The sequence below is a fragment of the Eschrichtius robustus genome, chromosome 14 (genome assembly GCF_028021215.1).
Source record: "Eschrichtius robustus isolate mEscRob2 chromosome 14, mEscRob2.pri, whole genome shotgun sequence".
NCBI lineage: Eukaryota > Metazoa > Chordata > Mammalia > Artiodactyla > Eschrichtiidae > Eschrichtius > Eschrichtius robustus.
This window is the reverse complement of record NC_090837.1, coordinates 40,506,711-40,949,741: the sequence shown is the minus strand read 5'-3', so window position 1 is coordinate 40,949,741 and position 443,031 is coordinate 40,506,711. Positions and strand designations below refer to the sequence as shown.

The window sequence follows — 443,031 nt, the reverse complement described above, 5'->3', positions numbered from 1 at the left end:
GGGCATATATCCAGACAAAACTATAATACAAAAAGATACACGCACCCCAATGTTCACAGCAGCACTATTCACAATAGCCAAGGCATGGAAACAACCTAAATGTCCATCAACAGATGAATGGATAAAGATGTACATATGTACAATGGAATATTACTCTGCCATAAAAAACAAAATAATGCCATTTGCAGCAACATGGACACAACTAGAGATTATCATACTAAGTGAAGTAAGTCAGAAAGAGAAAGACAAATAACATGTGATTTCACTTATACGTGGAATCTAAAATATGACACAAATGAACTTATCTATGAAACTGAAACACAGACATAGAGAACAGACTTGTGGTTGCCAAGGGGGAGGGGGTTGGGAGAGGGATGGATGGAGAGTTTGGGATTAGCAGATGTGAACTGGTATATAGAGAATGGATAAACAACGAGGTCCTACTGTATAGCACAGGGAACTATATTCAATATCCTATGATAAACCATAAGGGAAAAGAATATGAAACAGAATGTATACATATATAACTGAGTCACTTTGCTGTACAGCAGAGACTGCCACAACATATTAATTCAACTATACTTCAAAGAAAAAATAATAATTGCTTAGTGGAAAAAACAAAAGCAAAAAACAAGAAAAGTAGGGCTTATTATTATGCAGGTGAGATCAGGAGACTACTGCCACTGAAAACAGCTTGTTATACTCACGGATCCCAATAGGAGGGGACACACCGTGACACGGGGGAGCCACATGAGGAAGATTCAGGGTCTGTCAGGAGGCAGAAGGAGAAGGGAACAATGTGGGCAAGGATCCTTCACTGTGGTTTCTGTGGAAGAATGGGTGAGGCAGATAAACAGGGTTAGGATTGGCTAGTTTGAATAATTTCAGTAGACTCTGGGGCACGGTAGCTGTCCCTAGTTGTCTGGTACCTGGCCCCAAGGTGATTATGGTGGGGGGGGGGGGGCGCGGGGAGGTGGGCGGGGAATGGCCCTGAGTGTGAGAGGCGCAGAGGAAGTGGTGAGGGTGTGGGCTCTGGCTTGGTCGGTTAGCATATGAAAGGCTCGCGCTCACAGCTGAGCCCTCCACTCTCTCTAGGAATCAGGTAACCACGGGAGGGGCAGCCCCTCCAGGGTCAGCAGGCTCCTACCTCCCCAAGTCAAAGCATCAGAAATACATGGTTAACATAACGTGGTCAGCATTCTGTGAGGACTGGATGTGTAACCTTGGGGCTTACTCGCTGAGTCTCAGTTTACTTCTCTGCTAAATGGAGTAATAATACCTGACTCTACTGTAATTGTTGAGATTGAATGAAACTGTGTGGGCGAGAGGTTGGCACAGTGGCCCCTGTCAAGTGCTTAATGAATGGCACACATGTTTGTTAGTGGGGAGATTGCGAGCTCTGGTTACAGAGTTTGAGTTGCTCTGGTTACAGAAGTTTGGGGGTTGTTTTGGCACTGAATGAGGAAGGGTGGATATGTTCCTTCAACACCTGATTCTCCTAGTTGGAAAGCAGCTTCCATCTGTACCCAGAAGTTTCCTTTTTCTTTTTATTTTAAATACTTGAAGAGATGCTTTGCATATAGGTGATGGTCTCACCTTCATGAATCCATAGGTTGAAATGAATCCGTTTACCCCAGAGAAACTTTGGATCCAGGAGGGTAAGAGGTTCCCTTAGTTTTCACCAAATAGATGAGGAGCCAAGTCATTTCTGAAAAGTCTTCCATGGATTGATTAATGGATCAATTTCCCATTAAGCTTTAGTAATAAAATCCATGATGCTAGAGAGAGTGAGGTTTGGGAATCTCTACATTTTAGTTCATCTCCCACTTGTGCAATTTCTTTCCTTCCTTCAATGAGTATTTATTATGTCTGAGGCACAGGGAGGAAGCAATTTACATAAAAGAATTTTGTGGAAGGAAGCAGGGCAAACGAAGCTCAGGATGCCTCACATTTTCTTGCTATGTAACTAGGGTTTGCTTCTATTTTAGATTTATCTCCATTTCCGTGAGTGTGTAGATGAAAATACCAAAAGAAGAAAATAAAGTCTGAGGCCAGAGAACGGCTGCCCTGAATAGTAATTAGTTTTAATTTTCCTTTCATTGCACCTGAGGGCTTTATCCGGCTTGTAATTATTCTGCAGTGTCTTCAGAACAAAGGGATGCTAGCTCTTGGATCTGTGGAACAATTGACAGCTCAACAACAGCAGATAATTAGGACTTGAAATAGTCCCCGCTCAGCTGACCCTGGCAGCCAGTCATCTTTCTCTGCCGCCCCATCTTCTCCTGATCCAAGGTCAGCAGCAGGTCAGGTTCAGATGCAGAGAGACTTCATACTACTACTGCTTCCCTTCATGTACCCTCCGACTTGCTCTTTGCAGTTTTTGTCCCAGTTCTATAACCCAGGACCTGGCTTTGAATTTCGGCCAATCGCTCAAGCATTCTGAGCCTGAGCTTCCTGGGGCAAGATGGGGCTAACGCACCCACAGTCAGAGGTACGCCTGAAAGAGATGAAGTCAGAGCGCCCCCGTCCCCCGGACTCTGGCCAAGCCTCCTCTTGGGCTGTGGTTGGGTCCCTCGGTGTACAGAGCACAGAAGGCGTCCTAGGCAAATGCACTGTCTTCCGTATCAGGCAGAGCTTTGACTTCTGCCCTGCTAAAGCGCACTGTGTGAGTCTCAAGAAGTCTTTTGCCTTTTTTATCTTAAAGCTACAGGTGGGCCAGCTGAGAAAACCTGCCCAAGATTATAGCTCCAATCAGAACCAGGGCCAGGCCTCCAGACCTTCTGCTGAGCTCACAACCCAGCCTCTTTCCTCTATATCTCCATTTTATCCCTGTGGGGGGCACGAAACCCAAAGGGACCCGCTTTAGTGGTTGAGATATTAGTGAGAACTCAACAACAGAACAAACACAGTTACAACAAACAAAACGAGAACGCTCCAACTGACGCTGGAGAAGATGCTCCAAGGACCTTCCACCTTCCGAACCCTTCGGTTTAGATCATCAAGGCAGACGGCCCACCCCGACCCATCTGCTCCTGGACTTGCTGGATCCTCAGCTACTGCAGTCCCCACTGCAGCTCTGCCCTGTGACCCCTCCCTCACCAAAGACTAACCTCTTGTGGCCAAAACGAGTGACAATTATGGTGGGACAGGGCAGCATCCAGCGTGCACCTTGCTTGCTCTGCGACTCCTGGTGAAATCGGGATGGCGTCCGGGAGGCGGGGCTTAATGATGCCGCACAGCGCCCCCTCTGGTCACCTGTGGGACTGCAGGCTCAGCGGTGGGAAACCAGGCAAGTTGGCCGCTCAGCCGCCTCCCCCCTCCCCAACTGTCTCCAACCCACAGCCAACATCATTGCTCCCGCTCTCAGGGGATCCCGTGGTGGCAGCTCCTATAAGCTCCCTGGTTACAGCCTTTCAATGTCCCTGAGGTAAAAGCAGAGCCTTTAATGTGCAACAGCAGTAGAAACTGGGCAACTACTTTGCAAAGAGCGCCCACAGCGGGCGGCAAGACGTAGTCAAGGTCAGAGGAAGGCAAGGGGTCATCTTCCCCTTCCCTGAACCAGAGTAAGGGTCAGCCTGTGGCAAGGGTCAAAGGTGAGAAGAGACGTGAAAAGGTGGTGTAAATGGTAACGCGTGAGACAGGCCCTAGGAATGGTTGTTATCCTAAAATCTTCAACTAAATCCTGTGCTAGGCAACCAGCCATGGAGGTGACTACCACAAGGTCAGAAGCAGCTGAGTTTACTCAGACGGCTGCGGAGTTCCCGGACCACATCCCTCAGCAGAGACAAAGAGACAATTCAGCGGTCCTTCGCTTCAATTAAAACATAACTGCAGGGCTTCCCTGGTGGCGCAGTGGTTGGGAGTCTGCCTGCCAATGCAGGGGACACGGGTTCGAGTCCTGGTCTGGGAGGATCCCACATGCCGCGGAGCAACTGGGCCCGTGAGCCACAACTACTGAGCCTGCGGGTCTGGAGCCTGTGCTCCACAACAAGAGAGGCCGCGATAGTGAGAGGCCCGCGCACCGCGATGAAGAGTGGCTCCCGCTTGCCCCAACTACAGAGAGCCCTCGCGCAGAGGCGAAGACCCAACACAGCCAAAAATAAATAAATAAATTGATAAATTAAAAAAAAACAAAAACAAAAACTCTACCATTTAGTGGCTTTAAAAAAAAACAAAAACATAACTGCAAAGGGCACGTTCAGCACATTCTATGCTCTCCCTGTCACACACCTCCTGTTTCCACTTCCCCATGTTGAAGGCCTAACCCCCAATGTAACTGTATTTGGAAATACTGTCTTTATGGAGGTAATTATTAGGGTTAAATGAGGTCATAACAGTGGACCCCTGATCCAAGAGGATTAATCTCCTTATAAGAAGAGACACCAAAGGGCTCCCTGCCTTCCCCACCGTGTACACACACCAAGGAAGGGCCATGTGAAGACACAGCGAGAAGGTGACCAGGTACAAGCCAGGAAGAGCTCTCACCAGAAACCAAACAGGCCAGAACCTTGCTCTTGGAATTCTAGCCTCCAGAATTGCAAGAAAATAAATTTCTGTTGTTTAAGCCACCCAGTCTGTGGTGTTTTGTTATGGAAACTCTAGCTGATTAAGATAAAGGTTAAAGGCAGGAGACACTTGTCCAAGTTAGGGGACAAGAAATGGGACTGGAGTGAAGACAGTAGCCTGTTGAGCAGATGGGAGATGGTAACCTGTTTTCAGGAAGACCTGGACACAATGAGGTACCATCACCCCACTCGGGGTCAGTGCTTTCTCAGAGGCACCCCGGCTTTCATGCTTTTAGACATTTGAATTCCTCTCCTAGAGTAACTCAAGCCATAAGGAAGTACCAACTTTGGATACCTCTGCTCCATGTTTTACAGTGTTCTTAACAGTGGTAAAATTAACAACGATATTCTCCCAGCATTTTTACATCTATCATCTCAGTTAACTCTCAGAGAAGACCTCTGAAGTAAAAGACTTAATTTTTTGTCCCTCAAACTTCTAGAATATTTGAAACCACATGACAAAAAGCTTGCATGCTTGAAATGCAACTGAAATTATAGGACCAAGGGAACGAGAAGTAGCTTAGAGCCAAGTGATTTCCAAGAGCAAAGGTTTTTCCTGAAGGTGGAGGTGGCTTTCCTGAGGGGCTTTGCTCTTATGGAGGGGAAGTGGGATGAGATGGATGACAAGGGAACAGTGGAGCAGGAGACAAATCCTTCTGGGGTCTGGTCTTGTCAGGAGCTATCACAGCAGCAGCTGGACTTTTTGGTCCAGGAAGCTGCCCTCAAGTCCCATGAGACACTTTCTTCCCTGTCAGGGGCTTCTCCCTCACCACGGACATTGCAAAAACATGACATTAAGGATCTCATTTTGTTGACAGCACTGCAGTTGCATGCTAGATAACGCAGTCACTTATTTTCCAGAATATAGACTTTATTTCTGAGGAAGCATATTTCCTGTAGGAATACTAAATTCCTACTGAGATTTGCCTTTGGAATGGACAACACACCAAGCTACATCACCAGACACCCAGCTCCATTATAACTGTCCAGGAATGCATGCTCCCTGAGTATGAAACGACTCGTTACTGATTAATTAGCAAAAGCCTTTTGAGCCAGGGGTGGTTTAATCAGTAAGTGTGTGCTGTGCTATCATGTGCATTCATGAAGACTGAAAGTTCCAGCCTTTCCCCCCTGAAACTCCCACGTCTCATTTTATCAAGGACTCAAATGTAGAGCAAAATGAACCACACATTCAAAATTTATGGGAAATAAAACCTTCTGGCAATGGAAAGGTACACTTTACATTCTGGGGTCATAGAAGTCTTCATGAGCAAAGGAGAAAAAAAGCATTTTCAGTAAATAGTATTCATCATCTCAGGACCCTGCCCTTTACTCTGGGAGAATAATTGTTTCTCACTCTGAGAATGATTAACAGGGATATTCCAATTCTGTCTCTGCCTTTCATACAAAGGCATGCGGACATTATGCTAGAATTTTTATGCTGAGAAGTTAAGTTATATTGTTTGGCAAATTAAGAAACTGGAAACATGACACACCTGTCACCTACCACCCCTGTTATTACCATAATCACTCATGTTAAGAGAAACGAGTTCCTGTTTTGGATTTCTACTGGGGGACAGGTTGATGGGAGGGATGGGTACTTGAGCTTTTGCCCTGGAAATTTTGCCTGAGCAAATCCTTAGGAGCGTTTCAATCACAAAGAAAGCAAACTTACAAGCTGGAGGAGGAAGAAGCTGCTAAGGCTGAGGTTTGGCGGCTGCTCAGGGAGCACATTCCACTCTTCCGAGCCTCCGAGGAGTGCCTTGCTCCTTTCCGGAAGGACTGAACTGCTCCCTCCCTCAAGGCGTCTTGCCGAATCACCCATCAAAGCCCATCAGCTGCCCCTGCATTTCCAGGTGGTGTGCATTTGGCTCAGATGAGCCTGGAGCATGGTGGATCCCTGTGAGCTGACTTGATCCAAACACTGCTCCCTGTTTTGAAGACCATGAGCTGCTGATCTTGGTGAGTTTATATTTAGTGATGTCAGGGGCTAAAGTCAGTTAAAAAAAGATTTGAATGTAAGGGGATAGAACCTTTTAGGAAGCAATTTGACAATAGCTAACAACAAAGATAAAAAGGTTCATGTATTTTGACTTAGTAGTTTTACTTCTAAGAATTTATCCTAAGAAAATAAGTAAGTTTACATTCCAGGACTTATTCACTCTGGTGTTGCTTATAATTGCAAAAATTTGAAACGACCCAGTTGCCTAATAATTGGAGGTTGGTTAAATATATTACAATAAATTCATCTGATGGAATGTTCCACAAAGACTTGGGAAACACCATATAGTTTTAAAAAACATAAAAAATAATATTTACAGTATAATTGTCATTTTGTAAGGAAATATACATGCATTTAGAATCGAATAACAGACATATAACCAAATTCAAATAGAATTCTGAGTGAGGAGATTATGGGTGATTTTATAATTTTTCTATAACCAATATTTATACCATTTGTATTCAATATCATAATGTTATTTGAAAATGGTTCCACTCATATGCTGGCTTTAAGTTCTCATTCCTGAGAGAGAATCTGGCCTTTCTGGGGCTAGCATGGACCCACCCAAAGTTGGAATTAGTAAAAAGAGAACTGGGGAGCTGGAAGAGAGGGCAGTGAGTGTGGTGGGAATGGCAGAAGTTGGGGTTTGGGGTTCTTTGCAGGGCAGCACTGGGCAGGGTTGGTGGGAGAGAGAAAGGCGCTGACTCAGAGTTCTCTGTGGGGAAGTGAGGTGACTTCCTTTCTGGGAGGATGGGAAGGTCAGCATGTCTTGCCCGGGGCCGCTGTCCTCTGACATGGGGTTATCATGAGTGTGGCAAAAACCCAACAGCCCTACATCCTGAGGAATGAGGTCAAGAGGTGAAGGAGGCAGCCCATGAAGGCACACGATTGCTCCATAGTCACTGGGTGCCCCTGAAGTGACTGTCACCTCGGGAGATGTGAGTTGATTTTCTCACAGTCCAGGCCCCACTCGCCTGAACCAGAATGACACCAACTGTGGAGACGTCATGAACAGGTCAAGGCCAACCACCGGTGATCCTGCTGACCCCTAAGGCTCTCACCCCAAGGTCAGTCCAATTTGTGACAGGCTGTGAGCCAGGAGGAAGATAATAGCGATGATATTTATATGCACTTCCCGGTTTACACGTAATTCCCGTGATGGTCCAGGTGAGGGGCTGTAGCATTCCTTTCAGAGAACAGACATTTACAGTCTGAGAAGAGCCAAGCTGAGGGCTCTGGGTCTCTAACTCCATCTGTGACACCCTCTGCTGCCTTCTGGTGGCTGGGATTATATTCAGCAAATGCAGATGGACAGCTGCTCTTTCAGCTACCACAAAATGGAGGGAAGAGCAGTGGTATTAATGAAGACTTAACTGCCCCTTTAAAATGAGTCCGGGAAGTACTAATGAATAACTTTGTAGATTCACTTAAGTCAACACCAGGAACCCAGAAGAGAGAATCAGCCATTTAGTGTAGACCTGCCAAAGGCAGGTGAAATGGATGTTCTTCACGCAGACTCAGGGTCTCGGTGGTCATCACCTGGTTGAATTTTCATTTGAAAATCAATGTTTTTGGAAAGCACATGACTTAAGGTCATGAAATTCAACCTCTGACCCAGCATAGCATCCCTAAAGCCCACCAGCCAGCCTCTGTTGAATACCTCCTGTGATGGGGACCTTGCTACCTCTCCAGGAGAACGGTTCATGTTTGCATAGGTATGGCAGGTAGAAAGCATGCCCACGGGACTGCAGCGTGAGGGTCATAAAAGAGCACTGGCTTGAAGGGAACGTGCCTCAGTTTCAGAGGTGGAGGGCAGGTAGCTGTAAGGATACCACATAGGATTACTATATCCAAATTTTAGAATTGTTTTAATCCTGATGAGCAAATACTATGTAGGAGATACAGAAGTGCTTGCATAGCCTTCTTTGTTAGTGAGAGTGGTGCTGGGTAATAATATTGGTCTAGTACACGGTTCATTATTTTGTAGATAAAACTAGATTCCTACTTCCCAATGACTTCTGTTAGCTTCTCATGCAAAGCTTTAATTATAGTATATACAGTACATCCATCTCAGCTCCTCTACGAGACAGTTTTTGCCCTCAAGGAATTGATAATCATAATCTAGACTTGGTTGGTAGCAGACTGTACGTGGGAAGCCAAGTGGAGTTACAGGTTCATTTATTCAGTTTGTTACTTACTATTTTATGAATAGTATGTGTCTCCCCGTTTGGATTGCATATTCCTTGACTGTAGATCCAACATTGAGCACACACAGTACCTCACCAGCATGTGCTTGGTAATTATTTGTAGAAAACTGCGTTGTACATAGCACATTGAACAGGTGCTGAAGAATTAATACAGTAAAAAATGACCAGCAAGCCAATCGTTTTATGTTAATAAAACATCATAATTTGAAGAGTACACTGCATTTATTTAAACCCATAAATAACATCTTAACACATGTAAAATTTTTGTATTTTTAAAGTGCTTCGAAAGATACTTATTTTTTTTAACAAGTGGAAAATAATGTTCTTTAAAAGACATCAAACTTTTAGTGGAAAATGATATTACCAGAAGCATGTAAGGATTTGTTCATCCTCTTCAAGAAATGGGATTTTTATGTAAAATATGTACGTAGCGCTGAATGCCAAAATGATGGGTATGTGTGGTTGGAATTAAAAATGAGATTTGCTAATAAACCCATCGGGATGGTGTCTTAAGTCAAGAACGACCCTGAGAGGGGAGAGGGAGGGGCGTTGGGTAATCAGTGCTTCCCGAGGTGAACTTCCTTGCCTTGTGATAGGTTTGTGTTAGTGGTCAGGACAGCCATTCAGACTGACAGTCCCCCGAACTTCTGCGGCTTCAGTGACAGGGACAGGAATGTGGTTGACTTGAATATTCTTCAGGCAGCCAAAAAAGGATTTCCACGAGGGAAGCTTCAGGGTTTTCAAATGAGCTGCAAGACAAAAGGAGAGGCATTTGACAGCTCATTCATACTGTCAAGTGAACGCACTCCCGTTAAGAAACGGTCTTATTAGAGCTAAAGGGACCTGGGCTCTCAGTCCTCTCCTGCTTTAAGCAGGCACCCAGCACACCCCCTGCTGTGAAAGGTCAGCCACAAGGCTACTCTGCACGTCCTTCAGAGGAGGAGATTCCACAGCCCTAACCAATAGATAATGACTCTGAACTCTAGTGCTTTTCATGGGTCATGGAAGACCCATAAAATTAACCACCAGACCATTTGGAGGCACATGAAACAACGAAGGCTGACAAGGCTCTTTCCAGGCAAAATTCCAGTCTTGAACTTGACTCCATCTCACCCTGCCTGATTCCCCCATTCTGGCTCCACAAAGCTTAATTAAGTCACCAAAACTAAGTGCCTGGAGGGGAGAGACCAGTTTCTCAGGCCCTTTTCTGATTCTTTGTGATATCAGGCTTCTAGGTGCATGCAGCCTCTTAGGAGAGGCTTATAAATGATAGGCTTGGGACATGAGAAAGCGGCAGCCACGTGGCCTGGGCTGCTGGGAAACGTTCTGTGGCTGGCAGTCGGGTTCCCCCACAAGCTGGAGAAAGAGTCTCACTGTCTACACGGTCCAGCCAACGGCTGCCCTGCTGATAACCCAACAAATGTGATGCCCCCACCCACGGGTTAAGATGGAGATGTTAAGAGTTGACGTGGGACAACAGGGGTGTAGAAGTCAGCACAGGGGTTACCTGGGACACCTCCAATGTGCAGGTGCTCCTGCGTGCGGGCAGTGGGGACGGGGTGCCGTCCAGCGGTGGAACTATAGTCTGCGTCCAGTTTCAGGTGCAGGATGTGCTGTTTTATGGTGACTGCAGGGAAAGAAAGCAGGTCAGGTCTATCACCTGAGAGCCCTGCCCACTGTATAGTGTCTACACCATGCATCATTACTGGCTTCTTTCTCACTCACTCCTGTCGGACCCGAGGGAGCGCGGCTCGCAGGAATTCCACCAACCTAAACACAAATTCAACGAATTTCTCCCCACCAGGTGCTGTTTAGGTGCTTCCACATATATTACAGAATCTAATCCTTAAAATGAATCTGTGAGGAAGATATCATCGCTCTCGTTTCTCAGATAAGAGACTGTGACCCTCAATCACTGAGGAGCTTGGCAACATGGCTTGGTTAGAAATTAAACAAGTTGGGATTCAAGCCCTGGTTTCCTGTCTCCAGAGGCCAGTGCTTATTTCACATGATCTCTGGTTCTTTCCAAGAAGACACTGACTGACTGCTGAAAACGGACTCCAAAGACAGTGGCTTTTGACTCTCCAAATAAAACTCCTCCGGCGTCAACAATCTTAACCAACTGCAATGCAGTTAGCTTTCAAATTAGCCAAGAGGCAGCTACTTTTAACAAAAGATATTTTAGCCAATACAGGTTAATGTATCTCCAAACTTGTATGCTCAAGTTATTCATAAAATAGCAGATTCGACTTGAGAGGTTATGCCTGTTCCCCGTCAAGTGGTTTGTCTAAATCGTTGGCATTAATATTAAATGTTGTTGAAAAAAATAACCCAACAATGAACTTTACCGATAGTAAGAGCAAACATTTACTGAGCACTTAGTACATATTGGACCCTGCTAAGCACTTCACATGCATTATCCCATTAATTTTCACAACCCTGGGAGGTGTACACTATTTTTACTTCCATTGTACAGATGAGAAAACTGAAGACAAAGAGAAATTAAGTAGCTTGCCCAAGGTCTCACAGGGCTGGAACTGAGACCTGACCTCTGTTCTTTGACTTCAGAGCCAAAATCTCAATCACAATGTTATGCTACCTTGAAAACAAACATAGCTTATCAGTTTGCTGGGTTCCAAAAAAAACTCAGTGTGTTATGGAGAACTGGAGCCATGAATTACATAAATACAACTGGAGTTGAGAATAGACATGTTCCCAGCACCTTAACCTGGTGGGCTGACCCTGGTCAGACACTAATGGATGGATGAACTGAGGGAGCGTTTGGGATGTTCGAGTCCAGATGGAAAGGGAGACTGTTTCAGTCTGTGAACAATAGGCTACTGGACGTCATACCTGTCACTGAGTGCCACTGTCCGTCACACAGAGATTGCTTTGGTGTGACCGATGTCAGGATCTCACCTGCCTCACTGCTCACAGAGGCCGTGACCTGGAACACACATGCATTTTCCTATTTCCTTCAGAAAGGCAGGTGGAGCCCACTTCCTGCCATCTTCCCTTCCCAGCCCTTGCACCCTGACCGCCCAGGAGCACTTGAAATATGGGTACACCCTCCCACACCAAGTGACCATAAAGGGACTAAGGCTTTGCAAGAATCTCTCTGTTGCACCCCTTTCCAGGCAAGCGAGCTGCAAACCCAGGGCCTGGCCTGAAGTTACTGCCAAAGGTAAGGAGCCTTTCCCACTGACTCCCTACCCCGGTCCCATCAGGCCCGACTCAAAGGTTACTGATTAGCATCGAAGATCTGCCTTAGTTATTAGCATGTGACAGTAGCTCTGTTTAGGAGGACGTGTACAATTTGGAAGGCAAAAACATTGGCTGAGGCCTACACCCGGCTGCAAGGGGCAGCCAATTATAATAATTCCACGAACGCAGGACTTAAAGAGGGTTCTCGTCCAAGGAATTCAGCAAGCTAACTGACTGAGTTTGCACTGGGCACGTGTCAGGGGTCAGGCACTCAACGTGCTGTTGTGCAGAATCCCGCATTCCCACTCTGGGCCAGGATTCTCCAGGGCCTGAATCAAGGTCAATGAAATGAGAGGACTAAAATAAGCATGTTGATAAATAATTTACATCTAATTTGCATGTAAGCAGACAGTGCAGCCTTTTCTCAGGCAATTTTCAAGCTAAACAGTGTCACGGCTGTTAGGAAGGTTATCAGGTCTTGATTTCGTTTTGGGGGGATTATTTCCTATCCAGAAGCTCTCACCAAAGATGCTCCCCAACCCCTCCCCTGAAAAGCCAGCTTTGTCTGAACCACCGTTAAGCGTAGTTCCTTGCTTCTCGGGCCCGCAAGAGGCCTGCTCAGACTTAAAGCTGTAACTTAAATAAAAAGTGTCCAAGAGTTTTGACTACTGTATTTTATTCTGAGAGTTCTCCCTCACATTCAATAAACTGGAAAGATGAAGGTAAAAGAAAATGCTATATTATCAATCTTTGCTTTAAGGCCTTAACTAAGAGAGGCTTCCTGGAAGGATTTGGTTTGAAAGAGATTGTTTTGAAAAGGAAAGAGATTAAAAGTGGGTGGCGAACATAAGGTATTGAGTAGGCCTGTGAGCAATGGGAAAGACGGAGCAGCAAAAGCACATGGCTGAAGAAGGGAGCCATGAAAAGCTAAAGGAAGGCTGGGTGGAGACCCTGTGGCCAGCTTGGCTGCAGGGACCAGAAGGGCTTGGTGAGCTGTGTAGAGAGGATAAGGGGAATCTGAAACTGAACCAGCAGATGCGGGGCATGGGCATGGGTGTGACATGGTGTAGATGGCTGGTGAGAAAATCCATCCCATGAATTCTGGTGCTGCCCTTATGAATAAAAGTAGAGGTGTGACAAGGGTGAAGGGGAGGTGAGAAAAATGAACATTTATTGAGTATATGGCAGCTTCTCTTCTCTTGACAAAAGCCCTTAAATATAAGCCTCATTCTCCACATTTTAAAGATAAAGAAATTGAGTCTGAGAGAGGTTAGGTAACTTCCCGAGGGCCCTATAAATAAGTGGTGGAGCTGGAATTCAGCCCAGCTTGTTTGAATTTGCCCAATTTTAAAGATGAAGAACAGAAAACATGATGACCAAATTACTTAAGGAAAAGGGTAAGTTAGCCCTGAAGTCAGGCCTCTTAAATACAAGATTGGATTCTACTCTCTACCATAACTCTACCTACCATGGTCTCCAGAAGTGGAATCTGGTTCTAATATAAATTCACACACCCTTCCCATGTCATCCGACAGCTACACACCTTTCCTGACTCCATATAAACACATAAGTGCTCCCCGGGTTGACTTCCGATGTGAATTAGAATTCCAGTGAGACTTCTCGGGCGAATGCTGAAAACAAGCTTAAATTCTGGCCCCAAAAGCACGGAGTTAGCTTTCAAAACAAAAATAAACACATAATAGTTTAAACATCATAATTCCAAAAAAACGATAAGAGTTCTTCAGAATCAAAGCTATAAAGATATAAAGTCTTCCAAACTGCTCCTTACCTAGAATGACATGACCTCCTTCTTGAGAAAAATAGATGCCTTTCTCCAAAGAGCCATCCAAGCAGGGAGACACCCCAAAGCTTGCAGAAGCGGTGTCCAGGGGTTTCAAATCCAACTGAAAGTTCCTCAGGCACCCCACAAAGCTGTTTTGGGGGAGGGTCTGCAACCAAGCAGAAGAGAAAGCAAACTGTATTTCCCACAACTCCCAGAAATCCATGTGCAGCCAAGGTTAAGGGCAGGGGCAGTTGTCCAAAAAAGGAGGAAGGAGGGGGATTCATCCATCCTGCTTCCAAGAGTCAGGTGGGCTTGACTGGCTCCATTTTGGCTCCCTCCACGGTGCCGAAAAACCCAGATACCAGGTGCTTGGTGGGTGGTCGAAGTTTGAAGGTGCCACCAAACCAAGGGCAGGGGCAGGGGCAGTGGAGATGGCTACCTAGTGTGGAAACAAGAATACAGAGGGTGACTTGACCCTGGGCCACAGTCCGAGCTGCAACAGGGAAAATTTCCACCTTGCTGTTCACAGATCTCACCGTCTCTTTGCAGGTACAAAATACTTCTTAGGGTTTCATGAGCCTGTGTGATAGCTTAATGCAGGGTGGCTGGCTGAAAAAAGAGGCCAAAACATTCCTAAAATAATGAAGTGTAAAAAAGCTCCCCACACTGTTGGGCCCAGTGCACCATCAACAAATCACGAATGCCTCAGGGTTAAGATCAGACACAGGGTGCGGGATCAGGGGGCTTGTGTGGAGCCCCCATGGCTGCCTAAAGCTGGCCTGAAACAAGGGCTCCTCACCTGGGGCTCAGGGATGAGCTTCTGGGGTTCTCTGACCCCTTAAATTATATACCAGATGTCTGTGTATTTTCCTGGAGAAAGGGGCTATAACTTTCATGAAATTCTCAAAAAAGTTAATAAATCACTGAATAAAATCCCTCTACTGTCTTATGGAGTAAATGCCTTTAGGACTGTGGAATCCTACACGACGGATGCAAGACATGATAATTTTAAGGGAATCTAGTGGTATTATAGATGCATGTGGTGTCAGCGTCAACAACAAAGTACTGATTGGGGCCCCTAAGAAATGTTAGTTTCTTCAGATTTGCCATCACGTATAACAAAGAGTCTGTATCTGACACCACGCTCAGGCTCTCCAGTTCAGGCCATAACCTAACACGGAATCACCAAAGACTGGCTGTACGTTTTGGTATTTGGAGGCAGCCACTGGTTGATTGGATGTTGCCCACCCTTTGAAAGGATATGGAGGAGGGTATTCCAGTGGTTTGCACCCTCAGGTTGAAGGAAGGCTGCGAATAGGACCTTGCTTGTAAAGGATGTTGTAAATGGGGTGCTACTGATTGTCTCAGATTTTAGGATGTTGAGTGTGATTTACCCGAGTCAAAAGAGCACCCAAATTGTGCCCCTGAATCACTACCCCATCCTGTGATTTCTCTGAGAGGGAAAAAGGTACAGAGGTTGCAGAAAAGCAAACATTGAGTATCCTCTTTAGCAATTATTAATATGTTATACGTTATATATGTATTAGATACCATAATACATATACTATATTATGTTATATATTATTTATGATACATATATAAAAGTTATTATATACAACAAAGTAAAACAGTACTTCGACTTGCTGGGGCTTTGGCCCAAACCACAGTGCAGAACTCAAGTGGGCCAGGCTGAGCCCTGTGGAGACACCAAGGTCAAGGCCAGGTTAGCCTGACCGCCTAGAATCCACGCTGGCAGAAGTGACCTGCTTTGATTACGTCCATTTCTGGCTCAGATTTGAGTCTCGGCCCTTCCCCCGAGCTGCTAGCACACATCACACCAGAATGGGCACCAGTGGAGTGGGAAGGGGCAGGAGGGGCTCAGCGCCTGGCAGCACATTTGGAGGAGGACAGTTCCTGGGCCGGAGCTGTTGACGGGCCATCTTCACTTTGTGGGCAAAAAAGGCAAATCTGGGAGAAGAGTGACGGGGGGGTTCAGCCACCCCAAGTAATCAGGTGCAGTGAGCACTCTGGCCATGTGGAGAAGACAGGGGGAGGGCACCCACAGAACGCCACCCTGGGGCCACGGCCCCATTGGAGCCTTTGAACCTGACAAATCCTGGTACGCACCCTTCCTTCTTGGGGACAGACAGACTTGTGACTTTCTCCTTAGCCCAAATTTTCCCCAAGTTTGGTTCTTGAGATAATTTTATTTTAGTCACCAAATAACATTAAAATACAGATTCAGTTATTAAAATAATTTAAAGTATTTTGATATCCTTGAATATATGGTATAACTATAAAGCTTATAGGGTGACGTGTTCTTATCTGTGGCTCTGAAGCATAACTATTTACCTTTGGTTTCCCTGATGGAGACGATCCCAGGTAAACGGGTGCTCTGAGGCTGACGGTGGAATTTCCGGGCAAACTTCCCGCCCGGGCCCTCAGACCATCCACAACCAAGCGCCCCCTTTCTCCATCTTGCCCAAATGCCACCTTAAGGATAAAGAAAATAAGTTAATCGTATTCTTACCTTTGACAACAGGCATTGTAGTTTATTAGTGGTCACAGGAAATTTTTTTTTTAAGTTTTTCTGTCCCTTCAAGTAGCTTTGAAAAATCAGAGAGTTTTCCCCATAGTATTGTCACCACCATCATCATCATTTTGTGAGATTATGTCAGATATTAAACAGAGTGAGCTTAAAACATGAACTAAAAAAAAGATTTCTCAAAAGTGAACAAAAATACGTAAGTGCCTGGAAACTTATACAAAAGCTAAATAACTGGAGAACCAAAGGATCATAAATGAACATACATCCATGCAACAGAGAGGAAGGAAGGGAGTGTGCAGAGCTGAGACGGGAGAAGGTCACATGCTCCTCTGAGCAGGGGTCCTGGAGCAAGGGGCCAATGGCTACTCCTCTTCCAACAAGAGGATCAAGCATTTTAAACTCTTTGCTAGAAGTCAGGATCCCTGGGCTCTGGTGTGAACTCTGCCACCTCATGGCTACGAGACTATTCACTAATGACTCCCCAGTGTAGATGCCCAGCTGTGACCTCTGGCCTCTACTGTCTACTGACACCTGGGCTTGAATGTCTGATAGGCAGCTCAACCGCAGGATGTTGACAACAGAGTTCCCATTCTTGCCCAGCAACACCCACCTCCTGCCCATCTTCTCCCTCTCAGCAAAGGTTCCACTATTGACCCAATCACTGGCCCAAAATCACAGGACTTGATGTTGACTCCTCTCTTTCCATCAGCCAACCCTCTTGGCTCTGCCTTTAGAACACATCCTGGGTGGTCTACTCTCTCCCCCTCTACCTCAGCCTCTTGAACCAAAGGCAATAGCATCCATCTGTCTACTTACTTCTATTTTTACTCCCTTTTAGACACTTTAGCTAAAGAGGGTTTTGAAAATATCAATCTGTTTGTGTAACGCTCCTTTTTTAGCTTCTCTAAAAGCTTCTCTAAGGCTCTCTAAAAGCTTCAGAGAGACTCAGAATAAAATCCCAAATCCTCACCTTGGCCTTCAATGCTTAATGACCTGGGCCTGCCTCACTCTTTTTTTATTTATTTTATTTATTTATTTATTTTTGGCTGCGTTGGGTCTTCGTTGCTGTGCATGGGCTTTCTCTAGTTGTGGCGAGTGGGGGCTACTCTTGATTGCAGTGCACTGGCTTCTCATTGCGGTGGCTTCTCTTGTTGCAGAGCATGGGCTCTAGGCGTATGAGCTTCAGTAGTGGTGGCTCGCGGGCTCTAGAACACAGTCTCAGTAGTTGTGGTGCACGGGCTTAGTTGCTCCACAGCATGTGGGATCTTCCTGGACCAGGGCTCGAACCCGTGTCCCCTGCATTGGCAGGTAGATTCTTAACCACTGTGCCACCAGGGAAGTCCCCCTGCCTCACTCTTGAATCCCACTTCTTATCCTTTCTGTTCTGTTCATTCAGCTAATTCCTAACTTAGGGTCTTTGTACTTGCTGTTCCTTCTGCCTGGAAATCCTTCCTATAACTTTATATGATTGTCATCTTTTGGAGGAGGCCTTCTTTTACTGCCCTATTTGAAACAGTCTCCCTACTCGGCCACTTCCTTACCTTGCTTTAGTGTTTTCTCAAAGCAGTAGCTGACATTATATTGGGGATTTTTTTGTTTATGTGCTCCAGGATGGCAGCTTATTACATATTTGTTGAATGACTGAGTGAGTGTAACTTGTCAAGTCACTTAAGTTTTCTGAGTTCAAATTCCCTCGTCAGAAAAAAAAATACATAGGTCCCTTCTCGCCTTAAACTGTATTTCTTTAACCCTGGGACGCCTTCAGGCAAGAGCTGAGATGCTAGGGATGTGGGTGCTTACACCTGGGCTACAGAGAAGGCATTCCAGACTCACAGGGGGCCTGGAGACTGGAAACTGTCCTGAAGGAGAGAAATGGTCCAGGGAGCAAAGGGTGGGAATAGGCAAGGGGAGTGGTGCAGCCCAGGGAGGTGCATGGGGGGTTGGGGGTGGCGGGTAAAGAAGCAGGGAGGAAAGCCCGTCTTGGCATTTAGGATGACATCCACACATGGCACGTGCAGGAGTCTCTGGGGCTGAGGTGCTGGGGCGCTCGGTGCCTCTGACCACATGAGCTCTCCCAGTGCTTGTGCCCTCTTGCCGGGAAGAACGCTGAGACTCCCGTCTTCAGCTACTCGGCAGTGAACTTGGCCCCAGCAGAGGTTCTAGGGCAGCCCCAGCTCTCACCGTGTGCCACTTCCCGTCACTGCACTTCTCTTTGCTTTTGAGCTTCAGTTGTTTCCCTCCTGCTCCCAGTGCAAAGACCAGACGTCCTTTCGAAAGGTAAAGAGCCATAAAGGAGTTCTTAGTGCCTGTGTAAAACACGAGCCCTCTGGACGCCGTTGTCTGCAAGTCCACGGCAAACTGTGACCTGTGGGGAAAAGAAAGCAAAAGGCGAAGAAGGAAAATAAGAGGTTTTTAGTGTTTCTTCAAATCTCCAAAGCTGGGAGAGACAGTGAGAAGCAAAACCCTACAACCTCATTATTTAAATGAATAAACTAAGGCACTGATTGATTAAACGACCCGTCTCTTTGGGAGTTTTTAAAAGCCATTGTATTTCAACTGGTAAAAGTTTTGTTGTATAATTTCCTTACCATATTGGGAAATAAGAGGAAGTTTTATGACAAACTCAGCTAGTGGCATTAAGTCCCAGCACATGGCAAGAAGGAAGATGCCTTACTTTAAAAAAAAAAAATCTACATTTTAGAAAATTATGGTAAAAATATACCAAACATAAAGTTTACCATCTTAACCATTTTTAAGAGTACAGTTCAGTAGTGTTAAGTACCTTCACATTGTTGTGCAGCCAATCTCTGGAACTCTTTTCACCTTGCAAAACTGAAACTCTCTACACATGAAACAACAACTCTGCATTCTCTCCTCCCCCCAGCGCCTGGTAACCACCATTCTGCTTTCTGTCTCTATCAATTTAACTATTCTAGGTGCTTCATAGAAGTGGAATCACACAGTGTTTGTCTTTTTGCAAATGGCTTATTTCACCGAGCAGCCTTGATTGTTAAACCCAGTGAATATGCTTTCTACTTTGTATACATGCAGGGAGAGGAAAGTTGTGAGGAGAAGTCGGGGGACAACTTGAATAACAAGGATTTGATTTAAGCATCAGGTAAGCATTTTCTTCCCGTAAGACATATTTAACACAGTGGCACAGAAGTCCAGATCCACCTACCCTTCTCCCACCTACCCTTAACGTTTCTCGGACCTTAATACCTCGTCTATGGTGGAACAGGAATTAAGCAAGCATCATGCAGTAAAAGCAGAGAGTGAAAGTTAATATTCCTTTGCATGATGGTTACATATCATAGGTACGTGTGGTTAAGCAAGCTTTACTTTCTATGCAAACTCACATCCATCCATCCATCCATCCATTTATTCGTTCATTCAACAAATATTTAATGAATGGGTCATATGTACAAGGCACCATGGTGGGTACTGGGAACGCAGTGATGGATGGTTCATTCTTTGAGTGGTTTGTGGTGTGTAGGTGCCCTGAGGGGGTGCCTAAAAGTGTACTGGGAAAAGGTAATGGGAGATATGGGTGTCAATAGGCTATCATCAGGGACTTCCCTGGTGGTCCAGTGGTTAAGACGCTGCGCTACCACTGCAGCGGGCATGGGTTCCATCCCTGGTTGGGGAACTAAGTTTCCACGTGCCATGTAGCGCAGCCAAAAAAAGAAAAAAAAAAAACGGCGGTCATCACCCATTCCTTGTGGTTTGTGTCCAAGTGCACACCAGACTGAGGGCAGGAACAGGGTCTATCCTGCTTAAAGCTGTATACCCAGTGCATGATACACAGGAGGCCCTCAAGAAATAGTTACTGAATTGAATTAAATGGCAAATGGAAAATGCTGGCAAATGGAAAATGCGGAGGCAGAATCAGGAAGTGGAAGAAATAATTACACTGTTACATCTCTTTGCTTTTTAATACTGTGAGGCTGAGCAAACACGGACATGCACTTTCATTCTTCAGATCTGCAAGTTTCCTTGAGGCTATAGTTCTTCAGAATGCAAAAGAAATCTATATTTGTGAAATTAAACCAACCCAATGGTGACACGGCTCAGTATTTCTCTTGGTGTAGCTGTGTATTAGTGCGGAGGTTTGGAGAACAAGGGTTAGCCAATTTAAGGAGGATAGTAGAACTTGCTACAGAATGAATGTACTTTACGTATGTGGGCTTGGTTATTAGACTTGACATTTGCTTTCCAGAATTATTTCTTCAAGCAATTTTCTTTCAGAAAAGACTAACTGACTAACACCCAAAAATGACATCAGTAGCTTCAAATCCTGGCATATGACACTGTAGCTATGAGTCTTTATTGCTGGAGGATAGGAGGGAAAGGCAGAGAGCAAAGTAGCATTTTTATACATTCACCAAGAGGTTAAAATAGTGGTACAGGGTTTTACAGGAGATGCCAAAAGTTTCCAGAATAGAAACCAGAATGAGAATAATAGAATAGTCCAAATCCTGCAACATCCTGAAAATATACTCTGATTGCTACAATACTGGGGACTAAAATAATTTTTAAATTATATTTACTAAGGATTATTTTTTTCCCGCTTTCCTTTAAGAATGTTACTTTTTCCATTTATTATATATAATTCAGTGTTGGACAGGAAGATGCTGGGGTCGAATCATCAGAAGAAGCCGGATAACTCACCACAGTGAATGTGCTGAGAGAGAAGATGTAAGAAAGGGGCCACGGAGGGAGGGGGAGGGCAGAGGCAGGGGGGCCGGTGGGTGGGGAGGCCGGGAAGAGGACAGCGTGGGCAGCATCTGCAGGGAGACTGTTGTCATTACGGTCAGCTTGACCAACAGAGCAGTGATGCGGAGTGGAACAGCCCCGGGAGGGGCTGAGAGGGTCACCGCTTCTGCCATCTGTCTGTCTCTGACTAGCACAGTTTTGGCAAATCAGGGATCCCCCGAATTTCCATGGGTCTACTGGAGTTGCCAGCAGCTGGCCGAGGGTCTCCTTTAGAACTCGGCCCCTCCCCTTTCCGGCCTTCACACCTGCCTGTGAATCACGCACTTGCTTACTGAGCGTGCCTCCAAGGGCCAGCTCCTTACAAGCAATGACCTCTCCTCCCTGCAAGGGAAACATTATCAACCCCACTTAACTGATGAGGAAATTGAGGTTCGAAGAGGTGTAGCAATTTGCAAAAACATGTGAGTCAGGCACAATTATGCCAAGTTTATGGAGAGGAAGCTGAGGCTTAGAAAAGTTGAACAGCAGCCTGCGGCGGCCGTGGAGCTGCCACTCAGAGTTCCCTTCAGGAGACCCTGCGGCGGGGGCATGGCGGCCTGGCAGCCCGCAGCTGCCACGCTCTCAGAACCAGAATGGCACACAGGTGACCCCCAGCCAAGCACCGAGCTCAGCGGCAGAACTAGAGCCGGGCCATCGTGCCCAACACTGGACTCTGCTATGGGGTGATCTTTGCTTGTGATGCCCACCGGCCTGCCTGAGTCCCTTGGAGCTTTCCTGCTGTCTGACGCTCGTCCCACCCACGCCTGCCTTCCCCTCTCCTTTCACAGGCCTCAGGCCTGTGTCTCAGCTGAAGGCTCTCCTTGCCAGCTTCTGCTCTCCCCCTTTTATTCTGCACAGGAATAATAACTCTCTTGCACATCTGATCCCATCTTGACCTCTGCATCCCCAGGACCTGAACTGGCCTGTGGCCTGAGGTCACGCAGCCAGCAAGTGGCTGAGTGGGTGGATTGAAAGCCAAGGTCTTAAAGCCAGGTCTTTTGGACCCCTGGGCCACTCTGCCTCTGTAGAGAAGTCGTAAAGGAATTTTGGGCACCTTTTTATTTATGTCTCCTTCGAATCACGTGAAAATGACAAGCCTTGTTTTCCTACTTTTTTTTTCTGACAGAATTAATATCTCTGCTCATTCCCTCCTCCCCAAAAGAGATGCAACTTGTTAGCACAAAAAATCCAAATGTATTCTCTAAAAATGATGGATCTGGCACTGAGTCTTCCTAAAAGAATGATATTCCTCTAACTGTAGAATGCAGGAGAAGAAAGGTGATTTATCATAGAAATAAACAGCACTTTTGGAAAGAAATATCAGCCTTATTTTTAGAACACCGTCAATTCTAAACCAGAGCCGAGCTGATCGTTTCAGCCTCTGAGCAGCACGTGTCACGGGTGCCTCCCAGTTGCGGGGAGGAAGCAGGCTCGGGCCACCAGGCTCTCTGTCTCAGGTAGGCCGGCACCCCTTCTCGCAAACGTGGTAGTGCCCCCTTCATTGGTGGCAGGTGCCTGCTGTCGTGCCGGCTAGCCTGCCCTAGGGTAGAATCAGATTCTGAGCTGGCTTGGGGCAGGAAAATGAAATAATACCTGGGTTTCAGCGACTCCTGGGGAAGCATGAATAGCAAGTGGCTGGTGGGACTGTCCCCAAACCTGAGGGCTCCGCGGCTGGCCTGGGCCTCTGGAAGTGGTGGGCAAGACTGGGCGTCTCCCCTCACCTTCAAGCTCCTTGGGGAGGCGGCTGGTATGTCACGCAGTGGCTGTGTGGGAGAGGAACAAAAAAATCAGGACAGCTGATTATCAGGGGGAAGAGTTGGAAAATGCCTGTCTTGCTAAGTGCCTTGCTCAGTTTTGACTTTTGATCCTAAGAGCTGAATTCAATAGAGATGAATTCATCTTTGGGGAGGATGCATGTTATTCCCATCCTACACAGGTCTGCTATACGTGGGACCAGTGGATACCCAGAACACCTCTCCTCCGCGGAGCTTTGGAAGAACCACAGTGTCCCTCAAGAGGACCAGCAGATGGCCAGCAGCACTGAGGCCCACACAGCCAGCCAGTGGACCTGGAGCCGCCAATCTGCCATCTCCCCTCCAGGCCATTCACTTGGGCTTTAGCAGCAGGGCCGTGAAAGAACCCAGAGAACAGGAGGGGACCACAGCCTGACCCCACTATCCTCAGAGTTGACCCCCACACAGAAGTCTGTCCTGACCTGGATGCTTTCAACTTTTTAACAGGAATGAGTTTTAATGCAGAAAAACAAGCATAATAAACATCAAATGAGACTAGAAAAGTTGTTGGAAGGAACTGAGACTCTCCAGCCCTTCCCCCTCTTTTCTCTGCTGCAAAGCCCAGATTTTGATGAGGGGTCCACAGTCCCTCCCATGGGGCTCAGGGCTCAGTGGGGCTCTCCATTCATGGAAGCCAGTGATGGGAATTCTCCCTGCTGGGGATTGGTTCAGGAACGAGCATGTGACACCCTCCTGGCCAATGAGCCTTAAGAGGTGGTCAGGGGGCGGGGCCTCTGAGAACCGTTTCCTTCCAGAGGAGAGAGAAAGCCACAGATCTGTGCTTCTGGTGAGGAAACGTCCTGTCCGTAGCCCCGAACTGTGTGGGATGGAGCCAGGATGGCTGTGGGGAAGCAGAGACCAGTCCCGCGGGGCCAGGCCTGCAGCACACCCATCCTCAAGCTGTCCCTTAATGTGACACTATAGATCCCCACAGAGGGTTAAGCCCTAGCAGCTTAAGTCTTCCTAACAGATTCAGATTCCTTCAGGATCAGGTTTTCCAACCTGACCAGATTCCTGGATAGGGTGCTCGGGATGCAGACTTAATACCAGTTATCTGCTGAGTGGAGATGTTCCATCACCAGAAAGTTAAGTGAGTTGTTTAAAACCAGAGCCAGACCTGTATCCTCCAGGAGCTTCCTGCCGGGGGCTCACACCAGTGGGGCCCACTCCCTCCCTGAAAGATTCTTGCGTGTCAGCAGCAGTAACATCAAGATGAACAGTTTTCATAGACACTCTTGGTACCAACTCTTCCTTAATTCTCTTAATGGCAGTGTCATCCTTCAAGGCACCCAGGCCTCACACCTTGGTCATCATGGACAGCCTCCTACCCGGCCTCTTGCACGTGCTCTGTTTCCATGTCCTACTGTTCATCTCCGGGACATATTTTGTTTCCACTCCTTCCCTTTCACTCCCAGTCCCTCTACCTGAAAGTCAGGCTGCTGACTGTCTTGCCTGGACCATTCCAGTACTTTGCCAGTTTGATGCCATGTCTGTAGAACATTCCTAAGCCAAACCATTCCATAGGCTGCTGCCAGTTTATTAGTCTTTAAACATGGCTTAAAGCACTCCTTTCAATGGCTTCACACTGACTACAGAAAAAATGTCAAAATTACATCAGGCCATCTGAGGCTTGTCTGATCCGGCTGCAGCATGCGACTCTGAGCTTACCTCCCCCTGAGCAAGTGCCTATGAAAAGCACATTCTTTGGGATTCTGTAGCCCTGAGTTCCAATGCTGACTCTACAGTTTACTTACTGGGTGCTCTTGGGCAAATTTTTCTTTTAACCTCTCTGAGACTCAATTTCCTGACGTGTAAAGTTGGTATTCTATTCTGCTCTCATAGGGGTGTGGTGGGAACTGAAAGAGAGAGAGTGAAGGCTTGTGAAGATCAGAGAGAATGCATGCAAAGCATCTATACCTGCGAGTTCCACCACACCCTGCCTCCCAGCTTTGGGCTTCTGCTCACGTAGCAACAACGTTCACTCATCTAAACTCAACCCATGCTCCAGACCCAGTCTATGTATCACCTCCTCCAGAGGAACCCCCCCGATCTCTGTAGCAGGAAAATACCTGGCGTACCACTCCTGTAGCACGTTTTGTCCCTTCCACTTAGGTTATTAGTGTGTATAATAATGATAACAGCTAATAGTTATTGCACGCCTACCATGTGCCACGCATTTTATATTTATTACCTCATTGAACCCTCACAACACTGTGAGATATTACTGTTCTATATCCTCATTTACGCTGCAGGAAATAGACCCACAGGGAGGTTAGATAATCACTCAAGATCACACACGTAGTAAGTGATAAAGCCAGGAAGTCTGACACCAAAATTCAGTACTTAACCACAAAGCTTGGTTGCCTTGTCTCTGTTATTGGGCTTTTGGAGGCAGAATTAATGTCTTATTCCACCTAATCTAGGGGCTTGCACGGAACAGGGGGAACATTAAATACAGTGTATTCACTGGGGCTCCCACATCAATAGCCCCAGTCCCACTCTCTCTGCTGAGGCACCCAGAGACACCTGACAGTCTCCCACCAGCTTTCCACCTGGTTGAGGCACCTGTCACTCAATATGCCACAAACTCCACTCATTCTCGTTTCCTCCAAAGGCTTGTCCTTTTCATCTCTTCATAACTGGCTTCTCCATCCATCCAGATGCCTCAGAATTATATTAACTCCCACCTCTCCCTTGCCGCCCACCTTCAATTATTATATGAGTCTGGTACATTCCAGCTTCTATATAGCTTTGAATCCATTCCTTCGCTCCATCTCCACCATCACTGTGCTAATTTAATCTCTCAGTAACTCTCAGCCTTACAGGGAAAAAAATGAATCTATGACTTCATTCCTGAGGGGGCAGGTCTAAAGGTGTTCTTTTCCTAAGAGTAAAATGACAACCCTTTGGGATTTATGAAATATATTTCTTCTTAATAGCATAAAACATTTCTTTTTATGTACTATCTCTTCATCTCCCCAAATCATTGTGCAGCAGGAGAAATATTGGCAGACGAGCAGCATGTGATTGATGTTAAGTGAAAAGTGGGTTGGATGGAAGTGCATTGCTCTCGAGAGGGCCTGGGCTTTGGGGTCAGGCTGCCTGGGTTTGAATTCCAACTCTGCCTTCCATCTGGGGGAGCCTGGGCAAACTGCACACCTTTCTAAGCCACAGTATCCTTTTCTGTGAGATGTGGCTGGTAATAGTACTTCTCCCATACGGTTACGTGTGGATTTAGTAAGAAAATCCACTTAAAGAGCTCAGCGTAGCACCTGGCACATTGGAGGTATTCAGTGTTATCCATTAATCATATTAATTGTAACCTCAGCTATGGGGAGGTCACATTGTAGACCTCGGGCAGAACAAGGAATTTTTTAAGTTCTAACCCTGTGTTCAATGTATGACAACGTTTCCACTCCTCCAAACAAGGAATTTCATTTCCTTTCAGCCTCTCTTAGTTCTACACACTAGAATCACCGGGGAGCTTTACAAACTCCTGTCACTTGGACCTACCCCAAGAGCATCTGACTTAATTGAGTGGAATGCAACCCAAGCATTGGGATTTTAAAAGCTCCCCAGGTGTCTCTAATGTGCAGTCAAGGTCAAGCCACACTGGTCTTGGCAAGGCCTGGGGGCATGTGTATATCTTGTCATAGGATGCAGGCAGAGGAGTGTCTGTGGGCAGGAGAAGGGTCCTGAGCCCTGTATCCTAGAGACAATCATTGTACTTGCTGGAGACACAGCAGAAGTGTCAAAAGAGCAAGACGTCAGCTGCAGACATTGAGAAACCGCAGTCAAGGTTCTATTTGTTCTATGACTGCAAAGATTGTCAAACGTTCAAGATACAAAATAAAAGCTAAAACAAAAACCACTTTGACCTTCTGGTGTAATCCAACTGTTGATGACCCATTATTCCTGGAGGCACTGGCCACCACCGGATCCGGTGACCTACATCCCTCCCTTCCCTCCCTCCTCCTCCCCAACATCTCCGGTGAGGCAGGACTCTCTTATGAGAATCATCTGGAAAGAAGCAAAACCCAGGGTAAGGTTTTGTTTGACACTCACCTGGTGGATATTGTAAGTATTGGCTTTGTTAAACCTTGTAGACCCTCTGAGCAACATTAGAAAAGGTGATCCGTTTAAACTGCAGCCTCCCAGGGACACATCTCTCTTGGTGGATTTACTGGCCAAATCTAGGACTTCGGGACTCTCTGATAATCTGGAATGAGGGCAGAAATGAACGCTGACATATCAAGGAAGACGCACTAGCAGGGAGGATTTGTTTCAAAACTACACATTCTTACTGTCCTGATTTCTGGGTAAACTTTCATCTCCTCCCTGTACAGGATATCTAGAGGAAATACTAGGCTCATAGCGGATGAGAATGTGCTGTACCCACCTCTGCCTTCCCTTAAATATCCAGCACCGTGCCTCGCCAGCAGAAGGCCCTGGGAAACTTTTATTGCCCTGAACAGCCAGTGTTGCAGCAAAGCCAGAATATTATAGTTCTTTGGAATGGGAGCCACATAGAAATATGAAAATGAAATATGCAGAGAGGACAAACACAGACACCGGATGACCTAGAATGACGGTGAACAACAGGAAACCTCAGAAGTGAGTTTGTGGAAGGATTCATCTCACTGCATTTCAGTAGGAAAATCTCACGGGTAAATCTACTTTATCTGATGATTATCGCTGAGCCCTGATGGCAGCTCACAAGCTCCTAACAGGCTGCCTAAGGCTCATGACCAGTCCTGGGCTCTCCCTCTGCCCAGGGGAGAGTTTTGCTCTTATCTAAAAAGGGCCATAATCTGAAAGTAAATTTTAATTAAACCTTTTCCAAGGTTGTGTTCCAAAGCTGCTCCTACGGAGGTAGGATGAGCCCAGAAGCTTTCAGTTAGTTTGCATTTAATGTGTGGATCGTGCCAAAGAGGGCATCTTGAAAGTCAGCGGGATGAGAGCGGCGTGCAGCCCGCCACGACAAGTCCCCTGGGTCGCAGGCCATTCTCATCAGCTGTACACGCACAGAAAACAGCACCCACCTCTGGATGAAAACGTTGCTGATGCAGCCCTCAAAATAACTCCCGCCCAGACGCAGGGATTGCTGGGAATTTGAAAAGCCTAGCAGCCTTTGGTTATTTTTCAGAGGCTGGTCATCAATGAGGAGCCGGAGCCTAAAAAAAGAGGAGGAAAACAAAACAGGAGTGAGAACAGCTGGGGAAAACGATTCTCGCCAGGTGGGGCAACTGAGTGTCTTTGATTCAGACTCAAAGTCTTTTACCTGAAATAACTCACTAAACTATTTTTAAAGAGCATTTCAAGTTTTTTCACGTGTTTCTTTTTGCACATAACATTTTTATTAAAGTACTCTACAGGCACACCTTGTTTTATGGCACTTCATTTTAAAAGTATGCTTCGCAGATATTGCGGTTTCTTACAAACTGAACGTCTGTGGCAACCCTGCCTCAAGCAAGTCTATTGACACCATTTTTCCAATAGCATTTGCTCACTCCGTGTCTTGGTGTCACATTTTGGTAATTTTCACAATATTTCAAACCCTTCACCAGCAAAAAGATCACAACTCCCTGAAGGCTCAAATGATGGTTAGCATTTTTTAGCAACAAAATATTTTTTAAGTAAGGTATGTACATCGGGGTTTTTTAAAGACATGATGCTATTGCACACTTAACAGACTACAGTATAGTGTAAATATAACTCTCATATGCACTGGGAAACCAAAAATTTTGTGTGGCTTGCTTTATTGTGACGCTTGCTTTATTGTGACATTTGCTTTATTGTGGTGCTCTGGAACCGAACCTGCAGATATCTCCGAGGTGTGCCTGTATACGTACAGAAAGCACACGTCTTAAGTGCACAGCTCAATGAATCTTTGAAATGTGAAAACACCAACATCGCCAGAAGCAGAACCAGCCAGCACCCCAGGCACCCCGCCTGGGCTCCCTTTCGTCTCTAGCCTTCCTCCCCCTCCAAGAGTAACCACTATCCTGAATTCTAATAGAATAGATTGATTTTGCTTGCTTCTGAATTTTGTATAAATGAAATCATGGGAGACAAACTCTTTCACGTGTGACCTGTTCCGCTCGGCCTTTAGTGCAAGGTTTATCCGTGTCGTCGTGCACAACTGTAGATCTTTCATTCTCATTCTCCCATTTCATTCTCCCATTTTGAATGTACCTCAATTTACTTATCCATCCAACTGTTGATTTTTTAAATGAGAAAATTGATACAAAACCAGGAAGAAGGCCAAGATTTACTAGTAAAATAGTGTCAATGCTAAGGACAAATATTTCTCAGAAGAGATACTAGAAGATTCCATTAAACGAAATAAAGTAAAATTCTTAGCGTTCTGGCAGAAGAGCCATTCCACTCACCCAGAGTTGTCGCTTATTATGGACACGTAATGCAGTAAACCATCCATGTACGTCTGTGGAGATGTGAAAATTGGGCTGCTGCTGTCCCTGGGGCTCAGTTCAATGTGGCCATCTTCCAGGGTGACCTGTAGGCTGCTTGCCTGAAATCATCACAGAACGTACCCATCAGTGCAATCCATCTGCATTTAATGATTATGAATGTATTAATACTGAATATATGATCAAAACTAGGTACACAGGATGTTTTGACCCCAATGTTTTGACTTTGCTATTTTGATCTAAAGATTATTTTTGAATATTTGGACTCCATGTTTATGAATATAAAAATCTTAAGCAAATTATTCCAACACTGATGAATCTGTCAAAAGCATTTTATGGACCTACATTCATAAACCACCTTAATTTCTCCATCAATTTTTTTTTTAATAAATTGATCCAGGCATTCCTTTTTTAAAATTTTATTTATTTAATTGATTGATTGATTGATTGACTGGCTGCGTCGGGTCTTAGTTGCGGCACGCAGGCTCTTTGTTGCGGCATGTGGGCTTCTCTCTAGTTGTGGCTTGCGGGTTTTTCTCTCTCTAGTTGTGACACGCAGCCTCCAGGGCATGTGGGCTCTGTAGTTGTGGTGCGTGAGCTCAGTAGCTGTGGCCTGGCGGGCTTAGTTGCTCCATGGCATGTGGGATCTTAGTTCCCTGACGAGGGATCAAACCCGCATCCCCTGCATTGGAAGGCAGATTCTTTACCATAGGACACCAGGGAAGTCCCTTAATTTCTCCATCAGTTATACAAAACAGTTAAAATATTTCTAAATTTTCCTATTTTCACTTTCATTTTGCTGAAGTTGTTTTCATCAGCATCGATGTTCTTCTGAATACATTTTTACAACAAAGACTTGATTCATCAATTTTTTTTTCATAGATGATTACAACGATAGCTTCTCTTCAGTCACGAATTTTTTACTTTCGGATCCTAATTTCTAGGAGGTTCAATTTTCCAATGTCAAACTCTGAGGATCCAAATTTTGGCAAGATGATTTGATTCTTTCTGTCAATTCTTAATTTTTAAAAATGTGTGTAGTTTTAGCAGTTGTCATTTTAATTTTGTTAATTTTTTTTCCTACCAGGTACAATTTTTGCAGTTTTCAACCAGATGTGATTCGTCAGTGAGCTTTTAGCCTAAAACAATTTTTATAGTGTGTGGTTGTAGCCATTGTCGATTACACTTTATGTTGATTTTTTTTTCAATTGGCAATATTCATTATAAACTGGATAAAAGAAGGCTAATTGAAACGTATTCCTTAGCTAATCCATTAAGAAGTTGAGGGCAGTGTTCCTAGGATATTGGAAGGGTCCCTGCATTGTCCAGGATTGATCTCATCTTTTTTTTTTTTTTTTGATCTCATCTTTTGCTAAGCCCATTCTTCCCCCTGTTTTGGACCATTTTGTATATTGGGTACTAAGTGTCCCCACTCTTGGTAGAGGAAACAAGGAGTGTGTGTCAAAAGAGCTGGGTCAAAACATCCTGCTCTGATGGAAAAGCCACTCTCACAATCTAAATGTTGGCATGTGCTTTTTCAGGGGTATTTTTGTTTGTTTTGTTTTTAAAAAAAGATCTCGAACTCCTGATGAACAAAGATAGCAAGAGAGGAGATGCGTTCTACTACGACATAACCACAGAGGCAGCTACGTCCTTCCTTTCAACATATACTAGTTGTCCGTTGTGCTGGCAATCCTGAAGAAACAAATCCAAGAAGAACCGTGTCCTACTTCTACTTCTATTTTAAAATCCCACTCGTTCCACCAGGCGATTTCTGAGTATTAGCTGACTTTTACGCCTACATGACCACACCGGCTAAATCCTCTTAAGTTATAGAATCTCTGTGGCTTGTTGTACAGGAACAAAGAGCAAAGGACCTTACTCTCTCCCATTCTCCGATGTAAATATTGTCCAACTAGCTGCTGCTGCTATAAAAGGAATCTGAAGAGCTACCTTTTGTGGAATAACAAAGGAATAATGGGGGTACATTCCGATTTTTTCCTTAGATCTAAAAATTAAAGCTACATTATTACTTACAACAGTTCTAATTCACCTTCACTCACAAAATATACCCAAAAGAATGAAAATGAGTTCATGAATACACACAAATTCAATTCTGTAACCTATAATGTATTTTCTAAGCCTGATTTCTTTTAGGACCTACCTCAGGATGGGCAACAGCTTCCATGGTTGAAATCCACAATAGCATTTACTGTGTGATGATAGATAAAATGCCTAACAAATTTACCTTCAAAATCCCTCTATTATTTTTGACATCAAACCTTGAGTCAGGTTTAAATCTTGTTCCTTATTCATGCAATATTTCATACCCTTGTCTGATGATTTAATAAGATGCCACTGGGTTGAAAGGTCTGAAACCCAAAGGAGGCCTGGAAGTGGCTGGGCAACGGGAAGTCCAAATTGGTGAAGCTCAACTGCCCTCCCCTGGAGAATGAGGCAGATCGCACGAGCTGAAACGAAAACACGGAATAAATTACTGGCACTGTAATCATGTCATGGCTGAAATACAGTATCTTAACCTATGTCACCTCACTGGAACCAATCCATGTGATCCATGGGAAGAAATAGTTTGCTTGTCTGCATGATAATTTACCAATCACCTGTACGTTTTTGTGTGTACAGCTGGTATTCCTACTTTCCTACAAATTTAATATGCAAGCCTGAAGAGGTTTCGCAAGTATGTGGGGAGTGTAATAAATGAACCAGTTCACAGTAACACTGTGTGCTACCAGAAAACGTCAAAAGTTGGTGTGTTAACGAATGCCAAGCACGGGTTAGCTGGGGAGCATTCCTTTGCACGGTTTTGAACTCTTCACTTACCTTCCAGTCTTCCGAGCACTTTTTTGTTACGCCCACAGTATCATTCAGTCTAACAACACCAGTGGTCTTCTTCAGGTTTTTCACGCAGCCTCGGAAAGCAGGTGTAGAAATGTTAAACCTGATGTGGGATTCGAGAAAAGGAAGAGATGGACCACAGCAGGCTTGACGGGGAACTGGAGCTGAAACACGGCGCTCATTCCCTACTACTTCTCACCCACGAACAAGTACGTGTTTTACGGTTATCTCTTCCGTTGGAATTTCTAGAATGCTACTTATTTTGTGATGTTAGGGAAATCTATTTCCTTTCTGTGTGATTTGCATTCTCAGCTTTAAAAGTGAACACAACAATGTTGACAGAAGAATGGCCAGTGTCCCCAAAAGGTATAGAGACACAGAAGATGTACAATATCTGGAATTGCTCCTCCATCCCCTCCCGGAGTCATGGTAATGCATCATGAATTAAAAGTATATTAATGGGGGCTTCCCTGGTGGCGCAGTGGTTGAGAATTTGCCTGCCAGTGCAATGGACACGGGTTCGAGCCCTGGTCTGGGAAGATCCCACATGCCGTGCAGCAACTAAGCCTGTGCGCCACAACTACTGAGCCTGTGCTCTAGAGCCCGTGAGCCACAACTTCTGAGCCCGCGTGCTGCAACTACTGAAGCCTGTGTACCTAGAGCCCGTGCTCCGCAACAGGAGAGGCCACCACAGTGAGAGGACCGCGCACTGCAACGAGGAGTGGCCCCCGCTCGCTGCAACTAGAGAAAGCCCACGCGCAGCAACAAAAACCCAACGCAGCCAAAAATAAAATAAATAAAATAAATAAATTTTTAAAAAGTATATTAATAACTTAATATACTATAAATATTATATAAATATATATTCAATATTAATAACCTAATAAGTAACTTATAAGAGCCAGAAATACTGTAGAAAACTTTTTGCTCTTTTTTTCCTGTCCACGTTTAAGTCAGCCACTGTAAACGCAGAAGAAACAAACTGTTACTTTTTGGTCCTAGTCAATTATGAAAAATGTGGCTTGGTATTTAATCAGTGCCAAGCTGGAACAATGGAAAGCATTGTCTGGCCTCGTATGCTGTATCCTCCACCTCCTAACTGTGCAAGCTGGGCAAGAGGTCATTGTGAGGATTAAACAAGTTAACATCCGGGAAGTGCTTGGAACCCTCCGTGGCATGTGGTCATGAACATGCACTCAGGAGGTGCTTCTAAGAGGTGCTGCTCTGGAGCCAGGCTGCGTGGGTTCGAGTCCTGTCCCTGCTGCCTTCTCTGTGCTTCTGTTTCCTCGTTTATACAATGTGAATGTGGTAATCTGCTTCCCAGGGTTGTCCTGAGTTTAAATGAGATATTACGCGTTAACACACTCAAGTGGTAGCTGGTACAGAGCAAGGACTCAGTGTGAGATGGCAGAGTCTGTAACTATCCCCATATCAGTGCATCATTATAACGAAGCAATTTCTAAAGCAGCTCTTCCTACGTGGCTGCTTTGACATTTCCCCTTTGATTTGACTTTTGGATCTGTCTGGAGCTGACGTCACATAAAACATTCACATACGTGAAATGACTGAAGTCCGGGCAAATATTTGTGTTTCTTAAGCAAATGATGTACTAAGATAAACACAAAGCTGACTTCATTATAAATCCCTAAAGCAGCTCACTTTTCTAAATGGAAAGGGGTTTGCCTTCATTTTTATTCAATTCATTATAAAGAGTTGAGCTACACGTAATATGCATAAAATTAAATTTCATTAAAAGGAAAAGGAAGAAATGAATCCTCACTGGCATTACAGCACGAGCTTGATTATTTTATAAAGTTGGCTTCCTGCCTCAGGAAAGGAGGAAAGTTGATATCCATTGCTGGAGCTTGTCTATTTATATATATATTTAGATCCATTCTCTCTTGGGTTTCAACATGTTTTAGACTCATCAACATCTCCTGATTCCTTTTTTCCATAAAGCATAAGTTGGAGGAAGAATAAGGTGGCAGAAGAGTAAAGGGGAAAGAAAGGCCACCGCCAGATATGGAGAGCATGTTTTGTGCAAGGTACTATTATCTGATCCTCACAATAACCTTTCGAGGGAGATATTTTCTTACCTGACGTTATTAAGCACTTATCATGTGCCAGGCACTGTGCTAACTCCTTTACTCTGAATCTCACAACCACTCTAAGAGTTAGACCATCACTATGCCCACGTTACAGAGGTACAAGGAGGCTTGGGAAGGTTAAGTGACTTGCACGAAGTCATACAGCAGGAAGCGGGCAGCACTGGGATCTGTGTGGTCAGCGTGTCGCACAAACTTGTGTGACTTGAAGCCCTTGCTCTTTACGCTTATACGGTTGCGTACCCATAGCACTGGAATGATCCTGACTCTTTCCTTAAGGAACAGTTATCTACAGCAGAGGTGTTAAGAGGAAAGATTTATTTCCACTATTTTCTGATGTGTTCTCGTTACTCTGGCTCATCTGAGGGCCTAGAGTTCCACGTTTACTCCAGAATTCTGGGTCTGAGCACACTTGCTAGAGGAACATGACTGCGGAGGAGTGTAGGCTGTGGTATGAATGGGTTAGTACGCTGGGGTATGTGTTCACACCATGGGCCAATCGGTTCACAAAGGCTTAGCCAGGTCCAACCTGCCGTGGGCAGATCTCAGAGAGCATAAGAGCAAAATTTAATCCCAAACTCCATGCTGGGTATCAGTAAATGCCCAACAGATCCTTGCCTGATGTTTACTTTTTGAATTATTTTCATGTTAATGTTATATTATTATACTCTGTGATGCAATGATGTAGGTCCGCAGGAAGTATTTCTTGTTGGTCTGAGGCCCTCTGGCATTATTAGGGAGGATTTGCTCTTCTCATGGGAAGCAGATGGGATTAACAGATTGTGACTTCTGACTGTAATCCTAAACAAGGCATTCCAAGATCTGGGTCCCCATTCCCAGAAGGTACACTACAGGGAGAGAGGAGAAAACACCACACCCACAAGCTCTCTTGTCAAAGCTACTGTATTTAGAGATTACACGAGGCTTGCTTCTCTCCACATTAGGTTCAAGCACTGACTGTCTTCCACTAATGCCAGCGGCTGGGGCATCTCCCTCCTTTGAAAGAATTGCTGGGTTCTCAGGAGAAATCCTCTGTGACCCACGTCAGAGGGGGTTCTCAGGACTCTGAACCATCAAGGACGGCACCAGAGGTATGAAGCAGGGCCAGAAACAGCTGAATGTTGTTTAGCATGTTACTTATGAGAGAGTAAAAGCTCAGTGAAATCTTTCAGTTGGCCTCTATCTCCTGTACGTTCCATGTCATCGTGGTTTGAATCAAAAATCGAAGTATAAACTTGGCCAGAAAAAGGAAACAGTCCCTGTTTGGAAGACCTTAAAACAAATGACTAGGAAAATTCTACATGTCTATCTGTACATATACGTATAACGATATCCATGTGTATTTCTTTAATGGACAGAGATAAAAAGTCAAAGAAAGGTTGAGTGTTGACTTAACCCAAGGTCACCCCGCTATTTGGTGGCTGAGCCGAAACTAGAACCATTTCTTTGGATCCTCACCCACTACTTTCCTCTAGTAAACCTTGCTTGGTTGTCACCCACATTGCTGTCTGTGGACCTTCTGCTGACACCACACAGAGGCAAACCACCAACCAGTGGCTCTCGTATCGCCACTGAGAATCCCTCACGGCTCTGGGAGCCCACCTGCCCGCCTAACCTCAATGGCCACCTGTTCCCAAGCTTCGTTCATCCTTTCTCCAGCCTGGTCTTCTCTGCAAAGGTCCAGGCCTTCTGTCCAACCCCTTCTGGGCATCTCCACCTGCTGTCTCCTGGGCTCCTGGGACTCAGCCTGTCTGAGACTGAACTCACTGCCCTGTTTCTCTGCTGGTGCTGGCCATCTGTCCAAGCGCTAGATCAAAGCCCAGGTATCCCTCTTGAGTGCTCCCCGAACCCAAGCAACCATTTAGCACTGCCCATCCACTGCCCTAAGTATATTGGGAATCCACTTCCTTTTCCCCATCTGCGCTGTCATTTCTGTGGTCGGGCCACCCGCCTCTCTCACCTCTGTTACACTCATCTTCCAACCTTTCTACCTGCCTCTGCCTTTTTCCTGTTAATCCAATCTCCTTCCCTGTACCAGAACAAGCTACTGAAAACCCAAATCTGATCATGTCCTTTCTCTGCTGAAGTCCCCAGTGGTTTCTTACTGTGACTTTCAAGATCCTCTGCGGTCTGGCCCCTGCTTCCCACACCAGCCATGTGTGGCATCCCTGGCCTGCTTCACGGTGTTCTCTTGAGAGTTCACACTTTCTCCGGTTCTTATCTCCTCACATACGTTGACTTTCATATGTCAGTGTCTTTCAGGTCTAGCCAGAGACCACTTTGCTGATACCCCAACTGGGTGGATTCCCTCCCCGGGCCTTCTATCACCCTGAGCTTCCCCTCTGATGGCACTGGCCTCAGTCTACTGTCTCCCTTCCACTATACTTGAGGCTCTGCCCTGTTCGTCGTTGTCATCCCAACACCGACCACACTGCCTGATGTCACTAGGCACCCAGTGAGTGCTTGTGTAATGAACAAATAAATGATAGCCTCAGATGTGTGCCATGGTGCTACCTGAGGTTACTCTATTTATTACACTTAATTGAATAAAACCAAGATTATTGGCCATTCATAACTAGCTATTCATGGTTGAATTGCTATTTAATACTGATGATATTAAATATTAATATCACCTCTTTGGCTCTCAATTTCTTCATTAAAGTTCAGAGGTTACATACCATGATCTGCACGGTCCCTTCCACTTCAAGGAATCTAGGGAGTAAAGATATTCACTCCCAAACTCTATCAAAGTGCTGAACTCTCTCACCCGCATTTCTGTCTTGGGGGGCAACCCCTAACAACTGTAACACAAAGATTAGCGCCTCCGTCCTGAGGCTGGACAGCTGCTCAAACATATAAGGAATTGAGAAGAAAGAGCGCCTTTGCACAAGACCTCATACATCACACCTAGTGCTCCTTCCAACTGACTAAATAACAGCAAGAGAGTTAACTCGCCTCAGATCTCGTATAAAAGTAATCATCACCAAACGTTTTGGGAGTGCTCTTAGCTTAGTCATGAGGCTGTACCACACACATCATTGTCAGCTATCTAAAAGCCTTTTTTATAGGATGCGAACAGATTAATAAAATGTAAAAGTTATTTTTAAGTGTATCCTCAAAGTGGTGTTCATTTTTCTCATTCAGATTAAGCTTTACTTCCATTCAAAGTAATTTAATTCATTCATGTATTCATTCATCCGAGAAACAGTTAGGCCCCTAGTCCATGCTCAATAAACGTAAGGGGGTGGGTGATACAGATGTGCCTTCCATCCTAGGAGGTACTTCCTGAAGGAGTGGCCCCAGCTTTCAGTGTCCAGGGCCACCTGTCAGGCCAGGGGGCTACCTGCGCTCTCCTCTGTGTCTTCAAGGGCCCCAGGCCACAGTCCCTGTTCTTACTGGCAGTGTTGTCAACACCAAGCCTACTCCTCGTGGATTCTCTTCTCCCAGGAATGACAATGGGGGGGTGGCACACAATTCCCCCCCTGCCCCCCCACCGCCTCTTTCAAATGGCCAGTCCCGCTATCCAATATTCACAGCCTGTTTTACTCTGTTGGCTAACACTGTTAATACTGAAAAGTTAATTCTTTGTGTTTGTTTTTTGCTAGAATTAAAAAAAGGTAGACCCCACCACTTCCCTGGTGGCGCTGTGGTTAAGAATCCACCTGCCAGTGCAGGGGACTTGGGTTCAAGCCAGGGAAGATCCCACATGCCACAGCGTAACTAAGCCCATGCGCCACAACTACTGAGCCTGCGAGCCACAACTACTGAGCCCATGCACTGCAGCTACTGAAGCCTGCGCACCTAGAGCCCGTACTCCGCAGCAAGAGAAGCCACCGCAATGAGAAGCCTGTGCACTGCAAGAAAGAGTAGCTCCCGCTCGCTGCAACTAGAGAAAGCCCGCACGCAGCAACGAAGACCCAATGCAGCCAAAAATAAATAAATAAAATCTATGTTAAGAAAAAGAAAGACTAATCAGTAGCAGTCATAACTCTTAAGAGAGGTGATCTGCTTCTTTAAAAGAAAAAAAATCATCTTACCTTTCCCTGATTGAAATTGGAATTCCTCCCAGATAATATGTGCTGAAATCAAATATATCACCTTCAATTTTAATGCTTTGAGAATCCACGTTTATCCGCATAAGTTTTTGGGTTTTTCCAATTTTGATCAGAATCTGAAATAAAGGAGAGATGAATCAGCAAGCAATGAGAGATAAAAGAATCTTATTCACAGTGGTTCAGAGCTATTATGTGTTTGCCTTCCTTCAGGTTCATTTATATACATGGTGTATATACATGGGCTCTGAGCAGTAGCTCACTTGCATAAAATTATACTATTAAAACACTTAAATAGAAATGTTTGCTTTTTTTCTTTTTAATTTTGTTATTTTGTTATTGTTGGCTGTGCCGTGCGGCTTGCGGGATCTTAGTTCTTCGACCAGGGATCAAAACTGTGCCCTCGGCAGTGAAAGCGCAGAGTCCTAACCACTGGACCACCAGGGAATTCCCAAAATGTTTGCATTTGAAATTAATCATTTTTTATCTGCGTCACACAGATGTTACATATTTCATGCCCAAAATGTTCAGATTTTAAAAGGACGTGTCTCTCAGTTAATAACTATAAGTTCATCTGGTAATAGAAAAGGGTTCTGAGCACTGACTTAAAGGACTAAGAACATTTAACAATTCAAATAAACAGACTCGAAGGATATACCAAATGATCTCTCCCGTCGTTTATGATGCCTCTAATTCCTTTTTCTTTTGGTTGCTCTGAATTCAGTTTGTATCGCACCACGAGACTGCCATCTTCTATATTTAGAGATATGAAGCGATCCTAGAGCATGGAAACAACGTAGATTACCACAAGACTCGGGAAGAGCTAGAACGCTGGAACCAGGGATGCTCTCAAATTCCAGACTGCTCTCAGCTTCAGCTGCCTCCTTAGTCCGAAGGAACAATAGTGCTGTAATATCTAACTCCGAGGACGGGTATGACGGTTAAATCTTGCAAATCATGTTAAACATCATATACAGTGGTTGGCACACAGGAAGGAAACAATAAATGCTAGCTATTGTCGTGATTTTGTTTTATAACAATCTATAACCAGCATGCAAAAATGGAAACTGAAAAGCTACAGATCATTAATATCATCTGAAAATATGACTGCTACCTGTTGGAGAGAGGTAGGGTCTTCCTCAAACCCCAAACATTTTCCACCATGTGTTTTCTGACATATTCCTATGTCTCCTCTAGCTTTCACTTAAGTGTTGCTTGGGGACCCCAAATAGGGCCTCTTCCCTCCCACTACTCTCTATGCCTTGGCAATCACAGTCACTTCTGTGGTTCCAATTCAGGTGTGCCCATGAGCCCAAATATTATTCTCCAGCCTAGACCTGTCTTTTCAGGGCCAGGTCTGTACATCTGATTGCCTAATTGCTATTGCTTGCATGCCTCACAGATATCTCAAATTCGGAATATCTCTAACAGAACTTATGATCTACATGACTCCCAAGCCTGTCTCTCTGCCCTTCACCCTGTTCTCTTCTTCTTTCTCTCTCTCTCTCATCACTGATCACCTTGCTGAGACAGCCACAAGCCTACTAGGGGTCATAATTGCATCCCCATCATGGTGTAAGGCACATACTTGAGCCAACCATTTCCTTAGCGGAAGGGTAAGCTGAGGAATGTCTGGTATAGGACTTGAAAGTTGGCTCTTATACAGTTTCCTAATGAGACTCTCTTTGAAGTCTACTGCCAGAGTCCTTACCTAAAAGGAAAATCAGTCCTTATCTGGATCCTAAACCTTGCTCTTAGAAGCCAGTGAGGGTTCATCACACTCATAGATAATAGAATAGCATCAACTCATCCTACTTAACAGCAGCACTGGAGACAATTTTCTCTTATCTGGTTACTAATGGCATTTCATAAGTTTTCTTCTACTATAAGTAGTATTTCTGGTTCTTAGTCTCCCAGAGCTTCAAAATGTAATACAAAGAAGACCTTGTTCTGGAAAACAACTGCCTTGCTCTGAAGATGCTGTGTGACTGCTCAGCTCTCTGCATTCTTCAGGCAGGTCAGGACCTCCCCAAACCATCAGAACTGGTTCAGCCTTGGAATCTCCTGAGGGGTCCAGACCAACCCCAGAGAGGAGAGTTGGACCAGGTCTATGTCCCTGCCCTGCAGACAGAAGGGTCTGGTAAAATCCCAAGCTCCATATCAATCCTACATTCTCAGACTGGAGATCCCACGGGCTGATCCACATTTCTCCACAAATACTACCTACGCAGCAGCTACAGAAGCACTCTACTCTCAGGAGAGGTTAAGTCCAGCACCATCTACCAGCAGATGGCGCTGACGATCACTCATAGAGTGTCACTTTTGGCCTTATCTAAACTAGGAGACTTAAGAATGGTCTCTAGGAACCTCAGCTGCTTGAAAACAGAGAAGCTTCCTAGACCTGGCAAGTCAAGGGTCAGACAGAGACAAAACCCCATACAGCCTGGAAACAGTCCGCCCAAGAATCAAACAGCAGGAGGTCAAACAGTCTAGCTTTCAGAGACCTCAGGAGGTCTTAACGTTTTTTAGGCAGAAAATAAGTAGATTACTAGGCAAATAGTAGTTTTCAAAGAATAAAACTGACAACACAAAAGAATGGGAAAGGGGCAATTTCTCCCACATTTTGGTGGCATCTTCTCAAATTCCGGATTACTTGCCTTACTAAAACACACACTCGCACAGGCAAAGAAAGTAGAATTGGGCCAAGGGAAAGAATGCAGCTAACATTTGCACATTGTTTTTCAGATCCATTGGTTGTTTGTAATAACCCAGTTACCCCCAAATTGCTCAAATGAATGGACATATTTGGTAGTATTTGGATGCTTGTTATAGATTACCTGGTTTTCCGCAAAGAACAGCAAACCTCTATCCACGGTGGTCTGGATTGTCTGTCCAAAGGTTGGGAAGGGAGCATTTGGTTGAGTTGGAACTCGAGCATAGCCTGTACCTTCAAAATAATTTTTGTCTGATTCTTCCTTTCTCCTGTCAACACCAATCATCGTAAGTTAGAACACAGCAGCAAAGGACTGCCAGGAAAGTGTTCTTATTAATACGAGAGGAAAAGGGGAGCAAAAGCCCATGCAATCGAGTTGTCATGATTTTGTTAAAGAAGAGGAAATATCTTTTTTAAAAAATTTTTGTTGGAGTATAGTTGCTTTACAATGTTGTGTTAGTTTCTACTGTACAGCAAAGTGAATCAGCTATACATATACATATATTCCCTCTTTTTTGGATTTCCTTCCCATTTAGGTCACCACAGCCCACTATTTCTCCTGGATGTGCTCTTACACTATGATGATCAAACCCTAGCTCAACAGAGATACTATTCAGGAGTCCCTTTTGAAAATGTCTACTTAGGAAGATGTGGCCCAGCAGCTGAAGATCTTGCACTATAAGAAATTATTAACTTGAAATATAATTTTATTCTGAGTAGTAAATACTCAGTCTGTCTCGTATTAGAATCTTCCAAATCTTTTAAACTATAGGGTAGGTCAGGAGCTCAAGGCAGCAACTTTCAAATAGGTTCATATGCCAAAGTCATGGTGTACTTTATGGACCACGATTTTTTTTTTGTTTTTTGAAATTTACAGTAAATAAATAGTCTGTGCCTAAATCAGGTACCAACTAATGCTGAATATCTTGTGGTAGGAGGCACCAAAAATTGAAGCAAGATTTATTTTTTCAAAATCGAGAAAATTCTATAATCTAATATTTTATACAAATAAGGAAAAGACTTTTTCTTATTTAATTTATATTCCTTAAATATCAATTACACATATTTTATGTACTATAACTGCAAGCTACCGAAATCACAAAGAGACACCAGCTTATAGGTTTTATTTACCTTCTACAAGGCTCCACTTTTGTTGTGTTGAGATTGAAAGTCTTTTTGAAGTTGTACAAGCTCAGAGCATTTTCATTGAGGTCATCTAATTCAATACAACCTTTGTATGGAGGGAATCTCAGTCTACTAGGAAGCTAAAAAAAACAAAACCAAAAGATCTTCCACTAATTGAACAAAGGACAATGAACAGGTTGACCAGGAAACAGTATAACTCCATCACTTTTAACCACCAACATAGCATAGGGGGTAAGCATGTGGACCCTAGAGCCAGATACTCTGGCCTTGCTATTTTCTAGCTGCCTGATCTTGGGCAAGTTATTCAACCTCTCTGTTTCAGTTTCCTCATCTGTGAAATAGGAATGATAGGGATGCTTGTTTAAGTTAATATACTTAAGCCTAGATCACTGCACATAAAAGAACTCATTAAGTGTTAGCCATTGTCACTGGATATCCTGTAAGAATACATAGTTAAATCCATTTTGTATATAATTGATTAAAACATCATTATGCCAAATTAAATTTTAAATATTTTCATTCCGTGAAAAAACATTCACACTTACTCTAAAATCAGATGGGTAACCTCCAACATAAAATACAACATTTTCAGGATCCAAATCGAGGAGCGTGTTTCTATCCCCACTATCCATGTCAAGGAACTGAGGTGCTTCCGGCTTACTGGATGTGGCTTCTCGGGTGTAATTAAGCCTTGCAAACTGATAAATTCTGTTTAAAGATAAATTAGATAATAAAGTATATAAAAATGTATGAGAAGATGAAAGAAATCAAAGCCAAAATACTAAAAATGGGGTTCAGCAATGCATACAATGAAAGTTTGGCAAGTGTAGGTCAGATAAACAAAGAGCAGTAATCAATCAGACTCGCACCTCTGGAATTTCACCCGGTCCATAACTGCCTCCTGAGTTTCGCTCTTGGTCAAGGTCTGGTCCACTTGGAGTTCAGCCTCGCGTTCTCCCAGGTTGTAGACGCTCGTGAGCTGGCCATCTATGACTGCCATGCCTATGTAGTCCCTGGAGGCCTGGAGACAAAAAGGCCACCTCAGAGCACTTCACATACTGAATTCTCTCAACTTCCCATCCCAAGAGAGCGCATTTCTAATAACTCACAGCTTTCATTCAGTTCACCCTGGGCAGACAGAATGAATGAGGCGCATCCTGGTATAAGATAATACAGACAGCACAGTTAATGAACAATGTCTGGGCTGTTGTTGCTCACGTTATCATGAGGGCACTCATTTATCCACTCCTCCATTCTCTCAATATGCAAATATTTGCCAGGCACCTGACATAAAGATGAACCATATGCGGGTTCAGGCCTCCATTCGATTTTGTTCTGGTAAGGAAGGTAAGCCATTTAGGTTATTCCTGCCCCATACAAGGTCCCCTCAACACTCTGGCACGCCTGTTCACCCTATGTTATCACGGTCAGCTACGTATGTACCTTACTTCCCTGTTAGAATGTGAGCACCTTAAGGTAAAAACAAATTTTTGAAAACTGTGGTAAAATATATAACATGAAATTTACCATTTTAACCTGTTTTAAGTGTACATTAAGTACATTCAGGAAACAAATTTTTGTTTATCATAAATACAGGGTACGGTACCTAGTAGGTATATGGTATAAATTTGTTGAAGGAACAGAGTCATGTGCATTTTGCCATAATACAAAGCAAAAAGTCATGTCATAAGAAAGTTACAAATAAAGTCCCAATACCTTGAAGCATGAACGGGTGACCAGTAATAGTGCTGATTTTAGGAATCCTTAAATACGAAGTCCACAGTGACAGCCAACCATTTCCTAATTGCCCAGAATTTTTGAGAACCATGTTTCAGGAATTTCTTTTCCAATCATGTATAATAATCTAGTCAGTGATTACCTTTTCCTCTGACACTTAGGTGGAATAGATGTATTTTAAGAGGAGGAATTAAAAGCTAAAATAAACTATTTGAAATGCCTGTAACAGTGGTGGTTTAAAGAATTTAGAATTATAGAGATGGGGCAACTGTATTTCTTACTAATGAGGCAGGAGAGGCTGCATTTCACTCCAGGCCTCATTCACAGATGGTCCTCACCCCAGACACTTGGAAGGGTCTGCAGCTGGGCGCCCTGAGAAGAGGACAGAGTCCAGTGCTATGAGGAAGAACTACTCTGATCTCCATGAAGCCTCGGTACTGCTGCCCTGGTTGTGAGGAGAGGGGTGCTGATCTTCAACCCCGGGTGTGGACGTGCTCACGTGTACACACGTGTGCCCACATGCTGGGCCCATCGGGCCAGGCCTCTAGATCCCCCAGCCAAGGATAATCGGTAATTGATGGGAGATTCCCCCGTGGAGCCATCAGAGGTGGCGGGATTTCCTCCTGCTGTGCCAATGGCAGTGACACAGTCGTGTCATGCATCTCAAAAACCGTATTCTGTTTTAAAAACAAGAGGAACGTCAAAGCAATACTTACATCTTTATTTCCGAGGTACATCACAAACATATTCTCGGTCCCCCCACTTTCTGTTGATTCAGGTCTTTGGAGAAACAAAGAAAGAGATGTGTATCCTTTCAAATCCTCCAGGTCATTTGGCAGCCGGACTTCCACTCCAGATTTACCGTTGAACCTCATGGGGATGGCGACCTGCGAGGGACAAGTCCAGGGTGTTAGCTGTTCCAGATGAGGAAGGTGAGGGTGCTCAAGGTGGTGCCTTGTGACTGTGTAGCCGCTCCCAAGTTGCTATGATAGGGAGCAAAGGAGTGTGGATGCCTCCTAGGCCTGGAGTCCACACTCAGCTGCACGCGGAATAAAGCATTTGTGCTCTTCCTGCCTCAGCCGAGGGGCTTTGGGAAGCACGTTTAGTCCTCTGTGCCAGCAACAATAATCATCACAATAAATTATTACTATTATTATCACTATGATGGTTATAATATTAATATTGTATTAACCCTATTGTTATAATATTTCTATCATAATAATATATAATATATTAATACAGAGAATAATATGGGCTTTAGATAATATATTATTATAATAGAAGGTATTATATTTATAGGGTTATAATACATATTAATAGGGTTAATATAATATTAATATTATAATCCTATTATTATACTTTGCATATAATGTAGTTTTATATTATACCATAATATATAATAATATATATAATTATATATGCAAAGTATTATTAATAATAGGGTTATGATATTAATATTATATTAGGCTTACTAATATGTATTATATCCCTATTAATATATAAGATTAATATTATATAAACATAATAATAATAATTATTATTCCAAGCCTAGAAGGTTTTTGTGCAAACGAGCTAACATATATGGAAGCACTTAGCATGATGCCTGGCATAGAATAGATGTACAATACATCAAAAATATTTTTAAAAAAAAAGAACTCTTTAAGGAACCATTTGCCATTAACATATTACATGTTATGTCTGCATTTATTACAGGCATTCAGTCCTTGAAAATATGTGCATCAGGGTTCTCTAGAATACGTTTCTTAAACTCAGGGTGAAGGACTATTTTTTTCCCTCTACTCTGCCCTGGATCAATACTTTTATAAAATATATGAGAAATTAAATTACTAGAAAAATGAAATAAAGGAGGTATGCAAAATACACATCCACTGATCCCATGCTTGGATGCTGAAGCAATTCAAATTATTGAAAGTTTCTAAACATTTACTCTCAATTTTGTACTTATATATAACGGAGCAGTAATAAAAGTTCTCTGACTAGCTCTGGTCTTTGGACCCCCTTGGGTAGCTCTGCATTAAAACACAGAAAATAAATATTCTCTAACAATCCAAAGAATAACTCTAGGAATGATACTTACACCAACTCTACATTTTATCTCCCAAGCATTTAAGTATTTATGGAGGACCCTGTATATGCAAGGCATCAGGCAGGGGGGGCTTAGTGATGCATGCGCTGTAGTCTCTCCAAGGTGCCCATGACTGATGGAGCTCCCCTCCTCTACACTCACAGGCTCATTTTATGCCCTTCTCTTCTACTAGCCCTCTACCCTCCATATACCCCACACATCCTGGGTCTATGCCATGCCCTTCTGCTTTTTGTCACCTGGAAAACTCCTACTCATTAAAAAATTTTTTTAATTAAGAAAACATTTCATGGACAAGCCTCTTAGATAGCCTCATCCACCAGAGGGCAGATAGCAGAAGCAAGAAGAACTACAATCCTGCAGCCTGTGGAGCAAAAACCACATTCACAGAAAGATAGACAAGATGAAAAGGCAGAGGGCTATGTACCAGATGAAGGAACAAGATAAAACCCCAGAAAAACAACTAAATGAAGTGGAGATAGGCAACCTTCCAGAAAAAGAATTCAGAATTATGATAGTGAAGATGATCAGGATGTCAGAAAAAGAATGGAGGCAAAGATCTAGAAGATGCAAGAAATGTTTAACAAAGACCTGGAAGAATTAAAGAAAAAATACCGAGAAGAATTAAAGAACAAACAAACAGAATTGAACAATACAATCACTGAAATGAAAAATACACTAGAAGGAATCAATAGCAGAATAACTGAGGCAGAAGAACGGATAAGTGACCTGGAAGACAGAATGGTGAAATTCACTGCAGCGGAACAGAAAAAAGAAAAAAGAATGAAAAGAAATGAAGACAGCCTAAGAGACTTCTGGGACAACATTAAATGCAACAACATTTGCATTATAGGGGTCCCAGAAGGAGAAGAGAGAGAGAAAGGACCCGAGAAAATATTTGAAGAGATTATAGTTGAAAACTTCCCTAACATGGGAAAGGAAATAGCCACCCAAGTCCAGGAATCACAGAGAGTCCCAGGCAGGATAAACCCAAGGAGAAACACGCCGAGACACATAGTAATCAAATTGACAAAAATTAAAGACAAAGAAACATTATTGAAAGCAACAAGGGAAAAATGACAAATAACATAAAAGGGAATTCCCATAAGGTTAACAGCTGATTTCTCAGCAGAAACTCTACAAGCCAGAAGGGAGAAGCATAATATATTTAAAGTGATGAAAGGGAAGAACCTACAACCAAGATTACTCTACCCGGCAAGGATCTCATTCAGATTCGACAGAGAAATCAAAAGCTTTACAGAAAATAAAAGCTAAGAGAATTCAGCATCACCAAACCAGCTCTACAACAAATGCTAAAGGAACTTCTCTAAGTGGGAAACACAAGAGAAGAAAAGGACCTACAAAAACAGACCCGTAACAATTAAGAAAATGGTCATAGGAACATACATATCAATAATTACCTTAAACGTGAATGGATTAAATGCTCCAACTAAAAGACACAGGCTCGCTGAATGGATACAAAGACAAGACCCATATATATGCTGTCTACAAGAGACCCACTTCAGACCTAGGGACACATACAGACTGAAAGTGAGGGGATGGAAAAAGATATTCCATGCAAATGGGAATCAAAAGAAAGCTGGAGTAACAATACTCATATCAGATAAAATAGACTTTAAAATAAAGAATGTTATAAGAGACAAGGAAGGACACTACATAATGATCAAGGGATCAATCCAAGAAGAAGATATAACAATTATGAATATATATGCACCCAACATAGGAGCACCTCAATACATAAGGCAACTGCTAACAGCTATAAAAGAGGAAATTGACAGCAACACAATAATAGTGGGGGACGTTAACACCTCACTTACACCAATGGACAAGATCATCCAAACAGAAAATTAATAAGGAAACACAAGCTTTAAATGACACAACAGACCAGATAGATTTAATTGATATTTATAGGACATTCCATCCAAAAACAGCAGATTACACTTTCTTCTCAAGTGTGCATGGAACATTCTCCAGGATAGATCACATCTTGGTTCACAAATCAAGCCTCAGTAAATTTAAGAATATTGAAATCATATCAAGCATCTTTTCTGACCACAACGCTATGAGATTAGAAATCAATTACAGGGAAAAAAACGTAAAAAAACACAAACACATGGAGGCTAAACAATATGTTACTAAATAACCAAGAGATCACTGAGGAAATCAAAGAGGGAATCAAAAAATACCTAGAGACAAATTACAATGAAAACACAATGATCCAAAGCCTATGGGATGCAGCAAAAGCAGTTCTAAGAGGGAAGTTTATAGTAATACAAGCCTACCTCAAGAAACAAGAAAAATCTCAAATAAACAATCTAACCTTACACCTAAAGGAACTAGAGAAAGAAGAACAAACAAAACCCAAAATTAGCAGAAGGAAAGAAATCATAAAGATCAGAGCAGAAATAAATGAAATAGAAACAAAGAAAACAAAAGCAAAGATCAATACAACTAAAAGCTGATTCTTTGAGACGATAAACAAAATTGACAAACCAGATTAGCCAGACTCATCAAGAAAAAGGGGGAGGACTCAAATCAATAAAATTAGAAATGCAAAAGGAGAAGTTACAACAGACACCGCAGAAATACAAAGCATCCTAAGAGACTACTACAAGCAACTCTATGCCAGTAAAATGGACAACCTGGAAGAAATGGACAAATTTTTAGAAAAGCACAACCTTCCGAGACTGAACCAGGAAGAAACAGAAAATATAAACAGACCAATCACAAGCACTGAAATTGAAACTGTGATTTAAAATCTTCCAACAAACCAAAGCCCAGGACTAGATGGCTTCACTGGTGAATTCTATAAAACATTTAGAGAAGAGCTAACACCCATCCTTCTTAAACTCTTCCAAAAAATTGCAGAGGAAGGAACATTCCCAAACTCATTCTACGAGGCCACCATCACCCTGATACCAAAATCAAAGATGCTACAAAAAAAGAAAATTACAGACCAATATCACTGATGAATATAGATGCAAATATCTTCAACAAAAGACAGGTTCGAGCCCTGGTCCGGGAAGATCCCACATGCCACAGAGCAGCTAAGCCCACGCACCCCAACTACTGAGCCCGCATGCCACCACTACTGAAGCCCATGCACCTAGAGCCCGTGCCCCACAACAAGAGAAGCCACCACAATGAGAAGCTCACACACCGCAACAAAAAGTGGCCCCCGCTCGCCTCAACTAGAGAAAGCTCGCACACAGCAACAAAGACGCAACGCAGCCAAAAAATAAATTAAAAAAAAAAAAAAGACAACCAGTTCTTGAGTACATAGATACCTTTCCTTTCTTAATGAATGGAGTAACTTATCAAAGAATGAGCCTTGGCGCCTGGCAATGTGGGGACACACCCACCTTATTCGCAGCATCTCTGGCCTGCTGAATTAGCTCCCGTATGCGGTCCATGTTGTCAGAGATGTTGCCCAGTGGCAACAGCTGTTGGTTGATACTTTCAATCTTGCTCAAAAGATCAGGCAGTTTGTTGGTTAATTTCTTTACTGTTGGTGAGATTACAAAACAGAAATTTATCATTGTGAGCTGAGAAAAGGTTAAATACATATGTTCTCATTGATAGTACTTGTCAAGTGGTATGTCTGGGTCCCAAACGTTGGACAGGATGACTGAGAATCAGGTAATACATTTTCTACATTATAGAAATATATATTATACATACTTCTATATAAGTACATCATGGATCTTATTCTGCAATCTAGATATCAAATCATCTTTCTTGACCACTATAAAAAAATAAATCTTTGCTTTTTGATCTTTAATATTAATCATAATTCAACTCCTCATGATTCAGGGACCTGTATCTCCACTCTATAAAAGGGAAAATCAATAGCAATGTTCATGGATTTTTTTCAAAAATCCTACTTGGTCCTTTTAACTAACAGAATAGCCATACTCTCTGAATAGATTATGTGAAGTTGTTTTTAATATTTTAATTTCTAAGATCAGACTTTACCAGGGAAAAATTAAAACTGACCAAAGCACATACTGATGGAGAAAATGGATAATATGTCCTGGGCAGAGAATGCCTGCTACCTGAATTATCTGCATCAGTGAGAGCCTTGTTGAAGTCTTCACTCCCGGTGCTCCCATAGGTATCCTTAATTCTTTCCACGTCTGTCTGAATGGGGTTGAGCCCATCTAGGACATCATTTGTGATGTCGTTGGCATTTCTGACCATGCTCTTTGCACTATTGATTATACCATCGATGTCATCTAATGCACACACAAACAGGGAGGGGTAAGTATCTAAAATGTTTGACAAAAGAAGCCAAGTCCAGTGGGTTAGGGAACTGCTGACCTCTCTGTATCCCACGAAGATCATCGCGGATGGTCGTGAGATTGGTGTCTACCAGCCCTCTCTGAATGGTCATAATTTTCAGAGTTTGCTGCAGGTTGTTGAGAGCCGGATTGATTTCTAAAATAAAATAAAGCAGCAAGAGGCAATTACCCTAAAGATCTTGATCCTCCGTGGGTATTGGTGACCCCTGAAGTAGCCAAGGTCTGCACAGCATTGAGCAGACCTGCATCTTAGGAGTCATCCCCGAGATGCCCACTGCATGCATCTAGACCCACAGGTCCTCCAGTTACAGAGGCCAGGAGCATATAGAGCCTGTGGTACCAGGCTCCTTGGAAATGCACATGAGGAAACGGAGAGGCGTAATAACTCAGAGGGAGGCTTAACTTCCACTCTGCTCAGGGCGAAAGTCTCTGCTTAGCAAAGAAAAGGGATGTGTCTGTCTTGTTTGCTGCTGTGTCCCAGCACATAGTGCCACGTCTGGCACTCAATGGGGCTTAATATTAGTATGTATTTATGGAACAAATGAATGAATGAACAAATGAATGAATAACGTATAAGGGATGCCCCTTCAGTCAAAAGTACAGTAAAGGAGTGTTGTTAAGAGAGCCTCACTGAAGCAAACTCACACATACAGTAGGCATTGTTTCTGCTCATTTCCAAACTAACAAATTTAAGGACATTCAGTGAAAGGAACAGAGTTCATAGACATTCCTAGCTGATAATATTGCCACTTTGGGGTCACGGAAAATGACCACTGAATGCTTTAAGATCAAGTTGACGATATATGGCTTAAATTGTGATTCCAGGACTGGTTTAAATAACAATGTAGTTAGTATCCTAATCCTTTTTTTTTTTAAGCTCATATGCATGCATGCATTCATTCATTCATTCATTCATTTATTTATTTATTGGCTGCGTTGGGTCTTCGTTGCTGCCCGTGGGCTTTCTCTAGTTGCAGCGAGGGGGGCTACTCTTCGTTGCGGTGCACGGTCTTCTCACTGCGGTGGCTTCTCTTGTTGTAGAGCACGGGCTCTAGGCACGCGGGCTTCAGTAGTTGTGGCATGCGGGCTTAGTAGCTGAGGCTCGTGGGCTCTAGAGCACAGGCTCAGTAGTTGTGGCACACGGGCTTAGTTGCTCCGCAGCATGTGGGATCTTCCCGGACCAGGGCTCGAACCCGTGTCCCCTGCATTGGCAGGCAGATTCTCAACCACTGGGCCACCAGGGAAGTCCAGTATCCTAATCCTTTTAAAAACACATATCTTCACCTCTTAGCTCAAATTTTATAAAGAGAGCAGACGTCATACCAGGAAATTTTAATTTTTGAAATTTGCTATACAAATGACTACATATTGTTTCGTATTTTCTTTTTCCTGTTTTCGTATTTAGTTTTCATTTTCATTTTTAAAAATGAAAAAAGATAAATAAATAAATGTATTTATTTACTGGTAGAAGGCATCTAACTGCTTTGAAAGGATTAAGAAGGTAAATGAGGGCTATGAGCTTGGATGGCTGTTCAGCTATGAATGACCACAGGAGACCAGAGAAAATCAAGACACAGCATTTTCTGAACACAGGAATTTGGTGAGATCAAGACAGTTTAATTATTTTTTTTAAAAATCAAATGAAATAAGTAGAAAAATTTCAAAGACAAAAATTTAAAAATCTTCATGCTCCATAGTGGTAGTGATTTTTGGTACTTTCAGTTGCTAAGATTTTAGGGCTTAAGAAATTTTGAAGCAGTTGCTCTAATGACCTGAAACTAATTACCTGGGCCTTAAGTAAGAAAGCAGCACTGGGGCTTCCCTGGTGGCGCAGTGGTTGAGAATCTGCCTGCTAATGCAGGGGACACGGGTTCGAGCCCTGGTCTGGGAGGATCCCACATGCCCGCGGAGCAACTGGGCCCGTGAGCCACAACTACTGAGCCTGCGCCTCTGGAGCCTGTGCTCCGCAACAAGAGAGGCCGCGATAGTGAGGGGCCCGCGCACCGCGATGAAGAGTGGCCCCCACTTGCCGCAACTAGAGAAAGCCCTCGCACAGAAACGAAGACCCAACAGAGCCATAAATAAATAAATAAATAAAATAAAATAAACCCAAGGTTTAAAAAAAAAAACAAAAAGAAAGCAGCACTGTACACATACCTCAATGTTATGTGGGTCCACATGGGATTAAACTAAGAATCCCCTCCCCCAAACCCAAGGCCAGGCCCAAACAGGTCTATCAGCCTCAAGATTTACTGAGATTTATGAGGTTCTAGTTAATTTGGTATATGTTAGAATATTGGGTAGAAACATCCCAGCTATGAGTTTGCAAAGTATCATTTGCATGGACACTGAGATTCAAGAAGTGCGTTTGCTTCTAGGGCTGCCTCTCCTGGTCTCATAGGTTGTTTCCAAGTCTTTGACTATCCCAGCCTCCACCCTAACCCTCAATACCTTGCTGTAGCTTCTTCTGGGTTATCTTGGCTTCATTTAACAGTTTATCGCTGTTGGAACTCAGGGTTTTAGCTTTTCTTGGAACATCTTCCTTTATCACTGTCTGAAAGCAAAGTGTTTATCAGCTTGAAATGTGATACACCTTAGGAAATACAGTGTAAGAGTTTTCATCCTACCCCAAAGCCCTTATCTTTAATCTTTAAAGAATGAGGTTAGAAGGTAAGGAGGAGGCTTAAAAAGACTGTTCCTTAAAAGATACTGTCAGGGCTCTAAGAAGACATCTGTGGCTTGGGGAGGCGGACCCATCTCTGCTGATATAATGACAAATTGTGTGACACCTTCTCATTTTCTCACTGTCACTTGTACAATACCCTCTGCAGTAATGGAGGACAGAGATGAAATGCTTTTAGGCTTTTAATCTTCAGGAGATAAAAATCTTCAACCTTCCGAGGTCTGTCCCCTAATTCTCTCATAGTTAATAATTTGTTCTTTATTTTTAGATATAGGAATATTATATGATGCATTTAAGATCCCATAGGACTCCACAGACATGCCCAGGTGTAAGACAAATGACAGGAAATAAATGGTTATAAAATTGTGTACAAAAATTTCTCTTCTTTGGTAAATGTTAATACTCAATACTCAGTCACAGCATAAAAACATACCTGGTAAGAAGCAGGGTATAATACTTTCACGGTTCAAAATCAATAATCAGTGTGATTTCTATCTGGTTTTACAAATGATTTTTAAAAGTGGGCTACATTTATCAAACAGCCAAGTATATACAGAAATGACTTATATCTAGAGCAAGTTCGAGTCTATTCTATATAACAAATTCTGGTCTAAAATAATGCTTTTTTCTATTCCTTGGTGCACACAGAAAGAAGATAGGAAAATGAGTCGTCTCCAGAGTGCCTGGAGAGAAGGTGCCAGCGCAGGTGCTCACCTGGAGGGCAGCCTCAGACGCGCTGGTGGCCTTGTCCGCTGCATCCTCGGCTGCTTTGATGGCACTGAGGATGTTCTCATAGGCGGTGGCAGCGTCCACGGCACAGCGTACCAGCTCATCCCCACTAGTGTTCCTCTTGATCCTAGAAAATGGCACAGAAGAGGGCTCCAGCGGCCCCCCTGCCTGCAGCTGAGCCCCCTAACCTCCCCATTCATTTGACAGATGGAGACTTGGGGCTGCAGGCTCTGCAGCTCTGCCCCAAAGATGCAGCTGGGAATCAGGCCCCTGCAGCTGGTCGGGCTCGGACCTGGGCCCTGGGTGCCGCCCTCCACCCTGGTCTGGAAACCCCACTCCCCCTGAGAGGCCTTCCCACCAGGCTCCAGCGGCCCCTGCAGTTAGACCCGCCAGGCCGGCCACTCACTCCTCCAGCTGCCTCGCCAGCTCCTGTAAAGACTGCGCATGCTTCTCTGCCTCCCCCACCAGGGATGCTTTACTGGACGATTTGGAAAGTTCTCTCACTTTGTCACTTAGTTCGTGTCTTGCTTCATTTAAAGTGACAGCTAGTTTTTCATATTCCTATATTTTCCAAGTAAACAAGAGGTAGTGTCAACTTAAGCAAAGCATGTATATGCCATCTTCTTGACCTCTGTCGTAAATGACGTTTCCAGGAAGCAACAATGAGAAACTGTTTTCTGAGCCCACTCACCACACCAATTACTCCTTGGTTACTTGAGATATTGACACTGATAATATTCTCCCAAGTTTTACCACCATTTTGAACATTTTCCATATGGTGGGTACCCACTTTGATAAATTTTATAAAAGCTCATTATTATCATTAGTGTATAGTTGTACTAAACCAAAATACCTTTTTTCTGATTTAGAAATAGCAATAATAAAAGATATTTTCAAAATGACCAATGGGCTGCTAAGAAATGTTGTCAATCTTTTACCAGTCCTAAATGTCTTCTGTTACTGATGTATGCCTGATATTTTATTTTATTTTTTAATTGTTTTTCAGCTTTACTGAGGTATAACTGACATACGATTGTAAGATATTTAAAGTGCACAAAGTGATGATTTGATATACGCATACACTGTGAAAGGATTCCCCCACTGAGTTAACACATCAATCAGCTCATATTTTATCCTCTTAACTTTTTTGGGAGTGGGGGTGAGAACATTTAAATTCTCTTTTAGCGAATTTCAAGTATACAATATAGTGTTATTAACTAGAGTCATATTGCTTTACATTAGATCCTCAGACCTTATTCATCATCTTAGAGATGAAAATGATATTTTAAAAATAGCACCATATTTTTTTTGTTATCACAAAAGTAACATTCACTCACTGCAGGCAAATTAGATAACAGAGACAGATATAAAGAAGATACATCATTCACCCCTCCCCCAAGGGACAACCACTCTTAACATTCTGGTATATTTTCTTCCATCTAAAAGACATATACTGGAGAAAAAATTGGTTAGCGGATCTCATAGTTTCCTCGAAACATAAATTAAATGCTTTCCAATTTTCTAGAGAACAAGTTTTGCCTCTACCTCATGGCTTTTACTCATCAGCTGCAAGGCAACATTAGTTTGTAGTAAGGAAGAGTCTGCGGCAGCTAGATGCTTGGTGAAGTCACTCTGGAGGGAATTCATTTCTTTAACTTGTCTCTGGAGAGAATAAAAAGAATGTCTGTGAGCTTCATTATATATTGTCAGAAGGCACAGGCATATTTATTGGACAACAGCATAGAAGTAATTTCAGGGTCAGAATGTCTTCTTGCACTTAAAGGTCATCTAGGAAACTCCAAAGCCATGAGACATCAGTTCAATTTGCTGTGTAGGTGTGTTGTCATAGTTTCCACAGACAACATGCCAATGAAATCGTTGTCACATTGGAGAAGGTTTCTACACTGGGGTCAACCAGGCCCATGAGGTGGATGTATAATTAAGCTCTGGCTAGTGGATCAGAACGAGGGGTTTTAACTAAGGAAATCAGCACCAACCATCAGCACACTCTACATGCCGGTCCCAATGAAGATGTTGGGACACTTCAATAAGGAAACACACAGGACTTTAGGATGCCAGGGTGAAGGCTGCCAGAGTTCAGGGACCCATAAAATTGGATCCTGCTCCCTTCCCCTTGGCAAAATCAGTGACTTCCAACAGAGGTGTTACTACCTGAAGAGGCTTTGGGAGTTAACCATATTACCATCTGCGAAGATATTAGTCATTGTCTTTTACGAAATTCCTGGGTTTTTTTGGGGAGGGGGTGTTCAGTCCTATGTTATTCCACTTTGATCTTACTGTCATTTCATAGCCCCTCACACTTTTGTTGTTGTTTTAGCCTACAGTGTTCACCACTGAAATACACACTATAGAATTCGAGCTTTAAATTCTCATTGCAACTCCTGCATGTGGCCTGTATTTTGACTTATTTCCTATAAAGCAAGTAATGGCTTAAAATGCCTTTGCTGGTGATTCTGATAATGATGTTTACATATATGACACAAAAAGTCAGTTATTTAAAGCATACATTGTATACTTCGAATTAATTATAACAATATTAATTTCTCACCTATTTGGCAGCATTATTGGTCCAGCACTCTATCAGCCAGGGGTGGGGGTGAAGTGATTTGCTCTACTTTCTCTGTGGTTTAAGTTCAGAAACTTTCTGGCCGCTGAGGAGTAGCAACTACTTTGATTTTGCATTTAATGCCTCGCTCCTATTTGATTAGGGCTTCCCGTAAAGACAGCTGCTTGGCTCTGCCACTTTATTAACGATAAAGATTCCTGTTCCCTCATCCTTGTCATTAACCAAACCGTGCAGATTCTGACCGTGACCTCACCTTGATGGATTCCAAAGCCCTCTCGTTTTCTCGGTTGAGGCCGGTGGCCTGCTTTGCTTGGGCACTGGCCTCCTGTAGAGCGGCACGGAGGTCACTGAGTTTGGCTTCGTATTCATTTAAAGAATCTCGTATATTCTTAACAAGCCCATTGTTCTCCACCTGGTGGTTTTCCAGCCAGCTCCTTATCCGAATCAGCACTGTAATACATCACCTTTTTGTTTTCCACTTGAGACATGAGTACACTGGAAGCTAACTTATAAAGACTACAGAAGGAGAATTGAGTTTCTACTCACTTCATGGTTTTCCTTGAACTTGCAAGGGAACAGGAAAGGAAACTAGCATTTATGTTATGTTATGCACACACTGTCTCATTTAACTTTCGTGACAACCACATGAAAACAGTAATTATCATCCTCGTGTTTCAGATAGGAAAATGGATGGCCTGAGAAATTGGGTGACAAGGTTTCAGTCTTGGGACTTGAACTTGACCTGCAGAGCACAAAGCACATGCTCCTTCTACTAACTGTCTCCTTGCAGCTCAAAGCCAAGGCTAATATTAAATTTAAACAATACAAATGCTAAAAGAGAACTGCTACTATCTGTAACCACTGATACATCATTTTACTAGAGAATAAAGGTCAGTATTTGGAAAAATATACACCAAATTATTATTTCTTACAGTTTTGAGCTAATGAGGCTTTTTCCCTAACCCAAACCTTTAGATATATTCAGTCAATTTCTAGTATATTCATTTTGGGAGGTAACAGTAGTGCTAATATCAATGTATGATTCAAAACCTCAATGGTGATAAGGTGACCATTAAAAATGATATGAGAGAGCTGAGTGGAGATGAATGAAAGAAGAATGAAAATGCAGTTAAAAAGGAACAAGAGGTATCAGTGTCTAATATCCAAGAAGAAACTTTTTTTTTTTTTTGCATGATGGTATGATATTCTATTCTATGGATAAAGAAGATGTGGTACATATATACAATGGAATATTACTCAGCCTTTAAAAAGAATGAAATAATGCCATTTGCAGCAATATCAGTGGACCTAGAAATTATCATAATAAGCGAAGTAAGCCAAACAAAGACAAATACCATATGATATCACTTATATGTGGAATCTAAAATATGACATAAATGAACATATCTATGAAAAAGAAGCAGACTCACAGACATAGAGGAGACTTGTGATTGCCAAGGAGTGGGGAGGGAGGGAAGGATTGAGAGTCTGGGATTGGTAGATGTAAACTATTATACATAGGATGGATAAACAACAAGGTCCTACTGTAGAGTACAGGGAACTATATTCAATATCTTGTGATAAACTATAATGGAAAATAACGTGAAAAAGAATGTATATATATGTATAACTGAAATCACTTCGCTGTACAGCAGAAATTAACACAACATTGTAAATCAACTATACTTCAATAAATTAAAAAAAAAAATGTTGTTCTGTCCTATGGCTTCTCAGTAATCTGAAGGGGCCACCTATTTTCACCACATGATCCTCTACCAGTAATATACACTGAAAAGACGAGCCCCTCCACCTGGCACCGGTGACTAGATATTGCACTCTGCACACTGTATTTCAAACCAATTAGAACGGATTGCATGCAAGAATTTGGGAGGGTCCTTACGAAGCTGAGCCTCTTTTTTTTCAGCTTCTGCTTCCCTCAGGTTCTTCCCAAAGTTGCGGTTCCTCAGTTCCCTCAACATGCGCTCCGCTTCCGCCAGCTTTCTGGAAAAATCATCCAAAGGCAAGTTGTTTCCTTCTCCTTCTGTCCCAGAGATCTGCTTCACAAGAACTGGAAAACATCAAGCAGTTTATTAAACTGGGAATTCTGGACTCCAGCAGACTACTAAAAAAAAAAAAAAATGGCCGAGATTTTTATGGAGGGTTCATATTGGTTTTATAGTATCACTACAGGCTCTTTTTCATAATGTTGAACTCTTTCTTTGTACCACAAAGGCTACAAGGTAATATGAAAGATGTTTAATTGGGCTGAGTAACTCTTCTTACTGTGCACATTCCGGATGACATTTTTAATCTTCGTGTCCAGCTCTTTGGCGCTTTGGGTTGTCCGATCAACATTGTTATATAATGTTTGAGCTTTTCTGGAATTTATTTGAACCTATATGAAAAACAAATTGATGAGCAACAAATTAAGTTGATGGGAGGAAAAAACTAACAATATTCTGAAAGCAAAAAAAAAAAAAAAAAGTTAATGTTATTGACCTAACACATTACCTTTTCTTGCAAAGTTTCAAATTCGTGATTCAAGTTACTCAGTTCTTTTTCCAGGCCATCCAGTTTTGATTTATGATTTGAAATGGTGGAACGGTAGCTGAGCAACTGGCTCTGAAAGTAAAATACAAAGTTAATCTCACTTTAGAGTAGAAATTTGGAGGGAAGTCTTACCAACTTGGTAAACCTGGTGATGATGTGAAAAGATTCATTTAGCAAGACCAATGCTGATCCTTAGGAAAAAAAATACGGTTCTTTGAAATAGGCCACATGAAGAATAAATTTCTGATGTAAGTTGTGATATGGCTCTAAAATAAAGTAGTAAAATTTAAAAACATGAAGAGACAAGAGATACTTTACTTGAATTAACGATCTAACCTTATAGAAATGAGGGTGATGCCACTTACATGATGTATTAAGGTTTAGATTCTATTATAAAGAATTGTTCAGTTATTTTTAACCTATATGTTACCTGATAATACTAAAAAGAAGTGCCTATGGCTACTCTATTCATGGACTCATTAGATTCAAAGAATTATAGAGCAGGAGAGAAATTTGTAGCTCATTTAATTGAATACCCTTATTCAATATGAAAAAAAAATGAGAAAACAGAAGCCCAAAGAAGTTGGGTGACCCATCCATGCCACAGCAGTACACGTGATTACTAATTGCTTCAGGACTCAAATCCTGGTCCCCTGTCCTTTTTGGGGAACTAAACAGCCTCATTACTTTTAGAGGGTGACATTGCCTCATATAATATCTAGAGTAGTAAATATTTTCAATTTTGGGGAAAAAATATGTTAATACCTTGAGAATTTTTACAAGAAAAAGCAAAATTATCATCTCTATTTGCACACGAGAACCAGCGTCGGGTAAAAGAGCACAGGCTTTCCAGCTCAGGTCCACACCCTAGGTTCACCACTTAATAGATAAGCTCACTGGGCCTTATCTCCTTCATCTGTATATTGCTGATTATAATATTAAGCTGCTGGGTTGTTTTCAGTGGTAAGTGGGCTAATGCATTATAAAATGTCACATACATACGACCGTTCAAAAAATTAGTTGCCTTCTCATACATATTCCTACTGAATTTTCATAGTGTTTGTGTGATGTTGCAAGAAGATAGTTCTATTTTAATTTTGCTGTAGGTAAATGAGGCACATCATTCTAAAGAGTTTTAGTAGAAGTATAAGAAGTAAGAAGTATAGTGGGTAAAGCATGGTCTTTAGAATTTCATCTTGTGTATGAATAATGGTTGACAATCAATCACCCTACTTTCAAAACCCTCACCAATCCCAGACATCAGAGGTTACAGAGAACAAAATTATCTGTTGGATTTTTTTTACACTTTCCTCAAGTTCATACAAATCTATAAAAACAGATTGACATTTTCCTGAGTAGATATTCTTTTATTTTGTCAAAAAAAGGTTACAATTTTCTGTGACTTTCTACATTCACAGAGCAGGTTAACACATGTAGATTTTATTAATTCTGTTTTATTACAATCTGCACTAGGGGACAAACTGGAATTTATGCAACAATGCCCTGATTGTTTCAGATGTTTTATTTTTAATTTTTGCAGACAGGAAGACAAAAGTCATTCTTACCTTTGCTCCCCTTTCTGTAATGCATCTTTCTATTCTCAGCCTGCTTTTAAGTATGTCAACTTATTTTTGTTTTTAAAGCAATTAATTAATGGTGGGCTTTAGTGAGACTTTTATTCTGTATCCTGCTTGGAATTCACAGGACTTCTTAGAGCTGTGAGTTAATAGTTTTGCCTCAAAATTGGAACATTTTCTACCGTTAAATGCACAAATATTTTTCTGCCCCTTACTCCTTTTTTCTTCAGTGACAACAATTACATACAGGTTTGGTGACTTGATGTTGTCCCACAGGTCAATGAGGCTCTTTCTGTTTTTGTTCGTTTGATTTTTTTAAAGCTTTACTGAGGTATAACTGACATACAACAAAAGGCACGTGTTTAAAGTACACAATTTGATATGTTTTGACACATGACCCATGAAATTATCTCCACAATTAAGATAAGAAACATTTCCTCATGCCCCTTGTAACCCCTCCCCCCGATTCTCCCTGACACTTCCTTCCCCATCACCAGGAACAAACACTATTAGATTACTTTTCATTTTCTAGAACTGTGCACAACTTATGATTGTCACACATAAACACACACGCTCATTAGGATATGAACTTTTCTTGGTCTGGCTTCTTTCAGTCAGAGTAATTATTCTGAGATTCACCCATGCATCAGTAGTTCATTACAATTTATTGCAAACTAGTATTCCACTTTGTAGATGTACAGCCATTTATTTATGCCTTCACCTGCTGACAGACTTTTGGGATGTTTCTGATTTTTGCTTATTGCAAATAAAGCTGCCAAAAAAAAAAAAAAAAAGGAATTTCACCTTGGCTTGAATTCTTCTGGAACCACCACATACTAGCTGTGTGATTGAAGGCAAGTTACTTAGCTTTTACAGGCCTGTTAAATAAAAATAACACTATTTTCCTCATAGGATGTTGTGAGACGTAAGGAAAGCACTTAGCACAGAGCCTGGCACATAGGATGGATACCAAAATGTTGGTTTCCTTCCCTTCATTGAAAAAATGCAGGGTTGGGGCTTCCCTGGTGGCGCAGTGGTTGAGAATCCGCCTGCCAATGCAGGGGACACAGGTTCGAGCCCTGGTCTGGGAAGATCCCACATGCCACGGAGCAACTGGGCCCGTGAGCCACAACTACTGAGCCTGCGCGTCTGGAGCCTGTGCTCCGCAACAAGAGAGGCCGCGATAGTGAGAGGCCCGCGCACCGCGATGAAGAGTGGCCCCCGCTTGCCACAACTAGGGAAAGCCCTTGCACAGAAACGAAGACCCAACACAGCCATAAATAAATAAATAAACAAATATTTAAAAAAAAAATGCAGGGTTGTACTGATGACATCAAAGTAACCCAAGTGGCTTTTGTTTTTCTCTGAAAACATACTTTCCCCCCTCCTCTCCATATTAAGCCTGCAAACCATGCACTAAAATTACCCTAATGGGATGGAAAAGAACCAGTTTTCTAGCATTAGTTTTTGCTGTATGTACTCAACCATAGCCACTAATGGTTTACAATCAGCCCTCGTTCCAAAAGCACTTATTAAACATTCTCCAAACCCTCTTTCACTATGTCAAGCTTAGGGTTTATCTCATCTACTGATTTATTTTACTTTGAGTATATTTTTTCATTTCCATGAGTTTTACTTAGATCCTTTCATATTTACCTCTTCTTGTTTGGTTTCTGGTGTTTTAAATTTTTTTCTAATTTCTTGCTCCTTCTACTGGATGTTATTCTTTAAAGTAATTTTCAGATTGTCCTATGACTTTCATTTTCTCTGAAGGGAACTCATCACTTGACTGTTGCTTCTGCTGCATGTTTATTACCTGTCTGTTACACAATGTTTGCAGGCTCCTTCCGAGAGGGAGATTTCTTCTTCTCCCTGCACTCTCTGTGCCCTGTCCAGTGATCTTGTGGGTATCATCACTCCCACCCCAGACCCCCCAGTCCAGGACCAGGTGTTACATTGACAGCTTAGGACTTGCACATTATGGTGATAGTGTGAGAATGTCACATTTCAGCACAGATCCTGGTTTGTGAGTCTTGTCCACATCCTGGCTGCAAGGTTGTCCTTTCTTAGGTTCTCATACAGCCATTGCCCAACAATGGGAATTGGAAAGTTTCAAGGTTGCTTTTTCAGCCTCCATTTATAGGCAGAAGAGCCCCCGTTTTCCCCCCAGGGAGCCTGACTCTGGCCCGTGGGGCACTTTCGGCCCTAGTACTTCTTAGGATACCCTCTTGACCACCTTCTTTCCAACTGTACATAGTACATGCATGTTCTGAGCTGTGAAACAGACATCAACACACTTAAGAGAACTGGAATCATAAAGTGTGTTCTCTGACCCCAAGAGTTAAACTAGAAATCAATAACAGAGAGTTATCTGGAAAATCCCCAATTCAGAAATTAAACAATACAGTTCTAGTCACAAGAGGAATGAGAAAATTTTTCTTTTTTCTTTGGCCACGCTGCGTGGCTTGTGGGATCTCAGTTCCCAACCAGGGATTGAACCCAGGCCACAGCAGTGAAAGCTCAGAATCCTAACCACTAGGCCACTAGGGAACTCCCTAGAAAATCTTTTGAATTGAATGAAAATGAAAACACAACATTTTAAAATGTGTGGAATACAGCTAAAGCAGTGCTTAGGGGAAAACTTATAGCACTAAATGCTTATATTAAGAAAGGTTTTGGATCAGTAAATAAGCTTTTATCTTAAGAAACTAGAAAATGAATGGCAAACTAAACCCAAAGCAAGCAGAAGGAAGAAAAGACATGGATAAGAACAGAAGTCAATGAAATTGAAAACTGAAAAACAGCAGAGAGAAATCAATGAAATAAAAAGATCAATAAAACTGATAAACCTCTAGCCAGAATAATCAAAAAAAGAGATAAGACACAAATGACCAACAACCAGAATGAATGAGAAAGCATCACTACAGATTTTGCAGATATTAAAAGGATAAGGAGAAATTATAAACAACTGTATTGCAATACATTTGGTAATTTAGATGAAATAGAAATATTGTTTGAAAGGCACAAACTACTAAATATCACTCAAGAAGAAATAGATAAATCCTAATTGTCCCATATCTATTTTTTAATTGATCTTATAGTTTAATTTAAAAAAAAACTTTCAACAAAGAAAATCTCAGGCCCACATGGCTTCACTGGAAAATTCCATCAAACATTTAAAGAAGAATTAATAACAACTGTACTCAAATTCGTACGAGTCTTCCGAATGCAAAACAGTGAGCTGAAGATTATGAGAAAAATGAGCCCAGAAGTATTCAGTACGTAAGGAATGTTCACTTAGAAGTGTTAGTTTTGTGTGTTCACTGGTATTTTTCACCAGTAAAAATCTAATCTTCCTATCAGAGGAAGGAGGACAGCCCCTCTGAGCCTTAAGTGGAGTCAAGTTCCCCCCTTTCTCACGTGAGGAGTATTCGTTCACGCAGCATCTCTCTTCACCAAGTATCTGCTCTGGGCCAGGCATCATGCTGGACCCACAGGGTACTTACCCTCAGGTCCTTGGTCTGGGTCTCCAAGTGCCTCATCTGCTCCAGGGTCCCCATGCTGGCACTCAGGCCCTGCAGCTGAGACTTGACCAGGTGGAGCTCGTCCTCCATGGTGGCCAGGTCGTTCAAGAGCGTCATCACACAGCTGTCACAATCTGTGGGGGCCGCAATCAAAGGCACATGTGCTGTGGGCTGGAGCCACAGGAATGCAAACAGAGCCCCAGGGCTGTGCCACCCAGTTAATACACACATAGCCCATCACAGGCAAAAATCACAATCCTGGACTTCTCCGGGAAAGATGCAGATTCTGAAAAAGGGAGATCTCTAGACAGGGGGCATTTGACAAAGAAATGGTGGAATGGGGAAAAAGGGTGAGGGCGGTCAAAAGGTACAAACTTCCAGTTATACGATAAGTAAGTTCTTGGTATGTAACGTACAGCACAGAGACTATAGTTAACGACACTGTATTACATATTTGAAAGTTGCTAGAAGAGTAGATCTTAAAAACTCTTAATGCAAGACAGAAAATTTGTAACTGTGTGAGGTGACGGAAGTTAACTAAGTTCATTGTGGTGATCATTTCACAACATATACATATATCAAATCATTATGTTATATACTTTAATACAACGTTGCATGTCAATTATATCTCAATAAAACTGGGCAAAAAAAGAAATGGTGAATCTATTCAACTTGCTGCTTATTTTGTATGTGGGAAAAGAGTAATAAATAGTTTTTATTTATTGAGTGCTTGCTATTTACCAAGAATCATGATAAGGGATTTATAAGCATTTTTCCAACAGCTATATGAGGTTGGTATAGTTATTACCAACCTCAGTTTTACCATTTGACAAATGATGAAACCGAGGCTTGAAGAAGTAAGGTCATTTGCACGAGGTCATACAGATTTTAGCTGACAGAGGCTGGATGTGACCCTAAGTAGCCCTCCTTCCGCCACCTCCCACCACTGCTTTCCCAGACTCGAAACTGCATGTCCCAGTGTAGGGCTCACGGATCTTAAGCTGAACCCCACAACTTGGAAAAGAGGGGGCCCTTTCTCTTCTCACCGTCACATTCTTCTCCAGGGCCACCGTCTTTGGGTTCTTGGTTTATGCAGTCTGAAATGAGGAGTAACCAGAGAAGACAGCGTTATTAAACTTACTCTTCATGTGCTTTTTAACTTGGCTCTCGGGAGAGCTAGTTTTGTGTTCAGTCACCCGACCACACAGCATTGCCGGCTCTTCCCTTTTCCCTCCCTCCTCAGTGCCATTGCTTGGGGAGCTGCCTCATCTCCCAGCAATCTTGCTACGGGAACTTCTCTTGTGGCCTCTCTGATTATATATTCAGTTTCTTCTCTACAAAGGGTCATGCCATTCTTATGAAATGAAAACTCTTAATCATTAGTGTTGTCCTCATTTGGTAGCCTCCTATACAACTGCTGATGTCTCTTCTAATATCATTCAAGAACAGTCAATAAACACTGAGCACCTTTGAGCGTTCCCAGTGTGCCATGGCCCTGTGCTAGGGGCAGGAATACAAAGATAGCAAGGCAAAAGTCTCTGCTGTCCTGTAGTTTAATGGTCCTATGGGGGAGACAGGCACATTTCACAACAGTGTGACAGATGCTGTAAGTGAGATATGCACACAAAGTTAGTGGACCGACTCCACCGCCTACCGCTCACATATGCTGAATAATGAGGTTCTCAGCTATAGACAGGAAAGCCTAATGGTCATCCCTGGACATTCTTTACTCCTCCCACTTCTACTCCTTTCCCCATACCATGCATTCTTATGCTGAAATGCCCTCTCATTTTCCTGTGAAAAATCACCTGACTTTATTAAAGGAAAACTCTAAGCTTGAAACTTTCCTAGACATGCTACAGGGAAGCTTTCAGGTGTGTTCTCAGCAGTCACACCTTGTGTGTATACACATACGTTTTGAACCGCATTTATTTTTAATTGTAAAAAAATATATAAGTTCACTATGGAAAATTTGGGAAAATCAGCAAAATGAGATAAAACATTATCCTTGATCCTACCACTCAAAGACAATAAGTGTCTCTTCACAGTATATTTGTAGACATTTTATTATATGTAATCATAGGTTTCTCTTACTCGTCCTTTTCAAAAAATCTTTTACTCACTCTTATATGGACATATAGCTGTGTCACTTTTATTTCCTCAATTAGACCATAAATGCCTTACAGGCAGGAAACATGGTTTTACTTCCTTCACAAACTCCTGCAAACACAATATACGGGGGACTTGGCTTATGAGGAGGATTGATTTATCAGTGCAATTTTATCAACAAGTTTGAGTTTTGACCACCAAGGAATCTGTACGTTATTAACTGAAAGAAAGAATGAAAAAGAGGGAAAAAAGCTCACAGGAACAAACGTGTCTCACATGTGAGCATTTCCTTCCATTTCTAGAACAAATAGTTCCCATCCTCATTTTAGGTTGGTTACTTTTGTTATTAGAAAAGGCATTCATCTCACGAGTACGATGTGTCTGATGTCGAAACTTCTCCTGAACACCTCCAGTGACAGTAGAACTCACCTCCTTTTAAACCAGTCCTTCTCATCTTTAGACATTTGACACTTCTTCTTCAGAATGATTTAAAATAGATCTCCCTCTAGCTTCCACTCCTGGATGTGAGTTCTCCATACCTTAAGCCACACAGAACAAGACCCACCCTTCTCCCACACATGTGCCTTTCAGATCCGTCCTTTCCAAGTCTCCTTTCCACCGTCCTGGCCTGTCAGTCCTTCCTCATGTCACAGGGCTCCAAGTCCCTTCACAGCCTCACCTTCTTTCTGAACAAACTTGTAGCTTGTCTATTGCCTTGTAAAGACATGGGCCCCTCGTGGGGACTTGCACGGGCAGCGGACCAGGGAACAATGGCAGGCCACCTGGTTTTGGACACGAGAACTCAGTGGAGATAGTACAAGGCGTCTAAGGGGCCACGTTACCCTCTTGATTCATATTGAACTCACCGCTGACTGAAACCTTAGCCACGTCTCATTTATCACAAACTTATTTTTTGTTTCCATTCAGCTATAGGACCGACTGCATGCTTACCCCAACATGATTCTGTCTGGTTAGAACTGGCTCCTCATTCCAGGCTGTTGAGGCCCTATTTTATTCTAAATGTGTCATAGGAGGCATTTGCTAGCTCCTCCAACGTTGTGTCACCTGATAACTGGGTGGGCAGGCCTTCTATATTTCCATTCAAGTCAACGATGTTGAACAAGACGGAGCCCAGATGAAGCCCCAAACGTGACAACAGACACCTCGTTCCAGACCGGTAAGGCTCCATTTAGTCTGCATTCCTTTGGGAACAGTCACTTGAATGGATCTAATCCACACATCCAGGGTTTAGTTCTTCATCTTGTCTATAAGATGAGAGATTTTATCTAAGGATTTGGCATTGCGCTATATCAATGGCATTTTCCTGATAAACCACGTTAATATTCTCCATCAAAGGAGGACGTGGAGAGTCTTCCTGTTTTTCCAACTTCCTTTGTTTCCTAATGAACCTATACTAACTCCCAGTTAATGTTTTTTCCTTGGCATGTAAAATCCATCTCAATTATACACCCGCATCCTAGAACAGTTATTGCTTTAAGAGAAAGAGCACTCTGACTTCTTCAGATACATACACGAAGGAAGCTGATGAAATGATTACCTTATAACGTCAAAGGGAGATCTCAGCAAAAATCACCAAAATAGGGTCTGAAATTATTTTGGCTATAATTAGTGAAGTTTTAAAAACAATTTACCTTAAAAAAAACCCCACTTGAAGTAAGTTATTCACCAAACCTGTGAATACTACCTAAGCATTCCCAACTTTGTCAAAACAAGGGGACAACTTGTTAGCTGGAAGTGTGTGTGTGTTTGCTGAAAATGCTTGCTTGGCTTCTTTGCCAGCTATTTTATACCAGTTTGATAGAGGTAGGTTAACAGAGGTGTGAGTCGATCTTACCTCCCGTCAGGGGGTCACAACTGCCCAAATGGCCGTTGCTGTTACAGCTGCATGGTTGGCAGCTGCCTCCAAATTTCTGGGGATTTCCAAAATATCCTGGTGCACACCTACAAAGAATACAGAAAAAGAGGGGAAACACCCAAAGGGCTCATCATTTATTCCACCCAATTTCTCAACTTCCAGCTCCCTGTTTGGGATATTGTAACCCTATGAGAGGAAGGGCTGACATAGATTTGCAAGAGTGAATGTGTCTCAGTACAGAGCCATTTATGACTTGAATGAGAATGGTGAGGAGGGGGAGGCAGGCAGAGGTTGCTCCCTTCCTCCTTGACACCCCAGATGACAAGGTCTTCAATCATCCCGACAGCCAAACGGCAGATGAACAAAATGCATATAGGAGCCAGTGGTTTGACCAATACGGAAATCAGGGGTGGGTGAATTTTACGCAAGAGTTGTGTTCCTGAAGATATCACACAAATACACACTGTTTAATTTATGGCTAATTTCCTCAAAGAAAAAAATTAAAGTAAAATTCATATATAATTTCAATATTTTGCATAAAGGGGGATTTTATTAATATTTCCTATTGTGTATTTCAAGTCTGCATAATTCACATTTATTTGCTCTAATTGCTGCAGTGATGTACATAAGGGGCTTAAACAACTGAGCAGTTACAACTGCCACCTTGGCCTGAGCCTTTATTATTCTAGATGATTTAGTGATGAGAATTCAGTTCCTTATTTATAAGGTAAAAGATCATATTTCCTTGATTGTGAGTTTCCGTTTTCTTCAAAAAATAACACAGGGCTTCCCTGGTGGCGCAGTGGTTAAGAATCTGCCTGCCAATGCAGGGGACACGGGTTCGAGCCCTGGTCCGGGAAGATCCCACATGCCACAGAACAGCTAAGTCCGTGTGCCACAACTGCCAAAGCCTGCATGCCTAGAGCCCGTGCTCCGCAACAAGACAAGCCACCGCAATGAGAAGCCCGCTCACCGCAACTAGAGAAAGCCCACACTCAGCAACGAAGACCCAATGCAGCCATAAATAAATAAATAAATAAATAATAAAATTTTTAAAAAAATTACACAAACACATGTTAATGTTTCTGGAACTGGGATGTAAACTAAAATATTTCTGTTCATTAGCAAAATTCCACTCCCACTCTATCCCCCCTAAATTGTCATTAAATTGATGTGTGTGTGGTGTTTTATCATCAATGGAATCGATAGAATCAAGGAAATATGGCATTTGACTTTCTCAAATTTAAGCTTTTCATCAGAGAACTTTGAGGCAATTTAAATATGCTTTACCAATGGATAAACTGGTGATATAGTGCAAAGGACACAGATTTTTTGGGTTTTTTGGTTGTTGTTTTTCTTTTAACATCTTTATTGGAGTATAATTGTTTTACAATGGTGTGTTAGTTTCTGCTGTATAACAAAGTGAATGGGATCTTTTTGGTTTTTTTTTTTAATATTTATTTATTTATTTTGGCTGCACCAGGTCTTAGTTGCAGCACACAGGATTGTGGATTTCTTAGTTGTGGCTGGCATGTGGGATCTAGTTCCCCGACCAGGGATCGAACCCGGGCCCCCTGCACTGAGAGCACAGAGTCTTACCAACTGGACCACCGGGGAAGTCAGGACACGGGTTTTGAATCAGGAAGATCTGGTTAGATCTCCATCTCCACCACAGTCCATGTAATCTTGGGCTGTTATCTTGACCCCTCAAGCTTCCATTTCTTCATCTATTCCTCTTATGAAAATGTTAAGCTCCATGAGGATGTGGATTTTTTTGGGGGGGCTGTTTTGCTCACTGATGCATCCCTAGCACCTGGGATAATGCCTGGACCCACATTAGGTGTCAGATATAAGTATATGCTGAATGAATGAATGAAAAATTGTACTAACAATACCTATTTTGGTGGATGGATATAAGATAAAAGATAATATAGTAAAGAATCTAGTACAATGCCTGCACATAGTAGACTTTCAGTAAAAGGTAGCTACTGCTACTTTAAGACATGATGAAATATTCATATATATGTACGTATGTATAATTGGTGTCATTTGGAATTCTACATTTCGGAAAATGGATAGGAAGCAGAAAACACATGTATTCCCTAATTATCAAGAAGGTAACTAAGCTGAGGTGGCTTATCCAAGTCTACTAAGCAGGTTGTCCTAATAATAGGGCTTTATTTGAAGTGACTGGCCCCATATTCTGCCTAACAAACCATGCTACGCAAAAGATCTCGGTTTAAAATACTTTTTCTTTAGATGTCTCACCTATATCTAAACTTTCTATGTAAAAGACACATATTTACAAAATACCTAATTTAAAGTTACATAAATATTCAGGAAGTTTGATTCTGCTTCTTCCTTAATCTTGCAAAGCATTAGTTACCGATTATGAGAAATAACTGGTTCTTTTATTCTCATTTTATGGTAGTGCTAAACACAATGGACTAAACTAAAACTTCCTGATTTCATAGATGACATTGGTACAGCAAATAGAGAGCAGACAGCACGTCTGTCATCTGTGGCTCTGAGTGGCCAAGGGAGAAATGTGTCCCAGAGCACGGGCTGAGGAGGGAAGCCTTTCCTATTCCCTCCCCACCTCTGCCCAGCTAGCTCCTGCATATATGCTTACTTTTCACCTTACTCTGTGCTTGTATTTATCATTGCATAGTTAACCACTAGTGCCAGATGACGCCTGGCAGCCTGGCACAGAGTGGATGCTCAATAAGTGTTAAGAAATGAAAAAATTTGACATTAAAATGGCATTAAGCTGTGGAAAAGTTAAAAAAAAAAAAACAAAAAAACAATAGCTTGCTTTCCTGAGACATCAAACTTAACAAACCTAAGCTGAGAAAACTGTTAATTAAGAATTTCCCTTTTCAGATCAGCTGCCTGTCAAATGGATGTCTCCTCCAGCCTGGTGCTGTTTTCCACTTCACTGTTTGTGCAGAACCATAAGGAGGATTAAATTAGGAAGCCTCTCCCAGGTGGGAGTCGCATAGCATTTAGATCACGGAGCCTGGAAGACCCTCCCAAGTCCATTCCCCACCCGAGCTGTCCTTTCTGTCTCAGTGTAGCTGCCCCTTCCGTCCCTCACCTGTCAGGGCTGGTTGATGCCCCTCCTGCTGCAGCCTGATTTAGCCCGGTTATGTTCTCTCTCTATTCTAACAGCTTATTTGTACCTCTGTCCACCACTAGACTGGAAAACCCTTGAGGGCAGAGTCTGTGCTCTGGTTGCTGATGTGTTTCTAATGCTTAGCACAGGGCCAGGCATATACTAGGATCTCCATCCATTTTTCATTGAAGGAAAGAATGAATAATAGATGTGAGGCAAGTGTGGGCAATGTTCCTCCTGCAGAAATGAAAAATAGAAGAACTTTGAATTGCTCCTTTTTACCATAGGATAGCGTCCAGACCCTCAGCTGATGCCCATAACAAGGCACTGCCTCCTTCCACCCGTGGCAGGTACACTCTAGGCCCTTGGACTTTCTTGCATTACTTCCCTGACCTGAGCTGCCTTCTCCCTCCACCTCCCAGCTCCACTGGGTTCTATTCATCCCTTTGACCTACCTAAGTCCCACCTTGTCCATAAAATGTTTCAGATAACCCCAGTCTAGAGTAGCCCTCCCTTACTATGAAATCCAGTTGAATTAATTTTCTGTTTCTGTTTTTTTTTTTTAAGTAAAATTCTTCTAACGTTATCCAGAAAAATAATATGCCAGAATGGTCCAGGAAAAAATTTAAATAAGGGTTACGAGGGGGGCCTTGCTTAACCAAATAGTCAAAGTCATTTTATAGTTTCAGAAATGATACAGAAGTGATAACGGCACAAGAACCAAATAAAATGTACAAAACAAATCCAAGTTCGTATAGAAATTTCGTACACATTTACAGGACTTCCCTGGTGGCGCAGTGGTTAAGAATCCGCCTGCCAATGCAGGGGACAGGGGTTCAAGCCCTGGTCCGGGAAGATCCCACATGCCGTGGAGCAACTAAGCCCGTGCGCCACAACTACTGAGCCTGTGCTCTAGAGCCCGTGAGCCACAACTACTGAGCCACCTAGAGCCCATGCTCTGCAACAGGAGAAGTCATCACAATGAGAAGCCCACGCTCCACGCTCACCATAACTAGAAAAAGCCTGCGCGCGGCAACAAAGATCCAACACAGCCAAAAAAATAAATAAAAACTAAAATATAAAATAAAATCTGAAATCAAACCCTAATTAAAAAAAAAGAAATTCTGTACACATTTAGCTTTAGTGAATTCAACTAAAGGTACTTAGCCAAAGAGGGATGAGAGGGTGAGAGCATGAGTGTAAGGGAAGAACAGCTGGAGTGACTGTCCCCATCACTCGGTGAGCACACGTCCTGCAGTGAGCGTGACATGAGAGATGTGAACCTGCTATTCCCCCAGCTGGTCTAGTTTCCCTGTGCCTCTCCTAGAGTGACTGTTTCACCCTACAGAGCGTGGTTCTGGGTGTAACCAAATGACATGTGCATTTCATGCAACATGGCCCCTGTATTACTGAGACATGGGACACTGGGATACTCAAGGTTATGCCAGCTCCGGTCAATTTTTGCCTGACGTGTAGACCCTAAATCTATCTGCCCTGTGAGATGCAATACCACAAAAAAGTTGAGGTTCCAAGTTTTCACCAACATCAAGATTTGAATGTAAGAAATAAAACCAGAAAAGTACTACAACAAAACATGCATAAACATTTAAATAACCTCTCTAAGCATGACACTAATGGCTGAAACCCTAAAGAATAAAAGAGTAGGTACAAATATAATAAAACTTAACTATTGCAGATCTAGAATTGACAAAACAAAACCAAAAAATATACAAATGAAAAAACAAAACTGAGAAGTATATTTGCAATATATAGTATGAAGCATTAGTTTCCTCTAAAAGATTTGTACAAATCAACAAAAAAATAAAAGAACAACATTCCACTAGAAAAAAATGGGTAAAAGACCTGGAAATCAATTCAAAAAAAAAGATTTATAAATGGTCAATAAGCACATGAAAAAATCCAATCTAATTATTACCAAAAAATGTAAAATAAAATGACATACAATGTTTCCCTATCAAACTGGCAATATTTTAAAAAAGTGAACAGTCTTAGTATCCACTGGAGGCAGGCAGTTGCTCTTTTGCTGCTAGTAGTATGGTAAACAGATAACAATCTTTCTGGAGGGCAATTTTGCAAAATGTATCAAATGCCTGAAAAATGTCCCTAGGCTTTGGCCCAAGGGATCGCTTCTATAATTACATCTTGAGGATTTATGTACACAAATATTTAGCTAAAAGGATTCACTTTTAGTGCTGCTTTGAATGGAAAACAGTAAAACTATTTCAAAGGCCAGTAGTGGGGGATTATGGAACTTCAGTGGAACTTCCTGGTCCTGACATGATGTTATCAATGAACACTTATTAATACGGAAATATACTACTAACATACTATTAGATGAGAAAACAAAACAGAAAGCAAAATAGGAATCTATCTTTTTCTTTTAAGAAACAGTCTATGCATGTAGAACTGATCTGTAAGAACATACAACAAGCACTGTAGGTGGGCAGGCATGAGCATAGGGCAGTTGCAGGGGTATGGTACATATTAGTTCTTTGCTCACCTGTATTACATCATTTCTATAATAATTATGTATTGATCTTATATTAAAGTTATTTTAAATTTTAAAATGTTATCCATATGATTCATTTGTTATACTGTTACTTTTCCAGATAAATGTGTGCTCTCTTCCCCTCTAGATGACAAGTACCTTCTACAGCCTTCACTATACTTGGCAATGCCCTGGGCATAGTAGCTAATCATGAAATACTGTTCAGGAAAAACTAAAGCTTGGCTCTGTGGCCCTTTATGATCAAGTATGTACTTTCCATTTTGTAACACGTATTCTTTTGTTTCACAAACACCTATTATATGAATAGTACCACACTAGGCACTAGGGGTTCAGAAATGAGTGAGACACAGGCTGTCCTGCAAGTGTTCATAATGTCGTGTGGGCATTAAGAGGGGTGTGTGTGCAGGAATATCTAGGGCTGCTGATATGTGTGCGTGTGTAGGAGTATGCAGAGTTGTACGTTTGTGTACAGGCAAGTAGGTATGTGTATACGTGGGGATAGGAGTATGTAGGGATGAGTTTATATGGCGGTACGAGTATATAGATACACGTTGGGGGGGTATGTAGGGGTGTGCCTGGGAGTAAGGGTATGTAGGGGTATATATAGGTATATAGACGGGTGTTTTCTGGAGCGTATAGGACTATGACATATTGGACCTCGTTCTCAAATGGCTGAAACAGGTACAAAACAAGAAAGAGAAGGAAGTTAATGATTTACTAAGTGAGCACGCTTGTATTTTTCCCAAGAGACTTTTTTCCAGCCTCAATGAAACCAGCAGCCCCAGCCCTACCTCTGAGCCTCAACCCAGCAGAGCCCCACTTACAGCCAGGGTGCCTGCAGCAGCCTGCCGGGAAGAGCCCACCCCTACCTGCAAGACGGGGGAGGAGAGAAGGGGGTGGGGGAGGGGCGGCACCCACCTTTCGCATTGTGTTCCTGTGTATCCAGGTTTGCAGGAGCACTTCACCTTTCCCCCAGTCACAACACAGCCGGTGGCAAAACTTGAAGAAAGACAGAGAAAAGCCCCAGTAAAAACATAAGCTGATAGACTTTATGCTCATTATTTTTTGCCACAAAGAACCTGACTTGCCTTAAGTGAAACTGGAAACCAAGTGTCTGGCTACCTTTTGTGTGAAGAAAATTTTGCCCATCAAGACTTGCAGAGATAATGATGAATGCCTTCAGCTGACATCAGGCAAATTTGGCTGAATAAGGACTGAAGGCATTTACTTTGTTTCAGTTTTTGGCTTGGAAAAATACATTCCTTCCCTTAAGACAGAGTAAAGTAACACACTTTGGAAGAGATGATTAGGACAGCATTTTTCCAGAATTAACAAGGAAGGAATAAAACAAGTCTAGGCAGAAAAAAAAGAACAGAGAGTTCTGATTCTTTAAAGAAAAATTTTTTTCTCCTTGTTTATTCTAGTTCTTTTATATTGGGCACAATCCCTTCTGGGAAGAAACAGTGGTAGGTGGGCCAGGCCCTCAGAGCCTCAGAGGCGACTAAAGCACAGAGCATGCTCAATGCCCAGGTATTTCTGTGGGCACAGCTGTTGGGGATTTCCACACTTTTCCAATCAGGCTGTTGGAATTTCAATTCCCGTTCAGTTCTTAACTGGTGTATTTTGAGAAGCTTCTTTAAAAAAAAAAATTAAACGAAGAGACCATGAAAAAGTCTTGTTCCTTATGGAATGTCTGTGACTACTGAACATTACACTGACATAAATCTGAGGGGAAATAACTCCATTTATCTTTGGCTGGTAAAAGAATTCTTATTTGGGGAGCTTCTCTTGGCCAGTTAGATACAGTTACACCTCTAAAGGGACAGTTAGAAATTTGTCAGCAGTATTAATATCGCCAGAAGGAGAATTAGAAAAAATAGAGTTTTACTGATAAATCTTAGGAACTGAATGTTACTTAAACTGCACAGAAGCTAGAAGCTGACCTTGATGATAATATGCTTTGCAACTAAAGATGAACAGCTTTCCCCCCAAAATTTCACCCCGTGAAAATCTTGCTGCTTTTTATTCTCTCTAGCTTCTGTTCAAACAAGCCTGGGCAACTGTCAAGTGATAGATCCCTTTACAAATAAAGCCACAGGACTGGGCAGGTTTAACGAGTATCAAATACACAGAGAGTAAACCAGGATGCACATTTCAAATATGCATCTCCAGAAAAGCCACATTGGGCAGGTGACCTCTGATAATTTTGACTTGCCCAATTTCTCTGCTAACTCGGCTAATATCAATCAGCCTTGTGGTCCATAACTGTTCCAGAGCCTGTGCACTACTGATACTTTATCAGCATCATTCTGATTTTCAAACCAAATCTTGCTTCACTTAGTTACCTGTTATATTTTGTTTGGACCCACAGTGAACACGTCATGATGAGCAAGACTGTGACGAAGTGCCAAGGCCAAGCAGAGCCTGGATTATCGTGAAAGGAAAATGGTGGCTTTCTACCCACAGAGTCTACGGGCCTTACTGGAGCCTGGATGATGATGCAGATCACATGTCTCTGCGGCTCAGAACTGTCCTGTGGCTTCCATCACACTGAGGATAAAATCCATAATATCCAAGGGCCTTACTCTAGCCTGCAAGGTACAGGATCTGAATCCTGGATGCCCCGCCAACCTCATCTCCTGGCCGTCTCTCTCTCACTGCCATCCAGCCACTCTTGCTTTCTTACTGTCCACAAACCCATCATCACAGGGGCTTTCTCGTCTTTTTTTTTTTTTCCTTGCCTTGGACCCTCATCATAATGCCATGGCTTACTCCATCTCATTGTTCATTGGTCCCCGTCCAACAACTCCAGAAAGCCCTCCTACCACCCTCTGTAAAGAATCTACTCACTACCCATAACATAACCCTTTTATCAATGGCATAACCTATCTCTATCTGAAATTATACTTCAGATTGATTTGTGCACGTATTTACTGAGTGTGATGATTTCCCCCACCCCTCTCCTCATATTCTCCAGGTAAAGCCTCATGAGATCGGAGTCTTTGCCAGCCTTCTTTACAGTAGTTTCTCCAGCATCCAGAGAAGGGCAGCCTCATGATGGGGCTGAATGAACAGCAAAAGAAAAGAGGAAAAGGCAAAACCCAGAGGCATACAACTTGGAAAGTCTGTTTTTGTTTTGGTTCTGGTTTGCATTTCTTGTTTATTCTTTTTTTAATAAAACTGTTTTATTAAGATAGCATTCACATACCATAAAATTCACTCATCTCAAATGTTCAATTCAATGGCTTTTAGTATGTTCACACAATTGTACAAGCATGACTGCAATTTTTGAGCGTTTTCATCACTCCTAAAAGAAACCTCATACCCTTCAACAGTCACTTCCCATTTCCCTCCCACCACCCCCTCCACAGTCCTAGGCACCCACCAAACTACCTCCTCTCTCTATAGATGATTTTCAAACTTCCACAGTACCTGTTTGAATGAGGACACGGGCAGACCCTACAGGATCCGTGGACAGCGTTCCCATAGTAACCCTCTTTGCAGCGCTCACAGTGTTCCCCGGCAGTGTTATGCTGGCAGCTCTTGGGACAGATAAAGAGTAAAATTAATAACAGCCTATTACCTTTACTGCTATTGAGATCATTGTCTTCTTAATTACTCACACAATTATAACTCAAATCTGCTGACACTACAGAGTGATGTTGGTTTTGCTAACCACATGCTTCTCCTATCTAGCCAATGATTGTTGGTGCTAAAAAAAGGAAGTGCCCTTCTGTTAGCTATTTGGTGTTACCATCGGGAGGCAGGATGAAATGAAGTGAGACCAGCTGGGTTAAAATCCCACTCTAACATTTAGTAGCTGTGGGATCTTGGGCAAGTCCCTTCACCTTGCTGGGCCTCAGTGTTTTTTTATAAATCAATTATTACTGGTGTGTGATTTACATACAATTCTAATTTTCTTAAAATGTACAGTTAAAATAATACCCACTTTCCAAGGTTGTTGGGGGGATTTGTGGGATCCACAGAGGAGTCTCTCAGGGGCGTCAGATGAGGGTGCTGGCAGCTTCCTTTACTTTGCTCGGCTGCCCTGACTCTCTCAGAAACATCTGTTCTTTTGAACTAAGTGTTTACCTTTCCACATTAGTTTCCTTTCTTTTATAACTCCAAATGACAATTTTAAAGAAGAACTGCCTGGAGAGAGCTATTTTAGTCCTGTCTCTACTTAGTTCTGAGCTGAAAACACTGGGGAAACAAGAACGTGGAGAAACAAGAATTGCAGTGAGGCCACCTGTATCCTACGAAAAATCCCTCTGAACTCTGGTCCTTTATGGGGGCACAAGGAGAGGAGTGTAGAAGGGGGTTAGAACATGAGTTGCTTGATAAAGTCCCATAAGAATGTCTGAAATGCCCCTCAACCTCAGTTGAAAGTATCTGCCCCGGAATCTGTCTTCATCAGTCCTGCAAATTTGAGGCGTCTGCCTATCAGGTTTCCTTGTTTTACTGTGAATAAGTAAATGAGTGAATGAATGAATGAATCCATATCCACTCCCACAGCATGTGCTCTTCGAACTCCACGGGACACCAAACATCTACTGGGCACGAACTAGATGCCCAACTATGCTAGGTACCAGGGATGCAAAGATGGATCAGTACCCTGACTCAGGGGTAGACAGAAGCCTGTGAACAGACATCTTCAATATAATGTGGGAAAGACGATGACAAAGGTGTGGCAGCATGTCACAAGAGCAGGAGGAGCCTCAGGGGAGGGGATGATGCCTGCGTGGGGACAGAAGGAGAGGAATGAGCTGGGTGGAGAAGCGTGGAAGGGCATCCTGGGCACATGGATCAGTGTGCACAGAACCTCAGTCTTGCAGGAGCACAGCGGCGCGTGTGGGCAATGCGAAGCAGCTGGTATTCCCCAGGGTGAAGTGCAAGGGGGCGGGATGCGGCGGGAGAGGCAGCAGCGCAGATCAAGGGGGCCCTGAGGCCGCCCAAGGAGTGTGGACATCGGGCTGTGAGCCTCAGGGGAGCCCCGGGTCAGCTGTGAGTTTCAGATAAATCATCCTGGGGGCAGGGGGAGACAGGCTCCAGCAACAGGGAATAAAAAGGAGGAAAACTGAAGAGAGAGGAAGAGAAGAGAAAGGGGAAGGGACTGGGAACGGAGGGGAAGATGAGGGGTGACTGGGCACAGAAGGCAGGGGAACTGGGGAGAAAGCAGGCCAGGAGAAGAGGGAGAGGCAGGGCCTTGGTGGAGAGAAGGGAGCCCGTCATCAGAGCTCCCTCCAGCCCACAGCACCCACGGGATGCATCACCACCTCCAGCTCCCTCCCCACTGGACACACACTGCTTTACTGGCCAGGGACTGGGCTGCTTTCTTTTCACACGTCAAAACTTATTCTTGAAACGACAGGGAGATTTGCACACGTGTGAAGGTCCCAGATTTTAAAATTGACTCTGGACCTTGAGAGGCGGAGGCCAATCTGCAGATCGTCCCATCTGCTAGTGGAAGGTGCTTGGTTTCCTCGTTTCTGTTCTTTGAGGATGAGGGCTGCATCCTCAGCTCCCACACGAGGGCCACGACGGAGAGCAGTGCCAGCACTCACTGCCTGCCATTGAGCGGCACCTGTGTGCCTGTACACGTGTGTGTACGTGTGTGCAGGTGCATACATGCATGTGTGCACACAGGTACATCCCCCCACAAGACAGCAAGCCTCCTGAGACCAGGGATTATGTCCGATGGTTTTAACCCCCAGCACTTTGCTCAGTCCCTTCCAAAAGAGCAAATACTCAGGAAGCGTTCCCTGAATGAATTGTTTCTAGAGGCTACATGGCCATTAGGGACAAGTGTAGACGGAGCTACAAAGAAAAGTGGGAAAGAAAATCTTGTTGTTTGATTAAAACATGAATTATGACTCTCACGAGTGATCTTTTCACCGGTGGCTGAACCACAGAGAAAACTCCTTTTTTTCTTTGGCAGTTTTGATAAAGTGGACTCGACATCTAGCAACGGTTTAATGACAAGTATTTTTCATAAAATTGTCTACCTGTGTTACACACAATGTCATACAGTATGAAACACAAACTATTATATGAGATACCTAAGAGCTGGAAGACAACATCACCCAACATCTTTTATTCCTTTTGAACTTATAAGGTTAAGATCCTACAGAATATTCCATCAGGCTCTTTACAACAATTTCCTGTCCTGGCCTGTCCCGTCTTGCAGAGGAAGCAGTTCCCCGGGACATGCCGAACGCGCATAAAATAGTCTAGGAACTCAAAGAGCTGAAACACACTCTAGTTGCCTTACACAATGCAGAGGAAACCTGCGTCAGGAGAATGTATTTCCAAACAGCACAACAGAAGCGGCGGCTCTGGTTTCCTGGGGGCACTGGTGAGCTCTCCTTTCCTTGGAACTGTCCGTCCTCCCTCTAATCCGGGAGGCCCTGGCCACCAGGGAGAGGACCTCTGAGGACAGGGAGGAAGCCAGCAGAACAAAAACTGTTCTGCGTCAGGATGCATGAGAAAAATCTCCCGAGAATCTAATCTTCTGTGTGAGAATTTTCTAACATATTCCAAAAGAAGATAGTTTTCCGGTGGCTAAGTCGTAAACCACTGGGACTGCCCTCGCCTGTCTTCCCCCATAAACCCACTGCCTCGGCAGCCGTGGCGGTGAGCGAGTGTGTGCCCTCAGCCCTTCTTACCATCTCCTCCTCCTCTCATTGCTTTCTGGAGCTACCTGACAGCCATGAGGTCTCCTCTCGTGACCTCCTGTCACCCCAACAAAACTGGGGTCCAAAGTAGTAGCTCTGGTTTATTATACCCTGGCAAGAGTTAAGGCCCAGGATCTACCCACCACTATCATCTAATGAGAGAGATTTAGAATCTAAGGTATAATTGAATTGCTCAGACAGGTGTTCTCTGACGGCACACGTTAAAATGGAGGGAAAAGTGAGTGGGAAATAATTCAGCTTGGTTACTTGGAGACCCCTGCGTTCACACGGCAACCTGTATTTAGGGTTTGGTAGGAGATGCGACATTTGATATCTCAGGGCCTAGTAGAGGGGGATGGGGAGACATAGATTGTCTGCTGGTAGCGTTAGAGCATCAATTTACTCACAATGCATATTCCCGAGCCATCCTGGCAGCGATTTGAATGTCTGTTGCAATTGCAGGGAACACACCGTCCGGTATATAAGCCTTTGTTATCCCGATAGTGTCCAGGGCTACAACCCTATTTTTCAAACAGAGCATTTAGTCAATACAGAGAAAGAAATTATCATCCAAAGCAGGTGACCATTCTGACTGTCAAGGATTCACCTTTCTATCTTCGCTCCTTTAGCTGGTATGTGGATCTCTACTTTCAAATGTGAGCCAGGTCCACTTGCTTTTTTGGTTAGCTTCTCTGTTGTTTTCACACCATGGTAGGTGTGTGTGTTGGTGTCCGCGTTGGAGACGTGTGGTGGGGAAATCAGAGCGGGGGGAGGGGTGGGGGGGGAGTATGGAAGTAGGATGCCTCTCCTCCTCCCACCAGTGGTTTTGAGGGCCAGTCGGGGGGTGGAGTGCTGAAAAAGCAGAGGATCAGGACCTCAGTCCTTCGGGGGGAGGACCTCTGAGCAAATCCCTTCAAGTTCAAGTTCTCTTTGGGTAGCCAGTCCCTCTCCAAGTGTGGGTTTGGGCTGGTGGGGAGCAGTATGGGAGGAGGAGGAAAGATGGGGTTTTCACTGGGATCTATACAGCAATGGCAGAACCGGTGGGACCCTGTCACTGCCACTCACTGGTCTGTGGGCTACAGGGAACCCCAGGGAAAGCAACCAGCTTGCATCCTAGTACAGAACTCGGCAGGGATGTTTGGTTCCGATTGAACACCAAGACCCAGCCTGAGGAAGTCTCCTGAGTGCGGTCTCCTCTTGTTCAATACTGCTTCGATTAATTCTATCTCCACTAATTGTCTCTTTCCAGTGTAACGCACGTGATTATTTTTCATGTGGATGAAAAGAATTACGGTTTTCTTTTGACGAACTGATATTTTTTTTAAAAGATTCTAGTGAAGAATGTCCCCAATAGAAAAAAAGCAAGTATTATTATACCAGCCATTAAAAATTATTTAGATTTCTGTCTTTAAAGAGAATGATAGGCATTTTCTTTATTTTGGCAGAGCCAAACATGCACTGATTAAAGTCAGATGTTATCTCTAGTTTCTTTCATTGATCTCCTATACAGCTTTTTTTTTAAAGCATCAGGAAAAAATAATACTTCAACATAAAAGATCATCTTTTATCTAATCTCTTTAAACAGCACGTACGTCTATGAGACTCTGAGGTTATAGTCAAGGGAAATCTGCTCTCATTCATCCATGGCCTTAAAGGTCTCTAGCTGGCCAGGTTGGGGAGAGGAAGAAGCCAATGCACTGGGGGAGAAAGAAGCTCACATCTTCCCTAGAGTGGAATATTCCAGTTGTGGCTAGAAGCTCCTTCCAAAAATGACACAATGATTCCAAATCGTACACAATAACAATACTATCATTTACAATATAATTTTCCCTTCAGCTATTAAGAACCATGTTTAGGCAAAAGAATGCATTGCAAAAACTTAGATTACTTTATGTGTTCTATGAATAGGCTTGTCTAAAGGAGAATCCAAATATGAAAGGAATGTTCTTGAGCTGAAAGCACGACTGAGAGATACATTTGAATGAAATTCAGCCAGTGGTGGTGTGATCGTATCTACAATCTCTACTAACAAGTGACAAGTGCCTTATAATTATCACCATATATCACATTACACGCTTATAAAATAATCCAATTTGGTAAAGAACAAATTATCCAAATAAATAAATATATCTGGTTTGATTATGACAACATGTCCAGTAAAAGCCTTAATTAAATATGCTTTGGGGGGTAGGATGGTCTATCCTGGCTAAAGTAAATCACCCATCTTAATTTGCTCTTAATTAGAAACAGAAAAGTACTCTGCAAGAGTTATGCATCATGTGACTCTCAGAACATTTGTCAGTTACTGAAATATAACCATTTTCTCACCTCTATAAGGCAAACAAACTCCAGATTTAACATAAAATGCCGTTCAACTAATTAGATTGTACTGAAGACTTATTCTAAGTGAAAATGAATGTATCCTAATATATTATTTCAGTAAAGAGGCTTTGCAACTAATCATTTTCTTAAGTGATAATTTTTCAGGATAACTTTTCCAATAAACTTTTGTAGTACAAATGATGAAATTATGTCTCTATCAAGTTTCCAGGGCTACTTCAGCAGCCATAGGATCTATTTCTCTGTGAATATACATGTACCAGCCAGGAAGTTTAAAGACAGTGAAAGCAGAATTTATGAGTGTCTGATGTCTGGCAAATTGAAGCACGTCTGTTAGGTATTATAGAAAATTGATCTCATCACTTTCTTAAAAAGGGATTTCACTGATTCTCATGGTTAACTTTGTGGATAATTTCTCTCCCAAACAGAATTCGGAAGCCTATAGGCAACAGACTCTTTTGTCCTGAGGCTTGTGTTACTCTCAAAAGGGCACAAAGTTTTATAGATATTAACATCCCACAGGCATTCAAACTCTAGCTAGCTGTCTCAGCACTTCCAGGTGGGCTGATGTTTATAGGATTTGTGGTTAACAGCTCAGGAGAGCAATCTGTCAGGCACTGTAAGAAACACTGCCTGTCAACGGGATGGGGAGCCATCAGTCCTTCCTCCAGCCCACCACTCCTCACTCATCACCCTAACTTAAAATGTCACGGAGCTGGGAACCCTTCCCCAACCCAAACCAAAATGTAAAAGGGACGTTACCTGGCTGGGTTTAAACTCCACATAACTTGCTTGCCGTTGGCTTTGACCGGGAAGCTGAGGAAGCACTACCCTTTGCTGCTGTGAATTGTATCCCAGACACTGCCCCAGGGCTGCCCCAAAGATCCACAGCCATCCCGCGCTCCGGATGGACCCCCTCACTGCCGGGGGCATCCTGGTCTCTGGGTGTCCTGCTGGCTGCACGCAGACCTCTGCCTCTTCCTCTTATACCTGCCCTTCCTGCTCAGTGCCCAGGCCCGGCTGACTCAGGTAAGGCAGGCTGTCTGCGGCAGGAGGCCCCACCTGTAAACTTCACCCATGAGTCAGCCTGTGAGAGAGCGCACATAACAGTCCCGTGGGGAAGCGCGCCGCTCCGTAATTCCTGCCAGGTGGGGCAGGTATCACCTTCTACCCACCTCACCCCCCAGACAGCACAGGCCGCTGTAAATCACAGGCTGAGTCATGCGCCAAGGACACGCCCTGGCAGGAGGGTGGTAATCCAGAGGTCCCTCTCTTTCCCTTGGGCTCTGAATTTCTTTTAATCGGGCTAGAAAAGAGGGAGAAGGCAGGGGGAAGAAGAATAGAAGCACCTGTGGTCTAAAAGTTACATGGCAGGAGTCCTGAGAAAACCACGGTGGGTATATTATATTTTAACCTGCAAATATATTGTATTGGCAGGTTAAAAAAAGAAACTGACGTGCAGATCACCTTGGGGTTTTCTGCAATCCAGGGGTCAGGATGGAAAGTGAAGGATGTCGCTAAATCAACATCCAAGGCATGTCTGGAATTCTCAGAATGACAATGCTTGCTATTTCCTGTTAATTGTGCTAGCCACTGTGGTTTTTTTCCCTCTCTTCAGGAAGAGAACATATTTGCAGTTTGAGACATGAAATGGTTTCATTTTGCGGCACCTTTTAATCACTTGAGGACAGTCAGGTTGACTAGGCCTCAAATGAAGATCTGCTGTGAGCTGGAAACTTGGACTGCAATTTCCTTTGAATAATCAGGATATTCAGTGGGCTATAACTGTTGGGGGCGGGTGGTGGAGGGAGGCTCTGGATTAGAGAAAGGCATGAGAACCCTGGGTCAGCTACTGGGAAAGCAGTGGCCCACATACTGGGATGCCCATGGGCGGGGTCCTTCCTGCTTCCCAGAAAGTCCAGATTTCTGCAACCCCCAGGATCCACCGAGCTTCTGTGGCTTTCTGATGGATTTTGAGACATTTGTGATTTCTTTTTCATATTTAATACCTGCAAGTGGTCCAGGTAAGATAGGAGCTAGAGCCCAGCAGAAATTTGTTCAATGGTCAGAGGGCCCCAAATCGTCCAGCAGTGCTGGACAGCAGACAGGAACACCAGCCACAGGAGACCCTGGGGGGATTTTATGGTTTAGGAGCATTTCCTACCTGACATGAGTCACCTGTGTAGTCAGGGGGGCAGGCACACATCTCTACGTTCTGTGCTCGACGTCCACTTCCTGTTTCCGAGGCCTCCTCCAGCCCCACCCCGCTCAGGCTGAGTCGCTGTGTCTCGGTGAAGTAGAGGCCCCGGAGGTGCACACCTTGCAGTCTAGACAGCACCATCATCAGCTCTTCCCGAGACACGGGGGCTCCACTGCTGGCGTGTCTGAAGTTTCCCTACATGTGAAAGCAGAGAGGCAAGGTCTCCCTGTGGTAAGCTCACTCCCAGGGCCTATCAGAGCCAGCCAGCCAGAAGGAATCCAATAAAGCCATTTAAAATGCATCAGGGGAAAAATAAATAAAATAAAATGCATCAGGAAAAATGCTAAAATAAGATAGGTAAGTAGACACAGTGGATTTATATTCAGAAGTCACATGTCCTGGGTTATTTCCAAGAAGGGAGAAGGCCACGAGGAAGGGGGAAGAAATGAAGGCAGGAAATAAGGAGCAATAAAATGAAATCAGATTTCCCAGTGTTAGGCTTATTGTAAAATGCACTTTTATTTGTGCAAGCAGTAAGAGTGAGAAAGATACAGGAGAGAGACATGGAAACTGAATAAGTCACACAGCTCAGATCATTCATTAAATGTTCATAATTGTGATAGTACAATCTTTTCTTGCACACACACATTCATATTATTTTATTTTTATGATGGTAAATAACATGTAACATAAAATTTACCATCTTAACCATTTTTAACAGTAGGGTGCAAGAGTGTTAATTATATTTACATCATTGTGCAACAGATCTTTAGAAGTTTATCATCTTGCAAAACTGAAACTCTGCACCTATTAAGCAATAACTCCCGTTTCCTCCTCCCGCAGCCCCTGGCAACCACCATTCTCCTTTGTGTTTCTATGAATCTGAGTACTTTTTTTTTAATATAAATTTATTTATTTTTATTTTTGGCTGTGTTGGGTCTTCGCTGCTGCGCGCGGGCTTTCTCTAGTTGCGGTGAGCGGGGGCTACTCTTCATTCCGTTGCACAGGTTTCTCATTGGGTGGCTTCTCTTGGTGCAGAGCACGGGCTCTAGGCGCGCGGGCTTCAGTAGTTGTGGCTCACACGCTCTAAAGCGAAGGCTCAGTAGTTGTGGCGCACAGGCTTAGTTGCTCCACGGCATGTGGGATCTTCCCAGACCAGGGCTTTAACCCGTGTCCCCTGCATTGGCAGGCAGATTCTTAACCACTGCGCCACCAGGGAAGCCCTGAATCTGAGTACTTTAAATACCTCATACAAGTGGAATCACACAGTATTTGTCTTTTTGTGACTTGCTTATTTCACTTAGTGTACTGTCCTCAAGTTTCATTCATGTTCTAGCATGTGACAGGATTTTCTTCATTTTGAAGGCTGGATTATATTCCAGTGTATGTACATGCCACATTTTCTTCATCCATTTACCTGTCAATAGACATTTCAGTTGCTTCTACCTTTTGGCTATCACGAATAGTGCTGCAATGAACATGGGTGTGCAAATATCTTCAAAATCCTGTTTTCAGTTCTTTTGAACATAGAGTTGACCCTTGAATAATGCGGGCGCCAACCTTATGAGCAGTCAAAATTCTGCGTATAACTTCACAGTTGGCTCTCCATACCTGTGGTTACAAATTCGCAAATTCAACCAACTGCAGATCATGTAGTAGTGTGCATTTACTTGAAAAAGATTCAGCCACTTTTCTTGAATAAATGCTTTTCAGATTCCACAAGCCTTTTTGGTTAATGGTCAGAGTTCTAAAATAGTTGATTTTGACCATTTCTGCCACATTGCTTTTATGGAGGAAAAACAGGTTCTTCACCATTTTTGCTGGCATCACCTCTCTCACATAAACAGAATCCCATAATAGATGGGCTTTTGTGTCTTGCTTCTTTCCCTCAGTATAATGTTTTTGAGGTTCATCCACATTGTGGAAAGTATCGATACTTTGTTCCATTTATTGCCAAATAGTATTCCATTGTACTGGGTGGACCAGTACAGAAATGTTACAATGTGTCTGGGAGTTCAAGGTACTTGAAAAAGTATCACCTTGAAGATATATTTACTAATCCTCACTGGACTTATTTAATAATATAATTGGAGCACTCTAAAGGAATAATTGTAACCATGTAGGTTTAATACGATGCTTTATAATTTGATGAGCTTTCCTTTATTTAGCTATACTATTCTTACTTCTTTTGGTGTTGGATGTTTTTGTGACTTTTCTTTTTATTCACCCCAAGCATTTGTTGGACAGTCACCAGGTCTCAGGCACTGAGGGAGGCCTGAGGAAGACAGGGAACTACATCATAGCATTTACAGACTCACAAGAGTTTACAAAACAAGGATACTTAGGTGTAAAACAGGAGAGACAGCAGTAAGTGCCATAAAGATGGTACAACAAAGCCCTGTGAGGATGGAGCCCTGTATATTTTATATAATTTATATTTTTAACTTAGATATCTAAATTATATTTATATAAATATAGTTAATATTTTAAATTCATAAAATAAGTCAAAAAAACAACTCTTCGAAAGGACTAAATCGTGGGACAAAAAGGCTCATCAAGAAGAATTTCATGTTTGCTTTTCCATTACCTCTACCACCTGCACTCGCCCATGATGCAGCCGGTCTGGCCGGGGGTGATTTGGCTCCTCATAGATGACGGACATGTGCTGACCCTGTTTAAAGAAACACATGAATGTGTTAGTGGCTTGGTTGGGATATTTTGAGGTTTATGATTGATCTAGGAACAAATGTCTATGGATCTGCATTACGTGAGATGCCTGATTCTAAAAAAGTAGCTGCAAAATGAACTGACTGGCAAAAGGAGTAGTAACGTGGAAATGGAATAATAAGCCCTAACACGGTTCATTTTCACAAATAGGAAACCAGGAAAATTCTCTTGACTGAAAGTGGCTTAAAAAGATGGAAACCGTTTTTTTTTTTTTAAATGATGCTTTGTAGTCAATGCATGAGGTGCTGGTTTCCTTACTGCCTACAGGACCGCACGGGTAGCGAGAAAGTGCTTTGGGGGGTGGGTTAGTGGGGAGGGCGGGGAGGGTAGAAGGTTGGCGGGGCTGGTGGGGCTGGCTGTGCAGGCTGCATAGATAGAGAGCGACAGGCAGAGCTGGCACGTGGGGGAGGAATTAGCCCTGCAGCCCATACCCTGCAGGATCCAGCCCTGCTCACTTAGCCTCCGCACGCCCGTCCCTATTACGGTGGCTCTCGAGGGTCCAACGGGAGGGTCAACACCCACCAGCAGCACTCTCACCCCACACCCACACACAGAAGTACAGCTTTTCTGTTGTAGCACCAAACCCCAAAGGGTTTCATTCATTAGAGCCAGTTTTCAGAAAGAAAAGCATTATCTGCGATCACTAATTGAAAACCTTAATCTAAGAAACATGCCCATAGGCTTTTAACTTCAGTGGTTTGGAACAAAGCAGAGGAGTAAATGTTTTCATGAGCCTAAATTACTTTCCATGTTTGAAGATAAATTAAGAAGAAATTTTGGTCATCACTTCTCCATGAATTCCAACAGTCTGCATAACAATATAGGCAGTAAAATATAGGCATACTAATGGCCTGAATTTGAGATGCTCTGCAAAAATAATGAAGCTGAAATACAACATGTCATAACAGTATTTTTATCGTGGAACTATTTTTCCTTAGACTATAACTCTAAAATCTTGAGTGCTTCCTTTTCAAGTTGTTTTGCAAAGGTTCCTTTGAGAACCTTTTAAAACAACAGTTCAATACACTTGGGTGCCAGTAGAAACAAAACACAACACGGCCATGCCTGAACACAAAAAGATACCAGAATGCGAGGCCCTCATCTGGCATGAGGCATGTGGGATTTTCCAGTCCCCTCTTATACCGTGAATGACACAAGAAAACCCTTCAGGAAGCTGGAATTGCATTGCATTAATTACGGCACAAGTTCAGGCTATGGCACCTCACCCCATGTGTGAGGTTCTGTACATTGTAGGGGATTCAATGCAGGATGTGATATCACCCCTTACCTCAAGGAAATTTTCCAGATTGCAGTTCTGGACTGTGTGCCTGGCACATAGCATGCGGGTGTCACTTCTCTTCTCAGAAAACCAAAGGGGCTCCCCACTGTCTACCTCAGGCCAAATTCCTCATCACGGCATTAAACACCCCCCTTCCTACCCTTCCGGGCTTGTTTTCAATGGCCCGGCACATGCTGATAACACAGCCAACTTGGACTGCTCACCCCTGGAGGGCTGCTCCTCTGCCTAGGTTCAACTTACTCTCTGCCGGGGAAGGGGAAGGGTGTTTCTCCTCTCACGCTCATTCTTAAAAGGGTGGCTCAAAACTAACCTTTTCCATGAAGTCTTCTGAGGGCACCGACTACATAAGCCCCCACTTGGACTCCCACTCCCACAGAGTCTTGTCTGGACTTTGTCTCAAAGGCTTACTGTTCAGTGGACTGTAGGTCTTTGGTCATTTCTCTCATCTCCCCTCCTGGTTACACTTTTTTTTGAGGACAGGGATCACCTGTCCTTTATGAGCCCAGCAATGTGACTTTGCAAACAGGGAGGTCTCAAAAACGTTTGTGAGACAAAATTGAAAGATAGAGACATAAAACAAGTTTATGATGAGGCAGTGATTGTGAGACTCCAAGTGGGAGATGGTTAAGTTCTTTGAAAGGGAAGAAAAGAGAAACCATTTGGGGCTGGGATGGTCAGGGACCAAGGATCCTGAGGAGGTGCTGCATGCTCTAAACTTCGCTTTGAGTTTCCACAAAATATTGGAAATGACTTAAGCCAAACTTTCTGTAGGCCACTTATCAAGATGCCCTAAAATTGGATTGGCACCAATTGCAACCGCCACTCTCTGCTACTTGGGTCGTGTTCTGACACCTACGGTGAGCTGCACATCTGGCTTCTTTTCCAGAAGAACCATGTCACCAGGCAGTCCAAAGGACTTGATTTGGTGGGTTAGGTAGCCACCATATGAGGAAACCTGAAATTGAAACAGTAGGATTAATAGCACAAGCATTAAAAGAGAACATGGCAACACTAACTCATCTACGGAGTACAATGGCACATCGATCTGGAAAGATACACAATCAGCCTGTTAACAATGGTCATTTCTACTGAGTGGAACTGAAGATGGTATTTTAACTTTCTACTTTATACCATTTTATATCAGTGAAGATGTTTAATACGAACATGATTGAGTTTTACAAGCAAGAAGACACTTCTGTTAAAAAGAAAAATAGTCACACAGAAACAAATAAGATCCTTTTATTCTAGATGATGACTAAACCAAAATGTCTATTTAATCCACAGCTATTCTAAGAAATCTAGGCCATTGCTTTCCTATTTAATGGAGAGATGTGGTTAATATCTATCAGTTACAAAATGAACCTCTAAAAATAAATTGTCAAAAAAAAACTTCCCCTGAGGGCAGATGGTGAATATCTCCTAAGTGATTCTGCATCCTCCTGGATGCATAAGCCATGTTCGCCTGTACCACCAGGTATATGGGCCTCCTCTCAGTGCTGCCTCCGCAGCAATGATGGTGGTGGAAACATGGAGGTGAATGATCATGGGGTTTTTTAGACAGCGACTTCACCTCTGGTCCTGATATCTCCCACCCTTAAAGTGAAAACTGATCAAGAAGGAAGGAGTGACCGAAGGATAGAGATCAGAGGCAACATCATCTCAGGGAAGGCAGACAAAATACCGTTACTGGAGATGCAAATAAGCTGGAGCAGGGAGGAGGGGCAGCCCTGCGGGGCTCCCAATCCACTGAAGTTCTTCCCTAGAATCTACAGCCTACACAGCTTCACAGAGTTATGACCTTAGAATCTGGAAGTATTCCAAGGTAACATCTTGAATCATCTTACTGAGATTAAGTATTGCCTTTTTGATGGGCTGAGAAGGTTAAAAATATGTCTACATATTCTTTGATATCCTTGCTTTCAAGAGGTGAGCTTAATTCTCCTCTCGGAGCGTGGGTTGGGCTTTGTGACTGGGTTCTAATGAACAGAATAGGTTAGAAGTGAGGGTGTGTCATTTCTGAAATTAGGTTACAAAAATGTTGTTCTCCCTCCCTGTCTCTCTCTCTCTTTCTCTCTCCTCTCCCCTCCCACCCACCTCTTTCCCTCTCTCTCATTTGCTTTGGAGGAAGCCAGCTGCCATGTCATGAGGACCCTTAGGCAGCCTATGGTGCGCCTCATGTGAATAGGAACTGAGGCCTCTGACCACCAGCCAGCCAGGAACACTGGCCTGCTGACAACCACGCCAGTGATCTTGGAAGTGGATCCTCCAGTCCCAAATGCCTGCAGCCCTGGCTGACAGCTTGACCACAACCCCATGAGAGACCCCGAGCCATCCACTCCTGGATTCCTGATCCACGGAAACTGGGCAAGAAAATAATGGTCTGTTGCTTTAAGCTTCCAAGTTTGTGGGTCATTTGTTAGCCAGGACTAGATGACCAGTAAGTACAGGGCTCGCCATGTGGACATGAAGAGGTATATCACGTGAGGGAGAAGTGGGGTCATATGAAAGGAGCAACATTCCCCACACTCAGAGGTCAAAATCCATAGTCCTTCAACCTGAAGACAGAATCAGAGAGCTCAGGCTGACAAGGGCCGAATATTCAGTCATTGTAGATGTGAGACTACGGCATCACCTGGGCTGGGCTCTGTGAAATCCACCCCTTCTCCAAAGCTCTATCCTGGGCCACCAGGTGCATATGTCACCTGAGGATGTTTCTATGGGATGTTCACACATCTGTCCGTATAAATGAGTGTAGGTGGTCAGATCCTGGAATAATAATTTACGCAGCAAAGGAAAAGCACCTCCTTTATAAGCTCCCCAAGGAGCGTCGAACCACACGTGACTCCCAGTCTCCCAGTTTATCCCTCTTCTCCCCCTTCCCCCCTTGGTAACCATAAGTTTGTTTTTTACATCTGTGACATATACACACTACTACATATAAAATAGATAACGAATAAGGACTTACTGTACAGCACAGGGAACTCTACTCAATACTCTGTAATGACCTATATGGGAAAAGAATCTAAAAAAAGAGTGGGTATATGTATATGTATAACTGATCCACTCTGCTGTACACCTGAAACTAACACAACATTGTAAATCAACTACACTCCAATAAAAATTTTTTAAAAAGAAATAAAATGTATTCATAACCACACGTGACTCTACTAATGAAAGCCGTGCTGTCACTGGATCCTGTGCTTCTTTTAATGAGCTCATGAGTCACTTCTCAGCTTTTGTTTTCCTGACAAGGGGCCCTTCTTCTGCTTTAAAACAAAGAATTCTCAGCATTGGCATTTAAAAGCATGCATGTGCCATTCGCGGCAGATATTATTTAAATGGTTATTTCCCCAGAGGAAAATTCTTTGGAATTAAGTGAAAATCAGGAAGAACCTGGTGCAGGATTTCCTTTGCTGGTGAGCAACCATGTGGGCCCCTGAGGCCCGTACACCCTCAGCCTCTCCATCTTCTGCATTTGTGATTAACCGAAGTTCTTCAGTTTTAGTAACCTGAACTTCCGGAACCTTCCTTCCAGACATCCAGTAAATGATGCCCGTGCAGTGATGGAGGAGATCCAGCAAGAGCGCGGGAGGACAGCAGGACATGGTTACCTTGTCCCCCAGGTAGGAAGCAGGGGCGACCCACGACGCGCTGTGAACCGTTGAGGGCAGCTCCTGGAGGTCGGCCACCACGCTGCTGCTGCCAGGGTTGAAGGAGACGGGGATGTCCACTCCGTCCGCCGTCTCCAGGCGCCAGCCCATCATATCCACAAACTGAAACACAGAGGCAACGGATGGAAATGTGTGCCCATGGCGTCTTTGGCGATGGTTGAATTATGCAGAGTAGAAAGAGCCGTGGGGCAGCCAACTTACCTCAAAGGCTTCCCTCCGGTATCTCCTCTCGTGTCTGACTCCAGTGAGGGAGCCCACTCCCACTCAGCCCCCACCTGACCCACCGCAACTAGGAATTCTCAAAGGGTAGTGACCAGATGCACGTGGGACTTATCCTTGTAGCCCAGCACGCATCTTGGTTCCTGACATTTAGTAGGTGTTCAATAAATATTCAAATAATACACAAATGAGGGTGTGAATAATAACTAGGACTGTGGGCACATTTTAATGGTGAGCTCCTTAGAAAATGTGATGTGGAATACAGTGGACTGCTGTCATTATTCTTCTCTAAGTGGAGCATCAAAATTATTATTATTTTTAAATATTTATTTACTTATTGGGCTGTGTTGGGTCTTAAGTTGCGGCAGGCAGGATCTTTAGTTGCAGCATGAGAACTCTTAGTTGTGGCATGTGGGATCTAGTTCCCTGACCAGGGATCGAACCCGGGCCCCCTGCATTGGGAGCACGGAGTCTTAGCCACTGGACCACCAGGGAAGTCCCAAGGAGCATCAAAATTAAATATTCCCCGGATCACAAAGGAAGCCAAGAGTTAAACCATGAGGGGAAGAAAAAGAAGGAACTGACAAGACATAGATTCAGAATAATGCTTCCGGGTTCCCCTGAGGGTAAGAAGGGGAGACTTCAGGGTGGATTTACAAACTAATTTTTTTTTTTTCCAATTACAAGCCTGCATTCCTTTCAGGAGGCAGGCAATAAAATAGAGAAAATAATCTCTCTTTGAGTACTTGTTGGACATTAAGACATGTCACACAAGAAAGCAAGCATGAGACTAGTGGTTCATGGAATCATGAAGACAACAAAAGTTTTAGCTTCCTGGAGTTAATTATAAAAGTGGCTAAAGACAAGATGTGGTTAAAACAGGTGAGAAGGAAAGTAAAAGAGGAAGATAAGCAGATAAGAAGAAACGAGGCGCAAGAACAACTAACTCCATTTATTTAATGAGTTTTTATTGAGCATCTACTATGTTCCAGATCCTGCTCAAGGCACTGGGATTGTATCAAGCAGCCTACATGTGAGTGGTGGAGAAAACAGATACGTAATAAACAACCTTTAGAACTGTGACACATGCTATGAAGTACACAGAGAAGGGTGAAGCTACAGAGTGAAGGATGGCATCTCGAAGCACTTGAGACACTTGAGCAGAGAGCTGATGAACTGAGGGACATGAGGACATCTGGGGACAGAACACTGCAAGCTGAGGACCAGCGAGCACAACGCTTAACATTCTAACCAAGCAAGATGCTACAAACCCCACAACCCTTCACGTTTCATGCCAATGCATTACTTCCTCATTTGGAAGTACTAAATGAAAACAAAAGGAGTCTAATGCCCTGCCTACCTTAGCTCTTCTCTTATGCGAGCTGTGACAACGATGACTGACTCCGAAACAAAAGCACCTGGTACAACCTTTGGGGTTCGCTGGGTCCAGGTAGAATGACCCTTCCTGACACACGTTACATTCTGTACCTTCCACATTTTCCTATTGAAGAAAAACATGAAATGAGAGATCATTCCTTCTAAAGGTTCTCTGATTGAAGAGAGCTACGTGCACAAATTAAGTATCAACATAAGATGATAGAACATGGATGCTAAAAAAGCATCCAAAGTTACATGGCTGTTAAGCTTTTTACCATATTAATGATTTAAACTTTTATACCATGTACAAATGGAAGAGAGGATTTCCTAAATTTCATAAGATGCCCTTTGGCAACCTGAAGGTAGAGAAAGAGCACCAGAAGGATTCACAATATGGGGGCGGACAGGTTCATCCCATTTACTACCACTTTAGAACATCCACTGGGACTCGGGAGCTCTCCTACACCCTGCAGAACGCCTTGGAGCAGAGATGATTAACCTGGGATGCATGGGACAGGAATAGGCTTCAGGGGAACCCACATACCTCTTGAAATTATAGACAAACGTTTGTGTCGACTTTTCTGAAGACAGTATATATCTGTCATCAGATTCTTAAGGAGGTCTGTGGCCTCTTCAAAGGACAAGAGCAGCGCGGGGGCGGGGGGGGAGGTCTTCACTTCTAACTATTTCTATCCAATGAGAACGACTAGAAAATGCCATAGTCATTATGGAAGTCTATCTTGGGTCAACCCCATTTCCCACTGATTTTTATACAATGACTCAGCATGAAGACCCTCCACAATGGTCAGTGGCCGACCTCTCCAGCGTTGCACATTCTGTCTTACCTTGCAGAGACAAGACCCTGTCCCCATGTCACAGGCTGCTGGCTCAGTCCCATCTCTGTTGCATTGGCAGGGGAGGCACTCAGGGAAGCGGTAGAAGCCGGAAGCACACCGGTCACACTGCCGCCCTGTGATTCTGGGCTTGCATCTGTACTTAAGCAAAGGAAACAAACGTCCTTGTCATCTTTCTACACACACTTCTAGAGCCGACCTGCACTGCCGCAGAGCAGTTGCTGTATGAAGCCAGTTAAATAGACACAGGGCCTGTCCACGGGGTGCTAGCGTCCAAGGCAGAATGGAGAGAAGCGGATACAAGGCACTCACACAAAATAGCTCAAGGTGACCGTCATCCTGATGATGAAAGGGGTCAAAAGATATACACTTCAGTTATAAAATGAACAGGTCCTGGGATGTCATGTACAGCATGGCGAGTATAGTTAATAACACCGCATTGCACATTTGAAAGTTGGTAAGAGAGTAAATCTTAAAAATACTTATCATGAGAAAAAAGAATTTGTAACTATGTACGGTGACGGGTGCTAACTAGACTTACCGTGGTGATCATTTCACAATGTACGCAAATATCGAATCATTATGTATACACCTGAAACTAATATAATGTTACATGTCAGTTATACCTTAATTAAAAAAAAACAATGACCATCACTGATGTGATTCCAAGGGCCAGGCTTGGTACTAGGCTCTGGGGTGCACAGAAGGACACAGTCCCTGGGCCTGAGAGCTCTTAAGATAAGTGTTGAGGTGGAAATGTGAATGATAAACACACAGGATCTAAACAGGGGTTAGAGGGCCAGCTCGGATCCAGCATCCCTGGGGGAGGTGATGCCTGAGCTGAGTGTAAAAGGCCAAGTGTCCCGGGGTAGGAGGTGGGGCAGGCGTCCCAGACAGCAGGAACAGGGGGACACGGCTTGGCATGTGCAGGGAACGCAGCGGGTGCTCCTGGAGCAGGGGTATGAGCAGGGATGCTGAACCACGAGCCTGGAGAGGCGGGAGGGGGCCGGCTCATGTGGACGGAGGTGCTGGCCATTGTGACACTGTCCCGGGGCCCTGGAGCGCGGGGCTGAGCCCTGCACACTGAAGGCGGACTGGCCAGAGTTCCACCCCAGCTCTCACATGTATTAGAGACAGCGTCTCAGCAAGTTATCCAACTTCTCAAGGCCTTGCTTTCTCGTCTGCGGGAGATGGGAAGCAGTAGCCGCTGCCTCCCAGGACCACCGTCATCTTGAAAAGCTTTCAGAGAGGAAGGAGGGCGGTTGGCTGTGTGTGAAGGACTGAGCTGAGATCGGTTCCACAGCAGGTAGATGAGGCGGCCGAACGAGGGCAGAGGTACTCAGTATGGATGGGGGGATGGGTTCCAAACTATCCTAGGGTGCCGATGCTGGGGCTCGCCGTGGTCTGGGTGAGAGGACAGAAGGCAAGGAGGCCCCCCAGTGGTCTGGCTGGACAGTGGAGCAGGGAGGGAGGAGGGAAATGGCCTGAGTGGGGCTGGGCTCCAAGGAGGCTCCAGGGAGCTCTGAGCACAAGAGTGGCTGAGAAAACACTAGAGGCTTCTCAGGGCTGAGAAGCCCAACACCCGAGAGGTGAGGAGAGGAAGAGGCAGCTTGGTCACTGAGCTCCACAGCTGAAGCCTGATGGATCTACATACTGATTTTTTCTTGTCGGTCCCAAGAAAGTATTATGAAATCTGCTTTCTATTAGACTGTTAGGAGTATAATCTGATTTGAAATATTTTATCGTTAACTTGCTACCAAATGTAAGCTATCACCTATCTCACTCGAGGATAATGAAGATATGGTATCTATATACAATGGCATACTACTCAGCCATAAAAAGGAATGAAATCTTGTCATCTGCAGCAACATGGATGGACTTGGAGAGTGTTCAGCTAAGTGAAATAAGTCAGACAGAGAAATGCAAATACCGTATCATCTCACTTATATATGGAATCTAAAAAATACAACAAACTAGTGAATATAACAAAAAAGAAGCAGACTCCCAGATGTAGAGAACAAACTGGTGGCTATCAGTGGGGAGAGGGAAGTGGGGGAGTAAGTGGTACAAACTATTATGTATAAAATAAGCTGTAAGGATATATTGTACAGCACAGGAAAGATAGCCAATATTTTATAGTAACTGTAAGTGGAGTATAACCTTTAAAAATTGTGAATCACTATATTGTACACCTGTAGTTTATATCATATCGTGCATCAACTATACTTCAATTTAAAAAATAATCTCACCCCAGGGACCATCCCCAAAAAAGACAAATATAACTTTATATCCCAGTAAGTTTGCCTTTGGCAAATATCTGCTTATAATTAAGTAAAGAATTCTGTACGTGATTAAGAACACAAACTTGGGACCAGGCGGCCTAGGTTTGAATCCCAACTCTGCTACTAACAGGAAGCTCGAGCAATTAATCTCTTTACAACTGACTTTCCTCATCTGTAAAAGTAGCTCATAATACCCACTTCATAGGATTACCGTGAGAATTAAATAAAATAAAACTCTAAAAACCTTAGAAGAGTGCCGTGCACACATAAGTACTTGCTATCATTACTCCTGTTATGGTATCAGCTAAGGGGAGCAGATGTGTTTCCCTTTATCCCACTCACCACACCTAAAAAGACAAGATCACTTTTACCTGCAAGGCCTGCTGATAGGTCAAATGTCATTCCGCACAGCCCCACCCCCTCATCTCCCTCCCTACCTGATACCTGCAGAGACTGTTTCCGTGAGGAAGAAAAGTATTCTCCAAATCACACCTCTAGTGCTTTAGGCGGAAGGTGGAAGCAGTCTGCTTGGACCAATTGCTGCAAACTCTGGACTGCAAACTCTGGAAGAGGTCAGGGACCCTCTGGGAAGCTGGAGAAACTATGGGCCATCTTCTCAGAAAAGTACTTCCACCCACTCACAGGTTACATCACCTCTCTCTCTCTCTCTCTCTTTCTAGCACACACAATTTTGTTCCTAGGCCCAGGTTAATAACACCTACTCTCTTCTTGTGAATCCCAAACTAAATGCAATCACGGGCCAGCAGAAAATTGACTGTTCCCAGATGACTCCCTATTTCTGGAGCACAAGAACTCTGGTGGGTGAGAGATGGGAAGGGAGAGTACAGATAACCCCTCCAAATAAAATTGTCTGGAAGAAGAAACCTAGATCAGAGGAGGAACTTAGGCAATGACCTGACTTAGCCTGGGCGTTCCCTGCTCCTCCCACCTGGCAGTGAGGAAAAGGATGCCGTGCACGGCGCTCTTGTCACAAAGTGCCATCCAGGCAGCCTGTCGTCCTGAAGTCCAGGATGCTTCTTTCAGCAAACACACAGGGCTGCTGGCCAACAGGTGCATTCACGGAAGGCTGGTGCCCACGAGCCCCTCACACCCTGAGTGCCTCCGGGGGACAAGTGACCCTGAGCGTTGACCTGGACCCGGGCCTTGAAGGTGAGGACAGGCAGACGGGAGCCTCTTTCTTATATTTTCACTTCATTGGAAAAGAAAGGAAGGGGAATATTATGCAGGGTGGACAGCTGCACAAGCCGCTTGTCAAGACCAGGAGAAACGTCTGCCTGTTTATTTCAGGGCGTCCGTGGGATGATGTGGTGGGAGGGAGAGCTGGGCAGAGAGGGTGTAACCGCGCCGGTAACGTGGGATGAAGCGCTGAGCCTCACCCAGCACGTAGGTAGCAACTGAGCACAGAAGAGCGGATAGAAAAAAGCAGAAAGCTGAACACAGTGATAGCAGCAGTGGCCTGGGAGCTGAACCCAAGGACCGCAGGTGGGACTGATGGGCAAGGGTTCACCACAACATGGAAAATACGATGTCTGGATTCTGTGTAATGCAACGCCGAGAGCATTGAACACGTGAATCCTGTGCAAAAACAGGCAACCAAAGGAGTTTTGGGTGGTGCCATGACAACAGGGAATAAAAAGGAAACTTCCTCCTCAAAGTCTGGCTGAATGTCTTTTAAAAATGACCTGAAGTCAGCCTGACCTTGCACACTCCTCCAGGGAGACGCTGTGCTACTGGAGGCGCTGCCCTTCCTGCAACGGCAAGAAGGTTCCAGTTGCTGCTGCCAGGAGGTGCAGAGTAGCAGCACCGAGGATGCGGGTCAAGTGAAGTCATCTCCATGGCAATGAGCTCAGGGCCAAACATTATGCAATGACACCTGCACGTGTGTGGGTGCTTGTGTGTCTCGCAGGTCACCAGAAAGTCAGGCATTAGGGTGAACTCTACCCTTTGCTCATTAAATACCACGGGTCCCTTAATACTGTATTCCATTCAAGTCCAGTTTTAATCTAGAATCCAAAGTCTACCTTATATTCATTCATTTATTCATCCTATAATTACTGAGTGCCTTCTATTGATATAAACACATCCTCGTTTTAGGGGACATGGGAGGGAGGGGAAAAAGTAGAATAAGCCAGTCTTGACCTTCGTGCATTTTCACTGAGGACATGGGACATAGAGATGCAGAAAGTTAGGTAATCACGTGAGAGATGGGATGGCTAAGCTTAGAACTAGCTTTCGGCAATGTGATGACAAGGGTACCTCTGTGGGCTTGCAGCGGCTTCATGCCTTCTTTGCATTTGTACCTTTCATACAGAATCCTTAAAGGATGTGGATAATTTGGGGGTAACAGAAGAGGGGAAAGGAGAACTGATAACTGAAGAACTGAACTTAGGCAAATAGTGTTTAGAGAAAGTGAGAAAAACCAGAGAAGCTGAAAAAAGGCTTACGTTAGCGTAAGTGGGGGCCAGATCACCACGGAAAGCTGGTCTTTATTTTCTCAGACAATGGAGACTTGAGGAAGGTTTTTATGCAAAGAGTAATGTGATGGACGTGGTGCCAGTCAGAGCCACTTCCACTCCCCAGCAGCCTGCACACAATATGGCACTCATTATACTGCACTGTCATTATTGATTAGTAGAGGTTCCCCTACCAGACCATGACCTCTCGTTAGCAGGTATGTGTGCCTTCCGCACGAAGCACAGCACCCAAACTGGAGTAGGCGCTGGATATGGTTTCAGTCATAAAACATACTAACTGATAAAGTAGAATTTAAAGCCAAAAAAATCACAGGGACTGAAGAAAATGTTTCATCCTAGTTTTTAAAAAACCCCACACACCAAGAAGATGAAATCATAAACATATGTGCATTTATCAACATTCTCTATGCACTAATAACAAAATTATGGAGAAAATCGATTTTTAAATCCCAGTATAATTGTGTACTAGCATATTCCCCTTCACTTAAGGAGAAAGGAAGGAAGGAAGGAAGGAAAGAAAGGTGAAGGGAGGAAGGAAGGAAGGAAGGAAGCCAGGAAAAGGAAGGTCAGTTCGGAGACTAAGATCATTCACACAGGAAGTGGTAAAAAAGGACTTCACCAGGTGGAAGTACCTGCAGGGGGCCATCGAAGGAAGGGGGATAATACACACTTTGTTAGAAGTTGACACCTGAGTGACTGTAGGAAAAAGGAATTGACTCTAAGGTGATGCTGAGATTTCAGGCTTTGGGGACCGGGGGGAGGCTGTCACCAATATGTAGAATTTTTTTAAAAAAATCAAAGAGAGGAATGGCCTGAAAGGCAAGACAATGGCAAGGGTTTCAGATATGGACTCAGTGTAGAATTTAGGAGTTGAGAGGGCCCTTAAAGATCATCTAATCTAACACTTCATTATACATGTGAGGGCACAGGAGCTCAAAGAGGTCAGGGGACTTGTCCGCCAAGGCCCCCCCCTAAGGAAAGCCAATAGGGGAACCCAGGTAGAACTGATTTTCAACGAATGTGGGATAAGACAGCTGTCAGGGATCAGGACTGGAGCTCTGGATCTGGGAATCATCAAGGGTCGGGTGGTTGAAGCCAGGAGAATGGGTGGGGCTTCAGGAGGACAAAGCATAAAGGGCAGAAGGCAGACAGCCAAGTGCTTGGCAAATAATAACAACAGCTAATACTGGGTGCAAGTGTGTGTCAGGTACTGTTCTAAGGGTTTTCACACAGGATATTTAATCCTCTAAAGAACTTTAAAAGGTAGGTGCCTCTGGGACAGAGGAAACGTTAAGTGAGAACTCTGAACTCTGTCCATCTCCGTCCGCCCTGCTCACCACCGTGTCCCAGCACCTGCCTGCACGCCGTCTGGAATTTACCATTCCTATTATTTGATGAGGCGCATCAAAGGGATTGCTTCTCCAGGTTGTTAGGGCTCGTGGATTTCCGCCGAGCTGGAAGTACTTCTGTTCCCAGAATGCCAAGTCTACGACCTTTTCTGATATTTTGTTTCTCCATCTAACACATTTAGTAAATCTGTGAGACTGGCTGAGATAGAGGTCCCCCCAAAATGGCTTTCCTTTTGCTGCTGCTCTTCTGAAAAGGCACGTTTGCACATGTGGTTTCACTAGACGTCCAGGTGAACTGCCATCTCCTGTAATTAATCTTAAAATGTCTTGAAAGTCATCGACGTGACAATAGTCTTTTAAAGCAGTCATTCCCAGCATCTGTGTATCTGTCACTGATTGATAAAAAACTTCTGAGGCTATTCTAGCTCTTTCGTTTGTTCAAAGAATCTGATGGTACAATCATCCACTATTAAAAGCAGATGCAAATGTACTTTTTCATTGCTATTATATCTGATTCAATTACTGTGATGCTATAAAAAAAATGAAATTTTGATCAATATAAGCATCTTTAAGACCACAATCCCGATAGAGTTGTCCCAAACAATGGACTTTTTATCATTTATACAATATACTTTAGTAATATTTTCCGTGATTCAATCAGAGATGGAAGAAGAAACAGAATCAGAGTTTTAAATTTAGGTGGGAAGTTGGAGATGATTTTACCAAGCTTCATTTTATAGATTAGGAAGCTGAGACCAAGGAAGGCAAAGCAACTTGCCCAGAGTCTCCTGGCTAGTTCATGACAAAGATAAGCAAGAACTCAATTTTATGGCTCCAATTGAATTTATTTCCAGTTGTGTCTAAAATCACAACACTAGTTTCAATTAAGAACAAACTGAGTATTGTGGATTGCTGCAATTATTTCTGTAATTCATTTTAAAGGAGATTAATATTTACAACAGTTCGATTTCCCTTTAGTATGATAAACTTTAATACCTCTAAATAGTCAAATAAAATTTGAAAATTCAAATTTTTCAGCTCTGTGATTTGTGATAACTTGTACAACTGTAAGAGAGTCTGTTGTATCACTGAGAAAGGATATGTTTTTCTTTTTATTGCAAGTTCCAGGTATCTTTGATTACTTCTTTTACTTGAATGTTAGGTTCCCCTAAACGCATTCTTCATTTTCATTAGGATATTTTCAGGGGCAGCGGGGAGCATTCTTTCCTCTAATATTTTCTAAAGAAATATTCCTTTAGGCAATCAAAAGCTTTTTTGGCATCAACACTGGAATTATCATGGGTAATTTGTGCAATTTACAGTCATGTAATAAATTGAAGTTTTTCTTACATTATCTGCCAAGGCCCTTTCATGACAAATCCACTTTGATCATGGAAAGATGTGTCATTCCATTAGGTGATTACAGTCCTTTTGGTAATGTCAAGATAAATAATTTCACATCTTGGTTTGCGTGCCATACAGGTCAATGAGATTCCATTCCCGTTGATGTTCCCTCGGGTGTGGGCAAAACTACTATACAACATGTCTCAGTCCTGAGTTAGGAATTTTCTAGTCTACTAAACCGTCATTGGCTAATGAAGGTTTGTTAAATTCTCCTTAGAATTTGTACCTAACATCCTATGGTAAATCTCTCTCTCATAGATGGTGCCTTAACTGATTTTTACAGTTTTTAATGCGTTCTCAGTTTCCTTTTTCTGTGGTGGCAGCATTGAGAAACTGTGTGTGAGGTCCTGTTTGCAGCAATTTCTTCTGCTGACCATCCACTTCCTTTTTTTTTTTTTTTAACTTTTTTTTTGGGGGGGGTTTCTTTATTTACGGCTGTGTTAGGTCTTCGCTTCCGCGCGAGGGCTTCCCCCGGCTGCGGCAAGTGGGGGCCACTCCTCATCGCGGTGCGCGGGCCTCTCACCGTCGCGGCCTCTCTCCTTGCGGAGCACAAGCTCCAGACGCGCAGGCTCAGCAAACTGTGGCTCACGGGCCCAGTCGCTCCGCGGCATGTGGGATCCTCCCAGACCAGGGCTCGAACCTGTGTCCCCTGCATTGGCAGGCAGACTCTCAACCACCGTGCCACCAGGGAAGCCCCCCATCCACTTCCTTTTAAAACTCTCCCACTGGTTCTCAGACAGTGAATTCTCCTGCTTCTCTTCCTGCCTGAAAACTGCTTCTCCACCTCCTTGGCTCCTTTGCCTCCTATGATTAAACATAGGGACCCCCTCCAGGACCCACACCAGTTTTCCCTCCTGTGTGTCCACACCTTCTCCTTGGGGTCCTCTCTCACTCTAACCCATGTACATGGTTCCCCAACCTCTACCCCCAGCCCCAAACTCTTCACGTGGGTGTTCTGTTTTCAGAAGAAAAACTGAAGTAGTCACTATGGAAAAACAGAACTTTGTTGGACTTGTTGGCACTTATTTTGTGGCTTAGTAAGTTTTTATTTTTAATTAAATATGGAGGCACTGTAATGTTTTCAGTATTTAGGGCTCTGAGTGTCTTCATGCAGCTGTGATTGGAGCCACTACAGAGTCTTGGGCTTCGTCCTCTGCCAGGATTCCATCTCCCAATAACTGTTCCACGTCCCCTTGTTTATCTCCTCTCCTGTTCTTCCGTCTAGTTTTTTTCTTTATTTTTCCCAAGGTTATGCATTGCTCATTCTGCTGTTCAAATGGAACCTTGTTCTTTCAGCCTTTCTTATATCCAGATTCCTAGTCCCTTGAGTCAGCAAAGGATTTTAATGCTAAGACCTCCCTCTCTGCTTATCCCGCTTATTTGTCAGACTATTCTTTCCTCTGAAGGATTCATGCAAACCCATTCCACATAAAGACGTTGGATTCTTTCCTTAGACTTGTTTTTCAAATATAGGAAAAGGAATATTATTCCTAGTTCAGTCTGTTTCCCTTTTTATAACACCCTGGATTTCCTTTTCTGAAGCCAGTTCTAGTTCTACAGTTTCTTTAGGTCTGGTCTCTCACTTCTTCTGCAAAGTTGATTGGGTCATGACTGGCACATCTAGGTCCTTTCAGCTTCCCACTTATCCATCTTCTCCAGCCACAAGACAGCAAGCAACTCCTGGGCACAGTGCATCTTTTTGTTCTGTAGCATCCCTGCAGGTCCTGGTAGAAGCCTGTGCTTCCACACGAAGTGCCTCATGAATCAGGAATTTATTGGAAATAGGTCAGACATGTTCACAGGCCTATTGGTGCATTCGGAACCCAATGCAAAGTCTTTAGTAATGAACTAAGTGCCTGACTTCCTTCCAGAGAATAGCGTAAGCACTGAAGGGACGAGAACCTAATGTATGTGATGAAAACTCTCTGATAACGCCTCAAAATTCTTTGTACCCGTCACATTCCATTTAGGCTCATAGTTGGAGAAGGATAGGCAACCGAGTTGACTCACAGAGGACTCACAACCTGTGGTTTTAAAGATTTGGAATCTTCCATGACGCAAATTCTCACTCAGCTTCCTTCCCAGAGGACAAAGGAACTGTTAGACGTTGGGCAACAACCAGAAGTGTGGTTAAAGGTCCTTCCTCAGGAAAAGTAAACGTTGCTGCTATAGAGAGTTGAATTTTGTCCCCAAAAGGTACGTTCAAGTTCTAATCCCCAGTACCTAGATTGTGACCTTATTTGGAAATAGGGTTTTTGCAGACATAATCAAGTTAAGATGAGGTCATACTGGGGTAAGGCGGGCCCTAGTCCAATAGGACTGGTGTCCTTATAAAAAAAGAAAGACACAGGTATATATACAATGGAATACTACTCAGCCATAAAAAAGAATGAAATTTTGCATTAGCAACAGCATGGATGGACTTGGAGGGTATTATGCTGAGTGAAATAAGTCAGACAGAGAAAGACAAATACTGTATATGACTTACACGTGGAGTCTAAAAACTAGAACAAATTAGTGAATATGACAAAACAGAAACAGACTCACAGATACAGAGAACAAACTAGAGGCTACCAGTGGGGAGAGGGAAGCAGGGGCAAGATAGGAGTAGGGGATTAAGAGGTACAAACTACTATATACAAAATAAATAAGGGAACCCTCCTACACTGTTGGTGGGAAAGTAAATTGGTGCAGCCACTATGGGAAACAGTATGGAGGTTTCTCGGAAAACTAAAAATAGAGTTACCATATGATCCAGCAATCCCACGCCTGGACATATAGCTGGAAAAGACGAAAACTCTAATTCGAAAAGATACATGCACCCCAATGTTCATAGCAGCTCTATTTACAATAGCCAGGACATGGAAGCAACGTAAGTGTCCATCAACAGATGAATGGATAGAGAAGGTGTGGTGTATATAATATATGCAACGGAATATTACTCAGCCATAAAAAAGAATGAAATAATGCCTTCTGCCACAACATGGATGGACCTAGAGCGTATCATACTAAGTAAAGTCAGACAGAGAAAGACAAATATTATATGACATCACTTATATGTGGAATCTAAAAAAAATAGTACTTATTTACAAAACAGAAACAGATTCACAGACATAAAAAACAAACTTATGGTTACTACTGGGGAAGGAGAGAGGGATAAGCTGAGAGTATGGGATTAACAAATGCACACTACCATATATAAAATAGATAAATAACAAGGTCCTACTGTATAGCGCAGGGAACTATATTCAATATCTTGTGATAAACTATAATGGAAAAAATAGAAAAAATATAGATATATACATATATGTGTATAACTGAATCACTTCCCTGTACACCTGAAACTAACACAACATTGTAAATCAACTATACTTCAAAAAAGAAAAATAGGAAAAAAAGATAAAATAAATAAGCTACAAGGATATATTGTACAGTGCAGTGAATATAGCCAATATTTTATAATAATTATAAACGGAGTATAACTTTTAAAAATTGTGAGTCACCATGTGGTACACCTGAAACTTAGACAATATGTATTGCACATCGACTATATGTCAATTTTTTTAAAAGTTTTAAAAAATTCAAAGGCTAAAAAAAAAAAAGAAAGAAAAAGAAAAGAAAGACACAGACACACACAAAGAGGAGAAAGCCATGTGAAGACAGAGACACACAAGGAGAATCCATGAGACGACAGAGGCAGAACCAAGGAATTCCAAGGACTGCCGGCAACACGGCAAGGTAAGAGGCAGGCAGGGAACAGTCTCTCCTAGAGCTTTTAGAAAGAGCAGCACCTTGATTTCAGACGTTTAGCCTTTCGAACCGTCAAAGAATAAATTTCTGTTGTTTGAAGACACCCAGTTTGTGGCCATTTGTCAGCAGCCACGGGAAACGAACACAGCTGCCCTGGAGCTGGAGGAGCAGACACCTGCCACTCGCAGCCATGGCCCCTCTTGGCTCTCACACTGGGATCACAGGCACCGACGCCTAAGTCCACGTGCCTGGGGGGGCGAGGGGGCAGTGCAGGGCGGGGGCAAGCCTCACGCTTTCTCCTGCACAGGTCACACCGGCCTGGATGGCAGAAGCTCTGCTTCAGTTTTCCTGCCACATAACCCCTATCAGATTCTTTCCAGCCTTTTCTTCTAGGAGATTGGATCCTGTTCTTCACCCCCTGTGGCCACTTTCTCGTCCTGTTGAGATCAGGCTGATCACCTGGAGTCACGTGACAACACCCTCTGGTTTCCAATGCGGAGCTGACCTGCTGAGCGAACCTCTTGGCCCCCTGGCATCTGTCTGAGCTGCCGTTTGCCTCTTGTCTCTCAGCAGCTGTGTGCTGGACCTCGGTGGCCCGGGAGGCAGCCCCGCCTCTCAGGCCAGGCTCTCCAGCGGGTACTGCCCACCCTGCCGCCCTACCCACATGGAGCCCCCCTGTGGAGGCCCCTGCACCGCCTCCGGCTCCCCCATCTGAGTCAGGGCAGCAGGCTCGGGATTTTAGACTTCATCAAGGACCGTCCTTAACAAAACTAACAGCTTATGAGAGTGAAGGTTTGGAGCCCAGACCTCAGTACAAACGAACAGATGCTCACCAGCCGGTGACCAAGGAGATGGAACTGATCACGTAATCATGCACATATCGCACGCACACGCGGAATGAGGCTGGAGTGGACGGCGAGGCTGCTTGGGCCTCGGGAGACAGCCATCTGCCCACCCAGGCTCTGCCAGGCCACCCGAGCCCGAGGGGCCCAGACACTCCACACACCACACCCATCCTGGGTGGGAGCGCCACCCTGAGGTCAACTCAAGCAGTCTCGGGGCCCATGCGAAGCGGGAAGTAACGGGGACCGGTGTGGGGACGGACAGCGTCTTCCCTTCCCACCATAGGATGCAACAGGTTAGTCCGCCAGGCCTCACCTGCACTGTCCATGGTCCCTGTTGCACTCCGGGGTGGCAGCCCCGTCGGTGCCCATCCTGGAACAGTTGCAGCCTTCGCAGCCGGCCAGCGGGTGGAAGCTGAAGGAATGTGTCTCACACGCATCACACTGGGGCCTGACCGTGCGGGGTGGGCAAAGGCACATGCCCATCGTCTCCTCACAAAGGCGCCGGCCGCAGGTGCACGCTGGCCGGGGATGAAGAGACACGGTGAAAGGGTTAGACGCCCCTGACCTCCAGCAGGACTGCACCAGGGTTTCCAGAACCTTCCAAAGGGTCTGGGAGAAAGGTCTTGCTTTTCTTCCCTTATGGTATTACTGAGTGTGGTTTATCTGAAAGGCCCCTTTCTTGGGGCCAAGACCGACCACACCCAACGCTCATGGTGGACACAACGTGCAGGAGCTGTGTGCGGCACAGCTGGAGCTACTGACACCAAGGTAGACACCCTAAGGCGCCCCCCGACCCCGAGCTGCAGTTACATGTCATTCTAACGTGAGGCCTGTCCTCCGTCAGAGGATCAGCTCTTCTCAGGCTCCCTGAAGGGCCTCCGCGTCACCCCAGTGCACTGAGCCCAAGGTCAGGACAGGATGCAGCAGCGGGGCCCTTGTTAGGCAAAGGCTGGCCTCCATGCGGGGACTCTGCCCCCTTCACATGACCTGGGCTGACCCTCGTCTAGGGCTGCAGCACATTTCCTAGATGAAGATCCATGGCCTCCTCATTCAGTGAGGAGTACGCCCTGTGACCCTGGCTCTCCTCCCACCTCAACTGAGCTTTGGTTAGGCTGCAAAAACTGAAGCCTAACCTATTCCACTAAGAAGAGAACTGAGCTGTCCAATATTTTGATGCTTAAGGCTATTTACCTTCACCTGCTTTGCCAAGCGCATGGGTCACATAGCATGGGAAACATAAATATTTATCTTCTAGAACCTTGCTACTCATAGTGTGGTCCCTAGATGAGCAGCATGGGTATACTCTGAGTGGTTACTGGAAATGCAGACTCTCAGGCCTGAGAGTCAGAATCTGCATTTTCACAAGATTCCCAGGTGAGTCTCCAGCACAGAGATATTCAAGAAACCTGGCCCCAGGTGAGCTTCATCCACCTGGGACCAGAGATGACCTTGGCTGACCTGAACATGCACTTACGCTTGCAGTGCGGGAATCCGTAGTAGCCCATTTGACAGCGGGTACACTGCCGCCCAATGACATGGGGCCGGCATGGGCACTGCCCGCCCTCTGGGCTGCAGCGATGGCCAATGGCCCCGGCGGGGTGGCACTCACAAGGCAGTGCGCCGTCATGGTAAAGGGCCACCAGGGACCTGGCAGAATCCTTACAGAATCCAGAGGCTTTCTGGGGGCTGTGGAAACAAAAACTCATGGTGAGATCCTGGGAGGCGTGCCCAGAAACGGTCCCAACCTTCCTCTTCCCACATGCCTCACCAAGCAGTGTTTTGGGGGAGGGGCTCTGGAGTTTGGGAGGAAGTTAGAGAAAACCCCACCCCTGGACTCACAGTGGGTGCCAGCCACCCCTCCTCCCATCCCCATCCACTCCAGGACACATCACAGGACGCTGGGTGGGAACTTTCGGTGGCTGGAATAAATGGGTGAAAATTCACCTATAGGATGAATTGTATGGTGTGTGGATTATATCTCAATAAAGTAGTCACCAAAAAAATTTACACCTACATGTGTAATGATACACCAGTTAGAATAATAATGAGGAGGAGGTGAATTGCCAACATTTATTGAACATGTGTGTTAGAATTTTTGCCTACACCTCACTTAACCTCACAACCACCCAACCAATTAGGCCCTAAGCCCCATTTCACAGATAAGGCAACTGAGAGTCCTAGAAATTAGGCAACATTCCCGAGGCCACAGAGCTACGAAGTGGTCGAGCAGGTACTCAAACCCATAGCTGTTTGACCTCAGAGCCTTTGCTCTTAATATTTTCTATGCAGGAGGCATCTGGCCCCCGGGAGCCTCAGTTCCTCGGGAAACCTACAGGGGGCAGGGTGGGCCTGCAGAAAAGAATGGCAGGAGCTGATACTCAGGGCGGTTCTAGGCTCTTAGCATTCGGGGACCCACAGAGGGAAGACGGGGAGGTCCACCCCTCTGTGATGCTCCCCACTCAATCAGAGGGCAAAGGAGAGTGGGAATCAGGGCTCACATGCCTCCCCGCGGAGGAAGCCCTGTGTGGTATCTTTTAGGAATCTGAGTCAGCCAAGAGGAAGCAGGAAGAGGAAGAGAAACTCCCAAGCAGCCTGTGAATCCCAGCTTGGAAGGTGATCTGTTAAGATCAAAGTTGAGGAGGGAAATCTCGCCCAGATGTGTGCACAACGGCTGTAGCGTGTGCCGAGGACCCAGAACTCAATGCCACTCCCTCAGGCTCCCAGAGGAAGAAGACAGACCCAAGGGCCACCCCTCCCCAGGCCTCTTGCTCTGGTCGGGAATGTGGGAGAGCTGCATGCTTCCCAGGGCCTTTCCACAAAGGATACTTACTCAATATAAAAACTGTCCCCTCCACAATTGGTGACAAACTCAAATGACTTGTCCACTGATTTTCTGTGAAGGATTTGGTAGTCGTAATTCTCCGCAGGCACCACTAGGACACGGACCTAAAGGGAAGCTGTCGGCATGTCTTTGGATTTCCAACAGCACGGCATACCTACGGCTCTCCATCACACTTTCTCTTCGCTAAGATCAACGTTCTTTATTGTTAAGCCCAAGACCAAATGAAACAGGATTTATGAAAAAAGAATCACAAAACAACCCTAAGCCAGTGTTGAAGGCTCAGGCCATGTTTCCATGCAGGAAATGATAAGTCTGGGGCACATCTCCTGGAGCACCTGCTCAGAGAAGCAGCAGCCTCGGGTGCTGGGCAGGGACAGGAGACGTCAGGGGTGAGCAGGGGCCTGTTAGGACAGCCAGGGCCCTGTGTGATCCGTGCCTGGGATGACCCTGGATCTCCAGAGGTTGCATTTTGTGTTGTTAAATGTGAGCAAACTGAAATGGCAGGACCAATGGGGAAACTCACATGGTGGCTTGCCCCTGAAATTCATATCCTATCAGATACTCTATTATGAATAACTGCAGCCCCAGTCTTTAGAAATACTGCTCAGTTCTCTGTACCTATATAAACCAGACTGCGCCAGTAACAAATGCTGCAGGAAATTTCAAACATCTTCGTCAACTACTCACCAACTTACAGCTTACAGAGTCTACTGCTCTCATGTTATTCACTTCAATAAACATTGCCAAGTACCTGTGCCAGACGGTGTTCCAGGCACAGGGGATACAAAATGGATAAAGTCAGGCCCCTGTCCCTAGGAAGATGACATCCTCAGAGAGAGAGGAGGCATGAGCAAGAACCGGAGGGCCACAGAGCAAGCCTGGGCAGTGCTTCCTGGCTCTCCAAGGCTTTACAGGCATTGGGTGACCACGATTCCATCGACCAAGGTAAAGAACAGGGTAGGGGATGCCCGGGGCTGGGCTGGTAACAGGCGAAGTTGGAGAGACTTGTGAGCTCTCTGGCTATGGGGATGTGCAGTAGATGGTCCTAGAGCTCAGGAAAGATGAGAAATGAGTTCACAGATGTGGGTGTCATTCGCACAGAGGAGAGAGAACAGAATCGACAGGCGCAGACGATGTTATTCAAAGAGAAATCTTAGAATAAGGGGGCTCACCGTCGAGGCAGAGGGAACGGCGACATATGGGCATGAAGGGAAAGAGAAATCATTGAAGGAGCAGTGGAGAAAGTGGGAATAGAACAAGAGAAAGTAGCTATGGAAGCCAAAAAGAAAGAAATTTTCAAGAACAAATGAGTGTTCAATGCTTCAGAGAGAGACCTGTCAGATGAGATTGAGGAGGGGCTGAAGGAGAGGGCTCCAGGCTCGTGCAGGGAGGTTTTTCTTCCTAGTCACTTCTCTATTATTCTGCTTTCCCTTGATTTTAATTGTCAAAGAAAGACTTTTTTTTTTGGTAAAGTTAGCTGTAAAATTTAAACACTTTTCTATAAATCTGGCTTCAATTCCCTGCAGGAATTATTGTCATGAGCCAAAACTGACACACAGAGCAGCCAACCAAGGCAACCACGTGAAGCGCAAGCTGAGAAATAAGCAGAACGCACCCAAACTAAGGACTTTCCTTCTGGAACCTTCACAGTCACGGCCACCTCCGGCTCCGAGATGTCAAACTCAACCTGATCTCCGGCGATCACTTGGTCCCGGCAGCCAAGCACATGGGGGCAAAAAGAGGCACGGAAGACTCCTGGGGGCAGAGAGAGGCGTTCCTATCACACCCCTGCCAAGGCAGGTGAGCCCTGCAGCCGGCCCTGCTCCCCGCAGCTCACCTGGCTGCAGCCGCCCTCTGTCCACAGACACCTGTGCCAGGAACGTCGGATGCACTGGTTGATAAAAATGGACCACAATGACATATCGACCCGGACGCGGTACGAGTCCTCGCAAGGTCACTTGGTTCTGGGTGGGAAAAAAAAAATTCCTCAAGCTGCAGGGTTACGAATAATTAGAATCATAGGATATTTTGAGGTTAAAAACCAAAACAACCTCGGTATTTAGCCAAGAGAAGTGAAAATCCACATTCACACAAAACCTTCCCTTGAACGTTTGGAGCAGCTTTATTTGTGATCACAAACACTGGAAACAAACCAAATAACCCTCAGCTGCAGAATGGCCAAACCAACTGTGGGACAACCATAAATGATGCTGGAGGGAGTGATATTTGGTAAAATCACTTTGGAAAACTATGTGGTGGTTTTTACCAAAGTTGAACATATAACTGAGCAATTGCATTCCTAGGTATTTAACAACAGAAAGGCACACTGTGTGTGCAAAAGGCCATACAAGAATGTTCCCAGCATTCAAGCACTACTTGTAATAACCGTGTAACAAAGGGTCAGACTCCATTTTTTATGTTTGACAGTTTTCAAGCTCCATCACTCACCTATTGCCTTTTGTCCTACACCTGGACAAGCTGATAAGAAAGCCCAGGTGTTCGTTCATCCCTTGGCACATGTGGGAAGTTCTAACCACACAAATTCCAGCCCATGGGAGAGGGAGCCCTCACCCAGACTCCCCCCCCACCCCCTCCTAACCACAATGAAAACAAGATTCAGACCCCAATGCTTGCTCAGGTTTGAGTGTGAGCCCTGCTTTCCCCAGAAAGCCTCACTATGTGAGTAATAAGTCTTTTCAAACCGCAAAAAAACCGTACAAGAATAACAACAATAAAAGATTATATTTCAGATGAGAGCTGTGCCTTGGAGGGTGACTGACTAAAGGTCATACACTAATTTTATAGCAAAACCAGGAGTAGAGCTCTACTGTCATGATTTCAATTCATTTCCCCTTACTATTCTAGGTTGCCTTGCCCATATGGGATCTTATGAAATTTTCTCTCCCAAATCTTGTTAATTTCCTATCCTTATGCAATGTGAACTGACACAAGCCATCTCTAGGATTAGAAGGACATAATGGCATCAGAACAAACATTAAGTCCTGCAATTGTGTAGTTTACAGCGAAAAAAAAGGTATATTCCCTTCATATACTTCACCTTTGTGCTCTAGATGATTAATCAATATGTGTTTATTGGGAATGTCCTGCCTACAAGTTGGGGCTGCAAAAAATTTGTTAGAGTTCTAAAAGCACTTATGTTCTGATTTGGGAAGATAATTAATGACTCAACAACGTTAAGTAGCAGTAGCCCAGGAAAATATGACCTATCCTAAGATGGGTCATGAAAAATTGCCAAATGACTATGTAGACAGCGATGCAGGAGGGAAAAGGAGCGTCAGGATGGGGCGGCCACAGACAGGATTAACCGGATGCCTCATGCCTGGGATTCTCCACAGATGAGAGCAGAGGTGCTCAAACTTTAGGGGCATCCAAATCCCCTGGAGGATTTGTTAAAGCACAGATTGCTGGGCCCCTCTCCAGAGTTTCTAATTCAATAGTTCTGGGGTGATGCCTGCAGATTTGCATTTCTAACAAGTTCCCAGGGGATGGGGCTCGTTGGGGCCACACTTTGAGAACCACTGGTTTACGAGCAACACACGGAGGGGGAGCCCTACCTGTGGGGCCTTCAAGGTGACTCCAGTAACAGCGTCAGCAGAAGGTAAAGGGTCCTGGGGCAGGAGAGGGGAAGACCCACCGCTCGGAACATCCAAAATCAATGCTGTTGGAAGAGTTTCAGGGACCAAGGAGATACAGGTGGCACTGAAAAAGAGAATATTGAAAAATAACCAAAACCCGATGAACTGTCCCCCGGTGAAGATACAGAGTCTAAGCATCAAAAGGATCCAGAGAACCACCAGCCTGTGGAGATCTTTATACAAACATACTCAGTGCTCTGGATTGGCCAAGTGTATTCTGGCTGCCCGCTTAATACAATAAGCTAAGACAGAAAAAAAAAAAAATCTTAATTTTGAAGGAAAGTAAGCTAGATGGAAACTTTTTAAAACTTCCCTCTCTAGGACTAAAATTCATTGTTAAATGAGATCAATGCAATGAAACATTATTATTCACCTCTAAACATCAATGTTGACATAAAACTATACAAAAACAAAGAGAACACATGCCTATCATTTCTTTTAGGCACAGCCAGATTTCATTGTCTTGGTGGTTTCAACCGTATGCATAAGATGTCATGACTGTATCCATAAATTATTTTTGAATCTACATCCAAACAACCTTCCCAAAATCCCAATAATCACTGGTTAGCTAATTCTCATAACATAGTTGTGAGATGGGTCATTATTTTCATGTTTTTTTAAATGAGGAGTCTCAGACATAGAGATGAAAGGATTGGAACAAAGTTGAGTCTTGACGAAGGCTCAGAACAGAACTTCAGAGTAACTGCCCTCAAGGGTGAGGCTTAACCATTTCCCCCAGTTGCTACTGTGTCAGCTTCCTGATATAATGGAATTCTGGAAAGATTGCTGGGATGAATGATTTAGCTTTTTTTTTTTTTAATGCATCACCAGCCTTTAGCACCTTGGCCTGTGATCACTTCTGAAGTTAAACATAAATCTACAGCCTTAAAAGCATTAAGTATCACTCAGCACAAACAAGGGATAAAGGAAGGAAACACATTACCTTTCATTAACAAATCTCCCATAACTGGCAATGCATTTGACGTGAGGTCTCAAATATTCCATTGAGAATTCTTCAGTGGGTATGATACAAATCTGATGCTGTCGAGCAAATACAAGAAGGTACGTCCCAGTTATCAGCAAAGTCAAGGTTATAGCCAAACACATTCTCTTAAAAAAGCTGTTAAGGGCTTCCCTGGTGGCGCAGTGGTTAAGAATCTGCCTGCCAATGCAGGGGACACGGGTTCAAGCCCTGGTCCGGGAGGATCCCCCATGCTGTGGAGCAACTAAACCCATGCGCCACAATTACTTAAGCCTGTGCGCCTAGAGCCCGTGCTCCGCAACAAGAGAAGCCACTGCAATGAGAAGCCCGCGCACCGCAATGAAGAGTAGCCCCTGCTCCCCGCAGCTAGAGAAAAGCCCGCACGCAGCAACGAAGACCCAACAGCAACAACAACAAAAAAAAGCCGTTAAGAATTCATCCAGAGGAATTATAACTATTATTGCAAAGCGGTAAAAATCATAGGATAGTACTCCCTCTGGCATCATTACGTCCAACAAATCCTTTTTACTATTATGCAGGATCACTGACTAAATTGCTCTTGGAATAATTATACAAATAAACAAAATCATGTGAAAGTTCAAAAACAACTCTCTGTCGGCGACTTTTGACAGTTTTTTCTCTCCTGCCTGGGGCCGATGCTGGCTCTTCAGACCCCTTGGCAGGCAGAGGCAGGGATGTGGTGGGCAACCAGGGAGCCTGTTGTTCAGAAAGAGGGTTGCTCCCGCTACAAACAATCCTTCTCAACAGAGGATGACTTGTATCTCAGGCACATTTGGGCTCTGTCTCCAGAGCTAGTTTCTGAGTCACACAAGAAATTCAGTCATTAACTTAATACCTTTTATTTTAAATCAAAACTATTACCAGCTTGATCACAAAGCTATTCGGTAACAACAAAATTTTAATTGAACACCTACTATATGCCAGGCACTGAGACGGTGGGATTCTGCAAGACCAAGATGGACACACTCCTGCCTTCATGGAGCTTATTTTCCAGTCAGCCTTGACTCTGAATGACATCTGACTATTTCAAAAAGGGCAAACTTACGCTTAAAAGAAGGACATTCAGCCCCATTATAATTTCCAAAAATGAAGAGGTTAAGATTCACTTGACTTATTATGTTTAAAAAGAGTCATCATTTTAAAAAGTCTTAAATTATTATATAGTTTATATAATAATGTTTAAAAACTAAACTCCAGGTAGTTCTTAAGAGAAAGCTCAACATTTTTAATACTGTCAAGCACAAATATTTAAAACATATTAGAACAGGCTGGCCTGGCATTTCCCAGAGTGATACATGCTTAATATTAGCAGTATCAGGAAGTTGCTTCATGCTTAGATAATCTTATGTTCCCTGAGATATTTATTGTAAACCTGACCACCCCTTCCTAGCCCAGATCCCACTGCCTCTGTTTATCACAATTCTCAATATTTTTTTTTTTTATAAATTTATTTATTTATTTATTTATTTATTTTTGGCTGTGTTGGGTCTTCGTTTATGTGCGAGGGCTTTCTTTAGTTGCGGCGAGCAGGGGCCACTCTTCATCCCCGTGCGCGGGCCTCTCACTATCGTGGCCTCTCTTGTTGCGGAGCACAGGCTCCAGACGCGCAGGCTCAGTAGTTGTGGCTCACGGGCCCAGTTGCTCCGCGGCATGTGGGATCTTCCCAGACCAGGGCTCGAACCCGTGTCCCCTGCATTGGCAGGCAGATTCTCAACCACTGCGCCACCAGGGAAGCCCACAATTCTCAATATTTAAGTTATGCTATTAAAAGGGTATTTAATCTGCCAAAGCTGGCATTTTAACTCTTAATAGTACATATCTAATTAATTGAAAATACTCTTCTTGAAATTGAGTAACAGTGGTCTGGAAAAAAATACCAGGTGATTACAACCTTGAAAATTCTGAAGGAATCTGCCAAGAAGCTAATAGACATAATAAAATAGTAAAGTGGAAAGAAACTAAACAGTAACTAATGGCATTTCTATACACCAGCAATAATAATAAACTAGGAAATATAATGACAAAAGATAGTTCATTCATAATAGTAAAAACAAATACAAATTAATGAAATGGCGTTTTGTGAAGTGTGTTCAAATTTGATGACTAAACTTTATTGGATGCTATAGAAAAGGCTCCAACAAATGAAGAGGCAAAACAGATTTCTAGATGGGAAAATAAACATCATAACACTGGCAATTCTCTGCAGGTTAACTTTATAGCTGTAACACAAACCCAGCCAAAACTTTAATAAGCTTTTAAAAATATATATGGTTACCAATAAAAATACTTCTAACATTCAGTGGTCAAAACAGAAGCGTACCAGAAGGAATCGGGCCATCCGTGCTTTGAGCCAAACGTCTGCATCTTCTAACAGCTCGTACACAGCAAGGCGACTCCTGCTGTCGGTCACAGCGCTCCGGCAGAGGACGCTATAAGAGAAAACAGTTTTCCTAACCTGACTCCCCTGGTCTCCCTCACTTTATGCCCTGCGGGGTTGCTGATTGCGCTTCAGTTTCTCCTGTTGTTAACCAGCTCACTGACAATGAATTTCCCCGGAGGTGGAGTTTAGGAGGGATGCAGCCCATGATCAGTAGGGGAAAAAGAACCTTCCCACTGTGCTCTGAGTTGCACCTCTCAGGGCTGACGGCCTTGCGCACCTTCTCCACCCAGCTTTATAATACTTGGTTTGGTCATCTGGAGAAAGAGCCCCAGGGCCAGTAATGTCTGATGTCTAAGACACAGCCTTCTTGGAAATTTACCAATATCGTTGGTACTGTTGGAGATTAAAGTTGCCTACTGACCTCACAATGACCATCTCATGCCGCGTCAGTAATGAGGCTGAGAAGCCCCGAGTTTGCCTTTAGAAGCTCAGTCTTTTCCTCCTAATCCTCCTTCCCTCCATGGCATCAGAGGACATACAGAGCTCAGGAACATTTAAAGTAAGATTCTGAACTAAAGAATACAGCCTCGTAGTAAAACCCATAAAGGAAGTATTATTTGAGGAATGCTTCTGACTTCATCCTCTAAAGTAGCAACTTTTCGGTCTATAAATATAATTTGGAACTAGAGACATACTAAGAGAAAATGACCATCTCTGCAAAACGTTTGAAATAATGCAATACTTCTGAGGTGAGAATTAAAATGAGATAGTGTATAAAGAGCCATGGTTTGTGGCATACATTAGAAAGTCAATAAATAGCTGTTTTCTTTTCCCTTTTGTGCATGTGTGTGGGTGTGAAAACATGTGTCAATTAAAATGTATTTCTATTGGATTCAACCATAACTCTGGGAGTTAAATATATTAACTATATTAAGCGACTCCCTTAGATTGAGTTTTATCCTCTATTCAATTCTTACTAAGAGTAGACTAACAGTAATAACTGGATAATTGAATCATTAGTGATCACCTCTCTTATGGAGGGCAGATCAGATTTATCAGAGTTATCACAGCACTATTTTGGAAAGCGGTGTTCCTACGAGCACCACTACTTTTCTGTTGGGATATTGTTTTTCAACAACATAGTTATACCTCACTTGAGAAATGCTGGGAAAGGTTCAAACCTCAGCAGGAGAAGCTGCCATGTTGAAAGGGTCTGTCATTTGAAATAGATTTTTATGGGTCAAATATTTTCCAATTGCATCATATTTTTGGACCCTATTACTTGCAGCCTGGTCATTTTCACTTATCCACATGACATGCAAAGTAGAGAAAAAGGAAATATTTTAGACAAGTCAAAAGATACCATGGGACTTCCCTAGGAGTGGTTAAATACAATAACAGTGATTCCTAGTCTAATGCAGTATTGTCTTGGAAATCTAATGATTGAGAACTTTGGTGTTGTCACCACGTCCAAAGCCTAAATGATCTGCAGAATATCATGTACTTCTCTCCTTAAAACACCATTCAGACAAAGGTCCTGAAACAATGCTTATGCCTTGTGGAACCCTGGAAGGGTGTTCTTTCTTTCTTTAGTTTTGAAATCACTCCTCTGCTTGGCATATATAGTCTCAGCCTCTTCTGAGATAGTCAAGAGTCACGAAGGTCATTAAGAATGTTTCCTCCTGTTTGCTGGGCCATCTCCACTTTCTACCCTGTGGAGCAGGGATCAAGCCCTGATCTGCAACATGGAAGGGGTCAGAGAGCTGAACTGGACGGTGGGCTTGGCTGGATGGGGTATGGAGAAGCCATGTCCCAGGCCCTGTGGCCAACAGTCTCCAGGACTCAGGGGGCAAGTGTACCTCCCAGTGGTGGCTGATGTCACCTACAGATGAAACTAGTATTTTCAGAAAATGACAGAACATTCTAGGGAACTTCTCTGGGCCATCTGGTGTTCCTATTAAAAATGCATATATAATTACATTCTTTGTTTCTTTTTTTAATCATCATCCCAGAGAAAAGGGAATATTAGATTTTTTAAGGTTTTGAAAAGAAACTTTCACAGTTTATTTTGTAGGGTTGCCAAGAGTGTGATATTAATTTAATAACCATTTCATCAAGTCTCATAAAATTTTCCATTCTAAGCTACCAAAAGTAACACTTTTCATAAGTTCTTTTATTTGCAAAACAGGGAAAATGTCCAACTACCTCAAGTCATCTTGGGTTAGACAAAAAGCACATAAACATAGAGGTCATAAAATGTTCAAGGTCTTGGCCAAGAATTGGGAGGGTTCACTCTAGTTATCACCCCCCTGCCCTCTCAGGAGCCTCTGCCTTCCAGTGCCATTTATTATACAATTAATTTCATGGGGAAACATCCCTTGCACTGATTCTTTAATTAAAGTATACTCTGAACATTTGCATACATCTTTAAACATTATGCAAAGAAAACAATTTTTAATAAACCTTTGTCAGCGCTCTTGGAAGAGATGAACTTTGTCAGGGTGAATCTGAGATTCCTTTGTCAAATTATTTTTCACCTGACGATCATCAAACATTAATGATCCCCAGTTCTGAAGGGCATGTTGTGAAGGCAGGAGTAGTGGAGAATGTGCCAGGCACCCATGTACTCTACACGGTGTTTGAGGGGAGAGCCCTGGGTTCACTGCCCCCCATAGGGTGACACAGAGTAAAGCAAAAAGGTTGTGCTGCTTCATGTGAATCTGAGCCAAAATGGTAAGTAGAACATACAGCTTTTCAAGAAAATGCAAGATTTTCAAGGTGCTGCCTACGGAGAAGCCTTCTGATACCACGCTGGGGAAGATGCTGGGTCGCACAACTACTCCCCTGCTGGTTTTCAAGCTCAGCCTCCAAAAGGAAACAACTTTCCAAGTTAGATAAAAACTGAAGTTCCCACAGTTGACCTCCTGCCTGTCCAGTTACAGAGGACTCGCCCAGGCAGGATGGTTACCTGTACTTGCAGCTGTAGATGTTCACCCGGCCTGCCAGGTCAGCCCCGGGGCCCTGCACGTGCACGTCGGCCTCAGACAGCTGGTCTGCTTCCGTGGCATACTCGACCACGACCATGTAGTGGCCGACCCTCGGGACCCGCAGCTGCAGGCGCAGCTCCACCTGTCGGAGAGCCCAAGTGGACAGACGTGAGATGTACTGGATGCGTTTCCACAGGCAACGGTGAAACTGGGGCTGAGCAGACCCCAGGAAGAGTTTTATATGTCATCATACTAAGAACTGTGGTCCTGTAGGTAGGGATGCCCAATAAAATACAGGACGCTCCGTTAAGTTTGAAATGCAGATAAGTAACACATAATTATAGTTGAAGAGCAATTCAAATTTAATGGGGCATTTGGTATTTTTATTGTCTAAATCTGGCGACCCTACTTATAGGGGCCTCTACTCCTTCTACCCATATATTTGCCTTGTTTCCCAAGGCCAAAGATACTCCAAAACTTGAAGTAAAAAGGAATTTCCAATGGGAGATAAAAGGAATGAAAGTATGCCTTGAAGCCCTTTAACTCTTCTTTGATTAAAAAAGAGACTTTTATGAATGCAAATAATGACTTGTATGAATGCAAATAATGTAAAGTGATACACACACCCTTCTCCTGAGATGATGACTAATAATAGCTTGGTTTTCATACTTCCAAACCATTTTCTGCATCTGAAAATGCACAATGCACACATATGTACTTTTTTTTTTTAAAGAAAATCTGTAGGCAAACATGGATGCTTTCGTACCATCACAGCAGAGCTGAGTAGTTGCGACAGGGTCCATATGGGCCGCAAAACTGGAAATACTTACTACCTGGCCCTCTACAGATAAAGCACACCCACCCCTGACATTGCCTAGTGGTTAGGAGGATGCAGTCTGGAATCACTGTGCCTCCAGCTGTGTGACCTTGAGCAAGTTACTTAACATCTGTATGCCTCACTATCCCCCTGGGTAAAAATGAGGATAACGTAGTACCCACCTCTGAAGATTATGAGGATTAAGTGAGTTAATATGTGAAGAGCTCTTAAAACTGTATCTGCATGTTGTAAACACTATATAAACGATGATTACAACTCTGGTTCTTGCTTTTTGCCACGACTTTTTTTTTACTCAGTAGTATTTAGTGTGTCTATACCTGTACATACAGATATACTTCATTCTTCTAATGGCTGCCTACCATTCCATAGTATGAATGTAAAATCATTTATTTAACTAATCCCCTATTGTTAGACACTTAGGTTGTCTCTAATTTTTCTTAAAACATATAAGGTTATATGATCATCTATCTATATCTATATATCTATGTATATATCTGAATCTATATCTATATTTATATCCTTATGCTAGTATTTCTGTAAGATTCCTAGAAGTGGAATTAGAATTGCTGGATCAAAGTGCAGGTGCATATTTAATGCCTGAGCCAATATTAGAACTACATTCCTTAGCAGTTTAACCCACTTCAGCCCGTAAGCGCAGGCCCAGCCAAGCTTCACCACACTTAATTAAAATCCTCTTGTCCCTTGCCTTCAGGAAATTCACATTTACTGTTCCTTCTGTACAGCTCTGAAGCCCACAACTGCTATTTTCCACAGTGATTTTTCTATCACTTAAATAGTAGAAAGACTTCCCTCAGGGAGAAAATGCGGATTATCCACACCACATTTCCACTCTGTGTTTTACAGTGAAATATGACGCTGCCATTGGTCCATGTGGGGAGGTTATTGCCAGCATCTCTCCCCTGGGCATCTCCAAACCAGGGCTTGTCTGTCTTCACCCCACCATGAAACACACACAGGCCAATGATAAGCTTTCTCCCAGGAGTTATTATTGGCTGCCAGTTCTATCATAGCACTCTATTATAAATTTCTACTACTCTTCCTACTCTGAGTCCTATGGGTTGATTTTTGGAAGACTTGTTGGAAGGGTTTTGAATGTATTTGATGGTAATAATGGGTTTTGACAAGTCAGACAAAAGATGTAAATGATGGAAAACAGAAACCCTACTGTCGCTATATGTTATCAGTTATTATCTTTGAAAAAGGGAACTTTAACGAAACCAGTGTCACTCTGGAGGGATCTTTCCCATTTTGTGGCACAAAACTGTCTTCACCTAGTTATCAGTGTTTCAGGGTAAAGACATTAAAGGTGGGTGTATCAAATCTGTTGCTTACACAAAGCTAAGAGGGATAACTAACATGCCTGATGTCAAAGTAAGGATTCAAAATGATTTGGTCAACATATACTTACTAAACACCTACTCTATGTCTGCCCACCAGCAAAGTGATGGACATGCAATGGTAAACAAAACAGATCTGGTCTCTACCCTCAGACAGACTTTAATCAAATAATTAGATAACTGGACAAATGCAATGTGAAATTACATGTATGACAAATGCTCTGAAGAAGGGCTAAGAGGGGTGCCTGAGCTAGTCAGGAAGATGAGGGGGGAGGAGAAGACTTCCCTGAAGAAGCAACAACCAAGCTGAGTGCTGGAGGACAAGGAACAGACAGCCAGACCAAGAGGGGAGGGAAAAGCATTCAGGCAGAGGGAACAGCTTACGACATAAAGGCTAGCCTATAATGTACGTCCAAGTGACTGAAGGTAGGTCACAGTGACAAGGAACAGAGAGCAAGAGGAGGTATGATAAAATTGGGAGGTAAAAGGGGCAACCTTAGAGGACATTACAAATTTTTGTCTCTATCCTAAGAGCAATAAGATGTTATTGTAACGTTCCAACTGTGTATGTGTGAGGGTGGGGTGAGAAAGTCAGTGATGATTAGATACTTCTATCAAAATGAGCATGCTGACTACAGTATGGAGAATGAGTTGGGAGATGCAATAAGCAGAAGCTGATGTGGGTGAGCTAATGGGGAGGTTACGACAGAGATCTTTATGAAAGATGGCGGGGTATTGGGCAAGAAAGATAGATGGAGAGAAGTGGAGATTATTTTAAAAAGTTTGGGGAGTACATTCAGGAATGGGTTGGCTTTGGTGGGGGAGAGAATGGAAGAAGTCATGCATGACCCTGAGAAATCTGGTTTGTGCACTTAGATGGATGGTGGTGCCATTTACTTAGGTAGGGAACACTAAAATGGAATTTGAGATCCCTCTGAGATATCTAAGAGGTAATGTCAAGAAGGAAGTTGGCTGTGCCACTCTGCATATAAAAGGGGAGGTGTGACTGGACATACCAATTTGGGAGTTATCTGTGTAGAGTTGGTACCTAACATGATAGACATGGAGGAGACTGCTTAGGGAGAGACTACAGCATAAAAAGACAAGGGCTAAGGGGACTTCCCTGGTGGTCCAGTGGTTGAGAATCCATCTTGCAATGCAGGGTATGCCGGTTCAATTCCCGGTTGTGGAACTAAGATCCCACATGCCGCAGGGCAACTAAGCCCGCGCGCCACAACTAGAGAGCCCGTGTGCCGCAACTACAGAGCCCCCGTGCATCAATTACAGAGCCCATGTGCCGCAACTAAGACCTGACGCAGCCAAATAAATAAACAAATATTAAAAAAAAAAAAAAAAGACAAGGGCTAAGACTGAGCCTCAACAAATTCTAACATTTAATGGCTAGACAGAGGAGGATAAGCCTGCAAATGATATTTTGAGGAGGCGGCCGGAGAGGCAGGAAGAGACCCAGACTACTCTTAAATTCTGGAAAACAAGGCAAGAGAGTGGGTTTTTTTGTTTGTTTGTTTGTTTTTGGCTGCATCGGGTCTTAGTTGTGGCACACAGGCTCTCTAGTTGCAGCACGCGGGCTCTCTAGTTGCTTGCCCCCCAGCACGTGGGATCTTAGTTCCCCGATCAGGGATTGAACCAGCGTCCCCTGCATTTCAAGATGGATTCTCAACCACTGGACCACCAGGGAAGTCCCGAGAGTGTTTTTAAATGGAAGGAGTATTCAGCAAGTATTGAAAGCTGCTGAGAAGTTAAATAGATGAATAGATGAAGACTGAAAAAAATCCATGGGATTTAGCAACAAGGGTATCATTGGAAACCTTGGCCAAAAAAAAAAAAAAAAAATTAATGGAGTGGGAGGTGAAAGCCAGAGTGGTGTGATTTGAGGTGTGAGTGGAAGGTAAACAATTAGAAATTGTGAGTCTAGACAATTCTTGGTTTTGAAGGGGTGAAGAGTTATGGAGCAGTGGCTGAAGGATTGTGGGAGGGGGAAGGAGGGTTTTAATCAGAATAGGACAGAATTTAGCGTTTTTTAAATGTAGGGTGACTTCCAGTTCAGATGGCACAGGAATTCACATTTGCTGTACCCCATCTGCTCCAAGACACAGCAACTATGGATAAAATGTTTTAATAGAAAAACAAAAATTATGTTTGGTTTTAAAAGTAGACAGATGATGGAACATAAGTAAAAGAAAAACTTCAAATAGCAAGGTCCTCTTGTCCTTCAGGTCTGGAAGCAGGCTGTTTGGGTCAGCAGTTCAGCATATGCAGAGTAAGGAGAATTAAAAATGCTTCATATGAGACAGTGGCCAGATCCAGGCTCATTTTTCGAAGCCAAAGGATGAGGGTTCCTTCAAATCATGAAAAGCTGGAAAAAATTGCTGAAAATCTGCCACCTGGGTTTCAGCTTTATAATAAGCTGTGGAATTTGGGAACCAAAGATCAAAGATGAGGCCTCATGACCAAGAAGTGAGTTAAGCACCCACTGGCTCAGTGTCTGAATCTGTACTACCCCCAGTATCACAATAATAGAGGTTGGCACATCATAATGCCTGGCTCTGGGCTAAGGGTACAGAGGACCAGACAGACACTGCAGAACTACTAGGCTGAGATGGATGTGGAGAAAGACAGAGAAGATAAAAAAAAAAATCTCTCATTCAAAGTAAGCCAATAAGCAAACAAAATAAGCCTCCACAACATAAAGAAATCTAATGTTAAGAAAGACAGGCAACGATATCATCAACTGAAGATGAGTTCACTTCAGATGAAATGAACTTTATGAAACAGTCTGACAAAGGCTTTAGAATAAGTATAATGGTCCCTTATCTGGAACCCCCAAAATATGAAAAGGAAATCCTGTTTTTGTAACTCATTTGATGGCAAAACCTAACCCAACCCTAACCAGGCAGCACTTGGTGGCAAAATCTGACCTGAACTGATATAAATCCATGTATATAGTCTTCATGTATCTCCCTTGGTGTGCCTACTCATGCTTTTCATTGGAGAAATATTAACCTGTTTGGTTACAAGGTGCTGTCCCAGACCCCACTATAGATGTTATGCATATGTGTATCATTTTATGTTTTTAATATCTTAAAAATTCTGAATTCTGAAACATACCTTGCTCCAAGGGTGTTCAGATATTCAAAAAGATCAATAGAGTAACTCCTCTTTGAAAAGCAAATGAAGCTATGAAATAAAAATTGGCAGCGGAGAAACAAGAAAAAGTAAATATGACAAAGAGCCAATGAGAAATTTTTTGAGACTAAAAGTACAAATTACATGGAATTGGTAGGCTGAATAAAATCTAGACTGGAGATAGTGAAACAGAGCATTCATGTATTCTAACAGAGTCTTGAGGATGTCATCCAGAAAGCATCACAAAGAGCCAAAGAGATATAAAAATACGAAAGAGCAGTCTGGAGACAGATTGAGAGGCTCCAACATTCTTCCAGTCTGACTTTCAGAAGAGAAGATGTAAGGACAAGCAGCAAAGTAATGTCTGTAGAGATACTAACTGATAATTTCCCAGGATGAAAGACATGACTCTTCATCTTGAAAGTGCACTTTGAGTATTAAACTAATAAACAAAAATAAATCTGCACCTAAACACATCATAATAAAACTTCAGAATATCACAAATAGAAGGTCATCTTAGAACTTATGGTTAAACATACTGGATTTAGCACACATATTTATTGATCCTCCCTCTCAGAAATTCACAAAAATAAGAGTAAATATTTTTTGAATCATAAACCCACAAAGAAAAGGGAATTGAGAAGAGGAAAAGAACAGACCAGAGATATACAGAAGTTTGGAAGCTAGAAAGCAAATGGATGTTAACTAATTGAACAGACCAAAGAAAGTTGAAACCTAAGTGTGTGAGAGTGTGTGTGTGTGTGTGTGTGTGTGTGTGTGTGTAGGGTTGAGTTGGGGTTGGGGTTGGAAAAAAAAATCTAGGAAATCTCCCAAAACATAAAACTAGATAAAGAGATTGGAAAGGTGGACAAAAGATAAAGAAATAAATTATCAAAGAAATAACTCAAGAAAGTTTCCCAGAGAAGCTTCTAGGCTAAAAGGGTCTGCCGAGAACCCAGCACACTGGCTGAAACTACCTATATCAAGGCACATCCTTATGAAATTTCAGAATACAAAAAAATAAAAAGATGATGCCAAAAGGTTTAGGAAAGGAAAAGCAGGTTGCATCCAAAGAATTGGGGATCAGAAGGTACCACAGGTGCTGGATTAGGCTACCTCTAGAAGAAGTGAGTCCCCCATCAATTTAAGTATTCAACAGAGGATAAATGAATAAATATCTGACAAGGATAATGTAGAAAGAATTCTTTCACAGGAAGGGAAACCAGATGATTCCTAAGACCTCTTCTAACTCCATTTGTCTCTGAGTTTTAGCACAGTGATCTATTAATGCTGTGCAATAGAGCTTTCTGTGATGGCAAAATATTCTGTAATCTGTGCTGTCCAATAGGGTGACGACTAGACATATATGATTACTGAGCACTTGAAATGTGGCTAGTGCAACCACGGAACTGAATTTTTAGCTTTACTTAAGATTAATTAACTTAAATGTATATAGCCACATGGGGCTAGTGGCTACTGTATCAGACAGCACAAGTCTGTAAGCACTCAGATAAAACAGTAAAAACGACCATTAAATAAAACTGGACAGCCCAGGGCTTAGTTTTGTGCATCATGCAAATAGAATAGCTCAGCGCTGTGGCTCTGGGCTAAGTCAGAGGTAGGGACAGCTCCTGATGAATCATTAGCATCACTTCTTGGAGATCAGCCCTTCCCAACTGTACCTCCCTGCTGTGTGGGGAACACACACACGCGTGCGTTCATGCACGCACACACACGCATATTTGTATATATGCGTAGGCATGTATATGCATCTGTATACACACACAGCATGGGTAGGGAGAGAGACAGTGGACTGAATATTAGAATGGAGAGGAAGTAAGATCACTTCGTTTTCCTTTATGCATATTGTTTTACTTTTTATAACAAGTATATATTTTTGTAAAATAAAAACTCAAATAAAATAAAATGAAATGAAGACTAAATTTAAGAAATATCCTTAAAATCCTATAACTTCTACCTTGAAAATGTTAGGAATGTAGTTTACAAAAAGGTGCACATCTAAATGGTCAGTGAGAGTACCATATATATTTTCATTCCATAGATTTAATCCCCCAAATAAACATTTTCCTCAAGGGTACGAAACAGAGAACATTGTAGAAAGTAAGGAATGGAAATATTGTGGAGGAAGTTTTTTTTCAGTGTCTTCGTTTTGAGGTAATGAGTTCTAATTGTTGATACACAATACTTCTAACTCAATCTTAAAACAGTGTAGTCTTAAATCGTTTTGAGGCTCAGAGAACTCCCGGAAGAAAAGTAATGCCAAGATCTGTACTAACGGTCCTCTGAGCCATGAAGGAGGTCCCTTTGGGAGTAGCAGTTCCAGATTACGAGCTCAAGGAATTCAGCTGCTACAAATCACCTAGCCTGAGGGGATGAGCAGTCAGGGAGCATTGTATCCTTTTAGGGTAAACTGTGTAATTTCTGGAAGCCTTGTAGAGAGATCTTGCCCTGAATCAGATAGAACAGGATGCCCCCTTATAAGCCCAGAGGATCAAAAGGAAAGGATTCTGTGGTCGTCCATGTTCCCCACCACATCTACTGCAGAATGTGCTCAGAGACTAGCCTTCTCATGGTTCAGTGCGCTGGACCACCCAGGCCCAGCCCGAATCAGAGAACTCAGCACACCTGTAATTAACACCTCTGAGGAAGTCTTCCAGGTTCCCCTGAATGTGAGAAGTAATTGCAGCCAAGGGTTTTCAGCAGACGGACTGGGAAGTAATAATAATTTTGACAGTAAAGAAAAGGTTGCCCCACCTCTCTCCCACTGAGGTCCGCCATGACTGGGTGTTCAGGGGTGGGCTGCCTCACTGCCAAGGGTCTTGGCTCCCCATCAAGCAGGAAGTGTCTGGCCTCAGAAGCCAGGGCACAGGGGAATCGGGTCACTGGCAAATGCTGGTAAAGCAAGCAACTTCAACAACAACAACAAAATACAACAGTTACGACCGAGAACAGAACACAGAACATCACGGTGCATCCCCGGGGCTCCTATCCTTTCCGTCTTTCATTCATTCACTCATCATTCTTCAACCAACTCTTCCTAAGTGCTTACTACAGGAATCGGATGGTCCATTTTCATCTGCATGAGGAATGGGAGAAGCAAAGGTCCACAAACCTAGATACCACTTTAAGCTCTTCCCCTCACCGGATGCATGACCCTGAGGGTATTACTTGGGCATGCGTCGCCACTTCCTCATGCGAGAGGGTGAGTCACTCTTACGCGCCAGATACCGTGTGCAAAGTACTTTGTGAATCTTAACACGAAAGACAGTCACTGCCACAGAGAAAAACCACAATTAAGGAATTAAGCAGAGCATTCTGTTCAGTCGTGACCCTGAAGCCTTATTAAGAATCCTTGCACCCAAGGTTCCTGAGTTAGAGGCCCCCGACAATGCACCTGCTGCCCATACTAACGTCTCTCGGGGAGGGCCTACGTCGGCGCACGGCTCTGTGACCGGCAGCTGCAGTGAGAGAGCCTCATAGTAGTCCCTGGGGAGCAGCGCCAGGTAGTCCTAGGAAATAAAGACCGAAAGGACGATTACTCATTAGGAGGACGGCCGTACGTTAGTAATAAAATAGCTACACATACTAGCTAAACTAATAATAACCAGGTGAAGCACTCTAGTTAAACTGTCTGCATCAACTGCTTTGTTCTGCCCCCTGACTCACTGGAACACACAAAGCAACCTCTCACAGGAGCTTCAAGCGTTGGAGATGAAACGCCTTAGGCAAACATTTTTATTTTCAAATCTCAGGGGAAGTTTTACCGGTTCTTCTGGGTTGTTAATAAATTCAGAAATAAAGATAATAATAACCCGTCAATTGATTAGACGTTCCTTGGACATGCTGGTTGCCTTCATCCCTATAGAACCCTGAGCTGTAGGTCATGTATTCTGGCTTTTTATTCCCACACCAGAGCAACGCTCTCCTGGCTTCGTGTAAAAAAGTGATGTTTTGCGATCCTGGTAAATCATAGCCTGAAACTGGCCCACTGCCTGTCCTGGGTCAGGAGAGGAAGAACATGTTCCACTGAGGGCGCCACGGGGAGCCCACAGCGGGAGTTCAGAAGCAGCTCTTCAGGAGAGGGCAGAGTTTGGGCTTCTGCCAATCCTGGCATCACTGACTATCTGCCGAGGGAAGAAGGGAGGGAATGTTGGCCACAATGGTGAGAGACTCGTACACGGGCCATGAGGCTTTTGTCTCTTCACAGCCCTCAATTTGTCTACAGCAGAGAGGAGGAGAATGTACAGGAGAGGAAAAGTAGCGGCTCAGCGGGTTTCTATCTGAGTGGGGTTTAATGTAATTAAAAAAATTTTTTAATTGAAGTATAGTTGATTTACAGTGTTGTGTTAGTCGCTGGTGTACAGCAAAGTGATTCAGATGTGTACTGATATATTCTTTTTCATATTCTTTTCCATTACGGTTTACTACAAGATACTGAATATGGTTCCCTGTGCTATACAGTAGGACCGTGTTGTTTATCTATTTTATATACTGTAGCTTGTATCTGCTAATCCCAAACTCCTAATTTATCCCTCCCCCACCCCCTTTCCCCTTTGTTGACCATAAATTTTTCTATGTCTGTGAGTCTGTTTCTCTTTTGTAAATAAGTTCCTTTGTATCATATTTTAGATTCCACATATAAGTGATACCATATGGTATTTGTCTTTCTCTTTCCAACTTACTTCACTTAGTATGATAATCTCTAGGTCCATCCGTGTTGCTGCAAATGGCATTATTTCATTCTTTTTTATGGCTGAGTAGTATTCCATTGAAAAAAAAATATATGTGTGTGTGTGTATATATATATATATATATATACCACATCTTCTTTATCCATACATCTGTCAATGGACATTTAGGTTCCTCCCATGTCCTGGCTATTGTAAATAATGCTGTTAGGAACATTGGGGTGCATGTATCTTTTCAAATTAGAGTTTTCTCTGGATATATGCCCAGGAGTGGAATTGCTGGATCATATGGCAACTCTATTTTTGGTTTTTTAAGGATCCTCCATACTGTTTTCCATAGTGGCTGCATCAATTTACATTCCCACCAACAGAGTACAAGGGTTCCCTTTTCTCCACATCCTTTTCAGCATTTGTTATTTGTAGACTTTTTAATGATGGCCATTCTGACTGGTGTGAGGTGATACCTCATTATAGTTTTGATTTACATTTCTCTAATATTAATTTTTAAATGGCTATTGCTCTATTAGTAAGCTTCCTTTGCTTGGGACCATACCTCCTCATGATTTTATGGTCCCAAAGATCCTAAAACAGTAAAGGTTGATAATAAGTGCTCAATAAAATATTTTTAGAGAAAGTAAGATCATAATATGGAAGCATACATATGAATTATGACACAACTGCTGTGGCTAAAGGTCATGAAGACTCTTCCATGCCTATGCAGTAACTTTTACCATGAACTTCTTCTTTCCATTAGTCCAACTTTGTGCCCTGTTACTGGTCTCAATGGAATTTTCCTCTTCCTCATGTCTAATATCTGTGAAACATTCAGAAACTTTAGTAAAGCAACAAACCTTTCTACCAAGAAGTGCAAGAAAAATAGGGACTGAATGAACAGCTTAAACCTTCACATTATCTTTATAAGATCTCAGATTTGGAAAGGACCTACATGAATAAGCATGGTCTCTACTGTATGGGGCAGGCTTGGAGTTAAGGGACTTGCCTGAGATCTGCTCATTTAGCCAATCAAAAGAGTTGTGCCAGAAGGAAAAGCTTTCTGTTTTCCACTCTGAGTGCATGAAACCAAGTACTGCCAAAGACTATTTTTGAAAAGACCTTGCTATAAGCGAAAGCAGACATCAAAGAGGGGTATCTGAAATAGCAGGTTTCATCCCTACAACTCCCCTGGCCTCTCTGGCTATTCTATTAATGTGCGAGGACACAGCCCTTCCCCTGATGAAGAGTTCTTTGTCCAAGGCAATCTGTTTGATGATGTTACTGCCACAGTCAAGGCAGAAGGAGGCAGGAAGCATGTCACAGAGAGGCACTGGCTCTTCGTCTCTCCCTTCGCTTCTCACCACCAAGAACTTCACTCATGTTAGGATCTTCTCTTCCTCTAGCTCCTTCTGATTCGTTGTGCACAGTTCCCAGAGAGGTTAATTTTTTTCTTATCGCCCTTCTGATTCACGATGAAAAATCCCAAAGAAACTTTTGAAAGGCTGGGACATACGCTCATAAAGGTTGTGCATTTATTTTAATATCTTTGAGTCATTCTGAGTAAAAAATTTCTTTTTTTTTAGCCAGTGAGAAGCTGGCTGGAAGAATATAAAAACTATTTTAAGTTGGCTCCTATGTCATTATGTCATGTGAGGGCAAATGTCACCATAGGTTCCTGTGTCTCAAAGGGAACCAGCTATGATTTTTCTATCTTCTGGTCACTGTGGGTCACTGTGGATGGACCATCTCTAAGCGGGAAAGAATCTCCCCTCAGAACCATCTCTTACCAGGAGGACTCCTTCCGCCTTAATACAAGCGATCCATGTTCCTGGTACAATTGAAAATGGATCTGCAAAACCATTTCCGGGTACGGTGACAAAGGCCGGCTCCTTACTTGGCTGGAAGATGGTCTCTTTGCTTTGAGCAGCATCTATCAGAAATAAAAAGAATTGCTTAGGGCATTTTTCTAGGAGCCAGTGTTCTGATTTTAGATACTCAGCTTTGAACATTCAGTTGACATCTGAAAAGGTTTCAGATAGTTTACTGATCATATGAACTGATCAGATTTACTGATCTTATTTTCAACAATTGCATGAATGCATACGCCTATGTATAAAATAGACTAGAAAGATATCACTGATAAGATGTTAGCAGTGGCTATCTATGCTGGGATTGTAATTTTTAAATTTATTAAGTATATTAAGACATGTAAACTGCTTAGAAAAGTTCTTTGCACATAGTAAGTATTCAGTATGTTACATTAGATATTAAACTATTTTTTTCCTTTTTTGTTTATATGTAATTAAAAATTTTTAAATTTCTGTTGAAGAACAGGCATTCATTTTGAAATAAGAAAAAGTTTTGGTTTTCTTTTGTTTTCAGGATGCAATGTTTTCTTCTGCATTAAACAAACAGAGGACCTTCTGTAGAAGGTTCAGAAACAAAACTGTTGCATCGGAGTCCAATGGAGGCTTTTTCTTTAGAAGAAATGTTTACTCCAAATACCTGCATTCACTCTCCTGTTCTACAAACATCTACGGGGCCCACTATGTGTCAGGGCTGGAACTAGGTTCTGGGGACCAGGCAGTGAACACAGCCAGCATGGCCTTTGCTCCCTGACAGTGGGGACAGGGGAGGTGGGGCGTTGCAGACCAGAAGAAAATACGGTACAGCGTGGACAGTGGCATCTGGGAGGAGGCATAGGTTATTACGGAATAAATACACAACTGGGCTCCTGACTCAGACATGGGGGCTTAGGAAAGGTGTCCCAGAGAACAAGAAAACAAACCACAATGTATTCCAACTGTTTGAGTTAACGGAGGGCAAATTGCTGATGGCATTGTCCCCTGGGAGGCAGTGGGTCCATTAGAAAGGGTTTGGGGTCTGAAGATTGGGTCTTGTCTACAAAGACCAGCTGTGTGCTTAGAAAATTTACTACGCCTCTCAGCTGTTTCCTCCTCAACCTTCTTCGGTTTCACAAAGTTCTTATCATGTGAGGAAATGGATGCCAAAGTACTCTGTAAATGATAAAGCAAGCTTGCCAGTTCTTCCTAGTAGCTACTGTCTAATCAGCCTCCAGCCTTACAAGCTTGGCTGACACAACTGGGTACATCATTTCTTCCCCAAGTCCGACTCTGCCATGGATACTAAACAAAGGCGCTTAAATTTCCCACTTGAATTAGATTTCCATTGGCACCATTTTGTGTCCTTGTGGAATTCCCAGTAGTCTGTTCCTGGACGAGCGGAAGCCCTCACTCCTTGCAGAACAGACTTCCAGCCCTCATCTCTGACTGTGGTGAGATCTGCCCTCCAACTGGGCTCCTCGTCTGCCCCCAGGAATCCCTCACCCCTGAATGAGGTTGGCATATTCCTCCCTGGAGCTCACTTGGGCTTCATGCTTTACCACATTCATCTTAAAAATTCCTGTCCTCACCTGTTTCTCCTTGAATTACTTGGTTTGTCTGAAACAATGGGAGAACTTAGGGCAGTAGGCCAGGGGCTCTCAAGTAACACCACAAAGGTGACACCCACTTTACCTGAATGAGCTATAAATTAGCTTTGCCCTGTGGTGATATCATAACCCACAGGGTTCAGCCAAGGTACATAGGTTGTTACATTGATTTCTTTTATGACAGTTAATAACAAATTTAACAGCAAAATTTAAATACTCAGAGCATTTAGAGATTGAAAAGGTACAAAGGACAGGGCATCTGTGTCCCAATCAGACTACATCCCAGGCTTCGTGTTTTCTAAAGAGATCAATTTTGTGAAAATTAGAGAACATGTTTCACTAATTAATCGCTTCTTTATCCAAAAGAGGCTTGAAAATTTACCCACCTGCCTTAGCCCAGGATGGATAAATAGTTACACGGCCAGATACTGCTTCAGCTCCAGGGTTGATATATCTCAGAACAACCCGAAACAAGGAGAGACTTGACTTCCCCACATTCAACACGATCCTTACGTCATTCTGAAAAATACCCAAAACCCATTAAGTATAGAAGAGACAACTGGTTAAAAGAAATGCTAGCCAAACAGTGATGGCATTCCAGTTTCACTACTGAGCTTGTAGTGAAACCACACACACACACACACACACACACTCATATACACACACATTCACACCCACTCAACAAACACCAAGTGACAAACTCTGCAGAAGATGAACATAGGCAAGTCAGCCAATAAATTAAAATCACTTACAATTAAAGGTTCAGTGAAAACGCACTCCCTCAGCAACCGAGATCCTCTTTTGACATTTTAGTGATCAGGCAGACAGAGCGGAATGTTAGATGGATTAGTTCAGGGAAAGAAACAGTGACGGGGCAACCACCACTGGCTGGGAGAAATAAAAAGGCAGAACAGAAGGAAAAGAAAGTATGTTATTTAACACCACCAGCCCCAGAGAGAGAGCACTCCAGAGTCCACTTCACATGCGTAACATCTGAAACAACCACAGAAACCAGTGGTGGCTAAGGAGAGGTTATAAGATCCCAAAAAACACATTAGCGATGAAATCTAGATGTAACTAAAATCTGCCTGCTAAATCATATGGAATTTATCTCAGTCCCTGTCTCAGAAGAATGTGGGCTCTCTGCTGGGGACAGGGGGTCTTGCTGGTCCCCAGGTCCCGTTGCCAACACAATGCTCTGTAAGTGTTGCTGGGCCCATGATCTTGAAGGAGACACTAGACTATTTCAATTCTGAACCACAGACCACATGTCCAGATCCAGCTGTGGCCCAAGGAAAGTTAATGAAAGATGGAAATTTCTAAACCAGTAGTTCTTTAGGTCTTTCCTCCAGTTCCTTTGGTAGAAATGAAGGGGACTTTTGTTGAACAAGACATCCATGACAATAAAGACTGGCGTTGGGTAGAATCCTTTGCTCTGGGAGCAGGAGCTGCAGCTGACCCGCACTGAGGAACTCCAACTGGCCCTCTCAGTCTGACAGAATTCCTCTTTAACGGTTAGTTCCACATTGGAAAATAAAAATACAAGAATGTATTAAGGGCAGAGTAAAGTAAGTGGTGATTCCAGGGAACACCACCCAAGTCCTCTGACTAAAAATACTTACAGAAAAATCCACCATTAGAAATTCATTCCTTTGTGTTAACCAGCTATTCTTTCAAACTGCAAACACCTGTGAGAAGGTATATACCTTGACTGGGCTCTTAGTCATTCACATCCTATTATGACTCAGTGGAATGCACTGCTTTTTTCTGAATAATGAAGTAAAAGCAGAGAACTAAAGAAACTGAATTGCTGTATTTGGGGAGAAGGAGGAAACAGTGGAGTGTCTTAAGATCCCAGATACTGTTAGCGAAAGGCATCTTAGATGGGGCACTTTGCCAGGCAAGAAGCAACGTTAGAATCAATCGGGGCTCCTAGGGAACTGTGACCCCACCCCTGTTTCTCTAAGGGCTGCCTGATTTAGAAATAGCAAGCACTAGTCCTGGACCTGCTAAGGACACATACTGAGCTACCATCGTTATCAACTTGCCTCTTTTATTCTGAATTTCTCCACTGAGAAACAGCTTGAAGAGAGCAACCTCAAAGAGAAATTCTGAGGCTAAAACTACTTAATGACTATAAAGAAACGTTCAGTTATAAATGTTGTATAAGTTCTAAAGGTAAATAGACAATGTGTAAATTCCTTAATTATTCCACTGCAAAACCAAGAGAGATGGGTACGGTAGAGAAGACTGAAGGACAGGAGAAATATGGGAAAGAAAAATTAAATAGCATGACTAAAACTCCTCCTTTATCTTAGTTTCTGTTTGTATAGTAATTCAGAGTTAAAAAAGTAAAAAAAAGCATTGTTCAAAATTCAGCAACACAGGCTTTATTCAATTAAGTTAACTCATTTTTATTCTCCACAAATGGCTTTAAAGAAAAATGTCTCTCATGTTAAAATATAGCCTAATTTCGTCTGGAAAACTTCTTATAAAAAGTCTCCAGAGATAAGCGCCATCTTTCTTTAATCCCTTCATTTTCTGATTTGGTGACCAAATTAAAGCAACAATAAGCTGTGAAATCGATATATATGCTTATCAGTTAAAATCCAACCTTACCCAGCACCCCATCTACGCTCTCAAGAACAAGAGTCCTGGAATTAGTTTTGGGAGAGTTCACCTTTTGGGGGTCTCGCTGAGAGGGCTGTGGGCAAGTGTATGCGCTGCTTTACCGGGAGGCTGCTTCCTCCTGGCTGCTCACCTGTACCAAGGTCATCTGAGCATACCCTCTCCAGCTGAACTCAGGAAACTCCAGGGGATCAAATCCAAACCGAAGCGCTCTTCCACTGGGTGTAGTGCCATCTTCAATCTCATACCTCATATGATGCAAATCCGGGAAATAGTAGTTGTTTTCAGGTCTTTTATAAATAAAATGTAAATGTGGATACAGAAAGTGAGGTTCGTTGATAATCTGGATATCCTTTAATCCCAATAGCTATCACTGAGAGAACTCCCACCAAATTGACAGAGCACATTAAATAAGGACAAATTGAGGGGGGAGCTGCTTTTTCTCTAAATTATTGCTTTCGCTCATGTAAACATTCACAGAAAACACCCAACACTACTTGTACCAAGCAGTCAAATGAGAAAAGCATTGAGAACAGCCCATAGTGGTAGCACCCTTTAAAATGTTTTAAATGGTTGTCAACGATTTAGCAAAGTCAAATTGGGCTATTTACCATAAATTCATTCATTTATACTCATATTCACTGATTACACAAATATTAATATCTTTGCCAGGCACTGTTGCTAAGCACTGCAGATATCATAGTGAACACGACATAAAATACTTCGTATGCCAAGTTTACAAGTTAGATACATTTTCTCTACATATACATATATATTTTGATCATTAGAATGACTTTTCTATGTCTTGTTTTCTCTTAAACTATATGCCTATAAATGGATTCCTTTCAAGAGTCTGATAATGGTGGTCACAGAGAGGGATCAAAAATATTCTATTGCTTGTGTGACATTTTATATTCAAACTACTTGAAGTTCTTCAAAATGGCGTATTTTGACAATCCAGTCCCAAGCTAATAACTGTTAGTGGATTTAAAGCCATAAAGACCAATTAGTCAAGGGAAATAAAAGGGCATGCTCCTATATTGCAAGTCGAATTAGGAATGCTTACAACTTATGAAGGTAATTTATGAATGTAATTTATGGAGGTAATTTATGAAGATCCCTAAAAATGTTCATTCCCATTGACATAGAAATTCTACTTCAGGGAATATATTCTAAAGAATGATTTTATAGGGTCAAAAATTAACATAGGGCTTCCCTGGTGGCGCAGTGGTTAAGAATCCACCTGCCAATGCAGGGACATGGGTTTGAGCCCTGGTCTGGGAAGATCCCACATGCCATGGAGCAACTAAGCCCGTCGCCACAACTACTGAGCCCGTGTGCCCCAACTACTGAAGCCCACGTGCCTAGAGCCCGTGCTCCACTACAAGAGAAGCCACCGCAATGAGAAGCCCGTGCACCGCAACGAAGACAACAGCAACTAGAGAAAAGTCCACGCGCAGCAAAGAAAACCCAACGCAGCCAAAAATAAATTAAAAAAAAAAAAAAATTAACATAAAAGAATGTCTACAACAGTGAAAACTTGGAAACAAAATATATGTACAATTATGAAATAAAGAAATTATTAAATATTATGTAACCATTAAATATTTTGAACACTACTTAATTACAATGGAAAATGTTCATGATATCATGTGAAAAAATTGATATAAATTATATGATAAAATACAATACTAATTTTTATTCATAGAAAAAGCCTAGAAAATATACAAAAAATTTTAAAAGGGGTTATCTCTGGGCGGCAGAATGAAGATTTTCCTTTGCCTTTTTACTTTTAGGTACTTATTAAAATTTTACAATGTAACACATATTACGTTATCACAAAAACTATTTAGAAAACAAAGTGAATGTGAATGCTTTCTAAACTTGTAAGAAAAACTAAAAATACACAAATAATACCATAAACAAACATTTGGAGGAATTTAGGACAAAAAGACGCAAAATTTATCAACCTGGAAAAAGGTGCTGTGGCATCTATGTTGTTGGTGTGCTATCCTTTTATTTCATTTATCATTTACTACTAAATCAAAGGATAATCTAAATTCCATATATATATGTATTGGCTGTAATGTCAATATTTTGGCCTCAGGGTGGGTAATTTATTCTGATGCATTATTTCAACCCTCAAATTAGCCAATCACCTACATAGCTGGAAGGAGAAAAAACTCATGCTGATTCAGTAGGGGGAAAGCTCACTTTATCAAGAGGAAGGTGGGAAGAGGTAAAACATGGGTTGAAAATGTTTCTGAGCCAATTTATGAAGTTCCTCTGGTCTATGGTGAACCTCGCTCATCTGCAGGAAAACAAAACTACAGACGTGCCTTTCTTCACATACATTTTACTATGAGGCCCCTTTTACTGTCATTTAGAAACAATGGAAGAAAGCACAGCTGAGCTGCTCTGATCCTGAGAATTCAAATGTTGGAAACATGGAGGAAAAGGAGAGAAGCGTCATTCTAAGTACTGGGTTGGCCAAAAAGTTCGTTCATGTTTTTCTGTAACATCTTACAGAAAAATCCAAACGAACTTTCTGGCCAACCCAATACATACGGTTCGCCTTGATTGCATTAAAGATCTCTTTATTAACCTGTTGACAATGCAGAAGTAGTGAAGGTACTTGAGATTCACAAGTTGCATTTCACAAGAGTTTCAGTGTATGATTAAAAGTCAGAGGGTTTCCCTGGTGGCTCAGTGGTTAAGAATCCGCCTGCCAATGCAGGGGACATGGGTTCGAGCCCTGGTCCAGGAAGATCCCACATGCCGTGGAGCAACTAAGCCTGTGTGCCACAACTACTGAAGCCCACGTGCCTAGAGCCCGTGCTCTGCAACAAGAGAAGCCACCTCAGTGAGAAGCCCATGCACCGCAACGAAGACCCAACGCAGCCAAAAATAAATAAATATTATTTTTTTTAAAAAGTCAGAATATTAAAAATTTTCTTCCTTCCACTAATGGACAATTACGGATGGATCATGGTTTCAGATAAATATAGAAACTGCTAAACAGGCAGGACAGAGGCAGCGTGCTCCATACCTGCTATAGCCCCTCTGGGACTTCAGTCTCCACTTGGCTGCCTTGCTCCCGTTCATTTTGATTTGCTTCTGCATGAGATGAGGGACTTCCTCCCACTTCTAAAGTTGTCTTAACCCCCACCCCCACAGTCACGGATCCCGAGGGAGAAGCAGGAGCTGCATCTGCTGGGCTCCTCCAGGCTGTGACTTCCACGTGGAGGTTCAGCTGTGGGAACCCACCTCGTGCATCCAGCCCAAGTCTCGCCCACTTGGCTTTTTGCATCTCTGGGAACTTTCCAGTGAGGCCACTCTGTGATCTACAAAGTGGAACCGTTTTTAGGGCAACTTTACCTCCTGTTTTAATTGGCCTCAGTGACAAGTGTCCAGATGGCAAATGACAGTACAGCTTCACTGGCCCTCTCACCTGGGGACCGCTTCTCTCTGCCCCAGAACTGCCGGCACAGACAGGACTCTGAGAGAGCCTTCATGACGTCAGTATGGAGGGAACCTCCGTGAAGACTCACCGCTGGCAGGTCTTCCCCATGACGTGCTCTCGGCACCGGCAGACTCCGGAGGGCCCGCTGCACACAGGGGTGACGGCTCCACCGATGTCACACTGACACCCTGAGAGTCGGGAAACAGCAGTGGTCACCCATCAAAGCATCTCCATGCCGGAGGCTTCCCCTCCCTCTATGAGAAGTGGAAATCAGGAAGCCCCGGGTTGCAGGGCTGCGCCTTCTTTCCCTTGCCACACCTCACATCTGGCAGGTGTTTGAAATATGTAAGAACCTCCCAAAGTAAGACAGCAAGTCCCCCCAAGAGTCCACGTGAAAGTTGGAGGTGCATTTGTAGGCCAGTTCCAACACTGTTGTCCCATGTAAGGCGACTGCAGCCCAGGAGCTAAACACGATTTCACAGCATAGTGCTACTGTAAACAGTGGGTGCTAAGGAGAGGCTGCTTGAAAGATACCAGAGTAGCCTTGTGGGGCTCCTGCAACTTCATTATTTAACACAATATTATCACACAATATTATTGTGTGAGCTTTTTTAATATTTCAAAATTTATCTTTAAAATCTCTAAGTCTTGATGTTATTTACATCTCCCCTATGGGTCCCCCGCATCCCAATTATGATTTTTTTATAATTAAACCAACAGTGTGCTGGTAGAAGAAAAGTGGAAACAGCCCTGTTTGCAATTTACTTCTAGTTTTAAGGCAATGTTTGGCCAATTTCCCTGGACAGATCTTTTCAGTCCCATCCCATCAGAAAGTCTGCAAGAAGACAGTGAACTCAGAAGCAAGGTTACTCTGCCAGTCTTTGCCCATCTTTTGTCCTTTTGCCTTACTCAGGACCCCCTGGAAGGATTTACCTTGACACCCAAAGTAACTGCTCTTTTCCAAAGCAAAATATCCATCTTCGCATGTGTCACAGGAATCACCACCGACGTGGGACTTACAGTGACAGTCACCATCTAACTGCAGAACAATGAGCGGATGACAAAATTTGGTGAGATTACAGAATTTGCTAATCTTCAAGATTTCAAACTGGCTCATTGTGTCATTTGAAGCAGGGTAGCCGGGATCTGAAAACTTCCATGAAGATGGCACTAACACCCTCCTGCAGAAACCCCACAATTAACTGCTAGTATATTCTACCGGCATCCCAGGAAAAATAGGCCCACATTACCTGCCCGCACTCTCCAATTCCGCTCATGGTTCCCGCCACATGGCATTGGCATTCTGGGAAGATAAGAGAGCATCCTTGGACCAAGGTTACAAAAAAGGACAGTTCCGGCTCTGGGAACAGGACACACCAGCAATACTACAATCACTTTCTAGCATGCTTCAGCAGAACTCTACTTTGCAGCAGTCAGGCATAAAACTGAATTACTTTCTGGGGTCAGCAGAACCCAGCAGCCAGATCAATACCATCTACCTACAAGGAGTACTGGTTTGTTTATGACCACTCATAAAAGACAAAAGCTACAACATCATGGGATTTTTAAATGATTCTAATGTCAAGGTCATTATTGATATGCTTACATGAAAATATACCCTATTAAAAGATATTCACTCCACTTAGCCATCTGAAGCTTGGTGTTTCCAAGTTCCTATACTGGCTTCAATCTAAGCATAAAATGAAAATAAAATTAAACCGGGAAGTGTAGATTATAAAAACAAGGCGGAAAAACCATTTATCAAGCAGCTGCTTTCTCAAACAACATGATACATATGGAAACAGGATATAAATCCCTTGCTGAGATTTTGAAAATGACAGAAGTTCTGCCAAAAGTGGGGGAAAAAAAAATCAAGACATTTATACAGAATTTCAAACAAACTGAACAGATTAAATCAATAGCTCTTTTGTGAGTTGAGTCACTGAGGTAAAGAAAATCAAGAGGAAATTACAATACAGTAAAATATTGTTCATAGGAAACCTCACCTGAACATCCACTGGGGTTTTCTTTGGCCAGATTCCAATATAATGGTTTGCAGATGCTACAAGTAGGACTTTCAACATGAAGCTTGCATCGGCAATGCCCCTTTAAAAGAAAATCAAACTAATGCTTGACATCTCAGAATTAAGAGGTTTCCAAACAAGTGTTCTGAACAAAGCTTGTCACAGAAATATATTTTGGTCACGAAATGTAAATTAAGTGTATCCAGGAGGAATAAAAGTACTGGGTTGATTTCAACAGTCTGCTAATTGATTTTGTTTTATTATTTATTTATTTGTTATACACATAAGCCATATACGTGGTTAAAGCAAAACTGGAAAATTCAGAAAAAGAAAAAAAATTTTAACGACTCATTTATAACATTGTCATTATTTGTTGATTCTGTTACAGCATGGACTATAAATCTTAATGGAAAATATCTGAATATTTAACATGCTGAGAGGTAGTAGAAAATTATGTTTATCTGCAAGTGTGTCTATAATATGCCAGAGTCACTGCCTTGCTTAAACATCTTGAAGCCCCATAGTGAAAAGGCAAAATGTCTCTCCCCTTTCCCTCCAGGGCCGGGAGTTCCAGCTTCTCCAAGCTCTGAGGCCAAGAAGACAGATAATTTCTAAAGTGCTTAGAAAATGAATCAGAATGCCATGGTATTGTGCTTGGAGTAATAGCAAATAAATTGCAATTACTTTGTACACAGCTTAATTAAATGTGTACTGGCCTCTGATTTTCTTAATTTTAATTATGTATGGCCGGCTTATGTGCAGGTTTCCAGGGTGGCAACGCCCTCAGAGTAATGCTAGGACTTTACAATTCAAAGTTTAAATAAACCGTATTCTTTTGTTTTGGGCAGAAAATCACAATATCACATATGCACTTTGAAAAAGAGCAATGGTCTCTTCAAGCTATTTGGCCTCAGGTCTTATTTTAATTTACTTTTAATTTCAGGAAGCTCCCAAATGTGTCGGTCTCAAATAAGTATCAGAACAATAGTTAGAATCGCCACCCTTTTACAATCCTCTACTTACCAAACTGGAGTCCAGGGTTCCGGCTGGGTCACAGACACTGCTGGAGCCTGTATATGATTTAGAAGGGGTTTAAATGTCTGGGGTTTTAACGTTTGTTTGTCCCTTTGTTTTGATGTTTTGAGGGTTTTTTTGGTTTTATTTTTGTTTTTTAAGTTTTACTTGTTTTTAAAACTGCTACATCTACATTTGTATTTTTTGATAGATGGGTGGCAAGGACTTTGCATGTAATTCAGAAGAAGACACCTTGAACAATCTTCATGGTCCTTAATCCCCAAATCACCCCTTTGGCCACTGAACAACTCTCTTCCCTGCCTGCTACTAAAAAGTTCACTTCCAACTGATAACAAAGGAGACTGGGGAAAGGAGTCTTTAATTTTGAACATCGTTAGGGTTGTCCAGAAGAGGGCAGTATTGTACCAAGAGATTTTTTAATTGTCCAATTAGATGTTACAGAATTTGTAAGTATATTTTTTAGTGACTCAAGACAATTCTTTAACTATCACAGCCCCCTTGTTCTCCACCTGTATTAAAATTATTTCTAAAATCAATTAATTTGCTTTCTTGCCTTTGTCAATATAGTATCACAAACCCAATGTAATAATCTCTTTTCAACAAATTAGGGTCTTGCAGTGTCTCAGCATTACTATCACACGGCATTAAAAATGAAGAGGGAACTCCCTGGCGGTCAAGTGGTTAGGACTCGGCATTCTCACTGCCGAAGGCCTGGGTTCAATCCCTGGTTGGGGAACTAACATCCCACAAGCTGTGAGGCCAAAATAATAAATAAATAAATAATAAAAATGAAGAGAGTTTGGGTAAGCCTGCTCTGAGCCTTCTTTTTCAAATAATTTAAATAAACCCATAAATGATCTTGTTTTCTTACATGTTGCTCCCTAGACTTTTTGCCTTATTGTCTCCTCTCTTTGTTTCAACTTCCCCCTTGATGATATTCTCTCTCTGTCTCTTCCATTTTTTTCTTTTTACAAATTTATTTATTTATTTTTGGCTGAGTTAGGTCTTCGTTGCTGCATGCGGGCTTTCTCTAGTTGCGGCGAGTGGGGGTTACTCTTCGTTGCGGTGCACGGGCTTCTCATTGTGGTGGCTTCTCTTGTTGCAGAGCGTGGGCTTTAGGCATGCGGGCTTCAGTAGTTGTGGCTCGTGGGCTCAGTTGTGGCTCACAGGCTCTAGAGCTCAGGCTCAGTAGTTGTGGCGCACGGGCTTAGTTGCTCCATGGCATGTGGGATCTTCCCGGACCAGGGCTCAAACCCCTGTCCCCTGCATTGGCAGGCAGATTCTTAACCACTGCGCCACCAGGGAAGCCCTCTGTCTCTTCCTTTTTTAATGCTCCTGAATTCTTCTGTAACAAGCCAACACAACCTTCCAGCTCCTTGTTGCTTTCCAGCCTGGCCCCACCCAGCCCTTGGCTCCTCCCCAAGCTGCCCAGCGGCCCCATCCAGCTCCAGGGAACTTGTCCTGGCTGCCCAGCCCCTCTGCCCACTGCTTAGCACTTCCTTCCACTCCCGACCCCGAGGAGGTGAGGACACCCAGCCTGGGACAGCCTCCCTCTCCAGGGACCTCCAGGCCTTCTCCCAAGTGAGCAGTCCCCTCTGACTGCTGGCTACTGTTGCCACCGGCAAGAAAGCCTGGTCTCTTGAGGATTCTGGTCAGCGAGGTTCTGGGGAATCAAGTTGGAGCTGCAGCCCTGTCTTCAGATGGTTCCGCGTGCCAGGCTCCAAGCGCCATCAGGAGCAGGAAGGGGTCTGAGAAAACCACAGTCTCCTGACGCAAAGTCTGGGTCAGCCTTTCACAAACACCCACTTCTCAACAGAGAAAGGGTCTCTGAAAGCAGCAGTCAGGAGCTACTTGCCACTGGGGCCTGCACACTCCGGGGGCACAAGGAGATTCCTGGGCATCTTTGGTCTGTGCCCTGAGTCACCGAGCCCGGCACACTCTCATCTCTCGTATCATTGCAGGCATGAGGACCGACCCAGGACAGTGTTTCAATCCTTGGCTCACTCTTTCCAAACTGAATAGACTCTGGTCCACCCCACTCCCTGGCCCCTCACACCTGGGCTGATGTGTGATGACACTATCCCCCAGGAGGCCAGTGGCAGGCAAGAGAAGAGGGGAGCAGAACCCCAGCAAAGCCCTGCTCTGCCTGCCTGCAGGGGGACCTGTGAGAACACCTGCAGGAAATTACGGGGCAGCCACATCGGTGCCGCCACCCAGGACCAGAGAGAAGCCACTTTGCCTTGGGAAGGGGGACAAGAATGCTCAGCTTAGCGAAAAGGGGTCACCTCTGCCACACTGCTACACAGAGAATTTACATGCAAGTCAAGAAACACAAATTTATGGGGACTTCCCTGGTGGTGCAGTGGTTAAGCCTCCACACTCCCAGTGCAGGCGGCCCGGGTTAGATCTCTGGTCAGGGAACCAGATCCCACATGCATGCCACAACTAAGGAGCCCACGAGCCACAACTAAGACCCAGTGCAACCAAATAAATATTAAAAAAAAAAAGAAAAGAAAAGAAGAAACACAAATTTATAGCACATTAAATAATTTTTAAAATTTTAGGAATAAATCATTTTTAGATTTCTTTTAAGATGTATAACTGGTACACCCGTTTTCAATGGACTCAAATTGGGGAGGAACCAGGCAGATTAGGGTCAAAAGTGTAGCAGTGACCAGTGGTGGGTCTGCAGGTGTCTGCAGGCTTCTTTGGGAAGCTGCCCGCACACACTTCAGAGAGGAACCCGCCCTCCGGCATTCTGATGTCTTCCCTACCTTGGCAGTGGGGGAAATCAGAGGCATCTGAGAGACACCTGTCACACCGTTGTCCTGTGATCCCCAGCTGACACTCGCACTGTCCAGTCACCGGGCTGCACAGCGTCTGGTAGGAACCAAGGGCTGAACACTGGCAGGCTGGATGAAAAGACCTCAGTAAGACCCAGGGCAACGGGGCACAGGACCCGGATAAGAGTACGGAGGCAGGGCCAGAAAGACCCAAATGCAAGTTCCAGCTCCACCTCTTATGGGACATGGAATTTGAAACAAGTCGCTCGATTGCTCTAAGCCTCAGTTTCCCCTTTCTTAAATGGGAATAATATTAGCATCTACTTGATAAGATTGTTGCCAGGATTAGATAAAGATAATACCTAAAAGAGCTGGGTCCAATGCCTGTCTCATACTGAGCAATCAGTAAATGCTGGGGTTTTTTCTGTTGTTAATTTCACACTGACCAAGATTGGCTGGTCGTGGATGAGGATTTGGGGGATGCTTCTTGCATTCAGAAATGGTGCTCATCAGAGGAAGAAGCAGGGAACTGCTGATTGGGGATGTGAGTCAACGGAGAGGCCACATTAATTCTACATCCCACTGGGGATCAAGTGCAAACCATTCCAGTCCAGGTTGGCCTACAGTGATCCCCTCCTTTTTCCCCTCTCCTCATACTTAGTTTCTCAAGGTCAGGTGTAACTGAATAATCATGAAAAAAGTGATGCAGGCAGGGTTGGGAATAGACAAGAAATGCATCCCAGGTTCCCTTCCTCCCCCTCCAGCAGGTGACTAAACACACGTGGATGGAGAGAAGAGATTCTGGACATTCCCCTCTCTACTCCTTCCTACTGGGTCAGGTTCCTACAGGTCCCTGCAGCTAACCTCCCACAGGGTGGCAGTTACTCAGCCTCACTCAGCACTCACTCTGCGAGGACCTGCTTCTGGGGAGAGGAGAGCGGTGGAAATGGCCCACTATTTCCTGAGCTGGAGGGTTTAACACCCTAAGAACTGGAAGGGACTGGAGAGATTATCTCGTTGAATTCCAGGGTTACATAGTGAAGTTCAGAAGTTAAGTGACATGTCTATCCAAGGTCACCGAATTAGCCTGTAGCAAAGGGCTTCAGTCTCTGGGGCAGACACATCCAGATTCAAGTAACAGCTCTGCCACTTAATAGCTGTGTGATCATGGGCACGTTGCTTAGCCTCTCCAAGCCTCAGTTTCCTCTTCTAGAAACGAACTGATGACAGTACCCGCCCCATGAGATCACTAGAGAATCAGCAGCCACAGACAAGAAGGGCAGTGTGTGCAGTGCTTGCTCAGTGAACATTCACTCTTGCTAACATTACTATCGTGATCATCCGAGTCCCCCAGTGCTTGGGATGTGCTCTGTACACCATCCCACGCTGCATTAATGGGAATCAGTGGATTAGTATTCCTGACTTCCAAATTTATATTCAGTGTATGCGGTAAAAAAAAAAAAAAAAAAAAATATATATATATATATATACACACACACACACACACACACACACACACACAACCTTGTTTGCAAGGTTTCAAAAATTCCACACTTGCTGATGCCTTGGGAAAGAAAAGATGAGATAAAGTGCCAATTCCAGTGATTTCTTTGCAGGCATCCTTAGGATCTGTAAAGACCCACATCGTTAAGCCTTGGAGCACAGAGCTCCCACAGGGACGAGACCATGCCATTTTCATTCTCTTTGACAGCACTCAGCCCAGGCCCGGAAGCGGTGAGTTACTCTGACAGTGCTCTTCTGTGATAACAACAGTGGTAGCGTTTACCCGAGTTGTCACTAGAATCACAAAATAAACTCACTGCTGGAAGGGAATTTGGCTCGCTTTCTCATTTACAAGTTACCTGGGACTTCAACGGGCTATGTGACTTGTTCTGAGAGGCCCAGCTAGGAAGTGGCAGGCCTAGGAGCATTTACCATCCTTCCACCCTCCTATTTTACATGCATCCATCCAGCAGACCTTGATTGAAGGCCTATTGTGTTCTACGGCCCCGTGACCAGGTGTCAGGGTGGAGGCAAATATGAGAAACACACATTCCCTGACCACATGGAGCTAGAACTCCAGGAGAGGGGCTAGAGCGTTACCAATATGGTGCCGAGAAACTAAACATAAGACAGAGGAAGAAACGGGCCGAGCGCCACCCAACCAGCGCTTGGCAGACAGCAGGACAAGGACTCAGCCCTTCTGCCGTCTAGGTCAGCATTCCTTCGTGGCCCCATGTTCCCCGCAGGCCTGTCTGCAGAGATCAAGTCCCTCCCCGGGGTCAGATTACTGAGGAAACGTTCTTGGGCTTTGTGATGGTTAATGTTTTCATGTCAGCTAGGCTATAGGGCTCAGATGTTTGCGCAACACCAGTCTAGATGCTGCTGTAAAGGCGTTCTGTTAGACGTGACAAACATTTACATCAGCTGACCTTGAGTAAAGCAGGTTGCCCTCCACGAAGTGGGTGGGCCTCATCCCATCAGTTGCAGACCTTACGAGAAAAGCGGGAGGTCCCAGAGGAAGAAGAAATTCCGCCTCCAGAAGGCCTGTGGGCTCCAGCTGCGGCATCACCTCCTCCCTAGTCTCCAGCCTGCTGCCCTGCAGACTTCAGCCTTGTCAGCCCCCGCAATCCGGGAGCCGAGCCCTTAAAATAAATCTATCTATACCCACATCTATCTATATATACAGACACATATCCTGTGGGTTCTGTTCCTCTGGAGAACCCTAACACAGGTTCTTTCTGCTATTCTTCCTTTAAAGGAAAGTGAAGACAGAGAGGAAACACTCGTGCAGGCAGTCGGGGTAGAAGCAGCAGGAGCCTGGAGCACAGAGGTGGCAGCTCCAGCCAGCATCACGTGGGTGACGCCGACCCTGACTCCCAGGGCCAAAGGGGTTGTCCAGGGAGCCTCAGGAGATGCGGTTACACTCCAGAAGCGAAAACAAAGATGCAGCCTTAAACGCAGGTACATTATTTTAAATCCTGAATTCCTCAATCTGGCATCACACTTCGCATTTCAATCCAACTATCAGTGAAAGTTGTCAGATCCCAAACCCGAACCCCAACACTGGTAGCCTTTTCTCACTCTTGGAAATACTATAAGTCTTTACGAATATTTGAATTCTGCTCTTTGTTTTGAGCCAGGTCCTTCGGAGTTTCTGGAGTATTTTCTTCTCGTCTGCTCCTCACTGTGCTTTTGCTTTAAGACACTTTTATTCCCAAAGAGTATTAAAAAAAAAAAAGATAATAAAGGTCCAGGGAATCAGGGAGCTTGTCTGCTGTGCTCCCCCCAAATCTTCCAGCATCAAGCACAGTCCTGGTCCCCAGTACATGCCAGATAGATGTTTGTTAAATGAAGGGATAAGCAGCTATTGAAATGCTCTTCCAGGTCCAGCCCTGTAGTTCTACTGATGTGCATTCTCTCCTTGACTCTTGCAGCGCTGCTCTGAGAGGTATTGCTCTGAGGAATGCCAGCTTCTTCCCCTGCAGTGAATAAGCTCACAGAGTGAGGCGACAGTACTAGACAACACAGAAACTGCAAGGGAAACAGAGCTCCTTATTGTTTCAGGGGTGCTCTCGTCGCGCGTGATTTTAGAGCTTTTCCTTCTGTTGGAAAAGCAGGCTGGCGCCTTCTTTGGCACTCTTCACTCAGAGCCGCAAAGCCAACATTTCAGTTCCACAAGACTTAGCACCCTCCACTTCTCTGGCTAACTGGACTGAGAGCAGATCAGATCTACAGAAAATCCCAAGGCTTCTTCCGATCACCTCAATGTTCTCCTAGATACACGTTGAATTACAAAGCAAAGGGCCAGTTCAAAGCAAAATTGCACAGAACTTGGCCCAGCCCTATGGATTTTGTTTTCTCCCTTGGAAAGGCCAGGAGGGCTCTCCTGGGAGCATCCCAGGTCAGAAACTTTCCCCTGCTGTGCCTTCTGCCATCTGCCGGTTCCTTTGGCTTCTTCCCGGGGCCAGTTTGTCGGATTCATGAGAATATGCTGACACGCAGAAGGAGGTTAACCTTGCACTGGTAACATATGTTGCCAGGACTTTTCTAAGGAAAAGTCTGCAACTACAACCCAAAGACAAACAACAATGGGGACAGTTCGGGCCCTGGGCCACTGCGGTTTGGGAGCAGCTGCACTTTGAGTGCCTTCAGTGCCAAGTCATGGGAGGACCGCCGTCTCCACACTCCCACCCTCCTGGCCTATGTTCTAAGTGCTGACTAGTTGCTACTTAGCAAACCGCACCAGAAAAAAAAAAGAGGGAGGAGGAAGGAAAGAAGAGGAAGAGAAAAATGAAGAAGGTCAGGAAGGCAGGAATGACGACGGACGGAGAGGAGGAAAAGGGAACAGTAAATCCCCAAAGGACCAAGTTCCCAGAGAGTCGCGGTGTGTTTTGTGGTTGCAGATAAAGAGCTGAGTCAGACGTCAACACAAACGTAAAACTGAAATACACAGAGACAATTCTCTATGTGGCCTCACATCTACGATTTGACTTTCAGCTACAAGAAAAAACTGCAGGGCACTTGAGTGAGTCAAAAACAAACTGAGAAGGAGATAGCCTTGTGCTTAAAGTCTGGAGTAAATTAAGTTAATGCAAAACATAAACGCTGGACTGCAGTTGGAAAGCGCAATTGAGAAGGGTTTTAGACTTCTTTTTAAGATGACTTTTTAAATTTTTAAAGCAATATAGAGCAAAGCCACACAAACATTTTTTGGCTAGAATATACTGGACCATCTGATGTAGCATTTGGGGCCACACTGGTTTGATTCTAAAATTCCATGGGCCAAGCAATCAACTTCATCTAAGAAAGATCACAAAATACTGGGTCAGACCTTGATGCTAGACCAGATTCAGATTTCAGCATGTCTGGGCTTCAGCCACTGGCTTCAACGCTGCCCCCGAGGAAAAAATTTAAAAGATCACAAAAGCTGTTAGAAAAAGCAAGCACTAGAGAAGGGAGAACATCGCTGACAGAATGTAGGAGTATCCCAAACGCTTCCAGAGCCTAATTGTTCAAATCTGGAAGAACAAACTTTAGGGCACACCTCTACACCCCGCCAGGAATGAGGCTGCCCTGAATCTTCTCCTCCTGCTTTTGTCCGACAGACCTCGTTTTCACTACTCTTAACCTTGCCCGCTCCCCACATAAGTCCCTCTAGACTTGGCCCCTAGTGGACCCTGAAATGGAAGGCCTCCATCCCGTCTCCCTCCTGCTAGTTCTTCTTCATTTGGTCAATGAGAGATTCAGTGCCTCCAGCTTAAAATAGAAATGTAAGCGCCCCCAACTCGTGTTCCAAAACTTCATTATTTGGGATGTCTTTAAACAGAAACAATATATGTACAAGGACAAGGTGACCACACCAGACCATAGTGCCAGCTCAGCACTGAATCTGCCTCTAGTATGATTCATACAACTCCAACATAAGCATCACCTGTACTGAGGTTTCCACAGGAAATGCACTGGGCATTCCAAATTCTAATACTGAACTTCTCTGGTTGAAGTCAAGGCAGAGAAACAAAAGATACCCCTTCCTTTCCTTACCCTTCCACCCGCCAGGTGACCTAAATCTCTGGGCAGGGACTGCCGAGAGCTTCTGTGGCCCGAGAGGCAAAGGCTGAGAAGTGGGGCAGAGGATAGAGGTCCAGGACACGTCAGGGGATCAGGAGGAAAAAGAAGGGCTTGGGATATGGCACACAGACATCTATGCAAACAGGGAGATCAACCAGGATTAAGGCTACAGGCTCTTAAAATGATGTAGAGGAAAGTATGAGGCAGAGAAAGGAGGGTTAAAGGAATAGCAGCTACCGTACAGGTGAGTGCTTCCCGGGCTCTAAGAATTTTACACATCAGTACACACGTAACCCACACAACATGTCACAGGGCGGGCACTATTACCAGGAAACTGAGGAACAGAGGGGGTAAGAACTTACCCAAGTCGATAGCTAGTGCGAACCCTGTTCTTTGCCACTTTGTCTCCTGCTTCGGGTAGGGACCTTCCTGCTCCTGCCCCACTCTCCCAGCTCCTTAGTGTGGCCGCCCTCATGGGTGACATGCCTCCGTACCGATGCTACCCTCCTCCTGTGCTCAGAGGCTGGAAGCTAGAAACAGCACTTCCCAGATTCTCCTGGAGCTGGGCTCTGGATGCCAATCGGGTTTTGCAAATAACTACTTGAATAAGATTAGAAAGGCTGGGGCTTCCCTGGTGGCGCAGTCGTTGGAAATCCGCCTGTCAATGCAGGGGACACCAGTTCGATCCCTGGTCTGGGAAGATCCCACATGCCGCGGAGCAACTAAGCCCGTGTGCTGCAACTACTGAGCCTGCACTCTAGAGCCCGTGAGCCACAACTACTGAGCCTGCGTGCCACAGCTACTGAAGCCCGCACGCCTAGAGCCCGTGCTCCGCAATGAGAGGCCACCGCAATGAGAAGCCCATGCACTGCAACGAAGAGTGGCCCCCGCTCGCCACAACTAGAGAAAGCCCGCATGCAGCAGCGAAGATCCAACACAGCCAAAAATAAATAAAATTTAAAAATTTAAAAAAAAAAAGATTAGAAAGGCTGAGCATTTCTGCTGCTGTGCCCTGGCTGGCTTCCTGGGGGCCTTGGATGGCCATGGAGGCAAAAGGACCGCAGTCCCCCTGTCCCTGAGCTGCATGGCAGGAGTCTGGGCTTGACACCAGGAGCCTCTTTGGAAGCCCAGCCTGGAGCCTGAGTCGGTGAGCACCTAATAACCCACAGCAAGTCCCTGCTGGGTTTAGTTCCGGCCCTGAGCCCTGACTGATCACCTTCCCTTCTTCTCTCCCCTCATTTTCCCTACGACGTTAGCCACCGAGGAGAACAATGGCAGGCAATGGGAAGGAGGCGGAGGAGAAGAACGGGGGCAAATTCATTCATTCATTTGCTGGTCACCCAACATTTACTGCACATCCATCATGCTCTAGGGACTGGGCCAGACTCCTCCCCTTCCCCTCCAGCGCCTTCAGTGACTCTTACTAGGATGGGGGACTAAGAGGCAAACCAAGCCTGTGGCTTTGTGTGTGCCGTTCCCTCTCCCGGAACACCCTGCCCCCCGCCCTTGTCTACTTGGCAGTTTCCTCAACACTATGCAGGTACCACTTCCCGTCCAGAGCCTGGATTTGTACCCAGGTGCTGACTCCAGAGCCCATGGGCTTGACCACCTGGGAGGAGGAAGAGTAAGGCTGAAAAGACAAAGGAGGGGAGGTGACATGGTCTGGCCCTGAGGACAGTCACATGTAACATACATATGTAGACCAGGGGCTCATTTATTAAACAATAGGCCACACAGCTCTGCCAAAAGGAGCCTCTGCATTTCCTCAGCGGTAAACTTACCTCGGGAGACTGATGATCACTACGTACGTGGGGCCCACTTACCTTGGCAAATAGGGAAGGAGTAGAAACCCCAGCGGCAGGCATCGCACCGAGGGCCCCCCACCCCGGGGCGGCACAGACACCGCCCGTGGGCATCACATATTTCGGGGAGAACTCCTGCCAGGTTACAGTCACAGCCTGCGAAGGGGAAGAGATTTTCAGAGGGGTCTCCATCCTCCATCCCTTCACCCACAGATTCTGAGTAATCTATGGTTTATATACCTTCCTAACCCAGAAGACTGCATCTTTAGGGGAGTAAAACATCTCTCCTGGAAAGATCAGAGATACCGTTCAGAAACACCCAGGACAGGCACTGGTTTGCAAAGTACCTACAATCTTCTAGCATCTACCCCCGGGGGAACAATTTTTTTTCCCCAAACTGAGCCTTGTTTAGTAAAACTTCAACTTCATAGATTCCCATCGAATGACAATCTTGAATTAAACATATTCCTACCTCCATTTTTCAGAAGAAAAGAGATGAACACACATTTAGCCCTAATAAGTGCCAGATGTGGCTTTGGGGGACCTCACTCGGCTTGTCTCAATCCTCCAGGCAGAGCCCTTCCCAGCAGGCAGGCTGCTTCCAGTCCTAACCCAGCACCTCTGCTCTGGCCAGCAGGTAACACCCCTCCCCTGGTTCCCTCTCAACCTTCAGGTCTCGGTCAGGAAGGCCTTCCCCACCCAGTCTATACCAGCAGCTCCCCCTTCCTTCTCCCACTCTCTATTTAGCTGTGTTAGTCTTTCACACTTTAATTACTGAAATCACTTATTGGCCTCATGACTGACTTTGACCAGTGGAATGAGAGGAAGGTGCTGCTGTGGGATTTCAGAGCCCAGGTCACAAGAGGCTTTGTGGTTTCCATTCTCACCCTCTGGGAACCCTGAGACCACCAGGGAGGTACCCTGTCTGACCTCATCGAGGATAAAAGGCCACATGGAGAGAGACACCGAGCCCCAGCAGACCCTCCAGCAAGTCCGGCAGAAAGACTGCCCAGCCAAGCCACAGGATTGCGAGAAATAACCCTTATTGTTTTAAGCCACTAAATTTTGGGGTGATTTGTTACATAGCAATAGAAGAAGGAAACACCTATCAAACTGAAAACTTACGGAGAGCTCACCTCAGGACTCCCAACTGCCATGTACAGTATGTCTCAATCAATAAATATTTCTCAAGAAGACAGGGCTCTTGCTTGACTTTATTATGGATGGATTAAATAATGAAGTCAAGCAAAAGCCCTGCAAGATAGGTAAGCATTTTATAGTTGAGGAAAAAGATGCTCAGAAAGGTTTTTTTTAAATAGATCTTTATTGGAGTATAATTGCTTCACAATACTGTATTAGTTTCTGTTGTACAACAAAGTGAATCAGCCAGGTGCATATATATATATCCCCATATCCCCTCCCTCATGAGCCTCCCTCCCACCCTCCCTATCCCACCCCTCTAGGTTGTCGCAAAGCACCAAGATGATCTCCTTGTGCTATGCAGCTGCTTCCCACTAGCTATTTTACATTTGGTAGTGTATATATGTCTATGCTACTCTCACTTCGCCCCAGCTTCCCCCTCTCCCCACCCTGTGTCCTCAAGTCCATTCTCTATGGCTACATCTTTATTCCTGCCCTGCCACTAGGTTCATCAGTACAATTTTTTTTTTTTTAGATTCCATATATGTGCGTTAGCATAAGGTATTTGTTTTCCTCTTTCTGACTTACTTCACTCTGTATGACAGACTCTAGGTCCATCCACTTCACTACAAATAACTCAATTTCGTTTATTTTTATGGCTGAGTAATATTCCATTGTATATATGTGCCACATCTTCTTTCTCCATTCATGTGTCGATGGACATTTAGGTTGCTAGAAAGGTTAATTAACTTGCCCAAGGTCACACAGCCAGAGGAGCTAAGTAGGGCTTTGAACCCAGGTCTGTCTGATTCTAAAGCCCATGCCCTTTCTATGATGCCAAGAATACAAGCTGATAACTGATTTTAAAAGCTGTGTTCAAGGTATGTTCCAGATTAGTGTATGTATTCAAACCATTCTCATATTTAAAACATCTACATTTCTATCAAGAACATTAGCATCGGTGGGAAGCAGCTGCATAGCACAGGGAGATCAGCTCGGTGCTTTGTGACCACCTAGAGGGGATACGGAGGGTGGGAGGAAGACTCAAGAGGGACGGGATATGGGGATATATGTATACATATAGCTGACTCACTTTGTTGTACAGCAGAAACTAACACAACATTGTAAAGCAATTATACTTAATAAAGATTAAAAAAAACCAAGAACACTAGCATCTAAACCTGCAACATGGTCCCTTGAGGAAGATCCTGAAAGACTCAAAGATCTGACTGGGTTCCCCCTACTTCTCAAGGAAGGGAAGTCTCATGCATTTCAGAAAGGTTTTCTACAAGGGTTAAAATAATAGATAATCTGAAAAGTTAGCTAAATCCCACTCCTTCCCTTTGCCCTTTTTCAGGTAAAAGGTTAGTAACAAAGTTGTGGAATTATTTTTTTACAATAATTAAGAAAGAAAAGATCAGGGTAAATCAGAGCAACTTTACAGTCTTTGCATAATCTCTAACTTGTTTATACTTCAACAGTCACCTAACTTGACAAAATGGGCATTGGATGTGTCCAAGGGCATATTCATCACAAGAGAAGCCTTGGAACCCAGGCTGGCACGAGCACCGCCCTGACTGTCCGTCACAGCAGCTGTCCATCACAACAGCTGTCCGTCACAGCAGCTGTCCATCACAGCTGCCATCCATGAGAGCTGCCATCCATCACAGCTGCCATCCATGACAGCTGCCATCCATCACAGCTGCCATACAAGGTCCCAATGCCAGGGGCCCACAGGCTGAGAACACCTCAGGGAAATGCAAAGGTTTACTGTCAATTACAGTCTTGGCATTAAACCAGGCATTGGAATTCAGTAAGCAACTTGAACTTTACAATGGCATTGAAGTCCAAGGAATCCTGATTTACACCCACTTGTAAACAGAAAGAAAGCATCTAGTGCCTATGCATTTCTAAATTTGTTTCTGAAATTCACTTTTTAACTTAGGCATGGTTTCCATAGTGCAGTGGTTACCATGTTCACCTGACACATAACTTATGTGGCAAATACTCCTACACGGTGCAGGAGCCAGAAACCTCTGAGGTCCCTCACTTCTCCCCCACCCTCACCTCCCACACCTCCTCACCAGGCCGTAGTGCTTATATCTCAGGAAAGCGCCTGCAATCCTCCTCTCCTTCCAGACTTCCAGAGCCTTCCTCCAGGACCTCATCCTCGTTTGCCTGGATTATTTCAAGAGCCTCCTGACAAGGCTGTCTGCTTCCTGTCTTCTTCCAATCCACTCTCCACACTGGTGTCAGGAGTGATCTTTCTAGAACGCCAATCTTTGCATATCAATTTCCAGATTAACCCCTCAACGGTGACCCAAGGCCTTCAGGATGCAATCCAAAGTCCTCGACATGTGTGACACAGCAGACCCTTCAAAATCTTCAGGCTGCCAGAGCCCATGAGGCACCTCTATGCAAACTAGAAAAAGGTGTCTCTTCCTCAAGATGCTTTCCTGTCACTTGCTGTAAAATCGTCACCATATACATACAGATCTGCCACATCCTCAATGCCTCCTCCTCCTGGTCCCAGGAAGCCCTTCTAGAACCTCTGCCTTTTCCCTTCCTCCTTTCCTTCCCTCCTCCTTCCACTGTTCCTTCCATCCCTCCTTCTCTCCTTCCCACCTGCCTTCCTGCCTTCCCTCCCTCCCTTCTGTAAGGAGCTGTAAAGATGCCCCTTGTGTTTGCTCCCATGGCTCCGTGTTCTTGCCCTGTCATAGCATCAACTCCTGCTGTTATAACTGCTTGTCTGTGTGTCTCCCACAGGCCTGGGGGCTTCCAGGGAGCAGGGACTGTGAGCAGGCAGCTGCCTTGGCCATGCCTAGTATAGAGGAGGTACTTAATAGGAGTTTAATGAATGAAGAATATGCTAAATATTCAAGACGACAATTCTCTTGGGTAAACACCATTCCTTGAATTTTATTTTATTGGCACAGAGCTGCCAAACCGAGATATCAGAATTCACCTGTTCATCTCTAAGCTGTATCTGGCTTGTTTCCACACCAACAATGAATACCCCACCCTGCCAGGCAGGTGAAATGCCCAGCCTGGGGAGAGACAGCAGGAAGGCATGCCCTAGTGGCGGTCTCCCCATCTCTCAGAGTTCTCATCATTAGCACGTGCCCCGGCCCCGATCACACTGACGCAATACTTTGGCAATGGCAAGTAGCTCCTTACAAAGTGATGGGGGAATCAAAACCTTTTCATGGTATTTGTCAAGAAACCTCTGGGCAGCCATGTCTTCAGGCCAAATGGGCTGCTTTACAAAATCATCCCAAGACTGTATCAATCTCCTAAGGTAAGCACCTAGAGTCTTCCTGCAGCTGTTGATTTTGCTTGTCACCGCTCTTTGTTTGAACTTGGAGGAATAAAACTGTGCCCATGCCCAGCGGCCAGTGTCCTCTAGAGTGAATGTTTTGTGTATCCTGTCATTTTCAAAAAGAGCCCTTGAAGATGTGTCTACTAAACATTGACTTCCTAACAATAAATGTTAAGTGGTTATAAATGATCACTTGGACCCAGAAAATCCAAATAATATCTAGTCATGAAATATAACGAAAAATCTAAAAACATTCTGATCTGCAAAATTGTTCTGTCCTTTTGCTTCATGTCCCCTTTGGTTCAAGTGTCTGGAATTAAGCCTATGGATTTTCTAAACCAGTAGTTCTCAATTGGGGCTGCACACTGGAATCTCCTGGTAAAACACCATTGCCGGGCTGTGGAATCCCAAACTCAGAGATGCTGATATAATCCCAGGATCTATAAACTATGGCCTGAGGGCCAGATCCATCCTTGTTTTAGTAAACAAAGTTTTAATGGAACACAGCCAAGCTCATTCATTTATCATACATACTGTCTATGATTCTTTTCATGTTACAACAGCAGATTTGAGTACTTGCAACTTTGCCTACAAAGATGAAAATATTTACTATCTTTATCTTTACAGGAAAGTCTGCCAACCACTAAATGGGAATTTCTACTAACTAGAGCAGTTGTTCTTAACAAGAGACATACGATAGAATCATCTGGAAAACCTCTACAAAATACCAGCTTGAACTTCACCCCTGGAAATCTAGATTTAAGATCTGGGGGTGATATATGCCATCTACAAGAGACCCACTTCAGACCTAGGGACACGTACAGACTGAAAGTGAGAGTATGGAAAAAGATATTCCATGCAAATGGAAATCAAAAGAAAGCTGGAGTAGCAATTCTCATATCAGACAAAATAAACTTTAAAATAAAGACTATTACAAGAGGCAAAGAAGGACACTACATAATGATCAAGGGATCAATCCAAGAAGAAGATATAACAATTGTAAATATTTATGTACCCAACATAGGAGCACCTCAATACATAAGGCAAATGCTAACAGCCATAAAAGGGGAAATCGACTTTAATACCCCACTTTCACAAATGGACAGATCATCCAAAATGAAAATAAATAAGGAAACACAAGCTTCAAATGACACATTAGACAAGATGGATTTAATTGATATTTATAGGACATTCCATCTGAAACCAACAGAATAGGGCTTCCCTGGTGGCGCAGTGGTTAAGAATCTGCCTGCCAATGCAGGGGACATGGGTTTGAGCCCTGACCCGGGAAGATCCCACATGCTGCGGAGCAACTAAGCCCATGTGCCACAACTACTGAGTCTGCACTCTAGAGCCCGCGAGCCACAACTACTGAGCCCGCGTGCCACAACTACTGAAGCCTGTGTGCTCTAGGGCCCATGTGCCGCAACTACTGAGCCCGCGTGCTGCAAGTACTGAAGCCCATGCGTCTAGAGCCCATGCTCCGCAACAAGAGAAGCCACCGCAATGAGAAGCCCACACACTGCAACGAAGAGTAGCCCCCGCTCGCTGCAACTAGAGAAAGCCCACGTGCAGCAACAAAGACCCAACGCAGCCAAAAATAAATAAATAAAATAAATTTATAAACAAAACAACAGAATACACTTTCTTCTCAAGTGCTCATGGAACATTCTCCAGAATAGATCATATCTTGGGTCACAAATCAAGCCTTGGTAAATTTAAGAAAATGGAAATCGCATTAAATATCTTTTCCGACCACAACGCTATGAGACTAGATATCAATTACAGGAAAAAACTGTAAAAAATACAAACACATGGAGGCTAAACAATAAGCTACTAAATAACCAAGAGATCACTGAAGAAATCAAAGAGGAAATCAAAAAATACCTAGAAACAAATGACAATGAAAACACGGTGACCCAAAACCTATGGGATGCAGCAAAAGCAGTTCTAACAGGGAAGGTTATAGCAATACAATCCTACCTCAAGAAACAAGAAAAATCTCAAATAAACAATGTAACCTTACACCTAAAGCAATTAGAGAAAGAAGAACAAAAAAACCCTATAGTTAGCAGAAAGAAAGAAATCATAAAGATCAGATCAGAAATAAATGAAAAAGAAATGAAGGAAACAATAGCAAAGATCAAAATAACTAAAAGCTGGTTCTTTGAGAAGGTAAACAAAATTGATAAACCATTAGCCAGACTCATCAAGAAAAAAAGGGAGAAGGCTCAAATCAACAGAATTAGAAATGAAAACAGAGAAGTAACAACTGACACTGCAGAAATACAAAGGATCATGAGAGAGTATTACAAGCAACTATATGCCAATGAAATGGACAACCTGGAAGGAATGGACAAATTCTTAGAAAAGTACAACCTTCTGAGACTGAACCAGGAAAAAATAGGAAATATAAACAGACCAATCACAAGCACTGAAATTGAAACTGTGATTAAAAATCTTCCAACAAACAAAAGCCCAGGACCAGATGGCTTCACAGGTGAATTCTATCAAACATTTAGAGAAGAGCTAACACCTATCCTTCTCAAACTCTTCCAAAGTATAGCAGAGGGAGGAACACTCCCAAACTCATTCTACGAGGCCACCATCACCCTGATACCAAAACCAGACAAAGGTGTCACACAGAAAGAAAACTACAGGCCAATATCACTGATGAACATAGATGCAAAAATCCTCAACAGAATACTAGCAAACAGAATCTAACAGCACATTAAAAGGATCATACACCATGATCAAGTGGGGTTTATTTCAGGAATGCAAGGATTCTTCAATATACACAAATCAATCAATGTGATACACCATATTAACAGATTGAAGGAGAAAAACCATATGATCATCTTAATAGATGCAGAGAAAGCTTTCGACAAAATTCAACACCCATTTATGATAAAAGCCCTGCAGAAAGTAGGCATAGAGGGAACTTTCCTCAACATAATAAAGGCCATATATGACAAACCCACAGCCAACATCGTCCTCAATGGTGAAAAACTGAAACCATTTCCACTAAGATCAGGAACAAGACAAGATTGCCCACTCTCACCACTATTATTCAACATAGTTTTGGAAGTTTTAGCCACAGCAATCAGAGAAGAAAAAGAAATAAAAGGAATCCAAATTGGAAAGAAGAAGTAAGAATGTCACTGTTTGCAGATGACATGATACTATACATAGAGAATCCTAAAGATGCTACCAGAAAACTACTAGAGCTAATCAATGAATTTGGTAAAGTAGCAGGATACAAAATTAATGCACAGAAATCTCTGGCATTCCTATACACTAATGATGAAAAATCTGAAAGTGAAATTAAGAAAACACTCCCATTTACCACTGCAACAAAAAGAATAAAATATCTAGGAATAAACCTACCTAAGGAGACAAAAGACCTGTATGCAGAAAATTATAAGACACTGATGAAAGAAATTAAAGATGATACAAATAGATGGAGAGATATACCATGTTCTTGGATTGGAAGGATCAACATTGTGAAAATGACTCTACTACCCAAAGCAATCTACAGATTCAATGCAATCCCTATCAAACTACCACTGGCATTTTTCACAGAACTAGAAGAAAAAATTTCACAATTTGTATGGAAACACAAAAGACCCCGAATAGCCAAAGCAATCTTGAGAACAAAAAATGGAGCTGGAGGAATCAGGCTCCCTGACTTCAGACTATACTACAAATCTACAGTAATCAAGACAGTATGGTACTGGCACAAAAACAGAAACATAGATCAATGGAACAGGATAGAAAGCCCAGAGATAAACCCACGCACATATGGTCACCTTATCTTTGATAAAGGAGGCAAGCATATACAGTGGAGAAAAGACAGCCTCTTCAATAAGTGGTGCTGGGAAAACTGGACAGGTACATGTAAAAGTGTGAAATTAGAACACTCCCTAACACCATACACAAAAATAAACTCAAAATGAATTAAAGACCTAAATGTGAGGGCAGACACTATCAAACTCTTAGAGGAAAACATAGGCAGAACACTCTATGACATAAATCACAGCAAGATCCTTTTTGACCCAGCTCCTAGAGAAATGGAAATAAAAACAAAAATAAACAAATGGGACCTAAAGAAACTTAAAAGCTTTTGCACAGCAAAGGAAACCATAAACAAGGCCAAAAGACAACCCTCAGAAGGGAGAAAATATTTGCAAATGAAGCAACTGACAAAGGATTAATCTCCAAAATTTACAAGCAGCTCATGCAGCACAATAACAAAAAAACAAACAACCCAATCCAAAAATGGGCAGAAGACCTAAACAGACATTTCTCCAAAGAAGATATACAGATTGCCAACAAACACATGAAAGAATGCTCAACATCATTAATCATTAGAGAAATGCAAATCAAAACTACAATGAGATATCATCTCACACCAGTCAGAATGGCCATCATCAAAAAATCTAGAAACAATAAATGCTGGAGAGGGTGTGGAGAAAAGGGAACCCTCTTGCACTGTCGGTGGGAATGTAAATTGATACAGCCACTATGGAGAACAGTATGGAGGTTCCTTAAAAAACTAAAAATAGAATTACCATACGACCCAGCAATCCCACTACTGGGCATATACCCTAAGAAAACCATAATTCAAAAAGAGTCATGTACCAAAATGTTCATTGCAGCTCTGTTTACAATAGCCAGGACATGGAAGCAACCTAAGTGTCCATCATCGGATGAATGGATAAAGAAGATGTGGCACATATATACAATGGAATATTACTCAGCCGTAAAAAGAAACGAAATTGAGTTATTTGTAGTGAGGTGGATGGACCTATAGTCTGTCATACAGAGTGAAGTAAGTCAGAAAGAGAAAAACAAATACTGTATGCTAACACATATATATGGAATCTAAGAAAAAAAAAAAAAAGGTCATGAAGAACCTAATGGCAAGACGGGAATAAAGACACAGACCTACTAGAGAATGGACTTGAGAATATGGGGAGGAGGAAGGGTAAGCTGTGACAAAGTGAGAGAGTGGCATGGACATATATACACTACCAAATGTAAAATAGATAGCTAGTGGGAAGCAGCTGCATAGCACAGGGAGGTCAGTTCGGTGCTTTGTGACCACCTAGATGGGTGGGATAGGGAGGGTGGGAGGGAGACACAAGAGGGAGGGGAGATGGGGATATATGTATACATATAGCTGATTCACTTTGTTATACAGCAGAAACTAACACAACACTGGAAAGCAATTATACTCCAATAAAGATGTTAAGAAAAAAAAAGAATGAACTATGCTACATGTGCTTTGAGTATGCAAAGATTCTTTCCAAAAATAGCCTCTCAGAGTTTGTGTAGCTGACCTCAGGCCCAACTAACCTATAAGGATGCAAGAACATTTATTTTAGCTAAATAATTAGATATTTGCCTAGTAAAATCTTTTAGGATAATTAGAAAATTATACTATTTTTTTTAGAAAAAAGCATCAGTATTATTAACATAACATGGAATTGGTATGTGCAGAAACCAAAAAAAAAAAAGTAAAAGAAAAAAAGAACACTGGAACTTCAAAGGAACAAATACATAAGAAATTTATAAACTTTAGGAAATTATATGTATATATGGAAAACTTTAAATAAAATATTTGATTGGGGAAAAAAAAGATCTGGGGTTCAAACACAGGAATTTATACTTTGTAAAAGCATGGGGTTCTAAAACATAGCCCTGTTTAAGAACCACTATATCAGAAGACACGAAAGCATTAATGAGCCTTAATGAAATAAAATTATCTGGGGTGAGAGGGACTTGGTATCATCCAGTGCTGTGTGTCTCCTGGCAGTTGAGATGTCTGTGCTTCTAATGTTCACTGCCAGAAGTTAGGCCCCAAATTGGGTGTTTTTAAAATGCATTAGTGGAAACCAAATTGAAGTGGGTATCTGTGCCTTCAAATGCCCAAATAAATCTAATTGCACTAATTGAAACTTCTTTTCTCGAGGCTGTGTTCTGAGGCTTCCCTAATATTTTGTAATAGACGTCTGAACTTCCCTTCAAGTTCAGTTAAATTTCCTTCCCTGAAGTCACCACCAATCTAGTTGGGGAGAAAAAAGAATGGGATAACAAAGGGATTACTGGAAACAGACCAGAAATGGAAGATCTAAAACATGTTTGTGGAAGGAAACCAGAGATGTGTGTCATAATCCATGCTCAAAAGCTGAGTCCCATTCTACTCAAATGACAAACATTTAAGCAAGCACTTGCTGATACCCGCTGTGGGCAGGATACCACGGCAGGTGCTATGGGGATTAGAAAGCGAGTCAGGCACAGCCACTGTCCCCAAGTGACCAAGTGTCTGATGAAAGCTAAAGACAATACCCTGCATAATACCCCAGCGCCGTGGTCTGCTCAGAGGAGCTGGGTGTGGGCAGGGCACAAGCAGGAAACGGCACAGGAAGGTAAAGTGGGTCACGTGAGAGCTGACCTCAGGTGAGCCCTTGTGCTGCCCCAAATCCCGTGACACTCTCCAAGCCCATTCACTCCCCCATGTTCCAGGATGCCTCTTTCATACCTTCTCTCTCCTCAACTCCAAGGCCTTCTCCCCAGCCTCACTTTCTGCCCCCAGCTTGATTCTTATTTTGCAAAGAAAAAGAGAAAGACCAGAAGACAGCATCCACATGCTTCCGCCACGGGTCTGCAGGCCCTTGCCCAGCCCGTCCCCGCGCTCCGCCTTCTCCTGACAGCCTTTCCCGCTCAACAAATGGCACCCCCTCCCCTTCGCTCCTTGTGTGCTCCATCCAGAAGCCGGGGAGCCACCCCCGGTCCTCTTGCTCTCACAGTGCACCTCTGCCCAGCAACGCCCCCGCAAGTCCTGTGGGTTGCATCCTCAGATTATATCCACGGTCTGTGCACTGCTTGTCACCTCCACTGACACCTCCGGGGTCCCAGCCACCACCATCTCTTCCTCACGGATCATCATCGTGAGGGCTTCCCTGCTTCTTGTCTCCTCCTCCTACAGTTGGTCTTCAACACAGTTGCCACACCCCAACGCAACGTCGTTTCCCTGTGCCGAACTCTCCTGGCTCATCAGAGTAGAGGCTACGTCCGCGCAGTGGCTGATGAGGGCCTGCAATCTGGTCCCCGGGTTGCCCCCCTCACCCCCTCCCCTTCGCTCACTCTGCTTTCACACCCCTGGTCTCTCTCTGTTCAGGGAACACCCCCGGCATGTCCTGCCCCAGGGACTTTGCACTTGCTCTTTCCTGCATCTAGATGCTTCTCTCCAGACACCTGCAGAGCTCAGCCCTCAGCCCCCTGATGACCCTGCTTAATCATCTCTTCAGCGAGGCCTTCCCTGACAACCTACTTACATGTGCAAACCTCACATTCCTACCCTCTCTCTCTCTCGGCCTTATTTATTCCACAGCACTGATGGCCAACACACCCGGAGCTAATATACTGTTGTAGAACCTGAATTCCTTGACCAAGGATGGCCCTCAAGAGACCATGTTCTTGTCTGGCCACCAGTGCCCCTTCCCTGCCCACTCACACTCCGGACGCACCGGGAAGAGGGGTCCATGTGCTCCCAGTGAGATGAGCACGTGACCATCAGGCCTTTCCCCATCCTGGGGGACGAGACCAGGTGGGTGACCCAAGCCTGACCCAGATGGTCGTGGGCTGTGTGCATGCAATGTGCCGCGCCCTTCTGAGTGTGTGTGTCCCTGTGAGCACCACGGTGGGTTCACATAGCGAACTGCTCACAGCTCCAGAATCGAACCCAAAGGCCTGGAATACTCTCATATGGGTTAATTTACACCTACAATGTGAATGACTCCCATTTAAAAGTAACACCTTGTGCAGGACACACACAACCCTGCATATCATAATCTATCACATTAGTGATTTTACTTGTTTGTATATTAAATATGTTATTGTAGGAGTCACCCCCACCCCCGACTGAAATATAAGCTCCAGGAGAGTTGGGAAATTCATTTCACTAAGTCCCCAGCAGCCAGAACAGTGCTATGCACATAGCAGGTGGTCATAAAATACTTGCAGAATCAGGGATTAGGTAGGTGTAGCACCTCTCCATCCCAAAGGCTACTTCCTGCATACCCCTGCCACTCTCTTCCCTGGGTGTTTTTCTGGCTGCAGGAGCTCCTCTGCCCCCCGGCAGGCCGGGCCCAGCAAGTTAATGCCCCAGAGGTAGCCCTCCATGCACATCAGGTGACTGAAGTTGTCCGTTCCATTGGGATAACGTTGAGCAAGTTCTCTGCTGCCTCCCAGAGTTGCTCAGGGGGCTGCAGCTCCAGGAGCTACAGCAGGACCATGCCCGCTAACGCATCTTCATAAGGGTTCCCTTCAATCTCGGACTCACTCCCTTACTGATGTTTCCCGGTGTCACCTCCCAAATTAACTACTTGCACTCAATTCCTTTCTCAGAGTCTCTTTATGGAGAACCAAATAACACAGCAGGCAACCGACTGCTACTGAAGGTTTTTGAGCAATCTAGCAACATACAATCTAAAAACTCTTCTTAGTCTCCTTCATCAGGTGGTGCCATTGTAAAGGACAGACTGGAGTAGAGAATGATGGGAGGTGAGAAGCCCAAATATGACACACCTGCAAGGCACCACCACGGTCCCATGAGGATGACTTGAACTTGGACATAGCCATGTGCACAGAAAGTAGAAAAGGAATATGGAGCATAACATCTTCACTGAAGTTAAACCAAAAGAGAAGTTACTTGCCTTTTATATCTCCAGCTACTGGATCTTCTGGACTTGGAGTAGAAATAGGGAAAATGGGAATTCCTAGAAAAATAGTTTATCAAAAAATACAGAGAAGGATGATTAAGGAGACAGTAAAGTAAAACATTAAATTGCACTAACTAGGAAGACGCCCTCTCTGACTTAGTGAAAGCAGCATGTGGAAACTAACTGAAAGAAAGGAAATGTTGCTACACTTAAAATGCATCTAGGGGCTTCCCTGGTGGCGCAGTGGTTGAGAATCCGCCTGCCAATGCAGGGGACGCGGGTTCGAGCCCTGGTCTGGGAAGATCCCACATGCTGCGAAGCAGCTGGGCCCGTGAGCCACAATTACTGAGCCTGCGCGTCTGGAGCCTGTGCTCCGCAACAAGAGAGGCTGCGATAGTGAGAGGCCCGCACGCCGCGATGAAGAGTGGCCCCCGCTTGCCGCAACTAGAGAAAGCCCTCGCACAGAAACGAAGACCCAACACAGCCAAAAATAATAAATAAATAAATTAAAAAAAAATACATCTAGTAATAGAACCAGGATGGTCAGACATTCTGATCTGTATATTAATGAACAGAAATGGATATTTCGTGCTCACAATAGCTAAGTCCCAGGCTAGCAGGGCTGAGCTGGACTTCTTCACTATCTTTATTGTTTCTTAATGTAACATCGAGACTAGCTTTTTACAAATGTTTTCTTTCAAGTCTTTTTCCCTAAAACTTTGCTTATGAAAATGCAATTTCTGCTCAGCCTCTATCCAATAATTATAGATTCTAAATGGATTGAGCCCTGATTCAGTGTCACTATGTTTGGGCTTAAAAACTGCTTCCTTTAACTTTAAGATGATCATGTAATTCATCCTCCAAACTGGGACACTTGACAGTGGAAGTGGGTGCTCGTTTAACAATGACCCTGGGACAGCAGGTGGGAGCCAGGACACGTGCACGTCCTGTCCACAGAGCCCCACAACTCAACATGCTTTTCCGGGGATGGCAGAGTTGTGAGGTGGGAAGGGGCAAGAACTAACGCAGCAATGGGGTATCGTCTTCCTGAGACCGTGTTTCTCCGTCCTGACCCCGAAGTCCAGTTTTTACACTAATTGCAGAACAAATAGGATCACGGCTCTTGGAACAGTCTGCACAGCTGACTTCACACGCTCTCCTGCTCCATGTTCTATGCTGTTTCTAACAGACACATATATTTCTCTCCAAGATGCTGAGATGTTCTCTTAGGTCACGGCAGTGGGATAAGGTGAGGGCTCTACTGTACAGTGGGAAAGAAGACACATCCCCCCGGCCACTGGAACTACGACACACACTGCGTGTGCCCACGCGAACATCTGGAAGCCCGCGACATTTACTCTAGGTTTATGAAGAAAAACCCCACACATGGATTACTATTACGTTGAAACTGCCACTATCTGACCCTTTGACCTGCTGAGATGGTAATGTCTATGGTACAGCCTAACACTTTGGAGATAAATAACACTATAAAACATACTTATAAAAATGTAATGTTCCCAACTTTGGGGAACATTTTCACACAAATAGAACCTTCCTGGCCCTATTTCTGTCCCTCTACCACCCCCCTGCCCCATGCCTGCCATGCACTCAGGGGTCGATGCACAAAGCCCAGGTCAGCGCCGAGAAGCCAGGCCTCTCCTTCCGCAGCTGGGACTTACTGGAGCAAAGCGGGAAATGGTGGTAGCCGGCTGCACACTCCTCACAATGGTCTCCGCGGAAGTTGGGCCTGCAGGTGCAGCGGCCCAAGCCCTGCTGACAGTCCTCCGCGTGGTCGGGGTGACAGCTGCAGGCTGAGAGAAATCCCAGATTCAAGGAGTCCCTCCTTCACTGCACCTCTTAAGGCAAATATGTCCTAATCCTTCTCAGGCAATGTTTACTACTTCATCATTGGTTCCCAGGGATTCTTGAAAGGGTACAGCCTGTTTTCCACTTCACACCTGGTTGATGGTTTGCATTGACTGAACCCCATGGACCCTCAGAGACAAGCTTTAATGAGCAGTCACACTGAGAAGTTCTCCAGGATGTGGTTTATTACATTGAGCACTGCCCAGTTCACCGTGTAGGGGGCAACCCTGCACAAGCCACCACCGGAGGAGCTGGGTGGGCGCGTGCTTTGGCTCCTGGCAGGGCTATTGGGTTTGCATTCCAGAGGGACACACTTGGGTGTAAAACGCTCGGTAACCCCCTCACTTGGGAACTTCCCTTGACCTGGCAAAAGTCCTCACCTTGGACAGCAAAAACACTGTCATAGCTCAGCTGAGTCCCTGTCCTGTGAGGAACCGGGAGGCTGGAGAAGTCGTGAGCACCAAGCAACCCCCTAGCCTGGCTTCTCCTGGTGTCCTTTGCTTAATTTGTTTAGGATTTATGTGTCCTGTGGATTCTTGATGCTAAGCCTCTAATATCTCCATGAGACCACTTCAGTGATGAAGAAAGAAACAAGAAAAGTGATGGAAAACTGAGGCTCCTAGTAAGGCATGAGTTTATTCACGATGTCCTGTTTTCCTTTGCCAAAGCTTATTCTTCGTGGGCACAAGATAAATCATGGGCATACTTCATTGGATGATGTGGAAGAGTGAGGGAAAACAAGGACACACTTTTAATAACTAAGATGCCCTACAGAGAAACAAATCAGAGGTTACACATTCTTTGGATTTTGATGCTCTCAAACATTAATGATATGATGAATGAATTTGGGGGGGAAGGTGGGCACAGAAGCCAATTTCAGGACTGGAATTGTTTTCTAACTGCCAATAGCCAGAGAATATAAAAGATCCAAATAAATTACACATGCAGAACAAAGTCTATAATCTGATCTACTACTGATAATTCCACAGAAAAAAAAAAAAACAGTGGCATTTTTCTGTATAATGGAAGTGGTATGTTACAGCAGCACTAGACAGATATGAACTATACCCTGGACCTACCAGTTGGTAGTTCTCTCACCTGGGCCAAAATATTTAACTACTCAGACCCTTTGATTTCTCTATATCTAAAAATGAGACTAATAATACATTATCTTAAGTTTGTTATGATAATTAGATAAGACATTTGTGAAATTATTTAGGCAATGCCTTGTATATAGCAAGTGCTCAATAAGTCATAACTATTTTGAATATTATGACTATTATTACATCCTTGTGAAATCATTACTATGTTGCCTTGAGTCTAATTCTGATGAAATTTAAAATTACTGGAGATCATAGAAACATGTCAAAACAACAGAAAACATTTGTTGCAGGCCTAGTATGCGACAAGCCCAATGCTCAGTATTTTCCTAGGTGGTTTTGATTGCATTTCATTTAATCTTAGAGACTAGATTATCATTTCCATTTATATATCTGAAATCTGATTCTCGGAGAGACTATGTAACTGCCTGAAGTCACACAGCTAGTAAGGAGTAGAACCAATAATATGAAGAGAGAGAGAAAACGAAGGGAGTTACTAGCCAATCAGAATTTAGCCCGATGACCTCCCTGAAGTCTAAGACACACCAAGTTGGAATGAAACTTACGGATGCAGCCGTCGGGGGCATGGACCGGAACGTCGTAAGGGCGGTAATAGCCCTTAGCACACTTTTCACAGTTTACACCAGCTGTGTTATGCTAGAAAGAAACAAAAGAAACTTAGGGGGAAGAGTAGTGGACAAGCGCTATTCATCCAGAGAAATAATTCTGTCATACACAATTGTAATGTAAAAGTCACCAAAAAAAAAAAAAAAAACAAAGCACTGATCTTGACCTTGAATCTCCAAGATTTACCACAGGACACTGGCTTGAAATTGGCTCTGGCATATTTTTTTCCCATTGGAAGAGGAAATGAGGGTAAGTTCCATGAACTGGACAACCCAAGTTTTCCTCTCTACCACTTAATGAAGCACCTGACATTTGAGTGAGCAAAAATTCCAGAGGACCACTCTTCAAAGCTTCATTTGGTAGTGATAAATGGATCATAAATCACCCTTAGGTTTAACCCAAGGAATAAAGGGTTATGTGCGTATTTTTATCTTCTCCAATTTTGGAAAAAACTGCATGTACAGATCCCCTTCTCTCGTCATTCCAAAATTTTATCTGTGCTTTAGTCTGAAACCATTTCCCAAACATTTCTGCTACGGGAATGGAAAATGTAGGCATGTGCTTCATACACAGAGCTCATTTTAAAGTACAATACAAGGCAGCCTTTTATATTTCACGGCTAATCCTTGTAATTGCCAGAAAATCAAATTACCCAACATGCATCATCAATTTCCAAGAACTATATACCATGGATCTAGCTCAATTCCACCTCTCTCTCTCTCTCTAATTTGGAAACAATTAGAAGGACAGTGTTCTTTCACTAATGAAAGGAAAGGCAATAGGAAGTTAAAAAGAACAAATATAACACACTGACTCAAAAGGAGTCTGCATAGAAACACAGAGAGGAGAACAAAGACCCTTTCTGTATCCTCTACCCTTTTAGATGATTTTATTAATTACAGACTTTTATTTATTACCACTCCTTGTCCTGCGGGCTAAAATCTGAATTCACGTTAACATTGAGGTCTAAAACCATGCTGGTCACTTCTCTGACCTAAGGTTTACATGCATAAACATCTCGGACAAACAGGAAACAGCTGTAGTCCACCCTCCCTTCCATCAAATGCCAATGAACCTCTGAACTCTGTTGTTTGCCACTGTGGCTTATAATACACAGAGGACATCAGGTTAACCCTGGCTCCCAATTTTTTTCCCATTGGAGTAGGAAATGAGAAAAAGTTCTCTCAAGTGGGTACCCTGGGTTCTCCGCTTTACCACAAGGTTTGTCTAATGAAGCACCTGCCACAAAGAAGTTATATTTTTGAAACACAAAGAACAGCAACAAATCACCCTAAGAATACCTGTAGTTTGCCTTCAAGTTTTGGGTGGTTCTCTAGGACCCGCACCACCTGAGGGCAAGATATACCACTTATCCATGGACACCAAGGTCATGGTTGGACCAACACCAGATGGAGACTCAAGGACAGTAGTGGCTCCAGATTTCAACGTTGGAGGTACCTAGGAAGCACTCTTGCCGGGAGGAGTGGGTGTCTGAATTTGCATATGTACGACACAACACGAGATGAGAAAGCCTCCGTTGCCCAAGCTAAAGAGTGGGGTGGGCGCCGATGGGATCTGTGCAGGAGGTAAGCCCACCCCCACCTACTCCTTTTCCCTTGGCACCATCTAGAAAGGCTTTCTAAAGAACGCCCACCTAGAAACCTCAGGCCCTGCTCTGATAATTCTCAGGTCTTAATTCCTCCAAGCAAAACTTTTCCTACATGCTTTTCAATCTTCAGTTAAACCCCATCTCTCTCTGACTCTCTCTCTTTCCCTCAAGTCCTTGACCACACCTACAACACTGTTGCTGACTTCTACTTCTGTGAACCTCAAGTACAGCGAGACTATTGGCTAGTCCACTCGTTGGCCACACTCTCCTGGGAAGACCCCGTCTGATATTCCATCTGAAGGTCAAAGTGATCTGGCCTCTGTGACCTCTCTGACACATCTAGCCCTGCTCACTCCCCTCCAGCCACGCAGGCCCCTTGTTCCCTCTCAAGGCCCTTTGCCCTGCCGTCCCCTCCACCTGGAAAGCTGTCCCCCAGACAGATGCCTGGTCCATTCTCTCGCTTCTTTCAGGTCTTTACTCAAATGCCATATCCCAGAAAACGGACCACCCTATTTAAAATGTCACATACCCCCAAACCAACACTTAAAATAGTAAACCCAAGAAACAAAAGCAAAATCAATACTACGTGAGAAAACAGCCATCTCTGACAACCACGTGCCCTGCAGGATAACGATCTGGCTCTTACATGCTGGCTGCTTGGCCACCTGAAAGTCCCCAGGCCCAGCCTGCCTGTGATGTTCCCACTTCCTGTCACCTGCCCAGACTGATGGCAGAGATTTCATCATTCTCCCATTACCAGCACTGCACAGAAAAGGCAGGAAACAGTCAGGTTAGCTGGTGTTATGGAATAAATGTTCGTGTTCCCCCCAAGTTCATTTGTGGAAGCCTAATCCCCAATGTATTTGGAGATGGGGCCTGGGGAGGTAATCAGATCATGAGGATGGAGCCCTCATGATGGGATTAGTGCCCTTATAAGAAGAGACAGCGAGAGCTTCCTTCCTTTCTCTCTCTCTCCTCCATGTGAGAATACAAGACAATGGCGACATTGTCAACATCAGCCAGCCAGGAAGAGGGCTCTCACCAGACACTGGATGTGCTGGCACCTTGATCTTGAACTTCACAGCCTCCAGAACTGCGAGAAATAACTGTTTATTGTGTAAGCTACCCAGTCAATGGTATATTTGTTATAACGGCCTGAAGTGACTAAGGTAGCTGGGTTTCTGATAGGCAGACCTTGCTGTACGGTATGCGTGTTCTACCAGCAAACTCAAATTTCATCTTGAAGCATCACCACGTAGCTCACCAAACCATCTGCCCTGCTGTAGTTGCACCCACTCTCCTCCCTTCCTGTGCAAGACTCCCCATGTCCCTCTGTATATGGCATAAGATAGGGTTACATTTTCTCCCCAAATGAAGAGCCCATTATTCAACATCATTTATGTACTATCCATCTTTCTCTTCCATCAGAAATGCCAATTTTACCACAAACCAAATTTTAATATCTGCATGAATTTGTTTCTAAATTCTCTATTAGGTTCTATTGAACTATCTATCCCTGCATTGAGTCCACACTCAATTAATACAGATTCACGGTATATTTTGATATCTCGCAAGACAAATTTCTCCCGTCACTGTTCATCTTTTCTAAGCTACTTATCTATTCTCATATATTCTTTTATTGATAAGAACTTTAGAATCAGTCTGTCAATCTTCATTAAAAATCTGATTGAAATTGCACTGAATTTATAGATTGGTTTTGAAAAAATGGTATATTTATAATACTGAGTCTGGAAACATATTATGCCTTTCCATATAGGTCTTCTTTTATAAACTTCAATAATGTTTTATAGGTTTAAATGTAGCTCCACAGTTAATTTCTTCTATCTGTTGCCTCTTGGAGTACCTCCAAATGGTTCCAATAATCACAGCTGTGTTCTCCTGCATGTATCTGTTTCTGCTTTCTATCTTTCGGGAATCTCTTGAAACTGCTGGTCTGTTGATAACACTCTTTCTCATTTTTCATGCTATTGTGGATTCTGGAAGGAGAGAGTATTTTGCTTGTTTGGTATCTTTCCTGTCATTTTGTAGGATTTGTTGCAGAAGGGAACGTAGCCATATGTGCTCCGTCTGTTTCTTGATCCCATCACTTAGCTTTGTGTGGTGTGTGTATGTGTGTGTGAAAGAGAGAGAAAAACAAACGTTTGGAAGTAGTGAGATGAACACATTAGGGACACAAACAGTTCAAGACTTAGATTAGAAGTCGTGTCTCCATGGAAGAAGCTAAAGACTCTGTTTTAGTTAATGGAGATAAAGTATCTTCAAGCATCATCTCAAATAACATGGGTAATCTTCAACATTAATTAAGAGCAACAATATTTTATCAAACAGAAAGGAATCAAGGAGTCAATCCAAAAATGTTGTGCTCCTTGCCTTCTTCCATTGCTCTTTCCCCCAATATTTTATGACCAAAAAATTCAAATTTCACAATAAACACCTATACCCCCTCTACTAGAGTGTACCATTAACATTTTACTATACTTGTTTTTTCACATAATTATCCATCTACTCATTCTTCTATCCATCCATTAATCCATCTTATTTATGCATTTCAAAATAAATTGCAGATATCAGTTACCGTCCCCCAAAATACTTCAGCTATTTATATTAACTGTTTATTAACTGTTATTATAATAACTCCAGTTAATTATATGCATAGCTAAAGTTATGCATATAATTAACTGGAGTTTAATGTTTGTTCAGTTTTTTTCTTTTGGTATAAAATTTATACACAAGGGCAAAACTCTTGTACATTCACTGAGTTATAACAAATGCATATACCTGTGAAACCCAGATGTCTATCAGATACAGAACAATATTACCACCCCTGAAAGTGCCCCCATGCCTCTTCCCAGTCAATCCCCACCACCAGCTCCGACAGTCAACCACAGTTCTGATTTTTTCCACTATTGATTAGTTTTGCCTGTTCCAAAATTTCATCTAAATGGTCTTCATACTATCGGTATTCTTTTTGGGAAAGCTTTTTTCACTTAACACGATGCTGTTAAGATTCTTGCATGTTGTTGCACCATCAATAGTTTGTTGCTTCCCCACTGGTATTCCACTGTATAAATATGCCAGAGTGTGTTCCTCCATTCTACTACTGAAGGACACCAGGGCTATTTCTAGTTTGGGGCTATTGTGCATAAAGCTGCTATAAACTTTTTGTAAACACACTTCCATTTCTCATGGATACACGCCTAAGCGTGGAATTTGTGAGTCATGGTGTAGGTGTATGTTTAATTATATTTTAAAAACTGCCAGATATTTTCCTGAAGCGATTGTACCACTTTTCACTCACACCAACAACGCATGATAGGTACGGTTGCTCCACATCCTCACCAAAATTGGGGGTAAGTCATTGTAACTATAATTTACATTTCTCTGATGACTCATGATGTTAAGCCCTTTGTTGTATGCTTATTGGCCATTTATACATCCACTTTTGTGAAGTGGCTATTCAAATCGTTTGCAATTGTATTGGGTTATTTGTCTTTTCATTATTGAGCTGCGGGAGTTCTTTATATTGTGTATCCTGGATACCAACCATTTGTCAGACTTATGTTTTCTGAATATTTTCTCCCCATTCATGGCTTGCCTGTTCATTTTCTTCAGTGTCTTTTGTGAGCAGAAGTTTTTAATTTTGATGAAGTCTAATTTGTCAATTTTTCATGGTTATTGCTTCCTATGAACTAAGAAAACTGTTCATCCTCGAATCACAAAGATATCTGCCTCTATTTTTCTCAAAAGCTTTAACTTTACTTTAGGTCTGATCCATATCAATTTAGTTTTTGTGTATGATTTGAGGTCGGGGTCAGAGTTAATTTTTTTCCCATATAAATCCAGTTACTCCAGAACCATTTGTTGAAAGGACTTTTCTCTTCTCTCCCCACCCCCTGTCACTGGATTGCTTTGGTACTTTTATCAAAAATAAAATGTCCAGGGGTTTTCCTGGTGGCGCAGTGGTTAAGAATCCGCCTGCCAATGCAGGGGACACGGGTTCGAGCCCTGGTTCGGGAGGATACCACATGTCACGGAGCAACTAATCCTGTGCACCACAACTACTGAGCCTGCGCTCTAGAGCCCACGAGCCACAACTACTGAAGCCCGCACACCTAGAGCCCGTGCTCCGCAGCAAGAGAAGCCATCGCAAAGAGAAGCCCGTGCACCGCAACAAAGGGTAGCCCCTGCTCGCCACAACTAGAGAAAGCCCATGGGCAGCAACGAAGACCCAACGCAGCCAAAAATAAATTAAATAAAATAAATTTATAAAATAAAATAAAATGTCCACGTGTGAGTTAGTTTCTGTGCTCCCTGTTCTGCTACATTGATCTATTCTTCTAGCCTTATGTCAATAGCACCATGTTTTGATTACTATAGTTTTATAGTTAATCTTGAAGTAAGATAAGTCCTCCAATTTTATTCTGTTTCTTCAAGATGGCTTTGGATAGTCTAGGTCGTTTACATAATCATATAAATTTTAGAATCCACTTGTCAACTTCGTTTTAAAAAAAAGAACCTGCATTAACTCTGTAGAGCAATTTGGGGAGAACTGGTATCTTAATAATACTGAATCTTCCAATCCACAAATATATTACATCTTTCTATTTATTTAGTCTTTCTAGATTTCTCTCAGAAAAGATTTTTTAGCTTTAATATAGAGGTCTTGCATGTCTTTTGCTAAATTTATTCCTAAGCATTTTATGTTCTTTGATACTATTTTTAATTGAATTTTAATTTCATTTTCCTATTGTTTGCTACTAGCATATATAGCTGGTTTTTCTATATTATCATTGTATCCTGCAATATTACTAAATTAAATTAGTTCTAGTAATTATTTTGTACATTCCTTAGGCTTTTTTACATAAAGAATCATGTCATCTACAAATAGAAACAGTTCTACTTCTTCCTTTCCAATCTTAATACCTTTTGTTTCTTTTTCTTGTCTTATGCAGAGGTTAGGACCTCCAGGGCACTGTTTCACAAAAGTGGTGAAAGCAAGCATCCTTCCTTGTTCCCAATCTTTAGAAGGAAAGAGTTCAATATTTCATCACTAATATGATGTTAGTTGTAGGGTTTTCATAAATACCCTTCATCAGATTGCAGACAGTCCAGTGCTTCTGCAACTTTAATGTGCATGCAAATCACCTGAAGGTCTTGCAATGCATAGCTTTTTTTTTTTTTTGGGGGGGGGGAATGCATAGCTTTAAGAAGATCCTGGGATCTTTCACTTATCCGTGAAACCCTGTGATTTGTAACAAACCTATGACTTACATTTACTTGTATTTTAATTAACTATGGTGACAGATGATATAAAATGTGTGGAGTGGGAGACAGGTGGAGAATGGTGGGTCTCTCTAAGGGTGTGTAGCCCTGGTTCCACATAAACGGGCATCTCACGTAAAGAGTGCCTCCTTACTGGCAACGTTAACAAAACATCACTCTAAAAGCACACAAGACAGAATGACAATATAGACCAAACTCATGAACATTTTACACAATTTTTAATGAATATCTCAAGGCAGATATACATATACCCTCCTCTGCCATACACTCCTCTTACCTAAATTCCAGTGAACCCAATCGTCCTTATAGGAGGGATGAAAAATCCATTTTTCTTATTTAGTGTCAACAGCAGACATCATTAATTGATCATGATATACTTCCTCTAGATTCAGAATCCATTTGAAAACAGGATTTAGAGCCAGCACTGAAGTTGATACCTATTTGCCCTCCTATCTTAGAGCCTTTCTAAGATAAGATGGATAGCAGTCAGGATGACAGCCAGGAATTCTCCCCTCCATTTAGGCAAAGACCCAAATGAAGAATCTAACCAATGGAGTTTGGACAAACATGCCTCAGTCCATTTTCCCTAAATTACATCCAGCTAACCAAGCTTTCTGTGTACAAAAGTGGAGAAACGGCGTCAGAAAATCCTTAGAATTGCATATCACTTTCTTGACATCTTTTTAGAGCAGGGCTTACTGAGTGTTCATTTCCTACTGTGACACATTCACTTTGACTTAAATAGTGCCTCACCTGACAGTCAATGCAGACCCCTCCACCTGCATAGATGCCTTGGCTATTCAAGCTTGCCTGCTGCCTCTCCACTTCTGGATCATAGTAACAGTCGATGGCGTGGCCATGGCAGTTGCATGCTGAAAAAAGAGCATTCTAAGTTAGTACTCCATCGTGAGTGAGACCCTTAGTAAATTCCCCCAGAGAGTATTGTTGCTCACTGAGCTACAAGAAAGTCTATTCTGGAACACAAGGGATACCCCCAGTGGAAAATTTGGAGGATTTTTACACAAAGACCCACCTATAATCATATGCAATTTATACCTTCTTCCATCTGATATTAAGTGGGAGAGGTTTCTCTTTTTTAAAAAATAAGATATATAATTACAAATTAAGATAAACCAAAATGCCAATTAAGCTTTATGCACAAAGAGAATATTACTACTACTGCTAATGTCAAGAATAACTGAGGGACTTCCCTGGTGGTCCAGTGGTAAAGAATCCGCCTTACAATGCAGGGGATGCAGGTTCGATCCCTGGTCAGGGAACTAAGATCCCACATGCCGCAGAGCAACTAAAGCCCGAGTGCCACAATTACTGAGCTCGTGCACCTCAACTACAGCCTGCATTGCCACAAACTACAGAGCCCATGCACTCTGGAACCCACGCGCCACAACTAGAAAAGAGAAAAACCACACTCCACAACTAGAGAGTAGCCCGCGCACCACAACAAAGAGCCTATGTACTGCAACGAGAAAAGATCCCGTGTGCCTCAACAAAGATCCCACGTGCCACAACTAAGACTCAAGGCAGCCTATAAATAAATAAATAAATAAATAAATAAATAAGAATAACTGAGTTCTTGGTACACTGTGAAAAGCATTTTACATGCATTATCTCATTTAATCTGCACAATAACTTTCTAAGGGTGGTGCTATTATGCCTGTAGCCCAGATGGGGAGGCTGAGGCTTAGAGAGGTTAAGGGACGAGCACATAGTCACAGACTTCACGAGTAAGAGAGGCAGAATCCTCACTTGTCTTTCTGTGACTCCAAAACCTACTCCCAGTCAACACCCTAAGCCTTTCATCCCAGCACTATCTATAATAGTGATCAATTGGAAATAATCCTAACATCTAATTATAGGGAAATGGCTAAGCAAACAACAGTATATTTGCTTGCCTGTCAGTTCTATGAAGTCAAGAACTGCTCCTGTTTTGTCTGTAATAGAGCATCGTCCCCAGCACACAGTAAGTACTCAAACACTTTTTAGATACACTTGAATCCAGAGAATGACAATACTATTGAATATGTGCCATCAAAAAAGATGTCAAAGGGCTTCCCTGGTGGCGCAGTGGTTGAGAATCTGCCTGCCAATGCAGGGGACACGGGTTCGAGCCCTGGTCTGGGAAGATCACACATGCCGCGGAGCAACTAGGCCCGTGAGCCACAATTACTGAGCCTGCGCGTCTGGAGCCTGTGCTCCGCAACAAGAGAGGCCGCGATAGTGAGAGGCCCGCGCACCGCGATGAAGAGTGGCCCCCGCTTGCCGCAACTAGAGAAAGCCCTCGCACAGAAACGGAGACCCAACACAGCCATAAATAAATAAATAAATAAATAAATAAATAAATAAATAAATAAATAAATAAACAAACAAACCCAAAGTTAAAAAAAAAAAAAAGATGTCAAAGAGTTTTTAATGATATGGGAAAATATTTAAAAATATCAAGTGAAAAAGCTCAGCATATAAAATTGTATAAATAATATACCCTTGAGCATTTAAAGTATGCATGAAAAAAACACTAAAATACTTAACAAAATATTAATAGTGGTTCTCTTTGGGTAGTAAGAGTATTAATGATTTTACTTTTAAAAAAAAAATTTTCCAAGTTATCTACAAGTAACGTATGATGCTTCTAAAATTAGAAAATATGATTTAAACCCCATTTAGGATTTTCATCATTGCCAAGATGAAAAAAGATCTAACAAGTAAAACACTCATTCTCTCTTAGGCAGAATATATATTCACTACATTCCACCTAGATCCAATTTTCCAAGTCTTTCTAGGAATTTATGTGTTTTAATCAAGTTCTCGGATAAATCTATTAGGGTTAGATTTTCAAGATACCCTGTCTTTAACAGGCTGAGCCCTTTCTTATTTTCATTTCCTCAGTGGTGCCATGATTTTTTAAAAAATTCTAAGCATTTACATTTACTACGTCAGTTATTTCTTAAGAAGTCTATTTATTTTGAATTGCAGTAACTCAAATGGAATTTAGAAAGCATCTAACAAATATCTTAACAGGTCTGATTTCCATAGGCTGTTTATAATTTTTAACCATTTTGGTAAGTGTAAAAAGGTTAAAAACTTATGAAAGGAAGTTATTTAAAATTTGTCATATGTGTGTTGGAGTAAAGCGTTGTCATTCACTGAGTGGTTCCATCAGTCTGGTAAACTAACCACACGATGAATGCTGGAATTCATGTGATGACACTTATTCAATCAAAGTATCCTAAACCAGCACCTGAAAGTATTGGAAGAAACAACCCCTGATTATTACTTTTCCCTCTTCGGGGCCCTATTATCTAGGGGTGAGGAGTCGGGAATTCACTGCAAAGGAACCTGTTAACTATGACTATAAAGTGAGAATGGCCATCCGGGTAACGACCTGGACCTAGAGATCACCTGAGCGTTCACCTTGGGCAACACCTTCCAACAATGTTAGCATCTCTCGAAGCGTGCTCAGAATTCCCCACTGGAAATGCATTTTAAGTAATTTTGCTGGTCACAGAGATCATCAGTCTTATCTCTTAGAGTTACAAGAACTATTTGGCCAGAAATTATAAACAGTAGATTCTTTCTTACACATCTAGTTCAACAAACCTGGATCCAAACGCCTTTTGGTCATTTCAAAAAAGCAAATCCGTCTTCAAATGCTAAGAATATTCAGAAAAAATAGGCCACAGTCTCCGAAGCCAATAACTAAAAGTTACAAAAATGTTTCCAGCAATTGGAATAAATATATGGCCTTCTAAGAAGATGGGTTTAAAAGAAAATCTTCAGTTGGATGTCATGGGCTTGTTTGTTTAAATAACAGTTTTCTTACTTTATATTGTGCCCATAATTAAAAGCAGCGTCTCCTCTTTCTTCCTTCCTTCTCTGGTCCCCTCCATCCAGCATCCCCCTCAGCCCTATTCCCTCAATACTTCCAGCTCTCTGTTTAGACATCAATCTCACCACCTTCTCTGAATCTCGGTCGTCAGAATAATTAGGATTCCAATCCAGTATCACATCCTAAGAAATGATAAGGGTTTACAGTTTAATAGTGGCTGCAACACATTTTAGATTGCTAAAAAGAAAGGCCGGGCTTCCCTGGTGGCGCAGTGGTTGGGAGTCTGCCTGCCGGTGCGGGTGACACGGGTTCGAGCCCTGGTCTGGGAGGATCCCACATGCCGCGGAGCAGCTGGGCCCGTGAGCCACAACTACTGAGCCTGCGCGTCTGGAGCCTGTGCTCCGCAACAAGAGAGGCCGCGATAGTGAGAGGCCCGCGCACTGCGATGAGGAGTGGCCCCCGTTTGCCACAACTAGAGAAAGCCCTCGCACAGAAACAAAGACCCAACACAGCCATAAATAAATAAATAAATAAATAAATAAATTAATTAATTAATTTTTAAAAAAAAAGAAAGGCCAATTGTCAAAGCCCAATCCTTGCATATAGTGAATGCTTAATATATATTAACGAGCATTATTGTTGTTATTTTTGTTCTCATATTTGTATCTGAGTTTAGAGTGGGGCACTGTTACCTCCAGTCTGTGAGTTATTTGCTGCATCAGACAGTTCTGAGTCCCTAAGACTGACATGATCTCGCCCTCTTCATGAGCGTGGGGAAAACACTGCATCAGTCCTTAGAGATGGGGGGATGGGGACCATGGGTGGGGCCTCGCTTCCTAGCACCCCTCCCCCAGCACTCACCTTCACACTCATTGCTCTGCTCCCGCGTGGCAGGCCGCCAGTGCCTCTGATTGTACCCTGCACAACAGCGATCACATGTCTCCCCACAGGTGTGGTGCTGGCATTCACACCGAAACCTGGGCATGTAGCAAAGCACATCTCAGTTACTGAAAAGTTGTTTGTTCGTTTAACTGGAGTATAAGATCAGTTGCTCCTGTGTGAAAAACTGAGTCATCATGGTCACCCATGGTACCATTGACTGATTATGAGAACAAAGCACTTTGCATACGTTATTTCAAGTCCCCCGATCCCGCTTATTATCTCCATTTTACAGGTGGTAACACTAAGATCCGGAGATATTTAAACACTTGCCAAAGGTCAGGAGATGACAAACCGAGGGCCAGATTTCTAACTTAAGTTTGTCTGACTCCAAAGTCCCAGCTGTTTCTTCTCTACTATGTTATATATCAATAAATCAACACAAGAGCAAGCAAGCGCTGAGTGTACTGAGGTGTGTTGAATATCAACATCTTCACAAAAATCTAGAGTAGTCCTGCGAGATGGGTCAGGTTTCTTACTTTCAACCTGGGGTCTGGTGCAGAGATTCACCAAATCCAAGAGACAGTTACTAACAAGATCTCAGAGGACCCTGCTCCAAGAGTCCATGCCAGCTCCAACAAACAGCTCCCATCACAGGAACCAAAGCTCAGATTACTCAGCAAGGCAATGGGGTAAAGACAAAAATCGACATTCAAAGAACTATACACCTGCCTTAGAACGTTTCTGAGCTAAAATGAAATCGTTGTAGCCGTGGCGTTGGATGAGAACTCCAAGCTCTGAGCTTCCATTCGTCTGTGCTTGAAAGAGGATTCAAAACAGTCTAAGAAGACTCTTGGCTGTGCCCGTGGGGATCCCCTCAACTCTTCTGAGGGGAGGTGGGATGGTTATGCTCCTACGGGAAGGCGTCTTCCCTCTCCCTACTCAGCTCCCCGTTAAAGCAAAGGGACAGAGATTTAACTGGCAGCACAGAACAGCTGGAGTCCAAACGGGCTTTTTGTCAGAGATGCAATTTCAGCTCATTGTCAATGACGTATTTGCAAGCTGAACTGAAAGAATATTTAGGGAAAATTGCTTGAAGAACATATAGTCCTAATGCTCTTTTTTTTTTTTTTTTTTTTTTTGGAGGAGGGGTTTATTGTGGAGTCCATCTATTCTTATAGGGAGATTCACATTGAGCATTGAAAAAGAAAACAGAGCTGGGAACTTGTCTGAATCATATTGTCACTCCCAAATAATTGCTTTTTCTGACTCTCAGCCCAGGTTGACGGTTGATGTAGAAAATTTGTCCTTGCATCAGTTGTAAGGGTGTTACTGAAGATGTTGTTGACTGGAGAATTCTCTTCACGATGGCCACTCCATCCACCTCCAGGTAGATTTCTCATCTGGCCCTAGCATCAACACTCATCTTCTCCTACACAACTCATTACTTTTTAGATTGTGATCATAGTGAAATATGAAACTGAGCAGGTCTCCCTTTTTGAGTTGACTGCCAGGAGGCTCAGAATTAAATCTGTGATCCAGCCATGTTACCATACATCAAAGTCAGCATGGTACCCATGCTTGATTAAATCCTCCTCTGCCTCATCATAGGTTCTGCTTGATTTCTGATTGTCCAGCCATGGCTCCCTCCATTGTCACTGAATCCCCTTCAATGTAAGATGTTTTCCTATTCATGGAGGCCTCCATGAGTCATTTGTGCAGGTCACAACAGGCAGGGGGAGGCAAGGCAGTTGTGCTGATATAGACCAGTGGCAAACTGAGCCTTTCACCGAGGGATGGGGAGACAGCCTCTCCACTCACACACGCTGGGAGCAATAAACTGCTCAGTGCAGAACCCCCCAGGTCTGCCAAGGGCATGGGGCTCGGCAGCTCTTCCAAGTGGGAAGCTCAACCCCTCTCCGATGACTTCTCCTCCTCTCCCAGGTGGCACCACTTTACCTCAGGCTCAGGGACCAACAGTGACCTCTTTTCTCCCCTCCCGTTCCAACTCAGGTCTTCCCTGACCCGGCTTCTAGTGCCTTACGGCCTACTCTTCAGGAGTCTATATGGCAGCGATGGTTTAATCATTAATAAGCTCCCTGCTGATTAAGGGCTAGTCAGTTGATGGATTCACACTGCTATCTCAGAGAGCACCACCTGATCCCTGAAGGAGGGCTGACAGCCTTAGGGATTGTTTCTAGACAGGGAGAAGGGTGCCACAAACTTACCACGTAAGTTGGTAGCTGGCACCTCTGCCTGACCATAAAGCTAGGCCTTATGGTGTACAAACCAGAATTTGACTAACAGTAAAATGTACCCCTGGTAAATGCTGCTCATGTGGAATTGGAGACTTTAAATAAAACATTGAGAGACAATCATTACTATATCCAGCATCTGGTAATTTCCAGCCCTTCAAAGTATCCTTTCTAAGGTGATAACACAAGTGTATACAATTGCATAACACTTAATATTTGAGATCCATGTATCCTACTGTATGTAAAATGTACCTCAATTAAAAGCAAAACAGTGTTACACCCATGTTCATAGCAGAATTATTCACAATAGCTAAAAGATGGCAGTAACCTAAGTGTCCATCAACAGATGAACGGGTAAGCAAAACGTGGTGTATATATAATGAAATATTATTCAGCCTTAAAAAGGAAGGAAATTCTGACACGTGCTATAGTGAGGACAGTATGCTAAGTGAAATAAACCAGTCACAAAAAGACAAATATTGTGTGATTCCACTTCTACAAGGCACTGAGAGTAGTCAAATTCATAGAGTAGAATGGTGTTGCCCGGGGTTGCTGGGAGGAGGGAATGCAGAGCTGCTGTTTAATGTGTACAAAGTTTCAGTTCTGCACGACGAAAAGCGTTCTTGGCTGCACAACAATGTGAGTGTACTGAACACTAGTGAACTTAAACCACCCCCACTTAAGAATGGTTAAGATGGTAAACTTTATATTATGTGCACTTCACCACAATTTTAAAGATGAAAAAGGATATGAAAACATATACCCCTGATCTCACTAGACCAGGGATGACAAACAAATATTATTTCTCTTGCCAAATCTACTCAATTGTTTGTGGCTGCCTGGGGCAGTGTCTGGAGCAGGGGTGGGGGAAGGGGGTTTGGGTGGCTTTGTACCTGATCATGCATAGAGTGCTGTGATTGATTAATTATGTCTGCTATGGGCTGGTTGCAGGTGAGAGGGAAGTGTAGGGGTGGAGGAGGGGAGACATACACATCACCTACTTGTTGACATTGCAACATTCTCGTTGCGGGCAGGAACTTAGGGAGTATTTAATAGGATGCAAACATCTACTGAAACAATTAGATTTATTCATAGAAAGCTGAAAAATCTGTACAATGTACTCACAGTTTTTCAGGATTGTTTGCACTGCACACTTCAGCGTGGCCATTGCAAACACACCGCCCACCAATGCTGATATCCTTTATGCTATAATAATACTATAGAACAGAAAACAGAACGCGTCAGTTTTACTAAACCCCAACGTGAACTTCCCTTTACTAACCTTTAACATACATCTGCATTGACCCTGCTTCCCTCCATCCTGTACTCCTGAGCCTCCATCAACACAAAAGGGAGCCACGTTTGGGTGTAACTTTTCTTACAAAGCAAATACATTCCCCAATCAAATTTCATAGCACACTGCTGAATTTGTCCATTTTTAAAAATCAAATGCACAGAGGGAAATTACCTCGGAAAAGAATCATACCCTATAGCCTTTGGGAAAGGGATTAAGTGCTTCCTAGTTTCTCTTTTTTTTAATGTAAATCTGAGTTCCATAAATTGGACAAAAAACATAATTTTTATAACAAAAATTTTGTAACTACTGTGTTTAGGCTTCAGGAAAGGAGAGAATATTCACAAAGATGGATCAGATACAGCACTGAGACCGGCAGGACCCGCTAGCAGTTGCGGAAGCCTTGCTAGGTCAGGGTTAATAAAGCCCAAGGCAGAGGTTCAAGCTCCAAAAGGCCAGACAGTTGCAGACCCAGCTGAGGCTCGGTCCCTACACCAGGCCAGCGATATGCATAGGCCATCTCGTGGACAAGGCATGTCTCCAGCATGGCGGAGGCCTCTCCACTCGTGACCATAGGTGGCACCATCCGCCAGCTCCCTTACTTCTCAGACTTGGCAGGAGGCACAGGACTCAGTAAGGAATTCAGAGGTTGTAGAATCATCTTTCTCACTGAGGTCATGCCACCAGTGAGAATATCTGTCAGTGAGGAAGTCTGTGAATTCACAGGGACAAGAGGGGTTTTGTATCTTCTTGTTGTTGCTGAGATTAGTCATCCTAAACCTCCCCCCCAAGTCACTCAGGGTTGGGGTTCTGTTCTCATCTCCTCCCTAAAAGCTGTTAAGTGTCTTAGCTTCCCGGCAACGTCTTACTTAGTCTAAAGGCATCAACAATCCCTCTTGTTAATATGGATAAAATTCAGCGTTGGAGGGCTTCTGTGACAAGTTCACACTCAGACGCTTTCATGCTGATCACCACAGAAATTTCTCCCTACACATGGGTTAGGGCAGCAGCAGCAAGAGAGAAGCCCTCCATCAGCCTTCACCCCAGCACACATGATACGTGTGATAGGACACCTGGTATTCTGGCTCGTCCACTTAAAGAAGCAACCTAGACCACTGGGGAGGGAGTGTCAAGATTATATATGTGATGCGCTCCACAAAAGATTACTTAATAGAGAAGACTACGTTCACCTAAGTGAAAAGAATTCTACACACATACGAGTACCAATCTTGCAACCCTAAAAAGACAAAAAAAAAAAGTGGCGAGGTACATTTGTGGCGAGGCTCCAAAACACCTGGAGGAATGGAAATGCAGTCTGGCTGCAGTTGATCAGAAAGCCCGGCTCGCCCTTGTAAATTGCGTTCTTGGATCCAGTGGTAGTTCCTACATACAACGGCTCAGAGGGAGCTAAGGGGGCTTAAAAAGTCAGAAAACAGGCCCGCTACACTCCAGATGACTGGCCTTTTTGGAAAATGCTCAAAACTGTAGCAAAACTTAACTTTTCTCTCTCCCTTCCTTTCCCAGCTCCCTGACTTACCTACCTAAGAAGCCAAACTCTATAAGGTACGCTGGCATCTTCCATTCACCCTCCCGGGTCCACTCTCCACCCCTCTCCACCCTGCCCTTTGGCCTGGGGCTAAACTTTATGGGATGACAAGGGCCTCTTGCTCTCTAGCCTCCTGTTAGGTTTGACCATTGGGAGGAACTGGGAGGGAATCAGAGGGTGGGAGAAGAGTGAGTTCGGGATATTTATTCTGCTGGTTCCCTCTGTGCCCAGGAGACAGGGTACCGTCCTGACACTGAGAGTAAACGATGTTCATCTAACACTAGTGGAGAGTACTGCTGCTCACCAATGCCCACACCCCTCTGCTTTGGCTCGATTACATTACCCAGCCTCCTGCACCTCCACGGGGCTCTACGACCAGTTCCTGCCTATGGAAGTGAGCTCTGTGGTCAGGAGATGGTTCCTCCCTATGCTCTTTCTCTCTTCCCTCATCTGCTGACCAGGTGCAGGGGGTGCAGAGGAGGACCCTGAGGTCCTACAGGATGGCTGTGCCTCTACAGAGAAACAGCCTGGTTCCCTGAACAACTCTGTGGAGCTGATCCCACCTGCTGACCTACATGAGACTGTGATATGAGCAAAAAATGAACCTTTATTGTGTTCGCCTCTGAGACTTGGGGATTATTTGTTACAATAGCAGACTAATACCAGGATGGCTGTCCTCTTTTGCCTTTCATCTTCTCTGAATATGATTTGTCTTTAACCACCAAACTTCTAAGCTATACCTAATATTTCAGACAAGAACAACTCTTACGCCTCTGACATTACTGGCTATAAAGTTTACTTGAAAGAGTTCGAGGCAATGAATTTGATAAGCAAACAAGGTACCAAAAGCTGCTGTCTTGGCACTTAAAAGCACTACTCACCCGCCGAGTGACGGTTGGATCTCTCTGTGCTTTGGAGATGAGGTGTCCAAGAAGAGTGTTGGTTCGGAGAAAACGCAGGCGGATGTTTGTTGCCTTGGTGAACTCCCTCAGGGTGTGAGAGAAAGTAAAATTTTTTGTGCCTGGACGACCATTTATCAAGGACACCACAACCTAAAAGAACCACACACACATAGAGGGGGAAAAAAGTCCTTTTATCAAAATTTAGCTGCAAGTAACTAAAAATAACTCACATGCCCCCAAACACTTACTTGGTTTCTTTGAGTCATTAGATGTTTCAAAACCTGGGCTCTCAGGTTTTATAAATCATTTCATTTACAAACCCTTTGTTCTATCACTGTCACCGTGGGGCTACAAACACTATGAAATGTTCAAAGGATAACATTAAAATCTACAAATATAAAGAAACAATTTTTGTCAAGCTGCATCAAAGAAACAAAGCTAAAGTAATCTAAAATCCCGAAAGGGTGAAAAAAGGAAGCCTTTGGATATAAAGTTGACAGTGAAGAGGACAAAAAAAAATTTATACAAAACCCAGGTTTCAATTTTTTTTTTTTTTTTTTTTTTGGCCACACCGCGCAGCATGTGAGATCTTAGTTCCCTGACCAGGGATCGAACCCGCGCCCCCTGCAGTGGAATCGCGAAGTCTTAACCACTGGACCATCAGGGAAGTCCCCCAGGTTTTGTTTTAAAGCTTGAGGCGATGAAGTCCAAGTCCCAACCAGTTACTGAGACATGAAACACTGACTGATCACTGGAAGATACTAGATACAGCTGCTCAAGAAAGATCTCTCTACCTAAGGAGAATGAGACTGACACCCTTTAAAGAAGTTCATTTGAAACTCACTCCATGGGATGCTTCTCTGATTTTCCCCACTCTCTTTTCTCATCTTCCCTAACAACAGCCTGGCTGACTTCACAAGGACCACACACAACCCCAATGAGACAGCAATTGTTTTCTCCCCTACAGATGATGCCCATCCTGCCAAAAAGGATCAGGGATTAGTTCTGCCACCAACCCCTCCTCTCCCCACTCTTACGGGAGGTAACGTGCTTGTGAAGCAGTGGGAGGGGTCTTCAACACAATCACCAGTGATCCACTTTCTAAATAGTCCACCAGAAAAAAGAGTTCAAGACCTGTGGGCCGTGAATCCAGAATCCTGAATTCCCAAGGAAAATTAGACCTCAAACAGAATTTGCAATGTCAATTATAGCTCAATTTAAAAAAAAAAGATTTCCAACCCAAACTCAATCTGGGAGTCTTCGATGTGATTCCTTTCCATCTATGTTAGATTTCCTTGAAAGTGCAAGTTTCACAATTATGAAAAATGTGGCATCTTCATGTTCATTTCTGAGTCTTATCTCTCAAGGCCTCCCAAATCTGCTTACCTCACCATTCTCCAATGGCACGATCCGGGAATAATCAGTAGTACAAAGTACATCGTCGTCTCGCGTTATCGCCCTATTTGCTTCCTGTCCAAACTGTTCCAAACAGTCTACTTTAGAATCTAGGAAGGAAACATGTTAATATTGTAAAATAAAATATTATCATCTTGCTGTAAATCTCTTAAGAAATCTTATGTTTACTTAAGAATATACATGAAAAGGGAAAGAACAGAGAAGCATTTAAGATTTTTAGACAGAAGCTTAGAATGAAATTCTTAATTCACAAAAGAAAATACCAAGCCATTTCAGGCCACGTGACTTTCAACAGAAATGTTTGGAGATATGGTTCTAAATCCTCATTCCTCATTAGGCAAGTTTACCCTCTAAGGAGCATTCCTGGAAAACCCAATGCTTTTGTAAGTCAAATTCCTGTCCACCTCAATTTGTCACAGGGTTCAGAGACCCAGACATTCTTCATTAGTGAAGATGACAAGGTCAAGGTAAGTAATGTGAAAGGCAGGATCCATAAAGATGGAGCATAGTTCCTAATTCTACATGAAAGGAAATGGACTTGGACTTCCCTGGTGGCACAGTGGTTAAGACTCCACGGTCCCAATGCAGGGGGTCCGGGTTTGCTTCCTGGTCAGGGAACTAGATCCCACATGAAATGCCACAACTAAGAGCCCACATGCTTCAACTAAGGAGCCCGCCTGCTGCAACTAAGACCTGGCACACCAAATAAATAAATAAATAAATAAAATAGTTTTAAAAATAGGGACTTCCCTGGTGGTGCAGTGGTTAAGAATCTGACTGCCAATGTAAGGGACACGGGTTGGATCCCTGGTCCAGGAAGATCCCACGTGCCGTGGAGCAACTAAGCCCGTAAGCCACAACTACTGAGCTCTCGTGCCACAACTACTGAAGCCCGTGCACTTAGAGCCCGTGCTCCACAAGAGAAGCCACCACAATGAGAAGCACACGCACTGCAACAAAGAGTAGCCCCTGCTCGCAGCAACTAGAGAAAGTCCACATGCAGCAACGAAGACCCAACGCAGCTAAAAATAAATAAATACAATAAATACAATTTTTAATATATATATATTTTAAAAAAGGAAATGGACTGAAGCTACGGCCCAGTTATAGGTACACTGCTTCCCCCTAAATAGTAGCAAGAACCATTATCATAAGAGGTGTTTCAACCCCAGTTATACATGTGTATCCTTGGAATTCATGCAAATGTGCTTGAGAAATAGGGATGTTCCAAGGGTAACCTGGAAAGTTAAAATTGACCAGCCCCTAACTAGCCACACTGAGAGACTAATTTTCTACTTAAACCCACAGTCTTGATCTGCTGCCAATAATTCAAACCCCTCATAACATGGTAGGCTAGATTACTTACGAGCAAAATATTGCCAAGGTGAGTAGGTGCTTCCGAAGTCAACGGATCTTTCCAAGACCCAAAGATCAGGGCGAGGAGAATTTGCAAATTTGATTAAAATATAGGCCACCTGGAAAAGCTGATAAAGCAAAGGACATACAGTTACTCAAGTCGCCGCATCTGTCCACACCCTCCATCATCTCTATATGATGCTGGTTCCCAAGGCAACACATCTAGCCACACCTCTCCCAAGATCCAGATCCCATTTCTAACTGCCTACTGGACATCTCTAATTGGGTGCAGCCTCTCAAGCTTATCATGCTCAAAACCAAAATAATCATTTTTTCTCTTTCCACCGAATCTATACATTAATTTTTGTCACATCTTAATCATTATACCCTTGAATTTCAACCAGCCTACACAGCACCTTCAAGTGTGTACATTCAGAGAAGTCTGATGTCAAACAACAATCATCGTGGGCTAAGCTCTTCCAGGAGCAAGAGCCGATAGTACAGCCCTGAGCGTCTCCCGGGAGTGACACAGCCCTGGTTCCAGATCTTGGAGAGCTCACGGCTGCAGAACTGAGACCTGAGCGGCTGCTTGGTAGAGTGTAGCACCTCCTTCTCCTGTGCCAGCTCCACTCACCCCCTCTTTTCCTGATTTCTCTCCCTCTTACTGATTTTCTTGTTCATCCTCATCACTCTTTGCCCATGGCCAGGACAATGCAAAGGTATGGGAGAGATGAAACGCGGCTTTGGTCCAGTTTCTTCATCCTCCCACTCTTGAATCCCAACATGCCTCCATGATGGACCCCAGGAGTCCCTGCAGTCCACTCCCACCGCTTTCTCTCAAAACTTATATCTGGCTTGACTTGTGAACCCTGAGAGTCTATATGCTTATCAAAGAGCCTAGTATGAGTTCATTGGTCATGACAATGAACATGGGTGTTAAACAAATCTGCTAACATGTTAAGAAGTGAGGATTATCCCCACCCCACACTCCCCAACCCCAAGGAAGAGATTCAACAGTGACTTTCAGAAGAAGACTCTGCCACCTTATTAACTAGCCCAGTAGAGCCATTTGAACAATGAGCTCATCTAGTTAGAGAGAGAGGCAGTACTCAGACCCTGTGGGATCCTTTTATTTCTTAGAGAAAAAAAAAAAATAAGGGATTTTCATCTTTATATTTTTCATGTACAATAGTATGGTAAGAGTCATATATATTTTTTAAAGTCTCAGAGCTACTAGTTGATTGTGATGTTCCCAACTCGACACTAGAAGCCAAAATCTCTAGGACACTGGTTCTCAAATTTTAGTCTCAAGATACCTTCACATTTTTAAAAATTATGGAAGACTTTAAAAAGTTTTTCTTTATGTGGGCTATGTCTATTAATTAAGAAATACCATATTAAAAATTAAGGCTGAGAAATTTTTAAAATACATATTACTAATTCATTTAAAATAATAAACCATTAATTGTTAACATAAATACCATATTTTATGAAAAAAATACTACATTTTCCAAAACATAAAAATTATAGTGAGAAGAGTGGCTTTGATTTACATTTTTAAAATCTCTTTAAATGTCTGCCTTCATAGAAAACAGCTGGATTCTCATAGCCACTTCTTCAGTTTGTTGTAATATGTTGTTTTTGTTGAAGTATTTGAAGAAAATCTGGCCTCCCATAGATCTGTAATAGGAAAAAGGACCTAAGAGCTTGTGGACCTCCTGAAAGGTCTTGGGAACCCCATGGGTTCTCAAGCGCACTTTGAGAACCACTGATCTTGGTCACAGAGATTATCCTTTGCTCTAAGAAGCCCCTTTGCTTACTTCTCTGTGGAAGGAAGAATTGTCACACCAATTACTGAAAACCCTAAGTTCAGCCAGTTTTGTCTCAAACACTTGCTCTTTGATCTTGAAAAATCTGCTTCCCTGGGTTCAGATTAACGCTGTCAGAGTGTCTACCCATCCTTGGAAAAAAATGATCCAACCTCATGTAAAGTAGCAGGGTACAAAATTAATGCACAGAAATCTCTTGCATTCCTATACACTAATGACAAAAAATTTGAAAGAGAAATTAAGGAAACACTCCCATTTACCACTGCAACAAAGAGAATAAAATATCTAGGAATAAACTGACCTAAGTAGACAAAAGGCCTGTATGCAGAAAACTATAAGACACTGATGAAAGAAATCAAAGATGATACAAACAGATGGAGAGATATACCATGTTCTTGGATTGGAAGAATCAACATTGTGAAAATGACTGTACTACCCAATACAATCTACAGAGTCAATGCATCCCTATCAAACTACCAATGGCATTTTTCACAGAACTAGAACAAAAAATTTCACAATTTGTATGGAGACACAAAAGACCCCGAATAGTCAAAACAATCTTGAGAAAGAAAAACGGAACTGGAGGAATCAGGCTCCCTGACTTCAGACTATACTACAAAGCTACAGTAATCAAGACAGTATGGTACTGGCACAAAAACAGAAATATAGATCAATGGAACAGGATAGAAAGCCCAGAGATAAAGCCACGCACATATGGTCACCTTATCTTTGATAAAGGAGGCAAGAATATACAATGGAGAAAAGACAGCCTCTTCAATAAGTGGTACTGAGAAAACTGCACAGCTACATGTAAAAGAATGAAATTAGAACACTTCCTAACACCATACACAAAAACAAACTCAGAATGGATTAAAGACCTAAATGTAAGGCCAGACACTACCAAACTCTTAGAGGAAAACATAGGCAGAACACTCTATGATATAAATCACAGCAAGATCCTTTTTGACCCAGCTCCTAGAGAAAGGGAGATAAAAACAAAAATAAAGAAATGGGACCTAATGAAACTTAAAAGCTTTTGCACAGCAAAGGAAACCATAAACAAGACAAAAAAGACAACCCTCAGAAAGGGAGAAAATATTTGCAAATGAAGCAACTGACAAAGGATTAATCTCCAAAATATACAAGCAGCTCATGCAGCTCAATATCAAAAAAGCAAACAAACCAATCCAAAAATGGGCAGAAGACCTAAATAGACATTTCTCCAAAGAAGATATACAGATTGCAAACAAACACATGAAAGGATGCTCAACATCACTAATCATTAGAGAAATGCAAATCAAAACCACACCTCACACCGGTCAGAATGGCCATCATCAAAAAATCTACAAACAGTAAATGCTGGAGAGGGTGTGGAGAAAAGGGAACCCTCTTGCACTGTTGGTGGGAATGTAAATTGGTACAGCCACTATGGAGAACAGTATGGAGGTTCCTTAAAAAACTAAAAATAGAATTACCATATGACCCAGCAATCCCACTACTGGGCATATACCCTGAGAAAACCATAATTCAAAAAGAGACATGTACCACAATGTTCATTGCAGCACTATTTACAATAGCCAGGACATGGAAGCAACCTAAGTGTCCATCAACAGATGAATGGAAAAAGAAGATGTGGCACATACATACAATGGAATATTACTCAGCCATAAAATGAAGCAAAATTGAATTATTTGTAGTGAGGTGGATGGACCTAGAGTCTGTCATACAGAGTGAAGTAAGTCAGAAAGAGAAAAACAAATACTGTATGCTAACACATATACATGGAATCTAAAAAAAAAAAAAAAAAGGTTCTGATGAACCTAGGGGCAGGACAGGAATAAAGACGCAGACATAGAGAATGGACTTGAGGACACGGGGAGGGGGAAGGGTAAGCTGGGACGAAGGGATGAAGTGAGAGAGTAGCATTGACATATATACACTCCTAAATGTAAAATAGATAGCTAGTGGGAAGCAGCTGCATAGCACAGGGAGGTCAGTTCGGTGGTTTGTGACCACATAGACGGGTGGGATAGGGAGGGTGGGAGGGAGATGTGAGAGGGAGGGGAGATGGGGATATATGTATACGTATAGCTGATTCACTTTGTTATACAGGAGAGACTAACACAACATTGTAAAGCAATTATACTCCAATAAAGATGCTACAAAAAAAAAGCTAGTTAGGAATTGTAAGGTACTCTGAAAACCATAAAGCAATACCTAAAGGAAGGAGAAATAATTTCCAGAATACATGTACCATTATTACATAGTGAAGGAATTCATAGGAAATCCAAGAACTCCCAGTTTAGAAAATCAGAACAAATATATTTCCCTTAAGACTGCACATCTCTCTTAGACCACATCAAAATAAGACTGCTTTTAGATATGTAAGAGAGAATACAAATGGAACATTTTTGGGTACAGGAATCATTTAAAACATTCTTAATCTCTTCCATCAAAATCCTATAATCACATCATGTCCCCTAAAAACCCTATTTATTTAATAGTGTGTGACCTAATGGTTACTATGTTCTAGGTACTATGTCAAGCACCTCACAAACATTCTCACCATGAAAGTGGGATTTTATTAATCCCACTTTACAGATGAGGAAAGTGTGACTTCAAGAGGTGAAATAATGTGCCCACATCTTGCAGGTGTAAAAGTCCAGCACCTTTGTATATTCTACTCACTGATCATTAGCAATGCCACTGAACCTGATAGATACTTAATATTTAACCTGTTTCATCCTGGGGAAAATAACTGTCAAAGAAGTTCCAAACATCATTACTTCCAAATATGCTAAAAGTCCATTACAGGGAGCCCAGAGGTAGGGAGCTATATGATAATACATCTCAATGGTTATTTGAGCGCACTGGTTTCTAAAGCTGCACTTTCTGCTAGTACAAATCCCCATAAATGAAACAGTCTTGGTAGCTCAGAGGGAACCTCTCTTTGTTTTGTTTCATCCTGTTCTGCGATAACATGTGATCCCTTTAAAGCAGCACATCAGTTAAAAATCCCACATCTAGCAGCAAAGGGAGGCATGCCGCAGTGTGTCCCCTCTGCATGTTACATAAACCTGCCACCCGGACCTAATTTAACAAGCTCTGGGATTCCACCAACTCATCTTCCAGCACCTACCAGACAGGACTTTCCACTCCAAAATGCTTCCCTCCCATTTTCATCTTAGGAACTTGATTCTGAGATTCCTCAGCACAGGATTATGTGCCCTGACACTGGGAGGCTGCCTTTCATTCTTGCTGAGTCCATCTGCAGTGACAGACTCTGTTTCTCTCTCCCTACCACTGTGGTGCAACTTGCAGTGGCTTCTTGCCAAGCACTCCAGCTCTGCAGCCAATCTCCCCTCGATGTATAGCTTCAAAATGGTGCTGAGAGGCGGCCTCCGGAGTGGGTTCACAGTGGGTTCACGCATGTTAAACCAACAGGTATGGATTTATTCTCTTCTACTTGATAATTTTAAATGCTGTGCCTTCTAAATGGCTCCTTCTGTTAAACCCCTGTTATCAGTTACTTATGTTTGCTCTTTGATCACTCAACATACTTCAAAGCACGCCTGAGTGACACTTGAGACTCATGGATGTAAAAGAGGGCCCTTTACGAAACAAGAAAGCACCAGGCAATGGAGTCACTAGAAGCAGAAAAGCAAAGGCCAAGTTGTGCATTTTCGGAGAAATAACATTTGGGAGTTAAGGTAAGGAGGCAAAAGTGACCGAGAAGGACTGAGTTGTCATCCTCTCTCCACATGCTTCTGAAACAAGCTAAAGATAGCTTGAACTTTGCCGATGAGCATTTAGATGGAGGTACAAAGTAGTCTTTCAAATAATGTTTTAATGAAGCAGATAATAATCATAAAAGGTGCAGCAAGAGGTACTTTGACTTCCAAAGCCTTCAGGGGGAGCAGGTGAGACAAGCCAGCCCTTTCTGATCCTCAAGCTCGTCATGCTGAAGCCTCTGAGATTCCAGCTCCTACAGCCCAGCATCTATTTCATTCCATGGCCTTCCCAGACGCAGGTAGTAGCTGTTCAATAAACGCCATGAATGAATGGATGAATATTAAAGTTGTGCAGTCACCACCGAGTTTGGGAAGTGGGCACCAGTTAGCACCGTTGGGTGCCATGCTCAGTGGTGGACTGCTAATGGCAGAGGAGAATCAACTCCTGGTGGCACATCTTTGCTCTGCCACCCACCAGCCATGTGACTCTAAGTCCATCACTAAAGCATTTTGCGACTTTATTTCCTTGTCCATAAAATAATAACATAAAACAATCAAAAAAGATATTTAAGTACATAGGTGAGGGATAGTAATATCCACTTCATACAAATTTTACATCCTCCATCTAAAAGAGCACTTACTATGCTCTGTGGCATATATGTGTTTTCATATGTCATCTCCACTAGACTTACATCTTTGTGTCTCAATCACTCCTGTTTCCTCAGAGTAGATGCTTAATAAATGTCATTGAATTGAAATGAAACTTAATAAATGGGACATGTGAAACTGCAAAATATTATGCACATGTATTTAAAGTCACATCCAAAATTAGCTTCTTACTCAACTAAACAGCACTCTCTCCTCCAAAAGAGTCTAAGTTATAATGTGAAATAAATCTATTATCATAGCCTTCTAATTTGATAAACATACTGTTCCACAATGCAGTGTTTCCTGATTTGCTTCTTCCAACTTTTTATTTTGCATAATTTTCAAACCTATAGGAAAGCTCAAAGAACAGTACAATGAATATCCCTACACTTTTCGCTTAGATTCACCAAATGTTAACATTTTGCCACATTTGTACTTTCTCTCTCTCTCTCTGTCTACACACATACACACCTTTTTTTAACCTTTGAAAGCAAGTTTCAGACATCATTATGCTTCAACCCTAAATATTTCACCATGTACCTCCCAAGAACATGGACATTTCTTCTACATAAACTCAACATTTTGATGCCTAGGAACTCTTACCATTCATACAAAAATCTTATATAACACACTGTACATATTAGAATTACCCTGATTCTCTTAATACTGCCCATTGCATTTCTCCAATCCGGGATGCAATCAAGGATTATATATAGCATTTACTTGCCAAGTGTCTTGTCTCCTTTAATCTAAAGCAGTCCTCCCACGATTTTTCTTTCCTGACATTGGCATCTTTCCATAACAGAATGTTCCCCCATCTGAATGTGTTTGATTATTTTCTCATCATCTGATTCAGGGTAAACATTTTGGCAGGATTACTACCCATGGGACATCGTCTTCTCATGGCATCATGCCAGGGAGCACGGGATGCCAGGTTGTCCTGTTATCAGTGATGCTATGTTTGATCACTTGCTTGAGAAGATGTCCACCAGATTTCCCCTTTACAAAGTTATCTTTCTAACTTTGTCATTAATAAGTAACCCATGGAGAGACATTTTGAAACACTTATTTTTATTAACTAAATTACAAACGTTCCTGCTATCCATGTAAAAATACAAATAAGAGTTAAGAAAAATAAGTCCCAAGATACGGAATCAAACAGTTATAGTTCCTTTAAGGCTGATGCCCATTTGAAAAACTTATCTAATGAGCTAATTTTATAAAAACTTTTTAAAATATTTATTTGGTTGCACTGGGTCTTAGTTGCAGGCTGGCTCCTTAGTTGTGGCATGCAAACTCTTAGTTGCAGCATGCATGTGGGATCTAGTTCCCTGACTAGGGATTGAACCTGGGCCACCTGCACTAAGAGCATGGAGTCTTAACCACTGCACCATCAGGGAAGTCCCTATAGAAACTTTTTAATTGAGAAGGAAATATGCAGGTCAAGTGGAATTAAACTCCGTTTTAGTAAACTTGTTTGAAAACTTCTTATAAAGTGAAGTACAATCCTCATTAAACAATCAAGGCCAGTGATGAAAATATGACTCAGCTGGCCTGAAAAAGGATCCTTTTAATCCTGGTGCAAAGAGCACATCGGCCAATGGCTTGGCGAGGGCACTTCTTTCGGGTTTATCATCACCCTGTCCTATAAAACCCAGAACTTGGCACCATCAAAAAGAGAGTGCTTAGGAGGAAAGTCACTGTGTCCTTCAGGTCCTCTTACTGTTTCCCAAAAGCACCTGCTCACCGTTGAGGGAAGGTCGATCATTCCAGAAACTTACAGGAAGGGACTCAAGAGGTCCCAGGTCTATCTCTCACCCAGGGTAAGAACCTTCACCCTAGAATCTCCTTTTGAGAGGAAAGGAGACCCACTGCGTTGCTAAGTTCTGGCCACTACATGTTTCCTCGCTGTCCTGAAAACTTTTTCTCATAATTCCCCCACCTACCCTTTGGGGTAGCACAGATTTCTACCATTTATCCCACATGACAGCCTGCCCAGAATTTAAATACCAACACCACAACTCCCTAGGTTCTTCTTAAGGAATTCAGATTCAAGTCAGCAGGAGGCAAGGATTAGGGTAGGAACTGGAAAGGGGAAGAGAATTAAAATACCTCGCTTCCTCATTAAAAATAACTACAATAACCTGAGAAATAAAAATCCTGAACCAAAATCGAGTCTAAAGATTTGGATCACTCCAATAACTTGGAAAATGACAAGCCCGCTATTTTTTAATGGAAGATTTCAAGAAAAAAATCAAAAGACAAGGAGAAGGTGAAACATTTGCATAAAACATTTATGACTGATGAATTCTTAACTCTGGAGGAAAAAAGTGATTGAAGACGTATAGCATGGTTTTCAGTCCTTGTGGACGTTATTATTCCCCAAGCAGACTCAAAGGGCAGAGCTTGAAACTAACATATGTTACTCAAGAGCATTTTATCCACAACTAACAATTTACAGATAGATTTGGTGGTGATTTTAAATAAGTTGAAGCCCATTGGAATCCAAGAACTGAGCTCAATTTCACAATGAAGTCTAATATTTTATCCAATGCTTTACAGCTACACTCAACTCTCAGGGAATTTTTTTTTTGTCCAGGACCTGATTCTCCCTATAAAACTCACTTTCCCTCATTCACGCTTTTTTTTTTTTTTTTTTTTTTTGCTAATTTATAATAAAATTGGGTATGACATTTAGTTCACTCACTGAACTGATAAAGAGCCTAAGAATTTGTCTGACAAACTATATGGGACAAGGGAAATGATAATCTTGTTCTTCCAAGGCAAAGAGATTTAACTAACTCAACTTTTGTTAACGAGCAAACCAAGTTATCTAATTCCTCCTTTAATCTATCTAAATTTTTCTAACTCAACAACTCCTAAAAAATATATTGATTTCTACAGGTGACTCACACTGTGATAAAGTTCAGCAAAGTATTGCTCAATGAGGATTTACCCTAAATCAGATTCTAAATGATGTCATTTATCATCACTTTTCATAAATGAGTCCACATCCTTCATAATGTTCAAGTCCTCCTCTTGGCCAATATCTTTCTCCCTAAAAGGTATTCTCATTTCTAGCCTGCACTCATAATGGTCCTTTCCTAATTTTAGTCACATCTCTTCCTTTCTCCCTGTGACATCTTTCCTGAGATTCAGCATCCATGGCTAAATCAGAATGTTACCTAAGGCTAAAATTTTCCTTTTGGCTGTGTTTCCAATGCTCTTATTAATGGCAGGGCACTTCGGAGACCTTTTTGACAATAGCTGTGCATATCTGTAAGGCATAATGCTGGTCACTTAAATGGACTCAGCATATTCATTTTTATTAGTCAGCTTTTTTTTTTTTTTTTTGGAATGAGCTTTAGGCTGAAGTGTGGTTTCAAATCAGCTGGGCTATAGATTAAATATTCGTCTTAGAACTTGCCCTTTGGCCAAAAGCTGTCCTTACTTTCTGAACACTAAATCCCCTAGCGTGGCAGTTCTCCAAATGGATGGTATCACCATCTGGGGTATTTTATTGGTTGTCACAATAACAAACCCAAATAAGGAGAGAGACCATGCACCTGAAGAGGCATCAACCTCCACCCTGAGAAAGATCACTGCCAGTTCCCGGTGAGGAGGCTGGAGAAAAGACCCTGTTGGAGGTTTTGTCTTTTGTCTGTTAGATTTTTGAGGATCCAAATGCCCTTCCCACCTTATGAATCCTGCCGGGAGCAGAATGCACCTCCACCTTTAGAAGCTGAAAATGCCAGTTTTCCAGCTTCCCTGGCAGGTAAGGCAGCACAGGTACCTGACCCAGGCTCAGTGAATTGGATGTCTCCTTCCGAGATTTTGCATCTAGAGCAAATGATACAAAAAGGCAGGGACACGGAAGAATTGTTTCTAGAAACAACAAATATGACAGCCCCCTCTGGCTTCTGGGGACAGTGGTTGACCCCAGCAGGGACATACTGAGTCCAGGATCCGGGCTGACTGTGTCATCACCAGCTGCAGCAGCCAGCGTTCAGCCACAGCTCTGTCCTCGCAGAGGGACCTGTGATTCTCACTGTGCTGCCTCCTTTGCTTCTGCCCATTTCCTGAACCTGATTCTCTACGATCCTTAGACCCTCACCCACTACCCCACGTCCTCTCCTTCCACCCTCAAAGGTGACTTTTTCTCTTTCACCAGTAAAATTAGAACTACCGGAAAGGAATCCCTTGCCTTCCCATCCCAAATCCATGAGCACTTTTGCATCTGCACTTCCTCCTCCCTTCCCTCTGGACCAATGGAACAGGAGCCCCCTCCCTCTGTGCTCTGGATCTCATCCCCCTCCTGCCTTCTCTTGGATCCTTCCCATCAGCTTTTACCTTATGTATTTATTTTTCAATTAAAGTACAGTTGACTTACAATATTCTATCAGTTGCAGGTGTACAACATAATGATTCAATACTTTTATAGATTATATTCCTTATAAAGTTATTATAAAATATTAACTATATTCCCTATGTTGCACCTTACACCTTTGATTGTTATTTATTTTATACCCAGTAGTTTGTACCTCTTAATCCCCTTTTCCTATCTTGCCCCTACCCCACCCCCTTCCCAACGGTAACCACTAGTTTATTCTCTGTATATGTGAATCTGTTTCTATTTTATTATATTCACTCGTTTCATTTTTTAGACTCCAACTATTAGTGAAAACATATAGTATTTGTCTTTCTCTGTCTGACTGATCTCACTAAGCATAATACCCTCCAGCCATCAGATTTCAACTGACTCTTTCCATCCGAAGTCAAGAAAATTCCTCTCCTTCCATCCAAACCCTCCTCTAGGTCCACCTACCTCCTTCTTCCCGATGCAGCCACACTTCGGGAAAGGGTGGAGTATCCCCCTTCCTCACCTCTCCTCTAGTTCACCCAGAGTTCAGTTCTCAGCCTTCTCTCACCTCACTCCACAGTATTTCCATCTTACACCACTGGCTCCCGATTTATACCTGTAGCCCAGACTTCTCAAATAAACTTCAGACCCAACAGCCTCGTTAATCACTTGAGATACCTCACCACCACCTCAACTCAATGTGACCCAACTGAAGCCTCATCCTGGCCCTCTGGAGCCTGCTGAGTCCTGTGGAAACTGTAGGTCTCAATGCAGATTTCCCCCTCTTCAGTGAGATATCTGTGTTTGATGCTTCCTGGAACACTGTACTTTTTCTTTAAAACACCCATCCCAGGAGTAATTAAATAAATACTTCTGGCTCGAGTGCACATGACCTGTAAATACAGGATGTGAGCTTGATTATCCTGCCCACTCACGAACTGCAGCAGGAATACTCTGGCTACACGTAGCTGTAGGCCAGGCCAGGGCCCGCACTTGGCCTGGATCAGGGTGATGCTGGTAGTCGGCCAAAACCCTAAGGATTGCACTTACTTGGCAAAAAACGGGATGCTCAAAGTCACTTTCACTGTGATAAAAAGGTGCATCCCCAGCTGAACTCTCGGATCTGGACGTGAGATGGCCTCCTGTGTCCCAAATGCTCCCACTTAATGCTCTGGCTCCCGCAAGGACCCCGAGCAGGCATCCTTCATAGCAGGGCGAATGGGGAGGCCTGGGTGTGAAGGGTCAGAGTGGGGTGGGTGAGGGACAGTGGCTGCGCAGCGGAGAGCAGTGTGGCCGGGCTGACGGGCATCAGGAGAACTGGAGAGTCCTGTGCCTGGCTCAGAATCAGTGGGGAACCACATGACCTTGGGTGAGTGAGCTGAACTTTGAGCCTCAGTTTCCTGAAATCCAGCTCCTCCAGGCAAGACACTGTTAGGAACTAGGGCAGGGATTCAAGCCCGCCCCAGAGTGGGTGAGAAGCGGAACACGAGCCAGGGAAGTGGGCAGGGCAGCCAGACAGATCCTCCACCGCAGGTGGGTTAAACGGAAGAACAGGGCTAATCAGCTCCAGGCACGCCTGGTGGGCGGGGGCGCAGCACACACCCGCTCTGCCCACTGGCGGAGAAGGGGACTGACGTGGGAAAAACACCTTAAGTGCCAGCAGGAACCATCCCACTAAAAGCAATCTGGCCACCTCGCCAGGAATGAGGTCTGGATCTGAAGATGGTAGATGGGGATGAGCGGCCAGGCTCTGGAAAGGAGAGTCTGGAGCTGGAGAGTGGGTGGAGGCCCAAAGTTCCATCATCCAAATGCCACACAATGGCCTGCCCACCCCCTCACTTCCTGGGGGTCCACTTCTGCCCCTCCCCCACTCTCTTACTCCCTGGTCTTTCTTCCCCAATCCGGGGCCCCTTTTCTCCCCATACCCCAGAAGCTACACAGAGGGGGGAGGATTATACCATAATGTTTATACCACCCGTCTTGCAAATGTGGAATATGACGCCATTATAACTACACTAGGGACTAAGTGGGTTTTAAGGCATAGCTTAGAGCTCCTTATTTATAAATTTTTCTGGGAAAAAAATGCAAAATAAGTTCTAAATATCTGATGTAACTTTTGGTGCACCTCATTTACACCCGTATATGACTCCCCCAGGCAATATTCTATTAAATAAAATCCCCCAGGCAATATTCTATTGACTCCCCCAGGCAATATGCTATTAAATAAAATCAACGTGAAAGACAATCTAACTAATGACCATACAAATACCAACCATGTAGTGGTGAGAAGCAAGGAAATAGATACACAGACACTATCAATGAACCTTCATAACATGAACATAACATGGCCAGTGTTGGGGCCAGAATGTCTCGCTCCAGGTTCTGAGCTGTGCAATCTGGGCGATTCCCTTCATCTTTTTATGCCTTGGTACCCTCATGTGTAAAAAGGAATAATAATAGTACTTAAAGTGGGAGTTTTTGAAAGGGCCCAATAAAAAGCATCCCTCTTCCCTATCTGGCTCAGAACCAAATGAGAAGTAAGACAAAGGAAGAAGGGCAATGGGGACAAAATATCGCCTTTATTTCTGGTGAAGCTTATATTGGAGGACACAGGTTGTGTCTGTTGACGGTGACCGCCAGGTGAGATGTCCCGGGCGGGTGGTTCATGTGGCTCAGGCAGGAGAAGCAGAGAAGGGCATGTGCCTGCCTCTGGACACCTGCTCTCAAGGGACAGGACAGAGCCGTGCATGACCAGCTCCTGATTCACACTCACCACCCAGAAGAGGGGCCAGATAGAGGCTGGCAGCGTGACCCAGATGGAGGGAGGAATGTTGGTGACCACGCCCCACAGAGGGCTGGTGTGAGGGGTAAAAGAGCCGATGCCCGGAGAGCACTCAGCACAGAGCCCGGCACATGTGAGGACCTAACCCGTGGAAGTGAGTGTGTCTTAAGGGCACAAGTGTGTTTCAGATTAAGTAGCAAAGATGTTAGAACAGATGCTTGTGAAGGGCCAGGGCACAGGAGTGGGAATTGAGGATGACAGGGGAAATAGAAGAATAAAGCACGAGAGGGGCACAGTTCATAACATGCTGTGCACTCATCTCCAAGTAGGGACCATATCTCTAAAATCCTCCAACAACTGCTTCCCAAGGAGATAAGACAATACAAAGCTAAATGGAACATCAGCCTTTAGTCATCACAAAATATATATTGCCTCCTGTCCTGGTCAAGTGACTTGGCAAAAATCTCAAGGAACCATTCGAAATGTCCACGAGCACCGTGCGTCCTGGTTCCAGGCTGGCAGCAGGAGTGGCCTCTTGTTCAGGAGGCGGGGAGATGCCCTGACCGGGGTGATCCTTATAAATGCAGACACCAGCGTGCACAGGCACCCCAGAAGGAATTGTTTTCTTGTGGTTTGGGCCGCCAGTAATGGAGAGGGTTTTTTTCTCCTCATTCCCACTGGCTAAGACACGTGGGTCCCTTCACTGCCAGACTTTCAAGGAAAGAGAGCTGCTTCCACTTGAACTGCAATTCAACTAATGGGCCCCAGGGAGTAAATCCACCCCAAATTTGGGAAAACACTCTGAGCTTGAAACTATCCATTTGGATGGCTCAATCCTGCTCCAGCCTTACATCTCCATGACCTTGTAACCTCTGGCACCTTCCTTTCTCGGTGTTCCTTTCAGAGTGGCAAGACCTTTCCATGAGCCAAGCCTGCGACGGGTCACTTCCTGAAACTGCTGGTTCAGGTGGGAGGCCACAAAGGCCTGAGGATGGGCACGTGGGGCTATCTCATCATCAGAATCGAAGTTTCTGTTTAGGGACTTCTAAAAGGAAATCCTTGCTTTTTTCTCCCCCATTCCAGGAAATCAATGAGGGAAGTTCTGTGCGCCCACCTTTTGCTTTACAGTTAAGGACTTGAAAATGGTTGGAGAGTCACAGTCATTAGAACGGAGCCCGGTCCATTGTGGTGGGCTGGTTGCATTGCAGTGGCAACACCAAAATCTCAGTGGTTCAAAACTATACATCTGTTTGTATCTCATCCGTGTGACATGTCTCTTCAGGGTGGACCCCTCTCCACGTCCTCCTCACACAGGGACACAAACCAATGGAGTCCGTATGTCTGGAACACCACTGAGGCAGGAAGGGAATGTGGTATGTCATGCACCAAGGCTGGTCCTGCCCCCAAACTTTCCTTCCAAGACACAGGCAGGTGCGGCCCTGTCTTGAGCCTGGAAGAAGAACTGGGAATCCTGCTGAGCCAGGAACGCAGAGGTGCTGATGCTGAGAGGACCCTGGTCCAGGCCAATTTGGCCCTGCTCTTCCTGCGAAGTCGGAAATTAATGGTGGTGGAGGTTGCGATTTCAAAGGGGTTGGGTTCTTTCTTTTATCACCCAGGCTACCTACACTGGCCATAGAGGACAACAGTGGCTGAGAGAAGACAAGATCAATTCTGGACATTCGGCCAAACTAGGGGCAAAATGTCACTGCTGCACCCTCAGACTTAAGTGTGCGTTAGAAGCCCCGGGGGGTGTGTCACAGTGAAGATCCCCAGGCTACAATTCAAGACATTCCAGTTCAGTAGGTCTGCAGTGAGGCCTAGAAACAGGGCCAGCTGTACAATTTGCAGAGCTCAGAGCAAAATGAAAACACAGGGGTCCTTGGTTAAAGGCAGGAAAAAAGTGCTTTTAAAGCTACTAAAATATGCTTTTTCCTTTCTTCCACAGTTTCTCTCTTGACCTATCATGGTAGCTTTTATTTGCTATTTAATGTTGCACTCCCTTGGGCAAGGGTGAATGCAGACCCGCACAGGGACCCCACTCTGCTGCTGGCTGTGCACATGCCAGGATCCCTTCCCGATCGCTGCTGGGTTGATGTGACACACCGTGCCCTGGTCAAGGGTAAAGTCAATCTCCCCTTCCCTCCCCTTCTCATGGGCCCACCGCCCAACCCACACAGACAGACGATCCCCAAGGGATTGGAACCTCCACACTGGGATGAGCTTGGTACCCGGATGCAGGATGGACAAGAGGCTCATCCCTGTCAAGTCACCCGTTGCTCTGCTAGCTTGGGATGGAGATAGCACCGCCCTGCCCCTCCTCCTCACGGTGTGCATGCAGCCAACCTTCCCTGCACCTGCTCCCAGACCCCAGGCAAAGGGTGGCAGGGTGGGGGCAGGGAGGAAGAGGATTGGAGGAATCGAGGCACCGGGACTTGGGGCAGCAGGTGGCCTAGAACCTGTCTGGGAGGCAGGATGGCCCATGAGGCAGCACACACTCCGTGATGGACTGGACTTCACTCACAAAACACAAACTCAAACATAAAGTTATTAAGGATTTCAAGACGGCATGAAGCCCCAAGCTTGGGTCCCCCTTCTTAGCACAGGGATTCAAGGACCAACTTTGAGAAGCACTGACTTAAAGACAGACTGACCCAGTTGAAGCAGGTAATCAAGACAGGTCCCAGCACCCAGGAGAGGGACAAAAGGGTTGCAACTCTGAGAGCTGGTGCCACTCCAGGCAGGAAGTCTCCCCGTGTTCTAGAATTAGATATCAGGGTCCCAGCCACAGACTACAGGCTCTCAGATAACTGATGAAAGAGAACAAGACTCTCAAGATCCAGACAGATCATCATGACGAACTCATAGGGTAACCAGCCATTCTGGTTTGCCTGGGACTGTCCTGGTTTTAGTAACAAAAATCCTGCATCCCAGAAAAGCCCTTAGTCGCCAGCAAAGTGGGACGGTTGGTCATGTTATGACCAGGCCTAGTACTGACCCAACGAACTCCTTTTTATCTTTGAAAGACCAGTGGAAAGGCTGCTGCCTTGTGAAATCTTCCCCTCACACCCCAAGCAGAGGTCGTAGCTCCCTCCGTGGTGGTTTCACTTCTCAGGGTGCACGCTGATTCTGCATTTGTGCATTTGACTCCCCAAGAAGCACGCGAAATCCCAGAGTTTTATGTGAATATACCGGAGGGATCCTGTCATAAATGCCGGGGAAGGAGAAGAGAGGTGGAGAGGACCCCATTGCTAAGGTGTGACGTGGGGACCTGATGGTAGTGGGGCCCCAAGACAGCTCAAGGCCAACCAAGTGCGGTCCCCGAGCTAGAAACCCGGGCTCCTCCGCTTTGCTCGCTGGCCTGCGGCTCAGTCCACAACCTGAAGCTCTATCTGCTGGGATTAGTGCCCCAAGATTGAGGAAATGCAGGGCCACAAAACAGGAAAACGGAGCAGGTGGCTGCAGTCACAGGAAAAAGAGGGAGAGGTGACACCTGTGAGAAGGATTCGTCAAGTCGAATTATTACAATAATAGTAAGGAGGAGGGAGAGAAAAACTAACATTTGTTGAGGATTTATGATGTGCCGGGTACTAATGCCCCTGTGTTTTAGTAGCCTTTACAATAACCCTAGTGTTTTGGTACTAATATTCTCTCTACTTCATAGATGCAGAAACTAAAGTTTGCAGAAGACGCGGAACGTGTTTACGGTCACAGAGAGTCGGTGACAAAGCCAGGACTCAAACCCACGTCTGATTCCAAAGCCCAGGCTGTTATGCAGTTAGCTGTGCAGGCAGCCACAGGGCCAGACGGGGCCAAAGGAGGAGTGTGGTCCTTTCTTCAAGGAGTCATTCCTCCCTGGTTGTCCTGCCAGAGCCAGAAGTTGCCGCACAGCCTGATTTTCTGACCCTGTGCGTACCATGCCCAAGAAAGCCGGCAACAGGAGGAACACAAAGAGTTACCTGGCTGTGCGGATGTTTGCCCCAGTCTCCAGGTCTGTGTGTCCCTAGCATAGTGTCTGTTATCACTGGCGACGGCAGGCTTTGCCCCCCGCCCCGGACCTCATCTTCTCCACTGCCCGCCCTGCTTCTGGCTCAGCCTACGCCCTGCTCTTCACTCCCCAGGGAGGCCGGCTGATGAGCAGAGAGTCCTTCCGGCCCCTCCCTGCTCAGACTGTGGCCCCCAGGCCAGCACCAGGCATCACCGGGAGCATCTCAGAAATGCAGAATCCAGAGGCACGCCTGCAACTTCTGAGTCAGACCTGTCATTTGAAGAGATGATTCAGATGTACATTCAAGTCGAGAAGCACTGGCCCAGCCCACAATATATGTCCTTTTTTCCATCAGGCGCACATTGCCAGCGCTGTTCTTTCTCCTGTGGAAACCCAGCCTCAAGTGAGTTTTAAGTCAATGTATTACCTCTCCCAAAAGCATTAGCCTTTTAACAGCTTTATCCTCAGTGAAAGGAATTCCAGGGGTGGGTGGACAGACTGCTCTACGCCCTGAAATCACACCATGCCCACAGCCGCCAAACCATCTCCATAGAAAGCTGGCCCAGTTTTTCCAGCGATGGACTATGTCTTCTCCATGCTATGAGTACAGACCAGTTTGGGGGACAAAATAAGTATTTCAGGTAGCCAAATTACAAGCTAATTGTGCAAGTCTATCTTCTCTAGGATAATATGTCGAGCAAGAAATTTCAGCAAAGAACATGCTTTATTAAAGAAGCTCCAATTGTTCTCCAAAGTAAGCAATAACTCTTAGCAAGAGTAGCAATAATGGTAGGAAGAGGTACAACGTGGGTGAGAAGGGGTCTTTGGAAAGAATGCCTTGAGGAGGTGTTATGAGTCATGATATGCATGCTGAGGATAAATCCCTATATATTTAGAAATGAACCCTCTCTCAGCTGTCAGCACACACATTATTATCCTACTGTCACTGGAAACATTTGGGGGCAAAAGAAAAAATATTTGGGAATGAAATAGTACAATAGCTAATGAGGCCTTATAATTAAAGGATATATTTGCTCAAGGGAAAAAGAACATATCACATCAGTTCTGAAAGGAAATAGCTTAGTAAAAGCAGGTTCTTTGTCAGTTACGTATTGTAAAAGGAAAATTATAACCTGGCATGCTCTTCAGACAGCATTTAATGCTTGGTCATTCTGCTTGACTCTGAGCTTCTCTGTGACAATCCACTTAAAAAGAAGAAGAATTGAAAACTGAACCTTAGCCAGCCTACAAAGTCTGACTGTTTTCTATAGAATCTCACTGTACTTCTCAAAATGACTCAGAAATATCATTAACACTATAAAATAAGAAATGTTTCTATATGAATATACAAATTTTTCAGGCTTAGAATAATCATGAAGTCAGGTAAAGTACGTCTTGACAGTTTATTCTAAGTGTTAACCAAATGTATGACTGGAATGAAAACAGCGATTATATTTTTACTGTTTCATCAATATACTGTTTGTCTTCATCTACATCCCATTTTGTTTAAGAAAAAAGGGTTGGGAGGGATTTAGAACCCTAAATCTTAAAGGATGTACAGAAAACAGCAATATGAAATTACCCAGGAGCAAAAACAAACAAACAAAAGGAGTGAAAGGAAAATGATCAATAGGAATGAAATCTTGAGCCCACAGTGAAGTTTGCACACAAAATACGGGTCATGAAGTTCTATACACTTGCACAGTGTAGCCATAAGTTTGCTTTTAGGAGCCAATATAAATAGGGAAAGAGGATCCCAGTGTCCATATGTTTTGTTTAGTTTTGTTTTTTAATGCCCCCAAAGAAGCACAATTATTTCAGGGACTAAAGGGATTTCTCAAATGGATCTTCTTAGGCGAACACTCTGGAAGGTGATGGACAACATCCTGAGAGAGGGACATGGTTCTAACCAAACACCGCCCCCCCCCTCCAGGGGCCATAGAGGCTCATAGAACCGGAGCAGGGACAGAACGGGAGCATCACGTGCAACATCATCCCACAGCACCTAAGGGCGGCTCTGCAGCCAGACTGCACAGGTGCCAACCCTGTGTCTACTGAGTGCTCCCCTGTGACCAATAGTCCTAGGGTCAGGAGGCTACATAACATCCCTGAGCTTCTGTTTCCTCGTCTAGAAAATAGGAACCTACCCTACAAGGTTGTAGTGAGGATGAAATGAGCTAATACTTGAAAAGTGCTTAGAACGGTTTCCAGCATAGGAAGGATGTTAGCATTAAAGTCACATTATAGCTGCCATAGAACTTAAGGTTCTCAATTCTAAATTATTCACCTTGTGAAGCAAGGTGTTATTCCTCTCGCTTCATCTTGTGAAGCAGATGTTGAAGAATTTTCCAAGACTCAAAAGCGGATCTAGAGAGCCTCCCATCAAGCCTCTTAGATAGCCTCAACCACCAGAGGGCAGACAGCAGAAGCAAGAAAAACTACAATCCTGCAGCCTGTGGACAAAAAACCACAGTTAGAGAAAGATAGACAAGATGAAAAGGCAGAGGGCTATGTACCAGATGAAGGAACAAGAAAAAACCCCAGAAAAACAACTAAATGAAATGGAGATAGGCAACCTTCCAGAGAAAGAATTCAGAATAATGATAGTGAAGATGATCCAGGACCTCGGAATAAGAATGGAGGCAAAGATTGAGAAGATGCAAGAAATGATTAACAAAGACCTAGAAGAATTAAAGAACAAACAAACAGAGATGACCAATACAATAACTGAAATGAAAACTACACTAGAAGGAATCAATAGCAGAATAACTGAGGCAGAAGAACGGATAAGTGACCTGGAAGACAGAATGGTGGAATTCACTGCTGCGGAACAGACTAAAGAAAAAAGAATGAAAAGAAATGAAGACAGCCTAAGAGACCTCTGGGACAACATTAAACGCAACAACATTCGCATTATAGGGGTCCCAGAAGGAGAAGAGAGAGAGAAAGGACCAGAGAAAATATTTGAAGAGATTATAGTCGAAAACTTCCCTAACATGGGAAAGGAAATAGCCACCCAAGTCCAGGAAGCGCAGAGAGTCCCATACAGGATAAACCCAAGGAGAAACACGCCGAGACACATAGTAATCAAAGTGGCAAAAATTAAAGACAAAGAAAAATTATTGAAAGCAGCATGGGAAAAACGACAAATAACATACAAGGGAACTCCCATAAGGTTAACAGCTGATTTCTCAGCAGAAACTCTGCAAGCCAGAAGGGAGTGGCATGATATACTTAAAGTGATGAAAGGGAAGAAACTACAACCAAGATTACTCTACCTGGCAAGGATCTCATTTAGATTTGATGGAGAAATCAAAAGCTTTAGAGACAAGCAAAAGCTAAGAGAATTCAGCACCACCAAACCAGCTCTACAACAAATGCTAAAGGAACTTCTCTAAATGGGAAACACAAGAGAAGAAAAGGACCTACAAAAACAAACCCAAAACAATTAAGAAAATGGTCATAGGAACATACATATCGATAATTACCTTAAACGTGAATGGATTAAATGCCCCATCCAAAAGACATAGACTGGCTGAATGGATACAAAAACAAGACACATATATATGCTGTCTACAAGAGACCCACTTTAGACCTAGGGACACATACAGACTGAAAGTGAGGGGATGGAAAAAGATATTCCATGCAAATGGAAATCAAAAGAAAGCTGGAGTAGCTATACTCATATCAGATAAAATAGACTTTAAAATAAAGAATGTTACAAGAGACAAGGAAGGACACTACATAATGATCCAGGGATCAATCCAAGAAGAAGATATAACAATTATAAATATATATGCACCCAACACAGGAGCACCTCAATACATAAGGCAACTGCTAACAGCTATAAAAGAGGAAATTGACAGTAACACAATCATAGTGGGGGACTTTAACACCTCACTTACACCAATGGACAAATCATCCAAAATGAAAATAAATAAGGAAACAGAAGTTTTAAATGACACAATAGACCAGATAGATTTAATTGATATATATAGGACATTCCATCCAAAAACAGCAGATTACACGTTCTTCTCAAGTGCGCACGGAACATTCTCCAGGATAGATCACATCTTGGGTCACAAATCAAGCCTCAGTAAATTTAAGAAAATTGAAATCATATCAAGCATCTTTTCTGACCACAACGCTATGAGATTAGAAATGAATTACAGGGAAAAAAACGTAAAAAATACAAACACATGGAGGCTAAACAATACGTTACTAAATAACCAAGAGATCACTGAAGAAATCAAAGAGGAAATCAAAAAATACCTAGAAACAAATGACAATTAATACACGACGACCCAAAGCCTATGGGATGCAGCGAAAGCAGTTCTAAGAGGGAAGTTTATAGCTATACAAGCCTACCTAAAGAAACAAGAAAAATCTCAAGTAAACAATCTAACCTTACACCTAAAGAAACTAGAGAAAGAAGAACAAACAAAACCCAAAGTTAGCAGAAGATAATAAATCATAAAGATCAGAGCAGAAATAAATGAAATAGAAACAAAGAAAACAATAGCAAAGATCAATAAAACTAAAAGCTGGTTCTTTGAGAAGATAAACAAAATTGATAAGCCATTAGCCAGACTCATCAAGAAAAAGAGGGAGAGGACTTAAATCAATAAAATCAGAAGTGAAAAAGGAGAAGTTACAACAGACACTGCAGAAATACGAAGCATCCTAAGAGACTACTACAAGCAACTTTATGCCAATAAAATGGACAACTTGGAAGAAATGGACAAATTCTTAGAAAGGTATAACCTTCCAAGACTGAACCAGGAAGAAACAGAAAATATGAACAGACCAATCACAAGCAATGAAATTGAAACTGTGATTAAAAATTTTCCAACAAACAAAAGTCCAGGACCAGATGGCTTCACAAGTGAATTCTATCAAACATTTAGAGAAGAGCTAACACCTATCCTTCTCAAACTCTTCCAAAAAATTGCAGAGGAAGGAACACTCCCAAACTCATTCTATGAGGCCACCATCACCCTGATACCAAAACCGGACAAAGACACTACAAAGAAAGAAAATTACAGACCGATATCACTGATGAATATAGATGCAAAAATCCTCAACAAAATACTGGCAAACAGAATCCAACAACACATTAAAAGGATCATACACCACGATCAAGTGGGACTTATCCCAGGGATGCAAGGATTCTTCAATATACGCAAATCAATCAATGTGATAAACCATATTAACAAACTGAAGAAGAAAAAACATATGATCATCTCAATAGATGCAGAAAAAGCTTTTGACAAAATTCTCATTTTTTTTTAACTTATGTACTGCAAATTGTTTATTTTTTTGTTAGCTGAACCTTTGTTGTTCCTTCGTTTCACATTGAGGGAAACACTGCCAAATCCAATATCATGAAGCTCTTGTCCTGTATCTTCTTCTAAGACTTTTTATTTTATTAGGTCTTACATTTAGTTTCTTGATACGTTTTCATTAATTTTTGCATATGATGTTAGGTAAGGGTCCATCTTCCTTCTTTTGCATGTTGACCACAAGACTTCTCAGCACCATGTGTTGAAAATACTATCCTTTCTACCGCGAAAAATCTTGGCAACTTGTCAAAAATCACTTGGCCATATATCAGGGTTTATTTCTGGGTGTTGTATTCTATTCTATTGGTCTTGAATAAGGGAGAAAATAGTATAACCTATCCAGGTTGATGAAGAACATAAAGAAAGACCAGGAATGAGAATTAGGAGGGCAATATAAAACAGCAGGGAGTAAAAGACAGTGTGAGAGAAGATCTTGCATTTGCGAGTTCATGGAAATAGGATCATGCTAAAACCACTAAACGCCTGACTTTGAACAATACGGTAAATGTGCCAGCAAGAAACATAACACTTACCCATCTCTGGGAAATATAGTATGGGCATAAAGATAAACTACACACAAATATATTAAAAAGGGAAGGGTTTTCATGGTGTGAGAATATTGTGGTATTTGAAATACAATTTACTTCTGTTCTACCATTGTCTCTAAAATTTATCAAAGTGTATATACAAGCAATTCCAATTCCGGTAATGTGCTTGACAGGTTTATATATGAACTTCAGTAGAGCAGTAAATGTACATTCATAGTAGGACTGTTCCCTAAACCAAAAAACAGAACACAAAAACTGCAAAGACTAGAGTTCACTTTGTCAACACACATAAAAAAAAAAAAAAAAAAAAAAAAGCGGATCTACCACAAGGAAAAGGGCAACAGACCTTCTTACCACTTATTTTTTCTAAATGTTTCAATGAATAAATGTAAGTGACCAAAAATCCAACTTTTTCATTATGTCTTCAGTAGGCTCCAAATGGCAAGGGATAAATATTTCACTATCTGTTGCATATGGATGGCTTTTGGTGTATGAGGGACATGTGTACACTGGACAGATATAGTAAGGAACTCTCTGGACACTCATTCATTCATACATTAAACATACATTCACTGAGTTATTTCTGTGTACCAGGCATTCTCTATAGGAAGGAACAGAATACTGTTCCTTATTTCATGGTCATAATTCAACTGAGCCCTTTCCCTCTCTTCCTCTTTCTCTTTCTCTCAAACACACACACACACAAACACACACACACACTTACATTATATGTACTTTCTAAAAATTTACAGTTAGTCACCTCCTCAATAATTCCCTTTCATTCTTTCAGAGATGACAGCTGGGGGGATTTTGGTCACTTTCAACCAGTCAAAAAGCATCCTTCGAAAGTCAGAGTGCTGGTGTCACTCAGAGCCCCAGCGGGAGACGGAGGACCCACTAGAACGAAGTACTTGTGGAGACTTTCATAAAGCAGCTTTCTACGACAGAGTCAGCAGGGGCGACAGCTAAGAGCACCTGAGCGCCGTTCCCGCCGTGGACCTGAAGGGCAAGGTCAGGAAGCGGACACTGGAGCTGAGACAGGGCTGTTGCTGTAGGAGCCAAGCCCTTCAATAGAAGCACGGAGATCCTGCAGTCAGTGGCAGGTAGACACCCCGGCCTCACTCTCCTCCTGCCCTCTGAGCTGAGCACGTGCGTGCACACCCCACTGGCCAGACTCTGCCAGAAGCCCAACGCCAGGGAGAATATAGATTCTGCCCATGAAGGTCAGCTGCTTCGGGCACTGAGCAGGGCGGAGGGTGGCTGGAGGCAGGGGAGGGAGACCATCCCGGTCACAGGGGGACTCGAGGCTACAGTCTTAGACAATTAGCAAACGCACCTTGACCTGCGCAACCAAGCCTGAGCGAGAGAAGAGACTCGTGGTCACAGAAAGAAGAAGCAGACTTTTCAGGGCCAGTATCAATAACACTGAAGAAAAATGACGGTTAATGGTCTAGAGCAGCGCTACTCAGAGTGTGGTCCGTGGACTGCTTGTGACTCATCCACAGTGAAACAAGGACAGAAACCAAGGGTGAGCATTGAGAAACCTTCATAACAATTGGAAAGAATAAGTTGGCATCTACTGAATCTGATTTTATTAAATGAGGCTTATATTTTGTATGTCTTTAGGTTTTATTTTTCAATTCATTTTTCTAAGAATTTGTTTTTATTGTATCTTACAAAGGTACTGGTCTGTGACAGCTTAGAAATGTTTAAAAAAAAAAACGGGTCCCTTGTAACAGACGGTTTGAGGAGCCCTGGTCTAAGCAGTGCTTCTCGAATCTTCATGTGCCCTTGGATTGGGCGGTGGTTTTTGCAGCCTTGGGGAGAGTAGGGGGCACACACGGATGGAGGAAATGACAAGAGAAGGGAGGAGAGCAGAATCTAGGGCTGAGTGGAGGCTGGCTGGGAGAGTAATAAAAGGAGTTCAAACCATAGCAACCTAGCAACGGGGGCAAGCCGGGCAGCCCGGGCAACACGTCAAACCCACCTGTCCTAAACACCAGACGCTTCCAGGTCCAGCCCTGCCCAGGCCGCGCAGAGCTGGGGAGATACCCTCGCCCTGAAACACAGGAATTTGCAAAATGGCTGCCCTCTAACCAGTCTCCCTGCCCTGGCCTCCCTCTGCAGTAAGGAGGCTGGACTCTGCTTTCCTTGTGGTCCACCTGACCTCAGCCAGGCCCTGGGCTCTGCTCTCTCGCCCTGATGTTACCTGCCCCCTGGCTCTGCCCGCCTGCATCCTCTGATAGAGACACCAGCCTGAATTCGTGCTGCGGGGCCCTCCCACATGGTGGTGAAGCAGGACGAGGTCCCGAAGCAGGAGGAGGGCGCTGCATCTCCCCGCCCCCCGTGTGCCCCCTCCATCTCGCTGGAGCTCCTGGGACACCGTGTGCTTAGAACCGGCCATGCGGGGACGGCGAGAGGCTGCTGGGCCAGGGTGATTGCGAGAGGCAGGGGAAAGGCCCCAGTGTTCACTCCGGTTATTCCGCAATGTTGAGAAACTGTAAAGGTAAACATGCAATCTCATCGCTCAGGGTGCTTAAAGTATACGGCACAGAGCTCGTCACGCATGATGTACTGAATCGGGAAATTCCTACACTGCAGGACATTGCCGTTAGTGGTTTGAGAGCTAAAGAGAGGGGTGCAAATAGCACGGGAGCTTGCTGTTTAGTTAGAGAGACAAGGAGCGAGCATGAAGCACCTCGTCTGCGGGCTGCATGCCAAGGAGACCTCGCGAGGAAGAGCGGCAGGAACTTCGGGATGGGGTGGGGGCACATAAAGCCGGGCCCCTCTGGTCTGGAGGGAGCTGCAGAGGTCCCAGGAGGTAGGATGTCCATGCCGCCCACGTCGTGAGGCCACAGGAGGCCGGGCCAGTGGGTACGGCTGGAGCCAGGCGGGGAGCCTGGTCCTGGTGGAGCCCTAGCCCTCCCACCTGGCTCCTCGGGCCACCACTCTGGGGCTGGGCGGGGCGGCCGGGGACACGCACAGCACCCCTCCTGAAGGCGGGCAGGAAAACCAGGAAAAGGTGGTGGTTTGATTTGGTTCTAGTTTTTCTCTAAAGGAAGGAAATGCAATGGAAGAACGGAAAGTGAAAACCACAGAAACTGGACTAGGGAAAGGAGAGGCTTCAGGAAGAAAAGAGTAAAGGAAAATGTTTGGTGGCACAGGAAGGCTCCAGGGTCACCAGCGGAAAGAGGGGCAGAGGCTCTGGTGCGGGCCCTGGAGGACGGCGGCCAGAGGAGGGAAGGCGCCGGGGCCAGGGATGCCCCGAGACGTTACATTTAATACAAGCTCTCGTTGGAACCCTTGTGAAGAATTCATGAAATTCAGTTTTTCCTTATATATGCTTGCCATTAATAGTAATAGGAAAACTGCCATGATTTAAAGCTAAAATATGCCTGAAATCATGAAAGTTTCACAAGGGAAGAAACAGTCTTCAAGATTAGCTAAAAAATAAAAGAGGTCCTTTTTAAAAAATTTCCGTTTACTGGGCATTTCTCTGATTCTGTTGGCATTTAAAGATCTCTAGCAGGCCGACCTCACTGAGGGATGAAATGGTCAGAAGTTTATATCTGGGGGATGGAGGGCATCAGGAAAGCTCCAAGGAAGATTTTCCATCAATACCTCCAATCCCACCGGGAATAATTGTGCCTTTTGCCCTCTCTGTATTGAACTCTTCTTCTTTCCCCAAAAGGAGAGATTTTCCCAATTGTCTTTACTGTCTTTCTAACTCTAAAAGTAATACATGTTCAGTGAAAAAAATACAGATATAATAGCTAACATGGACTGAGTTCTCCTAGTGCATGAGGCATAATTTTAAGAGCTTTTCTGTATGACCTTATTAATTCCTCACAACAACCCTATGAGGGTGGTTCTAGATTCATCCCCAAATCTCAGATGAAGAAACTGACCCCGAGACATTAACTAGAGGGCCCAGTGTCACACAGCTGGAAAGTTCTGGAGCCAGATATGTACCTATGTAATAACCCAGAGCCATGCAGCTGAATCACACTGTAAAGGAGATTCACAGAAGAAAGTAAAAATCAATAATTGCTCCATCCAGAAAAAGCACTCAGCATTTTCGATTCCCTCTTTCCTGACTTTTTGCTTTGCTTATACACACAAAGAAAATGAAATCATACCACGCTATATATACAGCTTACATATAGTTTGCTTTTTTTTCTTCACACTATAGCACGAACATATGTCAGATCAACAAAGACCCCCTCTGTGGCATCCTTCCAATGGTTGCCAATTAATCCATTCAATGAATCAGTCCCCTTTTACTGGACGTGAGATGGTTTCCCACGTTATGTAATTATAAACAATGCCCCCAAGAATATCTTTGCTCAAACATTTTAAGCACTTATCTCATTATTTCCTTAGGATAAATTCCTAGAAGTACTAGTTCCATGGCAAACGTAGATAATAATTTTTTAAGACGCAAACGTTCTGGGAAGACGTAACATCAGTACTGAGCTTCCAGAACTTTACTGTGAATATACTTATAGATCCTTCACTCACTTGGAAGAGATAAGGCAGTGTAAGCTTATTGGAAGCCTAGAAAAGGAGAGAAGGAGGGGTGTCAATGACAATTTCTCTAAGTAATGATAGTACTAGTCTATGTTTGTCTAGTGCTTCACAAGGATCAAAGCACATTCACCAACACTGTTCACAAGCGTCTCCAGCCATAGCAGGGAGTCCTCCCCACACACACGGGGGAGGGTCTGCCAGGACACTCCAACCCCAGCCTGCCCGGGTTCTATGCCTCAGTCTCTTCCCCAGCCTGACCACCCTCCTGGGACCAAAGGTTGGCAGAGCAGCCTGGGTCCTTCGCAAGAAAGCATGTGGCTCTCCTTCTGGTCAATTCCCAGTTCCACCTAACTCAATACCAGTGCCTTGGCATGCCATCTTCCTCCTATCTTCTTAACTGCATGGCCAGTCCTCAAAGAAATAGGATTAACCTTTTCTAGAAGGTACCAAGGGCTTTGTTTCTGTTTATTTTTCTCTCGGCAGCATGAGGCATGATCCAGGGAGTTTTCAAGAAATGAACCCCGGTGCATGTTTGCCGTCTAGCTCTTTGAGAGACGAATTCAATGGGGGCTGACCCACAGCCGGGGGGGTTACCCCCTCTAGTGCCTCTTCCTGGACTGCAGACCTCACCCTCCCATGGGAGGCCAAACCCTGGTTATCACCCTTCCTGACAAGAAAGATCCCTCTGACCACTCTGCAATGGCCTTAATCCTGGCACACAGCTTAACACGAGAGTCACAATGGTGTGGGACTCAGGGTGACCTGGTAAGAGCCCCAAGGAAGTCACGGTGACCTCTGTTTAGCACTTTATCATATTAACGTATATTCATAGAGAGTTTGGGAGAAAATTCCGGTAGAAAAGTGTTGCTGCTTTCTAGTACAATTCCTATCCCTGCTTCTGATTCTTGGTTTTATGTTGTCTGACTACAGCCTACTGAATGTTTTGGAAGGAAACATATGTAACTCATTTTCTGTTATGTCTGTTATACTTGTGGTGCTGGTTATATGGGAACTAGCAAATGTAAATGTAAATAGGGATATTTAAAAAATAGAGCCCAGCTGTTCATGGTTAGAGCAAGACACATAATCAAATGGGATACTATAAAAAGAATAGTATTGAAATGTTTCTTTCCATTTAGTTCATCATGTATTGAGGATGTAGGACCTTCCAGGACATTTAAGGCCCATGGAGAAAAAGAAGAATATGATACGCTCCTTGACCTTCAGGAGCTCACGGTGTACCAAGCCTTCGTGACAGAGCGTAGCAACTGCCTCAGGGTAAACAGAAACAGAAGGGAGGGAAGCAAGCAGTCAGGGAAGGTTTCCAGCAGGTGATACCTGAGTTACCTTGGGAAGCAGGTAGCCAGACCAGGCGGTGAACATGAACAGCACCCAAACAAGGCCACAAAGCAGGAAATGTCATGGAGTGTTTAGGGAATTACCAATAGGTCCCTACTGATGTGACGTAGAGTCTGCAGGAGAAAGTGGCATCTAGAAAAGAAGCTGGTGAAAAGGCAGGAGCTAGACTGTCAGGGGACTTATATGCCACGCCAAGAAACTTGGACTTTATTCTGAAAGTAATGGGGAGCCACTAGAGGATGTTAATCAGGGAGAATGACACGTTTAAATCTTTGTTGCGTTCTGGAAGCAGTGAGAGAGATTGACAGGTAGATGCCTGGAAAACAGCCAACCTCAGTCATTTCTACTGTTTCTCAGCTCATCTTTCTGCCACATGAGTGACTGCAGAACTAGGGGAGGGACCTGAGAGCAGAGGCTGGGAGATGGGTTAGAAGATTGGTGGACTAATCACAGGTAAAGCTGTCAAAGGACAAACTAGGGTAGCATGGTATTGATGAGAGGAGGAACGGGACTCCAGGATATTAAGAATCAAGACATAATAATTAATTAGATGGTAAGGAGCAACAGGAGGGGGAAATGCAGGAATGTGGAAGAGACTCAGTGAGTACTATGCTGGTATACCGGCTCCTGGAAAGAAGCCTTGATGTGTAACATTGGCTAATTCCTGTGGTGTAAATGCTCCCACCACGGCTGATGTCAGTGGATACAGAGCTGGGAAGAGATACACAATATCAGCTTTCACCACTGATAGGAGCCACCTGCAGTGCACAGAAGAGATTGCCTAGCTGACTAGAAAGCTTGCTTCCCTTCTAGGGCAACAGCTAGACTACATTTCCTGCCTTCTCTATAGTTAGTTAGTCTAGGTCTTTGAACCATTGTTTGGAGGGGGTGACCAGGCCAGGATCAGTTACGCTTCAACTATTCATGAATGAGAAATAAACCAGCATTGTGTTTAGCCACTAGCATCAGATCTATCTGTTTCAATCTTAAGTAACCTTAGGTAATAATCTTAAGTAATACATGGAGTAAATGTTAATTCAACTTTATGGCTTGAGGAAATGGGTAGATGGTGGAAAAATATATTGAGAAAAAAGAATACATCAATTGAGAAAAAAAATACTGAAAACAACCAACATGGCCAGAGAATACACTGTTTTTAGGTCAGAAACTATTTCCCAGGCATTATTTTCTATAGTAGTGTTTAAAGATCTTGGAATCTATTCACTAACATACATTACCAATGTTGTTTGGGATAGTGATTCAGAGAACTTAGCAAAGTTGACATCTTAGGATTCTATTCTGTTGCTATGGATCCACTTAGCTTCTTTGAGTTTTTCACACATAAAAAGAAAATGTCAGACTGCCAGATTCTTCCTAATGTGTAAGTTCCTTAAAAAGCACTTCAAAGGCAAATTGCCATTTTTAGGTTATTACAGTAGCATAAAGGATAAAATTGCATCCCTAGTAGCTCAGGAGATTTTATCAGTCCCTATTTTTCTACCCACTAACAAATTATTTGCTTTCAAGGGTTGAGTCTCATGATTATATGTTCATTAATAGAATATTTATTAATTATAAATTTGCTCTGAATAAGACCTGTATCTTGTGTTATTCCTCTAAAATACTTAAATGATGTTGCAGAGAGACCCAAGTATTATAAGTGGAACCAACTATCTAGTTAATTACAGGGCCAATGCCGGTCCACTCCCACCCAGAGATTTGGTCTCACAGCAGTATGCTTCCACTGGTACTACATGCCCGGGAAATTCAGACTGACACTGAGTCATCCTTGGCTCATTCTACATTCACTTGACAAACATTTATTGAGCACCTACTATGTGCTGAACACTATGCAAGATGTTGGGAGCAGAATATCATGTAGTGAACACAAGAAGACATTGTCCCTGGCTTCCTGAAGCTTATAGGCTAGAGAATTCCTAGAAATTCCAGAAATTCTAGAAATCTAGAAGACTGAGTCAAATCCAATAGTCATCTGCTTTCTGGATTGAACTGTATCCACCCAGGGACCCAACTGAGTCAGACTCTTAATGACCCAGGCAACCCAAGAACCAATTTAATCCCCCAAACCCACACACTCAGGAAGAATCAGAAAGTAGCCCAGGCCTTCCTCCCATCTGAGTCAGAACTGACAAGGGCTACAAAGAATGTTTTGGATTCATCCACCAAAGTCTCATAAAAGTTGAAGAGGACCAGGAAAAAAAAAAAAAAAAAAAAAGGCGCCTAGAAGGCATCTGAATACTAAATTCACTCTCAGATGCATCTGGACTCTGAGGAGTTCACAGTCTATGCTGAGTTCATGAAAAAATAGGTAGACTAATGGGAAATTTCTCTGTGACCTATTTTTTTTCTTTAAAAATTATAATCCTGTTTCCTTCGTTACTCTTAATCTGAGAGCTTTAGAAACATTTTTCTGGATTTTCTACTTACTGCATTTTAAATAACTTGTTCATAGCGTTTGCTTGTGTGGACGCCTAGTGGGTTTCTGGACCTCAGTCTCGGCCCCTTTCTTCCCTGTCTTAGTTTGGGTCCTCTCTAAAACCAATTCTGGGGCTTCCCTGGTGGCTCAGTGGTTAAGAATCCGCCTGTCGAGTCAGCTCTACCCACCACCAGAGCCTCCCATCAAGCCTCTTAGATAGCCTCAACCACCAGAGGGCAGACAGCAGAAGCAAGAAAAACTACAATCCTGCAGCCTGTGGACCAAAAACCACAGTTACAGAAAGACAGACAAGATGAAAAGGCAGAGGGCTATGTACCAGATGAAGGAACAAGAAAAAACCCCAGAAAAACAACTAAATGAAGTGGAGATAGGCAACCTTCCAGAAAAAGAATTCAGAATAATGATAGTGAAGATGATCCAGGACCTCGGAATAAGAATGGAGGCAAAGATTGAGAAGATGCAAGAAATGATTAACAAAGACCTAGAAGAATTAAAGAACAAACAAACAGAGATGACCAATACAATAACTGAAATGAAAACTACACTAGAAGGAATCAATAGCAGAATAACTGAGGCAGAAGAACGGATAAGTGACCTGGAAGACAGAATGGTGGAATTCACTGCTGCGGAACAGACTAAAGAAAAAAGAATGAAAAGAAATGAAGACAGCCTAAGAGACCTCTGGGACAACATTAAACGCAACAACATTCGCATTATAGGGGTCCCAGAAGGAGAAGAGAGAGAGAAAGGACCAGAGAAAATATTTGAAGAGATTATAGTCGAAAACTTCCCCGACATGGGAAAGGAAATAGCCACCCAAGTCCAGGAAGCGCAGAGAGTCCCATACAGGATAAACCCAAGGAGAAACACGCCGAGACACATAGTAATCAAAGTGGCAAAAATTAAAGACAAAGAAAAATTACTGAAAGCAGCAAGGGAAAAACGACAAATAACATACAAGGGAACTCCCATAAGGTTAACAGCTGATTTCTCAGCAGAAACTCTACAAGCCAGAAGGGAGTGGCATGATATACTTAAAGTGATGAAAGGGAAGAACCTACAACCAAGATTACTCTACCCGGCAAGGATCTCATTTAGATTTGATGGAGAAATCAAAAGCTTTAGAGACAAGCAAAAGCTACGAGAATTCAGCACCACCAAACCAGCTCTACAACAAATGCTAAAGGAACTTCTCTAAGTGGGAAACACAAGAGAAGAAAAGGACCTACAAAAACAAACCCAAAACAATTAAGAAAATGGTCATAGGAACATACATATCGATAATTACCTTAAACGTGAATGGATTAAATGCCCCAACCAAAAGACATAGACTGGCTGAATGGATACAAAAACAAGACCCATATATATGCTGTCTACAAGAGACCCACTTTAGACCTAGGGACACATACAGACTGAAAGTGAGGGGATGGAAAAAGATATTCCATGCAAATGGAAATCAAAAGAAAGCTGGAGTAGCTATACTCATATCAGATAAAATAAACTTTAAAATAAGAATGTTACAAGAGACAAGGAAGGACACTACATAATGACCAAGGGATCAATCCAAGAAGAAGATATAACAATTATAAATATATATGCACCCAACATAGGAGCACCTCAATACATAAGGCAACTGCTAACAGCTATAAAAGAGGAAATCGACAGTAACACAATAATAGTGGGGGACTTTAACACCTCACTTACACCAATGGACAGATCATCCAAAATGAAAATAAATAAGGAAACAGAAGCTTTAAATGACACAATAGACCAGATAGATTTAATTGATATATATAGGACATTCCATCCAAAAACAGCAGATTACACGTTCTTCTCAAGTGCGCACGGAACATTCTCCAGGATAGATCACATCTTGGGTCACAAATCAAGCCTCAGTAAATTTAAGAAAATTGAAATCATATCAAGCATCTTTTCTGACCACAACGCTATGAGATTAGAAATGAATTACAGGGGAAAAAACGTAAAAAACACAAACACATGGAGGCTAAACAATACGTTACTAAATAACCAAGAGATCACTGAAGAAATCAAAGAGGAAATCATAAAATACCTAGAGACAAATGACAATGAAAACACGACGACCCAAAACCTATGGGATGCAGCAAAAGCAGTTCTAAGAGGGAAGTTTATAACTATACAAGCCTACCTAAAGAAACAAGAAAAATCTCAAGTAAACAATCTAACCTTACACCTAAAGAAACTAGAGAAAGAAAAACAAACAAAACCCAAAGTTAGCAGAAGGAAAGAAATCATAAAGATCAGAGCAGAAATAAATGAAATAGAAACAAAGAAAACAATAGCAAAGATCAATAAAACTAAAAGTTGGTTCTTTGAGAAGATAAACAAAATTGATAAGCCATTAGCCAGACTCATCAAGAAAAAGAGGGAGAGGACTCAAATCAATAAAATCAGAAATGAAAAAGGAGAAGTTACAACAGACACTGCAGAAATACGAAGCATCCTAAGAGACTACTACAAGCAACTTTATGCCAATAAAATGGACAACCTGGAAGAAATGGACAAATTTTTAGAAAGGTATAACCTTCCAAGACTGAACCAGGAAGAAACAGAAAATATGAACAGACCAATCACAAGTAATGAAATTGAAACTGTGATGAAAAATCTTCCAACAAACAAAAGTCCAGGACCAGATGGCTTCACAGGTGAATTCTATCAAACATTTAGAGAAGAGCTAACACCTATCCTTCTCAAACTCTTCCAAAAAATTGCAGAGGAAGGAACACTCCCAAACTCATTCTATGAGGCCACCATCACCCTGATACCAAAACCAGACAAAGACACTACAAAAAAAGAAAATTACAGACCAATATCACTGATGAATATAGATGCAAAAATCCTCAACAAAATACTAGCAAACAGAATCCAACAACACATTAAAAGGATCATACACCACGATCAAGTGGGATTTATCCCAGGGATGCAAGGATTCTTCAATATACGCAAATCAATCAATGTGATACACCATATTAACAAATTGAAGAAGGAAAACCATATGATCATCTCAATAGATGCAGAAAAAGCTTTTGACAAAATTCAACACCCATTTATGATAAAAACTCTCCAGAAAGTGGGCATAGAGGGAACCTACCTCAACATAATAAAGGCCATATATGACAAACCCACAGCAAACATCATTCTCAATGGTGAAAAAGTGAAAGCATTTCCTCTAAGATCAGGAACGAGACAAGGATGTCCACTCTCACCACTATTATTCAACATAGTTCTGGAAGTCCTAGCCACGGCAATCAGAGAAGAAAAAGAAATAAAAGGAATACAAATTGGAAAAGAAGAAGTAAAACTGTCACTGTTTGCGGATGACATGATACTATATATAGAGAATCCTAAAACTGCCACCAGAAAACTGCTAGAGCTAATTAATGAATATGGTAACGTTGCAGGATACAAAATTAATGCACAGAAATCTCTTGCATTCCTATACACTAATGATGAAAAATCTGAAAGAGAAATTATGGAAACACTCCCATTTACCATTGCAACAAAAAGAATAAAATACCTAGGAATAAACCTACCTAGGGAGACAAAAGACCTGTATGCAGAAAACTATAAGACACTGATGAAAGAAATTAAAGATGATACCAACAGATGGAGAGATATACCATGTTCTTGGATTGGAAGAATCAACATTGTGAAAATGAGTATACTACCCAAAGCAATCTACAGATTCAATGCAATCCCTATCAAATTACCAATGGCATTTTTTACGGAGCTAGAACAAATCATCTTAAAATTTGTATGGAGACACAAAAGACCCCGAATAGCCAAAGCAGTCTTGAGGGGAAAAAATGGAGCTGGAGGAATCAGACTCCCTGACTTCAGACTCTACTACAAAGCTACAGTAATCAAGACAATATGGTACTGGCACAAAAACAGAAACATAGATCAATGGAACAAGATAGAAAGCCCAGAGATTAACCCACGCACCTATGGTCAACTAATCTATGACAAAGGAGGCAAAGATATACAATGGAGAAAAGACAGTCTCTTCAATAAGTGGTGCTGGGAAAACTGGACAGCTATATGTAAAAGAATGAAATTAGAATACTCCCTAACACCATACACAAAAATAAACTCAAAATGGATTAGAGACCTAAATATAAGACTGGACACTATAAAACTCTTAGAGGAAAACATAGGAAGAACACTCTTTGACATAAATCACAGCAAGATCTTTTTTGATCCACCTCCTAGAGTAATGGAAATAAAAACAAAAATAAACAAATGGGACCTAATGAAACTTCAAAGCTTTTGCACAGCAAAGGAAACCATAAACAAGACGAAAAGACAACCCTCAGAATGGGAGAAAATATTTGCAAACGAATCAACGGACAAAGGATTAATCTCCAAAATATATAAACAGCTCATTCAGCTCAATATTAAAGAAACAAACACCCCAATCCAAAAATGGGCAGAAGACCTAAATAGACATTTCTCCAAAGAAGACATACAGACGGCCACGAAGCACATGAAAAGATGCTCAACATCACTAATTATTAGAGAAATGCAAATCAAAACTACAATGAGGTATCACCTCACTCCTGTTAGAATGGGCAACATCAGAAAATCTACAAACAACAAATGCTGGAGAGGGTGTGGAGAAAAGGGAACCCTCTTGCACTGTTGGTGGGAATGTAAATTGATACAGCCACTATGGAGAACAATATGGAGGTTCCTTAAAAAACTAAACATAGAATTACCATATGACCCAGCAATCCCACTACTGGGCATATACCCAGAGAAAACCGTAATTCAAAAAGACACATGCACCCGAATGTTCATTGCAGCACTATTTACAATAGCCAGGTCATGGAAGCAACCTAAATGCCCATCAACAGACGAATGGATAAAGAATTTGTGGTACATATATACAATGGAATATTACTCAGCCATAAAAAGGAACGAAATTGAGTCATTTGTTGAGAAGTGGATGGATCTAGAGACTGTCATACAGAGTGAAGTAAGTCAGAAAGAGAAAAACAAATATCGTATATTAACGCATGTATGTGGAACCTAGAAAAATGGTACAGATGAGCCGGTTTGCAGGGCAGAAGTTGAGACACAGATGTAGAGAATGGACATATGGACACCAAGGGGGGAAAACTGCGATGGGGTGGGGATGGTGGTGTGCTGAATTGGGCGATTGGGATTGACATGTATACACTGATGTGTATAAAATTGATGCCTAATAAGAACCTGCAGTATAAAAAAACAAACAAAACAACTAATACTAAACTTTCATTGGGTTATTTGTATGGAAATATGTTAATATAAATGTTTCAGACATTACATGAAATTTCTAAAAAAAAAAAAAAAAAAAAAAGAATCCACCTGTCAAAGCAGGGGACACGGGTTTGAGCCCTGGTCTGGGAAGATCCCACGTGCCACGGAGCAACTCAGCCCATGAGCCACAACTACTGAGCCCGCATGCCACAACTACTGAAGCCTGCGCACCTAGAGCCTGTGCTCCGCAACAAGAGAAGCCACAACAATGAGAAGCCAGCGCACCACAACGAGAAGCCAGCGCACCACAACAAAGAGTAGACCCCGCTCGCCGCAACTAGAGAAAGCCTGCGCACAGCAACAAAAACCCAACACAGCCAAAAATAAATAAATAAGTAACTTTAAAAAATAAATAAATAAAACCAATTCTGAGATAAAGACTTGGGTACAGGTAGTTGATCTGGGAGTTGATCTCAAGAAGTATAAATTGGAAGAGAGAGGGACACAGAGGAGGGAGAAAAGCCAATGACTGAGGTGTTAATAGGTAGATTCCACCAGGGCCAACTGGGGCTCCGTCCTGGTGGAGACTCTGAAGAACTGTGAAGAAAGCTCCTCGGAATTGTCCCAAGAGGCAGGGAAATGAGGGGATTTTCCACCAACTCCTGTCTCTTCTGGGTTGAGGGTTGCCTTGGGGGCATTAAATCCTGCACTTCATGGCTAGCTACTCTAAACACAGGCTAAGAAAACTCCCAGGGCCTGGAAAGAGCCCTCAGGCAGGAAGCAGGGAGTCAGGTGAGGCCCTGGAGATGGTACATGTGTGAAGGGGCATAGGAGCTGTGGTCCGGGCTGCCCACTCAGAGGGTCCCGGAGGGCTGAGGGCAGGGCCTGGCCTCACAGCCTTTGCCTCTAACAAGACCCAAAGGACTGTCTTATCTACGGTAAGATAAGATAAGGGGTCTGTCTTATCCAGCCAGGCCCCTTTCCCCAGCAACCCTGCAGAACAGGGCGCAATGGCATCTTTTCACACCTCCAGCCTCTGAGGCAAACATTCATTCCTTTTGCGGTTTTGGGGGGGAGGGGTGTTTGTCTGCTGTGTCTTTGTTTATTTCTACTACTAATAGGTTAAAAACAGTACTCTTGAGGGCATGACAAGTTGTGTAAAAGCCTTAAAATTCTTCTTGAGACGGTTTTCCTGTTGTTCCCTGGAACCCATGAGTCAGGCTTGTTCTGCTGGGGATCCTGTCTTGCCCCTGTGCTGGTCCGCCTCTTCCTTCCCACCTGAGATCCAGCCCCTCCCAACCTCCCGGCCACCTTGACTTCAAGGGACCATGAGAACCCCTGCCTCACCCACATTCACGTGTTTTTCCTTATACCTCACCCTGGAGGAGGAAAAGCAGAGTGAATATAGGGAGTCCACACAGTAAGATTCGTTCTGATTCTGAAGGAAATCCAGGAGCGTAACTCAAGCCCATTGCTACACCTTCTTATCTCACAGGGGGAGATCGCCAGAGGTCACGCCCCACCAGGAAGAAACAAATGTCCCTACATTCCAAAAATTCCCCTTTTAAAAACTGGACATCCACATTTTGCTTCAAATGTCAAAATGAACTCATTATACTTGGCCAGACAAGATGAAAGTTTCCAGTAACACATTCTGTTCTTATTCTATAGCCTGAAACTGATTAGTAATATATAATGTAATGAACTTGAACAGCCCCAGAATATGCCACTGCCCCTGGAGAATTGCAGAACCTTCCTACGTTTGCCACCTTGTAAGGAGGAAAACTGCCCTTCAAGATCAAGTCCTGAAGGCAATGTTTTCACTTGTCAAACTGTGTTGGCCAAGAAAAACAACAATGAAAACCACCAAGCAGTCCAAAACACAACAGAGAAAAGTAACCCCCTCACGACAACGTAAGCTGCCAAACTGACTACAGCACATCAAAGTCAAATTCCAGTTCTCAATAGCTAGAAAAAAAGTGGTTTGGTAATAACAAGTTCATGGCCTATATTTTATTTCCCAACCATGCATCAAGATTTGCACTTCCTTAAGTCAAAAGGAGAAAGAAAAATACCATATGATATCACTTATATGTGAATCTAAAATATGACACAAATGAACCTATCTATGAAACAGAAACAGAATCATGGACATAGAGAACAGACTGGTGGTTGCCAAGTGGGAAAGGGTTGGGGGAGGGATGGAGCGGGAGGTTGGGGTTAGCAGATGTAAGCTTTTATATACAGGATGGATAAACAACAAGGTCCTACTGTATAGCACAGAGAACTATATTTAATGTCCTATGATAAACCATAGTAGAAAAGAATATTAAAAAAAGAATGTATATATATGTATAACTGAATCACTTTGCTGTACAGCAGTAATTAACAGAACATTGTAAATCAACTATACTTCAATTAAAAAATAAATTTAAAAAACTAAGAAAAAGAAAGATTTGCACTTCCTAAATCTAAGGTGTGTAGGTCGCTATTCAATTATGAAATCTAACTTCTCAGTGACACTTTCATGCTTAATTCCAGCAAAAAGGAGAAAATACAGATCCCACTACTGGGGCATAAAATATGATTCTTACAAGATAAAGCATGCTTGTTAAAGCACGTGTTGCTCCAACACAAGGAAAAAGAAACATCCTCAGTCTGACATAATGTATATTGCGTTCCCTGCTTCTAGACTTTTCTGGAGTATTTTCTACAGGATTATATACAGTATTTTCTAGAGGAGCAGAAGTTAGGAGTCGGTCTGTTTTAATAATGAGTGTTTACTAAAGTTCACTTTATTTTATTAAATAAAAACTTACTTAAAAACCACCAGCCTGAAGAGGTTTAAAAACAAAGCAGTCAACTCATTCAAACCTCACAGCCATCCTATGAGGTAAGCACTAGTATCATCTCACTTTATAAATGTGGAAACTGCAAGAGAGAGCAGTGAAGTCTGTGGCTCAGGGTCACACAGAGAGTAAGCAGTGCATCAGGGCATGAACCAGGGTGGGCTGACCCTAGGATCCACACACTCAGCCACCTACGGGGAGCATCCCAGCCAGGGAGGAGGTGGATGGGCACAGTCTTCATGAAGATGTTTACCATAGCCCACGTCTGTCAGCAACCAGCAAATTACTAAATTGTTCCTATGCTGGTGTTTTTTTAATTCATCTATCTTAATTAAGGATTTTTCGATACATCAAAAGGGTACTTTTAAAAGGTAGGTTTTTTTAAAAAATAGCCTTAAGGGAAAAAGAGCAAATCCACAAGGCACTGGTATGTTCAGTAAACATCATTTAATGGGTTAAAAGTCCCAGCTAACTACAGAAATCCTCAGTTTAAAAAGTGGTATGACAGGTAAATCCTAGTCATTATAGGCAAAATCTCTACTGAATTAATGCTAGAAGGATAAGACTAATTCATAGTTGAAACTGGGGTTATGGAGTCTTTCACACCATGATGATCTCCCTGAATTATCTCAGATGCAAACTGACGGTGAAAATATTCTCAGGAGAGGCCTGATTTAACAAAACATATGGGCAGAAGAGGTGGAAAACCCTTCTATCACCAAACTGAAGATAGCACGTTCATTGGAAGGAATCTCAGTATCATTCGATTTCTAGTCTGTGGGATGCATTTCCCTTTTGTATTGCTTATGTATCCCAAACACCAAGAACAGTACCTGGCACATAGAAGGTACTCAAGAAATATTTGTTGAAGGAATAGGGTGAAATATATGGGAGGCATTGCCTGGTCTGAAGGAGGAAAAAAGAAGGTGCATTAATTTTCTACTGCTGTTTAACAAATTACCACAAACTTAGTGGCATAAAACAACACCATTTATTATCTTGTAGTTCTTTACGTCAGGAGTCTGGGCATGATGCGGCCAGGTTCTCTGCCCAGGGTCAAGGCTGCAATCAAGGTAATCACCAAATGCCTGGGAAGACCCACTTCCGAGTTTGCACATCTTGTTAGCAGAATCCAGATCCTTATGGTTGCAGGACTGAGGTTCCTGCTTTTTTTGCTGGCTGTTGGCTGGGGCCTCTCTCAGTTTCTAGAACCCACTCTTAGGTCCTTGCCACATGGCCATCACCACAGGCAGCTTTCCCCTTCAAGATCAGCAGGAAAATTTCTCATGTTTCAAATCTCTTCCTTGGGGTAGGGCTCAGTCACTTTTAAGAGCTCCCTTAATTAGGACAGGTCCCTCAGGATAGTCTCCCTTTTGAGCAGCTGACTTGGGACCTTAAACGCATCTGCAAAATCCCTTCATCTTTGTCACATGATGCCACTTTATCACGGAAGTGACATCCACCGTATTTCCAGTGCTGTCCACACTCAAAAGAGAGGGCCACGTACAGCAGGAGGGAAGCATTGTGGGGACCATCTTAGCCTACCACAGGAGGACAGGTCTGAGTCAGGTACCCTCGTGGACCAGCTGGCCAAACAAGGACAAAAACTATGGTAGTCAGTGTCCACAGAGACAGAATTTCCAGGAAAGAGAATGCTATAAAAACATCTCTGCCATACCCATGTTCATGGTAGCATTATTCACAATAGCATAAGGGTGGAAGCAACCCAAGTGTCCATTGATGGATGAATGGATAAACAAAATGTGATACCCATACAATGGAATATTATTCAGCCTTTAAAAGAAAGGAAATTCTGACACATGCTGCAACATGGATGAACCCTGAAGACATTCTGCTAAGTGAAATAAGCCAGTCACAAAAGGACAAATACGGTATGATTCCACTTATATGAGGTACCAAGGGTAGTCAAATTCATAGAGATAGAAAGTAGAATGGGGAGTTAGTGTTTAATGAGTACAGAGGGCCAGTTCTGCAAGATAAAAAAGAGTTCTGGAGATTGATTTCACAACCATGTGAATCTGTTTAACACTACTGAACTGTACACTTAAAAATGGCTAATATGTTAAATTTTATGTTATGTGTACTTTACCACAGCCAAAAATAATAATAAAAGATACCTTTGCCAATGATACTACTTACAACTATTTTTTAACTCATTTAATAGATGGGTATGGGTGTCTGCCTCGTGACAGGCACTGTGCTGGGTGTCGAGGGACAAAAATATTAATGTAACAGGTTTCACAGTAATTAGTGAACTGAAACTGAAGTTTGCTTTTGAAATAATCATTATTATATCAGAAATAACTGCAGAGGATATATGTATATGTATGACTGATTCACTTTGCTGTACAGCAGAAACTAACACAACATTGTAAACCAACTATACTCCAATAAAAAATTAATTAAAAAAAGAAATAACCACAGAAACAATGATCCAAACTAATTTTTCCTCATTCCAGATGAAATGCCCCAACTCACCTGCCCCAGATCCAAGGTGACGTTGACTTTGTTGTATCGCGTGCCTGAGGAGAGAGGAGGGCTTTGCCACCAAAGTTCGGATCCATCAACTGCATTGGTGATGGGGTGTGCTTTCCTGGGGTCCTCGGAATTGCAATAGTCACAGAACTGGCCCTGAAATAATAAAGCTCTTGTTTTATTGTCAAGTAGTTTTTTCTTATCAATTTAGTAGAAGAGGTAATTGAAACAAAGACTGTTTTCTATAGCTTAGAGAATTCAGCTATTGAATTTCATCATAATGTTTTCTGAAGACAGTAGTAAGGCTTTCTCTTTTTTCATTCAGTCTTAAACCATATTACCTGTTTATACCTCTGTTTATCGTGTTTCTAGGATACACATTATATTTATCTTCCATCAGTTAGAGCTACGTTTTTCTTGTCTTGTATGACACTTTAAGAAGAGCCTGTTGTGCCTGGGATGCAATGATGTTCTCCTTCAGCAAATGTTTTTTACTCTTTACATCCTCCTCTGCAAGCTCTGTGTCAAGCCCTGGGATACAAAGAGGATCCCTGCTCGCAGCCCCAGTGGAGGCGATAAGCATACAAGTAACCATAAAGGAAGTAGGTTTGGCAAGAGTATAGAGCGCTGGGTCTAAGGCAGGGTGGAAGAGGTGGGATTTCAGCTGCCTGTGAGGATGGAGAGGAGGTTGGTAAGTGTCAGTGAGCAGTCAACAAGGAAGGCGTTCCAGGTGGAGGAACGAGCACCAGCAAAGGCACAGAGACCAGCTGGTCCATTTGAACAACAGCATAAGTAATGGAAAACTACACTTGAAAGGTAAGTGGGGGAGATGTGGCGGGGCTGTGGATACCGGAGTGAGAAGTCGGCAGTTAATTTAGTAGGTAAGTGGGAATCCATTTTTACCTGGAGTGGTATTTATTTGATATTATCATCTCTACTGAATTCTGATTCTACTGATATCATCTCATCTTCTTACTGAATTACTCTTTTTTAGTAGGCAGATTCTCTTGATTCTATTTTGTTTTGTTTTTGTAATGAATTTTAGCACCATTTTCACTCAAAAAGCTGAACATAGGCCTTTCTTATATATTGAATATACTTTTAACTGGTTCAAAGCCTCGTGCTTATCCAGTAGTGGATGTCACATACTGAACTGCTTTGCTCCCCAACTAAATGACCTAAGGGCATAACTACCACATAGGAGAGGGATAGAGAAGCAAACTTAGACCCACAGCCCCTCCAGAAATGTGCTGTGACAAAAGGGTAACTCTGCCCCAGACAAGCATCTTGGAAGTTAATTTTTTAATGCTCAAGGATAAATTCGATCCTGGTGTGGAACTAAATGTGTGGCCGAATGTTTTCATTGAGTGTGTTACAGAGGGTTCTTTCATATGTGGTGATATGTTATGTACAACTTTATCTTTTGACCCTTCATGAAGATACTTCTGTAACTCAGAAGCAGCACCGTGGGGTATGCAGTCCCATCAGTTCACGAGCCCAGAGGCCACATGTGTCTTGCGCCTTCCCTATATCACTTCAGCCTAGAATGTCATAGAAGCCCAATAAAGGAATAAACCCCTCAGGGTTTTTCAAAAAATTGTTTGAGTCCTTTCTATAAAATTTTATTATTATAATAAGTATAATTAATAACAATTTAAGCTAGGACATATTAACATTTATGAGTATTTTTGCCCTTTGATGATTCTTATTTTTCCCATTTTCTCCTTAGAAATCATTTTACCAGTTTAATTATTTGGTGAGGGAATTAAATTATTATTTCTTGAAGTTTAGAAGATTTACATGTGATAGAAGCAAATCTCCTCCAAGGATGTGGATGCTTATAATCTACATTCATCTCCATCTCCAGAGTATAGATATGAGGAATGGAGATGTTCTTTTTTTGTTGTTATAGATGAATTAAGGACTTACCATTAGAAATAAAAGTTTAAAATCTCTCAGTGGAAAATAAAGGTGAATACCTTTAAGAATTTGGAGAAAGGAATGAGTTCTTAAACAAGATTCAGAAAGCATTGACCACAAAGTCAGAGACAGATTTGACTACATTAAAATTAAGAACATTGGGTCCATCAACAGATGAATGGATAAAGATGTGATATATATATAAAATGGAATACTACTCAGCCATAAAAAAGAGTGAAATAATGCCATTTGCAGCAACATGGATGGACCTAGAGACTATCATACTAAGTGAAGAAGTCAGACAGAGAAAGACAAATATGATATCACTTACACGTGGAATCTAAAAAAATGATACAAATGAACTTACTTACAGAAATAGACTCACAGACATAGAAAACAAACTTGTGGTTAACAAAGGGGAATTGGGGAGAGATAAATTGGAAATTTGGGCAGATACACACTACTATATATAAAATAGATAAACAACAGGGACCTACTGTAGAACACAGTAAACTATATTCAATATCTTATAATAACCTATAATGGATAAGAATCTGAAAAAATATATATATGTGTGTATATATATATATGTATAATTGAATCACCTTGCTGTACACCTGAAACATTGTAAATCAACTATATTTCAATTATTTTTTAAAAAAGAAATTAATGTTAAACAATAAAATCATTTCTCTCCCCCCAAAAATTGATTAATTAATTTTTAAAAATTAAGAACACTGGTTCATCAAAGGCACCTTCAAGAAGTAGAAAGAAAAATTAATAACTGAGTGATAGTCACAATACACAAGTGGCAGATAATCCCCAATGATGGCTGCCATCAATTCCTTCTCTGTGTGTGTCTGCTGCTCCCCCTATCAACAGGTGGAGGCTATTTACCCTGGAGGTTATTGTCTCCCCTGGAATCCAGACTGACTTTATTATCTGCTTTGCTGTAGCAGAAGCATCATTCTGGGATTTTCAAGCAGAGGCCTTAAGAGGACTGACAGATTCTACTTCCTTCCTCTTGGAAGACAGCCTCCAAGTAAGAAGTTCAACCACTCCCAATCACCATGCCATGAGAAAGCCCAAGCTAACCAAGTGGAGAGGACATATGGAAGAACACAGGGGCACCCGGCATGTTAGTGAAGCCCTGGACTGTCCAGTCTACCCTAGCCAGCTGCCGACTACAACTCAGTGAGTCACCCCAGCTGACAACACATGGAGGAGAAGAATCGCCCAGCTGAGCCCAGTCATCCCACACAATTATAAGAAAAACATTGTTTTTGTTTTAAACCACTAAGTTTGGGGATGGTTTGTTACACAAGAACCAATAACTGAACAAAGAGCACAAAATCAACAAGGCGTTCTCATCAGAAATACATATCAAACTCCTACAAATCAATAAGGAAAGTATAAACAGTTCAACAGAAAAAATGAGCAAAAGAAAGAAAATGCATTTTACACAACAGGAAACACATTTGTCAGTAAACATTTGAAGAAATGTTCACCATTACCATCACTAGTGATCAGAGCAGACCACAGTGTAATACTGTTTTTTATACCCAATCAATAGGCCCAAATTTAAAGTTTGAGGATAACAAGAATTGGAAAGGGTGTGGTAGGAGTATGAATTGGTGCAAAGACTTTGGGAACTATTTTGACATTACCTCCTAAAGTTGAAAATTCACATTTCCTATAACCCAAGAATTCTACCCTCGAGCTCACAACCTAAAAAGAAACTTTTGCACAAACTTGATGCATCATGTTTAAGAATACACATGGCAGCACTGTTCACAAGAACAAAATCCTGGGAATAACCTAATTACCCAGCCACAGGAGTGTGAATGAATCAACAGAGGTATAGTCACACAACAAATGAATACCTGAACAATGATGGGTAAATGAATATACACAACAACATGCAACAATACAGATGAATCTTAGCAATATAACATTCAACAGTGACATACTTTTTATACAGTTAAGAACAACCAAAATGAAAAGCACTTACTTTTTAGGAATATGCATATAGATGTAATAAAAACTATATAGAACTATCAAACTCTTAGAGGAAAACATAGGCAGAACACTCTATGACATAAATCACAGCAAGATCCTTTTGGACCCGCCTCCTAGAGAAATGGAAATAAAAACACAAATAAACAAATGGGACCTAATGAAACTTAAAAGCTTTTGCACAGCAAAGGAAACCATAAACAAGACCAAAAGACAACCCTCAGAATGGGAGAAAATATTTGCAAATGAAGCAACTGACAAAGGATTAATCTCCAAGATTTACAAGCAGCTCATGCAGCTCAATAACAAAAAAACAAACAACCCAATCCAAAAATGGGCAGAAGACTTAAATAGACATTTCTCCAAAGAAGATATACAGATTGCCAACAGACACATGAAAGAATGCTCAACATCATTAATCATTAGAGAAATGCAAATGGAAACTACAGTGAGGTATCACCTCACACCAGTCAGAATGGCCATCATCAAAAAGTCTATAAACAATAATTGCTGGAGAGGGTGTGGAGAAAAGGGAACCCTCTTGCACTGTTGGTGGGAATGTAAATTGATATAGCCACTATGGAGAACAGTATGGAGGTTCCTTAAAAAACTAAAAATAGAACTACCATACGATCCAGCAATCCCACTACTGGGCATATACCCTGAGAAAACCATAATTCAAAAAGAGTCATGTACCAAAATGTTCATTGCAGCTCTGTTTACAATAGCCAGGACATGGAAGCAACCTAAGTGTCCATCATCGGATGAATGGATAAAGAAGATGTGGCACATATATACAATGGAATATTACTCAGCCATAAAAAGAAATGAGATGGAGGTATTTGTAGTGAGGTGGATGGAGTTAGAGTCTGTCATACAGAGTGAAGTAAGTCAGAAAGAGAAAAACAAATACAGTATGCTAACACATATATATGGAATCTAAGGAAAAAAAAAAAAAGGTCATGAAGAACCTAGTGGCAAGACGGGAATAAAGACACAGACCTACTAGAGAATGGACTTGAGGATATGGGGAGGGGGAGGGGTAAGATGTGACAGGGTGAGAGAGTGGCATGGACATATACACACTACCAAATGTAAAATAGATAGCTAGTGGGAAGCAGCCGCATAGCACAGGGAGATCAGCTCGGTGCTTTGTGACCACCTAGAGGGGTGGGATAGAGAGGGTGGGAGGGAGGGAGACGCAAGAGGGAAGAGATATGGGGACATATGTATATGTATAACTGATTCACTTTGTTATAAAGCAGAAACTAACACACCATTGTAAAGCAATTATACTCTAATAAAGACGTTAAAAAAAAAAACTATATAGAAAGGAAAGCAAAGGAGAAATTAACAAAGGATTCAGGATGATGGTTACCCCAGATTGAGAGAAAAAGAGAGATGGGAGGTGGGGAAACCATATGGTTAGGCATAAGTTATTGCTAAGGCCCTATTTTGAGTTTTGGTAGCAAGTTCATGGGTGCTTATTATACCATTTAAATTTTTTTTTTTTGGCTGCACTGCACGGCATGCGGAATCTCAGTTCCCCGACCAGGGATCGAACCCGCACCCCCTGTTGTGGAAGGGTGGAGTCTTAACCGCTGGACCACCAGAGAAGTCCCTTGTTATACTATTTAAAATCCATCCATCTACATACACATTAAGGCTTATCATGCAAGGACCAATGACAAAAGCACGTCTTAAACTGAGGGTCATGAACAATCCATAATCTAATCTAATTCTGCACCTGAGGTCAAATATTTTTTAAATAACCATAAATAAATAAAAGCAGGACAAAAACTGATAGAAGTCAGAGAAGAGGGGGACAGACAGAGAACAAAGAAGATTCTTACATCCTTGTGTTCAGTTATTCATCCATCCAGGCAACAAACCTGTACTGACCATGTACTCTGTATCAGAAGCTATTCCAGACAGAGATGAGAATATTGAAAGATAAACAAGACAAGGGACTCACGCTCTGAATTGTGTCAAAGCTATTATTAGCCTAGTCGTGTGGGAAGCAGCAAATGTAACAGAAGGGGCTAGAAGGAAAGGGGACAAAACTGTTCAAATAAACAACAAAAGAGAGTTGAGATCCAAGGCTGGAGGGCCCCAGAGGACAAGCTAGTGTTTGCCCAGAAGCCCACAGAGTGACCTACCCTCTTTTAGAAAGATGGAAAAAAAAAATTGTCTCTCCTAGTTGCTCACATTTTTGATGATTCTCCTAAACCAAAAGCCTCTCATATATAATACTGTACACTGAATTCACAGCATAAACACTGTCTTGTTCTAAGAAACTAGAGGTTGATTACAGCACCACTCCCTAGCACGACTTCTTTTATTGTCTGAAGTCATTCATTTATTCAACTTTTCCAAATCGCCACCAATGTGTGGAGCACTGCGTTGGATGCTGAGGTAAAAACAAAGGACCAAACGCTAAGAGCTGGACCCGGCCCCGGAAGAAATTCAGTGGGATGGAAGAGAAGTAACTCAAACACAACATGTCACCAGCAGGTGCTGGGATCAAGCGAGCGTGTGGGGTGTGGGAGCCCAGGAGAGACACGCCACGTCTTCCCTGCCGAATCTTCACCACATTCTCAGATTCGTATCAAATCAGGACCTAAAGACCCAGAAGTGAAGGCTCACAGAGGTAAAGGGCCTCACCTCAAACCACACAGCCGGGACGTGCAGGAACCAGGACCCGTGTGTGGGTCTGGCCACAGTACTTACAGCTCAGAACGCTTTCCATCCTGGCCTGGCTGCTCTGGAAGCTGCATCGAAGAGCCCCGTCTTAGATTTGGATGGAGTGTGAGGCCGCACTGCAATAGCAATTACGTGATTTTCCAAACACCTGCCCACGACCAGATGTGTGGGAAGAGATCCAGCTGAGGAGAGAACCCCGTCTGACAGAAGCTTAGCTGCACCCATGCCCTGCAGCAGGCACAGAAAACACGGCAAGATCTAACCACGCTCACCCATCAACAGACCTGTTTCATGATCACCACGTTTGCGCTACCACAAACCCTCCTCCTCACCGTCACTCACCAAGGCTCCTGAGGTTACGTGCCTTAAAGGCACTGTCTCAAATGGCCAGACCCAAGCCAGCTGGAGCCCTGATGTGGAGAACATTCTGGAGTGCGCCCATTCCAAACTTGGGATTGCTCCTTTACCAAAACCTTGTTCAGAACGTTCTCCTTTCTGAGAGGCACAAAGCACATGGGCGTGGTTACCTACAACTAACAAAAGCATCTTGTAAATGTCCTGAGCACCTAAACGTCTGCACAGAGTGGGGTGAAGGGCGATCACACAGCCCACGAGAGCGCCCAGCTCTGCGGCCCACACACAGCTTTCACCCCACCAGAAGGGGGCGCTTTGCCCTCTAGTGTGCCGGGTTCCTGGAGGAAGGGATTTGAGAGACCAAACAAGGGGCTCCAGGTTGGTTCCACGTACGTATATTTTAATTTATTTATTTTTTATTTCTTTATTTTTGGCTGCGTTGGGTCTTCATTGCTGCGCGTGGGCTTTCTCTAGTTGTGGCGAGCGGGGGCTGCTTTTCTTTGCGGTGCGCAGGCTTCTCATTGCAGTGGCTTCTCTTGTTGCGGAGCACGGGCTCTAGGCGTGTGGGCTTCAGTAGTTGTGGCTCGCGGGCTCTAGCGCGCAGGCTCAGTAGTTGTGGTGCACGGGCTTAGTTGCTCCACGGGCTTAGTTGCTCCACAGCATGTGGGATCTTCCTGGACCAGGGCTCGAACCCATGTCCCCTGCATTGATAGGTGGATTCTTAACCACTGTGCCACCAGGGAAGCCCAGGTATGTATTTTTTAAGGCAGATAAGCAAATATCCGCAAAATGTATACCTATTACTCAAAAACTATGTCCATTCAGGCCAAACTCCAGAGGGCTTTTCTTTTGTTTCAAAGAGATGCATTTTGGAGTAGAATGATGGAGGTCTAAATCCTGCCTCTACCAGCCACAGCTTCAAAATGTTAGTCAAATTATTTAGTCTCCCTTGGGTTCCATTTTCTCTTTGTTAAAACGGGCTAACACCACCAACCTTACGTGGTGATTTTGATGATTCAATGAGACGCCGTCCATAAAGTGATCACACCGCCATCGGAACCACTGGGGTGTTTATCCATTCATCTGTTCATCAACACTTAGGTTGCTTCCATATCTTGGCAATTGTAAATAATGTTGCTCTGGACACTGAGGTGCATGTATCTTTTCAAATTAGTTTTCGTTTTTTTCAGATATATACCTAAGAGTGGAATCGCTGGGTCATATGGTAGTTCTATTTTTAGTTTTTTGAGAAACCTCCATACTATTTTCCACAGTGGCTGTACCAATTTAGAGTCCCACCAACAGTGTACAAGTAAAACCCATCTTTTTAATGGTTTCCATATAATCCTCTTCCTTCTACTTCTCCCTCTATTCTCTTGTTCCCTATACGTAGTGTTGGCATATCACTGGCAATGAGGGGTCACTTGGTACCTGTAGTTGCAGGTAAGTGGCCTGCTCGCAAATAAACTCAGGTTTCTGAGGTGGGCCAGGCCGCACTTAGGCCTGTCCGCTCAATGCCCCAAACCCAAAGCACTTCCTCTTTAGAGCTTCATCCCAAAGCCTAGATTTACAAAAGCAGCTCTGCCTTGATAGTTTATTCATCCAACCGTCAACTATTGACCTGCTAAGGGCCAGATACTGTCCTCAGGAGAGAGTCTGACCTTGACCTGATGCAATCCTCAAACCAAACATTTCCCTCTCAATTCCATTTCAGTTATTAATCTCCTTATGAAATAACTACACTCTTTACCGCTTTATTTTCTCATTGTCCTAATGCCCTCAACTCTTTCATTCATCCTTTTAAAATTTTATCAGTCACCTAAATTCTTTTGAGAACCAGAAAGGGAATACATACATACAAAAATAAAATGAAGTATTTATAAATTCTGGAAAGAGGTCTCACTCAGAGATAACATTCAAAACACATAACAACTAGGGCAGCGTGGCTTTCTGAGTTCCTAGAAACACCAAACATGTTCCCACCTCAGGGCCCTTGCACCTGCTGGTCCTCTGCCGGGAACACATTTTCCTAGCCTTTTCTTGGGGTTGGCTTCCTCTCAACCCTCAGCTTTCTGTACCAATAACACCTCCTTAGAAAAGCTTCTCCATCTACTTGACCTATAGAAGCTTCCCTCTTTAATCTCTATCGCAAAATCCCATTTATTCTCTCCAAGACACAATAACAATCTATAATTATCACATTAGTTTGCTCACTGGTTGCAGTCTCCCCGTAGAAGGTTAGCTGCTTATAAGCAGGGACCTTTTCTGCCTTGGTAGGAATTGTACTCCCAGCCCATCATATCCCTGTCCTCTGTGCCTGGCACATAGATGTCAATAAATATTTGTTAAATATAGTAGTGGATGAATATTGTACACAAGTACGTGTACATGCATGCTTCCAGGTGGCAGTTCTTTCCTTAGGTGATAAAAAGCTACAATAGGGATCATCCACAAAAGACAGGCTGCCAGCTCTGGGTGAGCTGCCAGGTGTTAGGTGGTCAAGGAGGACAAGGAGCTAATTTGAAAGGAGCAATCAAGACCATTCACTTCCTGTGCCTGACTGTGCAGGCAAAAGGCAAAGGAGAAAGGTGCCAGCTCCCCAGGGTTCCATTTCCCCCATGGAAGGGCAGGAGGCAAGGGTCAGATGACAGGAGAATGATCTCACTGCCCAGGAACCCCAAACAAAAGGCTCCTGCCTTCTTATGCGCCCAGGGAGTTGGGATGGGGATGCAGAGAGGAGTAGAACAGTACCGAGTTAGAGTAGGGGAAAAGGCCTCACCCATAGCACCCCGATAGCACCCCAGAAAGGAGTCTCAATGGAGGCCCCCGAACAGAGGCTCTAGGGCGGAGAATGCAGATAAGTACATGAGCATGGCCGGTCCACGGGGCCCTGACTCCTTGACTGCAGCTCCCTCCAGAAAACTGCAATGCACTGGTGTGGGGAGGGCAGCTGCCCCTGCTAGGCCCCATTTAAAGCCTTTGGATTGCCTATGATGCAACCTAAAATCACACAGATAATTCTGACCTGGAGATAGCCTCCTCGCCCTCCTCTTTGAAAATCCTTTCAGTGGTGCAGTGCACTGAAGGCAGTCCTTCTCCACAGCTGACCTCAATCCTTTGCTCTGCAAAGCTACACCACCCTTTGTATTTTGTCTTCAGTGAAGATGGAGAACCACTGGTTACAAACATTCCTATCATGACTGTGAAGGCCCTTGGCCTCATCTTCCTCATGGTTAATCAAGCAGATTTACTCTTTCAGCTATGGTCTTCCTAAGCTACAGTGACAGTTGTTATCTATTACAGTTAGGGAAAAACCACACTCCAGAACGAAAGCAAGCAACTGATCAAAGAAAAAGGTGGCTGCATGTAACACCAAGTATGTGAGGGGTACGAAGAGTTACTTCAAAGCCAGCATGGTGCTCAGAGAAAGGGAATGAAAACTTTATCAGGTCCTGGTATTTCTATTGGAAAAAGTGCCTTCAAGGTATATTTTTATTCAAGAGAAAAAAAAATCAACTAGTTTGTGGCAATCTTACTAAAAGATTTTCCTAAAGAGGTCTCTCAGCAACTTCTGCTACTTTTTTCTGGTACATTAAAAACATTCAAAATTCAATGTCACATTAAAGATACATTAAGTGATCAGCTGTCACAATGAAATAGGAACATCACTTAGAAATAGATAAGACATATAGGAAAGTTTGAAAGTCTAAGATTTTTGTGTTCTCATCAAATCATTAGGCAAACTACCTTGCATAGAATCTTTGCCACCATTGTCTTTTGTGCACACGAATCCTCTACCATATTCAGTCTCTGCAGAGCCAATCTCAGGAAACAAGGAGCTGGGCCTTTCATTTCACAATCCCACCCCATCCTTCCCCTGATGCAGCCCCCAGAGCCCTCACTAGTAAAGGAATCACCCAACCACTGGGCTCTGTGCAGCTCACTGTGTCCAGAGCCCCCAGACTCCCACCACCCCGCCTGTGTTATTAGGCAATCCTTATTTTATGCCCCACTGATATGTTCTTCATATTTAAGGATGACTCTCAACATGGGTGATCCCCAAATATTTGTTCAACCAAGAGCTCTCCTTATTCTGTTCAGGGACTAATTTTGAATATAAGATTGCAAAGTCTCAAAAGCAGAGACCCTAGGACCACCCAAGAGCTTCATGTAGTCTCCCCATCCTCCACCCTCCCATACACAGATAACTCACACGCTGGTCAATGAACACTGATGACTGACCGAGAGGTTGGTTATCTGGCTTAAAGCTGAAGCTACTGCTAGGGACTGAATATGTGTCCCTCCCCCAAATTCATATGTTAAGACCTAAACCACTAGATGATGGTATTAGGATGAGGGTTCCACCTACATGAATGGAATTAGTGCCCTTATAAAAGAGGCCCTGGAGAGACCCCTCACCCCTCCCACCTTGTGAGGACAGTGAAAAAACAGCAATCAGCGGACAGGAAGTGGGTCCTCAAGAGACACTGAATCTGCCCACACCTTGAACTTGGATTTCCCAGCCTCCAGAACTGTGAGAAATAAATTTCTGTTGTTTATAAGCTATCAATCTGTTTTTTTTGTTACGGCAGCCCAAACGGACTAAGCTGAGCTGCCGTAACAAAGTACCACAAACTGGGTGGCTTAGAACAACAGAAAGTTATTGTCTCACAGTTCTGGAAGCTGAAAGTCAGAAATCAAGGCATTGGCAGGGCCCCTTTCCCTCTGAAACCTGCAGAGGAAGGATCCTTCCTTGCCTCTTCCAGCTTCTGGTGGTCCAGTCCTAGTCATCGGTCTCTGCCACTACATTAGGCACTACTTTGAAATTCAACACACCAGGGCCACAACTGTCTTCCAAAGGCAGGTTGTTGAAAGTCAGGTATTTTTTTTTGTCAAACAGCACTTCCATCCAGGTGTTGCTCTAGTAGGAAAATTCTATGATGGTGTTGCCCTTTGAACATTTCTCCAAAAAGCATCTATGAAGTGTCTGTGATAAGCTGCCGCGGGGAAGACAAACAGCAGGAAAATGTGGCCTCACACTCAGGAAGCTCATGAATTAATAAGGATACAGACATGAAAATCAATGGCTCCAAGGCCATGAATGGAGTTAGGGAGGTGGCACAGAGTTTGGCTGGAACTCTGAGGGAAGAGTAGTTGGCTCGGCAGTGGCAGGATAACACAGCAGGCAAAAGCATGAACTCTGCAGCCAGAGTACCTGGCTTTACCACATACTAGCTGCGTGACCCTGAACAAATCACTTAAGCTCTCTGTGCTTCAGTTTCCTCATTTGTACACTGAGTATGCTAAGAGTACCTCCTTTATAAATTGTTGTGAAGACTAAGAAGTTTGTGAAAGGGGCTTTAGAACAGTGCCAGGTATCGGTTAAGTGTTAAATTAATACTCTGCATTAAACAGGAGAGCTATTGAACCAAAAAAAAAAAAAACACAGGGGAGCAAGTCTCCTGGTTACTAGGCTGTTCTCCCTATTCCCCATTCTGCCCGCCCCCCCTTAATTTGGTATCACTCCTGTACACAGTATATAGTGCAACTTGAAAGTAATGGAGAATTACATCTATACCCCACAGTTAAGATATGCATAGATAATCTAACTAAAACCCATATTTCTCTCAAGCTAATATTCATTTATTACTTCCACATGTATTTTCTAAACATCTAGGATGGGAAAACCAAGAGAATACAATATGCTTATGATATTGAGAAACGGGCAGGACACATGGGACTCAATGAGTTGGCTCTCCCCAGGGCAGGTTCCACCCTGTTGGCAGGAGGGATCTAATCAAGGATCTGCTAGCTCTTTTTTGAGAAGCAGAAAAAGGCTCCCTGCCTCTGAGCAGATACAGCCTTGCCCGGGCTGGATTTTCAGCCCCCTTGGCCAGGAGCCCATGTATACAGCACAACACAGGCAGTTCTATTGACTAAGACCACTGAGGTACCATTTAATAAATCTTTTCCTCACTAGGCAAATGGTTCCAGAATGTTGAGTAAAAGTTAACACAGGTTTCGTGAAAGCCTAAATCACAAAGGGAAATAAATTTATGATCTGGAAGAATGTATTAGTGCTACCAAAATTCACCTTAAAAAATTAATACCTCCCCAAAAATGTTAGTTTAGCTGATAAAAATGTGTGTATATATGATGTGTGTGTATATAGGAATTAGTAGATATACATATAACTCCTAGCTCTGTACCCTGAAAGGGTCTAGAAGCAATGACACACCAGTAACAATGAGCACACCTCATATCCAGACTTGGTTTCTACATACCACACTCAATTTAAAAAAAAAAAAAAAAAAAAGAGCTTTTTGGAAAAGTAGTTAGTTCCAACGCTGGAGCAAAGAAAATTAAAAGTGACCCTGGAACATCTTGTGGTACCAGCAAGTACATAAATAAATGAAGTCCCTACATAAATAATATCTGAACTAGTTATTAACACATTACCAAAATAATTCAACATTGCTATTCTATAGAAGGCTATAAATGTCTTTATGCCTGTGGATTATTCAGCATGCCAAATGTGTTCAGTGTATAATGCACTGTACACTTCATCATTAAAAGAACTTTTTACTCAAAAATTTTAAATGACTATTGTGATAAATCATTTTTGTAGCTTACCACTTTAGAAGTCTTAAAAAGAATTTTTTCTCTCCATGAAAAAACACATTTATTGAGCACTATGTGCTAAGAAAAATACTAAGTGCTTTTATCCTCCAAATAAACCTGTGAGATACACAGGTTTATTAATCCTGTTTTATACATGAGAAAACTGAGATTTTGCAATTTTCCAAGGTCAGAGAGCTGGTAGAGTTAGAATTCAAACTCAGGTCTACATGATTGTAGAGCCAGAGTTCTTCATCTCTAAGTGAGAGTAGTTTGATAATATCTACAGTGAGGTGATGTTGTATTTTCCCTCACAGGAGTATCCCTGGTCTTTTAAGAAAATTGGGCCATAAGAAGGCTAGTCATCTACAGAAAGATCCACACTGAGATACATTATAAACAAACTGTCAAAAGACAAAGAGAAAATCTTGAAAGCAACATGAGAGAAGCAATTTATCACATATAAGGGATCCTCAATTAGATTAACAACCTATTTTTCACTGGAAACCATGGAAGCCAGATGGCACTGAGATGATAAAGTGCTGAAAGAAAAAAACTGTCAGTCAAGAATTCTATACCTGGTAAAATTATTCTTCAAAAATGAAGGAGAAATTAAGACATTCCCAAAGAAAAGCTGAAGGAGTTTGTTGCTAGTAGACCTGCCCTACAAGAAATGTTAAAGGGAGTTCTTCAAACTGAAATAAAGGACATTAGACAGTAACTCAAAGCCATACAAAGAAATACAGAACACCAGTACAAGTAACTACATAGGTAAATAAAAAGCCAGCATTATTGTATTTTTGGTTTGTAACTCTTTTTTTCCTATATGATTTAAAACACAAATGCATAGAACAATAATTATGTTTTTATCTTAAGGGGCAACAATGTGTAAAGATGTAATTTGTGACAATAACATCATAAAAAGGGGGACAGACCTATATAGGAGCAGAGTTTTAGATGCTATTGAAATTAAGTTGATATCAACTCTAATTGGATTGTTATAAATTTAGGATGTTAATTGTAATCCTCAGAGTAAGCACTAAGAAAATTACTTTTAAAAATTTACAGGGGACTTCCCTGGCAGTCCAGTGGTTAAGACTCCAGCTTCCACTGCAGGGGGCACAGGTTCAATCCCTGGTCAGGGAACTAAGATCCTGCATGCCGCATGGCACAGCCAAAAAAAAAAAAAAAAAAAAAAAAATTAACAGAACAGGAAATGAGGAGGAATCAAAATAACACAATAGAAAAATTAATTAAACACAGAAGAAAACAGTAATAGAGGAACTGAGGAACCAAAAAATACATAATGCATATATATATGACATATATAAGACATTTGTCTTATATATAAGACAAATAGCAAAATGGCAGAAATAAGTCCTTCATTATCAGTAATCACTTTAAATGTAAACAGATTAGACTTAGTTAAAAGCAGAGACTGGCAGAATGGATTTATATATATATATGTTCTAAAACTAGACTCTAGTAATAGTTGCACAACTCTATAAACTTTCTAAAAATTATTGAATTCACACTTAAAATGGATGCATGTTATGGTATTTAAATTATGCCTCGGGGCTTCCCTGGTGGCGCAGTGGTTAAGAATCTGCCTGCCAATGCAGGGGACATGCGTTCAAGCTCTGGTCCGGGAAGATCCCACATGCCGTGGAGCAACTAAGCCTGTGCGTCACAACTACTGAGCCTGAGCTCTAGAGCCCCCGAGCCACAACTACTGAGCCCACATGCCAAAACTACTGAAGCCCACATGCCTAGAGCCCGTGCTCCGCAACAAGAGAAGCCACCGCAATGAGAAGCCCGTGCACCACAACCAAGAGTAGAGTAGCCCCCACTTGCTACAACGGGAGGAAGCCCGTGCGCAGCAACGAAGACTCAACGCAGCCAAAAATAAATAAATAAATTTGTTAAAAAAAAAGAATCATTTGTCCTTCAATTGCTGACTGTAATCATTTGAAGTTTTGAAATAACTCTATTAATAATTGTTACAGGGCTTCCCTGGTGGTGCAGTGGTGGAGAATCCTCCTGCCAATGCAGGGGACGTGGGTTCGAGCCCTGGTCTGGGAAGATCCCACATGCCGCCGAGCAACTGGGCCCGTGAGCCACAACTACTGAGCCTGCGCGTCTGGAGCCTGTGCTCCGCAACGAGAGAGGCCGCGATAGTGAGAGGCCCGCGCACCGCAATGAAGAGTGGCCCCCGCTTGCTGCAACTAGAGAAAGCCCTCGCACAGAAACGAAGACCCAACACAGCCAAAAATAAATAAATAAATAAATAAATAAATTTAAAATATATATATATATAAAATTGTTACAAATATATCAACGGACACTGTAAATGTTTTAGATTTCCCCAAAATTTTCATATCTATATCACAAAGGAAAAGGCCCTTGTTGAAGTTAACAAATGGCTCTCTTTCACAATAGTTCTATAAACAGAGCCTTAGTGAAGTTGAGTTTCCTTTATGGCTATTAGTGCAAGTTACACAAACACACAACTGGGACTGCTTTGTGGCAAGCATGCTCGCTCTTAGCCATAACTCAGGTGAGTGTACTTCTCTATCAATATCATTTAGGTTAAATACAAATTCTTATCCATAAATCAAAGTGCACTGAAAGAACATATAAAAATATGTTGAACTGTCGATGTACAAAGTCAAGATATGTTTGCTGGGACTTCCCTGGCGGTCCAGTGGTAACTCTGCACTTCCACTGCAGGAGGCATGGGTTTGATCCCTGGTCGGGGAACTAAGATCCCACAAGCGGCACAGCGTGGCCAGAAAAAAGAAAAACAAAGATCATATGTTTGGTAAATACATGCATATCATTTCTTGTGAGCATAGTGTTTATGTCAAGCTAAACCAAACCCAAGGTTATATTTTCAACACAGCCTTCCACTTCCATTTTATCATCACCTCTATCAGATGTCAGTAAATTCAGTCCTCCCTTGGTATTTGTGAAGGACTGGTTCCAGGAACCCTACAGACACCAAAATCTGCAGATGCTTGAGTCCCTTATATAAAATGGCATCATAGTATTTGCATATAACGTACGTACATTCTCCCACGTACTTTAAATCATCTCCAGATTACTTATAATACCTAATACAATGTAAATGCTATGTAAACAGTTGCCAGCATAGGGCAAATTTAAGTTTTGCTTTGGGGAACTTTATGGATTTTTTTTCTCCCGAGTATTTTTGACCCACAGTTGGTTAAATCTGTGGATGCGAAACCCAAGGATACTGAGGGCCGACTGTAATAATGTCTTTACACTCCACATAGGTAAGTAAACGTTTAAAGTTAAAGTGCAAATTGTGACATATTTCGGTTATAATTACTTTTCATCGGAATAGAACTAATTGGCATATTTTTCTTGTCTACTCTTTATATTAACTTCAACTGTATCTTCACTCCACCATCCTTTCATTCAATATTTTCCAAGCACCTATTCTGTTCCAGGCTTTTGTGTTCAGCACTGGAGAGATAGCCGTGAACCAGACAGATAGGATCCCTGAATCACAGAGCTCTCAAACACCAAAAACTTAATGTCTGAGCAGTAGCAAGTATATAAAATCTTATTTAATGAATCTTAAATCCAGAGAAACCACAGCAAACATTTTTCACCCAACAAACAAAATGCAGACTTCTTAAATGTTCTGCCTGTCGACACACGCTACCGTTCAAGTATCAGCATTATTATTATAGAATCAGGACCATAAGCCCTGGTTTTTTTTCTAAGATGTGACTTTTATCCATTTTTTTACATTTTTTGCATCCTTTTGGCCTGAAATTCTAAACTCTGGCTGGCTCCCAAAGATTTATTTTTAGAAAGTTCAAAGAAGTAGAGCTTTTTTTGTTAACTCTTCTCCATTCCCCATCTTGAGCCGTACATGAGCAGATTCAAAATGATTATCACTCAGGTACAGCCACATGATTAATCATAATCTCTCTTCCTTTCCTCTACCCGTCTCCCACCAAACCCACTTTTCTGAAAGGCAGGTCTGCACCAGCTGCTGCCAACACTGGGCTAGAACAAGTGTCTAACAGCCCAGCTTCTGGAATTTGCCTTCTCCTTCTTGTCTCCAACATGCTTCTCTCCTCATTACATGAGAACCTCTCACATCAGCCATCAGTGCACCTGCTCAGGCCCTCAACTGTGAAAGCAGAAAGCACTTTTGTTCACCCCCTATTTTTAGAGAAAGAATAAGGCAAAACACCAGATAGCATCCTCTTCCTGCAGGCTACACCTTGGCCTAGAAATGCAGTCTGTTGAGTGAGCTCAGAAAGGCATTTCCTACTCTATCTAGGCCTGTGGACCCAGGTTTAAGCACCTATTCTGGAAACTCAATCGGAACAAGAAACGTGACTTTTGTGGACTTCCCAAAAGAGTAGTGCCAACTTATGACACAATAAAAATTCCAGCTGAGGAGAATGAGAGTTGGCCCATTTCTAGGCAAATCTGGGGAGAAGAGACGGCTGAAAATTTCCTCGATAACTTCCTTCTCCTTACCTTTACTCTCCCCACAATTAGAACAATTCTCTCCAAAGTTGGGTGTGCCAGGCAATCTAGTGGGGTGCAGGAAGGGAATATTAAAACTGTTTATTTTACTTAAAATGAAGAAATTCAATTTTTCTAATATTTAATATACAGATTGCCTAAAGGCCTTCATCCAGTCCACAAGTCAGCAGGTCACAAGAGTTCTGAGTGTCTGTTCAAGGGAAGAGGAGAGGTTTCACCAGGCTATCATCTGATCAGGACACACGAAGCGTACGTGCACCTGGCAAAGTGGACATGTGGATTCTATTCTCCTAAGTAGCAGAACAGTTAAAACCTTGTACTGAAATGGGGAGTGATCATGAAATACTTTTGACTACACAGGCTCACTGGTTTTCTCATGGAAAAGTACTTAAAAGACCTCTTAAATTTAAAGATGAGTTATACATTTTTTTTCACAAAAATTCCAAATTGGCTGACTTTTGCTGGGATGACAAGTGACCGCCAGTATCGGACTACCTGATAGATATTTACAAAACAATAGAAGTACTTTGTTCCATCAAAGAAAAGGTGTGGTTTTAAAAATGTGTGAAAAAGTAAAGACTGTTCTAAAGAAATGCATACTTTGGAAAGAGCATTTCGTAAAACAGATGTTTGGAAATGTGTCATCTTTTGTTGCTGAAAAGATGGAACTGTGTTACTCTAAAAGTTCTTATATTTGCACATTTTAAAAACACGGAAACAGAATTTTGTAACATCTTTCCAAATGAAGAGTGAACTTTGAATCTATTGTTTACAGCATTAAAACACAACACTTTCCTATCAGGAAGTACTGAATTCCACTTGAAAAATGAACATATACTGGCCAAGTTTCTACTTTAAAAAAACTTTTAGAATAATTGGAGGATGGAGCAGAAGTATGAGTACCACAATTTAGGAAACTCTCACAGGGTCCCACTCTTAGAAAGACCCCTCACTTAGTTTAATGCTCTGCTATCCCCACATCTTGAAATTCATAATTTTTGAACAAGCAGCTCCATTTCATTTTGCAATAGACTCTGTGAATAATGCAGCTGGTTCTGGAACTCAGGAGTCAATGCAGTTCTTTCATTTGAATTTACGTATTTTTGAGGTATTTTTTCAGTGATGACAACTACTAAATTCCAGTATTAATGTAAAACCAAATTTGAATGGCTATATCATATGTGCTAAACTACACTTGTCAAAAATAATTATATATATGATTAACATTTGTATATTTGTTTATAACTAATTATACACAGTCACAAAACATTTAGAGAAAGCAAAATTATTTGGGGCTCTTAATAAAGAAAAAAGCATTTTCATCATTATTTTTATTTCTATTTTTGTATATTTTATAGTACCCACAAATTAATAAAGTCATACATGCATGTAGTTTATAAATAAATTAGCATCTATTGCATAAGAATATACTGCATGTTCAACAACTTGTCATTTATGGGAGTGCTTAGTCAAAAGGCCTTCTAAAAGACTGACCTAGACTCGGAATGATAATCTTTCGCTTTTGGAGCCCAAACTCCAAAATTACTCCCTCTTCTGGCAACAATTTCCTCAGCAATACTTCCCGGGAGAGGGAGGGTGGCAACGACTGCTTAGCGTAAAGAGGATTTGGAGTCAGGACTGGGTTCAAGTCCAGATGTCCTCCATGATGACGTAGGCACATTTCTTAACCTGGTCACCTGATCCAGGCTCGTGTGTAAGGACCTGGCACACTCCCAGATGCTGATGAAGCACCAGCGACACTAGCATTTACACAGGTGTTCGCAGTAGGAGTCCGATGGACTCAGCACCGTGTCTGTCCACTCGCGCCTAATGGCTCTGGATGGTGGCACTTCAGGCTGCGGGGTGAGGTGCGTTTTTCTGGTGAGGTGGGAGTGGTACTACTGATACAATCTAAAAGTTCTCTCTTTAAATACACCACGGAATCTAACTGCTACCAGCTTCTCTGCGTAAGGTCGGGGAGATGAAGGGCCTCGAAGGAGGGGCGCCGGTGAAGCCCAGGGGGGCTCAAGCCCTGGCCAGGCGCTATCTGGGTGACGGAGGCAGGACAGGACCACAGTTCAATACATCCCGAGAGCGCAGCTTCGGACTTTCTCCTGGGCAAGCCCAAACTTAACCTCAGCCTGCATTCACCTCGGGATGGGCAAAGCATACCCATCCCGGCCCCGAGCGGCGCATCGGCGGAGGCGGTGCTCCCCAGTACCACTCCCGGGGGGCACCGCGCCCACCTCCCGGGGTCGCCGACCCGCGCAGGGGTTGGGGGAGCCCTTCCCGGCCGCCTCGGGTCCCGAGAGTGCGGGGAAAGGGCCCGACCCCTTCGCCCAGGGTGACTGGCCCGCGCGGAGAGGGAGCCCGCCCGGGAGGGACCTGCGACCTTACCTGGATGGTATGGCCGCTGCTCGGGACGGTGGGCCCCCCCACCAACTTGCAGTAGAGCTCGGGCCGGGGCCGCGCGCCGCCGGGCTCCCGCTCCCCGCAGGTGGCGGTGGCCCAAATCCTCGCCGCCTCGGCCAGGTTGAAGTAGGGCGGGTGCAGGCTGAGCCGCGCCGGGGCCGCGGGGTCCCGAGCGGTGGCGCACCCGGCAGGCGGCGGCGGCAGCAGCAGCAGCAGCCGCAGCAGTGGCAGCACTGACCGCGGTGCCCAGCCCCGAGCCCGCCCGGCTGCCGCCATCTCGCCGCGCGCGGTCCTCCTGCCTCGGCGGCCGGCGAAGGGGCTCGGGGACACCGCGTTCCCGGCGGACGATCCTCCCGCGACCAGCGAGCGCGGCCCGAGTGTGGGCGGCGGCGGCGGAGGCGCGCCCGCGTCCCACGCGCCGGGAGCCCGCGGCGAGGGGGCGGCTCCTCGGGTTTGGAACATGCTGCGGCCGCGGCGGGCACCCGCCGGATGTGGAACTGACAGCGCCCGGCCTCGGCCCGCAGACGTTGTCTCCGCCAGCGCGCTGCGCGCAGCCGGCTTTGCCGGCTGGGAGGGCGGAAGGCGTGTCCCCGGCTCCCACCCCTGCGGCTGAAGCGGGGGCCTGGACCGCCCCACCTCCCCACGGCCGGGGCAGAGATCTGAGAGTCCTCTTCTCCAGAGCCTCACGGTGGATCTCGGACAAGCGGGAAGGAGGCTTGCGGCGAATGGGGTGGACAGCAGAGGCAACTGCCACTGCCTGCAGAACCTACACCAAAGACACTGTGGTTTCCCAGATGAGTTTCAGCTGTCAAAGGACAAGTCCCGTCAGTTCTCAGACCCTGGGCGCCAACGATACCTATGGCAATGCACACTCGTACTGAGTGTGGGATCAAAGGAGCTCTGGGGAACTGGGAGTGGCAGAACGTACACAATTTAAAGACAGCCACTAGTGCAAGTTGTAGTGTGCCCAGAGGTAAAGGTACTTCGGAGGAAATTCTTCAGATGCCCCATCTGCTATATTTTACAGGCGAACAGAGACGTCGAGTGTATTACTCGGGCTGTCACGTTGGCCTCTGGGGAAAAGGATGCGAACCCCCCACCTCCCAGGGCTGAGGCTTGGTCTTGCACGCAGGACACCTCACCAAAACGGAGCCCGCAGAGGCCTCTAACAATTAGAGGGGGGTGTCATTGCTGCAGGCCAGGACGGACACAAGTGCCCCAGAGGAAGAAGGACTTAGAGCTTCGAAAGATGGAGAAGGAAAAATGAGGGAGTGTGTGAGAGCACTGCTCGAACAAAGATTGAGATGGGGATTGAAGGGGAACAGTTGAAAGAAGAGAGAACTAACCAGTCGTGAACCTACACTGCTTTGCCCTAATAAGAACATTCATATTTTAATAAAGCAACTGAAAGAGTGCCCAGCACTACCTGGAATAGTCCTGCCGAGGTGGTATGGTCCTGTCTAAACTGATGAAAGAAGATTGCAGAAAAGTGAGAAAGATTTTACATTCTTTTTATAAAGTCCTTCCGGACAAGATCATTTGCAGGAAAACGTTCAACAAACAGCTAAGATTCCAAAATTATTTTATCAATAGGCAAATAAGAAGGCAAAGTGTACACTGAGGTAACTGTTCTCTACCCAGCCAGTGACTCCCCACGCTGCCAGGCCTGTTCACTGAGAGGTTCTGATGTCAGAATCCTCAGCAGCAGAACTGACCATCTGTGGATTCACAACAACGCTTCTTCCTCATAGAACTTCGCATTTTGCTCCAAAAGGCAAAAATTACGAGCATGACATACAAATTGCTGTATTGTACATGACAACATTTCTCTTTGGTATGTTTTATTACACTCCCTAGTCAGAAGGTATGTAATATCATTGCCTTCACGTCGTCATTGCAATCGAAAAATAACTTTGTGAAGTCCGGGCACAACAGGTGTGTTTGCCCACTGAGAATAGCTTTAACGATGAACAAATAAAAGGTACATATCTAAAGTTCATATTTGTTAGTAAAGTTCTCTCTGTAAAGGCTATGTATCCAAAACAAACATCCCGGGAGCACCGACCCTCCGTGGTTCTAGATACGGGAAATATGATGGGAATAATGACACTTTGGTTGGGGGAGGGGAGAAAGGCTGCTCTGAAGTTTAAATGAAGAAATGTATGAGCAAGTGCTTTTAAACACTAAGGCAGCAAACAGAAGGCACACTTGTGTTTTTAAGGCAAAATGGGGCTCTTATGTTTTCATGGGGAAAGATGATGCTTGAAGAAATTAAATGACTTGCCCATGTTTTAAGAAAAATAGGAATAATAAGCAGGACCCATAGCTTCTGATTCTCAGTTCATGCTCCTAGGAGGACTCTGGGGGAAAAAAGCCACCTGGGTGAGGCCCATGTGAGGTGTGAAGGCTGCAGAAGTGTCCCAAGCACAAGAGGAGCTATTGGTTTACTTAGCTCTAGAGGGGTGGGTGCGACAGACATGCATAGTTGGGTGTAAACAAACCCAAACTAACACAGTGAATTTGGGGTTTGGCTGACCTCTCAGTACTTCAGTAGTGATTCATGCATAGCTGTGTCCTTCAGATCTTAAGATAGAAATGCAACTTGCCATGCCATTGTCGCAAAGAATGTCCCTAGAATCAAGAATGTAGACACGCAAGGGTGGTAAACTCACTGTCTTGCAAGGGCATAGTCAGACTCGATCACGTCCCATTAATACAGTGATGGGCCTAACATTATCCTCATGACTGATGCTTCTTTAGGTGAAAGCATAGATTTTCTCCTTCTCCTTCTTTTCTACCCCCTCCCCAGTATGGCAGCTTTTCCTTCTGCCCTCCCAAGTCGTCCTAGGAATATGAACTGGGATTATATAAATCCTGGGTCCTGCTTATTATTACTGTTCTTCTTAATATTGTATTATTAAACTACACCTTACCATTGGCTTGGTCTCACTTTAAAAACAAGTTGCACTTTTCCTCTTGTATCATCACTTCATAGAGAAAACAATGACATCGTTCTAAACCAACAGCAGTAGGTGGGTCACCAACAGCAGTGAAAAGAATACAAACAAAACAGAAGAACAGAAGGTGTTACTGCTTCTTGTAATACCACACAAGAGCCTGGTGAGAGCTCCCCCTGAAAACCAGGGGTAACTAAACGATGAGGGAAGTTCTGCTGTCCAACTGGCCAGCTTCACTGCAAACCCAAAGATCAAGAGCATCTTTTGGAACCCAACCATTCTATCATAAAATATAGGAATATAAGGATATATATTAATATCCTTTTATTATTCTTCTCCCATGACCTCCTGCTTGGAAAGAATTTCACAAACTGTATTTCTTAAATATTTTCCATGTTATCAAAGATCTATATAACTGTCAATATAGGCTTTGGCTTATCATGAAGTAATTAGCATGACCACGCTGAGCTTTAATCATTCCAGCTCAAAGTGGAGAAAGTGAGCTTCCATCCGCCTATGTTGCTAAATAAAGGCAGGGTTTCTACTAGTCATTTTGAAAACTGAGAATTGCCCCTAGACCCCTGGGCTTTGGAAAACACGAATCTAACATCACCCACTTTTATTTATAGATCAGAAGTCAAGGTTAAGGGACTTGACCAAGTCCTCATTACCACAAAATGGTGTCCAGAGCCCAGCCTGTGCCTGCCTGGGATTACAGCACACCTTACCCCCACTGCCTTTTGTGGTGGGGCCCCTGCTCCAGGCCCCTAATCTAATGGCTCCTTGTAAAGTAGTGACGCTCCCGTGGCACATGGCCTGCGTCTGATTCATCGTCTCAGCTCAGAAACCCCAGTGTTAACTAAAGTGGAGCCGAAGTCTCAGTATCCAATGTCTCTGCTCACTGCAGGCAGATCCCAGCTTCGGTTGGGACCTTGACACTGGTACGCTGCATTAGGGCACTCCCTGGTAGTTAGCTCCACCAAAGGCCCTATGAAGCATTCACATTCCAATTACATGAATTTCCTCTCCAGCTCTTGCTACACACACTCCAGTTTGGCCTTTATGTGAAATAGGCAGTTGGGCAGAGCAGGTAATTTTATACATTTGTTATTAAGGAGGATTCCTTTTTCCACCCCAAGTGTGTGTTACTACAAGCAGTAGTGCTAGGATAAAAGAAAGGCTAAACCTAGGTAACAGTACCTTTTCTTTACAATGAAGCTTTTTCCTATCAGCCCAGAGCTAACCCTGAAAGGTAAGTGGGCCATTATTCTCATTATTATTATTCTCATTCTGTGGATGAGTGAAAATAAGGTAGTGAGCAATTAAATCATCTGGCTCAGGCTAAGTGGAGATTTAAGAAATGGAGCCTTCATTCTCTTGACATGAAGGTTAAGTAACTTATCTGGCAGAGATTTTGAGTGAAAATTAGAAAGCAGCCTCTAAATTATCCTCTTGAGTCATTTTCACATTTTCTCCTTTTGGGCCACCCTAAGTGTAAGGATTTGAACCCAGTTGAATGATCTCTGTGACCACAGGAGGCAACACCACTGGCAATGTTCAGCCATACTGCCCTTTGTTTCCATGTCCAAAATACCTCACTTCAACAAGGATTAAATAAAAAAACGATTGGAGCTATCTCAGCCCAATGATGGTACCCAGAGAAGACCAGCAAGAGTTTTTGCCATGTAGATAGAATCTCAGAATATCGAGTAGAGTTCCCTGTGTTATACAGTAGGTCTTTGTTGATTATAACCTAAATGGGAAAAGAATCTGAAAAAGAATGGATATATGTATAACTGAATCACTTTGCTGTACACCTGAAACTAACACAACATTGTAAATCAACTATACTCCAATATAAAATAAAAATTAAATTAAGAAGAAAAAAACCACCTAACTTCAGAGACATGTATTCTGGTAAGAATTTGCCCAAAACATCCAATAGAAGGTTATTTCACAATAAAAGATGAAAACTCTTGTGGTCAGAGGCTGGCCCAAAGATTTTTTTCTTGGTATCCTTTGAGATCTCTATAGGAGTACTTTATACAGAGCAGCAGGTTGGTAAATACCTGTCAAAATTTACCAAATTAGAATTAATTTCACTTGAGCCCTAGAACCCAGGGTTAATAGGTAATTTTGTAACCATATAATCACTGAAATCTCTCATCTCTTTAATAACCCTCTTAATGCTGAGCAGTTCACAGAACAAATTGGGGTGCTAACTTCAATACTTTTTTAAATTGAAGTATAGTTAATTTACAATGTTTTGTTAGTTTCAAGTGTACAGCAGTGTGATTCAGTTATACATATATATTCTTTTACAGATTCTTTTCCATTATAAGTTATTATAAGACATTGAGTATAATTCCCTGTGTTATACACAGGTAGGTGTATGTGTAGGTCCTTGTTGTTAACCTATTTTATATATAATAGTGTATATATGTTATTCCCAAACTCCTAATTTATCTCTCCCCCACTACCCGCTATCCCCTTTGGTAATCATAAGTTTGTTTTCTATGTCTGTGAGTCTATTTGTTTTACAAATAAGTTCATTTGTATCATTTTTTTAGATTCCACATATAGGTGATATCATATGATACAATACTTACTTGTTAAGAAGTCCATGTAGATTCAACTTGCTCATTTCTCTACTTTTTTACTCTAGATTTATAGTAGAGTACTGAATGATGTTTATGGGACTCACAAGCTATTTCCTTATCTCAGACACTGCGTTCTTCATGGATGATTCTGAGAGTAGCTGGTTAGACAGCCAGGCCTATAAATCAACTGGAAAATATGAGTGAACTTCATGCGTGGCTCTGAGGAGGTGGGAGGAGATGAGAGAGGGACAGAGTCAATGGTATGTAAATAATACTAAGAGGTGAGGAAAAGAAATACCAAAGAGTCATGGGGACTCTCAACATAATCTAGTCTGGGCGCGTAAAATGACTAGCTGCCCACCAAGGATCGGTTCTCCCCTTCCATAGGGTAGAGTTGTTCTGAGAAGTGGCTGGTGGCCCCAGGGATACATTTCCCACCCGACTTGCATCTAGGTGTGGTCCTTGACTGATTCTGAACCAATGAAAAAGTGAGAAGTGGTCCATAAAAACCTCTTGCATGATCCTTCATGCTTTACCTCTTTTCCTGCCTGGAAGCCCAGGGCTCCAAAGCCCTTGGAGGTGGAGGACCACAGGATGGAAGGAGCCTGGGTCCCATGTGGGAGTCTGCCTCCTACACACTCGCACTGCACTCTTATAAATGACAAACAGACTTTCATTAAATTAAGTCACCAAGATTTGGGGGTTTTTCTGAAGTTAAAGTAGTGTTACCTTAACTAATCATCTTAATTATTATTGTTGTAATATTTTTACATATACAGGAGCAGAAAGAAGACCCTCCTAATGAAATGTTCAATGGTAAATATGAAGCTAACCAAGGCCTTACAACTAAGTTATCACATGGGTCATGACTCCATTTTTCTCATCTCACAAACTAAGTAGGTTTATTGTTTTATTTTAAAATTATGTTGGAATATTGAACTGGGTTCACTTGGGTTTAGCTGGACCAATAACATTAAACACCTGTTTGGTTTAGTTGTTGCCTGTTGCTTGCACTCTATTATGCTTAGCATTCTTTAAAGTATTTTCCTATTAACTCTGAAGGCCAAAGTCCTTTTAGCTATTTCCATTTATGTGGGCCAGCAAATAAAATAGTATCAGATCTATTACCTTGAAACTACCCACTATCAAAGAAATATCTTAAAACTGTTCCTAATTTTTTAATCCTACTGTTTAGACATCCTTAATTGTCTTTTCTCACCTCCTCAACAAACATACACAGAAAAAGATCTTCCACTTAGGATATACCTCATTTTCAAAATATATGCAGTGAGACCTACCAACATGCCCCCTTCTTGGCTGATCCATTTCCATCAGTTATAACACCAATTTGTCTAGTATCCCAGAGAAAAATTTTTGTGAACGTATATACCATAGCGCTAATTAATAGATGCTTAACAATCATTAATTCACTTTTCCCTTTTCTTTCCTCTATCAGACTGGAAAACATGGCTTTCTCATTGATTATTCTTTTCCCATGATCCCTTATGTTTACATGACATTGGTTACCATTCACCTGAATTCACTTATTTATCTCCCCTCCTGCTATCTCTACCTTCATCCAGACCACCCTCAACCACGCCAAGAGCAGCTACCCTGCTGCTCTCGCTGCCTCCAGTCTCTCTCTCTTACAGTCTCTTTTGCATAACAGTGGAAGACCAGCATATGTGCCAGATCAAGGTGTTGCCCAACTTCCTACTGCTCCACAGACTCTGGATTTGGCCTCATCCCCCTAAGTGTACTTATTTGTCCCTACTCTTGAGTACCCATCTTCTTCTCATGATCAGGGCTGCTCCCTCCTGTCAAATAAGATACCAAATTCTGTCCATTTCATTTCCTAAATAGTTCTCAACTTGGTTGCCTCAACTGCATTTCCATGGCCCCAGCCTTAATTCAAGACCACATTTTTCCCACCTGAGTTGTTACAGTCTTCCAACTCCGTCCAGTCTTGTCCACATCGAATCCATCCTCCACACTGCTGCCAGAGGGATTTTTCTGAAGCTGACATGTCCAATATGGTAGCCAAGGGCTCCATGTGGCTATCTAAATTTAAGTTTAAAAATTAAAAATTTAGTTCCTCAGTACACTGGCTGCATTTCAAGTGCTCAATAACCACATGTGGTTAGTGGTTACCATATTAAACAGAGAAGATTATAGAACATTTTCATCACTGCAGAAATTTCCTTTGGGCAGTGCTGTTACTAGAATGTAAATTTGATCATGTCTCTACCCTGCTTAACACATTTACTGTTTCTCATTGCTTAGGATAAAGTCTAAACTCCTTAGTAGGTTGGTTTGTAAGTTGGTCCATAAGCTGGTCCTAGGCTTCCATTCTGCCCTATCTCCTTATTACTTGCCTGCATTGAACCATAGTCTTCAGCCTTATTGAACGATTTCCTGTCCCTCAGTGAGTCTCCATGACTCTGCACATGGCTATATCTTCTGTCAGGAATGTCCTTCTCCACCTAGGTGTCAAGTATACTCCAATTTGCTCTTGAAACTTCACCTCAAGCATCACCTTACTCAGCAGACTTTCCATAGCCTTACCCAGGACTCTCCCTTTACTCTCAGAGTTGGCCGCTCCTGTCACTGTGCCCACACAGCGTACTATCCACACCTCTATGGAGCATTTAGATCTGCCTACTTATGAGACAGGGAGCTCTTTGGGGACAGGCACCAGGTTTAATTCACTTTGTATCCCCAGGGTCTAGCAGAGGGTCTGGAACAGAAGTAGGTGCCTAGAGGAGTATCAGTGTTCTTTCTTCCCTGCTCTTCAGCTGCTCCAAATGCCATCACATTCTCCACCATTCGGCGTAACTATCCAGCTGTTATCCCCTCCCAGTGCACTTGAACGTAGCCCTGTGGCCAGACTGTAGGTTACTAACAAAAAGGAGAACCAGGAAGATGCTGACAAATTGACTTGCAAGGCACCTGCCTTCTGAAAGGACAAGGACTCAGCCTTGAGAATGTATAACCACCTTTCTTTAAGTGTCTGAGTGCCCTTGTTCTCTGCATTCATAAAACCAGTGTCCTCAACCCTGGAGAGGAGTACTAGTAGAGCTAAACAGTTGTTGTAGTCAAGTCTACATGCACAGACTTGGATTAGTAATGGATTGTTCCAACTCTGAGACCGTATCTCCTATGTTGAAAGGAGATGACTAAAAGTCTGAAATTCTTTACTGCTTTGTAGTCTATATTGCACAATTTAGCACATGGTTATATTGTCTTACACTGTTTCCAGCATTAAATATTATTTGTATTCAACTCCATCGTAGGTACCCTGAATGCAAGAAAAATGTGTCTTCCATACCACCTTGCATAGTAATAATAACTTAATAGGTGCTCAGTAAATATTTACTATTGATCGGTTGGCTTGGTTGGTGTAATCTGGTGAGTTTTTATAGTCCTTCATGCCATTAAGAGTGTTCCCAAATACTGATGCCATTTTACAATCTCTAGAACATCAGCTGGATTTTCCAAGTAACGTAATTCTGCCTTATTCAGAAAAACAGAATTTGTATTTATATAACTTTTAAACATAATTTAGTTAAAAATTTTTTGTTTTATAATTAACTGTTACACCAGTGGCCCCCAGTGAACCACGCCTCTCAGAACTCCTGCCCTTGTGTTGTTCCTTCCCACATTGAGTCTGAGTTTGGTCCAGTGACTTGCTTTAGCAAATGAGGTATTAGCAAGTTTGATGCAAGCAGAGATTTGACAAGTGCTTGTCATCTTAGAATTCTCCCTCTTGGAACATAGACTGCATGCTGTAAGGAAGTCCAACCATACTGCTGGAGAAAGAAGGTTTGTAGAGAGAGATTCTGGAATATGTGAGACCATGCAAAGCATGTAAGCAAAGCCAGCTTGGTCTTAAAAGACCTTTTCAAGCCATCAGATCAAGCCACCTGCATGAGAGATCCTAGGTGAGACCAGCAGAACTGTCTAGCTGATTCCAGACCAGGTTGCTGAATCATGAACAAATGAAGAGTTGTTGTTTTAAGCCACTGGCTTATGGTCTCTTACACAACAGTAGACAACCACAATAGTCAGAAATTTGTCTCTTCTTATTCATCAATATGAGCTGATCAGTATCACCTACTACTTGCAGGTTCTATTCTTAAGTGCCTTGAGTTAGCATTAAAAGTGAAATATGAATACTCTTTCCAATTAGAGTGAGAAAGTTTTTATTTCTAGACACTTCTGGGAAACTGAGATTTTAGAATTTGACTTTTGCATTTAGAATTTTTTTCTATGTAGTTGATGTCTTTAAGACAAATTAAGTTTAAGTTTATCTCTTCTTATTTTCTTTCCCTGGCTTTTGCCCCTGGGTAAGTATCTAGGGAAAAGAAAAATTTGATCTCATGAATTTTATGTCCTGTTTTTTGCTCTTGCCAAAATGCTCTGTTAACTTCATTCCAAGTAAAAAAAAAAAAAAAAAGTTCTTGTGAATATGATTTCTGCCACGGCATCAAAATTGTGCCAGAAAGGACAATTCTATAAAAATAGATTTCTTCATTCTGTATCTATGTGAATTCCACGCAGTCAGATACTCCTTTAGCAACTATCTTGTGAGTCATAGTTTTTCTGTGAAAGCAGGCTTTTTACCATTTGTGAGACCTCGGCCTCCCTGTTTCCCCTCAGCTTGTGTTTATATTTTATATTTCCTTCTTTCATTCTTTATGTACCTTTCATAGGTTGGGCTCCAAAGGAACTATTTCTCCCTTATCTCTCAGTTGGTAAAAGTGTGGTTTACCTTGAATAATAGTTTCTTTAATAAGTTCATTAAGCATTGGAAAGTCCACTAACATGATAAGCAAAAAGAATTCTAAAACTGGAAGAAAAAGCAAAAGCTCGTTTTTCAGTTGTTGGATGGTTTCAGAATGGTCATGCCTTGTTTAAATCATTGCTGATCAAAGTGTGGTCTGTGGACCACTTCCAGTCTATGAACTGTTATTGCAATGAGAAAAAGTACAAAAACTGAGAGTGTTTATAAACGTTTTTAGCAATTTCATATTGCCATGACATGTGATCATTTTTCTCATAACCCAGTTTTATTGTGTATTACAAAATATTGGTCAACGATGGATTGGAATTTTTTTTAATGGTCTTTCTTCACGGATGGTTTAAAAAGCACTAGTCTAAATGATCTCTCCAAGTGACCTTCCAGCCTCAGGCCTAGAACACTGTGGGACACAGATTGGGCAGTTAAGAAACATTTGTTGATTGATTGATGGTTACCTGATGGGTAGTTTCTAATCCTATGATGCTCTAATATTGTGTTAAATCTTTACCATTCACTAAACAGTACATACAACAAATGTACTCTTTTAGTCAGAGTTTTACAACCTTTTTTTAAAAGGGCATGAAATAACCTGCCTAATTCTCTTGGCTCGGTATGACTAATTAATCATAGCCAAGTTTAGAGAACTCAAAAGAAAGGACACATATGCTAAAGTTAAAATTAGCTTTCACTTACTCCAGAATAGCACTGACTGATTCAGCTGTCTTTGAGCAGGGAGATGGTGTAAGGTGTTGAGCTCGATGTAAGGACTAAATCCATGACTCATTCCTTATGAAGAATAAATGCATCATTGGGTTATATTAGGTGAAAGCCACTCCTTACCCCTAGTACAGGAAGTCAGACTCCTTGAAGTTGTGTGTCTTTAAAATCACTCCCTATCCTAGGGGATCTTTACTAACTCAGATTCCGGATTAAGAAGGTGTGAATGCACAGCAGGTATTGCGTTCTTGATGTGTAGGTCTCTTCCTTCCCCACAGTACATCAGCTTCAGGGCAGCCTTGCTGCTGGTTTTGCTCTGACCTTTGCCCCAGTCCCGTTAATTGGGTTATTGCCTCCTTCCTGTGTGATTTTAGGCAAGCCACTTAGTCTCTATGTGCTTCAGATCACTCATTGGAAAAATTTGTTTTTAATGAGGACAAGGGCACTGTAAAGAGTAAATGATATAACGTGTGTGAACGCGTCTGTGGCAGCGCTGGACCGGCCCCAGTTGGAGTTCACTGTCATTCGCCCTTCACCTTGCCCCTGCTCCCCGACCAAGCTTTCACCATGCAGTGCAGTGTAGTAGTTAAGCCCACAAACTGCAGAGTTCTAGACTTGGGTTTAAGTCCCAGCTCCCCCATCTACTAGCTTCTGTGACCTCATGACTTTGGGCAAGTTATTTAGGCTCTGTAAGTCTCAGTTCCTTCATCTGAAAAATTTTACCCATGGTGAGAGATTTGTGACTATTGAATGAAGTCATCCTTCTCAAGGGTCAAAAGCAATGACAGCACATAGCATGCCTCGAATTAAGCCAGCTATTGCTATTTTACGCCCAGTTCCAGAAACAAGTTTTGACCGATTGTGTCTGCATATCTGTCCCAGGGCCTGCCTAGGATCCTGATTTCTCAGAACCTGGAAGCTTTCTTTGCTCTTGCCATTAAGCATCAGTCCTTAGCGATCGCATTTCTGCTTCTACCTGCCGACCACCTCTGCTGCTGCCCTTTTTACCTTGCCAGAGCCCCAGCATCCTAGAGGGCTGTCAGGAGTCCTGTGGAAGCTCTCACAGCCTTAGGATCCTCTGGTCAGCTGGTCTGCCTTGCCGACCACCTACTGTCTGCCCCCAGATTCCCCAGGACACGGCACTGGTCCCCAGGCTTCTTCACTTTCTGTTGGGAGCTTCTGGATCCCTGCCCCCTCAGTGAGCGCGACTAGCCCCGGGATTGAGCCAGAGTGGCCTGGCCCTCAGGCCACCTGCTGAGCCCCAGCTCTGACAGGACTTGCTATGCAACAAGTCAAGGCCTTGGTCCCATCCTGGGATTGGTACATCACCTCCAGGTCAGAATGCTGGCACAAGACTGAAGGCAGATATTACAAGACCCGTTTTGTCTAGAAACCATGTTTGATCGTGGCTTTCCTGGGAACTTCTGCTGACATTTCTCTTTCCAATGAAATCCTTTGGATTTCCCCCCACACACCCTACCACTTTTTGTTTAGGGTTCCTTCTTCAGCCCCATCCCACTTTCTGGGGGAAGTGAGAATCCTACATCTGCATAAAAGGCATCGAAGCCAACAGTGGCCAGTGAGGGGCTGTGACCTAAGTTTGTTTGAGCTGCACCTTGCGGGGAGGGGGGTGTGGTGGTGATGGGAGTGTCCCATACCAGCACAAGATCCCTCATTCAATTCAAAATTCCAGAGCACACGCCCACTCACACACACAGAGCACACATACACATACATGGAGTATCAGTTCATTTAAACACACACAGACACACAAAGATGGAGTCACAGCCCCTTAGTGCAAAAATAGGACTTTTTTTTTTTTGCCTGCCCAATGGCCTCCCTTACAGGCTAGTAGCTACATGCCTTAGATTCCTGAGTAAGAGAAGAACCTCACAAACACAGACTCCAAATCTCATTAGAGAAAAGAGCATCAGAAGCTTTGATTCCGTATCTGAGAAGCTCGTGGATCCTCAGGTAATCTGAGAGAATTCCTTCAAAAATACTCAGTGAGCACCTACTATGTGCCAGGGCCTGGACTTGGCATTGGAGCTACAAAGAGAATGAGGCAAATATGGTTTCTGATTTAATGTGGCTCACCGTCTAATTTTCAGTCTCAGTGAAGTTCCTGTAACCTTACGCTGCCTTGCAGCGTAACCCTAGGCTTACCTCTAAGCTGTGAGAAGCCAACTAAGGAATCTTCACTGAAAGAATGAAGCTCCTGCCACACTCGAAACTTGCACAATTTTAAGACACAGTTTGGTACATTACTATATAATTGCCAAACAAGGGCTCCAAAAGCCAGTCTGTTATCTCCACAAACAAAATTAAACTTGAAGTCCACTCTTGCTCCCATGTAAGACTGTGAGAGAATTTCCACAGCAAGGGAGTCTTCTCATCCATCTTCCCTAAGGATTGAACTCAGCCTTTTTGGCTTCTCTTAAATGGTTTTGGTTCAATTAAAGATTAAGTGAGGGACTTCCCTGGTGGCACAGTGGTTAAGAATCTGCCTGCCAACGCAGGGGACACAGGTTCGAGCTCTGGTCCGGGAAGATCCCACATGCTGCGGAGCAACTAAGCCCGTGCGCCACAACTACTGAGCCTGCGCTCTAGAGCCCAAGAGCCACAACTACTCAGCCCACATGTCACAACTACTGAAGCCCATGCTCCTAGAGTCCACACTCCACAACAAGGGAAGCCACCACAATGAGAAGCACGTGCACCACGACGAAGAGTAGCCCCTGCTCGCCACAACTAGAGAAAGCCAGTGCGCAGCAATGAAGACCCAACGCAGCCAAAAATAAATAAATCAATAGATTTATTTTAAAAATAAATAAATCAATAGATTTATTTTAAAAATAAATAAATCAATAAATTTATTTTTAAAATAAGTAAATAAATAAATAATAAAGATTAAGTGAAACCAGTCCCAACTTTGGAAATAATTTAACCTGTGTGCACATTTCTGCTGCACTTTTGCCCCTATGGGTTTAACAACTGGGTAATAAAATTTAAGGACTGAGATTTCAGCTGATCAGCATTCAGGGTCCTCCAAACATTAAAAAATACAGCCCTTGCATGGTACTGCAAAGCCTCAGCAGAATGCTGAAGGCAGCTTCACTTAAGATGCACCTCCTCTGGGCCCACCCATAATAGATGTTTTTATTACCAAGGGCCAGATTACCAGCCCAGTGATAGAGTACTTTCCAGTTACTAACCCAGACTCTCTTTAAACAAATGTTGGAAACGAGGCAGCTGAGAGAGTTACATGATAATGCTAGACATAAAATAAAAATCAAACACTTCAAGCAAAATCTGGACATCTGACCAAGGGTCGAAGGCTCCTGGGTTGGCATTTCAACCCAGCACTTAGTCCACTGGGTCAGAGTGGCGCTGAGTGGGGGCAAGAAGGCTGGGTCTTTATACTCCCATGTCAATGTCATTAGATGTGGGCCCAGGGAAGAAAGCATGACCTTAGCAAGGTGGCTCTCTGTAGCTGAGGCAGTCCCAGAGGGCTAACAGCTGAGAGTTATCTGCTGACAGCACTTGAGTAACTGGGGTGACAAGTCCTTCTGCAGAAGAATCCAGTTAGGGAGACACATGCCCCAGACAGGCCCGCCAACCTTGTACACTCAGAACCACTTCATACGAGTGCTCAGAGCAGCTCCTCTAGGATTCTGGGGGGCCCCTCTTCCTGGGAGGAAACATGGAAGAGGAAAGCTGGTGGGATACATCACAGCCCCCGCTGCTGCAGCTGGTCTCAGGACGGCAACTAATGCTCCTCCTCTCACTCCTCGAACATCTGTTCCAGATTCCCCTCATCTTCAGCCAGCATGTCTGCCCATCCTGAAGACTTCTCAGGCTGGAGTTTCATCTTTTGTCCATTTACCCTCAAAAAATGGTCAAGAGATACCCAGGTAGAGCATCTGAATTCCATAAGTATTCCCCTTGCCCCACTGTGTAACTGCAGCCCTCCCTCCTCCTGATGACCGTGGTCAATTACACCTGCCAAGATGGTGACTCCCCTTCTCACCTGCTGCCCCTGGACACAAAGAACCTAAAGTGCCCAAGCCGTGGCCATAGGTTATAGTTCAGTAGAATTATTACTATGCCCATGGGTAGAAGTCTTCCCCTTTTTGGAAACCAGAACTTGGAAACTGGCAGAGCCTAGAGTTGCAGAGACAGGAAACACAAGTGGATCATTGGGAGTGATGGTAAGTGGGGCCACGCCCGCTCCCCACCCCCCAGTCTGCAGACCCTCATATTCTTTCTATGGGACACAGCGCCGTAGACAGCTCTTCAATTTAAACTGTATATTGTGTCCTGGAAAATGGTACCCTATGCTTGTAAAATACCATCTCCAAATTGGTCCTTCAGCTATGCTTCAACAAGCCACCCCCAACACTGAAATGTGTGTCAGCTTTGGGTAATGTGAATGCCATGGGCTTCAGCCCATGACGGTACCTCCTTTGCTGTAAAGTGGGTCTCTTGGTTTAACATAACATTATTCTGGATCCTGTGCTAGTCTACTAGTCCAACAAACACTCCATAAGCTCCCAGATAGTGGTGGTTGGCTGACACCCCACAGGCAGGAGTAATGGCAAACCCATACCTAGAATGTGTCTATTCTTATCAAAAGAAATCATTGGCTTTCTAGGATGAAACATGTCCAATATAGTCAATTTGCCAGCGAATGACCAGGCGATCTCCTCAAGGGATGACGGCATACTGGAGACTCAGTATTGAGGCCTATTATTGGCCATGTAGTGGCCACAGTAGCTAGATCAGGCTTGGTAAGTGGGAGCCCATACCCTTGGGCCCATTCAATGACCTTCATCCCTGCCACCACAGCTGCATCACTCACAAGCCCATCATGCCAGCACTGGGGAGGCCAATGATAGAGGCTGGTTGATGTCAACTGGTAAGTTATTTTTTCTGTTTGGTCATTTAGTGCCTTTCTTGTGGTGAATGCTCTCTGTTGAGTATTAATATGTATTACAAATCTCTTCTTACTTTCTGCCCACTCCCATGAGTCACCCACAGGACTCCTCCAGAGCTCCTTCTCCCCAATCCTCCAACACTTCTTCTTCCTAGGACATGACCGCAAGTCCAGCCATTCTCCTCTGCCATGAATCATAGATAGACTCACCTTGGGCCACTTCTCTTTCCATGCAAAGTGGATGACCGTGTCCTCCACCTGCAGTTCTGTTTTTCAAGCCACCTCTGAATGGGACTACAGTGCAGCCACTATCCATATTAACTTATACTCATATACATCCCCCATCCTACCAGGCAGGCCAAGACCCAGGCTTCAGCTCCTTCCTGCTCCATCTGGTTGGCCAAAGGGCTTCCCCATAGATCAGCAAGTGTAAGCTGAGAGAGGTACAGTCGTACAGGTTTGCCTGTGCCCTCTGATCCTGCTCAGACTCAACCTCAGATGTACCACTTCCACCTTATGATGGATTATTGCTGGCTCCACCCAAGCTTATGACAGAACCTAGCTCATGATGGAAAGTTCTGGCCATATGGCTACTTGGTGTCCATGGTCAAGCACTCTGTCTTTACCAGGGCTCAGTAGCCTCCATCTTGGGTTGTTCTGGGGCTTTATCTACTCCCTGGCTGGGTGGGTAGTCTCCCGTTTAAGTTCATGTCAGGTTTCTGAGCTATTATTAAAAAGGAGTTCTCATTTCCATGTTTACATGATTTAACTCCATGCCTAAGTCAACTGCGCTCCAGGTACCAGCTGGAAAATGAACCTCAAACTGAGCCGTTCAATGACTTGAGAAGAACAGTATTTATAGAGGACCATTTAAGGGTCAGTGGTCCCCCCCCCATCCTCCTGGAAGCCAGCCCAGCAGATGCTGGGCCTAAGCTGCACTATTTTGAGTTCTCCTGAATTCCTCTGATGTTAGGTTGTCAGCCTGCATGAAGGAATAGCCCCAAATCAGCTCTGTGGAATTTACCAATGCATTTACCATAACGATAATGCTGAGGAAGCTGTGTGTTGCTCTGTACAGTTTTAGCTCTGCCTGTAATAGTTGACCCTTTCACATGCAACTGGAGGGTTTTGATCTTAGGGACACTCATGAACCATAAAAATGATGGTGTCCCAGCTCTGTGTTGGTTGTTGAAAAGCCAAGTGTGTCCCTCCTGCCTCCCCTTTTGTATTCTCCCTTATTCCTGACTTTGTGTTATCTTTCCTGTTTTCAGTTTCTCTTTGTCCCATTTTTTTTTATTTCTTATTTTATTTTCACCCTGTTTTATTCTATGCAATTGTTTAAGAGAATTTAAATAATGTCTGGCAGGGGTATAAATAGCAAACAAATAAGTAGAAAGCTTAGCGCATATAATGTTTGCCTACACAGTCAGCATTCAGAAAAATCCAAAATAATAATTTAATCAGCCTGGATGGAGGTATAAAACTGCCAGAGAATTTCTGTAAAGCAATTGGTAGTTACGAATTAGCAGCCTTTACAATGTTCGTATGTTTTGGCTCTGGAATTCTAGAAATTTATCCTAGTATGAAATAATGAGAGGTGTGGATAAAATTTAGGTATGAAATAATAATTCTAGGATTATTTTTAATAGCAAAACTAAAAGCAATGAAAGGTCTTGTAATAGGATAAAGGCTAAATCAATTATAGTATACCTCAATTTTAAATGCGCCATTAAAAGCAAGATTTTCAAAGAATTTTTATGCCAGAGGAAAATGTCCTCTTCAGCATGTTTGTAAAAAAGCAGAATACACATGATTCCAATTATGTTATTATATGCTTTTTAAAAGATCAGGGGCATAGTTAGCAAGTGATAACTCTAGGAAGTTGTATTAAAGGTCATTGTTATATATCTTTGCTATATATCATTTTTCTATACCATTATTTTATATATATATATATCATTGTTATGTACAGACCTGGAACGGTAGCATAGTGGAGAGAGCAGGAGTTTTACTCGCAAATTTGCCTGGGTTCAAATACCACTTTCTTACTTTTCGTCCCTGTGATTATAAACAAGTTCTCACCCACTCTGAGTCTCAGTTTCATCATCAAGAATGCTTTCATATAAAGCTGGAATGAGAGTAAAATTTAATGACACATTTAAAATGCCAGCACATAATGGACATTAATCAACATGGGTTAAGTTCCTGACCATTTGCCCCCGACCCCTTGCTTTCATTTTCACCCAGGATCAGAATACTTTCAATGGAAAATAGCTTAAACAGCAAGAAGTCCTGGGACAGGGCAGCCCCAGTTGGTCAACACAGACCTTAGTGACACCATCTCTTTGCTCTGCCACCCTCAGAAGATAGCTCCCCTCATGGTCACGAGGTGGTTGCAGAAATTCTGGGCATCACATCCATTCAGGACAGCATCACAAGGAAGAAAAGACTTTCTCCTCCTGGGTATCTCTCTTAGAAGCAAGGAAATCTTTCTCAGAAGCACCCAGCACACCTCCTCTCATGTCGCAGAGACCAAAATATGCCACATGCCCACACCCAAACCAAGCACTGTCACTAGCTTAGATTAGAAAGTTTTGGACAGAAAATAGGGCTGGGGTCCCTGAAGCATATCCCAAGGTGCAATACAGTAGATGCCTGAGCAAAATTGGTGTCTTGATCAGGAAAGAAGGGGGCAATGGGTGTTGGGCAGATTGTTCAATGCCATGTCTGCTACACTCCCAGCTGCATGAAGCCTTGTCTGGTGTAAATTCCAAAAGGAGAGACTGAGTTAACCAGCTGGAGATGTGGGGTGGGAATGTAGACGGGGGATGTAGACAGGCAAATTGTCCAGGGTAGACTCTTAATTGGGGTGAAGGGGCCTGATGACAAAAAGAGGGGCAAGAGGGCTCAGTAGACCAGCCTGACCTACTAGAGCAAGTCCTGTTAGGGCGTAAACTGAGAGTGCAAAATCGAGAACAAATACATTACAGCCTGTGCTGGTATAAACCGCGGTGATAACAAACATGGCCTCAGTTGAAATGAACTCAGATGGCTGTGCTTATGTGTCATGGGTGTCTGCAAAGGAGTGGCGGGCTTTCTGACCATGTAGATGTGGAGAACACAATTCCTGAATCTTCTATTCAATCAACAATGAATACATTTCGACCACCTACCATATCTCCAGCCGTAAACTAACCCCTGAAAAAAATAAAAGACATATTATAAGACTCAGAGTCTGGCTTTGAAGAATTTAGACTCCGCTGGAGGAGTCAAAAGTAACAGAAGCAAAGTCTAGAGAGATACCTCGGGCTAACGCATGTGGTGCAGAGCGGAATTACAGCAAGAACTCAACAAAGTTGGGAGAGAGATGGCTGAGGGGCAGGGTGCGGGAAGGGACTTGAGCTGGGAGTAACTCTGCTAGGTCAAGATTGGGGTTACGGCAGATGGAAGAGGGAAGACACGAGCGAGCCATGGGGATGGGAGGGAGGATTATAACAAGGAGACGCCTAGGACAAGTGTGGAGCCCTTCTTTTGGGGGAGTGAGAAAAGTATTTGAATATGGAGGGTGGGGCTACAGGGATCGAATTTCCTGTGTTAGGCCTGGTGGGTTCCTGCTAAGTTCCAGAGTAGAAGACTTTAGAAGGAGGTGCCTGGCTGTGGTCATGAGAGTTTTGCTCTGTTTGGGGGCTTTTTCATGAAGACAAGCTGAGCCATGTGTATGGGATGGTGTATATGCACATTCTTTTTTTTTTTTTTTTTTTTTTTACCATTTAAACTTTTTATTCAGCCACTTTCTTTCCTTTGACAAGAATCCCATCAGCAGCCTGGCCAGAGACAATGCCCAAAACAACTCTTGAGTGGAAAGGAAACAGGCTTTGAAGCCAGAAAGACTTTTATTTATTTATTTATTTATTATTGGCTGCGTTGGGTCTTCGTTGCTGCACGCAACGAAGTTGTGGCCAGCCGGGGCCACTCTTGGCTGCGGCACACGGGCCTCTCATTGCGGTGGCTTCTCCCGCAGCCGAACACGGGCTCCAGGTGCGCGGGTTTCAGCAGTTGTGGCACACAGGCTCAGTAGTTGTGGATCGCGGGCTCTGCAGTGCAGGCTCAAGAGCTGTGGCGCACGGGCCCAGTTGCTCCGCGGCATGTGGGATCCTCCCGGACCGGGGCTCGAACCCGTGTCCCCTGCATTGGCAGGCAGATTCTTAACCACTGCGCCACCAGGGAAGCCCACAGAAAGACCTAATTAAAGGTCTAGCCTGACCACTCATTAGCAAATTACTTCATCTTTCAGAAACAGTTTTTTCCAGCTGTGGACTGAGCATAATACACACCTCATAGCATTCTTACAAGGGAACCTCCTGGTACATAGCACTCAAAATATTAATTCTTTCCCTTTCTCTTTTTGTTTATCAAAACTATTAATAAAGCAAAACTTCCGATGCTTGATTTTATATAATAATGTCATGTAGCAACTTCAAAACTATCTCATCCATAGACACCCAGGGCAGGGGAAAAGTTTTGAGTCTTTTTTTTTTTTTTTTTTTTTTTTTTTACTTTTTGGCAGCACCATGCAGCATGTGGTATCTTAGTTTCCCGACCAGGAATCGAAACCGCGCCCCCTGCGGTGCAAGGGCGGAGTCTTAAACGCTGGACCGCCAGGGAAGTCCCTGAGTCTTTCTTGATTTTAAAAATTAGAAATTCCTATCAAATTTTGGAACTTCTTTCCTTAAAATTTTTTAAACACAAAGTAATACAATTTATCCATACAAGATAAACATTTTTATGTTCTTTATGAACTTTAATTTGTAGTTATATTTTTTTAACTTTTAAATTAAAAAATCATTACAGATTCATTGGAAAAAAGAAGGAGGCTCAAACAGAGGTGAGGGGGAGGATGAGTGGATTCCTGTAGAGTGAGGGTGTGAGATGTTCACTTTTACTTTAGTGTTCGAATTTTCTAGAAAGGATATTATTGCTGTTTATACTTTTAAAATAATATATTTTTTAATTTAAAAAAATATGACTCTCCCACTTTTACTCCCCTCAGACCAACCCTGGGCAATTAGCAAGCAGTACGTTCGAGGGAGTGGACAGCTTCTGTGATACTGCAGGTGTGCAGATAAGGCCAAGAGGAGGAGGTGATCGGTGTGGTAAAAAGATAGAGGAATATGTGTCTATTTCAAACTGTGCCCTTTACTTTCAAAAAGGAAAATACCACTTATCGTTCCTTCAATCAAAGGGCTTGTTTCCCAGCTCTTTCCCCAGGAGGAAAAATCCCAGATTCTTATAAAAGAAAAAGAAGAAAAAGAAAAGAAAACCTAGAAGGTCAGAAACAAAAATGAAAATAGTTATTTGAAAGAGTGGTGGGATGATGGGTGAATATTTTTCTTCTGTTTCATTCCCATCATCATCATATTTGTGCTGTAATGAAGGTTAAGAGTCATCTGATGAAGACCATGCCCTTTTGGAGGACGTGGGTGTGTGTGGATTTGTGTTTGGATGTGTGTGTAGTGTGTATACATGGATGTGAGTGTGGAATTATGTATTGCGTGTGAACCTGTGTGTGTGGAATGTAGAGCCTGTGTGGAGACTGCAGTGTGTGTGTGTGAGGAATGTGGATGTGCATGGAGTGTGTGCATGAGAGAGAAGGTGGGTGTGTGAGGGGTGTTGGTGTGTCTTTTCTTTTTTCCTCCTGAACCAAAATTTTATTTAAGTTTTTAGTGCATACGAAAATTTTTCATAGCACATGACATATAAAGATGTTAGCACATTGTACTACAATAGAAAACATTTTTATCCAACTTTTGAATCATTAATATGCTTATTTCTCCTGTGAATGAATGCAGTTAGCTTAAATCAACTTTGTCACGGAGTATCAAGTAGGTTTAAAACGTGGGGCTAGGGTCGTGTGTGTGGAACCTGGAAAGTGTGCACAGCGTGAGGTGCACAGTTTGGAGTGGGAAGGAATGAGCCTGGATGTGTGACGAGTGATGTGAGGTTGTGAGCGTGCAGTGGTGTGTGTGTGAACCTGTGTGTGTGTGTAGAGTGTGCACAGTGCGTGCGGAGTTGGGAGTGTGTGTGTGGTAGGTAAGCGGAGGGCGGTCGCGTGTGACCCCCCCCCCGCCCTTCCCCCTTCCGCTCTTCTCTCCCCCGACCCCCACCCCCACCTCCACCTCGGCCCCGTCTGCGGCGGCGACAGCGCGCGGCGCCTGGAAGGCCGCCCCTCTGCGGAAGGCGGCGGGAGAGCGGGGGAGGGCTGGGCCGGGCGTCCGGGCCGGAAGCGCACCGGTCCCGGCGGGGCGGCCGCGGACATGTGCAGGATGTCGTTAAAGGTGAGCGCCGCGGGCTCCGGGAGGGAGCGCCGGGCGGGCGGCAGACCTGCGGCGGCGGGGCCCGCACCCCACCGTCCGCCCGGAGCCGCCGCGGGCCCGCAGGGTGGGGTGGCCGCCGCCCCGGGGGGCCTGGCGGGGGCCGGGAGGGAGCGACCGGGCCTGAATGGCTCCTGTGGTTTGTGGTCTAGGAGTGCGGTTTTTGCCCGAAAGGCTTTCAGTACTTCTGGCTGCAGGTGCGGTGAGCCCGGCCGCGGGGCGCAGGGGCGGCGGGGACTGTCGCCGGGGTAACAGTCAGGCGGGGGCGGGGAAGAAGCCCTGGGTCTGCGCTCCTCTGCGGCCGCCCCTCGCAGGGACCGGGGCTGCGGCACCGATGCCCGATCCTGCGTCCGCGTTCCCGAACGCCAGCCGCACCATTGCTGCCTCCTCCCCACAGGACTTTTTTGACCCTGAAGCTGAGTGACCAGCGCAGAGTGGACCTGCGATTGATTACCAGACTTCAGTGTCCAAAGAGGTTATTAAAGTCATTCATTTAACGCCCACATTTTAGGATGAGAATGAGGTTCATTGATATGCCTCTATTGAAGGTTTTAATAAAAATAGTAGTTAAAATGTATTGAGCGCATAAAATGTGCCCGACTCTGAACCAAGGGCATCATGGTGCATCTTCTGAATCCTCAGGAGGACCCACGAGATGGTACTTTGGTGCCCCCCACTTTTTCTTTCCAAATAAGAAAACTAAAACATGGAGAAGTTAAATAACTCCTCCCACAGCCGTGCAGCCAGTGTGTGAATGGTGTTCAGATTGAAACCCTGGTGTGTCTGGCTCCAAAGCCAGTGTAATCCCACCTCTTACAGTAGCTCGTGTGAGCAGAGGAATGACACGGTGAGATTTGCATGTTAGAAAGATCTCTGGCTACGGTTTGGAGAAGAGGATGGAGCTGGGAGACCAGTCAGGGCGATGTTGGGGTCATCTTGTTAAATGGTACCAGACTAGGGCACAGGTTTTGAGGATGGGAGGAAGCAGACAAATGTGAGTGACAAAATTTTTTTTAATCAGTAGAATTCGGTAATTGATGTGATTCACTGAGTTAGGGAAGGCCAGAGAAGTAAAGATAAAATGTTTGGGGTGGGACATGTCAAGTTTAAGGATGGATAGGAGTCCAAGTAGAGATGTTGGTTAGACAGATGTACAAACTGGGAGCCCAGGAGAGTAGTCTAGGCAGGAGATAGAGATGAGATTTAAGAGTGAGCAGTGTTAAGTGGTCATTGAACCCTTGGGGATGAATGTGACTGCCCAGTGAGATCATGTAAAGGTAGAAAATAAGAGGACTGGGCTTCCCTGGTGGCGCAGTGGTTAAGAATCCACCTGCCAATGCAGGGTACACAGGTTCAATCCCTGATCCGGGAAGATCGCACATGCCACGGAGCAGCTAAGCCCGTGTGCCACAACTACAGAGCCTGTGCTCTAGAGGCCGCATGCCACAACTACTGAAGCCCGCGAGCCTAGAGCCCGTGCTCCGCAACAAGAGAAGCCACTGCAATGAGAAGCCCGCACACCGCGACGAAGAGTAGCCCCCGCTCGCCACAACTAGAGAAAGCCAACGCGCAGCAACCAAGACCCAGTGCAGCCAAAAATAGATAAATAAAATTTATTTAAAAAAAAAAAAAGAAGAGGACTGAGGACAAAATCTTAAAGAAGCTCAAGACTTTAAGAATGAGCAGAATAAAGGAAACCCATTGAGAAAATGGAGGAGCAGACAGAAATGTATGAGAAAAATCAGAAGCATGTGCTATCATTAAGCCAAGAATCTGTAGTCTTTCCATAAAGGCAGAGAGGAATGCAGAGTTAAATACCACAGAGAAATCAAACAAGCTTAGAATTGAAAAGTGTCCCTTGAATTTAGTAACAAAACAGGCTCTGGTGACCTTGCTGAGAGCAGTTTTAATGCAGTGTTGAGTTCAGAAGCCAGATTGTAATAGCTTGAAAAGAGAGTGGGTGGAAACCACAAGTGGAGAGAACTCTCAAAAAATTCTGCGGGAAACAGTGGCTGCAGCAGGAATCCAGACTTGGCCATGGGTTTGTTTTCTTTAAAATGGTAGAGACTTGAGCATCTTTAAATGATAATAGACATCTCAACAATAAACAAGACAACCCAATTTTAAAATGGTCAAAGGATCTGAATAGACGTTTCTCCCAAGGAGATATACAAATGGCCAATAAGCCACTGAAAGGATATTTGACATCATTAGCCATCAGGGAAATGCAAATCAAAACCACAATGAGATACCACTTCACACCCATTAGGATGATTACAGTCAACAAGACAGACAATGACAAGTGTTGACAAGGATGTGGAGAAATTGGAACCCTCATACATTACTGGTAGGAATATAAAATGATGCAGCCATAATAGAAAACAGTCTAGTCATCCTTCAAAGAGTTAAACATAGAGCTACCATATGACCCAACAATTCTGCTTCTAGGTGTGTATGCACAAGAAATGAAAACATATGTCAGGAATTTATATCTCACGGTGCTGGAGGCTGGGAAGTCCACAATCAAGCTGCTGGCAGGTTCAGTGTCTGGTGAGAACCCTCTTCCTGGCTTGCAAACAGCCACCTTCTGGCTATCTCCTCAGAAAGGGGAGAGAAGGAGCTCTAATGTCTTCCTTTTCTTGTAAGGGCACTAACCCCACGATGGGGGCTCCACCCTCAGGACCTAATCTAAACCTAATTATCTCCAAATGCCCCACCTCCAAATATCATCACAATGAGGGTTAGGAATTCAACATAGTAACTTGGAGGGGGGAGGACACAATCATTCAGTCCATAACATGGTATATCCATACAATGGAATATCATACAACCAACAAAAGGAATGAAGCACTCATACGTAGCTACATGCATGGACCTTGAAAACGTTATGTTAAGTGCAAAAAGCCAGACACAGAAGGCCATGTATTATATGATTCCATTTATACAAAATGTCCAGAATAGGCAAATCCATAGAGACAGAAAGTAGCTTAGTGGTTGCCAGGGACTGGGGGAAGAAGGGGGTGATGGGGAGTGATTGTTAATAGGTATGAGGTTTCTCCTGGTTGATGAAAATGTTCTGGAATAGTGGTGATGGTTGTGAAACCTTGAGATTAAACTAAAAACCACTGAATTATATGCTTTAAAAGGATGAATTTTATAGTATGTTCATTATATCTCAATAAAAATGTATTTTAAGATGACAACAGGGAGTGCTGAGAGGGCTTGCGCATGGAGGGGATGTTTGAGCTGAGTGCTGAAGTTCTCAGGAGGTGGGAGGGGCAGAGATATGGATGTTTTGTAAAGTGAAGGCCAGGATGCGGTCAGAATTTGGGGTGGGCAGAAAGGAAGGTGCCAACATTTTCAGTGAAGAAAATGTTCATTTTCAGTGAAGAAAATGTCAGGAGGCGACAACTACCTTGAGGTGAGGCAGGGGATGAGAAGGTGGGATGGCCTGAGTCTTGAAGCAGCAGAGATGTGTACACCTGGTGAGAAGGGCAGTGTCTGGAAGCCAGGTGAGGAGGGCCCTGCTCCATTCCCCACCCTAGGGCTGGGGTGGGAGCAGGCCCAGCCTCCACCAGGGAGGCAGAGGAAGCTCGGTGCTAAGTGAAGGAGAAAGACGGTTGATTTTCCAGCAAGTGGAGGAGTTCCAAAAGGCACAGAGGGAAGGCTTGAGGGGGAGTCGGGGAGGGGAGCAGAGTCACAGGCCAGTGACTAACCCTGCACTAGCCCCAGCTCACATCATACCAAACATATTAAAATGTACCCTCAGCCCACAATGAGAATAGCAACTTTTGGGAATTCCCTGGCAGTCCAGTGATTTGGACTCAGCACTTTCACTGCCAGGGGCCCAGGTTCGATCCCTGTTTGGGGAACTAAGATCCCACAAGCCCTTTTATTGTACATTTTTGGAAGGATTTGTATACTATTGCTTTTAAAATTATTTAGCAACAAATAACATTTAATTTACATTTGTCCAGGATTTTTTCTGCAATTCAGTAGTTCTTGTATAGTGAGAAAATCAGACCTGCAGATTATATTCATGTGTCAGCGATATTTTATGAATACTAATTTTAGCGATTAGTAAAGTTGACAACATGTTACATTTCGTACATACTGAATGAAGTTTTCATTAACTTTGATTTTGGAGCCATAGATTAACTGTTTCATTTTCATCGGCAGCTGAAAGGCTTGTAGGCCCGAGGCCCTGGATCTCCAAGGCCTGCATTGAAAAGACCCAGCATTGTTGGCTGAGTCTGTGGGAGGATCAACAGAGCGTTGGAAACCACAATTTCGCTTCTTCTCGATGACTGAGTCACCACTTGTAGGGCTATTTGCTTCTGAACCACGTGGACACCCTTTTTTATCCTTTGTCCATTATGCTGTCAGCAGTCTCTTCTTGCTGGTAGCGCTTTGCCTCTCCAGTAAACTTCCTGTTTCACCGTTGGCAACTCCCAATTTGTTCTGGTTGGGAAAAGAGATACATGTTTGTTGGAATTGTTTTTAAAGTAAAAGCAAACTCAAAGTGCAGGTCTGAGTCTTTCTGTGGAATGAAGCTCGTGGATTTCAGTACATTAACTTTTGTCTTTATAACAGCTATTTCTCCAGGGCTGAGGTTGCCAAAAGTCTGGCACAATTTGGGGGTTAGACCCTAACCCAATGAGGGAGGTCACCATCCCAGGGGAATCATCACTAGATAAAGAATAATACCTAGGTCTTTCTTGAGCCTGTCTTACCCAAGAGGATAAAGCATCTCAATACCAGGCTTCATCTTGGTGATGGAAATTGCTCATGTCTTGGCCAGACGTACAGGAACTTATATGTTCCATCCATGTTCTGAAGGTATGTAAATTATCTCAAAATCAACTCCAGTTCATCAATCAGCTGAAATTTTTTGGATGAGCCACAGGAGAATAAATTAACAAAGCCATGTATTTTTTTAAACAGCTATATTGAAATACAGATCACATACCATTATAATTCACCCAGCTAAAGTGTTCATTTCAGTGGTTTTTAGCATATTCACAGAGTTGTGCAGCCATTAGCACAACAATCAATTTTAGAATATTTTAATCACCCCAAAAAGAAACTATATACCTCTTAGCAGTCACTGTATTCCTCCAAACATCCTCGTTTCAGAAAACTGCTAAACTACTTTCTACCTCTATTGATTGGCCTATTCGGAACATATATGTGTTAAACAGACTTTAAACGTGGTCTTGAGTTCTGAGTTTGGAAACGCCAGTGTTATACAGGCCTACCTCTTAGGCAGAATGCCTGGGTGAATAAATCACTTACTTTTTCCTCTTCGGTTTCCTATCACTTATAGAAGTGTAATGATACTTACAACGCAGGGTTAATTCTCAGTTAATGTTTATTAAGCAATTCTGTAAATTTCAGCCGTTTAGCACAAAGTGGAACGGTGACATATCAAAAACCTCCTTCTGCCCGTGGTCTCTCAACCTTCCTTATCCCCTTGTTTAATGCAGCTTCGAACATCAGAGAAATTCATCGTTGAACAAAGCTAATGTTCTCTTGATTAGATTAATTATACAAATGAAATCCACATTATTCTCAACCCTTTTTTAAACCAATAGTTTAGATCTCTACCCCCTCTTAGCTTTTAATCAGAATTCCAGTTCTGTACAAGTAACAACTTCCCTTCTGTGTTTCTCTCCCCTTCCTTCCTGTATTTAATTTCTGGTAGTGTGCTAATGACCACTGTGTGAGCCAAAATTCTGGCAGTAAATAGGGGGAAAAAAGAGAAGGGAAGATGGCATATGTGGAAGGTTATACTCAGGTTTTCTCACAGCGGATAAGATATAGGATCTCTGACTCTGGACCCAAACAGACTTGGGTTTGAATCCCGTTACTTCCTAGCTGGATGACCTTACGTAAGTCACTTCTGTGCCTCAGTTTCCTCATCTTAAAAATGGGAACAGTAACACCTACCTCATGGGGTTCTGGGAATTAAAAGCGTTAGAACAGTGAGAGTACTCAGCACACTGCCTGATACAGAGCAAGAACCCAACGTAGGTTGTCACTGCCGTGATGACAATGTCACAGCCAACAGCCTGCTTGCAGAGACCCGAAAAACCAAGGAAGAGGTTAAATAGCAATCACACAATTGGTGAAGTGCCTTAAGATTTGTGTGAAGCATTTTCACGTGCATCATCTCCTTTAAAGGCTTAAAGGGCTGCCCTTTGTAAACAGCATTTTATGATTATGTGCAGATTGTACCCAGAGGAGGTTTGGAAGTTAACTAGGCAATGTGGTCTGTAGACCCCAAAGAGAAGGAAGGTCAGGGAACTTTCCATCTTGGCAGAAGAGGACTTGGAATGAGGGTAGGAAGGAGGTCACTGGGGTCCACACTGCCTATTCCTTGCTGTCTCAGGAGGAGAGTTCCGCAGGAGGCAGGATGGTAGGACAGCTGAAAGCCCAGCCTCAAGCACCAGACTGCCTGGGGCTGAAGCCTGCCTTGTTGCTTCTCGCTTCTCACTTATGTCATCTGAGCAGTGCGATAATAATGTACCCACTTCCCCGAGCTGTGATGAGCATTAAATGAGCTAGTCTGCAGAGGATGTGCCACTGGTACGGAATAAGCACTTGGTAAGTATTAGCTCAGGATTCCTGCACTCCAGTAAAATGGGTTGGCCGCGGTGTGATAGGAGAACTTACGCATTGCTTTGCTAGACATTTCCACCTAGATGCCCCATAGGCATCTGAAACTCGGCGTGTGCAAAGCTGAACTCATCATTTTTTCCCATAATCTGCCTTTCAACCGGAGCTTCCGACTTCCATGAGTGGCACCACATCCGCCAGGCTCCCTCTCCCTCCGCTCCTGCACAGACAGTCACAGACCAAGACTATTCAGTTTAGCTCCTTGAAATTTCTCCCGTCTGTCTCATCCTGCCGTCCCCATGATCGTAGCCTCAGCTCACCATCTCTTCCCTCTCTGTACGGTGTCTCCTAACCTTGTAGACACCAGTCTCAGTCTGGCTCCAGTCCTCAGTCCATTCTTCCTGAGGCTGCCACGGGGACCTTCTAAAATGCAAAACTGGTGGTCTCTCCCCACCTTAAAACCCTTCCTTGACTCCCTAGTACCCACCGGATGAAGTCCAAGCTCCATCACATAGCACGGCAAGTCCTTCAAGATGTGGCCCTGACTACCTGCCCTACAGCATCTCCTGCCCTCTCTCCCCCCACGTCCTTCACTCCAGCCCTTGCGAGCTAGTGACGGTTCCCAGGATGCTCCCATGTCATCGCATGAGCACCCTGCATGCCTGGGATGCTCGTTTCCTGCTGGCCCATAAAGCCATTGGAGCAGAGATCAAGGTTGACTGGTACCTCTAGTCCTAGCCCCTGGCCAGTGCCACTGTCCTGAGCACATGCCAGCGACCAAGCAAATGAATTCTCCTGGACAAGTCTTTTAAAGGACTGTGAGGACTGTGCATCTAGAGCTCGCGTCTCTTGAGCGTTTGCTGTCAAAGTGCATTTGCACATATTACTTCATTTATCCTCTAACAGCCCATGACAGAGGTACAGTTGACCCTCCGTGTCTGCAGGTTCCACATCTGCCTATTCAACCACAGATCAAAAGTATTCAGAAAAAAAATTCCAGAAAGTTCCAAAAATCAGAACTTGAATTTGACCTGCACTGGCAACTATTTACCTAGCATTTACATGTGTAAGGTATCACAAGTAATGAGATGATTTAAAGTATGTGGGAGGAGATACATAGGTTATATGCAAATACTGTGCCGATTTATATCAGAGACTTGAGCATCCACAGAGTTCAGTATCCGCAGGAGGTCCTGGAACCAATCCCCCGAGGATACTGACTATACTACCACTATTAATATCATTCTCACTTTCCTGGGGCAGAGAGAAATTAAATAACCTGCCCAAGGTCCCAGAACCGGGAAGTAGCAGGGCCAGGACTTGAACTCAGCTCTCTCTCACCCCAAATCAACTACTCTATCATGCCTCCACCTCCCAGTATATCAAGCTCTTGAGGGAAAATGAAGGATTTACACCTTTTCCCAAAGCTCAGTTTCTAGAACCTTGTAGGAAACCAGGATGTCTAGCCCGTGCAGGAGAGGAATCCCCGAGGCCATCCTAAAGGCAGGAGAGGCTCCTGGCTGGAGAGCTTGTTATGACAATAGAAGTTTGTGGTGTGCAAATGGTTTTTTGAAAGGTATTTGGGGTTAAAGGGAAACAACAAAATCACTGAAAATGATTTACAATTTATGACTCTCAAGGTTTCATGTTTCCAGAAAAGCCAACAGAGCTGTTCCATGGTGCATATTAAATTGTCTTCCTGACTCACCCTCCCAAACTTCATCTTGGCCTTGTGCAATCTCTCTATTAAAGGGGCATTGTTTCGTGATTTATTATACAAGTCAAACCAGCCTTGCCATTGCTTCACCCACTTACTAACAACTGTAACATCGGACCCAGCCTGGTGCAAAAACCACAGACACTGGGTGTGAAAACTCCTGGGACAGTAAAACTTACACCTTCAGGGGAAGCAAATTGTTCACTTGGAATTTAAGGTGATCTTTTTCCTCCTAACTGAGCCAGGGAAGCATTCCAAGTATGTTTGTAATCTGCTTATCACTCCCCACTTTGCCACGCTCTTGTCCAAGAATGCACAAGAACACTAAGTTGTGTATGTGCTGAAGAGCTCCTGAAATTAAATCCTCACACCCACAGGTGCTGCCACCACTCTGCTGCCACTGGACTTTCACTTGTGACGGCTCTGTGGAGCAGCTGAAATTGTCGGTGTTTTCTTTTTAACTTAGCATTGGTGAGTTAGGTATTGTATGTAATACCTTATACATATACTTAGAAGACATATTGCATAAAAGACCCTCTGAGTCAGATACGTGCTTTAAGCCCACCCCAAAAAGTGTTTTTGTTAAACAATTTGAATACTAGAAAATTTCCTGAGACCAGCAGAATTCTTTATTAGTACCAATACTGAGTTCAGTTTTGCCTGTTGATTCTAACTTTGTAAAGAAAGTGGACAGAAGGAAAGAAACTAGTATTTGTAAGCATGTATGATGTGCTGGGCACCGTATCAGCCAATTAACCTGCATCATTTAATTTTTACCATAAACTTCAAGGCAGGTAATGTGATCTCCATCTGAGCAAGAGGAATCCAGGCCTCAGCGGGGCCAAGTCCGTTGCCCAGGGCTGGGGTGGAAACCCTGAGCTGTGTGGTTCTGTCTGTCCCTCACCCCCACCAGGGACTGTTCTCTGCAAATTCAAATTGATCTGTTTTAGAGAAGGTGGTGGTACTACAGTCAACTCTGCGGCTCTGATTCAGGAGAACTGTTCTCCAGCTCTGTTCCTTCCGTAGTTGTTCCAACGTTAACTTAGCAACTTTAAAATAACCCAGGAGTGGAGTGAAGGATCCACCCGAGGACTCACAGCAACATTTTCTGCCCAGAGTTCCTTGTTCTCAGCAGAAACCTCTGGCAAGTTCCAGCTGAAACAGAGAAAACTTGGTGGAGGGAAAGTGAGGCATTTACCCAGGCAGCTGGAATCAGGTAGAAAGTATTGAGGGCACAGAAAAGGTACCTGTAAACTCAGAACTGGGAGAGATTTCCCTCTGCTTAGAGGCAAAGAGAGATTTGGGAACACTTCAGGGAGGAAATAACATTTAAGCAGAACCTTGGCCATGAAGGATGGGGGAAAATTCATTTCAAACAAAAAGGAAACTGTGAACAAAGACACAGAGGCAGGAAAGTGAGGACATTGGTGGGAAATAGGGTATTAATAGTGCTGTGTAATCAACAACACGGCTCTTCATCACAGCCCCATGGCTCGGGTATCTGCATCCCATAACCAAGTACACGACAATCACCTGTTGCCAGAGGAGCGCTCTGTCAAATGATCAGACACATCTGGAAGGTCTCCCTTTTGAATGGTAGTGCGTACTTGCGTAGAAGTGGTCGTGTTAATGAAGGTCGATTTTAAGATCCTGTTTTGTTTTGCTTCTGCAGAAGGAAACCCCACTTGCCAACGCGGCGTTCTGGGCAGCGAGGAGGGGCAACTTAGCTCTGCTCCGGCTGCTGCTGAACAGTGGCCGAGTGGACGTGGACTGCAAGGACAGTGTACGGACCGGTCCATTCGGTACACGCATGCTGGGAGCTCGCCGTCCCCCGCTGGCATGAGCGCGCCTGCTGAATACCCTTCCTTCGCAGTGCTTGTCCGCTTTTTCATGTGTTTGCTTGCTTCATCCTTTTCAAAAAGTCCGAAGTACCACGGGGAACTTCAAAACATACTGGGAAAGCCATTACCTGCATAAAACAGGAGGGGCCACGATAGGGGAAGAGACACGTCACTGGGAATCAGAATCGGCCAAGTCCAAGAAGAAAAGGGGGAGATGATTCAGAACGGAAGGGGGCTGCCGCGGATGTGGGAGTTGGGTTTTTTCTACTGAGAGATGGAAGCCTCCACCCAGCCTCTTATCCCTTCCTTACCTTTGCAAACACCAATACCCTCATCGGCAATGAAGGGGAACTAAAAACAGGTCCTCCCACCTACTTTCAGGCATCACGGCGAGAGCCCTTCCCTCCCCGGCTAGAGGCAGCAATTTCTCTGTTCTCAGCAGGATGTCGCATCTCTGGGGACTAAGAGGACCTCAGATGAGGAGAGAGGAGATGTTCTGATTTTAGGGATTAAATAGAAATGTTTTCACAGGAGCCTTCTTGTTTTCCTGATAACAGGCTGTGCCATTTCCAGCTTTTATTGCGCAAATTTGGTAGGTGATGTCAGCCACCAGCCCAAGCGAGGTATCAAAGTTTGCTCCGCTTTGCCCCACCCCGGGCATCAGTGCAGGACAGCTTGGGGTGCACCTCCAGACCCACTTGTAACTTTCTCCAGCTTGCTCTGTGTCCCAGAGTTGGAGCTGTCTGGCCTGCCCCAGGGGACTGGCTTCCCTCTGGCCTCTAGTAGGGTTTGGCCAGTGGGAGCGTTGGCAGGAATCAGAGGGAGGGAGGACGGGGATGTTGGGGAGTCTAGACCCCCCCATCCTGTCTGGCAGCAGGACTCTCACCCTCTCCGTCCTGGGAGCCACCACCTGTCCCTCGCGCCTTCGGGCCTGGGCTAGCAGTGCAGCTCCGCTGTTACTCGCTCCCAGCACTGTTCTTTGTAGTTTCCCTACATCCAGAGCATAGCCTTATAAATAGTCTCTTTATTAAACTTTCGTCCAGTTATCCCAGTTTGAATGTACCATCTGTTCTTTGCCAGGACCCAAACTGATATGGGGTCTTGGGCATCTGTGAACTGGTCGTCGGGTCTTACTTGGGTCTTGCTGGGCAGCAGTGCCACGCTGGACAGAACTGGAGTGGGGATGCCCGTTTTCATTGTGGCCTCACCCACTGACCATGTTGATGACCACTTTACTCCTTTTTCTTAAAGTCACCCCTTTTCAGACACCCCCTATGACCTTCTCCTGACTTCCAGCTTTGTGTAGCTTAATACATCCACAGATCCCTCCTCTTTTATTTATTTATATTTTTGGCTGCGTTGGGTCTTTGTTGCTGCGCACGGGCTTTCTCCGGTTGCGGTGAGTGCGGGCTACTCTTCGTTGCGGCGCGCAGGCTTCTCATTGCGGTGACTTCTCTTGTCGCGGAGCACAGGCTCTAGGCGCGCGGGCTTTGTATTCTGTTTCTCCTTTGTCCCAACCTCTGACTTTTCCTCAGTCGACCATGATGTAGAAGTGAAATACAATGTATAAAGGAGCATTTTGGTTATTTGTTTCATTCATCTTCCCTTACTGTAAAATAGATGAGCCTGATGTTTTTTATTTTTATTTTTAAATATCCAAGTTAAGTGTTCTGTGGTTCCTGTAGCTCATGATTGATTTGTATTTTGAGACCAGTGTGACCCATGATGAAAAAATTTTCTCACCTCTCACGTAAAGGATACATTCATAGCTTGCCTGTTCAGACTGGCTTTAAATCAAGGAATCTTCTGTCTGAATGCTGAATAAAAATGTTCTCACATTCAAGAGGAAGTTAGTAACTCCAAGTTTGCTACTCTAATCTTGAAAAACATGGAGGAAGAAGTCCTCCTGAATGATGGGTGGTACAGCTGACATGAAGGTCTTACATTCAAATACCAAATGTGGTCACATGGGGTAGAAGAATATCATAAAGCACTTCTGTGAAGCCACTAGCTCTTCTTGATTCTACCTGTACTTTTACTTATAGCAAACAAGACTTTCCCCAAACTAGGATTGTCTTTCACACAAGTCAACAAAAACCAAATAATAATCTAACATTTGCTGAGGCATCATAATATTATTTTAACATCTAACTCTTACTGAATATTTAACATTACTAAGCTAAGCACATTGCCTGAATTACTGCTTTTTCCCATTTAATTTAATCAGGCAGATACTTTTACTATTCCGCATTACAGATGAGGTGAATGAGCCTTTGAAAGCTCCGATAACCAGCCCAGAATCATACTGTCAGTGACCACTCAACTATACTGCCTTCCTACAAAATCCCACAGATGTATTGAATATATAGCACGAGGCTTCTAAGAATCACCACCCCGTACCTAGTGAGGCTTCCTCACAGGCAGAGCCGTCTGTCTCTCTCGTATCCTCTCCACAGAAGCAGGCTGCTGACCACACAGGAGAGGTAGTTCAGATTACAGTTTCGAGCCCTTGAAAACAAATGTAAATTAAACCACAAAAGTCCACTTGAATTGGAATATCAGGTGGTACGTCTCAAGTCCTTGAATCTTAAAGCTGGCAGAGACCTTGGCAATCATATCATCCAGCCCCTCATTTTATTTTTTTAATTTTTAATTTTTTTAATTTTTTTATTTTTGGCTGCGTTGGGTCTTGGTTGCTGTGCGCGGGCGTTCTCTAGTTGCGGCCAGCGGAGGCTACTCTTCGTTGCAGTGCGCGGGCTTCTCATTGCAGTGGCTTCTCGTTGCGGAGCACAGGCTCTAGATGCATGGGCTTCAGTAGTTGTGGCACGTGGGCTCAGTAGTTGTGGCTCGCGAGCTCTAGAGCGCAGCCTCAGCAGTTGTGGTGCACGGGCTTAGTTGCTCCACGGCATGTGAGATCCTCCCGGGCCAGGGCTCAAACCCGTGTCTCCTGCGCCGGCAGGTGGATTCTTAACCACTGCACCACCAGGGAAGCCCCAAGCTCCTCATTTTAAAGATGAAGTAAATGAGCCCCAGGAATTGTGAGCAGTGTGCCCCCCAGGTTACGCTGCTGGTTGATGACAGAGATGGACCCCGGGGCTCCCAACTCTCACTTCTGTAGTCTCTCGTTGCATCTTTACCTGAATCAGTTTGAAAATAAAGAATTCTAAACTTAGAAAACCAACTAGTACCACTTAACCCGCTTTTTTGCATTAATAACAGTGTTTTGGCTCAGGAATCATAAAACGAGGCCATTACATCACTGCTGCCTCAAAATGCAGTAACCATGGTTCACTTGGACTGTGTGTCTGAAGGTAATGGAAGTAAGTGAATGTTTAAATTGAAAATTCCAGCCTCAGCAATTTGTCACTGTGCTTTTTCCTGTTTGGTCTGCATTATAAGATTATTCACGAGACACTTTTATTTACTGCGGGAGATGTTGCGCTCAGCTCGGACGTGTCCTGGGAGGAGCTGACGTCTGTGGCATCTTCTCCTGGCCACCTCTCTGGTGTCACATGGCCTAACTGCTCATCTGTCTCTCCCCCACCCAGCACGGCACAACGCTCCTCATGGTCGCCTCCTATGCTGGCCACATAGGCTGTGTGAGGGAGCTCATCCTGCAGGGAGCTGACATCAATCTCCAGAGAGAGGTAAGTCAGGTTTTGCACGTGAATAAGAATAACGCAGCTCTATTTACAATAGCCAGGACATGGAAGCAACCTAAGTGTCCATTGACAGATGAATGGATAAAGAAGATGTGGCACATATATACAATGGAATATTACTCAGCCATAAAGAGAAACGAAATTGAGTTATTTGTAGTGAGGTGGATGGACCTAGAGTCTGTCACACAGAGTGAAGTAAGTCAGAAAGAGAAAAACAAATACAGTACGCTAACACATATATGTGGAATCTAAAAAAAAAAAAAAAAATAGTGGTCATGAAGAACCTAGGGGCAAGACAGGAATAAAGACACAGACCTACTAGAGAATGAACTTGAAGATACAGGGAGGGGGAAGGGTAAGCTGGGACAAAGTGAGAGAGTGGCATGGACATATATATATATATACATATATATGGTATATATAGATATATATATATATGGTCTTTATATTTATCTGTTTGGTTCCAACTACTCAACTAATGTTCTTGGAGATGAAAACTATTGTGCATTGAACACAGTGGCCGTTGAGGACTTAAGTGTGTTGAGTTTAGAGGTAACCTGTGTGGTGCAAATAACGATGACGTGTAGGTCCCTGGTGACCCCCAGAATTCCCTGAGCCAGGTCAGTCTGGAAAAATAGCCAAAGAGAGGCCCTGACCTCACCCCGCGTGTTTTGGAAGCTGGAAGAGAGTGCCCGGCAGTGCTGTGGAACTGACGCTTAGAGCAGACTTCTTCCTCGGTTCATCTGTAATCCATTTTGCAATATCAGAATATTTGTCTCCTGAAGATGTACCTACCATTGTTTTCTTTAGTTAGCTCTCTAGACACATAGCATTTGCACACTTTGGTAGTCTCTAAAATTCATGTCTATTAAGAAGGTGAGGGATTTCCCTGGCAGTCCAGTGCTTAGGAGTCCACACTTCCACTGCAGGGGACATGGGTTTGATCCCTGGTCGGGGAAGTAAGATCCTGCATGTGCACAGGGCAGCCAAAAAAAAAAAGAGAGTTTTCCTATTCTAGCCCAGTTTCCTCATCCAGACCTTGTTACATCTTAACATTTCTGGAACCCAGCAGCCTCCACACTGGTCACTTACCTGAACAAGGAATACAGTCTGTTCAAATATAGCCCCCTCCTAGGCTGGAAGTTTATATACAAGGATTTTGTTTTGTTTTGTTTGCAAGCATATAAATCAAATGTAATGTAACCAAATATCTTTTAAAACCAGCCTGTCTCTCTCTCTCAGTCAGGTACAACTGCCCTGTTCTTTGCTGCTCAACAAGGACATAATGATGTTGTGAGATTTCTCTTTGAATTTGGAGCATCCACTGAATTTAGGACCAAAGTAAGAGAATTTTCTTGATTTTATACCTTGTTGAAGAATTTCAGCAGTCATGAGTTTTCATTTCTCTTCATCTATAGTATGAATTTTTGCTTTGCTTTTTACAAGATTTTCAAGCCTAAGAAGGTGGGTTTCACAAGGTTAAATTGTAATGATTCAGGGGTAGTCCTAGGAATCCAATTCAAAACATGACATTTTTACTTTGGGCTCACAATTGGAGAACTCGGGGTGGGAGGAATTGCTTAGATTCTTTCTTGTGCTGGTAACTTTCTACTCTGGGACACTGAATTTTGTTATCCGGATGGATACAGTAGCAGGTGCTTTATAACTTGCCCTGTTTTCATATGCCTTTTTCTGCTTCAAGGTTAATCCCAGTGCTATGATAGGAATTGTTGGAAGTATTAAGCCAATCCTAGTGAATCTGAGAGATTTCTAAGCAGGGTTTGGCAGGCAGTTTACTTTCTGAAATGTCCTCACTGAAATATATAACATATGATTACAGTTTATATAGTTGGGCAAGGAATTGTGGTTCTTGCTTTGAAGAAGTCATTCATTCTTCATGTTTGACATGTGGATAAGAAAACTGAGGCTGCAGAAAGATAAATTTTGTGTTCACAGCATGACTTTTCATGATAATGTTTTGTAGTAGAAGAATTTGAACTGCCAACATATTGTAATTGAAAACTTATTTCTGTCATAAAAAATTACTTCAGTCATAAAAAATTCCGAAAATTTGCCCTAGTTGGAAACTTTTAGGTTTTCTTAATTCATTGTATGTGATGTTTTGATATCAAGGGAGTTTCCAGTGGAGTTTTTTTTCCTGTTAAAACACTATTAAGTAGATCTGAATTTCAGAAAGGGTTTCTGTCTTTTCTAAAACCTACTGTTGGACTGTGTACATGCCCCCAGACATGCTGAATATAATATACAGTAATCCAAAATACATGTGTACACATATTTTATATTAAATATTATTTTATTTTTAATTATAAAAGTGATAGGGCTTCCCTGGTGCCGCAGTGGTTGAGAATCTGCCTGCCAATGCAGGGGACACGGGTTTGAGCCCTGGTATGGGAGGATCCCACATGCTGCAGAACAACTGGGCCCGTGAGCCACGACTACTGAGCCTGCGCATCTGGAGCTCCGCAACAAGAGAGGCCGCAACAGTGAAAGGCCCGCGCACCGTGATGAAGAGTGGCCCCCGCTCACCGCAACTAGAGAAAGCCCTCGCGCAGAAACGAAGACCCAACACAACCAAAAATTAATTAATTAATTAATTAATTAATAAAAAATTGATACAACTAAAAATAAAAAGTAAAGTTCTACAAACCTGACTCAACTCTGAACTACGTCAAATGATCGTGTGTGACCACATGGCTGCTTCATTCTTCTTGGCTAACAAGTTAATGCTGGCCTTTGTACATGAGCCAGTTTGTGCTGTCCCAGAAATCCATGGAACATGGGGCCCAGGGCGAGCAGTTCCACATGTTTCCATTAGGTCAACTGCAGGTGGCCAAGAGTTTTCCATGGGAAGAAGACAGTGTCAGGAGGCTTTGAGTTTTAATATGATCCTATCATCAAAACTGACTTTGTGTCAACAGCTGTTCTCATTGTAATTGAACCTATGTCCCCAAAAATGTGTTTTTTTAAATAAAAGGTATCAGCTCTTCTATGACCATCATCATGTTTTATCTATTGTCTAAACCCATTAGGCAAAGAGCTGGGAAGATTGACACAACAAAACTTGGACACGGTGCTCGTTGCTGCTAATAGCTTAATAAGCAACTTCTTAATGCCCACCCACCTCCACCTCCACCCACACCCACCAGCCTCAGCCCTCCAGTCTCTCTCCTCCATTCCCCACCCTTCAAAACGCAGCTCTTCCCACCGCACAGCCGGGCCCTTGCTGAAGCCTTACTCAGCCATGTGCTTCCCCCAGCACCTTGCCTGCCTGTGAGTGCAGGACCACGTGCAGCAGTGTTTCTCCAAGGGAGGCCCACCTGCCTCCTGCACCTCCCTGTCACCTCACATGGCTGGTCAAATGCCTCTTTCTGGGTCTCACTCCAGACCTACTGAATCTGAGGGTGGGGCTGCGAGGGTAGCCACTTTGAATAAACACTCTATGCCCAAATTTAGAAACCACACTATCTTTTATTTATGACTCGTATTTTAGGACCAGATTCCACGTTCTTGGATTGTTTACAGTTAGCTCAAATGTCCACATACCCATTCACAGAGCCAAACAAACAACACAACAATCCTAGATGGGAAAAGAGAAAGCTTCAGCCCAGCACCTGAGAAAAACCATTAAGGTCTTCATGGACTTCCCTGGTGGCGCTGTGGTTAAGAATCCGCCTGCCAACGCAGGAGACACCGGTTCGAGCTCTGGTCCGGGAAGATCCCACATGCCGCAGAGCAACTAAGCCTGTGCGCCACAACTACTGAGCCTGCGCTCTAGAGCCCACGAGCCACAAGTACTGAGCCCGCGTGCCGCAGCTACTGAAGCCTGTGCACCTAGAGCCTGTGCTCCACAACAAGAGAAGCCACCGCAGTGAGAAGCCCGTGCACCGCAACGAAGAGTAGCCCCGCTCCCCGCAACTGGAGAAAGCCCACACGCAGCAATGAAGACCCAACGCAGCCAAAAAAAAAAAAAAAAAAGAGAAAGGGTTTCAGTTGACCACAAACTCAATGAGTCAGTATTTGGTGTGGTTGGCGTAAAAGCTAATTCTAATTTAGGCGCAGAGATAAAAGTAGAGGAGATGGAACCAAGGAATGTCCCATCAGGCCGCATCTACTTCGCAGTGCTCTGTTGAGTCCTAGCACCCACATCCTAAAAGAGGTCTGGACAAATTGGCACATGTTCAAAGGAAAATGCAAAGTAGGAGAGTGAGAAGCACATGGATTAGGCTGCAGTTATCCCCGCTTTCAGTGCATGCAGATCTCGTCCCGTGAAGGCAGGGGCCCAAGAGGGCTACTCCCTAAAAACACCTTAATCTCAGAGACCTACAACTGGGTGGACCCACAGGGAGAAGCCAATGTTTGTCAGTTGGGTCTCTGGTGTGAAACCACAGGAAATGATTGTGGTGATTCCAACACACAATTGATAGGTACAGACTTTCTGTTCTGTTTCCTTTATTGAGAGGCAAAGAGATGATTCTGCGTTTGACATGAGAAATTTCTAAATTAATTGTAATAACTTAGCAAATAGCTATAATATATCTCAAGCAAGTCACCCCAGTGTACAACATAATGATGTCTTTAAGATGAACTCTGTCATGATTATAAAGAAAAAGTAAAAGAGATAAAAGAGGAAAAGTGAGTTTGTTATTATGTATGGGAAATTCTTTTCCAAAGTTCTCACCATGTGAAGAGCATCTGCTCGTAAAATTTGTGCTCTCACTGTTTTTAACGCGTTTATACTTCTTATGACCGCAGGACGGGGGCACTGCCCTGCTGGCCGCCAGTCAGTATGGGCACATGAAGGTGGTGGAGACCTTGCTGAAGCACGGAGCCAACATCCACGACCAACTTTATGTGAGTGTGTTTCAAGGGGGCTCTTGGGGGACACTTGCTCATTCCCTCATCACACATAGCATTGCAGTCTATGCCAGAAGTGGCATCTGATACAAATTATTACAGTTATCAGAGAACTTCAGGGGAGTTGTAAACAGTGTAGAATGATAGAGAAATTAAGAAAGTTGGTGATTAAGATAAGACCAGTGGATTTAGGCATTAGGATATATGTATTAAAAGAGCAAAACATTCAGAGGTCACCAAAGAGACCAGTACTGAAGTCAGAATGTCAAGGGTTAAGAGAACGGGAGGTCAATGAGTGATAGTAGAAGGACAGCACTCACCTGAGAAGTATTAAAACAAGAAAGAGAGAAAGTTGATGCAAGATAGAAGTTTCACTCATTAGTTATATGCTCCTTTCCTTCTCGACAACCATAGACAATATAAATGCATTTATGTTTTACCGGCATCATAATCAAAGATGTCATTAAAGATGTCAATCTATTATATCATTAAATTTTTTTTCCAGGACCAAAAGCATTATGACATTTAAATAAAAATGTTCCTGACAACTTTATCCACCCTTCCAAAGTTCAATACCTATGAAATGAGTGATGGGGGAGGACCCTCTTGTAACAACCCTATTGAGGACTTGCTCCAGAATTTCTTGTCTGATCATCTCATGGATCTGAAAGGAACAGAAGAACCAATAAAATATTCCTTGGTGACCTTCAGCTTACAATTGTATCAATGCATGTTAGGCAGAATAAAGAAGTTTGAATATGGGTAAAAAAAAAAAAAAAGTGACATCTGAGACATCAAAGGAAAAAGATAGAGTTAACCATGTGAGCTTTTTCTATGTAGAAACCCATAATCTTATTTACCCATCTTTGCTCTGCCCTTTTAAATCTCTTGCACATATGATATATTTCATGTACCTATGTAATTAAGAGCGTCAAAAATAATGGGATACATTATTTGTAATACGACAAGCCCAGTGTACGGACTTGCTGAAAACCAAAACAAGTCCTCCTGTTGTAGAGTTATTTGGGAGGAAGAACACAAAAAAGGAGAAATCAAGTTATTTGGAAGAGAAGTGAGGATGGGTGAATGAAGACCTCTGAAATACATGCACGCCATTGACCCTGAAAGGCATCCACTGCCAGTGTGGGTCTGTTTGCAGCTAACTGGCAATTAGCACATTACCCAAGCATTTTTAATGGTCACTCTAATTCCGTAGAATTTATGGCAAATGTTATTCTGGTTTTGGAGGAAAAACTAAAATATGGGGAGATGAAGTAACTTGACAGTCTCATGGTGAGGAGTGGAAGAATTCCTGCTTCCAGTTGTCTAGGAACCATATTTTAGGCTATTGTACCACTAGACATGAGCCCTATGCCCAGGGGTGCTATACTTTCATAGACATGTAATGAGATGTGTAGGTGTGAACTTTTCCATTTGAACACCCTTTCCAGAGTTTACACAGATACCTCTGACAAATCACCAGCCTCTTTGAAATCCATAGAAACTAGCCTTAGGCTTTGCACTTCAAAATCTGTTACCACTCTTTGAACCTGTAGCATTCCTGGTTCAATGACTAAACTACTTGACTGTGGCCTGAAGGAGTGATTCTCAACTCTGGCTGTCCATTAGAACCAGGGAGCATTAAAAAAAATTCCACTTCCTGGGCCCACTCCTGACCAACTAAGCTGGAGTCTCTGATGGCAGCTTGGGCAACAGGTGGTTCTGACATGTGCCCACATCTGAGAAACAGGGGTCTGCAGCTCTGTATTTCTTCAACTGTATATAGTGAAGTTGTATCTGAGAGTGTGTATGAGTATATGTATGTGCAGGTTGAATAGGAAGAGCCCCTGTCTTTGGAAAAGGAAAATGGGTTATGATTTTCGTAACATTACCATTAATAGTCAGCAGTCCAAATTGACTGTGGGTATAGATTTTGTACTGTTAGATAACATTCTTCCATAAGGCTCCTTGAAGCAACACTTAATTTTAGGAATGTAGAGTTTGGGGAGATCCCATTCCCATGGTAAATTCCTCTCTGTTATAAGGTAACCTAGAAATTTCATGCACCAGAACTTCCATTTTGTATTAAGACTTTTACCCTTACCTAAACAGTCCAAATATAAATGTTTCCATTAAAAACAGTTGAAATACAGGGCAGGGGGCAGGGAGTGTCAATGATTCTTGAAAACTTCTAGGAACAGAAATGTGTAACGCACAGTAAAAAAAAAAATCCAATGCATGGAGATCCGTTTTGGAAAATTCCTAAGAGTTATCAGCTGCTAAGGGCAGGGAAGACTTTCTGTGGCAACACAGTAAGGAACAGCTGAAAATTGTATCCCCATATCAAACATTTGCTTAAAAATCTGTACAGGCTGAGACTTCCCTGGCGGTCCAGTGGTTAAGACTCCGAGCTTCCACTGCACGGGTGAGGGTTTGATCCCTGGTCAGGGAACTAGGACCCCACATGCCGAGTGGCTCGGCCAAAAACAAAGAAAGAATCTGTACAGGCTGATTACTTTTTTAATGATTGCGTTGAGGGCAGTCTGGCGGCTCAGCTGACACCCACTGGAAATTCAGCACCCTCTGCCTGGTTGGACTTGTAGGGAAGGTGCTTTGATCCTGTGGTTAGTGTTCCTGACATGAGGGGTGGTAATTAGCTGGGTTAACTAGTTTTCCACTTAGGTCTGAAAGTAATGAGGCTCACTCTGTCCTGTGAATGCTGTGTGAAGTAAGCACCTAGACAGGAGGCGTGCTCTCGACTGACCCGTGTACTTGCTGAAATTAACCAATGATACGTCTTCAAGAAAAAAGAAACGCCCAGAAGATGTACAGGCCCCGTTAAAAAGAAAACTAAAGAAAATTGGAAACAAGCACTTGCTTTGGGCTTTTTATGCACGACTGCTTAGTCGTCTGTATAGGTATTGTTGGCGCCTGCTGGGCTGGCACGGAGAGAATTCATGGGCATTCTTACCAGGGTGGGAATTTTGGAAGCATCTTGTGTTTTAAAGCTTAGAGGAACTGCATGTTGGGAGAACATGGATAAGGGAGCACGAAAGAGAAAGGAGTAGGGAATATCTAATTAAAAGGATACTTTTCATTCCCAATTCATTAAAGCACACAAAATAGATTTGAGGGATTTCTTTTTTGTTTTTTATTAACAGATTTTATTTTGTTTTTTGTTTTTTAATGAACACTTAGCACTTAGTGACAAAAGGACTGCAATGGAAAATTGTGTTAAATGTGTGTTTTTTAAGTCTAAGTACAAGAGGGTGGACTCTGAGATCATGCAGCAAAAGCAGAAGGCAGCTAATGAGAAACCTATGCAGACAGAGGAAAATGATGATTATTTGGAAAACCTGAGTTTTCCAACTAGATGTATCATAAGCTGTATGACCAAGATTTTACAGAGTGAACAGTCATTACATATGTCATAACTCATCCTTATACAACTGTCTATTTTAAACTTTACCTTTCAGCCTGACTTAGTGTGATGTTTTAGAACTGTTCTTCAATGAAGAAAACGCCACACATGTTAAAAGGGGGGGAGGGGAGGAAATAAAAATCTAATTTCTTTTATAATAAATGTGAAAGATGACTTGTTAACACTTTCAATTTGCTATCTGTCAGGATGGAGCCACCGCACTCTTCCTAGCTGCCCAAGGTGGTTATTTGGATGTGATTCGATTACTGTTGTCCTCAGGAGCAAAAGTCAACCAGCCCAGGCAGGTAATGTTTGCGCGTACGCATTGGGCGGTAGGCGGGGCGGGCCTGCGGTCCTGCGGCAGCACCTGCCTAAGATAACCAGTCAGCCCTGGGCGTCTTTAAACCCTTTCGCCTCTGGGTAAAAGTTCATCTTTGATTAGGGTTTTCCCCCTTCTTTGCTTTGGGCTCACCCGAAAGCCTATGAAATCAGGCTGACACCACTATTCAGGATGTTTGGCGTCGGAGGTCAAGTACATACTCTGCCACCTCCTGTTCAAATAAATGATGGCTGTACTGGGGTCAGGAGAGTAGGCTAGCCTGGGACATAGGTAAATAGAGGCGAGTCAGGTAGCCTTGCCCTTGCTCAGTCCCTCTGCTGATTTGCTGCCTTATCTCTTACCCACCACTTCTTGTGCTGAGCCAAAGAGGAGTCCATATTCTTGGAATCATTACTGGGTTCTGCATCTTCATCTCTCACGATTACAACACCATTGAGACTTAATTTACCAAAAGAAGATGTTATCTGGCAAATCAATTAACTGATACTTAAAGGAACAGGACTACAAGGTAATACAGGCCACATTTATGAATGGTAAAGAACCATCCAAATGTAAGGCATTATAATTAGCCTCTCATAACTATTTCTGCACTAATCCATTTGTTTTTAACGAAACATTTCATATTAAGGTAACATTACTTTAAAGGTAGTTTTCTAGGGAAAAGTCAAGCTGATAACTTACCAATAAATGACATGCAGGCAGATTCCCACTGTCATGTGGCCTGATATGGGAAGACCTGTATGCTCGTTAGTGAATAGCTATAGGAACCTTAAGGTCAGCCTGAGTTCTTGGCCACAGGCTTCTTCAGACTTTAGAAATCCAAATGCATAAGGAACCTGAGAAAAGAAAGAGCCTTTGGGCAAAGTGGATTGGAGGTCAGGAATCCTGAGTTTTAGATCCAACTCTACCACTAACTAGCTGTGGGGTTTTGAACAAGTAAATGAGCCTCTCTGGACCTCTGTTATGTTATCTGAAAATTAGAAGGCTGGACAAAATGATCCTGATAATATCTTCAAGTTCCCAAATTTTGATAATTGTTTTATTCAATGTTCAATCTGTATTTCTTGAGCACTTGTCATGTGACAGACACTGCTATGAATATAAGATCATAATTTGAGAATTTTAAAGATGTTCTTAGGTTTGGATGGCCCCAGTAATACTCCTGGGAAAGGATGCTTTTAGAAAAAAATAGCACTTCCATACCTGCCAGTGTTGACATTTGGGAATTGGAATTTAGTATTTTCTTGTTGGTCCTTATTTTGAAATCATTGATTGATTCTGAATCAGAAGTTTCATTTTTGAAAATTAATGAAAGGAATTTATTTTAGATTGCTTAAGTTTGATTTGGAGGCCATTATTGAGGGTACCACTGTGAATTTAGAAATGAGAGATTATCAAGATGATCAAGTCTCTCTGTACATCTGGCACTTCAAAAACTCTGGTTGTAAAGATGCATTATTTGTACGCCTAAGGTGCTGTTTGTAAAACACCAACTTGACATGAGAGATCATATTTCAAATGTTGCCTGAATTATGTCCATTTAACCCTAAATTGAGTCGTGTGATGGCATTAAAGCCAAGAAGTTAAAGAGTAAGCCAGCAGTGCCGTGGTAGCCGCAACACACCGCAGCTGTATTTCATCCCTCAGGAGTGAGGATAACCTGGGCAAAGTGGGCAACCCAGCCTGGGAACGGGAGGAGCCCACCCTTGGGTCGAGGAGCAAGTGACGTGCCTTTCCAACAACTGCATCTAATGCAACTGTTTGGAATTGTGAGTGTCCAGATCTGAAAAGACTGTTATTTAGGGAGAGGTGTTTTATAAAATAAGAATTGCTTTAGGGGGGAAAAGCGATGAAATTTTTCCTTTTCATAGAGTGCAGTAACCCCTTTGTACCCTCACACCATAATCTTTTTACTACCACAAGCTTATAGTTAAAGGTGATCTAGCCAGGTCAGACTAGTCCAAGTTCTGTCTTCTGTAAAAGAGTAAACTTTGCAAGTTTAATTCCATTCCAAGAAAACAAGAAGTGTCAGAAATACAGCAAAAGTGATATCAACCCCTGTTAACTTTGTCACAAGTTATGAAGAGGTTAAAAAAAAAGTCTAATTAAAAGTTTCCATTAAAATGGCCTGTACGTGGTAGACGGTTATATAGGTAGGACATTTGGAAACCACTGTTTTATTCTGAAATCTCAGCTGACACACTGAATCATTGTCAGAAAATTCTTGAATTTACAAAATAAGGACAAGGATATTTGCCTGGTTTAATTTCTTAATATTTTTAGATAAATCTGATTTCTAATTTTTGCTTCGCCATTCCAAGGAGTCCTGACATTTTATGGTACACTGTGCCAGGATGTGAATGAAGCTGCATTGAAATTATTCAGCTAACATTTGATCTGAGCTTCAGGGAACCTGAACGGTAGTAGGAATGACTTTTCCTTGTAATTCTATCACTGAAGAACTAACTGAAAACCTTCTTAGTACTCTTCTAGAAGGAATCATATGCATAAAGCAAGCCATAGGCAGATTTTGGAATGACTAATTTCTTTTTTTTTTCCTTCTTTCTTTTTAATTTTTTATCCCTGGAAAGACTAAATTACTGTTTTGAAACGTGAAAAATTTCCCTTCTAAGCTGTCCTGAATAAAGAGGTCAAGAGTCACAGACATAATTGAAATCCACAGTCATTTAAAACTTCATTTTCAGTTCTTTCTATGTGTCCTCACCAATTAGAGTTGATATGACTCAAACCTTTTTAATCACTAGCTGAGATGGCTGATTAGTCTGTTTTCCTACCAACAAAATGCTTTGACATATACTTTTCCCAACTCAACTCACGCAGCCCATTAACATGATGCTTTTATGGAGTGACGAAGGTCGGGCTCTGTTTACCTGGGGCTGAGGTTGGCCTGTCATCACTCATCTCTGTCTAGTCCTCTTAATATGCTGATCAGCATTTCTTTGAAGCCTGACCAAAACGCCATCTCATAAAGTACCTTCTCTATCAGAAGCCTTGGTTTGGACTCGTATGCAGAGATGCTGGGACCCAGACAGTATCCTTTCTCCCAGGTTGTAAGCTTGGAGGGCAACCCAGTGGTGGGCAACGGGCAACATAGAGTCAGCAGATGGGTGCAGTGTCCTGAGGGTTCCGAGAAGGGAGCAGACCACAGTAGGGAGACCCTGCTGCTTGCATGCCCTCTACTCTCAGAAAAGCCGTGTTGACCGCCAGAGGGCACCCCGTGGCCTGGGCAGAGTGTCCATAAGTCCTGGAAGGCTGCAGGGCATGGTGATCAGCGACTGGGAACTGGAAAAAGGCTCTGATACAGCGCGGGCTCCTGAGCAGGACAGGAGGATTCTAAGAGCCAGCTAGGAAGCCAGAGCCAGGTCTCGGGGCTGCGACTGCGGATGGGGGAAGTGAGCAACTTGGTAGTTACAGGGATATGGATAAGAAAAAGAAACACAGGCCCACTTTTGCTTATGAACTGTATGACCTTGAACAAATCGCTTTCTCTCCCTGAATCTCATTTTTTTTTCATCTGTAAAACCATGATAATGATGGTACCTTTGCTATAGGAATACTGTGAGAATTAAAAAATAATAATAATCCCTGCAAAACTCTTCATGCAGTAGCCAGTATAAACCGAGTACCTAGTAAATGTTAGGTATGGTATTATCATTTCTATTCCATCCAGGCCTTTCTGGAATAGAAAACTCGTCAGAAATCAAGGCTGCTCTCTTTCCCTCATAAGCCAAGTTGTCTCTGTCATCTCAAAGTCCCTTCTTTCCTCTCTTTCTCTCTCCCTACTCCTTTCCATTTTGATCAGCTTCCTCTGCCTTCGTATTTGTATGCGGTCCCCAAGTTTACAGGTCAGACCCCCAGGCTCTTGGCGTAGCCATGTCACTGTCGCAGCTCATCCCTGCCCTCCAGGCCACAGTGGCCTGGCTGGCCTGCCCATCCTCAGTCTCATCACTTGTGGCTGGGAGAATGGTTCAGGGTGTGGGCAACGCAGGCATCTAGTGACATCTTTTACAGATTCATTTGCTGGACCAAGGACACAGAATAGAGGGACCCAGTACTGAGAAATGGGCTCCAGGGCTGGTAGCAAAGGTGTCTCCATATTGAACCCCCTGTGTTACTGATGAGGTTCCTTATAATCTCTTGAACCCCCAACTTAGAACAGAATTGGTCCGCAGCACTTGCTGTCTGGCTTGAGCCTGCAGGTGAAATAGCTTAAGTATAGGTACTGGAAGGCAGTAGAAGCAAAGAGCTAGTGCCACTTAATATACTTATTGCCATGGGAGAGAATGGCTTTATGGTTTTAATTCTTTTTTCTAAATCATCTTTAGGAGCCTAAATAAGACCAAATAAAATTTAGTCTCTAATACAAGTCACATCATATACTCCATCTCATGCTGTGACCTCTCTATAACAATATATTAGAGGAGGGCTTCCCTGGTGGCGCAGTGGTTGAGAATCTGCCTGCTAATGCAGGGGACACGGGTTCGAGCCCTGGTCTGGGAAGATCCCACATGCCGCAGAGCAACTAGGCCCGTGAGCCACAATTGCTGAGCCTGCGCGTCTGGAGCCTGTGCTCCGCAACAAGAGAGGCCACAATAGTGAGAGGCCCGCGCACCGCGATGAAGAGTGGCCCCCACTCGCCGCAACTAGAGAAAGCCCTCGCACAGAAACGAAGACCCAACATAGCCCAAAAAATAAATAAATAAAATAATAATTTAAAAATATATATATTAGAGGAGACTTGAAAATAGTATCTCAAATGGAATGAGGGAATAACAGAGCTGGAAGGAACTGCAAAAGTCCCCTATTTAACCATCCATCAGGTGCTAGAAGCTGATTGGTAATCAGCCACTGTCAAACCTCTCCAGGCGTGGGGAACTCATTACTACCTCATCAGCTCATTTAGTCTTTAACCAGCCCTCCTTATCATTCCTTTCTTACATTGAGCCAGTGTACTACTTGGTATGCAAAATCAGTCTAAATTTTTTTCCACTTGTCATGCACACAAATAGTAAACAACAGCTGTCATAACCCCGGTGAATCCCATCTTCTTCAAGCTAAATGTTCTATTTCTTAAAAAAAAAAAAAGTGCGGCTGAGATTGTAACTTCTACTTCATGACAATTTCTTTGATTTAATATACTTTAAAACTGTATATTTTTGTCAAGAAGTATTTTAAAACTTACATAAATATTTTCAGATGTTGTTCCTACTCCGATTCTCTCCAAAGCTCTACAAAAAAGAAGCTAAATCGACTTAATTGCCCTCATTTTTATGATGAAGCCATCTTCACAATGAAGATTCTGACTATTGTAATAGAAGGAAAATATATGACAAAGCAGAAATTGAGGTATACGGAAGAGGAAAATCTCTCCTCTTCACAAACTAGATAATGGATCTGACAAGAGTTCTCTAATTCACATTCAACTTCCTGGGTTCAAAAATCAGCTTTGGAGAAGTAAGCACCAGCAAGGAAATACACAGGTTTCCCCCAAATCTCATTTTCCCAATCGTTCCTACCTGATCTATCAGTTATCTCACAGGGTAACTGGGAGAATCAAATTAAATAAAGCACATGGAATGCTTTGTAGACAAAAGTACAAATTAAATTACTTACTGTTTTTCATGATAAATAATATTCAGATCCATTTTCTAAGCATCTGTTGGCCACTCCTTGTGCTTAGCACATTTCTGTATGTTTTCTCCTTCACCAATATCTCTGTGAGGCTAATGTTTTCGCAGAAGGGGACGAGGCTCAGAGGGATTTCCCTAAGTTCTCACAACCAGGAAGTGGTGACTTCTTTTTCCACCTACTGCGACTATTGCAGTTAAGGTGATAACATTTGATAAAATATCGAAACATTACTGTTATGATATTAATAGTTGTTGCTAATATAGCACCTCTCAGCACTTTCCCACATATTAGTGTCAATTAATAGAGTTTAAAAACAACCAAACCCTTGGAAAGCACGGGGAACAGCCTGCTGGCTGCCTTTCCTCGCCTGCCCTCTGGCGGCGATGACAAAGAACAGATGAACCCAGAGCGGGCAGGAGGGGAAAGTGCATCCGCACCTGAGCCCAGGAAAATCCTTTGTGGAGCCCAGACTCTCTGTCCGGTCTCCCGGGGCCCTGCCCACAACCCTTGGGCTGTAGCCAGCTGGATTTCCCCCAGATCCTTCTAGGCTCCTGATTTGCCATCACCCCACTCAAAGGTCTTGGTCCTCTGTCCCGTTGCCAGGACAGCAGTGGGCAGTGACCGTGTGCCTGCTGCAGGTGGTACACTGGAACTGAAATGATATCCTCCAGCAGAAAGTGAAACTTTAGCTTCTGTACCTGAATCATCTTGCTCTTCAGCCCGCAGTCCCACTGATGAATAATTCAGTCTTATCTGACTAAGGCAGTCTCTTTGGGTCCCATTACCTTAATTGCGTTTGAGGTTAAGGTTAGTCAGTTCTGGGTTCTCCCTCTTCCTAACCTTCTCTCCAGGTGACCCAAGTTCTCAGAGGTCAGACTATCACCCTGGCATTGGAGTTGGGGTGGGGATGCTCGTGTCTGCTCCTTGTGCTGGCTTGTCAGCCTCCCTGGTCCCTGAGCATCTGCATTGGTCCCCAAAGGTGCAGCTGGTCCACCATATGCGGGCCCTGCCATCATCTATGTCCCTGACGTCCCGTGGCCTTATCTCCCCAACCCCGGCTTACTCCAGGCCGCTGTTCAGCCAGCACTTCTGATTTCCCGCAGGCAGGCAGGCAGGGACTCTTGGGGGGATGTGGGCCTGGGGTATTGGGGGCGTGTCCAACATGGGTCCAGCCGGCTCCCACGGCCGTTTCTCTTCTACCTGTGAGGCACCAGCCAAGCGCAGAGCTCCTTAGGGGGCTTGCAGTGTTCCTGGGTTTCATTCCAAGAACAGGAGAAAATCCTTTTTTCCTATCTGGAATTCACTCTAATTTATCTGGGTGTTTCTAGCACCCTAGCTTACCCAACCCAGATTCAACCCAGAGCAGGAGGAAAACATAGACACTCATGACCCTGCCTCCCCCATCCCTCTCTAGTGCCTCCCTCCTGCACTAGAAGGGTTTTCTAGTTTCCTTTCTGTCCAGCAGGAACCACCCTCCTTCCTGTCAACTCCTTCTGTGTCCCTTGGATGTTTCACCTCTTCTTCTCTGGAGCAACATACCTCAGCTTCATGGCCCAGTGTTCACAGAAAAAGGGTCACTGGGCACATAATACACAGCAAGTTTTACCAAAACTATCAATCTGCTGTAGCTGGGCACTGTGCGGCAGCCCCCAGAAGACACAGTATCACATCCTGCATAAAATTATGGTGCCTGAGAATGACATGGCTTGGGGGGATTCTGGACGCAAGAGCAGAGTGGGAGCAATGTCTTTAGCTTTCTGACCCTCAGACCGGCCTCAGAGGAAGTCGCCCCCTCTCCTGTAGGAATGAGGGGGCCCCACGAAGCAGGGTGTGTTGTGTGAACCCACCCGTAAAGCAAACAGCCAGAGTCTGGGCAAAAATCAGGACAGGCTGGCCTCTCCCCGGGTTTGTCGAATTTGGTTCTGCTTGGTATACCTGCAACACAGCCGCTTCCCACGCGTGTTCCCTGGAGCCCCGCAGCACTCTCGGCCGTGAAAGGTCCTGCCGTGCAATGGCTTTTATAAGCCAAGATCTGAACCCAAGTAGTCCGGGCACTGCCAAATGCCAGCCTACTTACGTGGGTGAGAATCACCGTCGTCGTGGGCTGTTGGGAGCCCTCCCGGGGGCGTAACCCGCCGGTCCGTGGATGCTGTGTCCTCTCCCCGCAGGACGGCACGGCGCCGCTGTGGATCGCGTCGCAGATGGGCCACAGCGAGGTGGTACGGGTCATGCTGCTGCGCGGAGCCGACCGCGACGCCGCCCGCCACGTGAGTGCGAGGACCGCCGCGCGCGCGGGCTCGGATGGGGACGCCTTCCACTGAAGCCTTCACCTCCGAGTTTAACTCAGCCGAAACGTGCGGAGGAGACGCAGCTTTATTCTGTCTCTTCCTCACCGGGGTTGTCTCCCAACCTCCTCCTGCTCTTCAGCAGGAAAACAAGGGAAAGGTCTGAATCAGTTGAAACCTAGCAACTGCTGCTCAGTCTCTCTAAGGGGAAAATGTTGAATTCCTTGAGATCCTCCTCCCCCTGGGCTGACCTCTGGATGACCCGGGAGGACCAGGTAGGAGTCTCAGGCCTCGGCTGCCCTTGGGGATGTATCCCCCAGCGGCTGCTGGTCTGCCTGGCGCTGCGCCTCCTGTTGGCCTCCAGGCCACAGTGCAGCTGGCTCGAGGGGTCTGTGGTTTGGGGTCCTCGGTGCCCCGGCTCCCTGAGCTGCAGACCCCCACACCACATCCCCCATCGGCCTCCACTTAGCCTCTGTTGGGGTCACTTCATTTTTTTTTTTTTTTTTTTTTTTTACAGTATCTGGCCTTTTTGCCCTTAATATTACCCTTGCCTGTGTGACCCCGTCCACTCTCCAAGTCTGAGCCCACAAAGGGGGAAACCAAAAGACACATTCCTGACCACTTCTCTGTCCTCTCTCCCACTCTCTCTTTTTTCCTTCCCACAATCTCTGAAGTCAGAAAGGAAAAACCCTCTATTCTCATCTTCCTCCTGATTCCAGCCAAACCTTTAGAGCAGCCTGGGGTGTTTCCTTTACTACAGGAGAACTCTGTGAGCAAAATCCTCCAAATACAGAAATTGATGCGTGAAAGTAGGAGAAAGGGGGAATTGGAAAAATCTCTTCTCAGGCCAGAAAAGGATGACAGAGCTTAATATTAATTTTTGAACTTGTCTTTGCATTCTTTTTTAACAGATTTCAATCTATCCCCTTCCTACTCTCCCCCCATCACCACTACCACAGGCAGGCAGGTACCCAGGACAGACTAGAGCAAGGCTGTATACACGGGAAGGCAAAAAGAAAAGCAATTTAAAATTTTAAAACAGTAGATACAGTGCAACAATTATTTAAATCATTAAAAACAGTTCAACTGGGAATTCCCTGGCGGTCCAGAGGTTAGGACTCCGCACTTATACTGCCGAGGGCGCAGGTTCAATCCTTGGCAGGAAACTAAGATCCCACAAGCCGCACAGTGAAAAAAACTTTAAAAAAAAACAGTTCAACAATTAATTTCTAAGTCATGAACTGCAGAGAATGCCTCTTTAGTCCATCTATGTTCTAAAAATATCCTCCTGAAATTCCCCTTGTTCCTGTACCCAATATTCTAAGGGACTAGAAGACCATGAATTCCCAGATGGCAGGGTTCGAAGATAATGTAATAAGTCACATATTTTGTCTGGTATCCTTTCACGTAGAATTAACTGTTTAATATGCTCTAAAATGATTTTAGATTAAGAGACATTGCAGGCCTGTGCTTTAGTTTACACATTTTGCCTTCTTCTGACAAGCACATTCCCAGTTCTCAACCAACATTTTATTATTATCCAACACACACATATGTTAATAATCAACTTTTCTTTTTCTCTCTCTGTAAAGGATGGTACAACAGCATTACTGAAAGCAGCCAACAAAGGGTATAATGATGTTATAAAAGAGTTGCTGAAATTCTCACCCACCCTCGGTATTTTGAAGGTAAGACCTACGGAGAAAATTTTACCACCCTGTAAAAGAGAGAGGTTAGAAATTTAAGAAGTCCACACTGGGGACTGCAGTAGAATCTGGGTACCATTTGCATGGTTAGTTGTATTCCTGAGAGAACATGCCTACAACTTGTCCATGTTAGAGATTCCTGGGCACTGGTAGAAATGGGAAGGTAATAAAAAGAGTGAACCGGCGTCTGTAGGTACCTAGTTTTCTAGGGGGGAAAAAAATTAAACAATTGTACTGAAATTGCTAAATTGGAAATCACCCATATTGATATATCATTGGAAGATTTGTGAAATCCTCCACAAATGAAAAACGTGATTTGTGTCCCAGAAAACATGAGGGACAGGAACTCACATTCCTTCTCTTCATTATCTGGGGCAAAGAACCACATTGTTACCTTAGGTGGAATGAAATAAGCCTCAAACATCTGGACACGTCAGAGAATGTGTCATTCTGGAGAGCTGCGTCTTCCAGAAAACAGAGCCCCAAAACTCCTTTTTTAAGTTGTAATCATTTTGGATTAAAATATTTCTCAACTAGAGTATCTACCAGAGGTTGGCAGTCTTTTTCAATAAAGGACCAGGTAGCAAATATTTTAGGCTTTGTGGGCCATACAGTCTGTGTTGGAACCGCTCCACTCAGCCATTGCAGAAAGCAAGCAGTCATAGAAAATACGGCAACAGCCAAGTGTGGCCGCATCCAATCAGATTTATTTATGGATGTTGTATTTCTAAAATTTTATATTTTTACGTGTCACAAAATAGTCTTCTTTTTTAAATTTTTAAAATGCTGAGCTCATCAGGATGTAGAAAAACAGGCGGGGCAGGGGGAGGGGGGAGCTAGATTTGTCCTGTGGGCTGTGGTTTGCTGACTCCTGGTATACGCTCTAGTGTTTTGTTAAATAGAGGACACCAAACCTGTTCTAAACTTGGGACAGTAGTTTAGCACTTTTTTGGATTTATTGATGTATCTGAAGTCTACTTGCCCTTTGGATGCCTTCTGTCTGATCTTTATGTGTTTAGGCTCCGTTGTTGCTGTCAGCTGATACGGAGCTGCTGTTGGTGTGCCTTTCTCTCTTGCCCCAGTGAGCTAATTCTAATCTTCTATGAGCTTGCGAGTCAAAAAAGCTGTACTTTGTACTCGTAAAAATTGTTTGGAAAGTAAGAATAAAGTCTGTGGAAATGAATTCTCTATGAATAAAAGAAACTAGCTTCAGAAATGGACTTCGCAATATCTAGTCATGCTGCAGACGGCTCTTTTTTGGCTTGGTTTTTCATTTATTTATTTATTTTTGGCTGTGTTGGGTCTTCAGTTCGTGCGAGGGCTTTCTCTAGTTGCGGCAAGCGGGGGCCGCTCTTCATCGCGGTGCGCGGGCCTCTCACTATCGCGGCCCCTCCAGTTGCGGGGCACAGGCTCCAGACGCGCAGGCTCAGTAGTTGTGGCTCACGGGCCCAGCTGCTCCATGGCATGTGGGATCTTCCCGGACCAGGGCTCGAACCCGTGTCCCCTGCATTGGCAGGCAGATTCTCAACCACTGTGCCACCAGGGAAGCCCATTGGCTTGGTTTTTTATTCTTAGCCACACTGCACTTCGGCAACACTGATAAGTTGGTTAAGATTTTGATAAGTGAAATATTACCAGATTACTGTATTGCCGCACATGGCAAACATGGTAAAGCAAACAGGGAAAATGGCTACTTTGCTGGAGTTTTTCTCTGGGTATGATATTTAACGTGCCTACAAGATCAGAAAGTGTTTTACGTATATATATGAAGTAGTTAATTTGAAAACTAAGCTTGCATTTAGGTACTATTCACAGACATATTTACCTTCTAGAACAGATGTCTTGTGACTGCCCATTGTTCTTATATTGGGTTTGTTATATTCTCTTTTCCCCTTCCAGAATCCAGCTACACGCTGCACATGGCTGCTTCCTTATGTCAATAAATATTTGCAGTAAATTCCATAAAATGTCAGCAACCTATCCACTAGACCGCTCAGTACCCAGAAATGCTTCAACTCAAGGCTGGGGTCGGGGGTGGTCCTCAACGCACCTACTCTTACTCTTAAGCCGTGTAGCTCCCAGTCGCTCTCCTGCCCACCTGCGCGTGTGGAGCGTGTACAGCTGGGTTGACAACTCGGCCTGTAGGTGAGCAGGCTGTTCCTCCAGCCTTGCAGAAGTGTGCTCACCAAAAGCACAAAGACCTTAAGGAAAAAAAATGTTTGACGTAGCATTGTTGTTTTTCCCACAGCAAGTTCTGATGCCTCTACAACAGACCAAGTGAGCATGAAGTCATGTACACGCTGGGCAGATGATGCCTTATTTCACTTGCAAAAGGTTATTGGCAATATTTATACTGACCGTACACGGTGTCCCTGAGGACACTGTACTAGGTGACGATGTGACTTGGAAAAGGGAAGATAAGGATGAGCAAGGCTCTAGCATTACAGTCTCATCAGGCAGGCTGGTCCGTGAGGAAAGCCAAGCCGCGTGCTGATGCCTGTGAGCTCTCTCCTGACACACACTGTCCTTTTCTCCTAGAACGGGACCTCGGCACTCCACGTGGCCGTGCTCAGCGGAAATATTAAGGCAGTCGCGCTGCTCCTGGAAGCAGGGGCAGACCCAGCCCTGAGAAACAAGGTACCGTCTTAGTCATCTTTTCCCTCCATCGGGCGCCTGTGCAAAGAGATAAGGCAGCGTCTGCTGAAGCCAAGACAGCATCTCTGGCTCCAGTCACTATCCTCATCCTTGGGCATAGTAAGGGCATAAAATGTTGTCATTATAGGTTATGAGTGAGCAGTACATTTGGACCCAGAGGAGTATACTAAAACCCCTATATTATCAATGATTTTCAGGTAACAGTGGGGCGGGGGTAGGGGGCAGCGGTTGTGGGGAGTAAGGTTATAAGTATTCTCTCATCAGAGAAGTGTCCTAAAAATGTCAAAGTTCTGGTAGTTTAATCACCAAACTCCGTGATTTGGATACTGGTACCTTGAGAATTGCCTGTGCTCTATTTGGTGACCTCATGGGGAAGATGTTGCTTTTTATATTGTTAACAGGACTTTGCCCCACAGTTCCAAAACCAACCCATATTTTTTTTAATTGAAGTATAGTTGAGCAAAACCAACCCATATTTTTTTATAGCTCAAAATTTTTCTTAGTTTTCAGTTAAGCCAAACTTGGAGGTGGGAGGATGCCCAGTAAAAAATGACTGTCATTGTATTTCCTCCTACTCAACATCTGCATAAGCAGTCACATGTAGAGACTGGGGGTGGGAGAGTAGCCTAGGAAAGGTCTAGAGGAAGCACACTGAAACTACTGACTTTGGAAGGAGGAAGTATGGTGGGGACTTACTAACAGGGGAGAGTATGAAAAGCAACTTTCACTTTATACTTATATAGTGTTTGAATTTTTATAAGCATCTATTACTGTGTTAGATTTTACTAATAATAAAACCAAAATCAGATAACATTTCATGATATTTTTAAAAGAAACCATTAAGAAGTGCAATTAGATAACATGCCAAGAGCCGCTTTTTCTCATTCCACTTAGCACGTGGAATTATTACTTCCCCTGTTCCTACCATTGAACTGCTTGAAGACAACATCTCTGTTTATTTCTTCCTGAGATACATGGGTTTGTCTTCCATTAGCTGGTCTGGCTGTGTGATAAGCCCGCTGAAATCACAATTGCTCTCTTCTCTTTGCACCTTGGACACAGATGTCCTAAAAAGATCAGTCTTCGTTGCTAAGCCACCTGGTACTGAATTAAGGCAGTTTCTTTACATAGAAACTGAAAGATGCAATTCCTTGTGTGTCTCCTGGAATCTCAGCAATAATGGTTATGGGGAATTTCCAGTGACCAAAATGCTGGTCTTTGGAGTGTCTGTGTAGCTGCCTGTGTTGGAGTTTCATCCTGCAGAAGCCCTTGGAGAGCCGGGAGTAGCTGCCAGGAAGCTGCCCGCCTGCACGCCAGGCAGCCCGTAGAAGCCAGGCTCTTCAGAGGCAGCTGCAGAAGCAAGGGTGTTGGGATTCCCGCAGCCACTCAGGACTCCTGAGGGTGTATCCTTGACCTTTATTCATTCATCCAACAAACTCTTATTGAGTGCCTGCTAGATGCCATGCACTGTGCTGTGAACATTGTCTCTGGGGAGATAATAGTGAAAGAGATTCACATAGTGTCTATCTTCATGGGGCTCAGAGTTTACTGGGGTTATTCCAGATAATTAAACAAGCAATTGCAACACACAGTGACAAGGGCTGTCAGCAGGAAGTGAAGAATGCTATCGCAGGCTTCCTGGAGAGAGTCACTTTTCAGCTAGTACAGAAGCACCCTTCTGCTCTAGGGGCTCCAGGACTTCTGCGCTGGGGCAGATGCCAGAGGAGACGGTACCCAATGGCCCAGTACCTCTCCCCACCCTGTAGCTATCCCCATGGGTGTGGGGATCCCATGTTCCTGATACCCCCAACTGAGGACTCAGAACACATCTTCTCCCAGGAGCAGTGGGGACAGAGAGTGGTGTGATGCTGTGGGTCGTGAGTATGGACCTATGGTCCTGCTCCATGACGAATAAGATGGCCTTTCAGGGCTAACCTGGGCGCTAAGCCATCGTAACCTGGGCAACTTGAGAATTCGGTGGGGGCCCTCCTGGGAGAGGAGGAGTGAGACCAGGTTTTTAAAACTATATGGACAGTGATGTGATTGACTGAAACAACACAGTTTGAGAGTATAAAGCTTATTTTAATGGTAATGGTTATGGACATTCATGGAGATGGTCACCACACTGTAACTTAACAAGCTTGTAGACAGAGGTGCAGCTTCTTAGATCCACTCCTCTTCCTGACTGTAGAGGATCCTCTGGCTACCTGCCAGCCTGTCACCAGGGACCAGTAACCGATGCAGAACAGTTAGTTCTTCCTGAGGGTACTCTGAGACTGTATGGCGCTCAGGTCCGTTCTCCAGGAGCATTATTCTCAGCCCCAGGCATTAGGCCTGTACAACATCTGCTCCTGCAGGAACTAAGCTAATACTAGAATTAACCCCACAGAGGGGTCTCTGGTCTAAAGCAGCATCGAATAGCGCCTCTTGTTAGAGTCAGTCCAGCACCAGCATCAAGGGTCCTTTGGGTGGGCAGGGGTGCAGCTGCAGGACATGCTGCACAGCAGGCCGCTGTGGCAAACTCATCGTTCCCAGCAAGTGAGGTCCCAGCCAGTAGGTGGGGGTCAGGGAGCAGGAGCCAGCCTAGAAGGTAGGGATTGCAGGAGCTTCACCTAAGATCAGGGTTTCAGATAGAGCAGCCGGGGTTCCAGGTTTAACTGCAGGGAAAAAAGAAACTACATCCAAGTTCTCTCCCTGATTTGGTTGCCTTTCTACCCTTTAATTGCCTCCCCTGAATTCGCAAGAACATCCTTTTATTCATCTGTAACAACTGTTCTCAAAGTGTGGTCCGTGGACCCTTGGGGTGTCCTCAAAGTCCTTTCAAGGATTCTAATAGGTCGAAACAATATTCTTAATAATACAGAGACACTGTTTGCCCTTTTTCACTGTGCTGACATTTGCCGTAATGGTGCAAAGGCAATGGCGGATGAAACTGTTGGCACCTTAACACACATCAAAGCAGGGTCACAAACTGTAGTGGCAAATGATTTTACAAACCTCTAAGTTATTTTACACGTTGTACATTATTTTATAAAAATACCAGTTTTACCTAAGAATGTCTTTGATGAAGCAGTAAACAATTTTAATTTTATGAAACCTTGACCCTTGCTGTATGTCTTTTTACTCTGTAACAAAATTCGAAGTTTGCACCAAGCACTTCTGCTGTAGGCCGAAGCACATGGTTGTCTCAGGGAAAGCACTTGTACAATTGTTTGAATTGCAAAGGGAGCCAGCCACTTTCTGAGGGGATCTCCACTTTTACTTGAAAGAACGGACTTGTATCCATCACATGAGCCTGACAGCTTCCCGATACCTGTAGCTTTTCTGATGAATCAGTGATAATATTAATGAATGATGTGAGCTTTGAGGATTGTATAACGAAATGTGTCAACATTTGGAAGATCTGCATAACTCAGTGAGCTACTATTTTCTAAATGGCCGGTACATGATGTTACAAACATGCATAGGTAAAAAATCCACCTGCAGATAGATAGACCTATGGATTTTAATGCAACAGGGTAGAAAAATTCATTGATGTGGTTTCAAATTCCACATGGCAATTTAGATTTAAGATAATTGATTGGATACAGAAGCAGATATAAGAATCCAATTGTCTTCTTTTAAGCTACACAGTAAAGAAATACGCAAAACTGTTAACAGTGCTACACTTCTAACTTTTTTGTTTTTGAAAATTTAGTTCTTTTTCATAAATATGTTATTTATGTTAACCTGTAATGGGTTTATTTTATTTTATTTTTTAAATTTATTTATTTATTTATTTATTTTTGGCTGTGTTGGGTCTTCGTTTCTGTGCGAGGGCTTTCTCTAGTTGCGGCAAGCGGGGGCCACTCTTCATCGCGGTGCGCGGGCCTCACACTATCGCGGCCTCTCTTGTTGTGGAGCACAGGCTCCAGACGCGCAGGCTCAGTAGTCGTGGCACACGGCTTAGTTGCTCCGTGGCACGTGGGATCTTCCCAGACCAGGGCTCGAACCCGTGTCCCCTGCATTGGCAGGCGGATTCTCAACCACTGCACCACCAGGGAAGCCCCGGGTTTATTATTTTTAATGAATTAATAAATATACTTAAATTTTTTTCAGTTTTCATTTTTAATTAGTTAAAAACAAAAGCTCTTTGGGGTCCTCAATAATTTTTAAGAGTGTACAAAAGTCCTGAGACTAAAAAGTTCGGGAACCATTGCCCTATAATGTCTATTTCTTAAGATAGGGACTCGCTCACAAAGTAAACACTTACCGAATGTGTCTCAGCAGCACTGTGGAAAGAAAGGACATAGAGTGAGGCTGGATCAGGTGGGGTGTCGGGCCACTGAAGCTGTTCTTCCCCATGTGTCTTATGCTCTGGATGTTTCCTAACTCTGCCTTCTCATCAAAAGATGAGTCTCAAGTCCCTAGCAGACAGACTGCCTTATATAATAAACTAATAAGTTATCAAATCTATTTCTTGACAACATACTCGATAAGCTAGGCATTGTGCTGGAAATGAGGATACAGTGATTAATAAGATATGGACCCTGGCCTCCTGGAGATTATAGCCTAGTAAGGGATATGGCTAGATAGAAAGATAACTCTAAAAGACAAATATCATATGATATCACTTACATGTCAAATCTAAAATATGATACAAATGAACTTACTAATAAAACAGAAACAGACTCACAGACATAGAAAACAAACTTATGGTTACTAAAGGGGAAAGGGAGGGAAGGATAAATTAGGAGTTTGGGATTAGCAGATATAAACTACCATATATAAAATAAATAAACAATAAGATCCTACTGTAGAGCATGGGGAACCATATTCAATATCTTGTAATAAACCATAATGGAAAAGAACATGAAAAAGAATATATGTATATGTGTATATGTGTGTGTGTGTGTGTGTGTGTGTGTGTATATCTGAATCACTGTGCTGTACCCCTGAAACTAACACAACACTGTAAATCAACTATACTCCAAAAAATTTTAAAAAGAAAAATAACTAACAATGAGATAAGAAAGTAACTGGTGATATTTATATTTAAATATATTTAAAGAAAACCTTTAATGCCTTGATACAAAAGACTGAGTCCAGTGGGGTTTTTCATCAGTGGAGGAGCAAGTGTGGGTCAGGGGTCCCTCTTTGGAGTCCCTGAAACCACACCAACTGTGGGAGTTCACTCATGCCTATCTTATCTTCTTTCAGGCCAATGAACTTCCGGCAGAACTAACCAAAAATGAACGTATATTGCATCTCCTCCGAAGTAAAGAAGGACACAGGAAGAGCTAACTTAGTTTCATATTCGACTGAAAGATAGAAACCTTAATCATATTGTCCAAAAAGAAATTGCTTTTCAAATAGTGTTGGAAATTCCTAGAAGAATGAAAACGCCCAGAATGCCCATGCTGGGTCTCTGACCAAGAAGAGCTGTGCTTTGTGCCCTGAGTCAAGAGCAGAGCAGCTCAGGGACCCCTTCCTCTCATGTAGTGGGCTTCTCACACTGGCCTGTAGCCCCACTCCAGGGGGCCTGGCACGTTCGTGGATTCCACAGAAACTCGTTTTAAACTACATCAACTTGGGTCTTTCAGTTAAACTCTAAGACAGAGTTAAACCCTCTGTCTTAAAAATACAAACAGAAAGCTTTGTTCCTTTAAAAAGACTGAAAGTCTGACCTTCAGTGAATTGGTGCACTTTTGCTTTTGTGTTAAATGTATGTGTGCTCAAAGGTATGGCTCCATCGTATTTTACATATATATTTATGTCATTCCAGTGTAAAATGTTCCCCTCTATGAATCAATGATGTATAAAGGTATCTTATTGAAAAGCCACTTGTGACATTCCACCATGTGCTTTTCAAAGATGGACTGTTGAACTATAAAAAAAAGAAAAATTGTTCATTTTTACCTGGAGTCAATGTTGTAGGTATGATAGGATACAAGTGGCAAATTTGGAAATTCAGAAAATTACAAACCACAAGAAATGTAGGCTTGTCTCTTTGAACCATTACTTTGGGTCTATTGCTGGGAATCTATTTCCTGTGCTGTAACTAAGTAGACTTAATATATGTGGAATCTTGAGCTTCCAACACCAATTGCTCGATACAATGACTTTGGAGTCCTTGGATAAAATGTGATATAATATGTTGCTATTACTATTGCAGAAGTATAAGTAATAAAAGACTGTTACTAGTATTTAATAAGTGTTCATCTATGCGTGTTTTGGGGCTGATTGATTCCAAGAAAGAAACCTGGGTTTTGTTGAATTATTCCTTTGAGGGGGGTCAAAATTTATACTCAATGCACTTTATAATCAATGGTGTCTAAATGCCTCAGTCAGTGCCTAATTGCACACACAAAAATTAAACCTTCTTTCTATAATCTACCATAATAAACACTGATGGCATTTTGTTATTTAAACACATCTTCAGTTTTCTTGTTCATGTTCTGCTCTGGTTTCCAGCCAATGTTCTATGTTAAGATGGAGGGAAATGTTCTAAACCATTTTTTTTTTTTTTTAACCAACTTACAGTGGTACTAAAAGTATTATCTTTATGTCAGTAAATGAATTACAATTTTGAAATTAGAAGATATTCTCTTAAAGTTTGTTATGATGAGTAAAACAATCAATCAACAAAAATCAGCTTATTTTAATCCATGTCACAAGCAAAGCCAGTAATGAGCAACCCACAGGGCCCCCAGAGAGGCCTACAACCTGACCAGCCAGGCAATGATCCTGCAATCTAATTTCTGGATTAAAAAATTAGAAAGCTGTCTGTATTGCTAAAACATCCAGATATAAACATTTTAGTAGTTAAAAAGCAGTGCCCATCTCCTCGCTGGCTTTCTTTTATTCAGCAAAGTTGTACAAATACATCTTCTTTTATGGGAACTTCATAAAGCTATATTCATTTTGAAGAGGAAAATAATGTGGCCTGAAATGCTTTATTTTTTTTCCCCAACCAAAAAAAAAAAAAAGGTTGCTCATCACTGATATAAATCAAAACAGTATAATGGGTACTGATAACAAAGTTCCAAAAGACAAAATGGGATGAAATGACAAAGTTAATGTTGACAAACTTAATGTTTTTCACTAGAGCATGTTGTCCTTGGCCTATTTGTTAGATCCTTTAAAATGGATAATGTTCTTGACCAATATTAGGGGCATAAAGAATGAATTCAGTAGCTTTAACAATATTGAAAGGAGGCCTTCTTAACTGTAGGTAAGAGGTCTCTAGCTTAGAAGGATCACATTTAGTCTAAATGAGATGAGATGACAATATTATCCATAACAGGGAAGAAGATTGTATTAATCCCTCACCAAAGACTGAATAAAAGTTCTGTTATTTAAAATTAAATTGCGTTTTTTAACTTTTTTAAATAAAGTTAAATTGCATTTATTTTGCACACAGGTAGATGATTCTTATTTTATGTTAATCTAATTCACAATTCAGTGCTCTGCATCTTAAAACTTAAAAGTAGCAATTCCTATGCAAATCGTTTGCTTAATTGAACCCCCAAAGTTTTTCATTACATTCATTTGTTTGATGACAAATTCCATGTTATAATTCAAAATAAAGTTAACGTACTACCCAATTTGCCTTTGCTGATTTTTCCTATTTGTTTTTAATCAGAAGTTCTTTCAGTGTGATTTTTAATAGTATGGAATTTTAGAGTAAATAATTCCTCTCTGTTGATAAATATATTGATATTTGGAAACTGAATAGGATTGTTAAGCTTTATGGACCTATGATTTCATTACTTCTACCATGGAGAACTTTTGTAATGATCCCCAAAGGTTTTTTATGCAAACAAAAATTCCTGGGATAGTCATGAAAGATACTGAAAGGTACCTGAAGGTACTGAAAGGTACTGAAAATGAAACTCTAAGCTGTACGTCGTGACGATTTGATATTTGTAGACGTTGTGAAAGTATTCCCCCAGCCAGGTAATTAACACATCCATCACCTCACGTATTGATCTTTATGTGTGTGTGCGTGTGTGAGAACGTCTTAATATCCATTTGTATTATCTATGATGCTCCTGGTTCTTCAGTCCTTTGCATTGGCTCTTTCTTCTGCAATAGTTGAGGATTTTTGCACAACTTCATATTTAGGAAACAAGTATTTGCGACGGTAACATTAGGAATCTGGAGCACCCCATGGCCGTTCTGGGGTCCTCCCCTGTTCCATCCACCCTCTGCAACTGAAAACACACAACTCAGATGGGACTCAAACCCAGCCAAAACCCAGATTGGGACTTGAATCCTGTCGTTTAATTAAGATTGCACACGTGGTCTAATGGTCACGTGGACTTAATGAAGCTCAGGTTCTTTATGTCTCAGCACAGAAGGAATTCAGGGAGAGGCAAAGTGGTAGGCAAGAAGTGGATTTATTTAGAGAGATACACATTCCATAGACAGAATGCGGTCTGTCTCAAAAGGCAAGAGCAGCCCTGGGAGAAACGCATGCCACATACAGAGTGTGGGCCATCTCAGAAGACAAGAGGCCCCGAAATATGGGGTGGTTAGTTTTTACATGCTGGGTAATTTCACAGGCTAAGGAGTGGGAGGATTATTTCAACTATTTGGGGGAAGGGGCGGGAATTTCCAGGAATTGGGCCACCGCCCACTCTTTGACCTTTTATCGGAAGCCTCAGAACTGTCAGGGTGCCTGTCAGTATGTCATTTAACATGCTGATGTATTACAATGAGCATATGACGAGGTTCAGCTCGAATCTTCCACTATCTTGGACCGAATCGGTTCTAACCAGCTTTTGTCGTATTCTCAACAGCTATGTTTTTCTTTTATTTTATTTTGTTTTATTTTAAGAGAGCTTGGGAATAGGCTATTTTATTTTACTTATTTATTTATTTATTTATTCATTCATTCATTTTTTTTACCGTGCCCCGCAGCATGTGCACTGCAAGCGCGGAGTCCCAACCGCTGGACCGCTAAGGAAGTCCCCTTAAATGTTGTGCCCTGCCCCCTCCCTCCTCTTTCACAACCACAGAAGAGTTATGTCTCATCATTACCCCACACTGGGGCACCTACTCAGAGGAAAAGAGGACCCCCCCCCAAATGCCAGGCTACTTGGAAACCGACGGCGACGCCTGCATTTCGGGGTGGGCCTGCGCTGCAGATTATAGGGGTGAGAAGCTGAGGTCCTAATTTCAATATGAAGTGGTTTTGGTGCTGGAACTGGCTGAGCCTCACAAGTGGAGTCTACAGATTATTAGTACTAACAATAGAAAGAGCAGCTAACATTTGTTGAAGGATTGTAATGTGCTCGGCATTTTACATAGATAATCTCATGAAGTTTATATGCATTTTCTTATTTACCTCTGACAACAAACCTATGGAACAGGCACTATTATCATCATCGTCTTGCAGCTGAGGAAACGGGCTTTGAGAGTGTTTTTTTAATTTATTTATTTTAAGATTTGTTTATTTTAAGATTTATTTTATTTATTTATTTACTTTGGCTGCGCCGGGTCTTAGTTGAGGCATGCGGGCTTCTTAGTTGCAGCATGCATGCAAGATCTAGTTCCCCGACCAGGGATCGAACCCAGGTCCCCTGCATTGGGAGTGAGGAGTCTTATCCACTGGACCACCAGGGAAGTCCCAAGAGTTTTTTTAAAAAGAAACAACAGGCCCAAAATGGAGTCAGTTGCCCCCAGAACAGCAAACCAAGGTTTAATTTCAATTTCAGCTACTCCTAGGAGTGTGAACTTTAAGCCGTCAATCTGGAATTACCACATCAGCACCTGTGAGGTAAACTGCATGATAGATCCCCGCCCTTCCCCCAAAGGAAGGTGACTTTGCCTGAAATACTGTAACCTTTTTTCTTTTTTATGACTTCCTTGTCCCACTCCCTTTCTACCTTTGAAAACCTTCCATTTTGTACAGCTCCTAAAGCTCCTTTCTCCTTGCTAGGTGGGATGTTGCCCAATTCATGAATCCTTGATATTTTTTTTTTTTTTTTTTTTTGGCTGCCCCGCATGCACGGCTTGAGGGATCTTAGTAAACCAACCAGGGATCGAACCCATGCCTCCTGCAGTGGAAGCGCAGAGTCCTAATCACTGGACCACCAGGGAATTCCCATGAATCCTTGAATAAAGCCAAATAGGTCTTCAAATTTACTCAGTTGAGTTCTTTTTTTTAACAAGAAATAATCTCCCAATGCTATGAGGCCAATGCTAAACCCTCTAATCTTTGGGTTTTGCTTTTTTTAGTGGGGGAAAGGGGGGAGAGTGGTGCCCAAATGGAGTCACGGTTATGGCATCAAGGCAGAGAGGGTGGAGAATATGGGACTTTTTTTGTTTTTAATATTTAGAGGTAGAGCTAATGATAATTCGTGATTAATTGAACAGAGAGGGTGAGGAAAAGAAAGAAGAGTTAGAAATTATACTAAGGTGTGTCAGGGGACCCTAAGACCACTCCCGGGTTTGGTGATTTGCTAGGAAGACTCAAGAGGCTCATTGTATGGTCATATTCATGGCTAAGATTACAGCGAAATTGATAAATAGCAAAATTAGAAAAGGGAAAGGGAAATGAAGTGGAGATATAGAGGAAACCAGGTTAAAGCTTCCAAGAGTCCTCTCCTCTAGGAAAGACTTGTGACAACATTGCGAAGTGTTATCTGCTGGGGAAGTTCATTAGAGACTCACTCAGGCTTTTAACTGGGAGCTGGTCACATAGGCACCCTCTGCCTTAGCATTTACCAGAATTCCAGACTTCCAGAAGGAAATCAGGCATTTAGAATAACCACATTGTTTGTGTAAACAGCAGAGGCACAGTGAGCCATTATCACTTAGGGAAAGTTTTCTATCAGTGCAGGGAACTATTTGCCAGTCAAGAGTCCAGATGCCAGCCAGCAGCCAACCTTGTAAGCAAGACTTTCTATAGACAGCAGTCTCAGTTCTGCTGTGCTAACTCTTTCCCACATACAAGGTTTACATGGAGGATGGTGAAATGTTCTCTAGGAAATAAAGAACAGCAGAGTTGGGGTGGGGACAGAGAGAGAGGGAGTTTGGACAAGTTCAGTTTGAAGAATGTGTGAAATAGACTCCAGACGGCAGTTGGAAATAGCAGCTTAATGTTTAGGACAAGACTCTTCCTGATCTGGGCATCATCTACGTAGACGTGATGGTCAAAGTCATGGGACAAATGAGGTCCCCAGAAAGACTCTGGTGAGAGGAAATAGCTGAGAAGGAAATTGGAAGGAAGAAGGGAATCAGCAAAGGAGAAGAGATGAAATGGACAGGAGTGGGAAGTGAAACGTGGATCAAGGGAGGAGAAAGTCTCAGGAAGAGGAGAGCAGGCAACAAACCCCATGAACAAGTGTGGCCATGAAACACTAGGGCCGACAAATTCCAGACCTCCTTTGCTGCACAACCTTGCCCTTGGTGAGCTTGTTCAGTCGTCAAAGAACTCTGGCCCTGTGTTGGAGAGGAAAAGCATGGGGTCTGGTCAGGACCTGCAGCTAATGATAAATTAAATGGTTGACTTGAAATGATTCTAGTTCTGTTGGTAGAATTGTTTTTTGAAACCACTCCTAACACTTTCTAGGAATTGTTGGCAGCCATCAGAATGTATTACCTCTGCTTGTCACCAACAAGGAACTTTGTGCAGGATCTGTGTGGTGCCTGAGAGTTAATGTTTTACTACCTTCTTGGTAAAGTGCAAGAAAGTACACTTATCTACGCTGGTCAGTTAGTCTTAATTAGTGAGTTCTATCTCAGTGTGAGAAGGTGCTAAAAAATGAGCATGTAGAACCATGCTGAGACCCAGCTATGTACAGACTCACACTGTGTGATGATTTTTCATGCCATTTTCCCTCATCAGCTCACACCCACGTACTTACCTGTGCTTCAAAATACGGAGAAAATCAAAAACCAAAATCAAAATGAAATAAGACAAAAAATATGTTCTATGCTCTCTGGGCAAATTTAGAATAATTTATTTCACATTCCTCTGACTGAGAGACTGGCCTGTCTCTTTACTCTGTTTAACTTACCAAACACAATGAGAGAAGCCAGGAATACTAACTGGGGTGTTTTCTCCAAGCTCTCTGACCATGCTTAGTCCTCAGTTAAATAATTTATGTATTAGTGGGCCTGGAAAGTCTGAGAATCTTTTCCTGGTGACTTACCCTTATTTTTTGGCAATATTTTAAGATAATTTAAAAATATGAGTGAAGTCACGTTTTAACAATTGAAGGAAGTTAAAGATCTTCAGGCTTTTGTGTGTTTTTTTTTTTTTTTTTTTTTTGGCCACGCCGCAAGGTTTGTGGGATCTTAGCTCCCCAACCAGGCAGTGGAATCGCCGAGTCCTAATCACTGGACTGCCAGGGAATTCCCAAGATCTTCAGTTTTTATTAGATGCCTTGTCAGCTTTATCTCTGGCAACAGAAAGAATGACTTCTCCCATCGCTGATCTCTTCTTCTCTCCCTCACTAGAATTTAACCCTCTAATTTTTAATGAAGGAAATGCTGTTATTGTTCCTATTTCTCGCAGTTGAACTTTTAAGAATAGCCTTAGAAAAGTCTTCCGTTTACAAGTTAGACTCCCTATTTTAGGAAAGATAAGACCAAAAGCCACCCCAGACGAAGGAAACTGTATTATGTGACTGAATCCTCCAGAGTAGGGAATGCCAAGTGAAAACCACTGACAGCCATGTTTCAAGGTATCCCCGTGCTAATAGCATCCTGTGTGAGTGTAAGCTACACCGCAACCCATGACTGGATTAATCACCAATTCATGTATCCTTAGTATGGTGAGTAATACTTTACCATAAGTCTGACCAAAAATACCCCATTCCTGAACCCTCATAAACCACTAACACTGAAGTCATGAGTTGTGTCTGTAAGCTATTTTAAATGAAGATGTCTGTAAAATTTGGCTTGCTTAAGTATGGAATTTTAAAACTCTATTGCAGAACCCAAAAGAACTGAGGGCTTATTTCAAAGAAATGACCTGTACAAGAATGTTCATAGCAACTCTATAATAGCCCAAACTGGAAACAACCCAAATGTCTGCCATGATATTTTTATATAATGGAATGTTACTGAGCAATAAAGAAAGATGAACTATTGCTATAAGTGATGTGGACGAATCTCACAGACATAATGTTGAGTGAAAGAAACCAGACACAAAAGAATATGACTCCATTTGCATGAAGTTCAGAAACAGCAAAAGCAATTTATGGTGATAGAAGTCAGAATCGTGGCGATCTTTTGGATGGAGGAGGGGATGATATTGACTGGGAAAAGGCATGAGGGAGCCTTCTGGGTCCTGAAAATGTTCTATAGGCTTCCTCTGGTTGGTGGCTACATGGATCTGAGGTAACTAGCCTCCAAGAAGACCCCCAATGCTCCCCTCCTGTGGAATTCTTGTCCCTGTATAGTCCCCCTCCTACATTGTATCAGGACTGTTCGGTGTGATCAGCAGAATATGGCAAAAGTGATGGCATGCCACTGAGTTGAGGCTCTGTCTTGCTCTTTCTTGGATCACTCGCTCTGGAGGAAGCCAGCTGCAAGTCTTGAGAACACACAAGCAGCCCTGTGGAGAAGCCCACATGGAGAGGAACTGAGGCCTCCTGCCAGTAGCATCTTGGAAGCAAATATTCCAGCCCCAGTCAAGCATTCAGATGATGTAGCCCAGCTGACATCTTGACCACAACCTCACAAACCAAAACCACCCAGAACCACACTAATCCCTGGCTGACAGAAACTCTGATATAGTAAATGTTTCTTCTTGTAATCTACTACATTTTGGGATAATTGGTTATCAAGTAATAGATAATATAAGTATATTATATGTAAGAACTCATTGAACTGTACAGGCAAGTTTTATATACTTTATATATGGGTTATATATGAATAAAAAAGAAAAAAGTCTATTACCAAAAAGAGGCTGCCAAAAACACTCAACCTGAAACTCCCTAGAGGTTTGGCAGAAGCATGAACTCAGGGTCTCCTATATTTCACCAAAATGTTTGCAATGTGTAGCCAGACAGAAGGAGACAGGTGTGAGCTGGTCACATTCTCCTGTTCCCTGTGTTGAACTGGTCATCCTCCGACTGTCTACAGATGGTGCTTTTAGAGTCAGCTCTAGCTGCTCTTCCTGGACCTTTTTGGGGGCTGTCTGTTAGCAAAATTTACAATGTCTACAGAAGTGGGGCCAACTTCTCCATGAAGCCCAGTAGGCCTAGTGCCTAGGGCCCCTGACACTTTCAAGGTCTCATAAAATGTTTTAACATCAATTTATTTTAAAATCAGAAGAAAAATAAAAATATAATAATAATAAATATATAATAATGAAATCAGCTTGGATTATATCCATCTTTATACCAAATGCAGTTGTAAAATATAATTTTAAGTGTTTTTTTTTTTTTTAAAGAAATTCACGTTCTTTTATTTATTTATTTATGACTGTGTTGAGTCTTCGTTTCTGTGCGAGGGCTTTCTCTAGTTGCGGCAAGTGGGGACCACTCTTCATCGCGGTGTGCGGGCCTCTCACCATCGCGGCCTCTCTTGTTGTGGAGCACAGGCTCCAGACGCGCAGGCTCAGTAATTGTGGCTCACGGGCCCAGTTGCTCCGTGGCATGTGGGATCTTCCCAGACCAGGGCTCGAACCCGTGTCCCCTGCATTGGCAGGCAGATTCTCAACCACTGCGCCACCAGGGAAGCCCAAGTGTTTTTTTTTTAAGGAGGGAGGGGCCCCCAAAGGCAAAGGTACTTAGAGCCAACAAAAGTCATAATCCAGCCCTGAGCACAAGGAGGTGTGCTATGGACTGAACAGTGTCTTCCCCCAAATTTATATGTCCCCCTAACCCCCAATGTAACTATTTAGAGACAGGGCTTTTAGGAGGTAATGAAGGTTAAATAAGGTCATAAGGGTGTGGCCTTAACCCAATAGGATTCCGTGACTTTCTACAAAGAGGAAGTGAGAGATTTCTCTCTCCACACACGTTCACCAAAGAAAGACCATGTGAGCACACAATGAGAAGCCAGCCATCTGCAAGCCAGCAAGCGGGGGCTCACCAGAAATAGAACTCACTGGCAGCTTGATCTTAGACTTCTCTGTCTCCATAACCGTGGGATATAAATTCCAGATGTTTAAGCCACTCAGTCCATGGTATTTTGTTACGGCAGCCTAAGCTGACTAATACAAGGAGGGAAAAGTGGAAAAAAAAAAAGAGCAAAGTGAAGACATGCCGAGTCCAACAGGAACGGTCTCAGGTATCACCAGATTAAGTCAGTTGCATCCTAGTACCCCAAAGGCCCAGCTCTATCTTCATTTCCTATTATTGAATTTCAGCCTTCAAGTTAGAAACTAGGCAAGCTTGCAATCTGTGCAGAGGTTAGGCATTCTTTTTTCTTTGCCCACTTGAATCACTGCCTACTTTGAAGGTTCCAAGTTAGCAGCAGCAGCAGCAAAAAAAAAACAAAAACAAAAACAAACTTCTATATTAGAAGAACTCAAAGTTATTTTATTGGAATAAAATTTTATTAACATGAATATCCTGCTCAAACACATCCCTAGTCTAGAAAATGAGATGCAGTGGTTGCTTAGCCAATGAGGTAACCCAGGAGAATGAGGGTTAAAGAAGACTATGTTTTATGAAGAACATGTGATTATCTGCTGAATGTTACTGAGGGCAAGTGAGATGAGAACAAAGGAGTTGTCATCGATTTGGCAACACAAAAACCAGTGATGACTTTAAGAAGAGCAGGTGTCCATCTGATTGCTGAGGCTCTGCGGGGAGGTGGAGAGCCAGATCTTTACATTACTCCTTGCAGCAAAATAATTTCAGATGGATCATTATCTTCATGAAATCATTAAAACTCTAAAGGAAAACATGGAATAATTTTTTATAACACTGTAAACTAGTAAATTAGTAAAAGTTTCTGCACTGCATTTGCTAGACCAACAGGTGAATTTTCTTAAATAGTTTTTACAACTAAAAAGAAACGAAATTGAGTTATTTGTAATGAGGTGGATGGAGTTAGAGTCTGTCATACAGAGTGAAGTAGGTCAGAAAGAGAAAAACAAATACAGTATGCTAACACATATATATGGAATCTAAGGGGAAAAAAAAAAAAAGGTCATGAAGAACCTAGTGGCAAGACGGGAATAAAGACACAGACCTACTAGAGAATGGACTTGAGGATATGGGGAGGGGGAAGGGTAAGCTGCGACAAAGTTAGAGAGTGGCATGGACATATATACACTACCAAACGTAAAATAGATCACTAGTGGGAAGCAACCGCATAGCACAGGAAGATCAGCTCCGTGCTTTGTGAGCACCTGGAGGGGTGGGATGGGGAGGGTGGGAGGGAGGGAGACGCAAGAGGGAAGAGATATGGGAACATATGTATATGTATAACTGATTCACTTTGTTATAAAGCAGAAACTAACACACCATTGTAAAGCAATTGTACTCCAATAAAGATGTTAAAAAATAATAATAATAAAATTTTTTAACAATAGCTTTTACAAATCAATATGAAAAAAAACTGACAGAAAATGAATACAGAAAAAGAAATAAAATTTATAAGTGTATGAAAAGATTCTTAATCTCACTTATAATTAATAAAATACAAACTAAAGCATCATAATATTTTTTAAAATAAGAAACAAAATAATTAAAATCACAGATACTATTTTTCACCTAACAGAATGGCAAAGATAAGTGTTGGCAAAGAGGTGGAATCGAGTACTTCCATATGTTGTTAGCAAAGGTGTAAACTGCAATCTCTTTGGAGGGCAATTTGGCAATAATCAAAACTAAAATACACATTTCCTTCGATCCAACAATATATGCATTTTTCCGACAGTTCTATTTGTATATGATTGTAAAGATTTAGGTACAAGGCTGTTCACTGCATCATTGTTTCCTGTAACAAAAGTGACAAACCAAACATAAAACAGGAGCTTGATTAAATAAATTATGTAATGGATCAAAAACTATTAACAGACTATTTCTAGCCTTCCCCTTCCATCTGCTAGGTAAAAAGAAATTTGTTTTGGGTCAACGTTCTCATCTCTCTCCCTAAGGAAAATGTTCAATAGCTTTTAGACTTCTGTCTAAATGCAATACCATGCAATACCATGAGGAAAGCAGAGGGCACAGAAAGATGCAAAGCTTTGTGGAATCCAGACAAGCTCAGGAATGTGAGGAGGCATAAGAAAAAGAAAAGTGAATTTATACAATATTACTAGAGATATACAAACCCTTCCCATGTTTCAGAAATGCAATTTTGAGGCTTAAGTCATTTTGAAATACTTTTTGGTGGTGAACTCTATTTCACTGACTTAGGCACAGCTCTGAGACTGGCCTACAGTGCTAGCTTCAGAAATGTCATATACACACAATGAAATCCATAAAGCTAGTAAAAGTATTGAGGTTGAAAAGCATATTGGTAAATGTAAAAAAGCAAGCTGTAAACTGTATACCGTATGTTCCCACTTGTTTAAAAAGCCCATGCATATATTATTCACATACATGTTTTCGAATACATAGATGTTTTCTGGAGGATGTTTCTGCACATTTATAAAGATGCATACATGTAATAATTTCATTGACCCTCTTGTTTTGTCCTTTATTTTTATGCAGTCAGTGCTGCGTGGTGTTTATAATGATAGTGGTATTGAGTATTATTTAAACAAAAAGTCTCTCTTAGGACCTCAACCATGTATAAAAACGCACAATGTAGGACTTCCCTGGTGGCGCAGTGGTAAAGAATCCACCTGCCAATGCAGGGGACACGGGTTCGAGTCCAGGAAGATCCCACATGCCGTGGAGCAACTAAGCCCGTGAGCCACAACTACTGAGCCTGCGCTCTAGAGCCCTCGAGCCACAACTGCAGAAGCCCGCGCACCTAGAGCCCGTGTTCTGCAACAGGAGAAATCACTGCAATGAGAAGCCCGCGCACCGCAATGAAGAGTAGCACCCCCCGCCCCCCCCCACCCCGCTCACCGCAACTAAAGAAAGCCCGTGGGCACCAACACAGCCAAAAATAAATAAATCTATATTTTTTAAAAAAACGCACAATGTAAAAGTTGTGAGTCAAGTTTTATTTGGGGACCTTACTGAGGACCATAGCCTGGGAGACAGCCTCTCAGAGAGCTCTGAGAAACTGTTCCAAAGAGGTAAGGGAGGAACCAGGATGTATGTGAACTTTTCTGCTTGGAAAAAAACTAGTAATCAAGCATAAAAAGATCACCGCTAATCACAAAGAACGGACATTTCAAGTTAATGATTTTAGTGCTTTTCTAAGTAGGGGAAGATGAAAGAATCTAGGGTCTTTGAAATTTTTCCTTAGCTACGTATCTTAGCTACCTAGTGGTCAGTATATCCGATGCACAGAATACTTCCAGTTTTTCTCCATCCTGAATTCCCCTCAGGGTGCACACATTAGCAACTGCAGTGGTTAAAGGCTTAATCCTTGTAGAATTGGGATGGCAGGCAACATTTTTTTTTCTTCACATGAGTGAAAACAATTTTCAGAGAAGAAGAAAATACACCATGATGTGACATAGATTATCCATAATGGTGGAATTATATATGACTTTTTTATTCTTGTCTGTAAACTTTTGTGTATTTTCAAAGTTTCCACCATGAGCATGGATTACTTTATCAGCAAAACAAATTTCTCTTCAAAATATGATAGTTTATTTTTAAAATATATTCTAGCCTTTTGGATATTGTCAAAGCTGTACAAAAAACAGAACCAGAAAAAATATATATAGCTAAAAGATCTTTTAGTTACTATTTTGGTGAATAGTAGACATAATTTGTTGGGTATCAAAATTTCTGCCCATCCCAGAAATGTTTCATGTGGTGCTTAAAATTACCTTTATTCAAGTCAATTATTTAGTAAAGGTTGTTTGTTTGTTTCCCCCATAAGGACTTTGCTAAAATTGGAAGGGTAACTAACCCACCAGGATCCAGGGAATACATTACAAAGGTAGTTCTTGAATTGGAATGTGAATTGGAACCACCAGGAGGGCTTGTTAAACTAAAAAGGGCAGCTTCACCCCCTAAGATTTCTGATTCAGTGGGTCCAGGGTGGGGCCCATAATTTGCATTTCTAACAAATTCCCAGGTGGTGGTGCTGCCAGCTGGTTCAGTGACAACAATTTGAGTATCTCTGCATGAAGCATACTACCTTATCATCAGCGAGAGCACCAGGCACCTGAGAGCAAGCCAGTGCATGAGGGCAGGGGGTCGTCATGGCTGAAGGTCCAGAGGGAATCCCTATAATTTCAGTCCCCAGCCAGACAGGTGGACATTTCAGAGCTGAGGAGGTGGGGAGGCCAATCAGTAACTGAATCAGAGGCTTTGTAGAGTAGGGATGGGAATGTCACCTGCATCATGGCCCTACCTTCACTGGGTTTGTTCATCGCTACAGATGGATATTTAGTCTTTTCATTGTAAACTGGCTTCCACTGTGCGGAGAAGAGATCCATACCTGCATTTCCTTACCTTCAAAATGGAAATGACTGATGCTTTTGAGTGGTTTTAATAATTAAATCTGAGGGAAAATGTTACCAGAAATACAGATAACAAAAATAAGTGTAAAAAGATTATAATAAGTGTAAGGCTTAAAAAAGTAGATGATGCTTCTTTATCTCTGTGTTACTTCACTTCACCTAGAACTTAACGGACTCTGGTCCCACCTCTGGGTCAAACCTCCCCCCGGGCTGGTGGCGGGCTCTTCTGACGTCCGCATGTTCCCTGCCACGCTTGGCTCCGCCAGCAGATGGTGCGGTTCCAGCGCTTTTCTAAAAGTGGGCTGAGAGGACAGAAAACAGAGATTGGGTAGCTCTGAGGTATCGTCCACAGCCACGCACCGCCCGTGGAGCTCTCGGATCACAACACTGTCAGGCCACTGCATGGCACCGCCCCCCGCTTTGCTAGAAGTGCCCAGGCATGGATTCCTTTTGGGTGACTGGGTTTGGAAGGAGAACTTGCTTAGGGGGCTAATTGGACCCGCTGAGAAGTGGCGTCTTAATTGGGAGGATAGTCCGCACACAATCCCATGTGCTAAAACCTCGCCCACCGTCTCCAATCGAGGAAAGAGAAAAAGGGGAGAAAGGAGTTAAAGCATCAAAACCACACGCCGTTGGGACAGCTCCAGAAGTATCCTTCCCGGGCCGGATTCCAAATGTTCAGGGGCCCGGGTCTGCGAGTCCCTGGGCCGGGGCTGCGCCCCCAGGCGCCGCAAGGCGGAGAAGTGCCAGGCTGGGACTAGGGAGGGCGCTGTGGGATCCGGCGGTCGGGTCCCGACTAGCCCCGCCCCTGTCCCACTCCCCACCCCGGGTCGGCCTCGCCCCAGGACAGGTCTGGGGCGGGTCCAGGTCGTGCCGGCAGCGGCCCCACCCAGAAGTGGGAGGAGCCGACGATGCCTTCGTCCTTCCTGACCTGCGCGCGCAATCAGCCGCAAGGGGCGGTTGTTCTCTTCTTCAGCCGGCGCCGGACCCAAACAGACTCGGACGCCGAGCGGAGCCTGCCAGCCGAGTGGAGCCTGCCAGCCGACCGTCACCGACGTCTGCAGCCCGGCGCCACGGCAGCATGAGTGCGTGCGGTCCGGCCCTCGGCCTCCTCCTGCTGCTGCTCTGCCCGGCGCAGGTGAGCGGCCGCCGGCGACCCGGGCAGGCTGTGGGGGACGTGGTGAGGCCGCGAGGCGGGAAGGGCGGCGGGCTGTGCAGCGGCTCAGGCGCCCTCGGCCCCAGAGAGGACCAGCCGCGGGTCCAGCGGGTCCCGGGGAAGTTGGTCTAGCGATGGAGCCCCTGGAGGTCCCCCCCAGCTCTCCGGTGTCTTTCTCCGGCCACGCAGTTTTCCCTGTGGTCTGGAAGACGGTGGCAACTGGGGGCTGCTTGTTTGACTTGTTTGGAGCTCCTTTCACCTGTGGTCACCTCGTTTCTGGATTAAGGGTGTGGGGTGAAGAGAGGAGGAAGAAAATGGGCGGAGAGGAATAGGGTTCGTATTATTTAACCTGCCTTTTCCCCCCTTAATTCTGCCAGATGCACGCGAATTCTTTGTAAATGTGTTTAGAAGATCTGACCACTTTATTTCTTCTCCTCCTCCCCTAAGGGTGAAGGAGGGAGGGGAGATAAAGTTAGCAATCCATCAGGCCCCAAATTGGAACAGCCTTAAGTACTTTACAGAAGGCGGCTTGGTCTTCTAAAGAGTGCAAGTTACCTCTTACCCACTCCCTTTACATCTCGAGAAGCTGAGGCCGACAGGTGCACGGGTTAATTGGATTTCGCAGTACCAGCCGTGGAGAGGATGGGGCCTGGAACTCCCTGGGTCGGCTTTCCCCTGGTTTGGTAGAAGCCCTGGGCATGAGCGCCTCGCTGCTATTTGTGTGTCTACAGTTTTATCCTTTAAAACTGTGGGTGTCGGGAGGGATGTCTAAGGATTTAGTGCTGATTGAACCAGATCCTGATGGGAATCCCAGGTTCTCGTGCCCACTCATAGGTGTGTCAGTGGTGAGGGGGCAGTGAGTCCCAGGGGAAGACAGATCAAGGGGTTTCCTGCACCAGAAAAAGCTCTCCTGAGACGTCTGCGTAGTTCTCAGCAGGGGGGGTAGGTGTGGCTGACCCCGGAAGGGCCTCCTGTATGTGCGTGTGGGCGTCGCCAGGGGTGTGGGCTTGTGGAAGAGCACACACCTGGTGGGGAGGGGAGGCAGAGGAAAGCAGGTTTCGGGGAGGTGCTCTGGAATGGGGTCAACCGGTAGACGGCCTGCTAGCTCTGTGGCTTTGGGCTCATTACTCTTTCAAGCCTAACTTTTTCTGAAGATAAGCAATACCTCGTATGATTACTGAGGTCCCTCCATGCATAATGATGTTTGGAGAGACCGCATCACTGTAGTAAAAACTCAAGAAATAGTAGCAGTTATTTGCTTTGAAAATACAGCTATTCAATTTCCCGAGAGTTTTAGGTTAGGATCTAACAGGCAGGCTTCAAATGGTTAAGTAGCTTTAATTTATCTCTGAAATCCTTTTACCTCAAGGTAGCAGCCAGGGCTGATGGTAAATGAGTGCCTCTCCTCCTAGGACTTTTGGGATAGGTCAGAGGTTGGTCACAAGTTTCTTGCAAAACGCCTGGAAGCCTTGAGAAGGTTTGCAAATATGAACTGGAGACCCTCCTGTTGATATTTTTAAGATTAGCTCCCTAATGTCTGCAGAGGCTTTCAGTACCTGCATTTCCTCACACCTGAAATGTGATGGGGGGGCGGGCGGTTCCCGCTTTTAGATTTCTCACCAGTGATAAGCAGCTCATCTGGGTTCAATCTGAGCACCAGTAAAGTTCTGTCACGGAATTGCAGACTAACTGTCCTTCATAAAGTCTGAAATAACCTTTGGGGGGTGGGGGATTTTTGCTTTCCTTAACTTTTAAGTTTTACAGATGATGAAATCACATTACTAAGACTGCGTGGTTTTTAAACCTTGTGTTCATCCAAATAATGTGTGCAGTTTTGAGAAGCAGTACACATCTCTCCTGACTGTTATATTTATAAGCTTTTTCTTGAGAGACTTGCACCATAATGAGGCCTGGGTAGGAATTAAGTCATTAAAACTGCTTTTCCTGAGGAGATCGGGAATGGGTTAATCTTTCAGCCTGAGAGCATTGAAGAATAACTTTCTGAAACTGGAGCGAATGTGGGTAATCTTCCCCAGTCTCTCCCATTCCTTGATTGATGCTGTGATCAGTTATTTTACTAACATAAGTAATCAAGGGAAAATGAGGCTTTTTATTATTAGCAAGTGGGCAGATAGAAAACGCCTTGCTGAATAGGTCTTTGTATTCCTTCAGTGTTTGTCATATTACCCAGAACAAAGAATCCTCTTTCCTGGGTAACCCTTCCCCTCCCTCCACTCCTCCTAAAAGGGATGCTTTTCAGGGGTGTTTTACAGATGACACATTACCTGTGCGGAAGCCTGGAGTGGGCCATCTCTAGCCTGATCTCAGGTGCCTCATCTGCTCTTTCACCCACAGACCTGTGAAGGGCACCAGCTCTCCAGCCAAATAAACTACTTGCTGTCAAAACTCTGCCCATCTTCCAAGGCCCAGTTCAAAAGTATCTTCATCTGTGGCATTGTTATTCTGTTCCCCCAACTAGAATGCCTTCCCTCTGAAGTTCTCAATCTTTGTTTAAACTGCTGCAGCAGCAGCAGCAGCAGCGTTTACGGCCTGGCACAAGACTTGGAGTTAAAAGACCTGGTGTGGGTCTTGACTCTTCCTCTTACCAGGAGTGATCTTGGGCAAAGGCAGTCTCCTCCTCTGTAAAATGGGGTTAACAACCTCGCCTACTTCTCAGGGTGCTTGTGGAAAGACAGAGAAATATTGTTTGAATTGAACTACCGTGCTGCAGGCTCCTTGAGGGCAAGAACTATATTTTACCATCTCCAGCATGGCCTGAATCAACAAATCATTGGGCCTTCATGGATTTGGGTGAGGGGATAAGATCGGAGAGGCATTCAGAGGCTAGTAGAGATCAGAATTGGATTTGCATTTGTTGTCTGGGTGATTGCAAAGATCAACGGTGGCCCGACAGTCTTTCCTTTGCTTGGAACATGCTTGTTATTTTCAGTCTTTAGAATATTTGCTTTGGCAAGAAAACTTTAAAACACACACACACACACAAACACAAACCCAAAAAACCCCTGCTTTCTCTGATGCAAGTGTGCTCTTGGGGGATTTGAGAGGGAATCTTTAGAATTGGGCCACAGAGGAACTCAAATGACCGTCATTCAGTAATTTCATAAATGTGAAGTGAGTGCAGTGTAGGATACAATAGTAGATCAAAAGAATCACCTAGCCAGAAAGTGGTCTGTCTGTAAACTGTAAAGTGCTATGTAAAAGTTAGTAGTTACTATCCCTGTCTTGTTCATAGTTGATGGGAGGAAGAGTGGATACATAAAAAAATTACAATGCAAAGAAAAGTGTGCTCTAATAAAGGGACAGAATGTGATGGGGAGTCCATTTTTGAGCTGAGTGTTGGAGGGTGAATTAATGCTTATCAGGCGGATGAAAGGAAAACTGGAGAAAATAGGGGGGAACGTTACCCAATTGTTACTAAAAACCATTAAACTGTACACTTCAACGGTGAATTTATGGTATGTAAATTATCTCAATATTTTTAAATGGCATCTTGGATTACAAGAGACTAAGGAAAAAGGAATTACCTAATTTTTGCATAGTACTCCATTGCGATGACACCTCTGGTCTTGTTTTAACCTCCCAAGACTCCTTAAGACAGGTGTGATGCTGTTTTTCCTGTTTTACAGATGTGGATATTAAGGCTGAAGTTTGTCTCAAGGTCATAGTTGGTAAATGGCAGACTGGGGCTTGAGCCACTGTCTTCTGACTTCCGGGCTCTACTTTATTGAAATTCAGAATATTGCTGCCAGGTTATTCATATTTAGCAAGCTCTGTTGAATGGGTGTTTAGTAGATGTTCTACTTGGCCAGTAACATTCAAGGCATGTTCCTGGCTCCAGTGTGGCTTCTCCAAAAGCCCGTGATAGATCAGGGGTGGATTTAGCCTACTGGCCTGACCCTTGGTTCAATTGTCACGTTGTGTGAACATTCCTTAGGAAAAAACCTGCGGACAGTATACACCCCCATCCACTTCCATAGTTTTGATTTAGCCCTGTGGCTTTTGGATTATTTTTCAAACTCGTGAGTGCGGGAGCTCAGAAATGTCTAAGACTAACTAATAGTGTGACCTTGGGCAAGTCAGTTAAACTGCAAGCTGGAGGGGTTATCTGTAAAGTGAAGATTGGCTGAGCCCATCTAACTCGAAAAATATATCTAAAATACCCATCTAAAGGCGTGCCTGGTGCTCACACAAATTATCCTTTGTTATGTGGCTATGTTTACCCCAGGTTGGCTATAAAACAGTGTTCCAGAGAATTCCGTCAATAAAAGAGCAGACCAGCCTCCACCCCAAATGTCCTGTCATATTTGTTTGGTCTGCATACCCGACCCCAAAGGGCACAGCAGGCAGCTTAATCTCTGGACAGGATTCTCTGGGCCACCGCCTCCTGGGTTATCCTGACTGGCCAGGCCAGCCCCTCAGCTCCACCCCTTTCCAGAGCTGCAGCTGGGTGTGTCTCCAGGTTCCACGGTGAGCTTTACTTATCCAGGACAGCGGCAGAGGTGAGGGGACCAGGCCCTGCACTGCATCCGCATGGGATGGCCCGGTACAGGCCTGGGGCTGAAGACAGTCACTGGTCCTGAGAAAGAAAGTGAGTCAGGACTTGACAGCTGCCTAGAGTTGTATGTAAATGGTAGTCATTAGTCCTGCAGGTGAACAAGGCTGTGTGGAAAGAGGGACACCTGTGTAGGATGACAGCGGAGGGGACAGCCCATCCCTAGCACATTGTCACAATCTAAGGATACGTCCGTGTACAAACTGAGCTGAAGTTTGAACAGTGCAGCAGCTGGCGGGGTGGGCGTGGGGGTGAATAGGAAGGAGAATGCTTAACTTGGTGTTCAAAATCGTGTTTCTCATTACTGGTTTTGTCACTTATGAGCCATGTGACCTCAGAGAACCCTCTCTGAGCTCCAGTTTCCTTACCTATAAAATTCTGTGATACTACTCCATGGGGTGTCTGAGAAATAAATGAGGCAAATGAGGGAGAAATCACTCAACTTTGTGCCTGGCACGTGGTTGATGTTCATTAAGCATTTGAACATGAGTTAATATTCAGCCTGGAGTATGGAATTCTGTTGCTGAGGTTCAGAGCTTCTCCATGTGATAAGGTGTGCTTTCGGGGAGCTCCCAATTAGAGTCTGTTTAACAGCTGCTAGAGTTGCTGACATAGAGCAGAAGGGGCATTTTTTTTTTTTTTTTTTTTTAACTTTCCTGAACTATTCCTATTATTATTGAAAGATGCTTCCCTGTGCAGTGCAGTCACATATCCAATAATTAAACTCTAGAGCATGTTGTGAGATAACCGTATGGCCTAACTTTTTTTTTTTTTTTTTTTTTTTTTTTTGGCCTAACCTTTAACAGCAGAGCTGGTCTAGGCTTGTAACCACTAAATTCTGGGTTAAAGCCAAAGCAACTTCTTACATAATCCAGTCAAGCTCCTTTAACTCATCTTGTACGTTTTGATAGTTCCTGAATCAGTGAACACTGGATGGGATACTATAGAAAATTTCAAAGGAAGTGTAACACCTGGGCTCTGCCCTTTAGGGTTCTGTGGTCTTACAGGGCAGTCGAGACAAAGGCAAGAAAATACTCTTGCAACCTCTGCCCTCGTGCACAACTTTGTGATACCCATAAGTATAAATTCTCCTTGATCTTAGAGCAGGAGCCAGCAAATTATGACCTGGCTAGAGCCTGTAGTTGTGGATAGTTTTCTTGGGATACACCCACGCCCATCTTTTACCCATTGTCGTCTGTGGTTACTTTTGAGCTACAGCAGACAAGGTTGAGTATGTAGCACAGAGACCTTAGGGCCTACAAACCTACCATATTTAATATTTGGCCCTCTAAGGAAAAGTTTATCCACCGCGTCCTGGTGGATCCCCACGGGAGCTTGTGGAATGTAAGTCACAGAGAAATGGTTCGCCTGAGCTCTGGGTGCAGGACACCTGCTGACTCAAGCAGTGAGGATGGATGCCCGTGAGCACCAGCCAGGTGCTGCCTGGGGCCAACCTGCCTATGCCCCAAGACAGCTCACCCGACGGGGGAGCACCATGACCAGATCCAGGTGATAGGAGTCAGAGTTCAATTTAGTGGAGGCAGTGAGTCTTGGGTGAGGCTTGTAAAAAGGGAGGCTGTTCCAGGATGGGGGGCGGGGACTGAAATGTGTGGAGAAAACAAGGGACGGCAGACAAGGGCTGGAGTCTGGCTTTGGGGACCCCGATAAATACAGTTACAGGCAGTTCAGGTAGAGTCAACAGCCAGTCACAGAGGGTAGTAGAGATTATATAAAAGTTACCGCATTTGTGTGTGTTTGCGTGGACACATCTCTACAGGTTTGCCTGTGGGAGGGAATTGAAAGCCCGGAAGGCCTAGATCTAATAAGTTAGCATTGCTTAAATCTGAGGAATGGGGTGGCAGTGGAGAAGTAAGGGGGAGCTTTCAATGTTATCTCATATACACTTGTGATGTCTGAATATTTGTGATGGGTGGGTACTCTGTAATTAAGGAAAATAAAGTCTACACTCATTTAACATTTTAGGAGTCGGTTAAATGTTTAAATGCTTAAATAAGATAGTTCTTGTGGTCACGAATAGCTCTGTAAGACTGGTTGGTGCCCATGAGATGAACTGTGGAGAATTATCATTCTTTGGACTTGTCCCCCCCCCAACCCCAGGTGGAGCTTTGGCAACACCTGTTATTAGAGACTCTGGCTGTGTCGCATGACACTCAGACCCGTGGTGTTTCAACTGACAGTCACCCTTCTCTGCTTAATCTCAGTATAAACAAGAATGTGCTCTCTGCAGTCCTTGCCACTGGGCTTTTCTCTTACGTGGTGAAGGGCATCCGAGCTCATGTTTTGTGATAAAATACACATAAAATCGACCGTTTTAAGTTAAAGTACAGTTCAGGGACATTAGGTACCTCACATGTTGTGCAACTACCACCACCGTCCATCTCTGGAGCTGAGCTCACATGCAGTCTGGTGCCCTTTGGGCTCTGGCAGACCTCCAGCTTGGTGGGTTTATTTCAGTATCGGGCAGGATACTTCCTTCCCCAGGTGAGTATCATTGGTGTGAAGTCAGCACCAGGTGTTCTTGTATCAGAGTAAAGGCAGCTTTCACCCAGACACCTTGCTTCCCTGAGGAAGGAAGTACGTGGCCTGTACCCGAGCCCTTGATTGCTTGACGTGCCCTTGGTCTTGGTGTCGGCTTGTGCTGCCCTGACGTTCCAGGAAATCTTCCAGGGATCTTGAGGTGAGCCGTTGTCTTCGTTGATAAAGTCCGACCGCTGTGCTGTGGCGCTTTGGAGCCTGGAAACCCCAGTCGTTCGGATGTCAGATAGGCTCTTGACGGGCTGCATAGTTGAGCTCGGCCTAGTCAGTGGTCCACTGAGGAGTGACCCTCGTGCAGCATAAGGAGTAAGAGCTCCAGCTTCCAAACCAGCCAGGCCTTGGGCAGGGTCTGGCTCTGCTGTTTCTCAGATGTGGCCTCAGATGGGTCGCTTTACCTGTGGAACCCTCAGTTTCCTCATATGTGAAATGGTGTTACTTTAGTGCCAGCCTCACAGATCTGCTGCGGGACTGAGGTGACAGGGGCACCCTTATCCAGTGCCTGGGCGCCGTGGGCGTGGTGTACCCCCATGGGAGCAGACCACATGGTGGGAGGTGATGAGGTGGACAGAGGATGGCTGTGGGCTCGCAGGGAAGGGGTCGGGGGGGGCGGGGAAGGGGTGAGGGAGGCTGCACCGGCGAGGCTTCCCGGGAGGTTGGTGGGAAAGGTACCTGGGCTTGAACCCCTGATGAAGAGGGTCTGGCGATGGAGGAAAGACTGGTTTCCTTTTGAGCACCTGGGCTGTGCAGCAGGTGGTTGGAGGTGCAGCTGAAGAGGAGTTGGGGGTGGTCTGACTGAGCCGGAGGGTGAAATGGAGCAGCCTTCATGGGCAGCAGCAGGTGAAGGGACCAACACAGAGATGAGGTTGAACACGTGGATGAGGAGGAGGGCAGGTGGTGGAGGTCTCCGGGGGGCTTGGCACCAGCCGGGCCTGCGGTTGAAGGAGATGCTCGGGTTTCAGCTGTAGGTGAGCCGAGGGGAGGTGGGGAGAGAGACTCGAGGTGGGGAAGAGGCCTCCCCACCTGTGCAGCCGTGTGAGTGAGTGCACAGGCCTGCACAAGGGATGGGTGATGGACCCCCTTGAGGGAGGACCTTAATTACAGGGTTGATTATATCTTATTGAGAGTCTGTTTCTGGAACTAGAATGTTCTGGTTTGAATCCTGGCTCTGCTGCTATTGGACAAGTTATTTAGCTTCTCTGCCTCTGTTTTCTCATCTGTAAATTGGGCATAATAGCACCTCCCAGGACTTCCCTGGCGGTCCAGTGGTTAAGACTCTGCGCTTCCACTGCAGGGGGTGTGGGTTCCATCCCTGGTCGGGGAACTAGGATCCCGCGTGCCGCGTGGTGTGGCCAAAAAAAAAAAAAAAAAACACTTCCCTCGTGCATGTGTTGTAAGGATTCATTGGGTTAATATGTAAGAACAGTTAAAACAGTGCCTGGCACACAGCGAGTGGCCTGTGAGTACCTTTGGGACCCGCCGGCTCATGCTTCTTTAGGTAGATGACTTGGGAAAGCAAACCTAAGAGCAGTGACTCAAGCCCAGTTTTTTCCTGGCCGCAAAGAAAACAGTTGGAAGACATTAAGAATAATTCCTTACGTTTGAGTGGTAGTGCTTTCTAGTTTCCTAAGCACTTCCTCCTTTATTCCCGCATTCAGTGTTCACACCAGAGCTGTGACGTAAGCGGGGTTATGAGTGCAGTTCACAGGTGGGAGACTCCTGCTCTGCTCAGCCAGGTTACCTGCTCCAGGTGCAGCCGGGCTCAACATTTATTGAGGAACCCAGGGCTCCTGATCTCCCGCCCCTCAAGCTCAACCCTCAGCCCTTCCTCCCCACCCCCCCGCCCCATCTCTTCTACTTGGTGGGTGGAAACAACTTTGCTTTGAAACAAATGGTGTAGATTATAAAGGATGATCTTGTAAATAGGGACCAAACAACACTGGGTCATCTTTATTTTCCCACAGAGTGCTAAGTGCTGAGGAAGGGGAACTTAGACTCCAGATGCCCGTCCTGTTAGTCATGCCAGAGTTGCGATTTTATGACTGGATTCCTGCCACTCCTGTGGGTGACGTGCCAGAATGCCCCCTGGCCGGGACCTGCTTGCCCTGTTGGTCTGTTGAGAATTCTCTGAGGGGGAGTCCAAGGGAAGGGTCCCTTGTATGTAAATTACAGGTCAATATAAGCAGTTGTCACCCCTCCTTAGCTTATTTGCCTTTTCAAACTTCAGTAGATGGATAATGACCTTTTAGTGGGAAACCCAGAGTTTTGGAAAGAGCAGTACTTTCTCTAGATTCGCTAGGTTTATGGACATAATTAGGACATAATTATCTTTTTATATAGAAATGATGGAATTTTGCAACTTCTTGCCAAAGGTTTGGGATATGGCGTTGTTAAATGCTTGTTGCTTCCTCATTTGTATAATTTCCCTTCCTTGTGGCCTAAACATATGACTTTTAATGAAACAAGATGGAGTAAGTCATAATTTCTGTTTTAAAATATCTGAAGAATGAATTCAGAGACAAGTCATTTGGACCCTTAGATTTCCCCTCAACACCCCTCAACCTCCTGCCTGTTTTTCCTTTCATGTTTTCAGGGCCTGTTGTGGGATTTGTGTCTTGATGCCGGCGACCAACACAGCCCAGCTTAACTCCTTGCGGTGTGCGGCCCACGTGCCACTGCCCCTGGAGGGAATTCACTCTCTTGCTTCTATGCCGATTTTTTAAAAATGGCTTTTCCACCAGGTATCTTGGGATCCATGGTTGCTTCTCGACAGTCCCTGTTTCCCTACATGATAGCTGATTGCAAGGTCACTGACCCTGGCCAGCTTGGTGGAGCTCGGTGGCCTTGCTGATGGTATGAGTCACATGGTGCCCTCCTCCCCCCAACCCCACTGCCGTGTGACTCTCACGTGGGGAATAGGAGTGGCTCTTGAGAAATCTTTACACAAGAGGTTTTATATTTTTAAGATTCTGAGGTGATTTTCCTTAAAGGGAGCACATTTCTTGCCTTTTACTTAAATCTCGAGGACAAGGTATTCATTCTTGCTCGTCCTCCTTACGGTCTTTTCTTCATGTTACTCATGGTGTGCTGATATTAATTAACCTTAACAGATACGCAAACGATCTTTCATTATTTAGACCTGACACAGTTCCTTATACAGATGTGCAAAAATAGAGCCTTAGTAATCACAGACTCACATACTATCTTGCTTTCTTCCTCACTGATTGTTAGTGACTCTTATGTGGAACTGTAGCTTCCTCTTATTAATAAATAAGCTAGCAGGAAGTAGAAATCATGTAAATAAGGAATTTCTATTACCTCCTTCGCTGACTGACTTGACAAGTCCGTTTTGGTCTATTTTAATTAATATTTGTCAAAATGTTAAACTAACCAGTGCCTCTTGCTGTTACTTGGCTTTGCAGGTAACCTTGGAAGCTTCTGTGAATGGGGCTTGAGTGGGTGCCCTTTGCTGTGGAACTTTGTGTTGTCCCTGAGGCCCTAATGAAGCGAGTTTTGGGTTGACTTTTGTAGGTATTTTCACAGTCCTGTGTTTGGTATGGAGAGTGTGGAATTGCATCTGGAGATAAGAGGTACAATTGCAGATATTCTGAGCCACCAAAGCCGTTGCCAGAGGATGGCTATGACCTGGTGCAGGTGAGTTAGTTGTCTTGGGCATTGGGAACACAAAATGCTAATCAGAGATCCTCTGCAATTATACCTTAAATATTACCGTGGGGTGGGGATAGAGATGAAATGAATGGGCTTTTCTTATCCGAAACTCTTATCTGTAGCACAAAGAAGATAACATAACTCCAGAGGCGTAATTTTTGGGGGCTGACTATACCTTGCTCATAAAGTTTCCCATTGTCAGGTTACTACTTAGGGACTGATCTTGGTACCTCAGATGTTGCTTTAGCAGCTTCTTCAAAATACACTCAAAGTTAACTCTTTTTGTTCCTAGATTTCAGGACTTGAGTGGACGAGGCTGCTAAGTGGCTGTGACTCCCTTGTCCTCTGTTCACTTTAGTGATTCCTCCGGTTTCCAACAAGAGCCTATGAACTTTGGCTGCTACCAGGAATCTGTTTCCTGTTGTCTCTTTCACCATCCCTGATACACAGGGATATTAGAAAAGAACTGGAAAAATCCAGGTGGAAAGACTGGTCTTAGAGGCTGCAGTTGACACGGTAGCGGGTCATCTGGACTTAATCCTTTCATCAGAATTATTAAAGGCATTTGACATTTCCTGGAGTGACTGATGGAAAGAGTAAATAGCATTCTGGTTAAACTTAACCAAGTAACCTAAAAAGAGGTAAAATGATTGTCAAGGGAGGAAAGTGAGCTTCCCAATTAGAAAAAAAAAATTAAAATGCCTCTACTGCCTCTACTTTTGTGAATCCCTAGTTATAAACAGTAAATCTGATAGCCTTTTAAAAGAATTCTGCAAGCACTTTGCATATAGGTGTCTCACCCTTGTGTACCTAAAAAGGGCGATATGAATAAAATGGTCTTATATTTGAGGAATGCTTGTCCTTATTTAACTGTGCTCCTCTGATGTCCGTGCTTTCTCACCCGAAAGGAACTCTGTCCAGGGTTCTTCTTCGGCAACGTCAGTCTTTGCTGTGATGTTCAGCAGCTTCGGACGCTGAAAGACAACCTGCAGCTGCCTCTGCAGTTTCTGTCCAGGTGGGTTGACCGCCAGGCATGCAGGAAAAATGAGTTTAAAAGTTAGTTCTTGTTTTAAGAACGCTATCTTGTGACTTCTCAGAAATAAACAGTAACTTCTGATAAAGTAATAATTATCAGACTCAGTTCTCTCTCTCTTTACATTCAGAGTTGCTACTTGGTTTTTCTCTGATATGTCTTCATCCCAAAGGGGACCTGCACTGGGGTCTGGGTCCTTTCAGACTTGAGCCCCTTCGCGCTGTGGGGAGGAGAGGGGGTCCCGCCCATTTCTCTAACCTGAGACCCTCCTCCGTGCAGTCCTCTGCATTGCCTCCCTCCCCTGCTTTGTGCGTGGTTCTCTCTTCCTATGGTGACCCAGGCCTCGGTAGAGCCTTTGGTAACTGCTCAAAGCTTGTTTTGGCAGAGTCGGCTGGTTTTGTCAAAATTAGTTTGCCATCCAGTGTGCTCTGTGTGACCGGGGCAGTGAAAAGGGCTTCGTAATACATGTTCTCTAAGCTTACCCAGCAGTTCTCGAATGTGCAGAAGAACGAACTGGTGGTGGTCTTTAGAACAGCACGTTGAGCACCCTGCTAAAGGCAGATGGGAAGGACATGTGCTTCTCTGTGCAGGTGTCACTGCAGGTGACAGGGCACAGGTCCACTAGGAAACCTTGCTTCTCAGATTTTCAGTCGGCAATATAGAGTGGAAAACCATCTGTAAATTGTTCTCTGAGGACAGCAAACAATATAATAGATCAGAAAGTTGAGACTCTAATCAGGCCAGCTTATCTTGTGGAAGGAAGCCTAGTGGATGTTGCTGTAGCCAGACTGGAGCTGTCATTTAGCCAAAATACATTTATCTAGCACCTGCTCTACGTGAGGTATTATGGGCGTAAACATCAAAAGATAACCAAGTTTCCCCCGTGTTGTCAGAGGTAGCAAAGCTTTATTTATGATAGCAAACAGTGAGATGGTAATATGGAATACTATGCAGCTGTCCCAACTGATGATTGCAGAGGTTAAATGGAGTAACATGGAAAGAGGTTTGTAATTTATGGAAAGTAGTAGAAAACTGTGCACCCCAAGAGCGAATTCTGTTTGAATGGTGTAATTGTCATTCCTGTTTGTCACAGTAAAGCATGGAACTCCTGAAAGCAAGTCAGCGTGGGTGTCTGCTCCTTCACTAGACCAGAGGCTTTGAAGGCTGGGACCACACCTTCATTGTTCTGTGTCGCATGTGGTCGTCTGGATGGGTTCAGAATAGAGAGCAATCTTGATTGGTTTTGTTGCAAGAATGCAAGTCTGATGAAGCAATAGCTTTTGCAGATAACGGTGAACCAAAGAGGAGGGAGAGGTCTTCTGCCACATAACTGGTCAACATTAGAAGCTTAAACTTTGAACCTGGAAGACAGCAGACAGTTGTGGTTCTTATGAAAACCCGGGTGCTTCTGAAATGCATGCAGCCAGAGGACACCACTGCTGTTCTTTTTGTCTTCTCATGTCACGGGGAAATCCTCTTGTGTTTAGAGAGAGCCTAGGATTATCTGGGGATCAGAAGAGAGCCCTTCCGTAGGTTATAAGATGAAAACTCTAATGTGTAAATCTCATTTTTTCCCTTTCTTCTTCTCAATCAGAATTGTCACCATGATGCTTCTAAGTCCTTCTAACTTCAAGACAGAGAAGACATGTCTGATATTATAAAGTGCAGAATTCAGAGAGCATTTGTCTCTTTTTGAAATTACATCTGGGCAGCACAAATGTAGTAATTAGGGCAGTTTCTAAAGAGGTGTCTTTATTTTAACATGAGGTTTTAGGTTTGGAATTGCTGGGTTTAATATGTCCTCATGGTAATCCATTTGCCGTTTTACAATAAATTTTAAACATTCTTTGTCTATTTTAAATCATCTTTTTGCTGGCCCTATTATCCGTGAAATCATACAAAGTAGTTTACTTTTCCTTTTAGATGTCCATCCTGTTTTTATAACCTAGTGAACCTGTTTTGTGAGCTGACATGTAGCCCTCGACAAAGTCAGTTTCTGAACGTTACAGCAACGGAAGATTATGTTGATCCTGTTACAAACCAGACAAAAACAAACGTAAAAGAATTACAATACTATGTTGGAGAGAGTTTTGCCAATGGTAAGTAAACTTTCAAATTATTCCTCTTTTATATTTGGTATCAGGACAGTGGATCAAATTGTCCCTTTCTGTTGTCCTGTCAACTCTGTGAAAATGACAGTTTTTAGTTCCATTGGCCTTGAAATGTGAGTTGTTGCTTTGCTTGTATCCTGGGACTTGAGCTACAACCTTTTATACAATCTCCTTAAAGTATTTGCTTTAACTCCTTCCTAAGTATAAGTTCCCACATGGAAATTTTTAGTATGTGCAAGCTTACTTCTATACATTTTAGAAACCATTGGAACTTTGGTTCTAGTGGACATGAAAGGCATAACTTCATGAATTACTGCAAGACTGAGGAGATGGGGTGGAAGGTAGAACTAGTTGGCAGAGGAGAGATTTTTGACTATGAAGAAACAGATCACGAGAAGGGAAAGTAAGCAGGTGTAACACATAGGAGAAAGGGTAACCCAGCAACTAGAAATCATAGAACAATCTGAAAAAGACCATGTCATGTTTGTTGAAAATGACTGAAATGAAAGAATTCTAAAAGAATAGGACACTAAGGGAAAAGAATGAACAGACTAGAAATAGAACTATAGGGCTTCCCTGGTGGCGCAGTGGTTAAGATATATAACAGGCAGGCAGTGGTTAAGAATCTGCCTGCCAATGCAGGGGACACGGGTTCGAGCCCTGGTCCGGGAGGATCCCTTATGCCACAGAGCAACTCAGCCCGTGCACCACAACTACTGGGCCTGCGCTCTAGAGCTGCGCGCCACAACTACTGAGCCTGTGTGCCACAATTACTGAAGCCTGCGTGCCTAGAGCCTGTGCTCCACAACAAGAGAAGCCACTGCAATGAGAAGCCCACGCACTGCAACGAAGAGTAGCCCCCGCTCGCCACAACTAGAGAAAAGCCCGCGTTCTGCAACGATGACCCAATGCAGCCAAAAATTAAAAAAAAAAAAAGAAATAGTCATTTAAGTGGATTAAAAGATTAGATGCAGCTGAATAAAGAATGTGCCCAAAAACAATAAATAAAATAAGAAAATAATTCATCAAAGTTGTTGACTATAAGAGCAACATATAAATTTAATTATAATGATCAGTTAAAAACGTAACAAAAAAACTTACTAAAAAAAAGATCCCATTCACAAAAGCAACAAAAAGTGGGGTACCTAGGAATAAATGTACCAAAAGATGTGACGTAAAAGACAGCCTGACAGGATGAAGAGAGATCATTCTGTGTAGAAACAGAACCATCCATGTGGACAGTGGATATATAACAGGTGTGTTGTTACAAATCATTAAGGGAAAGAGTGGGCTAGTTGATAAATGGAGTGAGAAATTAATTATTCATCTAATTTTTATTTTTGATTAACAAAGTGAAAATCCTAGTCTTGGAAATTTTTAGAAGTAAATATAGAATGTCTTTATGACTTTAAGGTAAGAAAGGATTCTAGACAAGAGAGGAGAAGCAGAAACCAGAAGTGAAAGGATTTATCAATACAGATAATTAGCATCTGTAGCAATCAGTGAAATGCAGATTAAAACAGTGAGCTACCATTTCACATATCAGATTGGCACAGATTTAAAAATTGGTCAATTCGAAATATTGGTGAGGATGTAGAGGCAGAGGAGTGCTAATATACTGCTCCACTGGTAACTGTAACTTGGTGTGAGTGTTTGAAAACCATTTGAAAAATAGTTTTGCAATACCTGGTAAACTTGAAGATAAATATACCCTCACTGCAGAAATTCCACTTAGAGGTGCCTACCTTAGAGAAACTCTTAATGCATGTAAGGAGGGAGAACCATATAAAAACGTTCATTATAGCATTTCTGTGATCATGAAAAATTGGAGACATCAAGAGAATGAGAAGACAAGCACAGACGGGGAGAAAATATTTGCAAAAGACATAATCTCATGAAGGACTGTTACCCAAAATATAGGAAGACTTCTTAAAACTCAACGATAAGGAAGTGAACAACCTGATTGAAAAGTGGACAAAAGACCTGAACAGACACCTTACCAAAGAAGATACATGAATAGCAGATAAGCATATGAAAAGATGTTCAACATCATATGTCATTAGGGAATTCTAAATTAAAAGAACAACGAGGGACTTCCTTGGTGGCACAGTGGTTAAGAATCCGCCTGCCAATGCGGGGGACACGGGTTCGATCCCTGGTCCGGGAAGATCCCACATGCCTTGGGGCAACTAAGCCCATGTGCCGCAATTACCGAGCCTGTGCTCTAGAGCCTGCGTGCCACAACTGCTGAAACCCACATGCTCTAGGGCCCGTGTGCTGCAGCTGCTGAGCCATGTGCTGCAACTACTGAAGCTGGCGCGCCTAGAGCCCGTGCTCTGCAACAAGAGAAGCCTGCGCACCGCAACGAAGAGTAGCCCCCGTTCGCCGCAACTAGAGAAAGCCTGCACACAGCAACGAAGACCCAATGCAGCCACAAAAAAAAACAAAAAACAACGAGATACCACTACACACCTATTAGAATGGCCAAAATCCAAAACCCTGACACCCCCAAATGCTAGCGAGGATGTGGAGCCATGGGAACTCTCATTCATTGCTGCTGGGAATGCAAAATGGTACAGCCACTTTGGAACACAATTTGGCAACTTCTTAGAAAATGAAAAATACTCTTCTTTTAACATCTTTATTGGAGTATAATTGCTTTACAGTGTTGTGTTAGTTTCTGCTGTATAACAAAGTGAATCAGTTATATGTATACTGAAAAACATTCTTACCACACATTCTAGTAATCATGCTCCTTGGTTTTCACCCAAGAGAGTTGAAAGTGCATATCCACGTGAAAACCCATACGTGGATGTTTGTAGCAGCTTTATGCGTAACTGCCAAACTTGGAAGCAACCAATAATGTCTTGCAGTAGGTGAATGGAGAAACCGTGGTACCTCCAGACAACAGAATATTATTCAGCACTGAGAAGAAACAAGCTATCCAGCCATGGAGAGACATGGAGGAACCTTAAATGCATGTTACTAAGTGAAAGAAGCCAACCTGAAAAGACTACATACTGTGTGATTCCAACTCTGTGACACTTTGGAAAAGGCAAAACTATGGAGACCGTAAAAAGATCAGTGGTTGCCAGGGGTTGGGGGCAGGGAGAGACGAATAGGTGAAGCACAGGGATTATTAGGGCAGTAAAACTAATAGTTGATACTATAATGGTGGATGTGTGTCATTATATGTTTGCCAAAACTCTAAAGAATGTACAGTACCTAGAGTCAACCGTAACATAAACTGTGGACTTTGGGCGAATATGTCAATGTAGATTCATCATTTGTAACAGATGCACAACTCTGGTGCTGCTGATAGTGGGGAGGTTGTGCTTGTGTAGAGGCAGTGGTTATATGGGAACCCTCTGTGCTCTCTGCTCGGTTTTACTGTGAACCTAAAACTGCTCTAAAAAATAAAGGCCATTTTGAAAAAACTTTGGAGACACTAAATGCTAATTAAGAGGAGAACAGATCAGTATACTGGAGCATAGTCATAGTCTGTTATGTTAAAATGGATGAATTAGGATTGTGTCAGTCACGTGAATGACACTTACAAATACTGACTGAAAGTAACAGAACATATGTGGTATGTTTATATTAAACTGTACTACATGTTTATGGATACAGTGTATCATAAAAGTACACAAACGTGCATGGGAAAAAGAAACATCAAACTCAGGATTGTGATTACCTTGGGGAAGGGGGGATGCCCATAGGAAGGGATAGTGAGGGAGCTTCAGCTATATCTATAATGCGTTTTTGTTAATGTTGAGGCAAATGTTGTAAAATAGTAAGATCGGTAGAGGTGGGTGGCAAGTACATGAGAATCATATTCGCCATATTTTCCGTATCCTTGAAATATTTGATAAAATTAAAACCTGAAAACCAGATGGTTAGCTGGAAGATATGAGGGAATTACTCAGAAAACAGCATAGAGATATAAAGTTCTGGAAATCATTAAAAGTGACATATGGGGGTAAGAGAGCTGGGGAGAGACAGTAAGCAAAAGGATAATGGCTGGGGATTTTCCAGAATGGATGAGAGATGAATCTTCAGACTTAGGAAAAGAAAATGAATCCTTAAACCAGATAAATTAAGAAGAAATAGAATAGGGGCTTACCTGGCAGTCCAGTGGTTAAGACTCCTTGTTTCTACTGCAGGGGGCGTGGGTTTCATCCCTGGTCGCAGAACTAAGATCCCACATGCTGCATGGCGTGGCCAAAAAAAAAAGAAAGAATATATATATATAAATCAGTTGTATTTCTATACACTTGAAATGGACAATCTGAAAGTGAAATTAAAAAAAAAAATTTCCATTTACAATAGTATCAAAAAATAAAATACTTAGGAATAAATTTAACAAAAAAAGTGTGAAACATACTCTAAAAGCTAAAGAACATTATTAAAAGAAATTAAAGAGGATCTTTATAAATGGAAAGGCATCTTGTGTTCATGGATCAAAGACTTAATATTGTTATAAGATGGCAGTACACCCCAAATTGATCTACAGAGCCAGTGCAATCCCTATCAGAATCCCAACTGACTTCTTTGTAGAAATGGACAGGCTGATTTTTAAATTCACATGAAATTACAGGGGACCCAGAATAGCCAAAACAATCATAAAAAAGAAGAACAAAATAGGAGGAATCACACTTCCCAGTTTCAAAATTTACTACCAACCAGTGGAAAACAAAATGGTATGGTACTGGTATAAGGATAGACATACAAAGAAATGAGACAGAATTGACAATAATCCCATACATCTATGGTCATCTGATTTTTGACAAGGGTGTCAAGACCATTCAATGGGGGAAAGAATAGTCTGCAACAAGTGGTCTTGGACAACTGGATAGCCACATGCAAAAGAACAAAGTTGTACCCTTACCTCACACCATATACAAAAATTAACTTAAAATGTTTGCAGCAACATGGATGGATGCATTATGCTAAGTGAAATAAGTCAGACAGACAAAATTAAATACTGTATGATCTCACTTATATATGTGGGATCTAAAAAATACAACAAACTAGTGAATATAACAAAAAAGAAGGAGACTCAGATATAGAGAACAAACTAGTGGTTACCAGTGGCGAGGGGTTGGGGGGTGGCATGTAAACCTGGGGGAGTGGGAGGTACAAAATATTGGGCATAAGATAGACTCAAAGATGTACTGTACAACATGAGGAATATAGCCAATATTTTGCAATAACTGTAAATGGAGTGTAACCTTTAAAAATTGCATTTAAAAACTTAAAATGGATCAAAGACCTAAATGTAAGAGCTAAAACTACAAAACTCTTAGAAGAAAACATCAGGATTAAAAATTTAAAAAAAAAAAAGAAAAAAATCAGGATAAATCTTCATGACCTCAGATTTGGCAATGAATTCTTAGATATGACAGCAAAAACATGAGCAAACAAAAGGAAGAAATAGATATCTTGGACTTGATCAAAATAAAAAACTTGTGCTTCGAAGAACACCATCAAAAAGAGGTGAAAACAATATTTGCAAATCATGTATTTAATAAACGATTTGTATCTAGAATATACAAAGACTTCTAACAACTCAATAAGTAGATAACCCAATTTAAAAATGGGCAAACGATCTGAGTAAACATTTCTCCAAGATGTTATACAAATGGTCAATAAGCTCATGAAAAGGTTCTTGAGATCATTAGTCATCAAGGAAATGCAAATCAAAACCACAGTGAGGTACCGCTTCACACCTACTAGGGTGGCTAGAATCAGAAAGATAACAAATGTTGGCGGGGATGTAGAGAAATTAGAACCTTCATACACTGCTAGTGGGGATGTAAAATGGTGCAGTCACTTTGGGAAACAGTCTGGCAGTTCCTGAAACAATTAAACATAGAGTTACCGTATGACCCAGCAGTTCCACTCACAAGAGAAATGAAAACATATGTTCATAATAGGTGGAAACAACGAAGATATCCATCAACTGATGCATAGATAAACAAAGTGTGGTACATCCATACGATGCAATGTTATTTGACCGTAAAACGGAATGAAATATGGATCCATGCTGCAACATGGACGGACCTTGAAAACATGCTAAGTGGTAGAAGCCAGTCAAAAGACTATATATTATATGATTACATTTATATGAAATGTCCAAAATAGGCAAATCTATAGAGACAAAAGTAGATGAATGGTTGCTTAGGGCTTGAGGGGATAGGGAGATAAGGGAGCATTAGTTAAAGATACCAGGTTTCTTTTTTTTTTTTTTTTTTTTTTAAGTCCTTCAATCAGTTCTTTATTTATTTCTTTATTTATGGCTGTGTTGGGTCTTCGTTTCTGTGCGAGGGCTTTCTCTAGTTGTGGCAAGCGGGGGCCACTCTTCATCGCGGTGCGCGGGCGTCTCACTATCGCGGCCTCTCTTGTTGCAGAGCACAGGCTCAGTAGTTGTGGCTCACGGGCCCAGTTGCTCCGCGGCATGTGGGATCTTCCCAGACCAGGGCTCGAACCCGTGTCCCCTGCACTGGCAGGCAGACTCCCAACCACTGCGCCACCAGGGAAGCCCCACCAGGTTTCTTTTTTTAAGGTGATGAAAGTGTTTTAAAATTGACTGTGGTGGTGATTGCACATATCTATGAATATGCTGAAAGCCATTAGATTTTAACTTTAGATTGGTGAATTGTATGGTATGTGAATTATCTCAATAAAGCTATTTAAAAAAGGAATCCATACCTAAATATAGCTTATAAAAACTATAAAATTCCAAAGACAAATATCAAGTAGAGAAAAGATAGAAATCACTTCAAAGCAAGTAGAGAAAAGATAGAAATCACTTCAAAAGAATGACAGTTGGAGATTTTCTCACCAGCAATGATAGAGGCCCGAAGGCAATGGAATTATCATAGTTCTAAAGAAGCTACTGTCGCTCTAGCTAAATTGTCTTTCAAGAGTGAGGGTAAAACACAATGAATTTATAAGTATCTCCTTAAAGTTTAGGGGAAGAAGGTCCTGGTAAGTTTCTAACAAGCAGGGACTGGTAATTGAATATTAAGATAGGACCCATTACCACTGCTTCCTTATGTGCAAAATGTCATTGACATTCTTATTTTGTGTGTTGTCTTTATGCATACTAAAATAAAACCCAAAAAGAGAGTGGTATTAGGGCCATTCACACGTGAAGTCTGTCCTGAAACCAGTTCTTACCCTGGAAGTGCCATCATTCTCCAGCTGTAGTTTCCTGGAACCAGCTTTGCTGGCTGAACAGGCACTGAGGTCCTTAGCTTCTCCTTGCTCGGCCTTCAGGATGCTGTCGCATGCACTGGGGGTGATACCGGGATGACGTAAGCCTTTCCTGTCTTTGACTTTTAAGTTGCTTGGAATCTGGCCTGATGTTACTTGTAGGGTGACAAGCCGGTTTCAGAGGTGACCTCCGTTCCCGCCCTTAGTGTTTACTGTCCCGAGTCCCAGCCCGCGGCTCCCGCTTGCAGTGTGTCTGGATTTCCAAGGTCACACGTGAGAGGCCTCCGGTAAGATCTCATCTGGTGAATTACAGCAGCGCGGCTTCAGTCTTTTCCCTTACTCCCCTGCCAGCCATGTACAATGCCTGCAAGGACGTGGAGGCCCCCTCGAGTAACGAGAAAGCCCTGGGGCTGCTGTGCGGGAAGGAGGCCGAAGCCTGCAACGCCACCAACTGGATCGAGTACATGTTCAACAAGGACAACGGCCAGGCGCCTTTCACCATCACGCCCATCTTTTCAGGTGGGGATGAAGACCTCCACGTTAAGTGTATTGTACTTAGGATTTTTTTAAAGCCCAGGAACCTTAACCTGCAGTAGGAAGATAAATTCAGATCACTAGGTCCTAGAGTTTCCTCCAGCGCGAGAGGTAACTAGAGCATTTATCCTGCCCCTGGTTGGTTAGGGGCTGGGCATGGGAGTGGAGATAGAAGAATTGCCTTCAGGTGTTGCTACAGAATTGAAGGAATAAGCTGTTTTTTAAAAAAAGTTTTTTCAAAAGCTCTGCCATAGCGTTAGACTAGCTCCTCAGTGGAGGTAAAGCTTGATTGAAGGTTTACCGTGGAATGTGGTAGACTTGGATCTCGGTGACAAACCCTATGCCCAGAGTTATTGAGGTTAACTTAAAATGTTACAGGACTAAGCAGCAAAACATAACTTGATCACCCAGAAACCTCCAGTCCTTTTTATTCTTCCATTTGTGTTACTTCTTTCAGTGTGCTTATCATTGGGTTTAAATACAATTTAATACAAGCCTTGTAGTGTTTGCTTTTTTTTAACGGAGGTTCTCACTCAGCACAATCCTTCCCACAGATCTTCCAGCCCATGGGATGGAGCCCATGAACAATGCCACCAAGGGCTGTGACGAGTCCGTGGATGAGGTCATGGGGCCCTGCAGCTGCCAGGACTGCTTGATCGTCTGTGGGCCCAAGCCCCAGCCCCCAGCCCTTCCTGTTCCCTGGAGAATCCTGGGTCTGGACGCCATGTACGTCATCATGTGGAGCACCTACATGGCATTCCTGCTCGTGTTTTTTGGTGCATTCTTTGCCGTGTGGTGCTACAGGTAATCCGTTTTGTTTTCCCTCCAGGACAAGAAGAGCAAAATTACCCAAGTGGCACTTCTAGCTTTTGCTCGGTAGACTTTGGTTCATTAGAATAGGAAACAAATATCTGCATGAATACCATTCCATGAATTGCTTATGTCCTGCAACTAGTCAATAGTCAAAAGCCTATTTAGCCGTTGAAACATTTGAAGTCAGTTTCATTGATTTATTCAAAATGGCGTGTGATTTAAAGCAGCCATTCTTTAACAGAAAGTCTCATGAGCCAAATCTGATTCAGATCCTTTCAAATGCAATACTGTAGTCCTTTTAGATATCTGCGTCTTGACGTAGGACAACACATTTTTTTAAAACTTCTTATTTTGAAATAATTTTAGACTCACCGAAAGGGTACAAAAATAATAGAGTTTATTTATATCCTCTACCGGCTTCCTCTAGTGTTACAACGCACATCACCCATGGGATGTAATTTAATCAAAACCATGAAAATAGCATTGGTACACTGTTGTTGGCTAAACCACAGTCTTTTTTCAAGTTTCACCAGTTTTTTCTCTTAACACCCTTTTTCTGTTTCAGGATCCCATGTCACGTTCACTTTTTGTTTTATTCACCTCCTCCAATCTGTGACAGTTTTTCATCTTTCCTTTTCTCTTATGGCCTTGACACTTTTGATGAGTGCTGGTCAGTTATTTTGTAAAGTGTGCCCCAGTTTGGCTTTAGCTGATATTTTCTTGTGATTAGGTTGAGGTTAGGTGTTTTTGACAATATCACAGAAGTGACGTGTCTTTCTCAATGTATCATATCAAGGGCTTATGATGTCAATATGTCTCATCACTGGTGAGGTTAGCCTTGATCGCTTGGTTAAGAAGGTGTCTGCTGGGTTTCTCCACTACAGTAATAGTGAAGTTACTGTTTCTCCCTTTGGAGTTGATAAATATCTTAGAGGAGGTATGTTGAGACTATGTTACTACCTTGTTTCTCCTCAAACTGTCGCCCACTGATTTTAGCATCCATCCGTGGATCTTGTCTTCAACACTTATTTCCTGTGGTGTTTGCCTGCTGGTGACTTTGTATTTGCCTCGTTCCTTCTCCACTTACTAACTGGGCTTGCTCTGTACAGAGTTACCCCTTCTCCTCTACTTATTTATTTATTCAGTTATGTTTACATCATGGACTTTTAAAAAAAATTCTGTGGTCTCTGTTCAGTATCATCATTTATCTTATTGCTCAGATTTTCCCAGTTTTGACCACTGGGAGCATCTTCTGGTGGCTCCTATGTTTATTTAAGCATGCCCCCCCACCCCACCCCCCACCCCCTCCAATTCTCAAGCTTGTTCTTATTTTCTGGAATCACAAGATGTTCTCTTATTTTCCCTGCTCCAGCCCTAGAAGCATCCTCTTCTGCAAGGAGTCCTGGTTCCTTTCATTGGAGAATGGTGCTTAGAAACCAAGATCTAGCCACTAGATGCGCTCATTGCTCCTGCAATATAGTGTTTACTGTGTTTTTAAAGAAGCTAAAACTTTTAAATGTAAATGAGGGCTACAAGGTGAAATTATCCTTTATTAATTTGTTTTTTTAATACTGTCGTAAATTTTCCCCTGAGACTGACGAGCGGCGAGACCCAGAGCAAGAGAACTTAAGGGGAGGCAGGCACCAATTAGGGAGGAAGCAAACAGGATGAGGAAGTGAGCTTTCAACGGGGAAGCTCGTGTGGGAATGTCAGAAGAACAGCCTCACTGTGCCGAGGTCCACGAACACAACTTGCATGCTTTTATTTTCCAGAAAACGGTATTTTGTCTCCGAGTACACCCCCATTGATGGCAATATTGCTTTCTCTGTAAATGCCAGTGACAAAGGTAGGCACGTTGGTACTTAACTAAAAGGGTTGGGACCATGTTGGCACGAGAGTGTTCATTTCCTTAACAAACGTTGATATGCCTGTTCCAGGAGAGGCCCTGGGCTTGTGCCGAGGACACGGCTGTGATGGAGACAGGGTCCTTGCCTTTGTGGCACTAACAACCTGGTCAGGGTGGCAGATCAGAGCCACGCAGTTAATAATAGCAGTAGAATGATCCTGGCCTGGGATGAGAGCTGTGGAGGCACCAGCGTGGCGGGCTGAGAGCCGGGGTAGCAGGAAAGGTTGGAGGGAACTGCTCTGGACAGAGTGCTGAGAGCACTTTGCTTTTCCGAGGCTTGTGTGTGAGCACCGTTCCTCTAGGGGTGGGGATAGGTGTGGGCAGGTGAGCAGGGCTGCTTCCAGAGCAGACAAGTAGCTGGGGAGGGGGGTGGTGGGGATCGTCCTGTGCACGTCCCGGTGTGTCCTGTGTGGGCGCGAGTCCCACTATGGGCAGTGGTAGCTGATGCGCTCCCCGTTCCGACTTTCAGGAATGGCTTGGCTCTTAACCTCCACCCTCTCTTCCTCTCCCGCTCTCCCAGGGGGGCCGTCCTGCTGTGACTCTCTGGGTGCCACCTTCGAGGCCCGTCTACAGCGGCTCTTCTCACAGTGGGGCTCGTTCTGCGTCCGACACCCCGGCTGCATCGTGTTCTTCTCCGTGGCCTTCATCGCCGCCTGTTCTTCGGGCCTGGTGTTTGTGCAGGTCACGACAGACCCGGTGGACCTGTGGTCTGCGCCCGGCAGCCAGGCGCGCCAGGAGAAGGAGTACTTCGACACACACTTCGGACCTTTCTTCCGCACCGAGCAGCTGATCATCCAAGCCCCCCTCACACAGCCACACACGTACAGTCCCGTCCCCTCTGGAGCCGATGTGCCCTTTGGGCCTCCACTTGCCCTAGACATTTTGCACCAGGTAATGTGCTCTTTGCAGAAATCAATTCCGGGGGACATGGCACTTTGTCAGTTTTTGACCAGTTTACTTGATGTGGGTTTGGGGCTGAGTGTGGTGGTTTATCTCGTAAACCTTAATGATAAAAGTAAAGGCGCTTTTCACTTACTTTTCAGAAAAGTGATAGCTGTTGAATTTAATGACAAATTTACTGTAGACCGCTTTGGTATTTATTTCATACAGTAGGTCTTGCTTGAAACTGAGATGAGCGCCTCTCTTTTGAAACAGAACATATTTATAATTCACCTTAGGAACTTATGGATTTTTTTTCCCGTGATAATTAAAAAGTAATACACCGGGACCCAAAGGGATAAAAAGCCTCTTATGCTGTCCTGGGGACCTAGGAAGGAGCTGCTGGATCACTGCTGGTCCCACCTGCAGGAGTGAACTTAGTGTTGCCTGAATGTGGGCTCCCTGCCTGCATTTGGTGGGAGGTGCATTTGGAATGAGATCCATCCCGTGCTCTTACAAAGGCTTTTAAACCTGCCCGTTCTCCCTTATCACGCTTATCTGTAAATAAACTGCATCCACTTATTTTTTAATGAACAGTTGCACAGTTGCATGGTTTTTCCTTTAAACATTGCTCTTGCCCTACAGAAAGTCTTGATAGCTTGAAAAAAACGTCAAAATATTCTCAAGACTTTAGTAGGATCTTTTTTCCACCCAATGACTGTCTGTTGCTTTTTCCCAGCTTGTTGCAAAAGGTGCAAACGTTGTCATTTACCTCCTGGAATATATTGTCTATTAGAAAGTACGAGAATATACATAAATAACCATGGTATGGAGCAAGGTGGTATTTGTTGGTGAGGGCAGGGAGTGTCAGGAAGATCAGGCAGATGACCCCAGGCTCCCCTCTGTGGCCTCGTGGGTCCCTGTGGAGAAGGGTGGGAGGGCAGATGTTCGTGTGTCCTGCGCTGGGATCTGACCTGTCGTGGTGCCCCCCTCCTCTCTCTGGGTGCCTCTAGGTGGGGTCTCCATCCCAGTTTGCTGTTCCTCAGCAAAAATATGTTTTGTTTGTTTGTTTGTTTTAATTGTTTTTTTTTTTTGACGTGGACCGTTTTTAAAGTCTTTATTGAATTTGTTACAGTATTGCTTCTGTTTTGTTTTGGTTCTTTGGCTGTGAGGCATGTGGGATCTTAGCTCCCCAACCAGGGATTGAACCCTCACCCCCTGCATTGGAAAGTGAAGTCTTACCCACTGGACCACCAGGGAAGTCACCAAAAATACGTTTTAAAAAAAAAAAAAAAAAAAAATTTTTTTTTTTTTTTTCTTTTTTTTTTTTTACCATCGTGTGTCTCAGCCTTCCCTGTCTTAGGAAGGATTTTCCCCAAATACTCTTTACCTTCTGACCCCTCCAGGTGATAATGGTTAGTCAACCTCTGAGGGAAAACTGATACATTTCTGGGTTTGTTTATTTTAAAAATCATCCTTCAGGTTCTTGACTTACAAACAGCCATCGAGAACATTACTGCATCTTACAACAACGAGACTGTGACACTCCAGGACATCTGCTTGGCCCCCCTCTCACCATATAACAAGCACTGCACCATCATGAGCGTGTTAAATTACTTCCAGAACAGCCATTCCGTGCTGGACCACAAAGTAGGAGACTACTTCTTTGTGTACGCGGATTACCACACACACTTCCTGTACTGCGTTAGGTACGTGGCGGGGACAGTCCTTCCTTCATTCCTCCAACATTGGAGCCCCTGCTGTGACCGCATGCCGTTGTAGGTACTGGAGCCCCAGCAGGGATAAACGGCGGGATCCTCCCGGCGAAGCCTTCGTTCTAATGAAGGGAGGCAGAGGGTGAACAGTAGCCGCTGGCCCTGACGCCGGGTTGAGATGGTGCCAGGTCGAGGCGATGCCGTGGGGAAAGGAAGCTGGGTGAGGGCGGGGAGTGCAGGGGGTGTGCCGCTCTCGGTGCAGCGGAGACCTGCTCAGCAGAAGGGAAGACGGAGGCCTGGGAGAGTTGGGGTGGGGGGGGGTGGGGGGAGTGTTCCGCGTAGACGGGCAGCAGGTTCAAAGGCCCTGGGGCGGGGCGTTCGTGGTGTGTCATTGAGGAACGGCAGGTACCGCTCAGCCCCTGACTCCCGCCTGGATTGATAACACATAGTTGCATCTACCACACCGCCCCAGGCATTCCTGAGCTGGTTAAATAGTGCAAAAATAGAAGCCTGGAGTGCTTTTTCTTGTCTTTCAAATATCAATTTATTTCATGATACTGAGTTTTTAAAACGTGCAGCATACCCTCGAGGAGTGGGGGCTGGATTAGAGTGCAGTTAGATCGGAGGGCACTGAAGCTGCTTCCCCTCGGACGCTCGACTGGCTGGGCAGGGTGCGTGTATGGTTTGAATTAGACACGGAGAAGCCGTGCTTGGTGACCTGTGAGGTGATCTTTAGGCCTGTCCCGCGGCAGGAGGAGCGGCTTGCGGCTTGCGTCTGCCGTCCCTGGATGCCATGTACCTTGGCCTGATCTGGCCCAGAGACAGTTGTTCAGCCAATCGGCCCACCACTGTGGCTGTTTCTTCATTATGGAAGCAGAGAAATTATTCCTTGTCACCTTGGAACGTGCTGCTCAATTTACCACATCTTGACAGCCAACTGCTCTGGCTTCTGGCCTGGTTTGGTGACCTTAGGTTCCATCTGTTTTTGTTACTGGAATATGACTGACTCTAGGTGGTTGGGCTGTGTTTACTCTCTTCAGGATGTCACATCTATAAACACAAGCCCGTGAAACAATAAGTGTAGCCCATGTACCCAAAGCCGTGTTCTCCGAAGGACAGGTGGTACAGGGCAGCCACGGGCAATTGGAAAAAAAGGTTCGGTATTATTTAACTTTAATATTTAAAGAAAAATGTTATTTTCTCTCTGTTTTGCCCGAGGGGAGCGTGGTTCACACAGGTGTGGAAACACCACCGTGAGCAGCTCCTCTCCTGCGCGGCAGGGGTGTGTGTTGTCTGTGGGTCCGCTTGTGCGTCCCCAGCTCTCAGCTCCCTCCTCGCCCTCCACCTTTCCCTGGGCTATTCCCCCTGGGGGCACGCAGGCCCTGCAGGAGCCCGGCTGGCCCAGAAGCAAGCACAGACCTCCTGCTTCCCCCGCATCACATGATGGCATCAACGCCTACCGCTTACGGGATGCCTGGACTCTTCCTCACGTAACTCTTGTGGGTTTTAACCTCAGCATGAGCCCTCAAGCCCGCAGTGTGGCGGCAGAGCCCCACATGTGTGGGTTGACAGGACTCAGCTTCTGTGCAGCCCTGCAGCCCTGCTGTTTGCCCCCAGCAGTGACCTGACCTCCAGGACCTGAGCCCGTCCCTTGTCCCTCGGCGCTGAAGGGCGGTGGTTCACATTATATACGAGGACCTTCACGTGTGCCCAGAGTCCGCCTGACTTCTGTGCTAAAATGCTGGTTCCCTGTCACCGGTTGTCTGTCTGTCTGTCCTGCGCTGCTGGCGTCCCCGGCCTGGTCTCCCTGCTTCTTTCTTTCCTACTTCCAGACCTCCTTCCGCTTTGCCACCCGAGTTATCTTTGTCAAACAGCTCATGACCTCCCTTTTCCCCAAATCTGATTGTTCCCCAGTGCCTACAGGATAAAAATCCAAACTGCTTAGCATGGCGCCTACCCCTTTTTTCCACTGCTTCCCTCTTCCTTTCTAGCCCCAAAAGCAACTACTGAACTGTTATTATTCATCCAAGGAACCAACCTCAGGCCCACATTCTTAATCCGCCTCATGACTGCTGTGTAAACGTTTAGGTCTCAGTGATGTCTTAAGGTTGTTCTAATTGGGTGTTGTTTTCTGATTTCTTGGCAGGGCTCCCGCCTCCCTGAATGACACCAGTTTGCTCCACGATCCTTGCCTGGGGACCTTTGGTGGACCAGTGTTCCCGTGGCTTGTGTTAGGAGGCTATGATGGTGAGAGAAGCTTTTACTTTTCCTGCTAGATAAAGTAGTCTTGGTCCTGTCATTAACAGTCAAGTGGTAATTACGAAGATTTCATCAAGCAAGCACTCTTGTTATTTACCCAGTATATTGGGTCCCAAATATAATATCTCCTTTGGCTTTGGGTTTTATTGTGCATCTGAAGGAAGTGGTGTTAGCCATTTTTAGGTTACTCTTGGGAAAGCTGTCGACAGCTAAGGACGTTTTCCCAGAGTAATGCCATTGTGTACATCCACGTAATACATTGCTCAGTTTCAGGGAGTTCATGGAACCCTTGAAACTCGTTGAGAGAGCCCCTGCGGAGTCTGTAGCCCTCTGGTTAAGAACATCTGTAATGGGGGAGAGATAATATGTGAGATGGGGGAAAAGAAACAAAGTGGATAGATTTTTTTCCTTCTAAACCAGTTGGCTAAGAATTCAAACACTTTTATAGTGGGAGAGGCAGTTGGTTTGCTCTTTGCTGGTTCCTGCAGCACCTTGGAGCAGATTATATTAGGTATGATGGGGTAATGAATCATGTGACAGCTTTGGCATCTGAAGCCTAATTACAGGCAGCCTAACAGGTTTTTCTCCGGCCTAATGAAGAAGCCAGATGTTCTTCTCCTCATCTAGTGGGAAGGGAGAAGTTGTGAGCTGTATTTAAATTTTACTCTGCCTTATGTAACACAATGTGGTTTCCAATCAGTGGGGAAAAGATGGTGTCACCAGCTGGGTCGCCACAGCCATCGAAATTAAATTTGTTCTCTACCTTATTCCTTCCACCAGAGTAAATTCCGATGGAACAAAGATTACAATATAAGAAGTGAAACTACTAAAGTACTAGAAGAGAATGCAGGATGAATTTTTTAAAATAATTTTTAAATGGAGAAGGCATTTCTAAGCAGGACACACAATGCAGAAGCCACAGAAGGAAACACTGATGAATTTGACTGCATGAGAATTTAAAATTCCTGTGTAGAGAACAAACATAAAGTTTAAAAAACAAACAAACAGCAAACTGGAGAAAAAAAGAAGTTAGTATACATAACAGACAGCATTTCCTTAATATGGGGAGAACTCTTGGGGAAAAGAGAAGAGGTCAGCCACCCAAAAGAAAAGTGGGCAGAGCCATATGAGTGTTAACAAAAGAAGAAATACAAGTGGCTTTCAGTTATATGGGGAAAATGCTGAACCTCACTCCAGATTAGTGAAATGCCTCTCACTTCAATCTTTTACATATGAGATTAGCAAAGATCTAAGTGTTTGATAAAATCTTTTGTGGATGAATGTGGGGAAACCACATTGTTGGTGGAAGTATTAATGGTTACTAGAACATAAGCTCCAGGAAGACCGAGATTTTTATCTCCTTTGCTCACTGATGTATCCATAGTCTCTAAGATAATGTCTGGCACAAAGTAGGTCTCAGTAAATATTTTGTTGAAGAAAGAAATGAAAAACAGGATGGCCTCTTTGGAGGGCAGTTGGGGGGAATCTATCAAAATTAGAAATGCACGTATTTTTCGATTCTGTGATTGTACTTATAAGAATTGATTCTACGAATTACATTTTACGTCTCGGAAATATCAGGTTATTCTTTGTAGTAATTCTGTATATAATACCAAAAAAATTTGCAAATATAGCCATCAACTGGAGATTGGTTAAATTATACTAGGAAATATCATACAGCAGAAAAAAGAATAAGGACGCTCTCTGTGTACTAAAACAGAGCATTCTCAGGATATGACTTTAAAAGCAGCATTTGCAGAAGAGTGTGTCACTGCTTGTGTAAACAAGGAGGGAAGGGGAGACTGTGCTTATGCACGTGGACCGTGGCTGGAAGGAGTCACAGCGCCATGGTGTGGGGAGGAGAGCTGAGACACAGGCGGGGACTGAGGGAGGAGAGAGGCTTTTCCCTGAACACCTTTCCGCTCTGTTTGAAATTGTCACCATGCACGTGCCGTGTAGTAATGATGATACGAATGACAGCTGTGCCTACTTCCACACGAGGGTCCTTTTTCTTCACTAGCTGAACTACACAGGCACCAGATCTCCTGTTGTGTTCCTCGAGCTCAGGTGTCTATAGGCTTCAGCCCCATGAGAAACCAGGCACCTAACTGGCTTGTGCTCTTCCCCTCGTATTGATCTAGTTTTCTGCACGCTTGTAATCTTCTTTTTGATGTCACCTTTTTCCTTTCTAGATCAAAACTACAATAACGCCACAGCCCTGGTGATTACCTTTCCTGTCAATAATTACTGTAACGATACAGAGAAGCTCCAGAGGGCCCAGGCCTGGGAAAAAGAGTGAGTTGCTCACGGGATCTAAACAAGCTGTTCTTTCTGTGGGAAGGTGGACCGTAGCAGAAAGCATTTACACTTAGTTCAACTAAATTAACCAACAGTAGATCTAAGTTATGCCATTTTTTTCACTTGGTACTGGTGGTGCTATGAAAAAAAAAATCTATAAATAAATTTACCTATAAACATTCTTTTAATACATATCCCTGCAACAAGAATGCAAAAGTATCCATGCAGAAATGTTCCTTGCATTATATTCTAACAGCAAAACCTGGGAGCAAGCTGAGTGTATATTAGTAGGGAGAAGTACAGTAGAATATTATTTCATCATTAAAGATGGTGAGATAAATAAATGGTTCAAGGTAGTAAATAAAAACTGCAGTCAGCGTGTTTGGACAAATATATGCTATGCATGCCATCCATGCCTAGAAAAGATATCAAACAAATGACCTGGGAACCGGTTAGCTGTGGTGTAACCTCTAGAGAATGGGAAGAGGGGACCGAGGAGGACGGATTCTGAACAGCTTTGTTGGGATATAATTCATATACCATACAGTTCACCCATTTAAAGTGTACAGTTCAGTAGCTTTTAGTATATTCACAGATGTGTGCAAACATCACCATGGTCAATTTTAGAACATTTTCTTTGCCACAGAAAGAAATCCCATCTCCTTTAGTGGTCACCCTCCTAACACCCAGCCCTACACAGCCACCAGTCTACTCTCTGTCTCTAGATTTTCCTATTCCAGACTTTTATATGAATGGAATCATGTACGTGGACTTTTGGGTCTGGCTTCTTTCAGTTAGAATAATGTTTTCAAGGTTCATCCAAGTTGTAGCATGTGTCAGTACTTCATTCCTTTTTATGGCTGAAGAATATCCCATCCTATGGGTATACCACATTTTGTTTATCCATTCATCAGTTGATGAACATTTGAGCTGTTTCTACCTTTTGGCTATTAGGAATAATACTACAAACATTCGTATACAAGTTTTTGTGTGAACATGTTTTCATTTCTCTTGGTTGGTATATATCCAGGAGTAGAATTGCTGGGTCATACGGTAACTCTGAGGAACTGGCAGACTTTTTTCCACAGCGACTGCACCGATGGGACTTCCCTGGTGGTCCAGTGGTTAAGGCTTTGCTTCCACAGGTTGGGGAACTAAGATCCCACATGCTGTGTGGCGCAGCCAAAAAAAAAAAAGTGACTGCACCATTTTACATTCCCACCAGCAGTGTATGGAGGTTTCAGATTCTCCACACCTCGCCAACACTTGTTATTATTTGACTTTTTGATTCCAGCTATCCTAGTGGGTATGAAGTGGTATCTCATTGCAGTTTTTTTGTTTTGTTTTGTTTTGTTTTTTCGGCCACACTGCACAGCTTGCGGGATCTTAGTTCCCCAACCAGGGCTTGAACCGGGCCACGGCAGTGAAAGCACCAAATCCTAAGCACTGGACCACCAGGGAATTCCCTCATTGCAGTTTTGATTTGCATTTCCGTGATGACTAATGAATTTGAGCATCTTTTCGTGCACCGATCTGTATAACTTTTTTGGAAAAATGTTTATTCATATCCTTTGCCCATTTTTTGACTGGGTTATTTGTATTTTTATTATCGAACTATAAGAATTGCTATATATTCTACAAGTCCCTTATCAGATGTATGATTTCCAAATATTTTCTCCCATTCTCCAGTCTGTGTTTTTGCCTTTCTTGATGGTATCCTCTGAAACACTGAAGTTTTTAATTTTGGTAAAGTCCAATTTATCTATCTTCTCTTTTGTTATTCATACTTCTGGTGTCATAGCCAAGAAACCATTGCCTAACCCAAGGACCTGGAAATTTACCCCTTTGTGTTCTTCTGAGAGTTTTATAGTTTTAGCTCTTACATTTGAAAGGTCTTTTATCCACTGAGTTAATCTTTATACATGGTGTGAGGTAAGGGTCCAACTGCATTTATTTGTATATGGCTATCCAGTTGCCCCAGACCATTTGTTGAAAAGATATTCTTTCCCCCATTAATAGTCTTGCCACCTTTATTGAAAATTAGGTGAAGACAGATACATGGCATATTTCTGGACTCTTAGTTCTGATCCTTTGATCTGTATGCCTGTCCTTGCCTTGTGCTGGTAACCACACTGTCTTGATTACTCTTGGTTTGTAGTAAGTTTGAAATTGGGAAGTGTGGATCTTCCTACTTTGTTCTTCTTGAAAAAGAAGATTTGGGCTATTCTGGGCCCCTCGCAATTCCATGTGAATTTTAGAACAGCTTGTCTTTCTACAAAGAAGGCAGCTGGGATTCCGATAGGGATTGCATTGAATCTGTAGATCAACTTTTAAAATTTTTGTTCCATGAGCATATGTCTGTAGTATAATATACTTCATTTAGAAATCTTTTTTAGTAAAAAAAGAAGTGAGACCATGAAGCAGTTTTTAAACTTGTTCTAAACCTGTTTTAAATACTGGAAAACTCAGCATGTCTGGAACTTCGTAATCTGGAAGTGTCCTACCTTCTGCTTACCAGTGTAGAAGGTCCTAATGAGGTATAAGGGTTAAGTGTGGCTTTTGTGTCGTAGAAGTTACGAAGAAGTTCCTTACTTAGTTGTCACTAAGTTTTACCTAAAAATACAAAATTTTGCTTACCCTTTTAGGTTTATTAATTTTGTGAAAAACTACAAGAATCCAAATCTGACCATTTCTTTTAAGGCTGAACGAAGTATTGAAGATGAACTAGATCGTGAAAGTAACAGTGATATCTTCACTGTTCTAATCAGCTATGGCATCATGTTTTTATATATTTCCATAGCCTTGGGGCATATCAAAAGCTGTAGCAGGTTTCTGGTAAGTGGGGTGTGTAGGTGTGTGTGTGCATGTGTGTGTGTGTGTGTTAGAGGGAAATGGCAGTACACAGCGTGATGGCATGTTTTTGCCTCCGCTTAATCCTAATTCATTATATTCAAAACTGCCTTAAGTTGTCCTGTGTTTTACTTGTTTGTCACATTTTCTGCTTCCTGCATCTGTTTTCTTCAGTTCCAATTTCTTATCTTCAACTTAAAGTTTATTTCACATAATCCAGTTTTTTTTCTAACTTGCCATCACCTAAGAATGTAGGCTGATAAAATATGTTGCTAGGGGGCGTCCCTGGTGGCGCAGTGGTTGAGAATCTGCCTGCCAATGCAGGGGACACGGGTTCGAGCCCTGGTCTGGGAGGATCCCACATGCTGCAGAGCAAATGGGCCCGTGAGCCACAATTACTGAGCCTGCGCGTCTGGAGCCTGTGCTCCGCGGCGGGAGAGGCCGCGATAGTGAGAGGCCCGCGCACCGCGATGAGGAGTGGCCCCCGCTTGCCGCAACTGGAGGGGGCCCTCGCGCAGAAACGAAGACCCAACACAGCCATAAATAAATAAAAAAATTAAAAAAAAAAATACCTAGCATATATGTAAAAAAATAAATAAATAAATGCATTGTATGTTGGCAGGAGACATTTGAAAAAAAATATATATATATGTTGCTAGGGAAGACCTAGACACCTTTTCATATCTTCTCTCAAACCGGGAACTGTACTTTTAAATCTAGATGGGCAATATCCAGGTAAAGAGGTGAAAATGAAGACCTTTTAGGAACAGGACAAAAAGCACCCTAAATGAGGATTTATGTCTCTGTGGCGTCTCCAGGTGGATTCGAAAATCTCCCTGGGCATCGCGGGCATCCTGATCGTGCTGAGCTCAGTGGCGTGCTCCTTGGGCATCTTCAGCTACATTGGGATCCCCTTCACCCTCATTGTGATAGAAGTCATCCCGTTCCTGGTGCTGGCTGTGGGAGTGGACAACATCTTCATTCTGGTCCAGACCTACCAGGTGCGTTTCAGAGCCTCACAGAGTCTGACCGAGTACCAGGCTCCACATACGGCTGTTCAGCTCCATGCGGAGTATTTGAGTGTGACACGTGGAGACTTCGTTTCCGTTCCTCTGTGTTGCTTATTGGTGCCTGTAACTTGTTCTGGACATTTTGAGACCAAGAAGATTGAGACCAACATTCTCTTTGGTTGGTGGCATAGATATAAAGTGAGAATTTGGTTTTAAAATATGTGCAACATGTGTGCAAAAAAGGGCTATTTTCCACACTTGTGGAAAATATTTTGGGCACAACAGCTATTAAAATGATTCTCGGGCTTCCCTGGTGGCGCAGTGGTTAAGAATCTGCCTGCCAATGCAGGGGACATGGGTTCAAGCCCTGGTCTGGGAAGATCCCACATGCCACGGAGCAACTAAGCCCGTGAGGCACAACTACTGAGCCTGTGTGTCTAGAGCCTGTGCTCCGCAACAAGAGAAGCCAGGACAATGAGAAGCCCACGCACCGCGATGAAGAGTAGCCCCCGCTCGCCGCAACTAGAGAAAGCCCACGCACAGAAACGAAAACCCAACGCAGCCATAAATAAATAAATAAATTTAGAAAATGATTCTCAATATAGTGTAGAAGAATGAGGGATTTGTCAGAGGTGCCAGTAAAAGGCAAAAGGTCGACACAGGACCCACTGATGTAAAAAATGACGTCAATCCGTTGGTTCTCCCAGGGTCCCTTGTCCTGTAGCGCTTACCTGGGCAGAGACCCAGTGGCATGCAGGAGTGTTATTTAAAAGTCCAGCCACCTGCAGCCTGCATTGCATGTATTTTCCTGATAATCTGATTCAATCCTTCCTTTAGATTCTCACCTGTTACCTGGCTCCGGGCTTCAGAAATATCCCGAATGAATCAACATGAGAAGTTTGGGGTCCTCACCACTTTATTGTATAAAGTTTACAAACAACAAGTAGATGCTACTAATCATTATTTTTTACCATCAGCTTAACACAAGGCACCAAAGAAGCAAAGAGGTGGCATTGTAATTGAGAAACTTTAATGTTTAACTTTTTTTTTTATTTTTAAGAGAGATGAACGTCTCCAAGGGGAGACGCTGGACCAGCAGGTGGGCCGGGTGCTGGGAGAAGTGGCTCCAAGTATTTTCCTGTCGTCCTTTTCAGAGACGGTGGCATTTTTCTTAGGTAATTACTCTTTGAATCTGCCAACCTTGAGGTTTGCTGAGCCTGGGTGTATCAGTATATGACCCTTTGCGTTCTTTTTTAAGTTTTATTCTGTGATTGGAAAGTATCAGAGTGGACCACGAGAAAAATTGGTGGCGGTATCTCGGGTGTCATTAGCAAGTGTCTTTTTTTTTAACTACATTATTTATTTATTTTTAATTTTTAATTTCTTAAAATTTTGGCCACACCACGCGGCATGCAGGATCCTAGTTCCCCCCACCAGGGATCGGCCCCCCGCCCCGACCTGTGCCCCCCGCAGTGGAAACACGGCGTCCTAACCACTGGACCACCAGGGAATTTCCAGCAAGTGCCTTCCTTCTCACATTGTTTCAGGACGGTGTTGATGTTGGGGTTCAGATACCTAGGACTCCTGCCCCTCCCCCTTTAGGGCACCCATGGCGAGTGCTGGGGTTTGAAAATAGCGCTCTTGAAGGAGGGCGACAGAGTCCTTCCCGACACAGCACTCTCGGCAGCAACTCCAAAATCACAGGCGTTAGCTCGCAAGGTGTTTGCCACTGTTCCGAAAGGCAGTCTCCCCGCCTCTGCACACACAGTTCACTGGGAAGCAGCCTCGTCAATGAGCAGAAGTTCTTTAATCTTCCCTCGATACAAGGAGCCAGAATAAGCTGGCACAAAACCCAGCACTTCTGTATTCTTTCATGTGGAGAAATCGGTGGTCTTAACTAGCAGGGCACTCCCCACCCCCATGTCTGGCATGTAGTAAGAGAAAACTGATCACATCCTCTGCAGAGGACGCTGATTAGACTCGCCCAGTAAGTCCAGGGAAGACACACGATCTGTGGGTCCCAATGGAAATGCCTGCAGGGGCCACCAGGTCATCTTACAAGGGGCCATGGGGGGGACATCGTAGGTGTGGTCTTTGGACACAGACACGTCATTAGCATATATCATCCCCCGTTTCCACGAAGCAGTGCACTGTGGAACAAACTTGTGGCCCTTGTGGTTTCTTTTGATGGATACAGATGCAAAACAGTTACTTCCCCTTTTTCTGTTATTAAAAAAAACCAGTGCAAGTGTGTTGGTGATAGCAGCTGACCCTGGGCCTTAAGGTTGGGGTGACTTTGGGGGGACAGGAGGAGCAGCGGGGACCGTGGCACCAGATTCTGGGGTCCCACCTGCAAGAGGCAGTTACGTGTTGCCGGCCCAGTGCTGCCAGGTCCAATTTTTTTCTCAAGCGACGCCGTGAATCTAAATTTTTTTTCCCTCAAGCGACACTGTGAATCTCATTGTTAAATATTGGCTACTTATTTTTTAAAAACTGTTTTTGAATTCTAAAGTGGGTTTCCATATATCTGGCCCATGGGCAGCCAGATTTCAGCTTCTGAGTCTTAGCCTGGAGGACGCTTGGAGCATCCTCATTTGTAACTAAACCGAGAGACTGATTGGATGATATAATAGCAGATGGGAAATACCATCCCTCCTGTGGACTGAAGCGTAGCAGGTACTGTAAGAAATGGCCTGTGTTAATGGATCTCAAATGTGAAAGTGCATGCATTTGCTTGGAGAGCTTGTTAAATTACAGAGTTGGGATCATAGAATTCTGAACAGTAGAATTGGGGTTGAATTCCCATTGTCTTGATAAAGTAGGATGGGGCCCGGTCCCTGGAACGTGCATTTTAACCTCCCCAGGTGGTTCTGGTGTGACACCCGCAGACTGCGCAGAGTGCCTTTGGGTGGGAGGACTGGGGGGATTCTTGTGGGATTGGCCTGCTCTGGTGCCGCGTGTTCACACGTGCACGTGCCTGTGAGGCCTGCTGAGCCCTCAGCTGGGAAGGACGTGGCTGCTCCCTTCTCCCCGCAGGAGGCCTGTCCGTGATGCCAGCTGTGCACACCTTCTCTCTCTTTGCGGGGATGGCGGTCCTCATCGACTTCCTCCTTCAGATTACCTGTTTTGTGAGTCTCTTGGGATTAGACATTAAGCGGCAAGAGGTAAGTTGTCATCAGGCGTGCAGCCTGTTTCATTTGAGTCTAGAATCTAGATGAGGTGGCTGGAGGGTGACCTCTGTTCCTCTTCCTCCCCTCAGAAGAACCGGCTGGACGTCCTCTGCTGTGTCGGGGACGCGGCAGACAGAGCAGGCATCCAGGCCTCGGAGAGCTGCTTATTTCACTTCTTCAGAAACGCCTATGCTCCACTTCTGCTTAAGGACTGGATGCGGCCCATTGTGGTAGGAGCCTGTCTGTGGTTTTTCTCCCCCAAAGTTGTCACATGCCTTCTAAGAAATCAGAGTGCTTGGGAAGGATTCTGACAGCTGTTAAGTGTGTGTGTGTGTATATATATGTGTGTATATATATATATATATATATATATATATATATATATATATATATATATACACACACAGACACACACACACACACACACAAGAATGCAAAAGCAAATATGTACAAATATATAAAATATTTTTAGCAGGCAATATAAGCAAGACTTTCTGTTTTAAGTTGGTTGGTTTGTTTTTAAATAATTACAGATTCATAGAAAGTCACAGAGGTAGCGCAGAGAAGGACCCAGCTGCCCTTTGCCAGTTTCCTCCCAAGGTCTTACATAATTGTAGTTCAATAACAAAACCAAGAGTTCGACATTGGCACAGTGTATGTGTCCAGTTCTGTGTCAGTTTATCACATGTGCAGATTCGTGTAAGCACCAAGATATAGATCTGTTCCATCACCCTCGTCCTGCACCTTCAATGTCACCCACCTCCCTCCCCCGCACTGTCCCTCATCCCCAGCAACCATGCAAGAGCGTTTTGTAGTACAGTTTACACACTGGATATAGCCAACAGCTATAACTTATCACATCTCCACTAAAAGAATGTAAATTCATTCCAGTAAAAGTAATAGTAACACCTAACATTTATTGAACACTTAATATCTGGTATTGTGCTCAGAACCGGGTACTACGCTAAATTCTGCATTATCCCTAGAATTTTCTCATTTAATCCACAAATTATCTGATGTTACAAGTCTTATTTTTCCTGTTTTATTGAGGAGGAAATAGAAGCTAAGAGAGGTTAAGTGACTTCACCAGGGTCACTCAGCTTGTAAGTGGCAGAGCCAGGATTTGAACCCAGGTGGCTTGACTCTTGAGACCGTGACCTCGGCTACTGCCCCAGACTCCTTGTTTTCTTAGCGTGTCATTTAAACTTGCTTTTCGTTTAGAAAAGTCCTGTTTTGTGTGTTTAAGATTTGATTTAGGGAGTTCCCTGGTGGTCCAGTGGGTTGGACTCAGTGCAGGGGGCCTAGGTTCAATCCCTGGTCGGGGAGCTAAATCCTGCATGCATGCCGCAACTAAGAAGTCCGCATGTCACAGCTAAGACCCAGGGCAGCCATAAATAAATATAAGATTTATGTTCTTAATCATGATAACTCTAACCCTGTAACTCCTCATTCCAGGTAGCGGTATTTGTGGGTGTTCTGTCATTCAGTATCGCAGTCCTGAACAAAGTAGAAATCGGCTTGGATCAGTCTCTGTCAATGCCAGATGTAAGACGCTTTCTTTTTTTATCCTAACTCATTTAGCCCATGGTGAATACATTTTTCAAAATACTCACGCGGGTGTTTCAGCCGATGTCCGCTTCTAAACGCGGATGCTGGTAGGCTCTCCCGCATTGCAGGAACCTCGCCAGAGCTCTGCCCGTGAGGCCCGGGCCTTCTGAGCTCACAGGCCTTGGGCATGGCTGCAGAATGCGAGCAGCTGGTCTTGACCTCGTGAGGTGTCCTCCTGATGGTGGGACCAACTGGAAAAGCCCCTGGGCCCAGGGTGGGGAGGGGGCGCTGGCTGTGGAGGGAGTCAGGAACCTGGGCTCGAGGCGTCTCGGCCGGGAGCCCCCCCTCTCGCTTGCACAGGACGTTCACACTGTGTCCTGTTGTCCGCTCTCTCTCTCAGGACTCCTACGTGACGGATTATTTCCAGTCCCTCAATCGCTACCTGCACGCGGGCCCGCCCGTGTACTTTGTCGTGGAGGGAGGGCACGACTACGCTTCTCTGAAAGGGCAGAACATGGTGTGTGGGGGCCTGGGCTGCAACAACGACTCGCTGGTGCAGCAGATCTTCACCGCCGCCCAGCTGGACAACTAGTCAGTACCCCAGCCGCGGACGGGCTCCTGGCCCGGGACCTCGGCCTGAGACCTCTCTCTAAAGATAGCTTTTCCTGGAAAATCTATCTTGCAAAATGTGGGTTGAATCTAGCTTTACCTGAGCAAAACCTTTTAAAGGGCAAATTTACCACCTCATATTCTGAAGCTTTTCCCATTAAGCACTGATGTGGTTTGTCTTCTGACTGGGTGGCATTAAAAGGTCTAGAAAAGGAAGTTTTGGATTTCAAGAAAAGGACCGAAACTGAAGACTTCCTCCTTGTGGGGGCATCAGTAACCCTTTCTCTCCTTTCTCTAGTACCCGGATAGGCTTTGCTCCCTCGTCCTGGATTGACGATTATTTTGACTGGGTCAAGCCACAGTCGTCTTGCTGTAGAGTCTACAACAGCACGGATCGGTTCTGCAACGCGTCGGGTACTTGATCCTTTTCCAGATCTTTCCCTTTTTTCTGAAGAACTTTAACATTATAATTTAAAAATCATTTGCATTTCACCTCCACGTCCACCTGTTTGTCTGCCATTGCTGCATCTCATTCCCCTTGTCATCATCTCCTTCCTCCGTTGTTCACTCTGGAGATACCTTGTTGTCCCCTTTCCAGCCCCCCCACGGGGCTGCAGGCTGAACAAGGCCCAGGTCAGGGAACTTTGGTTTTCAGGTTTGTCATCTTTTCCCGACAATGCTGATGGTCTCTCTTGATTGGTATCTGGCCATAGCTTCTCATGGGAGTGCTTTTCTTTGTTTATCACTACTGCCGTATGGTTTTGTAAAAGTGTTGAGTCTGTCCTAGGATTTTCTTGATAAAAACATGGACGTCCTGGGCTCTGGTAATAACATACTGAGGTTGTCCTTAAAGCAGGAAGCCTGCCTCGGGGAAGAAAATTTGTACAGCCTGTGTTAGATACAGATGGGACCTCAAGTTTATTAGACTGTGAAAACCATGTGTTTGAAGCTTTTGGATAAACAGAAGGATTCAGGAAAAGAATTCCTGTCACTTCTTTATCATTATTTTTAAATGTTTTAATCTGGAGACCCATCCTTCTCACCGTGGCTCCCCCAACCTGTTTGCACAGTGGTTGACCCTGCCTGCGTCCACTGCCGGCCTCTGACTCCAGAGGGCAAGCAGAGGCCTCAGGGCGCAGACTTCATGAGGTTCCTGCCCATGTTCCTCTCCGATAACCCGAACCCCAAGTGTGGCAAAGGGTAAGTGACACTGAACCATTCAGCTGTGTGCCCGCTTCCCCTTTAACTTGCACTGGGAAGCTGGGGAGGGCTGGGGTGGGAATGGTGGGCGGGAAGGTCCTCTTCTCTGCCACTCCCCACCCTGTCCCTCAGAGAAACCAAAACGCCTTTAAAGAAAACTCCTACTCATCTTTAAAAAAAAAATGGTTCTGGAGAACTTAGGGGCAGGATAGGAATAAAGACGCAGACGTAGAGAATGGACTTGAGGACCCGGGGAGGGGGAAGGGTAGGCTGGGACGAAGTGAGAGAGTGGCATGGACATATATACACTACCAAATGGAAAATAGATAGCTAGTGGGAAGCAGCCGCATAGCACAGGGAGATCAGCTTGGTGCTTTATGTCCCACTAGAGGGGTGGGATAGGGAGGGTGGGAGGGAGACGCAAGAGGGAGGGGATATGGGGATATATGTAAACGTATAGCTGATTCACTTTGTTATACAGCAGAAACTAACTTTATAATTGTAAAGCAATTATACTCCAGTAAAGATGTTAAAGAAAAAACACAAACAAAACTCCTTCTCATTTTGACCCGATTCCCTCCTGGCCTGAGCATTCTGTTTCACGCTCCCCTCCTGGCGGCATGAAGGACACAGTCCTGTGCAGACCACCGGCAGGGCAGATTGTGGGGAGGGATGCGGGCGATTCAGGATGTGAAAGGATCTGTCCAGTTGTGTCTGGGGCATATGGGGCACTGCAGCTCTGCTCTGGTGACGTCACCCAGGATGAAGGTTTAGATTCTTTTTTTTTTTTTTTTTTTTTTTTTTTTTGGCTGCATTGGGTCTTTGTTGCTGGGTGCGGGCTTTCTCTAGTTGCGGCAAGGGGGGTGCTACTCTTTGTTGTGGTGCTTGGGCCTCTCATTGCAGTGGTTTCTCTTGTTGCGGTGCATGGGCTTTAGGCACGCAGGCTTCAGTAGTTGTGGCTCACGGGCTTAGTTACTCCACGGCATGTGGGATCTTCCCGGACCAGGGCTCGAACCCGTGTCCCCCGCATTGGCAGGCAGATTCTTAACCACTGCACCACCAGGGAAGTCCCCGAAGGTTCAGATTCTTTTAGCCCCACTGTGCTTCCTGCCAGCCTGTCTGTACGTGAGGTTATGGGCTGTCTCACTCCCCCATCTAGCCAGGCAGCCAGCTACCGTGGAAACAGGATCTCCGGCCCAGAAATAGCAAAGATGACTGAAGTCTGGAGTTGGGGGGATTTGGATGTTTTGGTAGGAAGGTGAGTGTCCAGGTGTACATTAGGTAAACGCTGGACATCCCTGTTCTTCATAAGAATACATAATGTGACCAGAGTCCCGTCAGTCATACATCTCACGTCTGTGTTTTAAGACCTAGACTAGGTACCATGGGAGGACTGTCCCTAAAAATAAAGAAGAAATGAACCCTGTAGCTTGGTCTCCTGGCAGACTGAATGCTCGGCTGCATAAAAGAAGTCAGAATGAATTCTGAATTCAACTCGTAGGAGGGCAACAGACAGGGAGCCTCCTGTGTGCCAGGATCGTGCCAGGCACCTCACCGACACTGTTTCGCTGACTCACCACACAGCCCCATGCGTAGGTGGTGGTACACCCTGTGCAGATGACACTGCAGCCCAAATTCAGTAATTCTGCCCAGGGTTCCAGGGCTGAGGCCGACCTCATGGCGGCCTGACCCCAGGGCCCTTGTCCGTTCCCGCCTCCTGTTACACAGCATTGCTGAGCAAACTCTGATCCCTGAGCCCAGGGTCAGGTGACAGCACTCAGCCCTGATGCTCAGATTCTGCAGGTACGGCACGAGGTGTGGCCTTTGATAACCACTGTCTTCTTCCAGGGGACACGCCGCTTACAGCGCAGCAGTTAACATCCTCGGCAACGGCACGGGCGTCGGAGCCACGTACTTCATGACCTACCACACGGTACTCAAGACCTCCGCTGACTTCATCGACGCCATGGAAAAGGCCCGCCTCATCGCCAGCAGAATCACCAGAACCATGGGCCTGGAGGGAAGTGATCACCGTGTGTTCCCATACAGGTAACGTGTGGATTTTGTAAATGAGGGTGTCCTGGGGAAGCGCCCACACCCTGGGGTTCCCTTGCTGGGGGGCCGACAACTCGGCTTTCCTTCTGAACCCGGCTCCGTCCTGAGCACAGGTGAAGCCTGTCTCAGGAAACGGCACCTGGGCCAGAATCTGCAGCACCTACTGAGGTCTCAGGGCTGGAGCTCACGCCCTGCAAAGCAGGCGGGGGGCAGGGGGCGCGGCGCCCGGGGAGCATCTTCACAGAGAGGGCCCGGCAACTGATCGCTGGGGACAGTGCCTTTATGGAGGTTTCTCTGTTTTCATTTATTGTTTTTCTTTTTTTTTTCCTCATAAAGAAAATATTTTATGAAATACTGAATTTGGAAAATATAGAAAAGTAAGAGAAACAAGTGGTTTTCCCCCCAACCCCTGCAATCTCATTGAAGGGAGTCTGGACCTGTTCCTGGCAGGAGGACAGCCTGTTTTCCTGTGGACGGAGTTCTTGGAGTGGGTGTCCCGACTCCTTAGAGGAGCTGGTTAACTTTGCCGAAAAAAACATTTTCTTCTCAGGCCCTGCATGAGACCCCGTTTGGCTGGGGGTAGCCCTCAGGACAGACCAGGGCTTGTTTTCCCGAAATAACCACAGAATATTCTTTGTAGATAAATGCCTATAAAGCAGAATGGATTGGGCACATGAACAAAAACCTTATATATAAAATACACATCTCGGAGGCCCTTCTTTGGGTGTCAGTGGTCAGAGGTCCAGCTTAACTGCTGGAGGTGAGTCTTGCACAAACAGGGAGGTTTTATGTGAGGATGTCTCTCAAGGTAGTTTCCGTTTTGCAGTTGTGGCAGGATGAGGAGTAAAGATTCCAGAAGCAAAAACAAGCTGTAACAGAACCTTCTCCCCCTCTCCAGTGTGTTCTACGTCTTCTACGAACAGTACCTGACCATGATTGACGACACTATCTTTAACCTCGGCGTGTCCCTGGGCGCCATCTTTTTGGTGACGGTGGTTCTCCTGGGCTGGGAGCTGTGGTCGGCGGTGATCATGTGCATCACCATCGCTATGATCTTGGTCAACATGTTCGGTGTCATGTGGCTCTGGGGCATCAGTTTGAATGCGGTTTCTTTGGTCAACTTGGTTATGGTGAGTCCTGGTCCACTCAGTCTGTCCCTCACTCCTTATGTCACTGCTGTGAATTGTTTCTTGGGGTGAGAGGTCAAGGCCAGCTCCTGCTCTTGGCGCACATGGTCAGGTGGGGTCAGGGGCAGGTGGAGTTGGACGTGGGTGGTACGTATAGCAACGGAAATGTGAGCTCACGGCCTGGCTTAGGCATTCTGCCTTTAGATTATTATTCTGAAGGGTGTTTTGCCTAAGTATGTAGCCTGATGACAGCACGACGTTCAGTTTTCAGTTAGAAAAACTGCCCCTTCTCAGTGGAATTTTCTGACCAAGACCTTTTGCCTTCCATGTGGTTGCCGGGTGCTTTTTAAAAGTCTTGAATACGTGCACATTTGAGAAAGTATTCACAGAAAACAGACACAGTGCATCTGCTCTTCAGATACGAACGGAACGTGGCTTCAGGGGGAGCGGTAGTGAGGCCCAGCTAAAGAAAGGACAGCGTGCTGGCTGGCTGGGGGTTGGGGGGACCTTGAGAGGTTTCAGCTGCTTCCCCCTAACAGAGGCAAATCTGCTGGAGGAAACTGTGCCTGGAGGGTTCCACAAGCTTCCTGGGACAGTTTAAGTTGGTGTGATGGGAGCTTTGTCTTGTAAGTTAGAGGGGGTGCTCCAGGCTCCTTTACCTCCCGGGTGCCCTGATAACCACAGATCCTGGGAAAGGGGTGGTTGCTTTTACTGTTTCTAACTGGAGAAGGGCAGGTGTAAAGGAAGCACTTTATTTATTTCAGAGCTGTGGCATCTCCGTGGAGTTCTGCAGCCATATCACGAGAGCGTTCACGGTGAGCACGAAGGGAAGCCGCGTGGAACGGGCAGAAGAGGCGCTCTCCCACATGGGCAGCTCTGTAAGTACAGCCCGAGCAGATGACTCAGGCAGATACCTCACCGTGAAGTACCCAGCTTGGTGACTGAGTGTTTCTCAGGAGAAGGAACTTTAAGATTCAGTAGGGAAAGCCCAATTTGTATCTTTTACTTAGCAGCAGCTCCTAAGGATTACAAGTTTTCAGGCAATTCATGAAATAGCTGTATCTTGCATAGAGCTCCACCCTGAAATTCTTTAGAACTGTTACTGCTGGAGACTCCTTTGCAGACGACAGTATGGCTGAAGCAGGAAAACAGAGAAGTTTGATTTGAGAGCCGTTTAAAACCCAGGCCAGCCATGTGTGTTGAAAAGCAGGGGAGCTGCCATGCTTGGAGCCCAGTGTGCAGTTTGTGGTTCACATTTGGAGAATCTTCTCAGGCTAAACCAGGATACAGGGCTGCACTATCAACCAGTTACTTTACCACTGCACAACACTGTTACAGAGTTAACAACAGAAAGTGTGTGATAAATAGCATTGTCTAAAAAAATAGTACATACCTTAATTGAACAATAATGCTGTTGGAAAAATGGCACTCATAGACTTGCAGGGCTACCATGGGGTCTATGCAGGATACACAGCTTTTACCCTTATTACACCTTTTTTTTCCCCTTCAGATTCATATGTAGCAAATAAAACAATTTAGGCAGAGCCTAATGCTACTTATCAGTAAATCTGAAAGCTAGGGTTCGGTCCCCCATTACTTTGGACCTCGGCTTTTAAGAAATCCCTCAATTCAACTGAAGTGTTCAATTATGGTAGGTTGATAAAAGTTGTTTCTTAACCCCATCTCTCTCCTCTTAGGTATTCAGTGGAATCACACTAACAAAATTTGGAGGCATTATGGTTTTGGCCTTTGCCAAATCTCAAATTTTCCAGATATTTTACTTCAGGATGTATTTAGCTATGGTCTTACTGGGAGCCACTCATGGATTAATATTCCTCCCTGTCTTGCTCAGTTACATAGGTAAGAGTTTTTATTTTTAACCTAGTGGGATGGAGGAAGCATGATACTAAAGGAAAAGGATATCTTGAAACATTCTTTTGAAGTATTTGAATGTACTTATACTGATGGTCATTTGATAAATAACACTGAGTAAAAAAACTTCTAAGAGAAGAACTCCAATCCTGGGGTTTCATGTTCGTCCATACTACCTTCATTAGAAAACTGGAGGCCTCGCGTCGTCAGATTGGAAGTGAGTTTGTGCGTCAGCAGCCCAGGGCTCCTCCCTGCTGAGGTGAAGGACACGAGTCCAGCCACAGCCCAGCGGTGCCCTGGAACAGCTTTCATTTCCATTCGCTGTTCTAGCAGAACACTGCCTCTGCTGTTCATCTCTAATTTGGAGTTCTCCTTAGGATCTTTTTACCTCTGTGGTCACTTCAGCTTCTATAAATGACCTGTGGCTGAAAGAACAGTACTAATTTGCTTGATTTATAGCTTTGTGATTAAGAAAATGAGGGGTTTTTTTTCCCCCTTAATCTCTGGGGGACAGGAAGTTGTGTTACAGTAGAAACTCTCTCCTTTTCTCCTAAAGAAATGATCCAAAAGTTAATTCTTTTTATCCCTCACAGGACCATCGATAAGTAAAGCCAGAAGTCTGGCCGCTCAGGAGCGATACAGAGGTACAGAGCGAGAGCAGCTTCTCAATTTCTAGCCCTCTCACGGGCTTCGGAGACTCTGCAGGTCAGTTGGTCGGTTCACCACTGGACAGCAGCTGCATTGTCAAGGCTCAGTTGAACCCTGAGTGCGAGCAGATGTCAGGCTATTTAACAGCAGCAGCTTCGGCCATAGCGCTTTTAAACTCAGGAACGCAGACTCTGCCTTGAAGCAGTATTACTGAGCTTGGAGGCAGCCCCAAGACGCTGGAGCGCCTTCCGGTTCTCCAGGAACGAAGCCTGGTTCTCGGGCAGGCAGAAGGGGACGCTGGGAAGGCTGCTATCTGCTCACTGACACTTTCTAAAGGCCAATCAATGCAGTGTTTCTCCTTTTGTAGGAGTAAGCCATCACACAAGTTCTATACCATATTTTTAGTAACATTTGAGGATGTCGTAGATATACTTTATTATAACATCTTGTAGTTTAAAGAGCTTTATTAACGCAATAAATTAACTTTGTACACATTTTATAGATATATAAAAAAAAAAACTAGCAAGTGACCTCAGAACGTCATAGGCCTCATTAGAGCTTGGTCTCCAAAAACCTGTTTGAAAAAAGCAACGTGTTCTTCACAATGTTCTCCTGTAAAGGAAAATACAGATTTAATCCGTTAGACAAGGCACGAAAGGAGGAAAACGAGAATGAACACTTTGCAGCTCCTAGATGTGGATACTGGGTTTTAACTTATTTTTCTTTCATAAAATACTTTGTTTTCCTAAGCTCTTGAGTTGTCGTCCTTTCCGTTTACCCAGCTCGTGCCATTACAGAACCTTTACAGCCCCCAGCAAACTGCCCTCTGCCCTGAGAGACGGGGGAGAAGCAGGGTGATCAGTAAATGCTGGGAGCCCTGAAGGAGTTACAGGTTCCTCCCCATCCTAAGGAAGAGGGTGCTTCAGATTTCAAAACTTTGGAGATAGATAGATAGATAAGAGTGATTAGCCAATGCTTTCTGCCTAAAACTAAAACATCAACAAGCCCCAGGCCGTTTACAACCCTCCGCAGCCATTTCCTATCTTGTTCCTGGTTCTTCAGCAAGGGCCATTCCAAGCCCAGATGTCAGACAAGAGCTGGGCCCAGACTACCCTGCCTTCCACCCTGACACCCCACTGCAGTTCCAGGGCAGAACTCCAGTTCCCTCAGCACCTTGAATCCACTCTTACTACAACAGGCTAAGGATTATGCGGGCTGGTACAAAATTTTGTTTTTTAAGAACTAACCCGAGAGTTCTCCAAACCAAAAGGCTTCTCGCCCCGCCCCCCCCCCCCGCCCCCGCCCCCGCCCCCCCCCCAGCTGCCAGTGCTCTCCTGCTACTGTCCGAGTCTGTGGTCGCCCCAGGTCTTTTCCCTGCAGCTATATTCTCACCTGGTGTGAAACTAGGGTTCCCTCGCAAGCGCTGGTTTCGCTGTTCAAAAAACCGGAATATAGTGTAGAAAAGCATGCGGTCTTCAGTCTGCTTTGCAGCATCTAAAAATTTTCGTGCAGAGATGTTGTCATGGCCACCAATGCCCCGGATAAACCTTAAGGCAGCTAACACTTGGTGTTTGGAAAGGAGAACTTCTACTATTTCATCATTTGCTGTGGAAAGTCGCTAGAAGTAAGGTAAAGAGAAATCCAGGTCAGTGCAAGCAATAGGAACACCCTTCTGTGGGGTTTAAAACTCTGCTGTATCAGAGTTACCTTCAACATGTCCAGAGACAGCTGATGAGCAGGAGGATAGAAACTTTCCAGGGAGAGCAGCAGACAAGCCTGGAAGACACATTTTCAGATTAGACTTGCCGTACGTCGAAAGGTCAAATTTTAAGTCACAGAAGTAAAAATTGGGTGGTACTTATTACCAAAGGCTTCGAGTCGCTGAGGACATGGTACTGCAGAAACTGGTGCAGCGTGTAGAAGAGGTTGTGCTGGACGAGCGTCTTGATGACAAGCTCGTGCAAATAATGCTGAGACAGAGACAGAAGGAGAGACGGTGTCCACGTCGCTCAACTACGACAGACTAGAGGCTCAGTATGCCGAGGACCACGGCTGCTCTAAGTGACGGGTGAAAGAACCCGACCCGGCCTGAAACTGACCATTCCACCTGAGAACATGGGGTCACGTGAGGAGGGTCACTGAGTCTGAGGCAGGTGTGCAGACTCTTGTGGCGTACGGAGAGTCATCTCAGTTAAGGTACCGACAGTGCTTTTACTTTAATAATCCCCTGCCCCTCTAACGTGGGACCACAGATGCTGGCTTGAAGGTACCTGTACTGTGATCTGAAACTGGTTCAGAGAGCGGATATATTCCATGAGCACGGCTACCACGAATTTCTGAGGCATCTCCTACAGAGGGGAAAAGTGTTCAGAACCAGAGTGGCAGAGGCGGCTCCGTGTAACAGCTCCTTGTTTATCTGCCCCCTTGCTTCCAGGGTTCTACTTGGCTGCTTTTGCACAAACCCCTCCAGAACCTCCCGGGTCGGGGATCATCTTTAGGCCTGAGCATTAGAAGCCAAACCATGAGCATTCAGTCCTCACCCAAGATAACCCGGTTACTCTAATCACATTCTGAGTTCTACTCATTTTCCTCAGTCCCCTTCAAATGAGATCTCTGTTTTGGGAATCTTCAGTCCAGAAGGGGCGGCGAGCCTCCCCTACCTTCTTCTCCGTAAACGCCGACAGGACGTGGGTGTACATGTCAGACTGGTCGACCACGGCCTGGGTGCGCGCTGGCCTCCTGAGGAGCGGGCCGCTCCGGCTCTGCCCCGCTTCCAGTGCCTGCACAATACATCACAAACGGGGACCTCAGTCGTCTTCCGGGAAATGGCGTGTTCGCAGTTAATCCAAAAAGACTGAACCCCTAGATGCTGTGAGCCTAAGACGTGAGCAGAGGATGACACTTATTTCATCACTTGGACAAAACTCTTTTTCCTGTGCTGGCCGGGGAGGAGTTTAGGAGGTCAGGAGATACACCAGTGTTCACGGATGAACTAAAAAGCCTAAGTCATAGTTTTATCGAGACTTTTTTTTTTTTTTTTTTTTTTTTAAATTTTTGGCTGCACCGCGCCTCATGCAGGGATCTTAGTTCCCCGACCAGGGATTGAACCTGCGCCCCCTGCAGTGGAAGCTCAGAGTCTTAACCACTGGACTGCCAGGGAGACTTTTGTTTTTTAACCTCTTAAAATAACTCCCTAATTTTATTAATCACAGACCATCTAGCATTTGGGTTATCCCTGAGTAGCTAAAGGGGACGGGCGTTCTGGGGTTTTTGTTATCGTTTAAAACCACTTCCATTTTTAGCCTTCAGACTAATCAGATTCTTGAAGTGAAATCATTCATTCCACTTGTCCTGAACTTCTTTCTAGCTTCAGAAGATACAATAAGAAACAGTACAGCAGACCCTGATAAGCCATGTTAATTTTTTCCAGCCCTTCACAACAAACACTTGAGCCTGCTATAGGAAAAGCACAGTGCTAATACTCAGTCATCACAGTCCTAAGGGGATCTTGACTGAATGCCAGGACACGCCTTATTTTTTATAGCTATTACATCCTCAGAGGAAAGGAAGAACAAGTGGCAAAATGATTATATTTCTGATTTACTGAGTCTAGGCTCTGGATTGGCAGAAAGACATATAAAATAACCAAACTGAGACTGATTTTCTTATCCATAAAATAAAGGCAGACCAAGGAGCTATCTACGTGTAAGATCAAACACTGATTAAAAACAACAAAAGAGGGCTTCCCTGGTGGTGCAGTGCTTAAGAATCCGCCTGCCAATGCAGGGGACACAGGTTCGATCCCTGGCCCGGGAAGATCCCACGTGCCGCGGAGCAGCTAAGCCCATGCTCTGGGCCGCAACTACTGAGCCTGCGCTCTAGAGCCCGTGCTCTGCAAACAAGAGAAGCCACCGCAATGAGAAGCCCGCGCACCGCAATGAAGAGTAGCCCCCGCTCGCTGCAACTAGAGGAAGCCCATGTGCAGCAACGAAGACCCAACACAGCCAAAAGAAAAAAATAATAATATTTTTAAAAAACAACAAAAGGGGCTTCCCTGGTGGCGCAGAGGTTGAGAATCTGCCTGCTAATGCAGGGGACACGGGTTCGGACCCTGGTCTGGGAAGATCCCACGTGCCGCGGAGCAACTAAGCCCGTGCGCCACAACTACTGAGCCTGCGCGTCCGGAGCCTGCGCTCCGCGACAAATGAGGCCGCAATAGTGAGAGGCCCGCACACCGCGATGAAGAGTGGCCCCCGCTTGCCACAACTAGAGAAAGCCCTCGCACAGAAACGAAGACCCAACACAACCAAAAATAAATATCAAAAAAAATAAATAAATAAAAGATTACTATTAATATATATATATATATATATATATATATATATATAAAAAAAACAACAAAAGAAGGTGAAGACATTAAGTAACGTTCAGCCTCTAGCTCATGGGACACAGGGACTCTGGATTTACGTTCCCCCTACGGCCGGCCACCTTGCCCTCTGGCACACAGGAAAACCTCAGTGGTGTCACTCTGTCAGAATCTTGCGTTATAATTACACAGACAAGATAACCCGGGGTGGGGTGGGGTGGGGTGGGGAGGAGGCCCTCATGACGTACATACAACTTACCAGCGTGTAACTCTGCTCGGCGTCCAGGTACTTCTTATACTCCTGGTTGAGTTTATCAAAAACAGTGGCTACCACAGGCAGCGTTGCTCTGTCTGACTCTGTCAACACTGGAAGGAGTCAAGGTTCACACATGTCGGCCAACCTTGCGTCAACTTTAGAACTTAAACACACTGTGAGAGAAATGACTCATTTCCGGGGGTCACCAGGGCATTCAGAGAAACGCTGTAGAGACCGGGGCCCAAGGGCACTCGCCAGCCCTTGCCGGTTACTAACGTAGCTACGGAGGGCGTCAGAAGATTCTCAAAGTAGGTATAAATGTCGTGAGTGACTTGGATTCTGAAAAAGGTTTGTTTTCAAGCTGGGGAGGGCAGCCTCTACCCTCATGTGTGCCCATGTTTAGGTCTGCTTTATTTAGTCTTTACCCAGGGAATGTGGAGACAAGTCATTTTGATACTGAGCAGCCTTTCCAGGGGGTTAAATAATCCACTTGTCACGGAGCCTACCGGCTGCAGACAAGATAAAAATGTGGCCCGTCTTCCGGTGGGCGGCACAGGCAGTGTCAGGAATCAGACCGCAGGGTGAGGACCCCACTTACTCTGCGAGCACACCGACAGGACGACGGTCTTGCATTCCCTTCTCTGGAGGAGGAAGTCCATGAGCCTTCCTTTATCTGGCAAGAGGTTTACTACGGGCTGAAGTTTCACTTGGAGGTTCCAGAGGTAACCTGGATTGAGAGGCAGCAAATTTAATAGTGGGACGCAAACCAAAACAAAAGCCCGAAAGCTGGTTCCCCTCAACATTCATGGGGGCAAGTGCTGCAAAGCACAGCCAGTGGCTGCTTCTCACACCAAAGCACAGGCTGCGATGTTCAGGACACGTCTGACGACAGTGGGAGTGGCAGCCAAAGCACCTCTGCGTGTCGGCTGACTCCTCACAGAGTGACTCCACGTGTACCCGCGGAGTGTCTACTGCATACAGACGGGCGACCCCTCCCCGCCCCTGGCCAACCCCCTTTGACCTGGAAGGGAGAACGGGTGTCTGCAGGGCACGGACTTCGGTCCTGGGCTCCGGTTTCTCCTGCTCTGGCTCATTAGTCAAAAGGCAATTCCTGAGGCTCCCAAAGGAGCTCCGTAACTCAGCCATCCACCAGCCCTGAACCTCCTGACACCCACACTGCCGGGCAGGCGGGCAGAGCCCTTCTCAACTGGGGTTCCAGAAGAGAAGAACCAAAGGCTTCACTGGAAATGATCTGAGTCACCCCTTTCCCAACCGTCCCAGGGCTGGCACCCCTCAAGACGGACGGGAGACCAGTCAGCAAGCACAGGTTTCTAACAGGGTGACCCCCACCCCAACCCACCTTGGCTCGCACTGATGATGATGTCAGGTTGAAAGACAATCCAGGATGAAGAATCTACACGTTATAGGAAATTCTAAACCAGGAAGAGATGAACACAAAAGGCAAACCCAGCCCCGATTAGCATCCTCCCACCCTGCTTGCTGAGGCCGCCCTAGGTGCCCGGCCCTCGACGGGAAGGAAACCCCACAGGCGCTTCCCACGACATTACTCACGCCTGACCGGGGGCTCGGACCACCCTTAGACCCCAGTGTAAGGAGAGGTGACAGCTCCCCTGTTGTGCCCGGCCAAGGCCTTCGGAAAGGATACAGAGTTTACACGGGATGGGGGACTGGCTGGTCACGGGAGCAGGACCTACAAAGAGAGAAGACGCGTGTGTGTGAGGGCTGGTGACACAGCCAGAAGGTGCTGCCGATACTGGGACGTAAAAGGTAACACTTAATACTTCCTTCAGTAAACGTTCATTCGACTGTAGTTAAACAACGAAGAAGTGAACTGTCGTGTCCCACTGATAACACCTATAAGGAGGAAGGGGGAAGTCGAGAACCATCCATGAAGATGTCTCGCCAAGGAGAAAGCAGGTCAAGGTTCAATTCACAGCGTTTTCTTTTTTACACACATGCACATTAAAGAACTGAGAAATTCACCTGGGTGATTCAGAATCAAATACTCAGATAATTCACTGAGACTATTTCAAATAAAGTGTTTTGTGGCTTAATTATCTAAATAATGAGCTCAATTCTCCACTGCACAGAGTAGGTCCAGGCAGAGATCCCACCTGGGAAGCAGAGCCCCCCCCCCCCATAAAACCCTCACGTGACAGGGACTCACAACTACCAGTGACATTGCTCGAGTGTGTATGTCTGTGGCGGAAGCCCGCTGTGACCTTGAGAAATGCAGCCTACAAACTGAACATGGACTATCCTAGTTCTGTTCCAACTACTCAGGTACAATCGGAAAATAGGTTTCAATCGGCAGGTTGGAAAAGGTGGTAATTTTCCACAGACCCCCCCCCCCCAGTAGAGGACAGGGCCAGACCAGACAAGCTGAGGCAAAGAACACTTGCATTTGGAACCTACGAGTGAGGGTCCTACACGTGGGCCTTGATTGGCTACCCATCACGTTGACTTAATGCACTCAGGTGAGAGCCAGGTGGCTTTGGTTTTGAAAGCCCCCCAGGTGATCCTAATGTGTAGCCAGCTCGAGAGCCACTGGTCGAACAGACCAAAACCAGAAGGGGAAACGAGGGAGGCTGGCTCTTCCCCAAGTTGCTGGTCTCGTCTTTCAAAATAGTCCAACAAGCTCTTCCTGACCTGCGACAGCGCACCTGTGACAGCACACCTGCGACAGCTCAGGGGGGCAAGATACAAAGATGCTACAAACCTGTGAGGGGCTTGGAGTCCAGCAGGAAAAACAAAAAGTCATTAACCACAAAAAACGCTTTGCCAGCCCACTCTAGAAGCCCAGAGATTCATGGACTCTTGAATTCTTATCAATCTCTCGCTCTTGTTTTAGCCACACCTGGCCTTTGCTTTATATAAACAGCCAATCAGAACCTGACTACCTTCTTACTGGTCCTAAACAACTGGAACAGAGCTGAAGGGCTGGAACGTTTAGAGTTGTTTTTGCCCCAATTCGCCAGCAGTTACCTTCATGCTGAGTGAGCAGCAGATACAAGCCAATCACTTGACACAATCTACTCTTTTAAACATCACTACCCTGGGAAAAGGAAGAAGCTGGAAAGAACGGAGAGGGCCAAAAGACCTAATCAAATGTGCAAACTACAGCTGACCCTCGAACAAGGCGGGTTAGAACTGCACGTATCCACTTATACAGGGATTTTTTTTTTTTTTTTTTCCTTGGCTGTGTTGGGTCTTCGTTGCGGTGCGCAGGCTTCTCATTGCAGTGGCTTCTCTTGTTTTGGAGCACGGGCTCTAGGCGCGCGGGCTTCAGCAGTTATGGCACGTGGGCTCCAGTAGTTGTGGCTCACGGGCTCTAGAGTGCAGGCTCAGTAGTTGTGGTGCACGGGCTTAGTTGCCCCGCAGCATGTGGGATCTTCCCGGACCAGGGCTCGAACCCGTGTCCCCTGCATTGGCAGGCGGATTCTCAACCACTGTGCCACACCTGGGAAGCCCAGGAATATTTTTCAACACTAAAAACCACTGTGGTTGGTTGAATCCTTGTATGCAGAACCTCGGCTATGGAGGGCTGACCATAAATTATATGTGGATTAACCCCACTGTTCAAGGTTCCACTGTAGCTTATTCTCAAACTCTGCTCAGCTTCTGGCTGATCTGGCAAGACTGGGCGGGCAGGCAGGAGGCAGTGCTCTTGCTAAACTATCACCCAGAGCCTGATCTGATTCTTCCCTGTGACAGGTACAAGGACATCCTGCCAGCAGGCGAGGCCGACACACCAAAGCTATCTGATGGGGATTCCTTTTAAGAAAACACTCCTCCCAGAGTTCCAAATGTGTACCATCTGACTACGGTTTACACACTGAAACTTCAACTAGCTTACTCTAGACTCCAGTCTCCTTGAAAAGAAGAGAATATGATTTGAGTTCTACCTTAAAATCGATTACATTGGGAAAAAGCAAAAGGAACCAAATGGTTTCTTTCCCTTTTTCTGAAATCCTGACCCTGTCTCTTCTCTGACTTCCTACTGCCACCTCTTCAGGTTGGAGGAGTGGTTCAGAATAACCTCAGAACCACAGCCTAAGTACTTACTGTGACCATCAGTCAAGGGAAAACGCAGTATTTATTATAATTATGATGCAGAATGTGAAAAAGATAAGGGAAAGTGATCCCAGGTTAAAATAACAGCCATAAGCAGCCAAATTTAACCTCAGGGCTACAGAGCACAGACCAACAGAAACGTCAAGGTCTTATTCAACATTAAAAAAAATCTTTGGGCTTCAATGTGTAATCACAACTCTCCATTTTAAAGCTCAAAGAAGAGAATCATTCTATTTTCTTCAAAGGAAGATTCTTCTCTCTTATAAAACACTTTTCACGGGACTTCCCTGGCGGTCCAGCGGTTAAGACTCTGCGTCTCCACTGCAGGGGGCGCAGGTTTGATCCCTGGTCAGGGAACTAAGATCCCACAGGACCAAAAAATTGAAAAACACTTTCATGAGAACACAATTTTAGCTTAAAGAATCAGCAGAAGTATCATTTAAAAAAACAAAACAAAAACCAAAATCACCCCTTGCAAAAGCAAACAGATCTGGGAAGCCCTTTATCTGCTCCCCCTTCCATGCACACACGGAGATTCCCTTTTACCTGCCACAGGGATCTGATAGGGCTGAATGGATCGAGCTGGAAGCACCGGGTGATGGAGGGTAACGGTGCCATCGAACTCCCCCCTCAGCTTGATATCAAATATCACTGATGTCTGAGGGGGAGAAAGACAAGACTGTGATACCAGCCCAGACAAACCACGGTTCCACCCGTCCCTCTCGTGACCTCACATCTGCTGTTTCGGATCAGCTGAAGGAGTCCCGTGCCTGCGTTCCACCCCTGCACGCTGGCTCTTATTTGAGGAGGAACCTGCTGGAACATCCCAGCTCTCTTGTACATGTCTACGGCTCTCGGAAGTATTCCTGGAATCTATGACATGCTGCCTCTGAAGAGCTCCAGTGACTTGAACAGATCTTTTTCACTTTAACTTGCAACATCTTTATTAGTTATCGATACGGGTATCACCAGCCTCCAGGAGGCAGAGGGAAGTGGCTTGTCTCCCACCAGACACCCAGCTGATGGGGTGGAAGCAGCAGGATCATTCTAGCTCTTTCTCTGCGGCCACAGAGCCTCAAAACCATCATCATCGACACTCACACAGGAAGTACAGGGCTCATGTGCTCACACAACACACTGGCTCGGCAGGGAATCCCCAGCTTAGATGATTCGACCAAATAATTGTTCCAAAGTCCAATCTCCTCACATGTGTTACTTTGTGAAACAGTTCTTAATTATGCTAATCAACTGGTAGGGTTTTCCTAAACCATCTAGAAATCCAAACCCATTTCCACCTGGAAGATCAAAACTTTGAGCATAAAAAGCACTTTCTCGTCTCTTTCAGAATATTGTATCCATTTTCACAGCTCCTTCAAGCAGGACCCCCCCCACCCCCCCCGCCCCACCCCAACTCATACCTCCGTGTCCTGATGATGAACCACCACCAGGTTGTCCACCACGTTCAGGGCGAACTTCCCTGTCCGGTTTAACTTCAATATGTGCATCTTTTTACAGGCGCCTTCTCTGTAGGACAACAGAAAGGTCAAAACAGAGATCGACAAGTTCTAATTCATATTTTACAATCGGAGAAGAGGGAAGAAAGCATTAAATATACCGTGGTAGGTGATATAGGACTACCTCCGCTCCAGTACTATTGGAGGTCCGCGAATGATGCCTCAGGAAGAGAACATATAGCTGTCCGTATCTAATCACAGAACAAAGAGACGTAAGTCATGCTGGCTGTTTGACGTCCCTCCATTCTAACTGCAGAGTGATAAGGCCATAGTTAAGTAAATTAAGAGATATTCACTTAATGGGGTATTTTGCAGCCAACAGAAATATTTACAAAGACAGTGCAGTTAGTTTAAAAAAAAAAAAAAAAAAAAAGCCTATTATAAAGTTAAGTGAAAAGGTGGGATGCAAAACTAAATATAGCTTGGGCTTCCCTGGTGGTGCAGTGGTTAAGAATCTGCCTGCCAGTTCAGGGAACACGGGTTTGAGCCCTGGTCCAGGAAGATCCCACATGCCGTGGAGCAACTAAGCCTGTGCGCCACAACTACTGAGCCTGTGCTCTACAGCCCATGAGCCACAACTACTGAAGCCTGTGCACCTAGAGCCCGTGCTCCGCAACAAGAGAAGCCACCGCAATGAGAAGCCCGCTCACCACAACTAGGGAAAGCCCACGTGCAGCAACGAAGACCCAACGCAGCCAAAAATAAAAAAAATTAAAAAAAAAAAAACAACTAAACTAAATATAGCTTGATCACAATATTTCAAAAGAAAAACACAAACTTCTGCAGAATGACTTATGAAGAATGTCCAAAACTACTGGAACGAAATACATGTTGTCAATAGCTGCCCTTGAGTAATATGCTAAGTCCATTTTCTTTTTAACTTTCTGTAATTTCCCAGTTTTATATAATGAGTACATTCCTTAATCACAGGAAAACATTATCACTCTTGATTTTTAAGCCTCAGCTGATAAATGTTGCCGTGACCAGTTCCTGCATGTACATTTGTATTCCAGGAGTTCACACTTTGCTGGGGCTGCCTCAGGGACAAGGAGGAGACTGGGGGAAGGGGTCTCCGCCTTTGCAAGGACTGTTCTCATTTTATCTTTTTCTAAACCAGGATGCCGCAGATTTCTTAAAAAAAAAAAAAAAGCATTCTAAATGCTAAAAAATTCTACTGTTTGGAAACCACTGTTTTAGGCCATAGAAGAATCACAAGTAATTTAGGAGCAAACTGTTTATATTTGTTGAATATGGGTATATAGGAGATCCTTTGTATCAGTTTCTATTTTTGTGTGTTTGATACTTTCATAATAAAGTTTTAAAATTTGAGATATCTGCATTTCCAAATGAAAATATACTTTCCTACATAAGTAATTCAGGTCTATATTTGTTAGATCAAAAATGTAAACTATGTTTTTCTTTAGAACAAGTATATTTTAGCTAAAAAATAATCTGTGATAAGCTTTGACTCACAGACTGAAAAGAAATTTCTAAAACTAAGAAACCTAAGAAATAAATCAGTTCAGTGTTCTCATTTTATCAGACTAGAATGGTGAAAAATTCCCTAAGATCACAAAGTCAATAAAATCAAAAAAGAATGTCAAGAAGATGACGGGCTTTCTACGTTCATAAGATCTGGGTACAAAGCAGGGAAGGCGGAGTCCTTATCATGTGTTCCAAGGCTACCGGAGCACGGGCAGCCCTGGAGTTCTTACAACATGCTTCTTCTATCATGATATCCCTGAAAGCAATTACGAGAAGGAATTCTCTCAAAGAACAGACATACATCGTCGCCATGGCAATGTCTCTCTCTGAGAGGCTCAGTTTAGTCGACTTAGGTGCAGCTGGTAATTCGATCTCAAACTTGGGCAGCTTTGACATAGTGCCAGCCTGTTTGGGGAAGAAAAAAGTTTTAAGAAAAGCTTATTAAACCCCCTCTGATGTTTTAGCACTCCCCACATCAAATCGTTGAGGATATACACGCACTATGTCTTTCCATCCTTTCCAGGGTCCCAGGGGCCTGTCCCCAGAAGGACTCATTCTCAGCGGTGACGGGATGGTACGGGGTGCCCTCTAGTGGTCGGAAGTGGCAAGGCTCTTGTTGGAGGAACGTGCCCCTTTGAATTCAGTTACCGGATCAGTTAGGATGTTAGAGGAACAAGGTAGGAGGGGAAATTTTTTTAAAGGGAAGCTGACTCTTACCCGGAAATAGAAGGGCTGCAGCACATTTCCAAGCACCGTGGTGGACAGCAGAATCACAGCACTCTCGGGACAGTACATGTACCAGTTCACATTGATGTTCTGGCTCTTGAGGAGTTTCAGATTCCGTTTCTCTGGTAACACCTGATGCAAAGTTCAAGAAACAGAGCCTTCATTTAAAAACGGCAAATGGGGAATTCCCTGGTCGTTCAGTGGTTAGGATTCCACGCCTCCGCTGCAGGGGACACGGGTTCAATCCCTGGTTGGGGAACTAAGATCCTGCATGCCACGTGGCTTGGCCAAAACAAACAAACACAACAGCAGAATGTCTGAAGACTGGGACTTCCCTGGTGGCACAGTGGTTGGGAATCCGCCTGCCAATGCAGGGGACACAGGTTCGAGCCCTGGTCTGGGAAGATCCCACATGCCGCGGAGCAACTAAGCCCGTGCGCTACAACTACCGAGCCTGCGCTCTAGAGCCCACGAGCCACAGCTACTGAGCCTGCGTGCCACAACTACTGAAGCTTGTGTGCCTAGAGCCTGTGCTCTGCAGCAGGAGAGGCCACCGCAATGAGAAACCAGCACACAGCAATGAAGAGCGGCCCCCGCTCGCCGCAACTGGAGAAAGCCCACGCGCAGCAATGAAGACCCAACGCAGCCATAAATTAAAAAAAAAAAAAAAAAAAAAAAGTCTTAAGACTGACACAGTAAATGAAGAAACTAATAAAAAGCAGAAGAAAAAGCCCAGTAGGTTAAACAGAAAAAAATAATCATTTTTACTTATCACAGCTACCATTTATCCAGGCCTGTGCTTAGCGCTATCCAAATCTTAGCTCATTTTCTCTCTCCACAACGCTGAGAGCTGGGCATCATTAGGCCAGTCTGAGGGGAGAACACAAGGCTCGGAGAGGCGCGGGGACCTGCCTCACCAGTGAGGGCCTAGGCAGCCCACTTCACTGCAGGGCAGGGCCGAGCCTCCTCATTCCCAGGCACCACCCACCAAAGGGCAGGGAGGAGCAGCATCCTCACTCGTCAGGGAAACGGTCAAAACAAACCCACGGCCCTGGAGCCACGTGTACCAGGTCAGGCACCACCCAGCCTGCAGGCTCCATCTGCGGCTGGGAGGGGCTCCCTTCTTCTAACAGACGTGTTCATGAGACTCCGCATGCGAACCTAGTATTTTATAATCAAGGCACGTTTAAAATGTACTCCCAATCTTCGGATACATCAAGGAACGCTGAGTAGAGCCCCAAGATGTTAATGCTCCCAGAACACTGCCCTGCAGAACAGACGTGGAAGTCGGGGTTGGGGGCGTGGCTTTCTCGATAATCCAGGTACAGTAAAATAAAGATGTGCTAGAGTCCTCTTTCTTTCTAACGTATTTCTTGAAGATCTGAAAACCATCTAGATGACGTGAATGTACACTTTTCTACTACTGAGAACAGAAAGCTATACTTTTAAATGACTGCCCCAGGGAAGCCTTCTGTAAAGCAAGCAGTCATTTCCTCGCTATCATAGGTACAAAATTCTATTTCCGTACGTATGGGATTCGTGTAGTTTTCCTTTCTTTCTGCTGGTCAGCTAAGGTTCTGATTACAGCCCTACAGCAAAGCACCACAACATTCACTTTGCACACTGTTACACAGGTGTGTCTCCTCCATTCGTACATTCTAAATTACACTGCTTTCGTTAGGGCAACAAAGTTAACACCTGAAAGAATACTAACACTCTCCACATTGGCTCCACTTAGAGATCTCAGAAGCTTTCCCAATAGGTCAGGCGGCTAGAACATATTAAAAGATAAAGAGAAAGGTGCAAAGTAAACAATCAGTAGACTGAAAAGGCAACCTACGGAACAGGAGAAAACATTTGCAAATCATCTATCTGATAAAGGGTTAATATCCAGACTATATGAAGAACTCCTACAACTCAACAACAAAAAGAAATAATCCAAATAACAAAGCACTTGAACAGACATTGTCCAGAGCACATGCACATGGCCAACAAGTCATGAAAAGTTGTTCAACATCACTAACCAGAGAAATGCAAATCAAAACCACCATGAGATACCATCTCACAACCAGCAGGATGACTGCTATCAATAAAACAGAAAACAACTAGTGTTGGTGGTGATGTGTAGAAACTGGAACCCTGTGCTCTGTTGGTGGGGATGTAAAATGGCATAACTGCCATTGGACACAGTATGGAAACAGTATGGTAAACCCTCAAAAATTAAAAATAGAATTACCATGTGATCCAACAATCCCATTTTAGGGGTATATACTCAAAAGAATTGAAAGCAGGGTCTCAAAGAGATACTTACACACTCGTGTTTATAGCAGCATTATTCACAATAGCCAAAAAAATGGAAGCAATCCAAGTGTCCATCAGTGGAAGAATGGATAAACAAAATGTGGTGTATGTTTAACAATGGAATATTATTCAGCCTTAAAAAGGAAGAAAATTCTGACACATGCTATAACATGGATAAACCTCGAGGACATTATGCTAAGTGAGATAAGACAGCAAGAAAAAGACAAACATTGTATGATTCCACTTATAGGAGGTAGAGGTCCTTAAAGCCGACAAATTCATAGAAACGGGGGGAAAACAGTGGTTACCACGGACTGGGAAAGGGGAAATGGGGGAGTTGTTGTTTAATAGGTACAGAGTTTCAGTTTTACAAGATGAAAGTTCTAGAGATCTGTTTCACTACAATGTGAATATATTTAACGCTAGTGAACTGTACACTTACCCCGGTAAATTTCATGTTATGTGCTTCTTATCACAATTAAAAAAAATTCTTTTTAAGAGGAAGAGGCAGTCCAAGAGGAAACACAAATGTACAATACACAAAAGATGCTTACCTAACTCGTAATGAAACATACAAATTAAAATGGCTTTCCACCTCTCAGATTGGCAAATGTCTACAGACTTATAACATTCAGTTCTGCTAAAGGTTTGGAAAATGGAGATTCCTACATTGCTAGTGAGAATGCAACTTCTAGAAGAAATATAGTGATATCTGTTCAGCTTTCTAGATGTTTGTACCTAGGCTATTTCCCTTCCAACAATTGCCTCAATACCTAAGAATATAAAACAATGGTTACAAACCATTTCACTGCTTGAAATCACTGTAGAATTGTTTGTAATCAGTAAAAAATGAAAACAAGCATGAAGTTCAACAGGAATTGGTTAAACTGTAGCAGGTCCATACAACAGAATACCAGCCAGAACAAATATGGAAAGACGTCTAACGGACAGCTATGCCCCAAAAAATAAATAAATAAATAAAGCCAGCCACAAGTTTATATACGATATAGCCATTTCTGTAAAATAAACAAATGTTGCTACCTGTGTAGGAATGAAATGTAGGAACATGCATCACATGGTTCATAATGGTTACATCTAGGGACTATGGGGGACTTTTACCTTCCATATATCTTGGTAACGTTTGAATGTTTTACAAAAAACATGTATTACTTGTAAATAGAAAAAAAGAATAAAAACCCAAACGAAAGACTAAAGCTCTGGAATCTCAAAGTATCTCTCTAGTGCTGAATTCAAAAGGCGGCCAAAACATGATCACAGACCTTTCTCTAGCACACGTTAAGTGATACAGTACCTGGTAAAATTCGATTCCTTGATCTGTGATGAAGACAATTTCAGTAGAACTGGTCCAGCAGAATCCTAGTATGTTGGCATTCTTGGTCTGAAAAGAATTGTAAAAGATTTTTTTTAATTAAAAGAAAAAAAAATGTATGTATAATTCTCTTCAAAAGCTTAAAATACCTTGTTGTTTGTATTGCTCTTTAATAAAAGTTACCGAGATTTGATTACTTATGAACAAATCAAACTTTCTTTTAAATACACCGTTCCCAGATTTTCACCTGTAACGCCTCACTGAAGCACTTGAATCTGAAGTCCTTCTCGTCAACACGACAGAGGGAAAGGCAACTGCCCAGCACTCACAGATACCAACCTCTACTTTAGGAATCAAAGGCCAGCTGACACTCTGAGTCAAACACATCATAAAAGCTGGCGTTATAAAAGTATAAAGGCCTAAAGATTCTCCGTGGCTCTTGCCCCAAATGGGGCTGGAGGCCTTGAGCCCCGTCCCAGGTCACGTGGTGATGAGCAGTGCCGGGAGCCGAAGGGCAGCTGGGCCATGGCCAGGGCTCTGCTGCACACAGAGGACCTGGAGCGCTGCCAGGGGCTCAGGCGTTTGCAGACAGGCCCCTCCCTTGCTGAGGGACCCACCTGGATCCCCAATCAGCAAAACCGTCACAAAAATGAAAAAGCTATACCCTATCCACTTGCACTTCTGCGGGTTTCCCGGGTGCCGCGATGCCCGCTGAGCTGAGCCCCCACCAGCCTAGTTCAGCATAGCCAGAAAATCTAATTAAAACGGATTAGAATCTCCACCGAGGGAAGGAAGGAAGGGAGGAGGGAAGAGGAAGGACACGAAGAGCACAAGTCGAGAAAAGAAAACATCGTCAGGAAAAAGGGAAAAAGAACTCCTTTTCCAAAAACCTCCAAAGAGGCTGCTATCGCCACCCAGCAGAGAAGGGCAGCGGCAACAGGAAGACAACAGCCACCAAGTGCTGACGTGGCTCGGTGTTCAGCATCCTGCATCCATTTAATTCTTCCAGCTCCATCTTACAGACGAAGAAACAGGCTTTAAAAACTTTAAGAAGTGTCCAAAGTCAGAGCCAACATGAGGCAGATCCCAGCATTCAAGCACAACCTGCTTCCAAGTTCGTGCTCTAAATTACCACGCTACCCTGCGCCTCTACCCCCGGAGTTAACGCTCACCAGCTGGGAAAGGATCAGGCCCATACCTTGCACTCCTGAGTGTACTCCAGCTGAGGACTATCCGGGGTAAAATTAGAAAAATCCTGGAAAACAAAAACACACACGAGGAGAAATGTGGATTGGGCAGCATACTGCCGACCTACTTTGGTATACAATGAGACAAGAGAAAAAGACAAATAAATTTAAGAAGTGATCAGAAAAAAAACCTGACAAAACCCAAAGACAGGGTTAAAATAAAAAGACTGATTTGGACAATCTGGCCCCTTAACAGCAGCAGGTCGACAATTCAATTTTTTTAAACGAGTTAATCCAAATACTGTTAGGGTTTAGAAACCGATTTTGAAAACTCACTCCTCAAATGGTTGATTTCAGAGAAATGGATTGCTGTATTTTACTAGGGGCTTTCCAAAAATTTTAGTAATTAATACTGACAGAAGGAAACAGGATTCTGCCTCCTTCCCGACGGCTTTTCCTCTACTCCATGAATGGCGATGGTGAAGATTTATGAAGACTAAAATGCCGACAGGCTGCTCCAGCTTTGAATATCTGCTCCTATTAGGTTGAGCATTCAAAGATGAGAGAAGTGAATAAATGGAGTTACTTGGGTAAGCTTAACTCACAAAGTCGCCAAAGATATGCTTCGTATAACCTATGGTGCTGGCTGTCAATCAATACAAAAGATACCTGAAGTTCCAACTTACTTTAAAAAAAGAAATTAAGTAAAAAATGACAAACTAACCCATAAGTATTTACCCATTTAAATGTCTTTCTCACCTTCAAGAATCCGAAAGCTCAAATACAACGCAGCATAACTACAGCTTCCATGACATTAAAATAATAAATGGTTCCTTTCATGCTGGAATTTTGCAATTCATTCTCTTCCAAATGTACTTCTAATGTCCTTTTCTTCATACTGTATTTAAAGATATGTCTTACCACGGTCTTTGAGGTCCTCTGAACAGCCAATATCTTATTTTCTAAGGAAAACTTAATGCACTTCACTTCTCCTTTGTCCTCCATTCTTTAAAAGAAGAAAGAGCAGATTATGAGTTACACTTCAAAACTGCATTCTAGCATCTATCATTTTGTGAAAAGAAAAAAGACAAGTTAAATATTCAGGAAGGGACTTCCCTGGTGGTGCAGTGGTTTAGAATCCGCCTGCCAATGCAGGGGACACGGGTTCGAGCCCTGGTCCAGGAAGATCCCACATGCCGCGGAGCAACTAAGCCCGTGCGCCACAGCTACCAAGCCTGTGCTCTACAGCCCACGAGCCACAACTACTGAAGCCCATGTGCCTAGAGCCCGTGCTCCACAACAGAAGCCACCGCAGTGAGAAGCTCATGCACCGCAACGAAGAGTAGCCCCCGCTCACTGCCAACTAGAGAAAGCCCGCGCATAGCAACGAAGACCCAACGCAGCCACACACACACACAAAAAATTCAGGAAGCAGCAAATCTTAGTTTAAAATTAAAACTATGTTTCTGAAGCTATCAGTAGGACCGCTTTTCAAACAACAAAGTCCAACTGGCAACGGGTGGCGGGAGAAATCGACAGAATTGCAGGTAACAAGCGACTGAGGTGTTGAGAACACTGCACTTTCACCTGAGCCTCCCTTTAGGCGTAACTAAGTCTAGACCCATGCAGTAACCTTCTCCACACAGCCGCCTTCCCTCTCCATCTCCCTCACAGCAGCACTTTCTTTTTTCTTTGAGATGCTGGCAGCTGTGAAATATTTATTTACTTACTTATTTTTGACTGAAGTACAGCAGTGCTTTTGAAAGGAGTCTACTCTTTGCCACCCAGTACCTAATGGGCTGCACCGCCAGGTGGGCTCCACCTCGGGTCTCACAACTGCCTCAATCGGACGTTACATGGGAAGTCAAGAAATGGACCACAGGGGAAACTCTCAGAGGAAAGGGGATGTTCACTGTCCTGACTGGTGATGGTTTCATGGATACACGTGTCGAAACTCATCAATGGCATATGTCAAATATATACAATTAATGATAATTAGACCACAATAAAGCTATTAAAAGTAAATAAGATGTTTTTTAAAAAGAGGGTTAAGTTCAGTATCTCCCCCCATCAAGCCTTCCTGAGCCCCTTAATCTGGATCATCATGGCCTCACCCTCACTTTCCACACCCAAGAGACCACCAAGTTTTACCCCAGACCTTCTTAACCAACCCTTGAGTGCCTATTGTTTGCTGGTCTACAGAGCCTTCAGGCTGGTCTTCCCCGCCCTGCTCCGATTATAGCAATTGTCTCTTAATGGGATCCCTGACTGACAGGCTCCCAATAATCAAGCTTCAAGGCTGCAACAGTGCGCCCTTTCCAAACATCGATCTCATCACGCCACGCCCCACCTTTACCTTCAGGAATGAGATAAAGCCCGAAATCCACAGCAGAATATAGCTGACTGCTGCCAGAGGTCACACCACCACCCACCCCTTCCCTGCATGAAACCTCATTTTCAGTCACACAGACTCGGAGTCCCCCCCAACACGGTGCCTGCATGCCTTCTTGTTCTCTCCATCCGGAAGCCTCTTCTCTTCTCTACCTAGAATCTTCTCTTTCAAGCCTCGCTCCACTCTGAGGCCTTCCCCCGCCTGGGCAGTGGTCTTCCCCAGGCGATACCAAGACAAATGTCCATCTCTTCTCTGTGGCCACATTCTGAACAGAGCACTACTACAGTACCTACCACAGTAAACAGTATGAGTCCACTCACCTGCCTCCCACACTAAATGTATGACTTTTCCAGAAGGGAGCCAAGCTAACTCAAAGCCTTCCCACACCTGGTGCCCAGCACAGGGGCTGCAATCAGTGTTTTCCAAACAAATGATGATCAAAGAAAAAGAGGCGGATTCATTTTCTGCTTCAAAAACTGTTTCCTATTTACACAAGCCAATTGTAAAGTGTAAAATGAGGGCCTACACTGCACTTTCACCTTCTGTAATCAAAAGAGTTAAGGTGACCAGATACTTTATCATCCAAACTGAGATATCTCTTAAAGTAAAAGAGGCTGCTATTCATTCCCCTTAAGTATAGTGGAAGCTGAGATTTTAATGCACTTTATTACATGGGAAACACTGACCTAGGAATCTCCTCCACCTCCCAAACGCTCTGCAAAGACCCTGGGCCGAAAGAGGAAATGAAGGCCCTCCTCTCAAGAAACCGGAAATAGGCACATCAACGCACTGATCGGCTAATTTCAAGTGCCAGGAAGTAGGTGCCCTGCGCTGGAGTATCTGGATCCCAAAATAACAGGGAAGGCCTCCACACATTCGCTCTGCAGGAGGTACTAAGATGTGCCACCAAGACTGCACAGCAGGTGTCTGCTTCCCTTTTTCTACAGACTAGGATATGCCCCACACTTCAGCCCTCTTAGGGGAGACAAGGACAAAATTTAAAACAATCTTCTGAATGAAAACAGAAAAACACCATTTTGTTTACATGCTGAAATATTCTGAAAACGTCAATACAATCATTACCTAAATGAGATGGGATTCCTGTCATCTGGGCCTTTAACTACCACTCCAGTAGCTCCACCGGATCGAACAGCAAAAACCTGAGAGGGAAAAGCAGCAACGTTTTAACGGCCCGAACTTTGAAAGGCTTTAGACACATATACCAACCTGCTACGATGATTTCTGCTACACCCTACCCTTGGTTCAACTAAACTAACGTGGCGCATAGCAAACTGCAGAGCCTTGGCGTCCACACGAATCTTCAGAAACAAGAGAGTAGAGACCAAAAAAGTCTCCCATTCCGAGAGCAGCCCGCCGAGCGAGGCTACAAGTTTTAATCCGTTTCGGCAAAGGCGCCGCCGCGGCACTTGCGCACACCCTGCTCCTCCGCCCCGCTGCCCCCCGCACCCCGCCCCTTTACAAAATTCCGAGAATAATGAAAATCTCAACGTCTAAATCTTTGAATGCAAAGGAAACTAATGACAAATACAGACAACAAAAGGAGCCGAGGAAACACCGGAGTGCTACCAGCTGACCACACCGGCCGAGGGGCTCGGCGTCGGCGCGGGGGCTGGGGTCCGCCCCGCTGTCACTTCGGGGGTGAAAGCCCCGGCCGCAGCGGAGCCTGGTCCCACAGGAAGGGACTGGCGCGGATCCCGCGCCCGCACGGCAGGAGAGGCCCCAGGCCTGGTCCCCGGGCTCCCGGCCCCAGCGCGCGGGACACCCGGGGTCACCGCGGGCGGCGGGCAGGGCGCGCCGGGCCGCGCGGGGGAGGAGGGCGCGGGCCTGCCCGCACCTGCTTGTTGGCCTCATCGAAGAAGACGCAGTTGACCGGGTTCGCCTTCTCGAAGTGCACCGGCCGCTCGCACAGCTCCAGGTAGTAGTCCTCCTCGCCCATGGCGGGCGCCGCAGCGGCGGCGGTGGGCCCGGGGGCGGCCGCCAGCGTGGAGCTGAGCGAGCGGCGCCCGGCGCTGGGAGTCCGGCCGTGCGGCGGCGGCGGCGATCTCGCGGGCGCTGAGGCCGCTTCCTGGTGCCACGCCCCCAGCCCTCCGGCACGTGACTCGCGGCGCCGGCCCCCTAGCCGCGGGGGTGGGGGCGGGGCGGGGCCCCCCCAGCGCCCGCCCCCCCCACCGGCCGAGACCACGGCCTGCTCTCCGCGAGAGGTTCCTCCCGTTTCCGGGAGGGCGGGGTCCCAGTGCGGCCCACCGGGCGGAGGGCGGAGGCGTGACCCGGAAGCCTGTCGGGTGCCGAGGGAGGGCGTCGGCGCCCTGGATTCCAGCTGCACCTTCGCTGACACGTTCCGGGCCTGGCTCCCACTCCGTTCCGGGAGGCTTGCTCAGGGCCGCGTGCTCGCGTGGGGCAAGGCTGCCCCCGGGTCTAGGGAAAGCTCATTCTTTCTCTTGGGAGGGCTTCTTGAGCCTGCCTCTGAGGGAGCTTAGTAAGGGAGAACAGTACTGTGGTCAGCACCTGGCTGCTGTGAGCTTGTAACAGGGAAACCTAGTTTAGCTTGCAGGTCTGAAAGCCTCTTTTGATGGCTTTGATAGTTGAGGGGGAGGGTGGGGGTAGGTGGGGGTAGCTCCTCATTCAAGAGATAGGAGAGATGGGAGGGAAGAAGGGAGGATCACGGATGACGCCCTAGGTGTCCATTCTCGACAACCAGGTGGATTTTGGCACCATTCTCCAAGATACAGAGGCTTGAGAAGTTGGCAGGGAAGTGGGGAAGATCAAGAGTTGGGTCTTCAACATGTGAATCCAAAGAGAAATGACAGCTAGACAGATGGATATATAGGTCTGAAGCTCATCAGAAGAGTGACAAAACTGGAGCTAGAAATTGGGAGTCATTGGAATATTTGAAGCGGTGGAATTGGGTGGGATCACCTGAGACAGGGACATAAAGGAAAACACACACACAACCAGCCTTTAGAGGCCAGGACCAGGAATCAGCAAAGGAGGACAAGCAGAGCCTGCCAGAGAAGTAGACAGAAAACCAGGGAGAGGGTTGTTTCTGGAGCTGAGTGTGTAGACTGTTTCAGGAAGCGGGTGCTGTCCGCTTTGACAAAGGCGCTGGGAAGTCGACCAGAGAGAGCACTGAAAATGTTCCCGAGCAGGACCCTACTGAGCCTTCCTGGGATAGACCCCCTCCCCCATATCCCCTACTGAAGCTCCTCTCTGAAGTACCCAGATAATAGTATCTCGTGCATACTTCCTGAGTTTTTCAGATGCTGCCCATCAATCTGAACAAAACACCTCTCATCAGGGTCCCCAGAGACCTCCATGTCACTATGTTCGTGAGATTTTTCAGTCATTGTATGTATTTCCCAGAAGCATTCAGTGCCTCTTAATCACCCCCTCACTCTCTTTAAACTTGGTTGATATTTATTTTTGTATTTATTTGATTATAATCTGTTCCTGTTGTACTGTGAGATCCGTGAGAGTAGGGGCTGTGTCATTTGTATCACAGTCTCTCAGCCGTTAACATCAGTAGCCTACTTCCTTATCTCCCCCTGGATGTTTCAAAGCACCTGGAAATCAACATCTCTAAAATAAAACTCCTGATCAACCCCCACCAGGGTGTTCTCTAAGGGTCCCCTATCCCAGTAAACGGCACTGTTACCGAATTGGTTGATGACCCACTCCAGGGTCCTAGCCCGGGTGAGACCCCTTGTCTTGACCACAGAGGTTCTTTTTCCAATCAGATTCGTGTAGCCAACAGTGAAACCGATGCTGAGACTGGAGCAGCACAAGCTTTATTCAATGGCCAGAGAATGGAGAAGCAAGAACCTAGTTTGCAAATCAACTTCTCAACCCAATTTGGGCAGAGACACCAAAAAATATAGAAGGGTTGAGGTAAAAGGGAGGGAATTGGAAAGAGTGGGAGGAATATTCATGAGTTATTCAAGAACAGGGGTCTTATTTGGACCCGGAACTGATGCAAATCTCCTTCTCAGTCCTTATGTGGGCTTTTCCGGTTGTTGTCATGGCAATTGTCAACTGTCTTGCTGCTGGTGGGCGTGGCATTTAGCTAACGTATTATCATGAGCAGGTAATGAGGCTCAAGGTCCACAGGAAGTCAAATCTGCCGCCATCTTGGGCCTAGTTGGTTCTAACCAGTTGTTTTTTTTCTCTTTGCAGCTTTCTCCTGAAACTCAGGTACGAGTAATTGGTTTCTTGTCGAGGGAGGGGCAGGGGTGTGATTCTGGGCTAACAGCCTTGGTAACAGCACCTCCATCCGTCCAGTTGCACAAGCCAAGAAGCTGGACTCTTCCTGGTCACTTCCCCCTCTCTCACCATCTCCATGCCTTAACACCAACAGGCCATCACTTAGGAATGAGAAAAGTTTGGAGATTGAAGGGGCTCCCAAGGGAACCCAGGCTTCTCCACAGAAGAGCATATTTTGAACACAACTCCCACAGGAATGTTGGCCAAACACAAGCAAGGGAGGCAGTAGTGCACTGTGTTGGCAGCAGCGGGTGGGGGGCTGGGGGATGAGGGTTGCTCTGAAAAGACTGTCGTGTCTCTTTGACTCTGGGCATCTTACCCCTTTTCCCTGAGAGGTAGCTGCAGTCGATTATGGCAGATTTTTGCTCCTGACAGACAACGAGGCTTAATTTTTGTGCAGCTTACCTTGGGTCTGCAAGCAGCATTGAGATCTGCCCGGCTGTGGGCAAGAGGCCCAGGAACACAGTGATCTCGACCGTGGCTGTGGCCCGGGAAATGCTGAGCACGTGGGCAGCCACTGCAGGCCACACAGAATCCAGAGGATCCAGAAATGCCCTGGGCAAACCAAGTCTTTGCCTCTCCATCTCTTTCAGTCGCAAACTTATTTTTTTCTGTAGAGTTCAGCATTAAAGACAATTTGAATATTTGTCGCATACTCATATAGGATTCCCTATTCTTCCCAGATTAAAAAAAGTTATCTTTTCATTGGGAAACAACAAGACTCTTTAAAAATGGACCAGCATGGGCTTCCCTGGTGGCGCAGTGGTTGAGAATCTGCCTGCTAATGCAGGGCACACGGGTTCGAGCCCTGGTCTGGGAAGATCCCACATGCCGCGGAGCGACTGGACCCGTGAGCCACAATTACTGAGCCTGCGCGTCTGGAGCCTGTGCTCCGCAACAAGAGGCCACGATAGTGAGAGGCCCGCGCACCGCGATGAAGAGTGGCCCCCGCTTGCCACAACTAGAGAAAGCCCTCGCACAGAAACGAAGACCCAACACAGCCATAAATAAATAAACAAATAAATAAATTAAATTAAAAGCATAAATAATAACATATTAAAAAAAAAAAAAAATGGACCAGCAGACATTTCTAGAGTTTTGAGGCTCCACATGTTACTGGGACTCAAATCTGTTAAGTACCCAGCATCAGCTTGGAAATCACCATGAATGAGGGGCCAGCATTAGAATCGGGAGAGTCTTCTTTGTCTTGCGTCCCCTCACCCCCACACCTGATAATTACTTCTGTTACCAGAAAGTTCTTTCCGTGACTTTCCTTTGTTACTTAGGTAAATGTTTCCTTCCTCATTTCAGTTATTTGTGTAACAGTTTGTTTGCGTTGTTTCTTTTAAAGATTAAATTGAAGAAGGGATGCAAAGCTCTACCTCCGTGTTGGTGTCTTTTCATTGATGCCACACTTTTTCTCTGCTCAATTTGATTTTCAAAGAAAAATAAAACTTCATTATACAAATCAGAATAATTTTAATCTCTAAAATTCACTTCTGGGCTTCCCTGGTGGCGCAGTGGTTAAGAATCCGCCTGCCAGTGCAGGGGACACGGGTTTGAGCCCTGGTCCAGGAAGATCCCACATGCCGCGGAGCAACTAAGCCCGTGCGCCACAACTACTGAGCCCGTGTGCCACAACTACTGAGCCTGCACTCTAGAGCCCGTGAGCCACAACTACTGAGCCCGTGTGCCACAACTACTGAGCCTGCGCTCTAGAGCCTGCGTGCCACGACTACTGAAGCCTACGTGCTCTAGGGCCTGTGCTCTGTAACAAGAGAAGCCACCGTAATGAGAAGCCCATGCACCGCAACGAAGAGTAGCCCCTGCTCGCCGCAACTAGAGAAAGCCCGCGTGCGGCAACAAAGACCCAACGCAGCAAAAAATAAAATTAAAAAAAAAAAAATCCTGGTTTCCTTTAAAAAAATAAAATTCACTTTTATTGGGAATTAAAAGTTGTATTTTTAAATAATTCATTAAACAATTTCAAAGCATTGTTCTTTTAACTGTATTGCGTTGTTTTAGAAGATAATTTGAGCCAAAATTTTCTAAAAACTTGCTTTTACGTTGAAACCCATGGAAGGACAGTAGGCCTCTTGCCCACCCTGCTTGCGACTCTCCGGGAGGAAAAGCTCACAGGAGTGTTTGAGCTCAAAGACTTCTCCCAAGACTGTCTAGTTCAATGGCTCCATGAACCAGTTGGTTGTCAGAATCAAGAGTTAAAATAATAAACAAAAACATGCTGTCATACAAAAGGAGTGCATTACGGGGGTTAAAATAATTCCAATAGTACAGAAGATATCGAGTGAAAAAAAATCTCGTCTTATTCCTCCTCCCCAGCAATTCTCAAGGCCACAACCCAGAGGAAGCCACTGTTACTAATTTCTCTTTCTAGCTCTGATGATAACATCGTAACTCTCAGATACTTACCTTGTTTTATCAGCTTCATGTAGTATATGTTACTTTCTGCTCTGAAAAAGATGAGGAATTTAGCACATTGGTCTACCTCTCACCTCCCTTTCCCCCATACTTCTCAATTTTTGTTACTTGCATTATTTTTAGTTCTAGAATTTACTTGTGTAACTTTATATACCAAAACAGGTTACCTAAATAAGAAAGGTGTTTTGCTACTTCAAGTATCTGGAAGAGGAGCAACTCTTCAAGCACTGTGAAAAAAACACAGTAACATGGTATCACAAAAAGAAAATGACAGTTCTCCAGAAACCAAACTTAAAGTCATGGAAGGTTGTGAATTATTATTATTTATATTTAGCAAAAAGATTAGGATCTTTGTTTTCATTATTTTGGGAAAGCAGGAGATCTTGTATCTTCCCTGAAGGCGCTGGAGAACTACCAAGGCAGCTGGAGCCCAAGAAGTCATGATCCCGGGGAGCAGGGAGGCCCAGAGAAAAGAGTACGGCGTTGCTGCCACTCTATTCCACAATGAAACTGCTGCTTTGAAAGCGATGGTTGAGAGGCTGAGGCACTGAGCGGAAGGGGAAAGATAAGACGCTGAGAAGCTGAGCAAAATGTATTTTTAGATACCTTCGGGGCTGCAGTGGAGGAGCGGTGCTGGTACCCACTAGGCTTTCAGTGATGCCCTAAAGGGCACGCCTACCCAGGAGGAGTAGGTAAACTACAAAATCGGCAGAAGGGAAAACAGGGGCAGCCTCCAATCAGCTCAACCCCTAATGGGGTTAGGGTCACCTGCCCAGCCCTGACTGCCCCAGTGTTAGTGAATCAGCTGTAAGTTCATAATTGGTTTATTTTTTTCTTCTTTCTTATTTTACCGTGGGCTTGTGTTTTCCAGAGCCACCGAAAGCTCAGTGTAACTCCTGGTGTTTAAGATAAGCAGCTTTACAAGCTTGTGTTCCTCCCATAGTAGCTTAAAAGGTGCTTCTGACAGCTTCTAAAACCTAAACACAAAACACACAGGCTTTTCTAAGAATCTGTCCATTTCTTCCAGGTTGTCCATTTTATTGGCATAGAGTTGCCTGTAGTAATCTCTCATGATCTTTTGTATTTCTGCAGTGTCAGTGGTTACTTCTCCTTTTTCATTTCTAATTCTATTGATCTGAGTCTTCTCCCTTTTTCTCTTGATGAGTCTGGCTAATGGTTTATCAATTTTGTTTATCTTCTCAAAGAACCAGCTTTTAGTTTCATTGATTTTTGCTATTGTTTCCTTCATTTCTTTTTCATTTATTTCTGACCTTATCTTGCCGAGACTGAACCAGGAAGAAATAGAAAATATGAACAGACCAATCACAAGCACTGAAATTGAAACTGTGATTAAAAACCTTCCAACAAACAAAAGCCCAGGACCAGATGGCTTCACAGGTGAATTCTATCAAACATTTAGAGACGAGCTAACACCTATCCTTCTCAAACTCTTCCAAAATATTGCAGAGGGAGGAACACTCCCAAACTCATTCTACGAGGCCACCATCGCCCTGATACCAAAACCAGACAAAGATGTCACAAAGAAAGAAAACTACAGGCCAATATCACTGATGAACATAGATGCAAAAATCCTCAACAAAATACTAGCAAACAGAATCCAACAGCACATTAAAAGGATCATACACCATGATCAAGTGGGGTTTATCCCAGGAATGCAAGGATTCTTCAATATACGCAAGTCAATCAATGTGATACACCATATTAACAAATTGAAGGAGAAAAACCATATGATCATCTCAATAGATGCAGAGAAAGCTTTCGACAAAATTCAACACCCATTTATGATAAAAGCCCTGCAGAAAGTAGGCATAGAGGGAACTTTCCTCAACATAATAAAGGCCATATATGACAAACCCACAGCCAACATTGTCCTCAATGGTGAAAAACTGAAACCATTTCCACTAAGATCAGGAACAAGACAAGGTTGCCCACTCTCACCACTATTATTCAACATAGTTTTGGAAGTGTTAGCCACAGCAATCAGAGAAGACAAAGAAATAAAAGGAATCCAAATCGGAAAAGAAGAAGTAAAGCTGTCACTATTTGCAGATGACATGATACTATACATAGAGAATCCTAAAGATGCTACCAGAAAACTCCTAGAGCTAATCAATGAATTTGGTAAAGTAGCAGAATACAAAATAAATGCACAGAAATCTCTTGCATTTCTATACACTAATGACGAAAAATCTGAAAGTGAAATTAAGAAAACACTCCCATTTACCATTGCAACAAAAAGAATAAAATATCTAGGAATAAACCTACCTAAGGAGACAAAAGACCTGTATGCAGAAAATTATAAGACACTGATGAAAGAAATTAAAGATGATACAAATAGATGGAGAGATATACCATGTTCCTGGATTGGAAGAATCAACATTGTGAAAATGACTCTACTACCCAAAGCAATCTACAGATTCAATGCAATCCCTATCAAACTACCACTGGCATTTTTCACAGAACTAGAACAAAAAATTTCACAATTTGTATGGAGACACAAAAGACCCCGAATAGCCAAAGCAATCTTGAGAACAAAAAATGGAGCTGGGGGAATCAGGCTTCCTGACTTCAGACTATATTACAAAGCTTCAGTAATCAAGACAGTTTGGTACTGGCACAAAAACAGAAATATAGATCAATGGAACAGGATAGAAAGCCCAGAGATAAACCCACACACATATGGTCACCTTATCTTTGATAAAGGAGGCAAGAATATACAGTGGAGAAAAGACAGCCTCTTCAATAAGTGGTGCTGGGAAAATTGGACAGGTACATGTAAAAGTATGAAATTAGAACACTCCCTGACACCATGCACAAAAATAAACTCAAAATGGATTAAAGACCTAAGTGTAAGGGCAGACACTATCAAACTCTTAGAGGAAAACATAGGCAGAACACTCTATGACATACATCACAGCAAGATTCTTTTTGACCCAGCTCCCAGAGAAATGGAAATAAGAACACAAATAAACAAATGGGACCTAATGAAACTTAAAAGCTTTTGCACAGCAAAGGAAACCATAAACAAGACCAAAAGACAACCATCAGAATGGGAGAAAATATTTGCAAATGAAGCAACTGACAAAGGATTAATCTCCAAGATTTACAAGCAGCTCATGCAGCTCAATAACAAAAAAACCAACAACCCAATCCAAAAATGGGCAGAAGACCTAAATAGACATTTCTCCAAAGAAGATATACAGATGGCCTACAGACACATGAAAGAATGCTCAACATCATTAATCATTAGAGAAATGCAAATCAAAACTACAATGAGATATCATCTCACACCGGTCAGAATGGCCATCATCAAAAAATCTAGAAACAATAAATGCTGGAGAGGGTGTGGAGGAAAGGGAACACTCTTGCACTGTTGGTGGGAATGTAAATTGATACAGCCACTATGGAGAACAGTATGGAGGTTCCTGAAAAAACTACAAATAGAACTACCATACGACCCAGCAATCCCAATACTGGGCATATACCCTGAGAAAACCATAGGTCAAAAAGAGTCATGTACCAAAATGTTCATTGCAGCTCTATTTACAATAGCCAGGACATGGAAGCAACCTAAATGTCCATCGACAGATGAATGGATAAAGAAGATGTGGCACATATATACAATGGAATATTACTCAGCCATAAAAAGAAATGAAATGGAGGTATTTGTAATGAGGTGGATGGAGTTAGAGTCTGTCATACAGAGTGAAGTAAGTCAGAAAGAGAAAAACAAATACAGTATGCTAACACATATATACGGAATCTAAGGGAAAAAAAAAAAAAAAGGCCATGAAGAACCTAGTGGCAAGACGGGAATAAAGACACAGACCTACTAGAGAATGGACTTGAGGATATGGGGAGGGGGTGGGGTGAGATGTGACAGGGTAAGAGAGTGTCATGGACATATATACACTACCAAATGTAAAATAGATAACTAGTGGGAAGCAGCCGCATAGCACAGGGAGATCAGCTCGGTGCTTTGTGACCACCTAGAGGGGTGGGATGGGGAGGGTGGGAGGGAGGGAGATGCAAGAGGGAAGAGAAATGGGAACATATTGTATATGTATAACTGATTCACTTTGTTATAAAGCAGAAGCTAACACACCATTGTAAGGCAATTATACTTCAATAAAGAAAAAAAAAAAACACACAGGCTTTTCTGTTTTTCTGAGTTTTGTTTTTGTTTTGTCTTGTTTTTTAATTCTTTTTCAGGCTTTATGACACATCTGGAAGGATATGTATCAATATTTTTATATCAGTTCTCACGGCCTGTGACTTTCATCTTTGACCTTTTCAAATTCCCTTTGGTTTTTACAATGAGTGTAATTTTTATAAAAGGAACTATCTTTAGAAGTTTGTGTGCCTATATTTACTGGCAAATCTTGACTATCACTGTTTCACAATCTGCTTTTCATTTTGTATTTTGTGTGTGAATTCATGTTTCCTTACATATATGTATTTGCATGTATATGTGTATACAAGAAGTGTCAGGAATAGTATTGATGGTGGCTGTCTTGTACTGTGGGTAATTTCTGTTTTTTTCCTACCTTTGGCATTATTTGCATTAAAAAAATAAATGTGTATCATCTTCATAAAAAGAAAAATTTCTTTTTAAGTTTAGGGTAATAGAAGATATAGAAAAGTCAGTAACAATTAACTAATCTAACCAACCATCTCATGCCCCTCTATCCCACCATGAGGTCATCCAGCCCCTGTTATCTACAACTCAGGTGTTAAGAAGCTCATGTCCTGCCAAAGAACTTGTTCCCTTCTTGAACAGCTAGTAAAGACTTGTTTTAAACTGAACCCGACTGCATGTAATTTGAACAAAAAAGTGACCTGGTTTAACTTCTGTTTAAAAAAGATCACTCTGGCTGTTGTGTTGAGACTTGTTCGAAACAGGAAGAGAGACAGGCAAGAACAGAAGCAGGGAGACCAGTTAAAAGACTAACGTGAACTAGGGAGGTAGCAGTGGATGCAGTGAAAAGTGGTCAGATTCTAGATATATTTTAATTAGACGTGGAGCACAAAAGAAAGTTTGAGATGCCCACCAGATGTCCAAGTAAAGATGTTAACATGTTCGGTATAAAAACTGGAAAATGTTGTACAGCATAAGTTCCCTTCCTCCAATCATTATTTAGTTAGGCACTCATTCACTCATTCATTCAAAAATTAATTGAGCACCTATTGTACACAAGACAACTCAGGGTGCTGGAATTCCAGTGAAAAAACATAAAAATCCCTCCCTTCATAGAGCTTACATTTTAGTGGAGTCTCACCTATATTATGACATATAAGACTCATAAAACAGTATATACTACAGTTATCTTTATTTTTTAAATGCAAACAAGGAGACCTAAAATGTCTAAGTGGGGCACTTCTAGATTAAGAAAAACTAAAGAGATATAACAGTCATATTCAATGAGTGAACCATGATTGAATCCTACATACAAAAAAAAACCCCTATAAAACATTTTTGGGGACAACTGGGGAAATCTGAATGTAAACTGCATATTTATTAGACAATATATATTGGGTTGGCCAAAAAGTTCGTTGGGGTTTTTCTGTAAGATACTACCGAAAAACCCCAATGAACTTTTTGGCCAACCCAATAGAAGTATGTTAATTTGTAGACTATCCTTCTTAAATGATCCACACTTGAAGGACAGTTCTTGGGCATGAAGAAGCATGATGTCCACAATGTCCTTTAAATGATTCAGGAAAATAACAATGAAGAATATAAAGAGATAGGCAAATGTGGTTAAATGTTAACAGGTGAATCTAGGAGACTGGCATACAACTTTTCTGTAAGTTAGAGTTTTTTCAAAATAAAGTTGGAAAACTTAAATTTCAAACAATCACAGATTCACACCCATTTGGACGGCTATTAAAAATATATATGGCGGTCTTCCCTGGTGGCGCAGTGGTTGAGAATCTTCCTGTCAATGCAGGGGACACGGGTTCGAGTCCTGGTCTGGGAAGATCCCACATGCCGCGGAGCAACTGGGCCCGTGAGCCACAGCTACTGAAGCCCGCGTGCCTAGAGCCTGTGCTCCGCAACAAGAGAAGCCACCGCAATGAGAAGCCCGCACACCACCACGAAGAGTAGCCCCTGCTCGCCGCAACTAGAGAAAGCCCGCGCACAGCAACAAAGACCCAACGCAGCCAAAAAGAAATAAATTAAATAAATAAATTAAAAAATAAATGTGAATGCAGTTAATGCCACTGAACTGTATGGCTTTTTTTTTTGGCTGCATCGGGTCTTAGTTGAGGCAGGCAGGATCTTTCACTGTGGTGCTCAGGCTTCTCTCTGGTTGCGTTGCACAGGCTTCTCTCTAGTTGTGGCCTGCAGGGTTTTCTCTCTCTAGTTGTGGCGCGCAGGGGCTCCAGAGTGCATGGGCTCTGTAGTTTGCAGCATGCAGGCTCTCTCTTTAAGGTGCACGAGCTCAGTAGTTGTGGCGTGCGGGCTTAGCTGCCCCACAGCATGTGGGATCTTAGTTCCCCGACCAGGGATCAAACCCGCGTCCCCTGCATTGGAAGGTGGATTCTTTACCTCTGGACCACCAGGGAGGTCCCTGAACTGTATGTTTTAAAATGGTTAAAATGGTAAATTTTATGATATGTACATTTAATCACAATTTTGAAAATCAAATTAAAAAAAAAAAGAGGAAGGAAAAACATGATTTAATTGCTCAAACCACAGAGCTGTTAATACCAGAAGTGGGGCTCAAACACAGGTCTCTTTGATTACCAAACTCCTGCTGTTAACTCCCATTCTACACTGCCTTTATAACAAATCAATGCTCCTTTCCTTTTAGAAGACAGACATTAGGTCCTAAATCTTTTCCAGGCTAACCAACTTCAAATTCTTTGGCTTATGCACATACAACATGATATGATTTCCAGCCCAATTCTAGCTGCTTTCCTTTAAGTACATTCTCATGCTTGTATCCGTTAGAGCAGCAGTTCTCAAACTTTTGGCCTCAGGACACCTTTTTACTTTCAAAAATTACTGAAGATCTCAATGAGCCTTTGTTTATGTGAGTTAAATCTACTGATATTCAAAATTAAAACTGAGAAATTAAAAAAACTCTTAAAAATAACAAAACATGGGCTTCCCTGGTGGCGCAGTGTTTGAGAATCTGCCTGCCAATGCAGGGGACACGGGTTCGAGCCCTGGTCTGGGAAGATCCCACATGTCGCGGAGCAACTAGGCCTGTGAGCCACAACTACTGAGCCTGCGTGTCTGGAGCCTGTGCTCCGCAACAAGAGAGGCCGTGACAGTGAGAGGCCCACGCACCGCGATGAAGAGTGGCCCCCGCTCGCCGCAACTAGAGAAAGCCCTCGCAGAGAAACGAAGACCCAACACACCCAAAAATAAATTAAAAAAAAAAAAAGAACACATGTCAATATAAAGAATATTTGCAAGTAAAAAATAACTGTATTTTCCAAAACTTCAGTAAGAAAAATGGCATTTTTATATTTTTCCAAATCTCTTTAATGTCTGACTTAATAGAAGACAGCTGAATTCTTACATCTACTTCTGTATTCAATCTGTTGAGGTATTTTGTTTTAGTTGAAGTAGATGAGGATAATCGGGCCTCCTACAGATAGGTAGTTGGAAAAAGGAGTAAATAAATGGTCTTTCCAGATCATTGTAGATATTCTTTAATACACCAATACTCAACAAGTCATAATTTCTTAAAGGCTGGTTGCAATGTGGAATCCAAAACTGTATCAATGAATTTTTTGTACTCTGTTACATTAAAATCTATTGGTCCTTCTTGAACTTTGAATGAACCTCTTATCCACTTTATTAGTCATCTATTGCTCCAATACAAATTACCCACAAAACTTAATGACTTAAGACCACAAACATTTATTATTATTTTTTAAAATATTTATTTATTTTGGTTGTGCTGGGTCTTAGCTGTGGCATGTGGGATCTAGTTCCCTGGCCAGGGATCGAACCCGGGCCCCCTGCATTGGGAGTGCACTCGTAGCCACTGGACCACCAGGGAAGTTCCCACAAACATTTATTTTTTAACAGTTTCTGTGAATCAGAATTTGGGCATGCTTCCCTGGGTAGCTCTGACTCAGGGACCCACCTGAGTTGCAGTTATGATGCTGGCCTGGGCTGCTGTCACGTGAAGGTCTGACTGAAGACACAAAGGGTCTGGAGTTGCTCTGCAACTAATCTAAAGTTACCATTATGTTGTCTATATTCTTCTAGCTTACGGCGGGGTGGGGGTAGCAGAGATAGCTAAAGTCCAAAATCCTACCTGTTGTATTTCCCTATTTTAATAACCCTGCTTAATAGTTTTTTAGAAATTCATGCAAGCTCAAATGGTAACAACATAATTTTAATAATTCTGTATGTGCAATATACTGTCTTACCATATACCATCTTCTCCCTTTAAAAATTTTCCCAAATATCTTGGATATTTTTCACCGTAGCCAAATTCTTAAATTAGCTGAAGGAGTAGGATGCCCTCTCCAAATTCCACCCTCCAAAAACACTATATCTACCTTGGGTTTTGTATTAGTCTGCTTGGGCTACCGTAACAAAATACTACAGACTGCGTGGCTTAAAAAACAGAAATTAATTTTCTCACAGTTCTGGAGGATAGAAGTCCAAGATCGAAGTGCAGGGCTGATGTCTGGTGAGGCCTCTCTTTGGGGTACAGACAGCTGCCTTCTCCCTGTGTCCTCACATGGCCTTTCCTCTGTGTTTGCGTGAAGGGAGATCTCTGGTGTCGCTTCCTCTTTTATAAATAAGGACACCAGTCCTGTTGGATAAGGGCCCCTATGACTTCACTTAACATTTATACCTTCTTAAAGGCTCCATTTCTAAATACAGTTGTCATAATAGGGGTTAAGGCTTCATATGGATTTAGGGGAGAAAACATTTGCGGGAAAAGGCTTCAATTACTCTGTCCAATATTTGTTTTATCCTTTTCCGAATATAACTCAACTTCAAAAAGATGAAACAGGAAATGAGTAGTTCTGTTTTTGTTACTTAATAATAATATATTAAAACTTCAAGCAATGGACTCATGTGTTTCTTCTTAAGATTTAACTTTTCAAACCCTTTTTGCTATTTCCCACATTTTTCATAAATTTTGGCTCATCATTTGGCACTTTACCCAGATACTGTTCTTATGGTTTTGCATCAAGCATTCTATTTGATTATGTGTTCTTTCCCTGCCAGAAGGCATTAAAGAGAGAAAAACAGTTTAGCGCTATAAGTTGTAGCTCACTCATTTATTCTGAAATGAATACCCCACCTTCCCCCTCCATCTGCTTTGTTCTTATCTTTCTACTACATTTGGTCTTAACTCCTCAAAAAGCTATCTATGTTTGGGGAAAAGCTGGAAAGCTTAGGACAGCAAAAGTAAGGCTGCTCCCAAATGTAACCGTTTTATATTTATGAATTGGGAAACAAATATGAAATCAAAGAATAAAAACAAGAGGCTTTGAAATAAACTGATATGCCTCCAACTATAAACTCTGAGAACTCAGGGACTTCCCTGGTGGCACAGTGGTTAAGAATCCGCCTGCCAATGCAGGGGATGCGGGTTTGAGCCCTGGTAGGGGTAGATCCCACATGCCGCAGAGCAACTAAGCCCGTGTGCCACAACTACTGAACCTGTGAGCCACAACTACTGAGCCCACATGCCACAACTATTGAAGCCTGCACACCTAGAGCCCATGCTCCACAACAAGAGAAGCCACAGCAATGAGAAGCCCGCGCACAGCAATGAAGAGTAGCCCCCGCTCGCCCCAACTAGAGAAAGCCCATGTGCAGCAACGAAGACCCAACGCAGCCAAAAATAAATAAATAAATTTAAAAATAAACAAACTTTGAGAACTTATAATCATGCTTAAAATATATATCTTCAAAAATAGAAGTATTGAGGTTTGAGAATACAATCAGATGAGCTTTTCCCTAGCAATTTCTAAAGTGTTGGAAACTGCTCAGAAGTTTTCAAAAGGTGCAGACAACAATCTCTTCTGATGCCCAGGGCCTAAATGAGCAACAACAGAAAATGTACTGCCTCTACCATATCTCGGGGCCTCCATCTCCTTCATCTTCCTTAGGGGTTTACCATGATCATCACTTCACCATCAGCTACCTCGTTTTATCTCACTTTCTGTTCAAAGATTTTTTTTTTTAAAGAGAATATAACATTTGCTGAGGGAAAAAAATTGGCAGGGGTGTATGCCCCACTACATGCAATGGTTTTTGGAATGCAAGGGACCTTTACTTTAGCATTTCTGAATTTCTATAATATTTAAATTTAAATGAGCATGCACGGGCTTCCCTGGTGGCACAGTGGTTGAGAATCTGCCTGCCAATGCAGGGGACACGGGTTCAATCCCTGGTCTGGGAAGATCCCACATGCCGCGGAGCAACTAAGCCCGTGTGCCACAACTACTGAGCCTGCGTTCTAGAGCCCGCGAGCCACAACTACTGAAGCCCATGCGCCTAGAGCCCGTGCTCCGCAACAAGTGAAGCCACCCCAATGAGAAGCCCGCACACCACAACAGAGTAGCCCCCGCTCACCACAACTAGAGAAAGCCCACGTGCAGCAACGAAGACCCAACACAGCCAAAAAATAAATAAATAAAATAAAAATAAATAAATAAATGAGCATGCCTTACTTCTGTAAACAGAAAAGCTGATTTTTTTTAAAAAATTATTTATTTATTTATTTTTGGCTATGTTGGGTCTTCGTTTCTGTGCGAGGGCTTTCTCCAGTTGCGGCAAGCGGGGGCCACTCTTCATCGCGGTGCGCGGGCCTCTCACTGTCGCGGCCTCTCTTGCTGCGGAGCACAGGCTCCAGACGCGCAGGCTCAGTAATTATGGCTCACGGGCCCAGTTGCTCCGCGGCATGTGGGATCTTCCCAGACCAGGGCTCGAACCCGTGTCCCGTGCATTGGCAGGCAGATTCTCAACCACTGCGCCACCAGGGAAGCCCTGATTTTTTTTTTTTAATAAAGTATGTGGCTATTTTTAAAACGGCAACAACAACTACACTTCCATGATTATTAACCACAGTCCTGAGCCTGCTCAAACTTTTCTCTAGTCAAATTTTTATTTATTTATTTATTTATGGCTGTGTTGGGTCTTCGTTTCTGTGCGAGGGCTTTCTCTAGTTGCGGCGAGCCGAGGCCACTCTTCATCGCGGTGCGCGGGCCTCTCACTATCGCGGCCTCTCTTGTTGCGGAGCACAGGCTCCAGATGCGCAGGCTCAGTAATCGTGGCTCACGGGCCCAGTTGCTCCGCAGCACGTGGGATCTTCCCAGACCAGGGCTCGAACCCGTGTCCCCTGCATTGGCAGGCAGATTCTCAACCACTGCGCCACCAGGGAAGCCCCTGATTTTTTTTTTAAATAAAAAAGAAACTGGCAAAAAATTATCTTGTTGAAATAAAAATTCTCTACACATAATCTTCCTTATTTTGATAATTTATCTTATAGATATTCATATATCCACTTCCATTAAAGTGAAGCAAAATATGCTTAATTCCATATTTTTTCCCCATCTGTATTTGACTATTTAGCAAATCAATATTTTCCACTTTCTTTTTCCACTGTGTGAAAAATTTACTCTCTGATCTATATGAGAGGAAAAACCTATTTGTAATGTGAAGTAGGTAATTTAAAAGTGAAATCTAAAGATGGGAAATTGAGAGGGAAAAAAACTGCTGAAAATAGCACTGTTTAACTTAAACAGAAGGGGTAACTTGGTGCCAGGACATAAGTTAATACTTCCAAGGAACAGGAAGAATCCACACAAAAAACCAATTCTAAAATGATCTCTTCATTTTTAATTTCTTAAAAAGCATGTTCACAGCACACTCCAAGAATGCCACACAGCCAACAGTTTGCTGCTATTGTCAGAGTATGTCAGAAAACAAAACAAAACAAAATTTAATGGTTAATTGTTTTTAAAATTAGTTCTTTGCAACTTCTGTAAAGCCAATAATCACCAGTCATCTAAATATTTCTTTCATAGTGGTAAACATTTCAGAAATGTAATGAGTAGCCCAAATCACACTTCTCTGAAATGCAATTAAAAGTTATACAACAGAAAAAAATATTTTTCTAGAAAGAATATATTTGGCATTTTAAAATAATTTTAATGGAGAAGCTTTCAAGTGTAAATAATGTTCAGACTTTTACTTTCTGTTACCAGACAGAAAGTTTAGGTCTTTAGTGATTCCAATCTGATTCCAACAATAGGAGGAATGATTCTGTTGCTGTGAATGAGCTTCAATCCTAACAAAGCCAATGTACATTGGCTGCATTAAGAAGTGGAGTCCAGCCAGTACTAAACATTATTAAAAGTGAGGCCAGATAGTTCAAATTAGTTGGTTAATTTGGTACCCAACTTGTTTTATAAATACTTTTCATCATTTGATTATTTCATCATTTGATGATATAATGTTTCTAATTAGCTTGCTATATTTCTCTCAAAATCAATTAGTAAGTATATAGTTTGAGTGAAACGTAAACTGAACTCTGTTTCACTGACTTCATTACAATATGTCAAACATGGTTAAAGATTCCGTTCTGTCCTTCTAGATAATTTACATTTTCATTATAAATGCAGAGCGGCTGCACCGTGAGTTACATCCTAACCATTTCACCTAAATGTAGAAAAGCTGAAAGTTAAATTTAAAAAATTTGGATAGTTGAAAAGTACTTATATATTTATCTCTTTCAGAAACCGATGATGCCTTTCCTTGCACATGAGTGTGGAAAAGAAGAATTCAGTTCATAATTCAAGATGTACCAAAAAAAAGTACTTTGCTTATGTCTATTTCTGTCAGCCATTCTGAAACCAAATTTCCATTTATATCAGCTACTAAAGAGAAGAAATTTTCCTTTAGAATCATGGTCACAGTCTAGAAAAAGAATTGAGAAGGGCTAATTTTAGAGGAAAGACGCAACACAAAACAGGGAGGTGAAAAAAGCAAGTAAGTTGTAATAAAAGCCTCCCTTGTAAACACATCTGTCCCTTCCTCCCATATTCGGAAATGTTAAAAATTCTCATCAAAACATTTTATGCCACAAATCCTTAAAATCAGGTTGATTTCAGCTAGATTACCTGTAGCTGTTAAGAATTATATTATCCTATTCATATCATGAGAGGTAGTTGACATTTTAGTCTCTCAATGCCGAGCTAAAAATTCCACATACCTGGCATATGGGTTACAAGGGAAAAAAAGCACAGAAGCACCATTGTACACTCCTCATGTTTTGGTATTTCAAGTCACCCATAACTTCATTTGCCATTGGCAGCTGACAATCACCACTGTGTTAACACTGAAAGCAGTGGATATTAGTGCTATTCATCGTATAGGACTGGTGGACCTCCATCATCTTTCAAAAATGAAGCAGCTTTCCTTCCATTCTTCTGAACATGATCTTCATTCATTTTCTCCAAAGCTTCTATCTATAAAATTAATATATTAAATCCATTTGTCAAAATCCTACTTCATAGCAATCATGCTTGAGATTGAACCAGTATTTTTACTCTCTTAAAACTAAGTCATTCCTAACGACACTGGCCTTGAATTAGAATTACAGTGTGTGACACATATTACAGTGGGTCACATACATGTATGTTTTTACTTGATTACATTACCAGGGTTGATGTTCAGTGTCTTTATCAAGCTAGCAATTGGCATCAGATATGTTTTACTATATAACCTATACAGCTTTCAGGGAACAAGAAAAAGGAAATTCCAAAGTTGATTCAACAGCAGTAACACCCAGTAACTGTACAGAGCAACTGTACTGAACTAAAGGCTGGATTTACCATCTTCCTGTTACTTCGCTTCTGGCCTTAGACTCCAGCACAGCTTGGCCAAATTCAAGTCAATATGGGGATTTCTGGAACAGACTCCATAATCATTCTCTGCTTTGGCAGGTTGCTGGGAATAATTAGCTGCTGTTTCACTTTTCAGTTTTTGTTCAATTTTAAGAGACCTTCCCTGGAGGATTTTTTTTTTTTTTTTTTGTATTGTTCTGTAGATCCATATTGTAATGACTGGGTATTTCCAAGGATGGCCACTGCTGAATCTCTGTATTCAGTTAAAGGCAGGCAGGGACCAAGTGTTACTGCTTTTTGTGTCACCCGGAGTGTTCACCGGTCAGGGAAAAAGGCATATACTGGAAATGTGTTATTTGTCCATCTCAACCAAACTATGAACTCCTTGAAGAAGTGTTCTGCTGTTATGTTTATCCTAGGGTTTAAGCCTGGAAAAGAAGGATCAAAAACAATATCTCAAGAAAGGAAAAATCTCTAATTAATTTTGTTTTTGAGGGGATGAGAGGATAAACTTAGCTCTGGGTTTCATTATCTACTCTATCCAGGTCCCCCACTATCAGCAAGGTGAAAAACAGCCTTATAACACTTACCTCAGCTAAGAAATCAGCTTCATTATCTGCTGAGATGTTTAAGCCTGAAACGGCATTGAAGAGTTCTCGTTCACTAAGGGCTTCCTTTACGCCTCCTTTCTGGAAAAACTAGTAAAGAAGTATAAGAAAGTCAGTAGACTTATTAGCAAGGTTCTCCTAGAAACAAAAAAAAAAAAAACAGGGAATAGTGTACTTGTAAAACACCAGTGAATTCCTTCCATAATTTTTAAGCTACAGGTGTTTCCAATTCAAGTATAACTACACTCAGGTTCTACTTGCTTACTGTTCTCTCACACATCCGGGCTGTTTTCTAGATTTAGTAAGTTTGTCATATTGCACCTTCTATAGCTATGTGTGAGTGGTATATATAAAATTGCTTGGCATTGCTTTGAATGAGTAGACTCAAAATAATCACTAAATCCCATGAATTAAAATTTTCCAGTAGGCTCAGAAAGTATTTCCAAAATAAAGTTGTTCTGTCATATTTAGAAAGATCACCTCTATCTGAATCTGTTGCTGACAATTCATTTCCTTTAGAAATAGCAAACAAATGCTTCCCAACTCTGTGATTACTGAGTTTTACCTTCCCTCGTCTGTTCACTCTGCCTCAGAGAAAGAGTGGTCAGACTATACCACTAGGAAAACTATTCTTTTAAGTACAATAACAACGGCAGTAAGCATGCAGGCTTGCTTCAGGCCAGCTTCCCTTAAAGCACTGTGCATGTATTAAATGTCTACTTGACTGCTTAAATATTTAGAACCAAAATAAAAACTTACTCTCTTGGAAAATTTAATTCAGTGGCCCAAACGTGAGGCATGCAATCAAATTCTTGCAAAAAATGAAATCTGACAAATCAATCTTTGTCTCTTTACCTTGAAAGCAACCAGTAACTAAAGTAAACCCTTCCTTTAATTTCTAAGAATACAGTCATCTTACTTGTCTTAGGAGTGAGAAAAATGTTTGAATATGTTATAGCCCATAAAAAAGACAGTTAGTTTACATGCCTACCTGTGAGACATTCCTACAGTCACGGAACAAGAACTCCAGGCCATGAGGATGGGTTGGTTCTACAGACTGACTGACGTCGATCAACCAGACCTATTTAAATATAGAGCACACAGTGATTTCTGTACCTTCAGTAATTTACATCAAGTCACTTAACCTGAACATTAACAAAATGCTCCTCACCTTCCCAGCATGCCACAGCATGTTGTACTCACTGAGGTCGGCATGTACGAGCTTACATTCATTATATAACTGCTGCATCAACTGTAAGGAGGCAAGGCAGACATTTAGAAAATGAAGGAACAATTCTAATTTACCTACACAACTAAAATGTCTAGGTCACCCAATATTTTCCATAAAGAGCAAAACTAGGGTAAAGAACTTATTTCTTCTTTGTACAGTCTAGGACTGGTTTTTGGGGGGTTTTTTTCTACCCTGAAGGAGGGTGAGAGCCCAGTGAGACAATGGAAGGGAAGAGTGCATGACACTCTACTTCCCTATCCATGTGACAGCAATGAGAACAGGAGACCAAAGGGTAGTCCTGGATTCCCACATACGTAAGACAGCTGTGGTCACTAACCAGGGGACCTAGGCTTAGCCTTCATAAAAGGGCAAACATCCCACTGAGAGCTCTATGGAGTGTATACAACTCCAAGGTAAAAAGTACTTCCTGCCAGACAGAGTGGGAAAGAAGTATTCTTCTTAATTAAGTGACATTATATATTCATGATTGATGGTGACCCCTAGCCTCATAGTAGAAATCAGCATTAATGATTTGTTTCCCAGCTTTAATAGAATCAAATACAAAGGGCACATCACTACTTCATCTCTTCCCCAGCCACCCCACAGCCAAAAGAAACCAGAAAAGTAGGCTTAATTTTCTTTGAATGTTTTCCAACTGAAGGCAGAGAAAGTTGGATTATCTCTCTAACTGTATCTTAAAAAATTAATTTGGATAATACGTTCATATTCACATCAACTGCCACATGACGTAAGAGTTCCATGCAGACACTGTGTTAAAAACATATGTTTTGGACTTCCCTGGTGGCGCAGCGGTTAAGAATCCGCCTGCCAATGCAGGGGACATGGGTTCGAGCCCTGGTCCAGGAAGATCCCACATGCTGTGGAGCAACTAAGCCTGTGCGCCACAACTATAAGCCTGCGCTCTACAGCCCACGAGCCACAACTACTGAGCCCACATGCCACAACTACTGAAGCCCATGCGCCTAGAGCCCATGCTCCACAACAAGAGAAGCCACCGCAATGAGAAGCCTGCACACCGCAACGAAGAGTAGCCCCCGCTGGCCGCAACTAGAGAAAGCCCGTGCTCAGCAACGAAGACTCAACGCAGCCAAAAATAAATAAATAATTTATTAAACAACAAAAAACCATGTTTCTTCACTATTCAATTAAGACAAAAAAAAAAAAAAGACAATACAGAGGAATAACAACAATATGAGGAGCATTTTCTTAAGCTTGAAGGACCCCAGATTGAATTTGGTTGCTGTCCCAAAGCATAAATAGCTTCCTCAAGACTCCTGACAAGTGCCTCCCAACTCTAACGCCAGCAGAGATGGAGAAACCACTCCTTACTATCTTCTTTTCATCATCACTTACTTTTATTGACCAAATCTGCCTCCCTCTAATTTCCCAACAGGAAAGGTATTTCCTTCACTGTTTCAAGAAGGAATACAAACTAATGAGGCACTATATCTGCTAAACATAGTAACATCAAGTTTTATTTAATGAAGTTTTGTCAATAATAGCTTCTGGCTTCTATGTCATTAATGCTAACAACTGAGCCTTCACTTTCTCCACTATGATCTTCCTAAAACAACTCAAGACATACGCATGTTGATATAAAGACAACTCTTTAATATTAACATTCCTTCACAAACTTCAGTTTGTCCTCGTTATACCACCTTAAAATAGTACTATTTTAGGAATTTCTTTTTTAGTTTAGAGGAAATATTTTTTAAAGTTGGTGTGTGAATGGTCTGAAAGGCACAACTTACATGAAGAGTTTGATAGTAGGCTTCTTTCATTTCTTCACTGCTGAGCTTTACTTCCTTCAATTTAGGGGCTGGAACTTGATCATGGCCAATAAAAGACATAACCAGAATGTGTTTCTTTAGTAGCACAACTGTTGGACAAGGAATTCCAGCTCTCTGCATTCTATACAGAAAGAAATGATTAAGAATGTAAAGATCAGAAGGAGAGGAAATTTCATTTATTCAACAAATATCTAACGAGGTCCTGCAATGAGGGGGCACTATGTTGTAATCTGGGGAATGTTGGAAGGCAAAGGCAGTAAGGCCAGCCTCTGCCCTCACGGAGCCTGCGGCCTGGTGAAAACAACAGACAAGTGAGGAGATGATTACAGTGCAATGTGCTACATGCACTGGCAGAGGTGGGGGTAGGAGGCATCAAGGAAGAAGCAGGCAAATAGGAATTAGCCAGGTTCAAGCTGTGGGGAGATGCACAGAGGAGTCCAGGAGCACAGTCCATGCGGGGGTTGTGTATAAATCAACGCAGCTGGATCATGAGGAGGAGGAAGGGCAATGTGGGTTTAGGCTACAGAGACAGGCAGGCTCCACATCGCAAGATGACTTTGAACTTTACACCAAAGACTATGGGAGCCGCTGAAAAATCTTAAGAAAGGCAGTGATGAGACCTTAGTAATCCAGAAAAGAGATCGGAGGGCAGCAAGACCTCTTAGGAAATTATTCTAATTAGAAGTCCTACTAAGTAGAAGACTTGTGCAGCTAATAAATATAGATAATTAATTTTGAAAGCAAACATCTTTAGGCAAAGCAAACTAAAATTAAAGGCTTTCATGGTTCAGATGTGGGCAGATTTGTATGTAAGAAAGATTATTAATTTCTTGGCTGACAAAACAAATTCCTTGATAAATTCTGCGTAGAGAATTGAGAAACAAATCTAATAAATTAAAGCAAAATGCAATTTGACTGGTAAAACCCTGCCCTCACCAAATGAACAAACATTAGATGGAATAAACATTTTCTGAAACAAAAAAGGAAATCATTATTTATAATATGCCTAACTGGAAACTGGAAAAGATAGCGTTTAGATATATGACAAAATATCTTCAGTTGAAAATGACTTAATTTCCCTCAAACTTTACTGAGAAAGAAAAACAAAATGGATTTTTCATCCTACAAGTATGAATTCAGGTTATATACATGGAAATGTTTTCTTACAGAAACTCTCCTTAAGCACTAGAATTTTAAGGCCTTTCATACTTTCTATAAATTAATTTAAAAGAAAGTGTGGGTTTTTTGCCTGGCTGGTAGGCCTAATACAAACAGGTGATCACCCAAGATGACTTCTAGCACAATGATTTTCTTTACCTTGTGAGATTGTGCATTTCTTTTTCTGCCCACATGCGGATGATCTTACGTGGATTTAGTTTACTGAAGCGATCTTTAAACCTGAAATCATCTTTAATATATTTGTCACGATTCTTAAACTCATTAAGGGTTGTTTTAAATACCTTGATGGCACATTCTGTAGGTATAACTTTACTATCTTCCTTTTCATCCTCCATGCTAAGTGGAAGAAACAAACATTAAGTCAGTTCAAGTCGCCAGGTAACAAAACAATTTCAAAATAAAGATTTTATGACATGAAAGTGCATCTGCCTTCTCTGAGAATGTCAAGCCTTGGGTTGTTGTTGTTTTTTAAGCCTTCAAGTTTGAGGTCTTAAGAAAACCCTAGGTTTTAGCTTTTTTAATAAAACACACTTTCAAATAAATTCTCAACAGTTTTCAACAACCCATAATATAATCTTCATTTAATGACTATGGAATTAAAACTTGAGGAACAATGAAGACCTGTACACTTTAAAATAGGCTATGGTCTGCCTGGGATGGTTCAGAGGCAAAACTCGATGGAAGGGAGCAGAAGAGTCTAGAGGATGCTTAGGATGCTAATTCAACAGTCCCACAACAGCGAGCCACTGAGAGGGTCTGAATCATGGTGGTGGCAGTGCGAACAAAAGGGGGAAGGTGGAAGGAGAGACAAGATTTACCTTTGAACCTCTGAAGGGATGTTAATCTGGAAAAGAAAGGAACTATATCTAGAGCACAGACTCTGACTCAAACTCCCAATCCCCTCCTTCTGGTACCATATTCTCCCAGCAGACTCCTCCTCCTCCAGGTAGCCTCAGAAGGCTACAGTACATACTCTAACTGGTTCTAAGTAACGCCCTCTCTTCCTAAGAAGTGTGACTTAGCTCCATGGCTTTAGATAACATCTAAATACAGATAACTGCTACATTTCTATCCTTAGTCCTGACTTTCTCCAGAAATTCAGGCCCATTTATCTCATCCCTACTTGACTTCAGTTGGATGTCGAGAAGGCATCTCAAACTTATCATGTCCAAAACAGAATTCCTGATAACTGTACCCTAAACCTGCCTATCCCCAGTCTCTCACCTCAGTAAATGGCACCACCCAGCTGCTCTAGCCAAGAATCTATCCTCTCACACACCACATCCAATCCAACAGCACAGACTGTGCACTCTCACCTTCAAAACACACCTCACCTTCGAAACCTTCATCAGAGGTTCCCCCGTCCTACTGATAAAAAGCAGTCAACCAGTCACTATGACATCACCCTATTTTATCTATTTGTGTAGTACATATCTGATAGTCCTGGAAGGGGGTTGAAGGGAGGGGTGGGGAGGAAGCACATTCTATGAGAGCAGGGACCTTCCTTGTACCATTCATTGCTGTAGCCCCAGCACCTAGAAGAGCCTGGAACACGGTAGCTGCACAAATACTTGGTGAATGAATGAACCAATTTTCAGGGAGACAGGCTAGAGATCCTTTACGAGGAAGAAATTCCCAATAATTTAAAGATGTTATAGACGTCTTTGGATTTTGAGATGGTAAGTCTCCTGTCACTGAAATAATTTAACCATAGGTAGATGAGGCCCTATGAAAAATACCACTTAGAAGATCCCTTACTTGGAAGGTCTCTAGGATAAAATCTAATTTGTAAGATTCATCTCATCATTCTCTTACTAAAAAAACTTCTGCGTTTCTCACTAAATTACACATCACTCTGCCTAGCTTTTAAGGTCCTCCTTACCAATTTCTGGTTTGCTTACACAATTTTACATCTTATTACCTCTACATATACACCTTCTAATTTCTTCACTGACAAATCTCATCGCCTAAATTTCAGTCCTCCCATTTTCAGCACCCCTCCCCCACCCCACTTTTTTTTTTTTTTAAAGAATTAAACTTTACAGATAAAGCTGAAGTTCCCTTTGCTTATTTACCACCCCTGGTAGTTTCAGTCCCCATTCCAACTCTTTAGAGGCAATCACAATCATGAATAGTAGCCTTCTAGTCTTTTTAAAAATATACACACACATACGTAAGTTTCCACAAACATACATTTTTAAAAAACCATGTATGTTACATTCTGTATAACTAAAAATTTAAATAGATGGTATACTGTACATATTCTGCAACTAGCGTTTTGCACTCAGTACTGGGGGGTGGGGAGGGTTGTCTTTTTTTTTTTTTTTTAACCTATTTTTAAAATCCAGGTTGAGATCCAACTTCATCATGACCTCTTCCTTGAATGTGACCGGCAATGATCTTCTTCTGTTCTCTATTCCTATCCCGAGGTCTCACTTGTCTAAGTACTCTATTATGTAATTATCTTTAACGGACCATAACGGTTCTTACTGTAATGTTCTCCTCTTGGCTATACCATAAGCTCTTTGACAGTAGAAAACATGTTATACACTTATTCCCTGAAAAATCTAGAACATGTTACTATTCAAATAACTGTTGATTACTTGGCCAACCTGAGAGTGACAGAACCCAGAAGAGCTTTGTGGCAGGCAGAACCTAAAATGGCCCCCAAGATCCCAGCCCCTGGTATACAACCCTGTATAAGCCCCTCCCTCTGAGTGTGGGAGGGATAGCCACTCCCTTGAATAGCTTATATTATATGGCAAAGGTGAAGGTATAGTCGTGCCCAGGATTACATTCCACTGTCTAATACTCAGTCTCAGTGAACTGAAGGGAGAGAGTCTCCCGCTGGTTTTGAAGAAGTAATCTGCTATATGAAAGGGCTACATGACCGGGGCCTCTAGGAGCTGAGCGCAGCCCCTGGCTGACAGCCAACCAGAAAGTGGAGACCTCTGTCCTACAGCTGCAGGGCACTGAATTGTGCCAAGGGAAGAGGAACCCATGTCCAAAAAGGAATGCAGCCCAGCTGACACGCAGATTGCAGCCCTGGGAGAGCCTGAGCAGAGAACCCAGCTAAGCCGTGCCTGCCCGAACTTCTGATCAACAGGAACCATGAGATAATAAACAGGTGTTGTTTTAACTTGCTAAATCCGTGGTAATTTGTTACGTAGCAGAGAAAACTAACATACACTTTAAAAAATATTTACTCTCAGTTGTTGAAAACCGAATGCTCTCTAGCTTTGCTAATTTACAAATGCCAAAGTACAGATCACGATACCAATTCCACCAGAAGGAAAGGGAGCTCATTCATTATATCAAAGTATCATTAAGTAAAACAGAAAATGTACAAAGGCTAAACAAGGCAATTGACAAGAAAAAGAAACTTAAGTGGCCAATACACTCCAAAAAAATAAAATCTTAACCATAATTAAATAAATGCACACCAAAATATTAAAAAGGTACTTTTCATCTTTCACACTGACAAAAAAAGTATTGTTTGGTAAGACTAGGCACTGATGAGGATGAGGGAAACAGGCTCATACGGCTGGTGGTAGCATAAACTGGTTTAACTTTCTCATCCGGCAATTTGGCAATACCTACGGACATTCAGAATGTTCGCAACCTGAGGATTTGACAAGCTCGTAGAGAAAATTGCATCTGCCCTACCATTAAAATGTAAACACAAATTCAAGATTTCTGGTCTTTGGTGTGACATACAAGAAAAAAAGTTTTCTTTAATTTTTAATAAATAAATCAAGAAACATTGCTTGCTACAATAGCCTGCTCAGAGGCCCAAACAGTGAGCAAAATCTGGTACTCTCCATTCAATAAGACCTTCCACTGTTTAACAGAAAGGGGAAAAAAATGCATATAGTCTTTGCCCCAGAAATTTCAAATGTTAGGAATGCAGCTTAAGGATTTATTTGCAAAAGCATACCAAAGTATATGTACAAAGATATTTCTATATATTCACAAAGTGGAATGTTCTACTATAAAACTGATATGATATAAACCAGTAATATAAAAGGATATAAGATATATTAACTGAAAAATGAAGATGCTGAATGCAGAATATAATCTCTTTTGTACAAACAAAATAAGAAATACATGCATAAAAATTTCTGGAAGGCTAGACTAAAAACTATTAATAGTGGTTACCCTTAGAGGAAAAACCTGTGGGGCGACAGTTGGTAAGATGAAGGCTACCTTCATTTTAATCCTTTCTATACAGTTTAATTTCTACCATGAGTAATCTTTCATTTTAAAATAATCTGTGCAATTAAGTTACGTTTGCCTGGTCTCAGGGAACCCTCAATTGAAATTTGGAAAGAGGGCAACAGAGCTTAAAGCCAGAAAAAAATAAATGTTTACTAAAATTAATATATACCAGGTATTATAAAACACGATTTCATTTACCCCCAACAAAATCCTATGAGGTAAGGATCAGTTTTTAAATGACATTTAGTAAATTGCTCCAGAGCACGTTGCTTGAAAAATGTTGTGCCATTTTATCCTAAAATTCATTTTATCCCTTTCATTTCGGAACTTAGTATAATTCAATACATGATTATATGTATATGTCTCATTTAGAAAGGGAGACTAGTTAAATAATTAAGAAAACCAAAGGCAAGGATTTGACCAATAATTGTTTGAATCCCCTTAAGTATACAATAAATACCTTCTAAACCTAAAAAAACTAGAATAATCTGTAATCTATTTTAACATTTTGTTTATAAATAATGTTCAGGTAAAGGAATAGCTGAGCTAGTAAGCCCTGCTGAACTAGTAAGACTTCAAAGCTAAGTACCCAGATGACTTCATATTCCTGGCTTAAGCACGTTCTCTCAACAGGATCCACATTTAAAATTTTTTCTCTTCCTCATATCATCCTTTACTCAACTAAGTCCTCAAAACAAAAGTAAAGTGGGTAAGCTCTAAAATGGTGTAAGATCTTTAAAGACATTTCTTTAAATAATGAAAGCATTATTAAAAGGGTAGGAATTGGTAACTGATCTAAGTATGGCCCTCCCAACCTGGTACCAAAGGGTCCCACAGTGGAAAGATGTGGGTTTTGAGTCAAACTCAGGTTCAGATTTTGCTATGCCACTTACAGCTGCCTGTATGTTATGGTATAATTACAATAATGTGAAAAATAATATATTCATAGAAAAAAGACTGGAGGAGTCTACACAAAATTATTAATGGTTATCTCTGGATGGCAGAATTGGGATGATTGTGGTTTTATTTTTTTTTTTGCTGCACTGCACAGCTTGCAGGATCTCAGTTCCCCGACCAGGGATTGAACCTGGGCCACAGCAGTGAAAGAGCTGAATCCTAACCACTAGACCACCAGGGAACTCCCCTGGTTGTGTTTTTCTTTATACATCCCTATATTGCTGAGACTTCCTACAATAACACTTTAAAAATTACTGTCTGCCATGCAGAATGAACTTTGATTTTGTATAAATCCATTAATATCAGGGAGAAGGGGCTAAGCTTTTGTTGATATGATGGTATTGTATTTTGCTCATTTACCTCCCTCCATATGCATGAAAGACAACAGATTCCTTTCCTGTACTAATACAGCCAGTGATTGTCTCCAATATTCCACAGTTGACCATTTTATACATAAGTAAACGTGTCTTAGGATCAACTGCTTTTTCCTGCAAAAGATAAAGCACTGTAAGTGAAAATAACTGATAATCACAAAACATTTTCTGAGCCATTTCTAATATCTAACATTCAAAATATACACTTTTTTTTAACCTTTATCATTATTATTTTTTTAAATTTATTTATTATTTATTTTTTATATTTATTTTTGGCTGTGTTGGGTCTTCGTTTCTGTGCGAGGGCTTCCTCCAGCCGCGGCAAGCGGGGACCACTCTTCATCGCAGTGCACAGGCCTCTCACTATCGCGGTCTCTCCTGTTGCGGAGCACAGGCTCCAGACGCGCAGGCTCAGTAGTTGTGGCTCACAGGTCCAGTTGCTCCACGGCATGTGTGATCTTCCCAGACCAGAGCTCGAACCCGTGTCCCCTGCCATTGGCAGGCAGATTCTCAACCACTGCGCCACCAGGGAAGCCCCCTTTATTATTAATTTACCTAGGTGTATATACAACAGGCTCTTAAAAGAGTGCTGTCAAGATACAATTCATTTCTGTAACTCTAATGTCTTTGAAAGTGAGTATCTAAAAGAACCATTAAAAATCAGACTCTAGCTTAGTGAAAATTTTATCTCCAAAGTTTAAATAGCTCTCCTAATGTACTTACCATTAGTTTGTTTTTCTAAAGGTTTAAAAATTATTCTCAAGATATTATACACTATCTTTGTTAAGGTAAAACATTATAGACTATTAAGTTATTATAAATATGTCATGACAGGAAACAACTTTTCATACGCAATGTAAACTATACAGTCTAAATTAATTATGACCACTGAAATGTTAGTTTTGAATAAGTGATTAATAAGCACTACATGAAATCTGAAAAGTCAAAAGGCAAAGCTACTTGGGTTTTATTTACATCTTTGATTTGAAAAGTCAATCTCATGAAAACAATATCAAACATGAAGTTTTATCTGGTTTTTTCCCCAAACATGAAGTTTTCTAATATGAATCTTTCCACTAAAAAAACAGAAACAAAAACGTTAAGAATACTTACTGCAGTAGAATGCTCCTTTTTCTCATGGAGGCGGGCACTTCGACGTTCTTCTGAGTAGGCATGTTGTTTTAAAGCATTGAAAACATGGTTTGATAGTTTTAAATCCATTCCAATTCCATCTCCTACCTGAAACCCAGGTGCAAACTGCCAAAAAGAAGAAGAAAAATTAGCATCTGAGTACTTTAAAATGGGGACAGTGAAAACAAAAAACAATGAGAAAATCAGTTTTACATGGACTGGGTTTTCTACTCAATAGACGATAATGCTATGAAAGCAGAACCCACAGGTATACAGAGGAAAAAGCAAAATAACTCACTGGTAAGCCCAACAGAAAGGGAAACAAGGCTTTTTAAGAAACTGTATCCCAAAGGAAGGGAGGGTTTATTATATGCAAAGAAAACATCCAAACACATCTAAAAACTAAGGTATTTTAGCATATGCTTTGAACATATGCTAAAATACCTTATGCTTTTACATCGGACAAAGGATACATTATATTTTGAAATCATACCAAATCTTACCAAAAAAAAAAAATTTTCATAGTCAATTATTTTTGAAGAGTGGGTTAAAGTCACAAGCTATGCCCACACCATGACAATTATGTCCAATATGTAAGCCACTAGCTACATGTGGATATTTAAATTTAAATTGATTAAAATAAAATTAAAAATTCATTTCCTCAGTTGTACCACCCAAATTTCAAGTGCTCAATTGTCGAATATGGCTGCCACATTAGACAGCACTGACACAGAACATTTCTATTATCACAGAAGGTTCTACTGGACAGGGTTGTTCTAGAGTCAGATCTGGATTATTTCTAGAATGTTTACTTAACAAGTATTTGTGTTCTAAAGTCTAAATGTTTTATATTAACCACGATATTTATGAAGGAGGAAAAAAATGCCATTTTTCTTTTTCTCCTATTTTTTAAAAATTACATTTTGTTTCTGATTTTGCAGGGGTAATTCAGGCACAAGATAAAAAATTCAAAAATTATAACAGGGTATACAGTAGAAAGTATTTTTATCTCCCATTCTTATCCCCCAATCACCACTGTTATCTATGTCTCGGGTATTTTATGGAAAATAAGATGCTGAAAAATAAATGTTACTTTCAGAAGAAACATTTCTTAATTTTAAAATCAATGTAAATCAAACTAGTTTTCTTAATATTGATGTAGGATTTTATTCTGAGGTACATTATATTCTCATTAGTGGCTCAGTTTCCACGGTGTTGCTATACTGTCATCTAAAATATCTTTAGAAAGGACGAAGGATATTTTTAGAAATTTAAAGATATTGTATTTAGAATGCTATGTTTTTAACTTATTCTAATAAAACTTTTGATTCAGAGTAATACTTCTGTAACTTACATTTTCCATTCTGGCTGTATTCTTTCTCCCACATACTACTTCATCATGTTTGGTGGTGATGTCTTTTCCTTTTCCAATAAAACCCTTTTTGGGAGTAGGAACTGGTTTTGCTAAAGGCGATTAAGACAAGCCAAGTATGTAAAAATAGCAAAGACTAAATTGCTGCATTCACTATTATCTGAAAAAGATATTTGAATCTAATAGTAAATTACCAAATGAGATTCAAAGACAAATATAAAATACTTAGTCTTCCTATATCCCCATTCTATGCCCCCAGAAAATAAAAGCACTGATACCTGGTCTGTAGGGATCATCACGAGTATCCTGCCAGTCAACCTCATCTTCAGAGCTATCACTGTCTTCATAAGGATGTACTTTTCGATAATTTTCAAAGGAAATGGACACTTAAAAGGCAAAAATAGTAGGAGATTTATTTAGGGGCACATTACAAGCATTTTCTACCACCCAATGGAGTTGACACAGTAAGGTCATAGTACCTTTGCTATCTCCATTGAATTTTTTTTCTTCACGCCTAAGCTGTGCATCATATTCTCTGTCAAATTCCATCTGTAGCATCTGAGCCAGCATTAGGTCGCTGGAAGTGTCAATGTTTTCTCCAGTAATAAATGGTCCTTCAGCAACGCTATTCAAAATAAGGCAATATAGACTAATATAATGTGCTGTGTAAAGAGACGCTACCAGTTATGGGTGAGATGTGCCTTTTCAGTGTTAACTGTATTGAAGAAACAATGGAAAAGAACTTTACCAAACCCTTCACCCTCTCCTGCCCAGCTGCCCTCTGACCAATAGCAGGCACCTGTGAAAGCACCAACTAGGATTAGGAGAGCTTCAAGAGAAAGCTAAAGGGCCTATAATAAAAACCAAACAGACCCAAAATTCATTCGTTCTGTGTTCTGATCAAAGGAGAGATAACATATATGTGAAAAGATGAACTACAAACATTTAATCAAAACTGTACCCTACTTCATTATTTTTTGATCTATTTGATCATAGAGTTCAACTGTTGCAATGACTAAAACCCAGAGGAACAGAGTGGTTTGCCCAAGATAATACTGAAAACTAGTCACAAAATTAGGACCAAAACCCATGTATCAGTGAACTCCCAATACAGTGCTCTTTCTACTGCACTGCTTTTCTAAATGTATTTCTGAATCATTTGTCATGACAATCACTAATCAAATCCTAAGACTGTTAGAACAAGCCGCTAGATAAAATAGAGTCTCTATGAATTTTACTTACGCAACTTCAGGAAAAGCGGCAGCTTCTTCTTCCAGCTGCAATTCTTTAGCCAACTGTTCACTCATTACATCAGACAAAGAACAAGATATTGTATTTTGAGGGGTAGCCCATGGACACTATAAAAAAAAAAGGGCAATTCAATTCATAATAATGAACTTAAAGTACTTTCCAAACTTGGAAATAAGGTTATCTTTTGAGAATTAGACTAGCTAAATCAACTCAAAAGGAATGCTTACCTTTTTGCAGAAATCATCTTAAAAGTAAAAATATATCCCAGCTCAAATCTAATCAAAGATAAACCTAAACTACGACAGCCAAAAGCACTCTCTAGCCTGCTTGGAGGGTATGTCCTTATAGGTGAGGGGAAGCACAGGCTACTCCAGCATCACCTACTAGCCAATGAGTTCATGTAATGCCCCTTGTTCTGATTCCATGCTCACCAAGCAACCTTCTGCTTATAATTTGGCTTCTGGGTAGATTCTCTTACAGGAACAGGCTATACCAACTACCACAATTCAAAGCCCACTTAGAAGTTACACTTCCTTCTAATTTAAGCAGTAAGTCTTCTACATGTAAAAAGTGTGTGGCAGCCCCTTTCAAGACACCTTGGAATATGCCAAAATAAAAACAGCAATAACAAACAATGAATCCTGTATTTCTGAACTTTGGAAGCTGAGAAATAGATTCTTGAAACAATACTACCAGAGCAAAGTAATACTCCGTGAGACTCTTCTAGAGCGGCCAGCCACTCAGCCCTCCTCAATGGCATCACCATCTCAGCCCTCTTGAAATACGTACAAACCGTAGGTTTACTTCACAATTGCTGATTTTCGAGGGGGGCAGGCTTTACTTAGCAGCAGCAAATGATTCCATTTGATAGTCTAGTGATTAAGACCATTAGTACTGAATAAGATGTCTAAGTATCTCTTGAACCTGCCCAGCTCTCTATCCCCTTTCCAAGGTATCATCCTCCCATCACTGGGCTACTATAAGAGCCTCCTAACTCACCTTTCTGCTTGCTTCCATTCTCCACACCACAGCGTAATGGTTTTTCTAAAATGCAGATCTGATTGGTTCAGTCCCTTACTTAAAGCTCTTTATTGTTTTAATGTTTCCCACTGCCTTTAGGATAAAATCCAAACTCATTCCTTAACTATTACTGAGAGTCTAATTTAGAATATAGCATATGATGGTAAGTGTTTTGGTCACAAAGTTGTTTAATCAAGTTTAGCCAGTACAGGCCCTCTAGCTGGTCTAAGGGCCTGCTGGGGTGACTCCCCGGGATAACTGGGCAACTTACCCTTGCTCAAGTTCCATAACGTTGAGGTTTAGGGATTCATTTGGTTCAAACTGTTAGGGTGAAGCACGTAAGGGTGATAGATGATCATTATATTTATGCCTAAGTGAATCAGAATCAAGTTTTACCTAGTCTCACCCTGAGACTGGTGAGATGCCCCCAGCCCCCAGCCCCCACCTATACTAGCCTATTGCAGAACTGTTCTGGCCTTGTATAAGGCCAGGCCTGGAAACAACAGGGAGGTTTCCTCAAGGCGTGGTATGACTTTCCCTGACTCAGATCTTGTCAGCAACTGAGCACTCTCCGGGTGAGGATTTTGAGGTCTGTAATCTTGAAGCTCTCTGTAATCTGGAGAATATAGCTAATCTTTTGGCCACATGACTCTGCTGACTTGCTTCTGCATCTTCTGGGTAGAAGATAAAATACTGCCTCTTAGCCTAGAAATGCTTGGTCTGATCAAAGTTCAGGTTCCAAAAGGCAAATAACTGTATTCCCTAGCTCAGAACTGTCAATCACATTTTGCAATGACTAAAAGTAGCATAACAGGCACCACGGGGATATTCTCTATATTGGCTAAATACACCTAACTTACACAGATTAAGTCACACAGTGGAGTATTTGCAATATCATCCCCATTTTATAGATTCAGAAACTGAGACACAGAGAAGTTTTTTAACCCAAGGTAACACTGTTGATGGAAGTGCTGAGATTTGAACCAAGGCAGTAGGGCTTAAGAGGCTGCACTCTCAGTGTTTTGCTATACTGCTTCCCTAAGCACCTTGTCCTGGGATGGGAGAAGCAAACTGCTGTACTGCCTGCAGTCTAAAATCCAAATCTCTCAGTAAGGAATGCCCTTCACAGCTTGAGCTAATTTATCCTTCCAGTCTTGACTCTCACCTATCCTAGACCCTGGCAACACTAATTAAATGCTAAATATGGCATACTTTTACCCTTCCACGCCTTTCACCCCTCACACATCCCCTTCTCTCTCAAAGGTTTTTCTTCCTTCTCTATTTCGCCCAATTAAGTGTCAGCTCTTCCACAGGGTTATCTCAGTTTTATCAGACAAAATTAGATCCTTTCCTTTATCTTCCCATATCAGTGTTAGTTAAATACATCAGGCACAACACAGCAAGATCCCCTTGAAGGGCAAGGTCTTCTCATTCTCAGAGTCCAGTGTAGAGCTTCAGACATAAAGAGGCATTCAAGTATTTACTGAACAAGATGTGCCAAAAGGAAACCTGGAGATATTTCATGGAACTGCCAGGCTGTGCCTAGGCGGTAGAGGTCTGGTGCCTTTCTACACCCGTCCTATTTTATTAAAGTCCTCTTCTCCACCTTGCAGTCAGCCACTTTGCCCACCCATTTCTTCTGTTTTGTTTTTGGCCGTGCCACTTGGCATGCGGGATCTTAGTTCCCCGACCTGGGATGGAACCCGTGCCCCCTGCAGTGGAAGCTCAGAGTCTTAACCACTGGACCGCCAGGGAAGTCCCTGCCCACCCACTTCTGATGCTTCTAGTCTCTTGCCAGCAGTCAATCAATTCTAAGGTGTTAAAACATCAGCGGAAAATCTCTCGGAGAGGCAAAAATGAGAGGCAGTAACTGTGTTATTTTGTGGCAGAGATTTACCTACCCCCAAGATAGACTGAATCAGAAAGGGAAACATGCAGAGACCAAGAGGGCGCCAAGACACCCTGACTGCCCACTCCTACTGACCTTGCTCCTCGGAGCCTCAGACTCCAGAGCTGTACTTCCCTGCACCTCTGCTGACCGGCTCAGCTGGGCAACCTCACACTGAGACAATTTCCTTGGGTGGGATTAATAAGTAAAGACTTCCGAAAGTGTGCCAGCTGCTATACTTTGAAATCACATCCAAACTCTTCAAACCAGTAGCCAAAATCCCTCCATAAAATGTTCTGGGCTGTGAGGGAGAGCTGCCGGGCAGGGACAGTCCTCCACAGGCACAAGCGGTTCACCACCCTGAGTGGGGCTTAGAAAAGGCACTGGGGGCTCCTCCTATGAATGGGCACCAGGGGGTGTATGGAGGGGAATCCTGTGTTGTCATCTTGCAACTCTTCAGCAAGTCAAACACTCCTTGTGAACAGAGAAGCTCTGTCAAATGTTTAAATAATAATAAATCTAAGGAGATAAGAGTAAAAGGCCCTTCATCATCTTGCTCTATCCTAGCGATCCAACGTCATTTCCCACTACTTCCTTCACCAACATTAACTTCCCACTGCATCAAGATCTGATGGGAAACTCCACACAATCCTTCCCAGTTAGTTATTCTGCTTTAAATGACATCTATCAAGCCCATCACTAGCTCCCTGATTCCGGTTCGCTGAAGACCCCTCACCCACCCTGTTTTCCTCTCCTCTGGGAAACTGCCACCACTAAACTCAGCAACTTGGGGTCATCACAACTACCATTCTCCCACATCTGGCTGGCTGCAGATTAGTGGGAAATCATTCCCCCTTCCTTCTACTCCTAAAGATGCATCCCCAGCTGCCCGTCCCACTTTTTTTTTTAAGGTTTTACTGCACACAACTATGGGGAAAGAATCAAGTAAACCGAAAAAAAAAGGCAAACATGAAGGAAGCACATAATAAAAAAAATTCAGTCCTCAACTTGAAGCAAGTCAATAGAACCGCAACCCCACAGGAAGGTCCCTTTTCTGCTCATGCATGCAGGTAGAAGACATAATCTAGGCAAAATATTTAAGTGGGTAATTTTACTTCTCAAAACAAGGATCTCTGCAAAACGTGATCTGGGTCTGTACAACAACACTAACCTTTTTTTTTTTTTTTTTTTAAACTTTCAATTTTAGAGTATTTTTAGATTTACAGAAAAATCACAAAGATTGTGCCGAGAGTCCCCAGATACCCCATACCCAGCTTCCCCGTATTAATACTGTACATTTGTCACAATTAATGAAACAAATCATTATTATTAACTAAAGTCCATACTTCATTCAGATTTCCTTAGTTTTCCCCTAACGTCCCTCTTCTATTCCAGGATACCTTATAACATTTAGCTATCATGTCTCCTTAGGCTCCTCTTGGCTGCGAGTTTCTCAGACTTTGTTTTTGGCGACCTTGACAGTTTTGAGGAGTACCACTAATCCATTTGTTACAGCTCTTTCCAACAGAGCTACACACTTCCTCACTTTTGCCTACAGTTTGTCAATTCTCCCTTCTTGGAATAGTCCCTAAAATTCTTTGTTCATAACAGCAGTTTGGGATTTTGTAACTGGGGACCCCAAGTCCCTTTCAGGGTGTCTAAGAGGTCAAAATTATTCTCATAATAGTTCTAAGATAGTTTTTGTCTTTTCCATTCTCATTCTCTCAAGAGTGTGGAGTGAAGTTTTCCAGAGTCTGTATCAGATATGATGGCAGCACGCTGGTGGCTACTAGAATGTGTGCATGTGTGTTCTTATGTTTTCCAAAATTTTCAAAGGTTTACTACCTTTGAGGTAGTACTACCTTTGAGGTTTACTACCTTTGAGGATATAAATGTGCATTTTAAACTATTATATATAGGATGGATAAACAAGGTCCTACTGTATAGCACAGGGAATTATATTCAATATCCTGTGATAAACCATAAAGGAAAATAATATAAAAAAGACTGTATGTATATGTGTAACTAAGTCACTTTGCTGTACAGCAGAAATTAAACACAACATTGTAAATCAACTATAGTTCAATACATTTTTTAAATGTGCATTTTTAGAGATTAACTCAGTTTGTTCTTAGTGTGTCTACCGTGCTCTTATTACCCATCTTCAATTATGCCTGCTATAATCTACATATTTGTTAGGATAGACTTTCTTCATATACTTCAACTAACACATATTGCAACAGATTGAAGAAAAAAGGAGCTATGAGAATCCAGCTGTCTTCTATTAAGTCAGACATTAAAGAGATTTGCAAAAATACAAAACAATACTACTCTTCACTAATTTTTTGTTTTGGAAAATAGATTTTTTTTAAATATAAAAATGTTATTTATATTAACATAATCACTTAATAAACATTTTTTTCAATATCTCAGTTTTAATTTCTGATATGACAAATATCAATAGATATAACCAATATAAACAAAAATTCTTGGAGTCCTCAATGTTTTTTAAGAGTGTAAATAAGTCCTAATGGAAAAGTTTTGAGAACTGCCAGCCTTTAATATTCTTTCCATTTTCCAAGACTTTCCTCAAACCTCTACCTCCTCTGCAAAGGCTTCTATAATCACTACAGTCTTTCAAGAGGTTAGATAAGGAAATGATTAAGTAATACTTGTAGCATCTTTCTATTTGTTTTGCCTATGAAAATGCTGTCTTCTCAACAGAACACCAATAAACCCCAAGATGATATTTTGTTGAAAAATGAAGATGAAATTTTATAGTTCTGATGATGTACACTTAAATGAAAATATGACTGATATCAAATATTTTATTACTGAATTAGTTTTGTAAGTTTGTTCTGAGGTTAGGTATTCTAAGCAACGTTTGTTTCATCTGACATTTTTACAAACTTTATAGATGCTTACCTAGAGGAATTTAACATGTAAAGTATATATTTATTAGTATCTCTCTACTGATTTCATCCTTTTATGCCTACTGATCTTGGCCTTGTAAACAAAGTCTTGACAGAAAAAATACGCAAAGTAACACATAGATGTAACCACATTTGCCAATAGGCTATTTTAGATTCTCTCTACGGTTGTATGAGAACTTTTATAAAAATTTCCTTTACCTAAAAGCTACTTATTTCCCCCACTTTCTGTTAAGACCTAGTCTGAAGATCTAATAAGATTCATGAGTGACCCTTTAAATGGAACAAATGTTCTGTGTTAGCATGTAAAAAAGTGCATGAAATGGGTAAAGGTGGTCAAAAGGTAGAAACTTCCAGCTGCAAAATAAATAAGGCATGAGACGTCATGTACAGCATGGTGACTATAGTTAATAATCCTGTACTATATATTTTAAAGTTGCTAAGAGAGTAAACCTTAAATGTTCTCATCACAAGAAAAAAAACTGTAATCCTGTATGTTAACTAGACTTATTGTGGTGAGCATTTTGCAACATATACACATATCGAATCATTATGCTGTACACCTTAAATATGTTGTTATATATTCATTAAACCAAAAAAGAACCATTATGAAGTTAAAAAAGTTAGATTCCTTCACAACCTTAATTTGAGGAACACAAAATCCCAATTGACCCACTTTTGCTTTCAAGTAAACCCTCCATAAAGTGGCAAAAGAATCTTTTCATTCTTCTAATGAAAGTATCATGAAAAGAAGCAGCCTGAAACCAGAAACCAAATGTGAAATAAACATTTTAGTTGGCCATTACAGGGAAAAGCTTAAACGTTAAAACCCAGGCAAATGAGAATTTCATAACCGTCTTAACAGTATGTAAACACATGAGAATTAGCCTGGAGCCGAGGGAGGGTGCGCCTGGATTTATCTTTTACTACTTCAAAAACAAGAAACTGCCCAAGTAGGATAACCACGCTTGCCAAGTTAAGGAAACAGCTTCCTAAACCACCTTTCTGTCGGGCTTTCTGTGTGTAACTGCACTGATTCATGTGGCCGGTGAAAAACAAGTTCGTGTTTGTTTTCCATCAAACGTCAGCGCCTTTACGCGAGTCCTGCCCAAACATATGTCACGGAGGTTCAGAAATCAAGGTGTAGAACTAGACGGAGACTCCAAACCGCCCAGGGCAGACTTTGGTAGCCTGTGCCCCTTCCCTGCCTCTCCCACCCCGAGCCCTGCAGCCCCGCCGCCCGTCCCCCGTTCCGAGGTGGTCAGGGTCCCGCCCAGAACTTCCCGAATCGCCTGCGGAGCCGCTTCGGCGCCTGCCACCCTCTCCGGGCCCTCCGAGAGGACCAGCCCAGGCGACTGTGGCAGGTACGTCAGTCCCGACCGCCACTCACTTTGCTGGGTCCCCAGGCCGCTGCCGGCCCGGGCTCAGGGGATGCCACTCCGACCAGATCCATGTGGGGGAAGAAGTCAGCGACGAGAACAGAGCAGAGAGGTGGCAGGACCGGGAAGCAGCCTCCGCCGAGGAGATAGGCAGCGGGGTAGGGGCGACGGGGTGCTGGTGCCGGAGCTGAGATGACAGATGGCGGCTGCAGCGGCGGCTGCAGCAGCCGCGTCCGGAACTAGACCCCTTCTCTTCCGCCCTTTTCGCTTGAATGCTAGCTTCCGATTGGCCGCCGCCCCGAGCTCCGCGTTGGGTCACCGTTCCCCGCCCCCGGCGGACCGCACTTCCGGTCGCTGCGCGGCGCCCGGGACTGGTGGTGGCGACCGCCCTTGCCCGGGAGAGCAGCGGATGGGTGTGACTTCCTCTGGCCAGGCTCTACCCTGTCCCTGAACCCGCCTACCCGGTTGCCCGAGAGGGCAGCTGGATCTCGTTGAACGGAGTCCGACTGCGTGGACTATAAATAAACAAGCAAATCAGGCTCTCTGTTCATGCATTATTTCCCGGGTGAATTCTAAACTGGGATGGTATGGGAGACAGAAAATGGCAGGTTTAGAGAGGGGAGACTGAAGAAGACGGTCGGATTTTGTTTTTATTGCAGTTGTCAGAAGGAGACGGGGCGTGGAATGTGAAATTTTGTAAAATGTGTTATGTAACTTTGAGCAAAAGGAGAACTGCATAATAAAAGGTTTTGTTTGTTTCTGGTTTTGTTTTTGGCCCCGCCCCGCAGCGTGTGGGATCTTGGTTCCCCAACCAGGAATCCAACCCACGCCCCCTGCATTGGAAGCACAGAGTTTTCATACAGTATTTTGTAGGGAGATTTTCATAACGTGACCAGAAAAATCCCGAATAGGTAAATCAATGAAGACAGAAATCAGACTGGTGGTTGCCAGGGAATGCGGTGGGGAGGAGGGAAACGAGGAGTGACTGCTTAATGGGTAAAGGGTTTTCTTCTGGGGTGATGAAACTGTTTTGCAACTTGATATCAGTTGATAGTTGCACAACATCGTGAATCTGTTCAATGCCACTGAATTTTACACTTTGAAATGGTTAATTTTATGTTAAGTGAACTTCAGCTCAGAGAGAGAGTGTGAGTGAACTCCTTAAGGGTTTTAGGGGTAGAGCAGATGCAGGTTATTCCCAGATCAGAGGAAACCACAGTGAAACAATGGTGAGGATGAGGTCGGGAAGCTTAAGGGAGCAGGGTAAAATGCCAGCGTGTTAGATGGGTGATGCACATGGGCCTTGAAATTACCCAGCAAGATGGCAGGGCTTGGGGTGGAATTGGAAGAGTGTGAGCAGGTGCTGGTCTTCAGAAGATGTGCAGACTGTAATCCAGAGGGGTTAGTAGATGCTGCTGCTAGGGAATCTTAGAGACAGTGACAGCGGGATGGGCAGAGATGCCAGAGGAGAGCTGTATTCCTGAGGCAGCAGGAATCATGTTTTGGGAGCTGCACTGGAGAGAGCAAAGAGTGCAGGCCCTCTCCCCTGCCTTGCACACCAGACAAAAATGAATAGTCTCAGAGGACACTAAGGTTTTACTCAAGACAGGGAAGAGAGAGGGCGGGCTGTGGGGACAAGGGAAGTTTATTCATCCTGAGTTGGAGTTCCAGGTTAGAACAGAGTTTGTGGGTTAACAATTTTAATGGTGTGTGTCAACAGTTAAGGTATATACTTGATGCCACCAACTATGTGCTCCTTAAAAAGGACAATAGAAATTTACAATACTTACAGTTTACATTTACAAATATGATTAATAGGAAAAATGGGGTTTACCAACGATAGCATGTTATTGTATGTTATTTGTTTAGTCCTATGCTATTTAATAGTGAGTTCTTGAATGGGGTAAAGGCCATTTTGCTGTGAAATGGAATAAGCACAATGTTTAAAAGATTTAGTTCCAGTTTTTACTCCTATCATCTGTTGATAAACTCGCTGGTGATCAACAGAGATGAAGCTATTCTAGAATTTGCACTGCCTCAGCACGTGGAATCAGCAGATTCTTCAGTCTCTAAAGGGAACAGAAATAAAGCTCTTTAGTCTTTATTATTGAAATTAGTTAAGTCTATTTTGCAAGTAGCTGTTTCAGGCAATCAGCAAATATTTACTAACTGCCTAGGATATTCCTAAAGTCCTGTGGGAGAAAAAAAGAACTGTGAGATATAGTTGGAGAGATAACATATTCACATAACAACATTGAATGATAACACAACACTTCTGTCTCGAAAGTGTGCATGATTAATTGCCACATGACAGCTATAGACAATGAACGTGTCAGGATTCATTGTGGGTTGATGAGATGTGGAAAGGCTTCATGGAGGAGGTGTTACCAAATTAGACCACGAAGTTTGGAGAGAAGCTATAAAGCTAGTTTAGCTGGAAGGAACAGTGTAAGACTAGGTATAAGGATAGGAAAGTCCATTATATGTTTAGTGATGACTCAGTATTTTCATAAGGTTTCTAGAGTGGGATGTTATGGATATAGGTCAGTTAGGTTCAGTTGGGGCACAGTGGTTTTTGAACGTTATGCAACCCAGTACCATTTTCTTTCTTTCTTTCTTTTTTTGGCCAAGCTGTGGGGCTTGTGGGAGCTTAGTTCCCTGACCAGGGATTGAACCCAAGCCCTTGGCAGTGAAAGCCCAGACTGCTAACCACTGGACTGCTAGGGAATTCCCCATTGCCATTTTCTAATAACAAATTTTTTTTTTTAAACATCTTTATTGAAGTATAGTTGCTTTACAATGGTGTGTTAGTTTCTGCTTTATAACAAAGTGAATCAGTTATACATATACATAGGTTCCCATATCTCTTCCCTCTTGTGTCTCCCTCCCTCCCACCCTCCCCATCCCACCCCTCTAGGTGGTCACAAAGCACCGAGCTGTTCTCCCTGTGCTATGCGGCTGCTTCCCACTAGCTATCTATTTTACATTTGGTAGTGTATATATGTCGATGACACTCTCTCACCCTGTCACATCTCACCCCTCCCCCTCCCCATATCCTCAAGTCCATTCTCTAGTAGGTCTGTGTCTTTATTCCCGTCTTGCCACTAGGTTCTTCATGGCCTTTTTTTTTTTTTTCCCTTAGATTCCATATATATGTGTTAGCATACTGTATTTGTTTTTCTCTTTCTGACTTACTTCACTCTGTATGACAGACTCTAACTCCATCCACCTCATTACAAATACCTCCATTTCATTTCTTTTTATGGCTGAGTAATATTCCATTGTATATATGTGCCACATC

The 443,031-nt window shown here is 43.4% G+C and overlaps 5 protein-coding genes and 1 long non-coding RNA gene across 10 annotated transcripts; 3 read left to right on the top strand and 3 right to left on the bottom strand.

The window, feature by feature from the left end:
- The first annotated feature begins 6,241 nt into the window (after nucleotides 1-6,241).
- On the top strand, nucleotides 6,242-23,360 carry LOC137776814 (uncharacterized). Its single transcript, XR_011076327.1, has 4 exons — nucleotides 6,242-6,527; nucleotides 19,361-19,427; nucleotides 20,927-21,007; nucleotides 23,001-23,360. It is a non-coding gene; the product is annotated as an uncharacterized lncRNA (long non-coding RNA).
- LAMA3 (laminin subunit alpha 3) lies at nucleotides 8,954-253,248 on the bottom strand. 3 transcript variants are annotated; one of them, XM_068563499.1, is made up of 75 exons: nucleotides 252,683-253,238; nucleotides 232,145-232,297; nucleotides 189,955-190,072; nucleotides 188,559-188,677; nucleotides 187,152-187,322; nucleotides 184,556-184,647; nucleotides 181,158-181,273; nucleotides 177,206-177,324; nucleotides 169,479-169,569; nucleotides 167,626-167,757; nucleotides 165,941-166,003; nucleotides 152,783-152,917; nucleotides 145,380-145,517; nucleotides 142,594-142,640; nucleotides 141,553-141,652; nucleotides 140,797-140,849; nucleotides 140,480-140,585; nucleotides 139,635-139,734; nucleotides 136,217-136,373; nucleotides 133,842-133,974; nucleotides 131,792-131,934; nucleotides 128,734-128,831; nucleotides 128,077-128,230; nucleotides 119,940-120,100; nucleotides 116,912-117,020; nucleotides 114,532-114,629; nucleotides 113,508-113,652; nucleotides 111,770-111,896; nucleotides 111,548-111,687; nucleotides 109,921-110,036; nucleotides 108,565-108,776; nucleotides 107,404-107,608; nucleotides 94,957-95,101; nucleotides 94,095-94,235; nucleotides 92,456-92,617; nucleotides 89,701-89,799; nucleotides 87,405-87,488; nucleotides 84,782-85,012; nucleotides 80,685-80,798; nucleotides 77,036-77,145; nucleotides 74,522-74,602; nucleotides 67,938-68,044; nucleotides 65,020-65,070; nucleotides 63,956-64,107; nucleotides 58,834-58,944; nucleotides 58,606-58,717; nucleotides 58,223-58,390; nucleotides 56,576-56,772; nucleotides 55,281-55,397; nucleotides 54,142-54,296; nucleotides 53,721-53,862; nucleotides 52,775-52,877; nucleotides 50,343-50,459; nucleotides 50,078-50,257; nucleotides 49,385-49,527; nucleotides 44,614-44,784; nucleotides 43,030-43,181; nucleotides 42,706-42,868; nucleotides 42,146-42,279; nucleotides 41,139-41,283; nucleotides 38,960-39,079; nucleotides 38,287-38,420; nucleotides 32,130-32,247; nucleotides 31,619-31,759; nucleotides 29,250-29,389; nucleotides 27,900-28,031; nucleotides 26,923-27,076; nucleotides 22,658-22,827; nucleotides 18,491-18,674; nucleotides 16,114-16,254; nucleotides 13,768-13,927; nucleotides 13,522-13,652; nucleotides 11,628-11,721; nucleotides 10,282-10,401; nucleotides 8,954-9,523 (listed from the first exon to the last, which is right to left on the bottom strand). In XM_068563499.1, exons 1-75 carry the CDS (start codon nucleotides 253,157-253,159, stop codon nucleotides 9,378-9,380), a joined length of 10,200 nt encoding a protein of 3,399 aa, XP_068419600.1. In that variant the 5' UTR covers nucleotides 253,160-253,238; the 3' UTR covers nucleotides 8,954-9,377. The 3 variants fall into 3 exon arrangements, with proteins under 3 accessions (XP_068419600.1, XP_068419601.1, XP_068419602.1); XM_068563500.1 differs by lacking the exon at nucleotides 145,380-145,517; XM_068563501.1 differs by lacking the exons at nucleotides 8,954-9,523; nucleotides 10,282-10,401; nucleotides 11,628-11,721; ... (40 more) ...; nucleotides 107,404-107,608; nucleotides 108,565-108,776 and having other exon boundaries at nucleotides 109,941-110,047; nucleotides 252,683-253,248.
- A 21,688-nt stretch (nucleotides 253,249-274,936) lies between these two features.
- On the top strand, nucleotides 274,937-316,051 carry ANKRD29 (ankyrin repeat domain 29). 2 transcript variants are annotated; one of them, XM_068563654.1, is made up of 11 exons: nucleotides 274,937-275,043; nucleotides 277,528-277,629; nucleotides 285,087-285,197; nucleotides 288,804-288,902; nucleotides 290,160-290,258; nucleotides 293,691-293,789; nucleotides 297,420-297,518; nucleotides 305,374-305,472; nucleotides 307,083-307,178; nucleotides 309,735-309,833; nucleotides 315,051-316,051. In XM_068563654.1, the coding sequence occupies exons 2-11, from the start codon at nucleotides 277,555-277,557 to the stop codon at nucleotides 315,132-315,134; spliced, it is 960 nt and encodes a 319-aa protein (XP_068419755.1). In that variant the 5' UTR covers nucleotides 274,937-275,043; nucleotides 277,528-277,554; the 3' UTR covers nucleotides 315,135-316,051. The 2 variants fall into 2 exon arrangements, with proteins under 2 accessions (XP_068419755.1, XP_068419756.1); XM_068563655.1 differs by lacking the exon at nucleotides 277,528-277,629 and having other exon boundaries at nucleotides 274,938-275,043.
- A 14,224-nt stretch (nucleotides 316,052-330,275) lies between these two features.
- On the top strand, nucleotides 330,276-378,898 carry NPC1 (NPC intracellular cholesterol transporter 1). The gene is made up of 25 exons (XM_068563687.1): nucleotides 330,276-330,481; nucleotides 341,157-341,279; nucleotides 342,203-342,309; nucleotides 344,251-344,426; nucleotides 352,008-352,175; nucleotides 352,745-352,994; nucleotides 354,776-354,849; nucleotides 355,430-355,800; nucleotides 357,271-357,497; nucleotides 359,650-359,750; nucleotides 361,955-362,057; nucleotides 364,706-364,895; nucleotides 365,729-365,911; nucleotides 366,981-367,095; nucleotides 368,957-369,084; nucleotides 369,180-369,320; nucleotides 370,546-370,635; nucleotides 371,039-371,229; nucleotides 371,546-371,661; nucleotides 372,318-372,447; nucleotides 374,296-374,496; nucleotides 375,401-375,632; nucleotides 376,394-376,507; nucleotides 377,327-377,489; nucleotides 378,095-378,898. Exons 1-25 carry the CDS (start codon nucleotides 330,425-330,427, stop codon nucleotides 378,175-378,177), a joined length of 3,834 nt encoding a protein of 1,277 aa, XP_068419788.1. The 5' UTR covers nucleotides 330,276-330,424; the 3' UTR covers nucleotides 378,178-378,898.
- Nucleotides 378,596-399,862, bottom strand: RMC1 (regulator of MON1-CCZ1). The gene is made up of 20 exons (XM_068563688.1): nucleotides 399,657-399,862; nucleotides 398,885-398,961; nucleotides 396,331-396,415; nucleotides 395,421-395,477; nucleotides 394,205-394,291; nucleotides 390,583-390,723; nucleotides 390,167-390,270; nucleotides 388,482-388,571; nucleotides 388,285-388,390; nucleotides 387,413-387,524; nucleotides 384,438-384,482; nucleotides 384,132-384,185; nucleotides 383,370-383,498; nucleotides 382,775-382,881; nucleotides 380,810-380,929; nucleotides 380,420-380,497; nucleotides 380,015-380,119; nucleotides 379,857-379,925; nucleotides 379,542-379,767; nucleotides 378,596-378,761 (listed from the first exon to the last, which is right to left on the bottom strand). The coding sequence occupies exons 1-20, from the start codon at nucleotides 399,756-399,758 to the stop codon at nucleotides 378,682-378,684; spliced, it is 1,974 nt and encodes a 657-aa protein (XP_068419789.1). The 5' UTR covers nucleotides 399,759-399,862; the 3' UTR covers nucleotides 378,596-378,681.
- Nucleotides 399,863-416,349: 16,487 nt separating this feature from the next.
- On the bottom strand, nucleotides 416,350-439,978 carry RIOK3 (RIO kinase 3). 2 transcript variants are annotated; one of them, XM_068562660.1, is made up of 13 exons: nucleotides 439,742-439,978; nucleotides 432,505-432,620; nucleotides 431,742-431,887; nucleotides 431,541-431,648; nucleotides 431,245-431,354; nucleotides 429,873-430,016; nucleotides 428,746-428,873; nucleotides 423,349-423,546; nucleotides 421,993-422,152; nucleotides 420,161-420,241; nucleotides 419,981-420,070; nucleotides 418,972-419,079; nucleotides 416,350-418,003 (listed from the first exon to the last, which is right to left on the bottom strand). In XM_068562660.1, exons 1-13 carry the CDS (start codon nucleotides 439,802-439,804, stop codon nucleotides 417,896-417,898), a joined length of 1,560 nt encoding a protein of 519 aa, XP_068418761.1. In that variant the 5' UTR covers nucleotides 439,805-439,978; the 3' UTR covers nucleotides 416,350-417,895. The 2 variants fall into 2 exon arrangements, with proteins under 2 accessions (XP_068418761.1, XP_068418762.1); XM_068562661.1 differs by lacking the exon at nucleotides 416,350-418,003 and adding an exon at nucleotides 418,033-418,809.
- Between the last annotated feature and the right edge of the window lie 3,053 nt (nucleotides 439,979-443,031).

Bases quoted from the DNA above. Each gene is read 5' to 3' on its own strand.
- LAMA3 (XM_068563499.1), bottom strand. From the start codon at position 253,159: ATGTTCCAAACCCGAGGAGCCGCCCCCTCGCCGCGGGCTCCCGGCGCG. The intron at 32,248-38,286 runs GTAAGATGATTT...ATCCCACATCAG, and splicing joins CCAATTTCAATCAGGGAAAG to GTTTAACATTTCTACACCTG. The intron at 11,722-13,521 runs GTGTGTAGCTGT...TGTGTGTTCCAG, and splicing joins TTTATATGGAGTCAGGAAAG to GTCACGGCCTCTGTGAGCAG.
- ANKRD29 (XM_068563654.1), top strand. From the start codon at position 277,555: ATGTCAGGAATTTATATCTCACGGTGCTGGAGGCTGGGAAGTCCACAA. The intron at 277,630-285,086 runs GTGAGAACCCTC...TTGCTTCTGCAG, and splicing joins GCTGGCAGGTTCAGTGTCTG to AAGGAAACCCCACTTGCCAA. The intron at 307,179-309,734 runs GTAAGACCTACG...CTTTTCTCCTAG, and splicing joins CCACCCTCGGTATTTTGAAG to AACGGGACCTCGGCACTCCA.
- NPC1 (XM_068563687.1), top strand. From the start codon at position 330,425: ATGAGTGCGTGCGGTCCGGCCCTCGGCCTCCTCCTGCTGCTGCTCTGC. The intron at 369,085-369,179 runs GTAAGTTGTCAT...TCCTCCCCTCAG, and splicing joins TAGACATTAAGCGGCAAGAG to AAGAACCGGCTGGACGTCCT. The intron at 369,321-370,545 runs GTAGGAGCCTGT...TCCTCATTCCAG, and splicing joins ACTGGATGCGGCCCATTGTG to GTAGCGGTATTTGTGGGTGT.
- RMC1 (XM_068563688.1), bottom strand. From the start codon at position 399,758: ATGGGCGAGGAGGACTACTACCTGGAGCTGTGCGAGCGGCCGGTGCAC. The intron at 382,882-383,369 runs GTAAGTGGGGTC...GACTCCTTCCAG, and splicing joins CCTGTCGGTGTGCTCGCAGA to TGTTGACAGAGTCAGACAGA. The intron at 378,762-379,541 runs GTGAGAATATAG...TTTCCTTTACAG, and splicing joins GAACCCTAGTTTCACACCAG to GAGAACATTGTGAAGAACAC.
- RIOK3 (XM_068562660.1), bottom strand. From the start codon at position 439,804: ATGGATCTGGTCGGAGTGGCATCCCCTGAGCCCGGGCCGGCAGCGGCC. The intron at 428,874-429,872 runs GTAAGTATTCTT...TATCTTTTGCAG, and splicing joins AAAAGGAGCATTCTACTGCA to GAAAAAGCAGTTGATCCTAA. The intron at 418,004-418,971 runs GTAAGTGTTATA...TTAATTTTATAG, and splicing joins AAGCTGATTTCTTAGCTGAG to ATAGAAGCTTTGGAGAAAAT.